This window comes from Phyllostomus discolor, chromosome 5 (genome assembly GCF_004126475.2).
Source record: "Phyllostomus discolor isolate MPI-MPIP mPhyDis1 chromosome 5, mPhyDis1.pri.v3, whole genome shotgun sequence".
In the NCBI taxonomy this organism is placed as follows: domain Eukaryota; kingdom Metazoa; phylum Chordata; class Mammalia; order Chiroptera; family Phyllostomidae; genus Phyllostomus; species Phyllostomus discolor.
Window position 1 is genome coordinate 134,405,685 of NC_040907.2, and position 507,534 is coordinate 134,913,218.

Genomic DNA, 507,534 nt, shown 5'->3' on the forward strand with positions numbered 1-507,534 from the left:
ACATGTGTTATGAATAAAATCACATGACTGTGATTATAAAAGTATTGTCCATGACATATTTAAGACCTTTAAATTATATATATACATAAATTAATTATATTGAAAAGCAATGGTGAAATGTGACCAGAACTATATATGCAGTCTACCAAATAAAAACACTAGAAGGAAATATTCTAAATATTATCCATGGCTTTTCTGAGTTTTCTTAGATAACTTTAACATATTTTTTCTATGTTTCTTCATGCTTCTAAAATGAATATGTTATTTTCATACAAGAAAGTTATTTAAAAACAAACTATTCATAATAACTAGTATAATGCCATGTAATGGGTAATGTAATGACAACCTAAAAACTGATTTTCTTTTTTAGTGTGTTGGCCTTGAGGGCTTGGTATTTATCAATAAACAAGTAAAATGTCCCTTTCTCTTTAGAGTCTATATTTTGGAATATCGATGATGGAACTCACTGCACCTCAGTGAGCTCACCAATCCTAGTGGATAGGTCAGCACAGGGTGACTGCAAATCCATATGTTAGTTTGAAGTATTGTTATTCATATATGTTGTTTGCCCCTTTGGATTATCATTTTTGAGGTTGTGAACTGTAGTCATTGTAGAAATTGTCCTTGGTAATCTCTATAATTTTGCCTAGAATACATTATTAAATATATTATGGCAGTATAAAAATATAGTATATAATTTTGCATTTCTGGATTGAGTCCATTTATAGATATGAGCAAAAATAGCCAAGAATATGTTTGGCAGTGTTGAATCATATCAGATAGGATCTATTCTATGATTTTTACAACTAAATAGCTTCCAGCAAATGGTATAGTAGTCTGATAAATGAATAAAGACATTTATAAGAATTCTTCCTTTCCACATATTTGGTTTAAAAATAGTTTTTCAGCAATAAAAAGGATGAAGTATAAGCTGCATGCTACAGGGTGGGTGAATCTAGACAATGTCTGCTGAGTGAAAGAAGCCAGACACAAAAGGCCAACACACTGTAGTATTCCATTCGTGTGAAACAGCCAGAACAGGGCAATCAATACAGACAAAAAGTGTGGTTACCCAGGGCTGGGGGCAGGAGGGAGAGACCAGGGGTACTTACTGCTGGGTTCAGGGTTTCTTTTGGGGGTGATAAAATGTTCTGAAATGAATTGTAATGGTTACACAATTCTGTGGATATACTAAAACTATTGAATTGTACATTTTAAGTGGGCAAATTATGTGGTAATTTCCAGAGATTCTTGGGGCCACCTAATATGTTTTTCAAGTTAGAATTTCTCAGCCGGCACCTGGAGATCTGCATTTCACCAGGTATTCGTGTCCTTGCTCCCCACTGATTCCTATGTGCAGTAAAATTTGAGAATTGCTGTTCATTTATTAAAGGTCCTGTCTGTCTGTGATGCTCAACTTTTGTTCATGTCTTTTCTATCTCATTTGGTTTACTCTTCCTGGATATTAGGACTCGCCTTTGCTTAATGAAGAGTTGGGCCAAAGATGGTTGTCTGAGATATTTGACTTCCTCTTGAAGATTGCTTCTAAAATGTCTTATATTTCCCTTGGATGTTTAGTTTTTATAACTCTTCCTGTTTCTCTTCTTTCAGTGCAACATATTGGATGATCTTAGGAGATGTGCTATTAAGTACTAGATGTTCTGGGCATTCCAGGATGAATAAAATACAACTGACATCTTCAAAGACCTACAGTATAGATTTACTACGCTATTTTGTTTTGTTCCCTCTGAAGAATTCAGTGTTTTAAGTTTTCCCCCTTTTAACTGCTCATAGCTGTAACTTTTAGAACAAGTAATGTAATTGCATTATTAAATTGGGGAATAATATATGTGGAAAAAAATCTGTAACTTTAAAATTGAGCATTGAGCATATAGCATGGAATTTTAATAAAGAAAAATTAAATTTTGTTCATAAGACTATGAATATTTGTTAGACTAACATTTGCTATGCAACTTTTAGGAATTAAAGTCTATGTTGAGAAGCATCTTTTTTTTTTAGATTTACATACCTATAGTTTTTCCTTTTTATTGTATTTATCGGGGTGACACTGGTTAACAAAAGTATACAGGTTTCAGGTGCACAATCCCACAGCACATTATCTGAACACAGTATTGTGCATGCGAAGCATCTTTTAAAAGCTGTGTTATTGTGTATGCTACCCAAAGCTGGGATGACACGTTCTTTGCATTTTCATGAATAGGTCAGTGAGCTCATCTTAAATGATGAGTTTCTTTTATATATTTTGTTAATTTTTTTCTTGACGTTCCATGGCTTGGAATATTTTAGGAATAAAGTATTGACTGCAGATGTTTCCAGAATAAAATCAGAAAGTTTGAAATTCAAATATGCTTATAAAATTTGATCACACTTTCATCATTATTAATTATAAATTTTAGTTGAGGCTTAATATTTATTTAAAACAAGAAACTTTTGCTTGCTATTCTTTATATGAGAATATAAGTGAGAATTGAGTAATTCTTTCAATTGCATGTATTTATATTAATGCCATGGAATTTCTATCAGAGATATTGCTTCTAATGGGGTAAAGCTCTTGCCAGCTTGCACAACTGGAGCACCAGGCTACAAGAGAAGATATTCTGTTCTTTTAGAGTAAGTTTCTTTCATCTGAGTAGCCCTCTTTCTTCAAGGGCCCCCTTCCTGCTTCATTGGTTTCCTTTTTTTTTCCCCTTAATTTTGCAAACTTCTCCTTCTTCCTGTATTCACACTTAAATATAATTTTCCCAATCTCCTCTACTTTTTTAGTACCCAAAAAGCTGATTTTTTAAATCTACTACTTATAGTTTGCAGCTGCTTTAGATAGAATGTGCTCCATGTGTCTGTTATGTTCACATTTGCCATGTCATCCTTTATCATTCCCCTCCCAGCAAACACAAGTCAAGAATGTCAGCCACCATTCTGAATGCTGGAGATACACCATGAACAAAAGTCCCCAGGCTCTGCCCCAATAGCTCACAGAGCTAGTTATGAATCATTATGGAACATGCACAGAGATTGGTTCCTGGAGACTATGGGAATACTAGCTAGGGACATCTCACCCACCCTGGGAGAGCTGTGCTCAGGGGTGATTTATCAGCAACACCTTCCCCACCAGCCTGCCTCCCTCCATCTTGCCCAGAGGCATTGTGGCCCTTGGTGGTGTCTCTAGAACCTCCTTCTACAAATCACAGTTACAGAACTGAGTACATGGTACACTCTTCCCTGAGGATAGTCCCTTCCACATGACCTGGACAGAACTCTAAGATTCCATGCCTGTTTGCATGGCTTCACTCACATCCGATGAGAAAGGCCAGAAATAGACTTCTCTTTGCTGTTCCATCAGCTAGACTTGTTGAGACCTAGAGCCTTCCAAAAATTGGAGGTGTCATAATCTGTGGTAAGCTCGAGGTTCCTGAACAGGTGTAGACATGGGGAGAAACAGATTTCAGCCTGCAGGGTGTTAGAACCAAGGGAAACTTGGATGACGTGTAATGGAATCAAGTCTAAGTGCAGATGATGAAACTGTGACTCAAGGGTTGAATAACTTGCCTGAATTTACATAGTAAGAGTTACATTCATCACAATTACCTACATCTCCTAATTCTTCATTTATTCTACCATCCTGCTTTTCTGAAATTAGTGGCTCTCTATTATTTTTATTTGGTGATTCTCATGGGTGGTCATATGACTAGATTTAGCAGCATCTAAATCTAGTCATATGATGTATCAATGATATAGTTAAGTAAATGACATTTTTACAAATGTAAAGAGATATATACATATATAGTTTCAAAAATCATTATTTTACTTGATACAAACATATGGGGACAGTAACATTGGAATCATCTTAAATTTTTAAATATAACCATGTAGTAATTTCTGAAAAACTTAACTTAGAAATTCTCATTTCTCGATTCCGGGCTCATTGTGTAATAGTTGGAAGTTTCTTGAATTTTGTGTTTTTATTTGTAAAGCAGTAATACTGAGTCTGTCATCAGGAGGTGAGAATTCCTTCCAACTAGTTCAAGATTCCTGTTTCTCCTTTAGTGTGTTTCCTAAGCCCTTTACTTAATTCTCTCAAATAGTGAACAGCCTAGACACGTTCTTAAAGAGACAGTAATCTAGTGGACCACTGCTTACCTGTCTCCAATTTACAATGATCAGTTCACTGTCATTCTTGGTTCATTTGTGTCTGGTATCACACATGCTATTTATTTGTTTACTTACTTTTGAAATATTTTAAAGTAAAACCACAAAACATCCAATTATTTCTTTAAATATTTTCATAGGTATCTCTAATAGATAAGGATTTAAACTACTTTTAAAACCTACTTTACATATCAAAAATCCTTTGATATCACTTACTACCCATCTGTTTCAGTTCTTCCAATTAGAAGAACCAAAGGTTGAATAGTGAATCCTCTAGACAGGCTTCTTGTTTTTATTAATACTTTGATAAAGTTTTACTCTCATAGTGTCTTTTGCTTTGTAAGCCTGGCTGTCACAGTCATCACTTACAATAGTTTCTTGTTATTCTATATTCTCCTCACTTAGTTTTCTTTGTGATCTCTTTTCTGGACTTGCCCATCCTAGATCTCTGGTGAATGAATGCCTTACACATGTTTAATATGCCCTGTTAAGCACCATCAGTGGTGAATTTTCATTTTGTTAGCATAAAGAGGGCCGAATGAGACCTGAGTCAAAGCTCTGTTTCACTCTATTTCTGCCGATGCCTAAAATCATCTTTAAAGGAATATGAGTGTGAATAAAGCAGAAAATGGGCAAGGAATGGAAAAGGACATACCACTGTTTATAGACCTGTACTTTAGATACCACAGTTTTATATTCGTCAGAGATTACATGGGATACTACAGGTAAAAATATCTTGAAAATGTTATTTAGCATTTCCATTATTTTCAGAATTAACTTTTCTGTTGTCAAGATGTTAAAGCAGAAGTTTTTTTGCTTACTGTGAATCCCGATTTTGATTTTTTTTTTAAATCCCTCTCCCCCCACAGAGAAATGGTGTTTTAGGCTGATTGAAAGTCTGGGCCCTGGAGTCAAACAGTCCTTGCTTCAAATCTTGCCTCTGCCACTAACATTTCTCTTGGAACTAACAAGACACATAACTTTGCCATGTTTCTGTTGATTTACCTACAAAATAGAAAAATGATTGTTACAAATTGTTATAAGGATTAAAGAAGGTCATGTACCTAACAATTTAGCACTAACACGTACATGTCAAGCGTGAGAGGGAGATAACTATTTTTGATACTCAGATTTAGGATAATCCTGTGATTCGTTCTTTCATTTTTCTCAAGCATGGTTCTGTCACTTGTATTGCACTGTGCTTTTTCTTTGTCTTTGGATTAGAGTATCTTATCTTGGATAAAATCTTAAGTGTTTTTGTTTTTACTTCACTTTAACAAATGAGACACCTTAGATATTGGTGGAGGGTAGTTGCGCTCATTCTGATTAGGTTTCTGAGAAAATTGCCGGTCCCATGAAGATTTTTAAGACTGTTGGGGAGTAAATGAAGGAAAAACTGAGTGCCTTGAACTTGGAAATTAGGTGATCTGGGTTCTCCCAAGGACCAGTTTGCTGACCTGAAGCAATTTGCTTCATCTGTCTGGATCCCGATGTCCTCTGTTATGGAAGAGGGGTTTTGAATAGGTGATGGTGCAGATGCTTTTGGTATTAACATCCTATGATTGCTGTTGGGTGGGTAGAGCTATGCCATTTGAGTCTGAGAGAAAACACGGGAACAGGGCTTATAGGTGGGAGTTGGGAATGGAGGCGCATAACAGGAGATGACAGAAGGCATTACTTTTCAGAATTAAGGGAGCAATATGGGGAGTGGGAGGAATAAGCAAACCGAAGAACAGAAAAGGAGAGCAGTGCCAGGACTTTGATCTGACTTTTGTTTTTTCAGTAATGCTAGGATTTTATAGCAGTGTCCACTGTTGCTTCTGGTACATGCTTTTTAAAGGGACAATCTTTCAAAGAGTGTGCACTCTAAACCCAAATTCTGGGGAATCCCTAGGTCTTTGTAGCTCATTGAGGATAAAACCATGTGTTGTGATGTCACTTCTGTGATGCCAACAGAAGCATGATGTGATGGCTTTTGTTTTTAGGTTTAATAAGAGCTTCAGATGTGGCTTATGTTTGTGGCCAATAGAAATCATGGAATTTAACTCAGAGAGCCAGGCAGCAGAATATAAGGCATGGCTTGGCTAGAGGTCTTCATATTAGCCATGCTGACAGCTATGATGAAACACTTTAAAAACATAACATTCACATGACAACTTGATTAGACATAGACAGGTAGAAAAATCAGCACTTAGTAGTAAAGTACTCCTTGCTATTCTCCAGCAAATAGTGTCCTCTGTTGTTCAGGCTTAATAAGGTCACTCTGAGCAACCTTTAAGGAAAAAAGCATAGTTAGAGATGAATAACCAGTGAGAATGGACGGTTACTCAGGCAGAGCTTCACACAACAGCAGTTCCTCAGTGAGGTCATACACTTCAAAATCTGGTGCTGAGTGTGGGAGTCCAGAAGTGTCATTTGTCAGTGCATTCACTTGACAGACTAGTTGAAGGGAACTGATCATGAGAAACCAAATTGACAAAATGCTGATGGACCAAGAATCCATGGATTCCCAAACTTTTGTCAACTACTTTCTGTCCAAAGGAAATTTTACCTGGAAAGGCCATTGTTATCAGAGGTTGGGGAAATAGTTGAATGACCTTGGGCAGTGTCAAGTTGTAATATTATCTGGAGTTTAGAGTGTGAAGTGTCGAAAGTACTGAACATCCAAGGTGCCTGACCAGGGAACTCCCTGTGATCACCCTTCTCCTGCCTTGTTTCCATGTCCATTGTCTTCTTACATCAGCTCTGTCTTATTGTAGTGTTTTCAGTTTCTGGCAAGTGCTTATCAATTACATATTTGTTAAACGAATGAATTGTAGGCGCTCAAATATATTGCTTTGAGTTTTGTTAAATTGCGTAACCATAAGGTTTATTTTAATCTTCGCATCTTTTTTTCTCCTGTTCTGACAGAAGTTGAATGTTTCCAAATTTCTGGGTCACAAATTGAGTTACTTTGTGATCTTGCCCATTAAGTGTTAATCCTTTCAAATTTTGTTCCCCTTTCCCCTTTCTAAACATCTTTTCTATGTGAATTCATCCATTTCCAAGGTTTTAAGGAAATGCTGATGATTCCTACTTGTAAATCTAATACCTCTTGAGGTCTCATGGCCACTTCAAATTGAACATGACTAAATTGAACTCATCGTCATCTCCAAATCTTCTCTAGAATTCTCCTTCAGTAATGACTTAGGTGCTTATGTAGAAAGCCCAGGAGTAATCCTTGACTCTGTTTCTCTAGTCATCTAATCAGTACTGGTGTGTCAGGGCTCAAGAGTAGCCACCTTTCCTAAACAATGATTTTCGTCTCTCCAGGCTGCATCCCAGCTCTTCATAGTCATTGCTAACCTCCAAGTACTGAGTAGTTACTGTACATAATGTAGTAGAAGAAATCAGAAGAAGAGACTTGTTATACAAATGTTGAACACAAGTCAGTGATGTGTAGGAAGTAATTAAAAGTGTTGTGAAGTCCTAGAGGCTAATTTTGGCTGTATATCGGAAGGCTTCTGGAAGATGGTATGTGAACTGAGCCTCAAAGGCTATGATTGTGATGCACGTAGTTGGCAAAGTCCTCATATATGTCACCAGCCTGTAATGAGATTTTTTTTTATGTAAGAATGTTTCCATCTCTTTATGGCTGTTTAGTTCCATGGTTGCCTTTAATAAAGATATGTATTTTACCTGATGACTTTGAAAACTGTTCAGCTGATTGTTAATTCTATACTGTGATTCTGCAATTTCTAAAACTCTCAAAAACCAAAAATGAAGTTGTTAGCACATCCTCTCAAAATAGTTTGTTTTTTAAGAAGTAAAAATCATTCAGTTGCTGAGATCTCTTTTTATTACTTGAATTTCAACCAATTCCTAGTATAACGCGTCAGTTTTGGTTTAACTCATTAAAAATTGGGGAATAGAATAATATTGGATATGGTAGTGGTTGCATACATCTAGAGATATTTGGTCAGTACAGGTAAGACTGTGGTTTGGGAACAGCAACCTTTTCTAGAAAATATCAACAATATTAATAGTAATGAAAACAACAACCATTTTCATGTGCTAAGAACAGTATTATGTACTTTTCATATGCTACCTTTTTCAGATTGCATCACAATCTTACAGGATCTGTATTATAATCCTTGTTTTCAAATCAGGAAATGAAGTTTCAGAGAGGTGGTAATTCAGGTCTCCTGACCTGAGGGCCTGTACTGTTGGTAACCACTGATATGCTGTCCTTTGGTTCTCAGTCATTTGTGTTAATGAAAGGTATTTATCAAGTTTTGCTTCTTTTAACACGAGTGGTTCCATCAATGACAATGATTACCTCAAAAATATTTTCTTCTTTTATCTTCCTCATACTTATCAGACTGAAAAATTACTTGTCAAGGTAAGTTCAAGTACAAGAAAGGTGTTTATCTTATACAGTTTTCTCTTGTTATTGGAAATAATTTGCTGATACCATTAAAATAATATGTATGTATTTGAAATAATTACCATTCAATCATCAGTTGCCTTTTAATCTTGCTTCAGATTTGAAATGAAGCACTATAATGGTAATTGCATAAAGTGCCATTAGTCTCTCTTCCTTCTATTCGGTTTTTGTTTTTACCATTGTGTGAAATTCTTTACCATATAACCTATAATATAGCTACAGAATTTTTTTTAGCTTTGGTAAGAATATGTGACTCTGAAGAGAATCAGAGTATGGAGCAAAGGACAATTTTCTAAAGCTTTGAATTTGAACTTTTAATAGGACCATGAAAAGGACCCCATTATATCAGACTAGTGACCTACCCAAGTTCATTTGCTGGAAGTGTTGCCTGTTTCTCAGACCGACTCTAGAAAATCTGTCCTAAATGTTATGTCACAAGAGAAACTCATCTCTTTCAAAGTGATTCTCCCAAATGAAGGTATTCCTTTCTCACTAAAAGAATATTTTACTTAGTGGGTAACAATAGTTGATTTCTTACATAATTATAGAGTGTGAGTTCTACACTTTACAACTTTACCTTCCTTCATATTATCCTTGATGTCCTTCCTGTGGGATAATTATAGATTGCATGAAACTGATTAAACCTGCTCATTTTCAGCCTTTCTTAATCTTGTTTTTGCATTTTGGAGAGAATAGGGATATACACTCAGACTTTCCTAAATGTTTTTTAAAATGATTCTACCCTCTTATTTTTGCATACATGTTTGGGTTTTTTTTTTTTGGTCATTTTGACAATTTTTATGTGGGAGTTTGGTGAGCTTGCTAAAAGTTTTCTATATGCATGCACTTTTTTCTTTTAGTATCTCACAGATCATATCCATGTGTTTCCTCTGTTGCATTTTGCTGTTCATTCCATGTAATTTGGGTGTTTGGCCTTGCATGGTCTCATTCCAGTTTATGTTGAGCATTATGATCTTTCCTTTTCTTAAACAGAAATTGGCCATTCTCCTTATGCTTCTCATTTGTTTCCTATTTATTCCCTGGAAATTTACTCTCATAATTATGAAGTCTCCAGGGGGGAAAGTTTATTTTTATTTTTAAAGATGGTAGCATCAAAGACCTTCTGCTATCCATTCCCTCCCCCTTCCCCCATCCTTGAAATTAATATGTTGTATTTTAAGTAATAATTTTCTCTGGTGTACAGACTTGTGGAATTACATGTGTTTTCTAAAGGGCACTAATTTGAAGAATACAGTGACTTTTTTTGTTGTTCTGGAAGATCATTTTCAGGCGTAATTTTCATTAGTGTGCTATGTTTTGCAATCTTGAAACTGGAAGATGCTCATAAATAATCTTTTACAATAATTTAGGAGAAAAATTTCTCTCCATTCATGATTACATTAGGTTTTCCAACAACAGGTGGAAAAATGAGTAATTGTTATTTTTTACTTGTATTCATAATCTAACTTAATTTTTAAGTGAGAACCTGATTTTACAGATAAAATAACTGGATCTCCAGGGATTCATGGACTGGTTCAGATTTACAAAACACACACACACACACACACACACACATATATATATATATAGTCAAACCTAGACTTTTGTGTATAAATCCAGTATTTTTACCACTAGAGCAGAACTACAGTTTTGGAAATTTCTTCCTTAAACTTCATCAAAAACATATGTTGAATGTCTATATAAAATTTTGGCATTGCATAAAATAGTTTAAATTAGCAGAGTAACTACCCTTAGGAGCTTGCAGTTTTATGTGAAGTTCTTTGTAGTTGGGACAAAACAGTTCTGCCTACTTTTCATTGTTCCTTGAACAAGTTAAATACACTTAAAGAAGGATGTCACAATCAGCAGTGCTTGGAGAGATTCCATTATTGTTTATCCCCTAAGTGGACAACTTTTAGGTAATCAGATCACAGGTGGGCTGACATACATTTTGAATGTTGATTGGTCTTAAGGTTACTCCTTTTGTTTCTTCAACTCTACTGCCTCCCTCCTTCTTCATTACGAAAACTGCTCTGGAGAGCTAGTGTAGAGCTCCATTATTCACATTTCCTCTATTCAAGTTCTCTCTCAAATGGTTTTAGTTCTTTCACTGTGAGATCCTCATCTCCAAATTTGTAACATCTAGATACCACGTTATTTCTCTTAGTTTCTGGCCTTACAGCTCAAAACAAAATATTATTAACACAACAACCACCACCAATGGAGATGCACTTTCTGTTAAGTCCTGTTGTTTTAATTTAATGAGAAAATTTTTTTAGTTGTTTTCTTCTCTGCACATTGATCAGAAGTGATATGTTTAGGATTATAAACATTTACTTTTAAAGCTGCTGCTTTTAGGTTGAGTCGGAGCATCGATTGGCATGCTGTCCATGCGACTTCAGTGCCTTGTGGCTACTATGGAATCAGAGTTCTGAAAAGCAATTGCATGTTAAGAGACCACAGTAAATGTGAGGGCAAGATGGGCAGACATGCTGGAGTCTCTGAGATGTGCTGTCTGATGAGGAGAAATGCATTTGTGTGCAATTGGGAATGATGAGCACTAAGGCCTTCCCCTCTTTGAGAGGAAAAAGGTAATTCTAAACTTTAGAGGTAGATTTTGTTAACAGTTGAGATACAATTTTAAAATTAATTATATGGCCTCTTAAAAAAAGTTTTTCAGATGTATTAGTTTGGGCTAGGAAAAATGCATACTATAGAAATAAAAATACTTTCTTAAATAGGTGAAATCTGAGTTCCATTATCAGTTCTAAAATAGGACTAAGACATGTCTGTAGAGCTGATGTGACAAATAGAAGCCAAAATTTAGGGACACAGCTACCAACACCAGTAAACAGAAAATGCAACTCTTATCTGTGACTGGTAGCCACAGTTACAGTGTGATTATTAATTTTAACGTGGATTTATATAAAATGGTGAGATGGTGGAGCTTGTCTTTTCATCTTGTCACAGTTTACCCCACGTGTATTTTCCCTGTGAGGATTATGGTGGGCAGGTGTGGTTGTCAGTGGCATCCCTTTGCTCTCATTGACGAGGAGTTAAGATTTGCAGCCATGGTTCCATTTTCATTCAGCATTAGTATGAAATGCTTCAATACCTTGGAATGTGTCAGTGCTGCCAGCATGTTTTATTGATTTTTAATTTGACTTTCTGATTGGATTGGAATGGTGTCTTCCAAATAGCATATATTTCAGTGAATTTATGTAACAATAACTGTAAGTAACATATGTAGTGGACAGTTTCTCTTTTATATATTTTAGATATAAAAACCTTTTAGAAAAACATTTAAATGCAGAAAACTATAAAGATTAATCTTGCAAATGACTACTCATCATATAGTATATATGTGCTAAAAAATTATACAGATACACCAGTGTATTTCTTTAAAACAGTATAATTGCACACATAATAATTAGATTTTAAAATTATACCAGAAACTCCCCTAAATCTTAAAGAACCTCTCATTAAGTTGCATTGTTTCTTAACCCAAAGAAAAATTCAGGTTGAAATGTTTTGAAAACCTGTTGCTGGAGGCCAAAGTATGAACTCACAGATCCTGAGATCATCCAGTTTTACTGTTCTGTTGTACATTCCTGAGATGTTTAATATAAAGCTGGTAAATGTGTGTTTCATTTGATCACACCCACTGCTCCTGACCCTCCCACTTGCAGAGAGAAGCAAAGCCATCTGCAGCCCACTGTCATTGTCTGCCTTCTTTTCTGAGGAAGTGAGCAAGCTGAAGAAGTTGTGGCCCTCCACCCTGGCACTAGAATGCCCTAAAGATCATAACTGTGTGTGTTGAGGGTAGGGGAGTGCTGTCACCATAAAGACGTTTGTGTACCACCATTCTCTCTGAGCGTGTACTCATCCTCCTTTCCTGCACGCCACTAACTTTTTGAAAACTCCTAAGGCATAGTGAATTTATATCCATCCCAAAATGTAGTAAGCTTACATTTCTTTGGAAATTTTTGGAATTCACTTATTTTAGGAGATCATGTAAATTTGGCATTCTGTTTTATCACAAATCAGCATTTATTTTGCTAGAAGGATAGTATGTCAAGCCATTACCTCCCATCCCTCCCTAGGTTGAACAGGTGCTCCAGGGAGCTGTCACACTTATCCTTAGGTTTTCTGCTCCAAGCTCCTCGCTGCAGCGTGTGGACTTGAGGTCAGGAAGCCACCAAAGTCAGTCATTCATTGATGTCTGTCACCCTTGTGAACATGATGGGAAAGTGGAGGCCTTTCTGAAGGGGGCCTTCTTTGTTATTTTTGTGACAAGGTCACATTTGAGCCAGCAGCAGTATTGCCTCCATATTTCTCTGACTCATGATAGTAAATATGAAACCCTGGAGTTATATTTTTTTGTATTTGAATAGAGAATAGGTAGACAGAAACCACTTAGGAATCTGGAAAATTTGCAACATAGAAAAGTAGATTTGTATCCTGGTTTTCCTTTGTAAAGTAACTACATGAAGAGCCTATATTTAGTCACTTGTTAAAATGTAGAATAGAAAAATATAAAGAAAAAAATCAGTGGCAATCCTATTCCTCAGACAAAAAAAAATCACTTTTTTAGGCATTTTTTCCAGAATTTTTGTCCATTCAAATGTGAATGTGAATGTCTGTGGGTATTGCAAAACCGAAATCTTTTTTTTAATGTTCAGTTTTATATCCTGTTCTTTTTATTTGATGTGAGACTGTGAGCATTGGTGTCATTATTCTTTAATTGTGCTAAAAATATTCTCAATTGTGCATCCTAGTCCTTATATATTACATAATCCCTACCGCACAGCTGTGCGTGGGGGAGGGCAGGGACTCTCACTGAAGGTGTGCTATGAACTTGGTGTAGATGGCTGGTGCTTGTGGTATCAGAGTGCTCCAGTTGCTTTTCAGAGCTTTACATGCACTATGCAGAAGAAATTGTGCCCTTAGAGCAATGAATGCTATGATTTTACAAATGTGGGATAAATTTGAAAGCTCAGCTTTTCTTACTTTATAATGGCGAGTTATTCATTCAGCAAATGGATATATTGAGTTCCTGTCATTCCAGGGAACGCGTGAGTAGCAGGGAAAGAGTAAGACACAGGCCGGTCCTCAAGGAACGTGTGGTTGCATGACCCAGTCTCTTGAAAATCACAGTGATGGTCCTTAAGGCCCGAATGAGTATATTAGTGGGAGAAGCATTCACTGGTCTGATAAGTTTGCAAAGTGTTGCAGCTCTTATCTCTCTCTTGCAGTCTCACAGAGCTTAATAAGTTTCTAAAATGTCTTGCAGAGGGGAAAAACCCCAAACCTCTATGTAGCTTCATCAAATCAAGCATTTCCTGAACTCATCTAATCATAGAAATCTTTATACCAACACACTAGGATTCCCCAGAATTCTCCTAATGAATGTAGTAGATTATGTAGCACCACAGTGTTTTGTGATTGCTTCTATATGTTTATGAAATCATTTATTTGTTTTAGGTCTGGCATGGATGTGGGTTGTTACTGGAAAAATCAATGTGGTGGAATAAATTGCCACTAGCTTTTTCTTATCTGGAATTAATCTCAAATAATAGCATAAGGGCCATCAATACCAAATCCTGTCCTGAGCTGTCAGCACTGCCCGGTAGCTACAAAGAGAATTGCAATGCTGCTGAACCACATACATCTGCTTGAAGGAAGTTCAGTTAGTTCCTTCTGTCATTTGCCATCCATCATAAGTGTGACTTGAAATGCTGAAGTAGCCACTTGATCTGATAAGATCTTAACTCTCCTCTGAAACTTTTTCTATTAAATTTCTCTGAAATAAATTCTGAAATTTTAAGGGCTTTTACTGATAGTGACTCTTTATCAGCTATTAATATTATGGAAGATTGGCTACTTTTTGTAACTCTTCCCTAGAGAACTTTTATTAACAGTGCAGGAATGCTCCAGTATCCAGTGGTAGCATCATTTAATGAAAGCAACATTGATGAGTATTTGTAAGCCATACCTCAATATCAGCTAATTTATTTTTGGTGCCCATACATTTTCTGGCACAGTATTTTAGAAACATATCCTGTTGGCAGGTCATGGGTGAAAAAAATGTATTTTGGTGTGTATAAAGTATGGGAAAACTGGTAGTTTCTTATACTATTGATGGGAGTGTTAAGTTATTCTAACATGATTAGAAGGCAGTTTGGTAATTTTTTCAATAGTTAAAATATATATAGTCTTTGAGTAATTTCACTGCTAGGAATTATCCAGTGAACAACTTCCTAAAAAGAAGACCTGACATAATGTACAAAGATAGTCACTTTAGCTTTGTCTTTCTGTAACATATTAAATAGATGTTGTGATATGCAATTAATGCAATTAATACCAGGAAACCACTAAAAATTATAAATATATCTGCATGGGAAAGTCTCCAGCATATAATAGTAAGTGTATTAAAGCAAGATACCAAGTGGCTTCTACAGAATACCTTTTATTTAAAGCTAGTAACACAAAAAGTTTATACATACATACACCCACACATGCATGTATGGGTGCGTGTTTGTTTGTGTGTGTGTGTGTGTGTGTACAGGGTTCTCAAGAGCTATGCACAAGAACTGTTGGCCCTGTTTCCTTTGGGGATAGGGACTTAACTGGTTTATATTTTGCTTTTTATATTTTTCTGTATTTAAAAATTCCTAAATTAATTACATTTATTATTTTTGTCAATAGTGGGTCTTTTTTAATAAATGACCCACTTTATCTTAAATGAAGATAGCACACACAAAAAGGCCTGGAGCGGTGTTACATTGCTATTTCAATATGATACTTAAAAATTAGTGTTCAGAAATAAAGGCTCAAGGAGATGAAGGTAATAGATATGCCGTCGGGAGTCAGAGGAGGGGCAGTCAGGAAAAATATGGGAAATGAAGGCTTTGATTGGGAAGCACATGGAAGGGTGGCTGCTTTTAACTTGAGCAACTATTTGTTTTCACTTTTAAGTTTTATTCCCTCTGTACATCTTCTTTAATATGGGATTACATACATCCCTGTGCTGGTCCATTTCCTCCCACTCCTAGTCGGTCATTTTGGTGCTCTTCATTGCTGTCGTGTGAGGCTGGGATTGCAGGGAGGAGTAGGGACTTGTGTGTTGTTAGCAGGTGGACACCAGCTGCTTCGTGAGCGTGCCACTGGCAGGCTGTGGGGTCGATGCCTTCCACCACAGCCTGACTTGCTGTCCTGGTACTTCTTTTAAATCAACTAATTCTGACACGGTCTGGCCATACAGTAGGAGACGGTGGATTGCTGTCCTTTTTCCTCAAAAAATGGTTATGAAATTGCTTAACCATGGTATTTTATTGATATTTTGGAAAAGGAGAACCACTGCATGGTGGAAGAAAATACTGACTTGCAAGAAAACATGGTGGCTTATTTATGGTCATGATGTTATCTAATTAATTTACCAAACACAGCTCTCCTGCTGAGTGAATGTATGACTGAACAGCTGAGGATGACACAGTTACCCAAACTGATAATCCCTAAATGATTACACAAAAGCACAGAGCCATGCACATTTCCCCTGTGATATTGCACATTTCTTGATGCCCAAATGCTTAACATTCTACCATTTTTGTGATTTTTCTGACTCAACTGGTTGGTAAACCAAAGAAAATCCAAAGTACTTTGCACACCTACATGAAGGATTATTATAACTATCTTCTTATCTCCACAAGGAAAACAGTATTGAATTCTGATAGTGGTCCCTGTTGGCATCTCTGTATCACAAACTCCAAAGTTAAAATCTTGGGGAAAGAAATTGCATCCAAGTAAATGGGTTATAGTAGAAGTTATCTGTGACCATCCCATCTATCTTGTAAGGCTCAATGCCTATGACACCTCACTGTTATTTGTTGTGTCACAATTGACTAGGTGAGAGAAATTGGTTTCAATGGCACAGATTCATTTTTCAACCTGGTGAATGAGAGGATGTGACTCATTGATAATGTGTCAGTAGCCAATTTTTAAATATTAATAAAAGCATGCAGTTGTAAGGGAAATACTATGTCCAGCCCATGTTCAGTGTGAGTTAAAAGTGATATGTAGGATGATGAGCCCAAAGAAATATTTAAAAGAAGGTTGGTCAGTGGGAGGGAGGACGGTGTAGAGGGTAGAGGGGGGATAAATTGTGATAAAAAAATTAAAAATAAATGTAAATTTAAAAAAGGAAAAAGAGAAAAGAATATTGATCAACACAAGACAGTTTTAGTGTTTTATTTTAGCATTACCTTTTCTTTAATTAATGTGCAGCATGTAATATCCAATAACATTAACCAGTGTTTACTGAGTCATGAGGTGTTGTGTTGGGCTGAGGAGTTGTTCTGTTGGTTTGGTTTACTCTCACCTCATGTTGGCTCTACCATGCGGTCCATTGTCAAGGAGAATAAATCTGCCAAAGCCACCCAGCTAGTAAGTGGGAGAGCTGGGATTTGAAACCAGGCTAGAATATGGTCGTGAGTGAATTGATAACCACAGTAAACAAGAGGTTGATTAGGGGACAGCTGGGAATGGAAGACAAAGAAAGACGTGCTTTTTATAATGTAATTGTGTTTTTTTGAAATGTAGATTTGAAGAGTATCAAATAGCCATACTTAAACATGAGGACAGCCAAAAAAAATATATTTCTATTTTTCTTTCAGAAATATGCTATGTAATTCAAAAATCTATTATGCTTAATTCACAAGTGAAAGTGTTCCCACAACCTTATAGGCATGATCTACTTTATGTATGTATGATATTAGATCACATAAATATGTAAAATTTTTTATATTCCATCTTTATCTGCAAATATAATTGTTTTAAGTTTAACTCTAATTTTAAGATTTTTGTATATGTGAGTTCAGGCAGCTTCTCTTTCATTGATTTGTGACTCTATATTTATTACTTTGCCCCAACTTGTGTATTCATAAATAGTTTATAAAAATTCCAAGGAATAAAATTCGTTCTTGTTTTTGCTTTTAAACTGGTTTCCATTTCTTTTAATTACGTGTTCTCCTCTGCTATGAAGAAACTTTATATTTTGCATGACTCATTGGAAATATTTTTGGTTTAATAAAATAATACAATGCATCTATAAAATAAGGACTCGTGGGGTGATCTCTAAAGTTACTTCTACTTCACTTAGTATCTGGATTCTGTTATAGCCAGAAAAATAGTTGAGCTTTATGTATATCCTGACTTTCTCCACTGAAATACCCTAATCCTTTCTCCTAAGCCTTTTTTTTTTCTATTGAAAACTGTGTTCACATTAGGAGTTGTTCCACTGATATAGAGCATTTTGTGAAGGTTTTAATGCTGAATTCCAGGAGTCTTTTGAGAACAGGTATCCCTGCCTGTGAACCTGGGGAAAGAAGCAGCCTGGTTTCCTCATCTCCCTCTAGTCTTACTCCCTGGCTCATTTGAGTTTGGTTTAATTTTGTTCAAAATTCTTCTAGAGGAACGTCTGTTCTTTCTTCTGTAGTCAACAGATTCCTGCCCTGTGGACACGATTAATGATGGCTGATCAGGGATGTATTTACTCTTGCTAGACAGTGAATGGGCAGATAAGGCTTTGTTATTCCATGTTACTTGGAAACAATAAATAGTGCTGTGCTTTTGCACGGAATACGTAGGAATTTTCATGGCTCTCATAGGGTGCAATAATTGTGTTTCTTCCCTGTTAGATCCAAGGGAAATATTATTTTAAATGCTTCCTGGAATTTTGTAACTCACTAGTAAAACTCCTACAGGTCTCAGTAATAAATGAAGAACCTCTCATGAGACTCTAGTTTGCCATAGAAACATGGTAAAGAAAATAAATAAAATAGAGCTTTGCAACATTTACTTTGGAGAGCCTAACAGATGTAGCGTGTGATTCAATGATTTCTAATTGAAGAATGAGCTGCAGCAGGTAGAGGAAAGCATTAATCCTTTAAAAGGTTTTAGGGTGAAGATTTTGCATTTTTTAGTAACATTGGTTCAGAACTAGTTCTACACATAACAACCAATTTATAAGTGACATTTCAGTTATGATTTTGTTGAATGTTTGTCATGAGGCAATTTGACATTGGGAGGTACCAAGTAGAGGTTAAGTGTAATATACTGAGTTTTGAACATGAGAAGTAGAGCGAAAATGTTCCATCTGCATGTGCTAAAAGAAAGAGACAATCAAAGAAACTTTGGCAAAATAGTTCCTTAGTACGTTATGTCAGAGTGTTCTATATGCATGTGGATCACTTTTAGTTAATGTTTAAGATGCTTTAGTCAGATTATTTTTGTAAAGGCTGAATATCCTCCTTTCTCTATAAATCAAGACTTTATGATTCTTTGACCAATTATAACAGATATCTTGAAATAATTATCATTTCTTCTTCAACTACTCTCTGGTTTCCAGAAAAATTATTTAAGAAATTATTTAAGAAAAAATTATTTAATTTGAAGCACCACATTCTAAAGAAAGAAATGAACAAAAATGTACATGATTAAAAATATAAGAAGAAATAAACCCCAGTAATCTCATTCATAGGATTTTTCTGTTCTGAGTAAGTAATTTATATTATGCTTACTTCTTGATTAGCTCCATGATATAAGTTGTCCTAATAAAAAGCAGCATTAACATCCTTAACCTCTAGCATTACCATCTCCCTGTAGACTTTTAGCTGTTTTTTCCATAATGCGTGCCGTAGAGTGTCTACAAGGGAACTGCAAAGTTTAGTCCAGTGTGGAGAGAAAGTCTCCACATTAAACAACACTGATCTTCTGTGTTTATGAACCATTTCAAAGTTTTAGTGAAATACGTTTCTTGGCAAAGTGGTAAGGACTCTTTCATTCCTCAGTAGAGAATTAAAATGTCCTCTTGATGGAATGAAGCCATGGTTTCCTGTGGAACACTCGCACGTGCAGAACTCCTCTCCTCCAGAGAGACACAGAATCTTTCTAGAGGAGGAAGACGTGAGTCTATTTTATTATGTTTGTTCATTAAATTTAGGTGCAAAAATGAAATGGAAGGTATTTGTGAAGATAGTCAATTAACTGTCTCAAAGATATCTGGAAAATTCTGCGTACTTGGCATTTTTGAAGCAAAGCGATTAAACAATGAGAGCTGAAAATGAAATGGAGTAGTTCTGTCAACATCAGTTTCCATAGTTTCTCCTTTGGCAGCATGGTTAGCCTGGTATATCAGGGAATTTTGGTGTGTATTCAATAAAATCACCTTTTTCATATTTTCATGAGAAAGATAGGGAAATGCTAAGGGAGGAAATGGTAAATAGTTTAATGATCCTACCTAAAAAATGACAGGGAGTTTCATAAAACCATGCCACAAGATTTCTGTCCTGGTCCTTGACATAGCCACCACTTTTGTCAGTGGCCAGGGTAAAATGTCATCAAAATACCTCCATCATACATATCCCTTCAAATCTGGAAGGGCAGGAAATACATTGACTAGCCAAGAATATTGTAACAAGATCCGAGTCGATAAAAAGCATGACTAGAAATAGATGTAAGGTTTAAGCAAATCTATTGAACAAGTTCAGAAGAAGAGAACTCTCTTAGCTATTGCTATTGAACATTGAGAGAATGTGGAGCAGAAGTTCTTAGCTTTGGTTATACATTAGGGTTACCTAAGCGGGTACCTGGGGAGTGTTTCAAAAATGCCAATACCTGGGCACGACTCCAGGCAATTAAATCAGAATCTCTGGGGGTGTGGCCCAGGTATTTGTATGTTTAAAAATCTCCCCTGGTAACTTTAATGTGCAATCTGAGATAGAAAAGCAGTCTGTCTATTTATATTGTAGATCATAAACCCAATAAGAAAGGAACAGTAAGATGGTACTGCCCACCTCTCTTTCTTGATTGATCAGACCGCATTTAGAGTATCATGAAAACAGGGAAAAACAGATGAAAATGGTGAAGTGATTAAGGGTATTACCTGAGAACTCTTCAAGAAGTTATAAATGTTTAGGTGGATAATGTAAACAGATACAAGGCAGTAAACATTTTTAGAGAAGAGATCTCAGCATGCATACTTCCTTACTCAGGGTTGTCAAGGAAATGTTAGGCTACATTGTCTATATGGACTCAGAATATTAGAGACTTTCCTGCAAGAAAAAGGGATGTCAGTAAAACAAGTCTTCTTCTTTTGACAATTTGGGGCATGTGGATCAACACTTTTTTTTAATTTTTAAAACTTTTGTCAGCAGGCTAATTTAGGATGTAGAACCCTGACCTTCCAATCATGGAAAAGCACTGATTTCTGCAAGCCCCTGACCACACCTCCCCATTTTGCCAGTCTCTGTAAAATGACATTATAAATTTCTTCTTTGTTACGTTAATTTCTCGGCGCACAGATTGCACATTCATAAACCTACACTTTCATTGTCTTTCTTATGGGTTTCTTCAGAGCCCAAACCACTCAGTGCTTCTTTTCATTCTGAGCAGTGTTCTAAAGAACCTGTTTTCTCCCCTGTCTTGCAGTACATGGGCAACTGGGACTGGCTTGGTGGTGATGGAAGAGGGATTACTGTGAGAAAAGACTATTTTCACTTCACTTTCTACACTGTCAGGACTGAAATGTGTGAATTTATATTTGCTTGCATGATTCTTGACCTTGACCAATCTGAGCTTACAAGGGAGCCATTTCAAACTCTTGGATAAGAGTTAATACTTGCCCTTTATTAACTGGTCTTCAAGTTACTGATTGATTTCTCCTGTGGATGGTTTGCCGTGATTTTTTTTTTTTAAGATTTTATTTATTTATTTTTAGAGAGGGAAGGGAGAGAGAGAGAGAGAGAGAGAGAGAGAGAGAGAGAGAGAGAGAGAGAGAGAGAGAAACATCAATGTGCGGTTGCTGGGAGTTCTGGCCTGCAACCCAGGAATGTACCCTGGCTGGGAATTGAACCTGGGACACTTTGGTTCCCAGCCCGCGCTCAATCCACTGAGCTACGCCAGCCAGGGCGTTTGCCGTGATTTTTGATGGGATATTAGAGTGAGAACGTACACCTAGTTTACCCAAGCGTGTCTTACATGCCCAGAATTCATATTAAACACATGTGTTGTTGAACCCATGCTGGCTGTGACAGCCTTTATTCCCCTGCTTTGTTGATGTGTCTACAACATAAGCAGGTGAAATTCTTCATAACAGATGTTTGGACATTCCTGTGCATTGCCAATCAATCTGTGCACTGAAATTATCATTTTGATCCAGTTATTTTGATGGTGATTCTATTTTAGTAACTGTAAAGTGTCATTTATTAACATATGTTATTTTAATTTTAACACTTGGCAGTATAAAGACATAGCAAAGAAAGTATAGCATTCATTGATTGATGTGTAGTTTTGAGACAAAGGTTTCTTCCTTTAGATTTGGTGTCAGGGAAAGGATGCACACTCCATGAGGGTGTGGGTCACAAACCAGGGCCTTAATTCTAATGACATGTTAGCAGGATATGCCTCTAGGGGAAGCCATGCAAATAAGCCCAATGGGACCATTCAGGGCAGATTTGTGCCCTGTTAAAAGTGGGCATCCATTATAGTCCTGTGACCTGTGCTGAGGTCACGTCCCTGCTTCCAACCAGTCACTGACTAGAGTCACAGCGTTTCTGGGCTTCACTGACTTTCTCTGTAAAGTGAGAACATTTGATTAGAATAATTCTAAAATCTCGTCTCACTCAAACTTCCATGGTATTATAATTATAGCCATATCCCACTTATAGATGTAGTATTCACACCATCAAGTTGCATTTTAATAAGATTTAGCAGCAATTTTGATGTTCATCCATATTTACAAACTTGCAGTTCTGCTTGCATAGTGTTGTCACTGTCTTTTACATAGAAAATATGAGAAGGAAAACAATTCTTAGGATTACAGACAATTAAGACTGAGGTACAGGTTTTGGGGGGTAATACTTTCAAAATCAAAAGAAGAGACATTTTAAGACATTTTCCTCCAGTTCTTAGATACTTCAAATGATTAGTAAGAATATAAATTCTGCATAAATACAAGTATAAAATGATACAAAATAGATAATCCAGAGGCATGGAATGTGAACAGTGTCCTGAAAGCCCTGAAATGCCAGCCAGTCTAACTTAAGTGCCAGAGGAAACAGCTTCTCAGCTTTAAGACATAATTTAAGAGACATGGGAAAAATAATGTATCTGTTGAAACTGCATGGCCTCTATTGTGTTTTGAGCAATAGGTCCCTACCCACCTTGTAGACAGCGATTGTAATTCTATGAAAATTAAAAGCTTGTGTATTGACTGTATCCAACTAGGATAAATGACAAAATAACCCAGATGTCTTCTTTGGGGTGGTGGGGGTTGGTTATAGCTGTTGTTTTAAAGCAGTTCTTGAAAACCATACCTTTTCTAGATTGGATGTGTTCCTTTGTTCTAACAGTACTTCCTGGCAATTATCTCTTTGTGCCTTTAAATTGCTTAGGTAAGTACCATGCACAGCTATATTTTCCCCCGAAGTTTCTAATGAATCTTGCTTTCTCCAATATTGCCTTTCTGGCTGCTTTAGTTTGCTGAATCATTGCCTGTGCCTCTGGGAAATGTAGTTATTTCCCAAAGGGTTTGCTCCTGATGAGAAGAGATTACCTACATATCAGCAGCTTAGGTGTTTCTGCTCTTTGGCTTCTTTTCAGATAATTCGCAGTCGTTGCAAAGCAAGTGAGTATAGCTCAGCTCAGGAACAGGTGATTGCAACATGGATGTCTTCAAAGTAATTGGTCACACAGTCTGCACTGGCTTTCTCTTTAGACCTTGTTTCAGAGGGCAGGGTGATAAAACCATTCTGCCACACGCTCTTTTGAGCTTCCAGTTCTCTCAGGCTTGTGTCTCACACACTTGCCTCTACTTCTGAAGCTGCCACCACTGGAGTTGTTGTATGTTTCAGAGGCAGAGTGCAGGGAGTCTGATAAAGACCAATTGGGAACATATCTAAGAAAATGTGTGTAGGTTTTTAAAAGCAGCACATTACTGGGGATGTCCTCACCTGGACAGTCTGTTGAAGAAATTCAAATTGATCTAAGACCACTTTAGTTAATTAAGGTCATGTTCCATCAAAGTGGTTGCATTTTATTCTGGGTCCTAAAGACTGGGAGATCTTTATGGAAACCGTTGTAAACACCATCATGCATCACTCATTAGAGCTGACAAAAGAAGCAATTAGTCAAAAAGAGAACCGTCCTAGAACAATGGCTCAGCCCAGAAAGCAGGCGATTGTAATAAGGCGGAGGAAAGTCCCAGGAAAGCGCAGGGACAGCTAGGCTGAAGGATCTGGGAAAGTCCAGGGAGCCTCACTCCTCTCATCCCGGTGTGTGATTGTCAGGTTGAAGTGATTACGGGACCAAGTGCTGGTTCCTCAGACCTGCCAGATCTTATGGGGCTTTGAAATGAGGATATGACGAAAGAGAGGCTGTGTGTTACAGATGTGGACAGCGTTTAGATAAAGGAAACACTGAAAATATTGGCAAAAACTTTTGACTTGACCAAGTGACTTACAAGTCTATTAAATGTCATGGGAACAGAATCCCATATTGTTGCTTATATAACACATCTATCCTTAGAAAAGCAAATACACTTGCTCCTTGTAAATATATTTGTTCCTTGCAAACAACTGACCTGAGTAATGACTAATTTTCAGTTTCGAGACTCTATGGTGCATGCACCATAATTCATTTTGATGTACTACTATGTTTTATGGTACTTTTTAGTTTGCTTTTTATTTCCTATAAAAAAAAATCCCACTCATTGTAATTAGAAAAATGTGTCATCTATGTTTTTTTTTTTCTTTTTTGCCGGTAGCATGAAGGCCAATCTAATTCTCTTTGATAAAGGAGATATGTATCCATGAACTCCTTGTGGTTTTTGGGTATGAATAACAGACTTCTTAACTTTCACTGCATTATTTATAGGCCCTAAAACATGAGCTGTTTTTTCATTTTAATGCAGGCAAAACTCCAGTGAAATGATTTGGGTGCTCCATATAACTCTGGCTGAAGTTAATAACTTTGTGTGTGTGTGTGTGTGTGTGTGTGTGTGCGCGTGCATGAGTGCATGCTACAATTCCCTTAGACGACCCATTGCTTTGTGGTAGCTATTTTCACTTAATCTTATTTTTTTTGTTTCCCTTTCATCTGCTCATTGGAAGTAACGTTGCAAGTATAAAAGGAAGGTAACCTTTCTGCTTTAATCTCCTCTGCTCCGAAAGGACAGAACCAATCTCTTTCTTCCTCATGTTCTTGCTGAATTTTCTTCATTCAGCTGTTGTAATGTACAACCTATATGTGATGTCACAATGAGCCTACATTTGTCTGTTCCTTTCTGTAAACTCTTTTTTTGAGGGGGTGGGCATCATTCTTCACAGTGGCTAAACTATGCCACACACATAGTCTAACCCTAGGATATGTTAAATTTTATCTTCCTCTAAGGGGAATTATGGAGCATAATTGTCAAGTATTGGCCACTTGCAATGCTAGCAAATTTCATTTTCTCAAGTTATTTTGATGGCAATATGAGATCATTGGAAGAACATAACAGAAGGGAGTGTACTTCCATTTCCTAGCAATTGCCTTCCTTACTGGTAGGATGTCAATTCAGAGAAGATGCTTTTTGCACCAAATAGCACAAATTGCCTGGAAAATTTTTACATATGGGAAATAATAGCAACCAACTATTTTTATCATGCTGTGTGCTTTCAAAGGTACTTTCAAAGGTACTTCCCATCCCTTACCTCTTTTAATCCTTAGAATAACCCTATGAAAAAGATTATATATTCTTCTATATAGATGACTATGTATAGACAGAGGTTAAGTAACTTACCTGAGGCCACATTAGAAATAGCAAAATACACCCATCCTTGAGCCTGTTTCTGACCCAGATCCCATCTTCTCTTAACTGTATTCCTCTGCCTCTGCCGCTGACTCGCTCTCAGACTCAATCGGTTGCTGGCAGGGCACAGCAGAGTAGGAACAGCAAACACCCAGAGATGTGAGGAGAGCTGCTTGCTTTAAGAATAAAGCAGAACCCAGAACCTTCAAGGAGGTCCTTTTGAAGGAAACCATGAGGTTCTAACTCTTTTCCTCCCAGTTTCACCTTTGCCGTGAGGCTCCTTCCCGGTGCGTGCTCTGGCCACCATCCTACTCTTGGAGACACTGGTAATCTTTCCATCCTGTGGCCTCCGTTCTGAGAGGGGTTCATCCCCTCCTTTGGTTCATTCCATTAATATAGCAGAGACCACTGGAACTTGCTAAATGCCTGGGGAGAAACATATTAACAAGCGTCTATTCTCCCTGCCTTCACCTTTTCCATTTCCTTCAGGACTGGAAGATCCTTTTCTCTCTGCCCATTCTCTTCAATATCCCTATATCAGCATGGTAAGTCTGGTAGTTTCTTCGTCATGAAGATAATTTTGTTAGTGTAAGGACAGAGCTTGTTGCACATGCAAATTTGTAGGCCTTTTGTAATTGTTGCACTCATCATTTCCACCCCTTTCTGGTATCCACAGTTAAGCTCTAACTTTGTGCATGTTTAGCTTCTTATCACCCTCTACTCAGGAGCCCCTTCTAAGTATTTGTGACATACCATGGTCAAGGCCATGGTAGACAGGCCCTCTTTGTTTCTTAATGCACGGGTCCAGTTTCTTAAGAGAGATGCTCCTTCCTTGAGTGATTGTCTCTGGGAGTGTGTGGCCTGTGGCTAGACTAGGAGAGTTCCAATTTAGAGTTGGCAGTTGAAGACCCAGGCTCAGGATAGGGCAGAGCAGGGAGAGGAATCCTATTCAGTGGTGGAGGGCAGTCAGAGAATAGGCTAAGATCGGTTAGGTCTAGGAACCCGACAGTCGGAACCAGAGACCGAGTTTTGGAGACTGGCGTTAGGGAGTCAGATGCCAGTCCCTGAGTTGACTCTCATAGGTCAACTCGCATAAGACTTGGTTTTAGAAAAACTTGGGCAGAGGATCAAAACAACGCCAGCAGCTTAGACTGCATTGATGTTGGCTAATGGGGTCCCAGGGTGCCTGAGCCTGTTACAAGGATGTGCTGTTGGTGATCATGCTGCCTCAGTGCAGGGAGGCAGAGATTCAGGATAAGGAGACAGACATGTAGTAAAATTACAGTGGTTAGTTTCAGCTTCACTGGTTATCACGTTATAGTTTGATCCCTGGTTCGTTCAGTTCGGTGAGTGATGTTGGAAAGTGGTGGGAGGATAGAACACTTACAAAAAGTGTTATTCTTCTCTTTGTGAGATCAGGCTAGGAAAAAGGCATTTTGAAAAAAAATATTGATCCATGTTTTTATTTTTCTTACTCAGGAAGAACAGCCCTATTGCTTTTATAATAGAGTGTAGAAACTCAAGCTCCATGGGAATTTTTTGGGGGGAAGCGGAAACAATAGGAAATTCAGTGATTTAGTCCAAGAAAGTGAATGAGAATTCCTGGGGAAGGCAACCTAGTTTTGTTTATTCAAAGGGGGCCTTGGTAGCCTAGCCACACACACCTCCACTCTGCCCGAGTTCTTGCCAGCTCTCACCAGCATCTTCTTCCCTGGTCTGGTGCAGGAAGGAAGCGTGTGCTCTTGAAAAGAATCCCTGGCACGTGTTCTCCACTAATTGGAGGGCAATGAATTCAGGCTTTTTAATATAGACAGACCTTTAAACTATGTTGCATGCCTGACGTTTTAAAAAGAAGGCATGCTAAGCCAAACCAACTGTGCAGACGTGGCTTTTCCTCCCTGGGCTGCTAGTAAGATGAGTCACCTTTATCCGAAAATGAGTTGGTTGGATAGATGGAGGAGGGAACTCTTTAAAAATCTTGTTGCAGTTGATCTCACACGTGTTATCATCACGTCTCCCAAGGGAAGTGATTCTGAAAGGAAGTGACTCTTAAAGGAAGTGACAGTGGGAGAAGGATTGGTGCCACTGAGACCTAAGAAGGATTCACCCTGGGGCCAGCAGCCCAGACTGAGTTGCCGTTGACTGCTGAGGGCCAGCCAGGAGGGTGCTGGAGCCTGAGACAGAGTCAGCCTGCCGACAGGGATCACGTGCCTCAATTGTAGGGCATTAGAAGGATGCATGAGGAAGAGATAGGCATGTAATTAAAATTACAAAGAATTAAATATTATGTGAAACTCTAAGTAAATTTTTGAATGTGGTATGAACAAATGGTTTATATTTATAGGCAGGGTAAAGGAAATGAGTTTTAAACTGTGCTTAAACATAATAATAAACAATAGTTTTAAAGCAACCAATTATAAGCTATTTTAAAACTATAATGAAATACAAAAGGTTAGCCCACAGAAGCCCCCCTGCATTAACTCCTGTTGCCTGACTGAGTTACGATGTGCATACATTGAATGAGGTTTGCACCATCTGTGTTTAATGGAAGAATGCCTTGACACAGTAGGCTGAAAATTAAAAACTTTTGTTCTTGAAACAACTTGTCTTTATTAACTGGGCATTTTCTGGTACCATGCAACTATAAAAATACAGATATAATTTGAATGCTGAAGCAAATATTATCTGTAATGCTCAGTTGAAATTTTGGGGTCAATCAAAGCAACCTTGTTCTTATTAATTAACTTTAGACTGATAAATTGGGAAGTAAAATGTTCAACACTTAAAGCCTCTTTTATCTGCTCTACATATTGAGATTCTGTTATAAGGTTTGAAATCGGTTGCATTGCTTTAAAAACATTTTAACAGCAACAACAATAAAATAAATATTTGGACATACCACACCAAAAAGTACTTATTGCTGTGTACTATAATATGGAAATGAGGTTTTCACAATCATTTGCAACATTTTCAAATTTGAGAATGTGACTTTGTTGTTCTCACTTGTTCAGTTTGTTTGTCTCAGTTCAAAAGAGTTACCTGAGAGCCTGGTTGTGGTGCTGCATCAGGTTCTACCATTATAACATTAGACTTTTTTGTGGCTGAGTTTGCTTGGTAATAGTCTATTCATAGTGCTCTGGGCCCAGAAATCTTATTTGTGAACTTCAATAACTTCAAGTAGGGAGAGAGATTATTTTATCTTTGATTTTCAGGTACAGTCAAGCTGAACAGAAAAACCTTTTTTTGTGTGTAATAAAAACATCACTCCAGGATGTCCTAGTTCAGGCAGAGCCAAGGGTGGCCTATTTTCATCCCAGTGCATTGAATGGGGCTTCTCCTTGGCAAGGGGCACCCCGTAAACCGACCTGCCTGGCCTTCTTCCCATTATGAAGGAAGTGCTCTTCCTGTCCTTATCAATGTTGGGGTTACAATTTCACGGGGCTCTGAAGCCCGGGGACACATGAGAGATCCAGAGAGGCGGTTGCTGGCACCGATGGAAACTGAAGGAAGGGGCCGGAGGGCAGTCTGTGGATAGGAGAAGAGAAGGAGAAAATTGTCATTCCAGATTCTTCTGTACTTCTGACTTTTCGTGGACTGTGCTTTTTGTCCCCCTCTCATTTTCCAGCACGTGAAACAGTGCACTCTAATGGGAGAGAAGACAAAGGGTGTTGTCAAAAGATGCAGTCCTTGAGCCGTTTCTACTCTGAGAGCAAACATTCAGTTCACTGGTTACCACTCCAGCCACCGTTAAGGCTTTGTAAATGGAACAGAAATACAAAGGAAGTATCCACTTCCTTGTGAATTTAAATCCACACTTTCAAAAAAGAAGAGAAAAAGAATGGTGCATAAAAATGGTTTTTAAAACACCAAACTTGCATACAAGAAAGAAAACAAACCGGCTCTTCGGTTTATTGTTAGACTTCGGTAATGACAACCCTGGAAACCAGTCCTGTTCAGTGTCTGCCTGTTCATTTATGTTTCACTCAGCTTTCAGTCTCTGCTCACCAATACTAACCAGATTCTCATAAATCAGTGCTAATGGGAATGTCTCAGATGAGTGCTAATGTTTAGGTCTAAAGCTTGACAAATTATGATGTTAAAACTATTTCAGAAGCAATCATAATCTGGGGCATTCCTACTTAAATTTCTATTTTAAGATATAAAAGAGAAGTTTAACTTCCTCAAACATTTATTCAGCCATTTGTTCTTGTGTGTCTTCTAGATCCAGTGTCCTTTCCTGGAACCCCAAAGTCCTTTCCTATTCAGCTTTGGAGCCTCTAAGACATGAAGACTTCAGTAGTGACACACGGAGATAAATCTGGGGCATTTTAAGTTGCTCTGAGAACAGACATTATGAGAATAGTTTAAGTGGCTGGAACAATGTATTTAAGTTAAACAAAGAATTCTTAACTTTCAGGGGTTGGAACAGATTAGGGAAGTAGGTCAGGGGATTTTATTCCCCAGAGCGTCTGGGACGGAGTGGTGAGAGGAGGGAGAAGAGCGCCTGCTATTTGCTGACGTTTGGCCAGGGTTGTGCACATTCAGTGCTCACAGCCACTCTGTAAACTGCACACGGTTCTAGACACTCTACACAAGAATAAGTAGACTCGGATTAAGCAATTTGCCTGAGGTTTCACAACCAGTAAAAGCTGGAGCCCAGATTCAAATTCAAGGCTTCCTGTTTCTGAAAGTCATGTTCTTTTACTCCTCCCCTGGAATAGTTCCCTGGAGCTAGAGCCATTCCCCTGGAGATAATTTTTATAAGTTAGTTTTCTTCAAAGTAAGCAAATGTGACACGCTGAGCTCTTTTCAGCTCTTGCCATGGTGTGAAACAGAACAGACACCTCACTGGCGTGACCAGCTCTTCCCTGGGCACCTCAGGGAATGTTTCCAGGTACGCATGATGGCATCGTTCCCCAAAGCTGGAAACACCTAAACTCCTTGATTTTAGCTTATGTGAAACTTTCCAGTAGCCAGAGAACAAACTACCCTTCTGACAACACCTGTAAAAGGAGAAATGAAATTAGAAGAGACATCCCAAGTCTGCAGGTGACCTGTATTTAATTTAGATCAAAAGTAAAACCTTTGAAAACCTCACTAAAAATATAAAATCGTATATGCTTGGGTTAAGCTTCAGTCTCTAGATAGCTTTATAAAGTTCAGAGGAACTTGAGAAGGTTTGCTTTGTGAACTGCACTTGGTACTTACCACTGGTGGTGATGTTAAGCAGGCTCATTATGAAGCCCGGCCCTCTTTTAAAACACTTGAGACATTGAAGACAGAGGAATGGATCCCTGAGGTCCCTCTCCATTTCACTGAGTCTAGAGAATCAAGAATGCTGAAAGAGGACAATAGGTGGTTTATACTTGTAAGTAGTGTTTCCTTTTGAAAGATGCCACAGAAAAGACTGGCTGGGACATTGGCCATTGCTTCATTCTTTGCGGGTGGGGAGCTCCACCATTTCTGCATTCCAGTCTTTGAGCTTTAGGTTGCCATTCTTGTTGGCAGCTCTCTCAAAATGTAGACACATATGGGAAAGTCTTGTCCTCAGGGAGAGGAACCATTGGGCTACCTGGTGTTCCTGTTCCCGATGCTCCCCAAAGATCCCCTTGGAAGAACAAGATCACTGTTTCTCTAGGTGGTGAGGAGCCATTCCTGTGTCCTACCAGACTTGCGTCACAGAGGAACAGCACTGATTGCTACGAGGAAACCTCAGTAGAAGAACTGTCAGTGCTGAGGGTACCTGTAGCCATGGTGGTTACACCGAGATCAATAAGGGCACATTCTTGGCAGGGTGATTGGCAAAGAAACAGTTCCTTGAAGTTTGTCCTTGGAAAAGGGTGGCTAAAAAGCATTCTAGAGCTGATCAATCCATTCCGCTGGTGTGCACTGCATTCTCTGCTAGAGGGTGGATGTCACCTCTGTCAGCCCCAGGATTATCATCAAGATAACATTCTCGATAAATTCTCAGGAATGTGCTCTTCTGGTCCCCCCCTCTCACACCCAGAAGACGAAGTACTTCAGAGTTTATGAAGCGAGGCATGGACAGTGCACCCGACATCTCTGTGCTGGTGAGACTCCGCTGTTTTCAGACGTGACCTTGCCACAGGGTCTCCAGTGTATGTTCAGTGTCGTAGGAGAGGATAGAAGCCCTTGGGATAAACTTGTCAAATCCTTCAATGATGGAAAAAATCATTCAGTTCCCTGAGTGACTTTTCTCTCTGGGGCATGGCTGGAGGGTGGCTTCGCACACACCAGCAGAGTGGGAGTTGGGAGAGCAAACAGCCTGGAGACCGCAGCACTTGGAGCTGCGCCAGGGCCCAGCACTACCAGGAGGCCCACCGACCCTGCCTGGGAACCAGCAGATTGCCCTGGTCTGCATGCTCATAGACACATCTGTGCATACAACCAATTAGGGAAAGGAGGAAAAAGGAAAAAAAGCAGGAATCCGTTTTCTGGGTGGGAAGTAAAGTTTACATTTAACTTCTCCCCATCCCAAGGCAGATTTGTACAACTTCACACGTTTCCTGGGGCCCACGTGTTCTTGGAAAGGCAAGGCCATGGGAAATAATAGACTGAGCACTAGATTGGCTGCTAAGAGACATGGGACCCAATTCCAGTCCCAACAAGTTCTAGACCAAAGGGTTTGAACAAATAATTTTACCTCTCTGAAGCCTTAATTTAAGGTTCATCTCTCTTTAGAAATTTAACTAGTTTCCTAAGGCTGCCATAACAAATTACTACAAACTGGGTGACTTAAGCAAAAGAAATTTATGCTCTCACAGTTCTGGATGCAAGAAGTTCTAAATAAAGTAGTTGGTAAGGCTGGTTCTTTGTGCAGGCAGAGGGAGAATGCATTCCACACCTCTCCCCTAGCCTTTGGTGGTGGCTGGCGATCCCTGATGTTCCTTGACTGATGGTTGCATCGTTCCAATCTCTGCTTCTGTCTTCTCGTCTGTAAGTCTGTGTTTCTCCTTTCCTGTCTTCTGTTCATTGGATTCAGAGCGCAGCAAACTGGCTGATATCATCTCAAGATTCTCACCTTAATTACAGTCATATGTCAACTAGTGACATTTTCAGACAAGGACAGACCACATGTAGGATGGCATATACCACAAAGACTAGTATGTAGTAGGCTGTCCCTCTGGGTTTGTGTGAGTGCACCCTGTGATGCTTGCACAATGCCAGAACTGCCCAATAACACATTTCTCAGAACATGTCACCGTTGTTAAGCCGTGCATGACTAACTGTGAAGACTCTTATTCTAAATAAGGTGACTTTCTGAAGGTCCAAGTGGACCTATCAACTCACAACAGCAGTGGTATTATCTGTGTTAGGAAAAAGCAAGATAATGCACATCTGAGTGTTTTCTGAAAGGTGAAGTACTTCCTTTTATCCTCCTTACTCTCCAATTAAAGGCTTCTGTAAATGGCCTGTTTTATAAAAGAAAGTTACACTCTTATTTTTGTAGTCTCTGTTCTGATCTGACCTGAAGCTGTCTTTCTAGATTCACTTCCTGTCATATGATCCAACCCCAAGAGATTACTTATTTTTTGAATCATCAACTTTCATCCTTCTCAGTTTTTCCAACTTAGGCTTCCATTTTGCTCTGAGCTCTCTTTCCTCTTCTACTTATCTTGCCAGGCTGGGCTGATACCCCATGTTTTTGGCTAACTCTTCTTTCTCTAAGTTGAAATTTTCCAGGATTGTGCTGGAGCTAGCTCAGTCTGACTAGAGAAAGTTGAACACTGCTTATTAAATATTCAGTAATACTCTGGCAGCCTTAAACTGGCCATGGTGGGAGTATGTACATCATGGAAATTGGCAAATGCTACAAATAAGAGCTTGTGTTTCTTTTATGCCAACACATCACTGATTTTTCCCCTCCTTTGTACCTCTATTGCACTTTGTATTTACCTCTACTTCAGCATTTTTAAACATTACTTATTATAATGATTTGTGAATAGGCATCCCTCCTGCTAGATTTTTGAGTTCCTTGAGGCCAAGTAGAGTTGTCTGATACCTTCTAGCACCTGCTATGGACTGAAGGCTGTTCCCTCACCTCAATTCAGATGTTGAAGCCTTAAACCCCAAAGTGACTGCATTTGGAGATGGGGCCTCTAAGAAGGTAATTAAGGTTAAATGAGGGCATATTGTTGGAGCAATGGCCTAGTTGCATTAGTGTCTTTCTTTATAAGAAGAGACACCAGAGAATGAGCTCATTTTCTTTCTCTGCTGTGTGAGGACACAGGTAGAAGGCAGCCATCTGTAAGCCAGGAAGAGAGCTCGTACCAGAAACCTATTAGCTGGCACCTTGAACTTGGACTTCCTAGCTTCCAGAACTGTGAAAAATAAATGTTTATTGTTTCAGCTACTCAGTCTGTGGTACTTTGTTATGGTGGTCCAAGCAGACTGATGCAATACCTACTACATATGAGATGCTCAGTAAATGTCTTTTAAATTGAGGAGGATAAGGGGAGGAAGAACAATGACTCTGCTCAATTTGTGCCAAAAATTCCGTAAAACAAATACAATTATTGACCCATTTTACAGATGAGAACTCAGATGTAGGAAAGTGAGTAGAGTTTACCTAAAGTCACACACCTAGCAGGTAAGCCCAAAGTCTCATTCCTAAGCCAAATGCTTAGATACTAAGTAAAATTTTTTCCTTGAATAAGATGAAATTTCCTAATCCAGACCTCTGCCATCCAATAGAATAGCCACTAGTTACATGCAGCCACTGAGCACTTGGCATGTGGCTAGTCACATTAAGTGTAAGACACAGATGGGATTTCAAAGACTTAGTATGAAGAAACATATTAAATATTGAACTGTTAAAGCAGTATTGGTTTAGATATGTTGGCTTTGATAAAACATGTATTAATGTTTTCCCTTTTAATGAGGCTACTAGAAAATTTTAAGTTCTACATGTAGCTCCATTCTATTTCTGTGGAAATACAGATTACTGTTTCTTAGGACCTGGGACTTCTACCAGCTGCATTCCTGGGCTAGCTTTCATACATTCAGAGAGCTCGGCACTCACCTAGTTTAGGGCTCCCACATGATAATTCAGGGACTGTACCACATGTCCCTAACTTCCTCTGCAGTTTGTCTTTTGGTCATTTCACTGGCCCATCGGGATGAGGCATTTGTGATGGATAAAGGGATAAATGTTCAGTGCTTCGGTCCAGTTGGTATCTGGTGAGAAGGTCGGGCATCTAGGGAGTTGTGGAATGAGGCTGGAGCTGTTGGCCAGGATATTATCTGCTCCTAATCTGTGAATATCAGTTACAATAAGTCTTGTGTCCATTCAGTTGGAGGGGAGCCACAACTCAAAAGAAGATATTTGGAAGGAATTAGTAATCAATTCCTCTCTTCCTTTAGGACAGGAAGCTGCTTCCAGCAAACACAAAACAGGCCAGCCTAGAATCCCACAGTTTTCCCCAACCAGCCAGTGAGGTCATGGGGATAGAGAGTCACTTCCAAACGCATAAGCAGAGAAATCATACAGAGCAGATAACTAAGATCTAGCCATTCTTTCGTGCCAGGTTATCACAGGAGGCAAGTGGTAAGGGAAGATGATGTATGGTTTGTGTAAATAGGTCAGATCTTTTAGGAAACAGAAAATGGAACACCAACATGTCAGTAAACAAATCCGCCAGCCTGGCTGCTTTCCATTCTGTGCCAGGGGAGCACTCACGTGCTCCAGCTGAGTCAAGAGGGAAAGAAACAGTGTAGAAGCCCTCATCTTCTCCTCTGTAATGAAGAAATAAATTCTGAAAAGGCTACGATGACATTTTTATATTTCTCCAGAGTGCCATAGTTTGATGTAATTATTTTGGATTTTCTTCAGTGCTTTTAAGTTCCTCTGTCAACCCCCAGAAACATCATGAATCTCCTTGATTTTGCAGGAACAGAGCCTAGACATTTGTGCCTCCGCTGCAGTGTTGCTGGCAATCTTTGATGAGCAGTTGTGAGTGCTACGGAGCATGTTTCCGGCCACTTCTCTGGATTTCCTAGCTGCCCAGAACTGAGTCCTATCAAAACTCCTAGGCTGTGAATTAATGGACTTCGTAGACGATGTCCTGGTAGATTCCTTCTGGCAGGTGTGGGGGCTCCATCTGCTGCTCCCTCATTTACAGAGCACAGTGGTAATGTCAAGAGTCCCTGTAGGTTAATATCATTCCTTCAAAGAGAGAAAAACCATAGAGCTTTCAAGATGGTAAAGATTCTCAAAAATCACCTATTGTCACCCTCCAAAGTAGGTGACCCAATGAGGTTAAGTCCCAGAGCAGTGTCACCTATCTAGGTCACCCAGCTTCTGGCCTTGCCCCCTCCTCACCACACCAGGCCCCCATGTTTCACTACACAGGCTCTAACTCCGAGTTTCATTCAAGGGAAGAAGCTGGATCGTGAGAGCCTAGTTTTCAATCGAGGTCAGGAATAAGTGACTGTCATTTTTTTTTTTTGGCATAAAGTGTGAAAATCTGTGCATGATGTGTTTGGCCCGGGGAGCCCCTAGTCCCACAGGGACTTCGGAATCCCCACCTGCATCTGTTTCAGAGGCAACTGTCATTTGTCTCAGTCAGAATAGATGACAGGAACCCAGACGCTTTTACTGGGGGCAGCACGAGCCCCTCTCCTCCATGTTAAATGGGAAAATAGGCGAGCTTCAGCATCCTTCAGAGCGATGTTTCCCAGAGGAGAATTATCCTCTCTAGCAGCAGTAGACACGTTTCTATTTTTGCCTTCCCTGAACCATCACCATCCTTCTCAACACGCTCAGTGCCGAGACTTCATCTCTACTCTCCCTTTGTCCTGATCCCCGCTGTGTCACATAGGCTGTGACATTTTCAGAACACTTTAAAGTGAAATGCCGTACTTTCTTGGTGGCTTTTCTTTCCATACCTGGGGAAGCCCTTTCATCTTCGAACACGCACGTCTCCCTTCTCCCTCAAGGACAAGTCATTGAGCGCAGACGGCGGTGATGTGGTTGTGTGGCATTTGGCAGAGCGGTTGGCACTGGGAGACTGCCCGGTCTCACACTCCACTGGTATTTCCTGTCTCTTGTGGCATTTGTTTCCTATTACCTCTGCTAACTCATGGAGGTTTGTATTTTAAGCAGACACTTCCTGCTTCCGTATCACTTCTCATATACAAGACACAGAGTAATCTGAGGATAAAACAGAGTGACTAAGTGGCTAAATAATCTTAGGTAGCACATTACTTCCAGATACTCTTTGGGTGCTGTGTTATGATTTTTTAAATGATTTTTCCAAAGACATTTTCATTGATTATGGTAGTTTCAGGTAAGGCTTTATTTGTCTTGATGACATAAAAATACCTTGCTGTATCCTGGTCTCTTTCCCATAGATAAGCCCCCATAGGAACCTTTGAAGTTGGAGCTGCTTTTGAAACAACCTTGGCATTGCTCTTTAAAAAACAGTATCAGGCTCAATAGCCTGTCCATGTTATCTGCCCTTGGCTGTATAGAAGAGTTCAAAAGAACAAACTAGGAGAGAGAGAAAGTGGAAGAAAATATTTTATTTTGATAAAGCTCTGTCACCAAATGTCATTCTGAATGCAAAGAAGTCACCAAAGAGCCCCTAAACATCTGACTCATCTGTAAACTGGGAACTCATGTTAATTCACCTGAACTGTAGGAATTAAGAAATGAAGAAGATAGGGGAACATGCTGAGAATATCAGACACTACTCAGAATTAATACTAATTGATCCCAAGTCAATCTGCTTAAGCCTTGGATAAGAATGGGTTCCCAGGGCATCATGTAGCTCACCCTGAGACACAACGGTCTCAAACCCAGTTGGCCCTGGATGGGTGCATTCTGTTCTGATGGATGAGATATTTGCTTCCTGGAAATGTTTTTCTTCACTGCAGGCAAGAAAAATCGTTCTTTAAAATATACCTCTCCATGGCTGAGAAACATAAAACCCTCCAGGGTTTAAAATTGCAAATATCTAGCCATTGTCAAAAGTAGGAGGGCATCAGAGTCCTGGCACCAGGTTGCTTTGCTTCTGGGATGAGTTTTTATAGCACTACAGATTGCCTTGCCTTCTCTTCCTCCTCCTCCCTCTGAACAAATCAGTTGTAATTTTAAGAATAGTGCTAATGGGAAAAAAATAATGTCAATAAATGTCAGTGGATGCATCAGGCAAGCATAAAACACATTGGTTCTCTGGGCTTACAGGCTCTCCTTCATGTTCTCTGGCCTTCGCCCACTCTCAGTGTGTCTTTGTCCTTGATAAATGTGCTAGTGATGGGCCTGGGAAACAAAATATAACCACATCAGTCCCTTCAGACATTTCCCTGACAACCTGGATGGACCAAAAAGCTTGAGAACTACGGTGCATTGTTTAGGTTGCTATTCAGATTGGGAGTTACCCAGAAATCCATGTTTGCAGCTGTTATTGCAGTCATTTAAGAAATTTTGTTTGCTGATGATGGGTGCATTTGATAGCAAGACTTGTGAGACCAAGAAGGGCGTTCACACCTGAAGCTCAGATCTTATTTTGCAATAAGGTAGAAGGTGGAGGGAACAGACTAGAGGTGGACTGTGAATCCCTGAATTTTTAAAAATCAGTGTTGTCAGCTTAATAAATATTTGCTGTGATCCTAGGATGTGCCAGCCACCATGTTTTATCTTTTTCTAAACATGGAATTTCAAGTGAATTTTATAATCTGGAACATTGCATTAATTTGTGTTGCAGAATTGCTTCAAAATCAAGTTAATTAGAGGATAAAACTAGCTGTCAGAACACGGCCTTTTTCTTATCTTACTTTTACAGCTATATAATGGTGATGCTAGCAGGAGGAATTCATTTTCAAAACTAAAAATGCAAAAAAGCCATTAGAGATTTAATTTATCAGCATCAAGATTGTGCTGAATTCAGCTGGAGTGGCTACAGAATTGTAACCACAGCAGCGCAGAAAATCAGAAGATCCTGCAGGTACCATGTCTCGGCCCACAGCTTTACAACTTATTCACGCATTCAAACTTAAATATCTGCTAAGCATACTAAAGAAAATGTTTTTTGTTTGTTCCAGCAAATCTTGCCTAAAAAGAAAAAGAACAACTACTCCCTCTAGTGACAAGTTGTAAGTTAACACCAAAATGAAATTTGGTTAAATTCTAATCATTGGAGAAGGAAAGCTCTGTGTTTCAGTTGAAACATAATTTATGACTGTAATTAATAGAGATTAAAATATGCAAATGTGAGTGAAAACATTTACTCTGCGGTTTTAAGCACTGATAGACACGTCTTGTCGAGGCCTTTGTTGTCTTTACCTTCTTAATGTTTGTGTATGTGGGGCTACTGTTTGGGGGGCGGGGCAGGGGTTGTGAGAAGCCATAGCCTATCAGGTGAATGGGTTCAAATGTAAAAGCTTGGAGATCATTTTGGAATTACTTTACATTCTTTAACTCCAGTAACACTTAGTTTTTCTCTATAGTTAGAGTTAAAAGCTTTAGTTCTGACACTACATCACTTGCCAGAATTTCAGTTACTAGTGATGCACAGTAAATGGATGTAAGGTAGACGGAGAAAAGTACCAGTAACATTTGAGACCTATATGTATTTCTTCTCATATTTTAATTTAAAAAATGGCATTTTCATGTAAAATGGCAGTGCATAAGCAGTAGTGGGGTGGCCCACTGGTTAAATGAAGGTGAGTTCAAGGGCATACGATACTTGGAAAAATGTAGGGGTGAGTATATCATGGTGTGAGTTGCACCTGAGATGGATGTGGGCTCCCACGTGGGCAGCGGTCACCGTTTTTCCTGGCGTGAACCCGGACAGGAAGTCAGAAAAATCTCTGCTGGAAGAGTGAATGAGGTAGCCTCGCTATTTCAACGGAGCTTTGAGGAGGAAGGAAAATCTCAAGTCAGCAGGGCTTTTGCGATGACAGTAGAGCAAGACAGCTGCCCCCAAGCATCTGGCAGTATCGCAGTGGGACACTGTCCTTGAAATTTCAAAGGCTTTTATTTGTAATCCACTCCTTAGTGTAATTTCCCCCAGAAGGGATACAGTTTTAACAGGAAGTAAACTGGGCAAAAGGTAATGGGGATTCTGAAATCAAGTTTAGTGGAAGTAAACATTGAAAGATGTGATAAGGCAGTTTTGGAAATCTGCAGTTTGTTATTTTACAAGTCGTGTGCAAAACCTGGTTTTCCCAATTTCATCGTTGTCTCAGGGACCTAGAAAGGAATCAGATGTAGTACAAAAATGCTAAGTATTTCATCTAGATCTTAGACAACAGTGATCCATCAACTCACCTCTTTCTCCTCCTCCTCCGATACATATTTTATTTGCACCCTGTCCTTTGTTTCCCCACTGCCATGCCTTTCCATCAGTTGGACACCAGGGGGAGCAGTTGTGAATAGAAAAAATGAACACAAATGGAGCATTCATAGAGATCTTACTCTACTTACAATAAATATATAAGTATATGTATTAGATTTATTTATTTACTTTTGTTAGATATAAACACTTTTATACCTAAGGAAGTTAAGCACTTAACATATTTTATGGGAATTCTCATATAATTGCAATTGTATATGTGTACAGGACCTACATAAAGCATTTTTGAGGGGGAAAAAGCTAAATTTAGTAAGTAGGAATGAAGCTGAAGAAACTTCACTTACTAGCAAATATACAGAGGAAAAAAATGTAGCTTGTGATAACATGAATGAGAGGTTTCACTGTAACAATAAATATAATGCTTTCAAATAGAAATATCTTACAAACTGTATTAGGATTATAATCTTGGATTTTCAGTTCTCAAGAAATTATTTGTTTTCTCACTTTTAAAAAAGTCAGTTTTCCTCATCTCTGTTGTATCAGCCACAAAGTGGTATTTTGATTAACGATTATAAAAATAGTAATGTTCATGAAAAAGCAAGTCCAAACAATGTGAGAGGAATGATACTATAAAGAAAGCAGGAATCATCCACAATCTATGTTACTATCTAGAAACGACTACTGTGCATGTTTGGTGAATAAATATATTTCTAACCTTTTCCCTCCCTTCTGTCTCCTCCCCCATCCTTTTGCTGCCCAGCGTCCTGCCAGTAGGCACTAACCCTTAAACCAATATTGCCAGCTCAGATCTGTCTCGTGAGTGTCACTCTTGTTTCTCACAAGCTCCTCCAACTCAATACCATTTTAATGTCACTTCCAGTTGTGGAGGCAACCTGCCTCCTCACACACTGTAATTCCTACATCAACTTAGGCCGTTGGATGACATTTATGTACTTATTGCCACATAAATCTTTCAACCTTGGGAACTCTCAAACTCTGCAAAGAAATCACCCAGGGAGCCGATTCCTGCTCCTGCTCTCAGCAACCCTGAGTTGGTCGGTGTTCCCATGAGCATCTCAGGGATCTGCTTTGTTTCCCAGACAACCCTCATCCCCAGGTAACTTGGCACAGCTGGTCTCAAGCCCACAGTTCCAGAAGTTCCACATGTCCTCAAGGACAAGCAGGTGAATGTTAAATTGCTACTCTTCCTCCCACTCTTACTGCTTTTTTTCATAAATTGTTGGAGCAGCCAAACTTAGAAATGCCTGCTGTCAGCTGGAGTGTTTTGTGTAACCCGGGAGGTTCCTGGGGGCACACTCAGTGGGGAAGGACATACCAAAGTGTACTTGGTACAGACAGAAAAACTCAGGATGCAGAACGTGTTGATTACCTGATTTCTTTCTGTGAAGTGAAATTTGTTAGAGTTTGTTTAGGTTTTCACACAGGTTATTCAGCTGCTAGAAGGAGGATGTCCAGCTAAGGTAGGAATTTAAGACACAGTAAGATACAATCATGAACTGTTGGAGCTGCAAGGACTTCCAAGGTCATGGGAGCCAATGTTCTTATTTCACAGAGAAGGGGACTAAAGGCCAGGGTGGTGAGATACCTTGCTCAAGGCCACACAGCAAGTCATGGGCAGAGTCAGATGTACAACTTACCATCCCAAGTACCTCCTCTCTAGTATTTGTTCTTATCCTAGACAGGATCACATCCCTGCGGCTCACAGGGGTCTGACATTTAATAACACAAGAATTATAGAGGCTCCCACATCCTGGAGGTCCTGAGACTTTCTGAGGGCATGACAGACTCTGCTCATTTAGTTTTCAAGGTCTTAGGCAACATACACTCACTCTGTAGAATGGCCAAAAGAATTGTCTGTGCTTTTACAATTGTTTCTCACTCACTCAATCCCAGCAGCAAAGGGGAAATCAGAAGCAAGGTGTCATTCTGGGGAAAATCCCACAGCTCTGATGCATTGTCCCTTATGGTGAATGATAGTGCAATCCTATTCTTTACCAGTTCCTTCCTGAGTGATTATTGCTGGCTGCTCAGGACTCTGGTAAGGCGTTGTACTAGGGACTTGTGCAGTCATCTTCTTTTAAAATGTACTTTTTTTCAAAATCTAACTTGTTAGGCTGATCATTGTGAGGTCATTAGTGGCTGAAAATGGCTTATGCAATCACATTTGCTTTCTTCCTCCCCCTACCTTGAATGTCAAAGTAGCCTTTTTATTGCTTTAACTCAAGAAATAGAGCACCAGATGTTGGACTATTGGGACATGGGTAGGTACTTAAAGGGATAGAGTAGAGGAGGAGGAAGTTGGAATACATTTCAGTAGGATCTTCATGTCTTGTCCTTTAAATGTAGGCCTAATGGCAGGCAGGGTTGGGATGGAAGCCTGTGACTTCAGAAAGGAGAGTCCTAGTTGTTTTGTTTTGTTTTGTTATGTTAAAGCTTGTCCTCCTGCCCATTCCAACCTCACTCCTCAGGCCACACATGCACGCCTGTAATTATGGAGAGAACAACCAGATCTATCAAAAGTTATTTTTAAGCTACATAAATTCATAAAGCTCTCATTAATCTAGGAATTAGAGAATGGAAAATATGTGCAATAATCACATAGAGCAGTCATTGTGAATTTCTGGCTCAGGTAGATTTCAGTCTCCTTTCAGCTCTAGCAGACAATTCAGGTTCTCTATTTTGAAAACGTAGTGGATAGCCCTGGCTGGTGTGGCTCAGTGGATTGAGTGCTGGCCTGAAAACCAAAGGGTCACCAGTTCAATTCCCAGTCAGGGCACATGCCTGGATTGGGGGCCAGGTCCTCAGTAGGGAAATTACAAGAGGCAACCACACATTGATGTTTCTCTCCTTCTCTTCCTCCCTCCCTTCCCCTCTTTCTCAAAATAAATAAAATCTTTAAAAAAAAAAAGAAAGAAAAAGAAGTAGCAAATAGCACCTTGCTCTTATATCATAATGGTCAAAAATTTAAAAGAAGCCCAGAATCTTGGAGTTTATTAAACTGCAGAGCTAACACAACATTGTGATTAAATGGAAAGATACACCTTCTGGAGTCAAACTTCAAATCTCACTTTCTTATCTTTCCTTTTTTTTTTTCAAGGCACGATGTTTATTTACTCAGAACACCAGTATCATCACTCTGCTATAGTAAGAGTGAGGCAAGGTATTAGCACTAATAAAAACAAAATTTTATGAACAAAGTTATCAGTCATTTAAGAAAAAAGAACAAACAGCCCAAGTGATGATCGTTTTAGTTGAGAACCCCAGTGTTATGTGAACTTTCTGTTAAAATTTTCTAAAAATCAAACTATTTTACCTCAAACAGACTTAGTTCACCAAAAAGGAGCTATGAGAGAAAAGAGGGATTTGTAAAGTATGTTTTCTTTAAAAAGGGCTTGGAAGGAAAAAAAATAAACTTAGAAAGTATATGGAGGGGTAAGCTTTGTATGGGACCCAGGCGGAGGCCTAGTTCATTCCGAGTCTTCAGACAGGTCCCCTGGGCACACACTGCACGGCGGCACCTCTTCCTTGGTCACACGGCCCGTTCTAGCCCACCAGCCACCAGCGGAGGTGTCGTGATGTACTCTAATCAGATTCTTCAAGTATTTTTTACCTAACCAAAAAGTTCTTCAGAAAGTGTAACAAATGTAAAAATCCCACATTTTTCACTCTGCCTTGTTTGGCCTCTGTGATGTCAACTGAACTTTAAGGTTTTGTGTGTACAGTGTGGTGAGTTAGTGTTATTTTTAAAAGAAAAAAAAAAACCCATAAAGGTAACGACTGCCCACAGATAAGACATGGGGTGACGTCCATAACTGAATCAGCCATGGAGTGTTATGTTAGTCCATTGTAAACTCTTGGAAGTTGAGACTGGGAACTGTGCATCTGACACATCTGAGCACACAAGGAGAGGGAGAGAAGCCTATCTTATTCCAGTTCTGACAAGGCACACGGTCTTCAGAATGCTCATCCATGTTCGTGGCACCATTTATTGGATACCCATGTTTCAACCAGCACTGGACATGCTGCACGCCATGGACTATAATCTCCTTCTGCATTGGCAGCTAGATGATGCCAGAAAACAGCAGCTCCCTTTTTGGGCTGAACACTAGCTCCTACTTCAGGAAATAACATTGGCTCTTCCTGCTAACACATCACTCAAATAAAACAGCCATGTAGCAATTCTCTTTCCTGTTCCTAGCTCTTCGAAAGCATCTGGCTCCTCTTTCCAAAATCAAAATGGGATTCATATTGTCCCCCCACTCCGTAATTCACTACCTGTAATTCCTCTGCTTTGGAAACATCGAGTCCTTTTAGGTCTTGTATTCTCATATTAATCTGAGACATCACAGGGTTCTCATAACCAGAGAGCCAGGCACTCTTAGGTACTCTGCATATTGCTCTGGTCAATTTTCCACAGCACGTGCTGTAGCGTGGTTCAGCCTTGGTTTTGCTAGATCTTTGACAACTCCAGTTTCTGCATCAGAAATAATAGCATGGAAGCAAATAATATGAGGCTTGTCCCACTCATCTTCCTGTTTTGCTGGAGCCAGAATGAATTTAGGATTCCGGTTTCCATCCTGGTAGCAGCAAAAGGGTTTTCCCTGTCTCTGAGGCGTCATTCTGGAGCCCTCCCCACGCACAGCATTTCGCACTTCAGTCTCTCTGGCAGGTAATCCACAGCAGCCCCTTTTTTCTTCAGTGTGGTTTTCTGATCAGACTGGTCACCTGAAGCAGACTTATTGGCATCTTTTTCTTTAACCATTATAGACTCAAAATATTCAAAGTTACTATTAGCTGTTAGGTGTTCAGGATCTAGTTCAAGAAGCTTCTTTGTGAGCAAAAGTGCTTCATTGAGGTCTCCCTGCTGGTACACCCCACAGCCCAAATAATCTAGAACAGAGACAAGCATCCATGATAGAAACCTCGCCTTCCTCCGGCTGCTTTGGTGCTTGTCCCATCCACACAGTTCTGTGTGGTAATAACCTGCTTCTGTGTAGGCCACTTGGCCCGACTCAGAAACAGTTCTCAATGTTTAGAAAAGATTTGTGCTTTTCTCCTGGAAGATTGCCCTTCGAAATGGTATGTGTATCCAAACTGTAGGTGTCCTGGAGATGCAGCAGGGCTTCAGCTGCTGGAACCTGGTCACCACGAGGGAAGTACTGTCTCTGAATTGTCAAGTTAGCAATAAAGCCATCGGACACATCCTTGAGGACTACATTCTCCAACTCGCTCCACTCAGCGTTCAGACGTTTCACTAACGTGAAGGCATTTACAGGGTGCCCAACAAACCCTTCAGGTCTTTTGTCGCTGTGCCAGTCCACCAATCTAACGTCTCTGCCTATTTTTTTATGTGTTCTAATTTGTCTTCTTCTGCCTTATTATACTCTTTCAGGGAAGTCACCAGATCTTTCTCTGTATAACATCAAATCAGTCATCTGACTGAAGTTAAAAAGCCTGGGTGGGCCAAAAACTGGGGAAGTAGAATCTCTACAGTTAAAACACACTGGGTCTTCTTGACAGTGTTAGTGCCACAGGTTCACACACCTGGGAAGTGGGATGCGAGCACCTTCTCTAGGCCCCTGCTGCCTGTATGTAGGTGGCTACCTGCTCCTTCCCTTCAGGCCTCTGGGGGCCTGACTGGGCAGCAGAGGGAACCAGTAACCCTTTTTTCTTTTCCCCGTATCTCAGTTTCTGTGTAGTCTCAGATAAGATACTTAATCCCTTTAAAGTCTGTTCCTTCATCTGATAAAACAATTAGGATGAAGAGCTCTAATACAGAAGCTTGTTATGAGTACTTGTTCTAGGTCAAGAGATTAATGAATTTGTATCTCGGCTCACCCTGCCCCTAATGCCCCAAGTAGGAATCCTTTCCATCATCTCCTTCTGCTTGAGTATTTCCAGGGGAAGGAACTCTTTAATTCTTTGGATAGCCGTCTGCACAGTTATGGAGTTTGAATCTATTAATTCATTCTTTATTCAGTAAGTTAATGAGCCCCTCCTTGGTGCTGAGCACTGTGCTAGAAAGCTGTTCTCTGTATGGAATCCCGAGTCCATAACCCTGGAACCTCTGTCCTTAGGGTTTCCTTCAGGTTCCCACGCAGCAGCCCTTTGGCTAGGGGAGGCATGTCTTCCATGCCTCTTTCCTTCCCAGAAGTATCTTCTGCTAAGTTCTCCAACCCTCTTACTCTTCTGTTCACCAGCATCAAGTTACATTTCAAGTTTTAATTCTTCTTAAAATATGGCACCCTGAAACTCTGGCCCATCTGCTGTTTGGCTACTGCTGAGTCCCCTAGGACTCTTCACTCCCTCGGATTGGCACTGTCTGCCTGGCATGATGTGTCTGAAGACTGCATTTCTTTCAGCCACTGGAGATGGTAATTGTGAAATTTTTATGCCTAAATGAATATCTGGAGTCAGATGTGCACTTGCTGTGTGAAACAGAGGCCATGCTAGAAGGAATAGTGTTCCAAGCAAAGGGAAGGAACAGCATGTGCTAAGGAAGGAAACTCGGAACATAGGGTGCTGATGAGGATGATGCACTCTGACCCCAGTCTATGTGTGACTGAACAAAGTTTAGACACTGTGTGATAACAGATGCTCTGCAGTATCATGTAGTTATGTCTGTTGTTCTGTTTAAATGCATCGCAATATTTGTGGGTTGAGATTGATTGTATTGCTATGGCACCACAAAAACAGAAGCAACCAAAGAAAAACTAGGTAGATTAGATTTACAAAAATAAAAAAAAACTTTTGAGCTTCAAAGAGACACCATCAAAAAAGTGAAAAGACAGTCTATAGGGGTGAGGTGTATTTGCAAATCATTGGACAAAAGTCAGTGTATATTTACAAACTGTGCAGTCATTACCATTATCTAATTCCAGAACATTTTCATCACTCACAAAAAGAAATCCCATGCCTATTAGCAGTCACTTCCCACTTCTCCCTTCTTCCAGCCCTAGTCAACTCCTAATCTACTTTCTGGCTCTCTGGATTTGCATATTCTGCACATTTTATGTAAATGGAACCATAATATATGTGCCCTTTTTGTGTGGTTTCTTTCACTTAGCATAATGTTTTGAGGCTCCTCCATGTTGTAACATGTAGCAGAGCTCCATTTCGTCCGATGGCTGAACAACATTCCATTGCATGGGCATCCGGCGTTCTGCCTCCCCATGCATCGCTTGATGAATGTTTTGACTGTTCCAACTTCTTGGCTATTATAAATAATGCTGCTATGAACATTTGTGTATGAGTTTGTGTGTAGAAGTATGCTTTTAGTTTTTCTTGGAGTGTACTGAGGAGTGGAATTGCTGGTTCATATGGCAACTCTGTTCTACTTTTTGAGGAACTGCCAAACTGTTGTCCAAAGTGGCTGCACCGCTTTACGTTTCCACCAGCAGTATGTGAGGGTTCCCGTTTCTCCGCATCCTCATCAGCACCTGTCTTGCACGTCTTTCTGATTACAGCTGGCCTCGGGGCATGCAGTGCTACCTCACTGTGGCTTTGATTTGATTATTTTTCCCTCATAGCTACTCCTATTGGGCATCTTTCATATGCTTGTTGGCTCCTTGTACATATTTTTTAGAGACTGTCCTTTGAGATTCTTTGTTCATTTTTAATTGTGTCATTTATCTCTTTATTATAGAATTATAAGAATTTTTTACACATTCTAGAATTTATACCAAGGAAGATTTTTTGAGGAAGGACTCCATGATGATTAGAGTTCATCCAAAAAAAAAGAAAGATTTTATAAGAAAGAAAATGTGGTAGAAAAACAGGAAGACAGACCTGAACTTGTTTTGCAAGACAAGAATTATAGTTTTCTTTTCCGTTGAGTTTTATTTCAGTAGGTAGAACATTACTTCTAATTTAAGATATAGTTTATATCAAACCAGCAGAAAAATAAAATTTACAGACTTTCCAACATGAACATTCCAACAACCAACATAAAAAGCAAATACGAATACCAATCTCCTGTAACACCTTTAATACCAGAAAACAATGTATTAAAATCAATCTTGAGTAGATCACTGTGACCCTCTGTGACAGCCCTTCGTCCCCTGTGCTGTTCCGGTGGTCACTATTACAGTAACACTCTCAGTTCTCGGGAAAGAGGACAGACTGCAGGAGCAGGTGCAGCAACAACAAGCCTCTCTCAGTAAGGTTGAACCACATAGCACATGGCCTCATAAGCTCCCTCAGTTTCTTCCATTAGATGTTTTCTCAGGTTTACCTGAAATACTATTTAGTGAAAAAAGTAGAGATGCTTAAACATTCACATGAGGTAGAAATTTATACATTACTTGAAAATGAAATGTCAATGAATGTTGTTACTTGGAAAATGCACAGTGAGAAATTTAACAGCCTAAAGTCATTTGAGATGTACACATTCTGACACCAGTTGACCTGAGTTGCAAAATGAATGTACTGTACTATCTAACAGAAACTGAGTACTTGGGTGTGGGTGTTCTTGGTGGTGGTGGTGGTTCTCTCCTTACGCTTTCAAAAGTCTGATTGTCTTCTCTGAATCCTCCACAGGGTGGCAGTGCAGGAAAGCCTTATACTCTTAAATGCTATGCAGGGTGAACAGTCCAGTACACATATGGGGCCTGCCAAAGAATGTAAGGCACCCCACCTACAAAAGACTGTTTTCTGAACTAGGAGCCAATGAAAAACTAGATTAGATTTTTTAAAAGTAAAACACAAGATGGGAGGTGATTTACATTATAAAATCGTTTGGCTTAATTTTGTTTTGGTTGTATACCCACAAGCATTCTTCACACAGTGAGTTCATGGCCATCGTTCAGCATGCGATTTGATTTCCATAACACAACCCTGTAATCCCTTAGTGCAGTGTTAGACTGGCCTGCTCCCAAACATTGCAAATACGGGCTGTGATAAAGTCACATCAATCAAAATATAATTTTGAAAACTGAAGAGCTCTTTTATATATTTATATGTCGAGTTGAAAGTGGGATGGATATTCAAAAGTAAAGGCAAAAAATGGTATTATTTAATCAAGAAGTGCAAGAGATGCACTTCTGGCCAGGGTGGCTCGATTGGTTGGGCATCATCCTGCAAAGTGAAAGCTTGTGGGTTCCATTCTTGGTCAGGGCACATTCCTGGGTTTTGAGTTCAGTCCCCAGTTGGGGCACATACAAAAGGCAAACCAATCAATGTTTCTTTCTCACATCAATGTTTCTCATCCTCTCTTTCTCCCTCCCTTCTCTTCTTTCTAAAAATAAATAAATAAACTCTTAAAAACAAGAAGTATGTAAGAGAAAAATTTTAAAGTGTAGTTGTTATACAATTTTATATTAGTTACATTAGTTTCAAGTATACCATATAGTGATTCAACATTTTTATACCTTATAATATGATCACCCCACCCAGTCTAATAATCATTTGTCCTCGTGCAAACTTATCACAGTGTTATTGACTATTTATGCACCTTCATCTTTTCCACTCATCTTTCACCTCCTCCCCTCTAGTGACAATCCCTTTGGTCTCTGTACTTATGAGTCTGTTTTTGTTTATTTCTCTTATTTTTTAGAGTCCACATACAAATGAAACAATATGGTATATATCTTTCTCTTTCTGACTCATTTAACTTAATACAAACACCTTAAGATTCATCCATGTTGTTGCAAATGGCAAGAATCTATCCATCCATCAATGAACTCCAAGGTTGCTTCCATATTTTGGCTTTTGTAAATAATGCTGCAACGAACACAGGACCTTTTTGAATTAGTTTTTGTTTTCTTTGGATAAATACCCAGAAGTGGAATCCATGGGTAGTATGGTAGATCTATTTTTAGTTTTTCGAGGAATCTCTATACTGCTTCCATAGACTACACCAATGCAGTCCCACTAACAATATGTAAGGTTCCATTTTCCACATCCTGATCAACATGCGTTCTTGTTGACTTTTTGATAATAGCCTTTCTGACCGGTGTCAAGTGGTACCTCACTGTGCTTTTGATTTGCACATCCCTGACGTATAGTGATTTTGGGTGCCTATGTGCTTGCTGGCCTTCTGCATGTCTTTTTTGAAGACATGTCCTCCACCCATTTTTAATCAGATTCTTTTATTTTTTTTTTTTTTGTTGAGTTGTATGAGTTCCTGGTATATTTTAGATATCATCCCTTTATCAGATATATCATTTGTGAATATGGTCTTTCATTTAATAGGTTGTCTTTTTGTTTTGTTGGTTTTTTCACTGTGCAGAAGCTTTCTAGTTTGATGAAGTTCCATTTTTTTTATTTTTGATTATTTCCCTTGCTCAATGGACACATCCAGAAAGATGTTACTCAGACTGATAGCAAATAGTTTATTGCCCATGTTTTCTTCTAGGAGTGTATGGTTTTACATTTAAGTCAATTTTTAAAATATTTTTTTATCCTTACCCAGGAACTTTTTTCATTGCTTGGAGGGAGAACGGGAAGGAGAGAGGAGAGAGAGGGGAACAGAAACAGAAGCATCCATGTGAGAGGGAAACATCGATCACTTGTCTCTCATAGGCTCCCTGACCAGAATCGAACCCCCAACCTAGGCATGTGCCCTGACCAGGAGTTGAACTATCAAGCTTTCTGTGTAGGGGATGACACTCCAACCAACTGAGTCACACTGGCCAGAGCTTTAATCTGTTTTCTGTTTTTTTTTTTTTTATATGGTATGAGGGAATGCTTCCCTCCCTCCCTCCCTCCCTCCCTCCCTCTTTCTTTCTTTCTTTTCTTTCTTTCATCTGTCCAATTTTCTCAGCACCACTTGTTAAAGAGTATATTATGTCTCCATTTCTATTCTTGCCTCCTTTGTCATAGATTAGTTGGCCATAAAAATACAGGTCTATTTCTGAACTCTCTGTCATATTCCAATGATTAATGTGTTTCTTTTGTTCCAGTACCATACTCTTTTGATTACTATAGGTTTGTTGTATAGTTGAAATCAGAGAGCACGATACCTCCAGGTTTGTTCTTTCTCAAAATTGCTTTGCCTATTTGGGGTCTTTTGTGGTTCCATATAAAATTTAGGATTATTTATTCTAGTTCTGAGAAGACTGTCATTGGTGTTTTGATAGGGATTGCATTGACTCTGTAGATTGCTTTGAGTAGTACAGTCATTTTAAACATATGAAGCTTTCCAATCCATGAACATGGTATAGCCTTCCATTTATTTGTGTCCTCTTCAATGTCTTAGAGTTCTCAGAGTACAGGTTTTTACCTTCATGATTAAATTTATTTCTAGGTATTTTACTTTTGATGAAATTGTAAAAGTTATTTTTTAAAATTTCTCTTTCTGATTGTTCATTGTTAGTGTTTAGGAACACAGTGGATTTCTGTATATTAACTTTGTATCCTGCTATTTAATAAATTTCAAAATTATATTTTTTGAAGACTCTTTTGGGTTTTCTGTATATATCATGTCATCTGCAAATAGTGACAGTTTTACCTCCTTCTTTCCAATTCGGATGCCTTTTTTTTCTGTCTGACTACTGAGGCTAGGACTTCCAATACTGTATTGTATAATAGCGGTGAGAACGAGCATTCTTGTCTTGTTCCTAATCTTAGAAGAAAAGTTGTCAGCTTTCATTATTGAGTACAGTGTTAACTGTTGTGGTAAGTTCTTCTGTACCCACTTTTTTGAGGATTTTTATCATAAATGGATGTAGAATTTTGTCAAATGCTTTTTCTGCATCTATTGAGATAATCATATGATTTTTATCCTTGGTTTTATAGATGTGGTAAATCACAGTAATTATTTTACAGATGTTAAACTACCCTTGCATCCCCTTGTATAAGTCAAGATTATACACAAGGGAGATTTATATTTGCTTTACTAGTATATTGTTGAGAATTTTGGTATCTGTGTTCATTAGGGATGTTGGCCTACACCTCTCCCTTATTGGGAAGTGTCTTTGGTTTTGGTATCAGGGTAATACTTGCCTTGTTAGAATAGTTTGGAAGTGTTCCTGCCTCTTCAGGTTTTTTGGAATATTTCTGGAAGGATAGATAATAATTCCTCTCTAAATGTTTCGTTGAATTCATCTGTGAAGCCATCTAGCCCTGAACTTTGTTTTTGTTGTTGGGGGGGTGGGGAGAGTGTTAGTTTACTGCTTCAATTTCATTGCTAGTAATTGATCTGTTCAGATTCTCTGCTTTTTCCTAGTTTAGTCTGTGAAGATTGTATGTTTCTAGAAATTTATCCATCTTCTGGATTGTCCAGTTTGTTGGCATATAATTGTTCAAAGTATCATTTAATGATTCTTTGTATTTCTGGTACTTCTGTGGTATAATCTCTCCCCTTTCATTTTTCTTTTTTTTTAAATGTTTTTTTAAAAGGTGTTATTTATATGTTGTAGAGAAGGGAAAGGAGGGAAGAAGAGAGAGAGAGAGAGAGAAACATCAATGTATGCTTGCCTCTTGCACACCCCCAACTGGGGGGCCTGACCCGCAACCCAGTCATATGCCCTGACTGGGAATCGAACTGGTGACCATCAGCTTTAGGCTGGCACTCAATCTCCTAAGCCACACCAGCCAGAACTCCTCTTTCATTTCTAATACATTTTTGTGTACTCTCTATTTTTTATTTGATGAGACTTGCCAAGGCTAAATTTTAAGTCTTGCTAAAAAATGAATTTTACTTATCTTTTCATAGAATCTGGCCTTAGTTCAATTGATTTTTTTTTCTGTTGTTTTTCTGCCTTCTATATTGTTTATTCCCACTCTGACTTTTATTTTGTTCTACTTACTTTGGGTTTTGTTTGTTCCTCTTTTTCTAGTTCCTTTACATGTATATTTATATTGTTTATTTGGGGTTTTTTTCCAGCTTCTTGGGGGGTGGGCCTATGTAGCTATAAAATTTCTTCTTATAACTGCTTTTATTGTATTCCTTAAATTTTGTAAGGTTGTGTTTTCATTTTCTTTTGTCTCGAGGAAGTTTTTGATTCCCTGTTTGATTTTCTCTTAATCCAACGATTGTTTGGAAGCATGTTGTTTAATCTCCATGTATCTGTGTTTTTCCAGTTTTCTTCCTATAGTTGACTTCTTTTCATTCCATTGTGGTCAGAAAATATGTTTGATATAATATCAATCTTTATGAATGTATTGAGGCTTGCTTTGTGGCCTTTTTATGTCATGTATCCTAAAAAATACTCCATGTGCATATAAGAAAAATGTGTAATCAGCAGTTTCTGGATGAAATGCTCTGTGAATGTCTATTAACTAATATGACATTTAAGGCCATTATTTCCTTATTAATTTTTTTGTCTAGATCTATCCATTAAGGTAAGTGGAGTATTAAATTCTCCTACTAGTATTGTATTACTGTTAATGTCTACATTTGTGTTCATTAATATTTACATTAAATATTTGTGTGCTCCTATGTTGGGTACATAAATATTTACAATTGTGTATCTTCTTGGATTGACGCTTTTAAAATTAAGTAAAGTCCTTCTTTGTCTTTTTTTACATTCTTTGTTTTAAAATCTATTTTGTCTCATATGAGTATCATTCCCTCCACTTCCTTTTTCTTTCTGTTTACATGGAATATCTTTCTCCATCCCTTTTCTTTTAGTCTGTGTGTCTTTCAATCTAAAGTGAGTCTCTTGTAAGCAACATGTAGATAGGTGATGTTTTCTTCTATCCGTTACACCACCCTGTGTCTTTTAATTGAAGCATTTAGTCCCTTTACATTTAAAATATTGTGTTCTTATTGCCATTTTTGTCAATTGTTTTTTATTCATTTTTGTTATCCACTGTCCCTTTCTTCTTTTGATCTCTTTCCTTTTAATTTGTTGGTTTTCCTTAGTGTTTTGATTGAATTTTTTTACCTCTTTTTTTTTTTTTGCTGTATTTTTGTATGGTTTTGGTTTGTGGATACCATGAGGTTCATGTATATCCATCTACATCTATAGCAGTTCATATGAAGCTGATAGGCATTTAAATTCAGTTGCATTATAAATGCAGTACATTTTTACTCCCTCTCCACTCTTGTTTACTTCATGTTTTATATCTTTTTGTTTTGTATGTCCCCTCATTATTTCTTGTAGTTATGGTTACTATTCTACTTTTGTCCTTTAACCTTCATACTAGGTTTTGATGTGGTTAACTCACTGTGATTATTACATACTCTCCTTTACCAGTGAGACTTTTTTCTTTCCTGTATTTTATTATTTCTGGTTGTGGCCTCTTGTTTTCTGCACAAAGAAGACCCTTTAATATTTGTCATAAGGCCTTTCAGTGGTTGTGAACTCTTTTTGTTTTTGCTTGTTTGGGAAACTCTTTATTTCTCCTTCATTTCTGAACAGTAACCTGTCTGAGAATAGTATTTGAGGTTGTAGATTCCTTTCTTTCAGCGCTATAAATATTTTCTGCCACTCTCTTCTGGCCTATAAAGTTGCTTGTGAGAAATCAGCTGATAACCATAGGAGTTTCCCTTGTATGGACTTGTTATTTTCATTTTGCTGCCTTCAGGAAATCTCTGTATCCTTAACTTTTGTTATTTTAATTACAATATGTCTTGATGTGGGTCTCTTTGGGTTTTATCTTGTTTGAAACTTTTGGTGCTTCCTGGACCTGGATGCCTGTTTCCTTCCCAGATTAGAAAAATTTCAGCCAGTATTTCTTCAAATATTCTTCCTGTTTCTTTCTCTCTTCTCCTTCTGGAAACCCTATAATGCAAATATTAGGGCACTTGATGTTATCCTAAGATCTTACTCTGTCCTCATTTTTTTTTAATTCTCTTTTTTATATTACTGTCCTCATTGTGTAATTGTCACTGTTCTGTCTTCCAGGTTGCTAATTCTGTGTTAAGTAATTTGTTGTCAATTTTTTTCTAATGTATTCTTCATTTCAGTTATTAATTCTTCATGTCTGATTGTTTTTTTGTTACATCTTTTATTTGTTGAAGTTCCTGTTTTTGAGTTCCTGTTTGTTGAGTGTGTGTGTGTGTTGGAGGGGGGTGTATATATCAAGTTTGTCGAGCATCCTTATGACCATTCCTTTGCATTATTTATCAGGCAAATTACTTATCTCTATTTTATTAGGGGTTTTTTTTTTTTGCTCATTTGGGGCATATTTTTGTGTCTCCTCATTTTGTTTGACCTTCTGTGTTTGTTCCTCTGAGTTTTATGCAATAGCTATTTCTCCTAGTCTTGAAAAAAGTGGCCTCTGTGTAGACTGTGTCAAATAGTTTTGGCAGGCCAGTTGTCATCAGGGCAGATGTGTACTCTAGTCTGTCCTCTGGTCTGAAGGAGTGGATCCGGGATGGGCCAGCCTTGTGTGAGCCTGCTTCTGTTCCTTTCAGATCTGGTGGGGCTGCTGGTATAGATGCCCTATTGCTTTAACTGTGTTGTCAGGTTAGGTTCTGGGTGAGATCTGTTCTGAGTGATTGAGTCTGAAAGCCCTACTAGCCCCACCCTTTCTCTAGGTGGGCAGCCTGTATGTGCCCACAGCTGCACTTTGCTAGTTCTCTACCCTCTCCGGGTGGACCAGCTCTGCCCAGGTGCACAGCTGCACCCCATTCACTCCTCATGGGTCAGCCCTGTGTGTGGGTACTACAGAGTTTTGCGAACTCTGCACCTTTTTTGAAGTGGGACAGCCCACATGCACATGCAGTAGTGCCCCACTATCTCCACACTTTCCCTCTTAAGGGAAACCCTGCAGGCAGATCCCATGGCCTTTTGCTAGTATCACACCCTCTTCAGACAGGGGACCCCACACAGGCACACAGCAGTACCCCACTGTCCCCCCACCTTCTCTGAACAGGGTAGTCCTGCAGGTAAGTACTTCAGCATGTGCTCTCTATGCCTTTTCTCCAGGCAGGGGAGCCCCACATGTAGTCTAGTGGGTATTCAAAGCAGTACCCTGTAGCACCTACTTAATCAGTCTCTGGGTGGAGGTGCCCCTTGTGTGCATGCTATGATGCCTTCCTATTCCTGCCAGATCCAGCTCCAGTAGGATTAGCTAAGGATGTGCTACAGTGCCCTGCAGTTTGGTCAGCAAACCTGGATAGAGTTCCTGCCAGTTATCACTGTGCAAGGGAAGCTTAAACAATGACACTACTCATTCCTTTATCCTGGCTTATTCCCTTATCTCCTAAAGCTCTCTCATGGTTCTTCTGCCTTCTGTACGTGGTCTCTCTCTCTGTTGCTTGTTGTGCAGAAGCTGTTCAATTGGCTCACAGTTGTCTCTCAGGAGGAATTGCTCTAAATATAGGTATACATTCAAGATGTTCCTGGGTAGGGGCATGCTGAGCATTTGCCTAAGCCACCAACTTGGACACCTCCCACAGAGTGTTTTTGATGTTCCATAGAGATTTTGGATTTTTAACCAAGACTTCCCTTATTGTACATAGCTTTAAAGGTATGTTTAAGTTACTCACTAATACTATTTGCCTCACTTTTATGACACATTTGACTTTAAGTTAATGAACAATAAATGTAATCAATACTTGTGAATTTCTACAAAACCTTTTTGATACACATTAAGTCTTGAAAGTTTATCAGCTGGGACAATACCTAGTTGGAGAAATTCAGAATCACTCTTCATGCGCACATCCCGCTGGTGGTAGGATTGGGCAAGGAGAGCAATACTCAGCTGCATTTGACGTACGCATATACTCAGAATTTGGAAACAGACCAAGAACCTGAATGTATTCTGAGGAGTTATATCTGTGCTGTATCAAGAATGTTTTTCTAAAACAGCCTATAAGCATAATCAAGTAATTTCAAGCCTTTTTTGTTTTGCCTGGTTCTGTCTCTGCCCCCCCTTCCCACCCTCCACCTACCTTACTACCCCCAGGTTACTTCAGGATTAGTCTCCACTATTCATATTTCCATTTTCAGTGTTCTTTTTCATTTGCGTTTTTATGTTTCTTTTTTAAAACTACAATTTCTTGCTATCCAGGCTGTGTTTGATATTGGAAATGTGGCGTTTTGTTTTTAAATTTATGGTAGACTTTATTTTTCACCTCAAAATTAAGGGGAATGTCGAGAGATTTTCCATGTCTTGTCTGCTCCCACACACACACAGCCTTCCAAGTCAGGTAATAGCTGAAAGAGCCTTAGGGTTAGCTTCTATTGTCATTCTCACACTGTTTCAAAGGAGGCTCCATCTCCATGGCCAACCATTGGCTAAGGCTGGAAAAAGGGGTGTTTTTGATGGTAGAGTTACCTGATACAGGAAATACTCAACTTGTTCAAAAAGCTGTAGTGTTTTATTCTGTAAATGATTACTTAGGATGCTGGCAGAGCCACACTGGAATAATTTCGCTTGGTGAGAGCTTGCTTCACTTTCTTCATTACTGTAAAGTCTTAGAATAATGCTGACAAACATTTTATTCCCAAACACATGCAGGGCCTCCTCCCAGGCCTCAGCCTTAAGGTATAAGTTGTAATTTTTGGTCTCATGCTTGTCCAGCTTTTTTGAACACACTCACAGTGTTTTAAACATTGCCCATTTTTATTAGTTTGTCATTGCTATTTGAGAAGGGAGAGATCATACTCCTCCATGTCTAGTCAATTCTGGAATTATTAAGGAATAAAATAGATGTCTGAGTGAAGGGTGCATTGAAGGTGGTTGACTTTTTATGTGTTAGCAGATGGTGTACTCTCAGTGTGACCCTGAATCAAAGGAGGGCCCAGGAACTCTCAGTTACAGTGCGTGAGATCCTGTTGGCTTAATAACCTTCAGAGGACACCTTTGAGTCAACAGAAAGTTAATACAAAATACTTTATAGACCAGTTCTGTCCTGAGCTGTTTGAAGAAATCTAGCACTCGTTAGTAGCAGTTGTTAAACTAATTCACAATTTGTGAAGACTGCAGCCCTAGAGCCCTACTCTGAGGAACAGTTGTTCTGCCTTTATGAACCTTAGGCTTACTTGACATGAGGTTATCAACATTCACTTTGCAAAGAGCCACCAAAACAGTGTTTATTGGTCACCTCTTTATACATATTCTAGACTTCTTTGAATGGTCTGAATTTTGAATTCCATCCATGAGATAGGTAGGATAGAGTATGGCGTAGAGGGAGTTTGTGATCCAGGTGGCTTGGAAAACAGGCTAACAGGCAGATGTGTAGGAATAAGTCAAAAGGGGGGACACAGGAAGAATTATTCAGCCCTGACTGGTGTGACTCAGTTGGTTGGGCATTGTCCCTCAAAGTGAAAAGTTGCCAGTTCAATTCCTGGTCGGGACTCTTGTCTGGGTTGGGAGTTCAGTTCCCAGTCAGGGTATGGATAAGAGGTAACCAATTGATGTTTCTCTCTCATGAGATGTTTCTTTTCCTCTCTTTGTCCCTCCTTTCCCCTCTCTCTAAAAATAAATATAATATTTTTAAAAAGAATCATTCAGAGGTATATGGTTTGATGTTGCATATTTTTATATTGGTTTTTGTCCTAGAATTTACATTTTAATGATACTTATACTACAATTTAACATTTGTTATGTTCTAGGTTCAACGATAAATTCTTTACATACATTAGTTCATTTAGTCCACAACACAAACCTATAAGGCTCACTTTTTCCCCCTGTGCTTACAAGTAAGAAGACTGAGGCTCAGAGGTTTTCTTTAGCCTGAGGTCACACAGATAGGATATAGTAGAGTTAGAATTCAAATCAAAATCTTTGATTCCAAAATTACAACTTTGAGTTATGAAAGACGCTCTTGAAATTCTATAGAACCATGGTAGCATTTTCCTGGTCTGTCATCCAGGTGGCAGATTGCAGAACAGGAGGTAGCTAGGTCCCTAGCCTCTTCTTTTAAGGACATCAATCCCATTCATGAGAGTTCCACCCTCCTGACCTAGTTACCTCCCAAAGGCTCCTCGTCAGAATGCCATCGCCTTGGGGACTAGATTTCAACATATGAATTGGGAGTGGACACAACAAAACAATAATACTTGTGATTAGGATGACTACACCCATGGATTGCCTAGGGCAAACTCTGTTTATGTCTGCTGTCCTGGTGTACGTCTTGGTAGCACCCCCTTTCACTCTCAGTAGAGTCCCAATTTTGACAACAGAGTATAGTCACCCTATATATAACCTCATTTTTGCCAGAATAGATCTGAGGAGAATGAAATGGTCAGTCTGGGGCCCCTGAGAAGATGGCTGGCTGTCTCTCTTGCTTTCCCATGGGCCACCTATGCCACCTACTTCAGTCATCTTTAGAGAAATGGCAACTTTTGGTCTTTGGACTGTCTTGAGTCTAGATGGTTATGCACTGCAGATCAATGAGTTCTTGGTGGTATTTTCTGACACTCCTGTATCTAAACATCTCAGTTCTCCCTTCCTGGTTTCCTTGGCAATCAGCCTCTGGCAGCGTCAGAACTTTCCATTCAGACCTCAAGGCCCATCAGCCATTGACCAATCAAGGGTGCTAGTCAAATGCATTGATCAGAAAAACTTGAAGTACTAGCTCTTGTAACAGACACTGTATTCTTATGGACCAGATAAGATACTCAAGTAGTATTTCCAAGAACACAACTTCATATGATTGTTAATGATTTGTGTAGAAATAGATCTGGAGCCACATGGAATAAGCGAATACCCTTACTAGTCTTCACAGACAAGTAGTGTTAGCAGTCTTTAAACTCTTGCTTTGCCTTTGAGAAAAAGAGTATGAGAATCAAAGTAGTGGTTTTTTTTTAAAGTTTTCACTTCATCCCATATTTTAACTCAAAAGTAATAAAATATTAAATAATGTATATCATTAATATCATATTTCCTTTTGTTCCAGTTTTTCAAAGAGATTTTTCATCTGTTACCTTATTTGATCCTCTACCGCTTCTGTGATTAAAGTAGAGCAGTAAGTTTACTTGCTTTTTAGAGGAAGCACATGTGCTAGGGAGAGGCTAAGTGACTTCTGTCAGTTGCAAGTAAAGCCAAAGCCAAAACCAGCAACTGTCCCCCTAACCAAGGCCCTTCCACAAAACCAAAGTGAGCCTTGGCTGTTCATTTCCATTTCATCGGCATGTTAACTCAATAGCTTACAAATCATGATCACTTTGATTATACTCACTCCAGAATGAGCGTACCATTTGGTACTTGAAGTGGTTATCCCTGTCTCCCCCCACAGTCCCGTCTTTCTCTCGATTCATCATGTCAACACACCAGTCTCTACCATCTCTTCTCTACTTTTTCCTAGTGTTTTAGAGAAGCAGGTCGGAATGTAGGCTGCTTGGAAAAGGGAAAAATGCCTCAAGTTTCAATGTTTGCAACTGATTGTCCATTAGTTGGATCTGATAGACCATGAAGATGCAGGATCATAACTTCAAAACCACATGACTTCACATTTGAATATGGAGGCCCTTTAATCTTGTTGATTTTTGGCAGTGGAATGAATTGTAGACAGATTTTAATACTGAAGTTTTGAACTATGAAATGTTTTAGTTAAGTTGTTATTATCCAGGAAAACATATAGAAGTCTCCACATAAAGATCAGTGCTTATTCCTGGGGATTGATTAGGAAATGGCATTGAATTGCTTTTTTCACAACATGGAAGGCAACTTATGACATGTCTTTCTCCTTCCAGACAGTGAAAACTCCCTGTTAGAGTTTCTCCTTTGCTTATGCATATTTACTGCAGGTAGATGTGGGTTCCAAAATGACATAGCCCATCCTGTGGCATGGAAACAAAGTGAAACCACCCAGCTCTTCCTAATGGACATAGAAAGGAGAGAATATGATTGATTTATTCAGGGAAACTTGGCATATCTCACTTCCAGGCCCTTCTTACATCGTAGGATGTGATTTCAATGCTGATGGAGCTTCTGGAAACAAGTGCCACGTGACATTGCCAGTAAGTCCATATTCTGAGGGTTATGGTTGTGGTGTCATTCTTACAACTTTGGCACCACTGGAAATGGTGCCACCATATAGTGGTGGGGCAGTCAAGTCACAAGTTAACTGTGCAGAGCAGCTTATTTGGAGAATGTTTAAGATAAATGGTTTCTTAAGCCTCCTGTGTCTTGGAACTGAGCCACGAAAGCAAGTCTCAGCACCCTGGAAATGACGAGTTGTGTTTGCAGAAGCTACCCATATTTCAAAAGAACACTGAGCACAGAATTAAGGAACAGCTCCACACGCAGAATTTGATAGAACTGTGTGCCTCATGCTTGGTTGTGTTTCAGACAGCCTCATTGTTTGAACTTCATTTCTTGATATGCTGGTTTAATTCAGTAATGGTCCAAGCAGGATTTTGAGGGACTTTATGAATAGCTATCAATAGTTCACTGCCTGCACTCACTACATGAACATACAATTGAGTTGGCCATTTAGAATTGGATTTTGGAGGAAACAGCAGGTGGAGGAAGATGTAGCTGGTTGCTGCTGGCAGGGGCTGCTGGTGGGGACTGCTGGCGGGGGCTCTGGATCCAGGGAGGACATGTTAGTGCTGGCCGCCTTCTGAACTGCGTGCTGGCTGCCACCAAAGAGAGAGAAACAAGGGTGCCTGGAAGAGTTGAGGCCTAAGATCCTCACTAGGAACCGCATTGTCTGACTGCTTATGCAAATATGTTCTTCCCAGAAAGAATTTGGGTGATGCTAACCTATTGTGTGCACTTGCAGAAGTTCTTGGTTTCTGTCTGGCTCTCCATCTAAGCCACCAACTAACTTGGTGACCTTAGAAAAATCACTCTGCTTCTCTGAGCGTGAAGATTGGTGTCATTGGTATTTTTCCACCCTTTTTCTTTTATTAACCCGTGAACCCTTTTAAAGTCATTAAATTTTCATTCCCATGCTGTTTTTGAAATCACAAAATGCCCATGGTGAGTACAATCAAAATAATATATTGAGCATGTTATTTCTGAAAGATATTTGACCGACTCAACATGCCACTTATTGTGCTTCCCAAATCTGAACTCTGGAGGTTTCCGAGGACTCTAAAACCTTGCATTCTAGGTCGTGAGACGTAGTGATACCAATGTGCTTTTAAATAACAGCCTTGTGGTTTTATCTGTACGGTTTTGTCAGCAAGACTGGCAGGAAAGCTCACTTTACTGTTTACTTTATTCTGGGTATGAACTGCCCTAGACTTCCCCATCAGATGCCCACAGATGTACAGGTCAGGGTCTGAAGTGTCTGTTTCTCTGTCTCTTTCTCATGCCTTTCAGCAGTTAATTTGCTCTAAAAAGAACTGTTTCATGGCTCCTTCTTTGACAGTCTCTGATTGCTTACCTGGTTTAGATGTCACATTTTGTTGATTTGGTTGCCTACACTGGAATGTTGGGAGTAAATATTGCCCTAACTATGGGTTATTCTCAGAATGACCTTCATTGAATGCTGTTAGTTTTCCATGAGTTAACATACTTTTTATCAGTATTTTTTCAGCCTGGTTGTATAAAATGTCGGAGTTTGACAAAAACTGAGGGTGTCAGATTCAACCCTCTCCTTTTTACAGATGAGAAAACTGAGGCTCCAAATTGACTGCAATGGAAGCCCTCTGGGAGTCAGTCACTCTGGTTTTGCTCTGCTGTGGCCTCTCCCTTCATATGGTTACATGACACCTGTGGTTTTTCACAGCTACTATTCCCATCAGCTCTTCTTTACATATTGGCTCCCTTCATAAATGTAGAACTTGGGTGACCTAATTAAAGATGTTGATTTTTGCATTGCTAAAAGCTTCTACGGCTATAAATAAGGAATGGTGGGAAGTTGCTTGATGGCCTTTCAGTTGAAATGATAATCTCTTAGATTGCTGGAGTTTCTTTCTTACAAGAGCTAAAAGCACCTCTTGCATATTGTCACATTCAACTTTCAACGTCCTTGTGGAACTATGCAGACTGATTTGACCGTCTTGATGAGTCAACAAAACCCTGAGCAAGGTTTTATTAAAGGGTCCACTATGTGTCCTGCCCATAAGCTAAACTTAGTTATGAGGATTTAAAAAATTAAAAGTACAGTCTTATCTTTGAATAGGTACATTTTTATCTTTGAATATATACTGAAGCCACTATTTAAACTATTTGACAACCAATGGATATTCAAAAAAGACTTGTTTTTCCCCCTAAAATCAGTTTTGTGGATCCTCTTATTGGTGACTTTGTCATCTCTCTCCTAGTGACTCTGAATATAATGGGCAACCATATAATTGGTCACACTTTTGAGAATAAAGGGAGTGCTGTTAATAATCACATCAAGAGAACAGATGGGACTGGAGCAGCAGTGGGCAAAACAGGGTGTGTGGTCACCCTAAATGTACTGAATCACACACAGGAAAGACTTAATCCAATGCTTTTGACTAAGCTTGTAAATCAGACTTGCATTATCTTGAGTTTCTGAAATTGCAGGAAAGCTAGAGCAGTCCACCACACCTTCTCAAAATGCAAAACTCCTAGGAGAAATCTGAAATGGCCAAGGAAGAAATATGTATATGCTAATATGGGGGGGGCACAATAAAACCAGAATTATCTTCTCAAGGGCAGGCCCTTTGTAGTACAGGCTTTCCCCGAATAGGTGAGTGTTGTAGGAACCCACCTATATTAGCATTACCAGCTGGTATTGTTGTGAGAGGCTGTGTTTGGCTTTAGTGAATGGCTTTTTAAGATTCTTTTTCAATCAGTGCCTTTGCCCATTTCATGATGGGTATACCTGTCCACACCACTCTGAGTGTTCAGCAGTTTTTGACCAAAAATGGCTTTGACCCCCATGCCCTACCCTCCCTATTCACCCGATCTCACCCCAAGGGACTTTTTTGTTTGTTTGTTTTCCCAATGAGAAAAAGTCCTCAAGAGAAACACTTTGCCAGTGTGGAAGAGGTGAAACAAAAAACAGCAGAAGCCACTAAAAGGCACTAAAATCAACGAGTTCAAAAACTGGTTCAGTGGCAAAAACATCTCGATAGGTGTATTGCATCAAATGGAGAGTACTTTGAAGGTGACTGAAGTTGAAATATGTAAGAAAAAATACATGATTTTTTAATAAATTCTGTGTTTTTTGAGTCCCCCCTTGTATTAATCTGCTTGCATGAAAAGTAAAGTTTATTTTTCTTTATAACCCCCATCAGAGGGTTATAAAGAACCTCCTTTCAATTTTTATGAAAGGGTGGTAGGAAAGTTGTGTGCAGCCAGTGCTACAGAACATTAGTGTACTGTAAGCCTTTCACAGGAATATTGCCAAATTTGAATCATCATCTAAAATGTATATTCTGGGTTTTCACGCCATTACTAAAATGCCTCTCTGGTGACATCCTGACTGGTGTTAATGGACCATGAAATGTATTGGAGAATAGGGACCAACCGGCTCTTAGTTAAGGGAGAAAATGTTGGCAACATGAAGCCATTAGCAAACAGTGTTTTTGCTGGGATATACAAAAACTCTGCTTTGTTGCTTCATAGGAGATCAAGGCAGGTGTCTTTAAATAGTCACTTCGGCCTGAAGTGTGTCCACATGAAGACTGGGACAACCACAGACACATTATTGCCACTGTAAACCAGTGCATCACTATAGTTCGATTACTAAAAGTCTGGCAGTGAAATACCAGAGTGTTCTGTGGGAACAGAAAGACTAAGAAGCCCTGTTACCGAGTAGGAAGTCTATTCTGCTCTATGCCAGCTTGTATTAAGATTTTTGTTTTACTTGGAGACAGCTGTGGACTCCTCCCCCTCCTCCGCCCGCCCCCCCTGCCCCCCCCCTGCCCCCCGCCATTTCTCTTTCCCTCCAACTTTGTCAGTGATAAAGAAAAGGTCGTGCGCAGATACGTGAGAGGGAAATTGACCACACACAAGTTTTTTCGAGCTCAATTAAGTTTACCTTCTTTAGTTCTCTTCTTGCCCTACAAATGTATTTGGAACATATACCTGGGTGACTCACTCTGTTGGTTTCCATCTGGACTAACACTACCTCCCTAGAGGTCTTTGGGAATCATCAGGAGGTGTTTTGATGGTCACTTTGACTGGAGGGACATCACTGGCATTCGTAGCTGGAGGTCAGGGATGGTAAGAAGCCTTCACCCTTCAATGCGCAGAATTGTTCTGCACAATGTAGACTCATCTTTCCCCAGTGTCAGTGCTGTAGCCCTTTGTGGGGTGTCTACGAGAGTATGTACTCAGATTTGGGTAGCATTGAACGTTTTCTCCTGACGTGGGAGAGGTGAAACCAAGTCTTTGGGTTTAAAGGTTATGGAAGGCTACTCCTGAGTTAGCTTTTTATTTTGTTAGTCTGTGTGATTATTTGAGAACATTAAAAAAAATATACAGCAGCACTCTCAATTAGTTTGTGTAATGTGCCTGCTTCCTATTTGCATTTTTAAAACTTCCCTTATTGCAACAGCTATACCACAGCCAGTACAGATTAGCAGGAAAAACAATAAACAAATTAACAAAAGGCAAAAACTAATTGTTTTGCTCAAGCTCTGTGACCTAGAAATGAATAAAATAATGTGCTTCTGAATTCAAACTAAACTAAAATACAAAAGTTAAGAATCTTATTTAAAAAGGTGTTCTATATTTTGTCCTGAAAGCTTAACTTTTCAACTAACTTGGATAGCAATATAGGGTCTGGATATCTTGGCAAGTTACCCAAAGTTTAGAATAGTCTTTCTCAGTTGAAATTTACATTTCTAATTGCATACAAAAGGAGGATAATGTTGTAGGTAGAAAAGCCAGACATAAAAGAGGATGAGCAAAAGAGGATGAGAAAAGTTCTAGAGTAAAAAAACAAAAATCCAGTACTAGTGGCACCTGGTGAGTAGGGATGAGGGGATTCACTGGGAAGAGGAATTAGCAAGATTTAGGTGTGATGGAAAAGTTCTATGTCTGGGCTGCATAATATAGTGGCCATCTGTGGCTATTTTAAGTCATTAAAATTTTTTAAAAGTAAACAAATTAAAAGTTCATTTTCTCAGCCACGCTATCCACATTTCAAATGCTCAATAGCAACACGTGGCTAGTGGCTACTGTGTTGGACATCACAGAGCAGGACATTTTTTACTGTCGCAGGCAGTTCTACTGGGCAGTAGTGTTCTGTATCTTTACCTCACTGGGCGCGGCATCACTCCTCGTTTGTCACAACTTACAAAACTCACTCTTAAAACAGGGTACTTTGACATGTATATAAATTATACCGTAATAGAGCAGACTTAAATAGTCTTTGAGAGAAAATAGCCCTGGCAATAGACTCATCTGAGGTTAAGAGAGGCACTGCGAAGGGAAGTAGACAGGGGTACAGAAAGGATGTCTGAGAGAAGTGGAGGGGGGCAGGTCTCTAGAGAAGGAGGGAGGATTTGACGTAGGATGCCTTGCAGCAGACAGCAGACTGAAATGAACTGTCCAGGCTCAATGGACTAGACTTGAGTGGTCAAGATCTCCAAGGAACACAGGGGAAAGTGGGTTCTGGAGGAAAGGTATTAGACATAAAAGTTCTGAAAGATGTGGAAGAAAAATGAATCCCTCGGCCAAGATTCAAGCAGTCTGAGAAAAAGCAACCTCACTGGGGCCAGGAGAGAAAACCGAGTGCCTCCAGAGTCCGGGGAAAAGTCACAAACCTGGCCAGGGCCTGAAACCTGGTCAGGGCCTGAAACCTGGGCAAACACATTGAGAAACTGATATGATGGTGTAGCTCGTCTAACAGTGCAGGCCTGGTTCCAAGGGACAGGGGAATTCTGCATCGGCTTGGTGTTTCCGATGGTAGTTTTGAACTCAAACACAGACATCTGAGCAGGCACTACATGAAGGAGGCTGTAACCGGACAATGGGTCCAGAAAAACATGTTCGGGAAAGGGTGATAGGCCACCTATGAAGCAGTCATCCCCGTGTAGAGAGAGGGGATGAAAACGACAGAGGTTTGTGTAGGCTGTCAGTCACATGGGAGGAGGCCAGAACAGCAGGTGGGTGATGGTGGCACAAGGACCAACAGAAATAAATTAGATGCTGCTTCTCATCGAGAACTTTGGGGAAGGAACATTAGGAAAATGAATACCAGTGTCCTTTTCTTGAATACCCATAGACTGCTTCCACCTGCCCAGCAAGCAGGTGTTCAGCTAAATACACTGACACAATAACCACCAGAAAGAAAACACACACAATTGTTAATTACAATGGAAATGGTCTTTTAAAAATTGTATGTGTTTATGACATATACAATTCTTTTGGCCTAAAGTGAAAACACTTGCTTAGTAATTGTCTGCTATTTGTGAGGCCTATATCTAACTAGAAGGCAAGGACTGGCGATTTTTACCTCTGGAAAACTGGTTTCAAATGACCAAATTTGCAAATGGGTCTGTTCCTTCTTCAATTATCACAGCCATAGTCCTGCCCCATCATTTCTGAGAAGAGAGCACTACTGTAGGAGCCTCCAAGCTGACTTCCTTACCTCCACTCCTGACATGTACCTTCCAAGTCACAGCAGAATGCTTGGTCAAAGGCGTAATTCTGGCCGAGCTTAAAGCTCTCTCCACTCTTTGCTTCTTACACCAAACACACATCCTGCTGATTCCTACTTCTTAGTTTTCACTGTTTCTATTGCTTCTGGCTGGAACAGCCTTCCTCTGTCTCATCACAAGGTTAATTTTCCTTCCCTCATCTGTTAAACCTGCACCCAGGTATTAGTTACTGCAGAAACCTTCCCCCCTTGAATCACCAGGTTGACAGCACCCTTGGTCTCTGCTTTCTTAGCTGCACTTGGCGCAATGGTTACTTTATCTGTTCAGATCTGCTCTAAAATCTTTGAAGACAGGTTATTGATTTTGTAATGAATGCCTAGCACCTACACTGTTGATATAAATATAAAAACCAAAAATATAATATTGTCAAAAAGTATAATGGAAATAAGGTTGCCAGATTTAGCAAGTAATATACAGGACTCACAGTTAAATTTGAATATCAGATAAACAACAAATAAAACTTTTTTAGTATAAGCATGTCCCGAACATTGCATGGGACGTGATTACACTACAGAGAATTATTGTTGTTGATTTGATGTTCATCTTCACGTGGGTGTTCTGTATTTTACCAGCAACCATAAGTATAAGTTTTCAGAGAATTTAAATTATTTTAGTTCTCTTTATTTAGGTGGTCTTTTCAGAGATATGAACTACTCTGAGTTTCCTAAAGTTTCATTTTCTTAGACTGATTAAAACCCAGGTTCTAAATCCATATTTTTATTAAGTCCTTTAAAGGTAAAAATGTAGCCCTAGCTGGCATAGCTCAGTGGATTGAGCTTGGGCTGCGAACCAAAGTGTCGCAGGTTTGATTCCCAGTCAGGGTACATGCCTGGGTTGCAGGCCATGACCCCCAGCAACCGCACATTGATGTTTCTCTCTCTCTCTCTTTCTCCCTCCCTTCCCTCTCTAAAAATAAATAAATAAAATCTTTAAAAAAAAGTAAAAATGTTAGACCTTTATTTATACTGACCTTTATAGTCAGTATCTGGAGAAAAGAATTCTCATTGTTTTTAATTTGAAAAAACAAAGTATAAGTTTTAGACTCAAATAATAATTCTCAATTTGATTATTTCCAAGAGCTAATGTGTGAATTCAATCTACTGGAGATAAACATCTGTGTTCTCAAATGGAGCTTAAAGTGTTAGAAACACTTATTAAATGTCCCACAAGCTCTAAAAACACATCCTTTGAAAAGAGAGACATTTCACAGAAACATTACTGCCCCAAGAATTTGAAAACTTCAGTTCAGCCCTACCTCAGTCATTAGCTTGAAATGTGAACTTGGACATGGCACACAACTCATTTTTCTCATGTGTAAAAATGAAGGGCAATTTTGTAACAATCTCAAAGGCCCCTTCTTCCAACTCTAACAGTGTATAACTATAGGTGGCCAAAGCCAGGGGACCTGGGAGGAAGGAATAAGATTGGGCTCTGAGTCAGCAGACCTGGGCTTCTCCCAAGTCCTCCAGGAAACTCTCATATTAAGTGCAGCTGTGTCCAGGCTTGGCTGAGAGAATCTCCATGAACCCTACTCTCTCTGCCACTAGCTTCACATTTCTTCTTTGGGCTCAGTTCACTTTTGCTAAAATCAAACATTACCAAAGACAAGGGAGCCCTGGCCAGTATGGTTCAGTTGGTTGGAGTATCATCCTATAAACTGAAAGGCTGCAGGTTCAATTCCTGGTCAGGTCAGGGCAGGTACCTAGGTTGAGGGTTTGGTCCCCAGTCAGAGCATGTGTGGGAGGCAACCAATTGATGTTTCTCTTTCACATTGATGTTTCTTTCCTTCTCTCTCTCTTCAACGTGTCTCTCTCCCTCTCTCCCTCTCTTCCCCTCTCCCCTTCTCCCTCCTCACCCCCTCTCTCGTCCGCCCTCTCTAAAATCAATAAATTTGTTCTCAGGTGAGGATTTTTTTTTAAAAAAAGACAAGGGAATGTCAGAAGCAGAGGGAGAGTTTGCATTGGAATGTTGGTGCCCTCTTGACCTGTACCATGCATGTAGGGGACACAGAGACCCTTCTCTTGCCTACCAAAGCTTGCCTTCTGATTTTGGGTTTAAGCACCTGACTTTTTAAAAGATGACAGACTTCTGAAGGTAACACACACCTTCTGGGAAGACCACACTTTCACAGACGGTAGACCTCCATGAGACCACAGTATCAGAACACAATATAATGACTCCAGCGCTCCTCTGTGAAAGTTATCTCATTACATCTAACCTCTCAGAGCCGTGTCTTTCTTTTCTCTGTTCATTTTAGTGTATATCTTCTAGCAGCCATTACCTTTGCTTGTCCATTCTCAGAGATGGTAAGTCAATCAATGAGCTCTCACTAACACCTCACATGGACATCTCACGTGGACAACCCCCGACTAACATGTCCACCTTGACACTATTTAGCAAAATGTTGTACTGGCTGGTCCTGATGGTGGGAGCTCCAAGCACCAGAGCAACTCAGTTCATGTCCCTTAGGGCAGACCTAAAGAATAGTCTAGGATAGTCACCCAAAGTGCATAGTTTCTCTTTTTTTGAGGACCACTGAGGCATATCTTATCACCCAACTTATTAAGTGTCTGTGTGAGGCTACTTACAGCCAGAACACAATGTATACAAATCACTGGTACTAAGTACCAGCTCTTCACTGGTCAAACACCATGTTCAAGGCATGACCTGTGCTAAGAGCCTGGGTGCAAAAAGTTCTTGTCCTCAGAATGAAGAGAGTGAAGAGAGAAGCAGCTTTGCGAATAAGTATTGAGAGAGAGAGTAAATGACCCTGGTTCTATTCCCACCATCTTTTCTCTTTGGAGTGTGGATGAGACAGCTATGGGGACAGTTACTGGTCAGCTATTGAATGAACGCAGTGAAATTCCACCAAGAACAGATAAAGCAGAGGTTCCATAAAGTATTAAGTATGATGACAATGTTTCCACTACAATATTGTGCCTCAAATTAATCTGGGTCAGAATGAACTGCTACCTACTATCCTTTTCCCCTGAATAAACAGGGTTTGCACATATGACACAGATTCTGAGTTATAAATAAAACCATAGCAAACTTTGATAATGCATCTGCCCATCTCCAGACTTGGGGAGAAGAGGAGATGATCCCTTTCCCAAAAGGGAATGGAAGGTTATAGTATAGTGGTTCCTCAAAAAGTTAAACATAGAATTACCATAAGATCTAGCAATTCCACTGCTAGGTGTAGACCCAAAAGAACTTTGTAAGTTATGTAAATCTCTAACCACTGAAACTAATACAATATTGAATGTCAGCTGTAACTTAAAAATAAATAAAAGCATTTGCAAAAGAAGTGAAAACATGGGTTCAAGCAAATACTAACCACTATGTGAAATGTTCATTACAGCATTATTGACAATAGCCAAAGGGTGGAAACAACCCCAGTGTCCATCAGCAGATGGATGGATAAACAAACCAAGAGCAGGCATGCAATGAACTACTATTCTGCCATAAAAAGGAATACAGTTCTGATTCATGCTACAACATGGACAAACCTTGAAAACATTATGTTCAGTGTAATAACCCGGATCCATAAAGACAGTATGATTTCATTTACATAATATATCTAAATTGGGCCAATTCAAAAATACCAAATAGTTTAGAAGTTACCAGGGGTGCTATTGCTTAATGGGTACAGACTGTATGTTTGGCGTGATACAAGGGTTTGGGAAAGAGATGGTGAAGACAGTTGTATGACATATGTAATATGCATCTGACCATTGAGCAACATGGAGGCTAGGGACAATGAGAGCCAGCACAGTTGAAAATCTGCATATAACTTAAGTCCACACCTCCAAGTGCACAAATTTCTAACTGCCAGTTGACCCTTAAATGATGTGGGTTTGAACTCAGCATGTCAGCTGAAAAAAATCTACATGTAAGTGGATCCAAGCAGTTCAATCCCAGTTGTTCAAGGATCAATTATAATTAATGCCACTGAACTGTACACTTCACAAGGGTAACAACTTCTCAGCGCTCCATGCAAACTACAGTGAAAGCGACAGAGAATGAGGAGGGCACATCTGCACCATGTACTGCTCTGTGGGACTGGAGAAATCCAGTCTTGATTTCCCAAGGGGACTCAAGTAAGGGACAATGAGCAGAGGACGTGCACTTCTACAAGGTAGTTTCCACAGATGTGATGGTGACACGGCCCTGCAACCTCACCTTTCTCCCAAGCCCAGCCTCTAAGGGGTGAGCTAAGGGAAACTCACCTCTTATGTACAGCAGACAGGCATTCAAGGAGTGTGATAAACAGGTACAAGTTATCCCAACAGATCTTTAAAATGTATTGTTAAAATCCAATGACACTCTTACATTGTAAACATAGCATTTATGCTGAAATTCATTGAAAGGTCATTGTAATCAAGCTGCATCAATTGGGTCTATGCGTGAAACCCTCAGACTTCAATTAATTTAGGGAACATGCTGATGGACATATGGAGAAAGTATGCTAAAATATGGCTTTTGCTTGAAGGGTCCAGATGCCAACCCTTGACATAGAACTTTTCCATCACACCCAAATCTTGCTAATTCCTTTTCCCAGTGAATCCCCTCATCCCTACTCACCAGGTGCCACTAGTACTGGATTTTTGTTTTTTTACTAGAACTTTACTAGAACTTTTCTCATCCTCTTTTGCTCATCCTCTTTTATGTCTGGCTTTTAAAGATGGCTTTGTTGAGTTGTATTGCACATACCACACAGTGCATACAGTTACAATGTATGATTCAGTGGTTTTTAGTATATTCATAGACATGCAGGTGGGGCTCCTTTTACCCAACACAACGTGTTTAAGATTTCTCCATGTAATTACATGTCATTCTAGTTTTTTTTTCATCTGTTTTCTGTCTTAATAGAAACCAGAATATAAACTGTGCACAGTGTTTGAGTGAGCAGGAGCCATGAATCAAAAAGAACTCTGTCCATGCTCCAGTCACTCACTGCAGTCCGCACTCGGGGGCCATTGTCTTTGCTGCCTCGGTGAGGTTCGAGGGCTCGCCCATGGCTCATTTGGTCACTGTCACATAACAAAAGGCCTCTGGTTACTCTCTGTCACAAATATACAACATTCATCTAGGAAATTAACATGTTCATGTAACTAATAATTTTAAAACATGGAACTTTATTGAAAGTTGAAAAAGCTTCTCTCCTCCTCCTGCTGGAGCCTGATGGGAAGCTCCTGGCAAGGGGCAGGAGTGTGGGTTTTGTCCCTTCTTTCTCATTGTACTTTAATCCTCCCTCCCCCAGCTACGAAAGCTAGCTCACTGCCACTCTGGGGTTGCAGCAGGTGGAAGAAGGAAGCCAGGGACTACCGCTGATGTACCCTGGCAGCGGTTCCTTCCAGCTGTCTTGGAGGAGTTGAAAGGTTCTTCTCTTTGTGTTTTGCAGATAATCAAAGCTGCCTCTGGTGTAGTTTTTAGGAGTCCCCCTCTGAAAATATTCATGTCTGCCTTTGGCATGACACAGGCTGGCCACTGATATTTTCTCCCTCAGCTTCTGGGATACTACAGGCAGGCTGCTCCTTCCAGAAGTCCTTTGGGCTGGATTTCTGGTAGCTCCAGGCTGTTTACCACCCAATGGCCCACAGATGATCACAAGAAATACATGGGCACTCGGGACTTGCTGCAGGTGAGACAGGGCATTGCAGGAGCTACCAGTGCAACCTGGGCTTCTTTCCCCTGCCTGCTGTCTTCCATCAGCTGCCACAGCCTCGTCCATGGTCAGTCTGCTCCTGGAACTCCAGAAGACCTCCGGAGAAATCCCTGCCTCTGCTCTGCAGTCATTGTGGATGAAAGGGTGGGGATTACTTAGTATACTGACATGTTTGAACGTTCCCTCTCTAATCTGCAACTGTCTGCGCTCAGCCTTTCCCACCTCTGTTATAGTCTGGAGGTGACGAGTAAAGTAAGCTCGTGAATCTGGCTTTCAGACACTCTGCAAATGCTGCTTAGGTGTCTAATACCTCACTCTGAAAGGTGGAGGTGGTTACCAGTGAGTTCTTATTCCTCGGCCAAAAGAAAGATGGATGCAGTCTCATGTTAACATCCTGGTACACATACACAGTTTTGATGCTTACAGTTTTTGCCAGCATTACAGCACCAGCCTTTCTCCAGTAGTCCATGCCTGGAGGAGAGAAGGCCTGTTACTTTCAACCCTAGCCACTCCCCAAAGCCCAGTCCTTCAAGTGGCTTTCTTCCCTGACCTCCAGAGGAGTTCTCCCTCAGCTCCTTGTTTGCACCACCTTTTCTTCTTTGTAATGACTTGTAAGAGCTTGTCTTTTACTGTAGTTATTTGTGGATATGCCTTGTGTTGAATTGCACTGAAGATCGATCTCTGTTATATAAATAACTTTGTACACTTCTGAGAAATGCACATGGATTTGGGTGTTCCCTTCATGTTCTGCAGTCTCCTCCACAGGAGAATGAGGAGCGAATTCAATAGCTGAGAAAACAAAGAGGCTGTAGTTCTGTGTGTCCCTGCCCAGCGGGGGGGGGGGGGGGGGGGGAGATTTAGGGATTTGCTGAGAACAGGATCGGCTCTATTGAGCAGAACTGATCTCTTGTAGGCAGGTTTTGCATGATGAACATAAATGCTGCTAAATTAAAATGCCACAGTTTGTGTGCTGTATGAATAATAAAAAACATGATTTTCTTCAAGCTAAATGTTTTAAAAATTATGGTAAAAGCATAGTATCTGTACTATCATGTCGATATTCTTTTTTGCTCAATTTTATTATGATTACATAGCACTCAAGTATATCTTAGTTTATTAAATACTTAAACACTCTGCATAATTCTCAATAAAACATTTCCAACTCCTTTTATTCGGAAATAAATTGCATACTTCTTTTTACTTTGCAGAATTTCCTAGATTTCCCAAATGTTAATATTATATCTGATAGCAAATAATGTTGCTTTGGAATTCAAGTAATGAGTCTTACAAATTTTTGTATTGTTGCCAAAGAGAAATGACTTAGTAACCTTCCTGAGAGTTAGATGAGAAGCTTGTCAGTATAATAATGATTTTATCTATCATCCTTTCACAACTCGTTCTGTAGAACTTAACCTGAGGCACCTGGCCCAGAAGTGTCTCAAATAAAGCAGCAAGGTAGCCGCCTCTTCCACAATGCTTGGGTGCATTGTGGCATAAAATCAGAAGAGGAAATAGACTTCTTTTATGAACTCAACATCCCTTTTAGCAAATTGGCTAAAATGAAGTCTTCATTCCCAGACATAAAACTTTAATGAGAAATAAGTAGCTGGATTGCTACAATCCTGTTTTACAAACGAGCTCAAGATTAGTATCGCAGAAGGGTGATAACTGTTTTGTACTTCGCAGTTGAGTGTTGTGAACTCAGATTTTACTATTCTACACATTGGAGAGAAAGATTATTAATGAGTAGAGGTCATGGTTGACTCATCCTTTATTGATCCATGAATTCTTTCATCTTTTTAAAGCCTCTCTTATGTATGAGATGTACGTATTGTGCCAGGTGGGAATGGAAAGATACATGAGGTCTGGAATCTGCTTTCAAGTGACTTTAGAGAGAGGTAAGATATGCATATGAAAATAATCATAATTCATAATAGGAAGTTTGCCTTTAGAGAGGTAATATCAGTCAGTTGGATATTTGTTGCACATGTTCTCTGTGCCGGGTACAGTCATTAGCAATGGTGATCCTATAGCAGAAAGGGCACAGCATCAGCTCTTGGGGAGCTGTTATGGCTCCTCGACTGGCCCGGTAGCTGGGCAGTAACAGTGTGAATTTTAACACTTGTATAGTTTTGCTTCCTAGTGGCTACGGCATTTCCACAAATACTTCTAACTAGCGGCCAGTGAGAAGTGATCCTCCTCACATACCTTCTCACCAGTGTTACTTTTAGGGCTCTTTTAGCTCTCGGCTCTTCTCGAAGCCTTTTATAGATTCAAAAGTAATTTCTTCAAGAAAAATTGTAAGACCGAGTAAATGGTACACAGCTGAAATTAATTGCTCTGGCTCTCAAAGTCTTTATTTTATTTCAATCACATTTACAGTATAGCACTTAGTGCTATGAGTGCTTTACAAATACTAACTCATGCTATCTCCATAAAAACACTACGAGTAGTTTCTTCTGTATCCTCATCTCCACAGGAAGTGTGGAGACCGAGGTGCAGGGTGGTTAGGTCGCTTGTCTGAGGCCATTATCCTAGTAAGTAGCCTCTCTGGGAGCCTGATTCAAGAGCCTGGGCTTATCTCTAAGACTCAGTGGTGCTTTCCCTGGAACCCCCACATACAAGTTTTATTGAGATATAATTGGCATACAACTTTGTGTTAGTTTAAGGTGTACAACATAATGATTGGATGCATGTATGCCCTACAAAATGATTGCTGTGGAAAGTTTACTGAACATTCATCACCTCATAGAGTTATGTTTTTTCTCACGACGAGAACTTTCACTCCCTACTTTTTTAGCAACTTTCTCTTAATTCATCTGTGTTCAGACTTATTGAGGTTGCTTAGCTCGGCACACAGGTGCCCCACCCCCAACTGGGGGCTGGCGCTCTTCCAGTGTTTCCCCTGCCTACCCTCCTGGGTGTCAGAGACGGTTGAAACTTGGGGTTGGGAGTTGAGAAGAGGGGTCTGGCCTGTGAGTCCTCCAAAGGTGATAATTGAAGCTATGGATGTGGATGAGGTGGCCTAGGTGGAGGGTACAGAGTGAAAAGAAGAGAGGGACCAGAATGGGGACTTGAAAGACTTTGGTGTTCAACAGGAGAGCAGGCTGGTTCTGCAAAGGAGACAGAGAAGGAGCCAAACACTTTTTTACAGAAGCCACTTTCTACCTTCAATTTTTTAAAAAGAACTCATAAGCAACCAATGGAAAATAAATCAGTCAAAGCCTTCCCATATTCATCTTTTATTTGGTCAGAAAAGAACTTCATTTTTTAAATGAGTAACATGCAAGTAGAGAGATATTCTCCACACTAGGATGTATGAGGGGTGTTTGCAGTAAGTTCATTTCAGAAAGGAGCCACTAGTACCAACTGATGAGAAATGTTACAATAATACTGTAACTTTCTCTTGGGCTTCCTAGAAGCCCAAGAAAGAAGTTGGTATTTGGCAAGTTTTATGAACCAAATTTTCAAGCAATGCAAAATGAAGCTGCATAGTACAGTAGTAAAAGGAGACTTACAAAAAGTTAAACTATAAAAAGTAGGGTGAGAAATCATTTGCAACCCTCACTGCAGCAGTAGCCATGCCTGTAATCTCAGTGAAAAGGAGTTTGAGCCCAGCTGGCAATTTGCAGTAGGATTTGCCTTTCTTCCTGGATACACTGACATCACTGCCTGCTTATTGAGGACAATAGTGTCAGGCAGAAGCTACATAATAATAGCATTGCTCTATGCCTGTTTGTTTTCTGAACTCCTTACTATTGTTAATTAGTTAATGCTCCCAGTGTTATTAGCTGATCTCAGAAGTACATCTGAGAAGGTGGAGTCTTCACTCAGTGGGATCTGAGTTAGCGTAAAAGCCTGCTGGGGGGGAAGAAAGAAAGAGAAGAAACCTCAGCAATGGGCAGAATGCTTCACCACCAGGCTTTGGTGGCTGCTGTGTATGACACAGACACAGTAGGAGGAAATACCTCTTCAGATTGCACATTATCCTCTACAGTTTACAGCTTGACACTTTCTCTTTCCTCCAGAGACATTCTTTCTTGCTAAAGTGACAGAAATCATGAGTAGCAGAGCTGATTGTTTAAGTGCAACGGCAAAGTTCAAAGTAGAAAGTGTTTTGTCAGAGAGGGAGTCCCTGACCCTCTTGCCTTCTGCAGATTAGTTCTAGAGAAGCTAGGAATGAAGTGAGAAAATGTGACGTAAGGGGTATGCTGGAGAACGAGTTGCCTGAGCAGATGGTGCTGGGGGCTGAGGGCAGGAATCAGCAAAAGTTACTGATCCTTCACCATGCACAGAGCCGTGCAGGCCAGCCACACAGAGCGAGCCTCCCGGCTCAGTCCTGGCACAGACAGGACAAACATACGGAAAGAGGACAGGCAACGCCATACAGAAACCCTTTCAACAAGTGATATCACATGTATATTCACAATATTTATTAAAAGTCTCCAGAATGCTACATCTGTGCTAGACAGTGGCTGTGACGATCTGCAGCCGTGGAAAATTGGAAAAGTAATTTCATACTCTTTAGCTTCATTTTGCACAATTTGTAAAACAGGAATTTTAATACCTACTTTACAGGATTTGGGTACAGATTCATTAGATAATTTATGTAAAACCTGGCAGACAGGTATTTTATACATATTGATGCATGTGAGAATGAATGAATGAAGTGGTTACAAAAAATGCCTGGCACATAATAAATTCTCATTTTAATGGCTCTCTTGTTATTACGGTATTACTTTGTAAGCTGTTAAAGAGGGTAAAATAATCTCTTCCTTTATAACCTAATGGTTGACTAAACTTCACAATTTTGCCCATTGATATGTTAATAAACTTATGGTTGCATAATTTGAACCCTCACAATTCTGTGGAAGGGGATAAATTAGAATTATCACTAGTATTTTGTTGCCTCAGTAGCTTTAGAGTGCTTGAAGAGAGCCCAAAGATAGAGGCACCGCACACTCCAGAAAAAGCTCGTCTTGGGTAGAACTTTGTTTATGGACACAGTTTGGCACCACGAAATGAATGAAATCATGCAGGTTAGAGAAATGGCCTGAGAGTTAAAATCCAGAAGCAGGAGTCAGCTGATGTGTTCAGTGAGGAGTGAGGGAGACAATGGGGACCTCCATGTGATATCACAGAGAAGAAAGCCTGGAGGGCTCCCAGGGAACTTCTGGCTAAAAGTTAGCCTGGACAATGTAGGCAGAAGCAAGCACTTCCACTTACAGTGCAGCTGTTACAGATTTACTGCACAGAAAGATACTGTGGTAAGTTAATTTGGTTGAGCAACATTACGCAGCTGTTTTCTTGTTATAATTCATCTAGGCTATGATGTGTAATGGCAAAAACAGCAAATGAGAAAAACCAAGGTAAATGAAAGAAAAACCCCAACACTTATTGAATATCTGCTATAAAAAAAGGCACTGTCCTAGTTACTTCACAGGAGTTATCTAATTTAATTGTCATATTAAACCCACGTAGCATGGGGAACATAGATGTAACTGACTCTATAGTTAGTTCTTTCATCTGTAACCACTACAGTGAAAAAACCAGGATTATCATCTAGGGGTCAGTAAACTAGAACTCATGAGCCAAACCTGGCCCCAACATTTTCTTACAAATAGTTTTATTGAACACAGCCATGTTCATTTGTTTATAAGTTATGTATGGCTGCTTTCACGCTACAAAAGCAGGGTACAATAGTTGTGGCGAGGATTGTATGGCTGAAGATATTTGCTGTCAGGCCCTTTACTTTAGATAAAGTCTGATGTCTCCTGAACTACTAGTCTACTGTTTACTGCCAGCACCTTGGGCAAGGTCCTGTATGAGACAGTCTCTTCAGCTGTAAAACACAGTTAACGATGCTGGCCTTGCCTCTTTTACAAGGTAGTCGTGAGAAAGTAATGTCTTGATTATGAAAATTGTGTGGAAACAAAAGTGGCCTATCATGAAGTGTCAGTTAGTTTCTCTCCTGGCATGCTATAGAGAGAATTGTCAAATATACAGAAATGTTGGAAGAATTGTACAGTAAGCACCCATATACCTACCACCTAGAGTTTATAATCAACACTTTGCTCTATCTATATATCTGTCAATCTTTCTATCCACCCATTAATCCATCTTAATTTTAATGCATTTCAAAGCAAGGTGTGGGCATCAGTACAATTAACTGGAGATCAGTATGTATTTACTTTTTTAGGTAAAATGTACATAGGGTGGAATGCACAAAACTTAAATATACCATTTGATGACTTTTTACAGGTGATTCTTGCTGAGATATAAAACATTATTATTGCCCTAGAAAATTCCCCTTCTCAGTCAGTTCCCACCTCCCCCTACTCCCAGAGGCAGCTGCTGTTCTGATCTTTCTCTCTCAGCACAATGTGTTCGGACCCAACACTGTTGGGCTTTGTGGCCGAGTAATAGTCATTGTGTGAATGCCCAGTTTGCTTATCCACTCGAGAGTCCATGGATCCTCTAGGCTGTCTCCAGATTTTAGTTATGAGTAAATTTGCTGTGAACATTCTTATGCAAATCTCTGTGGACCTGTGCTTTTTCAACCCCTTGTATAACCATCTGGGAGTGGAGTTTTGGGTCATAGAGTATTTTTATAAGAAATTGTCAAAGTAGATACACAATTTCACAACTCCAATAACAACAGAGTTCTGTTTGTCTCACATTCTTGCCAACATTTGGTGGTGGTGTCAGTCTCTTTAACTTAAGCCTTTCTAGTAGATGATAGGGGTATCTCATAGTGGATTTAACTTGTATTTCCCCAATGGCCAGTAGGATGAGCAACTTTTCTGGTAGATGATAGGGGTATCTCATGGTGGATTTAACTTGTATTTTCCCAATGGCCAGTAGGATGAGCAACTTTTTATGTGTTGGCCATGTGTAAGTTAATGTGGAATTATATTTAGTGTATAGCGTAAAGTGAGGATAGACATTATTTATTATCCATGTGGATATACATGCAGTTCTGCATAATTTGTAAGATTCTTGTTTCCCTATTGAATTGATTTGTGCCTTTATTGTAAATATATCAAAGATGTAAGTGCAGGTATGTTTGTATTCCATTGATCTACGAGGATTTGTCTATCTAAACAGTGCCGTACTCTCTTGATGGCTGTGGTTTTATAGTAAATCTTAAATTCAGTTAGTGTAAGTCTTCCAACTTTACTTCTTAGTATTTCTTTGGATATTCTAGGTTACTTACATTCTCCTACAAATTTCAGAATAAACTTATCTATTTAAAAAAACTGGTGGAGTTATGATTGAGATTTCATTGAATCCATAGACCTGAGTGAAATTGACATTTTAACAATGCTGGGATTTCCAGTTCATGAATATGGTGTATCTGTATGCTTATTTAGATTTTTGTTAATTTCCGTCAGCAATGATTTGTAGTTTACAATGTGGAGGTCTTGCATTTCTTGCATTAAATTTATTCCTAAGTACCTTATGGGTTTCATAAGTGGATTTTAATATTATTTTTTCAATTGCTTGTAGCCAGCATATAAAATATGTTTTGTTTGGTTTTTTGTATATTGATCTTTATCCTGAAACCAAACTAAGTTCACTTAGTTCTAGTTTTGTAAATTCCTTAGGATTTCATATGTAAACAATCATATCATCTGTGAAAAGTGTCAGTTTTACTTTTTCTTCCAATATTTGTGACCTTTTCTTTTCTTTGTCTTAATACACTGGCTAAGATCTCCTATATAATATTGAATAGAAGTGGTAAGAATGGACAACTTACTTTGTTCTTACTCTTAATAGGAAAGTATTCAACATTTTACCATATGTATAAGTTTTTATAGGTCTTTCATAGACATTTTAAAATCAGATTAAAGAAATTTCCTTCTATTCCTAATTTGGTGAGGCCTTTTCTTTTTAATATCATAAGTGGGTTGAATTTTGTCAAATTTGGTAAGTCTTTAATATCATAAGGGGGTTGAATTTTGTCAACTGAATTGTCTGCATCTGTTAAAACAATCATGGAATTTTCGTTTACTGTGGTACATGGTCTTCATTGATTTTTTAAAAATTTTTCACATTTTGTTCAGGTCCTCATTGATTTTTTTTATTCAAATATTAAACCAAGTTTGCTTTCTTGAAATAATTCCCATTCTGTTGCTAGCTTTCGTTGTGCTAATGTTTTCCAAAGCATTTTTGCACCTGTCTTGAAGAGAGAGATCATGCTATATGTTTTGTTATTAGTTTCTTTGTGAGGTTTTGGTAATAAGGTTATTCTCTTCTCATAAGTTGAGTTGACGTGCCCCTACTTCCTCTGTTTTCTAAGAAAGTCAGTACAACATTGACATTTCTTTCCTGAGTGTTTCATGGAATTTACTAGTGAAACAAAATGGCAGAGTGCCCCTTGTGGGATGGTTTTGTGATTTCAAACTTAAAAAAAAAAAGACAAAACATATGCTCTTAAGATTTTTACTTTCTTTTTGTGTCAGTTTTGGTAAGTCACATTTTTTTCAGGAATTTGTCTATTTCACCTGAATTTTCAATTTATTGCCATAAAGTCATATATAATATTAACTTGTCTTTTTAATATTTGTAGGTTTTGTAGTGATAGTCCCTTTTATATTCCTAGTATCTATAATTTGTATTATCTTTTTTGTATCAGTTGTTACTTGTACTGTGTAGCCAACCACCCCAAATATAGTGATTAAAATAATAACATTCATTTAGCCTTGGGTAGGCCATTTGGGCTGAGAGCAGCTAGGCAGCTCTAGGGTCCAGGCAGGGGCACTCAGGGGTCTCTGGTCAGCTGCATGTTACCACAAATGGCAGAAATTCCTTCTTTTTTTTCTTGATGGTTAAATAACATTCCACTGTACATGTAACCACATTTTCTTTACCCTTTCATCTGTTGATGGATACTTAGGCTGTTTCCAAGTCCTGACTATTGTACAATAAATAATGCTGCAATCCACATGGGGTTGTATATATTTTTTAAACACTGATTTTGTTCCTTCAGATATATGCACAGTCATGGAAGTGCTGGGCCTTACTGTAGTTCTGAGGAAGCTCTATACTTTTTCCACAGTGGCTACACCAGTTTGCATTCCCACCACCAGTGCACTAGGGTCCTGTTTCTCCACGGCTTCGCCCGCACCTGTTGTTCTTGTCCTTTTGATAACGGCCATTCTAGCAGGTGTGAGGTAATGGCAGTGTGGTTTTTACTTTGCTGTTTTTAATCTATGACATAGGAAAAATAAATAAAAACTACTTTATAAAAAGCCCTACAGAGTCACAATTTTCAGAATTATTTGTATTTTTATTGTTACTTTCTACATAATGAGAGGTATCAAGCTTTATAAAATTCAAGTTACCTAAAACTCAGGATGATCTGTTTATGAGAAGACTGGTTTTATTGCAATTCTAATAGAAGATGGCCTCATGAAATGCAGTAGTTACTTGAGGAATTCTGTTATTGCTGTTAACTTTCACAAGTATTTATAAAGACTGGAGAAATTATTTTCTAATAAACATCACATTTTTTAAAAATGTCACCATTATAGTAAAAAAAGTTTACAAAAAAATTTATAAAACTTGTAAAACTATTGATTAGAAGCAGAATTGGCATTCTTATTTTTATAATTCGAGTATTCACACATTCTGGAGTCTTTAAAAAATAAGTTGGCTGGGAAACTATTGTTAAAAATAGACACAGGTATTGCATCTGTGTTAGACGGCCAACCAGGATTCTGTGCTTCTCCTGCCAGTATAACTGACGAGTTCACTAACTGGGTAACACACGCCTACAATAAGGTGGTGTTTCTGCTTAATTAATCCTGCAGTTACCTCAATTGTCACTGGTGGAATATAGAATATGACCAAGTTTTACTAGATTTTAGTCCCACAGCTGCAAAGCGAAACGCTGTATTTGAAGTGTTGATGTATATGTTATCCTCATTGAATAGACTGGATAGGCCAGTTTCCATCTAGGAAATGGCTAGTGTAGTTTGTGATCTGGATGCACGAGCATGTCTACAAGGGGCATTGAAACTTTCTGGGCCCAAATTAAATTAGATTCAAATGAAATATACACTGGAGAGGATTTCAAAGTGGGACAAAATAGTATAAAATCACCACAACTGCAGAAGAAATCACTATTCGAATGTGTTACCGACTGATTTGCTGGGCTTCCTGGCGCTGGGCACAGAACGTGGCCGGGTGTGCAGCACGGAGTGCAGGGTTTGTTTTTTTGGCAGGAGGAAGGACTGGGGGAGATTCAGTGCACCTCCTTGGGGCCAGAGCAGCCCCGTGCCTGCAGCACCGTGGTACAGGCAGCTTTTTCCATGTCAACACCTGCTCATTAGGAACCGGACCAAGACTCCCAAAGAGCTCTCAGATGGCCCAAATTCTGTATCCCTGCCAATCTGCACTAGAATTTAATAACAACCTTGAGGTGAAATGTAGGCCTTTCCTCATTGCTAATCCTTAAAACCATCTGGCCTTTCCCTTTCTCTGAATAGTGGTCTAGTGTGTGTATGGACAGGGGGGTGGAGATGCAGGCAGGAGAAAGGGAGCAAACTGATCTTACTTTTCCTAAAGGACAGTCCGTGTCCTTCAGGGCAGATAGAGTTTCTTTGAGGTCAGAGGCTTAAGCATGTTCTTGCCATAGCTTCCACATCTTTAATTGTCAGGTATTGTTTGAAATTTGCACCATTCATTAACTATTGACAAATCTTCAAGCTTAGTTCTTTTAATGGAATAGTGCTCAAAGGAAACATGTGCCTGCCATCATGATTCAGATAGTTTTTAAAAAAGGTTATGCATTTTCCTCTTTTATATTAGGTTTAGTATGGAATTAGAAATATGGGAGATACTGCACAAACATTTGTTTACTCCTGTGCCTCTCTCTACAAAGGAATTAAGTAACTGAGTAGGACATATGTGGAGTATAATAGTAACTTAAAGTATAAAGCAAGAGCTTGTGTCCCCACCCCAGGGGAGGGAGTAGAACACAGTGAACCAGATGTTTTGTGCGTTGCATAGAGGATATCACGTTTGTGGTCTTGTTGGAGGCACGCTCCAGAACAGATGCCCGCCCAGTGCAATGGCAGGCAGAATTAGCTGAACTCCTTCAAATTGTTCTTGCTCACTCTCACTCTACTGAGCACTTGTTGAGTTTAGGCATCTTAAATAACATGTGTTGAACCCTGCTTCAATAAAGTGCCAAATAAGTATTTGTTACTGAGTGACTTAATAAAGAAGTCCTAGTTGATATACACAGTACAGAGAATGTGCATGGTAACATGTCTTTCCATCACTCAAATAACAGGTTCAAAGGCTAGCTCTCCATGGGTATTATTATGTAAATATACATTTATACATGTGATTACTTACATGTATGCACACACATACACATATGTGTACATGTGCATGCCTATATACATAAATATTCCAGGTATCACTAGGGTTTTGACCCTACTGTCCACGCATTCTCTTTCTCAGAGACCCTCAGAACAGTATGCCACTAACCATGTGGTGCCTTAAATGAGGGGTCAGCAGACTAAGGCCCTTGGGTCAAACCCACCCTTTGTGCATGTAGCTTGCAAACTAAGAAGGCTGCAACTTTAAAATAGTTGAAAACAAATCAAAAGAAGAGTAATATTTGGTGATGTGAAAATGATATGGAATTCTAACTTCAGTGTCCATAAAGATTTGTTGGACCATAGCCCGTCCATTCCTTTACATGATCTGGCTGCTTTGGTGCCACAGCAGCAACACTGAGCAGGTGCCACAAAGATCCTCTGCCAGTAGAGCCCTGAATGTGCGCTCTCTGGCCCTTTGCAGGAATGTCTGCTGACCCCCCTGCCTTAGAACATACAAAAAATGAGTAGGATGAAATCTGCCTGAATCATCAAGCCGTAACACACAGCATTTGAAAAGATATTCCTCCTGCTCTGCCCTTTTTAAAAAAGAGAAATTGGAGAATAACAAAATTGTTCTCAACTTCTATCTTTTTAAAAACGGCCTCATAACTTTTTCCCCCACAACATGTGCCCTTATTATCCCAAATAAGATGTTTTGAATATTACAACTTGACTGCCTATTCTGATTTTATCCTGACATTATGTAATAGAAAGCTAAGTAAAATGGAGTTTAATTAGTCATATTAGTCTTATTTGCAGTTGGTCTTGTAAAGCAACATGGACAAAAACACCTGCCAAGACATAAGTAGTAGGACAGGGAGGAAGAAGAGGACTTCCAAATGCACTTGAGGACCCTACATGCCAGTCTGTGTGGCTCAACCCCAGCTTGATAATGCCTTGGGTTTATGTGTGCTGCTTTTGTCTTTCGTGATGAACATGTTGTTCCATAAACATTTGTTATTGAAACTTACTAGTAAGAAGCAAGTCATGTTATTTTGATTGCATAAAAGGAAGGGGCTATAAATTCTGCAGGTTAGCTCTTTCTATGGCAGTAAGTCAGAGCCAAATCCAAGAAAATAGAATGATTCTTCTTTTTTTTCCTCAGACATAAGTGTCAGCTTGGTTAATGTGGTCCACAATATAATAAAAAATGATTACCTCAGTTTAGGTTTGAATATTTGACTGTTTTACTTTATAGCATTCAGCATACTGTTTAGTTGTCCTACCCTTGCTATAATATCACCTTGTGAGTCAACCTAATTAGATGCTTCATTTTCTAGAACTAAAAACCTTTGCTTTCTCGTGTTCTTCACTCTCGTGTACACCCTCATGTACAGGGGTGGCAAATGTTCACTGAGTAGGCTGTCAGGTTCCTCAGTCTTCAAAACCTTTTTCCTTTATACCTGTGACTTTTAGTTACCACTTCAAAGAAATATTTTGCAAGTGAACCTGCTTTCCTTTGACCTTGATTAGAACATACCAGCTGAAGAAGACCTCAATCAATCGCATCCTTACTGTGATTATATTTCAGCATCTCAGAGTGTGTATGCTTGGAGAGACTTTGGAAACCCTTCCCTCTTACCAGTATGGAACCAGGGAACCAGGAAGGATAAGGGAATGATCTGAGGTCCTACAGCTACTGGTAACAAAGCTGGGTAACAAAGACCTGTTTTCCCTCACTTGTTGGCTTGCATTGTCGTTCCTTTGGGGCACATTAAATATGATTATTACATGAAAATGACAAGCATTTAGTGAGATAGAAGTGAGACTTACCTCCACAAGATACATAGAAAAATTTATTACATTACTTGGTTGATGTGCTCCATCAATCTTTTGGAAGAGTTATTAAAACAAGTTAATAAAAGGCCACAGAAGTCATAATTAACCAGATAGTATAGTGGTCCCCAACCTTTTCAGCACCAAGAACCGGTTTTGTGGAAGACAGTTTTTCCATGGATCAGAGGGTGGGCAGATGATTTCAGGATGATTCAAGTTTACCTCCTGCTGTGCTCCGGGTTCCTAACTGGCCCAGACCAGCACTGGTCCATGGCCCAGAGTTTTTGGACTTCTGGTAGGAAATAAGTGATACAAAAGCATACCTATTGTTCATCTTTGGCAATAAATATATTTGAATTGAGCACATTGCTTGGGAACCACTCACATTCACTCTCAGCCACTGCAGTCAGTGTTTTGGTTTAGAGGCTATTTTGGGAGAAGTTCTACCCTGATAGAATGGAAGGCTCATCTCAGTTGGCTCATTACTATCTTGATTTACTTTTCTTGGAGAATCTAAAGCTGGAAAGAAGCAGCATCCATGGACAAAATTTACAATTGGATGGGGACAAAAGACTTTATACCTGACCTGGAAGGATTATTCTGAATGCTGACCATTTCATTCTGTTTTACTCACGTGTGCTCCCATGCCCGCTTCCATAAGCATTTGTGCATGTGTTGTAATTGTTGGCTTACTTGTCTTCTGTCCCCTTGGTTACTTGAGGGCAGGGACCAAGTCTCATGTCCCAGGTGCTGACCATAGTGACCAGCAGAGTGGGGGCGTGAGTCCATGGTTGCATGAATGCTGCTGTTGGCACAGGTGCCTGAGAACATACCATCTTTTCATGCTTCACCTCTTCCAGTAGGAAGCGTGATGACTGACTACTAAGTGGCTTCTGATGCTTATTTGGAGGATCATTTGTCCTCAGGAAGATAACTGGGCTTTCTTTTTGTTCATAAAAGCTGTTTGTATAGACTAACACTGTCCAATAGAAATGTAATCTGAGCCACACATATTTCAAATTCTAATAGCCACATTTAAAAATTGTTTTAAAGTGTGAAATTAATTTTAATATATTTTATTTAACTGAATGTATCCAAAATATTCTCACTTTAGTGTGAGTTAGTATATAAAATTATTACTGAGATATTATACATTTAATTTTTTCATACTAAATCTTCAAATCCAGTGTGTATGTTATGTCTGAGATGCTAAATTATCATGGGAAATACCTGATTTGTATTTTGTTTCATAAAATTTAATTTTGAAAAAATGAATTCACAAATCCAAATTGTTCCAAACACACTTTAATGTGTGTTAGTATCTCAACTGAGTCTGTTTTCAAGTTTAAAGTTTTAAATTAAACAAAAATAAAAGCTCAGTTCTACAGCCAAACTAGTCCCATCTCAGTGGTGGCTGTTGGCTACCTTATTGACCAGCACTGATTATAAACTCTTCTTAAATAAACCTTTCCTATATGTTTTCCTTTATTCCCAAACACCCACGACCTTCTAGCACCTCAGATTGCAGCATTTTGGATTCATGGGCGAGTGTCTTTGAGGTCATGTGGTCCAGTTCCCTCCTTCTGTAGGACCTGGGGCCCAGAGAGAAGGTGGCCTGTCCAGTACATTTCATTTGCCCACCACTTTTGATGCAGACTTTGTTCCCAGTGCTAGGCATGACCTGTCTACTTTTTGGGGACAGAGAGTGCAAGATCATGCCTTCAGGGGTCTTCCACCTAGGACAAAGGATCCCGCTTCTTTCTGCTGGCCAGCATGTGGTAGTGAGACTTTCTGGAAGCCGGCCCATGTGCCTGCCCCAGGTGCTCCTGTGAGGTCACACAAGCAGCTGGCAGCTTGGGGCCAGCTGGCTCTCCAGTGCTGAGGTCAGGCTGGTTAGCTGGACAGACAGCCTGCTCCAGGCACGGGGGCAGACCAAGTGCTTAGATGGTTGGAACCAAGGCCAATGCTTATTTATCCAAAGGTGCCATCCTACAAGGAATGTGGAAAGGACCACCCACCCCTCAGTCACAGCCCGTTTTTCTTTTTTTAAATTTTAGGACTTCATTTATCTCATCTGGATATGAAGAATATGTGACTATGGATTGAGGATTTCCCAGGGCGCTTCTCGTGTCACTTGTATCCACTGACAGGTGTAGAGCCTGCTTCCTTCCTCGTTCCCCACGTGTTTAGAACCCGCTTGAGTTCTCTTGACATCATCTTTATCTCAGATGCCAAAACTAATGAAATGACGAAGGATCCATTTTTCTTTGTAAAGGAAAAATATTTTGACTCTCCTATGGCGAGGCTGCTCTGCTTCTGAGAAAACTGAAGTGGGTGCAGCATGAAATACTTTCCATTCCATCACAACATGCACTTTGCTCATTACCTGGAGCCGGGGGTGGGGTCGGGAAGGTGCAGCCTCGCTGACAAACTGAGCCACTTCTCTTTTTCTTATCCTTCCTGCGTCTTGTCCTCCATTCTCCTGTAGACTCCCCGTTTTCCACTTTGCTACATCGCCATGTCATTCATTTCCAAATGCAAAGCTGTTGTAACTTTAAAATTACCAAGTGACAGTATCATCACCATAGAAATCACATATATTATTGTTTGTTTGTGTGTCAGTTCAGCTCGACAATGTGGAGACAACAATATAAAGTGACAACCAAGAGCAGCCAAGTTATTACTTGGCTGAAGTCATAACCAAAGTCCATCTTCTAATCGTGGCAAAGGTGCATGCGAAAATTGAGGAGGAAATATTTCTGGCTGTGGTCTCTAAAGTTTGTGAAACATCCCAGTGAATTGATTGTTTTTATTTTCAGTGGAATATTTAGTCGCAATTTTTTTTAAATTGGGGGGTTAGAAATTATTTGGGGTATAAACATTACTGTAGATACCAAACTGGAAAGTGGTTTTTACTTCTCTGTACTAGTTTTATGCCATAATAATGCACAAACAGGAAACATTCTAAGTGGAACTTGCTTCTGGTAAGAAATCCGGAATGATTTTGGACAAAATCATGAGGAAACACTTAACAGGAGGAGTCACTTTTTGACATAACTTCTGGTGATGAGGGTTCGAGGGAGGCAGACCAGGACTCCTTGCGGCCATGTGCTGGTTTCCCAACTGTGCTCATCCAGGCTGCCTTATGGAGGGAGGGGCAGGGAGCCAGAGCTTGGGGGCTCTGGGGTACCACTGTTTCTCTCAGCCAGGCAGCCACTGTTACACAGGGTCTGGCAGAAGTCAGGCCTGCTTGAGTGTGGTTGGTAGGGTAATAATATGGGTGTAATAATTTGCCATTTTAATGTGAACATTCCACCTAAAACATTATAGGGTGTGCTTGAGTGTGATATTGTTATGTTACAGAATTACATGCTTATGATTTTGTAACAAAAGACTTTGTGACAAAAAAGTGGCATTATCTGTGCCGGACCCTGTATTTATTATAATTGCCTTTCCTATAGGATTTATCCAAAGAAAAATACCTGCAACTAATAAAAGTTTGGAAGATCACTCTTTTAAATTATTTCGAAAGGATGGTTTCAGACTTCTTATACATGGAACTTTTTAAAACCAGAACAAACTTTTTTTCCTCCTTGAGAGAAGTGGCATAAGAATTGTTTTTCCTTAACTTTCAGGAGCTTTGACACTCCATGCATAGGTCATTGCCAGCCTGTGTGGGTCTTGCCCATCACTCCTCATGGCCAGTGTCGGGGGCAGGACCTGCTTTCTAGATTATGGACAGGACTGTCCATTCAGTTTGGGAGGAAAAAATATGTGTGGCTGTCTTGTGTAAATGTCATTGTGCTGAGAATAAGTACACAAGTTGCCGGAGAGTTACCTGGCAGGGAGCACTCTGGGGAAGGAGAAAGAAGGGGCTGAGACCTTAGTCATGTAGCTTTTGAGTTCCGGACCCACAGGACTGGACTGCCTTCCTTGGCAAGGCCACTCTTCAAAGTTTTTCTGGTTTAAGAATGGAGGACAAGAGCCCACATTTTCTGTAAAAAAGAAAACCTAACCAAGCTATTTCTTAGAAGTTTAACCACTTACTGAGATACTGCAAAATCCAACATAACAAAAAAATTCATATTATGACAGCTTAAAAGTTGTAATGGCTTCTTAAGAACATTTCAGGGAAGCCAATAATTATTCTAGAGAGGAGCATATGGAAAGATGCCCACAGCAAAAAAATAAATACATAAATTAGAAGACAAAAAAAAAGTAAAATACCTGTGGCCCATTTTCCTAATTTCCAACTATCTTTGGCTGGTAGAGATCAATGGGAAAGTGCGGCTTCGCCATCCTCAGAGGGATGAGGTAGGTGCCTTGATCAAGCATACTTGTAAGTACATTTTAAAGTGTCATTAGTGTCTATGAAGGGAGGGAAGAAGAAGCCCAGTGCCAGTGGGAAACCAGCCAGTTTTTGAGCTGGCTGCCCTCTTCAAGTTGCTGAAAATAAGGAAGGAAATTATATGAATATTCCTCAAAAGTACAGGATGATTTTACATAGAAAGAAAGCATTCCAAAATTTTAATATTTATTCTTTTCTCTACCCCATCTATTACTCTTACAGTAGAAATCCTGGCTAAAAGAAAAACAAAACTTACTTTTACCATGAAGGTCCCAATATGGTTTATTGCTTTTGGATCCGAGTTACATTTAATTCCACTCCTTCACTCTCCCCTCCTGTTTCCCCAACAGTGTTTTCATAGGCAATAGAGAACGATTCTGGAACACTTCTTCCTGAAGAGAGTTTCTCCAGGGAAGTAAGCATAGGAGCACCAGTACACACAGTAGGCCCTCAGGAACTTTTTGACCAGAGTGGTTTCAGTGAGCCCCAAAAGGAGTGCCCAGTCCACTTGTAGGAGGACCAGAAAGGCAATGGTCCCCGTACCTGCCTGGCAGAGATTGTAAAGCACCTGAGGAGGGGAATTACCTTCCAGATCAGAAATACAGTATGCAGCGGTTTGCAGGAACTCACACACGGGGCTCTTTGTGAAGCAGGTGAACAGCAGCTGCAGAGAACCCGACCACATCCTCATGCGATGCCTTTGGACTTTTTGCCCTGGCCTTTCACATGCTTTATTCATCAGTCCTGCAAAGTTAAGTGCGCTGATCCCCAAAGTTCTGGACTTTGGGTACTAGAAGCACACACACTACATCTTTTCAGCAGAGCATCATCTTGTTTTATTCTGCTTATTTTCTTGATGAATGTAGGGTTCCTTACCAGGGCCCAAATGTTTTAGGTCTGGTCTGCTATTTCAGCCATTTCTTGCTAAAGCTGTGGAGCACTGTGTGTGTGTTTGTGTGTGTGTGTGTGTAAGTTATCCCTGACTTATTAAATTTCTTCCAGTGTGTGCATCCTAGCAGAAGATACCCCAGCAGGCCTTGTGCAATGCTGCTGCTTCACTTCACATCATGAATATTCAGAGGCTGCAGTCATTGAGGACTCAGGTGGCAAAAATAGTAAGGTGATTGAAGCAAATCCTGACGTGAAAGACAATCTATGTTGGCTTCTGTGACTCAGAAACCCTGATGACAGCCCAGACCAGACCCCCATTCTCTGAGCCTCAGACCACACGAGAGGAGAGTCCTGGGGACTCCTGTGAATTGGGCATCTGTTCCATACACCAACATGCTCACGTCCTTCTGTATGATGTGTTGTAATCAGCATGCTGTTTTTAAAAGACAACAGGCCCTTCTGTAGTCCTCTCCCACAAAATGCATTTAGGCTGATAGTTCAGCATAAAGCCCATGCTGTGGACACCAGCAATGCATGCATTGTTTTCCTTGTAACACAGTCAGGCTCTCCATAGCAGAATTTAGTGTATTTTGTGAAATCTTATTTTATACATTTTGTCACCATCAGCAGTTCAGCTAAAGTAGGAACCGCTCCATTCTGTTGCGGGTTAAATCATGCTCTGTGCAGACCTAGTGGTGATGCATAAATTGCAGCCCTGTCTTTTTTTTGAAGGATTCTAAAATAGGTCTTCAGAATTAGTGCTGGATTTTTGCTCCTGCATGTGTGGTGACTCTCGATTTTTTTTCCTCCGGAGAAGCATCCTTTGCAGCATTCCCCCTTCTGAGGAATCACTTAGACACTTCCAGCTGGTGGCCGGGGATACAGCCATAATACAGCCTCCTCTGTCCCAGCTGCCTTTTTCACTACGGTAAATGCATTACAATGGCTGCACTCTTGTGTAAAGGTCCAGGTAGAGGAAGGTGTAGGATGAAGTCTGGAAACCATCATCTGGGTTTTTAAAAGCTTCAGCTTCGACAGCATCTTTGCATTTTGAATGTCTTCCTGCTTCTAGTCAAAGGTTTCTCTCCAGTGATTGGAATGCTGCTGTAAGCCTGATTAGAGGTGCCTGAGGATATCACCTTTTACCAGGAAGCCCTGCGTGCTTGAGAGGATCTTTTTCAATGCATTATGGCTCATGCAGCTTCCCAATTAAAGAAAAACAGGGATTTAGAAATCAATGCTGAAGAAGAGACTGAGAAAAAAAGGAAACACCGCAAACGGTCCCGGGATCGGAAGAAAAAGGTAGCTATATGTGCCAGAGCATAGATCTAGCCTGGCTTCTTTTTGTTTTAATCTCTTCCCAGCATCTGTGAGAAGCAGTAAGGGCTATTTTTATGGTATGTGGAGTGTAAATTGGGTGTGTAAATTGGGAACAGATGATACAATCCTATGGCCGACCATGGCCATAGGACGGGCGAGGCAAGAAAAGAGTGTACCCTTTGTGGGGGTGATTGCAGTGCTGATGCGGAAGGAAAGTGTGCTCTCACTCTACATAGGCACCGGCATGTTTCCATGACAGAGAAAGGTGTGCAAGGGAGTTAAAAGTAGTTTCTTCCCAGCCCAGTCAAGGTTAAATGGACTGCGGTGACTTAGGCTTGAGGGACAGGCCAGCAAGCCAGGCTTTGTACTTCCTAGAGGTCTGTCTTTTGGAAAAGGAGCTTTTGTGCTAGAACTGTGTCACATGTGTGTGTTGCTCAGCCAGATCTGTGACCTTAAGGATGGAGCCGAAAAAGTCATTTCCTGCTTTGGTGTTTGTTTGTTTGTTTGTTTGTTTCTTTTCCTTTCCTTTTGCCTCTTTTTCCTATATGGTGCTTTTAGTTAAGTTGTGCAATGAAAATAAGCTGCTGGAAATAACTTTTTTTTGTTAAATACAGCTAAAATCATAGAGGCTTGTTTTTGTCTGCTGGGTGAGGGGATAAACTTGAATGCAGGAATTCCCATGACACGGCAGAGCCTTGCACCCTTCAGCGCTGATGGCTTTAAATCAAAGCACAGGCATCGATCATCCTCTCCCATTATTCTAATGCAGGGCAAAGCCCAGGAATATTCTGGGTCAGTGGTGTTTGGTTACTCACTGAGTGTTTGGGGCTGTGCCCTTAAATACATATGACTCCTCGGTGTCGACCCAGGAGAGAGGCCCCAAAACACTTTTTTTCCCCCATGGCAGTTAATAAAATCTGATGAAAACTCTGTGATCTGAATACAGAAGTCAGGTCATAAACCATTTTTATGTCTCTTTGTGAACATTCCCAAGAGAAAGATCATCTTAATTTGCTCTGAGCAGTGAAGCATGTGCTTTCTAAATGACATGCAAATTTCATCCGCCGCATGCCCCTCTCCTCCTCCTATACATGCCCAGCTCTTCTTTAGAGGTGGGAATCTACAGAATACGCCTCTGCCTTTTGTTACACGGCAGACTGTATGAGATTGAGTTTGGAGGGCTGCAGTTGCTTTGCTGCAAGATGTTAAATTTAGATAGTTCTTGTCTTCAGTATTGTCAATAAACTTCTGGAATATATGTTCACAAAAGTACAAACTTGTTAGGAAATTCTATGTAGGCATATTTCAAAGCCTTGCACAGCAGAACTGTTACGAAATTGCTATGTCTTGCTAGGTTCTGGTCTAATTATCATTGTATGAGGTTTGTCTGTGGGTAGGTCACTATTGATTGCTCCTCCCCATGCACCTCTGTCTACCCTCACCATGATAAACGGGCTTCTAAGAGACATGGGGAAAGGTACATGCATTTGCATAAAGATACGGGTCATCTTTACTGTCATCACTCTAAGAGCAGTGAGCTGAACTAGGGTTATGTACAGCAGTTTCCTATAGTAACGACAGGCCTGCGGCCTCTGTGCCTGGGCCCCAGTTTGACTTGGAAGCAAGTAGGACAGGAGTGAGGCAAATGGAGTTTCTGGGCTCACTGAGCTGGAACAAATGCTTGGTAGACCAAAAAGCTTTGTTGTGAGTACAACGGAGTCTGTCCAATGTAAATCTCTTAGCAACCAGAAGGGAACATGGAGAAATATCAATATCACTATTGTCAACGTGCGAGCAGATTTCAGTGTTTTGTTCTCAGGACACTGAGAGTCGACCCAAAAGCGGCTCACTGGATAACACCTCCATTGCTGTTATACCTGTTATTCTTAACACAGTATGAAATGTATATTCCCTGTCCAAGGTACTTGTATTAGAGAAAAAAATATTCATAGTCAGATAAACTATGGTATTTTGTGGACTACTTTCTATGCACAAAGTTAAGACTAAAAACTTGGAAGTTACGGCCAAGATCTCTTTCAATGGTGTAGCATATACAACACTTATTCCCCATGAAGTGAATTGTTTCAACTTGGTGCTTCTTTTTCCTACTTTTTCCTAAGATCCTAATTAAGGCTTGCGGGCTACTTTGCTCCATATTGTAGGCCTCATGTCAACTGAAAAAGCTGCTTTTAAATATTTTGTGTGTTATTATGGGGATAGGTCCTCTTGCTCGTGTGCGTATAAATGTCTTCTAGGATCTTTTAATTACAGAAAAAAGACTTATAGGGTATCTAATTTATAAAAGAAGAAATTTGTCTCATGGTCCCCTGCAACTCAGGTTTGATTAAGCCCAAAATGAAACTTTGTTGATTGTAGTTGCTTGACACAGCATCATACAGCATAGGGTATTACTAAGGGTTATAATCAATCTATAATATGTGTATAAAATTAACACTGAATTCATATTGCAGCAGTTTTTTTTAAAAACCAGTAAGTTACACATGTGGTCTATTGTGAATATTGATAGCTATGAATAAGTGATTACCAGTCCAAAAAAGTAGGAAACTTCTAGGAATTTATACTGACTTGAATTTTAATGATGACATGTTTTTATTCTCGGCACAACTTTAGTGTCAAGTAATAGGAGGTCTTCCTATTTGTTAAAAAGAACTGCATCTATACAGATGAACACTTAATCTTTTTATCACCATTTTTTTCTGGTTCAAAGGGAAAAAAAGAAAAAAGTTTCAATAAGTGTCTAGCTTAGAAGTTTCTACCCACTGCATTTACAGACCTCCCTTGCCCACACTTTCCTTTGCTCTTCCTTGTTCCTGGTGTATTTTTCCTTTCCTTCTCCTTTGCTGATGGGCTCCCTAGGTCGGCAGTGAGAGGGAGGTGAACACAAGGTAGGTGAATGCCTTTGGTATGGTTAGTATCCGTCCCTGCCCTCACTAAGCAACTTGCAGAGAGGAAGTCTTTAGTTACACCCCCTGCACCCAGCTGGGTTCCATTCTACAGGTGTTGGCCGGTGGTGGCCCAAGCTGCTGTGGACCCGTGGGGGCTAGAAGTCACAAACGTGCTTCAGTGCCTGTACTTCTCTTGTCACCACCAGCTCCTAGTGCCGTGTTACCTACCTGTTCTGCCCTCTTTACAGAAACTAAAGTATATTTCAGTAGTGAGGAGTTTTAGGATAATTGAACTCTATTTTGTTCAGTCAGTTTTTATTATGTATGAGTGTAGGCTTGTATATATTTATTATGTCCTGACAAAAAAATGTCTGAGGTGACCTTAGGAAATTTATACTACACAAGGAAACTTTACGGAGGATCCCTTTCCATATACGCACATATGACTGACACAGGGATGTTCTGAGGTAAAATGACAATTAATTCTATGATTGATGTCAAACTTATACAGCTATTCAGGGACAGAGCAGGAATGAATATTCATTGTTTCATTTTTCAACAAACACTCACTGAATAACTTCTGTGGGTCAGCATTGCATTCATTGTTGGAGACACAGCCAAACAAGGCCCAATGGTAACAGTACTGTAGCTCCCAGCTGAGGGGGAGAAGGGTAAGCGCACCATGAAACACCCTATGTAAAGCATGAGAAGGGGCCACAGGAGCCCACACAAGGACCCCCAGTCCAACTCACATGGGCTCAGAGAAGGTTTTCAGCAAAGCCGAGCCCTAGAGGAGGAGTAGACAAGATAGACAAGCAGAAACACAAGGATCCCATTGTTTTTTAATTTTTTTATTGTCATTCAATTATAGTTGTCCTACTTTTTCCCCCATTGCTCTCCCCTGCCCTGCCCAGCCCCTGCTCCCACAGTCAATCCCCAGCCAGTTGTCCATAAAAAGTGATGGGAGCAGAGGGAACATGGGTGTGTGGGAAGCAAGCATTGTTCTGGAATACCTAGAGCAAGGGGGCATGAGTGTATGGCAGGAAAAATGGGTGAAAAGTCATCAGGGGCTGGTCATTTCACAGGGTAGGGAATATCCTCCTCAAATGAGGATGCAACCGGAGCTGACTCAGTGGTGGTAGGGAGAAGGGATTGACAGCTTTGTGGTTTAGAACCATCACTCAAGCATCACTGTGGGGGTCTGAACCAGGCAAAGACTCTGCCTGTGGAAAGGGGATGGCGTATACGAGGGAGACTGAGGGGAAGACTCAAAGGAACTTGGCAGTGGATTGTACGTGGGATGTGAGTGGGAGAGATCAGATTCTGGTGTAACTGTCAAATTCCTGGCTTGAAAGGGAAGATGAAGAATTATATTTCCTAGATTCATAACTTATCTCCCAGGACATTTTTTGACCACTTAAAATGCACCAGGTAGGGTTGTAAATTGCTTTGTAGGTGGGGGCCTGTTTAATCTTCACAACAGCCCTACAAAGAAAGCGTGTTTATTATCCCCATTTCACAGATAAGGGAACTGAGGCATAAGCCTTTAAGCCGTTCCCTCGAAGTTCCCCAGCAATCAGTGATGGCGCTGATATTTCAGTTTGAATACTTTAACTCTCTAGCTTGTGGTCTTAACTACCATGCTACTATTCAGGGTGTGTAGCTAATGTTTTCACAGCTATAATCAAAGGGGACTTGATGCAGATAATCTTCTAGACACATGGAAACTGAAAAAACAGGCTACCCCCCAGTGACCCAGTATAGTAATGTGTCTGTCTGTTTTTCTTACGCTTTTCAATGTATTTTAATGTTGAACCTTAAGAATGTCTCTTTTTTTTATTTTGGAGAATGAAATATAAATTGCCAACAGCAGAACTTCAAGTCCTCAGAGAAATGGTACTATAATAACAACGCACCAGGGTTACATGCTTGTGGTATGCTCACAGTGGGCACAGTGAGTCCCATGAATCAAACTTTTTTTCCTCACAACTTCTCTGTGAGGCAGGTATTATTTTCATCCCCATTTTTCAAAGCTAAAAGCAAGGCTTAAAAAGAATAAATACCTTGTCTGAGGTCATACAGCTAATAAGTAGTGGATTCTTAAACTTGGGTCATTGGACTTTGGAATCTGTGTTTAACCACTGGGTTTATTGTAATGAAACTCTAGTAGTCTCTTTTAGGATTAAAGCACTTGAAGGGTCTTAGAATAGGTTTCAGATGTGAACTACTGAGTATCATCTCTTGCTAGGGAATGTTGGTGTTTCCTGACATTTTACAGACTTTCCCCTGGCCTCCTCACCTAGGTGCCTATGACACCCATTGGTGACAGATGCCAGGTAGGGAGAGGTTTCATACCTGAGCAGCTGGACTTCTGGGAGAGAGGATTCACGTGAGATAAAGGGAACTACTGGTTCCTGCTCTGCCAAGCACATAGAAAAACAAGGCTCCCTAGAGATCTGTAGTCTATCAGCATACTTGGTATTCTACACTGCAATTACGTGTTTACAGGAATGTCTCATCCAAGAGACTGTGAGCTTCTAGAGGCGGAGGTGGTATCGTAATTACCTACTACTGTACTGGGGCTTGCAGAATAGGTAGGTGGGTGGAGGGTAGGTGGTAGAAGAGGGAGAGGATGGATGGGTGGACAGATGGATGGACCAATGGACAGATAGATGGATGGGAGAGGCAATATAATGTCACGATTAAGAGCATAGACTATAGAGTAAGATTGTGTGAGTTCAGATGCTGGTGCAGTCACTTAGCAGGTCTGAACTTGAAGTTATTTAACCTCTTAGCACCTCAGTCTTTTCACCTGCAAAATGAATATAATAATAGCATGTAGTTATCCACATGGTTGTAATGAGATTTTAGTGAGTTAAGATTAGTACAGTACTTGGCCCAAGTAGGAAACATACAGTAGTGGTGGTTGCAGTTGTTGCTGATATTCATAATGAACAGAGGAATGAACAGAAGAACAAGCAGACTATTTCCAACCTCAGGCTTCAGGAGAGATGAAGTCAACTCACTGGCACCAGGCTGGTAAGCTCCCTAGGAGTACATCCAGCTGCTGCCTTTTCCCTGCTCTTGCACCGTTTGGAATAGGATGGGCAGAAAAGGGCTTAGCTTACTCAAAGGAATGGCAGCAAACCTTTGTCCTTTGCTGTTCCATGATATTCAGGTAAAGGGAAGCAATTAGATAACATTTGTCAGCTGATTGGTTCTCTGTACTCTGTTACTATCATAGTATATTTTTACTCAATAAAGTTATGTTTTCACCCTGGCTGGCATAGCTCAGTGGATTGAGTGTGGGTTGCAAACCAAAGCATCGCAGGTTCAATTCCCAGCCAGGGCACATGCCTGGGTTGTAGGCTACAGCCCCCAGCAACTGCACATTGATATTTCTCTCTTCTCTCTCTCCCTCTCTCTCTCTCTCCCCACCCCTCCCTTCCCTCTCTAAAAATAAATAAATTTTAAGAAAAGTTATGTTTTCATTTTTTAAAAACTAATACTTCCATGCTCTTGATCAACTACCATTATACTCAGTGCGAGATCTTATTAGGTATAAATTTTATATTCATTAATGTCTGAATATGTTATTTTCAAATTTTGTGTTGGTTTTGCCATTGTGACATATTGTAGCAACTAAACTGTTTCTTCATTACTCTTCAGGCCCATGATCTTTTCTGTCTCTGAATTTTCCTCTTGCAAAATGATACTCTGTGTGTGTGTGTGTGTGTGTGTGTGTGTGTGTGTGTGTGTTATCAAATCTCAATATGAAACAATGTTACCTTTTCCTAGTCATGCTTAAGGAAGAAGAAGAATTGGCAGTTCTTTATTTTTTCTAGTTACATTATTAGGAAAGTTTACATTAATCATTTCATTCTACCTGCATCTATTCACTTAATGACAATGTATTGAGCACCCTCATTGCACTTGTCCTGGGACTGGTAATATAAAGAATGGGGCCCAGGGGCCCATCTACCTGTGCTCATTTGGATTCTGCTTGCACTACTCTGCATCATGAGGTAGGGGTGGACTGAAGAAAGCAATGAAAAAAATGTTAGTGGACCTCCTCTTTGCCTTTTATATTCCTCATCTTATTTGAATTTATGTTAACACTGTGCTGTAGTGTCACCCACGTGTATAGAAACATTTTCCCAAATTTAAGTTTGTTACGTAACTCGCCTAAGTCGAAGAAATGTTTGAGCTTAGAACCAAGGTCTCTGTGATTTGAAGTCCTTTGCTTGGGTCACCAGCACTTCTACAGGGCAGGTTTTTAAAGGGAGGATCTTATGAATAGACATCTGTGGTGAAGTACTATTTCAAGAGAAGAATTATCACTTTTGGAATGTTAAAAGTTAAATTATTTAGTAATAGGAGTGTTCATAACTTAGTCATTTAAATTTAACTGCAAAATCTAAATATTATATAAATCACTACACATAAGTTAGTGTACTTTTACATTTGAAATAATTTTTAAAAGGAATCTAGTCACTGATACAAAAACTAGAATTGTTAGCTTATATGTATTGATTGGCATATAGGCTAAATTTTGAAGGAGGACATCTAAATACAATGTTACTTTTTCAATTGCACAATCCAAATATTGATCCAAAGAAATATTTGTATAGAAAGGTAACGAAAACAAACTGTCTACTATAGTTTTACAGAAATTGATGTTTCTAATTTGTATAAGTTAAAATAAGAATTGAAAGTAATAAAAATCAACTGTGAATCTTTGACATATAGTTTAGGTTTTCCTGGAGTTTGTCCCATTCACACACCATCATGCTGTCCTGGGCCCCCAAAGTGGGGCCATGCAACGCAATGGCTCATCACTGTCAAATATGGCAGCCACTTGCATAAAGTGTAGATTTCTTTTTAGATTTAGGTGTTTCCAGTAAGTTATTTCTCAGTCATAGGTAACTTTCTATTAATTAAAATCATATCATCAGTTCTGTTTGAATCTCGATAAAGCCATTAAAGGGGGTAGAATAGAGACTAGCATTTATATCTCCCAGGTCTGTATCTTCCCTTCTGGCAGAACAGAGGCCAGCTGGGAGCATCGCCACATGAGAAGGGCACATGACTGTGTGGAAAAGAACGGGTGAGAGGCCTTGCCTGGAAAGGGTTGGAAGGCAGGAAGTTCAAGATTCAACTGGAAGCCAGGGACTGGAAAACATTGTAATGTCCACAGTATGAGCAGCATTATTTTCTGCTAATGAAATACAGTTTTCTAAGATCTTTATATAGCTGAAAAGGTATAGAAACATGGTAGCTTTTGTTTAGTAGAGAATTTAAATGATTAATAAAAACAGACACAAAAAAGGACAGTGGGTCCTCAAATAATGTTTCATTATAACATTGATGGGATGCCACAGGAACTTAACTCTTGTTTATATCAATTAGCCTGTCGTAAAATTGGTTTCCTGATATGTTGATTCACGTAAAGCCTTAGTCCCTATCAACAACATTAAGTGAGTGTGGTCATGGCAGTGGAAAAATGGGTTTTGGGCCTGGATGGGCATTCATATTACAGCTACGACTTATTAGCTTTGAGCCTCAGTTTCCACATTGGTCAAGTGGGAACATTAACCCTTTAGTTGCGTACATATTTCAAGGAGCAGAAATACTACAAAGGCATAAAGGGAATACTTTGCAAGGGCTTCCAGCCTTCCTCCCTCATCACATGGGCTATCAGATATAGTCAAGTGGCTAGCCCACAGGGAGGCAGAGGAAACAAGGGGATGCTTTTCAGAACTTTTACACCCAGCAAGCACCCAGAAATCATGCGATGCAATTTTACTAGCAGACCAGCATCCTCAAACAGCCCTGCAGTTCAGCTTTTCGCAAACTCTTTCCACAACCCTCAGGGAGTTAAATCTGACATTTTGAGAAACAGTCTTGAAGACTCATATGTTAAATACATTTTCCATTCATTAACACTATTATTAATTAGCTACTCTCAGTAGTTAAGTGATAGCCTAGGTAGACGTTACAGAAAGTTTAAGAACCATATGTACATATAGACGGAGTATCAAATCATTTTTAAACAATTTGCAGATTGGGACATAAACATTGAAATATGTATAGGGGAAAAGGTACCTTCTTGGGCTGAATGTAACAACCTTTACTAAATAGTTTTTATATTGTTGGGGAGAAAAACGAAATGTTACCTGTACATAATGTCTACAAGATATGTACATTGATTGTCACCAACCAATTTGTCACCTTTCCTAGCTAGCATGCCCACTAGAGAGGCAGTGTTACAGTTTCAGGATAGGTGGGCACTGAGGGAAGAGTGAATAATCTGACCCATGCAGAGTTACCACATTTATACCTGGTTTCGGAAGCCGACGTGGTCTGTCAACTGCCTCCTTTCACCGGCACCTTCCCTTCCCCTGATTTCCTCAGACTGCCACTTGTGACGGCCTGTACAATTTCTGTCAGACACAGAAGTTACCCTGCCCCAGACCAAATTGCCCACTTCGATAACTGCCCCTTAGAGTTATCGGTGTGTTTAAACACTCCTGTCCACCCGAAATCAAATAGAAAGTCTGAATCTGAAACCTGGACATCTCTCCTTCAACATTTTTAATACAGCTTCTGTGATTTTTCACTTTTTAGAGGACAGCACAGCAAGGTACCCAACAGCAAAAGTATGTGGAGCAGAATTTACCCTTTCTCTATTGAACTAAAATCCATTGAGAAACAGCAGTGGACCAGGCATTCTACCGAGTGCTTTAAGTAAATTATTGTACTGAATCTTCATGCATGGGTGGTATTATCCCAGTTCTCTGTGAGGGAAGCTCTACTCTGGAAGTTTCAGCAAGCCCAAGGTAGCACAGTGATCATAAGCGTAAGGCAGGAGTGCAAGCCCGGGTCACTCTGATTCCCGGCCCTACGTTTATTCCTCTACTCACCCTTCACTTCTCGGTCCCCACCAGACCCGATCTCTTCCAGGCCTCCCGAGAGCACCATTTCCACAGAACACAGGACTCTGTGAGATGACTCTTCCCTGGGCCTTGGAATGCCATGCTGGGGTTTCTGCCCCTAGAAAATTCCTAAAAGACTCTTTGTGATTTCTCTCCAGGCCCCCCAAAAGAAAAGTATGCAGTGGGCATGGATGGTAGGAGGGTGATAATGCTCGATGTAATAAGTAAAATGTACTTCAAGTCCCTTTTGCTTCACATGTTTACTTGAAATGCATCCTGCCTTAACAGGATCATAATCATCTTAACGGTAAAAGAAAGAAATGTGTACATAATTAAATCCCAGAACGTTTGTATTTTTCCAAAGGTAAGCAGTGATATTTTGTGTTGGCTGATTTCTTGGTTTTTGAAACGAGTATATTCCCACATGTTGGCTGATACCTTCCATTTTATGTTTGTCATTTTTATAAGAAAACTGTGGGAGAAGCTGATTTTATTAAATAACTCACTGAGGGCCTCAAAACAGTCTGATCTTCAGAGTCTAGATTCGATACTAGGATACAGTTTGTAGAAGGGTAAGAAATTAACACCAGTATCAAAAAGCTTTTTCAGCTGATGACATAGACAAAAATGTTAAAATTCTTTTGTCATCATCAGGGTAGGAAGATCTCTTAGGCCTTATAAAATAACACTCTTTTTCCCTCTTGACAATAAGAACAATGAGTAAAACATTTTAATTTGGGGACAGGAGTTGGCAAAAATTGGAGTCTCAGTTTGAGTCAGTAGAAAATCTGCTAGCAAATGTTAGGTTTCATTTACAATAACATAATTGGTAGATGCCAAAGGCTCTTGTCTCAATTAATACTTAAATGAACCCTCTGAGTTCCTTTTCTTCTCATTTTACAGATGATCATGCTAAGGCTTAGAATTCAAATTTATCAGTGACAGTGAGCAACAGCCCTGGCAGAGCTTGAACCCAGGGCTCTCGGATCGCAGGCTTCTCCCTCCCACCCTGCCCATTTCACCATTCTGCTTCCAGGCGATGTACTGGTCACCTAAGATTCTTGCATTTAGAGAGGATTTCAACTTTCACTTTTCATTATTTTCTGATCAGTGTTTAAATCATTTTTATGCTGCTCTTCATTACCAATGTTGTTGTTCATTTGTTTTCTATGATAAATACCAGATAAGTGCTTTTTAAATAATGATGCATGACTTAAGCTCTATATTTTTGCCTTTAAATGGTACATGAGGACACTGAGTATCATTGCAAAGCACAGAGCAATATTGAATCCAGTACAAAAAGATCATAATTGACGTTGGTACTGTGGATGTACAGTAGCCTAGGGAAGCAACATTTACCGAAGCTATAACCTTGAACAATGCATTTTGTTTCCTATTAGTAAATCCCAAAAATGTCCAGTCTCAAAATTTCTGGTGACATCCCTGCTCCCTGGCTGGTTAGGAGTAAAAGAGAGAGGGTGTGCTGGACGGTTCTGAGGCCACTGAATCCCCACGCTGTCCACTGTTCCCTCCCTCCTCTGTAAGAACCTGCTATCCCTCTGTGCAGTAACTTGGCTACTCTAACCTGATTCAATAATATAGTGAGTAGGTTTACTTAGCTTTGTCAACACTCAAAATACATTTGCTTGCCCTTAAGTAACAGGAAGATAACCATACTAGTGTTGAAAAACGCTGACTGCAATTAATTTCTTTCTTTGAAGAATGGCCATTGTTAATAGCCCCTGCTTCACTGTGACTTCTAAGCTGGAGTCCTTCTCCGCCACCCCAAAATAAATGGTTTCATTGTACAAATTTATTCCATCCACATTTATCCCAGATAGAATTAATGTATTAATGCTGGGTAATTCAGGCATGTTGATATTCACAAGTTCACAAGGCCACATTGCCTTCTCTTGCTCCACTGTGTGTGAATCAATATCGTGGTTTTCTCTGAGTTTTTTATAGAAGAGCCTCATCTTCAGTTAGCCATTGTACTTTGATTTTACTCGCATATTTCAGTGGATTTTCCATGGGATTAGATTAAAATAATTATGTAGCCATCCATTTGGCATCTGATAAGCCTTATCTGTTTGTTTTCTGGTGGATTAGTTAGGATTTCGTTTGCCTGTCAGGAAGGGAGGGTGTTCGTAGGTGCACCTGGCATTCTGGGCTGTGACCTGCTTTCCTAGAGCGCCACTGCAGCTTTAGCGGAACCTAAATTATTAATACGATCTGTGCTGTGCCTGCACAGAGAACTTAATCCACCCCCTTTTCATGTGCTGCCGGGGATCTCTGAAGTAATGGGGAGATTTATTTTTGGAGGCTCTGGAATGAGCGGATGAGCCTGGGTCTGAGCTGTGGAGTCACGTAGGCTGGAGTTCGAGTCTCATCACTGTCATGCTTTGCTGTGCAGTCTCAGGTTGGTGACCTGCATACTCTGAGCCTCTGTGTCCTCATCCGTAATAACACTCATTGCAGAGAAATGTTACAGAGACAAAACTAAATCAAACATGGAGTGTCCGGCACAGTGCAGTGATTCAGCAAATGTTATTAATTCCGCCTACTTCCCTACTTCTTTCCTGTTTCCCTTGTTCATTTGCAAAAAATGAGAGTTTGTTTTATGCTCAGGATACTTAGTGAGAGTTGTCAGTTAAAATGTGGAAAGTAAGTTTGCTGAAGTTAATTACCCATAGGGGGTAAAAAATAAACAAATAAAATATATGGGTGTACATGGAGAAAATATATATTTACGTACTACTTAATAATTATATATGCACACGTGTCAAATGTACATGTGTGTGGCTGTATTTTATATACATAACATATATTTTATATATATACGTGTGTGTGTGTGTGTGTGTGTGTGTGTGTGTAATACATACCACCCCGTACCACCTTCTTCCTAATAGAAATGACCAGGAATTTGGCTCTGGGTTTAACTCTCTTATTTGGAATATATATAATGTATTTATATATTATATATATTTTATATATATTTGTATATTATATATACATATTCCAAATATATAATGGAATATATAATGTCTTTATATATAATATATATTATATATATTTATATGTACATATTTTTTATATATACATATTCCAAATAAGAGAGTTAAACCCAGAGCCAAATTCCTGGTCATTTCTATTAGGAAGAAGGTGGTACAGGGTGTGAGTACACTCGGGTCCTGTGGAGATGCAGTGATTTTTCCCAAGATCACTCAGTACAGCTCTAGCCTGTTCCAGAGCACCCCACCTTCCCTGAGTGCATCTCCGTGAAAGGGTTTCTAAACAGAGGGAAAGCCAGTGCTTTCTTCCCTGGGGAGGTCTTACTAGAGGTTCCTTTGTATTCCAGTAAAGGTCTCCCTCTGGCAGCTGCTTCTTGACTTTCAGAGTAAAATCCACTTGGAGGAAACTACTCAGCAAAATTCAGTTTCAGTGACTCTCCCAAGAATGCTTCAGAGTCCATCTGTGATATGTATTTCCCAGGAATGATTAAAGGTAAATAGGCAAACCACAGACAGAGAGGTTTTCTTGCTAAATAGTACCATCCAAGGAAGACGTCTTTCAAGGCTGTGACAATATTAATACCTGTTGTGTCCTTTTACTCCCTGCTCGATTCCTTGTGCTATCCTAGGGCATTACCTTCCTTTCCCTCACCACATAAATAATTGATGTCCGTCCTAGGCACAACATTCAACACAGGGAGGCAGAAGATCATCCAGATAAAGCACTGCTATTATCATCTTAAACTATGTTCTTCCAGTGTTTTCCTGTATATACTCCAATTATTCGTTCCTCACTTTCTTTCCCTTCTCTTCCTTTCCTTTCTCTTTCCTTCCTCCTCTCTTTTGTTCTTCCCTTTCCCCTCCCCAAATTCATGGTGAGGTAATAGTGTTGCCTCCTGTTTTGTAGCCTCGTTTTTCCCACTAAACAATATAATATGAATGTTTGCGCCATTAGATATATTTTTGTTTTAAAAAAATCTGTAGTATTCTATATCATGGATGGACAAAAATGCATCCAATTAATTTTTGCATATTTAGTTCATTTCCATTTTTGTTATGAAAAAGTGGCACAAAGGACAATGGGGCATCGCCTTTTTCCTAAACCACTGCATTCTCATTTCCTACTTTCCTTATTTCTGGTGATTCCTTAGCATAGCATTCCAGGTTCTCCATTATTGTGTGAGAGCCCATATTTATTATACAGCCTCATTTATCACGAACCCACTGGTTGGCCTTCGTCCTAGTCAGAATGACTCTACTTTCACCCTTTCCAGATGTACCCCTGTGTTCCCACATTTTTCTGGGTGCTGCTCTGCTTGCCTCACCCCCTCCCCCATTCTGCCAGCTGCTATGCTCATCTGCAGCCCCACCTGAGACACTGGTCTTCTCAGCTGAGGGCAACTTCTCTGCTCCTACCATGACTATTTACAACTATTTGTATATCTTAGGAAACTTAAGGTACTGTGCACAGAATTGTAGTCCTTCATACGTGAAGACCTCTAGATGCAAAAGGTTGCAAGTCTCGATTCTGAATGTTGGCAAGGTCTGTAAGTTGGCCACTTCAGCCACTTCTTGCCCAGAGAGGCCTTCCCAGCTCCAGTAGTTCCCTTGTGCTCCAACTGGATTATACCCTAAATGAATTCCTTGGAGCAGGATCACTCTGGATTTCTGAAGTGTCCTATTCTAGGTGCCCTTGACACTGTCCTATTAAATGAGTAAATGACAGTAGCTACACAGCTCTCTGCTTTTTCCCCAGGATCCACAAATTCATCTGAGATTCCTTTAGGACTGTGGCTGTCAGTGGCGAGAGAAGAGGCTATGCTGTATGCACCTGGGCCAGTGTGACCAGCCAGCCTGCTGGTCTAGGACTGAGGGATTTCTCAGGATGCAGGACTTTTAAAATCAGCACAGCCGCATGCCTCTCCTCACGGGCATACTCAGATTGATGGAATATGCTGGGGCCGGGGGGGTGAGGGTGAGCAAACTCAAGAGCAAGTGAGAAGTGTTCTCTGAGTCCTGTCTCTCCAACGCTGTCCGCTTGCTTCCTTTGACACCTTGACTTCCATTTCTGATTATGCCATCACTCTTTTCCCTCTAGGAGTCCGAGTTCATTAATTTCCAGTGTTATCAGTAGATGTTGTTTCTCCCTAAAGTTTTGTCATCTCTTGATTGTTTTAAGCACAGCAGGACCTTTCACAGGCCATGCCATAGCACAAAAGGAAATGTACTACACAAAATTTAGCTTTGGGCAACAGTTTCTGCTTTCATTATATAGGGTCTCATCAAGGACCCTGTATAATTGCTTTGCTTGTGTCTCTCTGGCTCTTTAACTCCCTGGATCATGTGTTTTACTCATATTTTTGTTTTGATTATTCCCGACATTAAATTGCAAAAGCTGTCTCTTCCTTCCACTTACCCCACCTGAGCCCAGGGAAGGACACATCCACCTCCCACCAGTTGCAGCCCTGGAGAGGCCCATGGCCCGGGGGCCACCTGCCACCAGGCAATAGGGGATTGCACGCAAACAGGCATAAGGAACTTGACTACTTCCCAATTGATTTCTCCTTTAGTTTCTCCTGTCTTTGTCAGCAGGAATTCACCATTGTTTTATTAGGACATGTTCTGGTGGGGGCCACTAAACAGCTACAATAATTCAAATGTTATATGTACAAGAGGCCCACATTTTACTCAGATCCTATGATTAAGATAACACACATGATTTCAAATTGTTTTACAATGCACACTGGGTGGAAAAATCCATTGATCCTGCCTCCATGTTCATACCAATTACTCAAACTACATTTAATGTGTTAGTAATGACTTGTATGGATTGCAGTTTAAAATATGATTCAGCCCTGGCTGGTGTGGCTCAGTGGATTGAGTGCCAGCTTGTGAGCCAAAGGGTCTCTGGTTCAATTCCCAGTCAGGGCACGTGACTGGGTTGCAGGCAGGGTCCCCAGTTGGGGGTGCAAGAGAGGCAACCACACATTGTTGTTTCTCTCCCACTCTTTCTCCCTTCTTTCCCCTCTGTTTAAAAATAAATACAATAAAATCTTTAAAAAAATAAAATATATGATTCAATCACGTCATTAGAGTAAGCAAATGAATGCTTTTATTTTTAAAAACACTGTAGAATCTGAATTTGAAGCTACAGTACTTACGTAAAGGACAAATGCATCAGTTCTGAAGGGCAGAGTTGTGTGGAAAATTCCCAAAGAGTGTCTAGAGTTGTGGAATCTTCGAGGTGTAAGGGGCCCTCGAGGTCACCGAGCTGGGCCCTCTGCACTCCTGCCCGCCCTTGACAAGGGCTCTAGGAATTGCGTGTCAGTCTCTGCTTATAAATGGCCTGTGCTTGGACGTGTCCTGCCTCTAAACATAGCCCACCCTGTTTCTGGACAGTTCTGATGGTTAGAATAGACTCTCCTATTTTGAGACTAAATCTAGCACCCATATGGCAGCTATTTGTATAGATGAAAATAGTGCCGTGTCGGTGCTGCATCTTCTCTGCAAGCGAAATGCTCCTTGTTTCTGTAGCCAGTTTTCACAGGACACAGAGCAAGGACCCTTTAATTTCCCGCGGCCATCAGGTGGTGTCCCCAACTGACACAGTGTTTTGTGGGTAGATTGTCCAGCTTGTAATATATTGATACAGCACAGCCTCTGCTGTTGCCACAACTGGGGCCAGGGTCACAGCGATTTTAGGGAGGAGGTGCTGTTCAGTCCCTTTTCATGGGACCCTTGTTTTACACGTGGATTTTATCCTTATTCTTTAACTTTTAGTTTTGTCCGTTACTTGGTATTGAAATACATACATTTCAATAATTGGTAAATACATAGGAATAGTTATAAACAGCAGCTAAGTGTAGATTCATAAAGATGCAAAAGCTTTGACCCCTTCAATAGTTACCTTCTGTATTTTCCCTTGTAGTTTTTTCCATTATTTTACCCCTAATACTTAGAAATTATTTTCCAAGTAATTATTTTCTAAGAAGTTATTCTCCAAGTAATTCACAGCAGCTCAGGGTGCAAGGTGGGACCCGCCCTGGACAGGACACCCTTTCCTCCCGGGGTCACTCACAGCCCCGTTCACTCAGACCAGGACGATGTGGGCACACAAGATTGTCCTGAGCAATCTTACGTCCTGGATTCTTCTTTGTTCGTTTCTCTTCATAGCTTCTGCCCATCCATTTTTGTTTCTGTTTTGTTTCTTCTTTATCACAAAAATGTTCACTAGAATTCACTAGGATAGATGGTACTACTTCAATATTAGTTACATACCAGAGAGCCAACAACTTAGGTAACGTGTTACACTTAATCAGAAGATTTTTTTTTAGATTAACCAATAGGTAAACAATTGGCTTTTTAGAGATGAAATTTTATGGACTCACTTCTTAGAAACTAAAGCATGTGGAATTATTTTGGCAGGAAAATTAGCCAATAACAGGGACTTAAAAAGAACAAAATTCTGAAATATTTGTTGTGCAGTGAATAGGAAACATATTATTTTGAGTCAAAAGCATTTCAGTTCAACAAATATTTATATGCCTTGTGGATACAAAGAGAAATAAGACATGCTTCTAGTCCTTTTTTGAACTGGTAGTTTAAGGAAAACAGATAAGTTTAAAAGAATTAAATAGTCTTACACAGTAAGTCCTTACTTAGTATCATTGACAGGTTCTTGAAACCTGACTTGACGTGAAAAGACATAACAAAACCAATTTCACTATAGTACTAATTGATTATAAACAAGAGTTTAGTTCCCATGGCTTTTTCTTTTTTGGTTGTAAAAATATCACCAAACCTCTAAATAAAGACTCAAAACACTTCTAATAGCAAACATTAAAATAGATATGAACTAAACATATACTTAAGAAAGATGAATAAAAGCAAATCAGATCATTCTTTTCCAACCCGCTGATTCCAGGTCAGGGCCACGGGTGGCTGGAGCCTATCACAGCAGCTCAGGGTGCAGGATGAGACACCCACCCTGGATGAGACACCCCTCCCTCCCAGGGCCACTCACATCCACGTACACTCAGACCAGGACAATGTGGACACACAGGTCCGTCTCATGGGCACATCCGTGGGATGTGGGGGGAAATCGGAGTGCCCAGAGGAAACCCACACAGACGTGGGAGGGTGTGCCACTCCACACACGGTGGCCCTGGCCAGAATTGATTTTTGTTCCTGGAGATGGAACAAAGCGACATCATCTGAGGGTCTGCTGCAGCTGATACAGAAAATGTATTTAAAGTGAAATGGAGGCCGTATGAATGGGCACGTCCTCCAGGGCAGAGCGCAGAGTGACGGGACATTGCACCTCGCACCTGAAGACTGAGAATGTGAGCAGATGGCGCAGAGAAGAGAAAAACCTGCAGAAATGGGATTGACAGGACATGATGGCTTGACGTTGGGGGTGCGGGTGTGGAGCCCAGCAGGATGTGTCAGAAACATTGGATGTGAATATGAGAGGCTGGGCACACCTTGTGTTACGAAAGGAATGCAGAGGGGTTGACTGACATTCGTGTAATGTGTGTCCTCTCCCTCCCTTCTGCTTTCCCTTATTCCTGTCAACTATTAATAATGCTTTTACAAAGTAAAAAATGTTACTTTATGTTGACTTTCAACTTGGATTTTCACTACAAGCTCAGAAAATGCCAAAGCTCTGTACTTGGAATACCCGAGAGAACAGAAACCCACTGAGCTGCAAAATACGACACCTGGAGAATCATGACTGAATTATTTTGAGAAGTGGTGAAGCCATTGCCTTTTGTCTGAGCTGCCACTCATTGGGCGTGATGAATTTAGAAGTGATAGTGAAGAGGCATCTCAGATTTAGATTCATGACAATCTTCCTGATAAGAACTGTGATGTCATGTTCATGCCCCCCATATACTATCACTATTTGTTATAGTCACAATGAATCCTTCGAAATGGTGACATGTTTTAATGTATTCTTCCAGTCTGCAAGCAATAAGTCTATAGTGACTCTTTAAAAGAAGGAAGTAGAAAAATAGAAGAAAATCATCCATAGTAATCTTCATGGTCATTTTGTACAACCCCAATTCTTTCACATAGCATTTGTAAAAGTTTAATTACAAGGAGTTTAGAGAAGTGAAAAGAAAGTATCTTGAAAAACAATTTAGTAGAATTTTTTTTTCTTTATATATATGTCCATCAACAAAAATGGGCGTAGCTATCCTGGTGATATAAGAATACTCTGAAAATTTGCCAAATTGACTAACAACATGCACTATATTTAACTTTTCTGAAGCGTGCTTTCATCGAAAGAATAGTTCAAGTTCGAAGGTGCATTTTTAAAACTTCTTCAAAAATATTAATACACTCAGTACACCTTTTATAAAACATGTCTGGAAAAACATTTGTTGCTTTAATATTAAAGCCAGAATTACCAGTAAGGAATGCCATTACCCCAGAATTTATGAGATTTATTTTTTTTCTAATGCTTTTTGTTTATGCGTGTGTATGTGTGTGTGTGTGTTCACATGCATGTGTGTTTGTCTGTGTGGGGTTTTTTGATTACTGAAATTAATTTTAATACAAAGAAGTATATAGCCAAGCTCCTGATTTTAAGTTACTTGAGATGGTTTCTCTCACTGTGGTTATGTTGATTAGGCCACCAACTGGACACACATTCATGTTTCATTCCACTTTCCTATTTGTCTCATTCCACTATCAACTTTTAATAATTGTTGTTTTATACTTACATAAAGTATTCATTTCCAGAATAAGCTCTACTTGCCCTGGTTGGTGTGGCTCAGTGGATTGAGTCCTGGCCTGTGAACCAAAGGGTAGCTGGTTCAATTCCCAGTCAGGGCACATGCCTGGGTTGCGGGCCAGGTCCCCAGTAGGGGGCATGAGCGAGGCAACCACTCAGTGATGTTTCTCTCTTCCTCTCTTTCTCCCTCCCCTCCTTTCTCTCTAAAAATAAAGAAATAAAATCTTTATTTTTTAAAACAAAATCTACTAAATAAGGAATATGCAAAGCAGTTTAGCTTCTAGCTCTGTCCCCTCCCATTTCCTATAAGTTTATCTCTAAGAAGCAAGTACTATTATTCTTTATTTCATAGATGAGGAAAAATGAGGTTGTGATAGGTTAGTTTACATGCCTAAGGCCACACAGCTAGTAGTAAAAAGAATTAGAGTTGAAACCTGGGTTTCCAGAAACCCCCAGATGTCTGTCTGTGTTTTTAATTTCATTAGCCTGAGAACTGTGAATCAGTATTTTCAATTATTCTAGCAGAAATAAACAGACATCTAATAAGAGTTTAGCTGAGAATCAAAGTAGACAAAACAGGAGAAAACAGTCCACAATTTGTTAGCTTTTTAAAAAGATAAACCAGGCCTATTACTGCTTGACGCAATCCATAGTTGTGTTAAACAGGAAGTTCCCTGGGTAGGTATAAAATATATGATGGCAGTTTACAGTGATAAAGGGATCCTTTGATATTAGAATAATGATATCTTGATGTATCTGTCTTTGAGGCCCGCTATCCAAGTATAATAAAATGAGACATACACATATTCTATGGGGAGAAGCCTTCCTATGCTCTATCTTCTGTGCTGTAGACCACAGCTGGGACATTTATCTCAGATGTGGCTGGGAAGTCCCCAGGCCCCCTGTGTCATCATGGAGAGTGTAACAGGAATGCCTAGCCCAGAATTTCAGCCTGAACCTACAATTTAATGGAGAGCTTTTAATTGCAGTTTCAGCAATATCTGCTTCTGTCTCATGACAGTAAGCTGGTTATGGTAATGCCTCAGTCACGTGTGGCACCGAAGCAGAGACAGGTGGTACCAGGAATCCCTCTGCTTTCGTGTAAACATTCAACAAAAGGCATTCTTTTTATTTGCCTTACGATTATATTTCCAGAAGATACTGAAAGGAACTCTGTGTTTATAATCTTACTATTTTATAATGTTTCCAGGGAGATTCTTTTTCATTGAATTATAATTTACTTGAGACAGATGCAGTGATTCTAAGAGTTTATTGAATCGGTTTTGAGGAAGGCATAGTTGTTTAACCCATTCCCCCAACAAGATATATGACACTTCATCACCCCTGAAAGTCCCTTCTTGCCATTTTCCAGCCAGTGCCCCTCCCTCCTGCTCTGGAAGCAGCCAGTGTGAGGAGTCCCCGCACTGGCACTGTTGCCAAACCTTAGAGCCTCCTGTGTCAGAGAAGTGTCTTTAAAACTAGGCGTTCCTTTTTCAGAAGTTTCCAGCTCCCTCCACCCCCACCCATGGGATTATTCCGGTGTATATGCATAGAGCAAGAATGGGGATCTAAAACTTGGCCACGTCGAATTTCCTGTATTGCTTCTAAAACCCATTGGAACATCCTAAGTGTTAAATTGTGACTGAAAGAGAAGCAGGTCCATTTTTAACCTGTCAAAAAAAAAATCTCAAGTAGTTTTATTTCTTGTTGTATTTTAATTTGGCTCTATTTTAATTTCTACTTCTATAAAAGAAATACCAGCTATGCTTTGTGATTTTCTCTTAACTTCATGTGATGTGTATAACCTGTGTGTAGAGTAGAATAAATGATCGACTAATGGAAATTTAGTATAAATGATCAATGAATGTCATGGATGGAGCTGAAAAGCTCAGTACATCCCCCTGGATGCAGAGAAGCAGCATTTGCTTTGGTTCAGTCAGCCTCTATGGGGTAATAGCAGAAATGTTCTCACATCTATTTCTTCTCCAGGGCCGGGTACCATTGCCTCAAAGCTGAGGCTCTGTCATTAGGTTCTCATAGTAAACTAGATACTTCTCTTATGTCCCTTGGAAAAAGAGAGAGACAGAGAGAGTTGAGCATGGAACATCCCTATTATCCCTAGAATTTTTTTCTTCTCTGCTTTTAGTTCATGTGCTCTTTTTGATAAATAAATTTCAGAGCCAGGGTTGGGGTAAACCAAACAATGTAGAGAGCTTAAAGATTCCAGGATAGATGGCTACTTTTAGTTCAGTATTGCAACACATGGAGTATGGAATGAAACTGTGCTGCCTTTGTAATTTACTCTCTTTATTAAAATAGACAAGCATTAGACAAACCATAAAATCTCCATCTGTATTCACAGCAGGCTCCCACCATCCGAAGTACACATTCTCCCCTCTCCCCACCCCCATCTTTCTAAACACCCAGGACTGAAACATTTTAATATTGGAGATCAACGGAGTCATCATGTTTAATTTCTAAAAGTGATGGATCTGCTCATCTGTTCTTGGGTTGCTGCATCCGTTTTAAAAGGCAAGCTCGCCTCTTGTACTTAAATGTCACTGAGGACACAGGCGTCAGGGCAGAAAGAATCTGCAGTGCAGCAGAAGGAAATGAATGGTGATTCTGCTGTAGGTCTGCTTTCGGCACCCCACCAGCCTAATCACCTTGAAAGGGGAAAAGGTATTTTTACGCAGGTACTGATGATGATCAGTCCAGAAGAGAGGCACCCATTGTCACTTTAGCACACACTCCCCCGTCACTGGAGGGACAACAGCTTTTAATAATGGGAGATCGCCGTTCTAAAGCATGTAAAAGTGAAAACCTCCTTCTCAGGCTAGAGGAAGAATTCATTTTATTCTTTCCCTAAATAAAAAGCCGAACATTTGCTTGACATTTTAGGCATAGAAAGCATAGAGCCCTAAAAATGATGATTTTAAAAGATAATTGTAAATTCTGACCTTTTTAGCAAACTGTTCCCCCACTTGAAGAATATTCTGTTTCAATTTTTTATAAAGGCAGTCTGATGAAAAATTTAAACAAACTCTTTTAGGAGCACGTCTCTCTCTGATGTCACGCTAAGCTCCCCTTTGGGTGGAACGGTTATGTAAGGAAGGCGGCCAGTGCCATCTAGCTAAATAACAGACTTCCGTCCCGCATCCAGGGCTCCCATGCTTGTGGGTCTCTCCCTGCAGACTTCGTGTTCCGGTGTTCCTGCCTCAGTGAAGTGAAATAGTAGATTTTAATAATGTTACTCGGTTGGAACAACATTGGTGGAGGTGGCGTGGGAGGGTCCTGAGAGGGTCAAATACAGTGTCTGTACAGTGGATAATTACGTAAGTTTAGTAAGAATAAAAATAATGTTAGAGCAAGTTTGTTCCTAAATCAAGGGACGGGATATGACAGTGTTTTGAGAGGGATATCTAAGGACACTGAAGAAGGAAAGTGAAAAACTGTTTTGAGGTCTCAAAAGATGTGTATTACTGATTTGTTATTTACAAGGAACTTTCATATACATTATCACATTTGATCCTTATAATTCTATGAAAAGGACATTTTCATTTTCAAGAAGTTAAACTACTTGTTCAAGGTCAGCCAAGTACCAGGCTGTTCTGCATTCTGAGTGATGCCCTCCCTCGCTCCGTCCCTCCGGCCTTGCTCCCCTCCTTCAACCTGTGAGCATAGCAAGTCCTCATGTGAACATGGGCGTCCATGGAAGAGGCAGACTGCCGTCCTCAGGGTCCAGCGATTCTCCAGAGAACTGTTTAAGCTTTGACACAAAGGAGTGGTATTTAGGCTCAAATTTAAGGTACTATTATAGTGTGTATGTGTCTCCTTGTGCAGACTAAAACTGGAGAGTAAAGGAAATTTTCCTGATTTAATGATAGTCTATTACCAAGTTGCTTTCCATAACCAGATAAAGCAGCTCACATTCTGTAATGTGATGACCTCGTTATAGCCTCCAACAATTGAGTGTTAACTTTTTCTTTGCTCTGCCAGTTTCATGATTGAATAATATTCATGTCATTGTTGTTTCCATTTGTAATGCTTTACTAGTGCAGATGAGTATTGTTCATGTTTTCTAGCCATTGGCATTTTAGGGATTGCCTGTTCATATAACTTTTAACCTTCTGCATTTGTCCTTTTCCAGAAATTTTTAATAATTCCTATCAGTTCACAAGTAACTAGGAAGACCAACCCATATGGTTGTAATATCACTGTAACATACCATAAACATGTGGATATTGAGTTGGTACCAACATAAAACATGAAAGCTAAGATCTACTTTTAAATAGCCTATTCCCTAATCAACGAACTAGAATTAGAGAAACACGGAAGGAAGGTACTGATTTTTAATATTTCACATAGGGTAGAGAAGACCAAGTTAGGACTGCAGCAGAACCTGCCATGGGTAATAGTTCTCAGAATTTAAGCCAAGTGAGTCTGCTTAGTTGTTTCCATGTAAGTTATGTTAGAAAACCAACATGAGGTCTCTCAAGTATGCATTCAGAGCACAGTTACAGTAGCTATTTGTTTTCCCTCGGGCACCAAGCAACTGCAGGTCTGACACATGCTCTCTTACTCTGCCCGAGGAACAACTCCAGGCATTTAAGAATTTTAGGCATATAACTACCATAGTCAGAACAGCGATGCAAGGTGTGGTGAGTATCCCAGAGGCCTGGAGGGGATGACAAAAAGTGTTTCCTCTCCTGGCAGGGTCATTAGCACTAAGGTAAAAAGGAAGAGAAAGAGCTGGCTTTTGATAAGGAATTTCCAAGTAAGGTGATTCAGCACTTGGTCCTAAGAAGTATGTATTCTGCCCTCGGCAGGAGAGGGACATCTGAGGTTTGGTGTAAAGTACAAAGATTAAGCATGTGTGAAGTCATCGGCAACTGTGTGTATGGTCATTTATTAGTGGTATTAGTATCCATTATTGTTATCACTGTCACTGCCACTGACACAAGTATAGTTACCTCAGTGATCAGCTCTGCAGTTGCATTTCCACATGCTGTGCATACTCATCTCTCTCCTTCCATTACTCTCTAGCTGTGTAGCTTTGGGTTCGTTAACTAACCCCACAAAGTCTGTTTGCTCATCTATAAAATGGAAACAGCAGTAATCCCTGTTTCAAGGTGATGGTTGGGAAATGACCTGAAATGGTCAACATAAAGTGTTTTGAAAATGCTAAATAAATCTCTGATGCTCTTTTTGTCCCAGTAAAGAACATACTTCAATTTAAATTGAAGTTGACAATTTCATGGATACATTTCCCATTATTAGCCAACAGAAGGTATTTCTTACATATTAGGCAATCAAGAGAGAACTGCTCCTAACAAGTGATAAATGCTTATAACCTCATTCAAAATAGTATAATCCAGTCTTCCCTTCTAAGAGCAGTATCCATCGTTGTTTTAGAGGTAATAGATACAATCTGTCAGATTTTGATTAATATCATCTACAGTGGAATTTGAAGTGATCTTTGTGTGGGTCTGTAACCTACTTCATAAGAACGTATCGTCTGTTGTTTTATTTCTGGAATAGCATTTGGCAATTTTATGTGTATTTTATATTAAGTGATATCTCTGTGACTTGAGGAAAATAAGTCTATTAAAAATCTTCATGTAGGAAGTTTATTATTTTTCTCTTCTCTCTTTTTCTTCTAATTTTTCCACTTTTCTTCACATATTTAGCAACTATTTGTCAGGCACAGTGCAAGATACGGGGAAACAGTGGCAAATAAGTCAATGACTTGTCTTCATAGATTTTGAAGTCCATGTTTTTTTCATAGTGGGAAATTTATTACATATCTTCCGTTCCATGCCCAAATATGTGGTGATGTTTGGTTATTTACCCCACGGGAGTAGATCCACAAAATAGCACCTGTGAGGAAATGATCCCTCACCCTGTGGGAATATAGAAAATTCTCTATATTTATGTTTCATTGCTTTTGTTATTTTCTTCAAAACACATAGTTCTTCCCTATTACTTAGGATTTTATAAAATGTCCATGCTAAAATGATTACCTTATTTTCTCATTACCTTGGGAAATAGTTTACTAGACTGTTTGTTTTGTTGTAACAGTCCCCGTGTTCACTATCTTATTTGTCTAACAAATTTTATATTTTTTAATTATCATGAATTCTTCTCATGAGACACCTCTTTACATTATTTCGAGATCACTTGCGCATCCTTGACTAATCTCACCTTTAGACTGCTCAGTTGGCCAAGAGACGTGACAGTCCAGATGGTACTGCTTTCTTTTCTCTTAAGATTTAAAAAAAAAAATCCTTTTCTTTTTAATTCCAATGGGTAGGTAGCCCTATCACTGTTGGCTTTTTTCATATAAAATGGCCTTTTCTTATGTAAGCTTCTAATGTTTCTGTAAGAAGAAGACAGGATGTAGAAAGGACGTTCAACACATGCCTTCCCTCTGCCTGGCTACACTGCCTTTTTTACTCTCACTTTTTTACCTACATGATTTACTTTTTGGTTCTGTGATTTATGTTAGGTTTGTTTCAATCTCGGTACTTTTGACGTTTCAGGAAGCTTCAGGAACACGTAAGTTTTAATTCATTATCACCCAGTGTCAACATGGTTTTCTAATACAACACACTCGTATGCCCTTTTAGGCCTTGACACTTGAGAGAAATGTGGCCCTGCAGACTGAGCCGTGTCTGCTCGGCTTGAAAGGGCCGTGTGTTGAGCACCTACGAGAGTTAGCCGCACAGTCTGAAGCCCACAGCAGTCTTCCCTGTTTTGTGCCCGTATACACCACTGATTTTCTTGTCTCTATCAAGAGACCATCTTGTTTGGAGAAGTCATGTATTGGTGAGGAGTGTCTTCAGCCACAGGTAGCAGTATATCTGGCTAAACGTGGTATAAACAAGAAAGATGGTTTTTGTGTTTGCTTCTGAAGGCGAACAGCTGCTGGAGCTACTTCAGAGGTGCAGCACGGATGGCCTTCACGCACTAGCTCTGTGCCTCAAATCTGTGTTCAGAACAAAAACAGATGAGGGACAAGGCTAGCTACTTCAGCGCTTTTACCAGAAAAAGACAATTTCATCCAAAGCTGATACATATTAATGCCGTCTTGGCTACTGCCTAGCCATTGTCCAGGCTGTTATCTAGCTAAAATAATTTCCCCTGCTTCATAACATCACCTAGGACTGCCTAGCTCTTATTAATGTTATACATTGGTAAGATGTTCTCAGTGTATGAGCTAGTATGTGGTTTCTTCATTTTGGAAATGATTTCTACCTTGCTTGTAAATTTATTTTAAGACATCAAAAAAAACTAAAATATGAAATATCTGGTTTAAAAAATCCCTTCTCAGAAGCCTTTAGATGACTTCTGCCTCTCTGGCCAGAGCTGCATCTTCCAGCTCCTCCAGCCACAGGGAGGCTAGAAAAGGGAGTGAGCTAGCCTTTCTGCTTCGGAGAAAGCAAAGGAAGGTGGGAGAAGTATCTAGTGGGCACCCAGGGAACAAGTCTCCCTTTGGCCGGGGTAGCCCAGCAAGTTCACCCTTGCAGGACCTGCTCTAATGTCCTGGTGTGCAGACTCACCTGAATCGCTCTGGCAGAGTTCTTCCCTGGGAACCCCCTGGTCCTGCATCGCCATCACCAAGGCTGAGTGCGCTGCCCTCTGGGCAAGCTCCACGTGACCACACACAGTGCCCAAGGGAAGGTGCTTGTAAGGTTTGCCAAGAGCATGAATGACCCTGCGGGTGTGTGCATCCCCTCCCTGGACATTACCTGAGGCCAGCTGCTGGAGGTAAATGAAAGTGCTGAATGAGAAAATCTCACTTCCACCTGACATTCCTTCCGTCCTCATCGGAGGGCATTCCCCTGATGAAATGTGAAACCACAGCCCTGACCGCTGTTTTCATTAAGGTGCTCTGGGAGCTTTGGGCCAAAGCCTGCTGGCTCACGTGTAATAGAAATGTTGTAGTTTGGGACAGTAGGCTGCCTGCCTTCCTGGAATGTTTATACGCAGTTTTCAGTATAGTCACTTGGTCTCCAAATGATATAAATCTAAGCTCAGCGTAACAACCAGTACAGTTCTCTGAAAAGGGAAAATGTACAAAATATCTATTCATATAAAATATTCTTTTGGTTGTGTTTAAATGGGCATAAAATTTAAAATATAGTTTGTCTTTCCTGAAGTTTCTCCTGAGAAGATAACTAAACAAGTGTGCAAAATATGTATGCAAAGCTTGGGGTTTTATAGCAGTGTTTTATGATAAAATTTGAAAACATTCTAACTTATCATTAGAAGTTGGGCTAAAAAATAATGGAACATGCCCTGACTGATGTGGCTCAGTTGGTTGGGCATCATCTGGCAGACGAAAAGGTTGCCACTTCAATTCTCGGTCAGCACATGAGCGTGGGTTGCAGGCCAGGTCCCCAGTTGTGGGGGTACAAGAGGAACCTTCCCATGTTTCTCTGATACATTGATGTTTCCTTCCCTCTCTCTGTCTCTCCCTTCCCCTCTCTCTAAAAGTAAAGAAATAAAATCTTTTTTTAAAAAATAAGTAAAATATAAAAAATAATGGAACACTAGGGAAACATTAAAAATAATCAGGTAGCATAGCCTAATAGCATAGAAATGTTGCCAGGTATATTACATAGGCTACATCCATATGGTGCTTGATGCCCTCTCAGTTTACAAGGCTGCAATTCTGCGTGTATGGATGGACATCTTTTGACCAGAGTGGTAGACCATGGTTATCTCCAGGTGGTGAATTTTTTACTTTCTTTAGGGGTTTTATTTTAGTTTTTAGATCTTATTTTTATTTATTGATTCTTAGAGAGAGGGGGAGGGAGGGAGAAAGATAGGGAGAGAAATATTGACCTGCTCCCTCTTATATGTGCCCTGTCTAGGGAACGAACCCACAACCCTAGCAAGTGTCCTAACTGGGAATCATACCAGCAACTTTTTGTTTTGCAGGAAGGCACCCAACCAACTGAGCCAGGTTAAGATTTTTTGTTTGTTTGTTTTGTGGGTGGGGGGTGGCCTTGTTTTGTTCTTTGAAGAGTATGTATATATTTGTTTTATAATCAGAAGATAAAATTTTCACAAAAATAATTTTCACACAATATGCCTTAGGTTAATGGAAAAATAGTGTGACCTACCACACATGAAACTTCCACTCACTAGAACCAAACTAACAATAAACTTGAGTGGACTATTTTCTTTGATGTTCATACGAGTTGGAAATCAGGACTAAATGAACTATAACCAGGATTACACTGTAAAGTATAGTTTTCAGAACTTGTCTTGGAATATGTCACCTTCATGTTCCCCTATACCTTATTCTACTGCACTGGACAATCTATAACCACAAACCTCTGTCAGTTCTGATCTTACTGAATTAAGTGGCTGAACTATACAAAACACATTTGTGACATATTTCCAACATGAAAGGTTTGGGGTTAAATCTAAAATTCAATCCACAATTCTATTCCCTGAACATTCTAGTTAATAAGGAATTTACTATAGAAACTTTCAAGGAATTATTTAAAAATTCCCTTGTGAAATTTTTTAAAAAATTTTATCACTGTCCAGTTACAGTCGGCCTTTTTCCCCGTTGCTCTCCTTGACCCTGTCCCTCGCCCCTGCTCCCACAGTCAGTAATCAGGGAAACAAGGGGAAAGGGCAAGTCCAAGAACAGGAATAGAGGACTCATGGGCTCAGAGGATGGGGTGGGGATTGACTGTGAAATTCTAATATATCAATTTACTATTACTGAAGACTGAAAGCATAGGTGAAAACCTTCAAGATTAATTCACTTCTAGGTTCCTATTATTCTGCTTTTTTCTAAGTAGCATAATTGTTAGTAGCAAAATTCCGAATGACTTAAGTGGGAAATATATTAGAAAAGGGCACTCACATCAGTTTTGTGGAATACTGAGTAACTTAGGAAAATGAGAAAGAAGAGGCCCCAGAAGAAAAATTTCAAAAACAGAATTGACCTGACGTGTTGATTCTCTTAGAATATGCCTAGCATCTCCTCTCGTCTTGTAGATAGAAGCCTGCATGTGAATGTAGAGTTTTCAGACTAAAGACTAAACATTTCTAATGTGTTACTTAGTAAAATAGATCTATCTAGACTTTTGTTTTTAATTATTAGTTTAAGCAAATGTGCTCTTTTTCATTTTCTTCAAATTTTCTTAGAAAGAACTACTTAGAAAGAATGCTTCTCTACAAGGGGCAACTTCCTTTTCCTTTTATGGATGATTCACAGGTGGAAACTAAGAAAAATAACTCTGAGTTTCATCTTTTAGATAAAGGTTTCACAATATTAGATTCAAAGGTTAAAAGTGATTTTTCATTCAAAAGATTTCATTTCAATAAATAAATAAAATGACCTGTCTCCTTGAATCTCCTGTCAATAAAAAAGAAAAGAGAGTACTTTATCTTGGATAGTATCCTTCATTTGCTCCTTATATTGTAAGAAATACTTCACATCTACTTTAAGCAAAATGAAACAAATATGACGGTCCACATTTCTTGACCTTGTACCTGAATACCATTGCTCATTCAACTCCCTGGAATAAAACAATTGTGTCTGAAAAAAATTAGACCTGCTCTTAATGCCTTAAGGTCAAAACAGGTGAATACAAGAAGCCTAAGGGCACAGCTGTCTTTTGCTCTGACACACACACGCTCATGTGTGCGCACACGCGCAGAGACATGCATGCACACACAAAGTGCCAGATGCATTGAGACTTGAACTCTGGCTTAAACAAATTTTACATCTGTCAGCAGCTGCTTCTTGGATTCTGAAAAGAACGAGGTGTTGTGGACTTTTTAACAAATCAGTTAATTTAATATCTCTTGGTCATAGTTCAGAAGGACAGAGAATTACTGATATAAATGGAAATTTTAGAAATGAATCATAGAACTATGTTTAACATTCTAAATTTTATTAAATTAGATTTCTCAGCATTATGGTTAGAAATTTTTAAATTTCAGGTAGTATGGATGAATTATTGTTTCACAGTGGCATAAGATTTAAATCAGCTTTCTTTTTTACGAAATCTAAAAAAGACTGATAAGGATTTAGGTCAAATTACGCAAAGGAAAGCTTAATAAATCACACTAACAAAATTAATTTTGGGGTTAAGAATCCATGTGACAAATATTTTAAAGCACTTCAAATTGACCAATACACGACAGGGTGATTTATTAAAAGTAGTAGTAGTTCATTTAGCTGTTATCTAAAGAAATGCCATTCGCTGTCACCACATTACAACTTGTTATATATTTGCTGACAGAAATTGTGTGACAGGAACAACTGACCAAGCTTCTCAATCACAGTTGTCCTTAGGCTCCCGTTGGAGAAGACGGCCATTGAGGCCGTCTGAGTCACTGGGCCTCAGCCACTGTGTGGAAACAGGGCAGCAGGTGCTTATAAATGAGGGTGTAGTCAGGACACTTTGCTAACTGATGTGAATCCTTCTTCGCATTTGTGTAGACATGGAGAGTAGTCAAACACCAGATATTCCCTGAGCCAGACACCTTTCTAAGTACCAAGGATACAGCAGTGAATGAGGCAGTTTGAGATGCTCCAAGACTGGAGCTTGTATCTAGTGGAGGAAATCAAATAAGAAACATGTGGACCAATAAGACAAGTTCAGGTCCAAATAAGTACTATGGAGAAGGTAAATTTGGTAAGGTGGCTATGTAATGACTAGCGGAGCTGCCTCAGATAAGATGGTCAGAGAGGCATGTCAGAGATGACATTTGGGCTGTGATCTGAATTGTTAAAAGGAAGTCTTTTCCAGGAAGAGTTCACCAAGCAGCATGTGCAAAGGCCCTGGACATGGGTCTGAGTTCAAGTGTCCCACTGAATGTGGGATTCTCTCTTTAAAGAATCCCACATTAAAGACAAAACCATAAATGTCTAAAAGTTAGCATAAATGGAAAGTATTTTTATTTAAAAATCCATCAACATAAGATAGAATTGTATTATACTAAAAGTTTCTACTTTTTTACAACTGCATTTTAGAGGGGAACTCCTTAAAATAGGATAAAAGCAAAGAAGTAACATTAAACACCCAACCAGCACCACAGTTCTTCCTCTTATTCTGTATCTAGGCAAGAGCCAGGGAGAACTGGGACAAGGAGCTATTTTTATGATATATATTCTTTATTTCTGGGATTTGCGGGAGACGTGATGGCAGTTTCCTAACTGTGTTTTAATTTGTTTATTTGAAAATGTGTTATTAAAAAATTGGTTCTAGTTACTTTTCTTTAAGGATATACCAAAGTTAAATGCAGTTTTCTATTGAGTTTGAAGATAGTGTCTGTCCTTTTTTTTTTGTAGTAATGGGAGCAGTTCATTAGCGAGAACAGTTTTTCAAGCAAGTGAAGATATTTCATCTCTCATCTTTAAAAACACCCATAATTCCTGGAGAACCAGTTGGTTATCTAAAAGCCTTGAAACTCTCTCACTTAAAGGTTTCTCAAATCATGTCTCACATTTCTTCTAACAAATAAAGCTTAAATCCTGGTGCTTTATTTTCATAATCATTAAACAATTGACAATTCACAAAATATTCAGTGGTCAGGTCTAGCTAATTATTCTAGCGGAAAGTGGGACTGAACTGAAAACTGGGTGACTTGTTAGATTTCGATAGATGGTATACAGTATTCTCTGCCGGAGACGGCACAGTCTCCATGACATCATGGGCCGCACGTGGGCATGGAGATGCACAAACCAAGCACAGCCTCTTAGTGCCTGGTCACAGGCTGAGCTGATGATGACCACAATGCATGTGGCCCTGCTGGCCCTGCCTGCTGACATCTACTAGGAAAATTAACGGGCTGGGATCTCCCTAGAAAATCCTGAAAGAGAAAGAATGCAAAGGTTCATGGGGTGAAACAGTAATTTTCTGGGGCAGTGTTCTGTTTTTTTTTTTAGAATGGGTCTTTTTTCAAAAAATTTCCCTGTGATCTTCACATTCTTTCACTGGATGTTGGGTATTCCTGATCTCCCTTTTCCCCTAGAACAAGCAGGGCAGGTGCACAGAATAGAAGAAGGGAGGGCCACATTCACAGCCACACTGGGCTGCATGTGGCCCCCAGGACGCAGGTTGGACATCCCTGAGGGTCACATTGTCACTTTTTCTGCCTGGGCTGCTCAGCTGGGGCCAGTGGGCCACAAGCCTCATCACAAGTAGCATCTTCAAAACAGACAACTCTCTCACAGAAGGGTAGTCCCATTTTTTATTAGTCAGGCAACACAATTAATGATAAAAAGAAGATTGTGTGACAAGAGAAACCCTGTAGAGAGCAAATAATATGAGAGTCCCAAGAGATATGTTGGGCAAGGGTAATCAAAGAAAGTTTTAGAAAGGAGCTTATATTAAAATAAATTTAAATAAGTAGATATTTAACTAGATGATGTTCCAATCCTGGATTATTACAATGCTTATTATAATTGTTATGGGGAAATCATACAGACTAAACGAATTTGAGGATCTAAGATCCACAGTTCCTGTTTTTTACTCATTTATGCATACTCTTTCTCTCATCTCTTTCTACTTCTTTTCCTTCCTCTCTCTATTAAAAAAGGTCAGATCAGTTTACTTAAGCTAAATATGAGCTTAATGTAACTGCTCTGTGTGTCTGTATATACAACAACACAGTACTTAATATTCAAGTCTTAGAAATTTTAGTTGAAGGGAAAAGTTAATGGTTCAAAACTTGTATTTTACACTTGGTGATAATCCCATCCTCTCATCTTTTGCAAGGAGAATTAAGGAGGGGAGAAACAGGAGTTGGAAGAGTTGAAGGAGCAGTCCCAAGTGGGATTGTTCTGTAAGAACATCGTAGGAAGGAGGGTCTCACCTGTGCCCTCAGGGCCATAGACACCATAGTTTCCTGGGACTGGTGCCACACTTGCACATCTGCTCACCAACTTGAACTTCTGAGTCGTGCAGTTACTGTGAAATCAGACAACATGCATTTGTCTAAATGTGGAGACTCACCTTTACCCAGTTTATAAGCATCCGTATTTGTGTCGGTGTGTGAATGAAGTTCACAGGCAAACCTTAAGTGATGGCTTTATATCAGAATTGGGCAAGTTTTGTACTCAGGTTTTTTTTTTCAATTTGCTACTTATTTTAATTGATAATTCCATAATTCTGAAACATTAGAAATAAATTACCATTGTGCACCTGTACTTTAAAATGCTGTTATTTCTTCATTTTATTTTTTCTTCTTATTAAAATTTTTTGGTGACACTGGTTAACAAAATTATTCAGGTTTCAGGTACACAGTTCTACAACACATCAGCTGTATACTGTGTTATGTGTTCACCACCCCAAGTCAAGTCTTCCTCCATCAGCATTTATCTCCCCTATTCCCTCCTCCACCTCCCCGCCACCTACCCCCAGCAATTACCACACTGTTGTCCCTGTCCACGAGTTCTCTCTCTCTCTTTTTGCACTGTTAGTGGAAACTCAGACAAGTACAGCCACTATGGAAAGTACTATGGGGTTACCTCAAAAAATTAAAAAAGGGTACTGCCTTAAGAGGCAATCCCATTCTGAAAATTTATCTGAAGAAACCCAAAACACTAGTTTAAAAGAATATATTAACCCCTATGTGCATTGCAGCATTACTTATAATAGCCAAGATTTGGAAACAGCACATACTCATCAGCCGATGAGTGGATAAAAAAGCCGTGGTTACACTTACACAATGGAATACTACTGAGCCGTAAAGAAAGAGGAAATCTTACCTATTGTGACAGCATGGGTGGACCCACAGAGCATTATACTAAGTGAAATAAGTCAGACAGTGAAAGACAAATACCATATGATTTTATTCATATGTGGAGTCTAGTGAACAAAATGAACTGACAAGCAAGATAGACATAGAAATACAGGCTCACAGAGAGAGAGCAGGCCAACAGCTGTCAGTGAGAGGGGACGATGGCATGAAGGAATTGAGCAAAAAAGCAAAAAAAAATTTTTTTTTCATTTTTAAATGGGCAGTTTTAATGCATTGGGTGCCTTTAATGCATTGTCATCTGAAATTTTTGTTTTATAATTCTTGTTAGAAAATAGTTTTGTTTTGTTTTGTTTTTAAAGATTTTATTTATTTTTTTAGAGAGGGAAGGGAGGGGGAAAGAGAGGGAGAGAGAAACATCAATGTGCAGTTGCTGGGGGTCATGGCCTGCAACCCAGGCATGTACCCTGACTGGGAATCGAACCTGCGACACTTTGGTTCGCAGCCTGCACTCAATCCACTGAGCTACACCAGCCAGGGCAGAAAATAGTTTTTAAAGTACTGAGGGTGTACCTTTTCACCCCAGATGCTTGCTCAGTAAGCTGTTCTATGGGATCTGCTGGCCTGAGCAGCTGTTCCCTGCCCATTCCCTCCAAATTCCCAGTGACTCACCTTGATCTTTCCAGACCCTGAATTGTGCTTAGCTCCCTCTTTGCCTCACTCTGCCGTAGGGTCTTCCTCTTCCTCAGGGGTGTCCAACCTGCATCCTGGGGGCCACATGCAGCCCAGTGTGGCTATGAATGTGGCCCATCACAAAATCAGAAATTTACTTAAAACCTTATGAGATTTTTAAAAAGATTTTATTTTTAGAGCGAGAGGAAGGGAGGGAGAAAGAGAGGAAGAGAAACTCAATGTGTGGTTGACTCTCGTGCACCCCCCACTGAGGACCTAGCCCACAACCCAGGCATGTGCCCTGGCTGGGAATGGAACTGGTGGCCCTTTGGTTCACAGGCAGGCACTCAGCCCAATGAGCCACACCTGCTAGGGCAAGATTTTTTTTTGTGATTACATGTCACAATTTTTTAATGCCCAAGACAATTCTTCTTCTTCCAGTGTGTCCCAGAGATTCCAAAAGGTTGGACATCTCTTCAAAGGCTCCAGGCAATAAGATTCAAAATCAAAATTAACACCTTGACTTGGTCTGTAGGTTTTGCATGTTCTACTAAGAGAGAACTTGGACTAAAAAAATGTAAATGGGTGGTCTTTTATTTTCTCTTTTCAAATAGGGATCTTCTCAAATACTTCTGACCTTGGATGGAGCAGCCTGTGATAGCACTGGAGTGAATAATTCTATACTTGGCAGTTATATGTCAAAGCAAGTTTCATACACACAGCAGATGTACGTTCTGGGTGGCTGCCATTAGCATGCATCTGGGGGGTTATTTACTGGTTATCAGCAGATTTGGGGGTGGGGAGTAATGAAGGCAGGAGAACCAAGGACTTGCCGCCTCCTTGTTTTATTTTGAGTGTTGGTTCCCAAAGAACAACCTTCTGAGTCTGAACCCTTAAACGGATCTTTTATATTTAAATGTTTGTGGTCCTGTTAACTGTGGGAAGCTCTTGGATTGGGGGGGTTTCTACCAAATTGAGAGCAGGAAGCCTAGCATCTTTGATTGTTTAAATTCTAATTGTTTCTAAAAAAGCATTTGAAGAAATATGGTTGTGCCCTCTGTGTGGCATTGTCTGGTTTTGTGAAAGTTGATTTAGAGGATTTTCTCTGTGAAACCAATAAAGCAGCTTAAGTAATTGGAGCTAAATTTTTCTCCCTGGACCACAGCCAGTCAGTGGCCCTGGGAAGTTTGGAAGGACACAGGGAACTCAAGGTAGGGCAGCAATAGCATCATTATCTTAGCCCAGCATGCTGAGTGAGGGGCTGCTGCAGCCTTAAGGGCCTTTCCAGCCCTTTTGATCCAAGACCCTTCTTGATCGACCTTAATTACTTGCACTGGAATCTTTCTCCTCTTCCTGTCTCTCCAACCTTCTCTGCTTTGTATCTTGGTAACAGTTAACATTTGTAGCTTTCCACAGCTGCTTTTTTTCTTTAGAGATCTGAGCTGAGGCTCAAGAGACTCTCTGGGTTAGATTTCTTAAGTTCTTTCCTGGAGAGGCAGGATTGAGAGAATTGGCCTGAGCTACCGAAGGGACCTGCCTTATCTACTCACAGACCAACTTGGAATAGCTTCTACAAATTACTTAATATCTTCCTGTCTCGCTTCATTTGTAACATGTCAAGAGTTAGAAGACCCATATTGCTTGCTTAGGGTGTAGTGAAGATCTTTTCATCCTGTAAACATTTTGGAACACATTCTTTTAAAACCTTAGCTTTTTCTTTCTTTCTATCCCTTTAGACCACTCCACCCTGATTCATTCCCCCTCCTTCATATTCATTCAGTCTCGTCTCAAAGCAAGAAGCTTTAGCTGCCATCTAAGCTCCATAATTAGTCATCATTTACTGGATGTTTACTATGTAATCTACTATGCATATTATATTATAAATATTTGTATACACTGTCTTATCTCCCTTACTGAATTATACATTCATTAAAATTATATACAAGGCATTATGCATTTTTTATTTTCCCCAGTGTACCACCTTGCACATAGTGCTAAATAAATGTGGCCAGCACTATATGGTTTTCAGTCACTTTGAAAAGAATGTAAATAATAGATATGTTAGTTATTAGGCATGTAGTCTTAATACCATTGTATCTTATTCCACTTGTTTCCAGGAAAGTGGAACTGGATAGAATCCTCACTTCCTCCCTGTCCTCCACTTTCCTTCTCTTTTCTCATCTTATCACTTATACCTTCTAGGTTTCCACTTACTTCTGGGAGATGTGACTTGTGCAGAGTCCCATGTTTCTTGGAAGCTTCTTTTATACAAGTATCTGTGCCTATTAAAAAGAAGAACAGAGAGGATGAGAATCTGTACTTCTACCCTCTTCTAGCTTCTGTTCCAATGATTGCTCCTATATTTATTTTCTTCTCTTTTTCTTTGTATTTGGAAAGAATTAGGGTTCATGTGGGCTTTGAGCAGATAAAGTGAGTTATTTATATCCAAAGAACCTGAGTTATTTTGAATCTATCATTATGTGAAGCACTGATTATAAGTAAATAGGAAGGATTAAGATTTTTTTTATTTTGGGGTTTTTATATGTGTTTAAAAAAGTGTGTGGGATGGGTTTTTAGATGCACTGAATATTTTATGGATTTATTTGTTAAGTGTTTATCTTTCTTAGCATCCAACAGTTTTCCCTAACTAATCTTTGCTTACTATTTTCATGGGAACTGAAAGATGTTTCCTTCAGTTTTGCATTGCCTGCCAGGGCTGTAACACATGAGGCCTTTGTACTTCTTTCTGCAGTAGCTGATGAAATCCAGCATTCAGATTGTCTGGGTAGACATCTTGCAGAAAGAAATCTTTTTCTGATTTCCCTGGTTGCATTCATGAGATCACAAGTTAAATGAAAGGTTGAAGTTCAAGTACCAAATGAAAGGCCAAGTGTAACACCAAAGAGTATGCACCAGAAATGTTCTGCATTTCTCTCCCATGAAGCAACCGTTGCTCTGCCTAGCGGTGTTAATGTTTCTCCTTTTCCCGTGTTTCTCTCAGGAGCCCGTATTATCACCACTTAGTCCCGGAGTAAAGCTTCCTCAGAAACCAGTTTATGCTGGGGAGACTGACATGGCAGTAGAGAAGAGACAATATTTATGAAAAGTATGCACATTGCTTCAGCATTCCTTGTGTCTTTAGAAGTTATACTGCAAGGCCCTGCAGCAGATCTTTCAGCTTTATCCATGTTCCTTTCACCACCATGCAGTTACTGGGAACCTGTCCTGTGCATTCACAGTGTCGGGCACTGTGGGCCTATATAATCTGTTCAAAACTACTATGAATGATTTCCTTTGTGGCTTATGAAATCAGCATATTTTTTAAAGGCACCCCTCCTATATGACAGAAATATAATATCTCATGAGTGTTAGTACTATTGCTACTACTAATAATAGGACAGGGGCTTTTCTCTGTGCCAGACACTATTATAAACCCTTGAAGTATAACATTTCACTTAAAATTTCCAGCTCTCTGAAAAGGACAATTTATCTCTGTTTAACAGCTAGGAAGCCTGAGGTTCAAGAGATTGTTACTCATCCTGGGTCACGGAGCTAATGTGTTTCAGAGTCGAAGTTCCAACCCAAGTCTGTTTTACCCCTAACTCTGTGTCCTTAATCACTACCTCTTCCTTCTCCTGGAAACTGTCAAATGCCAGTACTTCCTGAAACCAGTTATTTTTTTTTTGGCTCATTCTTTCATACAGCAGATAAAACAGCTGCATGAATAATTAAAACCCAAGGACCCAGATCTCTGGACCACCCATACTCAGGATGGACTAGCTGGGGCCACAAAGACTGAACACTCCACGTGAGTTAGCCTGGGGAATAACTGCAAACAAGATGGAGGCGTCCCCTTATGCCCTTCAAACACTTTGTAATCTATCCCTGCTCTCTTGCTGATGAGGCTGGAAAGACAGTAGAACCCTAAGTCAGTGCAGGAAACAAAGCCATCTCCTGTCTGACCCCTACAGTGCAAGGGAATCAAGCAAAGCATGGTGGTGATGAGGGGACTGAGGGAACAGGGCTTACAAATTCAAGGTCACATCTTAAACTTCAGAGCCCTGCTGTCACTGACGCTAAGAAGAAGCTGTGTCTCAAAGTAGTTATGCATTATTAAATGTTTAAGGCAGTGATTCACAAAGCTTGGTCCCCAAGCTGGCGGGATCAGCATCACCTAGGAACTTGATAAAAATACAAATTCTTAAGCCCCAAACCACATCCACTAAATAAGAAGTTCAGGAGGGGATGAGTCCCAGCAGTTTGGGCTTTAACAAGAAAATTCTGGTGCAGAGTAGAATGTGACAACCACTGGTTTAAGGTATACATTAATTTTTCATCATTTAAAATTAAGTCTGGTGAAATGAGCAAAAGGAACTGATTTATAATAGTGTCAACTCACCTGTCTGGAACTTACCTATTCATTTGTTCATTCACCACTCATTGCAAAGCATTTTGACAGATGTTAATGTATTTCATCCCTATAATAACCCATGGGATGTTCTTATCCTCATTTTACAGTTAAGGGAACAGAGGTTAGGAGGTACTAGGTGACTTATCCAACAGCACACAACTGTCTCGGGATTTGATCTGAGTTTCTGGACACATGCCCAGAGATTTAGATAAGACATCCCATCCTGAGGAGCTCACAGTCAAGCCGGAAGACACACAAGCAAAAACTAGAAAACCCTGCTATCTCTGTATGCCTCTGTGGTAGTAAATTGACCTTTTTTAGTATACAGAGTGTTAACTAAGCTAATGTTCCTTTGTTCTCTTAAAAATATCCAAATAAACCCTTTCTGACAAGAGACAAGGTAAAGAGATTAAACACGCAATCTTTTTTGTTCTACAGTTTATAATCATGGAACTCGATGTAAAAAGTAAGATTTTAAATTTATGAGGTTTTGAACATGTGTTAGTGGGCATATGTATTCAATAAACATGCATCTAGTGTGTACATTATTACATTAGGTACTGAGTACACAAACAGCAAAAAAATAAATAATAGATGGTCTCTAGTCACTTGCAAGATTCATTGTATGAAATCATTAGAAAACAATAAAAGAGAATACCAGGGCCTGAGTGATATGATGCAATAGTGGCTGAGTAAAGGGTGAGATCAGTGAGAGTCAGAACATCCATTCTCTCTAAGAAATTCAACCCACCACTGTTTTCCAGGGGAGTAAGTTGGTACAACAGTAAACTGGAGTGGGTTGCACTGAGCCGAGGGCAAAGAGGCGTGAGGCAGCATATTTACTGAGGGGAGGGTCAGAGAGGAGAGGGGAAAGGAGGGAGAGAGAATATTTGTGAGGGTTTATGTGCATGTCATATCTCAACAATAATTTCTAAATTGCTCCCTAGGTACATGTATCTGTTTATATAGTCTCTCTCAGTGTATGCTGATCCGTCTCTGATCTTTCTCAGCATTGGATATATGTTATCAATATTTTAATTTCTGCCAACTTAACAGGCAAAACCATATTTTAATATTTTGTTTGTATTTACATAAAGACTTAAAAGTTTGGGTAATTTTCCAAATGCTTATTTTGTCTCTGTGTCCTTTACCTGTTATCTTTTACTGAAGTATCTCCTGAATTGTAAGAATCCCTCCTGCTGTGTGGATGGCAGTCCTTTGTTGTATGAGGGGCATGCATTTCTTCCCCTGGGTCCTTTTTTTAACCTCACTTATGTGCTGCCAGGTAGAAGTGTCATGTTTTTATGTATACAAATGCACGATACAAACTGTGTTCTCTGTGACTTTTGGATTTTGTTTCCTACTTAGAATTTTCTCCTTCGAAGTAATTAAAATATGCACTCATGTTTTCAACTAGTTGGTTTATGGTTTTCTTTCATACATGTAAATTTGTAAGAAGTCTAAATTCTATAAAGGGGTGAAGATTGAGGAAAGAACCTAGCTTCATTTTTCCTTCTAATGTCCAAGTACTCTAGACCTATCACTATAAAGAATCCACTGACTTAAATGCGACCTCTATTATATATTAAACTTCCAAACTACTTGAATGAATTCATTATTTTTGAACCAGTTTTTGGACTTCTTGGCACCTTCCCCAGATGAGTCGATGCTCCTAGAATGAATTGCTAGTTAATCAGGGACCACACTTGTTAACAGCTTCCTTTGAACACTGCCTTCTGTGTACTTTACAGAAGAGGCGTGAAATGCAAACATCATTAAAGGGTATTTTCATCAAGAATATACGGTTCATGATTTTTAATGATATCTTCTCCAAGAATGTAAACCCGTGGGTGCCTACAGCAATGCCTGAAGAATATAATCTCAATAAAGAATTGTTGGATGGACGAGTTGGTGCTTCGGTAGTGATATTTTATCTGCCCTTCACTTTCTGAAAGATTCACGTATTTCATCTAGGTAAGGAAGTCACACCTAAATGAATATGATTTGGCTATTATGGATTTGCTACAATGTGTCAAAAGCCATAAAACTTTTCATCATCTTTAGTCCCATAAAACTTACTTCTAAGAAACTAATCAAAGAAAAAAAAGGGGGAAATTACATGTATAAAAAGTCTCATGGCAACACTTCATATAGCTAAATATTGATGGCTAGTAACTGAAGTGGCCAATAAGATAAATACTGGAAGAATAATTTAAAAGCATAAATCAGGATATGATATACCAACTATAAATACATATATACATATACGTATGTATGTGTACATGTACATGCACGCACACACACATTTATGGTAAAAAACCTAGAATGAGCTAATCAAAATGATTAATTTTGCTGGTAGTGATATATTGGACTCTATTCCCTTATTTTTCAGAATGTTTGCAATGCTAGCATTTTGCTTGCATAGTAATAAAATAAATAGCATAATAAATCTAATTTAATGTTTGAATGAGGCACAGGCAGCATCCTTAGCCAAGCATTGTTTCACAGTATTGGCTGCTGACTCCACACCTTGAGCTTTATGCAGTCAGGAATGGGTCAAACAGAATGACATCTGTACGCATGGTACTTTGTTGAAGACCCACCTATGCAAATATTCAAAGTTTTACTAGCCTTTTGAGAATGAAGAAGCCCCAAGTGATACCTACTTTTCATTTTTTGTGTGTGCACACACATCCCATTTATTTAAACCCCTTTCATTTTTCAGAGTTAACCAAACATTTCATTTGAATTTGCAAGTCACACAGTAAATTAGATTGTTTGCACTTGTCTGTGAATACTTGCATGGCTATAAGACAAGAAGAAATGAACTACCTCCCACTGAGTATCCATTTTTTAACTCTGTTCTCAAAGTTCTGTATAATTGGTAAAATCTTATTTTTGGTCAGATAACATAGCTATATATGTGATCTAAAAAAATTTTTAAAGGGTTTTAAGTTCCAGCCTTGGCTGTATAGTTCAGTTGGTTAGAGCATTGTCCTCACATGCCAAGGTTGCAGGTTTGATTCCCAGTCAGGGCAAATGCAAGACTCAACCAATGAATGCATTAATAAGAGATCAATATCTCTCTCTTTCTCTCTCTCTCTCCCTCTCCCCCCAGCCTCCCTCCCTTTCCTTCTCTAAAAATTAATAAATTCAGAATGTTGGGGGTTTCATGCTAGACACCAATAGCAAATATGAAGGATATTGGGTAATTTCAGGGTCAGAGGGGAAGACCACAGTTTTAAGTGGAGCGTTCTTATAACAATGCAAATGTTACACAGCACCCACTGTGTCCTGTTCCTGTGTGTCTTTGCCATGCTCCTGAAACTGCCTGTCAGGCTGTTCATTTCTGTTCCTCATTCCTTGCATTAAACCTGGGCTCTCACATATTATCTTTGGCACCAGGACCAGCTGGCTTAATAGCTATCTTATCTGTGTTTTCATTTTGTCTTTGGTTTTTTATTCCCATGGCTGAGCCTTTCTGGATGACATTTGTCTTGGCTTCCATGTGGAATACAAAGCTGCAGTCATGTTATTGGACACCTAAAATGAGTTCAAAGATTGCTTTGAATGCTCTCCTTCCATCTGGAGAAATAGTTACTTGTTGGATTTTGGACAGTGACAGCAGGTAATTTAGGGGGAATTGGCAGTGAAGGGCAGGCAAGGTCTGCTTTGATGGAGATGGTTTAAAACTAAGTGGTTATTAGAATCTGCCTCTAACTCTGCCCCTTTACATGTTCAGCTAGTAAAAATTACTCCAAAAAATACAAGGCCAGGTCTGTGGACACTCAGAATTGGGACTTGCCCTGCAGCAGTGGCCCTCAGAGCCTGGGCCCTGGACCAGCAACATTGGCATCACCCAGGACCTGTTAGAAATAGAGATTCTCAGTCCCCACATCAGACAGACTGAATCAGGAACTCTGGGATGGGCCCTGAGGTCTGTGTTTCAACAAGTCCTCCCAGTGGTTATGATGCGTGCTCAAGCTTAACAACTGTGACTGTTACAAGAACGGAGACTATGAGTACACTCTTACTGCCATTTCCTTTCTTTACTTTTGACTGCATAATACATAAAACCCCACAATTTCAAATTTTACAGGAAGGTACCCATGAATCTACCTACACTCCCACTCCTCAGTGGAACTATTTTTAACCATTGCTGTTTTTAGATATATTAGTAACACTTTTTATACTCTAAAATATATTCTTTATCATCTGAAAATATTTCTTGCCATCTTCTTTGAGAAATAAGAATTTAGTTTGCTTATTCATATTCCTCTGCCTTCTTCTGCCTCCTTCAAAATTTTTATCACCTACAATTTTTATTTTTGGTTCTTCCAGAGATTACCTTTATAATTTTAAATTATATGCTTCAGTCTTTACGTATTCACCCATTGAACTTAGTACTATATAAAGTGAAGAAATTGACATCTGCTTCCCACCCCTTCCTTTCTTCTTCCCTCTTTCAAATAATTTTAGACTGTTGACATTCCATTGTACTATGATAAAATATTTGGTAATGAATAGTTTGTGTGTTGCTTCTGACAATTTCAAGTAGTGTTTGCAGTAAACAGTATGGGTTATGTAAACAGTATGGAGCAGAGCAAAGGGGACAGTCTCTGATGCAGCACCCTGCTCACCAGTGTGTGCCCTGTCCTTGACTGCTTGCCCGGGTTTGGTCCTCAGCCTTACATTATCCCAAAACGTTTCCCAGTGTTTCCTGGAGGCATTAAGCAAAAATGTGGCGAAGTGAGTTTGAGAAACACTCAAAGCAACTTAAAGACACTACTGACTGTAGGATTCTTCAAAGCCTTTAATTTTTCATTGAAAATTACTAATCAAGAGAGGGATTGATGTATAGCATTTCTCAAATGGACCACCTTTTTCATAAGGCATCCCAAGGAGTCAGTCTGATCTAGAACATGCATGGAAAGTGTTGTCCTGTGGGATCTGTGGGTCCCCTGACCGAGAAGACGCCCTTTCTGCCTAGAATCTGCATCTTGCCAATATGGACCCTCACTTGTCTAGTATGATGCTCGGACCTAGTGAGCCTTCATTCACCGAGATCCTAGCCCTGCCTTGTTTGACCCGAGAAAGCACTTTTCCCTCAGCTACCATGTTAGTCTGTGAGAGCCACGTGTGTGTGTGTGTGATTGATGGTGTAGTCAGGTAATGCCAACACCATTCTGGCTCTGTCTGGGCTCACTCAGTGATTTTCTTTTATTAGATAATATGATTGTGATTTGCATGCTTCCTAAATGCTTGGTTTCTGTTTTTTTTTTCCCCTAGTTTATCTTAGAGATAGTGACCTTAACCATCTGCTCCTCAGAAGGTAGTTTCTTTCTGAAAAGCAGAGCCTGCTACGAGTAAATTGACTCATTTAATATGAGAAAACTCCTGGAGTACATTTTCAGTTCTTAAGATTTCATAATTTGATATGCGAATTCTTAGCCACATAAATAGAAGGCCTTTTCTTTTCAAAAGGACTGTTTTGGAATGTGGCAATGTAGGAAACATTTCATTTCAGTCTGATTCATACTTTAAGAATATACCATTCTTGAGGACAGAGGCCTTGGCATATTGTGATATATTGCAGAATCTAAGCAAGCACAACAGTAAATAGACAGAGTGGATGTTCAATAAAAAATATTTATTAATCAATTTTGACAAACTGAAAGCTTCCTTCCTTTGCTGCTACAAATGTAGTTTCTTTTTCCTTTTTCATGAATGTGTAATTTCTCAGTCAGAAGGAAGTGGACTTGTATTTATCTTTCTGGATGGTGAGCCCAGCTGAACCACCTTTGAGACACTTTGTTTTATCAAACTGACCACATACCCTGACATTCTTATGTGAAACCTGTGCCTTGTGTGGCCCAGTCTTGAGATGCTCAAAAACCAATCCAGATGTATTTTTTTATTTTTTAAGTGCATTTATTCTTTTTCCTTTTTTTAATATATTTTATTGATTATGCTATTACAATTGTCCCATATCCCCCCTTCACTCCCTTCCACCCTATACACCCTCTCCCACCCACATTCCCCCCTTTAGTTCATGTCCATGTGACATAAGTTCTTTAGCTTCTACATTTCCCATACTATTCTTGCCCTCCCCCTGTCTATTTTTTGCCTACTGTCTGTGCTACTTATTCTCTGTACCTTTTCCCCCTCTCTCGTCCTCCCACTCCCCTGTTGCTAACCCTCCATGTGCCCTCCATTTCTGGGGTTCTGTTCCTGTTCTAATTTGCTTAGTTTCTTTTGGTTTTGTTTTAGGTGTGGTTGTTAATAATTGTGAGTTTGCTGTCCTTTTACTATACATATTTTTTATCTTCTTTTTCTTAGATAAGTCCCTTTGACATTTCATAACATAAGGGCTTGGTGATGATGAACTCCTTTAATTTGACCTTATCTGAAAAGCACTTTATCTGCCCTTTCATTCTAAATGAAAGCTTTGCTGGATAGAGCAATCTGGGATGTAGGCCCTTGCCTTTCATGACTTGGAATATTTCTTTCCAGCCCCTTCTTACCTGTAAGGTCTCTTTTGAGAAATCAGCTGACAGTCTGATGGGAACTCCTTTGTAGGTTACTGTCCCCTGATCTCTTGCTGCTTCTAGGATTCTGTCCTTCATTTTTACCTTGGCTAATGTAATTATGATGTGCCTTGGTGTGTTCCTTCTTGGGTCCAACTTCTTTGGGACTCTCTGAACTTCCTGGACTTCCTGGAAGTCTATTTCCTTTGCTGGAATGGGGAAGTTCTCCTTTATTATTTGTTCAAATAAGTTTTCCACTTGTTGCTCTTCCTCTTCTCCTTCTGGTACCCCTATAATTCAGATGTTGGAACATTTATAGATGTCCTGTAGGTTCCTAAGCTTCTCCTCATTTTTTTGAATTCTTATTTCTCCATTCTTTTCTGTTTGGTTGTTTCTTTCTTCCTTCTGGTTCACACCATTGATTTGAGTCCCATTTTCCTTTCCATCACTATTGGTTCCCTGTGCATTTTCCTTCATTTCTTTTCTTGTAGCTTGCATTTGTTCATCTAATTTGCAACCAAAATCAACCAATTCTGTGAGCTTCCTGATCACCAGTGTTTTGAACTGTGCATCTGATAGGTTGGCTATCTCCCAGTCATTTAAAAGGATGGGTTCTGGGCTTTGATTTGTTCTTCTGTTTAAGCCATTTCTCTCTCTCTCTTTTTCTCTCTCTCTTTTTTTTTCGGTCTGGTCACACCTGTTACAGTAAGGGGCGGAGCCTTAGGTGTTGGGGGGGGGGGGCACACCAGTCACTGGTTTGTGACGTTTATGTGGGGGCGGGGTTGAGAGGGAACAATGGCATTTGCTGTGTTCTCCATGTGACTTCAGTCCCTTCTGCTGCTTCCCCCGAGCAAACTGGGCCCCTCTGGTGCCAATTCCCATGTGGGTGGGCTTGTGCACACCATGGGACCCTCTAAGGACCTCCCCTGTGAGGCTGGGTGTCTCTCCCTGTGCCTCAATGCCCACAGGTGTCCTCAATCAGTGTCCCGAGGCTCTATTTCCCAGTGCTGGGATCCTGGGTTGCTCGCACTGCTTTGCTTTACAATTGCGCCTCACTGGGTCTGCCAGTTTTCACCCCTCAGCCAGGGTCTGCCAGCTGCCGCTTGCGCACTCAGGATCCACCCACTGCAGTCTTGCATGCCCTGGATGTTTTACGCACCCGGTCCCAATTCTCTCTGCTCTCCACACTGCTACCTGCACCTAGCTGCCTGACTCTGCCCCTTCTACCAGTCTGGATGAACGGGTCTATTTCAACTTCTTGGTTGTCCAACTTCCATTCAGATCAATTTTCTGTCAGTTCTGGATGTTATTCTGTTTCTAAATTGTTGGTGTCCCTATCTTGGCTGTGCATGGAGGCACGGTAGGTCCACCTATGCCTCCATCTTGGTCGGAAGTAAGTGCAATCCAGATGTATTTTAACTAAAATGACCAGTTCCTGTTTCCTTCGACCAAATTGAGAATTTTGCATAACCATTCATTCAAAAACCAATTACTCAGTGCCTACTTTATGTAAAGCACTGTGCCAAGCACAAAGTGAGCAAGGCAGTCCCCTCACCCTTAAATATTCACTCTTTCATGGGGAACTTTGGACATACATATGGGTACCTAAAATGCAAAGCAGAGGCATGCCATGCAACAGGACCATGAATATAGTCCTTTTGGAGTTGGGGAGTGCTCAAAATAGTCATATTTAGGTTATTTTAGTAGAACCTCTGACATTATCCAATCCTAATAGTGCATTCTAACTGGTAAATGCTGGGAGGACTATAAAGAAACATAAAACCTGGTTTGTGCCCTTGAAAAACTTGATCAAGAGACAAGCCATGAATGCAGAAATTTAGGTAATAATAGAAGCAGTAACCAGAGTAAGCTAAAAGATATATGAGCTGCCATAAAGCAGACATGATTAATCACCAGATGAGTTGATTTGCATTTCAAAAACCCTTCCTACTGGCTTCCATTGGTCTTTTATACGTTCTCAAGAAATTAGAATGTCCCAGATGCTTAGTAATAAAAGTGCAGAGCTGAGTAGCCTGTGTCAAGGCTGGAGAGAAGAGAAAGGTCAGAATTCTCAGGAACACTGTCACTAGCTAAGGAAGCAGTCAGGTTTTGAGTGGTTTAGAGCAGACACCAGAAGGGACAAGAGGCAGACACAATGCACTGATGATTTAGAGTTTCTGTTCTAAATAATCTTGAATTTGAGCCACAGGTTTGCTACTTTGCTCATTGTGAAGCCTTGGGCAAGTTTCATCTTCTCCTACACCTCAGTTTTCCTGTTAACAAAATGGGAACTCTGTCGTTACACAGTTTACAGGGTCATTGTGAGGACAAAATGAAATACTGCACATGAAGTGCGTAGAAAGAGTTTGCACAGACTACACACTTGTGGGTGCTGTACTACTCAACGCAGAACAGCCACCTCTACATCACCAATACAGTCTCCTCCCTGATTATAAAGAGTAATAATAGTACCTCTGCATAGATTTTGGTGTGTGAGAATTAAATGAGATAAACCTGCACAATGTTTAGCTAGGGCTACTGCTTACTGTCATATGATTATGCACTGCACATCTCCAGAGGGACTCAGTCCCCTCATTGTCATCAGAAATAACAAGTAGTAATTAGTACATTTTCCTGAGGAAGAAGCATGTCTTTCCATTTTATACAGTTATCATATTTGCTCACAATGGACAGGCAAACAGTGGGTGCATGTTAAATTTTGATACCAAAACTGCTACCAGCTACTATTATTGCTTCCTCTAGAAGCCCGGGGATTTTCACCTCTGCTCTGCTCACGTGTCCTTCCCTCAGAAGCTTCACCTCTGCCCTGGAAGGAGAACATTGTCTGGACAAAGAAGAGCTAATCTGGTTCTATTATTTCATTGGGTATTTTCAAAAACTATGTAGGATAAATAGTGTTTTGCATTTTATAGAAGAGGAAATTGTTCTGCTTCTTTCTGAAGGGCTCTTGGCCCCTGTGTGATAGAGTGATAAATCTGAAATGTGAACCCAGGTCGGTCTGATTTCCTTCTTCATTTTCTCATATGGCGTGCCCAGATGAAAAGTCCATCCCTGCTTTAAGTGACAGGGAACTGCCTCCAGGCTGTATGAGAGGATTATGGTCAAATAGGTATGTGAAATGGTGACATGCTTAAAATCTAAGTCTGGCTACTGAGGAGGTTCCATCAACATGTGCAGGTAGATGTCATGAGGTAGAGTCCTAAGGTTTTCCTTTCCTAAGATTAAAGTAATAGGGCTCAAAGAAGGCTCACTGTGTTTTCTCTCTCTGCTAATGTTTGCATTTTATTCTACAGCCCAGAAGTATTCTTGGCCTCTGAGTAGATTACATTTTCATAGCAATGCGGAGGATTTAACTCCCACAGATGTTAATGGAAGCCATATAGCTATGCAGCACTTTCAAAATGTACCACTTAATGTCTGAACCTTTTAATCATGCTGGAAATTTTTTTCTAGCAAATAAACACAAATCTATTTTTGTACAAACAAAGGAAAGAAACAAGCACACATTCTGTTTCACTCTGTTCTTGGAGTATATACTGACTCTCCCTTTGAAAATCCACCAGACCTCTGTGAAGCTTCCCCCAGACTTGATGGCTTCCAGACTCAAATGCAGCCCTCATTTATCTGGAGACAGAAAACCAACCAAAGAAATAAAACTTTCAAATAACTAAAATTTTCTACATTAATCTTCGATGGGGGGATTTTTTCTAGGAAGAGTCAGAGAGCAAGCTTTCGCCAGGGGTTTATTTTTAAAAGCAACCTAAAGATTTTACCAAAGGACATAGGACACTTTCAGCCCAGGCTCCTCTGCCTTGGAAATGCACCGCAGTGGATGGTGAAAATCGGCAATAGTAGACCTCACAACAACCGGAACCACACAATGTCACACACACCATTGTGTTACCGTGGGTTCGCATTCGTTGATTTGGCTCGTGTGTGTGGCCTGATGCCATTGGCGTTAGAGAACAACAGTAACAGAAAGATTCTATAAGCTGTTCAGTTTGAGAAATGAGTTTATTTATCACATATTTTTCTCGTAACACCAGTTATCTTCGTGTGGTCCCTGGGCCGGCAGCATCAGCATCATCTGGGAACTTGTTAGCCGTGCACATTTGAGAGCCCCAGTGCAAAAGTGCTGAACTGAAGCCCCTGAGAGTGGGGCCTCCCGCTGATTTTGAGCCAGCAGTATAAGAACTAGGTTAACCTGAGGATTATTTGTATGCCTTCTGGGTAGGAGAAGGGATTTTTCATAGCTTATTGCCCATTTTTATACCAATTAACTATGCCTGAGCATACTGGAAGTCAGCCAGTGCACTGTTACATGCTGTGCTGAATGAACCTCACTGTGCAGAGACGCGGAACCCGACACTCAAATCAGAGATGGAGAGAGAAACGAGGGGCAGGTAGGTACGTGGGTGCTGGTGCACAGGTGAAAGAGGCTGGGCATCTGCCTTCTTCCTAACAGTTCACAGCAGCCGTTCTAGCCTTTTTGAACTATGGAATTCAAGTTTTTTTTAAAAATGGGGCTAAACAAAATGTCATATAGAAGGTCAAACATAAGAGGTTATATCTAGTGCTACTTGACTTACAATTATGTGCAGTCTACTTTTAGCCGCTACACCACTCCTCGGATAGATATTGCTGCTGTAGCCCTTATGGTCGTGCATGGGAATCACTGATTACTTGATGCTCATGACCCTGAGGAGGCAGGGAATACCATGCTGTATTCATTTTTGTTGTTCCTTAGCAAATACCTAATACTGCTCTGGTGTTTGATGGATATCTGTGGAACTAAGTCAAGCCCTTCTGATTTGGGGGGAACTTCGTGCTTGCCCAGTGTGAATCACCCAGGGTGAAAGGGATACAAGAGCACAAACCAGGGGAAAGCCTAAGAGATTGTGGGGTCAGAGGGGAAGTGTGGCAAATCGGGAAAAATACTCAGGGAGAGCCTGATGAGAGAAAATGCAGTGATTGGAAAGATGAATCTGGGATTGAAACAGAAAAGGAAATGTGGGAAAATGTGATGTTTGGAGAAAAACAGAGAATTGTGTATGAAGAGGAAAACTTGGACAGTTAGCATTTGACAAGAATTGAGCATTCAGAAAACCAAATGGAGCAAGCTGGGGGTGGCAAAGACAAGACTGGGTGGAAGATATGAAATACCGTCAGTGGTAGGAGAGAATTAAAAGTGTGGGGGAGGGGTGGGAATGAGAACTTTATATTTTATTTGATCAGCTAGACTGCAGGACTTTAAAGTTCATTGTAGCCTTATTGTTTCATCATCAAAGGAGAGGCCCACTCACACAATTATTTGTCTGTCGGTGTCCCCACAGCTGGCTGACCGGCTTCCCTGACGGCCTCCACTGGACATTTTAGTCCTTGGCAACACACGTTGTTTCCCTGTAGCTGGTTTGAGAGGCTTTTTCCTGATGACAGCCACTGAGTGGCAGTCCCTTCTTCAGCCTTGTTAGTATGTCCCTGAACACCAGGAGGGAAGGGCCGGCAGCCTCCAGGGTCAGCGCCTCACTTGGGAGCCATCGCCCCTCTTCCTGACTGACTAAGGAGACCGTAGGTGCAAGGCCTGGGCTGAGGTGGAATCCCTTCTCTTGGTCTCAACATTGGAGACCTCCATCCTTTGTGGTTCAGGGGCGCTCTCAGCCAGTGCCTAGGGCTGGTGGGATCCCCAGCTGTGGGGTTAAAGGCAGCAGCTGGCATTAGTAGATGTGCATGCAAGTGCTTCATTTACAATGGTCTTAAGCAAACTGCATTTTTTATTTTTTTATTTTTTTGATAAATAAGTTACTTTTTTTCTTAAAATAAGTGTGTGTATGTGTGTGTGTGTATATGTATATATACACACATACATGTATATATACACATTAAAAAAAATAAAAATTTCTTCAAATTCCACCAAAGCAGAAATGACAACTGTCACCATTTCGGTGTTGCACTTTCCTGATGTGCACGTGTGTGTCCTGGGAAAAAGTAAACATATCCTTTCAGGAAATTGCAGTGTAGGACAGTATACTTGTCTCACAGTACTTGTTCTCCATCGCGGTCTATCAGTTGCTGTAACTTACTGACTCAAGGGATACCGTGTGAGAAAGTGACTCCCGGGTTTTCATGCATCCCCTTTCACTTTTATTGGTTAAACTTTTCTCCTTCCAAGCTCTTTCACATCCCCCTGCAAGTGCGCCCAATTCTCTTCCCATCTCAGTTAAGCCTAGGGTGTCCCAACCCCCTTGCCCAATGCATCCCTCTCTCACTTTTAGCTCACTTCTTGCAAGAATACCCTAGATACAGCCTTCACCCACAAAGTGCCCCGTGTGACTTTTGCCTGGTCCTTGCTCCCAGATTTGTCTGTCCCCCAAACTGTGTTAACAGTATTTTCAGTAATGCACCAGCGATCATCAGACTTCAAAGTCCAAAGAACATTCTCTTCTTTTCTGACAGGGCTTCTGTGATGCATTTGGCACTTTGAATTTTTGCTCCTTAAAATTCTAGTGTCTGGGCTTCTGTGACTGAGCCTGAGTTTACAGCCTATCTCTGCCACCTAGAGGTAGCTGTGCAATTTTGGGCAGCTGTCTCAACCTCTCTATGCTTTGTTTGCCTCACTTTTATTTATTTATTTTATTGTTGTTCAATTACAGTTGTGCCCATCCCCCCCATTACTCTCACCTGCCCTACCTATCCCCCACCTCCTACATTCAGTCCCCGCCTTGTCTTTGACCTTGGGTCCTTATACATGTTCCTTGATGACCCTTTTCCTTCTTTCCCCTGTTATCCCCCCCCTCTGGTTACTGTCACTTTGTTCTTTATTTTATGTCTTTGATTCTTGTTCGCTTGCTTGTTTTGCTGATTAGGTTCCTGTTATAGGTGAGATCACAGAGTATCTGTCTTTCACTGCCGCCTGGTTTATTTCACTCAGCATAATGTTCTCCAGTTCTATCCATGCCATTTCGAAGGGTAGAATTTCCTTCTTTCTTTCTGCTGCATAGTATTCCATTGTGTAAATGGACCACAGTTTTTTGATCCACTCATTTACTGATGGGCACTTAAGCTGTTTCCAGCACTTGGCTATTGTAAATTGTGTTGCTATGAACATTGGAGTGTGTAGGTCCTTTTAAATTGGTGTTTCGGGGTTCTTAGGATATAATCCCAACAGTGGAATTGCTGGGTTGAAGGCAGTTCCATTTTTAGTTTTTTGAGAAAGTTCCATATTGTTTTCCACAGTGGCTATACCAGTCTGCATTCCTACCAACAGTGCACTAGGGTTCCCTTTGCTCCACAACCTTGCCAGCACTAACAAGTGATTTGCTGATTTGTTAATGATGGCCATGCTGACCATTGTGAAGTGGTACCTCATTGTGGTTTTAATTTGCATCTCTCTGATGGCTAGTGATGCTGAGCATTCTTTCATACATACAGAGGGCCCAGAGACATATGTTTGCCTCACTTTTAAATTGGAGCTAGTACTAGAACCTAGTATCTGGGCTTCTGGGATATCCCAAAACATAGGACTTTCTAAAGATAGATGAAATGAACAAATTACTTAGAATACAATGACAGTGATCTCATGGATGACATTTTCCATGCCTGCTTGTTTTATACAGGTTAGTTTTTGAATCAAGACTGAGGAGTTCATTAAAATTCTGATCACTCCATCCATAATTGCTCAAAGTTCTAAGTGCTGAGAACTGTCTTCGTTGCCTGCATTTGTAGATCCTTGACTCTTTGCCCCTGTTTACTATCCTGCAGCTGTTTGTAAAGACTAGAATTTAGATGTGCTCACTTTCCTCGTGGTCTTTGTTAAACCACAGGAATAGTCTGACTTTTTTATTTGCAGAGGATAAACCTTCATCAATTATCTGGAAGAAAACAACTTTCAGTTTAAGTGCTATCAAAAAAATATTCCCTCTTCTGTGCAGAAATCATTTATATACCTATGAAGCATTATTCCTTCCAGAAAACAAAGTCTTTCTTTTTGAGATGCATAGAGATGGCATGTGAAATAGACAAGTGTGTCCTTAGATTCTCACTTGCAGCCCTCGCTTCCCCCAGTACCCGCAGCCTCGTGCTTCTCCCGGATGCCCAGGGACCCACTGCTCACTTCAGAAACCTCCTGTACCCTGCAATGTGCTTTTTCCTTACCAACTCTCAGAAACACACACACACACACAGCCCTTTTCTAAAGTCCCATTTTCTCAAGGTGCCACAAGTTTTAATAAATGAGCAGGCCCTAGGATTTTAAATTTAATAAAAATCCAAGTGCCTCTTGGAGAGTGACATTAGTCGTGGGAATTTAAGGCCATGTGAGGCCAATATTTCAAACTTCTGACAACCTGATGAGAGCAGTAGATGCCGCCTTCCACCCCCGATGTACGTTAACACCTAATGGGCACATACATTTTTAGGGTTCATGAATCTCCTGACCTTTGGTGTCTAAGTTAATAAATAAAAAATCGTCAAGTTTAGGCGATTATTTCTATACCCATAAAATGCACATTCGTATGTATTTTTTATTGCTAAAAGGGGATGGTCCTTGGCCTGGTTCTCAAAGTTAGGGTAAAGCAGTTCCCATTTCTCCAAGCTAAGTGAGATAAGAAAAATTTTACTGCATCACAAAAGACTTGTGAAATCTATCATCTGACACTAAAAACCTGCCACAGAGATTTGCAGGACAGTTTCTCATCTTTGTTCTTTCGGGAGCAAGAAGAATCTGTGGCCCAGCAAAGTTAGAGAACTTGCTGAGGAAAGGAATGGGATTCTTCCCACAGTTCGGCCACCCACTCCCGGGCTGGCCGCTTCGTTTTACCTCTTGAGCTCCTCTCATTGGAATACATCTAATGAAGCAGGGGTGGATTGCTAAAAGGAGAATTTTAACTAAACTAGTAAAGTAAGAAGGGGAGGGGAGTATTATGGTAGCCGTAGATGCTATTTAATACTGTCTTTATTGGGGAATATTTTTCACTGAAGTACACTTTCAAATTTAACAAATTAAAAAGATTATTTAATGTGGCCAGCCTCTAAATTTGTGAAGCCATGTTAATTGTAAGTGGTGGTAAAAACAAAAATCTTTATTAGGTAAGAGAGTTCAAGATCATTGGTACCCAACATTACAAACGTTGTATAAGAGCTGTGAATACTAGTAGGAATTAACCTAATTGCTCTTACCTGGCTATTTTAACCTTTTATAGATACCATATTTTTCAAACTATAAGATGCACTCTTTTACCACATTTTTTGCTTCAAAAAATTTTTTCCTACTTTCCTCCTCTAAAACCTAGGTGTGTCTCATGGTGCAGACCCCAGATGCACCTATGTTTTAGAGGAGGAAAATAGGAAAAAAAATGTGAAGCAAAGCAAATGGTAAACGAGTGCGTCTTATAGTCCAAAAAAATATGGTAAGTATTAATTTTTGCTGTCTTTTGAAATTCCAGTGAGTACTGAACTAGGAAATGAAACAAAACATAGCTAAATAATATATATTATACATCGTTAGTGGACACCTGGTGGGAATAAAGAAAAGGGTAATGTAATTAAAAATTAAAATAGCATACAGGATTCACAATAGCAGAATGTATGTGTCTTGTTTGGCGCTTTCTGTAGAAAAGAAAGGAAACTTGACTTTGAATATACCCTGGAGATCTGGGGACTACAGATGTATATGTATTCACAACACCCACACTGGAGTTCTTTATCAGAATTAAAAGATTAGAGGGCCTTTAAAAATATAGTTGTCTATTTTTGCTACTTCAACTCCTGAAAAGGATAAATACGTACATACCCACTTTAAGTAGACCCTGCCAAATAAGTCAAAAATTTGCTCACAACTGCAACATCACAGTGGGGTGGTTTATTCTTATTTCTACCTGTTCTCCCCACAGGTCCTTTCTCTTTGTCCTGTAATCACTTTTCACAGTTCAGCAGCCTCTCCAGTCCTGTCTGAAAGCAGTGATTCTCAAAGGGGTCAAAATTAAACAGCAACGAGGAAACCCCTGAGGCAGCACACAGCCAGCAGCCTCAAACTCATTGTTGCAGAAATTAATTATTAAAATACAGCGATGCCTTTATTTAATATGGCTTAGAATTTAGGGTGCTTTTATTCGTATATTTGTTTTTGGCCTTCTCTGAATGCCTGCTCGTATTCCTCTTTTTCCCGCTGCAGCAGCTCCTGCCGAGCAAATGTGGCAATCCTGACAGTTGCCACTTTCAGCAGCCTTGCCTTTCCCTTCTGTTCCCCCTCCATGTGTTCCTCTGGCTGGGCCAACTGTGAGGTGTCTACAAAGAGGTACAAATGGCAGTAATTAGTAAATATCGCTCTGGAAGTTAGAACAAATAATGTTATATATGCTGGATGTTGACAGCGGAGCCGTGGAGCCAGCATCTATCTGCAGGCACAGCCTATGCAAAATTTATGTTTGCATTAGGTGAATATGTATTTGATCGGATGTAAGCTTCTAAAGGAAAGGCATTGTGTTTCATTTTCTCTCCATATTGTATTAAAATATCATGCATATAATTAAGCTGCAGAGGTCTTTAACAGGAAATTTCTACTTGTCTGGAATAAAGCCCTGCGTGGCTTCTTTATACTTTTCTCAATTTAGGAGCAGAAGAACATTAAGGAGACATTCCCATTTGCATGTACTTATAGTGACAGAGATAGAAGATTGTCTTCATTAGTTTAATCATGAGGAGAATGGTAACTAGATGTTCACTTATGCTGAGCTCAGCACAAGAGAAAATGGGCTTAGACTGCAACAAAAATTGAGTTACTTATATGGACAAATGTCCTGATGCTATAAGCTCTTCAAATGGGTTATTAGAGGACTAAAGCTGTGATTTACAAAAAAGAAGAGAGGGATCCTGTCTGAGAGGCGAAAGGAGATGAGCCGATTTCTTCTTCTTTTTTTTTTTTTTGATTTACTATCTTTAAAATGGTTCCTGTGCAGAAGTAAGCTGCATTTGGTATTCATATCTGAATAAAGTCGTCACTCTTCAGTTCTGATTGCTACTTCTGATTAAATAGGATATTTTAAGGTAGAATATAAACTCTCATTTTTATCTCTTGCTTTATTTATTAGCCTGTGCTACTCAAGGACAGGCTAATGTGTTTGTTGAAAGAGTGGCCTGTGTGGGTTGACAGTGGGAGAGAGATGAGCCGGGAACAGGTTCTGAATCACAAGCATACCGGGCGAGCTGCTGAAGGACCTGTGTGTTAGCTACAGTGACCTTCGTTTGATGAGGCTATTTTAACTCCGTGGTATGGTTTTTCCTCTACTTTATTGACTTCTTAACTTTTTTAAAACTTATGGAAGTAATCATTCTCACTTTTGAAAATATTGATTTAATGCCTGTAACGTATTTCACCACAGGGATATAATATAATCCCTTTAGTTAACAATTCCTCTGTTATTAGACATTGGTACTCCTTGTTCCTTTCTGTAAATAATGTTGCAGTGAACGCTTTTTGGTAAATCCATGTTGCCATTTAATATTATTTCTTTAGCAATAACAATTTAACTCCATCTTTGTCCCATGATCAAAACTTTATACTAACTAACCTTGTATTCAACTTTGTAAGCATATAGAAGAGATATAGGGTGTTAAAATGTCACTGAGACTTTAATTTTTTGTTGTATTCACTTTCATTGCTTCATCAACTATTCTGTCTCACAAGTATCACAGCTACATAGACTTCAGCTTCTTACCTTAGAAATGTCTACTTTAAGTTAACCAAGCTTAAATTTGAATAGATAAAGGAGACACATTTGAAAATGATTGCACCTTTTAGAAAGGATTTTTTTAAGGAAAAATTCATACAGTCGTCCCCAACCTTTCTGGCACCGAGAACCTGTGTCATGGCAGATAATTTTTTTACAGATGGGGTTGGGGAGGGTGCAGTGATGCCAGCAAAGCTTCACTCACTCGCCCGCTGCTCACTCCCTGCTGTGCAGCCCGCTTCCTAACAGGCTGTGGACTGGTACCAGCCTGTGGCCAGAAGTTGGGGGCCCCTGAACTAAAGTTAATTTAATTGGTGTCAGCCCTAGCGTACTTTGCAGTCAAATTCGCCAAACTTCAGTGTACACATACCTTTCTAAAAATAAATCATTTGGACTCTGTAGTAGTTGTTTGCAAACTTGGCTGAGTATCCCAGTTACCTGAAGAATGCTTTAGCAATGCAGTTTACTAGGCCCACTAAATCAGACTACCCAACGGTGGTCCTAGAGAATCGGTACTTTAAAGATCTGACCAGTTGGTTCTGACAATCCACCAGGTTGAAGAGCTGCAGAGCCAGCACCATTTTTTAGCCTTTATCCTGTGATGCTTTTAGATTTAAAAGGATATCAGACAAAAGGAAGGACATGTAGAAGAATCAGGAGACTATATGAGTTAAGGAAACACAGTCTTTGAAACTCATTTTCTTCCAAGAAATCCCACAGCACTCTCCCATATCCTTACCCTTACTCTTTTCTTGATCATTAAAGAAGACAGTGAGGAACTCTGGGTTTAGAAGACTGTGTAACTTTTATGCATTGCTTTGCTTCACTATAAGATGAAAAAAAGACTAGTAGAATGTGAAAGTACACACGCAAAAACATTTTTATATAAGGCAGTAGTTACCATCCAATTGTTCTAAATTTACATGCTAATTATGTATTGTATCTATTCACTTACTAAGAAAAAAACAATTAGAGCTTGCTGTCCTACCTAAGAGAAAGTTGTTTGCTTCCTCTCTGCCTCAAAAGAGAGAGGCCATGATCTTCCCAAATATTTATTTACTCTAAACCCATTGCATGCACTGAATATATCAGCAGCCCCTGCCGTCTGTTTAAGAACAAGCATAAAAGTGAGAATCATCAAGACTAATAATTACTGTGAGTGTTTCTATGAGCCTTGTCTGTGCTTGAAAGGAGAGGAGGAGTGTGATACTAGAGACTGGAGGGGGGAAATGCTTTCTCAAGTCCAACTACCTAGACGTGGCAGTGGTGGGGGAGGCAGAAAAAAAAGCAAAAATGGCCACGTCGGAAGAGAGAGGATCTGGAAATAAAAGTTGGCAGGTAAGGCACAGGCTCCTAGAGGAGACTCTTCAAGGCAGTAATCAGAACCTAACCCTTGATCTTGAGTGAAATGACATATGGAAGCTTTTGTGATGCAACAAATCAACTCCAACTTTCGTTTTCCTTAAGAGAAAGTTAATTTACTGAAAGATACCTGAGCTCTCTGCTAGAACAGGACTGGAGAACCAGGCTTTGCAAGTAGCAAAAAATCAATAAAAGTCTATCGCTCATGCTACGTGTCAGGAGTAGCGACTATGCAAATCAGCTCTTTAGAGTTATTGCAAACCATATTACCCATGCCTATGGTTCACTGCAGCAGGGAAAGAAAGCCCTGGGGAGTCTTGTACCAGCAATTGGATGCTCCAGCCAGAAAATGACGTGTAATTTCCACCCACAATCCACTGGCCAAAATTAGTCACTTACCTCCTCCCAAATGCCAGGAGATGATAGCCTCCCACAAGCACAGAGAAAGAGGAAAACCAGATGTAGGTGCGCATCAGATGCCTCTGTGATGGGCAGGAAGTAAAACCCAAGAAACAAGGTCACAGGAGCCTTTTCTCGGATGGTCTTGTGTGGGTGCTTCTGCTAAAATGGACAAAGCCGAACGACACTCAAGACTGTCACTGACGTTCAGATGTCAGGGAGGAACTGTCTGATTGGCCTGGCTGGGTTCAGGTGCTCACCAGTTTTCCCCAGGTCAGCAGGGGACAGTATGGGCAGTAACAACGGGTAAAAGTTAAAATGAAATGGAATCCAGGTGCTGTTAGGAAGCAGCCTAGGGTGTGAATGTGAGGTGTTTGCTGAACAGCAAAAATATCCACTTCAATTGAGAGGCAGCCAGGAAACTTCTCATTTCAGCATTCACTGAATATTTATGGAGAGCTCACTGTGCGCTCTTCTCAGAACTGTGATTGCAGTAGGTGGAGTCGTCCCTCTCACTGAACTGGCATTTTTAATGGTCAGATAGTCATGGTTAGTGGATTGTTTGGTGGTGTGGAGAACCTTCTGCAATCATGCAGGTAGGAAATGATTATAGGATTTAGGCAGCCAGTGTGAAAGCTCGCAAAAAAGATGTTAGGTGGTGTGTCTGTTTCTCATCCCTGGAAGATTTGAAACTGAAGCTGACTGGCCATTTATTACAAATGTTGTAGAAGGATTGCATTGATTATGTGAGAGGCTGAGAGCAACCTTGCTTAGGTTTTTTCCAGCTCCAACTTCAATAAATTGATGAGAGCACAACAGTAAATTTGTCGTTGGGAAGCAGAGACATGGAATGAGGGAATCTGAGTAACATGATCCTCAGGGAGGAAACATCTCGTGCTGGCAACAGAGCCCTCCATAGGCTCCCTTGAGTAGAATTCTCACTTGGAGAACCAGGTGGGCACCTCAGCTTTCGCTGTGCCTGCGAGTCCCGACCACCACACCTACTCGCCTACTTATACATGGCCTTCTGTCCTGGCAAGAACTGTCCGGGCTCCTATCTAGGGCCATACTCTTCATGTGCATACTAGATCCTTCTGTTCTTGCCAGCTCTGGGTCACCACTTAGCTTTTCCCCTCCTGTTATAATTTTTCTCTCCTTTGTGGGTAGCTCCAATTAGCATTTTTATATGTAGTTGTGCTTTCATAAAAAAAAAACCCTATCTTTGTTCCCTGTCTTCATCAGCTACTACCTCATTTCTCTGTCCCCTTTTATGATTAAAATCTCCTAAAGATTTGTTCCTACTCACTGTTCAAGCCTCCCCTCCCCCATGAGCCCTCTCCAAACTGGCATTCTCCCTTCTCACCTTCCCACCACTGCTGCTGCTGCAGCAACAGGATCGCTGCATTGCTAAACCCTATAGTGGATTCTTGGCCTGGCATTTGACACATTGGATCATTTCCTTTTCTTCACTTGTGGGACACCAGTCTCCTGATTTTCTTCCTCCCTTGATAGCTACTTTTTCTCATTCTCTTGGCCAGTCTTTTCTCATCTCTCCAGCTTCTAAATGTCAGCATATCTCTGAGCTCAGTCCTCAGATGACATTCCATTTCTATTTTTCCTTCTTCCCTGGTCATCTCCTTTAGTCTCATGGCTTTAAAAACCTCTCAATATATTGAGGACTCCCAAAATATATTGAAAACTCCCTTATTTATGTTTCTATTCAGACATTTTCCCCAGAATCCAGGCATGCATATCCAATAACCTACTGAAAATCTCCATTTGCATTGTAGGATAGGCAGTGTTGTTGCCCCATCCATATTTTGTCAGAACTCACACTTCCATGCATTTTGATCTAACTTCCAATTGCAAATGCCTGTGACTTTGCTGCATGACATTCTCTGTGTGCTAGAATCTGTGCAGTCTACTTGGCCCATAGGGAGCGTGGGGTTACGTGAACACTAGGAGTGACCTTCAACCAGTGACGAATGGAGTTTGATGGATAAAAGTTCCAGCTCTCTCACCCTTAGGGACCTCTATGTTCTGAGGTATACTCTATTTCCCATAGTTTCCCAGAGAGATTGAGCTCCATTTACCCATGGTGCCTGCTGGCCTGGTAATGTACACTGTAGGGAGTCTTCCTATACTTCTCTCACTTCTCCCATCCCCTATATGTTCCCTGGGATTATCTCCCAAATAAACCACTTGCATTCAAACACATGTCTCAGGGTCTGCGGATGGGAAAACCCAAACTAAGACAGATGTCAAACTGGTATCTCAACTAACATGTCCCAAACTAAGCTCAAGATCTTCATTCCAACTTGTTCTTCCCATGGTCTTGCCTGTCTCAGCAAAAGGGTGATTCTTCCAGTTACTTGTCAAAAACCTTGATGGTGGTTTTTCTCTCATACCTCATACACAACTAGTCAGCCGATCTGCCTTCAAAATTCAGCCTCTTGTTTTTCTCCTTAGAATTTCCCTCTCTGGCAAGGTATGATATCCCATATTGTTTAAATTGTATCCAGACAATTAATGTGCTTCCCTGAGGAAAGGATTGTTCACTTGATTTGCCTGCTGTTGTCCCCTCAGTGCCCAGAAGAGAGCCTGGAACATAGTGAACCCAGAGAAATATTTGCAGACTGAGTTGCATGGATGCAGAAAGAAAATGGTGAATGAGAAAAGGCTTTGGGGATAAAAGGGTAAAAGACACTGCATAAAATGCTTGAAGATGATGAATCCACTTTTTGCCAAACCAAACATCTTTGTTTGTTATTAAGAAATTTATATAGTTAGAAAAAACAGTCCTCTGGGGATTTCAGATACCCATGGTGTACACTGTCAGATCTTAACACAGCGAGATGCTATGTTGCCAAGATGGGGCGATGAAATGACTAATGAATTATTTTTAATAATGAAGCCTGCTTCCTCCCACCTCTGCCATCCCAACAGTTTTACATGGGCAGCTTCACAAAGAACACACCTATTAAGGTATTTTGAAAGCAAATTTGCAATTGCCAGGATCACTCGGAGTATGTGAATTACTTCCAGGATCAGTAAATGAACTGTCCTAGTGACCCTGATGATTAGTGGTGTGCAGCCACGGATGCAGGGTGTCAGAGAGGTGAGGTCAGCTTGCTGAGTTCAGTCCCAGCTTCATTGCTCACTGACAGCATGACCATGGGCAAGGTTATATGACCTCTTTAACTTCAGATTTTTCACTTGTGAAATGGGGTCAATGGCAGTGCCTATCTAACGAAGTCACTGTGAGGATTAAGTGAGCTAATACATGCAGAATTCAGAGTGGAGTGCCTGGCACAGAGTCAGAAAGTATGAAATATCCTTGTCTGGTTGGTTTATGTATTTACCTGTTATATGTCCCAGACTACACTGTAAGTTCCAAGGCATAAGCTGTGCTTTCTTGTAGCATCATTATTATGTTTGTATAATGCTTTACACATTTCATGTTCAGAATGGCACCTCTGTAATCAGAGCAGGATGTATTATTATCCTGATTTCACAAAGAAAGCCCAGAAAGTTTCCCTGTTATAGTGATTTTCAGCCAGGCTGGGATGTGGCAAAGGAGCTTGCGGGAGGATTTTGCCACTCTGCACATACCCACTAAAGATTCTGAATCACTGCCACAAGAAGCCACTCTTGCTAATGGGGCAGAAAGAGAAAAGAGGAGGGATTGCATCCACAGATTGAGTACAGCCTGTTCAGTGGTATTTCCCAGTTTTGTGAGACAAACCTTTCCTCTCCACTCACGCTGTCCCTCCAAAGTGGACAGGCAGTGCCACCTGTATAGCTTTTGCCACATCCTGTCTGTTCCCTTCAGATCTTTGTAACCACTGAGACTCCCATGCTCTGCAGCCTTTAGACAGGTTAGTGCTTCGAATACAAGCCCAGGCAGGACTGGAGTATAGCTTCTCTTCTTTATCCAGCCTTGTGTTTTCTGCATGAAGGTGGGCAGAATCAGGATAAAGTCACACAGATGGTTCCAGGATACTCTGAAAAAGAATTGTTGGTGGTAGCAGGGCTATTGCCATTAAGGTAGGTGCAGGGCTCAGTCCCCGTGCTATTCCAGGAATGAAAGTGGTTGGAATCTGAGAGAAACTTTAAGGTATTTAAGAAAGGAGAGAGCCTTGTTTAGGGAGGCATGATGGACAGGCAGAGAAGCATTGAAGGTGGGGGGGAAATGATGTCCATTTTTTCTAGGATTTCCTCTAGAGCACCAGGGTGAAAAACAGTGGTCTAGAGTTGAGGGAGAAGTTGGAGTGAATGGGGCAGAGAATATAGAAGAGTATTTAGGTTATGAGTAATCATCATGAGTAATGAATGGGCGTGATTTATACACAAAATAGGGGTAGAACACTCAAGTTATTCAATACTATAATATATTTTTCTTTGAAATCTGAAGATCATAGCTTTTTGTAGTCAAGTAGAGAAAATGTGTTCATGGCATAGCTATGTCTCCAAAGACTTCATCAACTACGGGTGGAATATATCCCCCAGGAACCTTAGCTCCTTGGAAGCGAGGCTTCATTCACAGTAGAGCCCAGCATGCAGCATGGTATCAGATGCCTGGTATGCTTGTTGAATCTCTAAATAAGCGCTGTAAAGCAAGCTGGAGGCCCAAGAAAAATATATGTTTAAAAACTTTTATTATACTGTTTTCATTACCAGTTATCCCCCTCATACCACCTGCCCTCACAATCACCTCACTGTCCTCCATGTCCATCAGTCCTTTTTCCTTTTTGCTCCATCCCTCCACCCCCTAACCTCCCTGATCCCAGCTGTCATCCTCTCTCCATCTATGAGTCTGCCTCTATTTTTCCCTGTTAGTTCTGCTTGTTTATCAGATTCCACATGTGAGTGAAATCATATGGTATTTGTTTTTGACTTGCTTATTTCATTTAGCATAATGTTCTCCACGTCCATCCATATTGGGTATAGATATATTTCATTATGACAAATTCAGCAATACTACTCAATGGTTTTTGCCCAATCTGGCATTTGTTGCTTTGTTCTGCTTCCATTGCGGTGATGGGAGACTTGTTCAAGTACAGAGGTTGGAATTTAAAAGACCTACTTCTAGTTCATTCAGATCCAGTCCAGCCACTTGATTTAGTGAAAGGTTTTAAACATTTCTAAGCGTTGGTTTTCTAGTCAATCGAAGGATTACAACACCTGCATAATGTACCTTATCTCTCAGCTGCTAGTGCTGATCAAATGAAATAACAAATGTAACAAAGAGTCAGAAACTATTAACATCCCTTAACTGTTATAACAGTTGATGTATACTGTTTTTCCCCCCAAAGGCAGGAATTTACTACACGGTCTGATAATATTTTGAAGGAATCCAAAGGACTGATAGGAACTCCAGCTCACCAGCCTTCTGTAGGGAAGGAGCAAGTGTGCAAACCTTGATTGCCAAGTGCCGGAGGCTCTGTGAGGCCCCTCTGCTTGATTACTGAGGTGTTCTTCCAAACTTGGTGGCAGTAAATGGCTTGGTACTCAGGAACACACTGATCTTAAATGCCGGGGCTCTTGGGGTTATTGTCAGTGTTTCTTAGTCTGAGGAAAGTTTCCTTCCATAAATTAGCATTTTGTACTTTTCTAAACCAGATATTTAAGCATGAGATCATGTTTAGCATTAAGACAAAGTGTTTTGAATGAGGGGCAGGGCAGGGAGGCGGTCAACCTTTCCTTCTTCCTGACCTTCTAGAGTGGTGGCTCTTGACTTTTTGGGTTATGAACCCCTCCCCAGTGCCCATATGCAGAAACATGAAAACAATTTGCATTCTGCTTTCCAGCATTCGGAGACCTACTGAAGCCCATACCCCTGGTCTAGGATATGCCTATGGAGTTCCTCCTTGAGCCAGTCTGTATATTGTTGTCAAGGATGCACATACAGTAACTCACAGCCATGGGGGCTTTGGCTTGTGGGAAAGGGTAGATCCTGTTGTCTGCTGTCATAGATTTGAGGGTCTGATCTTAGAAATTTAAACTTTAAGTTCTTAAATTTTTAGAAGGATATGATATAATATAAATGATAAAGAATGGTACTTTTTAAAATATTTATAAAATTGGGTGTTTAGTAGATAGTCTGAAGAATAAAATTTTAAAATATGAAATAGTCCAAAGAGAATTTTTTTTATAAACTTCACATGGTAAATGGAATTTCACTGAAGCTTTTATGTATTGCTTTTGTGACCTTATGACTATTTTTTTCATAAGTTGATACTTGGGACCATAACTACAGCTCATTCTACAGCTGGTGATCTTGTTTCAGGAACACCTTCTGACCTCACTTTACTGACTCACCAGGCAGATAACAATACCTACTTTATAGAAATGTGGTATTAAGTCAACCTTAATATAGCCAATGAGTGTTCTTTTTAGTGGATAAAAAATAAGTTCCATAATATGGTAGAAGGTGATAAGAAAGGGAAAATAGGCTAAGGAGGGTGGGGTGGTGCTGGGGACAGGGATGGCTGTTAAAGAAGGTTGTCTGAGTAGGACTCTCTAAGTCTGCAAAGTGCTTGGTCCATATCAGGTGTTCAGTAAAGGTTGCCATGTGCATTTAAGGATACATATCCCCATGGTATGTGCAAATCCAAGTTCACATGATACATGGAAGGATGGATGAGCTACATCCATGATAAAGATGTATATTGATGTTTCCTATAAAGATGTACAGGAGACATCAATGACTACATTGTTTTTAGTAAGATAATTATAAAAGCATTTTCTCTTTTTTTGTAAACAGCAATATTGGTATTTACAGCTATAATATGTGTTGAGTACCAACTATCCGTATATGCAAGGGTGGACAAAATAAGTTTATAGTTGTAATATAATAACTAATAATAATATAAGAATAAACTGTTTTGCATATTCACAACTGCCCATCTACTTTTACCTAGCCCTGTATATATTAATTAACCTCTTTGTATATGTTATATATATTTATATACACCAACTTCTTTATTCCCTACAAAAGCCCTATGAAGGAAAACTATTATTGTCCTTATTTCAAAGACAAGGACACTGAGAAATAAGAGGCTGAGTAACTAGCTCAGGATGAAGAGCTGGAAGGGACAAGGTGCTTTTTAAACCCAGACCTTAAACCCTAGAGCCCACACGCTGAGCTGTGACACTCACTGCCACTACATGTCTATGAGGACATCTAGTTTGCTAAGGGGTCGTAAACTCATCTAGCTTTTCTTGTTGTTTCTGCTTCCTCACAGTTAACAGTTTTCATGGGGTAAAGTACCAGCTTGCCCCTTAATGGCAGCTGAGAAAAATCCATGGATTCATAAGCTTGTCCTCATGGCTCTCCAAATTCAGGGATTTCTCCTGTCCCCCCTGTCTCTCCATACCAGCTGCAGTGTGGGGACATTGGTTTTTCTTTTTTGTTTTTTGGTGGTTTTTTTTGTTTTTTGTTTTTGTTTTTGTTTTTTGATGCTGAGGGAGCCCTGTGTCTCAGGAAATCCTGTCTTCTGTGCTGACTAGCATAAATTAGAAAATTAAAAGCTTTTCTTCAACATTTTCATCAGAATTAGTCTCCCTTAGTACATGGAGTCAAAGTTGGAGAGATTACAAACCTGAAATATAAGCATTGGAGTATTATGAATGATTGCCTTCTTGCTCCTAATATCCACTGGTGGAATCTCACTGAGATACCTAAAATAAATTCTTTGCATGCTACTTAGGGAGAGATGGTTGTAAATGGGACCAACTCACTCCTAGTTCCAAACCTCCATGGATTGCTGAGATTAGCAGAGGAGTAGGGGAGATAGCAGTACATTATTTCTATTTTAGAACTCTCCCAAACCCCGTGGAACAAATTAAGCAAGTGAAACTAAATCCCAGATTAAATCGTTCCAAACATTCTCTTCATAGTGACAGGCGGATAGATTAGATAACTTCCTAGGTCATTTTTTATTTTAATTATTAGTGTTTTTTACAAAGGACTCCATTCTAACAGTGATTTTGGCAAAATCACAATGACTCTGGAACCTGCTTTTACTTTTCTAATCACTATGTATTTGAATCGTTACAGTCTTAATGGACTTCACTGGGGTTCAGTGCCAGAATTCTGGAAGTACCCTTGAATTCACACAAGCAATCTGCTTATTTAATTTGTATACCCTAATGAAATTACATATATTTTATTAGATATTATATAGATTAAAATGCGATATGCCATTAACAACTTAGAACATAATACAATTTTCTAAGAAATATTATAAAAACTATGCCAAGTTGTGACTTCATTCCATTTATCAAAGGATTTATAGGTACTACTAAGCTTTTTCATGCACCGATGTCTTGCCTCCCCTCTTCCTCTGGCCCCAGTGACTGCAACTGAGACTCTTGTGCATCCTCCCCCAGCCCCTGCCATCCTGTGGAACATGGGCCATGCTGGGGAACAAGAAAAGGAAGGGTAATGGGATTCATAAACTGGGAAATTCTATGGTGATGGAAGTTACCATTAATGAGTGAATCATATCAGTTCCTCTACATTTCTATAACTGTGTGGTTTGGATGTCAGAGCTAGCAGTAGAGTGTTACCTTTAGAATCGTGTAGCTTTTTGACATGGCCCTCAGATCTGGGACATGTGTTTTCCTTTCGGATCGGTCCTTCATCCTGTGCTTCCAATTTTTAAATTAGTTGCCAATAGATTAAAAATTGGAGAGCTGCACTTAAAAACATGCAGATTCACAAACTTCTTGAAATATTAGAAGACCCATCTACCACCTTGAGCTGGGTGGGCCCTGCCCCTTCAGTGAAACCTGTGCCTTTGGTCTGTAAGGCCTTTGCTCCCCACACACAAAGTTGTTCCCCCCAGGAGAGTGAGGCTCATGTTTTCAGTCCTGGTTATGCTTTTACAGTTTGATATTCCTGTGACTGTCCCACTGAAATATGCTTGTTCCTTTCCCAGTGAGTCACGTATTATTCATACCACACATATTCCCAGGGCTGTGCCCTCATGTGCACTTCTTGCCTGGCCCAGGCCCGGCTCTATATATGTAATACAACTGAAAAATTGCTGTGTTAAGGGTTAGTGTAGTTAATTCCTATTGGGGTAATGCTTTGCAGATGCTCTCCAGAATAGCACAATAGTAAAGAGACTGCACATTTCACTTAGAGAATAACTAATACTGACTTCTTACGTTGTTATGAAAGTTAACTGGGAAAATAAGTGCACAGTTCTTAGCACAATGCCTGGGATATATTGTAAAGTGTTCAATTAGTATCACTGGCATTACATATTTCTGTCTATGTTAAACACATTAACTAGATAGCATTTCATGAAAACTTTGTCATTTGACAATTTGAAAGCTTTGGCGTTTTAACTCGATTCTCTCAAAGAATCCTAATCAGAATCGACACCTAGTAATTGTTACTTATTCAATCACTAGGTCATTATTGACTGAATGTCAGGCAGTGTTCTGGATATGAGGGGCACTGCAGTAACCAGCAGGCAGCTTCTTGTCTTGAAGGAGCTTTCATTCTGGCAGAGAGACAGATCGTACACTAATACAGATACATGCCAGTTCACAGAGTTAAGAGCTAGTAACAGAAGTAAAAGAGTCAGGAGCCAGGGTAATGGCAAGATAGGCTGGAAGTGCATTTTTTTTTTTGCTAAAACATTTAGGATAGATGGATAGATGTCTCTGACAAGGTAACATCTGAGATGCTGAAATCAGTTAGCGATGATTTATAAACCATTCAATGTCGTTTGTTGAACTATTTATTCTTGGGTTTCTTTAAGACTTTTTTCTTTTTGCAGAAACATTTCTGTAAATATTGAACGTGTTATCATGGCTGAATTTAATGAGCATGGTTTGAAACTATAGGGAGGAATATTTTAGGGAGGTGATGAACTGCAGGGGGAGAGCAAAGTCAAAGAAACACCAATTAAAGAGGCAAGAAAATCAGAGAATCGAGTGATTAATGGTTAAAGAAGTTCAAGAGGAAGTGAGTGGCTCCAGAGGGCAGGCAGAACGATAAGCACTGGACAGCAGGAGAAAGCCTATATATTGCAGCTCACCCTTGCCTGCGGTAAAGATAACTAATGATAAAGTGAAGTCAGCACTTCACTCTCCACACGAAATGTTATCCACCTGCGTCAACTGAGGCTCATTTTTTTTCAGTCCTGACTATCATTTAGGGTATGATATTTATAGAGTTGTTACAGAGAAGTATGCTTATTTCTTTTCCTATGACTCACATATTACTCAAAAGTTACCGGCTTCCTGAAACTTTGAAACTCCGAAGTGTCTTGCGGATACCTCTCCAGTAGTCTCATTGACTTTGACAAAGCCACAGCTCCTGTCATCCCCCAGGCCCAGGCAGTGCGTGCCGTTTCCAAACTCGGTCCTGTTCTGGTCAGTTCAGTCAGCACAGCTCAGGCATTGTGCTAAGTGAAAGAGGTGCAGAGCAGGTGAGGATACCTGTCCCTGAAGATCACTGCTTGCTACCAAGACTGATCTCCTCTGCAGGAACCCCCCATGTCCCTTCTATACCCTGGAGAGGACTGAGGTATGCTCACTTGGGCCTAGTTGTTGGCTCTCCATCATGGAACTGCACTGAAGTTCCATGTGCTAGAAAGTCCACTGTCCACCAGACTGCCTGGGCCCGAAGGAAACACCCAGCTAACAGTCACAGCTTTGGCTGAGCTACAGCTGGTTGTGCCATGTGGAAATGATGGACTGGTTGTGCCAAAGCATATGATTTATTTCTTTGAAGAGGTAGATACCAGGCATTCTGTATGAAATCTCTCTTCATGAATCTTGGCAATAAATTTTGTTAAAAAATTTAAAAATTTTTTTGTCACCTCAGTGAGGGTTTTAATGAAAGAAGATGTGAAACTCACAAAAGAGTGGTGTGGCTTTGGACAAGTCATTTTTTCTGTGCAGTTTGTCATCAGGAAAACTAGTTCCTAATGTGTGTGAGGCCCCAACCAGGCCTAAGATTCCATGGTTGCCTTCTGGAGACGACAAGTGAATTCTCTGATGTGATGAGGTCATTAGGCAATGGGGCAGTGCCCGCCTTACCTACACAGGCCCACTTTAGTGTGGGAACAAAGCATCCTCACTCTGCCTTTCTAGACCATCAGTAAATATATTTTACCAATAGGGAGTAGACACCTCCTACATTCAACAGATCCTTAGTGAGGGCTGATTCTGTGCCAAGTCTCATCCTTTAGCCATCTTCATGTGGAGAGGAAGATTTGTTCTTTCCAACTTTGAAATGCAAAGCATTCAGTCCCACGATGGACTCCAGAAAAGGACTCAATAATGGTTAGCTTTCCTCTCCCACTTCCTGGAGCTGTCCCTCTGGAGGGTTTTTCTGGAACTCACTTTGCTCAACTTTTCCCTTCAGCCTAGGATGTGCTCATCTTTCTTTAGCACTTTGAAGTGTCCTCAAAGCCAGCACAAATCTGTCCTCTTTCATTCTTGCCCACAAACTCTGAACTCTGGTTGTTTTCATTATTTAATATATTTTAAATAATTATTTCATTATTTAATATTGAGGCATCTACTGTATTTCTGCTCTTGTTATATTAATGAACAGGTCAGGCAAGGTTCTGCTCTTACAAACTAAAATTCTAAGGGAGTGGAGAAGACAGGGAGAAACAAACTATAAACTAATAAATGATAAATTTATCAGACAGTGCTACCTAGAAAAGAATGGTGACATGGTAGTTATTTCAGGCCTACTTTAGACTGAGTGGCTGGGAAGGTCCATCGGAGGAGATGTTATTCATTCTTTGCCTCGCTGATAAGAAACCAACCATGGGGGGTTTAGGGACAGAGCTTTCTAGGGAGTGGAAACAGTAAGCACGAAGGCCCTTGGACAGGAATAAAACTACTATTTGGAGGGCTATAGAAGAAGCCAGTGTGGCCGGAACATAACTGGGAGGAGAGGGCAAAGGTAATAGATCAGATCATAGGTGATATCAGATCATTTGTTTAGGTGTAGATTTTTTAAAATTATTTTATGCTATATGTTTTCTTTCCCTCCCGTTGGAGTATAATTTCCTTAAAGAAGGGAATAGGTCTAATCTCTCTTTTGTCTCTTGTAGCACCGAGTTGCTTAGTTAAATAACTAGGTATAAAGAACTCATATCATTTAGTGCAGCGAAGTAGAGCTACATTTCAGTGTGGTTTGACTCAGGAGCCTTCAGAACGGGCTGCTTCTAACAGCCTGGGAGGCTGAAAGGGTGAATGTTTGTCCAGCTGCCATTTCAACAGTACCCACGTGAGAACAAATGATCTTCCCTTTATTCCTAGTTCATCTTCATCCATGTGCTGTTTTGACTGCATGCTGTGTTTGAGCCAGTAGCCAACAGACCTCCATCTGGTTTAGGAGATAAAGAAGCAGGGACATGCACACAAATCTTTGTAATGAAACAGTCACCACCACAAGATGGCCTTTCTCCACGAAGCCTGGCATTTTGATGAGAGGAGTCCTTTTTCTCCTCTCTGATAACCGGCTGCTGCTTCCCAACCCCCCCTCCATCCTCTGTGGCCCGAGAGAGATTAAACATGGTTGGAATGTGGGCCAAGAGTCATTAAGTGTTCTCACCCCTTAGCGCGGAACACATGACATACGCCAGACCTTTCTGCAGAGCAGCCGGCCGTCATGTGACCTCCCCACTCGGTCTGTGCAGTCCCAGGGTTGAAAGAAAGGACACTGCAGATAGGAACAATGTGTGACGATATTTAGCTCTGCCCCCTTTTTGATTTTCTGGGGGGGAAAATTCTTTCAGTAGAATGGAGACAGCTTCACTGATTATATAACTTCTATACATTACAGACATTGAGAGGCTCTTGTGTTGCGGTCTGGGGCTCAACACAACAACACTCAAATTGCAAGTCTGTCTGCACAGGCTTCCGGGCTCCAGAGTCTAGAGTTGCTTCTTAATAACAGTCACATTGATAAATTAAGCTGCTCTCTTTGAAAAACAATGAAAACACATTATTCTTTCTGTCTCCTGAACTTTTTGTTGATAAATGCATTTTTATTTTTTCTTTTATTGTATTTTTTCCATTACCATTTATTCCCCTTCCACCCCTCTCTCCCTGCAATCACCACACTGTCATCCATGCCCATGAGTCCTTTTTCCTTTTTGCTCCATCCCTCCACCCCCTAACCTTTCCCCCCATCCTGAAGAACATTATGTAAGTGAAATAAGCCAGTCACAGAAAGAAAAATACCACATAGTTTTACTCATATGTGGAATCTAAGGAAGAAGCTAAACTAACAAGCGAATAGAGACACTCTCACAGATAGAGAGCAGGTTGACATCTGTGGGGGGTGGATAATTGCATTTTCAGTTCCTCATATTAAACTAGTATTTACTTTTTTCCCTGATGTATCCAAAACATGTATAATTTCTTCCAAAGAATAGTTTTCTCAATTAATAGTTAGTGCTTTCCATTCATAAAAGACAACCAGTTTTCTTTAAAGAATTACCCATTTAACAGGTCTTTTATAATTGTGTGTGTGTGTGTGTGTGTGTGTGTGTGTTACAAACTCAGTGCCTGGAAAAAGGATCTTAATTCCTTTTACTTGTGGATGAAAATCTGTCATCCATAAGTCAAGCTCAGAATGAAAGCATAGTAATCAGGAGATTTCTGGAAACCTTGGTAATTGTGTGCACTTGTGTGCACACACACACATTTTAACTCTACCGCAAGAAATTGTTAAAGAAATTGGGCAAACTCATTTCTGACTGATAAAACACAATTTAGGAACTGCTAATTCCTGGATTGTGAGGCAAATGATTTTGCAGAACTAAGTTTTTTTCTTCTATTTGTAACCTTTGGTTTCTTCCTTTTTGATGGTTTAAATAGATAATTTTTAATTATCTATTGATATTATCTATTGAGTTGATATATGTCTGCAACTTCTTTTTTTTACTCACAAGTGCTAAATAGAGTGTGTGAGTGTTCCAAATGCAAAGAAGACTACCTGTGCAAAGTATCCCAGCCTTTGAATTCATCTTCGGAAACGTGTTTGGGCATCACGTTTTCTGGACACCCACCTGGAGTCAAGTGTCGGTGCTCAGAATGCACAACTGTAAACTCATCATCTTTAAAGGTGGTATTTTTGGACCAGTCAGACCCCTCACCACCCACCCCCACCGGAATTCATTGCATTTGCAAAATCTCAAGCCCTGATTGTGACCACAGCAGACCCATAGGCAATTTCATCTAGCTCTGAATGGTCACATTCCACAGAGCCCCTCTGAGAAGGAGGGGGAGGACGCCATCACTTCATTCATAATCAGCTCTGAATTTCACATGCTTCAAGTTTATACATGAAATAATGCAGAGATATCCCACCGTTGAGTTTCTTCAGGCTACCCTGACCACAGCTTTGGTAGTCCAGAAATAACTCAACTTTCCTAGTAGTATTTGGGTGCATAAAAAAAAAGTATGCCTTGTTCATTACCGGACAACACCTTTACCATCTGTTAACTATAAAGTGTGCAGGTGTGGAGAACACATATATACAGAAAGCTAAAGACTGTGTGCTACCATACATCATTTGCTCTCTGGTATCTGTATAATCTTCATTCTTCTGGCCTCATTTGCAGATAGAGCCACTTGCAAAAGGGGGAAGGAGGCAGGTTGGGTATACTGAGTCCATCTATTCCCTTTCTCCTGGAATACAAGATTTTGAACGGGGCTTGGGGAGTCAGGGCTGTGAGGATGAGGGTAGAAGGCTGTGAACTCAGTGGGAGGAGCAGCCCCCCAAGGAAAAATCTCCCAGACATTCAGCTCAAGAGGGATTTGTAACTACTTTCTGTTGGGAACAAATCAAGCCTCCTGAAGGTTCAGCAAATTGGTAACCATGGAATCCATTGCTTTACTAAAAGTAACCCTGAGGTAGCTGCTGTTGTCCTCGCCTACACAGGGTGTCCCTAGAGTTTGAATGATGGAGGCTTCGGGTCCGGGAAATAGACAGTAAGCGGAGGGGATGACCTCCCTGACCACAGTGCTCCTCTTTACCCTCACCACATTGTGTCCCTGACCCCAGGGGCCCCAGCGAGGCCACCCCAAGTCAAGTTTTTGCCAGTTCCAAGTATCTCCTGTCCAAACTAGGCCTCTAGACTTTTCTTTTATCCTTTATCTTGTTTGTTTCCCTGCTGATAAGAAATAAAATATGCCCTGATGAAGATATGGAAAATAATGAGAACAGCCAATCCAGATTACTGTGCTGTTTGAAAGCTCCCTTGTAGATTAGTTCATTTGCCCTCTTAAAAGTTCAGTGAGCTGCTTTTTCCATGTGTTCCTGTGAATAATGCCTGTGTCACAGTCTCAGCTTGAAAGAAGGGAAAACAAGAAAGAGCACACTTTGTTACTATGAGATTTCAGGAGTCACATCAGCGATAGAAATGCTGTCATTTTTTTTCCTTTTAAAAGGCACTTTATGTTTATGCTGAATATTGAACCGAGAATTATACAGAATCTAGGTCCTCAATATTTTGTGTATAATACACAGAAAAGATTGAGGGTGTCTTGATATTTTAAATTATTACTTGAAAAGGAAGTGGTATTTTGCATTGTGTAAAACTAATGGGTGAATGTGTCCTACAGGGGACATTTTTCAATCTCAGAGATCAGACAGCATGTTTGTACATGGGATACTTACTCCATTGCCTTTCAAAAAAAACATCACAGGGACCTAAGCTCCACACCCCTGGCAGATCAGGGGTTTGCGAACTTTCTCTGGAAAGCAGCAGATAGTATTTTAGGATTTGTTGGCCATAGGGTATCCCGTGTATTCCGACAAAACTTTTTTGTAAGCACAGAAATTTGAATTGCATATTATTTCCACATGCCACAGAATATTATTATTCTTTTCATTTATTTCAATCATTTAAAATCTGAAACCCAGTTTTAGCACACAGGCTGCGGCAGATCAGTTTTGGCCCTCAGGTTGCAGCGTGAAGACTCCCTGTTCTGGACATCAGCAGCATCTTGGGACAAACCCGACTCACAATTTAGAAGTTGGTGTGTGGGTGGCCCATTTTCAGAATGGACAGGATGGGAGAGGGGCAGCTCTTCAGGGATTTGTCTGCTGGGTCTTGAAAGGATTTGTGATGAAGTGGGATTTCAAAACAACTTCAGCACTAGCTCAAAAACCCTCTCCCTCTTACTTGAAGTGGTTTTTGACATTGAGGATTATCTCCACAATCTGCTGAATATGCAGATGCTACTGCCTGCCCTTGGGTTCTTCTGTGCCTCCTCCCACCTTCTTGAAACATGTGTTAGGCACCTGTCCTGTGGAGCCCTTTGGTTAGAGATTGGTGACAGGAAGACACGGCCAGCACAGAGCAGAACAGCCAGCAGAGGATCTCTCACACACGGAGCCAGCAGCCTGTTGGCCGCAGCAGCATGCCACATCCCCGGCACCAGCCCTCCACATTGCACAGATGTCATCTGCTTCCAGAGACAACTTCACTGGCCAGTCCCACCTGGATGGCTCATGATTCAGGGTGGCTTAATATGAGTGGACCCAAGGTCCTTGGTTCTGCCTAGTCAGCACCCTGGACTGATGGAAAAGGCCGTCTAAGTTACTGTGTAAAGGTCCACGTGGAAGAGTTTTATGAGGCTTTCTTTTGAGCCAGTGGCTCTTTCTTGCATAGCCTGATGCAAATTTCTGTTCTTTCATCTGAGCCCTCAAATGATGGAAGCGATGCTCACGCCATCCTCTTCCTGAGCATTGCTCTCCTTTGTTGAACAGTGTTATTGTACCTTGGAAATTGCAAGCAGAATCTCATTTTATAAATTGGGTCACTATGTAAAAACCCTCAGCCTTTTTGCTTGTCAAAAGAATATTATCATGAATTCTAGGCACAGCAACATCATAGATTCACAACGTGCCATCATGGAACAACTCTAGGCTTCCATTTCTTCATCTTTAAAATGATGGGCTTTGATTAAGTGATTTCTGAGATGGTGATATACTCTACTGTTTATCTTTTGTGTAAAAATGTATTTTTAAATATTGGGTTTCCTTGAGGTAGGACAGCACTTGTTCTTATGAAATGACGTAGGAGATGGTAACATCATATCCCACTATGGAGCATTTCGTTTTTCAGTGGACCCACCAGACCTCGGGTTCCGGCTACACCAGCCTCCAATGTCAGCCCGTGCTAACCATGTAGGGATGTTTGCCTCTGTCCCTGCTTCTCCTTTTGCAGCTCCACTATCTGTGAGATGAGCAATGATAGTTTGGGAAACAAAATGTCCTAGCCAGGGGGAGGGTTGACACAATTGAAAGACACAATTATGGGAATTATTATTATTATGATTTAGTAAAATTATAGAGGTTTTTTTTTTCTGAAGAACCCCACAGAAAGGCTGAATCAATAGGGATTATTTGTCCTAGGAAAGAAAAGACTAGAGGGGAGGGGGATAGCTCAACAATGGTTTTCAATACATGAAAGACTATAACCAACTGTTCTGTCTTCTCATTGAATGCAGAAGATTAAGAAATTGGCAGGAGAGGCCTAAATTAAATGTGAGGAAGCCATGCCTTGCCAGTAAGCATGATTAAACACCAACTCGAGTTCTTTAGGGGGGTCTGGGGTGTAGGGGGCTTTGATGACCTGCCTGGAGCCAGACATCTTGCTTTCTGATTTCCATTGTGGATGCTAGGGACTACCTACGGGATCTGAGCAGCAGATCCATGGGTCTGCACTCCCAGGCTCCCAGCTTCTGAAAGAACCATGTATGGCTAACACCAGACATAAAAGACAGCCTTGAAGACAAAAAGAAATGTGGCAAGTGTCACTGGAAGCAGGTCTGCAACCCCAGAGGGAAGAGCTGGCCCAGGGGACACAGCCAGGGGTTTGATTGGAGAAGAGTTTGTCCTCAGTTGGGCAGCACTGGGCCTGAGGATGGTGAGGATTTCTTAAGCCAGCCTCACCTTCTCCAGAGCTTCAGGGGATGGGACCTTCCCCCTTCCAACTCTGTCCCCGTACGTCTTGTGTCTGCAGCAGGCGGATCAGACTTGCTGTGTTCCACAGGTGATCTTGCTACATCTCACTGTGTCTGTCCACAAACAGGCTTCCTGGTTTTTCCTGCCAAAGCGTAGTTACCAGCACATACTGGATCCCATATGTGATAACTATGTAAGTTACATAATGAATGCAGGAGAGAGGAAGACAAAGGGGTACAGTCCACAGTGAGCAAACTCCTCCAGGCATTTCAAAGCAATGCAGGACCCTGTCAGAGTGTCACACCTCTCTTGGTTGTCTCATGCCCTGCTGGGGTATCACACTCCCTTGGGAGTCACTAGCACTATGGCCAGAAGCATAAGCTTGAGGACACACGCCCAAATGTAAATGCCTCTGGGCAGCCAGGTACCTAACATCAAAGGGTAAAGCAGACCATGGCAAGACAGTAGGGAACACTGAGGGCTGAGGTGGGAAGCTGTCACTCAGCACCGGAAGACTGTGGCCCAGCAGAAACATGGGCCCAGAGTGGCCGGTTCCTTCCTTGCATTATTAATATAAATAAATAAATAAATAAATAAATAAATGAAATAAAACAAAATAGGAACTCTAGGCTTTGGTATGAAATCTCACAATTTTTAAGTGTTGGCAACAAAAAAACATATTTTAAAACACAATGAGGGCCCAAAAAACATGTATTTGCTATTTGCTGCCAGTGTGTGACCTTCCCTTTAGAATCATAGAATTAAAGTCAAATCCTTACTACTTGCTAGCTGGTGACCTTAGCAAGTTACTTAACCTTTCTGAACTTTAGTTTCTATCTCACAAATGTAGAGATAAAGATTACTTCACTAAAGAAAAGCTGAGCATAGCTATGAGGACTGGACAAAAATATGTAATAAATTATTATAATGCCTTGCATAGAGTACTTGATACTGTATTTTGGGGACTATAAGGTACACTCCCCCTGCCACCAATTTGGGAGGAATAATGGTTGTTAATGCTGCTGTTGAGTTCTGTTTACATTTACATTGGTGAAATAATATGTTATTTATGCTATTAAATATTTTACCACATTTTTTGCTTCAAAATTTTTTTTCCTATTTTCCTCTAAATCTTAGGTGCATCTTATGGTCCAAAATATGGTAACTATTTAATAATATATTAATATGTGATTATATTATTAGATTGAAACATACAAAATTAGTGGTATACATCTGGATTTGACCTATGAAAATGGAAATTTTATATGAGTTCAACATAATATTCTTAATATATAATCATACTCCATAGACATTATTTTTTATTATTATTAATATTAAGCTTAGCCACCCACTTCCTAAGCACATATTGTTGATGCCCCTGTCTTGCTGTATTTTTCCTGGAGTACTTATGCTGTTGATCAAACCCAATAACTTATGTTTATAGATTGCAGTCTGTCTGCCCCATCCTGCTGGTATATCCCTAGGTCTGTCCAGAAAGAACCTAGCCATTGTTAATATAACAAGAATGGTTTGCACAACACTGATGTAACCAAGAGTGGACTGGACTGCATGTGTGAACAATGATGACTTCACTGTGCTAGTCAGTGGGGGCACTAGATGCTGTTGAGTGAGCATGTGTACTGTGTGGCCATCACATTAAAAATGACTGAGCGAGTAGAGCAAGGAATCTGCATCATGTTTTTCATTTAGCTTTAACATTTCCCCATGGAAACTATTTGGGTGATTTAGAAGACCACAGCTATGGGCAACTGGTGATTGGCACCTTCATCATCACAATGTGCCTACTCATGCATCACATCTCATGCAGATGTTTTTTTGGTGAAACATCAAATCACCCAGATGATCACCCCTCCTCCTACAGCCCAGATTTTGGTGCAACTTCTGGCTTTCCCTTTGAAAGGGAAATAATTTCAGATTGTAGATGAGATTCAGGAAAATACAAGGGGGCAGCTCATGGTAGTTGGCCCATCAGCTGCCCCATCATGTGAGGTCACAAGGTACCTACTTCTAAGGGGACTGAGGCATCATTGTTCTATGTACAATGTTTCTTGTATCTTCAATAAATATCCCTGTTTTTCATATTACATGGCTGGTTACCTTCTGGACAAACCTCATGTGCTTTGAGTCAGGGATTTTTCTGTTTTGTTCGTCTTTCTCTGCCCACCCCACCACAGCACCTACCAGAGCAGGCACATAGTAGGCTCTCTGTAAATCTGTGTTGAACAAATGGACTTACACACTGGCCTTCCCAGAGCTGAATTCAGTCCACCTCAGACACTTTACTTGAAACCTTGCAGGTTTGAGGGAGCTATTGGTTAGCACTGTTCTAAATACAACATACATGCAATTTATTATGATGGTGGGTTTTTCGGGACTTTGACTCTTGAACTCAAGTATAAGACTAGTAAAAAGTTGCCTAAGTATTATGTACCCCCAAATCTGAATAACTGAATTCATTAGTTAAATAAACAACCAACCAACCAGATGCATTCAGTGATATTTTTTCCTGGTTTTACACATGACTTTTGTATAGGTGCTATATTTTTTAAAATATCAGTTGTATTTGCTCTCAGATAGGAGGCAATTTGCTTCATAAGATAATTCTCATTGGCAGTATTTTCACTGTGTGTGCACAAACAATATTCTATAGTAAAGCTAATGTAGTGAAAGAAATTCAGTGTAGAAAGCCCACTAGTAAAGGGCAGGCCTGACTAGATTCCAGAGGCAGAGGAGAAAATGGTGGTATTGTCTTCGGAAGGAACGGCAGAGTAGCTGCAAACAGAGAAAAATGCTGATAAGTGCAATGACAAAAGCTGGTTTCATGAGTGATTCCCAGCAGCCAGGGTATGCTTCCAGCTGATTGCCCTGCTATTTTCGGTATTCCCCATATCATGACTAAATACGCTGAGCTTGACTGGAGGCCACAAATATGGTAAGTCAGTGGGGAATTCTGGGAGGTGCTACATTACTTGTAAGGCACCTTTCATACTCTCGTCTGCCCCTGCCCCTTTAAAGAGTTCAGAAAATTCTGATCAGCTTCTACCTCTTTAGTAGGAGGTAGGGGAAACCTTTACATTTTCCAAGGCAGATATTTTTAGACTCAATGCTCAGTCCAAAGTGTTAACTAATTGAGTTATCAAGTTTCATACTTGGCCACACAGAATGGCAGTGGATGAGGGAGAGAGCTGCCCAGAACAAGTAAGCATTTACAGTTTCGGAATGAAATGCTTTTTCCTTATAGAAGTGCTGCTTTGTTGTGGGTAGTCGTCCTTTTAAAAACGTTCGGTGCCGGATAGGAAGGAAGCTAGCCTGTCTGCACCATGGATCGCCTGGTTCAGAGTGTGGGGGACAATGGGCTGTCCTTTCTTTCTGTTTTGCCCAGATCTGGACTGTAGGTACGTTTTGCCTCTGATGTCATTTGGAGTGTGCTTAGCTCGGGCCTGTCTTAAGAGGATGCTTAATGAAATGCAAACAGATGGTGAGTGATTTGGGGTGCAGGAAGGGCCTTGCGGACCCAAGAATGTCAGAAGGTTTAAGTCTTCCTTCTTCTCTCAAGAGAAGTCTGTGGGCTTTAAAACTCAGCTTTTCCTGGTATATTAATTGTGAGGGGAAATATAGAATTTTAGAATTGAGGGGAAAAGCAAAAGTACAGTTAAAATTTGTTTTGGAAACTCATGTAAATAGTAGATGGAAGAGGTAATTAGAGGTTGCAGAATGTACTTTTATTTCCATTTTAATAGGTTTGCACATAGATATAAGTATGTCATCTTGTCTGTAATTTTAAAGGATCAGCACAGTGAGCCATAATCCCCTTAAGGATTACTCCATGGGAAATAAGAGTAAATACTTGCTTTATAGCTATACAGTTTTGAAGTTTGATTCTAAGGGATTAATAGAATACTGTTTAGGTTACGGCATAGTTCAAGATTTCATGTGATCTCATGTTTCTGTCTTTTCAGTTAGTAACTATGCGAATACACATGTGCTGTGTATAGTATTTGTTATTAACACAATATATTAAATCTAGACCATATACAGTGAACATTTTACTTCACTGTAGTTCACTTTTAAGTGAACTTTTGCTTCACTAAGCAAAATTTAGTGAAATGGTCATAATGAGTAGGAGGAGACACAAGAAATGAGGACATTGGTGATAGGTCTAATATCAGATAGTCAGGCACATGAAAATTTTTGACAAAAGAACTGTTATTTCCAAATAAAAAGCAACAGTTTTGGAATTTATTTTAAATGGATTCAGTTTTAATCTTTGTATTCTTAGAGACAGGTTAATCTTTTAGAAAAGAATATTCTTTCACGACCTTTCCAGAAGGTCGCTATATTCTAGAGTAGACATTTATGAGAATTTAATCTGAGATTTTGCAAACATTCTGTGTGCCTTGGAGAAAGGCCTTTGCAGGTTAAACTTTGAGATTCGTAAATTATAAAAGCATTGTTCCCGAATCCCAGACATTAATTATAATTTCTTAGTAATATAAGTATATTGGCAGATAAGTCCTGAAAATCATGTTATGGCACTCTAAAAATAATCAACTAACCCATCAAAAACTCTGAGCTGCATTGAAGGTTGAATTTTGGATGTGCATTCTGTTCCATTAGCTGTGGGACCGAAAACACTACATATAATCATAATGACATTTGCTGATTGCCTAGTGTGGCTTGACTTTGAGAAATACTAATTGCTAGAAAGTTTGGAGCCAAGTGCAGATATAACAAATCTTACCGAATGTACCTGACAAGCTTTGGCTTTTTATCAGTTAATGAGTTAATTAAAAAAAATATCTGGGATATGAAAGGAAAGCTCAAATAAAGGCAGACCCTGTTGTTTCTGCCTCATGTCAGAATATATCAACTAAATGGTGAACGCATTTGCTCTCAGCCCATCTGTGCAGCGTTTTCTGTTTTGGTGGGCCTGCTGTTTAAAAAACGTGTAATAAAATGACAGACTGAATTTGAAATTTTCCTGCCCTGAGCAGTGACTCTGGAAGGGCAATGACCCGACACATTACACTGGAGTCCTGTCACAATAGAGTAGCATGTACTATTGCTGTGCTGGGTTTAGTTGGACAATGAATAAGAATTATTCATCTCCTGGTTTCATCTCTGATGTGAATGGAAGACTGAACAGTCTGCCTGCCTGAGCTGAACTATGGATAAAATCCTTGCAAAGAGGGTATAGTAGATCATTACATTCTCACGAATCATCATTGATACTTCCTACTACTTCTGTTTGGTTTGTGGTTTCTATAGTATTGTTTAGAGATTTCCTATAGGTTAGCTTAGTCTGTGTTTTGGAAGAAACTTGCAGTGATTTTATAACTTGTTAGTGTGAAACATTTGCTGTACATACCTTCTAGAAAGGTGGATGTGTGTGAATCTTTGTCAGTTTTAGAAACTCTTGTGGGTTGTTAAGAATCAAGTCTTTATGGAAGAACTAGTTCTGCCATAAATGATTGATGAAAAATTAACTCTAAACCTTGAATTCTTAAATAATGCTCATGGGAGAAAAAAGCTAGACTCTAATATTGAGCAAAGCTCAAATTAACACAGTTTTAATATGCATTTTTGAGGCAGCTAAAGATAAGAACTTTCAATAGATAGGAATTATTTTTAAGTTTTTTAAGATTATTTTTATTTATCAAAATACTTTATAATACCAAATAGAAATCTTTGGTATTATTTTACCTTTTATCTTCCAATCAGATGTGTTCTATTTTGTATGTCTGGTTTTCAATAATCAATTAATAAATGCATATTTAATTATTGGGAGAATCGCTAATTTTATTGTTGGTAATTTTTACTTGAGGATATTGGGGTCAAGTAGGAAAATTTATATAGTCAAACTGAAGGAATCACTAAATTTGACTTTTTGCTGCTGAGACTACCTGTAATTTCTTTTGAAATGTTAAACTTTAATTATGTAGTATGATACTTACTTTTCAACTAACTTGGTTTTCCTCTGTGTGAAAACACAAAAATACTACCTCCTCTCTGTTCTAAATTTGGGTGATAATCAACTTTAAGCAGTATTTATTAAGACAAAAGAGAATTAAAATCTAAGTGTCATGACTTTTTGAAGAGTCACAAAGTGAAATGTATTTACTAATTCTTTATCCCAATGCAAATATTTGTTATTTTTTTACTATTGTCTTCAGAATATATTGTAAAATCTAGTAATAAAAACTAAACCATCTTGTAATTGGACCACTAATAATTTTATTATTAGAGTATATAGTTTTAGAGTATATCAGGTAGATATCTACAGTTGATAATTAATCATTTATTAAACATAAATACCTAGAAAGAATTTAATTCTTTTATTTTAGGATGTACTTTTGACAAGTATATTAAATAAAGGTCTATGTAGACATTCATGATAGATACTTCTAGAGAAGAATTTTGAGAAGTAAATGCTATTTTTCTTTGGTCAAGTGACAAGTGATGTGACAAACTTAAAAAGTATAAAAAATCAAAAATGTTTAAAATTGCTTTGCTTCAGGTTTAGTCTTGAATTCTTGATTATATTGTGCTCTGACTCAGCATTTTGATATCTTACTTATTTACATGCTTCTGTAATTTAATGATTATTCTGTTATATTTTGAGAATACTTGTGTCAATAAGCAAAAATTTGCTTTGAATTCTGTAGCTTTTTAAACATGGAATGTGTCTTAGTCATCATTTGGTCCCCTGAGCCTGGCACATACTAAGCACTCAGTAAATATTTGTTAGAATTTTAAATCAAATCCTCATCGTTAAAGAATGCAGTCTGTCATAATTTTAAGCATCTCATCAAAAGAGTATTTGAATTCAGTTGCAAGTAAACTCAGTTGCAACTTGGTATTAATCATATAGCTGAAAATGAGCCAAAAATTTAATAGATTTGAGTTAAAATAATATTTAGCCTTCTGGTCACCAGTTAGTCTGATAATAAGAGACAATGGTTTAAAATATTTAAATATTTTAAAAATATTTTAAACAGAAAAATGTACTAATTAACTTTCCATTTTAGTGACCAAAATTGTTTTCCAGTCTAGAAGTTTCCCAGAATACAGGATTTGTATCTGTAACTGTGTTTACACAACAATGACAAGTTGTTTATAAGGAATTTTATACTATCTTTTTGATAGGGTGGCACTAATTGCAATGGGATGTGTTGTTCATTTCTCACATGTCACTTCCATTAACATTAAATTGATGTTCTGAGGACAGTGTTATCCACCAGAAATGTGTAGCAGTGTCAAAGTATTTGGAGCATGTGGACCAGGCCACTTGGAAAGATCCTGTCAGGGAGAGGGCTAAAGCAAAGGGATGAGAAGGCCATAAACAGGCAGTGATCAGCGGGATCCTGGTCTGTACTTTATAAAAATAGCAGCACTGCTTTTACTTAGACTTGGTCCTCCTGCTGGGAGGTGGGAGGCCTCTATACCATGAGGTGAGTCTTCGACAACTTTGTTATAGACCAGCCACACTCCAAGTGTGGTCAGGACCCCCTGAGTGTCCCTGAGACCCCTCCAGAGCACTCCACTTCCTGTGAGGTCCCCCTTTTCTAACTACACTATCTATCTGGGGCCAGATGTCCTTCACACACTTCAAGCAAAACAACACATGGTCACAAATTGTATGTAGAAATAGATACAAGAATCTGTTTTCATCAGACATTAAAGAGATTTGCAAAACTATAAAACAATACCAGTCTTCTCACCATTTTTGTTTTAGAAAATACAGTTATTTTTCTTAAGATACATATTTTAAGTTACTGTGTAATAAGTGTGTTATTGTTATTTTTAAATAAATTATTTAATTATCAGTTTTATCTTCTAATACAGGAAATAACAACAGTTATAATTCTGTTAATCCAGAACCCTTTGGTGATCTTCAATAATGTGTAAGAGTGTAAAGGGACCCTAAGGCAAACAAGTTTGAGAACACTGTTCTAGATAGTTACTGAAAGCATTGGTTAAATAAGGTCAAATTCAGAGTCCCTGTGTGACCAGTTATGTTCACTGGACTCTCATGACTATAGCCACAGCCAAGCAAGCTAAAAATAATAATAAATTTTAAACATTTTAAAAATGTTTAACTGATAATAAGGTATACTATTAATTGATAGCCAGCTGTGTGCCAGGCCATTTCTAATTGCTTTGCATATAGCAGCTCTCTTAATCTTAACAGCAACCCAATACATTAAATTTTACTGCTATTCTCATTTTACAAATAAGAAAACTACAGCACAGTGAGTTTAAGTACCTTGTCCAAGGTCACATGGTTTGTAAACTGCAGAGCCAGGTTTTGAACGAAGGCATTCTGGCTCCAGAGTCTGAACTCTGAAACCATCAAACTGTATTGATTTGTTGACAGATGTATCCTAACCTATCACTTTCTATCTTCAAATACTTCAAAAGTGTGTACGACATGCTAACCCTGGTTTAGCGCCTTTATTGTCATATCCAAAGGGCAGCTCCTTAGGTAGGAGGCTTCTCCCAGGATCCTTGTCGTTCGTCTTAGCTGTTGGACTAGTATACAGCCAAATATTTTAAAGTCACTTACCATGTTGTGACTCCTTGTGACTACATATGCCAAAGATTACCTCAACTTTGGGATGAAGTCTACTCTAAATGTTTTACTTTATGTAATAAAAAGTAACATCCTTCTTTATTATCTTTACTATATGTTTTCATTGTACTTTAAGAAATATCTTCTGCACACCTGGGTATTGCATACTCTTTTTGTCTTCTTCCATTTTATTATATTCAATATAAAGCTGTTTAGTCTTTATAAATCTTTTTTAATATATTTTATTGATTATGCTATTACAGTTGTCCCATTTACCCCCTTCACTCCCCTCCACCCTGTACACCCTCTCCTACCCACATTCCCCCCCTTTAGTTCATGTCCATGTGTCATACTTATGAGTTCTTTAGCTTCTACATTTCCCATACTATTCTTGCCCTCCCCCTATTTTCTACCTACCATCTATGCTACTTATTCTCTGTACTTTTTCCCCCTCTCTCCTCCTCCCACTCCCCTGTCACTAACCCTTCATGTGATCTCCATTTCTGTGGGTCTGTTCCTGTTCTAGTTGTTTGCTTAGTTTCTTTTGGTTTTGTTTTAGTTGTGGTTGTTAATAATTGCAAGTTTGCTGTCATTTTACTATACATGTTTTTTTATCTTCTTTTTCTTAGATAAGTCACTTTAACATTTCATAAAATAAGGGCTTGGTGATGATGACCTCCTTTAACTTGACCTTATCTGAGAAGCACTTTATCTGCCCTTCCATTCTAAATGAGAGCTTTGCTGGATAGAACAATCTGGGATGTAGGTCCTTGTCTTTCATGACTTGGAATATTTCTTTCCAGCCCCTTCTTGCCTGTAAGGTCTCTTTTGAGAAATCAGCTGACAGTCTGATGGGAACTCCTTTGTAGATTACTGCCCCCTTATCTCTTGCTGCCTCTAGGATTCTCTCCTTCATTTTTACCTTGGCTAATGTAATTATGATGTGCCTTGGTGTGTTTCTTCTTGGGTCCAACTTCTTTGGGGCTCTCTGAGCTTCCTGAATTTCTTGGAAGACTATTTCCTTTGCCAGATTGGGGAAGTCCTCCTTTATTATTTGTTCAAATACATGCTCAATCTGTTGCTTTTCCCCTTCCCCTTCTGGTACCCCTATAATTCGGATGTTGGAACGTTTAAAGATGTCCTGGATGCTCTTAAGCTTCTCCTCGTTTTTTTGAATTCTTATTTCTTCATGCTTTCTTGCTTGGTTGATTCTATCATCCATCTGGTCCAGTGTATTGTTTTGAGACCCAGTTTCCTTTCCTTCACTATTGGCTCTCCTCCGTGTATCTTCCTTCATCCCTTTTATGGTAACCTGCATCTTTTCATCTAATTTGCACCTAGAATCAACCAATTCCATGAGCTTTCTGATCACCAGTGTTTTGAACTGTGCATCTGATAGATTGGCTATTTCTTGGTCGCTCAAAAGGATGAGTCCTGGGGGACTGATCTGTTCTTCTGTTGGAAACATATCTCTCCCTGTCTCTCCTTTTTTTTTTTCTTTTTTTTTCCCGGTCTGGTTGCTCTTGTTACGGTGAGGGGCGGAGCCTTAGGTGTTCGCCGGGGCTGGGCACCCTAGTCACTAGATTGTGACGTTATATGTGGGGGCGGGACAGGAGGGAACAGTGGCGGTAGTTCCGTTCTCCTGGGCTCAGACCCTTCTCTGGGATCCTGGGCTGCGGGATCCTGGGCTGCGAGCTCTGCCCTGGTCTTGAAGCCACAATCGCTGCCTCCCTGGGTCTGCCAGCCGTGGCTTGCGTACTCAGGGTCCACCACTGCATTCTTGCGCCCTGGATGGCTTACGCGCCCAGTTAGCGCCAAGTTAGGGCCAAGTTCCCCCCCCCCCCCCCAACCTCCGAGCACCGCCGACCCATGCCCGCCCGGCTCGTCCTCTCCTACTAGTCTGGATGTACGGGTCTACTTCAACTTCTTGGCTGTCCGACTTCCATTCAGATAAATTCTCTGTCAGTTCTGGGTGTTATGCTAGCTCTAAATTGTTGTTATTCTAATCTTGGTTGTGCGTGGTGGTACGGTGCATACACCTATTCCTCCATCTTGTCGGAAGTCCAAGTCTTTATAAATCTTGTCCAGGAAAAATATAATTGCTGCCTGAAGGTCATTTAAGATTCACAAATCAATCTGTTAATCTATATACCTACATATCTATCTTTGACTTCATTAGTGACCTAACCTGTTTTTAAAATATATTCCTTTATTCAAATAAGGACTTCTTTAGCTACAAGTATGTTTTCACCAATAGTTAAGACCCCTCTGTTGATCATAGACTCAGGTAGAAATGAACAATTTAAATGGAAAGAGCAATAACATTTTGGTATATTGGTTTTAAAAAGAATCAGTATACAAACAAACCCACCACAAGCCCCCAGAAAAGGCAGATGCTTTCATTTACCAGCAAGGCTCTAGCTGCACCAGCCAGCACACAACATTTTAGGATGACAAGTTCAAGAGCTCTTCCTCTCACTAGCTAACTAACGCCTCCTCTCCCTCTGGTGCCGTGGGCCTCACCCTTCAATTCCCCTGGGCCTTCAAGCCTGGGCCTCTAATTATCTGACCAGGAAGCTCAGTCCAGTGTATTGTGTTTCCTGGCTGATTCCCACCATATAAAGTATATTTATGTGTTAAAAGAAAACAGTTATGTTTGCAATATTGTCTATCCACACTTAAAACCAAGCTATTTATTTCATGATCTCTAAAAGAACAAAAAACTATTAGGAAAGTGTTCATCTACTTAAGTAAATTCTTTCTCTTTTCTTCTGATATCTAGACTAATTTTAGCTTATCGCTGTTTTCAGTTGCTATATTTAAAATGGGAATAGTTCCATGGATTAAATAATTTAAGACTTATGCCAATACCCCTACATGATAAGGATCCTTCAGCATGAGGCCCTGACATCCTTGTTCTCATTCATAACATACCAAATAAATGAAAAAAATCCCAGTTGACATGGTTTATGTAATCCACCATACACAATGGCAGAAATAACTGCTATGCATTTCCAAAGTGACAAGTAGCAGTAGCTTAGTATTACGAAGTACATTTGTGAGGGACTCCACAGTTTGTTGTTGTCATGCCCACGGACTCTCAAAATTGGACTACACAACACTACTTATTGCATTGGGAGCTCAGAGAAACTTCATTTGCTGTGTAAGAGACAAAGGTGTCTCATTTGTAGCTCTCTTCATCTGTGAGGCCTGGGTCACAGTGTTTAGGTGTTGTTTTCCCCAGGACATGTGGCAGGACTGCAGGGAGAGTGGGCAGTATTTGGGGGAAAGGGCAGCTAGACCCATTGACCTTGGAGATCCCATTGAACCTAGGAGTCTGGTGGGAAAATCTTTGTCTAGGCTTTTTAGAATTCTGGACTAATTCATTCTTTGAATTTCTTTTTTATATTTCAATTATTGTCAACATCCAGTACTATATTAGTTTCAGCTGTACAACATAGTAATTAGACATTTGTGGCCTTATGCAGTGATCATTCTGGTAAGTGTAGCACCTGTCTGACACCATACACAGTTATTACAATATTATCAACTATGTTCCCTGTGCTGTACTTTATGTCTCCATGACTGTTTATATTACTGGCACCTTGTACTTCTTAATCCCTTCATCTTTGTCACCCATTCCCCATCAAGCCCCCCCTCCATCTGGCTCCCATCAATTTATTCTCTATGAGTTTATTCCTGTTTTGTTTATTTGAGGGAAGGTCCAAAAATTCTAAATCCTATGGTATTTGTCTTTCTCTGTTTGACTCATTTCACTTAGCATAACATCCGCTAGGTCCATCCATGTTGCAAATGATAAAAAATTTCATTGTTTTTTATGGCTGAGTAATATTCCATTGTACATGTGTACCACATAATCTTTATCCATTTGTCTATACATAGACACTTAAGGTGCTTTCATATCTTGGCTATTATAAATATTGTTGCAGTGATCATAGGGGTGCATATTATTTTTGAATTGGTGTTGAGGACCTGAATAGACACTTCTCCAAAGAGGACATCCCAATGGCTAATCGACATATGAAAAGATGCTCAACATCATTAGTCATCAGGGAAATGCAAATTAAAACCACAATGGGCTTTCAACACACACCTGTCAGAATGGTTATCAAATCAGCAAACAACAGTTGTTGTTGGGAACATGGGAAAAAAGGGAACCCTCATGCACTGTTGGTGCGATTATGCATTATTGCAGCTACTATGTTCATGGGAATAATTTATTCTTGTTCTTGTACCTGAAGTACTGGGAAAAACATTAAATCCAGAAATCCCAAATCCTACTTTTAGCCATTTTCTAACTAGTTAAACAAATCACACCTCTCTTTCCTTTGGTTTCCTCTTTCTACAAATAGAGATGATTTGAAGATCTCTACACACCTCAACAAACAAGGTGTGTATAAAAATAGAAACATTTTTGTTGTTTATGCAAAGCAATCTATATATTAAGACCAACATATAATTGTTACTATATTAACTCTTTGCTCATCAGTTTACAAGTCCAGGGCTAAGACCCCTGAGATTATTTAGTCGATGTTGCCGAGGTGAGTTGAGGGCCCGCATATGTCTCTCATGCTATAACACAATAGCAAGTGAAGGCGTGGTGAGGTACATATCAGCTGATCTCTCCCTGCTTCCAAGGGTGGGAGAGCCTGGTGGTTTAAGGCAACCACCTCCTTGGATAAACAGTGGAGTACAGGTTATACATTAAATATTTCATAGGTGGCTTGCTCATGGGAGAACAACAGAGAATTTCTTAAAAGACATATTCATGTGGAAAATAATTGAGATAGATGAACCAAATAAGGATAGAAAGAAAAGAGAAAGGAATAATGGATAATGAGAAAGTGTAAGGTCCAGTGGCTGTTGTGGAGAGCCTGGCATCCACAGAATATCCGTGTCACAAACCAGCATCAACTGCCAACTATTTTATGCAGTCTTCAATTGCATCCTTGTTTTTAACTCAACAGGGAAAATAATTTCCAAAAATAAAGATAATTAAAAGCTCCAAAAGGACTAAATCTTCCTCCTATTAATATTCCATTTTTATGGATTAAGATAGAAAAAATAGAAAATTCTCCAGGGCTGTTATATGTTCTGAATTGCTGAGCATTTAGACTGCTGCGAATAGACTTGTTTTTTCCAAAGTGATATATAGCATCTCTCTTGTGCTTCTTTGTCCCAAGAGGTAACCAGAAACATGTCCAAACACAGAAGAGGTTTCAAACAAGCCTGGTAATGAAGATACCAACAAAACATACTTTCCAGAAATGATTTCTTCATCTGTGGCTATTTTTCCAGGCTTATTTATTTGGATCTTTACATTTCAGAGTAACCAAAGATAAATATTGACAAAGTTTAAGGTTCATGTGTTATTCTTGTTAACTTCACTCTTATGCAAGTAAAGACAAGCTCACTATGTTCTAAAATTCCCTAAATAAGATAAAATGAAAGAGTTCATTTTTTTTCCATTTTAAGTTTCAAAATATTTTTTGGATGAAGAGCTACACCCTTTCTACATCTTGCGTTAAGTACCCCTGCTACAGTAAAACTTTTTATTAACATGTTCTCATTTTTGTTCATTTGGGGAATAAACTATGTACTGTTAGCTGTAAGACACTGCATATTGCACAACATTATGGTTCTTCTCAGGGAAGGAGGCTCACCTGTTATTTAGTCTATCTAATTATATGTAAGTCTATTGAATCTTTTATTTCCTGACATCATTTATAGCATTCTACCATACACATAATTGTGTTAGGGCATAATCTGTACCCAAGCATACTTAGATACCTTGCAACTTCTATAGCATGAGGAAAGTTTTTAAAACCTTTTGAGTCCAAATGGTTTGAAATTCTGCCCCATGCTAGGACAAATCAGGACAAAAAATTACTATGTTGACCTCATATTGTTAAGACATGTACAACTCCCATCCCCTGATACATATGGTTTAATGTCCTTTGAGAGACAGCTGAAACTGGCTCTTTAAAACTTTACTGTATGTTCTCAAAAAATTTCAGACAAACTCAAGTAAATTACTCCTGTTTGGCAGCTGAACAAAATCAACCTCATGCTGATAAATATTGGAAATATCCACCCACGCAACAACACTCAACGTGCACTTTTTATTTTTCCTATGGGAAACATTTTCTTCTCTGTATTTGTTTTTATTTCTAATCAGTGTTCAGAAGAATTTTAAAGGGTCTGAAATCAGGGTGGGAAAAGAGCTCGCAAGGGGCCCAGATTCTGGATCTTCCTTTTGATGTAAACCAGGTCATCGTAGACAGACTTGATGAGGGTGGGTTTTATCAGTATGGCAGAGTAAATCTCTTAAAAACACTGCCTTAGTGAAAACAAAAGCCTGCCAGCACTATATTTATTTTTTAAGCCAATTCCCACTGCCCTTTACGTAAAGATAAAGATGGGAATGTTGTTTGCTTTTCGGATTCAGGGGAGCCACTATGCACGGACACCACAGCAGGTTTGAAATGTGCGACAGCGGGGCCTCTCTGGCGAAGGCCCCACTGCGAAGATGCCGGCCACACCTAACATGTGTTAGGGGGCAGTGACCTCATTTTCAGGGATGAACTGAGGTTTCTTCCAAGCAAAATCCTTACGTTCAAAGACAGCCTTGTAGCAATGGGAAGGAATCCCTGGAAGCAGCCCCTTGGACTGAGTGGTTTTTACAGTGATGATTACAGATACAGATAGCCTTGAAGTATTTTTCTTACTGGTTAAGCTCCCAACTGCCTGTACTCCTCTTACTGCTTTATGGATAGAAAGTGTTGGTTTATTTCCAATAACTGGCTAGCCATTAAATAAAAAAAAGAATAAAAATCTTAGTGACCAAAGGTATTCCCTATCTAAAAGGGCTCAAGTTTCTTTAAACGTTTGCCATGCAGAAGGCATATTAAATTCCTCTTTTTTTTTAAGTTTCCTGTACCCCAACCCAAAACGCATACCTGAAAAGGGTCTATTTGCTAACATAAAGACTAATACCCCTTTGGATGGTGGGGGACGGGAGGGGCATAGCCCCTGAAGATCTGAGGTTTTTATTGACAGGAGGCAGATTGTTGCATGAATGTCACAGTTGTTCTGAGTTGTGCAATTGGGCACATTCTTTTGAAATTAGTCAGAAATTAGATCACTGTGCAAGATATCTGTAAAATAGCAGTACATGATATCTTACTCTAAAATATTTGACAACTTTGAGTGGGCCCTATCTGAATGGACCTGTCCCAAGAAATAAGCATTGATTCTGCTGCAGTCTAGTGGGTAAAAAAAAATCCATTTATTGCTACAGGCTCTCCCCTCCTGATCTGGGGCAGGATCACAGCCCCATGTCCAATCTCAAAGCCTTAAACCCAAAAGAATGGGACTCTCAAGTTAGTAGACTTTTTTTCATTGAAAGTTATTTTATTCCAAGTAAACAGACCAGTTTTAAATTTTGAAAAGTTCTGCAAAGCAGCTCCATTTCTATTTCAAAGTTATAATTGGCATTGAAATCACTAATTAAAGATCAATGCCATAGAGGATTTGGATAAGCAGTCCCCATGCTGTGTAAGTCCTCTTCCTGATTGAGAATGATTTACAAATCTGTATTACTTTAATCACCAAAAATTAATGGTTGATGTTACAAGAAAAGCCTCACATCTTTGATTTCTGGCCCTATGAGTTTGCTTATAAAGGTGGGTAGAGGGCATTGAAGAATAAGAGAAAGTGGAAAAAGGCAAATATAAAAGCCAAAATTTTTAAATCTAGACTTGAGAATTTGACATTCTCTTCTGTGAAGTTAGAAGTCAGCAGACCTTCAGAAGGCCCCTCATAGCATTCCTTTTTTTCCCCCGTCCCCCTGCTGTCCCCACAAACCTCCCTATCACACAGAGAGAGCCCTGTTTGTACAGTAACTTCATTCAGTGGCTCTCACCTCTAGTTACACATCAGAATCTCTCGAGCTCTGTTCACCAAAACAACCAATTGAATCTCTGGGGGTAGGGCCTGAGTGTCGTTGTTGTTGTCAGAGTATTCCCTGGGAGATCCTGGAGGCATGCAGATTGACAACAGTTGACCTACAGGCCTTTTTGTCTCCATTTCCTCCCACACTTGAATCTGCCATCAATTAATTGGGCTAAAATATAGATGTAAAGATATCCTTCCATTCCTTAAAACCCTTTACTGTCTCCTGATATCTTTAAGGCGAAGTTAAATCAGATCACTCTGCCATTTCAAATCTTCTAGGAACCTCTCCTTGACCATGCCCCCCAACAGAGGTTGTCTATTCACCATTTCTCAGGTCTTTTTATTTCAACAGCTCCACCCACTTTCCTTCCTCCTTCTCTCCATCAAGTCCCCTTTTGCAGTCTTACACTCTCCTCTTAGCTGTTTTCTCAGCTATATCTGGAATGCAGACATGGCTTTTCCCAGTGAATCTACATGGACTCTCCCAACTGCCATTGGTTTCTCTACTGTGAGTCCTAACTTCACGTGCTGCTTCTAGTCTGCACAGCCAGGTTGTAAAATCACCAAAAGCAGTAACTGCATCCTCACAATACTGACCAAGTGGTCGTCTGCTTCACTGCTAGATATCGAACCCTTTATTAAATATGAACCTTTAATCTTGCTGATGGAATAAACATGTAACACCCACTTTGAAGTTTGTTTTAATTGAATAGTTTTTTAAAAGATGTATTATTTATTATATCAAGACGCAGATTGTGATTTCACTTTCAGTACACCCTCATAGTACAGGTAGAATGTGGGTATAAAAAAAAAAAAAACAGATGGATGTGCTTTCTGCATATGTCTGCAGTGATACACTGGTACCGCCGTTTGCATTTAAATTAGCATGTCCAATAAGAGAAGGTCAGAAGACTGGTGTTCCTCCTGGGCCATATCAGAAATGATGTGTGACTGGAAAGCCGGCAGTGTGGTCTGCTAGATCTGGGTCCACCTAGATAATGCTTCTGGAAAGTCTTACTTAGGAGGAGAAGCTTTATTAGAGGTTATCTTAGAGTCTCCTTGAGAAGTAGGAAATGTGGTTAGTAAGAGGCCTTTCATACAGCAAAATTTAAATTAGCAGTTCTTTGGTTAATTTTTGAAAAATGGTTAACATCCAGAAATCATAAAGGGACATATTTGTCAAACACTTGATTTTTACCTTAAGCCACGTAAGTGTGTATGGACTTGCCAAAGGTGGGATGAGGCCAGTCCTCTGAGCGCGGATCCACTGACAGGAGCTCATGTTGCCCTTCCGTGCTTTTCTGTGAGTCCCAGTTTCAGCATCTTCGAAGGAAAGCCAAAAACTAAAGTAGTCTGAAGTACTCTTGAGTATAAGATCTTTCAGATTTTTATTTTCATTCCCTAAAGTCATCCATATCTGATTCAGCAGCAACTTTTTAAAAGATTTTATTTATTTATTTTTAGAGATGGGAAAGGAGGGAGAAAGGGTGAGAAACATGCATATGAGAGAGAAACATCGATCAGTTGCCTCTCGTATGCACCCAGCCAGGTACCGAACCCACAACCCAGCCACATGCCCCGACCAGGAGTCCAAGTGGTGACCTTTGGCTCCACAGAATGATGCCCAAGCAACTGAGCCACACCTGTCAGGGCAGCAGCAACATTTTAAGGAACTTCTTTCTAATAAGTCTTTCCAAAGAATTTAATTTTATTTTGACAAAAGTACTCTTTCTCTATGTACTATTTCATAACATAAATAATACCTACTTATATAAGTACCATAACCAGAACAACTAGCATAAGCATGTTAGAGAAAAAACACATTCACTTCTAATAGGAGCCAGTGGGTGTGAGAAACCTACAGAGGGGTCATCTGTGTCTGGGTACCAGTGCTGTCAGACAGAAGGCATGACAAATGATGGAGGGTGGTTAAAAGAACAATTACCATCCTCTAGCAGTATATCCCTGGGGTGTGATATCGCACAGACCTGAATTCAGATTCCAGTGCTAACCCTATCTCTCTGTGGGAGATGATGCATCTTCTCTAGCTTCCATTTGCATTTTTAAAACACAATATCAAATGTTGAGGATTGTTGATATATGCAAAGTACCTAATAGAGTGCCTGCATGTCTGACGACACTAAATAAATGTTGCTGATATTTCCTTCCTTCTTTATTCAATACATGCAAGTGCCTTTATCTGTCTTATATTGTATTTCTCTGGAACATGTAGCCAAGAAAGGCAGTAGATAGTAGAGGTTAAGAGCAGAACTCATGTGAAAGTCATGAGTTCTAATCCTGGCTCTGCCAGTTTCTAAAACAATTCCTTTAAGCAAGTTACCTAACCCGACTCTTCTCATTTGCGCCATGCAGATAGTAATTGCACAGACTTCACAGACTTGTAAAAATGGATATGTGGCAATCTATGGAAAACGTCTCCCATATTATGAGTACCCAATGACTGTGTCAGGACACTTAAATGCCTTATGATTCATTAGGCATTACAGACCTTATCTGCATGGTCTTTCTGTCAGTTACTGCTAAAACAAAAACGCTGTCCCGTAGGTGATCCCAGCAGGCATATTAAAAATCAAACCATGTGCCTGAAGTGAGTTAAGAAATCAGAATAAACTCAAACCCATTCCTTTATCTTCTCCTGAAGTTTGGAAGAAAAACTACTAATTCTGGTACTAAACCCTTCTTTTTGTTGGTCTAGTGAAATGGACAGAGAGCAAGAGGCTGGAGGGGATACAAAGCAGATTTGTTCTCCATTAAGTTGGCATAGGCTTTTGCTTCTTGGGGATGGTTAGAGTGTGGTTTCTTCATTCAACACTCACTGAGAGTTTGTCATGCAAAAATAATCCCTGACCAGGGCATGGACCTACCCTAAAATAGATTATTGTCCAGTTTTGATGGGATAGGGGGCACCTAACCTGAACAGACGAAGTGCTGTAGGAGTCTGGAAAGAGAAGCAGTCATGCCCAGTGTTCATCAGGGAAGATAAAAGAGATGAAGTGACATTTGAGCTGGACCTAAGATTTAGTGGGTGACTCTCTTGGTGAGTGATGAGGAACAAGTAGTGGAGGTGAGCATTACTGTCAAAGCAATGTCCTGGGTGAAGTCACCGTGCCTGGAAATTATGGAGCCTGTTGAGAAATAATAAGCCCTAGAGGAATAGTAAACCACGTGGATTGCCTTCAAGCTCAGTATTCAGGGTTTAGTACTGGCTAAAAGTGTTTATTTGGTGTAAGCTTTAAAGGGCCTCAGAGGCTATGCCATAGCAATTGATTGAATACTATGGTTTAAAAGCAGCAACATTTCTTACAAATGAAGCATGTCATCAAATGTCAGTATTTAAACACGTAAAGGTAGGTCTACTTGGAATGAAAGCAAAGATAGGCATATGGAACTCGGCCTACTCAGCTTACTCTTGATCTCAGTATTCTCGAACCCTAGGGCTCCACAGAACCACTGGTGTTGAGGGAAGAGCTGGGCTTGTTATCAGGCAAGAAGTTATGGATTTCAAATCAACTCTTGCTGCTTACTTATTAGCTGTGTGACCTTGGGCAAGCCACTTAACATTTAAGAAACTCAGTTTTTGCATCTGTAACGAGGGTTCCCACCTTGATAATGCATGTATGAGAAATAATACACTATACATGTGTTATAGTAGCTTAGTGTGGTCCTTGGCCTGTAGCAGGCACTCACTGACTTGCAGCTGTCATCCTTGTCACGATTTCCTCAGACCCTCAGCAGTTCCTCATGAGCTCCTAAACAGTGTTCAGTGCTTCCAGAATAATGAGCTAGGGACAGTGTGCTGACTACAACCTCCTGAAGCTTTTTTAAATCATTAGGGCACCACATGGCTAGGACCTGAACTGGGCAAGTAGTAAGGTGAATTTAAAAAAAAAGTTTAAGCATATTTCCAGCAAGAACCAGTTTTACTTGGCTGCATAGACATAGGGCACTACAGACAAAGTCTAGAATATGCCCAGAGTAGAGAGTCTAATAAAGAGACCCCACACTGAGCAGAGCCCCAAATGGTATGGCTTCCGATGTAAGATTGAACAGGAAATAAACCCAGCACAGAGAAAAATACAGCACAAACTTCCCTGTCTTAATTTGTCACCAGATGGAAGGGGGAAAAAATTCTCCCCTGAGTATTTGTAACCACAAGGAATCCCTCCTATCTACACCAGCGTGAAGTCTAAATTCGTCTTTGTAGTCTTAAAATAAAACCGCAAAACCCTCAAGGCAAACATTTTTCAAATAATCTTGGGTATTTAGTACCTCTAGGCAACTGGCAAAAGCAATCATAAATTTCTCTGTGGAATATGGCAGTGTTCATCCTGGCCTGAAAGTATTCCCAAAGATTAATTTCTGAGGAATATGAGCTCACAATCAATAATCACAAACCAGAGAAAGTGTAAATTGGTGCAATCACTTCGAAAAACATTTGTTATTAACTAGTACAGTTGAATAAGCACATACTCAACGACCCAGAATTTAAGATCCTATTTTTAAAAAGTGTTGTCTGTGTGTGCCAGGGCCAGTGGCCCGAATGTTGATGACAGCATCGTTCATAGCAGACCCAGACTGGAAACAGCACAAACATCCATCCACTCTACAGAGATAAATAGATTCTGTTATTCACATAACATGGTGTTATATAAGCCGCAATGATAGAGTACCGTTACACATGTCAGCGTGGATGACATTCAGAAATACACCATTAGACCAAAGAAGCATGACACAGAACAATCCATAATGTAGTTTCCACTTGTGTAGAGTGCTAAGACAGCTCCATAACTTTTAGCTTAGGCTGGTCTATGCAGGTGTTAAAACTGTAAAGAAATGCCTGAGATAGATGAACTAGAACAGAGGGTGTCTTTGGAGAGTTGGTTAAGAAAGGGTTTTTTGGACATCTACAAAGCTCCTTGTAACTTTCATGTTTGAACTGACTGATGGGGATGTGGGTGTTTGTTTCTCTTATGATTTTTCTTTAGACTGCCCATATATGCTTTATGTACTCTTTTGTATGTATGGTATGTGTTATGATAAATGCTTTTTTAAAGGAGAATGGAAACTATAAAAGTCCCAGAGACAGAATTTTGATAGTATGCTTACATGTAACTTTCTGGAAGAGGGTTTGAGGGGAAAAAAATCAAGAAGAAGATAATAAAGATCCATGCCAAAGTTGTATTCTTGAGTGTCTAAGGTACTCTAGGGATGTTTAAATGAAATAAGAAAATTAAGGGAATTAATTATTCCCTTAATCTATTAAGGAAATAGATCTGTTGTTAGTATGTAGTTTCAGTGCCAGACACTTTATATGTTCTCACTAAACATTTGCTTTTGCTGTTACAGTGAGTGGATTGTGGGACACGGAAGTGGGCATGCTTTGGAATGCAGGTGGTGTGATGTAGATACAGGATGGTGGGTTTAGAATGGGAGAAGTCATGGTGGTGATGTGGTCACTTTGGGCACAAAAAGAGAAGTGTGAGTTCTGAACATGGAAAAGGCCAGTTTTTCACTGATGAGCCGAATGAACGAAAGATGAGAAAAGCTAGAAGATTTTTAAGAAAAAGAAGGTAATCAGTGCTGTGAATTGTTCAACATTAAGAGAGGACAGAATAAAAAATTAATAATGTAATGTAATAGTTGGCATCAAACAGTCATGGTGATGTTGCACAGGGAGACTTTATTGACCAGTAAGAGAAGCCATATGGCTAGAGACTTGGATATGAATTAGTTATTAAGGGCATAGACGCAGTGAGCCTAAACCAGTTCTTCCACCTGTTTGATGTTTACAAATTAACTTAAAAATAAATTAATATTAGTGAGTGCTTGCTATGTACTCACACTTTTAGAGAAAAAGAATTTGAAGCTTATAGGAAGGATTATCTTACCCTTCACATGGTTCCCAGATAGGAAGATTGAGATAAAGGAGGAAGATTAGAGGATTGGTAAATCAGATATTAATGGCCTACAGAGATTGCACCCTGGGGTTTAGAAGCAATGGAACGGAGCTTGGTTATCTACTCTCCAAGAATCTCATCTGCTGTCCTCCGGCAATCCATGGTTAGCCTAGCTTTGAGGCTTGAAATAAACTCACTTAAGGAGTTCTGGTCTAGAGAGGATACACAGGAAAGTTCCTACATATTTAATTCAAAGGATGGATGGGTGGATGGATGGATGGACTGATTAATGAAAGATGAATAAAGGAACTAAGAATTAGTGAGCCTAAATGATAGATCAATATTTATTAAGCCCTTTCTTAAAGTAGTGATTAACAGCCTGGACTTTGGAGTCAGACTTTCTGTGTTAATATTCCTGGGAAAGTCACTCATCATTGCTAAAGCTCAGTATCCTCATCTATAAAACAGGACTAATCATAGTACCTACTTGTATTAGTCTCCTAGGGCTGCCATAACAAACCATCGTAAACTAGGTGGATTAAAACAGAAATTAATCTTTCACAGTTCTGGAGGCAAGACTTCAAACTCAAGATGTCACCATGCCCCACTCCCTCCAGAAGCTCTAGGGAAGAATTCTTTTTCACTTCTTCCCATTTCTCATGCCTCCTTGTCTTGTGGTAATATAACTCTAGCCCCTGCCTCCACCTTTATGTGGTCCCTTATGTGTCTGCGTGTTGTCTCATCTCCTTTTTCTTTGAGATGTAATTGATACATAACATTATGTTAGTTTCAGATGTACAACATAATGATTCAGTGTTTGTATATCTTTTCCTCTTCTTATCAGGACATCAGTTATTGGATTTAGAGCCCATTCTGATGCAGTATAGCCTCATCTTAACTAATTATGTTGACAAAGATCCTGTTTCCAAATAAGGTCACATTCTGAGGTTCCAGATGGACGTGAATTTTGGTAGACCCTATTCAACCCACTACACTACTTTACAAAAATATTATAAGGACTAAGTTAACATAATGACTTATACAATTAATTATACTACTATTTATTTAATATATATTAAGTTATAAGTATTTATAATAGTTTAGAGTATATACTCAGATGTTTGAAGTACTAATTCTTACTGAGGCCAACACTCAGGAAATGCTTATTCTTTCTAATCACTGTTTTCTGCTGAATAATAAATATCAGTATTCTAGTACAGGTAGAAATGCCATTGTTATTAGATTAATTCATAAAACTGCTTAAGTCTGTCCTTGAAGCCATTTCTTTGACATGCCTCATTTTTCTCTCCTGTCTAGTGAAATGACTAAGTAGATAAGATATTAAATAATGGCAAAAGACACTTTCAGTTTCCAAAATTTTACTTCAGATTTTGATCATTTAGGGGAAAAATGCTGACTAGCCTTCTTGCATTCATTTTGTGCCAACAGTCCTTAGGCAGTGACCTTCTCTGTGTGACTTTCTACACAGCAGAGCTCAGCTTCTCCTGGGACCTCATTTCCTTTCATAATCATTTCTCTACAACTGGCTTTTAAAAGGCATTGTTTTGATTAGATACTCCAGATTAAAAAACAGGCTGTAACCTATGAAGAGTAGCCCCTAGTTATTTGGCAAATGACAGCTTGAAGATGCAGCACCTTGATGCTGAGCCTAATACAAAATGTTTTCTTTAACATTTAGAAAATAAAAATATTTAGGTATTAGAGGCAGAATATGAAAGAAAGTGAAGAACCCACCAGTTACTCTGCCATTTAAGCAGCACAATTTGGAAAAGTATAGGACACTGAGATGAAGGCTAGTGAGTCTTAACTGGTACCACATCTATTTTGTTCATAGCCACATAGCCAGATGTTGGCACAACTAGTGCATCATTGATACTGAGGTATTTTTGGAAGGACCACATGACTTTGCTTGCAGGGAGTTGGGAGGAAAGGAGGAACTTCTAGTTATTTTTCTGTGGGCATTATTAACTTCATTTTTAAGTTGCCAATTTTTTTCAAATCAATTTTTATTCCCTTCTTCTGCCTTTATCTTTTCCTCCCTCTTTTTCCCCCTATACTTTGAAGTAGTGTTACATATTGTCATGTTAAGCATGTCTACGTATAACAGAGGGCTGAAAAAAGCAAAAGTGAAAAAAAAACGATTTTCATTCCTTCTCTTTCTAAAATTCTCAGGTGAAAAATTTGCTACTTCTGAGAGTTATTTGATTCCAAGGTCATTGGGTGAAGTAGACAGAGGGAAGAAGGTATCTCAGAGAGAACTCTTTCATGAGCAGCTGCTCTTATACATGACTCCATGAGCAGACTTAGCCATCCTGAGCCTCATGAAGTATTGTACGAATCATGTATACATATGTACATTTGGTGTGACTGTGCAAATTTGTGTACACGCATATATGTGCAATTGCTGAAGGAAAAGAATCTGTTGATATCTTTTGTTATTCTCAAAAGAAATGAACTCCAAATAGGTAGAGAACCACTGAATTAGAAGATTTGGTTCATACTGTTTTTATTTTTTTACTTTAGAGTTTTAGATAGGAAAATTCTGAAAATATTTTAAAGGAAAATGAACAGGATGTGAGATTGCCAAACCATTTCAGATTTGGAATCAATAGAGGCTCCCCTTGAGTTATCAGCCTCTTTTTAAAATTTCTTTAGCTGCCCTTTGTTTTTATGTAACCAGAAGTCTGACTTTGGGATGCTTAACTCACAGTTGTTATCCCTGGCAGTTGAAATACCCAGGCAGACTGATGTCATTTGTTCCCAGAACAACATCAGAGCCCTTCAGGGCAAATCCACTGATAAGTCACTGAGCAGGCACAAAGAAGATGATGCTAAAATGAGCCATCCTTGCATAGCTAATTTATTTCTAACTGAATTTAGAAACAAAACAAAACAAAACTAATCTTCTCAAGGAACACACCTCTTTAAAGATTTTTTTTTTCATCCCTGGAAGCTTTGGTTTGACCTTTGTCTGGTTTGTACCTTTTTATCCTCTTCTTTCTTAACTCTCTGTAGTGAGTAAGTGATTTGCATGCTGGACTCAAATCCCAGCTTTATTTTATCAATATCTATATATGTTCCCTGATACCAAACTCAGTGCCTTAGCTGACAATCTCTGGCATTCAGTTTTGTGTCCTAGCAGATTCTTAACTTAAATAGCTGTTGTTGTTAATAAAGCTTCCCCTATTGTTCCAGACAATATCTTATCTAATACAATTATCCCCACACAATTTACTTACTTATTGATTCATTCATTTAATGACAAAACATTTATAGGTGCCTTCTATGAGCTAGGGATGCTTCCAGTTGCCAGGGAAACAGAAAGTTAAATATATACATGAAGTCACTGCCTTGTGCTAGTCAAGTCATGTGGCAGTCCAGCCTGTCCAGAGACTTAAGCCTACAGAAGCCTACAATCTTTAAATAAATTGTTTTACTATTTATTTAGAGCAGTGGTACCCAACTGGGAAGATTTTGTGTCCCCTACCCACCATGGGAAATTTGGCAGTTCTGGAGACAGTTTTGGTTGTTGCAAATAGAAGGTACTACTGGTGCCTGACTGGTAGAGGCCAAGGATGCTGGTAAACACTGACACAAACAGGGTTGTCCCCCACATCAGAGAATTATCCATGGACGATGCCAGTAGTGCAATGTTCCTAGGAAGGGTAGGGACCCTGAAGGCAGCGCTCTCTCCTTTGACACCCTGAGCAAGTGAGTTCTTACTAAATTGACCCACACCAGAATTAAAGACCCTTCTAAAGGATGGAATTTCCTTCATCTCAATTACATTTCCAGAGATGAATTCGAATTCCTCACAGATTGGCAGTTGGGTGGCTTTCCAGTTGCCTATTCCTTAATCTGCCTCTTAATTCCTATTAAATTAGTATAACAGCATAAATGTAATTGTAAAGCTATTGTAAAATTGGTTATAATAGTTACAAAAGAATACAGTAGATGTTAAATTTCTGATACAATGAAATAGTGAGGTTTTCATAGTGTAACAACCAGGGAATTACAGGATTTCTCTTCATTCTCTGGAAATTCTGTGTTGATTGAAGGTGCCTATACATGGTCGAGAATATTCTCTTTCAATTCAGAATCAGTTAGGATATCATACAAGGAGGAACTTCATATCCTTGAAACTAACTTTTAAAGAATTTATCTTTTTTTCTGGTGACCTTACAAAGGCCTTTTAGTAGTATTTTCGTGTTAGAAATACAACACAGGCACACTTTTGAGACATTGTGAGTTTAGTTCCAGACCCCTATAGTAAAGTGAATCATAATCTTTTTGCTGGTGGAGGGTCTTGTGTTTAATATGTAAAAACTGCAACATCTGTAAAATGCAGTAAATGAGGTATGCCTATAGTTCAATTTAAAAATCTGTTTTACTTTTTTTAGCTTGCATTATAAGCTGAGCAGTTACAAACATGCATATTAGCTTCATTTTTCATTGAAATGTTTTTCTTTTTTCTTTTAGTCTGATGCCAATGCAAGTTACTTAAGAGCAGCTCGAGCGGGACATCTGGAAAAGGCCCTTGACTACATCAAAAATGGCGTTGACATCAACATTTGCAATCAGGTGAGTTGTGGTTTTGTCATTTATTTTCTAGTTAAAATTTTAAAAACCTACTCTTTAAACTCCTTAAACCTTTTGTTAGATATTACCAAGACTTTCTTTTTTTTGCCAATGTGTTTCCATTACATTTCACCAGCTTAAATTATCAAATTATTCTCTGCTTGGTTAGAGGAACACTCAGAAATATAGGTATGCATCCTTTAATGATTAATTGCTAAAATTCAGGAAGTAATGATGTTAGAACAGCCCACCTAATTTTCAAGTACTTTTATTCCTAAATCAAGTTCCTACACTGAACACGTGCAAGTGGTTGTTGGTGAGATGTTGTCTCCTGGTAGACTGTTTACTGCTCTATTTTCAACCTGCTGAGTAAAGCGTCCCTTTTATTTTTGATCAGAATGGGCTGAATGCACTCCATCTTGCTTCCAAAGAAGGCCACGTCGAAGTTGTTTCTGAACTACTACAGAGAGAAGCTAATGTGGATGCAGCTACAAAGGTGAGTGTCACACGTTTAATGCATGTTATATCACTTTCCAAATTCAGTGAGGATTCAGCTCTTGATAAGAATCAGGGCACGCTTCTCATGAAATACTTGTCAACTTTGTTCTTTTCAGAGAAGTTAAAGCAAAAGGATTCAATGTTTTGTAAACTGTTAAAACACAGGGAACAAGATAGGAGTATTGATGTATCTTGCTTTTCATCTTACAGAAAGGAAACACAGCATTGCATATAGCATCTTTGGCTGGGCAAGCAGAGGTGGTCAAGGTCTTGGTTACAAATGGAGCCAATGTCAATGCACAATCTCAGGTAAACCAACAAGTCTATTGCAAAGTAATTTTGTTATTTTAATTCACAAATAATATTCTTTGGGTCAGGTCCTTGCTTGGTTCATATGTGAGTATCCTCTAAGAAAACAATATGTAGAAGCTATACACAATGAATAGTTATATATTATAGATTATATAAATTTATATATATTTTTATTTACAATACGTATGTGTGAGAGGTAGAGGTATTTAAAAGTCACCCTTCTATGTATGACTACTCATCATAAATACGATGTTTGGGGGTATCTGTAATGCAAGTCTTACACTGTTTCATGGTACTAGCTCAGTTACAGTCTCAGTGTTGATTGACCTACCAAGGAAATGGGGATGCTATAAATGAGGAGATCCTCTTAGAGGTTCAGAATATATCAGCACTTTATCTGATTGAAAAAGGGAAGACACTCCTTAATTCTGTCTACCATCACTGTTGTTCCCTGGAACAGTTTAAAAAGAAAAAAAACATGCAGTATAAACTTTATAATTTCCAGATTCTTCATAATGAATACATGCTAATAATTTATTGAGTAGGTCCTCCTAGAAAGTGTCAGAATCTTGCATCAACTTTGGTTATCATTTGATAAACTTTGAGTCTAAAAGAATTAACTTCATTTTATTGATTTAAAAATATAGACCCTCATTCAAATTGTTCATTAATTGTTCATATAGGAAAACAATCATCATCACATACAAATACTCACTGAGGACCTGACCATTTTTGAAGCTGGTCCCCACTCAAACATTCCTTCCAGATGAATGCTGGCATCCGTCCTCTTTTGTCAGACTACCCCAGGGTGTTGAATGTTGAACAACTGGGATTATACAACAAAATTGAAAGATTTCTAAAAGGAGAAAGTTTTCTAAACAGGATTTCATGAGGCCAAAGAAAGGGGTGGGAGAGAATTGCTGGGTATACAACTAAGCTGTGGGTGTGTGGCTTTCTGGTGGTGTTAGACCAGGCAGTGTGTGGGAGTATTAGGATGATTTTCAGATAGGTATTTCAAATGGGAATGATTTGAAAATCAAGTGATTAAATGACACAAAAAAATTAGGTGAGGCCTTTGGTTCTCAAATAACTTTTGCAAAAGAACTGTGTTCTTGCTTATGCTATGGGGGGGAAAAGTGAAGTGAAAGATGTCAAACTATCAGACAATTTTGTTGGAAAAGTTACATTTTCTCTTCACAAAATTCAAATTTGGTTTAATTTTATTCATTATAAAATCTCATGCATGAATATTGTTATAACCTTCATTTTGTTAAATCACATAAACTTGTTTTACAATCTCTAGTTTTACCTTTTAAGATGAAGTCTCAGTCAAACTTTTCATTTCCTTTTGATCTCCATTTAAGTGCCCTTGATTCCCTCAGCCTTCTTCGGTACTGATTATCTCAGGATAGCAGGAGCTGCCTGTGTTTTATGGGTCCACAGAATGGCAGGGACTTCTTGCCGCATCACCACAGCCGTAGCAATGATCACTCTGATGCCACTCAACATCAGTGTCACGGAAAAGGAACTTCGCAGTGCTTTCGGCCACGAGTTGAGTTCTTGTATGTTTGGTCTAACTTCATTCTAGTTCCCTGTGGTTAGACCTTTCTTATCTGGTCCATGACACTTATTCTGATTCTCTATGAGAGTGCACTTAGAGTAATAATGCTTCTCCAGGAAGGAAAGTTATAAAATTAAATATCGACAAGTATAGTACAGACCAGCTGCCTGCAAGAGAAGCATCAGGCTTTTAAACCAACATTTTTTAAATGCTCTTAAAACTTTTTATGGGAAATAAGTTATGGTAAGCTCTGAGATAGTGGGAAAAAATCTACTCCATTTCATTTCCTTTTTTCACCCAAAGGAAGGAAAATAAACCTCCTCCTTTTAAACATTGCACACATTCTTGACTAATATTTAGAGCAGCTATAGTTTTAAACCTTCTCTGCATCATCTAGAAGAGGCTGCAGTCGAAGTAAAATCCTAACCAGATTTGATTTCAATTTGTACACATTCCCTAGTGATGACAAAATGAAGGAAAGGAACACAGACTGTGAAACCCCCTGTTCCGTGCAGCTGTGCCTGGCATGCCGTGCTACACAGTTCACGATAGAGCATGCCTCTCTTCAGCTGGACACCTGTCCCCAAGTGCCTTCTGCACTGCATTGTTCCGTGGACAGAATAAGTAATGAGATGGCCAGGCAGCAGAATGAGTTTCCATGGTAATTCCTGGTAGCAACTTTTCAATAGGAGCTCTTCTAAAGAATAAGCAATAACTCCAGGAAATGAGATAAATTCCATTTATGTGGCAACACATTAAAACATCACAGGAATATTCATATTTAACAAGGATGGCATCCCTGTCTAGGTGAAATTTTACCCTCTAGGCAATATTTGATAGCCAATAGGAAAGAATGCAAGGAGAATCCTTGACCTTCCTTAAATATAAAAAATTCTCTTACCTTGAAATTAAAAATAACATTGGGCAATATCAAGTTCTGATCTTATAAACCAAGGATCTGTAAAGTACAAATTTGTAGATATTATTTTAAACTAATTTTTGTCATTGCCTTGATTTTAGGTGTTAACTTTTTCTTATTTTTTTTTAACTTTTTCCTATTTTACTTCATATCCCAGAAATCATTTAGGCCTGCCTGGAGAATGAAATCTGATTGAATAATTAAATTATGATTATAAATAACTCTATGATTAAGCCCTTAGTACATGGTACAAAATACAGCAGTAAGGTCAAACTGCCATGTCAAATGATATCCCTCACTGTTTGCTCCTTCCCTGTCTTTAATTTATACCATGAGACACCAAAACAAGCAAAGAAGCCAACTCTTTTTACAAAGAAGCAAAGTCTGTTTCACATAGTATTTTATCTTAACTACCAAAGTATCCTAAATGGACAAGTTCTCTTAGTTGTACTAACAAAGAAAAGACTCTTTAAGCCAGAGCCTCTTCGGTCTTTTCTGTAGTTTTTAATGTTTCCTGTGTTGGGGAGATCAGGTCCTGATGAAGTGAAGCAGTGGGTGTGGTTCCTGTAGATCCTCTCTGACCCTTTAACCTTATCGCACACCTCTGTATGTAAATCAGTGCAAATTGATCACCATGCCCTTAACATTTTAATTAAGGGCAGCACTTTCTGACATATAAAGACTGGCCCTAGGAAATTAGGGTAGATAAGAAAATCTCATGGGTGAATTCTAAGCCCTTTCTTAAATAAGAGAAGGACTCTATATTTTATTTTATTTTATTTTATTTTATTTTATTTTATTAATACAGGTAGCATGCTTCAGTACTGTCTATAAAATTATAAGTCTTCAGATTTGCATGAATATAATAAGACCACAGTAAATGTTCAGAGCAAAGATATTTGAGGATATTGGGTTAAATCAGACGTTAAAGAGTGTACTTGCTCGGTGTTGAGCTACTCTGCCTTTTGGGAATTGCATCGATTGTTGCTACAGAAAAGAAAATGTAAATTGGGTGCCCATATGTTCCTTTTTTTGCCAGCTCTTCTTTTGGAAATTTCCTAAGTTAGGAAATTAATGTAAAAACAGTGATGTACATCTTCTCTTAAGAGAAAAGTAGCATTTTTTCAGTAATCTGATCGTTCTCCAAATCCAGATGCTCTTTCACAGAAAATTATTTCGTCTGAAGGTTGTCCAATGAGAGCACATTGAATACACCTCTTTGTGCTAGAGAATAATAGTAATTTTTTTTCATGGCCTCATTTTACTCTGACTCTTATCTACTTCTTATTTCTGAGTAATTCCAGTTCTATGCATTTCACTCTTTGACATTGTAAAAAGGATGATGGAAGGATTTAAAAGTTGTCCATCTTAAGAATCACCCTTGGAAGCTTCAGGTCTGTAAGAATAGCGACCCCTAAGTCTCAGTGCCTGATTTGGGATTTCCTTCTGGGTCATAAAACGGTTGGTTCTGGACAGCAACCCCAAGAACAGTGTGGATGTACATCAGCCTAGAAGCCAGGCATTTGCAGGTAGACCAGTGTTTCTTGAATAATCTTGAACTCCAGCAGACCTTCCCCCTGAAATTGAGAGTCCACTGACATAAATTATCTAGATGATATTTATATCTGAAAGAATAACATCCATTTTGGAATGTTTCCTTAAAAACTTTATTTCTAAAATCTGAACCTTCTATCCAGAAATTTCAGCTGATGAGGAAAGATACTCAGTAGGTTCACTGAAATGTACAAAAAATCCACACAGTTTTCACCTTTTTTTCTTTAGTATTTTTTATCATTTTTTTCTTTTGGTTTTGATTTTTAAGGGGTATTTGAATTAACCAAGGATTAAACAGATTATCTTTTATCTTGGTCAAATAAGAAATTGAGAAACTAGCCAACAGCATGATAAGGATAATCTTAATCACAGTTCAGTTTTCTAAATTGCTCTGGGAGGAGTGACAGAGGTGAACCACACACAGACACATGCGTGCACATGGACATACAGACACACTGTGCTGCAGTTGCCCCGTGTTTCATGCTTCCTGTGGATAAAGCCTTTTATGATAGAACAGAGTAATGTGAGCTTCACTGGTGTTACTAGGCAGGTAATTTAAAAGGAAGAAGCTTGAGTCCTGCCAAGTGTGGCTCAGTTGTTTGAAGTGCTATCCCTTAAACTGAAGGGTCATGGATTCAAGTCCCAGTCAGGGCACAGGTGGAGGTTATGGGTTTAATCCCAGTTGGGATGCATAGGAGAGGTAACCAGTCGATGTTTCTCTCACATTGATGTTTCTCTCCCTTTCTCTCTACCCCTCCTTTCCCCTCTCTCTAAAATCAATAAACCTGTCCTCAGATGAGGATAAAAAAACAAAGAAGCTTGAATATTGCATCATATTCTACTGCCTCTAATTTTGTGTCTCTAATCTTGAGTTTGGCAACCAGATAACCTAGGTTGTTCAATTACATGTAAAACAGAGTAAATAGAATAGAGGACCTCTCTGATGAATGAAGTATATACGCCATGGTGATGTTATGTGACCACTTTTATCTACTCAGGATCTTTTTAACTTCTTCATTCTCAGCTTTAAACCAAAAAGTAAGGTCACCAGAGGTTGAGTTATTGATAAGGAAGGTAATTATATAGTAATTGATATCTATAATGATGAGTCTAACCTTTTGAATTGCAAAAGTTTGAGTAATATCTGATACCATGTTATTTAGAATTTATTTTTATTCTTTGAAATTGCATATCTATACAATAAAATTTCTAGAACTTTCAGTTAAATGGAATTGCATTCTGAAGAATTTGTTATGGTTTAAAAATGTTTTGATGTGTATATCTTGCAATAAGATTTTAAAATACAGTATCTCTTAGATGTGAACTATATTGTTCTAAAGAACAAACACATGCAATATGTTTTTAATAAGAAGCTTCAAATGTACACATTCATTTGCTTGAATCCAAGTTCTTTGGCAGTTGGGCACATTTCAGACAAACACATACATACAGATTGTGTGTATGTGCATGTATATGTATAAATATATATATGTATATGTGTATACATATACATATATGTGTATATATTCTGAACATGAAAATACTATGTTTTTGTAAAAAAATGAAAGGAACAAAAGTTAAAATAGACTGCTTATCAAATTCTACCTTGAAATCGAAGTATCCCCTTTTGCAAATTGGTTCCTTTCCTTTGCTCTAAGTTACTCCATCCATGGCAAGTGTGAAGCCATTCAAAATTAATATAAATTCTTTTCAAAGTAGGAACTATTTCAGATGCTTAGTTTTATGTAAAAGTATTGCATCTTTTATTTTAAATAGATGATGCTTGGGAGCTACAATGATCAAATATATTTTTTTCCATATTCTTTTGACATCTAGTAAGATTCTTTACTCATGGTAGACAGTCAATTAAGTGGTTAAATGGATGTCCTCATTTAACTGAAGTGGATATATTCATATGAATTAGACTATTAACTATGAACTACTTTCAAACTATGAATTATGAAGTACAGTAGTGAATTATATTTATATTATAAATTCTATTTATACTATTATGTATCTACATTAATAAATATCTACATTAAAGTATTATCAATATTAAAATTATATGTGTACACTTCCTGAAACATATAATATCATCAGCACAGTAGAAAAATACATTGGCTCTAGAAAGCCACAGACATTCTATTTTTATTTTGCAGAATGGTTTCACACCGTTGTATATGGCAGCCCAGGAAAACCACCTGGAAGTCGTCAAGTTCCTTCTCGACAATGGAGCGAGCCAGAGCCTGGCCACGGAGGTAAGGCCCTTCGGCTCTTTCTGTGGGGAGGTTCACGTGTTTGTGGGACATTTTGTAAACCTGGAGTTCAAGCATTTATCATTTCTCTTGCTGATATTTTAATTGCAGTTGTATATTAATGTGTGGGTTCATACATTTTTATGAAATATATTAGAACATCTATTTTTAATTTTAAAGAATTTTCCATTGCATAGACACCCCTTCTGCTCTTAAATGCCTAGCCCTATCCTATAATTAAGCTATTTATTTAATATTTACATACTTGCTTTAGAACACTTTTCTGTTCTTTTTATAATTTTGCTTCAAAAGCAACCACTGGTTTGAAGTATTTTTATAATAAAACATAAGTTTTAAATCTGTGTTTTTCCAAATTTAAGTTAGCATAATAATTGAATTTATATATCTAAAGTCAACTAATTAGATTTAATTCATAATTTCAAACAAAATTAGTATATATTTTTAAGTACTAAATAAAAGTGGTATTGGAAGAAATATCTTTGCAGTCTTGAATAGAAGAATAGTTTAAAATAAAAAGTTACTTAAATCATTTATACTATGTTTGGTAATACAGTTACTTTTAACTTTACACCTTTCAGTGCTGTTGGGGATTTTTATCATGAGAATGGATTTTTTAAAAATAATAACATCCTTAAAGCTAGTTAAGAAATAACCATTGGGTTTATAACAAGAGAACAAATGTGTGAAAGAGGTGGGGCGGAGCCTCTCTGTCCAGCCTGCGGGCAGCTGCCTGAACGCAGCATCTCAGGTACAATGTGCAGGGGAAGCCGGGGCAGGAGTGGACATTGTGTAACAAGAGAAAATCTACTCCCATTTTTGGATGGAAACCCTAAATAAATAAAAAGCTAATGAAAGTGATTTCATAGTACTTTTTCTTTTTTTGTCTGTGAAGGACAGGTAGTATCCTTTTTTTTGACAGTGATGTGTGGATCACTAAATCTCTCTCCTTTAGAAGCAAACATACGCCCAACTTCCTCCTAGTCAATCTGAATTGCCTGGTAAACTAATCATCAAAAACTCACTTAATTCTCTGGTGTTGTTTTACGCTTTCAAGGTCTAAAAAGAGGCACTACAAGTAACAGAAAAAACCAGTGTGTGCGATCCTCAAACTACTAATCCAGTCTTTTGACAAAGGATATATTAAAAACTATTTTTACTTCTTTATTAACTTAATTCCATGTTATCTTTTCAGTAGCTTTTAAAAATACAATAAATAAATTTTTAAAAATAAGTCACACTCATGTCTTCACGAAGTTTCCTGGTGCCTTACTCCATCAATAACAGCCCTCTGATTATCTTGAGGTGTTTGAACCTTTGAGTGGATTTTTATCTCCTCTATTGGATTCTGGTATTAGACAATTACCAGAACAACAAGAAATAAGATGTTTTATTCATGTAATGTTCTAAGTATAATATTGCTCTCTTATTAGCAATGATATTGGTGCCATTTTTACAGGAGTTTGTACTTACAGGACAGACAGTAAGAGGCAACTAAAGGATCACTTAGATGGCAAAGTTTAACAGAATTTTGAATTCATTAAATGATGTGATATTGCTAAGTTTGTTCAATACATATTTTTTCACATGCATCTTGCACTTATGGATCAGATCTTTGGCATGATTATGGTTTTTAAACCATTTCTATATTAGGGTGTACTGCATATCGTACCTGTTCCATATATATCTTCCTTTTTGTTATTAAGATTTTGGAGCATGAGGTTAATGTACAGAGGTGGGCAAAAGTAGGTTTACTGCTATAATACAAATAAATAATACAATAATAAAGAAGAGTGTAAGGGTGAACTTTCACATAGTCACAACTGTAAACCTGCTTTTGCCCGCCTCATGTTTGTTCGTGTACTCCACTAGCACTTACTAAGCACAGTGCCAGGTACTCCACACGGCAGTCAAGGTTCTCATGGAACGTCTATCACATTTCCTGTTGGCATGTATTTTTCTCTTCAAAATAACAGCACAGAGCAAACCAAACTATTTAAACTTGGTTTGGAAACAAAATATACAGCTGCTAATATTAGCAGTTAACACCGTGGAGCTGGTATCTTTGTCTTTAATTGGATTATACAGGTAGCACATTCTTGCTGGTGATGCCAATAATCTCAGTTGCCCTTTATTTTTTGGTGCAAAGTGGTTTTCTTTATGTATGTGCCCTGTGGATTAAAAAATTTCTATCAGTGAAAATGCAGCCCTTTAGTTTTGATTTAGAACAGAAGCAGATTATCATTTTTACCCCTTAGTTTTCATTCAGGTTTCAAAAGCAAGATGGAATGTTAACTCTTAACATTTCCTTTTAGCTTCTATCCATTTAAAAAATGTATTTTTTGCAGAAATAATATAGTACATAAATGAGAAAGTGCAAGAAAAAGCAAAAAGAAGAAAAAGTCACTGTGAATTTTCCCTTAAGACAGCATTTTGTTTATTCATCCAGATTTTTTGTGTGTACGTAATACACACATAGTTATCTTTATGAAAACAACATATGTTATATGGTAATATGGATTACTTTTCTCATAAAATTAAATTACATTCTGAATTTTATGTGCTTACAAGTAAACCAGTGATACCATTTGGGTGATGCCTTGGCTGCAGCCTTTTTCTGTTATCTGATTTATGGCTACCTGGGGAATCCTTCTGGTTACATCAGTGCTCATCCTTTTTCTCTTTCGGGTCTTGTTGGAAAAGTCAAAGGAGTAGGTGGGGCTTCAGCCAGATCTTGAAGCATGGAGAGTAGAGAGAACTGTTACATGCAGAATGAGGAGGAGGACATGCCTGGGTGGGGGAATCAGCATAAGTGTGGATGCCAGGGTAGGAATCATCCGCCTGTCCACAGTGAGTAAGGGGATTGGACAAAAGGGTTTCCATGAGAAGAACCTGGGCAATATTGTCCCTTAGGTGCTTTGGGACCAATATTTTCCACATCCTTGGATATAAACGTGCTGATTTGCATTCAGTCAAATAAGTGGTAGGAGGCCTTATCTGTTTGCCAGCAAGGAAAGAATGAGGAAAGTGGTCTTTTAAAAAGGCCAACAAGGCACCAGTATGCAAGTAACTAGGTTTTCTCTCTCTCTTACAAATGCTTTTCTATTAGAGTAGTCCGAAATCCATACCACAAGGACTACAGAAATAAAATATCTTGACCCCAATAAAGTAATAAGTAGCTTGCCAGTTCTCTGGTAAAAACAACTTTTAAGCAGTCTTTTGAGTGTATGGTAGTGAAAGCATCTCAGAAGTAAAATTTTTGAGCCAGTCTTAGGAGTTCCCTCTGTGCTATTTATTCTACAGTTAACAACACTACATCATCCACAGATTAATTAACCACAGTGAAATCTGTAGCTGCCTCCTCTTTGTCCAGCCCCAGGGCAACACAAAATGTGCAAATATGTGTGCCTGTATTTATTCTAGTCATATTCTGCATGGTCCCTGTGTCTTTTTCCCTCTCTGGTCAGAGAAGCCAAGAGTTTTTTATGTAGACCTTACTTAAAACAGCAATTATGGCAGCTCATTGATTCACACATACTGAGTGAACACCAGGTGTCTTGCTAGGCAACAACATGGTGATGAACCAGTCAGGTTCCCCAATTTTAAAATATCAGTGGAAATTTTTATAGCTTACTTAAGTGCTATGCACATGTTGTACATGTACCCAATACACACATAGTTTTCTTTATGAAAATAATATCATATATTTACATGGTAATATGGATTACTTTTCTCGTAACATTAAATTACATTCTGAACTTTATGTTCTTACATGTAAACCAGTGATACCATTTGGACTCCTTTGAAACACATGCCAGGACTTCACCTGAAATGTTATTGTTTTCATTGAGATTTTATTGTGGCATGTGGCTTTTTTTATTTTTTATGTAGTGCTTTTGTGTATTTTCAAAATTTACCCAATTAATGTCCATCACTTTTTAACACAAAGAAAACCCCATAAACTTATTGCAAATATTGTATTATTTTCTCCTTTGATATATGTATATTTGAAAATGTCTTCTCATTTAAACAGGGGTGGGCAAAAGTAGCTTTACAGTTGTAATACAAATAAATAATAGTTAATAAATTATAATACAAGAATAAACTGTGTTTCACATACTCAGAACCATAAACCTACTTTTGCTAGCCTTATATGTTTATTTGCACATGTTAGATTTAATAACCCTAAACAAAAATTGGCACTCGGTCACCTTCTTTGCTCATTAATTAAAGGGCAAAAATGCATTGGAACCAATCTTGACCCATGCATTTATTTGCAGGATGGCTTCACACCATTGGCAGTAGCTTTGCAGCAAGGTCACGATCAAGTGGTTTCCCTCCTGCTAGAAAATGACACTAAAGGAAAAGTGCGTCTTCCAGCTCTTCATATCGCCGCCCGAAAGGATGACACGAAAGCTGCTGCCCTCCTGCTGCAGAATGACAACAACGCAGACGTGGAATCCAAGGTGAGGCACCAGGGAAGCGGCCTGTCCTGCAGCCATCCTGGGTTAGGCACCCTAACTTGAGGATGCTTGGTCTCCCTTTTGGCAAGCTTATGCCAACATTCAACCTCACTGGAAAAGACAACACTGTGAGTCCAAGCCAGCCAATCGAAGCATGTCCCCCCTAGCCTATAAAGCCAGGAAGTAACTGTGGATGCTGCCCTATGCATGCTAACAGGGAGGCCACCTCTGTATTGATTGATATGAGCCAGATAGTCTCCTTCCTTCCAATATATTTGTAATGTATTTAACACTTCAGCTCAAATATCAGGGTGAAAAACTACATAATGCTAACAACAGTGTGTGCAAATCACCTTTTAGTTGATATCTAGATGACAGGCAATGCACTGAGTATTGGCCAGCTGTGGCGAGCACAGCAGCAGACAGAGTCCCAGCCAAAAATTCCCAGTGTCCTGCCATGTGTTACTGGAGAAACTCTGTGAAGGAAATGTGGCATTTGGAGTAGTTCATTGTGTAGCCCTTCATTCAGTCTAGCTTTCTTTCTGTGCCTATTGTCCCTCCATCATAGCTTCCATCCTCTTCACTTAGCTGCCATGAGCTTTGAGCAACCCATATCACCGATAGTGAACTAACCGTTCATTTTTTCCTCCTCTTTGCTTCCAAATGTGTTAACCTAGATGGTGGTGAATAGAACAACAGAGGTACATATATATATCTATACATGTGTACATATAACCTATATCTGCATCATCATTTTCCCATTCCTTAGTGCTGCAGCCTCATTTCTTTTCCTCCTTCTTTGCATTGCCTTCTGTAGGCTAGATACCTGCTTTCTAACCCCACCCCAAAGTAGCATGTGCCAGAGAAGATAGTAGTTTGATTACCAGGGCTTTCTGCAGCTGAACCCAGTCTTTGTAAGGAAGAATGAGGAATCCTTGAAACTTAAGGGTATTGCCATAGCGGTGTGTGGAACGGAGAGTTCCAACACGTTAGATGCTTGTCAGCTCTACCTAAAGCTGCAGACAACCCTGTCATTCTACTCTTCTAGGACTGATTCTGTAGAGTTCTGCATGACACTTACCCTCAGTGGTGTCAGCAAAATCAAATTGCCCTCAGAATGGTACGGATATGATCCACCCTTCCACAGGAGTCAGTAAGATAGCTAGCATGGCTACAAAGCTTGCTAACAATTTAGAAATGCATCTACTTCCTTTAAGGTTTCAATCTTTGGGGACTAAGTGAATCACTGCATGTTTCAGCATTTGTAAGGAAGTAAAATGACTTGGTATAAATAATCCAGAAAAAAAATGTGTTATGGAATAGGCATTTGCTAATACAGAGACCAACTTGTGGATTCTTTATAGAATGCAATCATCTGCTTGTTGTGTACCTCTTCCCCCAAATTGCTCTTATCATTATAATTCAACCTTATATTGCATATATAAAGCTAATTGGATTTTGGCAAAGAGCATCAATGGACAGTTCTATCATCAATAATTAAACAGTTGGTACTAATTGAACTTTATATGAGCTCTAAAGATTGTTCTTGTCATCCCTATTTTAACGTTTAGAAATGTTGGCTTCTCTATGTACTGCTTACTGGGTTACTAAAATCGCTCAATCTCCACCCTTGGTTCCTTCCTGGCTATTCCTCTGCCTGTGACTTTGGCATTTATTTGCAACCCTATGAGCAATTGGCACTAACTGAAAGAAACCTAGTACAGAATGGAATGTGGTCCTCAGCATATTTTGCTTCCTCATTTTTTATTTGGGCAGGGTGCTGGTATTAACATGTCAAAGCAGGGGCCATCAGGAATCAATTGAACGTCTGCTGTGTTTTCTTTACAGAGTGGCTTCACTCCGCTCCACATAGCTGCTCACTATGGAAATATCAATGTAGCCACGTTGCTGTTGAACCGAGCGGCTGCTGTGGACTTCACTGCAAGGGTAAGAGCACTACAATGTGACATGCCTTTAAAGCATTTGAAATAACTCTTAACCTTCCTTTCCCAACATGGGAAGGAGCTTGAGATACATTGCCTTGCTTTTAATCAGATGTGCCTATTTCCTAGTAGGAAAAGTAAAGCAAGATGGGGGTGGAGGATAATATACATATATGTGAATATATAGAAGATGTAATTCAAGCAATAGTAACTGGAAACCACAAACATTTCCCCAAGTTGAAATTTCTGAGACTATTAGAATTCGGTCTAGGGGCAGCCGCCAGGGCTCTAGATATCACGATCTTGACCTTACAGGTGGAAATGTGCTAGAATATCTGGATGGGGCCTGAACTTCAATACCCAAATAATAAAAACCATCTTTTGCTTTTATCTTCTATCCCCGACAAACTTGCATGAGTAACAAGATTTTGTAACCTGAGGAAGCTCATATTCATGGAGAAAGGAATTAAGATCTTATGTATCACTGGACAGCAATGTGGACATTTGGCCAGAGTAATACTGTTCTGAATGGGGAAATCGGTTTCGTGCTAGGCTTGGTCATGAGAAACATCATCTTCAGATGTAGAAATGAAGAAGGAAGCAGATTGGAGCAGTGGCTAAAGTATGGACCTGGGATTTAGTCTCCCTGGGCTCAAATTTTGGCTTCAACTTTTTTTTCTGTGTTCACCAGTTTCCTCATTTATAACATAAAATAATATGCATTATGATATTAAGTAACAATATAATAATATTATTGCTCCCCCAGTGGGTCACCGTGCGAATTAAAAAGAGTGTATGTAAAGCACTTGGCAGTGTCTGACATATCATTATTTTTTTTTTAAGATTTTATTTAGTTATTTTTAGAGAGGGAAGGGAGAAAGAGAGAGAGAGAGAGAAACATCAATATGCAGTTGCTGGGGGTTATGGCCTGCAACCCAGGCATGTACCCTGACTGGGAATCGAACCTGCGACACTTTGGTTCGCAGCCGGTGCTCAATCCACTGAGCTACGCCAGCCAGGGCTGACATATCATTATTTTTTAATATATTTTATTGATTATTGCCCTTGCAGTTGTCCCAATTTTCTCCCTTTGCCCCCCTCTATTCAGTACTTCAACTCCCTCCAGCAATCCCCCACCTTAGTTCATGTCCATGGGTCATATGTAAGTTCTTTGGCTTCTCCATTTCCTATACTATTCTTAACCTCCCCCTGTCTATTCTGTTCCTGCTAATTTGTACTTCATAACCCCTGTGCCTTTTTCCCTATGCTACCTCTTCCACCTCCCAACTGGTAACCATCCAAATGATCTCCACATTTATTATCCTGTTTCTGTTCTGTTTGTTTGCTCAGTTTACTTTTTTAGATTCAGTTGTTGATAGTTTTGAATTTGTTACCATTTTAATGTTCATAGTTTTGATCTTTTTCTTATATAATTTAACATTTCTTATAATAAGGGCTTGGTAATGATGAACTTCTTTAACTTTACCTTATCTGGAAAACACTTTATCTGCCCTTCAATTCCAAATGATAGCTTTGCTGGGTAATCTAGGTTGTAGATCCTTTCCTTTCATCACTTTGAATACTTCTTGCCAGTCCCTTTTAGCCTGCAAAGTTTCTTTTGAGAAATCAGCTAATAGTCTTATGGGAACTTTTTCGTAGGTAATTCATCTGCTTTTCTCTTGCTGCTTTTAAGATTCTCTCTTTATCTTTAACCTTTTGCATTTTAATTATGATGTGTCTTGGTGTGTCCCTCTTTGTGTCCAACTTGTTTGGGACTCTCTATGCTTCCTGGATGTGTATATCTATTTTCTTCACCAAATTAAAGGTGTTTTCTTTCATTATTTTTTCAAATAAGTCTTCAATTTCTTGCTCTCTTCTCCATCTGGCACCCCTGTGATGCAAATGTTCATACCTTTGAAGTTGTCCCAGAGACTCCTTACACTATCTTCGATTTTTTGGATTCTTTTTTCTTTTTGTTGTTCTAATTGAATGTTTTTTCTTCCATATGTTTCAAATCATTGATTTGATTGTTGGCTTTATGCACTCTGCTGTTGATTCCTGTGAAATTTTCTTTATTTCACTTAGTGTAAACTTCATTTCTGCCCGGGGCTTTTTTTTTATGCTGTGGAAGTACCCAGTGAGTTCCTTGAATATCCTTATAACCAGTGTTTTGAACTCTGCATCTGATAGATTGCTTATCTCCATTTTTAGTTGTTTTCCTGGAGTTTGTTCTATCAATGGGCCATATTTCTGTCTCCTCATTTTGGTAGTCTCCCTGTGTTTGTTTGTATATATTAAATAGAGCTGCTTTGACTCCCTGTCTTAGTAGCATGGCCTGTTGCAGAAGAGCACACCCATAAATTGGATGGGGTGGATGGAGCCTTAGGTAATCACCAGGCAGGGCAACCCATGTGAAACAGGTTGATGGAGTCTCAGACATGGTGTCATCGCTCTGTAGCTCTGTGTAGGGGAGGGCTCAGAAAAAGGACAATGTGTGCTCTCTGGCCTCTGGAGTTTTATCTGGGAGGAAGCTGTCCCCTGGCACTTGCCCTCAAGGCAGACAGTTCAGTTTCTTCCCGTATGCCACTGGTGTCCTTCCAGCCACTGTCCCGGTGCTGGAGCCCAGAGGGAGTGATTCTGCCTAAGTCTTAAGACCACTACAGGCCATTTAAGTGGAGATGCCTGAGAATCAGTTTCTTCCACTGCCCCAAACCCCACTGATTTTTACAGCCAGATGTTAGGGGGACTTACTTCCTGACAGTGGAACCTGGGCTGGGTGGTCTGGTGTGGGCAGGGATCCCTCACTCTTGAGGTTTCCCTCTCGATTTTTATCTACCACATGTGAGTGTGGGACTGCTTATTCTGTGTCTCCTTGTCTCCATTCCCCCTACCCTTCTGGATTGATGTGACTTCTTTAATTTTTTGGTTGTCAGGTTTCCCTACAGCTCAATTTTCTGATGATTTTGGGTGATAATTGTTTTGTAATTTAGTTGCAACTTTTGCTGTGGTTGTGCGAGGAGGTGAGCTGGTTTACCTGTGCCTCCATCTTGACCGGTGGTATATCATTATTGTCAGCAGCAGCAGCAGTACTGATTTTGAACATAGCATTTAAAGGATTATTTTTGCAGAAAGCTCACTTGTTAGAGGAGAAATTGGACTAGACCACATAGGGATATAGGGAATAATACTTCTACTAACAGTAGCAACAGCAATAAAATTAATACCATCTTGGAAGGGGCTACTGGGTGGCACATGCCAGGCTAATCATTTTTGTTTTATTTATCCCTATATCCAGGAAAGTGTTATTTACCCCTCTGTTACAAAAGAAGAAACCAAGACTTAGAGGTAAGAAGTAGCTAGTCCAGGATGACAGTTAGCAAATTACAAAGGCAGGACTTCAGTCCAAAACACTTAACCATTCCAGTATTTTGCCTCTCCTCCGTAACTTGAAGGGTTCATTTTCCTTTTTCTTCTTCTAATTCATTAGTCCTATAAAAGTAATAAGAGCTCAGATTGCACTAATATAGAAGCTATTTCCTACCCTGTCATCATCAGCTTGCTGAAAGCCTTTATGGAGCAAGTGACTCAGGAGTGCCGGTCAGCTCATGTCACTCCAGAGCTCTGTTCTTCCTGCTTCCTTATTACATCCTCACAATTCGGTGACAGGGCAGGCCTGGGGCCTTGTCTGACATTCTGAAGGACAAAGTTAGCACTTCTTTAGGTCAGGTATAAACCAGGCATGTCAGTAAATTTAAATGGAAGTTCTTGTCTTTCAGATGTATTGTTCTGGTTTTATTTCTGTAATTCACAGTACAAGGAGAACCTAATTTAGCCACATCTTCTAATTAGGACATTTGAGAAATTCATGTCAGGGTGGTGGCTGAACTCTGTCTTTGTGCCACTGTTCAGACATTTCCCGGTGCTACTGAAAAGAAAGAGACTGGGACAATGTGTAAGTGATTTAAGGAAGCAACTTACAGTATTTTCAGACTCCAAGCAGTTCCAAAGCATCCATTCACATTAAAACAATGATGTGGTAATTACAAGTGCTGCTGATTTATTGACTAAACGTCAATGGAGACCTCAGACAAATGTCGTTAATTTTGCCTGAGTTACCACGTAAGATTTAAAATAATCACATTGTGTTTTTGTTTAAAATATGTTAAAATTCAGACTTGCTACTGGTTTGGGAAGAATTCGCTCCAGTCATTCCTAATTAATGAGGCCTAATAGCATTCTGAGCTGAAGGCTGTGGTAGAATTTGATTATGACCTTACAGGCTGCCTGCGCTATGCTGCCCTCTGCAGTTAGTGATGGATGACTTGCATTTAGGTTGTCAGAGAAGAACTGGTCTTCGTGAAGAACTTAAATTGAGGCAACTGCTAGTTGCGAGAAACCCATTTTGGTTCCAAATCTCTACTAATTCTATTTCATGATAATTCAGCATCTATACTTTTGCACTACAGATGCCTCTCCTTCCCCAACTTCAGTGGAATTTTTCCAGGTCACAGCCCTCAGGAATGTAACAGAAATATTGAGTGAAAAAGTAAGATGCCCTGAACACAGATACTCGATTTTACCATGTCAGAACAATGGAACCAGTAGGCTACAGTTGCTAAGAACTAGCTGCAGATCATAATTATCAGTCATATTCTTCAGGAACCAGGCTTAGATAGAGATACTGATCACATGGTTAGAGATGAATCAAACAACAACAGCAGCCTTTGTGATAGAGCTGTGTTTTCTGTTTCCTGGAGGTCACAGGTCATTGAAGAAGAGCAGATACCATCTTGTAGTTCTTTGTGGATGGACGGTGTGACCTAGGAGTCAGGCTACCTTCTATCAAAGAGGCCTGGGGAATTGGGGCAAAGCCACCACTTCTGAAATCATTTCCTGCATCCATTTCCAAAGCAGATACAAGGAGAAATAAACACAGTATCACTAACGGGAACCCACAGTAAATGGATTGCTTTCTATGCTACTTCATAGGACTAGCTAATTTATGTAGCAATAAAGCAGATCCTAGCCAGTGGAGAAAGTGTACCCCAGCATAGCAATTATGGTGTCTGATTAGTGCCATACTGACCTGTTTTATTACCACCTTTGCTTAGATTAGTGTTATGATGTCAGTGTTGATTTTTGCATCATAATGTTGCTCTGTGTATGTAAGGTATCCTGTCTGACACCTTAAATATTTCCTTCTGGATTAACCGTGAAGACCCGTTCAGCCTCACGGGTCCACTGTGTGGAGTTAATGGAGTAGCTGCTGAATGCTGCAGTGCAGCGTCAGCATTCTGCACCCTTTGAATTGAGTCTGCTGAGATGGCGTTGTCACTGTCTGAATTTATGCATGACCCTTGCTCTCTTAGCAAATCATTCTAACTCTCTTGGGGGAAAGAAGGTAAACAAGGCACACCAGAGCTGCTACTGACCATCATTCCAGTAAGGAGCGGTTATGCACTGGAATAACCAAAAGCTAAATTGTATTATGTGGATGCCTGCAAAGTCTCTTTTACTGATTGAGGAAGACAGATTGATACTTTGCTGGCTAAGAGTTTTTCATCAAATGTAATGGACCACCTAACATAATCTTCCCTCTTGTCATTGACCTTTCCTTTGTAATGTATTATTCACCTTCCCATTTGGGGAAGATAATTGAATAAAAAATCCTTCTATTGCTCTTGTTATTTAGTATTTTTTGGTTTTGATCTCAAAAGATTAGGAATTTATGTGCTTGAGTGCTATACCTCCTTTGTTTCTAAAAGAACTTCAGGTAGTTTATGGGTGAAAATATAGAAAGTAGAACATGTTAGAATGAAACCAAAAAAGTAAATGTTACCAGCATTTACTTTTTACTAGTAAAGTAAATGTTACCATCACTGCAATAAACCAGTGAATACAACTACAGAGTGAAGTTAGGTCTAAGGGGCTTTGATATATGTAATGGAAAGGGATCTATCATTTCATCATTTTTGTTCGTTTGTTTGTTTAGCAAAGGAAACCTTAGTTACCTACAAAGACAATTTTGTGTGTGTGAAATAACTCAAATATGACTTTTATCATGTGAATTCTTCTCTTAAGAACAGTGGTTACATAGGTGACAAAATCTTTAATCCCTGCACTTCAAAATGTTCAGTTCCCACTGCCCTATACTGCCTGTTGATGCTGAATCTCTACCTGTAAAGCCACCTTGCTGAGGGAGGCTGAGAGAATGACCCAGGTGTTGCCGATGGAAAAGGGCTTCCTGCGGTGTCATGAGAAGAAGCATTTTCAGAGACCCACAAAAGAGGATGAGATCTAGTATAAGATTTATTTGGGAAGCAAAATCAAAAGGATGCCACTCCAGTGTCTCATTTCTGGAAAAATCAGGGCCAGAACTGGAGTCGATGTCCAGAGGTCCTCTGCCATGTCAAAGCTTAGTCCCGTCCAGCATCCAGCTAGTTTAGCTCGTGTTCCCGGCTGCAGTCATCGCTGTGCTGAGGTTTTCAGGCTCCCGCCCGGAGTCTGCATGTGGAGTCCACATGGCCATCAGCCATGTGGCTGCTAAGGACCCATGCTTATGAAGAGGGGATGCATGAGTGCATGGGGCGAGTGTGGGTCACAAGCAAGAGAGAGAGAGCTCTTTGTTTCCCCTGTGGTTTAACCAGGAACTTTTTCAAAATAACCAGTCAATTTTCCAAACTTTTGCAAGTTTCTTATGAGTCCACTCTCTACACATTGTTCCCAGGCTCAGCTGACAGGTCTCTATGGTCAAGTACCTTCACCACACCTATTGTGCCCGTGTCTACCTTCCCCTGCTTCCCCAGCAATCTAGTATTGGAGGGGGAGGGAAGAGGGTCAATTCCCTTGGAGCAGGATGTTGTAGTACCCTAGTGTGTGAAAAGCTGTAGCTTCCTGGTGAAGCAAACAGGCCCAGTGTCCAATTTCTCTTTGCTTTCTTCTGTTTATTAATAACTAGCTAATTATGCCACTAACACAGGTACTTAACTTTATGATGTTTCAATTGTGTGCAATAGATCTTAGCATGTGCATCACAAATCAACAGCTGGTTAACATGTCCATTGGACTGACTTTCTCAAATATCAGATGTCTTGATGAATGAGACTTTGGCAGGTGCTGGGCCACATTCAGAATTCAATTAAGTCCTGGCCAGTGTAACTCAGTTGTTTGGAGTGTCATCCCATAAACTGAAAGGTCACAGGTTTGATTCCAGGACAGGGCACCTACCAAAGGCAACCCATCAAACTTTCTCTCTCACATCAATGTTTTTCTCCCTCTCTTCCCCTTTCTCTAAAATCAATAAGCATGTCTTTAGGTGAGAATTTTTTTAAAATTTCAATTACATCATACAAAAGTTTACCTAATAAATAGTAATTTAATTTTTGTTAAAGTGAGAGCAAGCCCTGGCTGGCGTAGCTCAGTGGATTGAGCACGAGCTGCAAACCAAAGTGTCGCAGGTTCAATTCCCAGTCAGGGTACATACCTGGGTTGCAGGCCATGAGCTCCAGCAACCGCACATTGATGTTTCTCTCTCTCTCTATCTCCCTCCCTTCCCTCTCTAAAAATACATAAATAAAATCTTTAAAAAAAAAAAAAGTGAGAGCAGTGTTTTTAGATGGTGGAACTATTAGCCTGTTGGTGAAAAACTAAAAATGTCAGGCTTATTTTCTGCCCAAATATGAGACCACCACAGTTCAGCATATGCATGAGCAAAACAGTGTCCATGGATAGACAATATGTGGAGATTTCTTTCTAAAATTAAATTCAAACTAGCAAATGAGCTATTCTGAGATAGACCAAAAGAAGAGGTTCAGACTTGAGTGGCCTGCTGTCCTTACTCTACTAATTTGTTTAGTCTCCAAAGATTCTCTCCCTTAATGCCCCAAAGCAAGACTAATCTAGGCTCTAATGCCAAAGGGACTTTTCCAAACTCTTAGGGGTTGACAATGAGAGTTTAAAGCAGAAGGGCAAAGCTGATGGACTGGTTCAGGGCCACATTGTCCCCCAAGTCCAAAGGCTACAAGCCCTTCTTCAGGGTGTCTCTGGGTACCAGCCTCCAGATCACCAAAAGGCCACAGTGTTGCCAAGTCAGTCTCACTCTCCATCAGTGGAAGCCCCTTTTATCCTGTCTCTCTTAGCCAGAGTCCAACCCCCTTAACCTAGTTTCAGGGCCCAGTGGGAAACCCTGTTTCCTCTACACCTAGGCAGTCTTCATACAGTACCCAACTAGCGGGTACTAACTTTAATTTAAATTTGTTTGGTTTAAAATTCTGCTTCTCATTCTCCAGAACCACATTATAGGTGCTCAGCAGTCACATGTGACTAGTGGCTACTGCATGAACACAGTATATTAACGTTCCCATCATCACAGAAAGTTCTGAACAAAGTGGGGGTGCGATCAGCCTGAGGCCCTCCTTCCCTTAGATGCCACCATTATCAGTGCAGGCAAATCATGCCCCAAGGAAAATGACCCTTTGAATAGTTAGGCAAAGAAATTTTACTCCTATTAGACTTGCCCCTTTTGGCTCCAAAGGAAGATTTTTGCCTTTCCCATTAGGTAACCAAAAACTGCCGCCACCACCATGACCACCAAAAGGAACAATAGAATGGAAATTCTCTTCCAAACAGGAATAAAAATCACTACTGAAAACTGTGAAATAGTCATTTCTCCCCAAAGCATGCTAGGGAGAATTCGGAAATATCAAAAATTGAGATAGATCTCGAATGAGGACTCTAGTTACCAGAGATTGTGCCACGTGGTTACTTAACATCTATGAATCTTAGCTTTTCATCTGTGTGAAGGGTGCTAGTATCCTATTCCTCAAAGATGCTTCCTCTGAACTCCCTAAAATACATCACTACCCCATCACCATGCTATATGTGTTCGTCACACCCTATACTTCCTCTCTAACCTTCAGCATTAAATTCAGTTTTATTTACATGGGTCTTTTTGCCTTACACATTCTATTTGTGTTTTAAGCCCCTTGAAGGCTGAGATCCTTATTCATCCTCTCTCCAGTTTCCCACCTGGTAAATGTCCTCTTCCCAAGTGCTCACCTTGTTCCTGACTCTGTGATCATGGCTTTATTGAACATGAACTTCAGTCTTCCAGTGAAGAACTCAACAACAGAGAACATGTTTCTTGCCACTTAGTTTTTTGGGGGTTAGGGTTAGGTGGACATTTTTTTCCCAAAGAACCATTCTTTGCTGGGCTACATAGAAAGGCATGACCTTTGTTTGTGCTGCCTGCCAGGCCTTTATCTGCCTTTCACGAAGTAGTGCTTTGGACATACAAACAGAGCCACTGGAATTTTCCACTGCATTCCATTCAGCCAGAGGGCTCCAAACACGAACATCAAGGACACTGACGGTTACATAAGTGCTCAGTAGATGTGCATTTTCTTCCACAGGTGGAATTTACAGTAATAATGATATAAAGTAGTTATAAAATGAGGGGGGACCCCCCCAAAACAGAATTTATTTCTAAAAAATTGTGTCTTCTTACACATTGAAACTTCAGTCACCTTCAAATTACCTTCCACTTGATGCAACACACAAATCAAAATGCTTTTTCCTCTGCTCAGAAAAGTTTCTGAATTCATTAATTTGCTGCCTTTTAGTGCTTCTGCTGGCTTTTGTTTCACTTCTTCCACATCGGGCAAAACATTCCCCTTTAAGGACTTTTTTCATCTGGGGAAACAAAAAAAAAAAATCACTCATGGCAAGATCAATTGAATAGGGAGGGTGGGACAATGCGGTCATGACATTTTTGGTCAAAAACTGCTGAACTCTCAGCATTGTGTGGGCAGGTGCGCTTGTAAATCACTCATTATGAAATGGGCAAATGCACTGAAAGAGTCTTCAAAAAATTCACTGAAGCCAAACGCAGCCTCTCACAGCAACACCAGCTGGTATACTGATGCAGATGGGTTCCTAGAACACTCACCTAGTGGGGGAAGCCTGTACTTATAAGGGCCCCACCCTCCTAAAGACAGTTCCAGGGGTTTGGGGGGGAACTGCCATCATAGTTACTAAGTCACTGCTTGTTTCTTAAGCATTTTGTATGTATTATCTCAACAATCTTATGAGTGAAGTGGAGGTGTAATAAAATATACCTTCCATAATGTGTTCCTCCCCTTATTTACAAGACTTCAAATTCTTCGAGGACAGGCCTGTATGTATTATTACATACTTTGGATTCCCAGCACCTAGCATGGGGAATTCAAGAATGAATGAAGAAATAACTTCCAGCCTTCCTTATCTACTCCTGGGCACCCCAGCACCTATTTAAACCTGCTTTCCTTAGGCCAGGGTCCTGTTCTTAGCCTATCAGAATTTCAGGCTGAACCTTACCTGGCATTAGGGAACTGCTTCCCAGACTAATTCACTAAGGGAGAAAGGAAATCCACAGGATTCTAACAGAGGAATGTTAGATCAGGGCACCAAGCCCAAGTATTGAATGTCAGATGCTGAGGGGCACGTTTGTTTGAACACTGGGAGACTTGTTTTGGGCAGTGTACATGACCCTGGAAGACAAGCCGAGAACAAAGGGCTAATTACCAAGGGCTGCAAACAAGCTTTGATCACTTGAGGGTGTTTTAAGTAGGGCTTCTGATGTGGGCTGTCCAGACCCGGTCAAGGCCACCACCAGGGGGTGCTAGAAAGGACATCAGCTGCAGGGCTGTGGTTCTCTTCTGAACAAGTGTGGCTGAGCTCTGTAAAGCTTTTATAATGGTGCAGGCCCTCCGGAGACTCTACTTAGCTTTGTATGGTGGTGACACTGCAAATATATTTTTAAATATGTTTTCCCCTCATTATATAATTCATTTTTAAATAAAATACAGTAAAGCAAAAGAAAGAAAATAAAACCCACCCACAACAGTCCTGTTATATTCTCTTTAACATTTTGATACCTGTCCTTAAAAAGACCAAATATACACATAAATACACTCATTGTAATTGACACAAATTTCTGAATATAGGTTTATCTCCTTGTATAAGGCTCAACAGCATTAAAGACAAAGACAGTCATTAAAATGGGTTATATAATCCCCCTTCAGAACGAAAACAGGGATTTGAGAGCCTTAGCCAAGGAATGTGAGTTATGGGAAAGTAGTTACAAGGCTACTGCATTAACCATATTCTCGTTACCATAGTGACAATAACATCTCAGGAGGAACAAACCAGGAAGTGGAGGGCAGAGTGGTGGGGGATATACCTTTTATAGAGAACTTGCTCTAAGCTTGCCATGCACTCTCATTCCTGCCTTTTGCAATTCATTCCCTGAATGCCAGCTCAAAGAAGAAAATCTTATATAATCTTAAAGGGACATCGTCGTCTTAAACCTATAAGCTCATTTGAACTCCTGAGCACCTGGCTGTGTGTTAGGGGGTCAGTGTTGGCCCTCACCCAAAGAGGTGAAGTGTCTAAGTCACAGCAGCATGGAGTGAGGGGAGGAGCCCTCAGACACTTGCTGGACCTGGCTCGACCTGCTGTGTCATCAGTCACTGACGAGGTCTAGGACAAGTCCCTTTATCACGTGGCCTGCAATTTTTCTAACAGTGGGTGGAAAGAGATCTCAGTCACCACAAGCCCCTCCTCTCTGCCCAGCCCCCTTGTCTGACAGCAGCGGAGGAGCCTTGGGCTTCCCTTCCACAGCAGAGAGTGGATATAGCACAGTGTCAGAGTAAACGGCACCGCCAACAGAGCACTGGAGTCCCACGCTGGCCCTGCAGCTCACTTTGTGTGCTTTTTAATGCTTCAGCATTATCACCCATAAAATGGGCCCAATAATAGTACCTGGTACATAGTCATTGCGATGACTGGATGAAATAACCTATATAAATTGCTTTGCACAGTGCTTGACCCATAACACATGGGCAAGGGCCATAGCCGTGCGTGTGGTAGTTGTTACTGCTTTCATGCCAGAGAGGACCCATCATTATAAAACACATGCATCTATAAAGCATGACATGTGAAGCAGGTGGCACCACGGCAGCTCTCTAGAGTAGTTCCGGAACTCGTTATAAATGCTGCTTCCCAGAATGTTGCAGTTACATTGTTTGCAGTAGTGTTTGTCAACACGAGCAGGTCAGCCTTCAAGAAACCATTAATGTGGCATTGTTTGAGACAGGATGCCAATAAAGAAATCATAAAAATTAGAAGGTGCGTATGTCTCTCTGCATCACTTTTCCTCCTTCAGTATGTGCTCTGCTTCCTGCAGTGCTGCTCTAGAACTGTTGCTCTAAGAACCTTTCTAAATGGCCCAACTGAATTCTTTTGAAATTCTGTGAAGTTACATTCTATTAAGGCAGGACTTGGCAGAGCTCGCTTTCTTCATATGCATTTCGAAAGAGAATTATTCCTTGGTTGTAGAATTTTCATTTCCTCCTGTGAGTGCGAACAGCAGCCCAGGACTACTGAGGTCCTCTGCTAAGGGCCCCTGTCCACACTCACTGTTGTCAGACGGTGCGTTTGGGTCAGTTCAGATGCACCCTGGTCTCCTCCTGAGCACTACAGGTACTTCCGTGAGAAAATCTTGCTCTTCCATTCCTCTAATGGTTTGAAGAATATGCAGGAAGAATGAAGTGGCACCCAAAGGGAAGAGGTTAGGATGTTGCAGAAGCAAAAGTTAGCAAAGGAGTAAACTTGGGACACATGCATGGTCATTGACTGTCCTGAATCAAAGCAGGAGGTTCCAAGAAAACAAGTTCAGTTAGCACAGTTGAAAAAAATTGAAAAGCTAAATTGATGGAAATTCAGGGATTAGAGTCAATTCCAAGGAATGGAGAGTGACGCCCCTTGCACAAGTGAAATGAGACTGGCCGTGAATGGGGAGTCCAACCCTGGCACTGGACCGAGGGCACTGTCCTAGATTGTGCAGGTGGGAGGGAGTCATGGCAGGTTTTCTTCCTTTTTTGAGATGTAACTGGCATGTAACATTCTGTCAGTTTGAGGTGTACAACATGTTGGTTTGATATATTCATATATTGCAGTATGATTCCTACAATACTGTCACCTAACACCACCATCACATCACGCAGTTATCTTTTTTTTTCAGTTGAGAACAATTGAGATCTAGTCTCTAAGCAACTTGAAGTTTATAATACAGTAGTGTCAACAGTAATAACTATGCTGTGCATTAGATCTCCAAGCATACTCATCTACTAGTTGTGAGTTTGTAGCCTGAAACAACATCCCCCAGTACCCCCAGCGCCTGGTGACCACCATTCTGCTCTCTGTGGTCACAAGTCATCGCAGGTCTGTAGATGGAGACATGGGTTGATGGCAGTAGTGTTTGTGGTTCATGATGATATGCACATGCAGGGAAATGAGGAAGCTTGGCTATGAGCTGGGCAGACTCCAATTACATAGGGAAAAGGACCACAGACAAGGGAGAACTGTGTCTGACTCTGGTGTGATGCTCCCTGCCCTTAGAGGTGACTTCTCAGGAGTCCTGCAAGTTCCACTGATTCTCTGCTGGAGAAGGGGGAGCACTGCTCCCCTTAGAATAATGATGCCAATGACAGCATCCCAACCAAAGGGCTGCCCAGGCCCTCACTGCATCATGCTGGATTGAGCATCTCTTTACAGCCAAAAGATAGAGACATGGGATATCCCAGGATTTGGGGAGGTTGCAGAAGTTCATGTTCAGTCTAGACTGCCTCCCCAGAGGCATTGAGCTCCCCCCCACCCCGCCCATGATGTGACTCTTAAGAGTGGTTGGGCTAGAAGACCCTGAGGTTCCTTTCAGCCCTTATTACTGAGACCTTGAACTATGAGGTGGAAAAAACACAAAATTCAAACAGATTTAGGTAATACCTCTCATTTATAATTAGGTACTAGATACTGTAGTCAGTTTTCTATACATTATTTCATTTATTCTTTGCAGCAATCTTGCAAGGTGTATGATTTCTATTTTATACTAGGAAACAAGAAGTTAAACAACTTGTATAAAGCCACACAGCTTTGAGGTGGTAGAGCTTGAGCTAAGAAATGGCAAAGTAAATAATGCAAAATAAAACAATGAAAATAATAAAGTGAAATAAACTGCATTTGACTGTGCAATTCATACTGTGGTAATCGGAGGCAATGTGTACTGAGCTTTGGACTCTATCCAGGGTCGTCCCAGGAAAGCCAGCACTGACAGCAGCGTCCCTTGTACCAGCTGGTGCGCGTTCTCTGCCTGCGCCAGAACCGCAAAATGAATTAAGGATGTTTTTCAAAAGATCTTAAAGGGGGTTTTCTGACTGAGAAATCCCATTACACATTTAAGAACATTTTAATTGAAAGATTAACAAACCTAAACAACTGACAAATTACCAAATTCACTCTAAAATATACTACATTCACATTTTCACTACATTCTATTTATTACCTCTATATGATCTACATTTTGCATCCTAATCACGTTTTAGAATGGACTGTTGATATTTAGAAACTTTATGACCTTATGACAGAAGGGTTCGATATATATTTTTCTGGTAAGAAAGACAAAGCAGGCTCATCTCTAGAAAGAACAAGTTTCTCTGAGTTTGAAAATTAAATCCATTTTCCTATAGCCTCCAAGTCCGAGCCTCACACCCGGTTTTCTCCAGCTGGCCAGCAGCCTCCATTACCCTGGGTTTGGATTCAGTTCATTCAGGGTGGGGCCTTGCAGTCTGCGTCTCCACCAAGTTCCTCAGCTGCTTCTTCGGGCCTGACTAAAAAGCATTGATTGAGGCCATGCTATGAAAATATTTATATAAATTGTCTGAAGTTGAACCATAGAAATCTTGACACTCATTCAGTTTTAACAGTCATGTTTATGTTTATAACCCCTTCATAATATAATCTTGAATTTACATCATGGTTAGAGCTTACAAAATACTTTTGTATCAGTTGAGACTCACAAGAGTAGATGTTTTTACAGATGAGCAGACAGATTCTAAGACGTCATCTGCCCCAGATCTTACTGAAAGTTAAATGGAAGAACAGGAGTTTGCATAGATATCTTTGAACTCAATTGACCCTGCCTCAGTGTGCCACCATCACCTGATGGCAGCAGTGCCCGATGGACGCTGAGGATGGGGTGTTAGCCTGTGGGGGGCTGGGGTCTTCAGGGCCCTGGAAGAGCAGCCTCATCTTCATCTCTGTAGGACAGGGGTGCTGCACACAGACAAGGCAATTTGCACCAGACTGACTTTGTGTGTTTCTAAACCATCTTTCTTTAGAAACTTCAAGGATGTTGTTTAAACATTTTGACATGTTTGAAACTTCAGCAAGAGTTTAATTTATCCCAAGACCAAGTGAGGGCAGGATACCTGAGAAACCAATAGTTTCACATTAACTGACATCTCAAAAGCCTACAGGAGTGATTTACTTTTTGGAGGGGAAAGAAAAATATTCAACTCAGATGAATTTAGTTCCAGATGTATCAGAAATGCTGTAGGTGTGTAGAAAATGTATCATTGTAATGCCCCTTACTATTTTTGTTTTTAAGAATTTTTTAAAGTGTTGTAAAAAGGGGGTAGACATTTTTAATATAACATTTTTAGAATACTACAGGAAATATATTTGATTATCTCATTTTAAATAAACATTTTAAAACAACTTTTTGCAAAGTATAGAAAGCAATTGATTATTTTGTATCTGTATGTTTAATACCCCATTCAGTTTAATTATTATATGTCTCTAACTCAGATATTTCTAGCTAGGAGGGGCTTTCTTTGTTGTAACAGACAGCAGTCTACTTTTGAATCATCACCAATAGTAACACCTTTAATGAAATGCGAAAGCTATCAGCTTTTCTTATTTAAACTGACAGAGTTGAACTAGCCACTCTTTTAGATACTGAGTATGTTTATCAGGTTTAAGATATGCTGTTTCCTTTTGGTTGGAAATTGTTCAGCAGCATTTTCAGTCTAGAGATTATGCTCCTTGAGAACTAGAGCTAGTGTTTGCCCAGATTAAGAGGAGACGCATATTCTGTGTGTATCTTCTCCTATGTGACCCACTGGAAAGAGCCAGCACAGCTTTTAGACCCAGATAACTTAGGTTCAGATTCCAGCGCGGATGTTTCCCAGCCACGGGACCTGTGGCCCTTTCCAGCTTCCCGTTGCTCACCTCTGAATCTGAGTGGCAGCGCCTATTTCCTGGCTTGTTGTGGGGATTAAGAGAGATGATGTATGTCACATAGGATTTGCACAAAGGAAGAGCTTAATAAATGGTAGGATTGGTTTTTTATTTTAATTACATCCAGTCTCTTATGAAATGAACTCAATTGGTATAAATCAGTAAGTTTCAGGGTTTGGGGAAGTTTTTTTTTTTTGTAGCAGAACTCTTTTTTTCTAAAAAATTCTTGCAGAATTTTTGAAAAATTCTTGAAAAAAGGCATTTACTATTTCAGTCTTCAGTGACCATAAATTCCTCATTGTTTATGGAGTTGTGGAAATCTTGAAATGTATACTAAAAATATTTAAAAAGCATATATTGAATACCCATTAGATTGGTCACTATCAAAAATGAAGAAAGAACAGTTGTTGGTGAGGATTTGGAGAAACTGAAACCCCTGTGTTCTGTTTGTAGAAATGAGAAATAGTACCACCACTATGGAAAAGAGTATGGAGATTACTCAAAAGACTAAATGTAGAATTACCATATGATCTTGCAGTTCTACTCCTGGGTGTATATACAAAAAAATTATTGAAAGTGGTGTCTCAGAGTAATATTTATAAACCCACACTCATGGCAGCATTATTCACCATAGATAAAGGGTGGAAGCAACCCAAGTGGCTGTTGACAGATGAGCGAGGAACCAAAATGGTCATTCATACAATGAATTGTATGTGCATTCATACAATGAAATATTATTCAACCTTAAAAAGGGAGGAAATTCTGACACATGCTCTAATATGAGTAAACCTTGAAGACATTATGCTGAGTAAATTAAGCTATTCACAAAAACACAAACACCCTGATTCCATTTGCAGGAGGTACCAAGAGTCAAGTACATAGAGAGAGAAAGTAGAATGGTGGCTGTCACGGCCTGGGGAAGACAGGGGTGGGGAACCGTTTGATGAGTATAGCGCTTCAGTACTGCAAGGTGGAAAGATTTCTGGAGGTTGGTTACACGTCGATGTGAATGTATTTAACACTTAATTGTTTTTACTCAAAAACTGTTAAGGTGGAAGTCGTATATGTATTTTATCACACTTTTTTTCAATTTAAAGAATATATTGAAAACCACTGGATGAGTAATCTCCAAAAACCAGTGTGGAACATCCGATGGTGCTTAGTTGGAGGAGGAGTTTGTAATTGAGGGAAGAGGCCCAAGACCAGTTTCAGTCCCAGTCTCCCTGCCTGCTGGTGGCAGCAGCATTGTGTGCGCAGCTAAGGTTGTGTTGGGGGAAAAAAGATGAGAGCAGAGGAGGTCAGAAATCCACTGCATGTACAAGAGGCAACCCACCGGTGTTTCTGTTTCTCACATTGATGTTTCTCTTCCTGTCTTTATCCCTCCTTTCCCTCTCTCTAACAATAAAGGTTGAAAAATAAAAGACTTTAAGTGCTATCATCCACCTAGTGCTCTTTCACTTGGCGATAACCTCCCCAGACATTTTCACAGAAAAGATGAGAGTAGAGGCCATCAGAAATCCACTGCCCTTCATATATTTAAATGAAACAAAAAGGTAGCCATTTATTACAAGTAAGGTAGTAATGGCCCAGATTGGCCTTCATGAGAATGCAGAAATGATCTTGCTTTAGTGATTTTTCATAAAGGAACTTGGCTACCCTCTCAGCTGGGTTTTTCAGAAAAAAGGGAAGAGAGAAAAAATAGGCAAGCAATTTCACCACTTTCCACAAAGGTAGTTGTTTTTCCCAGGTGCTTCCTTTTAAAAGTATGATACATGTTTCTATCATGTTCTATCATATATATCATGTTATATACCACATGTTACATAGCCACAGCTCTGCCTCTTCATCCCCTTCCTCTCTGTCACTGTTGGCCCATCTGTGGGACTTCTGAAGTTTTCATAGGCTGCGCTGTGCTGGGCTGACACTGCTCCAGCACCTTTTGCATTCATCCTAAGAACTGCCACCTGCAACAATACCCTCTTAGAACTTACCAATGATTTCAGGTCAAATAGGAGAATAACACAGAAGAACATGGGTAAGCAGTGGAGGTGGAGAAAAAGAGACATGTAGTGAGGACACAAATCCTCACGTTTGGGGACACAGCGGTGGTCCACGTTTTAAGTACTTGATTAGGTTATTGCCCCCCAAATTGGAGAGAATTAAACCTGTTGAGTACTTTGATTTTGTTTGGTCAAAATTCTAAATATCCAACTCATGTTAATGTTTCATACAATATTTCTAGAGCCAGTTTATCTTCATGTTGTTTGGAAAATGTATGTGTATATGTGATTTTTTGTCTTTATCCACCATCTTCGTAAAAAGGGTTGAGGAGAAGTAAATACTGGAGAAGGAAGGGATTGGTTAATCAGATTCACACTTTAAGAATTTTTTAGAGTAAATAATAATTAAATTGAATAGTTTAATGAAAAAGTTAAATGAAATAAGTGGCTATTGAGCTAGAGATATAGTTGTTTTTTATTACAGTTAATGTAAAAAATTATATTAGTTGCAGGTGTACAACCCCTTGATTGGATATTTATATAACTTACAAAGTAATCGCCCTGATAATCTAGTACCCATCTGACACCACTTACAGTTACTGCAGTATTCTTGACCATATTCCTTATGCTGTACTTCACAACCCCATGACTATTCTGTAACTACCAATTTGTACTTCTAAATCCCTTTACCTTTTTCACCCACTCTCCCAACCCTCCTCCCATCTGGCAACTTTGAAAATATTCTCTGTATCTATGAGTCTGTTTCTGTTCTCCTTATCTATTTATTTTGTTTTTTAGATTCCCCATACTAAGTGAAATCATCTGCCATTTGTCTTTCTTTGTCTGACTTGAAAACAGTGATTTTTTAACTAAACCCAAAGAGCTTAGTGATGTGGAAGGGGCAACATTTGAGAATGGGGAACCCCAGGGTCTTGGCCAAGCTTCAAGCTCTGTGACTTCAGGCTATCACTTAACCTCTCTGGTCTCATCCTTATCTATAAAACAGGAAACTACACTGAATGAATTCAGAGGTCCTCATCAGTTAAAAACAAAAACTTCCAAAATGCTAATGTAATACATTACATTGGATGTTACATCTTCCATATAAGAAAAAAATATTGCACTTAAAGCTAACATACAAACTTAGAGCCCTGTTCACGTTTGTTTTCACTAAATTCAGTTTAGCTTCAAAACTCCAGGCTGGCTTTGTTTTTATCCAAGTTTTAATTCAAGTTTCTTTATAGATAGAACGTACAGGTCTTTAGTTGTACTTTATTTTCTACATTAATGGAAAAAATTAGTAAAACATATTTATCTTCAAGATATCTCCAGACTTCAAAGATTCCTTAAAAGTTCAAATATTAGGAAAGTTAATGGGTAGGTTAAACCTCTCCGTGACCATGCTAGTGCTGTGAACTGAGACAGAGGTCATGGTCATGGACTGCAAATCAGGTAAAAATAACAAAGAAATGCAATATGTGTTTCACCGTACATTGTACAAATATACACAAAGAAATTTTTAGAAAAGCATGAAGAGCAAAACATCACCTGTAATCTCCATCAAGAGATAAATCATTAACATTTATGTCGATATTCATCTTTATAGCCTTTTAGAATGTATATATACATATACTTATGTACAAAAAATGAGAGCATGGTTTTCATGTTCTTTCATATCCTACTTTTTACTTACTATATCATGTTTCCTGTGTTACTCATTTATAACAGCCTGCCTTCAGATGTTGTATCACTTTACCTAGTATGGGAACCTGAGAACGGGATAGTTCTAATTCTCCTCTATCATCTGTGTGCACTTGGCATCTTACATTTTATTTTGCATATATTATAAACCCCACAATTTATTGTTAATGTTTTTGCTTTAGGCAATCAATTAGCTTTAATATTTACCTTCATTTTTTATTTCTATAGTTCTTTGTATAGATCTCAGTGTCTGTCTTCTATCATATTTCAACTGCCTAGAGAACTTCCTTTAACCTTTTTTTGTATTGCATCTCTGCTACTGATGAATTTTCTTAGCTTTTATTTCTCTTTAAAAGTTCTTACTTCTCCTTGTTTTTTTTAAAGATATTTTTACTGAGAATAGAGTTCTTTTTTGAGTTCTGTTTGTTTTCAGTATGTAAAGATATCTCTTTTTTTTTTTTAGAATTTCATAGTTTCTCATGAGCAGTCTCCTGTAATAACAGTACTATCTTTTTCTCTACAAGAAATATGTCCTTTTTCCTTTGGCTACCAAGATTTTTTCCTTATTTCTCATTTTGAACAATTTGGCTGACATATTTAGTCATGGAGTTTGTTTATTGTTTATTTTGATTGTTGTCCTTTGAGTTTCTTGATTATATGGGTTGATGTTCTTCATTCTTCTGAGGTCATTTTTGACCATTATCTCTTCACATATTTCTTTTGCTCCATTCTCTCTTTCTTCTTTTTATATGATTCCAATCATCGGTTTTATATTGTCCCATGGCTCCTGGACTCCCTCTTCTTTCTTTTCTACTCTTCCTTTTTCTCTGTGTTTCATATGGACCATTTATTGACATGTCCTTCAGTTCACTGATTCTTCCCTCAGCTATGTACAGTCTGCTGATGAGCCAGTCAAAGGAATTCATTTCTGACATTGTGGCTTTTCTTACTAAGTGTTTCCACTTGACTCTTTTCCTAACTTTTTTTAAATCTTCGCCCAAGGCTATGTTTATAGATTTTAGGAAGATAGGAAGAAGAGGGGAGAGAAATAGATTGAGAGAGAGAGAGAAATATTGATCAGTTGCCTCTTGTATGCATGCCAACCAGGGATCAATCCTGCAACCTTTTTGGTATACACTGTGATGCTCCAACCAACTGAACCACCCAGCCAGGGCTGTTTCCCTAACTTTTGATTCAGGTTGTTCCTCTGTCCCACTAGCTAGAATACTGAGTATTATGTGCAGAACTGGAGAAAATGAGGTAAATAGTATCTTTGTCTGGAACTGGGCATACTTTGTCTTTTATAAGGCTGTAAATGTTGAAGGTTGAGCCATTTTAGTCAAGAGTTGAACTGAGTTTACCTTTTCTCTGAATGCACCACAGGTTTTTAATTCCTCTGGGGTGGGGGGGCTATCATTGCTTTATGCTGAGGCTAACAGAGGGGGTGTGGGTCAGAGAATTTTACTTGGGGTTAGTGCTCCACCTCAGCTTTCCCTGCTTACCTGTTATACAGAAAACATCTTTTGCCAAGCTCCTGCCTGACCTCAGCAGTTGTCTACCATTGCTTGCTGTCCCTGCTAAGCTTATGCTAGGGCTGAGGGTCTTTCATTCTGGCTCAGCTTCAGTCTTAGGGAGCATGCCTAGGCTTCAGGGTAGGTCTCTGTTAGCATTCCTGCCCTTTCTACCTTGGTGGTCAACCTCTTCTTTGTATCTGTGGTGGTAGGTTTAAAGTCCTTTTTATGTACTGCCAAACTGCATCCCAGAAAGCAGTACAAACTTCCATTTAACCAACAGCAAACAAAGTTCTGTTAAACAAGCCTTTTGGCTCTAACATCATTGGGTTCTTTTGATATGCTAGGATTCCATTGCTTTGTTGCTCCCTTATGTAATTGAAATGCAGCCATGGGCCTTGGGCATAAGTAGGACATAAAACATTTTTATTGGTTAACTGAGGGATCAAAATGTAAATATCCTACTGAGTAGTCCAAAGGTACCACTGTCATTTAGATTTGTTTCTGGTTGACAGAAGGAGTCACTACCTGATTCAGAAATGCAAAAGTATATATTTTATTCAGAAGCCACATTTGACAGAGATGAGAGGCAATAGTTTTAAACAGAGGCATTACAACCCCTGAATGAAAATGCCACTTCCCAAGGGTCTGGAACTGAATACTGATCCTTATTCCACCTCTAATTAGCTATCTCTTAAATACATGAATTACTGACTGGTTTTATTCCTCATTTTATTTATCTGTCAACTAGGGTTAATGATATGTATTTCACTTCAGTAGATTATTGTGAAGATAAAATGAAATTATATCATGTAAGTCCTTTATAGTACTTTTTAAGTATTACAGGAATATGAAATATTCCTCTAAGCAGAGACAGAGAGGTATAGAAAAATGTAGGGGTTAGAAATATTCAAGACACGCTTTTGATATCTACACATACACTACGAGAGAGTGCATGACTGAATGAATATATGAGAATACATAAAAAAAAACAAAATAGAGATAGAGTTCTTTCTCTCACTAAAATTAGCCTACTTGTGATAAAGATTAATTAAGTCCTGCTCAGCCAAACAACAGCACAGTTTTAAAGGGTGGTATAGCATATATGCCATGACTCTCACAGGAAAGTGATGAGTTCATGTTATGTCTCACTCTGGACTCCATAAGCCTCCTGTTAGACTATACTTCCAACAGACCTAACCTGACACTCCACCTGCTGTCTCAGGTCTAGAATTCACCCACAGTGCTGCATGGGTCCTTAAAGTGACACACAGTGCACTCAGAAGAGACAAGCAAGACAATTAAAAAGTCATAAGAAAGTTTATCTGCATTGATCAGCTTTCATTCACATCAAAAACAGTCCACACCAGAGGGCCAAAGCATGTACAATGTACAACATCGACTTTTACTTCCTCTGTTCAGACCTGCTACATATGGAATCTTCAGTTGTAAGCTAGTAGATCTAGAGTAGGGGTTAGCTAGTTACTAACATCAGACCAAATCAGGCTCACCATCTCTTTTTATAAATAAAGATTTTATATAAAAAATTAGGACTCTATTACCAATAAGGTTGGCTATACACAGATAATCTAGAGTGACTTGACTACCCAACATCACTTCCATGTTCAAATGCTATGGAAATTGACAGAAAAATCATTCTGGATCCTAAAAAGACTCTGACATAGTGATTGGTCATTGTCTTCTGCAGTCAAGACTATAAGGCCTTAGAGACCACTGAGCCTTAATGCATGCTGTAAAGATTGTCCTCAAGGTGGATTTTGTCATCTTCTTGGTAGCACACTGCAGCTGTATTTTGCAAAGTTCCATTCTTAGGGTCATTTGATGAAAACTCACTTATTTTTACCACATTTCTTCTTGTGCATAACTATTTTTTTTGGTAATTATGAGGGCCAAAATAGTGAGCACTATCATGGCAATTATGGAGCTTTCAAGGTAGAGCGTCTCATTGGTGCTCATCCACGGACTTTGTTCTAGGCTCAGGTGAGTTTCACTGTGTTGCCAAATGCCACCTGAAGGCTATGCCCCAGTGCTGTTCCCCTGTCTACTGGGCCAGCATTCAATGGGAACTGGTCACATTTGTTTCCTGTGGTTGTGATAGGCTGGGTTTCTATTTTTGGCATTGGAGAAATGAAGTGGTTTCTCCCAGGATGCTCTGTATGTGCACTGGTGTTGTAGCAGCAGAGGTGGAGACACTAGGTGATGGTGGAACACTGGTGACCTTAGGTGGAGGTATGTTGAGGTTCTGCCTGGATGCTGGCATTGCAGGAGCAGAGGTAGAGAAGCTGGGTGATATTGGAACACTGGTGACCATAGGTCAGGCTGGATTAATGTTTAATAATATGTTAATTTTGAAATCATTATGCCACCCTGAGTGCTTAATATGGCAACAATACATGACATCATCAAACTGGGCTCCATTTTTTTATGGCTAAAGACACTTTCCCTTTCTAAATGATTCCATTTATCTTATAAGGCTTGTTCTTCTGAAAGGTGACTTGGTATTCATTAGTCCCAGAGAACTGATTTGAGCATAGCAAACAACTACATGTGCCTTGGCCCCAGCACCTGGCTGTGACTTCATTAGCTGTTGAGCAGGTACAAGGTAGTGTGACAGACTGACCCACTGCTCCACTCAATTGTACCTGAGAAACTACATCTGTCCATAGTAGTATGAGGCTTGTGAAGGCTACCCAAGAATGAGTGATAGTATCACCGTGTCTCAACATGGCTCCTTCTTTACATCCTAGTTATAGGAATTCTGTTCAGCTAGTGTTCAGGTGGTTCTCGGTGGTGGTGGTTCTACAATTTAGTTGTAATTCTGAAGTGTTCCTTAAATGAAGTTGTGTTGGAACACAACCACTCTCTTTTCTGTGCATATTGTGTGGGGCTGCTTTAGTGCTACAGTGGCAGAGCTGAATAGTTACAATAAAGATTGTGTGGCCTACAAAACCAAAAATAATTGCTATCTGTCCCTTTGTAGAAAAAGTTTGGCTATTCCTGAGCAATGATATGAGTCCTGTCCATTCCCCATCAGCATCACCAAAACAAATTTATTTTATGTCTCTTTTTTCTTTCATTTAATGAATTTTTATTGATTTATACTTTTGCATCTAAGAATAATGAGATATAAAATATTCTTGAGATGGGAGAATGTATAATGGCTAAAAGCACTTGACTAGAAAAGTTTATAGAAAGTACAGGGCAAAAAGAACATGCTAAACAACACTCCTTGAGGATGCAATCAACCATGTCCAGAATGTAGAAAATTCTGCACAATAAATTACCCAGGTTTTTTTTCAATAAATATATGAACATGGAGAGAAGAAGGTAGAGTAGGGCGCCTATGAAGATTGAAAGAGGCCCAAGAGACAGTTCAACCTAGAGGTGGATTGTCCGGTTTGAACAACCCAACTGAGATCATTGGAGGTAATGGGAGAATCTGAACATTGACAGAGTCTTGGTTTACAGAGTTATTTGTATTTTGTTAGTTATAATGGCACTGTCATTTTTTTAAAACATCCTTATCTGTTTGAGATCATTACATTGTAGTGTTTATGGATGAAAAAAATATGATTCCTAGAATGTTTTCTTCTCTTCTTAAAATCCTTCAGCAAGAAAAAAATACTGGGGAGTACAGAAAAAAAATATTGGCAAGGGATTGATCATTATTGAACCAGGTTGATGCTTTATATGCTTTTCTCTGAAACTTTGTGCCTATTTGAAAATTTTCATTATAAAGTGTTTTTTTAAACCATGAGTTTAAGTGCCAGATTTTAATTTGAATCCTGGTTTTGTGAGTTGTTTCTACACCTGTAAAATGGTCATTATAATTCAGGTCCTATATGACATTGTGAGGATTATGTGAATTAGATGAGATAGTAAAAAGTTTATCACAGTGCCTAACACATGGGAAATGATTAATGCCTGGTAGCTATTATATTGTATCTGTTATCAAAGAACAAAAATATAACCCCTTTTGAGCCTAGTTCATTTATCATGTCATTGACTTTTGGGAAGAACAGCTCTTAAACCCATATTGCTGCTACACAGGAATAAGGAACTGAAATAGAGAATGTTTTTTACTATATACACATATGTCCTTGGCAGTCTGAAAACAACCATTGCACCTATAAAGATGCAGAGAGGAAGAACTATGGCTTCAAGATCATGATTGGAATTTCAGATTTCTTCACAGTAGTTTTGTTTTTTTAAAAAAAACCATAGTCAGTGTTCTGTGATATTGCTGACAAATGCCCGTGAACACGTTTTAGCCCGCCATGCCTGGGAAGCCCTATGAGTACACACAGTAGTGACAGATTCCCCAGTTTGTGTTACTGCCGTCTCCCTCTGACCCCCTGTGCTCAGCTGAACCCAGGGAAGGCTCTGGGTAACATGAAACTGCTTTTTGACGCAGACAGGGCTGGCATAATTGGCCTCTACTTCATCACCCACTCATTATCCAATATGTATTACACAAATCCACAGGAAAACACATTGATGTAGAGGTACAGGATTTTAGAGCCAAAAAATAAAATTACCAATCACTTCAAGTAAATAAAACAAATAAGCTTGGATTCTACCCAACAATGTGTGTATGTTAAAATTCATACCTTTGGGGGCAAAAGGAGGGGCTTTCTTCTGAAGACAATTACAGTCAGAAATATTTGGAAGCATACTATTCAAAATGTTTTAAAAAATAAGAAGAACTATAAAGGCTGGAAACACTTTAGGAAGCAATGTTTTGGTCAAACAGAAGATATCCAAACTATAATTTTTTTTCTCTTCTTCCACAGAATGACATCACTCCTTTACATGTTGCATCAAAAAGAGGAAATGCCAATATGGTAAAACTACTGCTTGATCGAGGAGCTAAAATTGATGCCAAAACGAGGGTAAGAGCACCATTTATGTACACGCTTGTGCTTACTTTCAGGGAGTAGGGGTACTTTTCCGAATACCTTTGCACCGGCTTGACACCTGCTTTATTCTTGTTATTTGTTACAGTCTCTTGGAAAATGGCTGCAAAGTTTCTTCTTTTGAAAATGGGATGAAGACCCATTCTCATAAGCCTTTAATACATGTTTAAATAGTGCATGGCTTTAATTATAGAAGCTAAGGTCTGAGGCCTAGATTTTTAGTGCAGTTAAATTTTCAAGAATTAAGCACTACTTGACACTGCAGACTGAGAGCTCTTCAGTTGGTTTGGGACTGAAACTGACATTTATTTAAAACCACACCTGTCTAGCTTTGTACACTGCTGGTGGGAATGCAAAATGGCACAGCTGCTATAGAAAACCACATTGAGTTTCCTCAGAAAAACTAAAAATAGAATTACCATGTGATCCAGCAGTGCCACTTCTGGGAATATACTGAGTATAACAGTAGTGAGGTAGTTGCCTGGGAACAAAAGAAACGGGGTTGCTTCGTGGGTGCAGAGCTTCAGTTTTGCAAGAAGAAAAAATTCTAGAGATGTTATAAAACAATGAGATTAGAGTGAACACTACTGAACTAAGTACTTAAAAATGGTTAAGAAAGTAAATTTTATTTATTCTCATATTGTTTTACAATTAAAATTTTTAAAGAAAAGCTGCCAAGATCGTTGTTTGGCAGGTTGGTTTTTCGGTGTGGATTGCGAGTGAGGAAAAAACTGAGGCCAAATCAAGCTTGAATCCCAGATTCTGAGTTTAGCTAGTTGACTTAGGGAGCAATTTAACCTTCTGCATGTGATTTCTCCCTGCAAGTCAAGAAAATTGATGGCCACCACGCAGCATTGTCATAAGATCAAGCTAATGTTTGTAAACTGTGCTGATACAAAGTCAGCCCAAAATAAATCCGCACCTTTGCTAGTATATCTCAGAGTTTCAATTAGCATTAAACTTCTAATCAAGGCATTTTCTTTCAACATATCATGCATTTGTTACAAGGTGTGAGCAGAAGCCAACCTAATAAAAAGGTGGTCTTGCCATAAACATCCAGCTGTCTAAGAATTTTGGATAGTTTTCCTGTCTTGGAATTGTACCTCCCACAATCCTGTACTTCTTCCTTCAGGAATCTGATCTACATGTTTTCTAAAACCAGCCTGATAACCTGAACTTGATTCCTGTAACTGCTAAATTGACTACATCATTTATTATTCACTACATTTATTCACTCAACTGGTAAATGATTATTCAGTGCCTACTTGGGGCCAGACATAGTGGGGCAACAGACCAAGACAGGACACTTTTCCTGCCCTCCAGAAGCTACTGGGTAGTTTTTCTCCCATATTCTAACCCTAAGGTAGCCCGGCCCTAGGTATTTGGCAGGAGACCCAGAGTCCTTTTTCCCTGTAACTGCTGAACCTGAAAACCATGTATATGCATTTTAAAAGAAAGTAGCTTTCTAAAAAAAGGAGTGCAAGAAGATGAAGGTTGACCTGTAAAGGACTGTCTGACTGGAGAAGTAAATTAAATAAAGATCTTATTGAACTGACTTTGCATCACTTAATAAGAAGTAATTGCCAGTATATAAAGAATGCTAGAAACATTGCTTTAAATACCAGGAGTCTTCTCCTAAGTATAGGCTGTTCAAAGAGGTTGTAAGGCATAAAAGATAGAGATGTCTTGCTTATGCCTCTTGCTGATCACGGGGAGCTAACAGTCTGTTTGTAAATAGGGAGAATCTCAGTGGAGAGAAGTGGGGATAATGCAGCTGAGCAGGAAGGAGAAGCCTGAAGAGATATATCTGGATATCCCTCTGCAGTTTTAGTGGGTGTGTGGATGAGAAATTATCTCATTTCGCCCTTCTTGATACAGCCCTCAATCACTTGTCAGTCATTTTGTATCATTTACCAAATACATGCTATTTTGGGTGCAAACAGAGACAAAAAGGGTACAGAGGACATTCTGGCCCCATCTTTATGGGGCACATAATGTCATAGGGGAGAGCCAATATAAAAATATGAGAAAACTCTTCTGGATAAAAGTAGCAGAAGTGAAATAATGAATACTGGCAAATTGTGAAACATTTGAAGTATATTTTATTGATTATGCTATTACAGTTGTCCCATTTTTTTTCTCCCCTTTATCCCCCTCCACTCCTCCTCCCTCCAGCACTCCCCCCACTTGGTTCATGTCCATGGGTCATACATATATGTTCTTTGGTTTCTTTATTTCCTATACTATTCTTAACCTTCTCCTGTCTCTTATGTGCCTACCCAGTTATGCTTCTAAATTCCTGCACCTTTTCTCCCTTTCTCCCCATTCCCCTCCCCGCTAATAACCTTCCATATGATCTCCATTTCTGTGATTCTGTTCCTGTTCCAGTTACTTGCTTAGTTTGTTTTTTAGGTTCAGTTGTTGATAGTTGTGAGCTTGTTGTCCTTTTACTGTTAATAGTTTTGATCTTTTTCTTAGATGAGTCCCTTTAACATTTCATATAATGAGGGCTGGGTGATGATCATGAGTGTGAAACGTAGTTTCTGTGCCACTTTGCCTCCCTGTTCAGAAAGGCTGTCTTATTTTGAACAAGATGCAGATTCCCTTTTACCATCCACTTGGTTTTAACTTGGGTTACCTTTCCCTTGTGTTGCGTGACCTGTGAATGTGAGAGGCACTCGGAGAACATGAGGACAGCAAAGCCGTCGTTCTCCGGTCGTTGCCCTGCCTGGAGTGCGATGTCCATCAGGCACAGACTGAATTCCTGGCTGACTATATAGGACAAAGTGCAGCACATACCCAAAATATGTAAACTATTTTGTGTTTTCCTCATCAAAGCTTCCCTTCTCTCTTGCTGGAATAACAGAATGATTGGGTGTGTGGGCTTGAAAGGGAAGGAGCCAGCTAAAATGTCAGAAAGCTTTGGGGACAAGTCCAAACCAGAAAACAAGATGTTTCATAAATACACATTTTTAGCAGCCCAGTCCAGTGGCTTTTGAGAAAATACCATTATCTACCCATCCAGCTCCTACAAGGTACATGCTCCTGTTAGGGCTGCCTTGCTGCATCAGGAATCACACCTGATACACACCAGTCCCCCTGCAGAGGAGAAGACTCTGGATTCACCTCAGACGGCAGCACTCTACGGGGCCGCGCATTCCCTGGCTCTGCTCCCTGCATGGGCTGCTGACCTTATGAAGGGCTCTGTTTCAAAGCAGACCCTTAGGGCACTTCCATTCAATGAAGTGAACTTGAATGGTGGTCAGAGTAATTTAGGTAGGATCTGAGCAAGATCCTCCAGCTAGAAAAGCAGGATGAGAGTGAATGTTGTTATACCCTCGTGCTTGATCTCTAGTATTAATGTGACCTGCAACTGGTGAAATGGTGACCTCGGGAAAGTTCACCCTCCTGAGTCTTAGCTTCCCACTCAGGACAGAGAAGCTGTCCCCATGATTTCACAAGCTCTTCCTGCTAGTAGGGCGCTGGATATTATAACTCTAAGAATAATTAGTTACTATAAATATCACGATGATACGTGGTTGGGTGACTTGACCAAGATGGAGTAGGAGAACCCAGCCCCTGTCCCCCTACAAAGATCAGCAATTAAACAGCTATCCAAACACACAATCAACTCTGAGAGAGCTCAGGAGTCGCCTTAAGAAACTGGAGGGACACAGTGAAACAAACAAACAAACAAAAACCCTGAAATAACTGCGCAGAAAGGGAGGACAATAGCTTCATTTCGCCTGTGTCATCCCACACCCAGGCTAGCACTCTCCAGCCAGGAGTTCCCTCACCAGGAAGGGGAAAGTGAGTGAGTAGCCAGCTTCCCCAGCTTGCAGAGGCACCTCCCAAAGGACCCATTTCAGCTTCACCACAGCACAGACCGGCAAAGCCAAGATCAACAGAGATGGGAAGGGACAAGGAAGAGAAAGAAGCTGGAGCTGCCAGCGTTGACCCTGCAGCAGGAGTGGCTACAGTTCCCTGTGAGCCGCTCTGCAGAGGCCCTGGCTGCTTTTGCCACTGAATTAACCAACAGCCAGCACAGCTGCCACAGACCCCCTGCAGATTTCACCAGTGTTTGTCGCACAGATGGTCACATTGGCTGGTGCTGAGTCCCTCCTTGCTCCCTACCCATTCCCAAATCCCCCACCGCCAGACCCCAGGATCCACACCACCAGCCAGCCTGGATGTCCGTGGTTGACCCCACTACTGTGCTCATGCTTGGGGCCAGACCCACCAGCTGTGCACTGGCATACCACCACCAGCCTGAGCCTCAGCACATGCCTCTGCTGGGGTACACATGCCTGTGGCAAGCTCAGGAAAGCACCAAAACTCTGTGGCCCTCACAGCTGGCTGTGGGCCTGAGTTTGGCACTATTTCCAGTCACTGGCCTCTGCCACTGAGCACATGCACAGTGAACCCTTCTGCATGTCCCTGACCAGATCCTCATGAGCAGCCCTCACTGTCATGCACATACCCGCGGGGGAGACCCTAGAGCCCCAGGAGTACCTACCAATAGCCAGGGCCTCCACAGTTACTTGTGGGCCCAGATCTGGTCCTGTCCCCTGTCAGTGGCCTGCACCATTGGGCTCACTCACAGCTAGTCCCTACAGCTGTGTACCGGCATGCCCCAGGCCTGGGTCCCAACACCAGCCTCCACTCTGCCCACAGAGGGACCCTGCAGCCACGGTAATACACAGTGACAGCCAGGGCCCTTGCACCTGGTCCTGACTCCCACCAGTGAATGTATCTCTGAAACTGTCCCCTGCCACCACGCAGGCACCTGCAGCTGGCCCCCACAGCTCAGCATGTGTGTACCACAAGCTCTGACCACCACTGCCTGCCCAAGTCCCTAGTCACTGGACCTGGAGGTGACACTGAGGACCCCCTGCAGTGCTCACTAAGGATCACATAGTTGTCAATGTTGTGACCCCAGCAGCCTGAGTAGATGAAATATCACAGCCCTTCCTGGACCCCCACACACATTCCTGCATTTAGTGCCCTGTAGCACTAGACCCAAGTTTACATTGTTCTCCAGCTCACGTTCACTGGCAGGTGAAGATCTTTCCATACCAGTCAGCCCATACAATCTGGAACAGGTGACTGCCTTTTTAAATGCACAGATGTCTGTGCAAGGCCATGAGGATTATGAAGAATCAGGGAAACATGACCTCACCAAAGGAATACAGTAAACTTCTAGTAACTGACCTCAAAGAAATGGAGATAGGAATTGCACAAAAAAGGATTTGAAATAATTGTCCTAAAGATACAGAGCTACAAGACAACACAGATAAACAATTTAAAGAAATCAGGGAAAATATACAAGATCAAATGAGAACTTCAACAAAGAAATAGAAAACAAAAAGAGAACCAAACAGAAATTTTGAAGGTAAAGAAATAATGACTGAACTGAGGGATTCAAATAGAGAGCTTTAACAGCCGACTGGCCTGAGCAGAAGAAAGAGTATTTGAAATGCTCTAGTCAGAGGAGCAAAAAATATGAGAATGAACAGGAATGAACAAAAGCTGCAGGACTTGTAGGACACCATTAAGTGAAACAATCTGTCCATCATTGGAGACCCAGAAGGAGAAGAGAGAGGCTCAGAGGTGTCTCAACCAATAAAAAGAACTACGACACCAGCCCACACCTAGAGAATGGCAGGGTCAGCAAGGGAGAAGACTGGACAAAGAAGCGGATGCCCCTAGAGAACAAGAGTTGGAGTTTTTAAGAGATATTATTAATGAAAAAGCACTCACAGTTTTTATGCCAAAAAATAATTATATCTTTATTGATTAGTTGATAAAGCTTTGTTGCATTTAAACTGCATTTCCAAAAGATGATTTGGAATATTTCAATAAAAGCCAACAATCCATCTTCTAGGTATATAGCCAAAGGAAAAATGAAATCACTATCTTGAAGAGATATCTACACTCCTATGTTTATTGCAGCATTATTCACAATAGACAAGACATGGAAACAACTAAGTGTCTATCAATAGATGAATGGATTAAAAATGTGTGCCTGTGTGTGTGAGGGGGGTGGATATCTTTCAGCCCTAAAAATAAAAGGAAACCCTGACATTTGCAACAACATGGGTGCTAAGCACAGGGCATTATGCTAATTGAAATGAGTCAGACAGAAAGACAAATACTGCATGATGTCACCTCTGTGTGGAATGTGGAAACATCAAGCCCATAGGGACAGGGAATAGAAGGGTGGTTGACCATGGGTGAGAGGTGGGGGAAATAGGGAGGTGTTGGTCTGAGGGTACAGACTATCAGAAGATGATCTAATTCAGGGATCTAAGGTACACCATGGTGACCAGAGTGAGCAATGTTGTATGTTTGAGTTGCTGTGAGAGTAGAGCTTTGATGTACTCACCATAACAGCAACCAAATTTATGTGAGGTGAAGACTGTGTTGACTGACCTTATTGTGGCAAACATTTCACAGTATATATGCGTATCAAATTACCACATTGTACACGTTAAACTTACACAATGTTATATCAGTTATATGGCAATAAAGCTGGGGACCCTAAAGGATGATTCTATGTGAATTTTCTTGAAGGAGTTTAGCTAGGACCTGATGAACCACAGAGCCTTGTGGTTCTGTTTCTATTTAGCTCATTTCAAGAAAGCTTTCCCTACTTTCTTAGTACCACAATGCTGGTTATCAACTGGCTTATTATCTTATTATCCTGCAGAATTAGCAAGAGTAAGTAGGGAATCTGTAATAGTGGTAGCAAAATGTACTGAGATTTAAACACATATCAAAGCAAAATTTTCAATCCTAATTTTAAAATTATTTTTGAAATGTGTATTTTTTCAACAATATCTTACTGGCTTTATTTGTTTCTTGATAGACTAAAATGTTTTGCTACGAATGGCTACTTATGGTAGCCTGCTATCTCTTCCTATTTAACTCTTGCTCTCTATAAAGCTAGTGTGTATTTGTATACTTGTTGAAGGAAGGTGCAAGGTACTTTGCAGTGGATGGTCTCTTGTCATTTTCATTTTCTCTTGCATCAGTTCAAAGCCAATCAGAGGTTTTATGTGAACCCTAAATTTAGAACCTTTTTAAGACTTTGTGGCATCTTGTGAGTTCTCCATCTCTTTTCACTGACTCTTCTCCATCCAGTGATAAAGGCAGCTGTGCTCTTATTTAGTGCTTCAGAGAAGATGCAGGAGTTCCGGGTAGAGTCAATAATAACAATACTCTGATTCCCAGAATGATGCTCTAACCTTGCCTCTCCCAAATTCCAGCTTTCCTAGCAATGGGCCACTGCCCACACTTTACATAATCCCATTAGTACATTACCTCCCAACCTGTACTTTGACACTGAAAGCCACACATTCATCTTAGTATTTGTAGCACTTATCACACTTTCTGGCATATATTGGATGTAATAAGTGTTTCCTGAATATGTAGAAATAAGATACATTCCTTAATGTGCATTTACCAAAAGGTCTTAATTTACTTGACTTCATACTGGAGCTGTGGCAATATAAGTTTTCCTCCTGAAGTTAATGCCATGCAATTGGTTTATTAGAGTAAAGAGATATTTGTGCACAAGTGGATTAAGTGTTTTTAGAATACCCCAAATCTGTCAATTGTTAAATTCTTACTATTTGGGGGACACTTGCTGTCCTTTAATTTTAAGCTATCTGTTCCAAGAAATACACCTGATTCTGATTCTATTTCTTAGGTTAAATATGAAAGTAAAGAAATTATTGGTATTGACTATTACTTTCTATTATATTTCCAAAAGTGTGATTGCACTGGTTAAAAATAAATTCTTGACAAACATATTAAATATTTAATAGTCATAAAATGGTCTCTATCAAAGAGAAAATTCTAATACAGTGTTCTTCCTTGGAGTTCTAATATAGACATGTTGACAAGAGCATTTGAAGTAGTGCAGAAGACTCTGGGGTTCTACATTAGTTGAGACAAATTTGAAAATATTTAAAAATATATTAATTTTTAATTTTGTATCACAAATATTGAAAGTTAAGTGAAAGAATGTATTTGAAATCAAAGAAGGTCAAGAATGCCTGCACCTCATTTTTTCTGTGAGCCTTAAACTACTCCAAAAAACATAGCCTTAGATTTTTAAAAATGCACAAGTAATCAAGAAATGTCCTTTGCTTTCCAAACATGAAAATCTCTTTGAAGGAAGGAATGTTTTTTGAGAGTTGAAAAGAGTTCTGAGAATATGACAGGAGTATGTCTCTCTCCCCCCACCTCTCTTCCCCCCACCTTTTCTCCTCCCCTAATAACTTGAACATCATACAGGAAACCTCATTTCCCTAATGAAATTAGAGATCTAAAAGTACTGGGTAAAGTTAATATGCCCTTTAAGCCTTGTTCTACAGGTCTACAAAAGAGGCTCAGGACAGTTCTTATTTTATATCAGTGCTACACAGCTCCAAGTACTGGTGCTCAGAAAGCAATCTTTTTCTCCTGTTTTCCCTTCATACAGGTTGGGAATGCTCACATTCTATTTCTTCTTCTTCTTCTTTTGTTTGGTTTTTTTTTTTTTGCTGCTGCTTATTTTATTATTTTATTTTATTTTACCATTTTTATTGTTATTCTATTACAGTTGTCCCAAGTTTTCCCCCTTGGCCCTCCTCTACCCATCCCAATCCCTACTGCCACAGTCAATTCTCACACTGTTGTCCATGTCCATGGATCAATTCATATATGTTCTTTGTCTAGTCCTTTCCCCTTCTCTCCACCATTATCCCCTTCTTCCACCCCTCTGGTCAATCAGTCTATTCCATCTTTCCATGCCTGTGGTTCTATTTTGTTCATTAGTTTATTTTGTTCATTAGAGTCTTCTTATAGGTGAGATCATACGGTATTTCTCTTTCACCTACTGACTTCTTTCACTTAGCATAATGTCTCCAGTTTCATCCATGCTGTTGCAAAGGGCAGGAGCTCCTTTTGTCTTTCTGCTGTGTAGTATTCCATTGTGTAAATGTACCACAGTTTTTGATCCACTCATTTACTGGTGGGCACTTAGGCTGTTTCCAGCACTTGGCTATTGTGAATTGTGCTGCTATGAACATAGGGGTGCATATGTTCACCCTTTTGATTTGGTGATTCAGGATTCTTAGGGTATATTCCCAGCACAGGAATCACCAGGTCAAAAGACAGTTCCATTTTTAGTTTTTTGAGGAAATTCCATATTGTTTTCCATAGTGGCTGCACCAGTCTTCAATCCTAGAAACAGTGCACTAGGGTTCCCGGTTCTCGGCATCCTCAGCAGCACTTGTTTGTTGATTTATTAATGATGGCCATTCTCACAGGTGTGAGGTGATATCTCATTGTGCTTTTAGTTTGCATCTTTCTGATGGCTAGTGATGTTGAACATCTTTTCATATGTCTATGGGCCATCTGTATGTCCTTGGAGAATTATATGTTCAGGTCCTTTGCCCATTTTTAATTGGATTATTTGTCTTCCTGGTGTGGAATTGTATGAATTCTTTATATTTTTTGGAGATCAAACCCTTGTCCAGTGTATCATTGGCAAATATATTTTCCCATATGGTCAGTTCCACTTTCATTTTGGTGATGATTTCTTCAGCCATGCATAGCTTTTTTAGTTTGATGTAGTCCCATTTGTTTCTTTTCTTTTTTTCCTTTATATCCCTTGCTCTAGGAGATCTATCAGCAAAAATATTGCTGCATGGGATATCTGAAATTTTACTGCCTATATTTTCCTCTAGGACTTTTATGGTGTCACAACTTATATTTAAGTCTTTTATCCATTTTAAGTTTATTCTACTGCATGGTGTAATTTGGTGGTCTGGTTTCCTTTTTTGCATGTAGCTGTCCAGATCTCCCAACACCATTTATTTAATAGAGCAAAAAAGAAAAAGGACTCATAAACATGAACAGCAGTGTGGTGATTCTGAGAGGTGGGGGGTATAAGAGTACTAAAAGATAATGTAAACAAAATACTAGAAATACTCAAATAAATAAGTACATAAAAAGAGGCTATCTTTACTCCATTGTATGCTCATGCCCCCTTTGTCAAATATTGATTGACAGTAGACTTGGGTTTATTTCTGACTTCTCTAGTTTGTTCCATTTATCTATGTGTCTGTCCTTATGCCAGTACCAGACTTTTTTATTACAATGGTGTTGTAGTATAGTTTGATATAGGGTATCGTGATCCCTCCTACTTTGTTCTTCTTTCTCAAGATTGTTGAAGCTATTTGGGGGCTTTTTGGGTTCCATATAAATTTTTTAAATATTTGTTCTAGATCTGTGAAATATGTCATTGGTATTTCAATAAGAATTGCATTAAATCTGTAGATTGCTTTGGGTAGTATAAACATTTTAATGGTGGTAATTCTTCCAATCGATGGACATGGTATATGCTTCCTTTTATTTGTATCTTCATTAATTTCTTTCTTCAGTGTTCTCTAGTTTTCCCAGTATAGGCTTTTTACCTCCTTGGTTAAGTTTATTCCTAAGTATTTTATTTTTCTTGTTGCTATAGTAACAGGATTTTTTTCCTGATTTCTGTTTCTGATATTTCATTGTTGGTGTACAAGAATGCCTTCAAGTTCTGAATATTAACTTTATATCCTGCTATTTTGCAAAATTCAGTTATTAGGTCAGGTAGTTTTTGGTGGAGACTGTAGGGTTTTCTATGTACACTATCATGTCATCTGCAAACAGTGACAGCTTTACTTCCTCCTTTCCGATTTTGATCCCATTTATTTGTTATTCTTATCTGATCACTTTGGTTAGAATCTCCAATGTTGAATAGAAGTGGTGAAAATGCACACCCTTGTCTTCTTCCTGAGCTTAAAGGGAAAGCTTTTAGATTTTGCCTATTGAACATGATGTTGGCTATAGGTTTCCACATATGGTCTTTATTATGTTGATGAACGCTCCCTCTATTCCCACTTTGTTGAGTGTTTTTATCATAAATGGGTGCTGGATTTTATCAGATGCTTTTTCAGCATTTATTGATATGATCATGTGGTTTTTGTCCTTAATTTTGTTTATGTAGTGTATTATGTTTTTAAATTTATGAATATTGTACTGTCTTTACATCTGTGAGATAAATACTGCCTTATCATGGTGTATGATATTTTCAATGTATTTCTGAATCTGGATTGCCAATAGTGTGTTGAGAATTGTAGCATCTAAGTTCATCAGTGATACTGGCCTATAGTTTTCTTTCTTTGTTGTGTATTTACCTAGTTTTGGAATTAGGATGATACTGCCGTCATTAGATGAGTTTGAGAGTCTTCCCTCCTCTTGAATTTTTTGGAATAGTTTGAGAAGGAGAGGAGTTAGCTCTTCCTGAAATGTTCAGTAAAATTAACCTGTGAAGCCATTCAGTCCAGGGCTTTTGTATGCCATGAGTTTGTTTATTATTGCTTCAATTTCACTAGTTGTTATCAGTCTATTCAGGCTTTCTGCTTCTTCTTGATTCAGTTTTGGAAGATTGTACATTTCTAAATTTGTCCATTTCACATGTTGTCCAATTTCTTGGCATATAGTTGTTTATAGTAATTTCTTACAATCTTTTGTATTTTTGTGGTCACAGTTGTACTTCTCTTTCATTTCTGCTTTTTTAAATTTGCGTCCTCTCTTTTTTAATTGATGAGTGTGGTTAAAGGTTTGTTGGTTTTGTTTATCCTTTCAAAGAACCAGCTCCTGGACTTACTGATCCTTTGATTGTTCTATTAGTCTCTATGTCATTTAATTCTGCCCTGATGTTGATTATTTCATTCCTTCTACTTGCTCAGGGCTTTGTTCTTTAGGTAGGCCTCCATTGCTATGAACTACCCTCTCAGGACTGCCTTTGCTGTGTCCCATAGGTTTTGGGTTGTTATCTGTTCCTTTTCATTTGTTTCCAGATACTTTTTCACTTCTTCCTTAATCTCACTGTTGACCCATTCATTATTTAATAACATGTTATTCAGACTCCATGTATTTGAATGTTTTTTGGGTTGGTTTCTAGTTTCAATCCATTGTGATCTGAGCACATGCTTGATATGATTTCAATTTTCTTGAGTTTGTTCAGGTTTGTTTTGTGTCCTACCCTGTGGTCTGTCTTCAAAAGTGTTCCAGGTGCATTTGAAAAGAATACATATTTTGCTTCTTTAGGGTGAAATGTTCTGTTTATATCAATTAAGTCCATTTGATATAGAGTGTCAGTCAGTGCCACAATATTATTGTTGATTCTTTGTTTGCAAGACCTATCCATTATTGACAGTGGGGTGTTAAAAACCCTATAATGACTGTGTTGTTGTCAATCTTTTTTGAAGTCCTCCAAGATTCTTCTTATATATTTAGGTGTTCCTATGTTGAGTGCCTATGTGTTCATACAGGTTATATCCTCCTGTTGGATTATTCCCTTAAGTATTATGTAGTGACTTTCTTTGTCCCTTTTTATGGGTTTTGTTTTGAAGTCTATTTTGCCTGATACAAGTATTGCTACCCAGCTTTCTTTTTGTGTCCGTTTGCTTAAATTATTTTTTCCTATCCCTTTACTTTCAACTGTGCAGATCTTTTGAGATAAGGTGGGACTCTTGTAAATAGCACATATTCGGATTGTATTTTCTTATAATCATTATTTTGAAATCCATTTCTGATAGTTTGCTTTTCTCAATTTCTTTAAGCACTCTTTCTGGGGATTCTTCCTTTCCTTTCAATTGAAGATTCTTTCTTTGTCTCCCCATTTTAAGTGACCCTTCTTTTTTGTTTCTATGTATTAGATTTATCTGCTTTGACTATCTGTCTTTGTGGTGAGACCTTCTGTGGTAGCAGACCAGTGGGACTCAGTGGTGCAGTCTTCTTTAATTCCTGAGCTGGATGCTCTTGGGATGCCATTCGTGCCATTTATGTGGGCTCTCTAATTGTAATTGGATTCTAGTTGTTAGGTCATTCTTTGGTGGGTCCTTCCCTCTGGCTGGCTGACTGAGAGTCACACTGCCTACTATATCTTATATGATGCTGTACAGGTGCTTCCAGGAGGGAAAAAAAAAACAGGAAACAAACCCCACCAGCAAAACCCCCACCACAGCCACATTATCAACAGTAAATGAGCAAATATTAATAAAGGTGTAAAGAGATTGAGATTATTATAAGAAAGGAAAAACTAATATGAGATGACTAACTGAAAGAAAAATGATTTTGAGAGGGTTAAGGGAGGAGAAATAATAAGAGTAAGGAACAGAAACAAGGCAGAGAAAGAAAAAAATTTACATCATAAATAGAAAATGAGGGGAAGAAGGCAGAATGGAGTAAGAAAAGGAAAGAGTATAGTATTAGGTTTAAACGAAAACTTTTAAAAACATAGTGAAAAAATGGGAACCAAGTTGGAGGAAAAGGTCCATCACAGCAATATCAACAACAAATGAACAAAGAATAATTTAGGCGGAATGGGGAAAAGAAGGAAAAAAGAAAGAAAAGCTTATGAAAGGCTTTAGAGAGAGAAAAAAAGTGATTTTGAGAGGATAGAGGGAGAAGAAATTCACAGAGTGAGGAATGAAAACCAGGCTGTGACAGGGAAAAATTTAAATTTAAAACAAAAAAAAAGGGCAAGAGGAAGGCAAAATGGAGCAGTAGAGGGGAATGGTAAAATTTGAGATTTGAAATACAAAAATAGTGAAGATCCAGAAATAACATTGAAGAAATGCGACAGCAACCACCATATCCACAACCAATGAGCAAAGATTGATAAAGGTGGAGAGAGAATAAGGGTATTTTAAGAATGGGAAAGGGATGTAAAATGACTAATGACAACAAAAAAATGGTTTTGAGAGACTAGAGCAAAGAGAAATAGTAAGAGTATGGAATAAAAACAAGTCATAGCAAGAGAAAAAAATAAATTTTAAAATAGAAGAAGAGGAAGGAAGTAGATCGATGGAGTAAGAGAAGGGAGGAGCAATATATGAGATTTGAAATAAACTAAAATATAAGAACTAGTGAAATAGGCACAAACTTGATGGAAAAGATATGAATGTTAAAAAGCTATACAGGAAAGTAAATAACACAGATTATGAAGACCATGGTGGAATTTGTCTCAGTAGAATGTAGTGTTTGCCACTGTCTTCTCTTTCTGGGTCCACCCTTTGTGATGTCAGATGGTGTCCTAGTCTGGCCCTAGGCAGCCTGTTCAAGACTACAAGCTGTGGCTGTCTCCTTCAGATTTGGCTTGTCCCCACGGTTCTGCCCTGCTGGCTTTCCATCAGCCCAGGGCTCAGGAGTGGTTCATTTAATGACCTGAGACTGCAAGTACCTTCTCCATCTGCCTTCAGAGGGGCCCTCTGGTGAGACTGGGAGGTTGAGAACCCTGGGTTACCCACCGGGGACCACTCAGTCTTCAGGGAAGACAGTGGGAGTGTTTCCCCATCCCCTCTTGACACATCTTGGTCTTTCCAATAGTGTATGGTTTCTGGTGACTTAGATGTCCATTTCCTATGAGGGGTCAATCTGTAAAAAGGGGCAGTCCTTTCCTTCTTGGCACAGACAGCAGCTCTGTCTAGGCACTGAGGCTGGGCAAGGCCCCCAACACCCCTTGTTGCACCTGTCTCTAATCTCTCAGCTCTGTTGGTTTCAGAGGATCAGAGCCCAAGGATCACAGTGTAGCTCATAGTGTCTGGTAAAGGGCCCTTTCAGGGCTTTTTCTTCTTTCCTCTGAAGATACACCCAGCAGGGGGGCCCCTGAGCCTGGCCTCAGTGATGTTCAGAGCCTATAATCGCACAGGTGGGGGCTGGCCTCACCTGACTGTGAGGGGACTTTCCAGGCTGCAGCAAATCTCAGGCATTCAGCTCCTGGTCGTCTAGTCCCCAGCCTGCCACTCTCTCACTAGAGACTCAAGTCTGAACTCTACTCTGTACAGTCCCCTGCTTGCCAGACATGCTGGGTTAGGTACCTTCAGCATGACTCTACCCCTCTGAGTCCTTTGTTTGCAGAGCCGCTATGCACACACACATGCATACCAGCACCAGGTCCCTGCCAAGTCTCAAGTCTTGCCTGATCTCCTCTTTTAAAAGAGTTTCTGTGTGGACCCCATGCTGCAGCACTGAGCCTTGGGGGGCCTGTTTTCCATGCATTCCCCCTCCCCCAAAATCACTAAGTCTCAGTCAGGGCTGGCCACAGCCTGTCAGAGCCTCTGACAGTTTTAGATAAAGTTTCTCTCTGAATCTCTCCCAGAGCAGATCTGTTTTGCTGTGATATTCACTCTGGCTCTGCAAAGAGTGCTGCAGTGATACTATAATGCAGGGTGGTGGTGGGGTGCCCTTGCAGCTCCCACCAGTGATTCTCAGCCTTAGGCAGGCTGTTCCCACCCTGCCATTTCTGCAGCCTACGCCTCCTCAGCTATCTCCACCCTTGCACCACCACCCCCACCGCCCCCCCCCCCATCCTGCCCTGGGACTCAGCCAATCTGCATCTTCCTCTAATTTGTGCAGCCAGAAGTGCTGGGTCGGACAGCAATGGCAGCAGTTGCTCTGCTAGGGCAGCCCAGGATACCTATTCCTGAGGCCCTGCAGGCCCACTCATGCACACTCTGCACTCTCATCCACATATATACTCACACACACATGCTCTCACTCTCCACTGGATTTTCGAGTCGGTTGCTCTGTGACTTAACTGCTAGACTGGGCGGGTCTGGGAGCAAGTGGACAGAGCTTCCAGCTTCTCTGCAGCCATCTTGCATCTCCCCTGAATTCCTTATCCTAAAAGGAAATTGCTTGGTATAGTAGAAGGAATCCAGTCCCTTTGACAGAGGCAAGCCTGAGTTTAAAATCTAATCTCCAGAATTTACTTGCATGTGACCTTGAGTAGGTACTTTAATCCTATGGAGCAGATTTCTCGTCTATAAGTGGAATGTCTCATGCCATTTCATGAGTTGTAGAGGTTCAATAAGATCACAAATATAAAGCACCTGTGGCAATAGAGGGGTTCCAAAACATGTTATTTTACTTCCTCTTAAGCCAAATACAACTACCTAAAACAAAATGAGGATACAGTCAGAATTTTTAGTGAAAAATACAGATGTGAGAATAGCCATGAGACTATAATTAATGCTCTTTAATTTATCTGGTTGTCATCATAACCCTCCTCTCTGAAACACTGCCTGCTGTTTTTGGTTTTCAGTTAAAAGTCACATCCTGTTTTACATACATGATCAAGGAAAACTATATGTCCATAGAGTTCTCTCTGCTTGATTTCCTTTTCCTTCTCCATAGTGAGATTTTTGCTTAGAAGAAAGATTAGAAAAGAAACTAGAGGATATAAATCAAAATAAGTGTCTCATTTTGAAAGTATATCCCAAGTCATGAATTTGTGTCATTTCAGTTCGGGCATTGAGCAAATTCAACCTGTTACAGATATATTCCGTATTCCTAGATGTGATGCCTTAATGCCCTGCTTCATGCTTTCCCAAAAAAACCGGATGTGAAAGAAAGTCTTTCTGACCTTCCAGTGAGCAATGTTTTGCTCTTAGGCTGACACAAGAGAACATTTTTTTTCCAGCCAGTAAAGTGCAGCTCCCCACCTCACTAATAAGATTGCTGTCACTGAAATGAAATATGAGACCTGGCCTAGCCAGTTTGCATTGCCTCAGAATTCGGCCCAAGGGAAGCGTGTCCATTATGCTAGTGCTTTAAAAATCAGGGGAATTGGAAAAAAATTACTAACTCCATGCAATTTCATTTTCCTCCCATAACGTTACTATGGCAACTCGCTCTTTCTCTCCTGTCCAAATGCATATGTTGCCTTTGTTGAGGCAGCCTCCCTTGAGCCCCAGGAATAGCCTTTGTCAAGCATTTTTGAACTGGAGATTGACACTCTTGCATGCAGGTGAACTGCCTTTTGGCCCAGGACCGAGTCTAAGTGACACTGTATGTTAAGCGTACATTTCTGGGAGTTGGGAGTAGGTAAGAATCCTTATTTTGTATTAGAAAATGCATTGTTCTCATTTTAGGGAAAGGAATAAGTGACTTCACTGCTATGTTGTAAAGTACAATCTTCACAATAGCCTGTTTTTAAAGCTTATGTTCTTCTGAGTTTGAAAGAGGAAAAAATGCTCTATTTAGAGCAAACATTCTTATATTTCTCTTATTCTCTTACTGTGAGAGCTAAAAAGACTGTCATATTCTTTTGTCTAGTCCCCATTCACAAGTCACTTATCTATTGAGAATTTTATTTTTCTGGAAGGTAAGACAAGCTATTTTAATAGTGTTTCTGAAGTATAAAAAGGATAAAAAGATAAGCAATTTTAACTAACTAGAAAATAATTTTTAAAAGACTAGACCAAAAATTTACTTATTAACTCACTCCATTTATTAATTAACTCAGTTGGTCTTATGAAGCAACTTCCAGGATCATGGTACTGAGTTACCTTCTTTCTGAGATTTAAATCTCCCTTAAACCTTGTAACCTTGCCCTGCCTGAGTGATTGGAGTGCCATCCCATACACCAGAAGGTTGTGGGTTCGCACCTAGGTTGTGGGTTCAATCCCCAGTTAGCGTACAAACAGGAGGCAACTCAACCATATTTATTCCCCACAGTGATGTTTCTTTCTTATCTCACTCCCTTCCTCTCTCTCTCTCTCTAAAATCAATAAATATATATCCTTGGGTAAAGGTTGTCAAAAAGTAACATTGTCCTAAAAGCAGAATGGGTAAAGTAATAATGCATGCACACAAATAACTAAAAAATTAAATACCAGGTATAAAGCTATAGGTTCCCCATAGAGGCATAAATTATATATATTAGGAGCCCTGAAGGTAGAATGGTCATGTCTACTTTGGGAAAAGGATTCAAAGAAACCATGTAGTTTAAGCCAATAGGGATTTGGATTTTGGAGGAAGTGGAAAGAGAACTTCCAGGTATATAAAGTAATGTGGGCAAAACAGAAAAGCAAGAAAATGGTAAACTTTTGCCAGGCACTGCAGAAAAGAGTTTGTTAATGGGGTATATATGAAGGGAATAAAGAAGGCCAAGTATAGCTGTGACTAATGTTGGAAGACTTTGAGTGTTAACCTAAGGAATTTGAACTTGGCTAAGGCATGAATGGTAGTTACTGAAGATCATGATCAGAACAGTGTTTCCAGAAAGTGAATAATAAACCATACCTCTTTCAAAACCAAAGCTATTAATTCATAATTTAAATATTTCTATTGTGCCTCCAAATAAGCATTAAGTAAAGTCAATGTTTGATAATTTTCTGTTTTTTTAACTGAATTAAGTGTGAATCACTAAATGGCAGGCACTTTTCTCTCTCACTGCGGATCAGCATGGTCTTGTCTCCGTCTTCCTGATGATGAAAATGGTGATGCTAATTAAAAATCTTACATTAACCCTAGACACCAGGTTTCCACTGACCTGTGAAGGTCCCAACAGCCAGGCCAGCACTGCCTGTGAGCCAGGAAGTCGTGACATCTTGTGCAGCTTCCTGATGAGGCATCTCTCCTGCCAGAATTCTGGCTGTTTGAAGAGCCATGCACCTTTGAAAAGTGCCAGAGGACATTTATAGAAGATCCAAAGGCATTAGCCACTTGTAATCAATGTTAAAAATACTGCGAGTAAAAGCTACAGTTGAAAGAGCTGTGCTTCATGGCTAAAGAAACCATCAGCAAAATGAAAACAGAACCAACCATATGGGAAAATATATTTGCCATGATACCTTGGACAGGGGTTTGATCTCCAAAATACATAAAGAACTCATACAACTCCACACCAGGAAGACAAATAACATGATTAAAAAATGGGCAAAGGACATGAACAGACACTTCTATAGAGGGCCCAGAGTCATATGGAAGAATGCTCAGCATCACTAGCCATCAGAGAGATGCAAATTAGAACCACAGTAAGATACCATTTCACACAGGTCAGAGTGGCCAATTAACAAACCAAACAAGCACGGGTAAGGTTGTGGAGAAAAGGGAACCCTAGTGCACTGTTGGTGGAAATGCAGGCTGGTATAGCCTCTGTGGAAAACAGTATAGAATTTCCTCAGAAAACTAAAAATGGAACTGCCTTTTGACCCAACAATTCCACTCCTGGAATTATACCCTAAGAACCCTGAAACACCAATTCAAAGGAACCTGTGTACCCCAATGTTCACAGCAGTGCAATTTACAATAGCCAAGTGCTGGAAACAACCTAAGTGCCCATCAGTAAAGGAATGGATCAAAAAATGATGGCATATTTACACAATGAAATACTATGCAGCAGAAAGAAAGAACTCCTACCCTTTGCAACAGCATGGATGGAACTGGAGAGCATTATGCTAAGTGAAATAAACCAGTCTGTGAAAGACAAATAGCATATGATTTCACCTTCAAGTGGAACCTAATCAACAAAACAAACAAGTGAGCACAATAGAACCAGAAACATAAAAATAAAGAACAAAGTGACAGTAACCAGAGGGGTTGGGGGGCGGATAATGGGAAAGAAGGGGAAGGGCCATCAAGGAATGTGTATAAAGGACCTATGAATAAAGGCAACAGGTGGGGGATGTGGGGGGGGCAGATTAAATGTGGGAGGTGGAGGTGGGTAGGGCAAGGGAGCATAATGGGAGGAAAATGGGGACAACTTTAATTGAACAACAATAAAAACAAAAAGCTGTGCTTCAGGTGGCTCTTTGCAGTTCAGCTAGGAGCCTGACTTGGGGAGCTGGCCAACTTTATCATTGAAACAAGACGATAAAAGGAGCAATGGGTAGAACAATAGCACTTCACCCTGGTGGAGTGATTCAGTTAGTAGGAGCAGTGTCCCAAAAAGCCTGAGGGTTTGATTCCCAGTCAGGGCATATACGTAGGTTGTGAGTTCGATCCCCAGTCCAGGCACATACAATCCCTAATCTGGGTGCATATGGGGGGTAACCAGTTGATGCTTCTCTTGGTTGAGGAAATAAATAAATAAATAAATGCAAATGAAAATAGCACTTCACAGCTCTTGCAGTGATGAAAATGGTTACTTTTCCTGTGTCTCTAGATTCTGTAAGTTTTTAACAAGTAAACACCAAAGATCAGAGGTAGCAGCTTCAGAATGTAGATAAAGTAAGGCTGAGACTGGATGAAAGTTCGAGCAGGGGGCCCTTGTCTCCATAACTCTTCCCAAGACCTCCCTTGACTGTCTCTCACAGTCAGCACTGGCCTAGGTCTGAATTGTGTGACCTTGGATGAATAATTTAACCTCTTTGAACCTTAGAGTCCTCATGTATAAAACAAAGATTATACCTTCCATACAGGGGTAACTGTGAGTATGAAATGATACCATATCTTGGATTTCTTTTGAAATAATATAAGAAGAAGAAGTCGGGATATTAATGAATCAAGACTGGTCATTATGCAACAGTCGTTGACACTGAGCGCTGGCACCTAAACGTCACTGTGCTGTTCGGTCTCCCACAGTCTGAACTGTTTGGGATTTTCTGTAATTAACAACATATTAAAGGTGAAATTAGTAAAAATGTGTGTCTGTATGGAACAGTATATTTTAAGGGACTAAGAAGTTGAGATGATTTTGCTCTGAGATTGCCAAATACTTTGAATTCTTTATATGGCATTTTGCTTGGGGAAAGATTGTTTTCAAGGATAAATGAGTTGGGCTAAAATGATTTTTTTCTGTGTGATCACAGTTTGGACATGTCTACACATCTTCTGTCATGTCTTAGAGTATGGTTATGAGAAAAATGGAAAAAAAATGACCTTTAAGGTCGTAAAAGATAATCACATGGAGAGAATGTGAAATATTTTTGTGTACTGGAAGGTAGATGTGATCATTGTTATTTCTCCTTCAGATATTTTCAGGTTTACATTACTAGGAAGGCATTTGGACTTCATGGTGTTTTTTATTTATTCTCAGATTTTATCTTATTAGCAAACTGCCATTTCCAACTTGAAAGACTGTTATATTGCTTTACTTTGGCTTATAAGAGCAAATGTTCTAAATCAGTGTAAAAGGCAGAGCATTTAAACATGCTCAGAGAATGTTCAAATCAGGCTGCATACTGTTTGTGAATCTCATTTTAGTTGTTAAGAAATTTTAATTCTACTGAGATTTAGCTAGTGTTTAGAAATAGGATTGATTATACATTAGGATACTTAGGCTTACTTTCAAGAACTGTTCACACAGTCTAAAAAGTAATTAAATACAGTGAATTGCATTTTGATGTATTTTAGAAAATGTGACTGTCCTTGGGGTAGGTGTCGTCAACCATGGCAGTCTTCCAGCTGGGGAATACACAAGCTGGGGTTTGCAAAAACTCCTCCCCAGGGTTTAGGGCCCGTTAGGTGGTTTTAAGTGAGTAACTTTTTACTTCCTTAACTCCCTGCTAATTCTCCTCTCCCACCTACTTCTGAAACAGTAGTTCTTTTCTCTTAATGTGACAGAAAAATCTAACTCTCACATGGACCAGCTCGCAAAAACCTTTGAGAGTGAAGGGGGAGGGAGGATAGGAGGGGAGCAAAGGGAAGAGTTCAAAATATCGGTGTCCTGTTAAGAACTGCATTACATGACTGTAATGATTGGATTACATGTTCTTCTGCATATTGAATGACTATAAATCTTATTGCTCTCAACAGAAACGAAGGCCCTAAAGGAGTTGTCTTAAGATGGGTCATTAAAAAATCCTTGGTAAAAAAATTATGAAGTGATTTTGGCATGTAATACAGAAGGAGTTCAGAGAATTAGTGACATTACTATAGCAAAGTCCATCTACTTATTTATGCAGACAAGATTTCTCAGCACTAACATTTATAAAAATAGAAATTAGAGTATTGATGCTAAACCATTTTAGCAGTGAATAATATTTATTAGCAGATATATGAACTAGTTGTGAAAAAATATATCTCATCAAGAGAGGAATGTTTAGCCCTGGCTGGTGTGGCTCAGTGGATTGAGTACCAGCCTGCAACCTAAATGGTTACTGGTTCAATTCCCATTCAGGGCGCATGCCTGGGTCGCAGGCCAGGGTCTCTGGGGTGGGATGCACAAGAGGCAACCACGCATTGATGCTTCTCTCCCTCTCTTTCTCCCTCCCTTCCCCTCTGTCTAAAAATAAATAAATATTTTTTTAAAAGAGAGAGGCATGTTTAATAAATTGTTACTGTTGTTTAATAACCACAAAATTTGTAATGCATTTTTGATATTTTGATCAGTTAATTGTGTTTGAATAATTATCATAATTTTAATCAGGAAGTTTATGCTTAACACTTAAAGTTTTTGTTCTCAGGAAATCTATAAAATCTAAATCTAAAATTACCTTTTTTAAATTTAAATTTATATATTTTTGTGGCAGAGAAATATCATATGGTAATCAATAAAAATCACTCAAGCATAAAGCTATATTACATTAAGATAAAATTATATGGAGAAAGTGATATAAAAATAAATATGCAAGAGAAAAAATGACCAATGCAAAATTCTTGTTACAAATTTCTGTTTTCAAATTTTATTTGTGTATTTCTTTAAATGATGGATATCAATTTACTTGCAGTATTTAGATTCCATTGGATATTCAAGAGTAGTGGGACGGCTATAGTTTTAAATGTTAGGGAGAAATTATACACTTTACAACTAAAACCTATGAAAACTTTAGTTCCATTAAAATACGAAATTATTATATCAGTTATGTGAGTGTTTGCAGCTCACTGGTCCACAGCACGTCAGATACTGCACAGAAGGTTGAAGAAATTCTCTGCATTTATAGAAATTCCCAGTGAATCTAACCGAAGCTGTTGCTCTTGGTTCCACAGGACGGCCTGACGCCGCTGCACTGTGGAGCCCGGAGTGGCCATGAGCAGGTGGTGGAAATGCTGCTCGATCGAGCCGCCCCCATTCTTTCAAAAACCAAGGTAATTTCTTCCGAGGTTTAGGGGCATTATACTGTATTTAGCTTTGAATCTTTTTACAGGTTATTTAACCCAGCCTTTCGAATTACACAGAAAATGCCATCGTTTCAGTTTAGCAGTTAGAGTGACTATGTTCACCAAATCTTTGGAGAACCTCAAAATCAGTTTGGGTGTATGAAGCCTTCAGAAAGAATACAGTCCACCACACAGCCATTTGCATGTGTGTGTGTGTGTGTTTTATCAGGAGCACTTAGTACTTGATTTTACTCTATGAGATTCTCATCCCTCAGAAACAACTGCTAGTTGAGGAAGAAAGACTGGGACTGGCTCTTTCCTCCGCCTCTGGGTTTTTTCCTTGAGAGCTCACAGCCTCGTGAAGAGGTCAAGGATGGCATTCGGTAACAAGCAGAAACTCTGGGAAGGCAGCACCTTGCCTGGTGCCACAGGGGAAAGCTCACATGTGTCAAAAGAACACATGAAGATCGCCTGGAAAAAATTGTTTTATGAAGTGTCTCCTAGATTTTTTAATGGTAAAACCATGTGACACTGTTTCAAAAAGAAAATATTTGTAAATAAATTTTGGAACTTCCTCATAATCACTACTATTTTTATTGATCACTGCTTTTGGAAGCTCTATTAAGCTTTATAAAGAGCCTTATTTTCAAATATTATCAAAACAACAAAAGTACACATTACTCCCCTTTGGACACTAATCAGCGTTTCCTGCTCTAGTGAATATCAACAGGGTTGAGGTGGTCTCCAAAATTCCACCACTCATTTGAAATGCAGTTTAGTTTGGCAAGCTGACAGAGGTATTATCCTACCGAATTAAACAGTTGCAATTTTTTAAATTTTGTTATTGTTTTTCAATTACAGTTGTCCCTACCCCATTGCTCTCCCCTGCCCTGCCCACCCCTCCTCTCCCACATTCAGTCCTCCCCTGTGTCCTTGTCTATGGGTCCTTTATACAAGTTCTTTGACTTGACCCTTCCCCTTGTTCCCCCCATTATCCCCCCAGTCCCTCCCCTATGGTCACTGTCAGTTTGTTCTTTATTTTTATGTCTTTAGTTCTATTTTGTTTGCTTGTTTGGTTTTTTTTGGGGGGGGGGGGTATTATGTTTCACTTATAGGTGAGATCATATGGTTACAATTTTTTATTGGACCTTTTGAGTGCTTTTCATATAAGCCCTGTATTTGTTCTTTTCTTTCATATAGTCCCTATCTGTCTTTGTTCCACCACTGCCGTCTTCTGAGCCACAGCATCTCACTGAACCGCTGTAGTAGCTTCAGCTTCCCGCTTCCGTCCCTGCTTCTTCACAACCGGCTTCCATTCTGCAGTCAGAGTGGCCAGATGAACTGTCAACCAAAGCATGTCAACCTCCTGCTAAAAGCCTTCTGATTAATTTCAGCTGTCCCCTTCAAAGTTCATTTTTATTTTATCAAAGTAATACAGGCAGAGTTAAAAATCAAATCATCTCATTTTTTTCTCCTATTGTTCATCTCATTATCTGTTTTTTTTTTTTTCTGAGAACTCCTCTTGGTTTTTTCTTCTATGCTCTTAATATTCAAAAACATTATCTTATTCTCTGATAGTTTCTTTTCTTAAAGCATCCAGTTCTTGTTTTATGGAGACAATATTTTCTGTTACCTTTCCGAGAACATTCAAGATCACTTTTCTTTAATGCAATTGATCTACCTCTCATATGCCCATAATTCTTCAGATTTCTCACTTTGTCTTTGTTGCTTTGGCTCACTTTCACGTTGGGGTTTCCCACAAATGTCTACACCCAACCCTCAGTGTCAGGCACCAGCATTTGAGCGGAAGGTCTGTGACAGTGCAGTCAGGGCTCTACGCAAGCACATTAGGTAGGCTGGAGCGCCCTCTATGTCAGCATTAGGCGTTCTTTCCTGGGGGAAGTTCAGTGTTGTGAGAGATGAGTCCTCCAACCTTTTGCAGTGTACACCTGTGTGAGTAACTTACAGCGCTGATTTTCAACCTTTGTCATCTCATGGTACACATAAAATAATCACTAAAATCCTACAGCACACACACACACACAAAGTTTTTGCCCATCCAACAAAAAAAAATGGGTATAATTTTGATTCATTCACATTGGACAGCTACAGTTGTGTTGGCTGATGTCATTCTTTATTTGACAATTAAAGGGAGAAGAAGTCAGTGCCCCTGACTAAAGAGTCAGGCATTGTGTGTTTTAAAACTTCTTGCAGCACACTAGTTGAAAATCAGTGATTTACAGTAAGGAAAAGGAAAAGGGACTATCAGTGTCCCTGTCTTTTATGCATACTTTAATCATAACAATGATAACTAGTATTTATAGAGTGATTACTGCATACCAGCTTCTAAATACTTTACATATATTTACCCATTTAATACTCATAATAACTCTATAAGGTACTAATATTACTATTATACTCTTTTTATGGAGAGGAAAAGTGAGACCCTCAAAAATAAAGTAGCTTCCTCAAGATATGTCAGCTAGTGGCAGAACAAGAACTTGAACCCAGGCAGTCTAACACCAGAGACCATACAACACCTATGCTGTCTTTTTTTGTGAGCACTTGTTCTCATCCAGCACCTCACCACAGCTCTCTGCTCTACCTGGGCCCTGTATCCAAAATCTCTCTGGTTCACTTTCACCAGAGACTAACAAGTTTCCTGCTAGTCCTGGCTAGGTGGTTCAGTCACTTATAGCATCATTCAATGTACCAAAAGGTTGCAGGTTTGGCCCTGGCTGGTGTGGCTCAGTGGGTTGAGCACTGGCCTATGGATGGAAAGGTTGCTGGTTTGATTCCCAGTCAGGGCCTGTGCCTGGGTTCTGGGCCATGTCCCCAGTTGGAGGCCTGAGAGAGGCAACCAATCATTGTTCCTCTCACATGTTTCTCTCCTACTCTTTCTCCCTCCTTTCCCCAATCTCTAAAAATACATAAATAAAACATTTTTTAAAAATTTGCCGGTTTGATTCCCAGTCAGGGTATGTATACCTAGGTTGCAGGTTCAACCACCAGTTCGAGTGCATGCAAGAAGCAACCAATCGATCTCTCTCTCTCTCTCTCTCTCTCTCTCTCTCTCTCACACACACACACACACACACACATCAACATATCACCAGGTATGGATTTTTTAAAAAGCTACAAGGGGCAGACATCTGACTTTGCTGTGTTGGAAGGGCCTGGAAACCTGACAGCTCTGCAGAGGTGAGCCAGTCCTGCTTTCCAGGTACCGGGTATCCATATGCCCTGCCTTTGGGGCATTTGAGAGGTAAATCAGTTGTCTTTATTGCACCCAGTGGCATGCTAGAGCTGGGTTGTTGAGCCCGTTGTGTACATCTCTCCCCCATTCCACATCCAATAACTTTGTTCATAGCTTGAAATTGACCATTATACAAGTCTCTACATCATGGAGACTGATAGACACTACACATCAGGACTTCCTTTTTCAAAGAGCTGCTGTTAAACATTTATCAGCACACCGCTGATTACACCCCTCCACAGACACTAAGGTTTCAGCCTTCTTTCTTCCACTGGATAAGTTAACACACTTAAACCTTCTTTTCATATGCCATCTGTTTTTGTTTCCTTTCCCGTGTGTGTAGCAGGGGCAGGGGTGTATGCACACACATGCACATGCCCTTGTGGAGTTTACCTTTCACATTCCTTGAATGCTTTTTAGTGACATTTGGGAAAAGGATGAATAAACACACGTCACATCTGTCACATTTACCCTCAGGTTTCCCGCTGTACTGAGAATGAGCTCCTTACCACCTTTTTGCCGCATCTCCCCTCGTTGGGCTCTTTGTTATCATCCAGACAGCTAGCTTTCTTTCACTTCCTAAAATACACCAACTGGTTCTCATTTCCTCATCTCTCAGACTGAATTCCCTCAGCTTGTCCCCGAGCTCTGCAATCTTCACACACTTTTCAACTGAACCTTAGTCTATATTTATTTGCTGTCTCTCTCTCTCCCTTCATTAAAATGAAAGCAAGACCTTTGGTTTATTTGGTGGGGCAGCCCAAGCACCTAAATCAGGGCCTAACACATATGGTAGACCTTCAATAAATATTGATGAATGAATATTAAATGAATAAATGCATTCCTCACTTCAAGATCTTAGTCTAATTCTTCAGTAACTTCATCTTTCTAAGCTAAGAAAACCCATCACAATGAATCCATATTTTCAGCTTGGTGAAGGTGCCATATGTAATAATACCCCTCTCCGGAAGGCAAATGATCTTTCTTCTTGTCTTTTCCCAGTGACCTGTGTTACCCCTCATATTGTCATTTTGTGTATTGTTAGAAAATTTCCTTCTTTTTATTGACGCTGCTTTCCTTTTCTACTCCCACTAAGTCACGTGTTCTCTCAGGGTTTTATTTTTTTGTTGTTAGTTTACTTCATGTTTTCCTCAAAGACTGTATCAAAACAGAAAGCCAAAGAGTGTTTTGGTAGGAAATAAAGGAGTACATATGCTCAGTTGGGGGTGGCAGTATCGCAGATGAGAAATGTTCCTATCATTTTCTGCACCTTAGTTTCTACTTTGGTTCAAAATGTGGGGAATTTTTAAGGCAGAAGTATCCCAATTGACTGCATGAAGTCTTTAAATTTACATAAATATTTATTGTGCTTTTTCTTGTATACAAGGCTCTCTGCTGGCCAATATGGGGAAATTATAACCCATGAACCTCTTGCTCTCAAGGAATACAAAGAGTTGAAATATACGGTGTTGAGTGAATGACCCATGAGAGCGACCAAAGGGAGGCTTGCCTTTTTTTCTTCTTTTGAACTGTTTTATGTTATTCACTGACAAATTAGGGAAATAACTTAGCCTAGAGAATTCAGAAGTACTTGGTTCATCAGTTCATACCAACATGTCATTATTTTCAAAGTCCACTGATGACTACCTTTTTTGGAACCTGAATTTGCTGGCACTTTTTTCCCCTAAAATGTTAAGTTATGTCACAGTAATAGAGCCTTTCTTGATCATTGGATTCTCTGGGAATTTCCCAGGATCCTCCAATTTACCTACATATTTAAAGGAAACATGCTTGAAAAGACTGACATCTTACTTTTTTAATTTTTAAATTACACCTGATGTACAATATTATACTACTTTCATACTGACATCTTAATACTGTGTTTTTGCCTTCATTAGGAAACGTGCGGAATGCTAAGTATCACTCTAAACATTTAAAGTTTTTATTTACCTTTGGACCCATTCACATCTTCTCTCAGCTTTTCAAATCCATTTTTGACTCATTCCTACACATAATTAACTGTGTCATTGAACCCAGTTGATTTAAATGAACCCAGGCAAGCTTTTTAGTTAATGGTTTGGCCACTGCCCTGCCTTTCCTCATCATAGACACACGGGGGCACTAGCTGATGGAAAATGAAAAAATTTCCTTTCTACATTGATGTGAGACAAATGTGTTGTAGTAAGCGGGCCTTTTTACTCACTGAAATCAATATAGTATTCAACCGCAAGTACTAGTAGCTCATAAGGACAAAAGAAAATCTAGTCTAACGAACTCCAATCTGTTCCTGCTTTTGTTTTATCTTTTTCAGTCTTAAAAATTAAGAATTCCAATTCACTAGGAATGCAATAGGTAATGGATTTTAGTGCCATTCACACTTTTTAAATCAGAAAAAGAAGTTATCCTTGATAATTTGTTTTCTATTGATATAAAAATTTGGAGGACAAGTTTTCAAAGTAGCTGTAGTTCAAAACAGTTGTCAAAAACCTTTTAAAAATAGAAGGTATTTCCATGTGAAAAACAGTTTTGTCTGTTCGTATTTACACAGTGTTTTGTGTCTGGCACATTGTTGATTAAAAAGTAAAACAATGAACTCTGACTTTCCTCTGTGTTCCAGAATGGATTGTCTCCATTGCACATGGCCACCCAAGGGGATCACTTAAACTGTGTCCAGCTTCTCCTACAGCATAACGTGCCTGTGGACGACGTCACCAATGACTACCTGACCGCCCTGCACGTGGCTGCCCACTGCGGCCATTACAAAGTCGCCAAGGTTCTCTTGGACAAGAAGGCTAACCCCAATGCCAAAGCCCTGGTGAGTGGCTCAGCCCACAGGTCCAGACTGTGTTGTCTTGCTGGCAACATGCTACCTCTATATGTGAAGGGACCGCTTTTGAAGAGGTACAGATGTAAGATCTAATTAAATAAAGTGTACTTCTTATCTGGTAAATCTATAAAACCATCTGTTTCTGACATAAACGAGGGTTTTAAGGTTAAATCATTAATACACTTGAGGGTCACACTACTGATTCTCTTATATGAGTGAAACCCAAATACTACACAAGTACAAAAATACTGAAGTAGTCAACCTTGTCTCACTGTAGGTAAAGTTATAATTCAGTGAATTAAATGTTTTTATCTGAGGCAAAATGGTTTAAAAAAGACTTTATCTTAAACATGACAAGTCTATGAATTTATGAGCTTGCCATGTATGTTAATAAAATATTGCCTGTTGTCTACTTTTCCTACTGACACATCTAAATTTTTGTCTGGTTTGTAGTCTAAACTCCAAAAATGCTTTGCTATTTTAACCCTTAGCTCTGTATCATATTTTGGTTTCCTCTGCAAGATGGTGTTTGTTGTCATAGAAAAATAAATGGCCCCAATTTAGTAAGCCGTTTAAATTTAATTCAGAATAAGCACCCATGTTTAGGAAAAAATAAATCACTGAACCCTAGGGAGAACTGGTGAGTTTACTGCTAATTTTGAGGTAGAGGCAGCCTTCCAAGCAACCATTTTCGGCAGGGCCCCTGCTCTTCTCCTACTGCTGCGGCCACCCAGGCTGCCCGGGCCACAGTGCACCGGCTGCGACATTCTGAGAGGCAGACTGGACGGAGCAGAGAGCAGCTCCCGGACCCCAGGTGGCCTCATGGCCATCGTCATTCTAAGAGCTGTTATCAGAGCAGCATTCCAAGAACCGTGGACCTGCCCGGTATATCAGACAGCTCTTTAAATTCTGACAAGGGAGGGAAATAAATTAGCACTCATGACTCATTTTCCACACAAGAAAAAAGGACCTTCAACAGGGTGTGGGCTCGCACTCTCATTTTCCTCTGACTCTGAAGATTTCACAGCATGTGAAGGTTGTGGCCAGTCATCTAGCATGGACTATGGCCAGGCAAATGGTCTCGGAATGTCCGCGGCGGCACCTGCCGTGACTTTGACCTAAGCTTTTATAGTGGACCCTGATGTTTTGTAGTTCCCAGATGACTAAAATATGCTCCAGGGTCTCAGTTATGAGGCAGTACAGTTTGGTAGGTGATTTGTTGAAAAGCATGTCCTTTTATCAGATTAAATATTAAACCAAATAATCCAAATAATGTGAGTTTGTTTAACTTTCTGCTTCCTTGGATTAAGCACCTACTTAAATCTTAAAGCTGGAAGGAATGAAAACATTCTCAGACAGGTCTTGTAGTTGCCCTAGAATGCACCAGAGATGTCAGACTAGGCATTGGCGAGGTTTTAGCTTTCAGGACAAGTGGCTGGGACAGCTGTTTTTAGTCAATGTTTGAAATAAGATAGAGGAGGGATATATTATTTGGAAGAGTGAATTCCAAAATGAAATAATCAAAAGAAATAGTGTAGTCACTCTGCCTTAGCTCCCAGGGATTGTGACAAAAATTCAAAATTGCCAGGGCACCTTGGGTTCCTAGGTTGAGTTAGCCTACCTGTGCTTCCCGAAAGAACCTACATTCTGTTTAGCACCACATGTTACTGCTCATTTCCAAATCAGTACAGAACATCACTTTAGCAAAATTATGTTACCACACACAGTGGAACTGGATTTCAATAAAATGTAGTCAAGTAGATACGTGTCTTTGTCCTTGCAGAATGGCTTTACCCCTCTTCATATTGCCTGCAAGAAGAATCGAATTAAAGTAATGGAACTCCTTCTGAAACACGGTGCATCCATCCAAGCTGTAACCGAGGTGAGGGGAGTAGGATTTGGGGGTCCCCAGGTGTTAAAAGTATAGCCCTGATGACCAGCAAGTGTTGCTGTGTGTGATTGCTGCAGACTACTTTTCGAGCCTTTCACTCAAGGGGCTGCCAGTCCTGAGGAGCGCTGACAAGGCTGGGGTGGGTCAGTGTGGATACATCACCATGACTATAAGCCTTACCCCAAATACAGGCTTCACGCTCCAAGGGGAGTGACTTTGTCACTGAAAGCATGATTTATATGAAATCCTATAATGCAGTGCTTCTCAACCTGGGGCAATTTTAGCAATGTCTGGAGGTATTTTTACTTGTCACTACTGGCAACTAGTGGATAGAGGCCAGAGATGCTATTAAACAGGTCACAGTGTACAGGCCAGCCTCCCACCACAAACAGTTATCTGGCTCAAAATGTCACCTGTGCCAAGGCTGAGACACCCTGCATAATACAACTTCTGTTTGTCAATGAAGGATTCCTCTCTATAAATTCTCAGAGTTAATGAAACACAGAATTGCTGAAGTTAGTGAAGGACTAGCTCTAGGGTTCATTTGTACAAAGCAACACAGAACTCAGAATGAGAGCCATCAGAATCAGGGCTGAGCCTTCAACACAGCAAAGCGAGCCTGGCATCCACCCCCCAGACTCATCCCAGCCCCACCCCATCCTAGCATACTGGGCTCTACAGATTCAGGCCGCCAACACTGCCCTGGACTGGATACCCTTTTGTTTACCTCCATCTCTCTACGCCTCAACTGTGTGTCACACACTCCTCTCTGCCAGGCTAACCCTGCACATCCTCTAGGCCAGATCCGGGCCACCATCTCTAGGAAAGCTCCCCTCACCCCGTGGCCTGGTGTGGGAGCTTCTCCCAGGACCATCAGCTACCCCATGTGCTTGTTTCCTTCAAAGCACTGATTCAGCTGGTTCCCTTGTGATGCAGCCAGACCCTTCAGGCTCCGTCCAGACAGGCATGAGTCTTACTGATGTTTACCTGCCCACTACGCCTGGCCCATAGGAGATCGTTCAGTAAAGGTTTGTGGAATGCAGCGAGTAAGTGGATAGGATTTGAAACAAACATAAAAATTGAGATCTAGTCTCGTGATTATTGCATTACCTCAGTCTGTTATCTGCAGATGAAATACTTGCCTTGATCTGTAACACTCACAATTATTAAAATATTAAATGGTTGGAAATATTAATACTGATTTACTCTTTTATCAGTCTTGTGGCTTCATGGTAGGCACCCTGTTACGTTAATTAGAAAGTAATAATGTCTTGGTGCACGGCAGCCAGCCCTGTGCTCACAGAGAGCTCTGCAAAGCAGCTTAGGTCTGCAGAGGGCTTCCCCCTTGCCCTCAGTCCGACTGCTGCCCTGCCCACGGCAGAAAGGCTCCAAGTTATAGCAAAATTCTCCTCGCCCCCTTTCTCCCCAGCTCCCACTCTTTGAAATCTGGGTAACCAGAATTCTTCCTCTTCAGTCCTTTACCTCACTTTTATCATAGTGAGGTAGTAAAAAGGTAGAATTCTTTCTACCTTTTTTTTTTTTGACATTTTTCAAATTTCTGTTGAGATTCGTTATCTCCTCTCTCCTTTTTGAAAAAACAAGTCAGTTTCTCCTAGCCATTTTAATTTTTTTTAACAAATTAGGATATTCATGTTGTAAGTAGAACTGTATTCTAAAAAATTAGAAATGGAGTTATTTCATATAAAAAGCAGAAGTGTTTACAGGTTGTGTGTGCTTTGAAGCAAACTTAACAATTAAGGACTAGCCTAGTAACCATTATAATATTTACCTTAATTATATCACCTTAATTTATAATACTCCCGTAGTTAAAAATTGAATAATTGAGACTGATAATGCTGATTTGCTCATTTATTAGAGGCATGACTCTGTGTTAGGTTCCATACTCTTTCACGTGTACTGTGATGAGTTTATTCTGAGTGCGTGGGAATTCTTTGTGAAGGCCGGAACAGGACTTGAAATAAAAGTCAACTTTTTACTCACACATCTCCCCCTTTTCCCGCCACCTCCCACACACAGTCATATGGATAAGGGAGGGAGTAGCAAGGGGAAAAAACCTTCAAATTATTTCTCTCTAAATTTCTCTCACAGATCTATATAAAATGTGTGAAATAAATCTTTCTTTTATAATGGCTATTACATAGGCCTTTCATAATCGCAGGACTTGCTTTAGGGAAGTGATGATTCTGTATCAGTGGGTTTGCCTGTGAAAGCTGTGGCGTCTAGGTGACCGTCTAGGTGTTCTCTCCTCTGATTAGTGAACTGGTTATCTTAAAATAGGTGAGTGGATGGACGGCAGGAGGCAGATGGGCAGGCAGGCAGGCAGGCAGGCAGAGAAAAACCCTTTTTATGACGAGACAACAAACCAGCATTTCCCTCTTTTCCCCACCAGTCGGGCCTTACTCCAATCCATGTTGCTGCCTTCATGGGGCATGTAAATATCGTATCGCAGCTAATGCATCATGGAGCCTCACCAAACACCACCAACGTGGTGAGTATTCTTTCATCAGAGAAGGTCCAGTTGTAAGAAACTGGCAGCGGTTGCTCTTATCTACGTTTTTTTGTTGTTATAAGTAAATCAATTACTATTTAATTTGACTACCTTAAAAGGACAGAATTTGAAAATACCTGTGGTTTCCTTTACTTTGAAGGTAAGATCCATTCAGTCACTAGCAGGTCACTAATTGTTAGGACTTATTGTTGGTGTACATTATTACTGCTGGATATTATGCATGTAAAAATAAAGTTTTTGTGGAGGGGGGAATTTATTTTTGCAATAGAAGCATTAGGAAGTGTTGCATGTTGAGAAGGTGGTTTAAACACTATTGTTACTGTGATTTCAAGTAACTTCAGAGTAATTTCTCTGTAGTGCGCTCGACCACGTACAGCAAACTCATGGAACTCAGCTCGCAGATTATCAGATGGCGCTGTTTTCCCACACTAGGCATCACTGTCAGAGCCATGAGACTCACTTCGGGATAAATGTAAGAGGAGTAGCTAATCACCCTAGACCCACATGTGGCATTTGACAGGACATGTGGAGTTTTACAGGATTTTAACTTTGACATCACAGTAATAGTAGCACACCGCACCACAGCATAAGAACACTAGTCGCACTCGTGAGTAAATATAGAACAAGCAACATTCCAGCACAGAAGGAGCAGGCCATAAGTGCCCTGCACACAGACCCAGAGGGTGTGCCACCAGCAGGCCTCTCCAGTAGCTGCCGGAGTCCGCACACCCACATATGGGAACAGACCAGCTTCTCAGCTGCAACACAACCCTTCCTGGTGCTAACCCCACGGAGAGAAGCTTTTCCTTCCTACAGAGGACCCTGGGTAATGTGGTCAGCTACACCCTCAAGGCCTTCCCAGTACACATGTCAGGCAGTTACATGTGAAATGCACCTTTGTTATGTATCCCTTGTGTGGCAGAATATATTTGATTTTTATGAATTTGTTTCTGTCTATCCATGTCTTGTATACTATTTTCATTTCACTTTTTGTTGTTAAATAAATGAATAGATCATCTGAATTAAAGTCTCCTTGGTGAAGTAGAGGGGCAGGTGAGGGGGGTTCAGTAGCAAAGAAATTGGGATGATGCCTAAAGACTAGCATGCTGAACTAGCATGCTGTTCAACCCCTTGGGATGATGCCTAAAGACTAGCATGCTGTTCTGTTGAGATATAGCAGAGGATGCAGACCAATGGCCAGCAAGCCAAGTCTGGCCTTCACGTGTGTCTGTGCTGCTCATGCAGCATTTCAGTTTTTGTTTTGTTTTCAATTCTGACTTTGTGGTCTTTGTGAGCATGAAGTGTACACAAATATCCAGACTGCCACTCCTTTTGAATAGGAAGGTGTCACATGAAGTGGCTGGCACCTGACACAGCCCCACCGCAGCCTGCAGAGGTCAAGTAGTGGCTGCCTCCCTCGGGCAGGGCCAGGGCTCTTTTCCTGCACCCTCCACACCTGCCCTCGTCACTCTTTTACCCTCTTTCTTGGCCCCTGTGAGCATTCACCTTTCACCTTCCCGAGGCCACATGGAAAATCATTGAACGGCACTTCTGATGCTGTTGATGACTAGGCTCCCCAGGGTTATACCAAAGTCCTTCCATCATGAGTCAGGTTCCTCTGAAATTCTTGTGTATTTCATTTCCTTTCTTTCCTAGTTTTCACTAAGGAAGTGCTTGGGACTTTTTTATTTTTAAAAAATTAAACCTACGTCATAAGCTTTATGCAAATGAAATACGCTGCTCTTCTTCATAGCTGCCATTAATGTGCTCCGCCTCCTGTTCCCCAGAGAGGAGAAACGGCCCTGCACATGGCTGCTCGGTCTGGCCAAGCCGAAGTCGTGCGGTATCTGGTGCAAGACGGAGCGCAGGTAGAAGCTAAAGCTAAGGTATGAGCAATACATGAAAGCATTTGCTGTTGAGGGAGAAGCCCTTGATTTTAATAAAACCTTTAGCTATATGCATGCTGTCTTTTAAGAACGCTATTTTAAAATAGTGAACAACCTCCATTGGGAAAAGTCTCTACCCAAGGTGATATTGTAAAAAAGAAACTGTCATTTGTCCATTCAATTATTTAACAGAATTAAATAGAACAGGCACTTTGTGCCAGAAAGAACTTTGTGTCCCTGACACCTTGCTCGTCCTGAACACACTAAGAAACAAACCGACTTGGTCCATAGTTCTTCACACTCTGTGGAGAGGGGCTTATGCACAAAGCTTCTAGAGCAAGCATAGTTTGGAAGCATAATTGAGCTCTTTGGGTTGATGTGCATGTCAGCTGTCACAGCCACAAAAAGAAAAAGGAAGTTTTTACTCTTTCATTACAAGTTGTGAAACCATAAACCCTGAGACTCAGAAAGAGCTTCAGGGTTGAATGTGAATGCTTCATTCTCTGCCTGGCCGTTAGCCTCCTGAAGGAACCAACTTGTCTGTCCCTGTGGGGATGTGCAGTTGGTCTGGTTTATCAAAGTGCAGTTCAGGTCAGGAATTGTCAATAAACATGAAATGCTTTATTTCATTTTAACCCTATGATACATAAGTGTGTATGTGCTATTATTTATTTACATGCTCTATAGATTCTGGTTTGGGGTTGAAAGGGAACTGAGACATTTGTGAAGCGGCGTGAGAACAGAATATTTGTAGCCTTTTATGATTTTCTCTCAGTGTATTCAGCTGTCCCCCATATCTAATTAGGTCATAATTGTCTTTTTATCAACATCTATCAAGGCTTTCCAAAGCTTTCACCTCAGTATTCTTAGGGAAAAATAAACCTTTCTTTTCATACTTATGTATGAAACCTGTTAACATATTATTTATTGTATAATTAAAGTAATTAGTGCAGATGTCATAGAAATTAGTAAAGTCACTAGTGCAAACATACCTCTGTGGGAATAGACACCAGCAGGTCTTTGTGAGCTTAGAGTCTGCAGGTGGGAACAAAGGCTGTGATGTTCTGAGCAGCAGACCACAGCCTCAAGTGCCCACTGTTCTGTGGCACCGGTCGGTGGATTTTGCAAAGAATCTACATAAAAACAAAGGTCAGCAAACTTTTTCTGTTAAGGGCCTAATAGGGAATATTTAGGCTTTGAGGGATACAATGTTGCTTTCCCAGCTGCTCAACTCTGCCATTGTAGAGCCAAAGCAGCCACAGACAACATAGAAGTAAATGAGCATGACTGTGTCCCAATAAAACTTTATTTACAAATACAAGTGGCAGCTGGATTTGGCCTCAGGGTTTTATTGTAGTTTTCTGACCCTTGATCTAGAGGATATTGTTTAATCCACTTAGTCAAGTGGAACAGTCAAGAGAGGCTGAATCATGGATTACAAGAAACCTTGCATTTATTAGTGTTGTTATTGCATATCAAGTATTGTGTCAAAGGAGTGGTTGTACCCACAGACTGAAACTGAAGATGGGAGTTACGGTCGTCAGTTTGTTAGGGAGGGAGTATGTAGCATGGTTAAGGGCCAGACTGCCTGGGTCGGAACCTTGGTCTGCCATGTGCTGGCTGTGTGAGGTTGGGCGGGTTAGTTAACAATCCTGTGCCGCCCACCTGGTTCTAGTTTCCTCACAGAGAAAATGAGAACAGTGGTAGCTGCAGTTCATAGGACTGCTGTGATGATTAAAGAAGTCACGTAGGTGAAGTACTTAAAACAGAGCCTAGGACACGCAGGCGTGCCGTACACGTTTAGCAGTGGTAGCAACAGTTGTAGAGTTTTTCGGCAGGTGTAGATTTTTATGAAACTTTCCTTTGGCAACTATCTTTTTCTGTTTTCAGTATTCCTCTTCCTTGTGCACCTCCCCTAACTCATCTCGTGCTTCCAGTTAGTAACAGAGTAGAAAGTTTTGAACTCACTTTGACCTTGTGTTTGATTCCTTGCTGTGCTTGACTCTCAACCTTCTTAACTTTCTAAAGCAGTGTCCTGTGCTGTACCCTCTTCTCTCCACCTTCCCTACATAAAGCATTTTCCTGAACTTTCTCACATTCAAGCAGAGGATTTGTCTCTGGAGCCCCACCACAGGGCGTGTTTGGGCAAATGAGAAGTAGACATCCCTCCCACTTGGGGATGAGGGCGCAGGACTTAGTGAGTGTCTTGTACCTTTGGGTGAAGTGTGTAAGGTGCCCCTCCACTGAAGCAGATGCAGCCTAAGCCTGGATTTCAACTTGGCAAGCAGTGGGTAGGTTCCTTTCAGCCCCCAGGGGCCTTCTTGGCTGGGAGCCGTTTTGCTGGAGTAACCGTGCATCCCTAGACTGCCCCGCTCTCCCTCAGCTTTCAGCGGTGGGAAGGCAACACCAATAAAAGAATTCACGTCATACAAGTGTAATAACTGGTGGAAGTATAATTTCCCTCCCAGGTACTTGAGGTTTACCAGGATACATTTCCTTATCTCCCAAAAACGGAGTCATTAGATTTTAAAAACTGTCTGATAAAGTACGGCAGGTGGTAGTGGGGATAATCTGTAGATAGATTTGTCTTTCATACTTCCATACTAATAGTTTAGTAGAAGGGTAATTAAGGATCTTAGATCTATCACCTCCACCTTTCTGAACCTCAAAGAAAAGGTAAATGAGATGCTTTTTACTGTTGAGTGAAAGTGTTGAATTTAGCCTCCAGTACCAGCAGTTTAAGTTAAATGTTTCACAGCGACACCGTCGTTTCCTCAGTTCATTAGCCTCGTGTTTCTGCCTTGCCGTTTAGGATGACCAAACCCCACTGCACATTTCTGCCCGCCTGGGGAAGGCAGATATAGTACAGCAGCTGTTGCAGCAAGGAGCATCTCCAAATGCAGCCACGACTTCTGGGTACACCCCACTCCACCTGGCAGCCCGAGAAGGGCATGAGGACGTAGCCGCATTCCTTTTGGATCACGGCGCATCTTTATCTATAACAACAAAGGTATGAAAGCAAGTGTTGGGATCCTGCTCTGCCCCCACATACATCCTCCTTATGATTCCCAGTGTGTCCTTACAGTTCCTGCTGTGTTCTCCAGATGCCTCCTCCTTGCAATCCCAGTGATGGGTACAAAGGCTGTACAACATCATCTATTCTTGGGATCCCAGGGTAGTCAAAATACGGTCAGCAAAGCCCTGGGGTGGGGGAGGGTAGCGTAAGTCGTGTGTAAGTTTGTGTGTGTGTGTGGGTTTAGCTTGTCTGTCGAAAGTTTCTCCATATATCATCTTCTAATGAAAACCTATTGATATCTACAGTCATATATTTCTCGCATGTTATTTTATAGATTTAAATGGTGGTTTAAAACCACAGCCAGAGATTTCTCTAGCTAAGACCACCTATACAAACTGCATTATCAAAGCTCAGTTGGTTGATACTTTTATAATACTTTCAACTCAGGAGAATTTTTCTTAGGTTACTTTTGTTAATTGTTGATGTTTCTTTTATTACTATTGTCCTGTCTGATTCATGGTTTGATTATTTTTTAATCTTAACTCTGATGCCTTAGAGTGATAATAGTCCACACAGTTGCTCTCTCTATAGGTACAGAATACAAAATTTAGGGCTTATTTTTCTTATGATACTATGTAAACCTTGCCAGTATGATAGGGCAATGAATTGGCTTACAGCATATCTTAGCGAGGAATGGTGTTGCTCTCTCTTATTTGGGTGCAGAGAAGAAGCATTAATGTGTAACCAATGCACAAGGTAATGACGATAATTACAAATACTTGGCAAACTATCTGAAAAAAATGATGACTACCTCAAGCTTCACCCCCTGTGGTTCTTAAGTCTCTTCAGTAGAGTTGAGATGTAAATCCTTGGATCTCACTCAATGTATGAGGCAGAGTAATGGTGATGGGGTTTTGAGTGCCCCTGTCCTCCCCCTGAGCCAGCTTCCATTGGCCTCTAGCTAGCAGTAATCTCATGAGGTCAACTGTGTTGATGGCCCCACAGTCCCTGTCTCGTGCTTAGGACCCTCCCTAACAGTGCTGGCTGATTGCTTAATACCCAGATCCTTGTAGGAGTTGAGAGCAAGGGAGATTAGCCACTCAATCTCAGTATCCAGCGCAACATATTTATTGGGCTAGAACCATGTGTTGTTATTCAGGGCACCTGTGGTGCCTAAAGTGTGAGATCTCTGGCTCCTACTCTTGGAGACTGGAACAAACAAGGATATGTGTGTACATGTGGAAGTGGCTGAAGGGGAAGAAAAAGGATCCAGTCTGAGATTAAGGGAGGTCCAGACTTGCCCTAGAGGTACCCAAGCCCACCAAATCCAAATGGCACCTGGGACTCTGGAACCTCTTCTTCCTACAACATGAAATCCCACAATGGCCCTACAATAAGGCCCAGATCCAGCTCTCCAACTTCATCTTGGTCAGATGACTGCTTAGTCCCAATATTAGTGGCCTATTGTGGCTCAGTCAGCAGACGGGGAAAAATGAAATATCCTGCTCTTCCTTGTTGGTAAGGGGACTCCTTAACTGCTGTTCTCTACCAGCCGTGGTTCTTAAATGCAGGCTAAACTGATCTTCATCATTGGAATAATCCATCGGCTTTAGAAAAGCGATGCCTCTGTGTCATTTCTATCGTTCATTATTTTTATGTTTCTTTTTTCAGAAAGGATTTACTCCCCTTCATGTGGCAGCAAAGTATGGGAAGCTAGAAGTAGCCAATCTCCTGCTGCAGAAGAGTGCGTCTCCAGATGCTGCTGGGAAGGTATGAGGTCATCAGCCACCCTGTGTAACAGGCCACTTCATGATAGCAGAACTAGCACTTGCTAATGCCCACCAACAGCCACCTAAATCTAACTGAACCATAGTTAAGTCTCCTAGGACAAAGAACCCTTCAGAAATAGGAGGTGAATGCTGAGGTTCAAGTGTTGTTGCAACTGGAATGTAAATTACACACTGTGTTGTATCCGATCTAATCCCACCTCCTAAATCGAGGCCTCTAATGTTAAGACACTGTTGACACTGGTTGTTGTTTCTGCACGTGTTTTCAGAGCGGGCTAACTCCACTGCATGTAGCTGCACATTACGATAATCAGAAGGTGGCCCTTCTGCTTTTGGACCAAGGAGCCTCACCTCACGCAGCTGCAAAGGTACCTGTAATCCAATAGCATGAGGACACTGACGGGCAGTGTCCATCTGTCTCTATGTCCACTTCCACTTTTGCAACATCTGTAACGCCCTACCAGTTTAGATGCCACCTAGAAATCACAGAAATATAAGCCCCTAGGAAATCTGTGCCTTCAGCTCCTTAGTCAACTCTTGTGGTAGATGCTCAATAAATATTTACTTGTCAATGGATTTTCCTTGAAAATGCAGGACATCCTGAGCCTGGGGAGAAAATAAAGTACTGTTTAGCAAGTTGGAAGGTTATGTTTGTGTGTTTTTAATATTGCTAAAGAGAATCATTATTCTTACTGTTAAGGCATTTTTGAGCAGTAGACAACCTAGATTTGCCAGAAAAGAGATGCATAGAGTATTTGGCTTTCTTATCACTCTGGTATTTGGATTTGAGAAGTGGGTCATGAAGAAAGAAGAGTTTATTGAAAGACAGGTAAATAGCATCCTGCTGCTTTACTGAGTTCTCTGTTGTTGAGCGAGCAGCTGTGATGGAGAACATTGGAACAGTACAAACCACAATCTAAATGCTGTCCATTTCTCTCACTAAGCATTTTTGGTTGAAGGAACTTCAGCATCCTTATTTTTTAAAAAATGCTTTTTATATCTTTGTTTTCCTTGTCCACTTTGGGGAAGCTATAGTGCTCTTCTTTAAACTTGATGTTCAGGTCAAATCTCTTGTATACACAGATCAATGAACTTGGGCTGTTTTAGATTACTTTGGATACTTTAAGAGAACAAGTTTTAGGTGCCTTCTCCATTTAGGGAATATGTTATCTTTGACAGGAATTTCTCCTCAGAACCACTTTTTATGTCCTTCCCAAATATTTCCTGCCCCATCCCCTCCAGAATTACACCCCGTGAAATCTATAATTCAAAATCAAGCCCCCAGCCTTGCTTGGCATCTAAATGCAGCTTTTCTCCCATAACTTCAGACTCTGACAAATATTCTAATAAAAAGCCACACCTAGAATTTTTAGAAAACTATATCTTAAAAAAAAGAAAAAGAAAGAGAAAAAATAGCAGCATTATTCACAATAGCCAAAAGGTGGGAGCTGCTCAAGTGTCCACAGAAGGATGGCTAGAATGTAGAATGTAGAATGTAGAATATTCATACAAAGGAGTGTTGTTCAGCCCTAAGAAGGAAGGAAATTCTGGCACATGATACAATATAGATGAACCTCAAAGACGTTAGACTAAGAAAAATAAGCCCGTCGCACAAAAGGACAAATAGTAAGTGATGTCACTTACTGAGAGACAGACAGTGGAATGCTGGTTGTCAGGGGCTGAGAGGAGGAGGAAGAGGGGACTTAGTGTCATTTTGGAGCTGGATGGTGGTAATTGTTGCACAACGATGTGAACGTTTTAAGTTTTATGTGTATTTTACCACAGTTTTTTAAATGATAAAAATTTATAATGAAATTTAATGCCTGTCCATTTCATTTCAGTTCATTTTTATCCCTTCCAGCCAGGGCCAATTTTTAAAATATTTTATAAATAACCACAGGTTCTTGGTAGACAATCAGTAAATAATTAATTAGTGAACTATTTATTTCTTACATGAAAGCAATAATTTTGACACTAGTGCCAAGCAGTTTAGAATTGACAAGCATTATAAAATAACATGTGCAACAAAATAAACCCAATCCACCTTTCCAACCACAAACAACTCTTAAACAAGTCAATAAGATGATATGTTTGTAGTTGAATTTTTAGCTCTAAATTTGTCCAACAAGACTTTGTATTCATGGTTTTGTATCTGCAAAACAAGTTTGACCAGGAACTAAGAAGCAGCTCTTGAAGGGATTCTTTGTAGCAGCGCTCTAGCCGGAGGCACATCTTTCACAGTCCGTTGAACACATGCTCTTGTAAAGGGACCTTCCTTCCCATTCCCGTGGCGCAGCTGCCTCCAGCGGAGCTTCTGTGAAGCCGACTGGGCTGCATTTCCCACTCCCCGCACTGCCAGGGGCAGGGACCCGGTCAGGAGCTTTCTTTAGGCTTTGATGAAACTGCCGGAGCACAGGCGGCTTCATCAGTTAGGGAATCGCTTCATTTGCTAGGAAATAGACCTAGCACAGTGGTTTAAACTACTGAGAGCCAATTTTTCTCCTGTCATAAACATTCAGGAGGTAGGCAGTCTTTTGTTTTTTCTCTCCAGAGATTTTTGTTGCTCAGTCCGCCAGGTCCCTTTCGAAGCAACAGGCTGGAAAGCCAGACAATAGGGTATTCCTGGAAGCTCCACCCAGCCATTTCTCTTTACCGTACACTGGCCACTTCTTTCTGCAAGGGAAACTGGGAAGTGTAGTTTTCATCTGGACACCATGCAATAGTTTCATTAATTAAGGAAGGAGGGAGAATGGATAGAGGGTAGGCAAATAACCTCCTTTACTCCAGGGAGCTCAAGAATATCTGAATTCTGGCAGTGGTGAGAAATGAGGGACAAGGGAATGATTAGCATATGGATATGGCAGCAATGACAATGTTACCTCTTCCTTAATTCACATTCTTGGTTCTTAGGGTATGTGATGTTTCTTCTCGCCTTTTCTTCTCTTTGGTAAGATTGACAGCATATTTTCTCAGCCACACCTGTCCTAGAAACATGGTGGGATTTTAGGCAATGTGGGATGGGGGGTTCCTAAAAAGTAGATGGGCTTCCATAATCCATTTTAGCCTCACTTATGTCCTGAGGCAGATACTGCACAAAAGGACGGGCTTTGTTTTGGACACCACCTGGGCACTCACCGTGGGGGGGATAGTGAGCCTTAACTCACTCTTTGTCAAATTTCTCTTCCATAACATGCACAATATACCTATTAATATGGATCAGCAGAGACTGTGAAATTCTTGGGGAAAAATATAAAGTGTGATATAAATATATTACTTCTAATGATTTAAAATTACATTTCCTTTTCATCTTGCAGTACAAAAGCGCACACACAAGTACTTTGTCATCTACATCGAGAGGAAAAATATTGATTAATGCTTTTTTACAGTTGAATCTCTGACTATTTTATTTCTCTTCCAATAAATGCATCTGCCTCCTTTGGTGTGGCAAGTAAGAGTCATTTTACTTAATAGAAATTAGAAAGAACTAATAAGGACATTTAGAAAATCCCATAGGTCTTATAGCTCTCAAGATGAACTATATGTTTATTATTTAAAGTCTTGCAAAATTAACTTTCCCTTCTAAAATAATACCATGATTTGTTTTCCCCTTGCTTTATACTTACCTTTGTATCTCAGGTCAGGAGCGCAGGCAAGCCCCTGAGTGAGTCTGGAATTGGTGTGTACCACAGCAACTCCAGAGCTTCTCTCTAAATAAGTGTTTTTAGAATGTAGGATTTTAAAAATGAAATTAGAAGTAATCAAGAGGATTGTGATCTATCAGAGGCTACTGATCTGCCTTTGGGCTTGAGAAGTGGCCAACTTGTGGCCAACTTGAAGATTATATCAGTAGCAAAAGCAATAAAAAATGACAAGATGTGTATTAAGAAGCTAAACATTGCCCTGGCTGGTATAGCTCAGTGGATTGAGTGAAGGCCTATAAACCAAAGGGTTGCCGGTTTGATTCTCAGTCAGAGCACATGCCTGGGTTGCGGGCCAGGTACCCAGTTGGGGGCACATAAGGAGCAACCACACATTGATGTTTCTTACCCTCTCCTTCTCCTTCCCTTCCCCTTTCTCTAAAACTAAATAAATAAATAAAATCTTGTTTTTAAAAAAGAAACTAAACGCTGCCTTGCCTATATCTCTCTAATTCTCTTGCATTAGACTTACTGACTAATCAGACTTCCTATTTTAGCACAGCTCTGTGAATTTTCCTTTTAATGCTGGGGTAGGGATGGTGACGGCTCACCCCCTCCTGTCACTCACTACGGAGCTGGGCTCAGCCTGAAGCTCCAGTTTCTGAAGGTGATCTAGTTGCCGAAGGGTGTGTCTGAGCAGAGGGCCAAATGCTTCCCAGGTCAGCTGGTGTTTGCAGATGGCAATAGGTCAAAACTAAAAATAGGGACATAAACTCTTCTTCTACCCTGGCTCATTCCATGTGGCAGAAGCTGGTTTCAGAAGAGTCGGGAAGTGGCATTTCCACTTCCATGGGTTAATACCCAATGGCTTAAATTGTTGTTCTATAATCAATTACGGAAAGTGTGTTTGTTAAGTGAAAAATGCTCTCATACTAGGACATACCAGTGACGTAAATGTGTGAGTAATTACAGCAAGCTGGCCAATCAGAGCAGCAGCCCCCACTGCCCTCTGTGTTGTGTCTGACCCATCCCCGTGGCTTGGAAGGGTTGCGAATGACCCATTATCTAGATTTGGACCATCTTTCCAAATACAAATCCTTGGATTCTATTTTTTTTCTCTAAATCCCCTTGTCTATAAAAATTAGTCTTATTTTATTGACATGTTTTATGTAGTTAGATTCGTGTCCATGTCAAAATGTAATCATGCCTTTCTGGTAAATGACTGTGAGCCAGAACGAGTCCCCTGCAGCAGGGGATCTTTCTTTCTCAGGGCAGAGGACTCTGAAGGCTCCCGAGGCACAGCCAATTAATAATTTGTCAAATCATTTGCCTGTTTGGTTGCCTGTACCTCTGAGCATTAAGGGTGAGCCAAGAGGAGGGTCAGAGAGTGTTCTGAAAGACCTAGTAAGCTTGACTCGAATTCCGAGGAACTCTCTAGTCATTATGGGACACTAGAGATACGAAGGCAAGTACAATGCAATACATACCTTCAATAAATTCATATTTTATTTTTAATTTTTTTAGATTATGAAAAAACATTTATTACAAGAAGATAATCTTTTTCATATTAAAAAGAAAACATATGACCGGAAACTGGGTTAATCCAATCCCCAAGTCATTAATCAAATAAGGTGTTAATCAAGCAAAAGCTAGCTTGGAACTTAAAATTAGGGAAGCATATTCACAATTTAAACAAGGGGAAAGAAAAAATCCAAATAACCAAAGTGAAGTCAGTGATTGTTTACATTTTACCGTCTTTAAGCACATAAGACTGTACTATTTAATGTATTTCTGCATGACCTTTTTGTGAAATGCAGATCACAGCGTATCATTGAAAACTCTCTTGTCTTCCTTCTGATCATCTGCACCTTTTGCACAGTATTTGAAGGGAACATCATCATCCCACCCTCTTTTAACTTAGAAGACAAGAAGTTGGCCTGAGGCTGGGATGGGCCAGTGAGATTAAAGAGAAGGTTTCCACTCAGAATGTTTTCCAAACGAATCCTTTCTTCTTCAGCATTTTGTTCCTGTTCATTTCTGGTTTGCTCTTCCGCTCTTTTTAAATTTTCTCCAATTCTGCAACAAGGGCTGCAGTGTCGTCATCAACATGCTCCTCTTCAAAATCTTCACCTTCATCTTCCTCACCTGTTCGAGGATCACCTGCATCAAGGGAATCTGGTCCCACTGAGTCTTCTTTGACACTGAAGAGAAGGTTGTGTGTTTTCGAGCTGGACAATCTTTATACTTTTCCTTTGCAGCAGCTCTTTCTCTCTTCCACCTCCCTCCTGCAGTCACGGTTCCTGACCTCTTCATGGGCGTCCTGAGTGGCCTGTCTATATGCTATCTTTGTATGAGAAGGTGGTCTCTGCTAGAATGCTGCTTTGAGAGTTGCCTCAAATCACCTTCTCCTTTTCCTCTCCCACCTCTCACAGGTTCAAATGCTGGCCGAGCTGCTGTTGTCATCTTTCATGGTTGGCTGAGGTTCAATTCAGCAGCCTCCAGAGATCACCAATAAACTTCTATTTTAGTAGGAGAAGACACGTCTGTAAATAATAACAAGTAGTACTAAATATCTAATATAGCCACTAAATATCTCTAGGACTTTAACTGGAAATCAGTCAAGTGGGGAGCAGGTATAGGAGAGGAGGGGGAAGTAAAAGACTTCATGAGGGTGTGACCCTTGAACTAAATCTCCAACTGATGGATGCTGGCTGAGAGGGCATGTTAGGAAAATGGTTTTGGTATAGTAGGCAAGACAGAAATGTGAGCTCTATGTTGTTTGGGGGACTGGTGTAGCCAAAGCATAGTGTAGAGACTGGAGTTTTGTGAAAGAGGCAATCAGAGGACCAAATAGGATAGATTATAGCATCTTGACTTCCATAAAAATTAAAAATTTCAACTTGTAAGCAATAAATGGCCAGGAAAGGGATTTTTAAGGTGGAATAATGGGTCTGAACATGCCCCATACTGGTTGCTGCTTCCTAGCAGGTTTTCCTCTCACCCCGCTTAAATAAAGCAAGTGATTATTGAGCACCTACTACATAACTACCTGTAAGAGAAAACTCCCTATTCCTTTGGTAAAACCGGTGGCACTCTGACTCTCACAGTGAACTGTTTATAAGTATATTTTCCCTGGTCAGATGTGGGAGACATGAGGGCGCTATAATAATGACACTGCGTAATTTACCAAACACAACTTATTTAATCATGATTTTTTAGACCATCAAAAACAAATCACTAGAAAAAGGGGCAGATGATTTGAAAATGTACTGCACACATTTTTATCTTGTTACTGGGCCTGTGACCAAGTGGTTCATGTTGACAGAATGGTTATACGCCACTGCACATCGCTGCCAAAAAGAACCAGATGGACATAGCGACAACTCTGCTGGAATATGGTGCTGATGCAAATGCAGTTACCCGGCAAGGAATTGCTTCTGTCCATCTGGCAGCTCAGGAAGGACACGTGGACATGGTGTCACTGCTCCTCAGCAGAAATGCCAACGTGAATCTGAGCAATAAGGTAACCTTTGTCTTTCTCTACGAAGCATACAACACAACAAAACCTCACCTCCCAGAAAGGTCATTGAGAAGTCATGAAAAATGTGGGTCAGATAGAATATGTAATGTGTAATATTGTTTACACAACATGTGTAACATGTGTGAGATGTTTACCAAAGTGTAATTTAACATAGTAAAGACTTGGAAGCAATCTGTTTAAACAATGAGAGAACAGTAAATCAGTAATCGCAAAGTCACACAGTTAAGTAGCACACAGTGATGAAAATGAAGTCCACAGAGTTTACCTAAAAACATGAAGTTTTGTTACAGTGTCAATTCAAAGAGCAACATTGTTACCTCAGCAGAATGCAGCAAGTAAGAAGTTGTGAATGGTAGCCTGTTGGTTCCTTCCACGGACATGTGTTGGGCACCTACTCGGTGCCTGGCCCAGTTGAAGTCCTAGATTACAAAGAGAAGCCTGGAAACAGTGCTGCCTTCGAGAGTTCATTTTAACAGCAGAAATCTGGAGTAGCTATCTTATTCAACAGATTGGAGAGGTTGTTAGCTTACACGTTTAGTCTAAGTATGTAAGCTGGCAGCTCCGAGGAACTTGTAGAGACTGTTCCCAGTATTCTTCAAACTCCCATCCTCGTATTTGACATTCCTATTATTAGTGAGGAAAGTACCGGAGTTTTGTGAAACAAAGCGAAAGTGCAGCCCACGTTGTATACATCAGAGAATTAGAGTTTGCTAACTACTACTGATGGGAGTCTGAGAACTGCCCCACACGCAGGGCAGATGTTTCTAAGTCCTCTAACCACACCAACGCCTGCGAGAATGCCTCCGAATCCTGCCTGCTCCAGACTCCCCAGCACTAGCTCTCCCTGTGCCGGCGAGTGATGGCGCCGCCGTGGCATTTCTCAGCTCAAGCTGAGATCCTGGAATAGAGTTTCAACACAGAAATAGTTTTATGGTGACAAATAACAAGTAGTTTAATTATTTTTTAAACATATGTGGCCGTGTTTTGGAATCACAGAGGGTTTGAATCCTAAATCTGACTCCTACTAGAGATGTGTCATTCGGGTGAGTTGCGTGAGCTCTCTGAGCCTCAGGCTCATCCTCTAGTAAATAAACACAGTATTTACCTCACAGAAATGCCGTGAGGATTAACTAGATAACATTCAGCACCTTCTAAGTAGAAATGAGTAATCGTATTCATTTTGGACTTTGCACAGTTTGGGGAAAAAAGTTTACTCTGCACCAATCGGAATCTCCAAGTTTGTAATTTAACATTCTGTAGACCAAAAGGCTTACATAAGCGACCAGGGAAAATTTTCTTGCAGTTTTAGGACCTTGAAAATCCTTTTTGACCATTACAGAGCAAACGCCTTTCTCATTTTATTTTTTCTGGTGTATCAGGTTGATTTTTCTCGTATCTTTTTAAACATCCCTTTTAGGAATGCATGTCTCGGCATTAATGGGAATGACAAAGCAATTTCAAATTGTCATTATAATCAGGATTTGTTTGAGCTTTTGAATTTTCTAAGGTTCAGTACTGATATATAAAATAGCCTTATAAGAGTTTGCTGAAAAATTCAACTGATGAAATGAGGCAGAGAACCTGGCCTTCACACAAATGGAAGCACATTCTGGCATCCATTAGAGTGTATTGCCTTTTGTGAGCCGGGAACAACATATCTCACCAATCCTCCCAGAGGCAACCTAGACCTTAAAAATCAGTTAACAGGTTAATATTTCAGGAGATTTGAAGCCAAAATGCAGTATGACTTACTCTTTCTTTTCTTTAAAATATTCCAGTAAAGTGGGGTATGTGTGTGTGTGCATGTGTGTATCCTGTCTTGAATTCACCTTGGAATCATAGAATACTTTCAGGCTGAAAAACTTTAGAAAGAATTTGTCAATGTTTGCTTTGGTAGACTGGACATCATTAAGGCAATTCTGAAGACAAAAGACATAATAAACCATCAGCCACCTTCATATATACACATACACACATACATACATACGTGTGTATATATGTGCAGAGATACTTCCAAGAAAATTTTACATAGCAGATCAGCTGGCTTCCCATTAGCACCTAAAGTACTTAAGGAACTTTCAAGAACTCCACAGAACCAAGAAACTGTCTAGCATAACAGCATTTGTAACTCTTTGCTTCCCTTCCCACTTGTCATTTTCCATTGAAGTATTAAGTAAGCCCTGATGTGAAGGCAGATTATCCAACAGGGAGCTCTAACCATTTTTCTGTCTGCTTTTCCTGAACTGCCAGAGTTTAAACATCAGTTACTGTCCCCTGACTCCTCCTGCCTGCCCACCCCACCTTCCCTTTTAACTCCAGATTCTATTTCCTTGCTAAAAAGTAAATATTAACCAAAAATGAGCTTTTGTGAAAATTTATGGTGAACTGAACACTTTATTGTTTTACTTCTTTCCTCACTAGTAGCCAGGAGTTCCCGGCCATTTTAAGGAAAGGAGACTGTGGGCATATGTTACCACTAAAGTGAGAGTGTCTGATTTGCTTTGATTTTGCTTTTGATGTCATTATTTCTCCACATGGATTTTGCAGACCACAAGTGGCTGTATTTCTTTATATAGCAAATAAAATATTCAACACAGCCGTTGTTATTCTGACGTGGTACTATTCTCTCTTTTCCCAATAGACACCAGTTGTTAAATGAGCGATGGTCAATATCCCATAAAAGATCAGCAGATAATTTCTGAACTCAAACAGGACTGTTTGAACCATCACATTATTATTTTTTAAATCTTTTTAACTAAAATCATGAATGTAAAAATAAAATTTTCTTTATTGAATTTATCCTGTTTTACCAGAAGGCGTTTGCTTTTGTCCTATGATTTCATCAATTAGTAGATGGATTAAAAGCTGGATTCCTGACACTAGTTATATAGAGATTAAACATGCAATATTTGCCCCAACAAGTTCTCAGGGCTTTGAAGAAGACAGGCAGGAAAACAGAGCTGAAATGCAGGATTACGGCAGTCTTTATAGAGCAGGTGTGTGCATCCATGCAGCAGTGAGGCCCTGTGTGTGGTGGGGAGAAGGAAGCCTGAGAAGGGGGGAAACGCCCCTGTGTCACAGGTAGTGGTCACCCACAGCACGCGTGAACATAGACAGGGGAGCACCAGAGGGCAGGACCTGTCCCCAAGGCTGCTGATAACCCGCAGTAAAGTATCTTCTGAGTTTGAAGTCTCAAACTTAGAGTAGATGACTGTGACACTTGTACAAAATGTTACAGCTGAAAATATTTGTTTTCTCTGAAGTAGAGCATGGAACATTTTTCTGTGAGGATGTCAAGGTTTGGGTGGTGCCACTGGGGTCCTGGCATATTTTTCTTGGAGTTCAAGTGAATGCATCGTTCCACCTTTTCATATTTCCCCTTTGTTCAGTTTCAGTGAACTTCTTCCAAAACTCTGTAAATGTTACTTAAAAAGTCAAAAGTGGATTCCCCTTCCTGAGTCCGTAGTTTGTTTGACAGAATAACAACCCCTAAATGAATGATGCACAGCATCTAGAGGATTCGGAGCCCTTTCTGGTGCTGCTTTTGGTTCAGTACTTTTCTCTGGAAAATGGGACAGGCTGATATTCTTGTTGTGCCAATGGCGAAGTGGGAGAAGGAAGGCCTCCAGATATTAACTTCTATGTTCGTGACGGATGAAAGGAAATCATCTAGGCGCACTTACACCAACTTGCTTTCTCTTAATTACTATTTATGGAAAAAATGCTTCATAAGACAAAGATTTTTCAACAAGGGCATAGTCCTAGTGATTTTTTTTTTACAATGAGTACTATCCCATAGCCTGTATATTCTTTGGTACAGCTGGTTCAAAATATTTAGTCTCATTAAACCAATATATCATCTAAATGAGCTGGAAATTCTCATGATATAGCATTTATGTTACATTTCACAAGCCATCATTCTTACCCAGAAACAACATACAAAAAATTTTGTCAGTTTTGATTATTAATATTTAATCAAGAAAATATATCAAAATTCAATTTATAAATAATTTTTTTAATATTTTTTGCTGAAGCTAGTATGACTGATAATGTATTAAAATTGCATAATTTTGAAAAAAGTGTTCTTCAAGATGAACACTGAAGAATGTAGGAGAAATGGTATAACACCTGATTTTCTTTAAAATACTATGCAAAAGAAATAGGTCTGAATGAAGCAAGTGCAGGACAACCTTGCTGATTGCTGAGTCTGTGATGAGTACAGAGTGCACTCCATTCTGTCTACTTTTGAGTGTTTGAAATTTTTATTAAGCTGGTAAATAGTGTTGCCACAATGCTAGTGTATAAACTTTTTCTCCAGAATTTTTTTCAACACAGAAATTCTAGTTTACTCTCCTAGAATGTATGAAAATTGTCTCCCAGACAGGCCTGTGTGTCCTGCATCCCCTACCATAAAGCGACTCTACTTTGACTCTTTTGCAGAATGGCCTGACTCCGCTCCATTTGGCTGCTCAAGAAGACAGAGTGAATGTGGCTGAAGTCCTCGTGAACCAAGGGGCCCACGTGGATGCCCAGACAAAGGTATCCAGAAAGAACGCGCCCACACAAAGGGTCATTTAGCGATCCCTGTGCGGAAGCACGTACAATGTTTTAGGGCAAAGAACCAACCCCCCTTCATATCTTTGATACATAGTACTTCAAGTGTACATGCGTGCAGGGACACTGAAGTCTCTGTAGTGTCCCAGCTGCTTTGGTCACTGATGGCCTGGGTATGTTATCCTAGCTGCTCATCAACATCCTGCTGTGTTAACACTGTTGATCCTCCTTACCACGGATCCACCCTTCAAAAGCAGAGTGGGGAAGCTTGTACCTCTCTTATTTCCTGTGACTGACGTGAGAAATGCAGGCAGAAAACCCTTCAGCACTTTGTGACCTCTAACTTCATGCGGGCATAGTCTATGGAGGCAGAAAAATGTTATTCAGTCACTACTGCTTGCTAAATTCCTTATGGTGTGTAGTCTCTAGCCTGCCATTCTCTCTCTCTCTCTCTCTCTCTCTCTCTCTCTCTGCCAAAATAGTTATCTTCAAAAATATAGAATATTAATTAATCTCACATAATGCCACAATTTCAAGCTCAGGTAAGAAAAATGGATGTTTTGTGTCATCATCAAAGATATGACTTTATATTAATCTCATTTCCCTGAACATCTTCTTTCAGTGCTTAATTTTGTTATCTCTTTATATCACATTTGTTTTATCTACCCTAAAATATAACTCTTCTTTGTTTCTATGTGGCACACTTTTGACATAAAAATGAATGCTTATTAAATATTATGTTATGAATACAAAGCTTTCTGTGTATAATATAGATAGATTCTGAGGTGTATGGACAGAGAGTGGAGATACTACTGATAATTAACCAGGTTAAAAAGGTGTGCAGACATCAAGTCCAGGCTGGATTTACAGGACTGGCAGATTCACAGGAGCAGACCCAAGCAGACAACTTCTGGACGTTGCTCTGGCTCTCTGGCTGTGGCTGCTCCACACACACTGTGTCTGTCACACAGGAGCTGCCTGAGAGGGGCCTTACCAGGCAAGATCCTTTAAGCTTCTAAACTCTGTGTTAGTAACACATATAACCATCCCTCGTCCCCTGGCCAGGGCAGCCTGAGGCAGGTTTTGCATTAGCAAGCTCTTCCCCACTTCCCTTCTGAAAATGCCTTGGGCCCTTGAGACTCCACAGCTGCTCTTGGTCACCCACTTGCCCAGCTCTCCCTTCACTCAATTTCTCTCCCAAACTTCCTTTCTAAAAAATCTTGTTGTCCTTAGCCCTGAGTGCCTTCCTAGGCATTCCTAGATAGCTGAGCATTTTACTGAGAAATCAACAAAGGCAGTGGGAGTGGTTGAACGGTTTCTTTGCACTTTACGTTTTGAAAGCAAAAGCACTTTTAATTCAGAAAAATAAAAGAGTTAGCTTATATTCATTGTTTTACTTGATTATTTAATTAAAAAGAAATCTGCAGAAATGTGCAATTTCATAGTAAATGCATTCACCCTGTCTTATTCCATGTATACACACACACACACACAACACACAGACTTAAATGCTTTTTTGGCTACCTCTCTCTTTTCATATGAAAACTTCTAGAAGGCATGGACAGGGTCAAGAATCTCAATGTTTATTTACTTCAACAAATCCAAGGCATACACCAGAATTCAGTCAGGAGGCAAGGTGGTGATTCTCACAGGTCGGCTGTGAGGAGAGGAAAGGGTGCTGGGCACCTTCTGTCCCCATTTGCACACACAACCCCTCAGGTGAAGAGTTTCAGGTCTCTACCAGGGTTTCCTCCTCACCCAGCCCAAGTGAAGCCACAGTCAGTAACATTTTGGCATGTATTATAATATTTTTGAAGTATATATCTTTCCTGCCCTTCACAAGCAATGCACTTCAGAAAGCATCTCTCTGTTTCTTAAAAACAAAAAAAAAATCCTTCCTTTCTCTTCCCAGCAAAGGTCACAACACCAAGAGAAGTGAGGCTGTGATTGTCCTATAGCTGAGTAAAGCAGGAGTGCAAAAACGAGGGGGTGCCTGGCTTCCTAACCTTACCATATAATAAACTCCTTAGTATATTATATAAGCATATACTATAATATAATTAAGTCTTCCTAAACTTAATAACATGAGAAACTCCTTGTAATAAGGAGTTTATTATACCTGATGAACTTTCAAATTCTTAGTGGTTAAAAAAAAAAGAAAAAAGTAATTCCTCATACATACAGACTACAGTATGGTGATTGCCAGAGGGAAGGGGGTGTGGAAGGTAGAAGAGGGTGAAGGGGGAATAAGGGCACTGATCCCATTCCTGAGCTGCCACCCTCATGACCTAATTACCTCCCAAATTCCCCATCAGTGCACTAATTTTGAGGATACCTTCATCTATAATACAAAGTCCCCATAAACGCACATTAGTGCTGTTGCATGTGAGATACAGACCCTTGAAAACATGGACTCCCTCCGCATGCCCATTTAGAACTGGTGTAAAAAGCCCAGGCCTGCCCTTCAGCCATATGGGACCCCAGTGTCGTCACAAAGAGAGATCGAACGTGAGCACTGAAATGGGTGGCGGTGTCTATCACAGTGTGCCCATCTAGAAAAGTATCTGGAATACCCTTACTTCAAACATCATTGTCTACAATACACACACACGTTATACAATATATTTTTAAGTAGATAGCACTTATAACCCCTCAGGCATCCATAGATACTCGTTTGAGAAACAGTCCATTGCTTTGTCTAAATCGGTGGTTCTCACACCGCGGTTAGCGAGGCAGGACACTTTAACTCGAGCATGTGCACCTAGATGGGGCTCAAACTTCTCAGACCTCCTGAACTCACAGCAGCCTCTTCAGCTTTAGTATTTCTCTCCTTCCTTCCATCTCTGTCATGCATTCTGATCATCATCTATTGCAATGTATTATCATTTAGTCACTTCATTTTTTAATTTTGATCACTTTTAAGAGGATAGAATTTTCAATAAATTCTAGCCTAAGTCCTTCCATAGAACACTCTTCTGACCCCTCAACAAAAAACCAATGATCAGTTTATCTAGGCTGTCAGTCACTTCATCTTTCTTTCTGGTCTTGAAAAGGTGTTATGGCTTCCTGTAATAAAATTAGCTAATGCAAGAAAGAGCACTTCAGGAAGTGATGTGGATAACTGTTTACATGTGATATGGTATTATTGTTTATACTTAAGACTAGCTCTGAGAACTATCAAGGGTGTTTTTAGTTATTTATTTATTTTATTTTTTAATATATTTTATTGATTATGCTATTATAGTTATCCCATTCCCCCCCTTTGTTCCCCTCCACCCTGCACAACCCTCTCACCTGCATTCCTCCCCACCTTTAGTTCATGTCCATGGGTTGTGCATTAAGTTCTTTGGCTTCTACATTTCCTATACTATTCTTAACCTCCCCCTGTCTATTTTCTGCCTACCATTTATGCTCCTTATTCCCTGTACCTTTTTCCCCATTCTCCCCACTCCCCTCTGCTAAGCCTCCATGTGGTCTCCATTTCTGTGATTCTGTTCCTGTTCTACTTGTTTGCTTAGTTTGTTTTGGTTTGGGTTTTTTTTTTTTTTTTTTAGATTTGGTTGTTGATAGTTGTGAGTTTGTTGTCATTTTACTGTTCATATTTTTTGTCATCTTCTTTTTCTTAAATAAGTCCCTTTAATGTTTCATGTAATAATGGGTTGGTGATGATGAATTCCTTTAGCTGTACCTTTTCTGGGAAGTGCTTTATCTGCCCTTCCATTCTAAATGACAGCTTTGCTGGATAGAGGAATCATAGATGTAGGTCCTCTCTTTTCATGACTTGGATTACTTCTTTCCAGCCCCTTCTTGCCTGTAAGGTTTCTTTTGAGAAATCAGCTGATAGTCTAATGGGAACTCCTTCATAGGCAACTGTCTCCTTTTCTCTTGCTGTTTATTTTTTTAATAAGGAAAAAGCTATTTTTGTCAGCTCAAGTAAATAACAATTTTGCTTGCTATTACTAGTAAGCAAAAAACAGTAAGCAAAAAAGTAGGAAGATAACTGCTACTAAAAGTGTACTTACAGTTTCTGTTAAAAATATGTAATTACAGATGGGATACACACCACTGCATGTGGGTTGCCACTATGGAAACATCAAGATTGTTAACTTCCTACTCCAGCATTCTGCAAAAGTCAATGCCAAAACAAAGGTAAAGTCCTTTCTCCTTTGTAGCCACCAAAATCATTGATTGTGTCCAAGGAAATGTGAGTCATTTCTTCCATCTTCCTTCTGCAGAACGGGTATACGCCATTACATCAAGCAGCTCAACAAGGACACACACATATAATCAATGTCTTGCTTCAGAACAATGCCTCCCCCAATGAACTCACTGTGGTAAGAGCCAAGGGCCAGCTAGGGAAGAGGGAGGAGATGGGCCTGGCCACCAGGATCCCTTACATTTTTCATTGTGCACCATTGTTGTCTTCTTACCTTCATTAATAGGCATGAACAAGCATTCAGCAGAGTGAAAAGAAAAGGACAATAATTATATTGTTGTGAGCTGTCCAGAGAGAGAGTTGTGATTAGTTTCATACTTAAAAACTACTGATTGCCTTGCCACCTAGGAGGAAGTACATAATCAGAAGAAACAGGTGTTTGTTTCCTTGACTACTTAGGACATTGAACACCTCTTGGAGTAGTCTGTCTGTAGCAGCTCAGACTCTGCTGTAAGAGTAGGAACAGGTTAGGTGGGTTTCGTACAAAGTCTGAGTGTGATGAAACAACGATTTGCCTATATGACAATGGGATGGGGCTGATGAGACACTCACCTTAGCATTTGTATAGGTTGAAACATGCGGAAACACTCAGGCGCTGAGATGTCTGGAATGGCTTGTTAATCCCCCATCCACGTTTCCCCTTGCCAGAATGGGAACACTGCCCTGGCCATTGCCCGGAGGCTCGGCTACATCTCGGTGGTCGACACGCTGAAGGTCGTGACTGAAGAGACCATTACCACAACGGTGAGTAGTGGGTGCCAGCCGCGGTGACCCAGGGAGCCGCTTCTCAGACAGGAGATTGTCCTGGGCTTTGCAGAGACGGACCTTGTCTCCTCCGTCCAGGCTACGAGCCATGTTTCCAGATGCTGTCACCCTGCCGTTGGCAGTCAGCACAGCAAAACTCTCGTTTCTAACACCAAGAAAACTTCACTAAAAACACCCCTTTAAAAGTTGCAGTAGTGGCTATAGAGTTTTTAGTTCCATGTAAAGCTAAATGTGTTTATTTGTTTTGATATTGTAAAAAGTTTTCATGAGATGAAAGCAGAAGTGTTTCTAACATCCTTATTTGACAGTGTAAGAAAATTGGAAATTCTAAGTTGGTTCCTTGAAGTGTTTTAAATCACAAATAATAATGGGTACCTTGTTGTCATTATTGTAAAAATTACATTGTTATAAAAATAAAACACTAGAGACAGGATCAAATTGATTTTTCGCCACTCTCACTCATCTTCCATTCATCTACAGGCGTTTTCATGGGGAAAACAATAGCTGCTTTATTAAAATTTAAAGTAAATCTTTGCCAGGAGGCCTTGTTGAATCAGATACGTCCTTACAAGCTGTAGCCTCTAGGATAAGTCATTTTTTTAACCCCACCTGGTTTCTTTGAACTGCATCAAGATTCGATAACTTTGGAATGCAGAGCAGATATTGCACCATCTCAGGGCCTTATTTGAGTTAGCCCGGACTGAATGACTCAGCACGCGGGCCGGCAATAGACATGGTAAATGTCAGACTCTGGAACATTTGGAATTACCATCTCTGCCTTCTCTTCTCATCTCCCACCTTCCAATATGAAAGAAGGCACAGTTAGCATCTGCACAGTTTGTATACACAGTGCGGCATATGAAACGCATGAGTTGAGGGGTTCTTTAGCTACCTGCAGATTGAGTTATTTGGCTATCTGCAGGCTTTAGAAACTAAATCATAAGCCTGCTGATTACAAGAGAGAAGTTTGATAATGCGTAAAAGAGAAAATAATAGCTTTAATAGGCTAACATGATGGTTAGCCATCAGAGCACATTTCTTTCATTTATTTTTAATTGAATTTGTTGGGGTGACATTGGTTAATAAAATTATATAGGTTTCAGATGTACAGTGCTATGATACATCACCTGTATGTTGTATGTTCACCACCCCAAGGCACTACTTACCCCTCCCCTTCTTACTCTCTCCCAGACACATCTCTGACTTCAATGTATCATTTGTATAGGAGATGAAGTCCCACATGTTGCTTTCACATACCTCTTGAGCATTTCATCATCCTAAAATCTATTATGAAATTCTCAAGTAAAGGGTTTAACCAAATAATATTTCTCAACCTTAATTTTATAGACATCTCATGTAGCTCTTTCTAGGGTGGGGAAGGAGAGGGGAGGACAAGGGGTTAAACAATGGCCAAGCGTCACCATGCTACAAAAGACCTGAAGCCACTGCAACAAGCATATAAGACTTCTTGTGAACCAAAACTCACCCAGAAGTTCAAAATACAAAATGATTGAATGAAAATGAATTTGTCACCCATTCAGAAAGTTCAAATTGTTTCTTTGAAACCAAAAAGGCTCTCAGAGAAATAAAGTTGCAGACAGAGAATCAAATCACAGACTCAGGAACTCACCTGAAAGACAAGGGTTTGAGAGCACAGGTTCCTGGGGAGAGACAGACACAGGCTGGGCTGAACCATTTCACTCCTGACCTCGTCAGCAGACGTGTTTCTCATAGAGCGAGTAGACAGGACTCATGCTGACAGGAAAGGTTCAGTGGGCCTAATGAAAGAAACGAGGATTCCACCAACTGAAGTACTCAGGTTGATTAGAAAGGAGTCTGTCCAAGTCCCTAAGACTTAGCCCAGCACTGAGGTATGTGAAACTGTTTCAAGCTGAGATACCTCCTCATTAGCCCTGCCATAGCAGTTACATGTAATCCAGCTTACCAGAGGATGGACACCATTCAGGGTGGAGTCTGAGATCTTAAAATCACTAACCACAGTGCAATCTCTCCCAGAGGGAGACCTCTGCAGAGCGAGCTATGGGGCCCCGCTGTCTCTGTAAGCAGACTTTAGTTTTTAAAAACAACTTTAAAAAAGACTTCATCTTCCACAGGAGCACCATGTATATGTGGCAATTCTGAGAAAGATGCAGCATAGCAAACTGACTAGAAGGTGATATTCAAGAGATATGAATTAAACTGCTTAAATCGTGCTGTTTAAAATACCCGACTCCCTGAGTAGCAGTGAGCAGAGTACATCTGTCACTCAGATATGTTTCTAATTCCATTACCTAATACAGGGAACCAGGGTTCCTTGGAGAAATGGCTGAATCCAATTAGAACCAGGGTAGGAAATATACAAGATGAGAAGGGAACATCTCGTACTGCCAAAAAAGGAAGTGCCCCCTCTCAAATAAATAAGTAAATAAATAAGCACATGAGAAATGGTGGGGGTATGTCAAAGGGACACAGGAATCAACAGAAAGAGTCCCCAGTGCCAAAAGCTGGAGCAGTTTCAGCAAAAATAAATAAATAGTGTTGGGGTATAGAGCAAAGTACATAATACATGTCCAGAATCCATACTGATGAATAAATGCTTGAATAGGTAGGGAAGTAGAGACAGATTTCTCAGGCAATAGCATTCCAAATAACTTTTTAGAACACTCCACCCTGAAGGCAGTGGAACGTAATTCCCCACTGCTTAAATCTGGATTTAGTAAAGTGACTTCCCTCCAAAGACAGCAGGCTGGAAAGGGGGCTGGTAGGGAATAGAAGAACTTTACAGTGGAGACACCAGGCCAACAACGTGGCAACCAGATGACGTAGGTTAAGGTCAACACCGGTAAGTCAAATTGATGGTATGTGATAAAAATGGCATTTTACCTGTGTGGTCTTGTCTCAAAACCATATTACCTCAGTCTAGTCATGAGGAAAACATGAGGCAAGTTCCAGAAGAGAGACAGTCTACAAAACAGTCGACCAGGTCTTCTCAGAACTGTCAAGGTCATTAAAAACAAGGACAGTCTGAGAAACTCTCACAGCCAGGAGGAGAAATGACAGCTAAAAATAATATGGCATCCTAGATGGGATCCTAGATGAGAAAAAAAGGGACATTTGGTAGAAACTTTAAAAATCTGAATATAGACTTTCATTAACAATACTATATTATAATTGGTTTATTAATTATAATAAATATACCATAATAACGTAAGATGTTAATAATAGGAGAAACTTAGTAAACTCTCTATACTATCTTTACAATATTCCTGTAAATCTAAAATTGCTCTAACATGAAAAGTTTATTTAAAACAAGGTTCAGTTGTAGTTTCACATGACGGAAGAGGCACCAACTAGAGCTTTACTTCCTTCCCCACTATAACTGAGGACAGGGTGTGAATCATATTGACCAAGTATTGTAAGAACTGCTGTAAGCGACTGCGGACTTGACCCTTTCTGAGTTTTAACAGCGTAGCTTTGTTTCAGTAGCTTCATTTAGATGTGTATCTTCCTTTGTTCCATAGTCTTTCATATGCTCAGAATTAAGAGGACTTTTTGAAACATTAAGTTATTAAGATTTTCTAACAAGTAATGCTGCCTGTGTCTTCAGATAGATACGATCTCTGTAGGTAAGAAGCTACCAGAGCAAGTAACAAGAGACTCAGTAAGGCCTTTCTTCTGCACTATACTGTTCTTTAATTTTTTTTGTAGATGTTAAAACGATCTTGCAAATGTATTACCTACAAAGTATTTTCTTCATATACATAATCATTAAATTCTGCAATTTATGCAATCTTAATATCAATTTATTCTAGGAATTAAAGTGCATACTTAGGTAGGGAAGACAAAATAAATGTCTGGTTTGACAAATGGTAAAGACATATTTATTGCCATTCATTTGGCTTACCTTCAGCCAAGACATTTAATAAAATGAAGTGGCAGGTGCATCAGACCAGGAAAAGTATAGAAAAAGTATAGGCAATATCGCTCTTCTTTGTTGTTTGAAAAGCCTTATTAGCGACTTAAGTTATTTAAGCTGGTGTGCTTTGTCCCTAAAATTGTTCATCTTATAATTGTTCTCTACCTTGTATATGGCGAGGGCCTTAGTGCTACTAAAGGACAATTTTGATGTCATTTTATAGGTGGAGGCTTCAGGATAAGCAACACATAAATCAACTAATTTAGAAAGCAAGAAATAGCCTCATTAAAACATGCACTCTCCTCACACTAAAGTCACTGTTTTTTTTGTTCTTGTTGTTATTAGACTGTCACAGAGAAGCACAAAATGAATGTTCCAGAAACAATGAATGAAGTTCTTGACATGTCTGATGATGAAGGTATGAAAACCTCCTGTGTGTTCATAATAATTAAAGTGACTATGTATTTCTTTCCTGAAGAAAATTCATTGCAAAAATATTTGTAGAAACATTAAAATGTGTTGTCGTAGTATCAAGAGTATGCATTTTCCACACACTTACACTGTTCACTTAAATCATGCAGTTCGTAAAGCCAACGCCCCTGAAATGCTCAGTGATGGCGAATATATCTCAGATGTTGAAGAAGGTATTTGCAAATTTTTATTGTGATGAAACTTAACTACCACCTTTATCTTCCATTTCTAATCTTTAAAATGTAACACTCCCTTGAGTTACTAACTTTTCATTTTCTCTTTAGATTATTAATTTATGCGTCATTTAAACAATGCCTATTTGCTATTACTGATCGTCTTCTTTTAGTCTCTTTGAACCTGTTCTCGAACCCGTCCTCCAGCTTGCAAATACAAGTCTCACTCAGTATCTAGATAATTTTCTGTTTGCTCCTAGTAAGCAGGAAATTGATGTTTTATTGTTTACATCTGAAAATCTCAAAAGGGAAAGCTGATTCATGCTTATAGCTAAAATATTTTTTTAAACTTATTTATTTTTAGACAGGGGGGAAGGGAGAAAGAGAGAGAGAAACTTCAGTGTATGGTTGCCTCTAACATGTCCCACACTGGGGACCTGGCCCGCAACCCAGGTATGTGCCCTGACTGGGAATTGAACCAGCGACCCTTTGGTTCACAGGCTGGTGCTCAATCCACTGAACCACACCAGCCAGGGCCTAAAATATTTTTTAAATAAGCAAGAGACAATATTCTTATAGGCACGAGATCAGTTTCCCATTCTAAGATTTTCCTTCAGCTTTGTAGTGAAAACAGCTTTTGATCTTGAACTAATAGTGAAAACACAACCTGAACAAAACTGCTTTCAAAATATAAAATTTCAATATTGATTTCATAAAAGAAATCAAATCAAAATATAAATGATCGTAGCTATATTTCATGTGCTTAAAAGAAATGATATGTTTTCTGCCTTAATTAAAAATCAATACATTTGACTGGGTTATTCATAATTAATGACATGTTTACAAGGCTTATTGGAAAACTAGCATTTTTACCATGAATAAATATTATAAAGATGGCAAATCATGGAGTGTTGCTGAAATAATGAAATGTTTACTTGTAGGATTTGTGTTATATTTATTTTTCTTTCTTGCATCGTTTGACTTTCCACACCTACATTCTCTCTTGCTGCTCCCTCCATTTGCCTTCTCCCATGCTGTATTTTTCTCTGGAATCAGTCATAGTGTTGCTAGTCTTCCTCTGCCTTTAGGTAATCTTCCTATTTTAATTATCAGTTCCTTCTTTGATTTGCACAAAATTCATTGAAGACCAAAATAGTGGAAAAGTTTACCTGATCCAAAGTCACTTTAATTATTTGGGTCCAATTGTTACTGGACAGGGGCCTGGCCCTGAGCAGGTCTGCCTAGGGCCAGCTGTAGTGTGTGGGTTCTTGACTTCGTGCAGGAAAAATTTCACAACATGAGTCCGGGTGACAATGAGGGTACATTTATTAAAGCTGGGGGCAGTGAAATCAATGGTGGGCTTAGCATACAGGAAACAGCAGGAGAGCCTGGGCTGGGTTGCCTTAGCTCACTGGGAAGTCAGAGAAAAGGAGGCCTTGAGGACAGCTTGAGGGAATTAGCCTGGGACAAGCTGCCAGCTGCCCAGTGCCTTAGAGTTTAGGAGACTGCATGCCTGTGGGGAAAGACATGAGGGAAGAGGAAGGGAATCCTGTGGGCTGCTCCCCAGAAGGCAAACTGATCTAAAGACCTGAGTCCTTTGTCTAGAGGTTTTTACCTCTCTCAGAGGTGGGAATCTTAGGGGAGGGTTACAGAAGAATAGTCATCAGTTCTCCAGGTGTGTCCTTTCAGGGTCATTGTCTCCTCTGATTGGTCAGTGACAGGGCAGGGGTCTTTAGTCATTGCAGTTGGTTCTGGCCATTGCCGGCTGGTTTTGCTGCTTTTCTGGGACTAAAGTTGAAATAGAGCTGAGACCTAGATGTTATCTGCTGGAAGGAAAGGCCAGAGGAGAAGAGGTAGAAACAGTACCTCCCCTAGGGCGAGGTCCTTGTTTCCCAGCCTTGCCTCCTGCCAGGCACTGGGGGAAGGGGCCTTCTTCCCTGTGACCATCTGCACCTGGCTGTAAATTGCTCAGCCATTGTGTTCAGCTGTCTGTCTCAGTTTCCCTGTTCTACTTGCCAAGGAATTTTCCCGGCTTCTCACTGTCAGGCCTCACGATGACAGCCCACTGTTGGTGTGTTAGTGTGTGGCAGGGACTCAGCGTCCAGAAGAGCTAATGCCATGTGGTCATTAAGGACCAGGAAGGACCTGTCTCATTGTTTGTAAATGTTGTTTTGACAAATATTAAAGGCTTTATTCATTTTTCCTTCCTTTCCTCTAAAGCATCAGCTATATGTTTATGTCCATTCTATCCCCAAATATATAATATTTGTATCATCTTTAGGACTTTAAGAGCAGTATGCTTTCTTGTCATGATATTTCAATGCCACCTTATGCCACATTTTCAGAGTAATTTCTGATAAGCAGAAGATAAAAGGAAAATGATGTTCTCACATAGGTGTGTATACATGCAACCCGTGACATCAAAGTATGTTTTTCAAGTGAAATTTATATGAAATAGAATGATAGTCACAGACCTAAAAAGTTGTTAGTTTTTAACAAAATATCCCAAAAGAGCCACATCAATGAGAAGCCAAGTTTGAATGGACTATACAATATAGCCTTTATTCATGTGAATAACCAAATAATTTCAAGAAAAAGAGAAATTTTGAATCTCTTAGTTTGAAGCTACTGGATCTAGCTGTTTGACTAGAAGTGACAGTCACTTCCTTTAGATTTTTCTCAGTTTGGTAATTTGAAGTTAACAAGAAAATTTAAAATTCCACTACAATCCTTCTTTAAACACATTGGCCCTTGTTTCATGGGTGTGTTCATGGGCTGTTGGAGTCAAATGGCTTTTGATTTCATAATGTGGTAGAATTAATGTGGAAAAGGGGTTTCCACATGAAATGTTTCCACTAATGTTTAAAGTCCGAACAACATCCATCTACTGCGGGAATTGCCTCCACAGAATCCTCTGCTTAGGAGTTCCTTTTCCCAGGTATCTCAAATGATAGGAATTTCCTGATCCCCAAACTGCCTGCTCCACTGAGAACAACTCTGACTTTAAAAATTCTTCATTTCATTGAGTGTTCTGTAGCTTCTACTCATTGATCCAGGCTCTGATATATTTGGCACTACTTAGAACAAAATCTGCCTCTTTCATGTGGCAATCCTTTCAATATTTGAAAACACTTTTGTATTTCTTCTTAGTCTTTTTTTCCCTAGGCATATTATCACCACTTCCTTCCACTGTTCCCTCACCATCCTACTCAGTCTCCCATGCACATTTCAGTACGCCTCTCTCTGCCCCCGTGAACTGAGGCGGCCAGACCCGAACACAATATGTTAGATGTGGTGTGCTCAAAGCAGACAGTGGAAGACGTATTGCTTTGTCCATGGATGATATTAAAAATCTATTACTGAAGATTAAGATGTTTTTGAGGTTGTAATATACATTTAATCTGACATGAATATTACTGTCAGCTAATGTCCTTGAATTTTGCTCACAGGAGCACCATTAAGCCACATTTGTTCTATCATGTGGCTTACGTCATTCTTTGCTGCAGAAACTAGCATTTCTATAATACTCCAAATTCCAAAACAAATCATTTTGAAATGTTAATTCTAAGAGGCCCCTACAATGTTAATGATGGTTTTTACTTCTGACTCATTTGCCTGATAGTTTGGCCAGAACTTTGCCACTTTAGTTGGAGTTGAAGCAGTAAACCCTAGGAACTGTGGCACATGGTTATTTCCATGAAACCACATGTTGTGAATTTGTCTCTCTACAAGAACTAGTAAGAGATTACTACACTGGTATCTCAGGATGCTGATATCAGCAGCTTTTTATTATTTTTATTTTTTTCAGCAGCTTTTTAAAGCAAATAAAAATAACAGTAGTATATGCTGTTCAGTTTTCTCAAGAAAAAAATAGAAGCATGAATGTGTAATATGGGAAAATATAATTTTAATTCTAAATTATAAAAAGTGAGTAAATATTAACAGAACAGTAGTCTCTCTTCTTTCTTTTTTGCTTTCTCCTTCTCTTTCTCCTCTTACTTTGGTCCACTGTGAGAAATCATTATAAGAGAAAGAATGTTTGGATTACTTGCTCAAAAAAAATTAAGAGAAATAAGTCTAGACAATGCTATCAGCCAATGACCTAGGGGCACAAAGGAGTCAAGCTACAGAGTAGAGCAGAGGAGGAAGGCTCAGCAAAGCAGGGCAGTAGAAGAAGAGGAGATAAGCAACCTTGTCTAAGGCAGGATTTTAAGCCCAAGCATCATTCAGGTAAGGAGGTAAGCAGAGCGCCTCGGAGGCCTAGGCTGGTTCACCAGTATCTTAATGCTCTGCTGTTTCTTTCCCAGAATATGTTACATACATCAATATTAATATACATACAACATTAATATATTTATTCTAGTGCCGGTTAGATTCTTACATTTTATAATTGATGTTGTAATTCAGAAGAAAGAGAAGAAAAGATGAGAGAGAAAGAAACAGAGAAGAAGGTGGAAGGAAGGGAGGGGAAAGAAAAGAGATAAAAATAAGAAAGAGAAAGGGAAGGAAAGAAGAAAGAAAATTGAGATTAAGGTTTAAGTTGTCTTCCAATTGGGGGTCCCCTCCCAAGAGAATTCAGTTAGCTTTAGGTAAAAATTGGTTTTAAATGATAAATTAACATAAAATGTATTTTATAAAAAATTTTAAAATGTATATAAAATACTATTTTAACTTGCATAATTCTTGTGGATTGGGTAGCAGATTTTAAAACTATAGCTAGGACATAATGAGAAATGGAATTAAACCATGAAAAGTAAAATCCAAAAAGGCAGCTCTGTGAAATACAACCCTAGTGATCTTTTGAGACATCTGGGTGAGCAAACTTTCTGGGAAGAATTTTTAATCCTTAGGTACTTATAAATTTAATAGGGCTGCAAAATCTCTTCAGGGTCAAGTGCAGATCCAAAATATTAAAATAAAAAATAACAATCTAAGTACAACATGTGGTAGAAGTAATTATCAACTAGGTAAGAGTTTGAGATCTCATAAAGCCATAAAATTTCATCCTGTATTAGAGTGACATGAGGGGTGAGGAGAGTCACTCTCAGTTCACCTTGGTGCCAAGTTCAGTGCCCGATAGAAGCCATGGCAAATTAAAACCCACAGAATTCAAAGAACTGAAAGGGCAGGGTCAGTGTCATGTAACCCTCGCTCTCCGTTATACTGAGGAAGCACAGCCCAGATAAGTGTGTTGAGTGTCTTGCCCAGCCAGGAGAGTGGCAGAGCTGGACCAGGAGATGGAGCAGACAGTCTGTGCTTTCACATGACATCTTTCACTGGTACCCTAACACGATCTGTCTCTTATATACAGAACCCAAGGATGTATTTTTAAATTTCTTTTTTAAAAAAACATTATAGTTAGGAGAGGGAACAAATCATGCTCTTCAAAATTATCACAAGGCAGTAAGAATTATTTTTTAAAGACTTAAATGAGGCTACAATAGACATATACAATAGAAATATCTTCATATGGCCATCTGGGCAAAAGAAATATGCTGACCAAGAGATGCAAGTTCAAGTAAAATAAATATAAACATGATTTAGAATACATTTTAAGAATCAAAAGCAAGTCATTTTAGTAAATATGTCCAAGTATTCTCAATTAGGGGAGAATAACTAGAATTTTACTTGGCATAATCTGAAACTAAAAAAATTAGGAGAAATTAGTTTGAGAAATATAAAGCTAGATGTCAAGAACGGCACCAGAAAAACACCCGCTAGGACCCCACCTCACCAAATGTCAAGGACTGTCCTGCCAGCCTAACCTCTTTGTTATCCCAATAAGTATACCAGACGATTATGTGTCTAGTTTTATACAGACTGGAAAGATGCTTGCACATAAGCTTGCCCCCACATGGTTCAAAGGAGTGGTGGTTGTGTCATGCAGAAATTGTTCTTCACCTGAAGTTTTATCATTGTACAAATACCTCTTAAATCATCTAGCCTTTTGCTTCATATTTCTCTGCTCATAACTGACCTTTCGAATAGACGTTACGTAATGGCACGCCACTCATAGTGATAAAGTCAAAGTGAAACACCGGAAGCAGAGACCAAGTCTTATGCTCAGTTGTGTCCCCAGATCCCAGCCCAGGGCCTGGTGCCCCACCAACCTTCCATATGCATTTAGTCAGTTGCATCAAAGTGGAGGGAGACTCAGGAGAAGGAGAGTTTCACAGATTTCTGAAAATGCAGGATGGAGAACATGTGCCTGTTCCTTTTTCTCTCCATTAAATCCCTGCTCACTGAGACAGCCCTAGACTGTGTATTGAACTTAAAAACAACTTCATAATGACTCCCCCAAGGTGTGCTTGCATCTCAAACAACCATTAATTTAAAGGAATTTTCAGCTAAAGAAAAAGATCTGTGGAATAAAGACCAAGGCCTTTATTCTAAAACAGAGCCCATCCTTCCGTGGGTAGCCTTTCTTTGGAATTGGAATTGTTTAGTGATTTTCATCCATGTTATCCATTGGCATTCCCAGCTGTGTACTTGGTGTTTCCACTGAGAATTCTCACAGGTAATTTACCTCATCATGCCCTGAATGTACCCCTGCTAAACAATGCCTCTTCCTACCCTTCTCCATCTCAGGGAATGAGTCCAGTAACCAAGTCAAAACCTGTGGTTAAGTGTAATTTCTTTTTCTTTACCACTCATATCCCATCCATCAGCAAGTCCTGTTAGTTCTACTTCCAGAGCACATCTCCAATCCCTGTCCTCTGCATCCCCATGGCCGCCACCCTAATCCTGCCCACACCCCAACCATTTCTCCCAGGGGATGCTGACTGCAGGGGGCTCTTTGCAGGGCTCCAATCCTGCTCTCCCCGCACATACCCAGCCTTCTTCACAGCATCCTTGGCAGTCTCTCATGAGTACACGCTGCATCATGTTATTCCTTTCCCCAGCTTAAAACCCTCCACAGCTGAGAGTAATGTTCTTGAAATTCATTCATGCTGTTGCATATAATTGTAGATTACTTTTATTTCTATGCAATATTCCATTGTCTGCCTATGCCGTAATTACATTATCTATTCTTCTATTCATGTAAATCAGGCTTGTTGCCAGTTTGGAGCTTTCGCAAACAAAGCTGCTATAAATCTCCTTGTATGTGTTTCCTGGTACACCTACGCACACATTTCTGCAGGGTCCTGAGGAGTATAGTTACTGGGTTGTGGATTATGCAAACACAAAATTCATCAAATTCAGGTAGGATTGTGAGGTTATTTTTAAAACACGAGGACAAGAATATCATGAGCCAGGTGATTAAATGTGGAGGAGGCTGTGATTTGGGAGGCTTTTGAAGTGTTGATGTTCTGTTTCTTAACCTGGATGTTTATTGTTATAAAATTATTGATTTTATAACAATTTGCTAAGGTGTGCATTTACATTTTTACATGGTCATCTGATTGTGGTGGCTGTATTTCAGGGAAAATGTAGTCATTCCCCACAAATAATGCAGACACACCCCCAAAATACACAACTAAACTAAAAACCTCTCAAGGCTTTCCATTGCACTTGGACCGAAACTCAGTCCCTCCGCGCAGTCGCTAAGTCCCGTGGGATGTGGCCCCTCGGCTGTCTCCTTTCTGTTCTCTTCTCACTCATACTTTTTGATTTCTTCCTAATGCTCATCTCAGTGTATTAGTCATACATTTTGGGGCAGCAAAACTTGCCTGTGAAGGGCCACATTGTCTCTTTCCCAGCTGCTCTAATCTGCCTTGCAGCATGAACACAGTGGAGACAGCACCTCTGCAGGTAGACATGGCTGTGTGACTAAACTTGATTTACAGGAACGGGAGGGCAGGCTGGATTTGACCCACAGACTATAGTTTGACAACTTGTGAGTAATTTTTATTTTCTTTCAAACCAGCCTATTAGCTCTAGAAGGGCAGAGCTCCCCTTGTCACTGTCTGAGCTCTTAGGACAAACACTCAGTTCATGGGTCCCCGTGTCACTAGTGAAGCTTCACACATTTACTCTGCTCTGTCCCTCCGCAGGATCCCATATACATGAACACTCTCAACATCCTAAACAAGTACTTAACCATTTATTGAGCCCTTTCTATGGGTGAGGCTTTAAGGTACATACAGTTCATGTGTTACATCACTTAACACTCATGGTGACCCTCTAAGTTAGAGCCAAGCTTTTCCACTTCCCAGATGTGGAAAGCCCATTGCATCAAGGTGAAGGACCTTGATCAAGATCACACGAGTCAGCACAGTGCATGTACTCAAATCCCTGGCCGTAACCTCGACTCGAACATCGGTGGTGCCTGATAATTTAGATGAGAGATTCTTGTAAGTTCTGAATAAGATAATAAGTAGGAACATGTGAGCCCAGAGATCTCAGGAAATGTTAGTTGCAAGGTACCTTATCTTGCTTAATTTTGTCAAAGTAGTGGAGAGTATTATCTGTACTACTATTAATCCTAATTTGCACTTAGTCCTAATTTAAAGTATTATTAGTTCTAATTTACATTAAGGAATCTGAAGCTCAAAGACTTTAAGATATTTGTTGAGGTGCATGTACCAAGGAAAATGGAAAATGAATTTACTTTTTCTGCTTCGACTCTTCTACCCAATGAGATGCTCTAAGTCAGGAGAGGAATAGATAAAATGACAAGGAATTCAAAAGAAGGGGAGATTACTGAAGGCCTCAGGGAGGAAGCATTTTAAGGAACAGATGGAGTTACTTAAGGAATAGATAGAATTTGGACAAACATAACTTTTTTTTGGGGGGGGGGTTGGGGCAGAAAGGAGAGGGTGAAAGAAGTGTTGCTGGGCCAGAAAACTTTTTGGTCCAAGTGACAGAGACAAAGGAGTGAAGGGCTCCATGGCAGAGCCCAGCACGCCACAGGGAGGGGAAGCTCGGCACCAGCCAGAATGAGGACTCCAAGACAGGCCATGGAAGGAAGAGAAGCGGTTCCACAAAACCCTGGGCACACTGACATTGAAGAGGAAGAAGAGCGCCAAAGGCTGTGGGGACAGAGTGGGTGAAGAGTGGAGGGAGAAAGCCAGAGGGTGAGTTCTAGGGGAAGCCATGGGAGGAACCTCCCTGGGAAAGTCCTGTCAGGTGAGCACAGGCAACTCCCTGGTGACCTCAGCATCTGGCATGTCCCTGATACCGTGAACGTGGGCTCAGAAGGAGAGCTTCGAGTGCGGAGAGGAGGAAAGTCAGACAGTGGGTGTATTTCTTCCTCCCAAGAAGCCTGTGGAAGGAGTGGACGGAGGGATGGTTACCTCTCTTTTTTTTAATTTTTATTTTAATTGTTGTTGAAGTACAATTTTCTACCTTTTACCTTAAGAGAGGGCAGGGAATGAAGCATGTTTATTGACTAAGGATGATAGGTTGTTTTTTCATTTGCCCAAAACACATGGCAATTTTGAACATGATTTCCCCCTCACCCCTGCCACATTATTTTAATCCCTGCCCGTGTACCTGCAGAGTCTGACCTGCTCCATGTGGAAGCGAGTCCTAATAAAACCACCCCAGTCGCTGCCCCCTCACACTGGCATCCTTACTACAGAGAGAAGAAAGTGCACCATCAGCACTGAGCGTGAATGGCAGGGCAGGTAGTGTGGGGGAGGGTAGAGAGCCAGGAACAGGAGGGGTTAGGCAACCAGGGACACTGGGAAGGGGTGGTCTGACCACTTGGCCTAGAATCACAGTGAGGATGAGCACTGACAATAGGCCTGGGTGTCTTTACCTTGTATGTACACATCTTTTTAGCTCAGAGATAGAAAACAAACTAAAAAACAGATATTTATTGCCCTGTGCAATGAAAGGCAGTTTGAATATAAGAGAAGGAAGAGGCCAAAGCCTTGCCCACAAAGTATACATAGTCCTGGTATTCCTTTGTACCTGAGGGTGGTGAACACGCTCCTGTTTTGTACATATGGTCCTTGTGCACCTCAGTAATGAAGGACCGAGACTAAGAAGGCTTGGATTTGAAGTCAAAGCTAGACAAATCACTAAGGAAGGATGAACAAGAGAAAGAGCCAACTGGCAGACTGCTGCCACCTGGAATTTAGGTAGCTACCTAATTTCTCTGCAAGTAGGAACCAACATTTTCGTGCCTGATTTCACAGGGCTAGCTTGTGGCTAGTAATTTATTCATCATGTAGGCTTCTTTACAAGTGGCTTAGATTTTAGATAATGAGAAGAGTGTAAGTAACCTTGCACTCCTTCCTAACTTCATTCCATCATTAGTCTGAGATGTTTGACCACATCGGTGTACTGTGTAATCTTTCTTAGATGATTGAGGGGCATTTCCAGGTTAGGGTTAAGGACCATTGACAAGAATATACGAAAAATGATAGTGACTATTACAACATTGTCTTTTTCTACCTCTTCAGAGGGAAGGCACTAAATTCTTTTTCTTTGCTGGGATGGGTTTATTTATTAACCAAGTTCACAGGGGATAGTTTTTGTTGCTACATCTGGAAAAGTTCCAACACTGAGTCATGCATGCTTACTTTTGAAATGATGTCTAGTCTAAATTAAGGAGCAGTGAAGTACTATACGGTTTTTTAAAGAAACACACCTGGCCACAAAGAACAGAACAATGTTGAAGAGGAAAGAAGCAAATTAACTTTTGTTCTTTTTATAAAAACAAATCAGCCTGAGCAAGAAGAGTCGTTTGTTCTGTAGAGTAACAGCCACTTGTTATTGTTTAAGAGATATGCAGACTTTACCATTCAAGCCTGATTCCTTGTCGGCAACCTATGAAGCCACGATCTTCTGAGCAGGTAGAGCTGGGGAAGGAGAGAAACCATGCAGAGGATGGCCCTCCCACAAGAGGTTCCCGGATCCCTTAGAATGACACACACTTCTTCAGCCTCCTGAAGGCCACTTACTCCACTCATAGCACCTCTAAACATTTTCTAAGCTTATCCTGTTGTTCTCACATGTTTGGGAAAGAAAGCAAGATTGTATTCCAGCATTTAGTTATGTTTTGAAAGAACCTCCCACTGCTTCTAGGTGATGCTGGAAAACAAATGGTTAAATGAGTGTCTGCTAGTTCCTGATAGAAGGGGCAGGTGGAGAGTACAGGGAGCAGGAAAGAGCTTCCTCCATTTTTCACCTTGGCCTTGGGGCCATCAGCCTCTCTCTGAGCCTCCAACCATCTCAAAAGGTCCTGGAGTCCAGAGCACCTTCTGTGCCTCCAGCCAAACACCAGTGCCTGTGCTACACATATGAGTCCCTGAAGGAGAGGCACAATTCCATCATCTGTACATCCCCAGCACTCTCATATCCATCTCTCAGCATTTGCAGGAGAGCTTAAGACAAGCGCTTGATCCCAAGTGCGAGTTGCAAGGTCAAATATGCGCAGATCTGTAATCTTAGTAACTTTCCCATTAACTATAATGTGACTTAAAGGCAACAGTTGCCTTTACTCATAACATAGGTCCTAGCACAGTGCTCTACTGTGTTGCTACTCAAAGTGCAGTCTACAGTCACCTAGAAGTTTGTTACACATTCAAGATCTCAGGGTCTGCCCTAGACCTGTGGGACCAGCATCTGCCATATGACAAGGTCTGCTGGTGATCCAAATGTGTGCATTGAAATTTGAGAGACATGGCACTTGGTCCATTGAATTCAATCACTGAAGCTCAGGTTTTGCGCATTCTAGTAATTCCCACCAGGAAAACAGATATTTAATTCTGTAGAATCAGTACTGCCATTAGATATTTGCCACTAATTTGTAAGGATTTTTTAGAGAAATGTTTATCAAATTGTGGTCCCTAGACCAGGCACACAGGAGCATTAGATTCACTTGAGAGTTTGTGGTTCTAATACATCCTGTGGGTTGAGAGCTACTACTACAGAAGACTGGGAAGCTACCAGAAGTACATTAATGTCACGCCTCCTTCTGTCTTCCCTGTTAGTTCATTTCTTCTGCTCCATCTCTTAAAGAGGCAAGTAAGGTCGAATATTGTAAATTCCAGAGTTTCCTCTTCATGTTTGCTGCATATGTGCTGGTTGGTATACATGCACATCTTAATATCTACATGGCAAATCTTTATATGTCAAAATACCTTTTCAGTTATATAGAACACACAGCCTAATGACTTGCCTGCAGTCCCTGTTTTTTTGTTTTATTTTAATTTTATTCATTTTTTGAATAGGTGTTAGATGCACATGGTATAAAATTCCCAAGGTACAAGAGTTGACGGTGAAAAGTAAGTCTCCCTCCTTCTCCTGGCTCAAGTAATCTAGTTGCTGTCTCCTGAGGCAATCACTGAACTTTCATTGCACTCGCTTATTGAGCATGTACTGTGTGTGCCTGGCTGTGCTCTGGGCACTGCACATGGAATTAAATAGAAAACAAACATGCTCTCATGGAGCTTACATTTTGGTTACAAATTTTTTATAGTATTTGTTCAGTAGCATAGCATATTGCATTAGTTAAAAGTAGAGCTCTGTATCAAACCAACTGATTTTGAATTTGATTTTTTCCATATTCTAAGTGATCTTACTCCAACAGTGTGAATTGGGTTTTACCTTGAAATGGAGATAATTCTATTTTATAATGTTATTGTGATAATAATACTTATGAAACACCAAACAGCGCCTAGAATATAGTAAATGCTCAATAAATAGCAGTGTTGATTTTAATGATGTGATCTCATTCTGCTCTCCTACAATGTACTCAAGAAATGGCTAAAGGATTTCTTTTTCTGATGGTTTTCATTTCTTCTCTTTGCTGTGTGATTATCAAAAAAAATTGCTTTTTTTCAGAACAAGCAGAGTAAATTTGCATCTTCTAAATTCTGATCATTAACTGCTTATCTATAAGACTGCTGAATTCCAGTAAGAAACCAACTCCTGATAAATCACTAGAATATTTAAGCTTAAGTACCCCTTTATGCTTTCTAATCTAGCTTTTTTTAAATCCCATGTAGTTTGGAGGTCTTCTATTAATCATTTGAAGTGTTTTATGCTATTAATTTCAACTGTATAATGTTATGAAATACATACTTTGGATAGATTCTGCATTTCACAGAAAAGAAATTAAGCAAGGTTTCTGACAATATAATTTGCTGTAGTTACTTTAAGGAACTTTCTTTATGATTCTAGTCTCCATTTAGATAGGAAAGCAATTTTCAACCCCTAGAAAAACAACAATCGTATTAATTGGTGATGGATTTTAAGGGGGTGGGGAGAGCAGAAGAAACATACATGCAAAAGAAAAGAAAGAAAAAAGAGAGAAAAAAGACTTCTAGGACATGAAAACACTTCTAAGTATTAGGTCAAGAACCATTGCCTTTATTGAGCCTGAAAGGGATCATTTGTGGGCATGCCGAAGGTCTGCAAGGAGCTCAGGTTAGGTGCATTCCAGCAGGCACCGGCCCTGCACCACCCACCTGAAATATAAAAAGGAAGGAGGGCACACCTGTTTGATTGCCCACAGTCCTGACAGTCATTTAATGTACATATTCTCTCTTTCGTCCTTTGTCCCTGGTTCTATGTTGTATTATTTCCTGGTAGACAAAGTATAGGAATCTTTGAAAGTTTGAGTGTGGTCTTGGAAACCTCTTCTCGTCACTTAGTCATGATCGGGGGGGGACGAGAAGTGATAGCTGGGCCACTGAAGGGCAGGGCCCCCCAAGCAGCTTTTATTTGCTTAATGGTGGGATCAAAATACATTGCTGGAGGGGGTGGTGTTTTTTTCTTTAAACATTTTCCAGTCTCTGGTATTATGTTGTCAGAAATGGATTAACCAAAGAATACCAGTCCTCCGAATTTTGAAAGGCATCAAATCAATACTAAAACGATGAGGCCTCTAGTGGCATTCCCCAGTGCACTTCCCTGGACTGTGTCTGCCCTGATCATATAGTGCATGACGAGCTCACTCCGATTCATGAGGGATGCATTAGGCAGCCCATATGTGACCTCTTTGACTTACCTTTGGACCTTCTTATTTCTCATTCCACTTTGTTTCCATTAATTATTACAATGTAATAGCCCATCTCCAAACTCAGTGGTTTAATTTATTATTATCTCCCATGGTGGTGTGAGTTGACTGGGCTCAGCTGTGTTCTTGAGATCTTTCATGAGATGATGGTCAGACAGCAGCTGAGGCAGGAGTATCATACCAGGATGTTCAAGATGGTGTCTTCATTCAAAGGTCTGTCCCCTCAGCCAGGCTGGCTGTGACAGCTCAAGGCTGATCTCTGTGCCACCTCCCTGTATGGCTGTCTTCAGCTCCTTCTCAAGCCTAGTGCTCTCAAGGCAGTCAAATTTTTTACATTGAGATTGGCTTCCCCTGAAAAAGTGTTCCAAGAGGCTTAGACAGAAGCTATAAGATTTCCTTTTAGCTCAGAGTCAGGTTGTGCAAAATCACTTCCCCTGCATTTTGTTGTTCAAAAGTCAAGCCAATGTACCAAACACAGGAAACATAAACCCACACAAGTACTTCTCAGTCAGTGAAAATTTGCGTTTCTTGGTAATGACCCCCCAAAAAAACTAGGATTCATTTTTTTAATTGTGTTTAAAGTGGCAGTGTGGGCAGGTGCACTTAAATCACCCATCATGAAATGGGCAACTGCATTAAAAGAGTCTTCAGAAAAAATTCATTGAAGCTGAATGCAGCCTCTTAAAACAACACCAGCTGGTACACTGATACAGATGGGTTCCTAGAATATTCGCCTAGCCGGGAAGCCTGTACTACAAGGGGCCTTCCCTCCAGAAGATAATTTTGTTTTTTTGAAGGGTTCTCACTCACACAGGTAGACAAAAATAGGTTTACAGTTGTGAATACATGAAACAGAGTTTATTCTTGTGTTAGTATTAATTATTATTTGCATAATTGTAAATATATTTTGCCTACTCCTGTATATCTTTTAACTACATATACCTGGTGTTGTATGAGTGTTGTCCGTTAAAAGAATACTTTGGTTGGTTCATACTCAACTTGTATAAGAAGTATTGGGCAGAAGCTACCACTAATCACAATGTTTTTAGATTATAGAATGGATCAGAGGCAGTTAAGTCACTCAATATAGTTCATCTCATGCCTTTTTAATCTTCAGTACAGTAGTATGTTGTAGTGTACAATAATTATAGAATATTGTGTTTAGTGAAAGGAGAGTGAGTTCACTTTATTATTGTTGTTCACTTATTCAGTCAAGAAATGCTTGTTGAATACCTGTGAGGAGCCAGGCCCTGTGTTAGCCCATAGAGATCAGGGACAGTTTGCTGCTGTGGTTGGATTTTGCCCTCACCAGTACAAATAGCACCAATTTAAATGCTAACTGTATGAGTTCATACATTCAGGTGCTTGGGCACTAGAGAACTGTGTGCTACAGAATAATAGTAAGGATTAGTGCTCATTAAGCCCTTACTTGGTGCATTATTTCATTTAATACCCCAAGAGATTGTTGGGATAGAGGCAGAGTTACTCTCCCAGTTTTGTAGAGGTTGAAACGTGTTCCAAAGGTCACCTAATCAGAAATGATGGAACTTGGATTTTAATCCAGAGCACCTACTGTGCAAAACTGCATTAAAATAATACCATTGCCTTGAATTCTAAATTCCTGAACTTGTAAGAAATATTTTCACTTTTCTAAAGTGGTAAATGAATAATTTCTTAATCTATTTTAATTAATCTTTGACCACCTGTATTGATAGCTGCCACTACCACGCCAGCCTCTCTTGGTTTCCCAGTGACCATTGCTGAAGGCTAAGGAGGATGGGTAAAGAGGAGTGAAAACTTAATTTTATTGACATTTTACAGTATACTGACCAGTCATCAAGCTTGACATGCCCAAAGGGTCCTAAGTTACTGTGGAATTTAGATGGGGGAGAAAAGCAAAAACACCAACCTCTTTAATAAAAGCAACCATGATTTCAAAAATATTTATGGGGTATGTACAACATGCTAGGCCCAGGAAAAATTTGGTTCCTAATCTAGGGATCTCACCATCCAGTGGGAGAGACTCAGCCGATGTTTCTGTTGGCAATGCGCTCTGATAAGGGAAGTCTGCACAGGGATACCTCACTTAAGATGACGAGTGAGGGTGGGAGGAGTTTTGGAAAAAGTCAAACATTGGAGAAATTAACTGGGATGAAGAATAGGGGTAAAGGTTCCATCAAGAGAATATATCCTAGGCAATGGTGCAAAGTCTGCAAGACTTTTGGGAATTCTAAAGACTGAAATAATTCTGTGTAGCAGAGGGCAGGATGGGCGTGGAGGAGGGGCCAGAGAGAGGCACGAGAGAAGTCAGGGGAACACCCTTTTCACTGCAGTCCTTGTGAGAAAATTTGAGTGACAGTCACTGAATAAGGCTTTGCTAGAGTATTTGGATTTTAAGTGCGATTGTGGAATACAGATTAAGGTTTTAGACATTTTCTTCATTTTTGCCATGACTTTCCCTTCCATTCTTTCCAGGTTGGAAATTATTCTTTCACTTGGCAATGTTTTTCAATATGTACCAGGCATTATAAATGGTTTCCTTCCTATTTCTACATATTTACAATGTCAATTACAGCCAGGCTGGTCAAATTAAACCACTAGGTATGGCATTGTCTTAATATTCCATGAGTCATTTATTGTTACGGTTATTTATGCATTTATCCAGGAAAACCAAATCCGCTTCCCACTTCATCAGTTCTACAGAATCAAAAGTCTGTATATTTAGGTAACAACCCAAGAGATAGACACACTATCATGAAAAAAGTGCTGCAAACCACCTACCTCAGCAGGGCAGCTTCATACCCTTTACTTACTTTCTAGCCTGAAAAAGAGTAATGAAATTGCCTCCGCAGTGTACCCAGATGGAGGGTGCAGAAGTCCCGCTTAGGCTTAGTTTGCTTAGTTTTCTCCAACACTTGCCAACATAAACAGGGTGGAGCAGCTGTGAAGGCAGGCCCGGAGTCCCAGAGAGAGGGAAACAATGTAACAGCAAAGTGACAGAAACACCTACCCACTGCAGCTACGACCTCTCCAGCCCAAGCTCCCCTGCCCGCCCCATCCCGCCCCGCCAGCCCTGCCCGCCTCCAGGGACCTCTCAAGAGGGAGAGCCAGTTAGTTCCTTCCAGAGTATTAAAGAGTTGAAAGAACCTGTGCCAAAAATAAAGCTGAACATCCACTGCTTTTTCCAGATGGTCTCACTTCTGCTCCTTTTCCTCAAACTCTTGCTAAAAAGCAGCAGTGATGAGTGTGTTCTCATGAGCTTCTTGGAGAGTTATGGGAATCACTGTTTCCTCCCTCTGCCCCACAGTTTCACAACTCCAACTCAAGGGCAGGCCCTCCCTCTGTCTTTTTTTTTCCCCTCCTTCCACCTGACAGGGACCATAAATAACCGAGGCTCCCGGTGTTCCCAGCTGAGAACAAAGTTGAAAGTTTGCCTGCAGCTCCCTGCCACTCCCCGCCTGGGCCACTTCTTTGTTTTCTTGTTTTTTCTCTACCTGGGTTGGCCAGCTCTTCATTGCTTTTGGGGAAGAGTCACCTCGTAATTAAAGGCAGCACCTCGCTCGCTGATTCTCCCTCGGTTTAGGGCTGTCTCGGTTACCCGGTTAGGCACTGAGCACCGGTATCAAATTACCGAAAGTCTACACTGGAGCAGCCCTCATATTTACATACAAATAACTCAGGGCTTGCATTTATGTCACCATTCGGTCCTGCTAGAGGCTTGCCAGAGGAGTTTTTAATCCAATCAGAAGGAGCTTTAAAAGGATGTCTGCGGAGTAATCAAAAGGATCTTAATCTCAATTAAGAGTAGCCAGGTTTTGTTTTGTGGGTTGTTTTGTTTTGTTTTGTTTTGGGGGTTTGTTTTTTTTTTTGGCCAGAAATATTGAAAATCTTTGAACTCTAATGAATAGCAAACGATGTGCAATTCCTCAATTGCCTACACGGAGAAGATGCTGAGAGGAACTCGGTGGTGGTGGTGAAGACGGTGGATACAACCCAAGGACTGGTTTGTTTGGGTTGCTTTGGAGGTAGATTCTAAATCACTGGTTAAGGAATTCCAGGAAACATCAGGAAAGCGTCTGATCAGCCCCGCCTGGTGGAAATGGCTTTACGACAGAGTAAGATCTTTCTTTAAGTTGTACTTGGTGTGTGCTGTTTTTGTCTCGTGTGCGGTGAGTGTGCAAATTAGCCCAGTTGTAAATAGTTACTTAAAATAATCTCTTGGTACTGGGTCGCAGGAGAAAGTTAATCTGTTTAGTTTTTACATTTGCAAAAACAGTAGTTGACAGTGTATTTTTAGACTTGATTGGTAGTTTAAAGGCTGAGCTCTTGTGGTTTCCTGAGTTTAAATGAATGGAAATTATAAACGGGACTGAGAAGGGAATTGGAAAATATAGCTGGAGCGGATGAATCACTTACCTTTGAGAAAACATAACACAGGCTTTTGAAATCTTTACCCGGCCAGCCAAGTTTGTGTCCAGAAAGAGAATGAGAGTCATAAAAAAAGAGATAGAGTTTGCCTCTGCGGAAGGAACTTTTCCACAGCCTGTGCTACATTTTGCAAGGATGGGAACCGTCACTAAGGGCAAAAGGCATCTGGAAAACCTGCCCTGTCACTCTTGGAATGTGGTTTTTCCATGTGAGGTCATGTTATGCATATGTAACTAGTAAAAGTATTTTATGTGGTTAACTCTTTGTATCGATGGCTAAAGAGCATTGATTGTATATAGTCCCTTTTTCAAACTGCTGAAACCCCCATTGGATCTCTATGGAAGGAAGAGCTACTTTGCAAGGAGGGTTTAGACACTGGGGCCATTGGACTGGGCTGTTAATTTGACTGGTTTAGAAACAGTTGAAAATTGAAATGATTCAGTATTCTCCAATTGAACAGTTATAGTTCAGGTTAAGTAATATGCTAGTTTCTTACCTAAGCCCCAAACTGAAATCCTGTGTGCGAGAAGACCATTTAGACAAAAGTCCCTTTCCACGTATAATTTCCAGAAAAGTAAGGAAGAGATGGTTTTTATTTTGCATCAATATCCATTCAAACAAGCTGCCCTCATCACAGTGAGTTGCAGACAACTAATGGACACACAAGATCCTTCTTTCTGGTTCGCCAGGGCTTGAGGGGGAGGAAGGAGGCAGAGGAAATATATTAAAATTGGTACTTAGCACCAGGAGCTCTTTCTGCTACTTAAATTTACTCTTGAAATTATGAACTAACCTCTGCCTGTACTTTTTCCTGCTAAACGGCAGTTACAAATACTATCCCGGGGTCAGGAGAAGATGACTGTGACAGAAGGGGTGTTTGCTGGTGACCAGAGGAGCGGGTTTCTCCACCACAGACCATTCTCAAAAGGGCAGCTTCTGACTCGGGCCTTGCTTTGTGCGTTCGCAGGTGAAGATGCGATGACAGGGGACACGGACAAGTATCTGGGGCCCCAGGACCTTAAGGAACTGGGCGATGACTCTCTGCCTGCCGAAGGCTACATGGGCTTTAGTCTCGGGGCCCGTTCTGCCAGGTATTTTATTGTTGCTGTTTTTTCATAGGCAGTTTCAAACCACCACGATTTGTCATAAACCAGCATCATTTCCATTTTCCCCATTGTCCCCAAATGTGCTCTTTCGATGAGGAGATGAATTTGGTGAAATGGTCTCAACTCAAGTGTACACACTCCGCTATTTTCTTTCGTGGTTTTCAGTCCTTAATTTTATGTGAGTGAACGTGCTAGTTGTTTGTTCTGTTTTTTTCCCGCCTTGCAGTCACGCTTCAAGCATAGTAGCGAAAGAGCTCACAGACCAAACCAGGAGAGTTGATCTGGGTTACATGTTTCAAAACTAAATTTTGTTCTATATTAAAAGGAAAATCTTATTTTCCAGTAATAAGAAATATTTATGTTGATTGTTCACTATTCTCTCTACATTACTGAAAGAATAATGCATGATTGAGACTGGGAAGGGTATTTTGGTTTAAAAATTACACATTGTTTATTAGAATTGCCTGTCAAGAGTTTGAGTATCTCTTCTAAAACTCTGCCATTAGTCTGTTTACCAGGGACATGTTAGGAGTGTGACAGTGACTTCCCAAGAGTCACAGACAGGAATAGTGGTGAAGTCAATCCTCACAACTAAAGCACAAAACTTTGGTATGTGGAAAAGCTTGGCTCACGCCTGTCTGACACTGGTTGAAAGAAACAGGACCTTGTCCAAAATTTGGGGACTTCTTTTCCCTGGTTGGATTAACAGCTTGTTTGCTGACAGTCAGGTTATTTTAAAGCTAATAATTAAACCACCTAAGCCAGAGCCCGGGGACATTTTCCTGTACTTTGAGTGTCTGTAGTAAAAAGTTTCATTGTCTAACAGTAAATGGCACTTCCTACAAGGTAAACCTGAGAGTTAATTCTCACTGTCCTTGATGTGGCCGGTTTAGATCCTGAACTGGTTTTTTTGTTTTTAGTCAGTCTTTTTTTTTTTAACAGAATTTGGAATCTCATGTAACTTACTAGAATTTTTGTTTTATTAATGTATATATAGTATGTGGAAGACAAAATCTTCTTGTAACAGGTATCATTTACAAGAAGGGGAAATAACTTTTTATAATGTGTACTATTTTATGTATTAACAGATGGCAACAAGTTATAACTAAAAATATGCAGAATCTTAGAGGATCTCAAAGGAAAATTCTATTTAGAGATGTAATAGCTTTTATAACCCAATAGCCAGCTGATTCTCTTCCTGAGATAGTTTAGAGAAGGTAACATTTTGTGGATTACTCATTTGTATATAAGAAATTGTAGCAGCTGACATCCAGTGAGTGATGAAACTGAATATTGTCTCATGATTTTTTCCCAAGAAAGTTCTAAGGCTTTCATACTTCTGGTTTTGATTGCACCATTATTATTATTATTTGTTGCTGTTATATGTAACTCATTTTTTTACATTGGCAACTCATGTTATGCTCAGAGGCAAATATAAAAATAAATCATAAAGCCAATGTTTAAAGGTACCGTTAGAGTATAATATTCTGAGTGTAACATTTAAAAAGTAATACATTAAATGTGTATCTCATTCAACCATAACTTTTTTTTTCTTTTTTCCCTGTCTCATTTTTTTTTTTTTGCTTTCTTCTGATTTTTTTTCTAAAAATACTTTAAAATAGTCCCAAGATCAGGTAAGAAATGGCACTTTCCCAGTGTTTTCCTGCCCTTCCCTGACTCATTTTCTCATTTTTCTTTTCTTCAGCATTGTGCTGTGTGCTGTGCTGTGCTGTGCTGTGCTGTTCTGACATGTGCCCTTTTTTTTTTCCTGCTCAGCTTTAGCAAATCAGTTTTGTGATTCTGAGGAAATTAGCAAGTAACTAAATGTATGATAAGAAATGTTACTATGCAAAACTGACTGACTATTTAAGGAACTTCTTTCCCTTAACAAAGTTTGTATAATGCATGAAGAAACTGGAGAAATTTCACTGGACATCACAGTCTTGAAGAGCTGTTTGTTTGCTGGTTGCTATTTTATTTGAGTTGTGTTAGGCACATTAGTATAGTTTTAAGAATTCTTAGGCATGTGGTTTTCTAATACTTCCTGTATTTAACACTTAGGGTATACTGATGACTACAAATAATATAGTTGACCTTAGTTAAAAACAATTTAATGCTTTCCAGATCCCCATGCAAATAATGTCTAATTTTAGTAGCTGAAATTACTTCTCTGTATTAAGGATTCTGAGTGAAGCTTGATGGATTTAATTGGCTCCATCTGTCTATTGTAAGTCGGTCTGGGACAGTCAGGAGTAAGAACTTTAGACACAGAAAACGGAGACATCTTTCAGCTTTTCTCTTGATAGCTCCCAACTCTGGGCCCTGTTGTGTAGTTGGCATGCATGTTTAAGTTAAAAGAAAGAGGGGAAGTTTAAAACATATCAACAAATCTTAGATACATTTAAAAACTGAAATTAAAGTAAATATGTAATTATTTTTAAAAATGTTTAAGGCTTAGTCCACATGTACAGTAAGACTGTGCTCACATACCACCAATATTAACATCCACTGTAGGAACCATAACTTAAGGAAATGAATGTCTGATGCTGAGAGTGAGCTTCACAAATCTCATCACTGGGGCAAAACAGAACCTTGCCTGAATACTTAGAAGTTGCACTGCCTGGTGGTGTGTCCCCGAGGTGACATGGCAATTCAGATTAAAACTAGTTGAAATTAAATACGATTAAAAATGCAGTTCTTCAGTCACTAGCCACACTTCAGGTGCACAGTGGCCCCTTGTGACCTGTGGGCACTGTCTTACCCAGTAAAGATTTAGAACTTGTCCAAAAGTCCTGGTAACAGTGTTGAGTGAGAGGGTAGGAAGAGAATGACTGCTTTTAGGAAGCTTGTATTGCACTGGACAGAATGTAAAGGGACTAGGAACAGGATAACAAATGTTGACGACTGGAAGCAGGGGTGGGGAAAAGGGTGTATGAGTCATGGCTGGACACCGATGGCCTGACTGTGCAGTGCTCAAGGTCATGTGGCTTACTAGGTAAGCTCCTTTGTGCAGGGGTCATGCTTACTTTTATTTTCTTGCTTTTATATCCTGTTTCTAATATTTTGACTAGCTCATAACAGTCACTTAGTAAATATTTGCTGAATACACTATATAATGGCTGTAGAATAATGGTTATTTTGGAGTTCAAGATCCCTTTAAGATTCTGGTGAAAGCTGAGGCTTAATCCTAGAAGAATGTACCTACCCATTTACGTAGACACTTAGAAGAATACCTATAATTCAGGGGCTTCTGTGTATTGATTAAAAAAATACTCGCTTTGGGTAATCTTTAGTAACTACAGAGGGGAAAAGAAATCGTTTTGTGTGAAGCAAGGAGTCCTCATTTGCCTCTTTACTGTTTTCCTTGCCTAATACACACCAGGCCAAGGCCAGAGTCTGACTGAGTCTACTGGTAAAGATTCAAGCAGCCACATTTATATTCAGACAGTTTATTAATTACCTAAGCAGTGACAGATGCCAAGGACTAAGGTCCTTGACCCTGTACCCAAAATTATGACACCAAAACCAAGGGCCTGTGTGCCACACTAGCTGCAGGGTACCCCGTTGCTGAGGAGCCAGTGCTAGAGTGCAGCTGAGCAGTTTCATCTTCTGCCACTCTTTCCAAGGAAGAAAGGGGCAGGAAGCCTCAGGAAGCTATGGAAAGCTGCCTGTCGACAGCCTGTCATGGCAGGTGAGAGAGGGAGGCCCGTGGGAGACGGCCTGAAGCAGCTCATCCCTTTGAAGCCTCCATCCTTTGCCTTCCTGTGGGATCACAAGGTGTTCTGCCAAGGCTCAGATCAGCCTGCATGTCCTGTGTAGATATGTGTAGGGTTCCCAGGGTCTCTTCCTTTATGGCCTTTTTTAAGTTTGAGATATAATTGACAAATAATATTATATCAGTGTCCAGTATAGAACATAATGATTCAATACATATGTATCTATTGCAAAATAATTATCACAATAATCCTAGTTAACATCTACCACCACACAATTATAATTTTTTTCCTTGTGATGAGAACTTTTAAGACCCACTCCCTTAGCAACTTTCAAATATATACAGTATTGTTAGCTATAGTGACCATGCTGTATATTACACCCCCAGGACTTATTTATTTCATAGCTGGGATTTTGTACCATTTGACCACCTTCAGCCATCTCACCCACCCCGAACCCCTTGCTGGTTTTTACTTTAGAGGTCAACATGGTGAGTAGCACTTCAGGACCCGAGAAAGCTTGCACTCTGCGAAGTTCAGGGGCTGTGTAGAGGATTTGTAAGCAGCTGGAAAGGTGAAGGGTAGAGCAAGTAAGAAAAGAGTAGAGCATGGAAAGAACACATAACCACACATGGAATTAAAACTGTCAAGGCGAGAAAGCTGAGAAAGGAGCATGTGAGATGTATTCACAACACTACTTCCTTTCTTCCAGTGCTTTCCACGAGTAGCAACTAGAAACCCCTCAATAAGTTAAACCGTAATCTAGTTCCCAAAGACATATAAACAGAACCATTTATAGCAGACATGCTTTCATTTAATAGTATGAGCTAGACAGATAAGGACCAGAAAGAGAGGGGAGCCTGATGTAAGGTCTTACCATAGAAAATCTCTCAGGTTATCAGATCATCTGGACTCATCTGGTTCTTCTCCGTTGTCATGTTGGTCCAGCTGTTACAGTGCAACATCCAAAATTGTTACGCATTTCACTTTCTCACAGATTTAATACCAACTGGCCTAATTTTAAACAAAACCTGATAATGAGATTGTCCAAACTTAAGAGATTTCCTCAAACAGAAGGGATTTCATTTTTGACCATGTCTTTTCAAGAACTTTTGTTGATTTTTTTTTAGCCATTGTGCCTGTTCTTAAAGTTGCATGCATTAATTTTCTTTTATTCATCTCATTACCATCCACCACTCTTGAATGGGTAACTGTAACTACAACAGCCTCCGCTCCTTCAGTTCGGATAGGTCCTACACCTTGAACAGAAGCTCCTATGCCCGGGACAGCATGATGATCGAAGAACTCCTTGTGCCATCCAAAGAGCAGGTAGGCCTTCTTTTAAAAATGTTTTTTGATTGTTAAACCATCATTTGTATATTTGAATCAACCTCTTTGTCCCATGACAAAAACTGTATTTCGACATGTTTGATTTTGCATTCATAAATCTTCCGGTACTGCCAGTTAAAGAAAAAATTAATTGTGCCATCAGTGGAAATATCCCTCTCTTCTTTTCATGAGTCCCTAAAGTCCCATAGAGAGAAACTCAAAGTCCTAGGAGAGGCATATGGGTCCCTTTTCTCATTTTTAGGTCAAATCTATTTTAACTTCTTAAAAAGAGAGTTAATAATAATTGGTAGCTAAATTTGCTGACATTATCCACATGAATGTTTGATTTTACTAAACAAACTTTGTGTGCATGTTGGAATTTGCTAGAAATGTTTTCAGCAAATAGTTAAAGATTAGATCCTTCCTGTTTTTGGTCTTTTAGTTTCACAGCTGCCTGTAATGGGCCTTCTCAAGATGTGACGTATTGTGCTTTCTACCAGAATCCCTGCCAGGTTCATTTGGTGTTTGTGTAATCCCTTTTTTCAACAATCGTGGTTGAATAGATAATTGGTTTAATATGAGAAGTCCCAGCAACATAGTCCCACCGCAGACAGGCTCGGGATGGTTCATTATTCTAGATACACACACTACCTGATTTATACTTGCAGTCATGTGTTGGTGATGGACAGAACTGTTTGAACCATAAAACTAAGTTTAAAGGTTGCTTATGATATTTAAACAGTGTAAGTAATTGGTGAAACGATGCTGGACTTGCTCACTGCACAATGAAGGTGAATTGGAACAGATGAGTAAGTGAGTCACTTATCACTGAGTTAGAGGTTTATAAGCAGAGACAGTCAGACCTTTGGGACTCCCACGTGTCTGGAGATGCTGGTTTCCAGACACACAGATACACATTGTACATCTCAAGGACCTACAATAAATACTTTATTACTTTTCACTCTCTAGAACATTCTTAGCAAGCGGGCCTTACAGAGGTGGATACAGCAGCTATTTACTGTTTTGTCAGACAAAAAAAACACCCTTTGTGGAATGATTACAGATGCGATATAGCATGTCATGGTTTCAGTAGGTGTTAGCAAAAAAAATCAGTTGTCTCAAACACTGAAGCTAAGGTCTTGAGTGGAAGGCATTCCCCAAGTATTGGTTGAGGTCTTCTACAGAACTCTTTGCTTGGTTGGCTGTGGCCATTATCCTAGTCAGGTAACCCTGACTGCTTCATGTTGTGAACTGAAATGAGATGTTAGTGGGTATATTGGTAATACTTTCAAGTGTTGAAATGCCTGTTATTCTCTATGGCCTAAAAAAAACCCCACAAAACATAAAATTGCAGGTGAGAAGAGATTCCTTGGATATCAGTGACATTTTTCTCTTACATTAAAATATGTGTCTTGTTCTGTAATGGAATAGCAAATTCTTGGGTGAATGTAATCATGGTGTTTATTTCTCAACATGTATTTGCTTTGGGGCAAGGGCATGAAATTGGGACCACTACCAACATTACTGTGACCTCACCGTTGTTGCCCCCACCACCATCACCCACACCCCCATCACTGCCACCGTCACCTCCGCTGCTGCTACCACCATTATCACTGCCATAGCGACACTGCCTCCCAAGGTCTGCACACCAACCTTCAGGTGAACTCTGAACGCCTGCAATGCTGTAAGGCTGCCCCCAGACTTCTGAAGGTTCTCACCTCACCCATCACTGACTCATAAGTCTCTACCTAGACCTGCTTACTCCAGTAGAGTGTAGCGGCAGCATTTACCCAGAATGAAGGATTTGTGAAAAGAAATAAAAGACAAAGAGACATGTTGGGGTAAAACTGATGTTCTCTTGTTCAGTTTGTTGCTGCTTCACTTTCAGAAGCACCTCTGTGGATGTCACAACACTTCTGTCCACTAGTCAGGGGAAAGCACATCTTAAAACCTTTACAAAGAAGTCTTAAGTTGATAACTGCAAAAGCAGCAAGTTGCTTTCTTTGATGAGTGCAGAGAATGCCGTGGTCTGACAGGCATTCCTTGTGGAAAGAACATGTTTAAAGAGCATGTAACCTTACTCCTGGCCAAACACCTTTGTGATAAATTCACCAGAGATTTGGGGAAAAAATATGAAAGGCACAATGACATTTTAGGAACAATTGGAGGCATTTGAAAATGTACTGGCGGTACTGTCAGGAAATTGTTAATTTTCTTAGCAGCGATAACAGTATTGAAGCTATATAGGAGAATATCTCTATTCTGGGGTATGCATGCTGAAGTTTTCAGAACTCAAGTAATTGTTGTTAAGTCAGCTATTTTCAAGTGGTTCAGAAAAAAAGGTGGGGGTGGAGAAAGAAGAAAAATGCAAATGTGACAAAATATTAATTATTGAACCTAGGTGGAGTATATACAGGCATTCCTTATATGGGTTTTTCAACTTTGTAAGAACACCTTCAAAATAAAAACTTGGAGGACAGGGAAGACAATTCCTGAAAGACATACATTCCTCTGTTTAGTTCCTAGTGTCTCATTCATTGTAGAAGAGAGAGAAAAGCCTAGTTCCTCAAAAGAGACGCTTTTGGAGGGAAGAGTCCAGTTACTCTGTGTAAGACTGAGAAGTGTTTACTGTGGAGGTTCATTTACACGCTTTGCATTAAGATTTTAAGTACAAAGTTATTAATTTATGTTTATCATACCTCTAAAGCTATATTTATAAATTTCAAAACAGAATTTCTCCACAGTATTGATTTTGTTTAAAGCATGCAAGAAGTATTCAGTATTTAGAATTCCTAAAGTGAAGTTACCTGACTTACTGTCAGATTGATCACTGCCCTGTTTTTGCCCAGTTCAAGTTCCTTTGAGAAGTTAAGGCAGAAAAGGAATAAAAATTAACTCCCTGAACACTGCTTTCTTTCAACATGAGCAGACATCACCACACAAAGCCTAGTTGCCTCTTTATTATCCTGCTGCTGATTAATCAGTTTGCACAGTAACCACAGGTTCGGGACAGTGGAGACCTAGAATAATCTGCACAGGCCTGCCACCCCCACGCTCCTAAGAACCTGTGCTGGTTGAAGGCTGTGTGGAGGCGAGGGCTGGGAAGGAAGGTGGGGCAAGTAAGCCTGCCCTCATTCTTTCTGGGCCCCACTCAGGATTAGTCCGTAAACCACTTAATCCTTCCCCACCCCTGCCTCAGTCAAGAGTGGACTCTCTTTTTTTTTTCTTACTTTGTTATAAGGTTATCCATGAACTTCTTATTCTTACACTTTACCTGTTAATCAAGAGCCACTTGTAGATATACTTCTGAAAATTGTATGTAAATAAATCACATATTGTGTTTGTCAAAAGATATTACTTAAAGCAGTGACGCTCAGGCCTGACCACTCACGAGAATCACCTGGAAAACATTTAAAAAAAGACAATTGCTCAGGTCCTGATTCAGTAGACTGGGGTGGAGTCGGGTACCAGATTTTTCAGTGCACCTGGAATCAGAAACCTAGTGGGAGTTCTTCACTGGGAGCAGCACTGGAATCTTCTGTGGCTGTTTGGAAAACAAGATGCCCACAGAACCAGAATTCCTCTGCCTGGGTTCCTGGGCACGTGTGTTCTCTAAAGCTCCACAGGTGGCTCTGGAATGCACCTGTAGATAGGACTTTCTGATTTAAAGTGCTCTGGCCAGGGTCCTGTGTGGCAGTCAGTCAACATCTGATGTATTTATTTGTGTTTTAAGCTCAGATTTGTGCATGTCAGGTTGCCTTTGAGCTGTATCTATTTGCGCTTGGAAGTATTCCTTTCCAAATAGGCGGTACTGAGGGAAAGGGATGACTCTAGACTAAAGCCCAGTTGTCTAAGATGAATAGAACAGATTGGTTCTTTCCTACCTTCTGACATCATTATTGAAAGCCCCATCTGGTGTGGCTTACGTTGTGTGTGATCCAGGTCAGCCAGTCCTCATTACCTTAGTGGAGTACTAGTCCTTAGAGACCATAAGCATCAGGAGATAGGGTGGTGATGCTTATGGTGAGGATGGTGATGCTTGTGGTGAAAACAGCTAATTTTGAGTTCCTACTATGTGCCAGATACTATTCTAAGAGTTGTACCAATACTAACTCATTTACAGTTCACAAAAATCCTGTGAGACAATTTCTTGGCTCCGTTCAAAAAGATGAAGAAACACAAGTGCACAGACAGCTTCAGTAACTCACCCCAGGGGACACAGCTGGCAAATAGCAATCACTGGCCACCTGGCTCCAGGGTGCCTCCTTTTAACACTAACCTACTCTTCCAGCACACATCTGCACTGCTCAGTGTGAGTGAGCAGGAAGCCAGCGAAGAGCCCAAGCTTTACCCTGTCCTCCAGGATCTCATACTCACTGGTGTTCTTACTATGGGTGTGGTACCATCATCTTTATCCATTTTTAGCCTGAAAGATTATGTTTAGACATGTGTTACTCATTATGCTTATTTCTAACTCTAATAAGAAGTTCTTATTTAATGTTCTTTAAAGGGAACTGACAATTTATATTCAGCAAGTTATGAAAATTATGGAGAAAATGATTCTGCTTAAAATTATGGCATATAAGACATCATTAAACGAATGGAAATATTTGACCTTTACATGGATGTGAGGTAGAAGGCATGATCATGATCTAAAAATACTTTAGAGGCTAACTAATTAATTACACTTCCTTTGAATGACCCTAGAAGCAGTTGTAAGACCAAAGGATGCATTTTGCCAGCAGAAACGTTAATTCAGTATGATTTCTGGTAGTTATTCAAGGGTGAGAGAAGAGCAGAAATCACTTAAGAGACACGGGTTGGTTTTGCCCACATGTACCAATTCCACTTTCTCTAGGTGGCAGTCACAGGACCTGATGCTCAAACCTCTGCTCCCCCGCCCCCATTTCTCATTCAGTCAATGTAGTTTAGAAGGGGTTGAAATTCTGCCCCCTGCTCCAAGGATGAGCCCCAGACCTGCCCTTTCAGAGCATTCCTTTTCCCGAATTACCATAATTGTGTTAGAACGAAATGAAAAATCTTAGCCAGTCTAGTAAGACTTAAATGTGAGACTTGGTCTAGCCTTTCGGGGGTTGCTAAGTTATAAGATGCAGTGAATCCAAAGCTGCCAGGACTGGAACGTAAAGACCAAGGATTCCTACATCCTTTGAGCCCTGGCTGCATGCAGCCACACCGGTAATAGTGCTGCCCAGACTTTCCCACTGTACAAACAGATAAATTCATCTCAGCCCACTCCCCCACCCCGACCCCTGGGGAGAGGGCGTCTTAAGCCAGTTTAATTTGGGTTTCTGTCCTCACTAATGTGCTTGCAGCTGGTGGTCATCAAACCTGCAGTGAAACAGCTGCATACCAAAGGCAATGCACAAAGTCCCCTGGCATCTTAAAATGCCACTCAGCATTGAAGAGTCTATCATTGTATGCTTTCTCTCCAGGAATAACACTAATTTTAACAAAATAAAAAGAATATGAGCTATGATTTAAGAGAATAGCTATGAAGTTGGGTGTTTCCAAGCAAAAACTCTTGGAAAGGCGTTCTTTGCCCGTTGATCACTAAGGCGTGAGCACCTTCCACTTCCTTTCCATCCTGTTGATGGAGAGGCAGATGTCAATGAAGAGAAAAATGGGGCAGCTGTGCAGCCCTGTCCCTCTTGAGTAGATTGCTTTCATTTGGCAGACTTTCCCTTTCAGACCAGATTGGCCCCAAGTGCTTATGCTTAAGAGGACAAGTGGCAAGGCTTCAAAGGGCGACCAGTTGAGAAGGTTTAACTAGTGTGCAAACAGATGAATTGGCTATTTAAGTGGTAACTGTGGAGATGAGTCTGTAGTTAATATCTGAGTCCTTATTATAGTCTCCCTGTACCTGGAGGCAACTTTTCTCATTTACTTCATGGCTTAGGATTCCAGATCCTTTGAGTTAGACATGGCCTTTTTTGAAGCTAAAGATGATCTCATGTATATTTAGTCATATATTGTGTTATATACTACTTGATATGTTCGTAAATCATGTGTTAGGCAAGTTGGAAGGTTCTTCGGGAGAAATTTCACATTTATTTTTTCAAGACCTAGAAATTTTCAATTATCTCAGTAATAGAAAAGGAGACAAATGCCTAACCAAAAGCTGGTTGTGCTAATAGGTTTCTTCCTGTCTCTCTCAACCCCATTCCACAACCCCACCCCGAAGCACACACACCCTTCCCCGCAGCAGCAGCTTTACCTCCCTGTCTTTCATTTAAGCTGATTTCTAAGGTGCTCTAAAAAATGTGCATGGTGGCAGAAGGTAGCCAGCCCGGGATTAAAGATTTGCTTGAGATAGTCCCCTAGAAGATAAGCACCTTTGACTAGTGATATTTAATATGCTGCTTTTGCTCTTCAAAGTGCTTTGCCAGCATTACCTGAGTGATCCGTTCCACACTTCTGGCAGATTGGTCAGCAAGATTACAGATTTTTCTTTTAAGGCAGAGAAGTTGGTGCTGTGACTTAAGGTAGTGCAGTTCGTTTAGACACCTTGAGCTGGATGTTGGTGTGTTAGCATCTCAGCTTCCACCCTGTCCTTGAGTCACCTTATTTCGTTGAAGTTGGTAGCTAAATTATCTTGAAATCAATCAGATTTGGAAACTCCAAAGAACCCAGCTTCATTATGGTTTATATAATAGTTTTCCATAGGTCTTAAGAGGTAATATAAGCTGACTTCAAGAGAAGAATTACTTTTTTAAAAAAAGACCTGCTTTAGTAAGTCTTTAATTCTATTTTATTTTGCTGCTTGAATCCGGTTTTCTTTTATGGAATCTATTTTTTAAGGTGTGTAGCATGATGTTTTGATACATGCACACATTGTGCAATGATTATTGCAACAATCAAGCTAATTGACATATTCATCATCTTCAGTGGTTATCATTTATTGTGTGATGAGAACACTTCAGATCTACATCTTAGCAAATTCCAAGTATATGATGCATTATTATTAACCTGTACATTAGGTTTCCAGAATTTATTGATCTTATGACTGAAAGTTGATTAATTAATTAACCCTTTGATTAATATCTTCCCTTTTCCTCTACCCTACAGCCTCTGATAACCACCATTCTGTTCTCTGTGACTCTGAATTAGACTTTTTTTAAAGATGCATTCATTTCTTAAAAGAATATTTGCAAGTAGTTGTGCTGGATGTCCAGACAGACCTACTCTTTATTTTGGTATCAGGTTGTCATTTCTTTTGCCCAATATCTACTATCAATCACAATCATTTTAAGACTTAGTGCAGTACCTGCCACAACATTTTGTTAAAGGGATCTTCTCATTTCACGCTTTTAGCCACCTTATGGATTAGGTATTATCATTGCCACCTTACAGACCAACAGACTGGGGCTGGGAGGAGCATTTCACTTGCTCAGTTTCACATTGGGTGGCATTAGATGGTAGAGCTGAGAATAGAATTTCAGTCTGATGGCCACTTGAATCCATTCTGCTGACCACTGAGCCACAGGGCCACTCTAATAAAGGAAGTGTAGCAGACCTGAGGAAAGTACATTCACCTCAGGAAGAGCTGATTTTTTAAATACGTTTTTATTGTATTTTTTATTACCATTTAGTCCCCTTATGCCCCCTCCCCCACAGTCGCCACATTGTTGTCCATAAATCCTTTTTCTCTTCTGTTCAATCGCTGTACCCCCACTCCCTGCTTAGCTATCAACCTGCTTGCTATATATGAGTCTGTCTATTTTGCTTATTAGTTCAGTTCGTTCATTAGATTCCACATATGAGTGAGATCATATGGTATTTGTCTTTCTCTGCCTGGCTAATTTCACTTAGCATAATGTTCTCCAGGTCCATCAATAGTGTCACAAATGGTAAAATTTTCTTCTTTTTTATAGCCAAGTAGTATTCCATTGTATAAATGTCTCATAGTTGTTTTATCCACTCATCCGCTGGTGGAGACTTGGGCAGCTTCTATATCTCGGCAATTGTAAATAAACTGCAATGAACACAGGGGTGCTCATGTTCTTTTGAATTCGTAGTTTTGGGTTCCTTCAGATATATTCTCAGAAGTGTAATAATTGGGCTGAAAGGAAGATCATTTTTAATTTTTTGAGGAATCACCATACTTCCCACAGTGACTGCACCGGCCTGCATTCCCATCAACAGTGCAAAAGGGTTCCCTTTGTCCACCTCCTCACCAGCACTTGTTTGTTGATTTATTGATGATGGCCATTCTGACAGGTGTGAGATGGCACTCATTGTGGTTTAACTTGCATTTCTCTGATGATTAGTGACATTGAACATCTTTTCATATGTCTATTGGATGTTTAGACATGTATTTGCCACAGCCAAAATACCTCTATTGCTTGTTAATCCAGCAGGGATTAACATCTCTGTAGTCTGATAAGACATATGCTATTCTAAAAAACTACATAGATGACTGTAATGTTATCCAAATTTAAGAAATAAATTATCTCCCATTATTGAAAAAAGAGAGTTAGAATCATCACTATCTGTGTTTTTGTTTGCATAGCAATTTAGGATTTTCAAATCACTTTCATAGTACTTGGGTCATTTCATTTTCTCAGTGAATTTGGGCAGTTGATAGAATTGACCCATTCCCCTAATGGGTCAATTCCCCTAATGGGTCAATTAGGAGTGGAGAAGTGGAGGCTCGGTGAGGTTTTTCTGACTTGCCATTCACTGGGCTATGAAATGATGCAGACCAAGTCATCTATTCTTTGTCTGAGGGAACTGACATCCATGTGGGTTCCCCCAGTCCTGGCCCTGTGAAGGCCGCCAACTAATCTGCTGGCTTCTAGGGGAAACAGAGTTGACAGACAAACACCTTAACTGCTATCATCCAACAGTGGGGGTTGACAGCCAGCATCCTGGAGAATCTAGCACCGAGTTAATTAAATTTCTCTTTCTTTTCTTTGCAAATACTCTCCTGTCGCCTGCCTCTTTTCTTCCATGCCCGGACACTTATTTCCAGACCTGGGCATTTGGGCGTGTCCTTATTTGTAAGGCCAGTGTGTACTTGCTCTCCTCTTTCCTCTGATGAATAGGGATAGTGAGAAACTATTTTTGGAAAGTAGTAAGCTCTTGGAGACGGTGATATCATCATTAGTCAGACTTTGGACTCTATTGAATAATGTGCATTTTGATTTTACTAGTAGCCTTGACATCACTGCCAAGAGGAAAAATGATGTGCTTATTTATATGATTTTTGATATGGAAGTATAAAGTCTTATTAAATCAATATGGACTTTTCCCTAATGTAATGTTCTGCTAAAGCCACCTGGTGCTGGTCTTGTGTTGTGAAATGTTCAAAGCCTCTCTGTGAACTACAATTTCCTCATCTGTAGAATGGTTATAATATTACCTCCCAGAGCTACTGGGTTCTGAGGATTCAAAGAACAATAGACAGAAAAGGCCTATAGAGACATTGCTGTTAACATAGGAATTTAAATACTTTTAAGTCAATAAATAACACCTAACTATTTGTAAGATGCATCCTTTTAACCAAATGGACTCTCTTGATTTGGTGTATACAACTGGTTAGTGCTGACCCTGAAACACTTTTCTATTCCACAGACTACCAGATTTTAAGGAATGAGCTAATATAAATGAAACTCCTTGGAAAAGTAGAAACTACTACACATACAAGCAGATGTTATAATTTCCAGCCAACACTTGTTTTGGTGCCAGATTTTTAATGTATATTTTCATTTCATTTCCCTATCAACCAAACCTCAGTTCGAAAATAAGAACACTGAGACTGAGGAAAGTTAAGAAACATTCAATGGACCATGAAACCAGCAAGTACTGTTGGGCATCTCCAAAGGGTTTTCAATAAACAAAAACAAGGAAAGGTCAAAGGCAAAATATTATATTTTCTTTATTCCCACTGGAGGCCAGGTTGAGGGCTGGCTTACTGTCTCAGCCAAGTGGGCCTGCTAACTAAAACTGTGAGACTGACAGACATCTTAGCCAGTGGCCAGCATTGCCTGCCCAGGGCAGACACACCCCTCACGGAGATAGAGTCAGGGGGCAGAGGAGGATATCTGTGCTCTGAAACCAAGCTCAGACCTAGGCTGGTGAAAATCTGATGTGAGCCGAGCTGTCCCAGCTACTTTTCCCATATTCACCACTCAGATGGACCACTCCACAGTTCAAGGGCTGAAAGGACTACAAAGGGCCAGGGAGAGACCCACACTTACACAATGGAGCTGCCATTCCAGAATGGAAAACTTAGGAGTGGGAAAGAAATGTTCTCCATTAATAAGCGGCAACGGCAGTTTTCAGATCCAAGTCTGTGATTCAACGTCAAAGCCAAGTTTTTCCATTAAACCCGGGAACACCCCTACTTGCGGCGGGAAACTCAAGAGCCAACTCCACTTCATTTTTTTTAACCATCTTCACATGTGGTTTCCTATTTATTATTTTAAATAATGAAAGCTTTTTGTTGCTACCATGGTGCCATGCACAACATGTCAGAATATTTCAAAATTCATGTTTTTTTATTAAAATCAGTAAATAGTTTAAATTTCACACTTCAGGTTTACGTAAATGCTAATCTGTAGAAAGAAGTATTCAGAGAAATAGGTAGCTTGAACATGAAGCTACCAACTCATTTTCTTTAAAAACCAAAGGTTCAGTGGAATTACCTTATTTTTTATGTAGATGGCATACTGTTGTAAGAGCATTTTGTTTGTCAGTATTGCAGTTATTAGAATTATTAAGTCTGCCCATAAACCTAAGCAGACCTCTATGGGCAAAAAAAAAAAAAATGGGACAAACATTGGAACATGTAGCTGGTAGTTTAGAACAAGTAAGTAATTTGTTCATTATACACTCACTTTGTGTTAACAATGAAGTTTCAGCGAGCGGTGAGGAGCAGCAAGAGGAAAGGAGCTGGGGTGGGAATGACTGGAAGGGTGCGGAATCCCAGTGTGCCGGCGCATTCCTGCCGTGATAAATATTGCATGATGGCAGTGATACCTGTTTGTGTGATATAATTCATTGGTTCAATAATTAATGTCAGGTTTCTAAGAGTGCCAAAGGTAAATAATTTACTGTAATTACCAAAGAAGAGTGATATTACTTATTTATTAGAACTTTTTTAAAAATGCGAAAAGTAACCTCAGGCCCTCAATGTAGAAGTTGTAGCTTGCTAGAAAAAAATACCATATGCAGCACCACCCACTGTATACTAAATATTTTGCCTTATTCTGAAGATTGTTTAGTTGGGGTGTCCAAAAGTCAGTCAAGTCATTAAATAAGGCTACACTAAATTCAACACCTAGCCTTTGGTTTAACTGCATAGAATTCAGTAACTTTCTGATGTGATGTATTTTGGGGTTAGGACCTTGGTTCTGTGAACTCTTATTAATACTGTTGATTGCACACTCATCCACTGAACGGGTCCTCTCTCACTGAGAGCAGAGAGAGCTGTTCCACATTCCAGACGGGGTAGTGACTTGCACATTCGTGCTGTGCGGTTTTTTGGGTTTTTGGTTTTTTTTTTTCAGTTTGATTTCAGGGCTTTTAAAAAAGTCTTTGTAATTCAGAGTAATTTTTTTTTCAGAGTAATTTTTTAAAGTTTGTTTTATTATTATCAATGTTACACAAATTTGGGTAATAAAAGTCATGCCATTTTCCAAGACACACTCATTAGGGAAAAAAGAAGTTCCGTATAAACCTTCAGCCCCCAATTTATTCTCTCCAGAGGCAACTGCTTAGAGTGCCTTTTGATGATTCTTACACACTTCTATGCCTCTAAATAATAAGTATGTTGCTTCTTGTTGGCTTTTCCTCATTTCAGGAATTATTTATTGACTCTTCCAAATGGAAGATGGGAGCTTTCATTTTTTAAATACCTCTTCTCTCCCACCTATTTTCCCATCCCCCTCTATTCCCTAAGTAGTTGTATTTTTATTTTAGTTATACCAGTATGTGTTCAGTGCTTCTTTAATCATACCTACGTAAATATTGCTTACAGACATGAAGTATATTATGATTGCATTTTCTTTCCAGCATAGTATTTTGCTTTCCCTAGAGTTTTACATTTGGTTGGTGTTCTCTGTACAAATCACTAGTTCAACCCATACACTCCTCCCGAGTTGTGCAAATCTCTCAATATGTTCACACTTGTTAGGTGTTCTATATTTATCTGGTTAATTCATCTCTCCTAGAACTTCCTTACTTGTCAAGTTACTGGTAGGCGCGCCACATCAGAGGTCTTCCTGGTTCCTCCCCCCTCGTCACCCTGAAAACGCCCTGTTCCTGTGTTAGACCCTGCGCCTCACTTCTCGGTTCAGTCCTTCATTTTGGTGGAGTACGACTTTCAGTAGTTTCCTTTACAGAGTGCAGCAGACATACTCGTGTGTGTGTGTGTGTGTGTATGTGTACACATATATATATGAGGGAGAGAGGGGGTTTTTATATAATTCCATTCTTAATTCTATAGTCATACTCTTTTTTTAGCTGGTTATAGAATTTTGGGTTGAAAATCATATCCTCAGAACACTGAAGGAGTTGCGTCATCACCTTTTACTTCAGGGTTTTTTGTTTTTTTTTCTTAAACGTCTGGTCGAAATCTGCCATCTATGGCCATTTTTTCTTCTAAGTTTGGAGAATCTTCCTGTGTCTCCAAGCTGCACCACGGTGGGCTGGAGCGGGGTCTGCACTTCTGTGCAGGCTCCTCACTGTGTAGGTCCTTCCTCTCTGGGGCTCAGGTCTTCGGCTCTAGGCAGGTTTCTTGAATTGTTTCCTTGATTTGTTCTCTGTTTTACTATTTTTCTCTTTCTAGAATTTTTTTGTTTGTTTGGAGAGGGGAGGAAGATTTTAAATTCCTGAGCTGATTTCTCTGCTTTCTTGTATGTTATCTCCTACTTTTTATTTTAAACAATGTTGCCCTAGTTTCTAGGCATTCTTTTCAACTTTAGTGCTGTCATTTTTGTTATGTTCTTTGAGTTCTGTCATTTAATGACAGGGTTTCAGTATTGAGCAGATACTTAACAGGACGAAAATTGAGAGTTGATCTTATTTTTGGTCTGTGGGACAATATCTTTATCAGATTTAAAATATTTTTAACCATTCTCTTCACATACAGCTTCTGCTTTATTTTCCTCTTCAAAATTATACTTATCTTAAATTTTTTCACTGTGTTGCACATGTCTCTGGCTATTTTCTGTATTTTCTATGCTTTTTAAGAAAATCTATCCTTCATTTTGTATGATTTTCTATTTATGCTCCCAATTTGCTAACCTCATGTCCTATTGTATTAGTCAAGAACTAATATTGTATTGAAAACTAGACAAATGCCCATTTGACTGTTTCTTACACATATTCCAGTGCTTTGTCGAACTATCCTCCTTTTATTTTCCTTTTTCTCTCTTTCCCCATATTTTCTTAAACACACTAATCGTAGTTATTTAAAGTTCTTATTAGCATACTTCAACATGTAGGATGACCTGGGAGTCTGTTTATAGTATCTGGATTTTTTTCTGTTTTTGTTCCTGTGCTCTGGCCACGCTTGGCAGTTTTTCCTTGCATGCTAGACGTGAAGTGTAAGAAAGATGCAGACACGACACACCCAATGACGAAGTGTTCCTCCACAGAGGAATACTCCCTCTGCTAGGCAGACAGTGGCGGCTCATTATTTAATCCTATTAAGAGTCTGCTGAAAGGAGGCTGGTTTGCAGCTGGGGTAAAGCTGAGACTACCCTGGTTTGTCCCTAGCCCTTCACAGTCTTTGTTGAAATTCTGGTGTGATTTTCAAGTGTCCTCAGACAAGTCCCAAACTAAGTCTATTTCTCGTTGCAACTGCCAAAAAAAGCTCCATGTGCCTTTCAGAGATTTTCTGGTTGGATTTTGAGTTTCGTGTCCTGCACAGCCTCAGAATTTAACCAATGTATTTATAGAAGGCACGCTCAAGGCCACCCAAGTCTCTCCCAAACTTCTTTGATACTTCTGTTCCCCAGCAATAGTCCCTGCAAATACAAAAGCCCAAATTCCCTCTGCACTGGTTATTGACAAATGCTCAAGTTAAAAATGGCAACAAAACGTCAGCTCAACTGCTCAAAATCTTCCCTCTCCAGAGTACAGCTCCTCCAGTTCATGCCTCAGCTGTTCTCTGCTGCATCCCAAGGTGATTTCCATATTTATCTGGTGTGCTTGGCAGCAGCACCAGGCTACTATGCACCACTTGGAAACAGAAGTCACCAAAACTGAATTTTTTATTTTTATTTTGAGATATGGAAAAGAATTTTATAGTTGTCGTAGAATTAATTTGAATATGTGTTCAAGTGCTTACAATCATGGTCAGAATTATTTTTCTGATTCCTGTTACTATACCAGTAATGTATACCATGATGCTTTCTTAAAAGATGGAAATAACATTGTGTATCAATACATTTTATATTTTAACTCTTTTTTATTGATTATGCTATTACAATTGTCCCAGTTTTTTCTCTTTGTCTTCCTCTACTCAGCAACCCCAACTTCCTCCAGCAGTCCTCCCTTTTGTTCATGTCCATGGTCATGTATATAAGTTCTTTGGCTTCTCCATGTCCTGCACTTGCTCTTAACATCCCCCTGCCTATTCTGTAATTATCAATTTGTACCTCTTAATCCACCTTTTCCCTGATTCTCCCAGATCTCCTTCCCCACTGACCACCTTCCCAGTGACTCCATATTGATGATTCTGTTTCTGCTCTGCTTGCTTATTTAGTTTGTTTTTCAGATTCAGTTGTTGATAGTTATGTATTTATTGCCATTTAAGTGTTTATAGTTTTGATTTTCTTTTTGTTAAATAAGTCTATTTAACATTTCATGTAATAATGGTTTGGTGATAATGAACTTCTTTAGTTTTACCTTATCTGGGAAACACTTTATCTGCCCTTCCATTCTAAATGATAGCTTTGCTGGGAAGAGCAATCTAGGTTGTAGGTCCTTGCTTTTCATCACTTTGAATACTTCTTGCCAATCTGTTCCAGACTGCAAAGATTTTTTTGACAAGTCAGCTGATAGTCTATGGGAACTCCTTTGTAGGTAATCATCTGCTTTTCTTTCACTGCTTTTAAGATTCTCTCTTTATCTTCAACCTTTGGCATTTTAATTATACTGTGTTTTGATGTGGTCCTCTTTGTGTCCATCTTCCTTGAGACTCTGTGCTTCTCGCACTTGTATGTTTATTTCCTTCACTGAATTAGGGAAGTTTTCTTTTATTATTTTTTCAAATAGGTTCCAATTACTTGCTCTTTCTCTTCTCCTTCTGGCCCTCCCATGGTGTGAATATCGAACGTTTGAAGTTGTCCCAGAGGCTCCTCACACTGTCCTCAATATTTTGGGGTTTTTTTTCATCTTGCTGTACTGATTGGATATCTTTTTCTTTCTTATGTTCCAAATCATTGATTTGATTCTCGGCTTCATTCACTTCACTGTTGATTCCCTGTAAATTGTTCTTTATTTCAGCTAGTGTATCCTTCATTTCTGACTGGATCTTTTTTATGCGGTTGAGCTCCTCAGTAAGTTCCTCGAGCATCCTTATAACCAGTGTTTTGAACTCTGCATCTGATAGATTGCTTATCTCCATTTTGTTTAGCTCTTTTTCTGGAGTTTTGATCTTTTTTTCATTTGGGCCATATTTCTTTGTCTCATCATTTTGGCAGCCTCCCTGTGTTTGTTTCAATGTATTAGGTAGAGCTGCTTTGAATCCATGTTTTGGTAGCATGTAGTAGTTGTCCTGTGGTATTTGTCCTGTAGGGCCCAGTGGTACAGCCTCCCCTATTCCCCAAGCTGGGTACTCGAGGTATGCCCTCTGTGAGGGCTGAACATTCCCTCTTCTTATAGATGAGTGTTGAATGCTGTCAGCCAATCAGTGGGAGAGATTTACCCAGTCCAGACAGCTTGTAGGACTGGCTATGCCCCTGGCTAGCATCCACCTCCCTGTGTGGCTTGTGGAGGTGGTTGGGTAGTGCTCCACTGTGCTCTGTAACTGTCTGCTGGGTGAGCAGGCCCTCAGCTTCCCCAGGTGGTGCAGGCCGAGGTCAGCCTCCACCTGTGTTCTGTCTGGGGCCCCTTGGCTTAAGCTATAAAGCAATCTGCAGATGGCTGCTACTAGTGTTGGGCCTTGGGCCACTCAGTGAGAGGTACAGGGACTGGGCTCAGTTATTGCTTGTTTGAGCACATTTAGGAAGGTCTGAGGCCTAGCCCAATCCTTCACAAGGAAAACCACTGCTACCAGCTTGGGTGGGCCTGTAAGTTACATGGGGCAGACCTGAGGTAATTGTCAGGGAGGGGCTTATCACTGTGTAAGCCAGGCTGATGGAGACTCAGCTATGGTACCCCTCACTCTGGCTCTATGTGGGGGCAGGTTCAGAAAAAGAATAATGGCCACTCTCTGCAATTCTGTGTGGGAGGAAACTATTCCCCGGCTCTCACCCTGATGCCAGAGGCTCTCACCCCATTTCTTCTCCATATGCCATTGGTGCCCTTCAAGGTATTGCCCTGGTGCTGGAGCTCAGATGGAGTGAGTCTGAATAAGTCTTTGTGCACAGGTCCCCCAAGAGGAGATGTCTGAGAACCCTGCAGTTTCTTCTGTTGACTCAACTGCCACTGGTTTTTACAGCCAGCAGTTACGGAGACTTATCTTCCTGGCATTGGAATCCTTAGCTGAGTGGACTGGTGTGGGGCTGGGATCTCTTGCTTCTAAGCTATCCCTCCATATTATACCCACCACACATGGATTTGGGACCAGACTATTCCATGTCTCTGCATCTCGGCCCCTCTGTTTTTCCTACCTGTCTGGATGAATGTGGTTTCTTTAATTCCTTAGTTGTTAGACTTCCATATAGCTCAATTTTCTGACAGTTCTGAGTGATATTTGTTCTGTAGTTTAGCTGTAATTTTGCTGTGGTTGTGTGAGGAGGTGAGCCATGTTAACCTTTGGCTCCATCTTGACTGGAAGTCTCCTATTTTCTGGTTCTTGAAACATCAATGTAGATCTGTAATGAAGTATATAAAAAGTATTTATTTTGAACGTTAGACTCTCTGGACTTACAGAGACACGTGGGTACTACCTGCCCTTATAGAGACATATGGGTGTATATTGTAAGTTCAGCGAAGCCAGTGTCTATGGGTTGTTGATGCAATCTCTCATTTTATTTTTCAGCATCTAACATTCACTAGAGAATTTGATTCAGATTCTCTTAGACACTATAGCTGGGCTGCAGACACCTTGGACAATGTCAATCTTGTCTCAAGTCCTGTTCATTCTGGGTAAGTGACCTAAAAGTCATTTTTCTCTATCCTACTAAATTTACATTGCATTTAATATTTGCAGTTATAAACGCATATTGACAAGCTTCATATGTATGAAATACTGACCTTGTTAGGACTTTACTAGTAAGTGTATGTGGCATATTTATAACTTATTAGTAAATATTTTCCTAAGCAAATTTGTGTTATCTACTTTTATTAATGGAAGCACAGTATTAGAGAGGAAATTCATTAAAGTGTTGGTGCCTAAAATTTTCCTGGCTGTGCTGGTACATTTTTAGGTCTTTAATTAAGTATCTGATTTTCCTGTCTAATAAAAAAATACATATATAAGTATTTTGATTAATTTACCTCACTATTTCTGTTACCAGTGTTGGGATTTCTGGATTCCCCAAGACAGAAATTGAGAGGAAACCCCAGAGAAATTTCCAGACAGATTTTATTAAACTTACGCTCAAGCACAAGGGAGGCAGCCCAGAGGAAAAGAAGGTCCTCCGAACTGGCTCAGGGGCTGGCTTTGTGTGGGGACACAGGTTGGGGACAAAGTGGGCAGGCTTTTTGGGGACAAAAAGGAGGATCACAGAATTTTGCATTTCAGGGTTAGATGAATTCCTTTACCAGCTGCCTGGCCTTGAGGCTACATTTCCACCAGATGCTGTGGGGCAAGATGGCAGACTGCTCATCACCGCCTCCGTAGGACCGTTACATAGCAGACCAATCTTGACCAACTTATAGTTTAAGCAGGCAGTTAGAAGGCAGGTAAAATCAGCTACCTCTATGTTTTCTGAGTACAGAGTAGAAGGGTGGTGACATGTTTGTGGCCAGTTTATCCCAGATTCCTTCTGACCACGTAGTCCAATGGTTTTCAACCTTTTCCATCTCATGGCACCCAAAAAGTAATTACTAAAATGTTGTGGCACACCAAAACATATATTTTTGCCAATCTGACAAAAAAAATAACTAAATTTTTGATTCATTCACATCATTATATTGGTTGTGTTGGCTGTTACCATTTTTTTATTTGACAGTGTAAGGGAAAAGAGGTCAGTGCCCCTGACTACGTTGAGTCAGGTATGGCTTGTTTAAAAAATCTTGGGACACACCAGCGTGCCTCGAAAGGCACACTGGGCAAAAATCGCTCACCTAGTCTTCACTTGGCTTCATAACCCCCACCCCTGGTGTTTTCTATTCCTGCACTCAAGGCCCTATGCTGTCTCAGTTCTTCGGTGCTTTGCCTCAAATGGCAGAAGAATTTCACTCAAAAATTCAGTTTTTAAATAAGCAGTAAACTCCGTTGTTCCTATATTTTTCTCATGGTATGGGCCTTTGATTTGACAAGTGGTTGGTTTTGTGTGGTTTTCCTTCAAAAAGGAAATACCAATTTAAAATCTCTAGATCAAGTTTGGTACCTTTTGCATACCTGAAATAAAATTATAGTTAAATTATAATTGCAATGATAAAAATTGCAATTAGAAAAAATATATATAAAGAAACCCACTTTAAAAAAATAACTGGACCAACATATGTCCACATACATTGTGGTAAGAGCCACATCAGACAGGCCTCCTCACCGTCCCGCTGTCAGCAAACCCCGGGCTGCTGGCTGAAAGCTGGCCTGCTTCAACTGCTGAATTGGTAATCAATATATTATTAAATAATGGCATTCTTTACCTATAGGTTATTACAATTTGGGAGAGAGGTTACCCATACAAATGGAATAGAAATAATTGCATTCAGATGGTGAAATTTCAAGGTATTTTCACCTCTGAAATGGGTGTTTAGACCACAAATTAGTTGTGATCCAGGACAAGGGCTGACTCATTTGGAATTAAATAAATTAACAATAATTAACATTTATTAAGTTCTATATGTATTATATGAAGTATTTTCTGCTGCTTTTAATTAAAGTAAATCATGAAGCTAACATTTACCTTGTGCTTTTCATGTACCTGACATTGTGCTAAATGTTTTACAAGTATTATCTTATTTAGTACATTTTGAACCTAAAATGACACCATGAGAAAAGTTTTACACATTATCCCACGTTTACAGAGAAAAGTCTGAGACTCAGAGTAATGTGCTAGTTCAAATATTCGAAAAAAATTGAAGCTTGGAACACCACAGTTTTGAAAAACAAATCACTGCAGTATCATTTAAATGGCAGTAATTTACACAAAAAATGCTTTATAAACTATAAACTACGTGGTGGTCTTTGAGTCATTAATGTTGCATTTCTTTAAATTAGAAAAACCTTTAATTATAGTAATGGTAATTATTAAACTGCTAAGAATAGTTATGCAGTTTATATTAGATATATATGAGTCTAAAATTGCAAAAGCCAAAACACCCAGAGTTTAGAAGGGAAATAAGAAATACTTGGAATACATTCGGTAGGCAGACGTTGAAGAGTTCTTTGAATCAAGCTTGGTAAATTGCTACCATGTTACAAAAAGATCTAGAACCAGCATTTTGTACCCTCCACGTAGGAAAGGGAAGTACTACCATTAATTTAGTTAACTGAGAAGTTGAGGGAGCATAGGGTAACACAATCAGAAATGAACTTTCCCATATATTGGAGACAGTGAAGTATTTGAATATGCAAATCATCTCTCCTTGAATTTATTAAAGACAATAGACGTATATTCAGGAAAGCAAAAGTAATGGTAGCTAATGTGGACTTATTTGAAAAGAAAGTATAGACTTGGTATATACTTAGAAACAGTTCACTTATGCTAGGTCTGTGGACAAGCTTATTCATGGCAAGTATTTTTTCCAAGTCGTCCCACAAATGCCAGATGCCTTGGTTTCGTGTTCTGATGGTTTTTATTTTTCTTTTGCTTATCATTGACATTTTCTGTTGCTTGCTTGTAATTATCTTACATTAATTTTTCCCATTTGCTTTCTAAATTATTTTGCAGCTATTCTTCTCCACTTCCTCAGTATGATTCAAGGTGATAACTGTGTCCTTTATGTGACCCATCCTTTTCTGTATTTTTAATTTATGTGACTTTCTCCCCACAGTTAGCTTGTGTCGGTGTCTGTAGTGTATCAGCATTTGTCATCTTGCTGTTCCTAAAACTAGAAATATTCATGTGTTAATTTTAGGATTATTTGTAGAATTCCTGCTTTCATTTAAATATTAGTAAGATACAATACATATGATTAAACATCACCTTTTAATTTGTTTCTGTAAGTTATACTGCATGGAATTTTATTTTGTACAGAGTATGTAAAGAATGAGTTTAGAAAGCAAATCATTATATTTCATAACGTAATTGAATAGTAGGCCCTTACCCTGTTGCACCTGTACTCCCCACTTTCCTCAGTCCGTTGGCTCTATAGCACTGATGACTTAGACAGCAAATAATTGGTCCTGAGCTCCAGGTCTGCACTGGGTGCTATCAGAACACAGACATTATTCCAATTGGTCATTAAAATCTTCTAAGCCATGCTTTTTCTGTTTGGTTCTGATAGTCTTTGCAGTTGGGATATTTTCATATTGACACTGATTATCTTTTTTTAAAAAATTATTTATTTATTCATTTGTTTATTTACTTATTTTTAGAGGGGGGAGGGAGAAAGGGAGGGAGAGAAACATCAATGTGTGGTTACCTCTCATGTGTCCCCTACTGGGGACCTAGCCCACAACCCAAGCATGTGCCCTGACTGGGATTGAACCAGCAACTGTTGGTTCGCAGCCTGTGTCAATCCACTGAGCTGTACCAGCCAGGGCTAACTACCTTCAGACTGCTGAGCTACAAATGTTTATATATATATACACATATATTATTATTGATATTATTATTAACCAAGACTGCCCTAGGCAGTTTCTGAGCACAGTTAACAAATAGTTTTGTTCATTAGTTCATTCAGTGCACGTACGTTGTGTGTGGGGACTGTGCTCAGCCCTGCAGGTGAAGCAGTGAGCAGAGCAGACCTGTGCTGAAAGATGATCCGTGTTATTGAGGCTCAGCGGCTTGCTGCCAGGGCAGACACTGCCCATTCACTGTAAACATCCCAGTGTTTATTTGTACTAATGCGACTGAATTTTCAAACCCAGAGTTTGTCTTGAATCATTTTTTAATCCATTCTCTTACTGTTGTTCTCAATCACGAGTTGGTTTTAACTACTAAATGCTGGGAAAGATCAGATTTTGTCTTAGATTCATAGCCATATTATCTTTGTTACTGACTAAAAGTAGTTGTTAAACATTTATGTGTCTTAGAAAATGTAGGCTCCCCAGAGTAGGTTCAGGGGAACCTTGTAACATCTAGCACTGGAGACAGTTCGTGTGGACACTTCTGTAAGTGAACATGCATCTTTGTCTTTGACTAGGAAGAAGTGGTTTGTTTTGTTTTGTTTTTCTGAGGGGATTTGTGTCTTCCCCTCGTACTTTGAGTGTCATAGTGGCCCCAGGCCCTCATAGTAGGTATAATGTTATTAAAAAAAACATAAATTAATCCAGAGGAAAATGGCCAAATCCAAAATGAGCAAGAGGGCGTGAAGTTGATTCCACCTCTGATGACTAGAGTAGGTTCTGAAAATCAGATTGGCTAAAAACAGGTCCCCGTGCTGTGTCTCTCCCCAGGGGGATAGCGAGTCAGTTTGCTTCATCGAAGGCGTTACTCTTCCAAGGTTAAGAGGTGCTTGGAAGAGACTCTTTAGGAAAGGGTCCCCGGCTAGGACCTCCATGAAGGGTCCTAAAATCTATTTGCAGGGTGTTAGAACTCTTTTTAGAATAGAATAAGTAATAGAGGATTTTGATGGATGGGATTATTTTTTTTCCTTAAAACGCTGTAGGTATTCAAACAATTTTCTAATCATCAGCATTTGGTGCTGTCCCAGTAATAACACATCTGCACATGTGAAAATGAGAACATGCAGATCCATGTTTCTGTTTGCCTGTCGGGCTTGCCCTCCCCCACATGTTGGGCTCGTTGGTTTATGTCCACCAGAGTGCTTTACAGCACAGTCGCAAAGGTGGGAGAACTCTCCAGGAGATTTCTTTGCACAAGCACATAGGAATCACAAATTGCGATATGCTGTCACCCTGATATGACACAATTCATTTCTTTATGTGATCATATCTACATTTTCATGTATTTCTCACTAGCTTTAATGACAAGGCCAATGACGGAATTATATGGTTTGGAGACAGTTTCTAAAAAGTTCAAATCACGATACTTTGTATTGCCATAGAAATACTTAAATGTAGGTTATTTTAAACCATTTTAAAGACATTGATACTGAAAAGGTTAAATCCCTTTCCATCAAAATTGCCTTAGCAAAACTAGTCATCTTCTGCTTTTATTACCTTCTGCTCTGTGATAGTAAAAATTAGAGTGTTGGTATGATTAAATGTGCACTCATTTTACAAGTTGTACATGTTAGGACATACTGTGGAGTTTCATCTTACTTGTCAGGGAGAGATTCCATAGTCAGCAAATGGCTAAAACCATTTATAGTTAAAACAAACCTTGAGTATAGCTTAAACCACCCACAGGAGACCACATGCAGTGGTTTTGTTTTTGGTCTTAAATGCATGACAGCCCTTTAATAGCCAGTTTTTATTCCAACTTGGAAACAGTCACTCTTCCTTCCCTTTGAGTGATTGACAAACGATTGGCTCCTCTCAGGGGGCTGTATTCTACTGAAACCACGTTGTCGTGTTTCACTTTTCGCCCACTTCACAAGTGAAATGCATGTTTGATGTGACTCCACCGTATTTACTTCCAATTTATTTTTAAAGAGAGGAAATGATAGTTACATTGTCTGTCACTTTAAACTTCAACATTTAATTTCAAAACCTACCCTGAAGATGGTTCATTTCTATCCTTGATTTGGCCTCTGATCTTCTCCCTGCAGGTTTCTGGTGAGCTTTATGGTAGATGCAAGAGGCGGCTCCATGAGAGGAAGCCGTCACCATGGGATGAGAATCATCATTCCTCCACGCAAGTGTACGGCACCCACCCGCATCACCTGCCGTTTGGTAAAGAGACATAAACTGGCCAACCCACCCCCCATGGTGGAAGGAGAGGGATTAGCCAGTAGGCTGGTAGAAATGGGTCCTGCAGGGGCACAATTTTTAGGGTAAGTTATTTTGTCGATTTTAATCTTGGCCCTCATAACCACATCTTTGATTTTCTTTACCTTTACCTCAAGGAGTTAACCGTTAAAACTACGCAGTTGGACGGTTTTGATTGAGTACACTTTTTGTGTAGTGTCAGAGGTCACAAAGCTTTGTCATCCTGTGAAAAGCTAATAGGCTGATACTTCCTTAACTCAGTTGGCTGGTCAAAGCTTTTACTAACCAAGAAGCATGTTCTCTGCTCAGTGAGTGCACGGAACCCCAACAGCCCCCTAGCAGTCAAGGCACTGTTCTTAGGGGAAAAATATAGGTCCTGGAATTATATCACCACATTGAACAACTGGCTACTTTGGGTACACATCCTTTTACAAGGATCACCGTTGTGGAAAACAATCCATTGTGATACGGTATTATAAAAAAGAAATAAGTAAATTTCATTCATTTTCTGAGGTGGCACTTGGGTGCAAATCAGGCAGGCTCCGTCGTGACGGACAGTTTGTTCACGATCTCCCCTTCTCGTTTCTCTTCCTGCTGCATGGATGTTATTCAGTAAACTGCATCTTCCTACCAATCCTCCCCCTGTAAATGAGGGTGAGAGCTTGGTTAGCCGAATCCTGCAGCTTGGGCCTCAAGGAACAAAATTTATTGGGTAGGCTCTTCATAGACAAGATACAGAATGTCTACAATTCTTTTCATTTTTCAATTTTTTTCTGTCATACTCATGGTCTTATTCTTGTCTTAAGTTTATTTTTGTATTTTCAATTGTTAACGCTTTCAGCTGATGTCTGTCACTGAAAGAAAACAAAACCATAGTGGCTTGACTTGATGTAGCACCGCTCCCTCTCTTGTGCTTTTCGAGCATGTGGACCTCACTGCCAGCATTCCGCTTCCATTACTCTGTGCTTCTGCAAGCCTTTCTTTAATTTGAAATGCTTCCACTGAACATGATAGCTTTTAAGACAGACTGACAGTGTTATTTTAATCTAGTGTAAGAGAAGGTATTTACGGGCTTTGAATCAACACTTACTATAAGTGAGGTGTGTGTGTGTGTGTGTGCGCGCACACGCGTGTGTGCATGTGTGTGGAGTTGCATTTAAAAAATGAAGTTTGTGTACTAATTTTCGTGGGCTCTGAGAAGGAAAAGTGATTAACAAGTAAACTGATTTTGAAAAATGTTGGAAATACAAGATATAGAAAGAAAGCCAAATAGGCAGAAGATAGAATATTCTACTAAAGTTATTAAATTGTTTTGTCTTATTTTGTTTAAGCTGAAATGTGTTGGTGTTTGTTGTTTGTCTGCTTGTCTGTTTGGTGTATGTGCCTTGGCAGTCTGCATGAAGAGACCTGTTATGAAAAGTTACGCTTGGCTTTCACCCCGGTCAGAGATCCTTGTCATACCTTCTCTCCAGTGACGCTGAGTGTCATACGCAAAGTCACATTCCTTAAATATTTACAGAGACAGTATCTGATGCATTAACCTGCAAAGATTGTATATAGTTCTCAAAAATATTTAATATCTAATCATTGACTGTCACTAAAAATAAAAACTATGGTAAATAACTCTTGAAATTATTAACACTACCAGGAATAGTTGATTTTGCCTTGAGCTGTCAAAAAATAAAGGCATAAAATTTTTTTAAATCCTTAATTTGAATTAATCATAATTATGTTGCCAAAAGTGAAATGACTGTATTTGTCACTCCATTTTGAGTGTATTTGTAATACATCAAATATTCATGTTTTTATTACGGTATTTGATCATTACAACTACTATACCTTTTTATACTCTTCAAGCCTTTGTCTCATTATCACATGTACGAAAACGCATAGGTGAAGAGGTGAGGTTACATACAAGCTCTGTAGGAGAATAATGATACTGTCTACTTAAATGTCGTAAAAGAAAGCTGCACAATCCAACTACGTAACTTGTATGTGATTGTGGTCTGCTTACTTCCATTCATTTCTTTTTTTAGCATTTATCCTACTTCAAAATTTAATAAAAATTACTCCTATGCTTGATTGGCTGTCTTCAATTCGCAGCCATTCTTTTTCAAAAGGACACTGTCAAAAATTAATAGATCAGTCTATAATTTCAAACCAACAAGTGCTTTTTCAGAAAATTTAAGTATTCCTCTGCAGGTTATACTAGAGCTAGGAAATGAAGCTGCCTTCTACCATTTTGCAAATTGGAAATCAGAGAAGCTGTCTTTACTACACAGGCCGTGAAAGCCATGGAAACTGGGAGGAATGGATTGTTTTACTCATGTTTTCTTGCTAAGGGGAAAAGAATTAGTAATCTTTAAAGTAGGAAATTTACAAAATTACTTTTTAAAAATAATGACTGTGTCCTTTTAAATCATTAGCATTTTGTATAAAATAACAATATACCCATAGTGTTTTTTTAAATGGACCAAGTTTCTTTCTTATGGTCTATTTTTTATAAAGGTCAGTTCTGTGAATCAGAATTTCTTTTCATATGTGCTAAATATTCCACCCCCCCAATTAAATCAAAAGCCTAACCTGCAGTTGGCCCTCAAGAATTGGTTGTGAATGAATGAATGATGGCATGTTTTCTAGCTTCTAATATATTATTTAATAGCAAATGATTCTGCAGCTTTGAAGTCATTCCCAACCTTAGTGGCACCTCTGATTTTCAAATGAATACTGTTGATGAAACATTTTTTAAAAGCATGATACTATAAATGTATTTAATATGACACCAAAATAATGTGGATTTTTTTCCAGCCCTGTCATAGTGGAAATACCTCACTTTGGTTCTATGAGAGGGAAAGAGAGAGAACTCATTGTTCTTCGAAGCGAAAATGGAGAAACATGGAAGGAGCATCAGTTTGACAGTAAAAATGAAGATCTAACTGAATTACTAAACGGCATGGATGAAGGTAACCCTGGTGACTCACTGTTTCTGTGACTCTCTGCAGGAATAAAAATCAGAGGAATAGCTAGACTAAAAGAAACAGTCCTTGAATTTCACACATTTGTATGTCAAGCTGGGAGTCAGGTTCCTCATCTTTTATTGCTATTTTCTGTATTGAAGGCATGAAATCCCGTTTAATCTAACAATCATTTTCCCCCATAATACTAATGTACAGCTGCTGTTGTGACTGTTTCAGTCTTAAATCAAATACATCAATCTTTCTATAACCCAAGAAAGTTTTCTAAGTCAAAAATATATAAGGAGGGGATGAAATAATAATGGAAGGTATGCAAAGTATGCAGAACATTTTTAAGAAAATATGTTCATATTTTATTTTTGGAATTATTCCTGGGCCCTTTTTAAATCTCAGTTTTCCCCCAGATTCTTTCAATATTCTTCATGAATTTTTATTGGCCTATATTCCATTTAAAAAAAAATAAGTTTCAGGCTAATTAGAATATTTGGTGCTTCAGTGTCTTATTCTTTGACCTGCTAGACTGACATAGAACCAAACATGTTATTTCTTCATACACACCTTCAAGCTGTCTGACCCTTGGAATCTTAGCAGCTTTTCTTAGTGGACATTGGGAATAGACCTATATTAAGAGTAGAGATACAGAGTTTTCCTTAAAACATGTAAAAAGCAATTACAGACCAAGCTCACCATAAAATAAAACTAATATTTACTTTATACTGACTTCCTAATCACTACAAATTCAGCAGTTGTTTTAAATCATAGCTTTATCAGAGATATAATTCGCATACCCTAAAATTCACTCTCTGCGTGTTTAATTCATTCATGTCTGGAATGCTTCCAGGAAGGTCTCCTGGTTTCAGAGGGTGGACAGAGGAGCGACAGACCCAGGGTGTCATAGGGATGACCACAGGCAAGCTCTGCGATCCCTCTGAAAACTCAGATTACCCTCCTTACTTTATAGGGTTGTTAAGAAAAAAAAATTATGTGAAGACTAGTAAAATAAAGTCCCTGTCATATAGTAAGCTCTTGATAAATATCAGCTGTTGTCTCTATTGTATTCATTCTGTAGACAAAAAAATTGTCATGCCAAAAGTTTTGTGTAAGATGCAGTTCATTGTAGCCAACTGGGAATTTCAGGGGGTCCCCACAGCACAGTAGGAGGAAACTAGTAATTGTTGAGTATCTAGCATTCATGAGGTGATGATAAAGGTATGCCTTTTTAAACGAAAACTTTAAATGACAGCATAGTACTGCAAAGTGGGAAATTTTAACCTCACTTTATAGGTGAAGGAACTGAAGTTCAGACAAGTCAAGTAACATAGCTGATTACTCCAACTAAATAGCCCCACCAGGGTTAGAATCTAGTCCTACCTGTTTTGCAAGATGTTTAACTACATCCCCCTTATTTTGGGAATGCGTGTCTTGTAGAGAAGAAAATAAACCTAAAGAGGAAAATTCCTACAAACCTCCAGATTTAAAGGTCCAGAAGTATAGTCATTTTAAGTGTTGTGTATTTAATGAACAAACATTAAGTGTCTCTACATAATACTGATAAGTATGTCACATAAATCTACAACTTCAAATGGTTTCTGATGGATAGGAACATGCAGTGGTAATTAAAATTTCCAATTTTTGTTACCTTATTTTAAAGCATGAAATACAGTCATTCTCTTAGAAGGGAATTTATAAGAATATACAATCAAAAGTTTAAAAAAATAAATCCTAAGAGAATGAATTGAATTAGAATTTTGAAAATAATAAAAGAATATAAATAATTCAGAATAAAAATTGGAGAGAATAAGAAAATGGGCTTTCCATAAAGGATAGTTTCTTGTTTTCTTTTAAGGAAAATAAAATATAAACATATTTTAATATACCCAGTGTTTATTAAATGCAAATGTAGATTACTGATTTTTAAAATGTAGCATCTACTACACAGAATTTTCTCCTTTTTCCTGGATAGCTGCCCTGATTCTGTAAGCTCCTGAGGGCAGGGTACAAATCCTCATTTCCGCTCAGTCACCAGAATCAGGCGCAGCACTGATTCAGACACTCACCCAATCCCAGTGAGTGGGCGGAAGGAGGAACCTCATTATAATACGTAGCTTTATGGAGGAAAGTTCTCATTAGTTTATTTCCTCTACTCAAAATCCATTAGTGTCAATATCCAGAAGAAAAAAATTAAGAGGAGTACATACTTTGAGGAAAGTGCTGAGAAAGTAGCAGCATTCTAGCAAGAAGACTGAATATTCTAAGGCAGTGCTGTGCAATAGAACTTTCCACCTCGATGGAATTATGTGCACTGCGCTTTCCAACAGCAGCCACTGGTCACACACAACTGACTCCTGAGTACTCAACATGTGACCAATGCAATGAGGAAGGTAACTTTTAATTTTATTTAAGTTTATTTAATTTCACATAGCCACGTGTGGCCTGTGGCCACCTCATTGGACACTGCAGTTCTAGCAAAAACACTAGATATTCTATGTTCTCCTTCATTTCTTAGTATAACTCATATGTCCTATCAAGCAAAAGTAGAATTTTTAAAAAAATTTATATGGAAGGGACTCCCATGATTTCATGCTGACGTATCTTTATTTTGTTTTTAATAATCCAGTTTTGAAATAGGAATTAGTCATGTCTTGGCCTAGGCAAGTGATTCCTCAAACACAAGACATTTTAAAGAAATGATATATGGCCCGCTGTCCTGGATTTTGTGTGTTATATTGGAAATAGTAGGTGGAGTGTCTATGCCATGTTTTTAAAGACCAGGTAAACTTTGGTTCCATTTTAGGCAAGTGAGAGGAATGTAAATACTTGCAACTTCAGAGAGTCAAGTCCTGGAGAGCCACTGCAGCCAGAACAGGGCCAAGTTCCCAAGGCGCTGTGGTTTTCTTTGTGTTTTGAATTTTTAAATATAATCATGAAGAAACCACTGCACATCTTTTATACTGAACCTCCACTAACCAGATTTCATGCCAAGCTCACGCCCCACTCACCACCATACTTCGCCTGTTCCCAAAGACACCGAGTTCTTATCAGAACCACCCCCCCCCCCCCGGGAAAACAGACAGGCAGGAATACAGAGCAGTCTAGCTCTTTTTTTAAAAAAGGAAGCAACCCTTCTTTCTCCTTCGAGGTCCAGCTAGTCACAGTTTTCCAGGGCAGAGAAGGTGGAGTGCATTTAGGAGGTTTGATATGACTCGCCACTCTCTCCACTCTGTTCCCTCCCTTTTTAGCTCCTGAATAATTGTTAATTACCAGGATGAAAATAGTAAATAAAATACACCAATAAACCCATGACCAGATCACTCAAGACTTCCTTAAAAAGAGAGAGAGAAATCATTCTATTCTTTTATTTAAACTGTTAATTTCCCCAGTTGATGACATTGAAGCCATATCTGTGACCTGTGGCAAGTGACCCAGGATAATACCTGTCATTACAAATGTCTCCTTTTTAACTCTTTTTTGTAAATGAATTCTATGTGCTACTTTATAACTCATCTGTATGCTACTTTTATGACCTGTTTCACTGCAACCCCTTCTCTGAAAGTCTTAACACCCAAGTATTTAAAAATCATCTGAGCCAATATTTTGATCATTGATTTTTTTTACTAAACAACACAATTCTAAGAATTAGATTGTTTCTGTAGTATTTTAAAACTTGCAATAACTTTCCATGTGCACAGTAAAATTTAGTGGTTAGACCAACTCCAGGGAAAGGCAAGTTCAGGTTGGAGGATAATTAGCCCCCTGGAATGTGCATGCTAGGATCACGATCTGTGGGCGTCACGCAGACCAGAATTCCCGTCCTGGCTCCACCAGGTGCCAGGTGTGTGGCCCTAACAGTCAGTCTCTCCAAACTTTAGTTTCAATCTGTAAAGTGAGGATTTCTCATAGAGCTCTAAAGGGGAACAGATGAGCGAGTACACATAAAGTTCTCTGGCATCTCATGCATGAGAGACGGTCCATTGAAGTTTGTTGTAGCCACAGGTGCCGCGAGCAGTTGTACAGGACAGCAAGTGGGGGCTGCAGTCCTGCCTCTTGCACTTGCCAGGCTGTATGCTCTGACACTGGCCTGCAGGACAAAGGGGCACTCTTACCTAATTTTCTCAAAGCCACTGCTTAGTTGCCAAGCCGTGCATCTTCAGGTCCGTGTCCATCCCACATGGGCACCCTTTTCCAAACCACACAGGCACCACCAGGGCTAGCGGCAGCCCTGGTCACAGTCAGTGGTGGTGATTCTCATCCCCTCACCACTGCCCACTCAGGTAATAAGAAGTAAAGAGATCTAGACTTCCAAAACCTGGGCTTCTGCCTCTTACCCTAGCTGTTTTTCTATAATGCGCCTTTGCTTCTGTGTGTTCTCAAATGAATACCTATGAAAGTACTTTGTGTGGGACAAAAGTACCACATAAATGTCAGCTGCCATTTAAATTTTCTGTTATTAATCAAGTAACCATGTCAGTTCATATATGATTCAAAAGGATATGGAATGTCTTCAGGAAAAATTGTTATTGCAAAATAAGGTGGAATTAGGACTATTTCTGTCAGCAGCAAGCCCAGAGGTGAGAGCATCAATGCTTATGCTAATGAAGCAGGTGAGTCAGCAAAGTCCTATTCAAGTAAAAGGCTAGAATGACACGGGAGGATTGCTCTGGGTGTGAAGAACCTGCTGTTACCACAAACGTATCATGTGACGGACGGGAGCAGCTTTTCCCTTTGGCAGCAGACAGAGTCCAGCACTTGTCAGTCCCCTGCTTCTCAGCAGAGAAAAAGATACCACAAAACAGAAAATACCCATTCTGCTCTCCCCCCAAAGCATCGTCTTTAACATGTACCAGATTGAATCCACTTCATAAGTCTAATTAAAAACTTTAATTAAACTCACAAAGTTCAATTAAACATGATTAAAATTGTGCCTCTGAAGTCAGACCCCAGGTGGTGTTTTGTAGTCTGCAGTTTTGCTGGACCTGGGAGTGCTTATTGGTGGGAGAATCCTCCCTCCTGGGAGCTCTGAATCTAAGAATTGATTGATGAGATAGAGGAACGCTCTAGTCCTGCACTGTCCAGCACAGTAGCCACCAGCTCCATGTGGTTGTACAGCACCTGACATGAGGCTTGTACAAATTGAGATATGTGTGCTACAAATATAAAGTGTATCTGATACACGAAGATTTAGGACATCTCCCAAAATAAATACATATGCCATTAATAATTCTTATGTTGGTCACATGAAATGATAACATTTTGGAAATATTGGCCTAAATATAATGTATTGGTAAAATTAATTTGACTTGTACTTGTTTATTTTTTAGTGTGGCTTATAAAAACAATTACAACTATATATGTAGCTTGCATTATATTTATTTTAGACAGCACTGCTCTGGACAGTGTGCAGACTTTGTTTTACACATCTGTTAGGTTTTAAGATCAAAATCATTGCCACCTTTGAGGTAGCACAAGAATGCTTTGCGGATAGATGAATTATGCTGGGATTTGAAAATCCCAGTCACTGTTGGAACACAGTGTTGCTGAAGTTCCCCAGACAATGTTAGAACACTAGGAAAGTATGTTCTCATTCGTCACTCCTTAAAGTTCAGATGAGAGCAAATGAGGTTTTAAGATACTGACTGCTCTTCAGATTTAGTAAATTTCAGTATTGTGATTGGAGTCAGGAAAGGAAAATTGGTAATTGTGATATTATGTAAGAGAAAACAAGTTTCCCATGACTTATTATCTAACTATATCAAGAATATTTTAAAAACACATTTCTCAGCTAAAAATTGCTACTTTGGTTCATTTCCATCAAACTTACTTGTTTTTAATGTATCAACCATGAGACAAATAGTAATCTTAAAGTGTCAAGTTAGATTGTAGAAGCATTTGAGAAATGAATAGTGAAATATGTTGCTTTATGCTGTACACAGCACCATCTGTTGGAGAAATATATTAACAATCTTGAACATTTCTGGAGAAAAAGGAAACATTGAACTTAAACCAGGATGGTGGTGGGGTGCAAAATAAGGCATACCAACAACTGTTAATTAAATCATAACATTATACTAACTTACTAGCTTTCACAGGGCACCCTCCCTTTGCTTCTTCCAGGAAGCTTCTCTCAAGCCCAGGCTGAGTAAGCCCCGTGTGGTAATGCACACACAACACCTGGCCCGACTTCTGAAACAAGCAGTTTTGAACTTTGCTCTCTTCCTGGGTGACTGTAAGGTCCATGAGGGCAAGAACAAGCTCTGACATCTTGACAGCTTTTATGCTTAGTACAGACCAGAGCTCTTAGCACCGTGTTGTCACTTCATTGTAATTTGTTAAATGGATGGAGAAACGAATGGTTTGTATTCAGGCCCCCACTTTTGGTGGCAGTAATCCAGAGAACCAGACCCAAGAGAGAGTGACTTTTTAAAGGAAGGGATGTCACAGTTACATGGGGAGGGGGGAGGTATGAGTGACAGGAGAAGGGCACGTAATGATTAAAAATTAGTTTTCTGAAAACAAGTTTAAGATATGTGATTGTCAGAAATTATATAGATTGCTAAAACTGGAGAGAAAAACAGACAGGTGTATCATTGTTTCCAGACATTCCACATCATTAACACTTCATGCAAGTGAGCAAATCTGAAGAATGAAGAGGTTCCTGCCTCTGGTAAAGATGCAAAATAATGCTGATGCGGACCGACTTAAAGCAGATACCGGAGTTAAATAACAATAAGAGTTAAATTACTAAAATTGTAGAGTGGTACGGTTTCTTCTCTCTGTGCTGTCCTTGCAACTTTCCATGAATCTATAATAATTTTAAAAGTTGAAAAAATTGAAGAGATTCCTATTATGTTGCTTTGAGGAAAAAGGGTCGAGTTACATCTTTTGAGGTTTTATTTTTCTTGTAACGTCTTGGGTGGGCTTGGTACAAAAGTTGCATATTCAGATGGAGCTGAATTTTAATTGCAAAGAAATGAATGCCTGTAATTTTTCAAATACTTCAGTGAATTGTTACAAGTGCTCTTATATTTTCCAGCCAGAGATGAATATTGTAGATTTATCTTTTAATTCCTTCATTTCCCCCAATTTATCTGATATTGTTTTCTGTAATTAGTGAAATTTTCCTTTAAAAATGGAATGAAATTAAAATGATAGCAATTCAGATTTATATGCTTGTAGAGATACAAAACTAGGATAGTGGAATAGTTAAAAAAAAATCCAGTCTTAGAACTGCCACAGGTTGGCTCTCTGCCTCTCTTCCCCTCTCCAGCTGCGTAACCTTGGAAAGATTGTAACCCAAGTTATTCTGTGAATAGAACTGTGCTGTTGGTTTTCTATCATTTAATTGTCATGTTCACCCAGACAAAACTTTTCTTATACTTATCTCATAGACAATACGTGTAGGACTCAGAGTTAAGGAACTTGTTCGAGGTCCAGGCTCACTGGTTGGGGAGCTGGGTTTGAACCCAAGGTACCTGTCTCCCATGGGTTTCCACAGCCCCATACTAGTAAGCCTGCCCTTTTGAATTCTAACATTCTAAGTTCCCATTTTTTTCCCTGTCCCTCAGTATCAGATACTCCATTCTTAGAGGAGTAAGCTGGGCAGTGCATTCCCCTGACCAGAAATTTAGCCCTAGATATGGAACTCAGCCTTGAAACCTGGAGGTTGTGTTCCTTTGGACCAGGTTACAGATGGCCTTCAGGAAACACATTTGATATAGGGAAGAGAGTCCTGGCCCATGTGACCACGTCATTGAGGCTTTTGATCATGTTGTATAAGAGTAAGGCGAATCTGATCGGGATGGCCATTTGAAAGCTTTAAAAGTAACTTATTTAGTGAGACCATCATTTCAATTCTGTTATTTATGTTGCATTGTATTATGAGCTTCATAACCATTCATATTTGTAAAGCATTGTGTAATCCTTATTGCTCTGTTAGAAAATCTCAGTTGCAGAGAATACTGTCCCACCTTTTATTGTACAACTAAAGAAACTGAATGAGTTACCAGGTGCTTAAGATATTTGTCGTTAATCGCTGAGGCAAGAAAGCTGTAGAACATTAGCTTTTATTTGTTGCGCAGCAGGAAGTGCCGCTGTGATGAGGGCTTTGTGCTCGTAAAGTGGGCCAACAAGAAGTCACATCACCAGGGTATTTGGGACCAGGGTATTTGGAAATCTACCCATCATTCACCCATTTACCAAACATTACCCATGTACCAGGTAGCCTGCAGATGCTGTGTGAAGTAGTGGTTGAAGTCCATGTGTGCATGACTTCATTCCCTTCTCCCCAACCCTGTTTCTAGACCTAGTTTCCAATATCAGCTTTAAAGCAGACCAGCAAAGTCAATTTCGGCAAGTCATATAACCTCTCTGAACTTCGGACACCTACTTTGCCATAATGCTATGTAGGTCAAATAATAGCTGGCCTACTAAAAAGTAGATTTTCAGTAAATGTACATTTTATCCTTCCTCTTGGTCAGAACTATTTTAGAACTCAGTTGTGTCTTTTCCCTGTATTTATTTATTTTTTGTTTAAACTTTACTAGTAACAGATTAAAAAGAAAGAAGGGAGGTCCTTTCATATTCTATGGCATTATAAATTCACCAAAAGGTAGAAACTCTTGATTTTTATGCCCTTTTCTCCTTTAATCCTATCGCTGTGGAGTGTTTTAGTTTTAGTATATCCTTAAAAAAACACAAAATCATTTAAAAGTAATAGATATTTATTATTGCCTATAAGCTCTGCTTCCCATATTGAACTATCCTTGAGTTGTTTTTAATAGGATCCTGTTGTCATCTTTTTAATACTTTGCATTCTGAATTTGTGAGAACAGGTACAAGGTGAGAGTATCCTAAGACCTTGCTTCCCAGATGCCACCTCAATTGAATGCTAAAAGCAGATTTTCAGATCCCACTCCTGGCTGACCAAGTCAGAATCTTCGCAAGAGAAACCTAGAAGTCTGTGGTTTTAATATGTAGCACTGGTGTTGCTTAGGATCTGGCCAGTCTGGGCTACGCTGTGCTAGGACCTAGTTCTTGGTGGGTGTGAATGTGATACAGGCATCACATTTGTACTGCAGATAATTGTGTTGGGTTTACTTCTGAATGTGAAGGATGGAGGCAAAGCAAAGATACTTGGTAATTCCTGCTTCTAGCCTAAGTAGTGGAGCATTTTTTTAAATTTTTACCTAAGAATATGCTTATTGATTTTAATAAGGAGGGTGGGAGAGAGGAAAGAAAGAAAAGAGAAAGCATCAACTGGTTGCCTCTCATATGTGCCCCAACCAGGAACCGAGCCCGAAAGCTAGGTAAGTGCCATGGCTGGAAATTGAACCTGCAGTCTTTTGGTGTACAGGGACAATGCTCAAACCAATTGAGCCACCCAGCCAGGGCCTAAGTTATAGAGCATTTTAAAATCTGAATACATACACTCCTGGAAACCACGTTGACATTATTCCATTTTTACATTATCAGACTTCATTACCATTTGCCTGGAAATCTGACTTTTCTGATACGGTCATCCCCCTCATCCATGGTTTCACTTCCCATAGTTTGTTCCCTCTGGGCAACTGCAGTCCTGAAATATTAAGTGTGAAAATCTAGAAATAAACAACTCATGAATTTTAACTTGCATGCCATTCTGAGTAGTGTGATAAAGGCTCACACTGTCCCACCAAGGACATGAACCATTCCTTTGCACAAGCTGTGTATGCTGTCCGCCCCTTAGGCGCTTAATAGCCATCTTGGTTCTCAGATTAGTTATCAGAGAGACCACATTGTCACCTAAAGTTTTACCATTCACCGTAAGTTTTACAACAGTATATATTGTTAATTGTTCTATTTTTAAAAATATATTTTATTGATTATGCTATTACAGTTGTCCCATTACTCCCCCTTCATTCCCCTCCACCCTACACACCCTCTCCCACTCACATTCTCCCCCTTTAGTTCATGTCCATGTGTCATAAGTTCTTTAGTTTCATTTCCCATACTATTCTTGCCCTCTCCCTATTTTCTACCTACCATCTATGCTACTTATTCTCTGTACTTTTTCCCCCTCTCTCCTCCTCCCGCTCCCCTGTCACTAACCCTTCATGTGTTCTCCATTTCTGTGGGTCTGTTCCTGTTGTAGTTGTTTGCTTAGTTTCTTTTGGTTTTGTTTTAGTTGTGGTTGTTAATAATTGTGAGTTTGCTGTCATTTTACTATACATGTTTTTTATCTTCTTTTTCTTAGATAAGTCACTTTAACATTTCATAAAATAAGGGCTTGGTGATAATGAACTCCTTTAACTTGACCTTATCTGAGAAGCACTTTATCTGTCCTTCCATTCTAAATGAAAGCTTTGCTGGATAGAACAATCTTGGATATAGGTCCTTGCCTTTCATGACTTGGAGTACTTGTTTCCAGCCCCTTCTTGCCTGTAAGGTCTCTTTTGAGAAATCAGCTGACAGTCTGATGGGAACTCCTTTGTAGGTTACTGTCTCCTTATCTCTTGCTGCTTCTAGGATTCTGTCCTTCATTTTTACCTTGGCTAATGTAATTATGACGTGCCTTGGTGTGTTCCTTCTTGGGTCCAACTTCTTTGGGACTCTCTGAGCTTCCTGGACTTCCTGGAAGTCTATTTCCTTTGCCAGAATGGGGAAGTTCTCCTTTATTATTTGTTCAAATAAGTTTTCCACTTGTTGCTGTTCCTCTTCTCGTTCTGGTATCCCTGTAATTCAGATGTTGGAATGTTTAAAGATATCCTGGAGGTTCCTAGACTTCTCCTCATTTTTTTGAATTCTTATTTCTCCATCCTTTTCTGTTTGTTTCTTTCTTCCTTCTGATCCACTCGATTGTTTTGAGTCCCAGTTTCCTTCCCATCACTATTGGTTCTTTGTGCATTTTCCTTCATTTCTCTCACCGTAGCCTGTATTTGTTCATCTAATTTACAGCCAAAATCAACCATTCTGTGAGCATCTTGATCACCAGTGCTTTGAGCTGTGCATCTGATAGGCTGGCTATCTCTCAGTCGCTTAAAAGTATTGGTTGTAGGGCTTTCATTCTGTTTGAGCCATCTCCCCCCGGCCTTGGTCTGGTCAAGCCCGTTACATATGAGGGGCAGAGCCTTAGGTGTTCACCAGGGCAGGGCACCCCAGTTGTTGGGTTTTGACATTGTATGTGGGGGTGGGGTCCGAGATGGAACAGTGGTGCTTGCTCCATCCTCCATCAAACATCAGTCCCTTCCGCTGCTTCCCCTGAGCAAACTGGGCCCCTCTGATGCCAATTCCCGTGTGGGTGGGCTTGTGCACCCCGTGGCACTTTCCAAGGACCTCTCCTGTGAGGCTAGGAGTCTCTCCCTGTGCCTCAACCCCCACAGGTGTTTTCAATCAGTGTTCCAAGGCTCTATTTCCCAGCGATGTGATCCTAGGTTGCATGCAGTGCCTTGCTTCACAATTCCCACCTCGCTGGGTCTGCCATTAGCCACCCTTTCACCGGGGTCTGCCAGCTACCACTTGCATGCTCAGGGTCCATCTGCTGTGGTCTTGTGTGCCCCAGTTGCCTTATGCGCCCCCGTCCCAACACTCTCTGTTCTCTGTGCTGCAACACCTGTGGCTGCCCGACTCCGCGCCTCCTACCGGCCTGGATGAACTGGTCTATTTCAACTTCTTGGTTGTCCAACTTCCATACAGTTCAATTTTCTGTCAGTTCTGGTTGTTATTCTGTTCCTAAATTGTTGTTGTCCCTATCTTGGTTGTGCGAGGAGGCACAGTGTGTCTACCTATGTCTCCATCTTGGCCAGAAGTTTAATTGTTCTATTTTATTATTAGTCATTGTTAATCTCTTACTGTGCCTAATTTATAAGTTAAACTTTATCATAGATATGTATGAATGGGAAAGGGGTCTTTAAATGTATCCCCCACAGTTGAAGGGAGACTACCGTATACCTTTTTAGATTGCATCAGAGATTTTTCAGAAGAATTTTATATTTTCATGAGTTTGTAATTCAGCTTGGATAGATAGCCATTACATGAACTAATTTCTGAGTTATAAACACTTGGACATAGTATACTTTACTATGAATTAAAAAGCAGGAAGACTAGAGCCACTTTTTCCAGATATATTTTTATTCAAATTACTATTAAAAGAATAAAAAAACACCAGTTTCCACAACTGCATATATTTTAGAGCAAGATTTTAAATAATTATTTCAGTTATTTGATAGGAAAAGTATAAGTGCCAATTGATTCCTTATTGATTTCGTAGGAAAAGTATTGAGTCCCTCATTGATTACCAATTGGTTTCTTTCTTCAGCGCTATTAATTGAACACCTACAGTGGGCCAGGCCTCAATATCAAACGTCATTTCATTTAATGTAATTTAACCATGGTAACTATACATTTCAAGAAAAGAAAATCTAGTTTTAATACACATTAATAATTTCTCAAAACTCTAAGAAGAATGAAAAGCCCTGTAAGGTCACCAGTAATGAAGCCACAAGCCAGGGCTACGCGGTTGCTGAGCGTCGACAGCCTTTTCCTCACTCCCTCTTGCAGCTTTACCCAACTGGGTCCTTAGTGACCTGTTTGCAGACTTGCAGTCATTTCCCTGTTGTCTTCCAGTTTCCATTTTTTAAAGCAGGAACTAGAGGAAAAAATGTGCTTGAGTTGAACTTTCTTTAAAACACTAAGAGTTTGTCATTTGTGTATATTATTATATTAATACTAGCATTGGAGTAATAATGCGTGTGTAAAAACATTCATTATAATTTTCCTCTCTTCCCCTCTCCTAATTATATATAATATATGAATTTACACATAGATATGTAAAAATGTGATTAGTCAATTTTTATATTTTTGTGACTTTTTCATTTAATATGACTTGAAGATTTAAATATTACCACATGTACTTCTACTTCATTCTTTTTAGTAACTGCATAGTATTTCATAGTATGAATATAACAAAGTTGACTTAACCTCTGTCCTGTTGATGGTCTATTAGATCTTTTTTCCTTTATTTTTTTAAATTCTGTTTTTCTCATTATGCTATTAGAGTTGTCCTGAGTTTTCCCCCTTTGCTACCCTCCACCCAGCACACCCCACTCCTTCAGGCTGTCCCCCAACATTGTTCATGTCCATGAGTCATGCATATTTGTTCTTTGGCTACTCCATTCCTACACCGTACTTTCCATCCCCATGCCTATTCTGTGACTACCTATTTGTACGTCTTAATCCACTCACCTCTTCACTCATTCCCCTCTACCTCCCTCCTATCTGGCAACCATTAAAATGTTCTCCATATCCATGATTCTATCTCTGTTCTTCTTGTTTGCTTAGTTTGTTTTTTAGATTCAACTGTTGATAGATACATATTTATTGTCATTTTATTGTTCATAGTTTTGATCTTCTTTTTCTTAAATTAGTTCTTTTGACATTTCATATAATAATGGTTTGATGATGATGAACTCCTTTAGTACTTTTTCTTGTCTGGGAAGCTCTTTATCTGTCCTTCAGTTTTAAATGATAGCTTTCCTGAGTAGAACAATCTTGACTGTAAGTCCCTGCTTTTCATAACTTTAAATATTTCCTGTCAAACCCTTCTAGCCTGCAAAGTTTCTTTTGAGAAATCAGCTGACAGTCTTATGGGAATTACCCTATAGGTAACTAACTTCTTTTCTCTTGCTGTTTTTAAGATTCTCTATCTTTAACCTTTGGCATTTTAATTATGATGTGTCTTGGAGTAAGCCTCTGCATCTTGTCTTGTTTGGGACTCTCTGTGTTTCCTGGACTTGCATGGCTGTTTCCTTCACCAAATGAGGGCATTTTCTTTCCTTATTTTTTCATATAGATTTCCAATTTCTTGCTCTTTCTCTTCTTCTTCTGGCACCCCTATGATACAAATGTTGGACCTTTTGAAGTAGTCCCAGAGGCTACTTATACTGTCCTCACTTTTTTTTCTTCGATTCATTTTTTTGTTGTTGTTCTAATTGCTTGTTTTGTGCCTCCTTATGTTCCAAATTATTGATTTGATTCTTGGTTTCATCCTCTCTACTGTTGTTTCCCTGTAAATTGTTCTTTATTTCAACTAGTGTATCCTTCGTTTCTGACTAGATCTTGTTTATGTTTTTAAGGTCCTCAATAAGGTCCTTGAGCATCCTTATAACCCCTGTTTTGAACTCTGCGCCTGATAGATTGCTTATCTCCATTTTGTTTAGCTCTTTTTCTAGAGTTTTGATAATGTTCTTTCATTTGGGCCATGTTTCTTTGTCTTCTTATTTTGGCAGTCTCCCTGTATTTGTTTCTATGTGTTGAGTAGAGCTGCTTTGACTCCAAGTCTTAGTAGCATGGCCTAATATAGTAGGTGTCCTATAGGGCACAGTGGCACAGCCTCCTGTATCACCCACGCTAGGTACTCAAGTGCACCCTTTGTGTGAGCTGAGTACACCCTCCTGTTGTAGTTGAGCCTTGATTGCTGTTAACAGGTCAATGGGAGGGATTTACCCAGTCCAGTCAGCCGCAAGGACTGGTTGTGACCACTGACCACCACCCTCTGCCTTCTGTGGATAATCAGCTGTGTGGGAATAGGGTAGAAGTCTCTGACATGGTCTGTAGCTGCCCACTGGGTATGTAGACTCTGGGGTTTCCTGGATGGTGCAAGGCAAGGTCGGCCCCAACCTCTGCTTTGCCCAGGACCACCCTGAGTGAGCTATAAAGCAATCTGAGATGGCTGCTACTTATGCTGGGTTTGAAGATTCTAGTTGAAAGCAAGCTGTGAATCCGGGCTATCTGCTACTAGTGCTGGGCCTGGTGCTCACTGAGGTCAACTGTTGCTTGTTTGAGAGGATTTAGGCAATTGTGAAGCATGAACCAAGGCCAGCCATTCATATGGAAAAGCAGTTTGGGTGGGCCCATATTTGGGTGGGGCAGAGTCTCAGGGGATCTCCAGGGTGAAGCAAAGAGTGTTAGCCAGGTTGATGGAGTTCCATATATGACACCAGCTTACAGGCTCTGTGGGGAGAGCATTCAGAAAAGGGACAATGGCCTCTGCTCACCTTGATGCCAGACGCTTTAGTTTTTCCCTATGTGCCACTGGTGCCTTTCAAGCTGCTACTTGCTGCTGGAACTCAGAAGGAGCCAGTCTGAGTAGGTGAGTGTGTGTATGGGATCTTTAAGAGAAACTGCTTTGGACTCCAGAAGTTTCTTCCACTGACTCAATCCCTGCTTCCCTTTGCAACCAGAAGTTGTGGGAACTTAACTTCCTGGAACTGGAACTCCAGGCTGGGGGTCTGGTGTGGGACTGGGACTCCTCATTCCTGAGATATCCCTCCTGAATTTGTATCCACCACACATGGGTGTGGAACCAGCCCATTCTGCGTCAGCGCCCCTACTGCTTGTCTGGATGGATGTGGTTTCTTTAATTCTGTAGTTGTCAGACTTCCATTCGACTAGATTTCTGATGGTTCTGAATGATGGCTGTTCTGTTTTTTTAGCTGTAATTTTTATGTCTTTGAGGGAACAGGCAAGCCATGTCTGCTTATGCTGCCATCTTGACTGGATGTCCCTGTAAGATCTTGTGATAGATCTTGAGGTCATAAGAATTTCATAGTGACTTTACTAATTGGTTTCACCTTTCTCTTGGCTCCTCACATTACCTACTATCCACATCATTTATTTTCTGATTTACGCATATTTTCTAGAGTAAAAGAGCCTAACATTCAACTCTCACTCTTAAAGAAGTTACGCTTTTTTTTTCTATTTTTCATTGTATTTCTAGGAGTGACATTGGTTAATAAAATTATATACATTTCAGGTGCACAATTCTGCAACACATCATCCATATATTGTATGTTCACCACCCCCAGTCAAGCCTCCTTCCACCACCATTTATCCTTCCTAAACCTTCTTCTACCTCCCCCTACCTAAGAAATTATGCTACTTTTTCTAAATCAAGATTTAGGTTTGTTTGTTTTTTAATTTACATTCTATTGATTTTATTCTCAGGGAAAAGTTTAAAATATTTTAAGAACACATATAAACAATATAACCTGGTTAAGGGAAGATATCTTTTCTCCATTTCATCATGCAGAGGCCTGGGAACCTGAGTAATTTAAGAAGGCAATGAATGTGTGTGTGATTCTGTTTAACAAATGGTTCATGGACACTCACATGCCTAAAATTTCCACATTGGTGGTTCTTTTGGGTTCAGGCTTATAAAATACCTATTGAAATATACATTGAAGGGCAATAAGTATGCAAATTTTAATGGTGACAGAAGAATTGCTAAAAGCTTTGAAATAAAGTGGTACAACACAGAGGGACCCTTTTTGGGCAAATCCCAAAAGATGTCAGAAGTTGAATGCAAGTAATAAATCTGTGTTTCTCCATTTGCTACTCATCTTCTGCATCTGAGATATGCACAGTTGTTTTTATTTAGGGTGGCATTCATGCTTTATCAATGCTCCTGTAGCGAAAGTGTGGCCAGCTGCCTCCATTACACAAAGTGGCAATTCTTCCCAACCCTTTGCTATTACAGTTTCCAGGGGGTAATATCAGCGCTCTGTAACTTGACTCCTCACAGATAGATGTGCACATACCCACAACACACACACAGGTAAGAGGTGTCCCCCAAAAAATGCCTCATTCCCTTTGGTATGTCCAGACTGATTTTGAGAAAATTTCATACCCACAGGCTACACAGCTTGTTACATGCAGAGTTAGGACCTCTGACTTATTTGAAGGATGTAATTTCATAACAGGGTCTTCTGAAATTGCTTGCACTATGTGGAGTCCAAAGTCATTTCCAAAGGAGAACATAATCACAAGTTTGAGGCAGAAAGTAAAAAAAATACTTAGCTGATAATGATGTACTGCACAGAAATTTAAGCAAATTAACAGAACTTTGTCAGTTGCAGCAGGAGTTATGAACTTGAGGAATTTAGACTTCTTAAAATGAGCCATATTATGGGAAGGGAAATACATCTACTCTTTATGGAAGGAAATCTTTAATATTCTAATTTCTGAATAGGTGAAAACTTACCCAAAATATTTTCCTGAGCAAGTCTAATTCCTTCCTATTTTTTCATACTAACCTTTTTTTTTTTCACATTCTTTTCACCCTTGTTTTCTTTCACTAGGGATTGCGTATTTAGGTTTGGACAGAGGAGAGAGGAAAGAAGTGGTTAGTAACAAAAAGAACCAAAATTCCAAGTCGACTTTTGATCCGGGTTAAACCCAATTTCTCTCCTAGTTGACAATTAATTTGGTGCTACAATGTCAGATTTCAGTAGTTAATCTGTAAAATGAGAAGATGTCTGATCCAATTGCCTAACCATCCATTTAACCATGTTACACATTTTTATTTACAGTAAACCATGATTTCAGCCTCGTGTATGTAGTAAAGCAGGCAGGCATCTTCAGAGTTCAGGGAAGGCAGCACAGGTGCTGTACGTATCTGAGGTATGAAGAGAGACTTACATGAGTAGCAAACAATAAAAACAAAAGCACGGCCCTCCCTGAAGTTTGGGAATTTCCCCTTTATTTTGTAGCAGGTAAAGCTACCCCAGCTATATAAACCCAAAGACAGTACAGTCTTATTTCCTACCTTCTTCTCAGCTCCAACTCCATTTCTCCTCCCTTGGAGGTAACCAGTGCTAATGTCCTACTGGTTACCTCCAGTAGGAGTTTCTTTTACCTACTTCTCTTTTCAAAATATACAAATGTGCAGATTACATTTCCCCTAAAAAGGATCATACTCTGCACATTCCTCTGCATCTTGCTTCTTGCCTCACTCTACCTGCTTTACACTGCTCAGGCCCTCCCTGCCGGGCCCCTCCTTCCCTCCTTCCCTCGGATCTCCTCTGATGTCATATCCTCAGAGGGCTGCTTCCTGATCACCTGTTCACCTCTCCTCCCTACCCCCTCAATTTTTCCCCTCAATTTATTATTTTCTTCATGTCTGTTTAGTGACGCGTGTCCCTCCCTACATTAGAATATTATCTCCATGTGAGCAGTGACTTTAGTTTGTTCTCTACTCTGTCTGCAGTGCCTAGACCAGTGCCTAGACCAGTGCCTGCACACTGTGGGTCTTAGGTAAATGCTTAGAAAATGAACGAATGTGAATCATCCAATTTCCCAGCTGTGGGGATGTCTAGAGTATGGATGAACCACGGCTTATATAACCATTTCCTTACTGATGGCCATTCAAGCTCTTCCAAGTTTTAGTCATTACATGTGCTTATAAGAAAGATGCCAGAATATGGGATCGCTGGGCCCAAAGACAGGCACATTTTTGTTTTAAATATATGATGCCCAATTACATCGTCACAAGATTACTGCCATTTGCACCCCACGTGCAATGATGAAACCACCTGTTTTCCCAAAATTTTCTCAGGGCAAGATTTTATCTGTCTTCCATCTTACAAGAGGTTGGTGTGGAGGGAGCTCTTCCTTTGTTTTAATTGGTATTCCCATATAAATTATCAAGTTTGAAGATTTTAATATATGTTTATTTATCATTTTTTAGCCTCTGTGAATTGCCTGTTTATAGCACTTTGTCATTACTCTTGACTTTCAAATTTTCTTATCAACTTGTAGTTGCTGTTGGTATTGACGATATTAATTCTTTATTTGCCATAGGTATGTGGCCCATTATCTTTCCCATTCTACCATTTGTCTTTCAAGCTTACTAATTTTATCATTTTTATATAGTCAAAACTGCCTTTTAGGCTTTTGGGTTTTCAATTTAGAGTAGAAAAGTTTCTCCTAACCAAGGCTAAAACATATTTTGATTTTCTGTAATATTTTGATGTTTTTAAATAATTAAGTCTCTTGTTCAGCTGGAATCTTTATTATATATGATATAGTGATTTAGCTTTGTTCTTCCAAATTTTCAATTATGTTCAACACCATCTCTTAAACCACAGATGTGAAGTTTAAAGCAGTGGCTTTGATTTAAATATATGGACTTACCTATACACTATGTATATGTCTATGTAATATGTGGGTATGTATATACATATATAAATTTGAATCTATTTCTTAATTCTCTGTTCTTGTCCCTTGACCTATGTGTGTGTGTATCTTGTAGTTTTATATATCTCTACACATAACTGTTTTATTATGATATTTCTGAGTAAATTGTTAAGTCTTAAAGGATAAATTTTCCCTCACAAGTCTACTTTTCTAGACTACTCTTGACTAGTATCAAATAATTGTTATTGCATATGATTTTTAGAAGTCATTTCCATTGAACCTGTCAAAACTGCATAAAATCTGGCTTTTGAAAGAAGCGTCTGACTGGATGGGATGGGCTATAGTAAAGAGAGGCGGTAGTGGGGAGCTGGTTAAGAGGTGCTCTCAGTTATTTGGGCTTTGACCTTGAGATGTGATGTGCAGAGGAAAGCAGATCAGACTGTTAGAGTGGAGGACTGAACAAACCTGGTGCAGGAGTTGGGGCTGCGGGGCAGCAGAGGTCCGGGGGTGGCAGGGGGTGGCAGGAAGGAGAGCGGCAGCGTGTCCCTGTGCACAGGCGCCAAGTTTACATGGGAGGGCCATTGGTAGAAGACAGAAACTGCTGGTGATGTCACTAATCATTTGGGTCACTTTAAAATATTTAAAGAGGTTTTCCAATAAAGATCTGGAGCTTTTCAGACATACTTAAGTCCTTATTCACTCTCTTGTGGGTCCCTACTTTTTTCTGACTCATTCCTACTTTTGGCAGCTTCTGTAGAGGGAAGATTATGTAAATAATCACCGAATGAAGTGTCCCTTTCTCAAGAGTAGAATTTTTTTCCATATATGGTAAAATGCCAGTTTTTTAAGATCTTGTTCCTCTTCAGTAGAAATATTTTTCTACAAATGCTGTATATGAATAGCTTTATTTTTGCAAAGCTTGATATTATTTCAAAGTCACTGTAGTTTTCTCATAATCTTAAAAAAAACTTTTTAGACTACTGAATATAGTAGTTTTAACTATCATTTTAACTATCAAAATTACACACTAGTTTGTCTTAAGGTGTTGTGGAAATAGGTTTGTTCTCATGGCTTTTCCATTCATTTGTTTTTGCAGAACTTGATAGCCCAGAAGAGTTAGGGAAAAAGCGAATCTGCAGGATCATCACTAAGGATTTCCCACAGTACTTTGCAGTAGTTTCACGGATTAAGCAGGAAAGCAATCAGATCGGTCCAGAAGGGGGAATTCTGAGCAGCACCACTGTGCCCCTGGTCCAAGCTTCTTTCCCAGAGGGTGCTTTAACCAAAAGAATACGAGTGGGCCTCCAGGTAATGTTCGCAAAACAGTTCTTTTCCTGGGTACATGGACATAGTTTGTTTTTTCCTGTATAAAAATATTACCTGGGTCCCGATGAAAGATCATTTTTTTAAACCATAGGTTATTGGTCTCAGTATGTGGAGAACAGAAGCACCAGAGGTCAAATACGCTGTCAAAGAAATGACCCATATTCGATATAGTTTAGAATATGTCATGTCGTAAAAATTAGCAATAGTGAAACTTGCAAGCTTTCAAATTTTGGTTTAAGTAAATTGTAAATGAGAGGTTTTATCTGTCCAAATCAGTTGGAACTTGTTTTGGTTTGAAAGCTAACTAAAAATCTTGGCAAGGATGGTCTTTCATGTATTTATCCATTTCGTTTAGACTGAATAAGTACTTAACCAGTATTTTTTTCCTTACTGAATAAGGAAAATAGCCTGAAATAGCTTAATTTGCATTGTTAATTAATACCGTATTTAATATTTTAACTGAAAGTTCATGTTCTTTTTGTGAGGCTTGCCTCTCATGCCCAGAAAGCTGGGTTGTTCAGAGCTGAGCATTCTAAGTCCTAGGAAGGCCTTCGGTAAACACTTAGCTAACGAGACCACCTTACATTCCAGTGGGATGAAGTTCCCTTCAACTCTCTTCCATAGTGAATGTTTTACCAAATAGCAAAGAGACTGAAAGGAAGAAGTTAAGCTTGGTAAACTGGAATTGAAATCTTTTGCAATCACAGCTGCCTTTTTGTTACTGAACTCTGAAAAACCTCAATTTTTACATGGGTGCAAGTTGTCTTTGTAATGTTTTATGGAATGTCCTACATAGGGTTAAAATATATTGGATGTGGTATTTGTTGTCCCTTACCGTGCATTAGATTAGGATGCGTCTGTGCCGTGAGATTGGATTCCCGCTCTGTCACACAAGCCCATGCTGTGGGTTACATTGGGGAAATACTCAGGAGGACTGGTTCCTCTTTCAGTGTTAGGCTGCTTGAGGTTTGTTTGGTTTGGTTTGTTTGTTCATTTATTTATTTTTTTTTACACCTTCCTGAAATAGAAAGGATGAAGAAAAAAGACATTTATCGGTTGTGTTTTTGGTGTTTTCCTCCTCACTTAAAAAGTCAACTTTCAAAAAAGAAGTCAACTTTCCAATGAGATTAAAAAAAAAAGTCCACTTTCATTTATGGTCCTTTTTCTGTCTGTAGGCTCAGCCAGTTCCAGATGAAATTGTGAAAAAGATCCTTGGAAACAAAGCAACATTTAGCCCAATTGTCACTGTGGAACCAAGAAGAAGGAAATTCCATAAACCCATCACAATGACCATTCCGGTGCCCCCACCCTCAGGAGAAGGCGTGTCCAACGGATACAAGGGGGACACCACACCGAATCTGCGCCTTCTCTGTAGCATCACAGGTTTGGTTACATTGTTGTTGTACTTGCTATTGACGCCAGCCAGCATTTGCAGTAATGGCTGCATTCACCCTTTTAGTCCAGAAAATTGATTCACGCAATACAAAGGAGTTGCTTCTGAACTTTCCGGATAGTTCTTGCTTTTTTTAAAATTAAAACATAAAATAACTATATTGTTTTTCTGAAACAATAAATCCTGGCACTTACAAATTACACTTATGAAATCCACTTATAAACTGGTTACCCCAATTTTAGCCATTCATTAGTACCCAAATGAACAGATAAGTATTTTTTTAAAATCTAATATCTTACAAGGAGATCACTATAAGCCAATAAAAGTATAAACTACCTTTTGTGCATGCTATCATTAATTGAAAGTGTGGAAGTTTCACAGGTTACTGGCAATTCAGGAAGAACGGGATAATGATGCAAATATTACATGGGGCTTCTCTCATAATAGAGTCAAAATATCTGCTGTTGTCCTTGTAGGGGGCACCTCACCTGCTCAGTGGGAAGACATCACAGGAACTACTCCTTTGACGTTTATAAAGGATTGTGTATCTTTTACAACCAATGTTTCAGCCAGGTATGGAAAGAAAGAATTCCAAAAAGCACTAAGGAATTCGTTGTATTGCCTTTTGGAAAGTAAAAATTGTTGTGTTCAATACTAGTGTGGTTATTTTTTAGTTTTGTTGGTGAAGTTGAATCTGACTCAGAAATTTAAAATTCACTGTGATAAGTCATTTAATCCAGTCCTTAAAGGAAGCTATAAGGTGCAGGACACGATTCTTCCAAGTACAAATTCTTAGCAAGTTTAATTCATAAATACTGATTGGATTTTTCTCCCATAAAATGCTTGCTCCTTCCAATAATAAAGTAATAGGGTAAAAACTCTTAAACAGGAGTAGAAAGGAAGGCTTATCACTGGTATATGTTCCAGAGGAACAGGAATTTTATGGGAAAGAAACAGAGAAAAATCTTCTTAGCATTTTCTGTGTTTGATAAACAGCAAAAATCCATGTGTGTGTTTGGATGTGTAAGTTAACATTTTGGTTTAGTTCCTTTTATACTCTAATTTTTTAATGGTGAATTTTTTTTCAAGATTTGATGTTTAAATCACTTTATTTTCATACTTTGGGTTTGGTTTTGTTTTTTTATCAGATTTTGGCTTGCGGACTGCCATCAAGTTTTAGAAACTGTGGGGTTAGCCACACAACTATACAGAGAATTAATATGTGTTCCTTATATGGCCAAGTTTGTTGTTTTTGCCAAAACGAATGATCCTGTAGAATCCTCCCTGCGATGTTTCTGCATGACAGATGACAAAGTGGACAAAACTTTAGAGCAGCAAGAAAACTTTGAGGAAGTTGCAAGAAGCAAAGATATTGAGGTACCTTGTTCAGAACAAGTTTATTCAATTATGTTCCCCAGATACAGGGTTTTATTTTGAAATCGTAATAGCACTCACTGTAACTCTCAAGTATATTATTGATTTTAGGTTTTTTTTTAAAAAATCAATATAGATTCATTCTGAAATTATTTTAAGTGTTTTGAGTTTATCTTAGTTGGTTAAAATATAGTACAAATGAATCTAAGCCATGGTTTCCATGTTCCTGTAGCTACTTGAGTTATGTTACGTGCATGGTCACTGTCTACACACATTACCATGATTTTCCCTTTTCAAACCCAGCCATCAGATATGTATTCAAGAGTCAAAAAAAAAAAGAAAGGCCTTTCAAAGTCTATCTAAATAGCGGTTGACATCAGATACTTTCTCAAACATGTTTACAAGTTGCTAGAGTAGAAATATATAATTCTGTCTTGTATGTTTCCATAATACCGTTTCCAGTCATAATTATTGAACTGTGAGCCAGAAGAGTTCCTCTGTGGTGAATAGAACCACAGAAGTAATTTCCTAATAAGGAAGCAAATGTGGCACAGAAACATCATTCTTTCAATATTATGCGACTTAAAATTTCAAAGTTCTTTTAACTAAAACTAACATTAAATTTTGTATTTCTTTTTACTCCAAAAGGTGCTGGAAGGAAAACCTATTTATGTTGATTGTTATGGAAATCTGGCTCCACTGACCAAAGGAGGACAACAGCTTGTTTTTAACTTTTATGCTTTCAAAGAAAATAGACTGCCATTTTCCATCAAGGTAAATTACCTTCAATGGAGACTCTATGAATTTTAAAAAATGCTCTTAAGAGAATTAAAAGGAAAGATTCAAATGATTTATTCAGTTTGAAATACCCCACCAAACTTGAAGTCATAGGAACAGGTCAGTTTTTGTCTTAGTTCTACCTGAGTGTACTTTCCAGCTAAGAAAACTTTGCAACTAGTTCAAGAGTCTTTACCGTTTAAACAGCTAAATAAGCATTCATGTTTAAGCAAATGTTTATAAGACCAAATACTGTGCATTTGGTCTTATAAGATGCAAATACAAAATGCATCAGATCTAGTCAATGCTCAGTAATCAAGTAATGTGTGGAGCTGAAATTCAGTATTCAAATTCCACCTTCACTTCTGATGGAGCCCAGGGACGTTCTGGAGAGACCGTCCTTCTTCTCAGAGGACGGAAGGACATAGGACATTACTTGACTGTCATTATTGTTAGCTGTTAGTATTGTTGCCAGTCCTGAGGCTTTGAGAAGAAGAATTTATTTGACAGGAAGCAGATACATGTAAGCCAGACTCTACAATGCATAGCTGGGGTCAGACAAGCAGCCTCAACAATCCTGTGCTCAGAGTAGTGACTGGACATTCCAAATCTCGCTGGGTGTAAATGTGACCCCCTTGGTTGACATGCAATTGTTATCATCATCTCTTCCCCTGATGTTCCCTGCCTCTTGAAGGTCTCCAAAAACAAACATGATTAACTGTTATAAACACAGGAATCCTCAGAAAATTCTCTTTCTGTAACTGTTAACTACATAAATTCTTCTAGATTAGAGACACCAGCCAAGAGCCCTGTGGTCGTCTGTCTTTTCTGAAAGAACCAAAGACAACAAAAGGACTGCCTCAAACAGCTGTTTGCAACTTAAATATCACTCTGCCAGCACATAAAAAGGTATCTTTTAATATTGGTATATATTGACTTTCTTTCCCTGGTCTTGAAGGAGTGGGCCCTTGGTATGCAATTAAGGAATGCTTTGTACCATGATTAAAGCTCTTGAAACTCCAGTTCAGTTAGTCTCTTTGTGTAGATTGACTAAGTCTTGTTACTGTGGTGTCAGATTCTTATGGTTTGTATGATGGAGTCCTCTGTTTATTGCTTCTGCTTCTGCTGGTAGTTCCTAGAGTTTTATGCTTTCAGAGAGCATCACATTAATTTGCTGCGGATGTACCATTCTTGATATATTTTGTTGGCTTCTTTTGATTTGCTGTGCCTTCTAAATCAGCTTGCATTTTGTGCTCCCTACTGAGTCCTTTTCATATCCTGATATTCTTTTCTGCTGTCCATTATAATATTCCTTGTCTCTGCAATGCATCTTGGAACCAAAAGGAGACAGAGTCAGATCAAGATGATGAGGTAATATGAACACTTCTGCTTTTATTCTGTCAGAGATAGAATAGAAATTGAATCTGTATAAAAGAAGTTACAGGGGGCTGAAGTGTGGGAAATGTATTATATATTTTTTAGCCTAAGTGAGTAAAGGGTGTATATTTATCTTAAAGAATGGTTCACTCTTCGTCCACATATATGTATATAATAGTACTTCAGTAAAATCATAATCCTGATACTGATTTTAAAAGACAAACTAAAGTTCATTAAACATTCTAAAATGTGATTGGCATGTATCAAGTGTACATCTGTGCATATTTTTCCATAGTAACAATTGTGTTATAACTTTTCAATCAAGATCATGGGTGATATGTGAAATTCTACAAATTAACCTATGTTTTATATAATGTAAAATATATACTCAATGGCTATTGATAAATATTTTATATTCTATTTTTAAAAATTTATCTTGGCCGTTATTTAAGGACATAGTTGTTCAATTAAGCTTTGAATGAATTCTTTCCTAATAAGTTATCTCCTAATATTTCTCCAAATTAGATGATAATTGGATCTTTAACACTCACATCTCAATAATAATAGATAAGCAGCCTTAAGACTCAGTGGCCTTATTCCTAATAAAACCATTAATCTCTTTTTAATCTCCTCATCTATACTTTATGCCCATTAACACACGGAAGCAACAGCAGTAATCAGAATACTAAACTTTGTGTGCCTTTTTTCCTGGAATGTACTCACACAGAGTGAGTGTTCGTTGTGATATATGTGCTTTCAGTACAAATGAATTTGGGAAAATTTACTGTTCAGCATCAGAAGTCTTTGTAATGCTCATGTTTTTTCTGTAGTTCCCTGTAGTCTGCTGTGTTGATGCTCAGATATTTGCTGAATGATGGTTATTTGTTTGAGACATTGGGGTGGGGTTATAGAATCACATTTTTTTATGAAGAAATTGCATAAGAAGAAGAAAAGGATAAACAAGATATCAACATAACATCCTACAAAATGTTTCTAAGCTATGAAAATGCCACAAGGATGTTGGACACAGTCTTTGTTTTTCTTTTTTCAGACCGAGAAAGCAGATAGAAGACAAAGCTTTGCATCTTTAGCTTTACGTAAGCGCTACAGCTACTTGAATGAGCCTGGAATGAGTGAGTTTTCCAACATGTTTACTAATCTATGTTGATTTTTATGAGAAGAGACATTTTTTCTATACAATCTGAATTTTAGGGTCATTTGAAAACCCAATGGCAAAAGAAACATTGCTTGCAAGAAAACTTAACTGTGAAATCTAAGTAATGTATTGTACATATTGTACAAGAGGCACAGACACCCCTAGATCACAGGTTCAAATCAGTTTTTTAAAAGCTGTTAACCATTTTTTTCTACTTAGAATCATCTATGATTTGTCTTTTAAAACTGTGATTGTTAACTATGCTAGGAGACAGTGTTGAATCCATGTTGCTTTAAATCTGTGCTCAAAAAAGAAAATATTTGTTTTTATGTATTGGGATGGTAGAAAGGGTGAGAAAGGATAAGTGACTTTAGTTGTCTCACTTTTCTTACTATGGGTAGGTCAGATCTTAGTCCTGAATCTTTTTCTGCCCACTTTGAAAGGATTTTACTTTCCTGCCTTCTTGAGGTAGCGCTCGTTGACTGATTTCTTTCTTCCTCTTTCCCTATCTGTCCACCCCTTCCCCACCCCTTACTAAGTATGTTCTAAGTCTTCCCTAGACTGGTGAGACCCCTTTCTTCTCTCAGTGGTGGTTTTGGTTCGTTGTTAACTGGTTTGCAAGTGTCAAGGTATGGATTCATTCGGTCGTATTCACTCATTCTCTCTCTCTGCCCCTCTCTCCTTCCCTCACCCTCATGGCTGTCACCTCTGGTGGTCACTGCAGCCCTCTGATCACCCCTCCACCAGCAGGAATGAAGAGTGTGAGAACAGCAGAGTGTTGGATGGATGTAGTGGTGCCACTTGAACCATCAGAGAAAGATTTAGACAAAAGTTTATTTTCAAGTTAGAATCATTTCTAGCTATCGCCCATTACTTACAATGACTTGAATTCAGGGAAAACTGAAAGTTTATCAGTAAGAGCCACAACTTTGGTTTTCCCCATTTTTGCTGAATTCTTGTTTCTGTGCACCAACATAGCATTTAAAATCGGCCAACGAAAAACACTACTTTCCCTGGGTCGTAGCATAAACTGCTGGAGTCCAGCCCCGTGACGACTAGGGAAGCTTTGATTGTAAGACACCAGACAGGGAGCATGAGAGAAATGAAGACCTACAACACACATGAATGTTCTTCCAGATCTTAGTTTCTCCCTCTAGCATAAATGTCTAAGTCCCCCCCAAAACACAAAGGCTGAAATTAACTCCCATTGTGCTACAAAGCAGGAAAGGTATGTATGTGTATAACTAGGTGGTTTTTTAATAACTAAATCTCCTAGATGGAAGTTTTCATTGGAAAGCTGTTTTGTCCCCAAGCTGAGACCCTCACTGAGTGGCTGGTTGGAACTCCCAGGCAGTCCCCTTAGGCTTTAGGCAGGCTCCATGCTACCTGAGGCCAGAGGCATTCTGGACAGGTGAGCTCCCATCTGATTCTGGTCCCTAAGGCATTTGTTTGGGGGAAATATGAGTTGTAAGGTCAGGTATACACTCATTCAATTGAGTTGTCCCACTTATGAAAGTGTTGCTACCTTCTGGTTAGTGTCAATTAAGGTGTATGTAACTTGTCTTCCCTGACTTGTGAGAGAAGAAAGAGGGTACTTTGCTTTATGAAAGCAAGCAGAAGGGTGGTGAACAGAGGAATTAAAGGAGTAAGAAGGGGCTAAAGTAAAACTAAGGGCATGTCATGGCCCCTGAGTTGGTGTCAGAACTCCGAGGGAATGCAGCTTTTCCCTCACCACTCTATCCTTTCCACCCCCAACACCCCCCAAAAAACTTCTGGTGTAATTCAGTGCCTGACATCCCAGAAATTGCCCTTGTTATAAAGGGCACCACAAAATGTGTCATTAAAGCATAAAATGTAACTGATCAGTAAGTTGGCTGCTTTGTGCTAAGTGGACATAGTTCAGAAGACTTCTTTGGGTGATGGAGCCAGCCTTCAGTGGAAAGGAGCGATGCTTTGCCAGTTTCTACTAGTTACAATGATAAATTCTCTTGAGACATTGGACTGAGCCCAAATCACTGAACTGAAGGAATCCCCAAACCTTCCGTTTGCAATGTGGTATTTGTAACAGAGTTAAGCAACATAATATTGAGAATCATGGCTAGGTGCAGTAATGAATGGGTGTTTCCTCCACTCTTCCTCAGAGTAATATGTAAGCCTAGAAAAGGGTATGTTCTGAATGTCTGAATTTAAATGTACACTAGGAATGAACATCTGCACCCTTGAGGGCGTAACTGCTAATCCAAGGACTGGATTGTAGCAGTGGCAGGAACAGAGCATGAAGGGGAACGTAAAAATGAAGCAGATTCTCACTCTGGTTTCACTCTTGTCTGAACCAGTGCTTTCTGGGAGTGAGACTGTACTCCACTTTGACATAAGCATTAGCCCTTGGCAGGCTTTCCAAATCTCTGTGACCAGCTCAGTGTGCTTGTTAGAGTTGTAGAAGTAGAGAGGACTAAGTGTGTGTTTGCTTTCCCCAGCAAGCGTGCTTACCTCATTTGTGTGTTTCTTGTCCCGCTGCCAGAAGAATGCTCGTAGTAAATCCATCTCTCCTAGCGGTAGAGGTCTCCATGAGGTCCGTCTCATGGCCGCTCCAGTGTTTGAGGTATCCATGAGCCCCATGAATGTTCTGGGAAGGCACCAGAATTGGTACCTTGCCATTGATAAATATATATACAGAAAAATACTGTATCCCACTGTAGATACCTAAATATGGGGTGTTAAAAAAAAATGAATGTGCTGTTTAGATTTTCCCCATGATACCTTTTGAGAATTAAAAGTATAATGGATTATGAAAAAATATGCAATAAACTGTATGCTTTTATCCATAATGAAGACAACACCAGACATGGATATGTTTAGTAGCAGATGTATTTTTAATATGCAGTATTAAATATTTTCCTAAAATCTCAAAAGGTACCAAGACTTCACATGTCATGGAAAAAGTGTACTCTTCTTTCTAAATGCTCTTGTGAAAGTATTTTTTAAAGGTTATATACTGTGCACACTACAGCATAAAAATTATGTCACTTTGTTGGCTTGTTTGCCATGATATATTGCGCATGATAAAATGTTTTGTTGCTTTGCTTGCTTTTGGTAACCATGAACCATAGTTTCTGTTTTTTTTTTCCCCTTTTGTGTGTGTACGTACACATGCATTTTAAAATCATTTCATATGACATTTTTTTCCTCATCAAAAGGAATATACTGCATGGAAAAGATAAATGCAAACATTCCTTTTCTTTTTTGTTTTTTTTGTTTTTGTTTTTGTTTTTTAATTCTGACTCAGAGAATTTCTTGCTCTTATTGGCTTTTTATGGGTGTGAAGCATAACCGAATTGTGCATGGAAGATACAGATTTAAAAATCCAGTGGCTTCACAGTTTGCACATCAGTTGCCTGTCACTAAACAGTTATTTGGATTCTGCATGAAATAGGCTTGAGTGGTTTTCTAAAAAAGACCTTTAGGTATTTAATGTATAGCTACACACATTGACATTTCTTAATAGGTGCAATCTGTGTCACCAAAGTTCAAGGCAAGGGACCATTAGAAATTACTAAAATGAGAGTTTTGTGGTTGCACAATGTAAACGTGTACCTATACAGGCAAAACAGCGCTGCTGAGATTTCAGAACCAGCACACGAGAAAGTCAATAGGAAGTAAGGGAACCGTTTTCCATTGTGGTTATTTTTCATCATTAATTCTCTCCTCGTGTTTTCTGTTTTTCATTGTTGGCCCATTTGGTTGCGATGTGCTTTTTCTGTCTTTCATTTCATTTCCCATGGCTCTGTTTTTTATTTATTTAGTTTTTTTACCTTCGAATTAGTTATGTCAATAGAAATTTTTTCCTTCTTTACTTAGTTGTTCCTTTTGCTTCTTCCATTCTGAATCATGCAAACAATTGTACTTGCTTTGTAATATTTCAAAGTTTACTGACCAATTTTTTCTCTGGTCTCTCTGTTTCTCAACCATTTTCGTTGATTTTGTGTTTGATTTCATTTTAAAATTTAAGAAACAGTTGAACGGAGTGCAGGAGCAACAAGATCCCTCCCCACCTCTTACTCATACAAGCCATTCTTTTCTACGAGACCTTACCAGTCCTGGACAACAGCTCCGACCACGGTGCCCGGGCCGGCCAAGTCAGGCTTTACTTCCTTATCAAGTTCTTCCTCTAATACGCCATCAGCTTCTCCGTTAAAATCAATTTGGTCTGTTTCGACTCCTTCTCCAATCAAATCCACGTTAGGGGCGTCAACTACATCTTCAGTTAAATCCATTAGTGACGTGGCATCTCCAATTAGATCCTTTCGGACAATTTCTTCGCCAATAAAAACAGTGGTGTCACAATCTCCATACAATGTCCAGGTTTCCCTCTGGTACCCTGGTTAGAGCTCCCCCAGTCACGGAGGCCTCGCCTTTGAAAGGGCTGGCATCCAGTTCTCCATTTTCCTCTCGAACCTCTCCAGTGACAACAGCAGGGTCTCTTTTGGAGAGGTCATCAATTACTATGACACCCCCTGCCTCCCCCAAATCAAACATTAATATGTATTCCTCAAGTTTGCCATTTAAGTCAATTATTACATCAGCAGCGCCACTAATATCTTCGCCTTTAAAGTCAGTGGTGTCTCCGGCTAAATCAGCGGTTGATATCATTTCATCAGCTAAAGTGACGATGGCCTCTTCTCTCTCCTCACCCGTGAAACAGGTGCCTGGACATGCAGAGGTAGCATTAGTCAATGGATCTATTTCCCCTCTGAAATATCCCTCATCTTCAACTTTAATTAATGGATGCAAAGCCACTGCCACATTACAGGAAAAAATTTCTACAGCCACAAACTCTGTGAGCTCTGTGGTCAATGCAGCCACCGACACAGTTGAGAAAGTGTTTTCTACCACGACAGCAATGCCATTTTCCCCACTCAGGTCATATGTTTCTTCAGCACCATCAGCTTTTCAGTCTCTAAGAACTCCTTCCGCAAGTGCACTCTATACATCCCTTGGGTCGTCAATATCTGCAACTACCTCATCCGTAACTTCATCAATAATAACAGTGCCAGTATACTCTGTAGTCAATGTTTTGCCAGAACCAGCATTAAAGAAACTTCCAGACTCTAATTCACTCGCAAAATCAGCAGCAGCCTTGCTGTCCCCCATTAAAACATTGACTACGGAGACACGTCCCCAGCCCCATTTCAATCGAACTTCATCTCCAGTTAAGTCATCTCTGTTCCTTGCACCCTCTGCCCTTAAGTTGTCTGCACCATCTTCTTTATCTTCCAGTCAGGAGATTCTGAAAGACGTGGCTGAAATGAAAGAGGACCTAATGCGGATGACTGCAATACTACAAACAGATGTGCCTGAGGAGAAGCCATTCCAACCCGAACTCCCCAGAGAAGGGAGAATTGACGATGAAGAACCTTTCAAAATTGTTGAGAAAGTAAAGGAGGATTTAGTGAAAGTTAGTGAAATCCTTAAGAAGGATGTGTGTGTAGATAATAAAGGACCACCCAAATCACCAAAGAGTGACAAAGGACACTCTCCCGAAGACGACTGGATAGAATTTAGTTCAGAAGAAATAAGAGAAGCCAGACAGCAGGCCACAGCAAGCCATTCTCCCACTCTGCCCGAGAGAGTGCAAGTGAAAGCAAAAGCTGCCTCTGACAAGGATTATAACTTGACCAAAGTTATTGATTACCTAACAAATGATATTGGGAGTAGTTCATTGACAAACTTGAAGTACAAGTTTGAGGACGCAAAGAAAGATGGTGAAGAGAGACAGAAAAGAATTTTAAAACCAGCAATTGCTTTGCAGGAACACAAACTCAAAATGCCTCCAGCCTCCATGAGGACTTCCACCTCTGAGAAAGAATTGTGTAAAATGGCTGATTCCTTTTTTGGAACAGATACGATCTTAGAGTCTCCAGATGACTTTTCTCAACACGACCAAGACAAAAGTCCCTTGTCTGACAGTGGCTTTGAAACAAGAAGTGAAAAAACACCTTCGGCCCCGCAGAGCGCTGAAAGCACTGGTCCTAAACCACTTTTTCATGAAGTCCCCATCCCTCCTGTCATTACAGAAACAAGAACTGAAGTGGTTCACGTTATCAGGAGCTACGAGCCCTCAGCCGGAGATGCTCCCCAGTCCCAGCCTGAGGAACCCGTGTCACCCAAACCTTCACCGACCTTTATGGAATTAGAGCCAAAACCCACTGCTTCTAGTATTAAAGAAAAAGTTAAAGCATTTCAAATGAAAGCCAGTAGTGAAGAAGAGGACCACAGTCGCGTTTTGAGCAAAGGCATGCGTGTTAAAGAAGAGACTCACATCACCACCACCACCAGAATGGTTTATCATCCCCCGCCAGGCAGTGAAGGCAGCTCCGAAAGGATTGAAGAAACCATGTCCGTCCATGACATCATGAAGGCCTTTCAGTCTGGGCGGGACCCTTCCAAAGAACTGGCAGGTCTGTTTGAGCATAAGTCGGCAGTGGCCCCAGATGTTCACAAGTCTGCTGCTGAAGTCTCAGCCCAGCATGCAGAGAAGGACAACCAAATGAAACCCAAACTGGAGCGTATAATAGAAGTCCACATCGAAAAAGGTAACCAAGCTGAGCCCACTGAAGTCATTATTAGAGAAACCAAAAAGCATCCAGAAAAGGAAAGTATGTATATCAGAAAGACTTATCCCGGGGAGATATTAACCTAAAAGATTTTCTGCCAGAAAAACACGATGCTTTTCCTTGTTCAGAGGAACAGGGTCAGCAAGAAGAAGAAGAACTAACTGCTGAAGAGTCATTGCCTTCTTATCTGGAGTCTTCCAGAGTAACACTCCTGTGTCCCAGGAAGAAGATAGTCGCCCTAGTTCTGCTCAACTCATATCTGATGACTCTTATAAAACATTGAAGCTTTTGAGTCAACACTCAATAGAATACCATGACGATGAGTTGTCAGAACTAAGAGGGGAGTCTTACAGGTTTGCTGAGAAAATGCTTCTGTCAGAAAAGCTAGATGTATCTCATTCTGATACTGAGGAAATCGGTTACAGACCATGCAGGACCCCCTAGCTCAGAGTTACAGGGGTCTGATAAGCGGCCCAGAGAAAAAGTAGTCACTGCCCCCCAAAAAAGAAATTCTCTCCAAAATCTATAAAGATGTGTCTGAAAATGGTGTAGGTAAAGTGTCTAAAGATGAGCATTTTGATAAAGTGACAGTGTTGCACTACTCTGGCGATGTTAGTAGTCCAAAACATGCCATGTGGATGCGCTTTACTGAGGACAGATTAGACAGAGGTAGAGAGAAGTTGATATATGAAGATAGGGTGGACAGGACCGTGAAGGAAGCTGAAGAAAAACTGACTGAAGTGTCACAGTTTTTTCGTGACAAAACCGAAAAGCTAAATGATGAACTGCAGTCCCCAGAGAAAAAGGCACGCCCTAGGAATGGCAAAGAACACTCTTCACAAAGCTCAACCAGTAGCAGCCCTGAGAAAGTACTGTTGACAGAACTGTTGGCGTCCAACGACGAGTGGGTTAAGTCAAGGCAGCATGGCCGCGATGGACAAGGCCTCCCCAGAGCCGATGAGAGGAAAGCATCCAGTCTGCCCAGCAGCCCGGAGAAGAAGGTTCTTTCCCAACAGGCTGAGGACAGCAAGTCCACAGAGGAAGCCAAAGGAAGTGTTTCACAGAGCAAAGCGCCAGATGGGCCCCAGTCTGGGTTTCAGCTCAAACAATCAAAACTCAGTTCCATTAGATTAAAATTTGAACAAGGCGCACAGGCCAAAAGTAAGGACATGTCTCAAGAGGACAAAAAGCCAGATGGCCAATCCAGAATCCCAGTTAAAAAAATCCAGGAGAGCAAGCTACCCGTCTACCAAGTGTTTGCTAGAGAAAAGCAGCAGAAGGCCATAAACCTCTCAGATGAAAGTGTGTCTGTGCAAAGAGATTTTATGGTATTAAAAGCTAAAGATGAGCGTGAGCAAAGCAATGAAATTGTTGTAAATGATTCTGGCTCTGATGAGGTGAAAAAACAGAGAACTGAAATGTCAAGTAAAGCAATGCCTGACCATTTTTCTGAGCAACAGGCTAAAGACTTGGCATGTCATGTAACCTCAGAGTTAGCAACTAAGGGACCATGGGACAAAAAGGTCTTTAGAACATGGGAAAGTTCTGGAGCTGCTAACCATAAGTCTCAGAAAGAAAAACTTTCGCATGTACTTGTTCATGATGTAAGAGAGAATCACATTGGTCACCCTGAGAGTAAAAGTGTTGATCAGAGGAGTGAATTTCTGTCTGTGACTGAGAGAGAACACAAATTGTTAACAAATGGCTCTCTCTCAGAAATTAAGGAAATGACTGTAAAATCTCCCTCCAAAAAAGTCTTGTATAGGGAATATGTTGTGAAAGAAGGGGACCGTCCTGGCGGATCCCCCGAGCAGCCCTCCAGGAGCGGGGAGGGCTCGGCCGTGTCGCACATCCCAGTCAGAGCGGCCGAGGGACGGAGAGTGCCGTCTCCGAATATCCCGGATGGTTCTCGTGAGCAGCCGCCACTTCCAAAACAAGAACTATCGCAGACGTCACCCCAAGCAAGTCTGAGTAGACAGACAGCTGAGATACAGCACTTGAATTCTCAGGAAGATGAAAAAGTTACCTATTCGGAAATCAGCAAAGTTTCCAAGCATCAGAGTTATGTAGGCTTATGCTCGCCTCTCGATGAAACCGAAACCTCCCCCTCCAAATCTCCTGATTCTTTAGACTTTAGCCCAGGAAAGGAATCTCCCTCTAGTGAAGTGTTTGACCACAGTCCCATGGATGGATTGGAAAAAGTTGCGCCACTAGCGCAGACGGAGGGAGGGAAAGAGATAAAAACTTTACCTGTTTATGTCAGCTTTGTACAGGTGGGGAAGCAATATGAAAAAGAGATACAGCAAGGAAGTGTAAAAAAAATCATAAGTCAGGAATGTAAAACAGTACAAGAGACCAGGGGGACCTTTTATACAACTAGACAGCAAAAGCAACCTCCTTCTCCCCAAGGTAGTCCAGAAGATGATACTCTAGAGCAAGTTTCCTTTCTAGACAGCTCTGGGAAAAGCCCTTTAACCCCAGAAACCCCCAGTTCAGAGGAAGTGAGTTATGAATTTACATCTAAGACACCAGACTCACTCATAGGTTATATACCAGGTAAACCCAGCCCCATTCCCGAAGTTTCTGAGGAGTCGGAGGAGGAAGAGCAAGGCAAGTCGTCCTCCTTAAAGCAGACTGCGGTGGAGGAAACAGCAGTCGCACACGAAATGCCTACCCATGTGAGCAAAGACTCTAACCAAAGACCCAAAACTAACAGAGTTGCCTATATTGAGTTTCCCCCTCCTCCGCCGCTGGATGCAGACCAGATTGAGTCAGATAAGAACCATTATCTCCCTGAAAGAGAGGTTGGCATGACTGAAGTCAGTCTGCAAGACGAGCATGACAGGTACCAGCTGGCTGAACCAGTCATCAGAGTGCAGCCGCCTTCACCCGTTCCTCCTGGGGCAGACGTCAGTGATTCGAGCGATGACGAATCTATTTATCAGCCGGTTCCAGTGAAAAAATATACCTTCAAGTTAAAGGAAGCAGACAATGAACAGAAAGAAATGACAAAATCCAAAGCTTCGGCTGAAAAGGCTTCCAACCAGAAAGAATCGGAAACTAATGGATCTGGAAAAGATAATGAATTTGGCCTTGGCCTTGATTCGCCTCAGAATGAAACTGCCCAGAATGGGAACAATGACCAGTCCATCACCGAGTGTTCCATCGCTACCACGGCAGAGTTTTCTCATGATACAGATGCCACAGAGATCGACTCTCTAGATGGCTATGACCTGCAAGATGAAGATGACGGCTTGACAGAGAGTGATTCTAAACTCCCAAGTCAAACCATGGAAATTAAGAAAGATGTCTGGAACACAGATGGCCTTCCCAAGCCAGCTGACCGCTCCTTTAGCCAAAGTAAACTGGAAGTTATTGAGGAGGAGGGAAGGGTGGGGCTTGATGAAGACAAACCACCTTCTAAAAGTCCTTCATTGGAAAAGACTCCTATTAAGACTGACCAGAAGTCAGGGGCCCAGTTTTTCACATTAGAAGGCAGACATCCTGATAGATCAGTGTTTCCTGATACTTACTTCAGTTACAAAGTGGATGAAGAATTTGCCACTCCTTTTAAAACAGTAGCAACCAAAGGTCTAGATTTTGACCCTTGGTCTAGTAACCGAGGGGATGATGAAATTTTTGATGGTAAATCACGAGAAGATGAAACTAAGCCATTTGGCCTGGCTGTGGAAGACCGCTCTCCAGCAACAACCCCTGATACAACGCCAGCCAGAACGCCAACTGATGAAAGTACCCCAACTAGTGAGCCTAACCCCTTCCCATTTCATGAAGGAAAAATGTTTGAGATGACTCGCAGTGGTGCAATTGACATGAGCAAGAGGGATTTTGTTGAAGAGAGGCTCCAATTTTTCCAGATTGGTGAGCATACTCCTGAAGGGAAGTCAGGGGACCAGGGGGAAGGGGATCAAAGTATGGTCACTGCCACACCACAGCCACAGTCAGGGGACACCACTGTAGAAACCAATCTAGAGAGACATGTAGAGGCACCTCCAGTCGACCCTAACCCCAGCATCCCAACCAGCGGAGAGTGTCAGGAAGGCACGCCCAGCTCTGGCTCCCTGGAGAAAGCAGCAGCAGCAGCCACTAACACCTTGAAAGCTGACCCCAAGTCACGCACGCCTATAAAAATGGGAATTTCTGCGTCCACCATGACCATGAAGAAAGAAGGCCCTGGAGAAGTCACAGATAAGATAGAAGCTGTGATGACCAGTTGTCAGGGATTAGAAAATGAAACTATAACAGTGATGTCCAATTCAGCCGATAGCCACATGGGCACTAGGCCCCAGGAAAAACATGATTTTCAAAAAGATAACTTTAATAACAACAACAATTTGGATTCTTCCACTATACAGACAGATAACATTACAAGTAACGTAGTGCTGACAGAACATGCTGCACCCACTTGTACCACAGAGAAAGCTAATCCCGTGAAAAGCTCATCAGGAAAAAAGACAGGGGTGCTGCAGGGACACTGCATAAGAGATAAGCAGAAAGTTCTTGGAGAGCAGCAAAAGACAAAGGAATCGATAGGGATTAGGCGCAAATCCAAACTTCCCATAAAGGCCACTTCATCAAAAGCTATCTTCCCACCAAATCATATGTCAAACATTAAAGTGAGTAAAATGAAGCCCATTAGTCAATCTGAGAAAACCAAAACCCTCACTTCATCATGTATAGATGTAAAGTCCAGGATTCCAGTAAAAAACACACACAGGGATACCATAGTTTCAGTTAGAAAGGCATGCACCCCACAAAAGCAAGGGCAGACAGAGAAAGACAAGGCCAAACATCTTCCATCCAAGTTGCCAATAAAGGTAAGATCCACCTGTGTCACCACCACCAATACCACCACCACCACTACCACCACCACTACCACCACCACAGTTAAAGTCAGGAAAAGTCAGCTTAAGGAAGTGTGTAAACATTCCATTGAATATTTTAAGGGAATTAGTGGTGAGACCCTAAAGCTTGTGGACCGCCTCTCTGAAGAAGAAAAAAAGATGCAGTCCGAGTTGTCGGATGAGGAAGACAGTACCTCAAGAAACGCATCGTTGTCCGAGAGTTCCCGGGGTGGCCAGCCTTCAGTTACCACGAAGTCTGCTAGAGATAAGAAAACAGAGGCAGCACCTTTAAAATCAAAGAGTGAAAAGGCCGGCAGTGAGAAAAGGAGCAGTAGGAGGACTGGTGAGAATGAAGGCAGTCAGGTTTCTCGAGCACTCTTTGCTCACATCCTGGAGAACGAGCATAGTTTGTAAACACTTTCCAACTCGTAGACCCTAGTGCATGAACTGTCGTGATTGCCTGTGGAGTGACTTAATCGTAGTTTCTCATTCTGTCATTGTCATCTGTATGTGCTGTCTATATACTCCTCTTTCTTCCTTTTAACCTGGCTACACTGTAGACAGCTAGGGAAGCATGCTGAAGATCATTGGTGTCATTCACGATGAGCAACTCTTTTATTTTAATGTGCTAATGGATATGATTCTGTCAAAGTAAAGGCACAGATGTCGAAATCCCATCATGGCGTTTTCACCAACACGACACTTCCGTAACTGTTGTGCAGTAGCTAGCGTGTCAGCATGTTCAGTTCCATTACATCAAGCATCCATGTAGTGTGCCATTCGGCCTGATCCAGGTGAAAATCTAGTGAGTCATGTGAAAAGAGAAGTGTTCATGTAGGTGATTAGGACACATTTAAGTGTACAGTGTTAGCATTAGTCTCTGTAAAAGCTGAGTACTGGTAAAAGCAATTTTCCAGTATCGTATTTTTCTTGATGATTATTTTAATTAAGAAATTGTAAATCGTAGGTCCACAGAGTCCATGTGAACGGACAGATATCAGGATGGCAATAGTAGCCGATCACCTGGGACTTAGTTGGACAGGTAAGTGTATGTGCTCCTGAATGAAACAAATACTTTCTTAATTTCTTTGTCTTATTCACAAGTGCTTCATTATGAAAAAAAAAAAAAAACAGAAACAAGCAATGAATAAAAAATATTTTATCACCCCTAATTCACCTACCCATAGATGGTTACTGATAGTGCTGTATACTGTTTTTCAAAGCTGTTTTTTATACATATTCACTAAAGAATAGAAATTTAATCATAGTTTACCTAGAGTTGGAGCACTTTCTTCACAATGCCATTTCTGATTATAGAGAAAGAACCTTTTATGTAGTAGGAAACTTCTTTTGTGTCATAAAAGGACACATAGCCAAGGCCTGTGACTTTTCAGGGATTCAGAAATTTTAAACATGGTTTATGGCCTTAGAGCAGCTCTCTTAGGCAACAGTTCACTTACTCCATGCCCAGGTTTAACAAATTTTAATCATTCATAAGTCGTCTTCACAATTTTTATGAAGTACACATTTATTTATGTGTTTATTTAATTGATAGGTTTAAGCAAACTCAGTTTTATGCTCCAGTATTCATTTAATAATGGAAAACAAGGACCATTTTCAATAATTATATTAGAAAACAAAGGAGTGGCAGTAAGTTTAAACTTTGAATTAAAAAATTTTTTAAATAGCCCTGGCTGGCATAGCTCAGTGGATTGAGCGCAGGCTGTGAACCAAAGCATCGCAGGTTCAATTCCCAGTCAGGGCACATGCCTGGGTTGCAGGCCACGCCCCCCAGCAACTACACATTGATGTTTCTCTCTCTCTTTCTCCTTCCCTTTCCTCTCTGAAAATAAATAAATAAAAAATCTTTAAAAAATTTTTTTAAATAGAATACACAAATCTAGTTTGTAAAACTAGTTAGGTTCTATGAAATGAATGGAACTAGTTATGGTCACTAAGTAGAAAAGAAATATTTGGCTTTATTTTGCTTTGTTAAAGATGAAAATAAGATTCTGTGTCAATTGGATAATCCTGCTCTGAATTAGAGAAATTTTAAGTTTTGTAGGTTGAGTTTATTTTTTAATGCACAGCCAAAAAACATAACCATTTAAAAATGTTAATTACTGTCATACCTAAGGTCATCTTGCATACCATCAGTGGCATACATTCTAGACTCAGGAAAATAATTATCTATGCCGTTAAGAGGGAGCACATGAAACTAGATATTGACAAACAAGGTCATCTAAATATTTTTCCTTTGACTGCCATGAGTCCCTCCCCCTCCTGCCTACTGAGCACTCCACCCCCTTCCAACCCAGTCCTTGCTCTCAGACACACTGCTAATACCCAGGGGCCTAGTGGAGCTCTGAGAAGACAGGTGGCCTGAGTAATCACTTGTAGGTTGTTGAGAGTTAAGCAATTCGTTATACATAAATATTTGCTAACATAAAATTAAAAATAATATTTATATTTTAACATCAGACATTGTAATGTGAAAATGTGCTGGAGCCAATATCGATTTTGCTGTATTGTATGTCTATAACTAGAAGATTACTTTCCATAGGCAAGTAATCCAGTTCTGTTTGAGTAAATTTTTGGAGATGATGTGATATGAGAATAGCCAGGCATAAGCCATAAAATGATAGAATTCCCAGTGAGAGTGTCTTTGCTTCATTCAGTCTCTAGATAAACGATGCTGTCGGTTCTGAGGGATTGTTGGGCAGTACATTAGTTGTGTCTCTTAAAACACAGAGAGATAGAGAACTTAAAAACAAATTTAACTTTTTACATTTGAACTTCTATAGGCTCACTGAAGATTATTAGGAAAACTATCACCTTAGAAGAACAAAATTTAAATATGTCCTTCAGACTCACTGTTAAGCAATCTTGGTGTACTTTGATTTTTTAATAAACAGCTTTTAAAATTTATATACATTATGCAGTTTTTTGCTTTTTTATTTGTAATTACAAAGTTTCTACAAAAATATTCTCTGATCTTGATTTTAGTGGCTACATAACCAATTAGACATACTTTTTACAGTGTTATTGTTCAAACTGTGGGTCACTAGTGAGTCATGAACTCAAGGCACGCTTTGGTTTTGTACTTAAAGGGAATAGAATGGAAAAGAAGACGTCTGCGTATTAAGGCCAGTTTTGCTCTGTAAGGATCTGGTTTCATTTATATCAATACTGTGTATTTCTCACTGTAGGCCCTGATCAAAACAATTTGCAAGGCACTGCATTACCTTAACTAACTCTTCTTCTGTGCAACACCTTCACTCTTTTCAGTTTTTCAGTAGTACAAGCCTACAGTGAACACTGACCTATATAAATCATTGTGTACACCCCTATGTATTCTCAAGATAGATTTCTGGAAGTAAAATCATTTATTCAAAGGATATGGACTTTTTTGAACTTCCGACTGCATTTTGCCAAATTGCTGGAAATGTGATGGTCTAACCACTGTGCTGTATACCTGAAACTAATACAAAATAATATTGAATGTTTAAAAAATGTACTTTTGTTTTTAAAATAGGCAATATAAAAAAATACTTCTTACGTAGGATACTATCTTTTTCCATGAAAGGATACTTTTCCCATTTCTTTTTATAATTATTTAAGGTACTACATACCTAATACATTTTTTTAATTGTACAAAAAATATACAGTGAAAAATAAGTCTTCTCATCTTTGACTCCTACATTTCCCTCTACCAAGGCAGCCACCACTACTCACATGTCTTTCCAAAGACACTCTCTGCATTAACAAGACTGAGTATATACATCTAGAAGAACAGAAAGCTATCTCCCTTTTGTTTTTTAAACAAGTGGCAGCAAATCATAGACAATGATCTGGTCTAGAGTCATCATTGAACCTCTGAAGTGGAGTTCATGAAACTTGAAGGCATACAGAGTAGAGTGTTATAGGAGTAACACACGTGTTTTGTGAAGACTACAGAGGGTAAACACAACCAGCATCTCTTGTGCCATGTATTTATGAACTATATGTCCCTACGTATCTTGTATGAAGTTTGATGAAATTGAAAGAATAATTTGTCTGCATTAAAAGAACACAGCAGTATCTTGTTTGTACAGATCAATAATCTATGCAATCTTTAAATCTAATTGTAACTAAGAGTTAAATCGCAGCCTGTGTATGATCACCACTTTCCTGTGAAATCAAGTATATCAAGATTAATGAAATGGTCAAGGGTTGTACATAGGTTTTACTGTAAAATTCCTTTCCTTTTTTTGTGGCAGTTGAGCATTACTTTTATGAAATATATGTGATAAAAGTAGAATACGAAGTCTTAGTAACTCTTTTTCTTTTCTACAGAACTGGCAAGGGAACTGAATTTTTCAGTGGATGAAATCAATCAAATACGTGTGGAAAATCCAAATTCTTTAATTTCTCAAAGCTTCATGTTATTAAAAAAATGGGTTACCAGAGACGGAAAAAATGCTACAAGTATGCTGATATTATTTTACTTTAACTTTCAAAACTGCATATATCCAATTTTTGATAAGCCTGTAAATGAAGTCAGAGTAATCAAAAAGTAGTAATAAGTCTTTTGAAATCATACTTGCCTAATTTAGTGCAACTATCCTAACCTACCTTAGGAGGCTTTCAGAAAGCAATTGGTAGGGAATTTACTGCATTTTTGTACTTCTCTCTGTGACGGTCAAAAACAGAAATAGGATTTTAGTTGTTAAATCATGGGACAGGAGTCACACACTCTGAAAAGTTACTGTCACAGTCAGAGATGGAATTGCAGGGAGGCTGAGAGAGAAAACTAGGATCAAATTATGGGATCAAGTCATTTGATTCCATTTGGGCTGTGGTGGCAGAGAATTTTCTAATATTATTGGGCTTGGTTCGTTGTGGTGCATGCCAGGGCCGCGGTTCTATACTATGGCAAGCACCAACCCAACAATGTGGAACAAGTTAGTGTGGGCTTGCCCGGGTCAGCCTGACCATAGTAAGGCATTAAAATGCTAAATATCAAGCACGAGGGTGACCCACTTTGACAGTCTAATAAGAGAGGAACATGTTTAATATTTCATCAGATCCCTTTATTACTAAAAGGAGTTTAGCTATTTTTAGGCTAATCTGCTCTGCATCTTACAATGGAGTGAACTTTGCTGTGATCAAACACAGCTTTGTAGGGTGATTCTCAGGACCCTCACGTATCTTCCCTGCAGCAGCGGGTTTTCTGAGCCCTCTGGTTCTCAGGGCTGCAGTAAAGGGCGGGCTAAAAAGCCAGTGGGGCCGCAAAAGCCAAGCCTTTATGTGGATGTTGTGATGACTGGAAGAAAATAATTTCACTGGATTTTCAAACTTTTTTTTTCTCCTTTTTCAGCTGATGCCTTAACTTCGGTCTTGACAAAAATTAACCGAATAGATATAGTGACTCTGCTAGAAGGACCAATATTTGATTATGGAAATATTTCAGGCACCAGAAGTTTTGCAGATGAGAACAATGTTTTCCATGACCCTGTCGATGGTAATTGAATTCAGTGTTCATATTTATTTAATCATTTGATAAAATTGGAAAGTGTAGTAACACGAAGTGTAGTGCAGTCAGTTAAAACCAGCTAAATGGTGATTTGCTTGACTTAATTTCTCATTTTCACAGCATTTTCTCTGCCAGAGTTTTTGCAAATATATACTCTAATAGAACAAATGATAAATGTCTGTTATGTAAAACATAAATAATGAGCATAAGTTATCTGAAAGAGTTCTATTTCAAATATTTTATGTGACCAAATGAAAAAAAATATTTAAAGATGCATTACTTTTGTCATTTTCACATTAACCTTAAAAACTAGTGAACTAGTTTATTCATATGTAGGTTAAACCAAATTGGGCACTCTTTTACCAAGTAAGTAAGGTATTAGGTCAAAGTTAAGCATGTAATGTGCAAATTGTTAAGTAAAATGCTGAGCTGCTCTTTTGGGACCAAGTATTCAAACATGTGATGAAAAAGTCTAATGTATCACTCAAAAAAGTGTTGTAGTTATTCAGCATTATTTTAACTTCATGTGCTATTTTTTTGTTTGAAAAATTCCTATTTGATCTATAGTTTATAAAAGGCAGCATAATTTCTAATTCAATGAGCATGGATGTCTCTAACAATATAATTCCTCTTTTACATTAGCTCAATATATAATATAATTTGTCATCTTCATTGTGTAAATTTGGGATTTTTAAATCAAAGTATTCTGAAAATTATATCATGTTTTTCAAGATTCTCATCTTCCTTCACAAATGGAATTTCTATAATTAATTTGGAGTAAAAAATGTCGATAATGGTGTGAAGGCAAGAACTAGGGATATCTTTCCACTATTTCAAGTTTTGAATAATATGGTGATTTCCCCCCAAGTTTTAAACCAGCAACATTAGACTAACAAGAATCAATAACTTATAATTTGGAATGTTATGTGACAAAAGATCTCAAAGTCCACAGAGAATTTTAAGCATATCCTGTTATCCACATAACATAAGCATTATGGGTAATAATGTCAAAGTGTTTTTCTATTTTTTAACCTTATAAATACTATAGAACCTTGGGAAAAAGCTCTCTTCAAGTCCTTATCTTACATATGAGACCCTATATTGGTAGCCACACTCTTTTTGCACTAAAAACACACTACCTCAAATTATGAATTATTGCCAAGTTACAGTTTGTAGAATCTTTTAATATTCTTTAATAATAGCTCAATAAACAAAATCAGCAGAAAACAAAAGTATTCAATGGAATTGAAAGTTGTATTTAACTTTAACCTTTTAAAATAAAAATATTATTAAATAAATTCACAAGAGCTTTTTGCTACTACATCTTAATATTTCTTACTTTTATAACTTCTTAGGGAAATTTAGGAATATACATATGAAATAAGTTTCACTTGTGCAGATTATAAACCTCAGCTAATCATAGCCAGCTTTTCAGCAAGACTGTGGTTTATAGGTGACCAGAACAGAAAAATGTTCACTTACCTATAGTGATTTGAATTTACAATAAAAGCTATTGGTGTTTATATTGAACTGATAGAAAAATCAGGCTTTCATTTTGTAGACTAATAATACAGAAAATGTGCTTGGTTGACCTTTTTTTCCTGTCTCTCCTCTTCATTGGAGTTCTGGAAACTTCCTTTCCTCACCATGACCAGACCATTGTTGACTTTTCTCGCTGCTCAAGGAGCAAAACGCTACCCAGTCCATGCAGAAGTTTAAAACAGAACTGCTCCCTCCGTCCCTTCTGTGTAGTCTGCTTAATAAACCGCCGTGTTTCATAGCCTTGTCGCAAATATTCAGAGCTCTTTGCGCGTGGTTTTCCTCCTGTCTCTGTTGTGCATCATTTCTGTTTTCTCTTTATTTGAGTCATGGTTCTGAGTGGACCCCTGCCACCAAGTTTACCAAAGCCTCCACATACGCCACACCCCTCATCTCTGACACATTATGGCACCTGAAGACTTCACATGGAGTCTCTTCTCCTTTATCTGCCTTTTTAATCCTTCTCCTAACATCTTTTTAGAATTTTTTCCCAGTACTACTGCTCCAAAACCTAACAATCATTTCTTTCCAAAGATTAAATTCATTTTTTCTGTGCTATAAATTTCATGTGAAATAGGTAAAAATTAGAGTTGGGTAGAATTGCTCATATGTATAGTTCTTAATATGTTATAAGTAATTGTAAAAATGGGTTTCTTATGGCTTGCTGTATTTAGTCCAGCACAATTTAGATTTTACATGCTAAAAGTATAAAGATAATGAATTTGGCCATGGAATAAATGTGTCTTATGTAATAACAAGTAACTTTACATTGGATTAGTTTGCATATTTAAGTTACTGTATTAAAATTATCAAAATTGATAGAAACAATCTATATCTTAATTAATCTACTTTATTATAGTTTGCAGTAGTCTTTTATTTTATTGTATTACATTTAATTGAACTAAACCAATAAATTTATCATTCTGTAACTCATCATACATTTTCATACCTGATATAATTTGTCATTCCATGTGTTTTTGTTTGATGTACTCTTAATTCATTCCAGTCAGCCCAAATGTACTGTCTTCCATAGGTTATTCTTCCCTTCAAGTGGAACTGGAAACTCCCACAGGGTTGCACTACACACCACCCACCCCTTTCCAGCAAGATGATTATTTTAGTGATCTCTCTAGCATAGAATCTCCCCTTAGAACCCCCAGTAGACTGAGTGATGGGCTAGTGCCTTCCCAGGGAAATGTAGAGCATTCAGCAGATGGACCGCCAGTTGTAACTGCAGAAGACACTTCCCTAGAAGACAGCAAACTTGAAGACTCAATGCCTTTAACAGAAATGCCTGAAGCAGTGGATGTAGATGAGAGCCAGTTGGAGAATGTGTGTCTGAGTGAGTATCCTCAATACCTTGGAAGTATGGCTGGGTTCCCAAAAGATGTTAAACCAGCAGAGCCATTGAAACAAACTAGAAAAGTAAGAGTAAGCTCTGAGCAGCAAGAGAAAGGAAAATCTGGTCCTGATGAGGAGATGACAGAAGAAAAATTCAAGTCTCTATTTGAGGACATTCAACTTGAAGAAGGAGTAGAATCTGAGGAGATGACAGAAGAAAAAGTACAGGCTATTCTTAAACGTGTTCAGCAAGCAGAACTGGAAATGTCTTCAATTACAGGTTGGCAGAACGAGACAGGTGGAAACCTAGAGTCCCCAGCTCAAGCTCGAAGAATAACAGGCGGGTTACTGGACCGACTGGACGACAGGTATGGCTATTGCAGAGAAAGGAAAGGAAAGCACAGACCACATGTTAACGGTTCATTTTGAATACTGTATATGCTTTTTAGTGATTACCCTTTTTCTAAATTACCATCCCAGTTTTGGGAAAATACATGCTTTAAAGTTTGGTTTGTTCTGCTAAACTAGAGAGGGGAAGTTACATTAAACTCAGATATAATCCTTAAAACTATTGACAGCCTGAAGTGAAATGAGAAAAGTTTTACATACATGCCAAAGACTTATGTATCATTTACTTGAGAATACCACTCTTTTCTAATGTATTTGTCTTATTCTTTTCACATAGCCAGTAATTAATGTTCAAAATAATATAATAGATAAAATTCCACATCTTTTAGAAATATAAACACTTCAATTATTTCCTGAATGTAAACATACATATGGTTATTAAACAAATTTTAAGAATACTGATTTAAAAAATCAGTGCAACACCACAATCTAGCAGTAACCACCATTACATTTTGGTGGATTTCTATTACATACATTTTGTAAACTCTCTTAACACAGAAAATGCAGAGCAGGGAAAGAGAAAAGTCATTGCCTTTCTACCATACTAGAAAAATACATTTTATATAATATCCTTCCTTTTTTATACATGAGTGTTTTACATGATTTGCAATGTAGTATATGTAATTCTTTACCCTAAATAATATTGTCAAGAAATTTGTTTATAACCAACATAATTCCCTAATTATGAATCTGGTTCTTTTCATAGCAGCCTTACTCTAGAAAGGTGGGAGTTTCACGTCCTACAGACACTGGTTAAGACCTACCATCATTAGGTTTGCACTTTGTAACTTTGGATGAATTTAGAAGCTCTAAGAAGGTCATTTTAATCAGCTTTGAAAATACGAATGCCTATTTGCTCAAACAGGTTTATAGATTGAGAAAGACAGCTTATAGCATTCATACCAAATGACTGGTACAAATAGTCTCCTAGTAATAGTTGGCATTATTTTTATGCACACATCAGGCTGAAATATATTTCACTTCAGTGACAACTAATGATAAACTTAAGTTTGATGCAAAAAAAAGAAAAACAGATTATTATTCATAACCACAAAAATTCCCAAAGATGGGATTTATGAAATTTGCAAAGATGAGTTTACAAAACTCCTTTTGCAGAATGGTAGTATCAGTGAATTCTGTGTTCAATCTACCAAAGAGATAATTGCAAAGACAACAAAAAGCACTAATTTCGATGTCTGTGTTCAGACACAGTCACATAATTTATAGCTGTCCAGCAGGAAACACACTTAAAAACAGTTATGTCATAGGGTCTTCACAGTTTGTTGGGACTGTTTGTCCTTACACAGAAAAGGGAGTGCCACTGAGATTTTCATAACTGTATTTAGGTAATCAATGTGTTTATAAGCGTAAACACATATATACTCACATGCATGTACCAATTATTGCCTTCAGAATTCTACGGTAACAAGACACTGAAAACAGTACACAAGCTACAAAATAAAAGTCTATATTGAAACTATTAAAAATGAGAATCAATTTTTAAAAGTACTGGAAGAGAAAGACTTCATGATTGAGGGAAAAACAGTCCTCCTGGAAGTAGAAGTAGTGTGTGAGCACCCACAGCCTGCTTACCAGTGAGGGTCCGCAGAGGTCAGGAGTGTGGGAAGAAGAGAGCCAACTCAGGGCATTACAGCTGGAAAGCGTGATGGCAGGAATCACAGTGGAAACCCATACAAAGACTGGAATTGGGGGTTCTTGGGAGTGCCAAGCTTTCTTCACAGGAACTCACTTTGTACCTTATTGGCAGTTTTTTCCCTGGCAGTATAAAAGCATTTTGAGATATTCTCCTCTTAGGTTAGTGGACCTGGACCGTTGAGCGGTCCGCTAACTGCTCAGGATTACTTTTTAGATACAGAGTGCAGGTGGCTATAGAAGTGCGGTGAAACAAAACACAGACCGACAGCCCAGCCAGCCAGGTTGCTAGTGGGAGTCCAGGGGCTGCCTGGAGCCTGCGCAGCACCTCCTCACCCTCACACCCACGACGGCCCCTCACACAGGTTGAAATCCAGTGACTGAAGTTTTCATGCCTTTCTATCAGGTTGGCCAAAAAGTTCATTTAGGGTTTTTTTTCCGTAAAAAAAAAAGACACATTTCTCATTTTCACCAATAACTTTATTGATTTGGATATTTTGAGTGTGTCGGCAATCTCCCGCTGTTGGCTTCCAGTGGGTAGAGGCCAGGGATGCTGCTAAACATCTTCCAATGTATAAGATGGCCCCTTAGCAAGAATTATTTGGCCAAAATGTCAATAGTGCCAAGAAACTTTGAAAACCACTTTTGATACGTTCCATCAGTCACAGCACCTTATCCATACACTGCACAAATCTTTTTTTTTGTGTTTCAGTTGTGTTTCTACCTTTCTTGAAATAACAAAGGATAATATGCTGAAAATGTATATCATCTTCCATCTTTAATATTAAAATGGTTGCACAAAAATTCACCAATTTTGTTTTTTTTAATGCACACTGATGTGACAGCTGTCACAATACAATCTGAAGTATTTCCAATGAAGTTAAAGACAACTAAGTACTACTATAGCCATCTTACAGTAAAACACATTAATGGACTTTTTAGCCAAGCCATTATTTTGTGCCTTCTGAAGCCCATTGTCAGCCACGTGTTTCCTTTGTAAATGTCTGCATTTCACCTTTTGCAGCCCAGACCAGTGTAGAGATTCCATTACCTCATATCTCAAAGGAGAACCTGGAAAATTTGAAGCAAATGGAAACCATGCAGAAGTCACTACGGAAGCAAAGACGAAATCCTACTTTCCAGAATCCCAAAACGATGTAGGGAAACAGAGTACTAAGGAAACACTGAAACCAAAAATACACGGATACGGTCGTATTGAGGAACCAGCATCATCACTAGCAGCATATCAGAAATCTCTAGAAGAAACCAGCAAGTTTGTCATAGAAGAGCCTAAACCCTGTGTGCCTGTCAGTATGAAAAAGATGAGTAGGACTTCTCCTGCAGATGGCAAGCCCAGGCTCAACCTCCACGAAGAAGAGGGGTCCAGTGGGTCTGAGCAGAAGGTACGTCATCTAGTCATTTTCTTTAAACTGAATGTACTGACACTTCGTTTCATTTAATGTAGGATTTGACCTGAAGTTCTTTATTATTTCCAAATTATAAATGCATAATCGAAAATTGTAACACTAATGTTAGGGTAGTCGGTGACATGGGCTGTGAAAGAAAGAATTCACAAAGAGAAGTGCAGAAAGCAAAGTTTTTATTTTTTTCTTTCCCAAGACAAGGAAAGGCTTCAGTGGGGAGAAATGCACCAGCACCAGCCCTGAGGGGTAGGTAGGGGCTGTGAGTTTCTATCAGGTGATGGGGCCGCTGCAGGGCTGCAGAGCAGGAAGTTTCAGTTGGGCTGAGACTTGTTTCGATGTTATCTTTGGGTGTGGGGTCCACTCACCGTGGTCTGGTATGTCCTGTTTCGTAAATTACTGAAGCCTCTGTGCCTTCAGGGTGCTTCCAGGAATTTTCTAGTCCTGAGGATAAAGGCTCATAAAACAAACAATTAGGGTCAGTCATGTTTTGTGGTGTTCAGCCAGCTCTGGGAGAGAGGGCCTGAGAAAGGGGCTTTTGTCCTATTAACTAATGTTGGGAGTAAAGAAAGTTCTGAGTAAAACATAAGCGGTTTGATCATTTATAAGGTAGGAAGAAGGAAATAAGAATCTCTTCAGCCAATTTTCAGGAGGGAAGAGAACTACAGAAATGCTAAGTAACTAGTTTAAGGTCCAGTATTACTTTGTCTGGAATTTAGGTTTCCTAATCTCAATTCAGTCTTCTTTCTTCTGCAAGGAGGGTAATTGCTCTGACCCTACCTGGTTATTTTTCCATAATTTAAAGAGTTTATAGCATGCCACCCATAAGGTCTGTTGTTTAAAAGTGTGTTTTAAAAATTTAAGAAACTGTTCTCAGGACTAAAATGAGGTGGGTATTTACCACTGTTGATTGACAGCATTTAGAAATTTAAAGTTAGAAGTGTCATTTTAATAATTTCATATCTAAATTGATAATTATCTTGATGTTTATTTTGAATACTTTTAAAACCTACTGCCAAAAATTATTTGCTTGCTCTTTCCACTTATATGTTTTTGTGGTACCATTAATAGTTATTTTTATTCATTAAAGTTTATCACTTTTAGATATTTTAAAGAGTTAAATTGAAATTATGACTCATAGATGGATATAAGAAAATAAAATTCAGCTCCTTTTCCTGTTTTTACTGTTTTTTGCTGTCAAGTTTTATGTCTTTTCATGAACTATGCAATATAGATTGAGAGTTATTCATCTTTGGAATTATAGCACTTGCCATTTTCCCTAAAACGTCTTCACTTAAGATCTACCATAGTGTTTTAGGTAGAAAAGTCTTCTGTCAAATAATGAGTTCATGATTAATTTGAGGCTTAAAAAAATGTATAAACTCCAAATCACTCAGGAGCTAATTGTGGGTTTAATCAACTAATCATATGCTCTCCTTCTCCCTTTTGCAGACTATCTTTTGACCATTTTCCTGCTTGTTAGGAGGGAAAGTGAGAGGAAGTAAAATTGTCAGGCCTTTCTTTCACTTCCTTCCTGAAGAGGGGGCTTATGACTATCGGTTTCTGTCTTTTAGTTCATTCTTAGTCTGTGTAAGCAGTCTGACTTTGAATAGACTGATGTTTAACTATGAAGTTGTATTCTGCAAAAGCCTATTAAAACCAACAGAAAGTTCTGAAATCAAAGTATAAATAAGCACCTATGTGCATACATGTGCATACAGATTGGCTATTGGGGAACCAGGGAGAAGGCACAAAAAGGGTTTAAAAACAAAGGTCTTAACCCTGAAAGGAAACGCAGCTGAGTTTATCAGTAATGGAAAGTAATTATTACTAGGAAATGTTTCCCAACTTTCTTATGAGTATGTTTCTTTGGTATTGGTCACTGGTCCTACTCCAATGCATAAAGGCTTTATGAGCATAGAAATTCATAATGGAGTTCAAACTTCTGGTAGATATAAGCCTGACCTCACGAGAAATCTGAAGATGTTGCGGATGGATCTTTTGTAGCTCTACCATAGCACAATAGCAACTAACTAGGTCATCTGATGTATGGTTTCAGAAAAAAGCCCCCTTTTTGTCCCCTAAATAATCAGGTCAAAAGTCCGGGCGCGGCTCTTACACGGATGACTGTCTGCTGTTACAAGGTAAAATTCTGCTGTTTTCCACCTCTTCCTAGGCAGCAACTTACGGCAAGGAGTACTGAGAAAACTCCATTTGGCCTCTTGGTTAACCCTGCTTACCAATTCCTAGAGAATTCTCTGGAAGGAATCCTGAGGAGACCCCACTACCACATTCTCTCTTCCCATCACCTTAATATCACTCCAGACTCTTGGAAGAGGGTAGAAACTAAAATATTGGCCAAACAGCCACTTTTTCTTTATATGAGGGACTGGTCTGATGATGATTGATAGAATTATGATATTATTGACATCTAGATTTGTTGGTATTGTTTGCATTATCTGTTCTTCTGCTTTTAATTTCATCCAAGTGAAAACTTTTCCCCAGTTTACGATTCCATCTTTAGTTAATGGAGATTGAACTTTCCCTTTGCTCATCTGATGTGTTAATCCCTGAACGCTGATTAGTGCCTCCTTTCTCTCACAATATGAATTCCTCTTACTTTGTGTAGTTTTTAAGCCATTGCAGGGCCTGCTTCCACCATATTAGATCATTCTACATGGCCTGAATTTATGGTCCTTTTTGAAAAAACTTGAAAAGTAATAGAAAACTTAGCAACCAACATCTTTGCAATGAGTAAGAAATTCAAAAACTGTTTCCATTTGACATCGTATTGGTGGGATATTTTGTTCAGATAGAATTTCCTATGAAGTCCAGATTGATATACTTTTACATATTTGTTAAGTTTGACTTCGGTGAAAATGGGCCCACTTTATTATTGGACTAACATTTCGTAAACCATTTTAGCTGGCACTTATACCTCCCGTAATAATTTTAATTGTTTTGTTTTTCTTTAATTACTATTACTGCCATTGGTTTTTCTAATGGATAGTAACTACAAATTCTAATTCTGGGATTATCAGATTTGAGGTAACTAGTAAAGTTAGAAAATAATATCAGAATTATTTTCAGAATTCCATCATTAAAATTTAACTATAAAAACCATTCAGTAAATATTCTTCACCATGACATTTAATTAGAAGCCAAAGATATTTTTCCCTTTGAATTATGAACTGTTTACCTCTTGGTAGTTTTTCCATATTCCTATCCTTATTGTCTTAAATTTAATATTTGTATAATCACCATATTCTATCTGTAACACATTTTTGTCTGCCAAATGTATTTTGTATTCTAATTTCATACCAGTTCTTTAGAAGAAGACCTCAAGCTTTAACATGCCCTACATTATTCCTTCATTCATTTGAATAAACTCTTAACTGAAGATCAGTTATGTGCTAGGTACCAATTATGCTGGTATAAATTCTTTACTTTTTATAACATCCAAAATGGCTTTTGATAAATTTGTCAAATCTGACCAAAATTTCATAAAAATCAAATCCCATGCCTTTCTCTATAATCAAGTGAAACATAGCCTGAACTATAAGATTATACATTCAAGTCAAATGTATATAGATTTAAAACTAGTTTAAAAATTAATATTAATGTTTCTTCAAACTAATAAATAGTAGCATGTACTTTCTGATGCCGAAAAGACTCTATAATTGTTATTTTTAGTACTTTATCATTTAATTACCTTGGTCTTTATCATATATATGCAGGTAAAAATCAAGGTAATTAAGTATGTTAATTATACATAAACATATATGCACACAGGTACAGAGTAAAATTCACTTAGAATCCCGCTCTAGATTAAGATTTTTCACAAATACACGTAATGATCTCCCTTGGGGGGCGGGGAAACCAGCAAGTAAAAGTAATTCTTTTTTGATTTCCCTTCTCAGAATGTCTTTTATCTTAAATGTGATGGTAAAATTATGCTAAAAATACATTTGTCAGGACTTTAAAGACAGTGACTCAAGCTCAGAGGAGGAGCGGAGAGTCACCACGCGAGTTACTCGCCGGCGTTTGATCATAAAGGTATCCTGCCGCCGGGTCCGTGTGGGGCGGTGCTGTGTGTCTGTTAGCAGATCCTTTCCTGTGGTTTGGAAATCTGGCATGCTTGATAACTAAGTGGCTCTGTGTATGTTTGTCTGCACATTTGGAAGCGTATAACCAAAAGCAACATGACTACATGTTGCTTGGTAGTATCTGTCTAGGCCTGTGTTTGACACGTGGCAGTTGTAATTTTATCTGGGAATTGTGAATTGGATCCTGCCTTCCCTGGAGAAGCGTTATATATGTGAACAAAGATTCTGTCTTGGTACGAGAATAGTCCATACCAAACAATGTTCAGTTGTGGTAAGATAAAGAAGCAAGAGATTATGACTGAGAATTTTGGCATTACAGTCTGCATATATGTGACATTATGCAAATCAAGCAAAAACTTCTAAAATGGGTTTTTTTAATCAAATTTATTGAGGTGACATTGGTTAATTTGAATCGTGGGCACACAATGCAACATACAGATGATGTATCATAGAATTGTACACTTGAAACCTATATAATTTTATTAACCACTTGAAACCTATGTAATTTTATTAACCAGTGTCATCCCAATACATGAAATAGGTTTTTACCATGACAAAACCTGATTTTTTTTTGTATGTTAAAGTGTAGAAAGCAATTTTTACTGCAGTGAAAAATATAATTTCACCTATTACAGCACAGTCGAACACTATGAAAAAAATCTTGCTTTCCCCCACAAAGGCCTTTTAAAGCACTGGCCTTAGGCATGGTAAGGTCTAGCAGAATGTGTCTCAGTCTGCTGCTTGTCTCCATTACTGTCTTTAGAGAGCTTTCTTGATGCTAAAATAATTGACTGCAGAGAACTAGGAAGCTGTTTTCAATGCACAGGCTTCTGAATGTGGTCCAAATAACTTGAGGCTATTTGGTGGGCAGCTCTAGAAAGAAAGGAGGGGGACTATATATTGAAAACCATTTATCAAACATCATCCATTTCTAAAGTGTTAGGAGACTCAACAGCTTGAGCACAGGTGTTGGCTTAGGTATCTTAATACCTAAACTTCTTAATCCTGCTGCTTGTACTTTTCACATAGAACAGATTAAAGAAGAGGAGAAAATCTGCTCTAGTGCAATTTTTCAGACTCTGGAAACATTAAGGAAAAAAATAAGTTATTGTCTAAATCTTAAATTATCCCCCAAATTACCCCCCAATCAACCTTGAGCTCAATAGGGAGCTGTCAAAAAAAATCATGAATCACTTATTTGAAAATTTCATATAGGCAAGCCGAATTACTTATTGGTGTCTAGCATATTTGCAAGTATTCAACCTGCTATCCATAAAATCCTCATAATCACTTCCCTCATGTTCCTGGAATTAGAAAAAAGAGATAATTCAGTTTTCTGAAGGAATTAAAGCCATACTCTTTGTTTGCCCAGGCTTTGCTATTCCAGTAATCTATGTCTCCAAGAAATAGTATTTTAAAGTGAAGTGTCTAGAAAAAGCACACCAGACATATGGCAACTTGCTTCTTATGCTTAACTTGTTATATACTCATGCTGCATACAAATCTACCTTATGCCTTTAAAATAGCCGCCCTTTGTAAAAGCTGCCTCTCCTTTATACAGGGGTGGACAAAAGTAGGTTTATAGTCATAATACAAATAAATAATAAATAATAATACAAAAATAGTCCTGGCCATGTGACTCGGTTGGAGCATCATTCCCTACACCAAAAGGTTGTGGGTTTGATCATCATTGGGGGCACCTATGGGAGGCGAACAATTGATGTTTCTCTCTCTTTCAAAAAAAAAAAAATGAACAAGCATATCCTTGGGTGAGGATTTAAAAATAAGTATAAACTGTTTCACATACTCACAACTGTAAACCTACTTTGCCCACCCCTGTATAGGACAGAAAATAAATAAACAATCCTGCAAATGTGGGAGGGCAGAGGGTAAAGAAATATTACTCTGAAAAAGACAAAAACAAAACAATAAAAACCATCAACCTCCACCGCCCCCAAGTCAGTGATACTTATTTCTTATGTTCTCCTAGCATTATAGACATGCATTAAGTTAGCTTTTGTTAGTTATTATGTATATGAGCTTAATATATGATTACTTACATAAAATATATTCACATTTTCATTGAGAACTTAAGTTTAAAAGACCAGGATACACTATAACACTGTAGGCACCATGAAACAGAGGAGTTGGTGTTCTCCCCAAGTCCCCACTTCCTAGAGTCAGTGGAATTTTAGGGGAGGTTGGTAGCATCATCAGAATGGGTTTTATAACAGGGTAAAGTATTGTGTCAGCAGTAGAATTACTCAAATAAGCTTTGAGAAATGTCTTTTGTATGTGACATACAAAAGAAAAATCAAAAGCTAAAGAATAGCTATAATTATAATTTGAAGCTGTAAGTATAACAGTCTTTGTAAGTTACATACATAAGTATCGTTCAGGTTAATATTTTCCTGTTCAGATTTTCAGGGCAATAGAAAAGGGTTGGTCACACGACTATTGCTTTTCTCTTTACTCCTATGTTAGTATTTTTATAATATAAAAGAGCTTGAGACTACAGTAGTGTATGGTAGATATGACATGGGAACTGTCTCTGTCAAAAAATAAACTGAGAATCTTAGGTCTTAAAGGGATCATCCATATTTTACTGGATGACAAAGCTGAGGATCAAACATGAGTGGATTTATACAGAAACACAGCAGGGCAATGGCAGTTCTGGGACCAGCACCTAATCCCTAGTCCTCTAGTGAAGCGTCTTCTACTGTTTTTTTTTTCTACAATACCATATTCTTTCTCTTCCAGAATAAAAATTATAATAACTTTTTCCAGACTAAATTAGGCTATCTCCCCTGAAAACTCTTTGATGGAGCTGGCATGTTCGACTTCATGGGGCCATCCAACCTTGGACTAAACCAACATATTTAGACTGTTTGCTACTTAGAATCTCAAAGCCGAAAACTACTCTGGGGTGGCTACACCCTCCCAGAGGGGGCTTTGCCTGGGAAGTGTCAATAGTGTGCTCAGGGTTCTGCACCACGAGTCTAGGCAGATCTGTTTTCTCAGCCATTCAGTTTGAATAATGAGTGGGTTGGAAGTATAATTTTACCATTTTTCTCTTTAGTTTCATATGTGGATTTTACATTTAATATTTTTAAGTTGCTAAGGAATTAGTCAAATCAACAAACTCCCATTTATTTGGGAGATCTTTTAAATTTCATAAGCATATTCATTTATTTCTATATAGTTTGATAATATCAGTGGTTTCAAATGCTTGAAAGCAGCTTAAGAAAATTAACCAGTTCTATGAAATTATTTTATGCATTATTTGCTTAGCAAATTCAGTGATTAAAAATGTAAAAGTTGAAACCAACTCACAGCCAAACTATTACAAAGTTTGGTAAGAGTCAAATAACTGAATTTTCACTACATAACTCAACTGTATTTTTATGTCTACTTTTGAAAATTTGTTACTGACTTTCAGAATAAGTTTACATGTATGTTTTCCCCAAGCCAAGTAATTCAAAAGCATATAAAGTTTGATCTAACCATTCTGTTGCCAGCAGCAACCACTGCTCATGAGCTCCAGTTGTTTCTCTAGACATACACCAATATGTACACGTGCAATGTCCTTAGCAATTGGGTGTCTCAGAACATAGAAATAGATTATACAAGGCACATGGCACAGGTATTTGCTAAGTTGTGCGTGTGCCATATCTGTGGTACCCATTTCATTTTTTGGAAAGTTAAAGTATTAATGTTTGTATATCAGAGCAAATTGGTACATTTAATATTTACTTATTCTTTTATTCAAAAAGTCAAGGAGAGGGGCACTAAAAATTACAAAATGCAATGCTTACAGGTAGCCTTCATTCAGGTGGTCACCAGGGGTGATACTGTGACACTATAAGTGCTGCAATTTTCCTTTGAAATAGGAAAGAAAAGAGTGTGTGTTGGGAGGTTTGGGGGGTGGTATTGCCAAAATTAATACCATGGTAAGACAGGGGCAGGGGAATTTTGTTTGTTTAAAAGTACAAAATGTAGTGGATTGAGTGCGGGCTGGGAACCAAAGTGTCCCAGGTTCGATTCCCAGCCAGGGTACATTCCTGGGTTGCAGGCCATAACCCCCAGCAACCACACATTGATGTTTCTCTCTCTCTCTCTCTCTTCTCTCCTTCTCCCTCCCTCCCTTCCCTCTCTAAAAATAAATAAATAAAATCTTTAAAAAAAAAAAAAGAAAAGAAAAGTACAAAATGTTTTCAAGAACTTTAGAAACTAATTCAAGGTTATTGTCTCTCATTAAGGAAAGGCCCCCAAGACCTCTCCTTGGTACCTCTTAGTCTCTAATATATTTGACAGAATTTAAAGTGGACAATTTTTTAAAAATGTGCTCTGTGACTCCTTAGTGTCTTTCCTCTCTAATCAATTTCTACTTAATCCACTTTAGTGAGTTTTTACATAAGCAAACAACTTATTTTGGCTTCATTAAAGCATTAATTAACTATATTTAATGGCTATTTAAGATGGAGAGATATACCTATAACTTTAATTATACATAAACAGTATGAATTTTCAGTATGAAACAATGAAAATGCCTACATACCAGAGTTGATCTCCACAACATATATGGCTTATTACTTATAAGTAGGACTTTGCTTTTTTCTAAGGCTATTCATATAAATCAGTATATTTCTGTGTATTCACTATATGCTTTTCCTGAAGAAAACCCACCAGTGTACAGTGACTTCTGAGCTCGGTAGTGTAGCATTATCCAGGTCACCTTTTCAACAGAACTCTGTTTGGCTAATCAGTTAATGTGCCTCTAGAATAGGCCTGAACTTAAGATGTTTGTCCTTGTCCTCCAAACTGTCAGTGCCACTAACCTAGAGTGTCAGTGCCGAAGGTTATGTATTGCAAAACATGGTCCTGTTTTTTCCTCTCCGTGTGGTTCTTGTTATTATACAATTAATTAGAGAGTTAATAGATATTAAGGTGCCATCTGAATCTACCAAGTTTCCTGTATGCAGGAAAGTATGAGCCCGCCTTGGGGACTGAAAATTTTAGTCCATTTATAAAAATCACTAGAGGAAAATCTTTTGACAGGTTTTCCTCTTCTAAACTAGATAATAGTCACTAACTTACTATCTTAAGTTCCTTTTATAATGTGTTTTCCTTTTGATTTGTGGCAATAGGAATTAGATAATCACATAGAACCCCTTCACTTGAAAATAGTATTCTGAAACTAAGCACTTCATCAGACAGCTATTTTCATTTCTTTTAAGAACTATGAAAGGCTCAATCTCAAAAAAAAAGTAAGATTTTTTCTTGAAATTTCTCACAGTGCTTCAAAAAATGTATGTATCACCCTTAGTAAGTGAAAGTTTAAGTTAAACAAACTAACAAAAGGTGATAAATACAATTCCCCAACTGGGGTACTGTTGTAATTCAAATTAGACATAAAGCAGCCTACGAATATGGACTGGACTGAAAGTGAGATGATCTGCCATAATTAGAGTCCTACTTATTGGCTACAATGATTTTCAGCCAGTGAAACATTTATCTTTGTAAAGCAATGTATATAACTGTAAATTCTATAGTTATGCATTTTTAAAGTCTTTCTTCTTGGAGTTTGTTGCTAACCCTCATCCTTGGACATCTGTGGGGTTCGATGCTTTGAATGTGGGTGACTGCTAACCATCGGGGTGGGGGCAGCATCTTCCCCTCGCATTGGAAGAGCCAGGCGAATCTGTGCCTTGCTTCTCTAACATCCCGGAGCATGTCTGTGGTGCAGGGAGTGCTGTGGCGGGCTCTCCTGGTGTGTTGCTAATCTCTGTGCCACATCCTTCAGGGAGAGGAAGCGAAAAACATTCCTGGTGAATCTGTCACAGAAGAACAATTCACTGATGAAGAAGGCACCCTCATCACCAGAAAAGTAATCACCTTTGGGATTTCATGCTTCTCTTGGAATTTAGATGTTCTGTTTGTTTGCTGTAGTGTCATCTCTTGGAACAGAAAACAGGAAAATCTCTGCTTTTCACTGTTGCTTCCTACAGATCACTCGGAAAGTAATAAGACGAATTGCTATCCCACAAGAGAGAAAACATAATGACGTGGTAATGGAGAGGGACTTCCAAAGAGAAAGTAGAGGACGAAAGCTTTGTGAACTCTCTAGAATATGCTGCTAATAGGCTGGCCTCTGCAGTGTGGCAGCTTGAAGCATTTGGCTGCTTTTGATATCTTGTGTGTTTGATCAGGGGTGGAGAAAAAGCATTTTCTTTCTAACGGTCCTTAACATTATATGCTCTTATTATCTTCAGAGATTTCATAGATACATCCATTTATGGAGGTTAGAACACCCCGGTACAAGCTTTCCAGAGAAACTAAAATCCCTCTGCCACCACCAAACCCCTCAGCAGTGCCTCCCCCCTGCCCAGTGCCTGCCTGGGCACAGACGGGCTCACCTGGGGTGAGCATTCATTTCCAGCAAAGGCACAGGCTTTCAATGTTCTAATGGAAAAAAGCTTAGGTCACGACCCACATATCAAATCTGTATATTTTCCTTCTAAAATATATTCTACAGGGAAATCTGAATTCCTCCGTCTCAATTGGAAGGAATTCTAACCACACATGTCCAATGTGCTGGTAAACTAAACCAGACTCAGGACAAAGCGAAGGGATCTCCGTCTCCCAGAGAAAACATTTCTACTGATTTCCTTCCTCTTTCCTTTATTCAGATATTTACCATTTTCATTTTAAAAATAGAAGCTTTGGTGACCTGTCTTTACATAAGAAACAAGTGAACTGAAAATTTCTCAGGACTAAATCAGAATGGAAAGTCTACTGTGTTCTCCATCATAAATGGGGTAAAAGCTGAGTATTTGTACAAAAGCTTTGCTCTCAGAGAAGTGTGTCCCCAGTACTTGGTGAAGAGAGGTCTTTTGTTTATGGAAAATGGATGCCTGTTCAGTCTGGAATAGTAGGAGGGGTTGGTAATTCCACAAATTAAAAAAAAAAAGTTCCTTAGATCAACCATTTCCTTGGCAGTGGTTGTGATTAGTGCTTCCCTGAGAACTTTCAGCCTCATTACAACAGATGGCTTAAAATTCTGCTGGCTGGAAAAGGCATCAATGATAATTAACTAATATTTTTTATCTTTGGGGTTTGGTACCCGGAACGCTTTAGCAATGATTTCTTCTAGCTTACTACTGGAAGTGGACATGCTGCTCATTTTTTCAATTCATCACTAACTTACTCGATTATTGTGAAGAACAGGTATGTCGTGTTTCTTTTGGTAGTGCTCTCTAGCTTGCCTTGATGATGCTAAGCTGTGTGGTTAAAGCGAATAGATTGTATTTTTGGACATGAAGTGACAAAGCGCTTTAAACTGTGTTTCACTTATCCTAATCCAGCCTGAAGGAACCAGAATGGGAACTGCTTTCTAACTAAAACTCCTTTGCCATGAAACCTTAATGTGTGCATTCCTTTTGAAGCAGGGAGAAGGTTCCAAGATGAAGACAAAGAAAGAAATCCGGCATGTGGAGAAGAAGAGCCACTCATAACAGTAAACGGTCAGTCAAGGCGATAGATAAGCATGCTCTTCTCAACAAGAGTAGGACTTAACTCCCTATGAAGCCAAATGAGTGATTTCACTAAATAATTTGGATCTCCCCCTTCCTCTCTGTTTCATTGTGTTCCAGCTTTGAATGTCCAGTATGAAGTTGTTGGAGTTACTTTTATGTTTGTGTGTGTGTGTGTGTGTATACACACACACACACACACACGAAAACTTGACTGTAGTTCACAGTCCATGAACTTTCTCAGAGTAGACAGGAATTTAAATGTAAATGATGTTTATAGAAGCAAATGTAAGTAGTGATTTTTTGCATCTCCTCTAAGAGCAAAGGCACTCAGAATTATATCGATCCAGCCTTTCATCATTTTAGCTGATCAGCATCTGAGAATGTAATTTTAGTTGAAATGTAGTGGTTGCCAAGTTTAAATTAAATCCCTATACACTATTTTATATAAACCAAATTAAATAGGAGGTTAATGGTACTACTTTTTTTAAGTTAAAATGTTTACAGTTGTCTGAACCTTTCTTCATAGAGAAAAGTATTTTTATTTAACATTGTTTTCTAAATTTGACTTTGTCCTATTTGCTTCTACATAGCCATTAGAAAGGCAATGTGGGGAGAAAAAGCAGATGTAGCTTTGAACAATTCCCCATAAGTCTGTAAGGTAAATCAAGATGATTTCTTTAGGGCCATTTACCAATGGTTCTCTTAGCCCCACTGGGTCAAAGTAGCAAAGAGAGTAAACAGATTCCAGTTTTTGCGTCCATACATCTGCTCCTCCCCAATCCCCAGAATCCTGGTATTTAAAGTGCAAAGGTAAGGAACTGAGAAATTATCTAGCCTATGTTTCATGAGAGGTAACTATAAGTAAGGCCCAAATAAACATGTAATCCCATCTCCCCAGAATACCTTACCACTGTTTGTTTATTCTGGGGAGGCACTGAGAAAACGTTGCTGGACAGCACGATGGGGACCGGCCACGTCTAACAGTCACATCGGTGTTTAAGGGCATTGAGAAAACTAAGAATTGTAGAGTGCTCTGGAAACAATACTTACTATACATACTCTTCCTAGTGTTTCACTTGTGCTCCTCATTTAATTCTCTCAACCCACCATCTTGGATGGGTACCTGTATCATCCCTCACCTTTAACAGGTGAGGAAACAGGCCCCAAATTGCCCGATGTCACATGAATTAAAAATGGCAAAAATGGTGTTCCCCAACCCCACGAGGCCGCCTCCAGAACTAGAGACTTGCCGTGGGTCTGAGTAACAGGAAGGCTTTCTTTGGGAAAGTAATGTTTGAGTTTTAAAGAACAAGTAGGACTCAAATGGGTGAGGGGTGGGAAATGTGATAGCATTTGGGGTCACCTTCTAGGCACAGCAGAGGCATTCTGCAAAGGCAAGAAGGAGGGAGAAACAGGAACGCTGACACTGAGAACAGGCCAGTGTAGCTGACAGAAGAGTTTTGCCCTTACATCTGAAGAGGTAGGAAAGAACTGAGTATTTAGGCCTTGTGCGTCTCTCTGTAAAGATTCTGGTCTTTACAAAGATGAGAATGGTGAGACACCATGAAGGTTTTAGGCAAGGGTGAGACGTAATTCAGGTTATGTTCCACATCACTCACTCTAGCTGCTGGGCGGAGAAGGATTTGGAAATGGCAATAAGGGATGAGGAGAAAACCTGTTAAGAGCCTATTGTAGATCCTGGCTTGGGCAGTGAGACTGGAAAAAGGTGGGCTGAATCGAGAGATACTTTTTATTGAATGACAAGGGTAAGAGCTTAGAAAATTAAGGATGATATCAATGTGGCAATATCTAGAATAAACACCTATTATAGCTAAACTTGATGAAAGACATTATGTAGCAGGTGATTGGAACACTGAGCATGAGTTTACTGTCCTGATCTGTCTAAGCCATTCTAAGTGATAAATGAAATGAAAATAGAAAACAGTTCAGTCAACTTCAGTATGTCTCTTCTGGTTTAACATCTCATTTAGTCATAGACTCAGATGCCAATGGGAATAAACCAGAAAAGTCACCTACGCTAGCCAAGCCATTTTTCTAGAGTAATGTATACCTATTATCCATGAATAAATGACACCAAAAACTACATGACAATGCTGTGTCACTTAAAGGAGAGAGAAACTCAGGTAGGAGAATTGATATGAATGTGAAAACAACGCCAGGGTAGAGTAGACTCTGTGTGTCAGATGGCGAGAATGGTGATGTGACTGCAAGCCTCGCTTTCCTCTCCAGGTGGTATTTCCCTTCCGTAGTGAATCTAGAAAACGAGTCCAAGAATACTGCCTGGAAGTCCAGGACACTGAATGTGCACTCTGGAGAAATCAATTTGCAAATATATTGAGAAATTTCTATAGCCCTGCTGGCTGCTCTTTTAAAAAATAACTACTAAGCAAGTGGGATGCTATCAAATTGCACCAAGTCTCAAATGGAGACATCAGATTTTTATTTCCCATTTAGGGCCAGTGGATTTTTGAGTTATCTGAGCCCTGCACCTGCTTTTCTTTAGTGTTGAGTCACAGCCATTCTCTTTTAATATAAGGAAAAGCCAAAGGCTTAACTCACTATAAAGATTTGTACATAGTATATGATTTGTAGTTTATAAAGTGCTTTTCCATTTTCTTCTTGTGTAGTCCGGCAAACGAGCCTGGAGGCAGGTCAGGCCCATTTTGTTTACTGAGGCTCAGAGAGGTCTTGTGACATTTCTGCTGTCGCACAGCTCATGACTAATAGAGCCAGGACTTGAACTCGAGATCATTGACAGTCTGCCTGGTGCCCTTTCTGTTACACCAAGCTGTCTTCTGAAATTATTTATGAATAATAAATAGTCTTATTCTAGCAAATGATCATTGTATGACAGAGACTAGGTAAGATCATTTATATATACACACACGTATATATCTCCTATATATATGATATATATATCATATATATATATATATCTTCTCATATAATGCCTAAAATAATAATACAAGGTTAAGTACTGCCATCTTTTTTTATAAATGAGGAAATGAAATTTTGAAAAGTTAAATGACTTACCCAAGGTCCTATAGTCAATGATCAAAAGCCAAGAAATTTAAATTTATCCAGTACCTAGTTCATAACTATTACTTAGTAATAGTTAAATATTAGCATTTGATGACTATTAAAGAACTAAAAGCAAACTGTGAATCAAAGTTTGTATTGGGTTGGCCAAAAAGTTTGCTTAGTGTTTTCCATATGATGGCTGTAGTAGTGCTTAGTTGTCTTTAACTTCATTCAAAATAATTTTGTTAGATTGTATTGTGACAGCTGTCATATCTGTGTATTTTTTTTAAATTTATCAAAGTTGAATTTTTATGCAGCCATTTTAATACTTAAGGTGGAAGAAGATAAACAACATTTTTGACGTGTTATGCTTTATTATTTCAAGAAAGGTAAAAAGGCAACTGAAACACAAAAGAAGATTTGTGCAGTGTATGGAGAAAGTGCTGTGACTGATTGAATGTGTCAAAAGTGGTTTTTGAAGTTTCTTGGTACTGTTGACATTTTGGCCAATAATTCTGGCTGTGGGGCTGTCTTATGCATTGGAAGATGTTTAGCAGCACCCTGGCCTCTACCCACTAGAAGTCAATAGCGGGAGATGGCTGACAGATTCAAAATATCCAAATCAATAAAGTTATTGGTGAAAATGAAAGATGTCTTATTTTACCAAACAAACTAAATGGACTTTTTGACCAACTTAATACAAGACAGCCTGTAGTAAACTTCTTCATACTCTATCTACATAATAAAAGCACTCAATTTATTTTTAAAAAATCATTTCTAAGGTTGCTATAATCTATAAAGCATTTACTGTAGTGTGCCATTGGAGGGCTGATCAGGGAGGCTGGGGCAAGGGAAGGTCCCCAGATATAAGCTGCAGAAGACTGCAGAGAGGCTGTATTCCAGATCTCGGAGGGGGAAATGCCCCGTATCTGGCAGCCACGCTCATGCTTGCCAAGACAACGCCATAGCTGAGTCAAAAAAGCTGACTAGTTTCATTCATTCCTTCAAAAAATATTCAACATTTCAATTGGCTTAGAATGAAAAGGCTAGATACGCAATCATGAATAAAACTGCCATGGCCCCCTGCCCTTCTGGGACTCTCACCCTGCAAGGAGGGAACAGATAGGACCAATGTTATTCAAGGGCTAAAAATACAAAACCCAGGGTCCAATGAAAAGCAGAAGAGAAGAGAAGGAAAGACCAGAGTAACGAATGCTCCATGTTCTCAGTGGGCTCTAGGGAAGGCGTCCCAGGAAGGGCTTTCCTTAAGCCATGGCAGAGCTACGTCTTTAAAGGTGAGGAAGCATTAACCTGCAAAGGTGGATCTCATTAGAGAGAGCAGTCTACACTTTCAAGGAGATGGCATTTGAAACCAACCTGAAAGGTAGAGGGGGTTAGACACAGATGAAGATTGGGAGGGTGAGTATACATGGATATGAGTTTATGAGCATATAAAAGGAGTTGGGAACCAATGTATTTATGACATGTAGTCTAGATCCTCTAGATCCTGCTGGTGTGTGTGGTCTGCCGGCCACCAGTATCAGTATCACCCGGGAGTCTCGTTAGAAATGCAGAATCTCTGGGTTTAGCCCAATCTACTAGGTGATATATATGCACCTTAAACTTCGAGAAGCGCTCCTCCAAAACACTGGTTCTCAAACTTGATTGAACACTGGAATCATCCTGAGTTTCTTAAAGGTTCTTCTGATGCTGGTTTCACCTCAAGAAATTCTAAATAAACTGGTATCAGATATGGCCAGGACTCTGGGAATTTTTTAGTCTCCCTAGATAATACTAGTGTGCACCTAAGTGTGGGATCCACTGGAGACTGGGAAGCAGAGCTTTCCAGCGGAGAGCAGTGGACATTAAGCCTGAAGAGGTTCTTTGAGCTGAACTGCAGAGAGCTTTTTTGAAGCTCTAAGCATGAGGGGCAGATAACCACTGGTATGTGGACCTACAAGGAAAGGTTGGTTATAATTCACATGTACTCCCAATTTGCAGATGTGATGTGGAAGGGACAACATTCCTCTGTGAAATATGAACTGTCATGAAAATCCATTGAATAGCTGCTTTTCTATATTTCAAAGTTTTTTAAAATTGAAAACGAATTATAGTGAAATAACTAAAAGGAATGATTAACCTTTTGATTTGGTTTCTATTACCTTTGTGTTTGAAAGGCCTGCAAAATCCAAAGACAGATTCCTAAATGCAAATATTTCTTTCCAGAATCTATTACCTAAACCCAGAAAGGGAAGGTGACTCATTCTTTTTATGAAATGTCATCTTGATGGATCCTGCCCTCTCATACTTTTCCATCAGATGTCGCTCTTATCACAGTTTATACAGTGTCAATATTTTACAACAGGCACTCGGCCAGGGCTCCAATGCTTGTTCATGCAACTTGGTATAAACTATTTTATCCAATGAATGACCTTCCCGCACCCTGTATGGTTAGGAACAACATACTCTTATTGCGTGACTGAGAACAGCAGAAATTTTTATAAGGGGAACTGACTCCCAACTTCTTTTAAACCATCACCCAAATCATACCTAAATATCAATGGGGATAATTAATAACATTTTTAAGATCATAGAAACATATCCACTGTTTCTAGAAAGATAATGGTCATTTGCCTTGGGTGGTAAGAGAAAGACCTTGATTATTGCATGATTAACCTTGGAAGTTAGATTGATTTTTTGAAGAGATGAAGCAAAACAAAATAAGTTCAATTGGGTTGCCCATCTACATTTACTAAAAATTATCAAACTGTATATTTACAATAGGTGAATTGTATGGTATATAAATTATGTATCAATTGAGCGTAAAAAGCAGGGGTCGGGGGTGTTGATTAGAAAAAAGTTGCTGAGGATGTTCCCTAAGAAAACAGCCCGAGATCACAGCACTAGGGTAACATTATAAGACCATCTAAGAAGCCTGGTGCCTGGAAGATTAGGAATAATGTAAAAAGAGAGGTGAGAAAATCCTGATCTTCTTACTCTGATTTGCACACCTTCTGGGCCAGTGGCCTGCCCAAATGAGTCACTTTCCTTCCCTGGAGCCTCTGCAGAGTCATGGGAGGGGGCAGGTGTTGAAATCACCCCAGAAGGAATTGATACTTTGGTGTTCTTGGCTCCAAGCTTTAGTGACCTGGGGCATGGAGGTCAGTAGCATTTTTAATACAGAAACGGAAGCCAGAACCACAGTAGAGCAGACTGAGGAAGTGCTGAGTTAACATGTTTACATAAGCCAAGGTGTTCTGGGTGATCCATCTACAGGGAAAGAAACTCCCAGGATAAGTAAACAACGTCAAGGTCACTGGGAGCACTTTTGGGCCCTAACAGAAACCATCTGTAGGTTCTCCCAGACCTGCAAGAGCAGTCTGTCGCTGGCATGTCAGGGTTGTTGCTCAAGTTCTTGCCTTTTTCTCAGCCTTTTGGTAGGAGCTATGTCTTGTTCTCAGGCTGGCATTCAAGTCTGTCACTTTCCACACTGAACGAGGAGGTAGGAATAGTACTGTTTTGTGGAGACGCTCATACCAAGAACAATACATACTGCACAAAGTATGAAAGCCTCTGCCAGAGAATGTTGATTTTTTTTGACATACTAAGGCTGGCTATAAAACACATATTTTATGCAAGTATTATCCAGCAAGGCAAGACATTCTTAGAGGAGCCTCAATTAAAAAAAATTTAATTTATTCCATCATGACTGACGTGGGGCAGGAAAAGGGAAATATTTCTTCCAATGGTTCACGATAGTCTTTCATTTTATTTTGCATATGGAAAAGCAATTTCATAGTAAGGAAGTAATGATGCTGTCCTCCCTCTTTGGGGGGTGAGACACATAAAATGCGGTCATGACTGAGCTCCTCTGTCCTGCCTCCGTATCTCTGGCCCTTGGTGCCCATGAACCTCATACCCCTCATGTTTTGCTGTTGGTGGAAATCAGAGAGCACCTCTGTCAGCCTCGTGTCACAGTTAAGACACGAGAGAGGCCCCCACAGCTCTCTGGAGTAACTGAGTGAGTGACATGCGCATCAGAAACAGATCTAGAAAATGGTCTTTCTTACTCAGTCTCTAAAACCACAAATAGCATAAACGAGTTATGTGGAGGTCAGAAGATCACTAAGAGCAGGTCATCACCTTCAACGAACTTTGCAGCACACCTCAGGGCCTTGTCCACTGTGGCAGCCAGCCACAGCCTGAGGCAAAGTACCATACTGCACTAGACCGCCCCATTAGGAAGCAGAGGGGCCCCATTCTAATATGAGGCTTTTCTGTCGAATGGCAAGAGAGGCTTAGGCAAGGTCTCTCTTGAAAGAAAAGAAAGTGAGCTAAACTCACTACCTACTTATCCATCTTTCCACAGGATCATGTGTTTTTACTGCCAGTATTGAGAAATTCATGGAAGACACATCAGCAGGAAGTAGAAATTCACAGAGAAGGGTGTGTGTGTTTGCCGCTTCCACACATTAATGGCATGATTTTTTTTCCACAAAAAGAAAAAAGAAGAAAAAGAAAACCACCCACATTTTAATTTAGCATGAGCCAATTTACAGAGCATGGAAATCCACTTTCATTCCCGGGACTGGCCCGTGTGCAATTAGCAATGCAGTGTATATACAAGAAGCCATGCCATTACAGTGTATCTCCAGTGCTTTGGTGTCACTCACACAAGGAAGAAAGTCCTGCCTCCAGAAGAGACAGAAGCAGACAGACTGATGAGGTCACAGAGAAACACTAAAATTACTAAATCCACAACAGCTCGCCTTATTTTTCTTGGACCCAAACTGTCAGGGTATAAACACTATTTGTTTCTTTTTTAAAACATCTATAGTTTTGCTGTAAATAATAACACTGTATAAATTCTAACAGAAAAATAGAATAAATGTTGATAAGGCACTGCCTCTTAGAATATTGCAAATGCATTTAACATAATAGAGGTCTTGAGCGACTTCACCCTAGCAGAGGACGGACACGTTCTGGGGGGTGGGGGGACCTTCACTGATTCTTGTATATTAGCAATTATAATGTTTGTATATGCAAAACTGCTAGCTTGATTTTAAAAAAAGCAAATCTTTAAAATCTGCTGCAAATTTAAATAATTCCCCAAGTGAGGAATTCTGTAGTTCTGTGAAAAAAATTTTTTCTTCAGAATACTAATATTTTGATGCATGTGTATCACCTTATTTTGATTAAACCTTTTCCAATTTTGCAAACACTACAGCATACTGCAACACAGAAGATTTTATCTGTAAACACAAAGCCCTTCATCCAATATTTGTTGCTATTGCCAATTTTCCAATGAAATGACCTAAAAATGAAAAAAAAAAAAACCCTATACAGTAGTTGCTTTAGGGGGAGGGGGGGTGCTCTCTGTTAGTGCTTCAAAGGGGGTAATGCTTGCCGCTGTAGAGGTGGATGGTGCTCATAAGAGGCCCCATCGGGGGTGTTTAAAATGGACTAAACAGAAACCCTTAGCTAGTAGAATGGCAGCACGCTGTAAAATTATTACTGTATCGTGTACTGGCTATAAGATGTAGACACCTTTCAGTAAGCCAATCGTTTGTAACCATTCTAGCAGTGTCATATTAGGTTAATAAGGCTGCTGTGTTTTAAAGGGCATTTTTATTTGGGTTTTGGTGAAATTCTTTAATTTGTTGATTATATTCATATAAAATCAGCATTCATTGACACATCGCTCTAATGACATATGTATGAAAAACCATACACTGGATGACCTAGTCAATTATTTAAGCATAAAATAAATTGTGTTAAACTCTTCACCTATCTGTGCTCTACAGTGTCCTTGTGTTCTCTAGCAAAAGGTAATTGCCTGTCTGCTCGTCATTCTGGCCTCCCTGACCCCCTCACCAGGCCTGTTCATGCCTCTGCCTCTGTGCCTACCGAAGGGACTGCCCCTAATGTTCAGTTCTGCCCTGCACACTCCCACCCCCCATACATTCTGGGCATCTCTCGGCGGAACCACGAATTAAAGATTAACTATCAATTGATCTTTGTTCACATCTGGGTTGGACTACACACCCCTCCCCGCCACCAAAAAAATGGGGAATTGGACTGTAGGCTGGGGCCAGCATGTCCAGAAGTTGTACATGGGCATCTCCACTTGCCATTGCTTTTAGCCCTTATGCAATTGTTTTTTAACTGACATTCAATTATAAGTTGGGAGATTTCACATAGTAACCCACCTTTCTAACTTCTCTTGAAAAGCAAGGGTTGGCAACAACCTGCCAGGCTGTGCTGCCCTCTGCAGCCAGGCGCGTGGTCTCCAGGCACCTGTTGGTCTCGCCTCTTGCATCTGTGTGCCCTGACTAGCCTGGTAGGTACTGATGTTTGTGATCAGACACTAGGTGATCAGTTCAACAGAGGGAGAGGCCATGGCTGTTTTAATATTTCTTCTAGCCCAGAGCCTGGCAGACAGCAATGGTGACAGTGGCACTTACCATCATTGCTAAAATTGGAATGACACCCTGTGTCAGACTCTTCTAAGTGCACTGTATTTATTACATCACTTAGTCCTCGTGACCACTTTATGGCGGTAGGTACAGTCTTTGGTGGTGACAGTCCCCACATAAACATTCAACAGGTGCTTAGGCCCATTTAGCAAAGTCACGTGTTGCCTGTCTGTTAAAGATCACTGCCAAATGGAATGAGTTATTCCCAAGAGGGGTTCAATATCAGTGCAGAACACAGGTATAGACAAGCGACTTTGTGTAAATAAGGGGGCTGGACTGCATGACTATGGTGTCCCAAATAAATAGATGCACCCCACCCCATGCACCAAAATCATCCCACGACTCCTCCCCCAACCCTGCCCCACCCCACCGAAAGGTTTTTAAAAACACCCAAAAAGCCTCTCTGTAAAACCGGGATCAGAGTCCAGGTGTCCTAACTTCCATTGAAGGCTTATGAATTTTTGGCTCAAAGTCCTTGACAAAAATGTGTTTATCTTGAACTAGAAAGTCAATGAAGTGTACTTGTCTGGGTACTAAATGTTACGTGAATGTACCTGAAAATTTGATTTTAGGTATATACTAAAGGTCAGGCAAAAATTCATTAATTTAACCAGAGAAGAAGCCAGAGTAGGATGATCAAGATTTTATTTACATATGTGTGTATTTGTACATATGTGCTTGCATGGATTGAACTGGAGGCACACATTATATATTCCTAACACGGTCTTCGACCTCCTGGCTTATCAAATGTATTTAAGCTCTTCCTTGATTGACATCACTATAAAAAATGAACTGTGATGATAGATTCCTGATATTTTCTGTTTTTCAATTTTATATTCCTATCAAGTTCCTGACTTTATTAAATTAAAATACATTATCGCTATTAAATTGCCAAGTTACAACAATACACTGTCCAGAGTTGTTCCACCATTTCCAAGAGGGATCTCCTTCATTGAACGCATAAGCAGTCAGCTTCTTTCCTCTTAATAAATACTGCCACGACATCCTGGTGTTCCAACAAGTTCATTCGTTATCTTCCTGGGCTCCATCCAGACTGATACATAAACAAAAAATCTGTTTGCTTGCCTTTATGGGCATCAGGTCACAACAGGGATATGCGAGAAGCCCAGAAATAAAAGTCACAGGAGTGATAATTCATCCCTTGACTCTGAAGAAGCCACTGATCCAAAAACTAGCTTCTGTCTGAGTGAGTCTTGGTATTCTCTTGGTTCTGGCACTTTAAAAGGTATGTGATTTCCTAGTCACATGGCACTGCTTCTCTTTCATGAATTTATGACCAAATAGTCCAGAAATAAATGTTTCTAACATTAATACTTGAGCCAAACTTAACAGGAGCTTTTTCAGTAAGAGACAAAAAGACAGTGGTATAATTTACATAGTTACCTAGCTAACGGTGCACCAATACTAAATAACTATATTTGTAAATAAATAACAGAATGGACCCGACAAACATCCTTAGTAGTACACCGTGCAGAGGTGCTCAACGTTTTGGCATCTCTGGGCCACACTGGAAGAAGAAGAGTTGCCTTGGGCCACACATTAAATACACACAAACACTAACAAAAACTGATGAGCAAAAAAAAGGTGCTAGGTAAATTTACAATTTTGTGTTGGGCCACATTTATAACCGTCCTGGGCTGCCTGTGGCCTGCAGGCCATGGGTTGGACACGCCTGCTAAATAAATACAGACCATTCAAAGCATATCAAAATGAAATTGACCATTATATCTGCCATACTCAATGACTGATACCTGTGAGTAATCTGTGCAGCTAGGCAACCCTGCAGTGAAGACATTTTATTCTTTATTCCTTGGTGCTTTCTGAGTTAAGGAATAAACGCCCCAAGGGTTGCATTTCCAACAGCACATCCTGAGACTCCTCACCAATTCCAAAGGGGTTCCAAAGCAGAGATGAACTTGCTGAGAGGATCATAAAGCGGTTTCAAAGAAACACTAGGCCGTGGGAGGTACCCCAGAAGCAAGAACTGTCAAGATTTTCCCTCCAGGGCCACCTTAAAACATCCCGTGGCTAACCCAGAGAAATAGGTGATCTCCCTGCCTAGTTTCCCCAAATATCCTCAACTGCCACTTCTCTTCTAAAATCGAACTTAAGCAATGGCACAGTTCTGAGAGCTGGGAAGGAGTGATGAACTGTCGGCTCTTCAGGAGTTCCAGCCCGTGACGCACACCACCAGGTCCTCGTACTAAGCTGCACACTGCCTGAGGGTGGGGACTTTGTGTCCTTGTCTGCTGCAACCACAGCCCCGGGAGCACTGGCTGACACTTCGTACATAGGTGCTCAGTAAGTGCGTGTTCAGTTCATGAGTGAATGACTCAAACACCAGAGGGCAAAGGACAGTAAATGGGAAATGTGACTTTGCACCTCGTGTGCACCGTTTTCTGTACAGGCTTAAGCAAGAGGAAAATCAAAGGAAAGCACAGCTTTTGCTCCTAATAACTTTGCTCACTGAGACTAACTTGTGTCTCTATCCTCCACTAGCCCTTTCCAGCTGCACAATCCCCTCATTAGCCACAAAGTCTAAAATAACAGGGTCTGGATATCCAATACCGTATGAGCAAGCAGCACACCAGTCATGCTGCCGAGTGCAGCATCTTCCCCATAGCTGTGGGCTGTCGTCCTCACCACCAGGCCACTGAGAACCCAGGCAAGAGTGTGGAGAACTCATGAATCCTAATCCTAATCCATATGAAAAAGTCAGATTGGTCTCTTCTCCTTCAGACGTGATATACAAATCTCTAAAAACTGGCTTCCTCAAAAATTCCACCTCAGTGTTGCAAAGTGTTTGTTGGATTGGTAATAGGCCAGAAGGTACAGAAATTATATCCTAGAAATCCTTGGGTCACATCCAGCCTGCAGAGATGGTTTGTTTGTACAGCACAGAGTTGGAAAAAAGATGGCCAACATTTCTTTACAAAGGAGTTTTTAGATGAAAAACAAGTTCCGAGTTCTCTGTAAAATCTAAAGAAGTGACAATGTTGTTTCGAAATTCCTTATGATAACAACAGCTTAGAATAAGACCACCCCTGCCACATTGGACAAGCATGTGTTTTACTGTTCACTGTCGTCCATCCTTTCCCCGTTGCCTCTAAAACCCAATCCACTTTACTCATTTCTATTCCCAGTCTCTGTTCGATATGATTGGAGGAAGGGGAAGAAGGCAAAATTATGAGAAATTATTAAGCATTTATGCTTAAATGCTTTCTTCTTATGACAAGCAAAACAACTAGCTCATTTTCATCCTGCTTCAGTGCCAAATGAAAGGTGGAAGAAGTGAGTGAGAAGATGGATGGTGTGGTTTTCCAAACCCAAGCATCCATCCATCCATCTATCTCATTTGGCACGTATCAGTGCCTGCCACTTTTCAGATGCTCTCCTGGGTACAGGATACATTCGTTTCTTGCCTGCTTCCCTTCAAAATGAGAACACAAACAGCCCAGTGAGGAGTCCAAATCTAAAGCTTCCAGGAAAGGAGACTGCTGCACACACATCAAGCTGTAGGAGGTGCAAGAGAGCCAGCTCCGCAGCTGCTGAGTGCAGCCACTGTAGTTTCACAATTCAGAAGCAAAGCCTGAAAAAAAATATCAATTTTGGTAGAAAACTTTTAAAATATTTCAAAGGTATTTAAACAGCTCTGTAAGAAAACACATCCCCATCGTGCTTCCCAAAATTCCTGATCTAGATGAAGCCAGTTGAAACTTTGAGCTCATGCTCAATGTCCTTTACTTGCGTCAAGGCCCTCATAATTCTGACCTCTTCACAAAGCTTCCCCTGCTCACGCCAACCCGCATGGCAACTCATAAAAACTAAATGAGTGTCCCATGATTCATCTCTCAGGTCTATGTCCCCAAGGGTTTCTTTGGACAAATAGTTCTTCAAGAACAAGGACTGTGCTTTTCCACAGTTCCAAGAGCAGAGCTGGGTGTACAAAGGCTATCGTAAATACTCAGCTTCAATGTGCCTGATCATTTACTTGTTCTCAATGGTTCAGTTTTATCAGGTCCAGCTCTGATGCAAGACACACAGATGACTTGGTCTGGGGGCACACCCCATCCCTGGACAGCAGTGTTTGGGCGCAGGGGAGAGCAGAACCAGAGCCCCCTCATGGCCTGGATTGCGAACACAACCATCATGCACCTTGCCTTGGGGAAAGCCTAAAGCAAGTAAATAAAGGGTATCTAAGGAAAAACCTGTGAAGCCTTAACCCATTGAAGGCAGATAGACAGTCATATAGATAAATGCTTACATGGATAGGTGGACATAGTGGGGACAGCTGTAGCATGGTCAGCTTTAGAGTAACTCATGCTTCTGGTATGATAAAACTTTGAATTCTCAAGTTCCATAGGCCAAAGCAGTCACAATCTCAAATGTCTGTGCAGGCTAGGTAGCTTGTCTAAATTAGGCAAATGGGTTGCAGTGGACTGCATAAATTATTGGCTGCCTCTCCCTGGTGGCAGACTACACTTCCCTTCCCCATTGCCCTCATCTGAGCTGTGCCACTTGCTTTGGCCAAGGGGCTCTAAGAGCGAGTGCGCTTTCCTTCCTGCTCCCTCTTCCCCTACTTCGACCACAGACTGCTCCACACAGACTGCTCCCAGGCCTGGTGCCGGAGGGAAGGTGACGTGGAGCACAGCCACAGCTGACCCACCATGGACATGCAATGTGAGCAAGAAATAAACCTTTCCAGCAAACCACTGGGCTTTTCCAGTCACTTGTTACTGTAGCCTAACCCACGAGTAATATTCAAGTCATGTAGAAGACATTAAGGGGTAGTGGGTATTGGGTAAGCACGTTCCTTTTCCAAAGAGTCTGACTCCTGGGAATACAAGCCTAGCTCTGCCTCATTTTCCTGGTTTTTAAATGTTGGTAATTAACATGATTTTTCTTCTTCAATATTGTGTGGGTCAAACCAAACATGCTTGTGGGCCACCGGTCTTCAACCTCTGGCTCCGGGCATCTGCAGAACGAACACACACCAGAGTCATGCCGTACAAATGAACTGATACGTGATTTGTAGTTACATGCTATCCAGCTGGGGTGCATAAGCCAATAACCGAATTCCAAGACGGCCCGATGGCCTGCCTAACACCTCCCCCTGGGTGCAGCTTGCTTGTTCCCCACGTCCATTTCAAACGCTGAAACTCGCTCAGGCTCTGAAGGGCTCACTGGGCCTTTTAACTTGTATTTGACAGCACTTTAGTGAAGGATTGATCTTCACTTGTGCATCTGGGCCTGATGTGGCCCCTGCCGACCCCTGGAACCGCACCACGTCCTCTCACCATCTTCTCTCACCGCATTCCAGGCCAGTGACAGAGTATAGCCCCCACACTCTCTCACCCTAAGAAATTTTGGGTGCCATCTGCAAAGGGATATTGTTTTAAAAACCTGCAAACCAACTAGGTTACTAAGCATATTTTTTAGTTCTGTTGACTTAAAAAAAAAAAAACATAGTAAGGCTCTCTTGAGAAGGAAATGGTACAGAGATTTTCGGTTCAGTGCAGGTCCCTTATCGTGTCATAGGTGCATGTTCTCCACAGCACAGATCCAGCTTCCTTTCTGCTCCTCCAAAATGCCAAGCTCCTCTTTACCTGGTTCCTGTCCCATCTGTACTTACCCTGTGCCAGGGAAAGTCTCATCTCGAGCTCCAAGTGTCGCTGTCTCAGGCCCTCCCTGCATACCCCTCTAAAGTAGCCTGACTCCCTCTGATCCAGTTATTCTGTCCTATAACCATAGTTATTCCATTTATAGCATTTATCATTATAGTATACATTTTTGTTTATTTGTACAATACAGTAGATTCTCTCCTCCTTATTCATTGCTATATCCAAAACATCTAGCACAAGGCCTGGTACCAGTAGGTACAAAATATATTTGATGAATAAGTGTATTCATCACACGTGTTGAATAAATAATTAAGGGGTAAGAGGGAAGCACAAACAGAGTATAGAATACATATCTGAATGCTGTGAATATCAAGGAAAAACAGCAGCATCTTCAGTGACTCATTGTGAAGAATCAAAAAGACGTCAGTTTGCCTGTGCGGGTTGTTGTGCTTCCCACCCCCAGCAAAGACTTGCTAAGAAGAGCTTTGTAACTCAGCTCCTCCTCCACAGCATTTTATAAAAGCTTCGTTACTGTCAGGTATCATCATGGTGTTTTTCCATCCTGTGTGGAAGACATGTGATGGGAAGGCTGTTAAAGTTTTATCTGGTATGTGTCATCGCATCAGATCTTCAAATAACTCTTTGAATCACCCAAACACAACACGGCCCCTGCTAACCTGGTACTACAAATATGAGCCATCTTTCTGGATGAAACAAAAATCCTGTCAATGGAACAATAACAGAAAAGAGCAGCTGAGACAGCTGGAGTGCCTCCATTGTGTGCCGACCGCAACTCTCCCTCCTCTGGCAGGGCCTGCCTGCAGCTAAAATCGAAATCAAGAAGCAGGCGCTACAGCACCTTGTGCAGAGCATTAAAGAGCAGGAGGGACTGTGGAAAACTTGAGAGCACATGCCCCAACTAAAACCACAGTAGTTGGTTAATTCTAACAAAATATTAGAAATGCAGGTGCTGAATTGTCAGCTTTTGTTATTTTTCTAGAACACTGAAATCTGGATGAGGGGATGGAAGTGGGGTATGAGTGTATATGAGTATGGGTATGCATCAAATCCAAATCAAATGCTATTTTTTTAGTTTATACTATGTTCAAGTCACTGTTCTAGATAGATAGATAGATAGGTAGATAGATAGATAGATAGATATCCATCTTAGATATGCATCTGTGTATCAAAAATAAAAAGGAATGAGAGCTGGGACCTATAGACTAGACTCCAAAAGCTTTACTCTCATTAGTAAACCAAGAAATGTTAAGATATATTCTTAAATAAATAGAACATACAACAATCTGGGGTACTACATATTAAATACAGAAATGTGCATAAAGCAAAAGACAGCCCTGACACAAGGAGATGCAACCTGTGTTGGCTAGTAATAGTTAGGATTGTTAAGAGTATTATTACATCATCGTCACAACTATGATCTCAGGATAACTCTTGATAAAGTAAACTGGAGAAGGCCTAGCAGAGAGTTTTGCTCATATTGGGCACTCAATAAACACTAGCTACGTGAGTAGGGATTTGAGAAATGAGTAGGATTTTAACATGTGAAAAAAGAGGCCTAACAAACAAACAAAAACATAAAAAAGGAGGCTAGAAGGACAAAGGCATCCAGAAAGCATGAACAAAGTTTGTTTTGGTCAGAACCTGAGAAGAAAGAGTAGGAGGCCAGGATGGAAAGAGAAATTCCCCATGGAGAGCCACTCAAGACTCCATGTGGATCCCAACAAGCACTGGGGCACCACGTAAAGCCTGGCTCTGGATTGCATAAATGCCTGCTCGGGCCAGAACAAGGCCAGTTTTCAAAAGCAGCCCTGCACTTCAGATATTGAGGACATGGAGAAGAGTTTATGTGTGCACGTGCTTTTACACAGTGTACCTCACTCTGTACTAGTTATGTGACCTGGAAAATGCAGGTGATGGCTTTTATCAACTACAAATGGTGGAAATGAGCTCATCCACATAAAGCACTTCAAAAAGCATCTGGCACAGAATGAAGTGCTCCGTATGTGTTACCTATGTGTTTATTAGTTGTGGTGGTGTATGATAATGAGAGGTAAAACAGAAGAGAAGGTTCTACTTGGCCTCTGTGGTTGGTGAGTAGTGGTGTAACTAGGAGGTCTATGACAATCCTTCACGCTCTAGGATGCTACCTGCTGCTGCTCCAGAGGCCAGGGACAGCCACCCAGGGGCTCCATGGTCCAGCCCCACCCCATTACTCTCCAAGTGCCCTCCTCTCCCACCCTTGCCCCTAGACTAATGGTCCTCCATTCCCAGCCGAGGGACAAAGAAGTGAGCATCCTGCTAGACGATTCCCCTCTGTCACCACCATGCTGCCCCCACCCTCTCCAGAGTTAGTTGCAACTTCTTTCCTAAAGCAGGAAGGTCCCCTCTTCACACAAGAGTCTCTAATCTCATTCTTTTTTCTCCAAATCCACTTCATGTACTTCAGAAAAACATTTATTGTTGTTGTTCAGAGGTGTAAATGTGTGTGTGTCTGGGGTGAGGAGTGGAAGTAGTGTCATGGGAAACTTGTACCCAGAACCTTTTCTTATGAGTCGGGCCCAATATTACACCAACAAATTAAAATAAAAAGATTTTGATTCTTGGACAATTTATCTACCTCTTCATCATCCAAAATAATATGAAATATCAGAGCTTGCCAGGTAGAAATGAGAATGAATTCCCTTCAAAAATCAAACAGGATATTAAAATGGGGCACTGCCTCTTCCGTGTACAGCCATGGTGGGTGTCCAAACCAGGAGCACCCTGAGTTGCAGGCGCGCATGGGAGACCACGCCACACTAAAGATCCACACTCACAGGCAGCAGAGTCAGGGCCACGGTCGGGACTGGCGATGGTTATTCTCATAGGGACACTGGGAGGCTTTTGAAAGCAATAACCTGGAGGCAAAGCTGAGTTTGGCAACCAGGTTCCTGGCGCTGTGGCAGGAATGCAGCATGACTGATAGTGACGGAAGAAAGGGGTATAGGAGGGGCAGGGGTCGAAGACAGTCCCAATCTTTAAATGCACCCCACTGTAATTGTTCTGAAAACATTTTGTTCTAAAGATACAGGTTTCAAATTGTTTATGGGGAAATTGTTTTGTTTTTTTTTTTTAAATAGGCCTGCCTCGGCCAGGTGGCTCATTTGGTTGGAACATCGCCCGTTACACCAACAGGTTGTGTGTTTGACTCCTGATCAGGGCACATACCTAGGCTGCAGGTTCGACCCCTGGTCGGGCACACATGGGAGACAACCTATCAATGTTTCTCTCTCTCTCTCTCTCTCTCTCTCTCTCACACCAATAAACATATCCTAGGGTGAAGATTTTAAAAAGTTAAATAAGAGGTCTTTTTATTTTTGCAAGATGAAACTGAAAATGTCTAACTTTACCTTTTCCCTAAAGAGGGGGAAGGAAAGAAATTTGCTTTTGTCTTAGAAAATTCATGATGCTTAAGGTACATTATTAAGTACATTTTCTTGACTTTTAAAAATGAGCTCTGTGGGCTGATATTAAATCAGAGGTATGCTTATTGTGTGTAGTATAGAAAAGAAAAAAGTAATTTTAAATACATTTGCATCCCTTCATTTGTCTAAAATCCTAAATGTCCTGTTGTTATGGAAACACATTCCCTGAGCATCATGTTAGGTATGTTTGCATTCTCTGTAAAGAGATTTCCAGTATTTGTCACTCTTGCCAAATCTCTATAGAAGAAAGCTGATTATTTAGAATTCAGCTAAAATACAAGCACCTGGCATATTTAGTCCACTACCTTGAACTGAAATGGAGCTGAAAGGCAGTATCGACAGCTACAGAATGAAAAGGAGGAGGGGACGGACAAGAGAGATAAGAATAAAATCAAAGAGGAGACTTAGGTCTTCTCTTTGTTTCTTCTCTGTACTTTAGTAATGCTGATAAGGAAGGCTTACCAGTCAGGGTTCTTGGTGGAAAACAAAATCTACCCTAACTTGTGCAAAAAGGAGTTTATTGCAAGAATGTCAAACAGCTCACAGAATCATGGGAAATGTCAGAGCTTTGGAAAACACCTGCAAACCCAGAGAATCTGGGAGGCACTGGTGCCGGGTCACGTCACAAGAGAAGCCCAGTTAGGGAGACCTTACAGACATCAGGGACATGATGCCACCCCTGCTGGTGGCGGAGTGAAGCCCAACAGTCCTTGCTTCCTCATGACATTCAGGCTAGATACAACATTCTGGAGGGCATGGGATGGTCTTACAGGCTGAGCTCACATTGTGTCCTAGTGGCCAGAGGTCCAAAGGATCTGACCTTTTCAACTCCCACAGTTGGAGGTGGGAGTTGAAACTCCCCACCTCCTACCAGAGTCACCAAACAGAAGGAGGCTTATGCATTAGGCAGCCTGCCAGATACAAAGGTTCCCCCACAGAAGGTGTTCTTTTATGTTTATGGTTTATATATTCTCTTTCCCCTCAGAGAATGCATAAAAAGACTAAAGAGAAAAGGCACAGAATCAATGGATATGTAAAAATAAAGGAATTTAGACCACAACATATGACTAAAAAGGCCCCAGGAGATTGTGGCAGAGGGGTGCTCGGAGAAAGGGAAAAAAATGCCTTCTGCTATTTGTTATTCTTTTCCCTACATTCTTTTATGTTTTTATTTCTCCCTCCCCTTATGCATTTCTTTCATTCTCGAGAGTGAAACAGTATAAAAAGTCTCTCCCAGCCCACAGGATTTCTAGAATTTGTTCTTCCATCTTCTTCTATCAGTTTATTAGGTTTATACATAAAGGACAACTAGTATACAATGTTGAAAATCCTGACACGTACCTAGCTAAGGCACTAAAGGGAAGTCCTCCAAATCTCTCTAAGAAACAAGGAGTGCTTAAATTCAAGTGCTGTGGTGAGATGAGCCTTAACCCGACTCATCCAAAATCCCACATTCAAGCCAAGGCTTTGCCTCTCAGAGGCGAAATGACTACAGCAAACCCCCCCTAACGTCCGTCTTGGTGCACAGGGTACCTAGCGTGACGAGAGATTACAGATGATTGCAGGTGAAAGCAGGAACCTGTTTCTTTGGGGTTGCTAGTCATAAGGCTTTTAGACATTTTGTTAAAAGCAGTATAAACAGTTTTAATGAATGGTAAGAATTACCCCCAAACAGGGAAATATGTATATCCCAGAAAAGGCATAGGTAAGTAGAAGCCACAGTGCAGGGCCTGGCCTACTGGCCCTGAGGGGCAGAAGCAAGAGGGGAGATGCAAAGGTCTGAGCTGATGACTCACTCTTGTTCTCCTACCCAGACATGCATTCTTCCTTATTCTAGTGATAGCATCTTGACATCTCTTTAGAGAGCTAACCTGTCACCACTCAGAGTCTGCCCGGTTTGGAATGGATATTTCCCTAACCACCATGTGGGCCCATGAGCCAGGCCTGGTCAGTCAGAGGATTCCATTCCTTTGGCTGCATTAAGTGATTTAGTGATGAGTCCATTAACCCAAGCCAGACCATAGCGACACTCCCCAGATTCTTTGTTTTTGTTTTGGTTTGGTGTCAGTTGGGTTTGGTTTGTTTGTCTGGTTTTGGAACTTTTGGGTTCCTTACCTCTGGAATTATCAAGCTTGTAAGATATCTCCCTGGGGATACTGGGGACCAGCAGATGCAGAAGGCCTGCCTGGGAATAAGGCAGACACAGGGATGAAGATGGGAGGTGGAGAGGTGGGCAGAGGAGGGGAGAAAGGAAAAAGACTAGGTTCTAATGGCATCATTTGAGTACCTGAAGCCAGACATAACCATATACTTTTCAGGAAAATGGCCGGTATATTCTCTTTATTTTTACTTAAGCCATCGAGAGTGGTTTTCTGTGTCTTCTAATGTAAAGAGCCCTGAACCAGCCGGTGGAGAGAGCTTGGAAGCAAACCAGTTCCAGCGTGGCCTTGCCGGGGCCAGCTCTGATCACAGACCAAGTCTGCCTCTTCCGGACTCCCACCCCGTCAGCTGGTAGTTTAGGAGCTTTATCATTCGAGCCCCCGAGGGGCTGACTCACTGAAGAGAAACTATGAGGAAACTTGCAAAATTTTAGCAGTTTAGCCCTGAGCCAGAACCGTACTGTTGCTGATGAATCAAAGTTTCTGGGAACTAGGTATGGAGAACAGAGATAGAATACAATTTCTGGAAATTTTAGAACAAAGACTTCTTACTGCTGCTGTTCTGCAGGTAATTCAAGGACCAGAGCACCCTTTTCTGCCAGCCTAAGCTAACATCTGAAGTGCAATTACCATAGGAAAGAGAATCCCACACCCCTGCCACTCCACATTTAAAGCAATATCAGGGCTTCCATGAACAGATGTCCAGGACAAACAGTGCTCAGCTCCAGGGCCCCAAATGCATTGTAGTTACGTGAACAGCACCCCTGGAGTTGTGCCCTGTTCAACCTGCACAGCCGTATGCAATGATCCCGGCAGACACCCACTAATTAGCAGGAACATTAGCATCCCTGGATCATAATCACAGAAGGAGTTTGCATCTGTGTAAACTCCAGAGCAGGGTGAGAGTGAAGAAAAGCCATTTGCAGCACTGCAAAGACAACAAGAGCTTTTAGCATTTTGTGTCTTCAGAAACAAGCCTGCTGAGTGGCCAGTGTGAAACCACCTCACCCCAATCCTCTGAGCTGAGTGTGGGGTGGGACTTATGGCCAAGACACCTCAGCAGTCCATCCTGGTCTGAGCTCCTTTTCCCCAGGGGACTAAGTAGAGCAAACACTGAATACAATGGCTGTTTCTCAAGAAGATGTCTGGATTTTTAAGAATTGCTGAGTCCATTTAGAGTAAATGAAAAACAGGTAAACCTAATTTAAACACGGGCCACAGTCAGAGCTTTGGGCTCCTTTTAAGCCCCTGGGAACCCTTGATGCCCCTTTCCCTCCCAGACATGGGACACAGTGAGACAGGCTAAGACGGCCTGCTTGCATGCCGGGTCAGAGAAGAACGGCCCCAAAGCAGACTAAGGTCTCAAAGGCCAAGCGATCGACCTTCAACCTCAAATAGGGCAGAATTCTGGTAAGAATGCTATTTTTTTTCACTCAGAAGAACTAAAAATCCATTTTTCTTTCTGTCTTTTGTGAAGCTGCAAAATATTAAGCTATTTATTTTCTCTCTTACCGTAATGACTACACGCAGTCTATTCAAACTCATGGGTGCAATTTGATTGGAGTTTTATTTTTTAAAACAATGAGGATTTCTAGTAGCTAATGATCTCCTCACCTCACTTGTATCTTTTCGAAGAAACAACTGTTTACCATGGGCGTCTGCACTGCATTTCCAAGGAGGCACTGTTCCAAAATGAGAACTGCATTTCCAGTTGGCAGAGGTCCTTGTCTTTGCTCTGTCTCACTTACCATGATGGGCTCTCCCAGCCCAGCATCAAATATGCTGCTAGTTTGCATTTGTGTAAATTAAACAGAAAAACCTTTTGGTTCCCTTTAGCATTTCAGAGGTAGGGATTATGGCTAGGAGATCATAGTAAAAACAGCCACATTTACTAAGCACATAAGATGTGCTTTACAGATACTATCTCCAATCTTAGAATAACCCAACAAGACAGGTAGGATAAGCCCCATACAGAATGATTTGCTGTCACATCTACCTGCGACCGAAGCCTGGGACCTTAGGCCGTGAAATTACCAGGTCAACTCAACCACAGAAAAGCTTCCTTACTAGGTCAACTCAACCACAGAAAAGCATCCTTAGCTCATGGAGAACTGGAATTGTAGCCAATTGACATCACACAAAGCCCAGTTCCCATGATAACTTCTTTGGAGATTCTGATTGTGCCAAAGTAACGATAACCATTAGACTTATGATGATTACACACTAAAGAATGAGGCTTCACCAGCTTGGTCAGTGAGCCCTGGTGACACTGTACACAGCAGGGACAGAGAAGGAGGTGATAGCCTGTAACAGATCAACACAGCAGTAGCAAAAAGGAGATGCCAATTTTCATAAAGGAATCCAGAGTCTGAAGACAGCCAAGTATACAATACCCAGACATAAAACATTAAGTCAAAGAATGAGGCACCTAATAGATGCTTACGAGGTTATTTCCTACCAGGTAATAAGAAGCAAGATCTAGATAGCAATAACTGCCTGCCAATGACATAGCACCTTCCAGAAACCATACTGATGAGTCTAGCAATGGCACCATAAGGATGTACAAGATAGTGGGTAGTAAGGACTCCTTTACACTTCCACTTCGAGCGAGTTAGCACCAGTTCACCAAAAATGTCTGACCAGTTATTGTTCCCATGACACTTTTAATATAGTGCTAGAAGATTATTAGGTGGCCAGAATAATGGGCATTATATTGCACTGCAGGCAGATTAGTTGAAGTATATTCAAGTTTAAGTTGGAGAAAAACTAGATGAATTCTGGAATTTTCTGGATTTTAGTTTTTAAACAGTCTTACAAATTTTGTCATACAAACACCTGTGTCTGGTTCTGAGTCTGAGCTATAAAATATTAAGCTTTGAGATATACAGGTGTCCTAAAATAAAACTCTTATTTTTTAAAAAACCTCAGCTTACTTTACCATCACATAAAAGACAAGGTTTCAACAGCTTCTTAAATCCTCTCAAACAAGCAAGTCAGCCTCAATGAGCTCCCAGCTCCCCACCCACCCACTTGCTAAGGGGGCCACATTAGCCTCGTGGTTGCCACCCCATACCTCTTGCTGAGTGACCCCAAGCCTGGAAGTAGCAGCAAACAGCCTAGATTCACAGCTTGGCTTCACCTGGGAATCTCCAAGCCAAGCACAAGTAGCAGCCATCTCAGCTTGCATATAGCAGCCAACTGAGGCAGGGTGAGCCCAGGGAAAACACAGGTGAGGGTTGACCTTCGCCTGCACCACCTGGTAAACCCCAGGACCAGTGCACCCAATCAACAGCTGCAACCAGTCAGAGCATCACCACCCTGACCCTGCACAGCTGATCCTCCATAGAGGGCAGAGGTTGGTACTCTGCAATCACAGCCAGTGCTTGCAGCTGGGTAAACCCATCCCACTGTAGGTGAGCCAACAGTAACCAAGGCTCACCTACAAGAGGAGGGTATACTCAGCCAACACAAAGGGCACACCTTGAGTACCCAGCTTGAGTGACATGGCAGGCTGTGCCACTGGACCCTACAGGACACCTATAAGATTAGGCCACACTACCAAGACAGGGAATCATAGCAGCTCTACCCAATACATAGAAAGAAACACAGAGAGGCTGCCAAAATGAGAAAACAAAACAAAACAAAAAAACATGGTCCTAATGATAGAACAGATCAAAACACCAGAAAAAGAACTAAACAAAATGGAGATAAGTAATCTATCAAATGCAGAATTCAAAACATTGCTTACAAGGATGCTCAAGGAGCTTAGTGAGGATCTCAACAGCATAAAAAAGATCCAGTCAGAAACGAAGGAAGGATACATTAATTAAAATAAAGAACAATTTACAGCACAGGTGGCAAACATAAGACCCACGGGCCAAATCCGGCCCTCCACCTTCTTTTATCTGGCCCAGCACCTTGTTTCTACCGGCGGCAGCACTGAGCTCCTTGCCCCTAATTAAAGAGTAGTTACATTTATACAGTTCTGAAATTACATTCAGACCTTTGAAGCCAACCACGAGGCTGATATGGCCCCTGGTGAAAATGAGTTTGACACCCCTGATTTACAGGGAAACAATAGTGGAGTAGATGAAGCTGAGAATCAAATCAATGATTTGGAACATAAGGAAGCAAAAAACAACCAATCAGAACAATTAAAGGAAAAAAGAATCTAATAAAATAAGGATGGGGTAAGCAGCCTCTGGGACAGTTTCAAGCATTCCAACTATTGCATCATAGAGATACTAGAAGGAGAAGAGAAAGAGCAAGAAATTGGAAATCTATATGAAAAAAATAAGGAAAAAACCCTCTCTAATATGATGAAAAAAAATAGACATGCGAGCCCAGGTAGCACAGAGTCCCAAACAAGATGGATGCAAAGAGGCCCACTCCAAGACATATCATAGTTAAAATGCTAAAGGTTAAAGATAAAAAAAAAATGAATCCTAAAAGCAGCAAGAGAAAAGAAGGTAGTTACCTACAGTGGAGTTCCCATAAGACTGTCAGCTTATTTTTCAAAAGAAAATTTTGCAAGCTAGAAGGGATTGGCAAGAAATACTCAAAGTCATGAAAAGCAGGGAACTACAGCCAAGATTGCCCTACCCAGTGAAGGTATCAATTAGAATAGAAGTGCAGATGAAGAGCTTCCCAGACAGGAAAAAATCTAAAATTCATCATGACCAAAAAATTATTATATGAAATGTTAAAGGGACTTATTCAGATAAAGATCAAAATTGTGAACAATAAAATGTCAGTAAATATATACCTATCAACAATTGAACCTAAAAAATAAACTAAGCAATCAAGAAGAACAGAGACAGAATCATGGATATGGAGAGCATTTTGATGATTGCCAGAAGGGTAGGGTATGGAAGAACGGGTGAAGAGGTGAAGGGATTAAGAAGTACAAATATGTAGTTACAGAATGGCCATGAAGATGTCAAGTACAGTATAGGAAATGGAGTAGCCTAAGAACTATACGCCCAAGCCATGGACATGAACAATGGTGGGGGGATTACCTGAGAAAATGGAGAGTGCTGGGTGGAGGGGCAAAGAGGGAAATTTTGGGACAGCTGTAATAACATAATAAAATATAATTTAAAAAATAAATTCAGCAAACCAAAAAAAAAAAAAAAGACAAGGTCTTAGTGAAATCATGAACCTTCTATTTTTGAAAGAGAACTAAATTACAAGTTTATCAAATATATGCTTTTAAAAACCACAGGGAAAATATAATCTGGTGAGTGAGAGAGATTCGTGGACCTGTAAAGAGCTGAGGAGTTGGTGCTCAGGGGATTCATGAACACCCTGAAGTCTTTTGTATGTTTGCGTACAGCTGGTGGGTGGAAAAGGAAGGGAGGTCATAACATCTAATTCTCAAAGGAGTATGTGACCCAAACAAGGGTTAAGACTGACTATAGTAAAATGTGAAAAAAATTAAAACCCTGTCATTTATTGGAAGCTATGACTATCTCTGACTGGAACCCCAAAAGAACCAATTATAACAGATATGCCAAATCTCTGAACTCCAATACTCCCAGAAACAAAGGATCCTTCTGCGGCGATACAAGAGTTAATTCTGTTTGTGGCCCTCGGTAGCACCCCGAGAGCCAATAGTCCATCAGGTTATTGTTTCTCTCTATCCCCCTGCAAAGGACCAAATCCAAAACGTGTAAGGAATTTGCTTTGTTTTTGCAACTGCAGGGCCCCAGCCTTTCACAGCAGTTGGCACCAATCCAAACAGCATGCTCAAAGGGGATGGGCTGTGTATTTCACTTTTATAGACCAAATGGCTTCTCAATAATTTATCATTTATGTGATGAAGAAAAGTATCAATGAAACGTGCCTGTAAATCCCCACCCTCTTCCAGGATCAAGGAAAGAACAAAAGATAGCTAAAAAATGACAATACAGTTTTATAAGCTAAAAATATGTTTTCCAAAATCAAATGCCACCCATTTCTTGAATTAAATGTTCTTAAATATGCTGAATTTGAAACAGGAAAATTGCAGGACAAAGTATAGAAGAATTGAGCATATCTGGACATCCTGTTGAGTAAAACCTTCCTGAGATAGATTTTGATCAGAGTCCTGTGAAATAATTTATCTGCTAACATGCTGAGCTGCATTAGGTTTGAGCCGTTGTTCCCCAGAAGGGTTTTCAGAGATGAAGGAAAATAAATCATGAACTTAAGGAGGATGAGGCTCACATTACCAAGGACTATAAGAAAGAAAACTAAAAAAATAAAGACTTTAAAATTAGAAAAAAGTGTATCACTAAATGGATCTCACAAAAATCTACTTCTAGGGTTGCTACCGTTTAACCATTTGTGGCATTTTGCCCCTAAGAAGATATTCTCATTATAAGATCTTGTTTTCCCTTTTCAGCTAAAATTTGTGGCACTAGGTTCTCGCAGATGCATCCTCCATAGTTACATTAAAAGGTTTGTGCAGCTCTGGCCTCTAAACAGAATTCTGGCCTGCACTGAACAACCAGGCTGGAGACTGACACTCTTTCCTATCTTGTCACAGTCCCAAACAAGTCCAGTGCACACAGGGGGCTAGTACAAATTCAAAGAAAAGCAACAAAGCTCCCATGTATACAGAGCTGACTATGTGTACCATGCACAGTTCTAAGCACTTTATCTCTTAGAAATCCTGTCTATATACTGGGTACTATTATTACCCTATTTTACAGATAAAAAAATTGAGCCATGAGAAGCTTTAGTAACTTGATTAAGGCCATACACTTGGGAAGCAATATAACTGTGATTTAAATCTATTAACAACCCAAAGGTGCACAGATAACTTTTTTATTCTTCAAACAAGAGATATGAGCCTCAAAGAGATTAAGTAACTAACCTAAATTCACACAATAAGTGACAGAATTCCAAAACCAAAGACATTACAAAAAAAGAAAATTACAGGCTAATATTCTTGATGAACATACATGCCAAAATTCTTCAAAAAATACTAGCAAACCAAATTCAGCAATACATCAAAAAGATCATACACCATGATCAAGTGGGATTAATTCCTGAGATGCAAGTTTCACTCAATATATACAAATCAAATGACATGATAGACCATAAAAACAAAATAAAGATTAAAAATCACATGATCCTATCAACAGGTACAGAAAAATGATTGCTAAAACCCAGCATCCACTTCTTATATAAACTATCAGCAAAGTGAGGATAGGCAGGATGCACCTCAACATAATAAAGACAAACCCACAGCTAACACCATACTCAGTGGTGAAAAACTAAAAGTGTTTTCCTCAAGGTCAGGAACCAAAGATGTCCACTTTCACCACTTTTATTCAACATAGTGTTAAAAGTCCTAACCCCAGCAATTAAATGAGAAAAAGAAATAAAAGGTATCTATATTGGAAAGGAAGAAGAAAAATTGTCATTATTTAAAGATGACATACTATATACAGAGAACGCTAAAAATTCCACACACACACACACACACACACACAAAACTATTAGAATTGATAAATGAAGTCAGTCAAGTAGCTGGATACAAAGTTGATATTCAGAAGTTAGTTGCACTCTTACGCAATAGCAAACTATCAAAAGAGAGAAATTTAAAAATACCTAGGAATAAATTTAACCACAGAGGTAAAAACTTGTAACTCTGAAAACTATTGAAGAAAGTAATTTAAAAAAGACATAAATCAAAGCATCAATTGTGCTCATCGAGAGGAAGAATTACCATTGTTAAAATGCCCATACTACCCAAAGTAATGTATAGATTCAATGCAATCTCTATCAAAATACCAATGGCATTTTTCACAGAAATAGAATAAGTAATCCTAAAATTTATATGGAATGACAGCCGAATAGCCATAGCAATCTTGAGAAAGAAGAATGAAGTTAGAGGTATCGTGCTACCTGATATCATACTATAAGGACATAGTATCAAAACAACATAGTGCTGGCATAAAAACAGACATACAATCAATGGAACAGAATAGAGAGCCCAGAAATAAACCCGTGCCTCGCTAGTCAATTAATCTATGAAAAAGGAGGCAAGAATCTACAGTGTGGTAAAGAAAGTCTCTTCAATAAATGGTAATGGAAAAACTGGACAAATACACGCAAAAGAATGAAACTAGACCATTTTCTTATGCCATACACAAGAATAAAATCAAAATGGGTTCAGACTTAAATCTGAGACCTGAAACCATAAAACTTCTACAAGAAAACATAGGCAATGAACTCTTTAACCTGGCCCTGAATAATACTTTTTAGATTTGCCTTCTCGGGCAAGGAAAAATAAATAAATAAATAAATAAATAGGACTACATCAAACTAAAACTTTTGCACAGGCAAGGAAACCATCGACAAAACAAAGACAACTTAGTGAATAGAAGATATTTACCAATGACGCACCTGATAAGGGGTTAATATCCAAAATTTATAAAGAACTCATACAACTTAACACCAAAAGAGAAAAAAATAAATTCAATTAGAATAAAAGGCAGAGGACCTGAATAAACATTTCTCTGAAAAGGACATACAAATGGCCAATAGTCATATGAAAAGCTGCTTGCATTGCTAATCAGAGAAATGCAAATTATATTCTCAATGAGATATCACCTCACATTTGTCAGAATGAGTGTAATCAATAAATCAACAAACAAGTGTTGGCAAGGATGTAGAGAAAAGTGAACCCTCACGCCCTATTGGTGGGATAGCAATGGTGCAGCAAGAGGAAAAGAGTACAAAGATTCCTCTAAAGAAAGTTAAAATTAGTTCTTCCCAACAAGTGGCCTGTGGTTACCTCTGAAAATGGTCCCATAATCACTTGACCCGGAATACCCCTCAAAATCATGCAAATGAAGAGATTTAAGTCTTTGTGTTCACTTTAAGAACACCCATGAAACTGCCCAGGCCATCAAGGGTTTGCATATTTGAAAAGCCACAGAGTATCTAAGGATGTCACTTTACAGGAGCAACTGTGCCATTCCATCATTACAATGGTAGAATTGGTAGGTGTGCACAGGTCAAATAGTGGAGCTGGATGCAGGGTCAGTGGCCCAAATACAGTGCTGAATTTTTGCTGCCCATGCTTAAAAATTAAAAGTAATGCTGAACTTAAGGGTTTAGATGTAGATTCTCTGGTCATTGAGCACACCCAGGTGAACAAAATTCCCGAGATCCAGCACAGAACTTAGAAAGCTCAGGGGCAGATTAAGCCAAACATGAGCTCTCTCTACCACATTGTGTTCATGCTTACTTATAAGCAGAAAATTACTTTTAAACCAGAAGAGGAGGTTGCAAAGAAGAAAACAATACCCAGAAGAAACTGAAGAGACAAAAACTCATGGCCAGAGGGTAAATTCGGCATAAAATAAATGCTAATAAAAAGGAAAAAATAGACTACCTTATGATTCTGCAAAATATTCAAAACACTAATTTGAAAAGATATATGCAGTCCATTGAAACATTATTTGCAATAGCCAAGATATGAAAGCAACCTAAGTGTCTCTCATTAAATAACTGGATAAAGATGCGGTACATATATTCAACAGACTCAGCCATAAAAAAAGAATGAAATACTGCCACTTATGACAATATGAAGGGACGTAGAGGGTATTGTGCTAAAAGAAATAAGTCAGACAGAGAAAGACATACCATATGATTACACTTACATTTGGAATCTAAAAAACAAACAAACTCATAGGTACACAGAACAAATTGATGGTTGCCTCATAGAAGGGGGTGGAGGGCAAAAATGGTGAAAGGATTAAAAAGTACAAATCAGCACTAACAGAACAATCGTGAGGATATAAAATACAGTATAGGGAATAGAGTTGGTAATATTGTAATAACTATATATGGTGCCAGGTTGAGTACTAGACTTATTGGGGGGATCACTTCATAAGTTATATAAATGTCTAACCACTATGCTACACCTGAACCTAATATAATATTGACTGGCACCTGTAAATCAACAATAAAATATTAAATGGAATAAGTAAAGATATAAAAAAAGTAAGCAGCAGCGTCAGAATCAAACCCACACCAGTTGGTGCTCCTTCCCCACGCAAGTGTGCAGGCCAACAATACAGCTTTAGAGGCATTTAAACCACTCACAAAACTTCTTCCTTTGGCTGTTATTGACTTAGAAGAAACCAGAGGCCATTCATCCTGTGGAAAATAAGGGATCTAGAAGTAAAGATCTCAGGAAGTAAAAATATTCTTTAGATTTCCTGCTCTCTCTGTATGTGAAAGATTGATACAGAAGATAATGTGCTAGATTACGTCAAGCTTCACTGGCAAGAGCACACAGGTTTGAAGAGTTGTATACACTCAAAACACCAATAGCACAGAAAAAAAGTTGAAAATGCTTATCAATGTCCTGGTAAGAACGAAGGAATTTCAGATTACTTTGCTTAAAGTCAGTTAAGAGTGAGCTATATTGGCTCTTGTTTCTGATCAATGAACTGTTTACCTTGGCCAACAGTAGAGGACTCGCCTTCTGAAGCACTGTCATTTGTGGAAAATGTGTTCATCCTTGCACAATAAGGACATTTGCACTGACTTCAAGTGTTTATGATCTTAGGAAACAAAATGTTTTGGGGGTCGTATTAGGCTTAAAGTTAGAATTAACTAAGGATTGTACCAAGAACTTGCTCTTGGCAGTTCTTTTTGAAGCAGCTGAATTTTTGCTGTTGGCTGCTCTCTGGTTTACCTACGTCCCTGCCTCCAGGTGTGTTCCTAGGACTTCCATAGTATCCCAAGGAAATGCAGGATCTTCTCCACAATTATTAACATCGCCCCCCTGCAAAGTCGGATGGGGCTCATTTTGTACAATAAAGACTCAATTTTCTCCCTGAAGTAGGCAGCATTTTAGGGCATGTTTTTTGGTGAGGGAGAGGTGTGAATTGGAAGAGTAGAAGATGTCACTAAATATGTCCATAATATCCATTCATCCTTCCTATAATTTTGGAGTATAATTCCCCTGCCCAGCTAGAGATCACATAGCATTCCTAGCATCTAACCATAGCCGTGTGACTGACCTAAGCACTGGCCTATAAGATATAAGCAGAAGTAATGCATTCTTAAAACTTCTTCACTTTTTAAAACTGAGTCACTGGCCTTCATTCCCCTTAATCCTTCCATGGCTGTTGGTTAACCACCTTCAAATATGTGGATGAGGATTTAACCTCGGGGAATAATAGAATGACAAAACAGAAGGGACATGGGTGCCTGTATGTCCTCATGGAACAAAACTACCTACAAACCCAGTTCAATCTGCCTCCATTGTATCATTGTGAGAGAGAAATAAACTTTCATTCTGATTGGACCTCTGTTATATTTATGCTGTAAAGTGGTCAAGCCAATATTTTCAACAGTATGGGCAAGAAGGGAAAGGAAAGCACAAGAACACCTCCCAGAAGTCACACACATGCACACACATGCACCTGCATACACACACCACCTCCATGTCTCCATTTTTTCATCAATAAATGGAAATAATGCCTGTGTTTCAAAGTGTATGAGAAATTAAATAATGAATGTGATGTGTTAAGTAAATATCATAAAGTTGCAAGTATGATAGCTTAAAAATAATTAAAAATCTCACTTGAAACATCAAACTTTAAAAAAAATGTATGCATTAATTTTTTTTTAGAGATAGAGGAAAGGGGGGAGAGAGGGAGAGAGGAAGAGGGAAGAGTGGGGAGGGGAGAGAGAGAGAAAGAGAGAGACCAAATTGATGTTCTACTTGTCTACACATTCAATGGTTACTTCTTGTATGAGCCCTGACCCAGGATCAAATCCTCAACCTTGGCATATCACAACGGCACTCTAACCAACTGAACTACCTGGCCAGGACTGAACCATCAGTGCTTTTTCCTTCCCATAAATCCAAATAAAAACTGTATTTATCAAAGGACTCTGGGAAGATGGTGGAATAGGAAGCATCAGGAATCTACCACCCAACCTTGACAACAGTAATTGCCGTGGTAGAATTTCTCTGGTGTAATTATTGTGGAACTCTGGAGTCTATTGCAGGCTTGCAATGTCCAGGAGAAAGCTTGGTCTGTAACTTGTGGTTAGTTTCAGGCAATTTCAGCAGTCCACAGTAGCAGCTATCCATCCCCACACCCATGACAGGCAGATGCGCACACACACCTGGAACAGCTGGCAGGAGCAAGGATGGGCATAAAGGACTCTGTTTTCCAAATATCAGGAATCTGTGCTCTGATCACTGATTGCTGCTTCTGACAGCTGAGGGCACAGGAACAGTCAGCCTGTGTTGTTGCAACTCCCCCCATTCTTGCAAGCCTCTCCTCCATGGACTGCAGTGATTGCCATGGTATTTAAAGGGCTGGCAAGCTCACACTCCTTCCCATCCTTCACTTTTTCCTCTTCTGGGAGACAGACATTAGAAATGAGGACATTCAAAAGCAACTGTATATATTGGAAGAATTAGAAAGGTAATCCACATGCCCAGTTAAAGGTACAGGCTCAGAAAAGACCCAAGAAGACATTAAGTTTACACCTCAATCTGATCATTGGCACAGAGACAGCCTGTGACAATCAAAACAACAAAAACAATAACAAAAATCAGCAAACTCTGGAGAAAAAAGGAAAACATGATATCCATAGTTACCTCATGAGATTCAAATATCCAGTTTTGAACACTAGATCATAAAGGCATACAAACAAACAGGAAAGTATGACTCAAATCAAAGAAAAAATATACAAGGTCTGTTCAGAAAGGCCCAGCCATTGTTAATATAACGAGAATGGTTTGCACAACATCAATGTAACTTGGTGGCCAAGGAGGGTGGACTGGAATGCACATGTGTGAACAATGCAGACTTCACTGTACTAGTCAGTGGAGGGTGATAGACTTTGTTGTGTAGACCTCCCATTCAATATGACTGAGTCAGTAGAGCAAGGAATCTGCATCAAATTTTGCATTAAGCTTGAACTTTCATCCATGAAATCTATGTGGATGATTCAGAAGACCACAGCTATGGGTAACTGGTGATTGGGACCTTCATCACAACATGCCCACTCATGTATCACATCTCATGCAGAGTTTTTTGGCAAAACATCAAATCATATGACTCAGCCCTCTTATAGCCCAGATTTGGCATCCTGTGACTTCTGGCTTTTCCCAAAACTAAAATCAGCTTTGAAAGGGAAAAGATTTCAGACCATCAATGAGATTCAGGAAAATACAACAGGGCAGCTGACAGCAAGTGGGAGAACTGTGTGAGGTCCCAAGGTGTCTACTTTGAAGGGGACTGAGGCATCATTGTCCTATGTACAATGTTTCTTGTGCCTCATATCATCTTCACTAAATGTCTCTTTTATATTACATGGCTGGATACATTCTGGACAGACCTCATAAATCAACAGAAACAATTCCTGGGGAAAAACAAAACAAAACAAAAAAACTAATGGCTGATCTACTAGACAAAGATTTTAAAACAATGAAAGGAAAATATGGAGAAAATTAAGAAAAAATGATATGAACAAAACTAATATATCAACAAAGAGAAAATTAAAAAAGAAACAAAAAATCTGGAGCTAAAAAGCACAAGAAATAAATATGAAAAATAGCAATAGAGGGATTCAAAGGCATAATTGAGCAGGGAGAAGAAATAATCAGTGAAATTGATGGTAAAGCAATGGAACTTATCAAGTCTGAGCAACAGAAAGAAATAATGTTGAAGAAAACTGAACAGAATCCAAGAGAGCTTTTGTAAACTATCAACAAACCAACATATGCATTGTGGGAGGGCCAGAAGGAAAAGTGAAAGAGAAAATGGCAGAGAAAATATGTGAAAAAAATAATGGCTGAAAATGTCCAAATTTGATGAATGACATGAATATAAACAACCAAGCATCTTAACAAGCTCCAAGTAAGATAAACTCCAAGACTCACAATAAGACACATTATAATCAAACTCTCAAAAGACAAAGACAAAGAGAGAATCTTGCAAACAGCAAGAAAGAAGTAACTCTTCATGTACAAGGGATCTTTCATGAAAGTATAAGCAGATTTCTCATCAGAAACTTCAAAGGCCAGAAAGCAGTGGGCCAGTATATTCAAAGTGCTAAAATAAAAAACCTGTCGACCAAGAATCCTATAGCCAGGAAAACTACCCTTCACAAATGGAGAAAGTAAGACATTACCCAATAAAGAAAAACTGAGGCTGTTTGTTCCCATTAGATTTGCACTTCAAGGAATACGCAAGAGCCCTGGCTGGTGTGGCTCAGTGGATTGAGTGCCAGCCAGAAAACCAAAGGGTAGCCAGTTCAATTTTCAATCAGGGCACAGGCCTGGGTTGAGGGCCAGGTCACTGGTAGGGGGCATGCAAGAAGCAACCATACATTGATGTGTCTTTCTCTTTTCCCCTCCCTTTCCCTCTAAAAATAAATAAAATCTTTGAATTTTTTTTTTAAAAAGTAATACTCAAGGTTGAGCATTTCTACATAATTTAAAAGACTAATGCATTTAAAGAATTAGTAGTTTGTTTTAGGGGTACACATGAATAAAAATGCAATATTGTGACATCAACAAATGAATGAAGAGGGGAGGGTACTATAAAGAAGAAGAGATTTTATATGTTATTAAAGTTAAGCTGGTAGAAATACAAATTAAGGGTATTATAACTTTAGGATGTTAAATGGAATCCCAGTGGTAACCATGAACAAAAGTGGCTACAGAAATGTAGAAGGAATTTAAACATTTCACTACAAAAATAATCAACTAAACACAAAGGAAGACAGTAATGTAAGAAATGAGGGACAAAAAAGCTAGAAAACTGACAGAAAACAAAGATCAAAATGACAGAAGTCCCTTCTTATAGACAATTACATTAAGTAAAAATACATTAAATTCTCCAGTCAAAAGACTGCAGATGGGCAGAATGGATAAAAAAAATACATGATCCAACAATATGCTGTCCATATGAAACTCATTTTATTGATTTTTAAATTAAGTATATTTTATTGATTATGCTATTACAGTTGTCCCATTTTTCCTCTTTGCCCCATTCCACCCAGTACCCCCATTCCCTCCAGCAATCCCCCCATTAGTTCATGTCCATGGGTCATACATATGAGCTCTTTGGCTTCCCAATTTCCTGTACTACTTTTAACATCCCCTGTGTATTTTGTACCTACCAATTATGCTTCTTATTCCCTGTACCTTTTTTTCCATTCTCCCCCTCCCCTCTCCCAGCTGATAACCATCCTTGTGATCTCCATTTCTATGATTGTTCTTGTTATAATTGTATACTTAGTTTTAGTTTAGTTTTTTTTTTTAGATTCTGTTGTTGATAGTTGTGGGTTTGTTGTCATTTTAATGTTCATAGTTTTGATCTTTTTCTTAAATAAATCTCTTTAACATTTCATATAATAATGGATTGGTGATGATAAACTCCTTTAGCTGTCCCTTGTCCGTAAAGCACTTTATCTGCCCTTCCATTCTAAATGAGAGCTTTGCTGGATAGCGTAATCTAGATTGTACCTCCTTGCTTTTCTTCTCTTATCATACTTCTTGCCAGACCCTGCTTACCTGCAAGGTTTCTTTTAAGAAATCTACTGATAGCCTTACAGGAATTCCTTTGTACATAACTCTCTGAACTTCTCTGTTGCTGCTTTTAAGATTCTCTCTTTATCTTATATCTTTGGCATTTTAATTATGACGTGCCTTGTCCTGACCCTCTTTGGGTCCAACTAGTCTGGGACTCTCTGTGCTTCCTGGGCTTATATGTCTATTTTGTTCACCAAATTAGGAAAGTTTTCTTTCATTATTTTTTCAAATAAGTTCTCAATTTCTTGCTCTTCCTCTTCTCCTTCTGGCACCTCTATGATTCAAATGTTGGTATATTTAAAGCTGTTCCAGAGGTTCCCAAGCCTCTCATTGGTGGTGTTTTCTTTTTAAATTCTTATTTCTTCTTTCTGTTCCAGTTGAATGTTTTTTGGTTTGTTTGTTTTTTACCCTTTGTTTCAAATTGTAGATTTGAATTCCAGCTTCCTTCCCTTCACTGTTGGTTCCCTGTATATTTTTCTTATTTTACTTTGTATAGCTTTTATGTCTTCCTTTATTTTGTGGCTGTACTCAGCCATTTCTCTGAGCATCCTGATCACCAGTGTTTTGATCCCTGCATCTGATAGATTGGTTCTTTTTCTGGAGTTTTGATCTTTTCTTTCATTTGAGCCATAAATCTTTGTTTCCTCAGTTTGGCAGGCTCTCTGTGTTTCTGTGTGTTAGGTAGAACTTCTTTGACTCTTCATGTTAGCATACTAGTTATATTGTAAGGGGTGAGCCTTAGGTATTCACTAGGGCAGTGCAACCTGCCTCACCACTTTGTGATGCTGTGTGTGGGGTCAGAGAGAGAACAATGCTGCTTGCTTGGCTCTGACCCATTTGCAGTCACTTCCCCCGCTTCTCATAAGCAACTGGTGCCCTTCTAGTTGCTGCCCTGGTGTTGATTGCTAGGGTTGGTGGGTCTCATACGTTCTAGGACCCTGTGGACCCTTTAAACAGACTCTCCTGGAGACTGGCAGTTTCTTCCTCCACCCTAACCCCCACTGGTTTTCATAGCCAAGGTTAGAGGCTTTGTTTTCTCAGTGCTGGAACTGAGCTGGGTTGCATGGTCTGGCCTGGGGCCAGGGTTGCTCACTCCCCAGTTGTCCCTCCTGGTTTTTATCCACCACACGTGAATGTGGGACCACCCATTCTGCTGGCTGCTGCCACCTTGCCAGGCCACACTGCATCCTCTCTACCCCTCCTACCTGTCTGAATGAATGTTTCTTCTTTAAATCCTTGGTTGTCAGACTTCCATGCAGTTCAATATTCTGACAGTTCTGGCTGTTTTTGTTTTTAGATTGGTTACTATCCTTCTTATGGTTCTAAGGTAAAATGAGTCTACCTATACCTCTATCTTGGCCAAAGTCCTTAAGTGACTCACTTTAGATGCAAAGATGCACATATATTGAAAGGATAGATGAAAATATATGATTATTCCATGCAAATAGTAAAAGAGAGTAGGAGTGACTATACTAATATCAAACAGAATAGATTTTCAATAAAAAAGATCATAGGAGATAAAGAAAAACATTATATATTACTAAAAGGTTGTATACAGCAAGAAGATATAAGAATTATAGCCAATTTACACACCTAATAAACCACCAAATTATATGAAGCAAAACTGACAGCATTAAAGAGAGAAATAGACAGTTATACAATAGAGACATCAATGCCCAATCTCAATAATAAACTGAACAACCAGACAGAAGATAAAAAAGGAAATAGAGAATTTAAATAACACAATATACTACTTGACCTGACAGACATATACCACAACGTTCTACCCAAAACAATAGCACATACATTTTTCTCAAGTGCACATAGGACATTTTCCAGGAAGCACTATATGTTAGGTCACAAATTAAGTCTCAAATTTAAAAAGACCAACATCATACAAAGTTATCTTCTCCAACTATAATGGGATGAAGTTGATAATCAGTAACAGAAGTAAAACTGGAAAATTCACAAATTAGGGAAAATTAAACAACACTTTCTTAAACAACCAATGGATCAAAGAACAAAAACATCAAAGATATTGGAATGTAAAGATAAATAACAACACAAAATTTTGCAACTCAGCAAAAGCAATGCTAAGGGGAAATATATAGGTGTAAATGCTTACACTAAAAAACATTTTTATTTAAGTTAACAACTCAAATTAACAACCTAAGTAAAGGAAGTAGAAAATAAACAACTAAGCACAAGGTTGCAGAAGGAAGGAAGTAAAGATCAGAGCAGAAATAAAGGAAATGGAAAATGCAAAAATAAGAAAAGTCACAGAAATAAAAATTAATACAAGAGAGTGCTATGGACATCTGTATGCCAACAAACTGGGGAACCCAGATGAAATGAACAAATTTCTAGATACACAAAACCTACCAAGATTAAATCACAAAGAAACTGAATATCAACATTGACCAATTACTAGTATGTAGATTGAATCAATAACCAAAAATCTCCCAACAACAACAAAGGCCCTAAACCTGATGGCTTTACTGGTGAATTCTATGAAATGTTTAAAGAAAAAGTAATAGCAAAGCTTCTCAAACTTTTCCCAAAGATTGGAAGACTTCCTATACTCTGACACCAAAGCCAGACAATAACATCACAAACAAACAAACAAAAAATCCCTGTAGACTAAGTATCTGTTATGAACACTGATATAAAAACCCTCAACAAAATACTCAAAAACCTAATTCAGAGCACATGAAAAGGATTATACAATATGACCAAGTAAGACTTATTTCTGGATTGCAAGGATGGATTAACATACAAAAATTGAACAATATACAATAATAATACCACATTAACAGGATAAAAAAAACCACATAGCAATCTTTATTGCTGCAGATAAAAAAGACATTTAACAAAATTCAACACCATTTTGTAATAGAAACACTCATGTATAGAAGAAAACTACTTCAACATAACAAAAGCCATATTTGAAAAACTCACAGCAAACATCTTATTTGATGTAAAAAAAAACAAAGCTTTCCCTTAACAACAGGAACGGGCAAGGATTTACACTTTTACTGTTGCTATTCAATATAGTATTAGAAATTCTTGGCAGAACAATTAAGAAAAAGAAATATAAAGCATCTGAATTGGATATAAGTAAAATTATCTCTTTTCACTGATGATGTAATCTTATATATATACAACCCTAAAGATACCACAAAACATTCTTAGAACTAATAAATGGATTCAGCAAAGTAGCAGGATACAAAACTCACACACAAAAATTAGGTATATTTCTATATACCAAGAATGAAAAATCTGAAAATTATAAAAATAATTCCTCTTACAATAACACCAAAAAGAATAAAATACATGTGAATTAACCAAGGATATAAAAGTCTTGTACAATGAAAACTACAAAACACTACTGAAAACAATTAAGGCAAATAAATGAAAACACATCCCATGTTTATAGATTGGAAGACTTAATATTGCTAGGATTTCAAACTACCCAAAGCAATCTACTGATTCAATGAAATCTCTATCAAGTCTCAGTCATATTTCCTTGCACAAATAGAAAACCCATCTTAAAATTCCTATTAAAACTCCAAGAATACCTAAGACTAAAAACAATCTTGAAACATACAAACAAAGCTGGAAAACTCACATGCCCCGATTTCAAAAGTTACTACAAAGCCATAGTAATCAAAACAGTTTCCAATAGCCCTGGCTGGCATAGCTCAGTGGATTGAGCACGTGCTGGGAACCAAAGTGTCCCAGGTTCGATTCCCAGCCAGGGTACATTCCTGGGTTGCAGGCCATAACACCCAGCAACCGCACATTCTCTCTCCTTCCCTTCCCTCCCTAAAAATAAAATAAATAAAATCTTTAAAAAAAAAAGTTTCCAATGGAATTTTTCACAGAAATAGAACAAATGTTCTAAAATTGTAGGAAACCACAAATGACCCTGACTACCCAAAGTGATCTTAAGAAGGACAAAGCTAGAGGCATCACACTCTAATTTCAAATTATATTACAAAGCTATTATAATCAAGACAGTATGATATTGGCATAAAGAGAAATACATGGATTAATGTAACAGAATAGATAGCCAAGATATGAACCCCCACATATAGATAATCAATTTATGAAATAGCACCTAAGAATATACAATAGGGAAAGGAAGTCTCTTGAATAAAGGGTGTTCTAAAAACTGGATAACCACGTGCAAAAGAACAAAACTGAACCACTATCTTAAACCACACACAAAAAAGGAACTCAAAACATATTAAAAACTTGAACATGAGACCTGAAATCATAAAACTCCTAGAAGAAAACATAAACTTATAAATGCCTTGTCATCAGTCTTGGGAGTGATTTTTGGGTTTGACACCAAAAAAAAAAGGCAAAAAATAAAATAAACAAGTGGGGCTAGCTACATCAAACTAAAAAGCTTCTGCATAGCAAAGGAAACAATCAACAAAATGAAAAGGTAGCTTACTGATGGGAGAAAATATTTACAAATCACATATCTGACAAGAAGTTACCATCTAAAATATATAACAAATGCATACAACATAATAACAAAAAAAAAGTCTGGTTAAAAATGGGCAGAGGATCTGAATAGACATTTTTCTAAAGAAGACATACTGATGGATAACAGATACATGAAAAGATGCTCAACAGCCCTACTCATCAGGGAAATGCAAATGAAAACCACAGTGAGATACCACCTCATACCTTTTAGAATACCATTATAAAAAATAACGGTGGGGATGTGGAGAAAAGAGAACCCTTGTGCATTGTTGGTGGAAATGTACATTGGCTCAGCCACTATGTATAATTGTATGGAAAGTCCCCCCAAAATTAAAAATAGAACTACTATATGGTCCAGCAATTCCAACTCTGGGTATTTATCTCAAGAAAACAAAAACACTAACTTGAACAAAAATATGTATCCCTGTGTTAACTGCCATATTATTTACAATAGCCAAGATGCAACCTAAGCAAATAAGCTAAGTGGACATCAATGGATAAATTAAAAAAGAAAATGTGGTACAGGAACTTCCAGTGAAGATGGCAGAGTAGGTAAATGTTGTGCTTGTCTCCTTCACCACCACATCAAGGTTATAACTAAGTTATAGAATAACCAGCATTGAGAACCACCTCAGCACTAGCTGGACAGAATTCCTGTAACTAGAAATATAAAGAAGCAGCCATGATGACACTAATAAGAGGGACGGAGAGGAGGAGTGCACAGGTCCCATACACATGGTACAGTGATTAAGAACTGGGAGGCATGTCTTGGCTGTAGATTCCCAGCAGAGGAGCAATGGTTCTAGCCTCACAACTAGCTGCCCAGTCTGGGGCACCAGTGCTGGGGAAAGAGGTGTTCCGTTACAACTGGCTGTGAAAACCAGCGGGAACTGTGTCCAAGTAAGACAGAGGGCTCCTGGAGTGCAGAGAGTTTCTCTTGAGGGGCCCAGGCATGGAACTGCTCACTCATAGACTCACTCAGACTGGACTCCAGCACAGTGGATGGCACTAAAAAATTGCCAGGGAAATACAGGGAGGAAAAGAATTTACTAATTTCCGGGAGGTGGCTGGAAGGGCAGGGATCAGGGCAGCTTTCTCTGGGGATGGAAGCAATGGCAAACACCACTGTTTCTTTGTTGAGCTGCCTTCCAACCCAGCCGGCAAGCTCAGGCAAGTGCCAAATATTTTCTCTTCATTAACCTGGATAACACCATTTGCAGCACCCTTGTGATTCCCTGAGACACTTCCCCACCCAACTCATGCTCCTGGCACAAGCTGCTACCATCACCTCTTCCACGCAAATGGCCTGTTTTGGCTCATGATGTGGACCTTTCTTTCAAAGGTCCACAAAACCTAAACAAGGAGCATCTGGCCTCAGAGTGTCCTGTACCTTTTGCTAAGTGGCCCTACCCAGCACAAGTGGCAACCAGTCTCAACTTGCATTGTCCCTCCCAATCACCTCCAAGCCTAGCACAAGCAGTAACCAACAGCAGATCACTTTGTAGCTTACACCAGGCTGCACTAAGCTGGGCACAAATGGTAGCTGAACTGGAGCCACTCCTCAGAGGAACCAAGATACCCCATGCCCCGCTTCAGACCACATCACCTAACCAGCTCCATAAAAGATACACACAAAGGGCAGACTCAGCTGTCACCAGAGCTCCACTAAACAAACTCCATCCATGGGGTGAGCCCCTGCACAACATCTTGTCCACTGAAATAATGGCCAGTCTTCACAGCCAGTCAGCCTGAGGGTTAATCTCACCCACTGACATATCAACAGCAATCGAGGTTCAACTATAGCAGAATGGCACATGCAAGCCACACAAGGGACAACCCTGGATCACCTGATTCAGGTGAACAGAGAGACTGCATTATGGGGATTCACAGGACATCTACTACATAAAGCCATTATACCAAGTCTTGGAGGCATAGCAGATCTACCTAATATATAGAAACAAACACAGGGAGTCAGTCAAATTGAGGAGACAAAGAAATATGGCCCAAATGAAAGAACGGGACAAAACTCCACAAAAATAATGAAATGAAATGGAGACAAGCAATCTACCAGATATAGAGTTCAAAAAATTGGTTATAGTGAACTCAGGCAAAGAATAGGTGAACTCAGTGAGAACCTCAAAAAAGAGACAGAAACCATAAAAAAGAACCAGTCAGAAATAAAGAAAACAGCCCTGGCCAGTGTGGCTCATTTGGTTGGATCATTGTCCCATAAACCAAAAGGTCACGGGTTTGACACCCATTCAGGGCACATACCCAGGTTGAGGTTTTGATCTCCAGTTGGAGCAACCAATCAATATCTGTCTGTCTGTCTGTCCCTCAATATCTCTCCCTTCCTCTCTAAAAGCAACGAAAAATGTCCTTGTGTGAGGATAAATAAGTAAGTAAGTAAGTAAGTAAGTAAAAGTGAAGACTACAATAACTGAAATAAAGAATTCATTAAGGGGCCCTGGCTGGCATAGCTCAGTGGATTGAGTGTGGGCTGCAAACCAAAGGATCACCAGTGCGATTCCCAGTCAGGGCACATGCCTGGGTTGCATGGCCCCAATGGGGGCCATGTGAGAGGCAACCACACACTGATATTTCTCTCTTTCTCCCTCCCCTCCCCTCTCTCTAAAAATAAATAAATAAAATCTTAAAAAAAAAGAAGAGGCATTCTCTTTGTTATGAAACAAATTCATTAAGGGGACTCAACAATAGAATAGATGAGGCAAAAGATCAGTGATCTGGAAGATAGGGTAGCAGAAATCACCCAATCAGAATAACAAGAGAAAACAGAATCCAAAAAAACCCCACAAGGATAGTGTAAGGGACTTCTGGGACAACATCAGTATAACAACATTTGCTTCGTGGGGTACCAGAAAGAGAAGAGAGAGCAAAAGAATCAAAACCTATTTGAAAAAATAGTGACCAAAACTTCCCTAACCTTTAAAGAATGTAGACGTAGACGTACAAGCCCAGGAAAACACAAAGATTCCCAAACAAGATGAAACCAAAGAGGCCCACATGAAGGTACATCATAATTAAAATGTCAAAAGTTAAAGACAAAGAGAGAATCTTAAAAGCGGCAAGAAAAAAACAGTCACTTACGTACAAGGGAGCTGCCATAAGACTGTCAGTTGATTTTTCAACAAGAACTTTGCAGGCCTGAGGAACTGGCAAGAAATATTCAAAGCAATAAAAACCAAAGACCTGAAACAAGATTACTCTTCTCAGCAAGGCTATCATTTAGAATTAAAAGAGAGATAAAGAGTTTCCAAGAAGAAAACCCTAAAGGAGTACATCACCACTAAACCAGTATTATAAGAAATGTTAAAAGGACTTCTTTAAGGAGAAAAGATAAAAAATAAGAAAATATAAGAAAAAAATGCTCTGACAATGGCAAATTGTAAAAGCAGTAGATCAATGAACTATAAAGTCTGTACAAATGTTAAAAGCAAAAGTAGGAGTGGATTGAGCACAGGCTGAGAACCAAAGCATCACAGATTTGATTCCCAGTCAGGGCACATGCCTGAGTTGCAGGCCATGGCCCCCAGCAACTGCACATTGATGTTTCTCTCTCTCTCTCTCTCTCTTTCTCTTTCTCCCTCCCTTCCCTCTCTAAAAATAAATAAATAAACTTTTAAAATTTAAAAAAAAATATATATTTTTTTTAAAAAGTAGGAAAATCACATGTAATTACAACAATAAATGAAGGGATACACACACACAAAGTAAAAAAGAAAAAAAAGACCAAAACATAAATGTCGAGGGGGAGAGGAAGAATGGTAGTGATTTTAGAATGTCTCAAATGTAAGTGAACATCAACTTAAAAAAGACTGTTATAAACATAGTTGGGTATTATGAAACAAATGGTAACCACTAACCAAAAATCAAAAAACACATACAAAAATAAAGAGAAAGGAACCCAAACACAACACTATAGAAAGTCATGAGCATACAAGAAGGCAAGAAAACAAGAAAATAACAGAAAAAAACTATAAAGACATCAGAAAAAAAGTTTAAATGGCAATAACTGCACATCTATGAATAATTACTTTAAATGTAAATTAACTAAATACTCCAATCAAAAGATATAGGGTGGCAGAATGAATAAAACACAAGACCTGTACAAATGCTGCTTCCAAGAGACCCACTTCAAATAAAAAGACACACACAGACTGAACATAAAGGGATGGAAAAATATTTCATGCAAATGGAAACAAAAAAAGCTGGAGTAGTGATATTTACATCAGATAAAATAGACTTTACAACAAGGACTGTAAAAAGAATAAAGGAGGACATTTCAAATGATAAAGGGATCAATTCAACAAAAGGATATAACTCTTGTAACTATCTATGCACCCAACATAGGAGCACCTTAATATACAAAGCAAACATTGACAGGCATAAAAAGAAAGATTGACAGTAATACAGTCATGGTACGGGAATTTAACACACATTATTGACATAAATGGGTAGATCATTCACACAGAAAATCAACAAAGAAACAGTGGTCTTAAATGGCACATTAGACCAGGTGCTTTGAATTGATTTTTTTTAACATTTCACTGAAAAGCAGCAGAATATACATACTTTTTAAGTGCACATGAAACATTTTTTACACGATAGGCCATATGTTAGGCTACAAAACAAGTCTAATATACGGTATTCAAGAAAACTGAAATCATATCAAGCATTTCCTCCAATCACAGTGGCATGAAACTAGATATTAATTACCACAGAAAGCAGACAATAAAAAAGAAATAAAAGCTATCCAAATTGGAAAGGAAGAAGTAAAGCTGCCATTATTTGAAGATGACATAATACTATGTATAAAGAACCCCAAGATCCCACTATTAAAACTAATAAGTGAATTCAGCAAAGAAGCAGGATATAAAAATAATATTCAGAAACTGGTTACATTTTTATACTCCAATAATGAAATATCAGAAAGCAAAATTAAGAAATAATCCCATTTATAAGTGCATCAAAAAGAATGAAACACCTAGAAATAAATTTAACGAAGGAGGTAAAAGACCTGTAACTCAGAAAATATGAGATATTGAAGAAAGCAATTGAAAGACACACATAGAAGGAAGGATAAACTGTGCTCATGAATAGGAAGAATTAACATCATTAAAATGTCCATACTACCCGAAGTAATGTATACATTCAATTCAATTCCTATCAAAATATCAATGGGATTTTTCACAGAACTAGAATCAGTAATCCCAAAATTCATATGGAACCACAGAAGATCCCAAAGAGCCACAGCAATCTTGAGCAAAGTTGGAGGTATCATGCTACCTGATATCAAAATATACTATAAAGCTATAGTAATCAAAACAGCAGGTACTGACCAAAAGAAGTAGACATATAGATCAATGGGACAGAAGAGAGAACCCAGAAATAACCTCATACCTATATGGTCAATTGATCTATGACAATGGGAAGCAAGAATATATAATAGGATAAAGACAGTCTTTTCAATAAAAGGAATTTGGAGAACAGAAATGTGTAAAAAATGAAACTAGACCACTTTCACAGGAAATGAAAATTCCTGTGAAAATTCCTGTGAAAATTCTTACAGGAAGAAAGAATATACAAGATTAAAATAAAAATAAACTGAAGACTTAAATGTAAGACTCAAAACCTTAAACCTTCCAAAAGAAAACTTAGGCAATAAATTCTTTGACATGGCTCTCAGTAATATTTTTTTAGATTTGTCTCCTCAAGCAAGGGAAACAAAAGAAAAATTAAACAAATGTCATTACATCAAACTAACAAGTATTTGCACAGTGAAAGAAACTATCAACAAAACCAAAAAACAACCTACTGTTGGGAGAAAACATTCGACAATGACAAATCTGATAAGGGGCTAATATCTAAACCAGATAAGGAACTCATAAACTTACCAAAAAATATCTGACTAAAAAGTGGACAGAGGACCTAATAGACATTTCTTCCAAGGGGACATATAGATGGTCAGTAGACATATGAGAGGATGCTCAGCATCACTAATCATCAGAGAAATGCAAATTAAAACCACAATGAGATTTTGCCTCATATGTGTCATAATGGCTGTTATCAATAAATCAACAGGCCCTGATCAGGTAGCTCAGTTGACTGGAGCATTGTTCCAATAAGCCAAGGTTGTGGGTTCAATCCCTGGTCAGGGCACATACAAGAAACAACCAATGAATGCACAAATAAATGGAACAGCAAATCAATTTTTATTCTATCTGTCTCCCTCCTTTCCTCCCCTTCCCTCTTCCCTCTAAAATCAATAAATAAAAATAAGTAAGTAAATAAATAAGTGTTGAAAGGATGTGGAGAAGAGAGAACACTTGTGCACTGTTGTAGGATTGCAAACTGGTACAGCCACTATTAAAAACAAGATGGAGATTCCTAAATAAATTAAAATTGGACTACCATATGACCCATCAATCCCACTGCTGGGAATTTATCCAAAGAAATCCAACATACTAATTCAAAAGACATAGGAACCCCCCACCTATGTTCATTGAAACATTATTTACAATAGTTAAGATATGGAAGTAACCTAAGTGTCCATTAAAAGACTAACAGATAAAAAAAGATGTGTTACATGAACACAATGAAATATTACTCAGCCATTAAAAACCCAAAATTTTGCCATTTGCAACAAAATGGATGAATCTAGAGGTTATTAGGCTAAGTGAAATAAGTCAGATAGAGAAATACAAATGCCATATAATTTCTCATCTATGTTGGACCTAAAAGCAAAATAAACAAAACATAAAACAACTCATAAGTACAGGAAACAAACTGATGGTTGCCAGGTGGGAGGGGGGTTGGGAGATGGGTGAAAAGGGTGAATGAATTAAAGAGTACAAATTTCAATTATAAAAATAGTCACATGTAAAATATAGCATAAGGAAGATAACAATATTGTAGTACCTATATATGGTACCAAACAGGTATTAGACTTATCATTGTGATCACTCCATAAGTTATATAAACATCTAATCACTATATTATATACCTCAAACAAATGTAATATTCTATGTCAACTGTAATTGAAATTTAAAAAAAAGAAATGTAGTACAGATATGCAATGGAATTACTTAGCCATAAAAAATGAAATCTTGCCATTTGCAACAACATGGATAGAGCTTAGTGAACTGAGACACTTATATGATCTCACTTACCATATGATCTCACTTATATGTGGGATTTAAAGAAAAAAAATCAAGCTCATAATACATAGAACAAATTGGAGGTTGCCAAAGTCAGGGAGTGGGCACAGTAGGTGAAAGAACTCAAAAGGTACAAACTTCCAGTTATAAAGTAAGTCATGGGATGCAATGTAGTGCATGCTGGATTATAGTTAATAACACGGTATTGAGTATTTGAAAGTTGTTAAGTGAATAAATCTCAAAAGTTCTCCCCACAAGAAAAAAAATCTGTAACTATATATGGTGATGGATGTTAACTAGACTTGCTGTGATGATCATTTTGCAGTACATAAACACTAAATCATTATGCTGTATGCCTAAAACTAATAAAATGATGTATATCAATTATGCCTCAATAACAAGACAAAACAAAACAGTGTTGTACTAGTACAAAGATAGACATGTAGACCAATGGAATAGAACAGAGAGCCCCAAACTAAACCCTTGCATATGTGGTCAAATGATTTTTTTAAAGATTTTATTTATTTATTTTTAGAGAGAGGCGAAGGGAAGGAAAAAGAGGGAGAGAAACATCAATGTGTGGTTGCCCCTTACATCGCCCCCACTAGGGTCCTGGCCCACAACCCAGGCATGTGCCCTGACTGGGAATCAAACCAGCAACTCTTTGGTTTGCGGGCCTGCACTCAGCCCACTGAGCTACACTATCCAGGGTGGTCAAATGAGTTTTGACAAATGTGCAAAGACCACTCAATGAGGAAAGAACAATATTTCCAACAAGTAGTGCTGGGAAAACTGGATATCCACATGCCAAAAATGAAATTGGTCTCTTACCTAATACTGCATACAAAAATTAACTCAAAATTAATCAAAGATCTCAATGTAGGACCTAAAACTCTAAACTCTTAGAAGAAAACATGGGTCAAAAGCATCATAACATTGGATTTGGCGGTGATTTTTCAGATGTGACCCCAAAAGCACAGGCAACAAAAGGAGAAAGAGATGTAATAAACTTATTGAAAAATCAAAAAGTTTTGTTCATCAAAGGACAGTATGAACAGAATAAAAAGGCAACCAACAGACTAGTAGAAAATATTTGCAAACCTTGTATTTGCTAGGGATTATATCTGGGATATATCAAGTACTACTAAAACTCAACAACAAAGAAATTGGAACACTTCTGCATTCTTGATGGGACTACAAAGTGGTCCAGCCACTGTGTAAAACAGTGTAGAGGTTCCTTTAAAAGAGAACCACCATATGACCCAGTGATTCCACTCCTGTGTTTGTAAGAGAAAGGATTAAAATTCATCCTCTCTCTCCTAAACAAAGCATCCTGCTAAGTTACCAACTAATGGTTGAGGGCAAGTTTGTCTTTCTAGAAGTATTGTATCTAATAAATAAAGAGATTTATACACATATACACACCAAACACACGTGTATAACCAACATAATTTTTAAAAATCACTATTCTGAAAACTCTAAAAAGTAGTTGAACCAAATAGTCAATATAAATGGCTGCTAATATTATGCAGAAGAGAGGCCATCATATGTTTGCTGGCATATGGAAGAACACAATATGACTTGAGTAGGTTTGCCAACAAAATTGAGCTAAAATCTGATAAAAGTACAGAGGAAAGGTGAAAATAAATGATACTTTAAAGATGCAATCAGCAAAATGCATACTCTGGGAAATTTTACAAGATAAACATCCCAGTTTCTTTACCAAAAAAATTACAGTAAAATAATGCAATATGATCATGCAGAATTATCTGACACTTAACAGCACTGGGATTTAAAATACAGATTTTCAGCATCAGGGAGATTTACAGTCCCAATTTGCACATGTTATTTCTCAGCAATTTGTGTGGAGAAATTAATTTGACCTCTGTAAGCTCAGGTTTCTTCACCTGCAAAATGGTAATAGCAGGTAACCTGCCTCACAGGGTTGCTGTGAGGATTGAAAGAATGTACATGAAAGAAGTCTCAGCTCTTTGCCTAATTTGTGCTATATTCACAACAGAAGTTATTATTTCCACCATTAGGAGATGTAAGTTGAATGAATGATTAGATAAATGACTAAAATTAATCTGCTAGAAATACTGAACATGAACTATTCTTAGCTGATTGTGTCAATCACGTCATTCCTCAGTGTTCACTGGGCACTGGCGCTGGTGCAGGAGACACAAAAATGAGTAAGACATGACCTGCGCTTTTTCACGTTTGCCTTTTCAAACAGAAATCAGCCATGTCTTTCTTATCCCCAAGAAATACAACTAGTGAAGGTGTCAAGGCCCAGTAACAGTCTGCTAGAAAGAACTTTCAGTAGGGGGGACCACCAAATGTTTGCACTTTCACATAGAGCTGATTGCTTATTGTCATGACAGTTTACTCTGTCTTACTGAATGATTTCAGAATCACTAACATTCTTGCAGATGCTGACTACTCCTGCCTGACGGCTCTCTTCTACTCCAGCTACTCCCACCTGTTCCTCTTTCCCACCCGGAAGGTTTCCTTTCACTCCCTATACCTCCCGAAGATCAAAAGCTGAGAACACATTCATCTGTATGTCTTGGATGAGGAAGAGAATAAACAAGCTTGCCAGAATGTTCAGAGAACAAATACTTCCTCATTAGAGAAAGGACAACTGACCTACTTAAAGGGTAAGATACAATGACTAATGCAATAGAGACCCCACTTTGTACACACTCAATTTAACAAATGACTCAGACCTACACTACTACCCTACCCCAGCCCCAACCCCCGCAAGCTGCTGTTGTCATGAGAACCACCAGAGGTAGGAAGGGGAAAAAAAAACTAAAGCTTTTAGAGAATCAAGGGTTCAAAATAAAAGGAAAGAAACTGAGCTTGTCTTCCCAAGCATATCTCAAGTCTGTTCACTGAACTGTTTTATTGCCTGAAATTTCATATTTATAGAAAGCTATGGTTAGCAAGCAGAACTTTTTAAAAAGACAACTACTTCTAATGGGAGTTTTTGCAATAATACTCTATTACCTTCTGGCTAACTTTTCACTACTGATATGAGAGATTCTTATTATCAGCATTTTTATCAGTGACAGATGTTGTCCTGACTTTCAGCATCCCAGGCACAGCATCCTCGGCCAGGGGCATTCACTTGTCAGCATAATTCACAGCCACTGCATACATAAGACAACCCTAGTCACTGCTAGTACATGGAATACAACAGGAAATAAGCCTCCCCCCCCCATTCCCCCCCCCCCCCAGAGCTCTTATTCTTTGGGGTCTCCAAACTGGATGACAGAAACCTGGGGCAGTCCATAGCGAAGCCTGCCGCCTGGATGGAGGCTACCTGAAGAAGGAGAGAGGGAGGCCCACACACAAAGAGAAATTCTTCTGAAGGATGAATAAAGAAACAGAGAGGGGGTGGGGAAGAGAGAGGGGAGAGGAAGGAGGAGTGGGGTGGGAAGAGGAGGGCGGGGAAAGGAGAGGGAGTTAGTTTGTGGAGAAGTTTCGGATAAAATCATTTGTGTTCCTACAAGTTATGTACTTCCTGGTTACACAAGCTAATACAGTCTCTTTATGCTCAATATACTCTGAATTGTTTTTTGTCCCTCACAAACAAGAACCCCAACTAACACAGCTTCAGCTGCAGACCCACTGAGAAATCTCCTTCCTGATCACTCAGCATGCCTCCACCTGTGCTTCTAGGGGCAGCAGCCCTTGGTAGTTGTGAGATCAGGGCCCTCATTTCCCTCACTGTGTTGTTGGACACACCTAGAATAGTAGTAAATTTATTTCTACATATTTCTGAACAGCTTTCAAAAACAGTGGAGAGATACTTGGGAGGGTTGCAAAACTTAGATTGCAAATATTTGCACTGGTGGAATAAATGAAGTTGAACAGTGAAATATTTTGTGTAACAAATGGACTTTTTTTTTGGGTCAATTTCAAGTTTTTGTTAAAGGTATTGCCAATTTTTTCCTAGAAATCACATAAAGTTCCAGAATCTTTTTAGATTTTTTCATTTTATTACAAGCATGACACACACAGAGAGAGACCATGTTTAATTCTACCTTCCTTAAACAAATATTTCCTTCCAGTTAAATATATGAATATATTTAATATATTCATATTTTTCTGCAAGTAGAATCACAGTGATATGTCTTCCTGCTTTTAATTTATATTAAAAAATGAAAGTCCTCTCTCTGTACCTGATCTTCATAAATCTACTTTAATAGCTCTGTGTATAACCATACACATAGCATAATTCTATCTATTCCTTCCAGTAGATATATAATTTATAAAATATACATAATTTATATTTTTCAGTTGTTGGACATTTTACTTTCCCCAACTATTATGAATAGTGCTTCACTGAAAGGTGGGATTATTGGGACAAAAGTCTATGAAAAGCTCTTACTGTGTATTATGCAAAGTTTGTTCTCAAAAAAGTTGTTGAGTCACTTCACTCCACCACCAGTGGAGTCACACCCACCCACCAGTGTGGGTGTGTGTGTGTGAATGTTCACTTATAATGCAGCAGATCCTGTCTTTGATATTATCTCCTTATTTTTCTTTTTCCAATATAATAGGTATAACATATTACCTCATAGTGGACATCATATAAATTAAAATCTGAATTTCAGAAAGGGAATGACAGGAAGAAAGGAAACAAAATAAAAGCAAGTATGTATGTTTCCTATTTCTAAGTCTCTTGAAAATATACATTATTAATATATACTATTTATAATTTGTTTTCCTCTTTAGAAACTGCAATCTTGCATGGACATTCTATCAATAAGGAGTCTGGTATCATAGACTATTAAAAACAAGGATATAAATTTGTCATTTTATACTCTCCCTAAAAACGGGTACACTTTGTAAAAAACAAAGCTGTGCATAGAAGATAAAAGTCAGAAAGGGCAAAACCTAGAGACATCCTTTGAAAGATTTTACAGAGTCATAAAAAAGGATTAATATTTATGCACCAATATTATCCAAAAATAGCCCATGTTTTTCTGACACTTGATTCATCTACCTTCCCTGTTCCAAGGTTTGAAACTTTCTTTAAGACAAGTGTCCAAGCTGTAAAGCTCCAAGAGGCTTTTTTTAGGAAGCAGTCACAGGCGGAGGTGGGCTATGTGGCTCCTAATGTGAGCTCTGCTACAATCTTTATTTTAACTTTGGAATTCTGCCAAGATGAAGAGCAGCTCTGGGCTAGACTTAGGACAATGAAGACTAGAATGACAGATGCCTTTAAACAGTTGTGCGCAGACGCCAGAGACTAGCTCTCCTAAAATAGACTAGACGAAATTTCATAAACTCTCTTGAACTCCTTGTTTATCAGAGGAATGTATATAGTCTTTATAAGGGTAATAGAATGGTGCCACATACCTAGTGATATGGAGATCATATTCCAAATGCTATCCTCTAAACTCTTGGATTTCAACTATTCACCCATAGGTTTTTATTGTTAAGTATAGATAACAGCAAAAAAAAGTTATAAAAACTATTTCTAGTCTAAATTCTTCTAGAACATAAGTTATTAAGAGGAAATATATTTGAAGTGCTTGGAACATTCAATCCTTCATTCATTCAACCCATTTTTATTGAACATGTATTTGGTATTAGAAATTCAGTAGCAAATAGAGGCAAGGAAGGTGCTTGCCCTCTGTGAACATACATTTTCAGAGGTGGAACAAGGGAGGGCAGACTAATACACAGAATAACTATGATGAATGTAATTAATTCATTAAACCAGTAAATGTGATGTAATAGTAGAAAATTGTGTCAAGTCCCCAAAGGAACACAGATGGAGAATGGCAGAGTTGAGGAGGTGGGGAGATACTAAACAAGAGCAGCTTTTCACACCTTGTAGTTATCTATTATTTTAAAGATCTGTGCCATGGGTTCACCTGAAGGGTAGTATGCTAAGTGAAGTAAGTAAGAGAGAGAAAAGACAAACACCATATGATTTTACTTATATGTGAAATCTAAAAAGAAAAGGGGGAGGAGGAGGAATAGAATAAGAAGGAGAGAGAGAAGAAGAGGAAATAAAACAGAAACAAACTCATAAAACAAACTGATGGTTGCCAGATGGGAGGAGGTGGGAGTCTGGACAAAAAGGGTGAAGGGACTGAGAAGTACAGATCACCAGTTAAAGAATGAGCCACAGGGGTGTAAAGCACAGAGAAGGCAATATATTCAATAAAATAATTATCTGTGGTGTCAGATGGGTACTACACTTGCAGGGATAATCACTTCACAAGTTCTACAAATATCTAATCGCTATGTCGTACACCTGAAAGTAATAATATTGTCAACTATAATTTTAAAAGAAATTTTTTAAAACAAAACTAAATAAAGGTCCATGCCAGTCCCTCCCTTCTTTCTCTGGCCTCCACCAGGCCAGAGCGGCTGCAACGCGCCCACTTGCATACACAATACAGAGTCAAACACACACACTCTCCTTTTTTGAGGACCTCGAGGCTTGGGTTAATACCATGAGATTAGAAATCCTACTTTAAAGAAACTGCACACCAAACGTATCCCTAGCAGCCCAAATGGAAACTTAATTATTGAAACTGCAGCTTGATGGGATCATTCCCCAATAACCATTTTAATCTTTCATATCACATTCACCAAAAAAACTACTGAGCAAACAGCATTTGAAAAAAAAGAATACTGACATTCAGCCAGAAGGAGAAAAACTCATGGGTAAGAAAGAAGCACCGGTCGGTATCCACACATTTTGAAACCAAAGCACTTTTCTACAGCACTGCCACTTACGTTCATTTTCCCCCACTGAAAGTCAATACTGGTGTTTGCTGTCAACTTCGACAACTGTGGAATTGACGCTCCTGAGGTTAACACAGTCTAACTCTAGTTCTCAGTACAGTCCTCACCAATTCAAAGTAAGTTAGATAAACCTTACCTTGAAACTTGCGTCTGAAGGCTGCTTTCTGAAATCTCTGAGAAGGGGTTCAGAATCCTCACAATTGGGACCAAACTGGCAAAATATATCTCACGTAGGACAGAAGGGTGAGGAGGAGGGGCAAGTACAGGCTCTGACTCCCACGCACTCCCACGTGTGTGGTTACTTAACACGTGAGGATAGGCATACACTGATTTCTAGGATGGCCTTCTTGTCTTAAATGAAACACAGGAGTCTGCTACAGTTCTGCAGCTCTGTCCCCAAGACACAGATCTTAATTTTTTAGTCTGGAAAGACTTTAAAATGAAGTACTTCGGCTACAGTGATGTCAGGGAAAAGAGCTAAAAAATTCCATACATAGAAGCTTGCTGGATCTTTCTGATCCCAGCTTAAAGAGAACCCAGGAGGTCTCCCTAACTGGACTCACTTGGCTTAATTTAACCTCAAGAAAGAAGCAAAGGAATAATAGGTTTTTTCTTGTTTTGAAATAGTATACAGTCATCAAGAAAGAAGTAATCACCTGGAGTGCTTGTTAACAGTTGAGATTTATCCAGACTCCTTGGATGAATCTTTACCAGACTCCTTATACGTTTTGGTAAATCCACTGATCTAAAGGCACAGAAACTGTATTTTAACTGAAAGAAATAAATGCCAAAATGTGACATTTGGGGCTTTAGCACATAGTTAGGAGAGGTTTTAGTGGCAGCCCCTGCCCTCACACCTAGACAGGTTTCTCATTCAATCTATGTAAGGTTAACACTGCTTGTTGAGAGTGTTAATTATGCAGCTGACGCTGCTATGAATGCTTATTGGCTGTACGAAGAATAGACAAAGAAGGAGTGAGATCCTGGGTCAGTTTATAAACAAGAGAAATACCAAAAATTAATCATGTATCAGTGGGATAAAAAATGTGTTATCCCCAAGCAAAGCAGCCACCCCAGCGGTGCCTGGCCCACAGTTGCCAGGGGACCTGCTGCTTGTGTCTGAGCCATGTGGGTGGGTGTTAAAGAATCCATATGGTATGATGCTCATTTCCTGCACTCTAGGCAAACAGCAGGTGGACTGCCTTCCTACTGTCTTAGCAGACAAAGCTGCTTCAAATTCCAGAATCTGGCAAGCAATGTAAGTCCATGGAGAAGGTGAGAGGGCATTGAGAAGGGAGTAAATACTTCTCACATAATAAAAACTCTGTAACAGAGCAATCTCCAGGTAGATAGTGTCAAATATATTTGTGTTCCTGACTTGAGTTACCAGACTTGTATCTCTCATATCAAGAGCAATGTAGTTTCTTTACTATACAAAAATTTTTTCCTCTCTATCATTAAAGTTGAGTGATGAGGCCCAGTGGTATAAGCCAAGTCTCTGTAGAGAAGAAGATGAAGGAGAAAGCCTGCCCTAATCAACACTTGGAAGTCATGGCCAAGGTGGGTGGGTGGGAATGTAAGCTGCATGACAGGTGAACTGACTTTGGCCTTGAGAGTCGAAGATCATAGCATAGGTTTGAATAAAAAGTCATCAGAGGGGTTTATGACCCACTCTCTATTTGGAATCCTGAAATGAAACCTTCTGTAAGGGATTCTTCCAACCTCTGGCAAGGGGTTAGGGTGGATGGGTTGAGCAAAAGTAGAAGGAAAGGCAGTGCTCCCTTCTCCCTAAGGTCTGTGCTTAGTGTACAAAGGATCTAGAAAGTTCCTGTGGTCCTGGGTAGACTGGAAGGACCATTGGACTTGCAGAACCCTGGAGTTGGGAGAAGGATGCCTGCAAGTTCAAGACCTCCAATGGCTGGAAAAAATGCCAAGTCACCAACAGACAGCAGTGGATACCACTCTTCACTGAAAGATTAAATGGAACTAGTTTTTCTGCAGTGGATGCTGGTGCAGACCAAATCATCCATCCCACTGTAAGACAAAAGACCTCATCAACTTTTTCCCTACGCAGAGAAACCACGTGGAATATAATATAGAATATATGTCTATATCTATCTATCTATCTATCTATCTATCTATCTATCTGCCCCACCCTGCCTTCCTGGAACAGGAATCCTAAAACTCATGTAATATCCTAAGTAATAAGAGAACTAGGAGCTACTTTTACTCCAATATTTGGTCTTTGACCCGTTTCTGACAGGGCTTCTAAATCCCTTGGGAATTCCTAGGCGATAGAAGTGTTTTTTGCTCCAGTGAGGTGGCTCTGGGTAGGTTCCTAGATGGGGACTGGTCACCAGAAAGACTAAGTCAAGACTAGAAGTGTGGCATTTTCAGCTCCACCCCCATGCTCCAGAATGGGGGGGCTGAAAAGGGGGTTAATGATGGATCATGCCTATGTGATAAAGCCTCCATAAAAATCCCAAAAATAAGGGACTCAGAGAGCTTCCAGGTTGGTAAACACATGGAGGTTACTGCAGAGAGTGTGGAGGCTCTGCACCCCTTCCCTCACACCTTGCACTACACATCTTTTCCATCTGAACGTTCATCATCTCCTTTGCCATGTCCTTTTGTGGTAATCTGGTAAACAGTGAGTAAACTGTTTTCCTGAGTTCTGTGAGCTGCTCTAGCAAATTAATGGGACCCAAGGAGGGGGTCATGGAAACCTCTGATTTATAGTTGAGAGGTCAAAAGCACAGGTAACAACCTGGACTTTTGACTGGCATCTGAAGTTGGGGGTGAGGGGGCAGTCTTTTAGGACTGAGCCCTTAACCTGTAGAACATTCAGGCAGATAGTGTCACAACTGAGTTCAGTTGTGGGACACTCAGGTAGCGTCACAGTGAATTGCTGGCTGGCGAAAGAAACCTACATATCTGTGTCAGAAATGTGAGTGTGATAGTAGTGTGAGAGTAAAAGATGCACAGGAGGAAGACTGAGGTTTCCTTTATACCACCTCTGGGGGAAAATGGCAAGGGGAGGGAGTCAGAATTCCATTATGAAAATGGGCTTTAGTTGACTAAATATTTCCTTGGAAGACTTTTAAAACCAGGAGGTAGCATTAGTTTCTTCCACCCCCAAAAGCAGCCCTCTGCTGTCCAGCAGGGATATAAGAAGGATTATTTGTCAGAGGAAGTAAGGAAGCTACATTTCCTTTACACATCTATGTGGAATATATGAATTCACTACCCTGGTATCACAGCTAACATTTATTGAGTGTTCACTATATGCCAGGTACTGGGCAAAGTGTTCTCCAAGCCTTACTTGATTTAATTCTTTATATGAAGTACTATTATTACCCTCCTTTTAGAGTTGATGGAATTGAGGCACAGAAAAATGAACTTTCTCAAAGTCAGTGCTGAGGTGTGGATTTGCTCTCACGCACTCAAATATAGAACCCATACTCTTAATCCCTATACTATAAGCTCTCAAAACCTTCTTTTTATGTGTTATATATTTCAAACAGCTTCCTACACAAGTCTCCACTACATAACCAAGAACTTTTTCTGAAATTATGTGGTTTGGTGATAAAAAGAAAGCTACCAGGAAATTTGGAAAGCATAAACCTTTTATACAAATTGTGTGTTTACTTTTGTACACAAAAAAATTATTTGGAGTAATATTAACCCAAAGATTAAGAACTGTTGACCCTAACTAGTAGGATTTGGAGTAATTTTTATATTTTTCTTTATTGTTTCCTATTGAAAGAAAAACCTTTATAAGATTTTGAACTCACTTTATTAGCAGAAAAATACAGTGATGTTTGTATTGGTCAGGACAGAATTGGCATCACTGCAATAACAAACCCCACAATTTCAGTGGCTTAACACAGGCTATTTTATTTCTTTTCTGCTGCTGTCTGGCAGCTCTACAAAGTAGTTTCCTTTTGAATGGTAACTCAGCAGTTGGGTTTACTTCTATCTTATAGTTCCACTATTTCAACCTTGGTTTCTAGGGTCCCAGAAGTAGGGGATGAAAGAGAATGAAGAACTGACACCTGATGTTAAATGCCTCCATGGCCGCATTTTAACTGTAAGGGTGGGAAGTGTAGTCTATCGTGTCCCTGGAGGAGAGAACTGGACCTAGGCAAACATGAGTCATCTGTCTATCATAATGTGATTTCTGTTCTGAAGGCCATAAAGAGAGAGAGCATGGCCTGCAGAATTGGGCTGCCGGGATTCATATCCCAGCTTAGACACTTATTGATCAGGTGACTTTGAGCAAGTTATTCATCCACATGGGGCCTCAGTTTACTCAGTCTTATGAGGATAACAAGGTTGCTGTGCAGATTACATGAGATAATATGTTGATTGTTCACAAAGATGACTCTGATAACTTCCTATCCTTGTATGCCTGCCCATTTGCAATATGATTTTTTTCCATCCATAAAAAGGAAGACTTTATCTCCTTACTGTTGTGTCTGGGTTTTACCTGTGATTTGCTGTGATCAAGAGAAGGTGGTGGAAGTGCTATCTGGGGCTTCCAAACCTAGAACTCAACCAGCCTTGCAGCTGCTGCTGTCACCTCTTAGAATTCTGCCCTGAAACGGCATGTGAAGAAGCCCTGTCTAGCCTACTGGAGGATGGGAGGTCAATAGAGGAGACACAAGCTATCCCAGCTGAGGACCCTTAGACTGACCAGCTAACAGGTACCACCAATTGCTAGACATATGAGGGGGTACAATTTAGGCTATTGGAGCTGCCAAATAATTTGCAGCCACATGCAGGACCACAGGCAAGAAGAGCAGAAAACCCATCCAGCTGAGTCCAGACCAAACTGATGACTCACAGAATCATGAGTGGCCCTTAAAATGGTTGTTGTTTTAAGCCAGAGTTTAGCACAGTGTCTGTTTTAGCTTCATCACACTGCTTAGCAGAGTGCCTGGCATGTATTACTTAATAAATGTCAAGTAATGTTATTGCTATTATTTTCATCTAATTTAAAGCTGGTAATATTTACATAAGAGAGACAGAACAAGCATTTCTAATCTCAGTTCATAGTGAGAAAATGAAGGCCCAGAGATGGTAACTGGTTTGCCTGATATCACAGAGTTCTTAAGGAGTCAACCAAACATTTAAGACTTGACCTTGTGAATCTTTCTCCAGTGCAGAGATATTCTCCACAAATAAATCCCTTTATGAGCAGCAACAGTGAACCACAGTGCTATATTTGCTCTTACAGTTTTCAAATTAGTAATTCCCCATAAAAGTGCATAATCAGCCTCCCAAAACCCAAGTCTTTCCTGCTGATGACCTCCAGTGCCTGCAATGTCAGGGTGAACTTGTCAACTTGAGAAAAAGTAGAGCAGTTTTTGTAACAACAAAGAACATAGTTTTGTTGGAGCAGATTAGAAAAAGATGTTCTCTTTGAATCAGGGTATCCATGTCCTTGGCTATTAGGTGAAATGATTCCTGACACTTAACATGACCGATGCCATCTTATGAAGCAAGCTGACTGCCAGTTCACCCCAGGACAGGTGGGCCCATATCACCTGAAAGGAATATTCTTTCATAGGTAAGTGGGCCTATTTAGTTGTTTACTGCTTTGGATTATACAGCTCTTAACATGCACATGCTATGAGCCACCTGTGTTAGCCTGTGACACTTGGCTACAAGCCACCTGTGTTGGCATGTGCCACATGGCTACTTATAACAAGCCCCATGCCCTTTAGGGTGTGGGGATCCACCATCTTGCTGCTACCCAAGACACCACTTCTGTCCATAATTTCCCTTAATAAATTCTTGATGTAATTTTGGAGTTATCTGCCTCTTTCTTCAGTCTCTGGACCCCAGAAAAATTTCCCAACACTGACTCAATAGTAACCAAAATTCCCTGAGAATGATACCCATCATTTTAGTGTTAGACCTCACTTACCTTTCAATCACAGGTATTTACAAGTCCAAAACCCACCAGTTCTTCACAAACTCCTATAGGCATTTTTAATTTTTGGTCATACATGTATCTCAGCGATTTTTAAAAGTTCTTGCTGCCTTATTCATGAAGGATGAGTTCTATCCAATTGAGCCAACAGAGATCTATTTCTTCTGCATGTAAACATTTTTAATCCTTTACCTCCCTAAAGTAGACATGCAGACATAACTAATTTACCTCTTTTCTTCATTCCCTCATATACAATTCATCAGTAAGTCCTGTTTGATTTTGCCTTCAAATTCTACCCTAAGTCTAACCACCTCCCACCAGCTCTCTCGTTACAGTCCCTAGCCTAAGCTATCAATATCTCTCTTAATTGGCCTCCATTTCCACTCTCTATAGAACAGCACTGTCCAACAGAACTTCCTTCAATGGCAATATTCTATGTCTATACTGTCTCATAATGTTGCCACTAGCCACATGCAGCTATTTTAAATGTGTCTGGTGCAACTAAGGAAGTAAATTTTAATCAACTTAAATTTGAATACCCACATGAGACTAGTGGCTGTTGTATTGGACAACAGAGATAAAGAACAGGAGCCTAATCACATAATTTATCTTTTTAAAATCTTCCATTGCAATTGAAATAAAATACAAAATCCCTATTTGGCCCACCAGGTGCCTCATAGTTTGGCCCTTGCCTACCTTCTCTCCCTAGCTCAGCACACTCCAGCCACAAAAACCTTCTTCATGTCACTCACATACATGGAGTTCACTTTCCCTGGCATTTTCTGTTTCTTCATCCATGGACCCTCATATAACTGACTCCCTCTTGTTCAGTTTCTGCTCATATGTCACCTCTTCAGAGGGCCTTCTCCCACCATCATCCCTAGAGTTTGCCCTAAATCCTATAATATCTAACACATTATAAAACACTTGTATAACATGTATTATAAACTGAAATTATTTCATATGTGTATTATTATTGAGTCATATGAGGTTTGTTTGAGTCTTCCATCAGAGAGAAAGGCCACTAAATGCAGAGACTTAGTTTATTTGTCACTTGCCTAGTATCTTGAGAGAATCAGGTACCCTTGAGGTGAGAGCCCAGTGACAATACCAATGGTACAATGTTTCTTTGAATGAGAGAGTATTATCTGTTTGTCTATGATTTAGCATTTACTGAACACAGGCAACATGTCCTAAAAGAAAATGAGCCAGGCCATGGGTGATGGGCTTAGAGTTGCTTTTGGAAGGTAATGAGTTGCAGAAATCATTTAGCCTTCCTTTATATTTCTCTGTAAGATTCTGTTACTCCTGACTAGTGTCAAAAGAAATAACTTCTAGTGAGAATGAAATGATGAAGGGTCTTTAAAATTCTCTCATCTCTCTGAGTACAGTGAATGTGAATTTTAAAAAATCTCAGGGAGAGACTTCCAGTCAAGATGGAGGCATAGGTAGATATGCTTTGCCTCCTCAAGCAACCATAGAAAGAATTAGAAATTTCCCAATTGGATCTCAAAATTGATAACACCCAGAACCACCAGAAAATCAAGCTGTATGGAAGTCTGACCACCAAGGATTTAAAGAAGACACATTCATCCAGATGGGTAGAAGGGGCAGAGTCACAGAGATGGGCAGAGAGGTGGTATGGAGTGGAAAGGTGGCAGCAGCAGTGACAGTGGAACAAATGGGGTGGGGATGCCTTGCAAATCCTCAATCCCAGCCCCAGGCCAGACCACACAGCCCAGGGTCCTGGCACTGAGAAGAAAGGTTCCTGTTACCTTTGGCTGTAAAACCCAGCAAGATTTGGGGCATTCGAAGAAACTGCTGTATTTTCACCACTTAAAGGGCCAGCCCAGCCTTAGAATGTATGCAAACCCATCCTCTCCAGGATTCACCACCAGAGCAGCAGCTGGAAGAGTGCCGGTGGCACATAGAATAAGGGTGAAGTGACTGGAAATGGGGCAAGTGCTGGTCGAACTGCAGATGCCAGGTGGCGGCACTGTCCCCTCTCAGAGCCTTCCCCACACATCCACAAACCAGTGAAGTGGGTTGCCTCACCCTGGCAATTACCTAAAGCTCCACTCTACACAATTTACAGGTGCATTTTCTATAGGCCATGCTACTAAGACAGGGAGTAAAAACAGTGCTACTGAATACACAGAAACAAACACAGGGAGATTGCTAAATTGAGGAGACAGAACAAAATAGCCCAAATGAAAGAACAGAACAAAGCCCCAGAAAAAGAACTAAGCAAAATGGAGATAGCCTACCTATCAGATGCGGAGTTCAAAACACCGGTTATCAGGATGCTCAGAGTACTCCTTGAGTATAGCAAAAAAATAAAGGAAGAAATGAAGGCCACACTAGGTGAAATAAAGAATAATCCACAGGAAACCAACATAGAAGGGAGGAGAGCCGGGATTCAAACCAACAATTTGGAAGAGAAGGAAGAAGTAAAAATGCAACCAGAACAAAAAGAAGAAACAAGAATTCAAAAAATGAGGAGAGGCCGAAGAACCTCTGGGATATCTCCAAATGTGCCAACATCCAAATCATTGAGATGCCAGAAGGAGAAGAGGAAAAGCAAGACATTGAAAACTTATTTGAAAAAATAGTGAAAAAAAACTTCCCTAATTTGGAGAAGGAAATAGACCCACAAGTCCAGGAAGCAAAGAGAGTCCCAAACAAGATGACCCAAAGAAGGCCACACCAAGACACATCATCATTACCATGCCAAAGGTTAAAGATAAAGAGAGGATATTAAAAGCAGCAAGAAAAAAACAGAGAGTTAGGTAACAAAGAAGGTAACTTACAAAGAAATTCCCATAAGACTATCAGTGGATTTCTCAAAAGAAACTTGACAAGCTAGAGGGGACTGGCAAGAAGTATTCAAAGTCATGAAAGGGAAGGACCTACTATCTAGATTACTCTATCCAGCAAAGCTACCATTTAGAATGGAAGGGTGGAGAAAGTGCTTCCCAGACAGAGTAAAGCTAAAGGAGTTCATCACTGTCGAGCCACTAGTACAGGAAATGTTAAAGGGACTTATTTAATAGAAAGAAAAAAATAAACATTAAAAAGGCAACAAATGCACAACTATCAACAATTGAATCTAAAAAAAAAAAATCCCCCCAAAACAAAAAACTAAGCAAACAACCAGAACAGGAACAGAATCACAGAAATGCAGATCACGTGGAAGGTTATCGGCTGGGAGGGGAAAGTAGGAGAATGGGGAAATGGTTCAGGGATTAAGAAGCATAATTGGTAGGAACAAAATAGACAGGGGGAGGTTAAAAATATCAGTGGAAATGGAGAATCCAAAGAACCTACACACACGACCCATGGACATGAACTAAGGACAGTAACTGCAGGAGGGAAGGGGGGTACCAGGTGGAAGGGGGCAAAAGGAGAAAAATTGGGACAACTGTAATAGCATAATCAATAAAATATACTTCAAAAATATCTCAGGAAGAGTTTTCATAAAGCTTCTTGTTCAATCACCAGCCTCTGAGAGGAACTGTGAATTGACTACTTGTTAGGGAAGGTCATAAAGAAGACACAACTATGGAGTTGACCCGTGAGCTGAACCCCAGGCACTTGGAGGCTCCACACCCACTCCCCTGTGCTTGGAATGTGTGTCTGTTTGCCTTTCCCATAACTAGAAGCTGCCCAAGGACATATCCTTGAGACAGAAATGTAGTGATGAGACTACCTGGAACGGCCATGTGACTAAACCCTGCTAAGGGCCCTCTGTGAACGTGACTGACCTCAGGTAAGACCTCCGTACAAACTCTAAAGGTTCGGCAAGCCAGAGCAGAAAACTACTTATCTCACCGCTTTTGGGTCTGTCCCTGCCCCACCTCTCACAGGAGGGCTAGTTTCAGATTACATCTGAGAAGATCCAGGCCAAGGTCGTGACCCAACATAGCTGCCTGAGATAAGGTCACCAGAAACTGCGTTAGCTTTCAAGTCAAGCACGTATTGCTTGGTAACTATGAGGGGCTGAGACTCCTAGCTGCATTTTAGCCCCAACCTCAGTGCTGACTCACACTGAAACTCAGATTTCCTGAAGGATCTTGTACTAGGACACACCACACCTATTAAACCTTTCTTGATCTAACAAACTCAAACTAAAAATGAAACCAAATAAAGCCTAGGGATTTCATATTTTAATCATGTTCTTTCACATGTCAGTACCTTTAAGGTAGACTCACACAGAGTGGCTGTAAAGCAGTTAAAAAGCAGCATCCCTGACTTCTGTAAGCAGTGAGAAAAGTCTGAGAGAGTGTCAGAGTCCGGGCTTCTGTGCAGAGAAGGAGCCATTTCAGGTCAAGAATTTGTTCATTCATTCATTCATCCATTCACCTCCTTCAATAAATATTTAGGAAGCCCCTGCCCTGTGACAGTGACTCAACAGAGGCCTGGGACAATATACCATGTAGCCTACAGTTTTTGACCTGGGACAATTCCCCACCACCTTTCTAATACCAGACAAGCCCTTCCCCAGCACCACAGGTTGGCCAACCACAGTGCTGTCACGAGTATATGTTCATGGTAGTCTTCCCTATAAGCCGGCCTTTGGTCCCCGCTCAGATTGTCTGATCTAGACCTTAAGAACCAAAAGTGTCAAGCCACCTGTACAACCACCAGTCCTACAGGTGATACCAACACCAAGAAATAACACGGAGCCAACACAGGTGACTGCTATTCACTGGGATATTTTTAACATAGGTTCATTCAGCTATTACTAATGCAGATTTAATTCAAATCCATACTAACCTAGTAACAACACTAATCACTCAGAAACCATCAGAAATAACATCACATTCGAGAATTACAGGATAATGAACATGAGTCCCAGAGTCTTGGTCTGTGGGCCCAGGAGACAGCACGGTGAGCAAGGGAGCTATCAGTGTCTTATGAGGAAAAATCTCCGGAGCCAGATAGGCAGCACGGCAGAACCTCCTGCAGCCAATGCCAACGGAGATCAGTGTGGTGTGGAGTAGCACTCTGGTGTGTGGAGCTTGGCTATCTCAGCAGTGGTCTGGAGCCTACCTCAGCTATACCCTTGAGAGTGGTGTACTCCACTCTTCCAGGTCTCTTGATAAGTGTCTTGGCACGCCTGATGCTAAGTGGGGGATTTCCCCAGGAGCCTATCTACGGGTGGTCCTGCTGTGCAGACGTGGCTGTTCTGATCATGTGTGCAGATATCTTAGGTGTGTCACCTTGCCAGATGTGTCTAGCGTGACTTAGGTAGTTTTCCTCTTGAACCAAAGTGTCATGGCTGACTGGCAGCCATCTTGGTTGACATGAGTGATTCTATTTTGTTTTATATGCTTTATGCTATTTTGACCAGACCAATGCTATTGTATTGGTCCTTCTCTCCACAAGTGCTCCATTTCCCAGCTTAAATTGAAGCCTTTCTTTTTCAGGAGTCTTCATCTGGGACTAACAGGAAAGACTGCCATTTGCCTCTGTGGACACAATTCTGGACATCTAATATCACTATAGCCAAATTACCCATCAAGTGGAGGAAAAATGTCTGCAGTAGAAGTGAGGGAAGTTACCACACAGAGTGGAGCAGAGAGAAGGCGAAAGGGAGAAGAGAGGAAAGAGGGTGAGGGGGAGGAAAAAGAGAAGAGGGGAGGAAAGAAACAAGAGAGAGATAAAAGGGGGTGTAAGGAAGGTTCAAGGGAGACCACTTGACATTATCTGCTGCCTGGATCCGGTCACATCAAATACCAGTATCACCCCACCCTTTAAAAAATCAATTTTTTGATCTTGAGTCAATAAAGCTTGCCATCCTCCCATGCATACTTTTCTTTTTGTTTACACTGATTTGAGCTACATACAACTGAGAATATTTAGATGAAATCAAAGAATATGAGGTCATTTTAGGAGCAGAGCAATCATATATAAATGATTGTAAAAAATGTGATATAGGCATAAATATAATATATAGTCATGGCACAAAGAAGAGAAGGACCAACTTTGCTTGAAAGGGTCCTAGCCCATCAGCCATGGCTTGGTTTCTTCTTTTCTTAGGGCATGTTGCCTTGCACTCAGTAAATGCTAAGTCACAGAAAAAGCAGCATGCAGTTGCCCTCTTAAGAAAGTGTTTGTGACCACCAGAGTTGAGCCTGGAAGAGCATGAATCTGCTAAACTGAGGAATTAGGGAAGATGCAAATGAAATAATATTAGGAAAAAAGAGGCCTGTGGTTCAACAGATGTCATATACTTGGTGTGGTAGACTAAAGGCATCCACAAATATTCTTTGTTATTCCTCCTTGTGAGAGGTGGGGCTGCAATTCCTCTCCCTTGGGCTGGCTTTACTGACTTGCCTGATCAGTAGAAATGATGTTCTGGGTCTCTTAGGTCATAAATGGTTGTTGTTTTATGCCATTAAGTTTTCAGATGGTTTGTTATGTAGCAATATATAACAAAAATACTTAGCATAGGAGGAAAGTGGGTTTCACACGTCGCAATTAAGGCTAGAAAAATTGGCAGATCGTGGAGTAAATCCACATAAAGAACTTGGATTTGATCTTGTAAGTCTTGTGGGGCCATTAAATATTTTGCATCATAGAACAATCATTTTGATGGTATTATAGAGACTGGACTGGAAGAGAACCAGTCTATGACTAGGAATATCTATTATAGGTAACTGCTGTAATCCAGGCAGTAGAGGATGAGGACCTGCCCTAAAACAATAGCAATGGGGATTGAGAGGAAAGAGCAGTTATGGCACACAATGTGTAGGCAGAAACATAGTATCTAGTTACTGATTGGATGAGAAGTACAAAGGAGAGAGAGGCAAGACTTAGGTGATTGAAATGGCCATTAATTAACCCTACAGGATCAACTGATTTGTAGGGAGTAATTAAAAGTCCAGTCTGAGCACAATGAACTTGAGGATATGCAATGGAGATATATCTACTAGACACTTAGCTTGAAACCACAGTAAAATAATTACTCATGCAATGTTTTGTTTAGCATCTGTCTCTCCCAGCTAGATTTTGAGCACAGACTATTTTTGTTCTATTGACTACTAAATAACCAGCATCTGACAGTGTATACAGAACATAGCCGACTTTCAATAAATGTTTGTTGATTTAGTGAATGACGGAAATGAAGTCCAGCAGGGGACTCTACCACTGTGGTTCTCGACGTTAGCTAAATATTGGAATTACCTGGGTAGCTCTCAAAGTCACTGATGCCTGGGTGTCCCCACTTCCCCTAGAAATTCTGATTAAACTGGTCATAGCTGCAACCTTGGCGTTAGGACTTTTTAGAATCCACATCTGGTTTTGATGAGCAGATTTAGGCATGATCTGTATGTAAACAGCTATGACCTTAAATTTGTTCCTGTTCCAGTAGAAAGGCAATGTGGACAATAAAATTCTTCCCAGTATAAAATTGTTTCCCACAGGTTCTGTCCACAAAACATAAAGCAGAGCAACCCTTACCAGGGGTCCAAGAGGCAGCAGCACCCACTCTGTCATGTGCCCATTAGGGAACTCAACCTTCTCAAGTTTCAAAATTACATAGAATTGTTCACTAGATAATAGAAACATTTGTCAGATACACAGAAATCAGAGAAATATGGTTTGGTACTTCAAACAACACCATGAAAGAAGGTGAGAGAGAGCCCACAGACTGGGAGAAAATATGTTCAAAACTAGATGAAGGCTTGTGCCCAGAATACATAAAGGAATTTTACAACTCAATATTAAGAAGACAAATAACCTAATTCAAAAGCAGGCAAACAGTTGTAACTGTCATCTGCATGGTGATGACTCCTCCATCTGTATCTCCACCCCAGACCTCTCATCTGAGCTCTAGCCTTGCATGTCCAGCTGCCGCAGGGCATCTCCAGCAGGGTGGTCTGCAGGGGAGCAAACCCAAGACTGAATTCATTACGTGTCTGCACCAAATTGTCCAATTCATAACCTTGACAGTTATCTTCTGCTTTTTACTTTTCTCATCTCCTGTATCCAATCACTGAGCTCTACCCAATTACTCTTAAAGTGGTGCAATTCTATCCAACACACCTGCCTCTACCTGCCTTTATGCAAAAGTTCACCTTTTGTTCTCCTTTTTCTCCTGGTTAACTTCTATTGGTTGATATTTAAGTTTCTGCTCAATCATCACGTGTTCATGAAAGCCTTTCTGGATGTCTCCACCTCTACTCCACAAGGCTGAGGAAGTGTCCCTTCTCCGTGTTTCTAGATATGATGTGTTGCCCTTCATAGCCCTCTCCATATCCTTATAGCATATCTTGTTTTGTTTTGTTTTTATCAGCCTCTCCCACAAGTCTAAAAACTCCCTGAAGATGGAGAATTCATTTTATTCATTGTGGGTCTGCATGACATATAGCACCACAGGCCTGGAATACAGTCACTGCTGAACTCAATTTTAAGGAAGACTGGAAATAAAGATTATATTAGTACATGTGAGAGCTTACATATAAAAATTTTCCCAAGCATATTCCAAGAAATACTATTTCCTTGGAGGTAGGAGGGAGTAAACTTTCTGTGGTCAAATAAGTTTAGGAAACAGAACATACTATACCTTCTTCTTGCAGATTCTTGAAGATTCACAATGTTTTCTAACTTATCAAATACCATGACAAGTTCTGCAAAACAAAGGTCTTTTTACAGTTTGCTATCTGTTTTCCCGAGCACGCTGAGCAGGGGGTCATTTGTTCATATCCTATGACACTGGTGGTCTGCAGATTTCTTTTGGGGTGGTAGACCCACTCATCTCACTGCCCACCCGCCTTTTCTGAGAAGCTGCTGTCCTTCGCCTAGATGGGATGAGCAAACTTTTTCTCTAACAGACCAGATAATAAATATTTTAGACTTCCCTGATCACATGCATCCCTGTCACATATTCTCTTTTGTTTGCTAGTTTTTCCCCCAACTCTTTAAAAATGCAAAAATCATTCTCTATTCATGGTTGTACAAAAAATGGTTATGGGCCACAGAGGCTTGCCAATATCTGTCCTGGATCCACATGGTTACCACCTTTTTGGCCAGCTGTTTGGTCTAGGGGTGGGTACATAACCCAAGTTGGGACAGTTAGAATCTTTTGTTTTCCCTGGGCAATTAGAACATGGCTAAGAGATGTCTGAGTGCTCTTTTAATATGAAGACAGGGAAACCTAAGAATTAGCAACAACTGTGTCCCACTGTGTGGCCTGAAAAGAGAAAGCCAGACCTTGAAGAGAGATCAGAATGAAGCAACTGAGAAGGAAAGATAAACAGGATTTCCTGGATACTCCGCAGTGCCCAGGACTCATGGCCCATCTTTCCTGCATTTCCTTGTATTGTGCCTTTAGCTACCACACATCCTCAGAATAAGTTCTGCTCTTTCATTTAAGAGAGGTAGAGATGGTTTCTGTCACATGTAATCAAGAGAAATCTAACAAATACACTTTCAGAAATTTAAAAAAGAAAATAAGCATTGATCTCAACAGACATTTCTCCAAAGAAGATATGCAAATAGTCAATAAACCCAAAAAGATGCTCAACATCATTCATCGTTAAGGAAATGCAAACCAATCTGCAATAAGATGCTGCTTCACAAACACTAGAATGGCTGTACTTTTAGGGGAAAAATCCCAGGGAATAACAAACATTGACAAGAATGTTGAAAAACTGGAACGCTCAGGTATTGCTAGTGGCAATGTAAGATAGTACAAGCCACTTCTGAAAACAATTTTACAAAAATGTTAAACACAGAGTTTCCATATGACTCAGAGATCCCATACCTAGCTATCAACAGAAGAGAAATAAATGTCCATAAAAAGACTTATACTTAAATTCATTCACAGTAGCATTATTCAAAATGCCAAAATGTCCATCAACTGGTGCATGGGTAAACAAAATGTAGCATTATATCTGTATAACAGAATAACATTTAGCAATAAAAAGAAACAAAGTAGGTTTTTAGGGCAGTGAAAATACTCTGTATTATCCCATAAGAGGGGCTCCATGTCATTACACATTTGTTCAAACACCAGAATGTAAAACACCAAAGGTGAACCCTAAGGTAAACTCTGGACTTCGGGTGAGCATGTGTCAGTGCAGGTTTGCCTTTGGGCAAGGCACTGTTCTGGTTAGTGACATTGGTAGTGGCACAGGCCATGCACTTGTGGGAGTTAGAGGTGTGTGGGAAATCTCTAACTTCCTCTCAATTGCGTTGTGAACATAAAACTGCTCTGAAAAAAAAAAACAATCCTTTCAAGTATATTGTTGATGAAGAGCAGATACAGACTAATGCACTCTACAGTATTCCATTTTTATTAAGCTTAGAAACTGGCTAACCTAGTCTATGCTATTACTAAGGATATGGGTTTCTTGTAAGGAAAAGGTAAAATTAAGAATGGGACACAAGGGGGCTTCCAGGGTCCAAGTAATGTTCTATTTTTTGATGTGTCTAGTGGTTTTATGAACATGTTCACTTATAAAAAAAATTTAATGTGCTTAAAATATGTGTACTTCTCTGTTTGTAGGTTATACCTTTTAATAAAAATTGGTTTTAGCCCTGGCTGGCATAGCTCAGTGGATTGAGTGTGGGCTGCAAACCAAAGCATCACAGGTTCGATTCCCAGTCAGGGTACATGCCTGGTTGCGGGCCAGGTCCCCAATGGGGGCCACATGAGAGGCAACCACACATTGACATATCTCTCTCTCTCTTTCTCCCTCCCTTTCCGTCTCTAAAAATAAATAAATAAAATGTTTTTTAAAAAATTGGTTTTAAAAAGAAAAAAGGAACCAAGTACTGATATATGCTACAATACAAACGAACCTTAAAAACATACTAACTAAAGCAGTCAGACGTCAAACACTACATACTTTATGATTCCATTTATATAGAATATCTTGAAAAGGCAAATCTATGGAGACAGAAAGTAAATCAGTAGCTGCCTCGGCCTGGGGACAGACCTGGGAGGGACTGCAAAGGAGCAAGCAGTTTTTGTCTGGAGCGAGGGAAATGTTCTAAAGTTAGGTTCTGGTGATAGTTTCACAACTTTGAGAACATACTGAAAAAATGAATTGTACACTTTAAATGAGAGAGCTTTATGGCATGTTAATTACATCTCAAGAAAGCTGTGAAAAAATGTAGACGAAATGGACAACTTCCTTCACAACTTACCAAAGCTAATGCAAATGAAACAGGAAGTCTGAATGAAATTAAGTATCAATGACATAGCATCCTTAAATAAAAACCTTCCCACAAAGAAAACTTTAAATCAAAATAGCTTCAGTGGTGAATTCTTCTGAACATTTAATGAAAACAATAATACCAATTGTATATTTAAAAAAAAAAAAACTTCCAGACCAGGAAAAAGGAGGATATAGTTTCCAACTAATTTTTAAAAATCAGCATAACCTCAACTTTCCTTCTATTCCTACATTACTAAGAGTTCATAAAGAATTGTTAACTATGAAAATTTTTTCTCCCTTTATTGAAATGATTATATGGTTTTCTGCCTTTAGGTAAAAAGGATAATATATTATGACCAAGCGGGACTTACGCCAGAAATGGAATCTTGGAATAAGCATAAAAAGCACAAATTATAAATGTTAGACTTCACTAAAATTAAGAATTTCTATATGAAAAAGACAAGAAATAACAACTGTGGACAAAGACGTAGAGAAAAGGGAGCTCTTGTGCTCTGTTGGTGGGAATGTAAGTTGACCCAGCCACTGTGGAAAACAGGATGCAGGTGCCTCAAAAAATTGAACACAGAGCTCCCATATGATCCAAACATTTCAGTTCTGGTTATTTATCTGAAGAACGCAAAAACACTAACTTGAAAAGATAGATGAACTCTCATATTCGCTGCAGCATTATTTACAATAGTCTAGATATGGAAACAACTTAAGCATCCATGGATGGATGAGTGAATTTTTAAAATGTAGTATATATACTCAATGAAACATTGTTCAGCCATGAAAAATGAAATCTTGTCATTTGGATGAATCTTGAGGGAATTTTGCTAAGTGAAATAAGTCAGAGAAAGATAAACACTGTATGATTTTACTTATAAATGGAATTTAAATTTTAAAAAGAAATGGAAAACAAAACCAAGTTCATAGACACAGTAAATGGGTTGGTGGCTGCTGGCGGCAGGGGTCTGGGAAGAGGGTGGAAATGAGTGAAGGCAGTCAGAAAGTACAAACTCCCAATTAACAGATAAGTACTTCATGGGGATATAATATACGCCACGTGACTATAATTAACAATTCTGTATTGTATATTTGAAAGTTGCTAAGAGAACATCTTAAAAGTTCTCATCACAAGAAAAAAATTGTAACAGTGTATGGTGACCAATCTTAACTAGACTTATTGTGATAATCATTTCATAATATATTCAAATATCAAATGATTATATAGTGTACACCTAGAATTAATATGCCAATTATACTCAATAAAAACACTGAAAAAGAAAAGAATGGAAAGCTATATTAAGGTACAAAAACCAGCCCTAATGAAAACCAGTATAACTACATCAATAGCAAACATACGGATTTAAAAATTTTAAGCATTGCTAGAAATAGGTACTGTGTAATGACAAAAGTTTGATCAATTAGTAAGATATGATCATCTCAATACTGTATGCATCTAACATTATAGCTCCAAAATATATAAAGCAAGAAATGACCACACTCAAGGATAAATACAATATTACGTTAAACAATTTGCCCATCAAACTCAACCATGCCCAGTGATCAAAGTTAACATCACCAGTGACATGTGCAGGGATCTGATGAACCCTGCTAGGATGTGATGAGAACGGCATTCCGTCTTTGTGGCCTTCCCCACCGAACCCACGGCTACAGTCCAATCGTGAGAAGAACACCAGACAATCCCAAACTGAGGGCCACCTACCGAAGATCTGACGAGTATTCCCAAAACTGTCAAAGTCGTTCAAAACTTAGACTAAAACATTGTCACAGAACAGAGGGTTCTAGGAGACAGGATGGCTAAATGCAATGTGGAATCCTGAAATGAATTTAAAAAAAACAAACAGAAAAAAATGGCATTAGTGGGAAAACTAGTGAAATTCAAATAAAGTCTGGAATTCGGTTCATTGTAATGTAGCAATGCTGGTTTTCTGGTTGTGACAAATGTGCTATGGCAGTGTGAGATGTTCACGTTAGGGGAAACTGGGTAAGAGATACATAAAAACTCTGTGTATTACCCTTGCAACTTTACTGTATATCTAAAACTATTCTAAAATAAAGTTTATTTTAAAAAAGAATTTCTATTCATTAAGAACACCACTAAGAGAAGAAAAAGACAAACTACTGACTGGGAGAAAATGTTTGTAATAAATGCATCTAATAAGTAACTTATTTAAATATATATATGATAGCCCTGACTGGTGTGGCTCAGAGGATTGAGCACCAGCCTGTGAACCAAAGGGTCTCCAGTTCAGTTCCCAGTCAGGGCACATGTCTGGGTTGCCAGCCAGGTGCCTAGTGGGGGGCATGTGTGAGACAACTACACATTCATGTTTCTCTCTCCCTTTCTTTCTTCCTCCCTTCCCCTCTCTCTGAAAATAAATAAATAAAATTTTTAAATACATATGTGATATATATCATACAGATAGATAGATGACAGATAGATAGATAGATAGATAATTTTATATAAAAAATCTAGTGGCATCCCAAGAGCAGGGCTGGGAAATAAAAGGTTGTATTGTCTGTGGAGAATGTAAAAGCAATAATAAAACTGACAAAAAGCGAGTCTGCACTTTATTACCATGAGCTGGGGAAATTCTAAACAATACGATAATAAATTATTTGCCTAGAAAAAAATGGCTTTTGTTCTGAACTTAAAGTATGATCCACAGACATGAAGTAGCCTGAGATCCTTTTAGAGAGTTTATGGGGTAAAAATATTTTCATAACAATATAAAACATTATTTGCTTTCTCACTGTATTGTGCGCACTGATGGTCCTGCAACAACGGTGAGTACATCTGCTTCCTTCTCAGCCTGAGGGAAGGCAGTGGCACAGATTATACTAGTACATACTGTATTTTCACCACTACGCACAAAGTTAACAATAGCAAAAAACCTGGTTTTCCTTGAGAATATCCCTAATAAAACAGAGCACCCATTTGTGTGTGTGTGTGTGTGTGTGTGTGTGTAATGAAATGGAAAATAAAGTGCTTTTGTTGTTTCAAGAAGAAGTATTTTAGTGATCATTGAATTGTGAGCTGATCTAGCTATTTTTTTCTAATGGAATACCATTTTCACCTGAAAAAAAAAAGCAACAACTAATAGACTATAGTTTAGAGCCCTGGTTATTTAGCAAGCATGTTCTCAAAAATAACAAAGTGAGCCTGACATTTCAAAGAAAATGGCTTAAATATTTGCTACCTTAAATTTGAGCTATCAAACCAAAATTGAATGTGAGAAGCTATTGTGAGCTTGAAATCTTCTGTAGGCTTACAGACTCTTAAAATGAGATTGATGATGATATTAACAAATGTAACATTTTTGCTATCATAAAGCGAAATGTGTCAGCACTTAGAAAAGCTGCACAAACTCAGGAAAGTCATATATTCCAAATCAATAATGCATGATGATACAAAGTCGTGCATGACTTTCATTCAGAATATAAGATAGGCCAATAGATTTCAGTGTAATAGTATGAAAACCATACTTATGGGGTTTCATAACACATTTTAACTAACCTGCAAAAACTACTTTCTGCCAAGTTTTGTTGTAGTATCAGAAAAGAATATCTACAATTATTTATAATGGCAGAAGAATTTTTTTAAAAAGGGAAAGTTGTATGTACTGATAAGAGTAATTATTCTAAGCATTTTGTTAAGCAAAAAAAGGATTCAGAACACTGTATAGAACATTCTACCATTTGTGTATTCTAAGATACTATATATAATATATATATTTATGCAAATACAATCATATGTATATATTTGTATGTGATTACAAATACACGTATGATTATATTTGCATAAATTACCTCTGGAAGAAATCCAAATATTGGTGATAATAGTTGTTTCCAGATAGGGTTACTGGGGGACTGGAAGATATAGGGGGAAAATAATTTTCATTTCATATTTTTTCTTGATGAGGAACTACATGTCATTATCCTCAGTGACAGTAGAAGTGACCAGACTAGTCAAGGCATAGTAGTGGGTGTCAGAGTTGGGTTTCATACAACTCAAAGAAAGAGGGCTTTTTGGACATGATTGGAGAGTCAAGGTTTGAAGTGACAATGAAAGTCTAAGGGACTGTCACTTCCTGGTGCAGAGATATAGACAAAGAAAGAATGGCCAGCTTCTTTAAAGAAGACTGTCTGAAAAGTGATGATGTCAAGGAAAAGCCACATTTACATTAAGACAAGAACATAACGAGTTCTGAGAAGAGAGAGGCTGGCAATGTTGTAGAGAATAGAATAAGATTGCCAGAGAGCAGTTTTGGAGGGCTGTGAGAGAGGTCAACATCGGGAAGCAATGAGAAGATGACTCAGACAGAAACATGTACAGAGTAGAATGGAAAAGAATAAGAACGAAATGCCTGAAGAGCCTGCGTCCAGGCCTGAGGTGACAGCCGTGAGAGCCATGCCCTTCAGGAGCGCACAGCTAACAGGGCTCTGTGGTTTTGTCAGTACCAACCTGGGCTCAGGCCCCAAGCCATCTAAAGGTGTTAGCAGGTAGCTCGGACTATAAATGCTGTGATGGGCTAGAACCCACACGTTGTCAACTATGGCATTTATTCTACAGCCTTTTGGCACAGCGACCCTAATAGAAGTTTGGTAAGAAATTATTTCTGTGCCACCACAAAATTCAACTGTAGGTATTACTGACCACCCACATAGAGGGCCTTTGCCTCAGTGATCAACCTGAAATTTCACTTTCTTACCTATTTTCCCAACATTCCCAATCACTCACTATAATTCTACTTTCAGACTGTGTACGTTTGGAGGCTCTGGCCTCACCCCAGTTCCAGGTAGTACACCAGACACAGGCCTGGGCCAATCAACTGATCACACTCCCCAGGCCAAGCTGATTTGTTCAGGGATGGGCAAGTGGCCCAACCCAGGGCAAGGATGGAGCAAGACTTCTGAGGAGACTTCCAGGACAGAGACACTCTTTTCTGGTGGTTTTTAATATGAGAAGTCATAAGGTCTGGAACTGCTGGCTATTTTTACCACGACAAGAGATGATGTCTAAAAACGGTGCCAGAAAGGAGAAGATCAGAGATCCTGGGAGATAGAAATGGGGCCCTGATGGCAGCGCAAGTCCCTGTGCACATCTTCCAGTTAGGTGATCAGATAGCACCCCTTTTTACCGTAGTCACTGTGTTGTTTTCTGTCCAAAACAAGAAAAGAGTTCTAACTGACTCAGGTACTACCAACGAACATTTTATTGAAAAAATAATATACATCAAGATTGAAGAACATAATTGAGATATAATATTTTAATTATTCAAAATTATGCCAAGCAGACCATTAGTTTTGTAGGTTGCAGTTACCTCAGAAGATACAACTAGAAGGAAACTTCCTCAACCTGATAAGAAGCATACATGAAAATCCTACAGGAGGCAGTTCCAGCCAAGATGGTGGCACAGGTAAAGGAGCGCTCACATCCTCCCACGGCCACGTCAAAATCACAACTCAGCTACAGATGGACCACCATGCAGGACCTCCTGGAGTCTAACTGAACAGTACAATTATTTAAAAAGACTATTAAAAAGCCTCTCTTCTCCATCTACATATTTGTGTGAGGCCAGATTCTTTTCATTTACTTTAACTAGAGCAAGATATCACAGCAGATTGAATGCAGGAGCATATTTGAGACTCCAACTGCAAAAATGTAAAATGATGTCATCCTTATTGCTAAATTTTGTTCTGTTTTGAAAAATTAATTATTTTTATAAACATATTTATATATGTTAATATGCAGTGGATTATTTTAAGATGGAAATTTAATTTAAAATATATAAATCTTTCTTCAGTTTTAATATCTAATAGGTAAACATTAATAAATATAACACATTTAAAAGAAGCAAAGAGTTCAGAAATTTTTTAAGAGTGCAATGAAGTCCTGAAAATGAAATATTTCGGCACTGCTGTTCTGAACAACTGCTATTATTATTGAACTTTAGTAATACATGTAAGTGTTAAATTAGCACCTTTTTATTATTTTCTCTGCAATAAACACTTTTTTTTTCCATGTGGAAGTTACTTCAATAAGTCAGGAAAAAAACTTAAGTTCCAGCTTGAAAAGCAGCCAGGTAGGAGAAGTCCCCTCTTCCTTGGCCTTTTTCTTCTATTCAGGCCTTCAGCTGATTGAGTGAAGTCTAATCACATCAGGGAGAATAATCAGCTTTACTCAGTTAACCAATTCAAATGTAAAACGCATCTGAAAACACCCTCACAGAAAGCCAGAATAATGTTTAACCAAATTTCTGGGCACCCTGTGGCCCAGTCAAGTTAACACATAAAATTAACCATCATATTTATTCATGTTTCTCTGCCTGCATTTGTCTTTGCCATCAATATCACAGGAGAACAGACAGGTAAGGATCGTGTAAGGGGTATAAAGGATTCAAGTTTCACAGGTCATTCAAGAGTTAACTTCTTATCTGGAGGGGGAGGGATAAATAAGTTTCTGATAGGAAGAGAAATGCGTTGCAGGGCAGGATCTTACAGACCAAGGAAGCTGCTTCATCACAGGTTTGCCCCCAGTTTGGATTCAGATCATATTTGTAAAGCAAAGTCTTGGGCTAAAGAAGGCCCGTAAGGCTGTTGCTCAGATAACTTAACACACAGGTTGCTCCCAACCTGAGGGAAATCCAGACAATTTTTCCAGTGCTGGAATATCCACTGTTGTTATCCTTGAGGATCAGTCTTGGCTCAGAGTTAGTTACCATAGAGACCATTTAATTATTAAGCTTTTCCTTAGTGATATCCAAGAAAACCCAGACAGATACCTATTCAGAAAATATTCTAATATATGGCTTTACACCAAAACAGATGACTAGGTCTTTTGTGGAAAACAAAAGCGATGGTGTTTATGCAAGAATGTGGGGGAAGGTTCTCAAATGCAAATTTTGATAAGTGACTAAAATTGCTATTTACCTTTTATTTCACTTTTATGATTTCTGAGCAAAACACATTTATTTGAAAAATACAGAAAAAAAAGAAAGAGTATAAAGTAAAACAAGCAAGGCTTTTCCTCTTCCCCTTCAATTTCACCAGCCCCATCCCAGAGATAACCACATTTATCTGTTTGGTCCCTATTTACCCTGCTAATTTCTTTCTTGCGTATTCATGTATTGATTTAGCAGCTATTTACTGAGTGGGCACCTTGGGCCGAGCACTATTCTAAACATAGCTATTTCTGAATCCGGTAAGTTCCCCTCTTCCCATGGGTTACATTGTAGTGAGAGGTCCACAATAAATCAGTAAACAAATGAATAAATAGGAAAATACTAACTAGTAAGAAATGTTTTGCAGAAGATAAGGTGGCAATATTATACCCGAAACTGAACTGTGAAGATAAAATCAGCCCAGTGAAGACTGAGGGAAGATATTGCAAGTACAGAGAAGAGGAGGAAAAGGGCCTTAAGGTAAATGCCAGGAGAAGGCCTGTGTGGCTACGTCACATGTGGGTGGGGGAGTTGAGATGAGGCTGAAGAGGTGAGCCTAGAAATATATCATGGAGGGCTTTTGGGGAAGAGAGTATCAAAAGAATCTGGCCTTTTAAGTCAAGAGGAAGTCACTGGAGAGTTTTAACAGGGGAGTGATATGCTCTGATCTATATATTTTTTTTGTTTTGTTCTGTGGAGAATATATTTAGAGCAGAGATTCCCAACATGAAGTCCACAGACTCACCTAAGTCCATAGACAGAATTCAGGGGGTTCATTACCTTGAATGGGAGAAAGTTACCTGGCCCAGTCCCATAAAGCAGTAAATATTTCAAAATCATTTTGTTTTGTCTACCCTCCATTTCCCCCAAAGTATCAAAATGATTCTTTCTGGTTTCCTGATTGCCATGGTGGCAGGAGTCTCACCTTGACAAGAGCCTTGACAAGAAGGCTCTTCCTTTTTCTCTTAAGGTAATGTTTAAATCTAAACTCTCCTAAAGGCCTGCTAACTTCAAAGGCTTAGCTTCAAAGACAAACCGAGCCCTACGTAAAGTGACCAGACTGAGAGTCACTTTGGGGTCAGGGCAGAAGAGTCCCCACTGCCCGAATCCAGTACTTCCACAGCCCACCCCAGCTCATCTCAGATTCTGGCTCCCTGCTGCCAACTGGAAAAGCAAAGCAGATGTAACACACACACCACCACCACCACCAACAAAAAACCCAACTTGTAATGCGGCAGGAAAAAAAAAAAGGCATGGGAAGCACACCTGTAGAGAGAGAAGAAATCGAATGCTTCTTGAAACTGCTTAGCAGTATTTCCCAAATTTGGCACTAGTTAAAAATACATACTCCTGTGTCCCACCTCAGACATACTGACTCAGTCTCCAAAGGTGGAGCCCAACAATCACCTCTGGCAATTGTAATGATCAGCCAGTTGGGAAAATACTATAAATAGCTCTGGGGAAAAATCTAAAAGACCCCATGGAGCACAATGCTTAGCAGGCCCAAAGTGAGAAAGCACAATCTTAGTCCTTTAGCCCTCACACATGGTTTTTGGCTTAAATAATTATGGGCATTTTCATTGGTATATTTTTAGAAAGGTGACAAGCATGTTAATAAGCTAAACACTTTATATTCAATAAAACCACTGAGATTACTGACATTGAAAGACAGAATGACTTAATTCATCTTCCATTGTACCCTTCAAGATGTAAAATTATTTCTTTTCATGCTGCCAGAACAAATGGACTGCATTTAGTGTGGCCAAGGACCATACGATTTATTAAATGACACTTGGAAGTCCTCATAAAAGTGATTAATATGTGTGCCCTCAGAGCTCTGTGTGCGGTCATTTCTCAGATGGTGTATTGTTCCTGCACCGAGAGAACCAGCTTGGGTGTGCGTGAGAGAGCTCTGTGAGGAGGAAGGTCTGTTTATGAAAAGAAATCACAGAATATTAGAGAATTACAGTTGGTGATCTCGTCCCGTCTCACTCACGGCTTTAAATGTTATCTACCCGCTGCTAAATTCAAATTTGGATGTCTAGCCTGACCTCTCCTCTGAACTTCAGACTCTTACATCTAACAGTTTACTTGACATCTGCACTTACTTTAATGTGCATGTAAAACTTTATAGGACTAAAACTGAACTTTTGATTTTCCCCTGCATCCCTCATTCTTTTCCATCTCAGTTATAACAACTCCTTTTTTCTAGCTCCTCAGTCATCCTTGACTGTTGTTTCTTTCCCACTCCACATCCAAATCCATTAACTGATCTTTTCCACTTTCCCTTAATAATATATCCAGAACCAACCCGCTTCTCAGCACCTTCACTTTAACCATCACAAGCCACCATCCATTCTCCCCCAGATAAGGAATTTCTAACTGGTCTCTTTGCTTTCTACATTTGCCTCTCTCGCATCTACTTTTAACACAGAAGCTGAAGGGTTCTTTTTTGTTTATTTAATTTTCATTATGGGCAGTTTAAACAAATAGAAAAGAAGGGAGAATAACATAAAGAAACCCTGTATCTGGTCATCCAGCTTCAACAATTATCATGCATGACCATTCCTGTTTCATCTACAAGCCCATCTACTTCCTCCTCACTATAATGGAATTCTTGTTCAAACCCTCCAGTAGGTTCCTATCTCATTTGAAATAAACTCCAAAATCCTTTCAGTGGCATGCAAGTGTTCTCAGATTCCCTCATTTCTCTGCCATCACTGTTCCCTCTTGCTCCGCCTCACATTAGCTCCTAGCTATTTCTCAAACACGTCAGGACAGTCCTGTCTCCCAGCAGGATATTCCTCAGACAGCCCCCTCGGCATGTACTACATGTCCTCTCTCCCTCCAGGGAGAGTTTCCTACAGCCGAGCTTTACTGATTGCCTACACATGGCAAAATTCAAATACTCCTCTGCCCTTTGAGATTCTACAAACTGGTTGCTGAGAGTGGTAGTTTAAAAGTCTTCACTGTTCACCCCTCAGCTACTCATCTTTCTGTTAACTACTATGTGTATATGAACTTCCATAGAGGGACTTTCACCTAATGAGACGCAACCATCCTTTGCAAAAAGGCACTCTTACCTTTTCTCTTGGATGACTGATATTCTGCCCATTGCACTTAGACCAACTGCTGATCAACATACATACTTACTTAAAGAATGAATATGTCCAGTCCTTCCTGAAGCTCAAAGCAACTCATTTGTAGGCCATGGTAAGAACTTTGAATCTTATTCTAAATGCTGCACTACATGGTAAGAATTCAATACATAATCTTTATTATTAAAATTGACTTTTAACAAATAAAAGTTGATTGTAAATATATTTGACACTGAATTATTCACTTCCAAGTGGTTAGAATGGTAAGCTTTATGTCATGTGAATTTAATTTTTTTAAGGCATTTTAGAGGTCCAGAATCAGGCACATCACTTTCACTGGGCTCAGAAACTTCCACGCAAAATCCCACCTGCACTTCAAGGAATTCAGGTTCGGGCAGAGCCAGTGGCTTCAGACCAGCCAGGTCCCTCCACACACCTGTACCTCAAAAGATGAGCCTGGACTTTGAGTTTCAGCCCATCGTGTTTATTTACTCCTAAGCACATTCATTCGTGTATTGATTCACCACGGTCTGACCCCAGTACCCAGGAGCAAGTGGCTGCAGCTCAGCTCTGAGGCACCAGAATCTGCAGAAGGAGAAAAGTCCTCTCTCCTTGCATCCTCTGGGCCGTGGTGCTTTCTGGGAGAGGTCATCCAGCTTGCCACTGTGCCTGCATGGCTCTCTGCCCTGCCTCACTCACTTGCTCAGATGGCCAGATGCGGATGTCTGGAGAACACGAAGACCCAGCTGTGACATCCACACCTCTTCTAATCTCACCCTCTAGTGGGATGTGACTCCTTTCTGCTATTGCCCAGACCTCCTACAGGCCCTAGGGCACTGAGGCCAGCACCATCCAAGCCCCATCCCTTGACAATGGTCCTTCCCTTAGGTAACCTGATCCCCTCCTTGGACCCACCAGCTACTCTCCTAAAGAATTCTTAATCCAAGCAACTCCCCCAACTGGGAAACTCAGGCTGGTATTTTCGACATTTCTCCAAAAAGGAATCTTGGTAGCCATCATATCTATGAGAAATCTGTCATGATCAAATGTGAATTGTTTTTAATTCACTATAAATTATTGTATTTTTAATAACCATAAGAGTTAAGATTTATGAGAGCACTGGATGTGGCAAGCCTGGGAATAAGTTATTCACATGCATTGTCTCATTAAATTTTAATGGAATTTCAACTAATAAATTAGAAAGGATCTACAGTCACTTCAAAGGGAGCATTCAAGGTAATCTGAGCTCAGATTTCTGGGGCAATCACAATGGTCTTAGCAATAAAAAGAGAAAAGAAATGCCATAGAGTTAATACTTTTTTTTTTTAAGTTTTCTTTTTTTTTTATTTTAATCATTGTTCAAGTACAGTTTTCTCCCCCTTACTCCCATTCCAGCCCACCCACCCAACCCTCCCCCCTTCCCCCCATTACCCCTCACCCCTAGTTTCTGTCCATGTGTCCTCCAAATTTGTTCCTGTAGAGTTAATATTTTTAATAAAATATGTATATGACAGGATTTCAGTAAAGCATATAACAAATAGTATCATAATATTTATTATTTTCACAAAATGGTAAATTGTGGTTTGACCTATGGTACAGAGCAGGGTATATATAAATCCTTGAACAACTACACTGAAAGAATACTCACACAGTTAGTGGCTGGTGATTGGTTAACACCGAACACTTGCTGTGGGCTAGTCACCAGACTAAATGCTCTACCTGCTTTAGTCTCATTTAATCCTCACTGCAATTCTACAGGGATGTCATTATTCTTTCTGTGTTTTACAAGTGGAGAAGCGGAGGCACGCATCAATAAAATAACCCGCACAGTCACACACCTGGTGGTAGACAGAGAGGGACTAGAACTCCAGCACATTCACGTCAGTGCACTCACGCTCAGCCACTATGCGGAACACCTCACAGCAGCCTGCTGGAACACTCTGTCCTTAGACACTATCAGTTTTTATTTATAATTGGAATGAAGGTGGAGCTGGCATGCTGATCGAATTTAAGCATAATCTACAGCAGGGAGGAAGCACTAAAATATTAGAGGTCAGAGTCAGAATTCAAAGTGATTTCAACAGGCTCGTTTGGTGCTAGAACAGATGACAACTGACATTTGCAATTTAATGCAGGGTTTCTCAATGTCATTTGCTATTAACATTTGGGGACAGATAATTCTTTGTTGTGAGGAGCTGTCATGTGCTTTCTAAGATGGTTAACAGCATCCCTAGCTTCTACCTACCAGATACTACTTACGGCCTCCAGTTGTGACAATCAAAAACACCTCCACACAAAATTTGCCAAGTGTCACCTGGAAAGTAAAATCACCCCCGGTTGAGAATCACTGATTTAGTCCTTTGCCACATTTTGCAGAATTTAAGTTTGGTATAAGGTAGGTAGAGTTGAAACTAAAACAAAAGTGATCCGATACTGGATGTCATGCTCTCATCAAGATGAAATTAATGAGAGATGAATGTGAATTTCTGCACTTAGAGCCAAACAACAGCAAAAACTTAAGCCCATGATGAGTAATTTTGAAAGTTTGCACATGTGGAAGATAACATGTTTTTAAATGGGTGAAGGTTCATCTAAATAATTCTAAGACTTATCTAAATAATTGTAGCAAACATTTGTTGAGGGCTTATGCCTTTTCAGATTCTTCTATGTGCTGTGTACACAAGCTCCTTCAATCCTCACAGGTAGTCCTATGAAGTAGCATTATTATCCCCATTTTAGAGTATGAGGACATTGAAGTTTAAGTAGCATAGCACAGTGGCAGAGGTAACAAGGCACTGACATGATTTGAATTGAAGCTATCTAATTCAAGTCAGTGCTTTTAACTACTGTATTAAAATAATACTCCACAGCCCTGGCTGGTGTGGCTCAGTGGATTGAGAGCCAGAATGCAAAGTAAAGGGTCACTGGTTCGATTCCCAGTCAGGGCACAGGCTGGGTTCCAGGCCAGGTCTCCAGTGAGGGGAGCATGAGAGGCAACCCCACATTGATGTTTCTTTTCCTCCTCTGTCTCCCTCCCTTCCCCTCTCTCTAATAATGAAGAAATAAAATCTTTTAAAAAAGTAATACTCCTCAAACTCACATACACGAATCTTCAGCGTAGTGTGGTATGCTTCTCCTAAATTCTAAGGGACCCCACAAAACTTGCAACCAGGTGAGCAGTGGGCAGCGGCATCTCGTCCCAGGCTAACCCCATAAAACTGTCCCCAGGGCCCATTTTCTCTGACTCCCCAGTGAGCTAAAGCAGCCCAGCCTTGGCTCTCCCGCTTCTTCTTCTGTTCTAGGCCCACCCTTGTTTCACTGTCCCCAGCTTTGTAAAAGTCCTCTCAGAGTCACCTGGACTGGTGTTGTGAAATCTCTCCTGCAGAAGTCAAGAACCCACACACTACCAGGCGGCCCCAGGGCAGTCCCGCTCAAGGGCCAGATCCCCTTTCTGGTAACAAACCCACATAAGGAACTGAATCCCTTTTTAACTTTACAAGTCAAACAACCTGTTAAAGAAAACAATTCAACCATGTAAATTTGAAGATCTAATTGGCTTTATTAAGTGATTCATGAATCGGCCAGCATCCCATCCTGCAAGCAGAAGAACACTTTGAGGGATTGTACAAAAATGGAAGGTTTTTATAGGAAGAAGGGGGTGGGAGGGGAGTTATTAGAAAAGAAAACATTCTTTTTAGATCAAGGCCTCTTTTTGGTGGGGGAGGGATCAGGGAATCGCAAGGGTTTTGTCATTCAAATTGCCTCTTTTTCCTTTGGGGGTGGTGTGGAGACAACCCACATGACAGATTACTGGTGCTTAACCAGAAAATTTTAGATTAATTAAGATTCTACTTCTGGGAGAGGTTGAAACTACAATTAAACCAGGTATTAAATCTCTGTTTGGCATCATGGGCTTTAGTGCAAGGGACACTTTGGGCCTGTGGTTTTCTCTTTGACAAACCTAACCCAGAGCTTTCCAGGACAGAGTAAATTTCACTGAGGTCTGTTGCAGAGTACACATAGCAGCAGATTCTAAAGTCACGTTTCAGACACGTCTATACTCAGATCTCTTCAGGCTTGAAAGCATCAGAACTTTCAGGGGAGTATGCTTCCTCTCCAAACGCTTATTCTCATCCTCTCCCTTTTGAACTACAAATAATCCTTCCTTTGTTATGCAGAGCAACCCACTCTTCAGAAAATGTAAGGATCTCTTGTTTTTCAATTAGAGAGTTTGTCTTTGTTATACTTGCAATTTCTTCTTTGTTCTTCTTTGGTGGCTAAACCAGTAATTCTCAACCAAGGGCAATTTTGCTCCCAGGGGACATCTATAGACAATTTTTTTTGTCCCTACTAGGAGTGAGGGCATGTTGTGTTACTGGCACTTAGTTGATAAAGGCCAGGGATGCTGCTAAACTACCTACAATGCATAAGACAATCCCCATGTTACAGGGTGCAGCCAAGAGGGGGGACCCCAAGTGGGCATTTGAAATGGGGTCCAGAACTTAAGGTGTCCAGGAGATTTTAAGATGTCTTCATCCCCCACCCCCAGGTGTGGGTTGGGGGAAGGGACAAATGGAGCAGGGCCATTGAGAGCTGTTTCACATAGCAACAGCCTTGTAGCTAACCTCTGGTGTGGTCATTTAACATATCTATAGCCTTTGGCTGGTCAGTTAGATATGTTAAATAGCTGTGGCCATGCTCTGAGACAGGGGAATGGAAGTAACTTCCCCACCAAGACATAACTGGGGGGCAGGTCCCCCGAGTTGCAGCGCCTGCATGGGAGCTCAGAGAAGATTGGCTCCATGGCATGGGGTCACACCTGCCCAGACTCATGATGGCAGTCCAGTAAAGCTGGAAGGGTATGAGTTCTGGCATGTGAAGCCGAGTGTGGGAGGAGTCGGAAATGGGGCTGCAGAGGAAGATGGGTGCGGGGATTTAAACCCAGACATGGCAGCCATTGGAGAGAGAACCATGTGGCTTTGGCAGAGTGGGGACTCCCCCTTCCCACAGCTTTGTAAGGAAGGAGAAGCATGCGGTTTTGGCTGAGTGGGGACTCCTGTGGCCCTGGGAGAGAGGACCACGTGCTTTTGCCAGAGTGGGGACCCCCACAGCTTTAGAAGGGGGAACCACCACCTGGTTTTAGCAGAGATCCCGGTGACACAGCTGAGGGTGCCAGGGACCCAGGGAGGTCTCCCATTAGAGATGGAGTACTAACTGGGAATAACCAGAGGACTGCCTGAGCCATGGACTTCTATTCTGAGATACGGTACTCTAGACTGGGCAAAGGGGGAAGGAAGGAAGGACTGTGTCTGTTTGTGGGTGTTTTAAGGGACTTTAGGATTTTTTGATAAAGACATTAGGTCACTACTTTCAGTCTGTATAGCATTAAATAAACATTTCCTTTCCTTTTCACAAATCTCTGGCATTGAGAGACGTCTTTCCTCTGGCAGCGGACATAACGGACCTGGGGGCTTCTTTCAATAAGAGTATATTGTCCCAGGCCCCCGCTTGTTTGTTCTGTAACACCCACACAAAGAATTATCTGATCCAAAATGTCAATAATTTCAAGATGAAGCAATGCTGGGCCATTGAAGAACAGAACTTCTCCAGAGGAAATTCAAAGATGATCGTTAAAGAACTTAAAATTGTATCAAACAAGGAATGGCTGAAGGGGCCACAGATGTTTAACATGGAGATGGGGGCAACTGGAGAACATGAGAACTGCTTTTGAAAATTTGGAGAGAGTTAACGGCCACGCCAGGCCACGCAGAGAGAGAGGATGGGACTTACGGAGTGGCAAGTGTCCTCTGGACAAAAGAAAGACTACCCTAACATGGCCGAATGAAAGTGAAATGGGCTTCCCTAATCTTCCCACTGAGTGTGAAGGATGGGGTGACCCTTGTCAAGGACTTGGAGGAGAGTCAGGTAATGACACGAGCCATATCAAACTTCTGTTCTTTTTGGTCAGATATGGTCACGTATCAGCAATTTTGTAAGGCTCAATTGAATGTTACTTAAGAGCTCTTCACCCTGGGACTCCGTACTGATGTCTACGGGTTCTCTTAACTCAGAACTGGTCAGGAGTCTCAGTATTTCACAAGTCAAGCAAAGGCCCATGACAATAGGATCATTTGAGGGTGACATCTCAGAGTCATGAGCTTGTCTTTCCTTCCTTTCTGTTTCTATTTATATTATTGGATACCTTTAGCATCTTGGAGAATTATTTTCCTCCTGCGGGCACCTGCCTTGAGATAGCACTCAAGAAACTGCCTGAGTTCGGGTAAAGCTTCTGGTTCTATGCAAGGAGCTGGTCCATAGTGTGTATGAGGGTAAGAGACTGAATCTTGTACTTCCTTCCACTTTTACTCTGGGCTGCCAAGATTCCACACGTTCTTAAGTCTTTGAAATGGTTATGAAAGTTGTAGGAAATAACGTCCAGCTCGCTGAAACAAAACTGAAGCTTTTTCTATCTCATCCATGTTTTAGTTATGAAAAATTTAAATATGTGGGGAAGTTGAAAGATTAGTTCAATTATCAGCCATTTATATTCAGCATTATTTTTACATTTTGCCAAATAGATAAATAAATAAATGAGTATTTATTTATTTATTTATCTGGACTTCAGGACACAGCTCCTAAAAAATTAGAAATTATCCTACATACCAGAATATCAATGTCATATGTAAAAAATTAACACCAGCCCTGACTGGTGTGGCTCAGTTGGTTGGGCATCATCCTATGAAGCAAAAGGTCACCAGTTCTATTTCCAGTCAGGGCACATGCCTAGGTTGCAATTCGGCCCCTAGTTGGGTGTGTATGAGAGGCAGCCAATTGATGTTTTTCTATCCTATCAATGTTTCTCTTCCTCTCTTTCCCCCTCCCCTCCCTCTCTCTGAAAAATAAATAAATAAAACTTAAATAAATTAACATCAATACCTCAGTGTCATTTAACACCCAGTAAAATTAAAATTTTACCAACAATCCTAAAATGTCTTCCGTAGCTTTTCTTTTCTTTTTCTTTTTTTAATTAGGATTCAATCAAGTCCTTCTATTGCATTTGGCTTTTACATATTTTTCCATCTGGAATATTGTTCCAATTCTTTGATGGTGTTGAGTATTTTGTGAGATCAGGTAGTTGTGTTGTGTCTACATTCTGGATTTGATTTATGGTTTCCTTACAGTGTGTTCAACTTGATCCTCTATCACCCACCTCTATGTGTTATAAGCTGGAAATTAGATCTAAAGACATCTTTCAATGTGGGTTAAAAATGTGTGGCATATATACAATAAGAAGAAACTTCTGAGATGTTCTAAATAAAAATATAGTGACTGGAGAATGAGACAAAGAGACACAACTGCTAGTCTGATAATGACCACTGACCAGTGAACAAAAGATTTCTCACCCCTCTGTGTGTCCTCTTGGAATTCTGGATTAATTTCCAGGTGGCTATTTCTGAAGATTATATAGCCAGGCACCGTCTAATCCTAGGAGCCTTCACTTGTTCACATGTGGGCTTTCCAGACTGCTGCCCCAGCAGTCCACAGGAGCCAGCATTTCTTTACAGGGATTCTGCTCTCCCAGAACTGGCTCTTTCTTCCCCTTTCCTTGTACTGGCTGTATAAAAACCCTTGCAAACTTCTGGGATGACTGACATACTGCCTTCTCTACCTAGGTAGTCTAGACTCCATGCCCCCAAAACAGTCTTTTGGCTAGCATTTTTCACTCAATAAAACCTACTTACAAAAAGAGTTTAGGCCGTGGAAGTTAATCTGCTATACCACTATTTGTATCTCTAACTGTGGTGACCATGTATGATAATGACTGCCAGTTTGCTTTAGATACTTTTCTCCTTTGTTTGAATAAATGCTTTGGCATCAGGAGAGTATTCTGTTTTTCAACAATATTCCAGCAAATTATTTAGTACCTATTGATGACCCTTGCCTACATCAATTATTTCATGGGGGAGGGGGATGTAGAATTCTGACATTCTAGTCATATCATCTCTTCTACATTTATAAGCTGATATTCTTTTTTAAAGGAGCATTTATCCCATTAATTAGGGCTGAACTACCTTCCCTTCTAAAAAGTTACAGCAAATGCTGAATTCCTTTCCTTTAATTTTTTAAAAAATGAGAAAAAACATAAAAATGAGGTTTTTAAATGGTTTTTATTAAGAAGGCAGTTTCTACTCTTTGAAATAGAGTAAAAATCCTCAGAACCAGAAGCATGAAACTGTTTCTAATCTCACTAAAAGGAGAGGAGAGCAGAATTTTAATTACCATCTATAAAATGCAATTTATTTCTTTAATTATTATATCATTGCATAAGAGTTAAACTGAAAATTCACCATCTTCAACAGTGTTTCAAAGAGCAGTAATTAAGTGGCTAATAACTCATTATCATATATTACCACTACAAACATTACTTCAAGAATAATATTAGAATATCTTTTATTAAATGAATGAAAAACTAATGGGAAGAAATGGAGGTTTATTTGCAAAAATGGGAAGTTTTTACCCATAAAATTATATTAGATTTATTGTTCTTTTATAGTCCAATAAAGCCATTCTACTTAAAAAAACTAAATTGTAAACAGTTGTGGGAGAAAATAATAGACATATATGAAGGTTAAGAAGTTAACTATTGCTTCTTTAATTATTAATTGATCGCTTCACATCATTTTAAAAAATCAAAATTTAAGTAGAGAAGGATATACTGTTTTTAAAATTTATTTTGGAACAGGCTTCAGTAACTGTTCATTCCAGGGAATAAGGTCTAAAATTATTAATATATTACAGTAAAACTTTAAAAACCTACATAAATCAATTTTCTAGGTTTGTTTGGTCTTTTTTCCTGTGCTGTCCCCTTCCTTCCCAGATTACAGAAATAGAAAGAAACTTTTTAAATAAATTTGCTGCTCTAAAATAATACTGTACTCATATTGCCAACATTATGTATGCTTTATCATTTTTTCCCCTACAAGGAACAAGGAACTCAAGGCCTTTAAAAAATTTTATTAGTAGTTTCTTAGACAAAAAAAAAATGTGTTCCTAAGTGGTTAGCTATTCCTGAGAACCTTAGTATAATTTCTTTTAAAATTCATGACCCTTTGGGGAAGGTAAACAAAAGAGAAACTAAAATGCTCACAGTGAACAACCTGAAGAATCAAAGGATAAAGGCAATTTTCCAGATGATATAAACTTCTCTAGAGAATTTCCTTTGCATTTTAACTACACAAAAGCTAAATATCAAAGGCATATTTGATCTCACCTCATTCTTTTTGACAAACATGTAAAAATTGACCAAATGCATACACATGTCAAGAAAAGGAGATGGAACTCCAGTCTGCAACAGCCACGACACACGACCTTCCCCGGTGACTCACCAGGCTCCCGTGGTTTTCCTATATTTTTTTCAGTGCTAATTGAAGGGGAGGCGGAGATGTCTTTTGCTGTTCTATCAGTTCTGCTTACAATGCTTGTTTTGAAAATGAGACTTTATTCCAATGCAGTTGATTTATCAGGGAAGGATTTGAGCATAGTACAAATTTTGTGTTCGTTTATGTGCAGTTTTGTCTGTGCAAACCTTAGGTAAATGTACACAAGTGCACCCACCTGAACTAAGCTGGGAAATCAATTCATCACCAGTTTAAACTGAGGCCACACTCCTCAGCCAATGATTGAGTGCAGGAGACCTCTAAGGCAGGCCCATTCCTAGGACATGTCACCTTGGCTCAAAAATTCCCTGTTGGTTTTGCTGAAACTTTCCTAAAACCATACTGAGGTCAAAGACTCTTCCTCCCCAAGTTTCACCTCTCCCTTCTCTTCTCCACAGGGGTCACACCTTGTAGTGCAGTCTGACAACTCTCCAAATCTCCTGAGAGGTGTTTTCCCCAATAAATCTGTTGTCCATCTTACCCCATCTTTACACTTCTCAGAATACCAAACCTAACACAGGGGTCAATGGGGTGGTAGATGAAAAAACTGTCCATGTATTATAACGAGTGTTAAAAGGTAGATGATGCTTATGTCTGGCCGTTCATTGTCCTCTCAAATAAAAAATCATTATACGATCTATTTTGAATCTGTTTTAAAACTTCTGCAGTGAAAAGAAAAGCTTAAAATGGAAGAGAGGAAGAGAGGGAAGCAAGGATAAGACAGAGTAACACACCTGGATAAGATGGTAACTAAAGCTCAACACCCTGCTGTGTGATTTCTGGTTTGTTATATGAGAGCGTGCATTTAAAAAACAAATAAACAAACTGTGAAGCTCCCCTTTTTGTCTATGCGGACTGGAACAGCACCCATTAGCAGTCATCCCTCAGTTCCCCCTCCTCCAAGTCCTTGAACCACTCATCTGCTTTCGGTCTCTGTGGATCTCCATGTTCTGGACATTTCATGGGAATGGAATCATATGATGTATGCCTTTTATTTCTGGCTTCTTTCATGTAGCATATGTTTTTAAGGTTCATGTTGTAGCCTGTCCCAGTCCATCATTCCTTTTAATGGTTGAATAATATTTTTGTATGGATATACCACATTTATTTATCTATTCATCAGTTTATTGATATTTGAGTTGTTTCAACTTTTTGGCCATTATGAATAATGCTGCTATGAACATTTGCATCCAAGTTTCAATATGGGCATATGTTTTTAATTCTTTTGGGTATATACATAGGAATAAAAATGCTGGGTAGTAGTAATATGTTTAATGTTCTAAGAAACTTCCAAATTGTTTTCCAAAGTGACTGCCAAGTTTACAATCTAAACAGCAATGCATGACAGTTCCCACTTCTCTACCACCTCACAGACACTTGATAATGTCTATTTTGATTTTGATTTGGCATTCCCTAGTGACAAATGATATCTTTTGATGTCATTGAGCATCTTTTCATGTGCCACTGGCCATTTGTACATCACCTTTGGGGAAATGTCTGTTTAAGTTCTTTGTTCACTTTTTATTTTAGTAATTTCCTTTTTACTGTTAAGTAGTAAGAATCCTTTATATATTCTAGTTAAATTCTATTATAAGATATATGATTTGCAAATATTGTCTTTCATGTGGGATATCTTTCATTTTCTTCATCATGTTCTTGAAGTATGAACTTTTTAGTTCTAATAAATTTCAGTTTTTCTATTTTTTCTGTCACTTGCCCTTTTGTTCTTATGCCTAAGAAACCAATGTTTAATCCAAATTTATGAAGATATTTTTCCTCAAGAAATCCTATAGTTTTAGCCCTTTTATTTAGGCCTATGATTCATTTTGAGTTAATTTTTCTATATGGTGTGAAGTTGAGGGTCCAATCTCACTCAGTTTATTTCTGGACTCCTAATTCTATTTATTGAGCTATAGGTTTATCATTATTCCAGTACTATATTGTTGTGGTTGCTGTAGTTTTGCAGTAAGTTTTAAAATTGAGAAGTGTGAGTCCTCTGAATTTGTTCTTCTTTGGTATTCTGGATCCCTCGCATTTCCATATTAATTTTGTGATCACCTCGACAATTTCTGTGGAAAAGACAGCTAGGATTGTGCTAGGCATTACATTGAACATGGAGATCAATTTGGGACGTATAGCTATCTTAACAATATTGTCTTTCAAGTAGTTGAATGTTTTTCCATTTATTTAGGTCTTCTCTGAGTTCTTTCAATAATGTTCTATAGTTTTTTAGTGTACAAATCTTGTACTTCTTTTGCTAAATTTATTCCTAAATATTTATTATTTTTGACACTGTTGTAAATGTAGTTATTTTATTAGTTTCATTTTTGGATTGTTCATTACTAGTGTATAGAAATACAACTGATTTTTACACATTAACCTAGAATTCTGCAAACTTACTGAACTTAGTAGTTTTAGTAATTTCTTAGTGGATACTTTAGGTTTTTCTATATAATAGACCATTTCATTTGTGAATGGACTTGTTTTATTTCTTCCTTTCCAATCCAGATGCCTTTTATTGCTTGTTCTTGCCCAATTGCTTTGGCTACAATGTCCAGAGAATGTTTCTGAGTCTATGGGAATGAGCTTATGGGTTGGCTGAGAAGCTCTGCTCCAGGCTTTAGCATGGCTGTGCTCATCTAGACTCAGCTGGATTCAGCTGGACCTGGCTGTCTTCCAGTTCTAGAGAGAGGCTCCAGACTCCAGGGTGTAAGTTGGGTTTAGGTCCATTCCACATGTCTCCACATTCTCTTTGAACCTGCACCTACCAATGATTGGTGAGTCATAGAAGAGCAAGAGACTGAGCCCAGATCATGAAAACATCTTTAAAGGCTCTTCTCATGCCAATAGGACAGGAAATACACTCTGCTCATGGACAGAGAGCTCTTCTTCTGTTATGTATTTTGTATGGGCACATTTTTTAGACCTACTATTTAATCAAATTAGTTAATTCATTAGTTTGCTATTTACCCATTCATTTAACAGTTTTCACTGGTTTTATCAGGTAGCTGCCTTCATACAGCTCTCTCCGTACAGATTCTGGGAATGATTCCCCTGTCCCTTGAAGTCTAGGAATGGTAGGTTCCAGCATCCCTCTTTGTGTTCTTCCTTACACTCTGTTCACACTTCTGCAGTGTGTTTATTAAACTCTTCAGCTCTGACTGATGTGGCTTGTAGATTGAGCTCCAGTCTGTAAACCAAAAGGTTGCTGGTTTGAGTCTCAGTCAGGGCATGTGGCCCGAGTCCCCACATGAAGGTGTGCAAGAAGCAATGATTGATGTTTCTCTTCACACATGGATGTCTCTCCCCTTCTCACACTCCCTCTTTTCCCCTCTCTCTGAAAATAAACAAATAAAATCTTTAAAAAAAAACTCTCCTCAAATTATCTTAAATTGTGACTATTTGTATCTTCCCAGAACCATGACTGATAAATCTGTTAATCATTTCAAATTAATAATGCCAATGTAAACACTAAAAATAAGACTTCCCTGGATGAAATTTCTTATTTATGATTCTTCTTTTTGTCTTAACAATATATCCCTCCAGGATTATGCAGCCAAAATACTGTGTTTTATAGTGTGTTACTTTTCTATTCCTGCCAAAACATATTACCACAAATTTAGCAGCTTAAAACAACACAAATTTATTATTGTATCTCATAGTTCTGTAGGTCAGGAGCCCAGTTGGCTTGGCTGGTTTCTCTGCTTCAGGTTTCCCATGGGCAAACACAGGCTGTTGGCCTGCCTGAACTCTCTTATCTGGAGGCTCTAGCAAAGACTCGACTTCTAAGTTCACTAAGGTTGTTGCATACACTTGTTCCTTGTAAATGTAAGATCAAGGTCCCCATTTCTTGGTTGGCTATCAGCATGGGGGTCGCTGTTAACTTCTAGAAACCTCTTTCTATTTCATGCACATGGGCCTCTCTATCTCAGTGCCAGTGACAGTATGTTGGATCCTTTTCATGCTTGGAACTTCTCTGACTTCCCTTTCTGCCACCTCTCTTCTATTTCCAGTCAGGGAAAGTTCTCTGCACCACGGGCTGGTGTGATTAGATTGGACCCATCCCAATAATACAGGAGAATTTCCCTGTTATAAGGTCCATAATCCTCATTATGTCTGCACACTCCCTTTTGCCATTTTAATGCAACATATTTACAGGTTCCAGGGATTAGAGTGGGGAGGTCGTTGAAGGGCTAATTGTTCTGCCTCCACTCATAGTCTGGCTGTGTTTGTCTGGACTCACCTAGGTTCAGCTGGACCTGGCTATCTCCCAGTTCTAGAGAGGCTCCAGACTCCAGGATGCAAGTTGGATTTAGGTCCATCCCTCATGTCTCCATATTCTCTTTGAACCTGCAACTACCAATGGTTGGTGGTAATTCTTCTCTCTGTGGTTGTTTCTCTCCTTCCCTTCCCCCTTCTCTAAAAATCAATGAGCATGTCCTCAGGTGAAGAAAAAAAGATTATTTATTTCAGTCAGTTAGTTTAAATAAAATTATTTTTTTCTAAATAATGTTAGACTTAAAGAAGAGTTGTAAAGACAGTACAGAGGATTTCTGTATTTCTTTGTTTCAGTCAGTTTTTCATTTTTAAGATTTAATTTTTAATTAAAACATTTTCTTTTATTTTTTAATTATGCAAAACACTTACATGGTTCCAAACTCAAGAACTGTATAGCTAGTACCTTCTGAGATTTAGCTTTCATACCATTTCACCCTCCTCTTCTCTACCCACCGCCCATGAAAACACTCTTGTCTTCCCTCTGATGTGCTGATACTCCACATTAATGATACATCCCTCAACCTTTCTTATTTGAGACAATTATTCTTCAAAAGCTGTTCCCCCTTTCATCTTATGTCTTCCATCATGAAAGAGGAAAAAAATCTATGATGAAGTTTAAGAGAGCTTCAGACAGAATATTCAGGGCTCACTCTTAATCACCAACCACTTGCTAGGTTCTTCTGGAAATTGCTGGATATCAATAAAGTTTACAAAAATTACTTAAGCTGACCATAATTTCTATACTATAAAACAATTTGTACAACCCACCATCAGTTTAATAACATTTTGAGGCTATTAAAAGAAATACTTCCCCATTGAATGAACACATAGATTATAGGGTAAATACCCCATTCAAAAGTATAAAAAGTGCCATGTAAAAATACAAGGAAATATGGTCCAAATCATTCTGTAGTTAGATTAGATCCATTCTGAAAACTGTCTTCTTTCTTGTTAACATTCTTTTCATTTTTTTCAGATTTTTCAGAGAAATACCACAGCCTGCACCTTTCTTGGAAATCCACGTCATAATATTTTTAATTAAATCCAATAGACTCATTAGTCCCAGTAGTGATGGTCTATACTATCTCTGCAAACAGTGAATTAGCAAATTGGAAAACACTGAATTGGGAGCCATTGCTCCTAGGGGAAGTACAGATTAGGTTCCTGCCAGCCTCTGGTCACGATGTTTTCATCAATGCACCAATGCAGAAGCTGGTTTTATGTATGTTTCTCTTTAACGACACTTTATATAACGCATGTTGTTCATCCATTAGCTGTGAAATCACCGCCAACAGCCCTGTAATGCACACCTGAAGGAGACATCTAACACACAGTATTTTGTCCCTGAGGTATATCACGGTCTTGTGGTGAGGAACACGAGGCCGCACTGCAGCACTGCACTTGGTCATTTTAATGAAATTGTCAACAGAAAGCACAAAAATACAAAGCGTGGGGCACTAAACAGACCACAGAAAGCACACTTTTTACATTATAAAAGCTGAAAAGCAGGGTGTTGCCTTGCTCTGTCT

The 507,534-nt window shown here is 39.6% G+C and overlaps 1 protein-coding gene, 1 long non-coding RNA gene and 2 pseudogenes across 2 annotated transcripts; 1 reads left to right on the plus strand and 3 right to left on the minus strand.

The window, feature by feature from the left end:
- Window positions 1-42,703: 42,703 nt before the first annotated feature.
- Window positions 42,704-45,314, minus strand: LOC114497093 (annotated as a pseudogene).
- A 3,933-nt stretch (window positions 45,315-49,247) lies between these two features.
- On the minus strand, window positions 49,248-63,001 carry LOC118500832. Its single transcript, XR_004903417.1, has 3 exons — window positions 59,915-63,001; window positions 54,773-54,777; window positions 49,248-49,258 (listed from the first exon to the last, which is right to left on the minus strand). It is a non-coding gene; the product is annotated as an uncharacterized LOC118500832 (long non-coding RNA).
- A 28,031-nt stretch (window positions 63,002-91,032) lies between these two features.
- ANK3 (ankyrin 3) lies at window positions 91,033-419,117 on the plus strand. Its single transcript, XM_036026924.1, is given in 50 exon segments — window positions 91,033-92,539; window positions 196,959-197,060; window positions 197,455-197,553; window positions 197,766-197,864; window positions 204,061-204,159; window positions 208,455-208,640; window positions 209,315-209,338; window positions 210,486-210,584; window positions 236,720-236,818; window positions 259,595-259,693; window positions 265,579-265,776; window positions 267,572-267,670; window positions 270,090-270,188; window positions 271,997-272,095; window positions 274,908-275,105; window positions 276,783-276,881; window positions 277,168-277,266; window positions 283,862-284,059; window positions 288,518-288,616; window positions 292,682-292,780; window positions 292,867-292,965; window positions 293,496-293,591; window positions 297,874-297,946; window positions 317,483-317,606; window positions 322,561-322,663; window positions 339,840-339,946; window positions 345,812-346,036; window positions 346,585-346,683; window positions 348,780-348,934; window positions 368,988-369,199; window positions 370,393-370,600; window positions 371,087-371,183; window positions 371,759-371,987; window positions 372,633-372,758; window positions 373,548-373,670; window positions 374,106-374,132; window positions 375,190-375,271; window positions 379,304-379,662; window positions 379,664-381,947; window positions 381,950-382,108; window positions 382,111-382,322; window positions 382,324-382,404; window positions 382,406-387,113; window positions 387,738-387,812; window positions 391,106-391,237; window positions 392,130-392,273; window positions 395,446-395,533; window positions 398,251-398,629; window positions 410,199-410,276; window positions 417,700-419,117. Coding segments are annotated over 49 exon segments (13,182 nt in total). The 5' UTR covers window positions 91,033-92,425; the 3' UTR covers window positions 410,268-410,276; window positions 417,700-419,117.
- Window positions 282,088-283,844, minus strand: LOC114495987 (annotated as a pseudogene).
- Window positions 419,118-507,534: the final 88,417 nt, after the last annotated feature.